Raw genomic sequence first — 545,889 nt, 5'->3', positions numbered from 1 at the left:
TGGTTTGGTTTCCGAGATGGGCAAGCTTTCAGGAGGCGCAGAGGAAGTCAATGTTTTACAGATGTTGATTGTAAGATGTTTGTTAGAAATTCAAGCGGAGGTATTGGAGTTGGCAGATCTGTAATGCTGGGGTTTGTTTCCACAGAGACTGGGGGTGATGACAGACACAGTTATTGTAGTATTAGCTTGTAGACGGTCGAATCCATCGGACCTGGCTTTGTGACATCTGTGGTCAAACTCAATCATACTCAACAGTGGCAACTTATTGTGGGGATTATAAACACAACTTCATTAAAATGGGAACTGAAAAAGACAAGAAAACAGACAAGCTTTTAGTAAACAGGGGATGCTTACTAATACAAACAAAACTATGAACTTTGTTTTTGAAAGTTGGAAAAAGAACACAAAGTTTACCTTTAACGAATGAACCAAAACAATTTAAAACCTGGAAATTAATTTTGTAGAACGAATCTTAGGTGAATTTCACTGAGCCTGATAATCTTTTTTTGGTGGTGGTGGGGGGTCCCATTAGCAGAGGAATTACATATTTTATCAATCCGTTAATTATTTTGTGAATAGCACTGTTATATTACATTGTCTTTTTATCTTAATTTCTCTAACTTAAAAAAAAAAAATCAAACCTGTTGCCGTTGAGTTGATCCCAACTCATAGTGATCCCATGGATTTCAGAGTAGAACTGTGCTCGAAGGGTTTTCAATGGCTGTAATCTTTGCCAGGCCTTTCTTTCATAATGCCACCTGGTAGAGCTGTTTGGGGATGGTGATTTGCCAGGGTCTCCAGTGTGGACAGTAGAGAGCCCTGCAGTGTGTTAAGTTTGGGGATGGTGACTTGCAAATCAGAAAGACTTCCTGAGTAGGAAAGCCATTCAAGAATCTTTCCCTCTTTACTGAGGCTATTATTAGACACCTCAATGGTATTTGTGATTCTTGTAGAACTTGACATTTAGGATATGGTTGTCTTTTTTATTATTTATATTTTAATGAGATGATCAGTTATCTTTTTTTTCTCAGAGTATATTTTAGAACTTTAATGGCTACCATAATAACATAATAACGTCAGTGTGGAGAGCCCTGGGTGGTGCAGTGGTTAAGTGTTCGGCTGCTAATTAAAAGGTTGGCAATTCAAATCTAGCTCAACTCGCATAATACAGTTTATAAAGAAAATATTCTACATCCTACTTTGGTGAGTAGCATCTGGGGTCTTAAATGCTTGAGAGCAGCCATCTAAGATGCTCCACTGGTCTCGCCCCGTCAGGAACCAGTGAGAATGAAGAAAACCAAAGACACAAGGGAAATATTAGTCCAAAGGACTAATGGACCACATCTACCATGGCCTCCACCAGACAGAGTCCCGCACATCTAGATGGTGCCTGGCTACCACCACTGACTGCTCTGACAGGGATCACAATAGAGGGTCCCAGACAGAGCTGAAGAAAAATGTAGAACAAAATTCTAACTCACAAAAAAAGACCAGACTTACTGGCCTGGCAGAGACTGGAGAAAACCTGAGAGTATGGCCCCCAGAAACCCTTTTATTCAGTAATGAAGTCACTGCTGAGGTTCACTCTTCAGCCAAAGACTAGATAGGCCCATAATACAAAACGAGACTAAAGGAGCATACCAGTCCAGCGGCAAGGATGAGAAGGCAGGAGGGCACAGGAAAGCTGGTAATAGGGAACCCAAGGTAGAGAAGGGGAGAGTGTTGACATGTTGTGAGGTTGTTAGCCAATGTCACAAAACACTATGTGTACTAATTGTTTAGTGAGAAGCTTGTTTGTTCTGTAAACTTTCATCTAAAGTATAGTTAAAAAAAAAAAAAGAAGTTTGGCAGTTCGAATCCATCAGCTGATCTGCAATAGAAAGATGTGACAATCTGCTTCCGTAAATGTTACAGCCTTGGAAACACTGTGGGGCAGTTCTGCTCTGTCCTGTAGGGTCACTATGAGTTGGCATGGACTGGACGGCAGTGGGCTTTTGGGATTAACGTCAACGTAGTAAGTTTGATTCTTAGTCTAGACATCACGGTGTAGGAAATTTTCCATTTTACTGCTTTGTAGTACTTCTTTTTTTTTTTTTAAGTTAATTTTCTGATTCTATGTGGGCTGTTCCTGCTTAAACAAATGTTTGATTCATGTTGTTTATTTTTCTCCTGGAACTTAGGACCCGTGTAGGCAACTGACCTTGTTCTTGAGTCAGCTGAGCACAGGAAACTCATTTTTAAAGACACCACTTGGTGTCAGCACAGTCACAAAGCCTGTCCAGTAAGGGTACCTGAGACCACAGTCTGTTTCTCACCTGTCAGCAAAGGTGAGGGAGATTTTCTCTGGCCTGGCTGTCTAGTGATTAGAGTTCTAGTTGAGTTTCTGCCACTAATTGCCTGTGACTCTAAGTGATCACCTCTCTGATTTCCGTCTCTACAGTCTACACCACTGTTCATTCAGTCATTCAACAAGTAATTATGGAACGCTTACACTGGGCCAAGTTCTGTGTTTAGGCAGTGGAAATACATGGGTGAACAAGACCAGCATGGAGGAGAACATTCTAGCAGGGGAGGTTGTGGTAGCAGGAGAATGAAGATCGTTGTGAAAACTTTGACAATCTACGACTACACAGGAGGGGGTCACATTAGGATGGAAGAATGATCGAAAGGCCTGCCTCCTACCTTGCCTTACAACATCTGCTTTCCTTCCTGTCATGCTCCAGCCACACTGGCCTCTTCAGTCCCTGGAGCAGGCCAAGCTCTTACCCACATCAGGTCTCTGCCTTGCTATTCCCCCTCCTAGAACATGCTACTTCCTACTCATCCCTGTTCTTCCTGTGGCTGACCCCTCTTCATCAGAAAGGCCCCCTGGCCTCCCTAAGTGTGGTGAGTCACATCAAAAGCAGGGTCAGGTTCTACAATCTACTAGGAAGATGAACTTGACATACGGTCAAAAGCCAGATTTTCCTACATTGACCACCACATAAAGGAGTTGACTTACATTTAGGGCCATTTTATAAGAAAGGTATATATCCTTACACCCAAGAATTATGCTCAGCACCAGTTCTCTGAACGCTATTTGGGGCCTGAGCCTATCAGAGGGCACACAAAATTCATGCTTCCTGTCTTAGATCTCCCCCACGTGTCTGTCAGTTTGTCCTACTGTGGGGGCTTGTGTGTTGCTGTGATGCCGGAAGCTATTCCACCGGTATTCAGATACCAGCAGGGTCACCCATGGAGGACAGGTTTCAGCTGAGCTTCCAGACTAAGACAGACTGGGAAGAAGGACCCGGCACTCTACTTCTGAAAAGCATTAGCCAGTGAAAATCTTATGAATAGCAGCGGAACATTGTCTGATACAGTGCTGAAAGATGAGCCCCCCAGATTGGAAGGCACTCAAAAGATGACTGGGGAAGAGCTGCCTCCTCAAAGTAAAGTCAACCTTAATGACGTGGATGGAGTAAAGCTTTTGGGACCTTCATTATCTGATGTGGCACGACTCAAAATGAGAAGAAACAGCTGCAAAAATCCATTAATAATTGGAACCTGGACTGTATGAAGTATGAATCTAGGAAAATTGGAAATCGTCAAAAATGAAATGGAACACATAAACATCGATATCCTAGGCATTAGTGAGCTGAAATGGACTGGTACTGACCATTTCGAATTGGACAATCATATAGTCTACTATGCTGGGAATGACAACTTGAAGAGAAATGGTGTTGCATTCATCATCAAAAAGAACATTTCAAGATCTACCCTGAAGTACAACGCTGTCAGTGATAGGATAATATCCATACGCCTACAAGGAAAACCAGTTAATACGACTATTATTCAAATTTATGCACCAACCACTAGGGCCAAAGATGAAGAAATAGAAGATTTTTATCAGCTGCTACAGTCTGAAATTGATCGAACATGCAATCAAGATGCATTGATAATTACTGGTGACTGGAATGCAAAAGTTGGAAACAAAGAAGAAGGATCAGTCGCTGGAAAATATGGCCTTGGGGATAGAAACAATGCCAGAGATCGAATGATAGAATTTTGCAAGACCAACGACTTCTTCATTGCAGATACCTTCTTTCACCAACATAAACGGCGACTATACACATGGACCTCACCAGATGGAACACACAGAAATCAAATTGACTACATCTGTGGAAAGAGACGATGGAAAAGCTCAATATCATCAGTCAGAACAAGGCCAGGGGCTGACTGTGAACAGACCATCAATTGCTCATATGCAAGTTCAAGCTGAAACTGAAGAAAATCAGAGCAAGTCCACAAGAGCCAAAATATGACCTTGAGTATATCCCACCTGAATTTAGAGACCATCTGAAGAATAGATTTGACGCATTGAACACTAGTGACCGCAGACCAGACGAGTTGTGGAATGACATCAAGGACATCATCCATGAAGAAAGCAAGAGGTCATTGAAAAGACAGGAAAGAAAGAAAAGACCAAGATGGATGTCGAAGGAGACTCTGAAACTTGCTCTCGAACATCAAGCAGCTAAAGCAAAAGGAAGAATTGATGAAGTAAAAGAACTGAACAGGAGATTTCAAAGGGCGTCTCGAGAAGACAAAGTAAAGTATTATAATGACACGTACAAAGAGCTGGAGATGGAAAACCAAAAGGGAAGAACACGCTCGGCGTTTCTCAAGCTGTTGTCAGGAGGGATCAATTGCTGGAGAAGGACATCATGCTTGGCAGAGTACAGGGTCAGTATAAAAGAGAAAGACCCTCAACGAGGTGGATTGACACAGTGGCTGCAACAATGAGCTCAAGCATAGCAATGATTGTAAGGATGGTGCAAGACTAGGCAGTGTTTCGTTCTGTTGTGCATAGGGTCGCTATGAGTCAGAACCGACTCGACGGCACCGAACAACAACAACAACATCTTAGATTTATTCCTGATCCCAAATGCATATACTTGCTCCACAGAGGGAACTGTCTCCGTGGCTTATATTCTCTCCCTCTCTCTTTTCTCCCTTTTTTCCTCTCCCCACACCTCCTTCAGGGAGCACCCCAGCCAGTATATAAATGAATTTATTACACTTAAAGGGGCAGTTGACGGAACTCCCCAGCAACCGTTACTCTCTGTCTTTGCATCGTGTAGGTTTCCTTCATGGGCTGATTTAATCTAGAGGTGCTCAGCTGCTTTTGGCCTTTCTTGACATTGATATTTTTGAAAATTTAAGCCAGTTATTTTGCAGGATTATCTTCAGTTCGGATTTGCTGAGTTGTTCTCTCCTAACTAAACCAAAACCAAACCTGTAGAGGTCAAGTTGCTTCTGACTCACAGCAACCATATAGGACAGAGTAGAGAACTGCCTCATAGGGTTTCCAAGGAGCAGATGGTGGATTCAAACTGCCCACCTTGAGGTTAGAAGCTGAGCTCTTAACCACTTCACCACCAGGAATACTGTCAGAATGCCATCTTTCCCAGTGTGTCACGTCAGGAGACACAATACTGCCAGAATGTCATCTTTCCCAGTGTGTCACGTCAGGAGAGACATGAGGTCAGTATTTCCCATTGTTAGTGATATTATATTTGATTGCTTAGTTAAGGTGGTGTCTACCGGATTTCACCATTATAAAGGTATTTTTCCCATTTGTAATAATAAATCATTTTTGGGGTGATACTCTGAGACTGTGTGATTATTTTGTTTCTCAACAACTTTTCAGCCAAAGGTTTTCATATTCATTAATGATTCCTGCCTGAGATCAATTATTACTATGGTGGCTGTAATAACAGTGGTACTTTTAAAATGGAAATACAAACCCTTCTAGTTCCCATCTGGAGTCCCTGGGTAATGCAAATGGTTAACATATTCGGCTGCCAACAAAAAGATTGGCGGTTTGGTTTGAGTCCATCCAGAGGCACCTGGGAAGAAAGGCCTGGCAGCCTACTTCTGAAAAATCAGCCATTGAAAACTCTGTGGAGCACAGTTCCCCTCTGACACGCACGGGGCCACCAGTAGTCAGAATCAACTCAGTGGCAACTGGGAGCCCCTGTTTAGGATAGTTCCATCCAGGGTGGAGATAGAACACAGCTATTTCCCACCCACCATGCAATCCCAATGAATAACCGGCCATCCGTTGCCGTTTGTCCTGGCCAACTTGTCTCATTTATTTATTTATTCTTAGCTCTGATGCCCCACACCTTTAATCTTCATGGGAGCCCAGTAAGGTCGGCTTACGCTTCTGCCTGCAGTCAGCGGCTCAAGAACTGGAGAAATAGTCCAGTAAACAAGGTCCTGAGAAGACTTGGAGAGAGAAGATTGCTTAGTGTCCCAGAATGAGTGTTCTCATCAGCCCCTCACAGTCCTGCTTCAGCTTTAAAACAGTGCTGTGTTCCTGCCGCCACGAAGAGTCAGTCGTTGGGGCCTCCTTGCCCTTGAAAGCTGTATAACACTGTTGTGAGCGCCTTTCATGTTTAGGGTTGACTGTTTCCACGCTGTTGAGTCTGCACTGGATTCCTCTTCTTCATCCAGGAGAGATGAAACCCAGCTCCTTCATAGCACCCCTCTGCCCCCACCGAGGTGGACGGCGGACTTGACAGAAAGTATTTTTTGGTGGTGGTGGTAGCGGGGTTTGAGGCTGTGGCTGAGGGAAGAGATGGAAGAGGAGTTTTGGTTAAAGTATTGTGATCTTTCCTGTCACTCTCAGGAGAAAAAAAAACCAAGTTCTTATTGTTTTGCCCTCTTTTTTTGTCACCCTTGGGTTCCTGCTGACCACTCTGCCTTCAGGGTCTTGTTTTCCACATTAAGCCACTCCTGAGATTATTTGCCTAGACAAAGACAGTTCCCTCTTTAAGAGAAATTCTGCTGGTAGCCAGATAATAGAATAGTCCCTTCATTACTTAAACCTTAGCTCATTTTTTGAATTCACATGTCTAGGAAGTGGGTTTAATCAGTTCCGTTTTACAGTGAAGAAACTGATACTCAGAGATTGAGGCAGATTGCTCAAGGTCACATAGTAGTGAGCAGAGCTAGGATTTTAACCCCATCTATCTAAGGGTCATGGAAACCGTGGTGGCATAGTAGTTAAGGTTTAACTATTAACCAGAAGGTTGGCAGTTCGAATCCACCACGCACTCCTTGAAAACTCTATGGGGCAGTTCTACTCTGTCGTATAGGGTCGCTATGAGCCGGAATTGAGTAGATGACAATAAGTCCAGGACTAGTTTCTAAGTCCACTGCCATCTGTCTACCCCTTACTTTCTCTAGAGCCCTGGTGAATTGACTTCTATTTTCTAAATAGGGATGAGAAGTAGACTCCTGACAGCCACCCATCAAGACGATGAGGCTTCCCCCTCCCTTCTCTCTGCTGTATTTCAGTTTATTTTCAATCTCTAAAACGTGGATGAGGAGCCCTGGTGGTGCAATGGTTAATTGCTTGTCTGCTAACCAAAAGGTCAGAAGTTCGAGTTCACCAGCTGCTCTGCAGGAGAAAGTTGTGGCAGTCTGCTTCCCTAAAGTGTACGGCCTTGGAAACCCTGTGGGCAGTTCTACTCTGTCCTATAGGGTCACGATGAGTCGGAATTGATTCAACGGCAAGGGGTTAAATGTGGGTGAACATTTGGCCATCCAGTAATACTGGCCAACAGTGAGAGATACCAAATAATGACGATGAAAGTAATTTTTTATTTGTCAATCTTTTCCTGGAGTTTACTCTGGACCTACAAATGTCTTTGTTTTCTAGAAACATGAATCCAAGTCTGGGGGTTTGCCTCTGTGCCAGAATGTTTGCCATAGAGACCACTTTGCATCCTGGAAGAATCCTCATGCTGAGAAAACATGGCGGCCTTCTAGGCCTGAACCTTTCTCCAGGAAGTGCCTCTGGAACCAGCACAACGCTCTGCCCACTTTGAGACAGCATCAAAGCCAACACGCAGGGAAACGTTACTGTGTTTGAAAACACTATCCAGCTGTCCAAAAATGAGTGTGGAGCTGGTGGGCACAGAGAATAATGATTTCCTCATATCATTTCTCAGAAATTGAATACTTTTTCCCATTGATTTGTTTGAACCTTGCCGTATCTTGTTTACAAAAAGCTTTATCCAAGTAGTTACTGTTTGGAGTTTTTTGTACTATAACTTTTAAACTTTGCTTAGCAAAGTTGTGCAAAACACAAACTGTAGAGGAACATTTGGAAAGCATATTTGTAGATCCCGTTTTAAAGTAACGGTTCCTATTTTCTAAAAATTCATTTGGTATTCATGACTATTTTAACTTTAGAGTCTATAGATATTTTTTTGAATTCATGACAGAGGAAGGACATTTTGAAGTAACCTATTTGAGTTTCCTTATAGAGGAAAGACTCATAGTGACCCCATGGATTGCAGCGTGAAACTGCCCGGTAGGGTTTTCAAGGCTGTGACTTTTCAGGAGCAGATAGCCAGGCTCTTCTTCTGAGGTACCTCTGGGTAGGTTTGAACCACCCATATTTCAGCTAGTAGTCAAATGCATAATATTTACAACACCCAGGAACTTGAGTCAGAATCTACTCGACAGAAGCTTTTTTCTTTTTTTAAATAGAGGAAAAAGGAGTCCTGGGTTGTGTAAATGGGTGACACTCAGAGGCTAACTGAAAGGCTGGAAGTTCAAGTCCACCCAGCAGCAATCTACTTCTGAAAAAAACAGCCACTGAAAACCCCGGGAGCACAGCTCCACTCTGACACAAACAAGGTCGCCAGGAGTTGGAATCAACGGGTGGCAACTGGTTTGGTTTTTTTTTCTTTTCAGAGGAAAGAAGAGAACAGGCTTCATGGCTGTCTCTCCTCTGGCACACACTGTTCACTGTTGGTGTTGTCAGGCACCGTTGAGTGGACTGCAGTCATAGCGACCCCATGTGACAGAGTAGGGCTGCCCCATAGGTCTTCTAAGCTGTAATCTCTACGGAGGAGCTTGCCAGGTCTTTCTCCTGCAGGGCCACTGGATGGGTTTGAACCACCAACCTTTCAGTTAGTAGCCAAGCACTTAACCATCGCGCCACCAGGGTTCCTTGGCACGCTCAAAAAACAAACTTGTTATCTCCAAGTCGATTCCTACTCATAGTAACCCCGCAGGGTTTCCAAGGCTGTAAATCTTTATGGAACCAGAGCATCACGTCTTTCTCCCACGGAGCAGTCGTTGGGTTTGAACTGCTGGCCTTTTGGTTAGCAGCCGAGTGCTTTAGCCATCGCACTACCAGGGCTCCTTGACGCACATTACCCTTTATTTTCTGTGTTCACTCTGGCTGCACATCAGAATTGCCTGAGAAACTTTAAAAACAACTGATGCCTGGCCATTCCTCCGGAGATTCCAGTTTAAGTGGTCTGGGCTGTAGCCAGATGCAGCCAGAACTGAGAACCACTGTGCTAGCGACCGCAGCTGCCAGGTGGTAAGCACTCAACCTGGGCATGTAGGGGATAATGCCAGGGTCTCAAGGGTGCACCAGCTGGTGAACACTTAACCTGGGTGTGTAGGAGGCAATGCTAGGGTCTTGATTGTGCACCAGCTGGTGAGCACTCAACCTGGGTGTGTAGGGGGCAATGCCAGGGTCTCCAGTGTGGACAGTAGAGAGCCCTGCAGTGTGTCAAGAAAAAGAAGTCAGCCTGAATTTCTGGGGATGGGTCCTGGGCATTGGTAATTTTTAAAAAGTGCTCCAGGTGCCTCTAATGTAAGCCATCATGGAGAACGGATTGCTTAAGTCAATTAAAAAATATCCATGCTGATAGGAAGTTTTCTGGACCTTTCTTTAGCAAGGAATCTGCATTTTATAATAAATAAACAAAAACCTGTTGCAGTCGAATTGATTCTGACTCATAGCGACCCTATAGGACAGAGTAGAACTGCCCCATAGCATTTCCAAGAATCGTCTGGTGGATTCAAACTGCCTAGCTTTTGGTTAGCAGCCATAGCCTTTAATCACTATGCCACTGTTTAATAGTTGAGCATTTCCAGGGGTGATGTCTAGTTCACAGGAGAGATAAACGAGGGAAATCCAGGCCAATGGGAGGGCAACAGGGAGGCTACGGCAGCACGTATGGGAACCCTCAACCCCCCACTGTGATGCTGCACAGGGGCTGCAGATGCCCCCAAGTCATGGGGCTGGTCCTGAGTCCATCCTTGCCTTTACATCTGTGCTCATTACAATTGGTGATTTTTCATCAAGTGTTATAAGCATGCCTGGTGAAATTTGGGCAGTTTGGGTCAACCAAAGAAAGGAAAATGCTCTGCGAACAGGGAATGGCTTGACCTGACAGGGAACACAACAGAGAGCCCCTGACGGAGTAGGAGAAAAGTGGGGTGCAGAACTCAAATTCTAGTTAAAAAAACAGACTTAATGATCTGACTGAGACTGGAGGGACCCCAGAAGACAAGACCCCTGGACTCTCTGTTAGCCCAAAACTAAAACCATTCCTGAAGCCAACTCTTCAGACAAAGATTGGACTGGACAATAAGAAATAAAGTGACACTGGTGAGGAGTGTGCTTCTTGGCTCACATAGATACAGGAGACTATGTGGACAGCTCCTGTCTGGAGGCGAGGTGAGAAAGCAGAGGGAGACAAGAGCTGGTTGAATGGACTTGGGAAATAAAGGGTGGAGAGGAGGAGCATGTTGTCACATTGTAGGAAGAAACTAACTTGAGCTGCAAACTTTCACTTAAAGCACAATAAAAAAAAAAAAAAAAAGAAATGACTCGATCACAGCTTTCAGCAGTGGAGTCACCTGGGAGAGCCTAGGAAATTTTGAAGTATAAAATTAGCCTGTCTAGGGGGCAGAATTACACACACACACACACACACACGCATTGCCATCGAGTTGATTCTGACTCGTTGCGACCCTATAAGGCAGAGTAGAACTGCCCTACAGGGTTTTCAAGGAGCGCCTGGTGGATTCAAACTGCTGACCTTTGGGTTAGCAGCTGTAGCTCTTAACCACTGTGCCACCAGGGTTTCCAAGGCAGAATTAACATTGCAAGTAAAAATTACCTCCTTTCTCCATTTCAGTACAGCAAGAAAAAAATTAGAATAAAGAATTTACCAGGTGGTACAAAAGGTTAAGTGCTCAGTCACTAACTGAAAAGCTGGTGGTTTGAATCCACCCGGAGGTGCCTCAGAAGAAGGGCCTGATGACCTGCTTCTGAAAGATCGCAGCCACTGAAAACCCTTCGGAGCACAGTTCTACTCTGACACGTGGGGTTCCTGTAAGTTGAGGTTGACTTGACAGCAGCTTTTAAAAAAAGTAATTGCAGATTGGAAAACCTATTCAAGGATTCAACCTATTCAAAATGGTAAGAGACTGGAGGAACCCCAGAGACTATGGCCTCTGGACACCCTACTAACACAGAACTGAAAACACTCCCGAAGCCCACTTTTCAGGCAAAGATTAAAACCCAAACCCACTGCCATCGAGTTGATTCTGATTCATAGGGACCCTGCAGGACAAAGTAGAACTGCCCCATAGAGTTTCCAAGGAGCACCTGGCGGATTCGAACTGCCAGCCTCTGGGTTAGCAGCTATAGCCCTTAACCACTACGCCACCAGGTTAGACAGGACTATAAAACAGACGATAACACACGTTCAGTCAAATATAGGAGACCAAACGGGCAACTCCTGCCCAAAAGCAAGATGAGGAAGCAGGAAGGGACAGGAAAACTGGACAAATGGACACAGGGACCCCGGGGTGGCTAGAGGGAGAGTGCTGTCACATTATGGGGATTGTAACCAATGTCACAAAACAGTACGTGTATAAATTTTTGAATGAGAAACTAACTTGAACTGTAAACTTTTGCCTAATGCACAATAAAATTAAACCAACAACCAAACCAGCCCCCATTTGGCTAACACACTGGAAAAAAGCAAAGCAAAACAAAACACCAGCCAGCTTCCACCAGGTCTTTTGAGCGGAATTACTTTAATGGAGAATGACCCGCGATGACTGCTAAGAACGGAGTCCACACACAAGGCCGCTGAGATCAAGCAGATGGGGCCTGCGCATGGACTCCAGCCTTGGTTTTCATACACCTATCGATCCACTTGAGGAAGGAGGTGACTTTGGTATAGACTCCGTATTTCCCCTTCCTTGCACATCCTTCTCCCCAGCTGACAATCCCAGTGACAAAATACGTGTCTTTGAATCGAGTGACGTGGGGGCCCCCGCTGTCTCCCTGACAGGCGTCTTCAGGTTTTGAGTCATAGCCTGCACAGAACATGTTTTGGGTGATTGTAAAGCTGCTTGACAGCTTGCATGTGTTTCGGTCCACATAGGGGACTTCCAGCATTTTGAGGATGGTGGACGCACGGCCCTTCTCGTGGGTACGCCCAAACCCACTGACAATCCCTGTTTTCTGAGTCATCAGTGTTGACTCAGCCCAGTCCTTCTCCGGTAGGCAAGCAGGAGCCACGTTCATCCGGAATGTGATGGGTGTCTTCAGTTTTATGACGGCAATGTCAAAGTCGTAGGTTTCTCTAACAAATTTGTTGTGCTTCAGTATAATTTCCACTTCATGTGCCATTTCATTGCCCTCTTCCTTTTCAGTGTTCCGATCACCTGGGTATGATTAAGAACATAACGATATTTAGTTCAGTTTGTGACCTAGCAGCCCTGGGTGGTGTTCAGGATTAACACGCTTGGCTGCTAACTAAAAGGTTGATGGTGGTTTGAGTCCACCCAGAGATGTCTCAGGAGAAATCCCTGGGGACCTACATCCGGAAAATCAGCCGCTGAAAACCCTAAGGAGCGCAGTTCGAGTCTGACACATATGGGATCACCATGAGCCAGAAGAAATTTGACAGAAAAAAAAAAAACATTTTTTAATTTGAATTTTGGTTACTTTTTTTTCTTTTTAAAAAATTTTATTGTGGTAAAATATGTAAAATTTGCCACTTAAACCATTTTTAAGTCTACAATTCAGTGACATTAATTACATTCTCCATCTTGTACAACCATCACTTGATAAACTTGGTTACTTTTTAAATAAGTTAAAAATTTCTTTTTCTGATTAAAAAGTGGTATATAGTCGCTTCAGAAAATTTGAAAAATAGAGAAAGCATAAAGAAGCAAATAAAAATGACCTTTAATTTTACCATCCAGGAGCATACATTATTAACATTTTTGTATATATATTTAGTACTTAGATACTTTCAATTCATTCTTTCAATAAATACTTTCTGAAAATGTATTGTGTGCCAGGCATGGTGCTAGGTGTTGGGGAATTAAAACCTCTATGGCCCCTGCCCTCAAAGGTCTTATATTCCAGACCTGCACAGGCTAGTAAGGTAGGCACCAGGCACGTGGCAGATCAGCACTCAAAATGTGGCTAGCCTGAACAGAGATATGCTGAGTGTAAAGTTTCAAAACTTTAATATGAACAAAAAAAATGCAAAATACCTCATTTATACTTAAAAATTTGATTACACATAGAAATGGTAATATTTTGGATATATCTGGTTAAATAAGATAAATTAATTTCACCTTTTTTTAATGCTATTTTAATATGGCTACTAGAAAATTTAAAATTACATTGTGGCTTCCACTACATTTTTTATTGAACAGCATTGCTCTGGAATCTGGTAGAAAACGACATAATGAAATAATCCCACAAATAAATACAAGTGGCAGAGGTACTCGGTACACAGAGAGGGATTTAACCCAGTCGGGGAGTCTGGGAGGTGTCCCCGAGGAAAGGACAACTGAGAGAACGTTCTCAGGTCTCCTGCTGCCTGGAGACCTGAGAACCAGCAAGAAAAGTTCCGCACAGGGAGAGGGGCGTGGGCTAGCTCAGGGAAACCTGCCTTCTCCTCATCCTTGTCTTCCTTCTCTTCCTCCCTTCCATGAGCCCCTACCAGGATTTTGGTATTTTAGCATTGCCAACATATTTTGTAAGTTCTGTTATTGTCTTTAGGTGCTGTGGAGTAGATTTCGACTTAGAGCGACCCCATGTGACAGTAGAATTGCTCCACGGGTTTTTCTAGGTTGTGATCTTTATGGGAGCAGGTTGTCAGGGCTTTATCCTGCACAGTCACTGTGTGGGTTCTAACCACCAACCTTTTGGTTAGCAGCCAGGCTCTTAACTTTTGCGCCACCGGGGCTCCTTACTTATAACTTCTGGTGGGCTCTAAAAATAAAGTGACAAAGTGGTTACCCCTCTCCATGGTACCTAAAGAGAGTGCTGAGGGGCAGGCACTTACCTACTCTCACCTTGAACCGCTTGGCTTGGTGGAGACAGTGAGCCGCAGTGAGGATGTAGTACTCGTTCAGAATGGTGCCTCCACAAAACCCTTCGTTTTCCTCGTTTACAAGTAAAGCCTACAACGGGAAAGTTGGTGACTCCAGGCTTGTATTTGCAAAGCCAAGTGAAAGCTGTGGAAAGTTTTAGCCTGCCAAAGCAGACCAGGTTATGTTTGACTTTCTGAGAAGAGGAATTTAAAAGAGAGCCTTATATCCAAAGTCCTTGTCTTGTGAATGCCCCACTGTCTCCTCAACCCAAGCCTTCCTTTCCCTTTCTCCTGCCTCACGCTGGTCTCACTTCCCACCTGGATTGGAGCTTCCCCCATGCCTATCAGCTGGTCTGCCAACAGTGAGATTTAACTTCCCTTCCATCTTGCCCTTTGTTGTCCTTTTCCCCTATTTGAGAGCATGTGGTATCTTCCTCTTGCCTCTGAATTCAAACCTCGACTCTTTATATTGGAATACTAGACCAACTCGTTCCACTTTGTCCACCTAGCTAATTCTTCCCTTGTTACTCCCCAACACAGCTCCAGCCAGCAGACTTTTTCCTGATCTTGCAACCACCTTCCCTTTCCTTTATCCCATCGGCTGCTCCCACCTGCACTGTCTTGGCAATCCAACTGCTACACTTCCTTCAAGAACCAGTCATGATTTACCTCATGGAACCTTCCCCAACTCCAATCCCCAACGCACTCTTTGAATCTATAGCATAGGGTTTAGGTGGCTTCATCACACTGCCTTGTCTTTGCTTTGTGGACCAACTAATCGATGGACTTATTTATTTATTCAACAAGCATTTATTGAGGTCCTACTAAGTGCCAAGTGCTAGGTCATGTGAAGATGAAACAATGATATCAAGTTCAAAAGAATTTTTAAAGACCTTCACGACAAGAAGGAAGTAGTAGTTTTGGGGGTTAGTGAGGGGAAAGCCAATCTTTCTAAGAACTGGACATCAACTCTTCTTCCTAAAGATGGAAATAAGGCAATTTGCCAAGACTTGATCCCGGAAAATAAGAGTCCTAAATCACGATAGATCCAACGAGAATATTCTCTGATGAAAATCTCACCTCACGCCTTTGCTCACGCATTCCTTCTTCCTAGGGTGCCCCTTCCCATCATCTTCACCTCTGGAGCCCCATCAAAATCTTTTTTCAGAGCTCCAAATCCCAGTTGAGCTTCAATAATGCTTCCGTTGGTACTGCTTTAGTGATCCTCCCACACTAACTCGAATTGTGATTATTTGGGTAGGTCTTACCTCTCTTCCTAGATTTAAACTTCTGTATGTCAGAGAACCAGCTTAAACAATTTTTATATCCTATATACACTGCACCCTGTTCAGTACCTGACATATAGTAAGTCATACATACAACATACAATAAATATGTATTGAATGAATGATGAATACATTTTGAAATTTTCTTTCTTTGGGCTCTTTATAATTTAGAGAAATGGCTATGCTGCTTCTTTCTCTTCTGACCTTCACAGAACATAGAATAATCCTGGGCACACAAAACGTGGTCAATAAAAAACGTCTGATTGGAAACCAGCGGCACCGCGGGGTGGAGGGGTGAAGAGCTGAAACCCCGCCACTTCTCCTCCCCCTGCCCTGTCTCTCAACGCTCCTTCAACATCCAGAGCTTAAAGCCCCCAGAGGCCACCCTGGCGGGAAGAAAAGGGACACCCAGGTGTGCTGGAGGACGGGTCAGGCCAGCTCCTTCCGAGTGCACACCTGCTCCTTCCGAGTGCACACCTGGGCCTTCCGAGTGCACACCTGGGCCTTAGATTGCTGGTTCCCGGAGGCCTGGACTCTGGTGCCCCAACATTGTCCCCAGCCTGGCTCTACACCGTACTTGCTGTGAGTTGCTTTTGAGTGGCTTCTGGCTCATGGTGACCCCATGCGTGCAGAGTAGAACTGCTCCTTAGGGTTTTAAAGGCTGTGAACTTTCGGAAGCAGATTGCCAAGCCTGTTTTCTCAGGTGCGTCTGGATGGGTTCGAACCCCCAGTCGAGGGCTTAACCATTATGCCAGATACATGTTTTTTGTTGGGGACTGATGATGATTCAGGTAGAGCCTGACTTGGAGATGCTAAGTCACAGAGGAGACTCCACCATAGTTACCTGCCAGGGACACTCCCCCTCTTTGCAATCCCTCCCGCCCACTATCCGGACGAGGTCACTGGTATCCTGTTCAGGGAACTCCTGATTCAGGTTGAGCAGGTTGACAGGATTCTCTGTAGGGGCCAAGTCGTCAAGGCCATACTGCTTCTGGGTGGAGGTTTCTGCGGGGCTTCCACTGACGTTGTTGGCCTGGGCCAGCGACCTCTTATTGCGTCCCATGGTAAGTTTTCCACAGGGGAAAGGCTCTAAAAGAGAAAGAAGAGCCGTGGGACTTTAAGCAAAGTGAAAATCTCCCTAAAACACACAAGTCATTCCTATATAGTAGAACAAGCATTCAACTTCAATCTTTGAAGTTGTCAAGGATTTCATTTTACTTGGATCTACGATCAACAGCCATAGATGCAGAAGTCAGGAGATCAAAAGATGCATCACATTGGGCAAATCTGCTGCACGGGACCTCTTTAATGTGTTGAAAAGCAAAGATGTCACCTTGAAGACCAAGGTGCACCTGACCCAAGCCAGGGTATTTTCAATTGCATCATACACATGTGAAAGCTGGACAATGAATAAGGAAGACCAGAGAAGAGTTGATGCTTTTGAATTGTGTTGTTGGCGAAGAATATTGAATATACCATGGACTGCCAAAAGAACGAACAAATCTGTCTTAGAAGAAGTACAACCAGAATGTTCCTTAGAAGCAAGGATGGTGAGACTGTACCTTAACACTTTGGACATGTTGTCAGGAGGGATTGGTCCCTGGAGGAGGACATCCTGCTTGGTAAATACAGGGTCAGTGGAAAAAAAGGAAGACCTCAACGAGGTGGATTGACATAGTGGCTGCAACAATGGCCTCAAGCATAACAGGATAGCGCGGGACTGGGCGGTGTTTCGTTCTGTAGTACATAGGGTCCCTGTGAGTCAGAACCAACTCGATGGCTCCTAACGACAACAGAACAAGCATAGCTTTGGAATCAGAGAGGCCTTGGGAAGCAGTCCAGCGTTGCCACATTAACAGGAGTGTGACTTTGGGCATCCTACTTCATTGTTCTGAACCTCAGTTTCCTTATCTAAAAATAGGGGTGATAAAGAGTGAGGGCAAGCGTGTTCCACGTATGTGAGAACCTTCTGGGGTGAAGATAATGTTCCGTATCTTGATAGGGGTTGGGTTACACAGGTGAATGCAATTGTAAAACTCAGCAAATGTACACATCAGGCTTGTGCATTTCATTCTAGGTTAATTTTACCTCAAATGAAAACACAGTAAACAAATATTGACCTCTAGTTCATGGTAGGTGTATTGAAGTATTAACGGGAAGTACGCAAAACGGCTGCAAGTGACTTTGAAGTGTATAAAAGTATACAGTGGATCAATGGGCGTACTGAGGAACAAATAGAAGGCAGGTAAGGTGACAAAGCGAGTATACCAGAAGCGAGTATACCAGTCCAGCTGCCGTCAAGTTGGCTCCAGCTCATGGTGGCCCATGCGTGTCAGAACAGAACAGTGCTCCACAGAGTTTTCAATGGCTGTGACTTTCTGGAAGTAAACTGCCAGGTCTGTCTTCCGAGATGCCTCTGGGTGGACTCGAGCCTCTAACCTTTCTGTTAACAACCAACTGTATTAATTGTTTGCACCACCCAGGGACTTCAAAGTAAGATTGGTAAAATGTTAAAGACAGAATCCAGGTGGTGGGTAATAGGCGTTCACTGTAAAATTCTTTTGACTTTACTGTATGTTTGAAAAATTTCCTAATAAAGTGTTGGGGGGGGGTGGGGAAAGCGTTCCAGGCAGAAGCAACACCGGGTAAACAACTGGAGGCAAAAGACAGCAGTGTGACATAGGTTTGCATAGTAACTTCTAAAAAGTGTTGATGCGTGCTGTCCAGTCGATGCCGGTTTATGGTGCCCCCAAGTGTGCAGAATAGAAATGCTCCACAGGGTTTCCAAGGCTGTTACCTTTGCGAAGCAGATTGCCAGGCCTGTCTTCTGAGGCTCCTCTGGATAAGTTCGAATCCCAGCCTTTTGGCTAGTAGTTCAGTGCTTAACTGTTTGTGCCACCAGGATGTCCTTAAAGGCACCGAGCATGGGAGAGATACTCAGTAAATATTGGAAAGCTTTCTTCCTATATTATCACCAATTAGGGAAGAAACAAGGCAGAGAGAAGGGGCAGAACAGGGCAGGGGAAGGAGGGCAGGAAGGGGTGAGGCTGAGGAAGGGAGAAGTGTGGGCAAGGCCAGCAACGATGACAGGCAGTGGAAAACAGTCGATTTGGGAATAGATTTGAAGTGGCTTCTCTCGGTGTGTTTGTCTAAGGTCAGGTAAGCACAACTCGGTGTTGTATTTGTGTGTGCCCATGACCTGAAAGTAATTCCTTTCCTTTCAGTAAACTCTGGTGATTTTGTTAGCCTGCGATGAAGAGCTCTTGACTGTAGAGTTTGTTAGTTCTGTGGACATGGGAGCAAGTTAATGTTTGTAGTCGCGTAACTAACTCACCCACGATTTAGAACAGAGATTTTTGCACTAGGAATTTGTTCCAATTTTGTTTTCCAGCATCAGACTTTATTTTAAACTGATTTTATGATTACTCCTGGAATTTTAAATATTGCACGTGTATGTGAAGGAATGACCGTTTAATGTATTTTTAAACCAATTTTATCGATACAAATGTAAATCACATCGTCTTTTATTTGTTGAGAGATTCATGTAACATAATTGAAATAACACTTGAATGTTTTATTTGGAGGCATTTTAAAAAACTTTTTTTTTTTTTTATTATGTCTCTTTTCAAGGAGCGCTTGTGGTGCAGTGGTTAAGTGCTTGGCTAGTAACCAGAAGATTGGTGGTTCAAAACCACAAGCTGCTCTGAGGGATGAAGATGCAGCAATCTGGTTCCGTAAAGATCTGAGGCCTTGGAAACCCTGCGGAGGCAGTTCTACTCTGTCCTATAGGGCCGCTATGAGTTGGAATCGACTTGACGGAAATGGGTTTTGGTTTGTACCTTTTCAAAGAAAACATTTAAATGGTCCTGAAGGAACAATATTATGAGAGAAATGATAACAGAATTGCTTAGAAGCAATAAAGCCACTGAATAAAATAAAGGCTGTCAAGGAGGAAATTATGTTATGAACTGAAGTGGGCACTTCCTGAACGGTAACGTGCTCATGTATCACCTGGGGCTCTTTTAAAATGCAGGCACTGATTCAGTGGGTCGGGGTTGGAGCCTGAGCTCGGCTGCTAACCAAAAGGTTGGCAGGTCAAACCTATTCAGCAGCTCCATGGGAGAAAGACCTGACAATCTGCTCCCATAAAGACTTGTTGTTGTTGTTGTTGGGTGCCATCGAGTCGGCTCCGGCTCATAGAGACCCTATGCACAACAGAACGAAACACTGCCTGGTCCTGTACCATCCTTACAATCGTTGTTATGCTTGAGCCCATTGTTGCAGCCACTGTGTCAATCCACCTCCTTGACGGTCTTCCTCTTCTCCGCTGACCCTGTACTCTGCCAAGCATGATGTCCTTCTCCAGGGACTCATCCCTCCTGACAACATGTCCAAAGTATGTAAGACGCAGTTTCGCCATCCTTGCCTCTAATGAGCATTCTGGCCGCACTTCTTCCAAGACAGATTTGTTTGTTCTTTTGGCAGCCCATGGTATATTCGATATTTTCGCCAACGCCACAATTCAAAAGTGTCAACTCTTCTTCGGTCTTCCTTATTCACTGTCCAGCTTTCACATGCATATGATGTGATTGAAAATAACATGGCTTGGGCCAGGTGCACTTTAGTCTTCAGTGTGACATTTTTGTTCTTCGACACTTTGAAGAGGTCCTTTGCAGCAGATTTGCCCAATGCAATGCGTCTTTTGATTTCTTGACTGCAGCTTCCATGGCTGTTGATTGTGGATCCAAGTAAAATAAAATCCTTGATAACTTCAATCTTTTCTCCGTTTATGGCCTAGAAAACCCTATGGGGCAGCTGTACTCTGTCACACGGGGTGGCTATGAGTTGGAATTGACTTGATGGCACCCAACAACAACAACAAGCTCCTAGGTGATGCCAAAATGTTCGGTCGTGGGGGCACACTTTGAGTAGCTAGCTGGGATCACTTTGAGGATCAAGAACTAGATTCATTTAAGCAAAAAGGATTGACTTCTCAGAAATTCTTTGGCCTGCGCTGGCCCCTGCACCAGAGGAGGGCCTTGTCAGTTAGACAAGACAAATTTAGTAACTTATTATTATGTCTAAAAAAAAAAAAAAAGAAAACTCATCCACTTCTAGGGCCCTAGTCTCACAGTTGCTCAGTTATCTGGCTTGTTTTTTATCCTTTGTGAAGCTCTAGGTGAGATTTATTACGATCTGGCTTTTATCAAAGGAATGGAAAATAAATTTAATTCGCATTGGGGCAAAATAAATTGAAATCACTTATTGAGGGTCTTCTGGTTCTTGGTGTCCTGGTTCACTCCTGTCTCCCCACTCTTCCTGCACCCCAACACTTCCGTGTTTGCTGACCTCTGACTTGTTCATTCCACCTGGTTATCAAATGTGCACTGTTCCTCATCTACCTAACAGTGTGTCAGAGTGGAACTATGCTGGGTAAGGTTTTCAATGGGTGATTTTTTGGAAGTAGATTGCAAGGCCTTTCTTCTGAGGCACCTCTGGGTGGACTTGAACCACCAACCTTTTGGTTAGCAGCTGAGTACTTAGCCATTTGTACCACCCAGGGACTCCCTTTTAGCCACGATATGTCATAACTTCAAGACTCTCCTTCAGGCTTAGAATAGGCAAAAGTTTCTTAGGTAAGGACTCAAAAAAGCATGAAACAAATTAAAATTTATAAACTGCACTTAATCAAGAGTAAAAACTTATACTAACAGTAAGAAAATAAAAGGGCAAGCCTCAGACTGAAAGGCGTTATATACAATACACATATCTGACAAAGGGACTTGTATTCATAATATATAAAGAATTCTTACAACTCAATTATCAGAAGATAAGCAGCTTAATTTTTAAATATGGGCAAAAGATTTGAATGAACCCTTCATAAAAAAAATCTATAGCCAATAAGCACGTGAAAAGGTGCTCAACATCTTTGATCATCAAGGAAATGCAAATTAAAACTGCAATGAGATTGGAATGGCTAAAATTAAAAAGACTGATAATACTAAGTGTTGCCAAGGATGTGGGGCACCTAGAATGCTCATACAGTATAAAATGGTACAATAATTTTGGAAAATTGTTTGGCAGTTTCTAATAGAGTTAAATATATAAACCAGAAAAACCAAAACAAAACAAAAACCAAACCCATTGCCATCGAGTCAATTCCAACTTATTGTGACCCTACAGGACAGAATAGAACTGCCCTGTAGAGTCCCCAAGGAACTGCTGGTGGATTCAAACTGCCGACCTCTTGGCTAGCAGCCGAGCTCTTAACCACTGCACCACCAGGGCTCCATAGCTACCATATGACCCACCTGTTTTATTCCCAGGTGTTTACCCAAGAGAAATAAAGATGTATGTCCACACAAACACTTGTGCACAAATGTTCAAAACAGCTTTATTTGTATTAAACTGGAAATAACCTAAATATCCATCAACAGGTGAATGGATAAACAAAAGAATATTTAAGGTGTATAAACAAAAAAAATAACTACTCTTCAGCAATAAAAAGAAACAAATTACTGATACACACAACAACATGGATAAAACCCAAAATAATTATGTTAAGTAAAAGAAGCCAGGCAGAAAATATTACGTATGGTATGATTCCATTCATATGGAATTCCATAAAATGAGGCCGGAGGTGCAGTGAGGGATGGACTGCAACGGCATAGGAAACTTTCAGAGGTAATGTCAATGTTGTGTATCTTGATAATGGTGGCGGGTGAGTGGGTGATTATAGCCACCAAAACTCATTGGATTGTATACTTTAAATGAGTGCCATTTATTGTACATAAATGACAGCTCAATAACCTTGTTAAAAAAAAAAATTATGTTCTCCACTGTTCCACAGGAGAATAGGACATTTTAGTTGCCCGTTGCATTGGAAGAAGCCCTCGTGGTGCAGTGGCTAAGAGCTCAGCTACTAACCAAAATGTCAGCAGTTAGAACCCACTGGCTGCTCCTTGGAAACACTATGGAGTAGTTCTACTCTGTCCTGTAGGGTTGCTGTGAGTCAGAATCGACTCGACAGCAACGGGTTTGGCTTGGTTTTGAGTTTTGCATTGGAAAGTCATCATTTATTAATTATGTTGAGTTTACTGTATGCCAGGCAAGATGCAACATGCTCTACATAAATCGTTTCCTAACTCACCCAAGAAGTTAGGTAATATCATGATTCTCATTTTTCAGATGGGCCTCCCTGGGTAGTGCAAATGGTTAAGTTGAAAGGTTGACAGGTTAGCTGAACGGTTGGCAGTTCCTTCTCACCCAGAGGCACTTCAGAAGACAGGCCTGGCAATCTGCTTCCAAAACGTCACAGCCTTGGAAACCCTGTGACATAGTTCTACTCTGCGCACATGGGGTTGTCCTGAGTTGAAATCAGTTCAACGGCAACTAACAACACGACATTTTTCAGATAAGGAAACTGAGGTTAAATAATTCACTTGGTCCACAGAGCTAATGGATCTGTCTATTTCCAAATCTTTCAGTCTTCATATCTGAACACTACTATCTGAGTCCAAAGCTCCAGGTGCTGTCATTCCCCTGGTCCCTACATCACCCGCTAAGGCCCTTCCAGAACGCTCAGGATCAAACTGGCCCACCGAGCACCAGCGTTTGCTTCCCTGAGTCTGGCCCCGCGTAGCCCCACTGCGGTGCCGCCCCTCTAATGCTTTAAGTCCTACCTGTGGAGATGCAGGACTTGCCGTTGTCTCCCAGGGTGTACCCAGCGGCACAGGAACACACCACTGAGTTCCGCTCTTCGTTGCAGAACTGGTCACAGTCCCCATTGTCCAGGCTGCAGAGTTCACGTATAGCTGCATGAGAGAGACGCGTGTTGACCCGGAGAACGTGATGAGGGAAACAGGCCGAGGCTGGCTGGGGGCACGGGCCTGGCCGGACCCAAGGACCACACGGAAGGACTCTCCACGGGGAATTCACACCTCCAGACCCTGCTGTGTGCTTTGAATTAGCCAATACTCCCTAAGCCCATGAAATAGAGTGTCCTCCCTCCTCAGACCCTATTAAAGGCCGAGCCCAAGTCCGTTCCCACTCTCTCTGGTTCTCCCCTTCTTCGGCACCCATGCGAACACTGTGTGTTCCCTTCTAGGATCTGTGAGTAAAAAACTGTCATTTCCTTGTTTTGGCTGTTGAATGTTAGAGTGTGGCTTTGTATCCAAGGGAAGCCCCACTTAGAATCTACACAGGTGGTCTCTCTCCTGTCCCCCTGGGCGGCTGTGTGCTTCCTCCTACATTGGACTCCCATTTACCTGCTCATATTTCTCTAACATCATCAACACACCTGCCCTGAAGAGGGGTAAGCTCTTTGGAAACAATGTGTTCAAGCAGAGGCTGGGTGCAATGACCATCTTGGTCCCTTCCAACCCTAAGGTCAGTTGATTCTCTTTGGAATAAAGGCACTCAGTAAACATGTGGTGTGATATGCCTTTGGCCTGGCAAGTGGGGTGGGGGGAGGAGACTATAAACCAAAAAATCCATGGCTGTCAAGTGGATTTCCACTCATGGCGCCCCCATGTGTTTCAAGGTAGAACTGTGCTCCATAGGTTCTTTAATGGCTATAATCTTACAGAAGTAGATTGCCAGGCCTTTCTTCCACAGCACTGCTGGATAGATTCAAGCTGCCAACCTTTTGGTGAGCAGCCAAGCGCAAACCATTTCAGCTACCCAGGGACCTGGCACTAACCTCTAAATCTTCTGCTTTGTTCGTGGTTTGGTTCAGGGCTATGGATTAAGGCTGTGCCATGAAAACTCTGCTTTGAGTATACAGCCTGGCAAATCTTATTTGTTCACAGGCCTTAGTCCCTAATATATAAGGTTGGTTTACCTCAGGAAACTCTTCTTCAGAAAAGTTGATTTCCTCAGTCAAATCCCATAGGCTACTGTGGCAAGTGGAATTAAGACAAGCCCAAAGGCGCACAGCACCAAGGGTGGCCTTATTTGTTCTTCGCTGAGGGTCACAAAGTTGGATGGTAGAAAATCATACTTTGGCCCTGCAGTTAGGTGGAGTTTCCTCGAAGTCCAACTCCTCCTTTATTTACTCATCTTGCCAACAAAAAACAATTACTGAGCACCCACCATGTGCCAGATACTGCACTGGGCGTCGATGAGCAAGACCAGGCCCTTCCTTCCTCCCCTGTCTTAAGGTGCTTCAGGAGCACACCAAGAAACACGGCAGAGAGCACACTGGCCAGAAGGAAGGGTGACGCATTGAGGCCTTTGAACGTGTATCATGGAGACCGAGAACTGGGCTCCAGTCCTGACAGGAGGGAAGGGCAGGCAGTGAGGTGGCTTGGAACCTGCGTTGTGGAGTCAGGCTGACCCAAGTTCAGAAGCCAGCCCTTCCCTCGCCACTGATTTAAAGTCACTTTTGTTGTTTGCAAAATGGTGGAGATAAAACCTCTCCATACAGTTGGAAGAAGAGGTATGTAAAGCTCTTAGCACCGTGCCTTGACATGGTGCTGTGGTTCCCTCAGCAAATGCTAGGTTTCCAGGGATCTGAATGGTCCCCAAGACCGGGGTTGACTGCCTCTTCCAGCAGTTTAGCAGCATGAAAAAGAAGGAGGGCAGACTCATCCAAGCTGTCTCCAATGTACGTCAGATATTAAACTTCAAACTCACACTAATGATGCAAGCCTCTGGAGATTTACTTTCCATTCCTCCACTTGGGTTTGGATTAAAAAATAATTACAGTGCAAGATCAATTTTACAAAACATTCATAATGGCCTGGGAACCTGTTTGACATTGTTTCATAAATTAGCCAAATGGTGTGCAGGAGAAGTGGCTTTGGACTTTTAATGGAGTGATATATAATTGATGCTCCCATTAGGAAAAATTCAGTTTAAGAATATGTTCTAAAGACGATAAAATGAAGTAACTTGAAAGAAATGCAAATCTTTCTCCTTAGAGAAAACGGGTCTAATACAACCTAATTTTTATGCAAAACTTAATCACCACAATTAGAGAAAAATCTTAGTGATTTTTTTCATGCGGAATTAATTAGATGAGTCAAATTTTTATAAGTGGATAATCCTCGCTATTCAACGCTGATGTTTTTATTGACAAAGGTAATTAAAAGAAGGTGATTTAGAATCATTACACATGATCACGAGGAATATGACTAACAAAGCAACGAGGAGTACATTTTACTCAAAGAAAAAGACAGTCAGTTCTTGTTTATCTATTAGTGGGTCATATGCTTCAAGAATATCCAGCAGTCTCTTTCAGAGGAACACAGGGGTGCATGCCTCTCTCATTGCACCTCAAAACGAATGATTGGGAGGACTTATTTTTTGGCTTTTTAAAAAACTTTTTTGCTATGGAAACCCTCGTGGCATCGTGGTTAAATGCCACGGCTTCTAACCAAAAGGTCACCAGTTCGAATCCACTGGGTGCTCCTTGGAAACTGTATGGGGGCAGTTCTACTCTGTCCTATAGGGTCACTACGAGTTGGAATTGACTCGTCGGCAATGAGTTTATTGCTATAATGGCACAGTATCCTGGAGAATAAACTTGACTTTACAAATGAGAAATAACGTAAGATTGTTCCATTACACACTTTAGCTTCTTCCCTCTTTCCCACTTTTTACTCTTTGCGCAATTCCCCTCTTAAGGGCAGTTCTACTCTGCCCTATAGGGTCACTATGAGTTGCAATCAACTTGACGGCAGTGGGTTTGGTTTTTGGTTTAAGGTGCAGTAAGAGGTGGAACTTACTTAATTCACAGTTTTTGCCTTCGAACCCTTCCAAGCAGGTGCAGGTGTACTCCCCGAGGCCATCTTGACACTTGCCCTGATTCTGACAAGGATTGCTTTCACACTGATCGCCATCTGCAAAGACAGGATTTGGAAACCAAAGTTTGCAGACAATTTCCATCCTACTGGAAATGACTTGGCTGTGTTGATCTTGGCACACACTTTGCAGATAATTTCCATGACTTGTAATTTCTCCCTGTAAATAATTTCTCATATCTGGATTTCACATTTACCACCACCTTTTGTGGCTCTGTGTACGTGATGCACTGCACTTGGGTCTTTGGCCATGTTCTGCTTATTTAACTTTTTCATGTACACTGGTATATATAACTACCACTCACATTTTCCACCTCTGGGGTTATAGGTATGCTTTGTAACATTTTTAATATGTGCTGGTGGAGGGGCAGGGACTTCTGTAACTGTGTGAACCGTGTATCGCTGGTGCCACGACGTTGTGCTGAGTTTATTGCAGGAGGTGCTGTTGCTGGGGGGAGTGACTGTGAGTGACTGTGTCTCTTTTTCCTTCTGTACAGCGAGATACAGCGAGATACAGGAGGAAAAAGAGACACAGTCACTCACAGTCACTCCCCCCAGCAACAGCACCTCCTGCAATAAACTCAGCACAACATCGTGGCACCAGCGAGATAAGCCTGTAAGTACATTTACTGTTTCCTTCATGTTACTGGGAGGGTGCGGTTTTCAGCATTAGGTAATATTCAAGGGCGTGAGTTATTTTCAGCCAAATTACGCTGTAAACACGCATCCTTGATGCACTTCATGCACACAGGTAGGAATAGGCACCAAATACATTTTCTGGCCGTTTGGAATTCTGAACAGTGAGATAAGCCTCATAAGGGTATTTACAGTTTTCTTTGTGTTATTGGGTTGTGGTGGTTTTCGGGATTAGGTAATATTCGTGTGAAAACTTATTTTTGGGAGAATAGAGGGTAAGCACACGCTGTAGTGCCCTTAACGTACGGCATGTATGTTTTGTGCCATGGTCAAGGACCCGTCTTGGTCAAGGACCTGTCTCGGTCAAGGACCCCTCGTCTTGGTCAAGGACCCATCTCGGTCAAGGACCCCTCGTCTTGGTCAAGGACCCATCTCGGTCAAGGACCCCTCGTCTTGGTCAAGGACCCGTCTTGGTCAAGGACCCCGCGTCTTGGTCAAGGACCAGCCTTGGTCAAGGATCCGTCTTGGCCAAGGACCCGTCTCCTGGATTCTGAGCTGTAAGCACCTGTTTCGCGGCAAGAGGTAATTTATTGCAGTGGTGATGTTTCCACGATAGCACTTCCTTGTTGGGCTTCAGTTTTATAGGAGGCTGGAATTACGCAGGGTCTCCCCTGTGTGTGCTCGTATTGTTTGGAGGTATGGCATCTGTATTATCCTGTTGCAATGGCTCAGGTTGTGTGCAGGGTGCCTTTACGTGTTTCCCCATGTAAAAACGGCATGGCAGGGGCCTCCAACCTCTTCTAACTTCAGACCAGCTAGCCCTAGCTCTCTCCCACCCCTGTCTCCCATGGGCTAGGTCAATGGGTACCACCCGTGGCTCAGGAGCTCACACAACTCCCTGCACTTCTGACCAGCCAGCCCTTTCTCTCTCTCTCTCATCCCCCATGGGCTACGTCCTGTACTTCCTGTACTTTCACTCACTGAGTGGACCCAGGTGGTCACCGAGGTGAGTGTACCAGGCTGTCTACTCGCTGGCTCCCTTTAACTTCCAGACCTGGAAGGAGGTTCTGATTCTGATGGGCACTGACCTCTCCTGCCTCAATGCACCCAAAGCATTGAAATTTGTTTGCTTGAAATTCAAAAAGCAAAACAGCCATTTTTTTTTTTTTTCTGCAGGTCCTTCCTTCAAATGCAAACCTTCTGTCCTCTCAGCGTTCTAGGTGGGTCTGCACGTCTTTTCAAATGCAAACTTCCTGACTCTGAAAGGTTAGGGTGGGGCTCAGGTAAGAACAGGGCTACTGCATTGAAATGAATAGCCTGTGTTTCTTTCAGGCAAACCCTCGTTCCCCTTTTAGCATATCCAATCAAGTATTGGCTGAAGGCAGAGTTACAAGCTCTCTGTAACCTATAATACCCAATATTCATTTCTATCATACATTTAGGTCTGTTTTACAACACTAAACCCCTTTGCCGTCAAGTTGATTCCAACTCACAGTAACCCTATGGGACAGAGTAGAACTGCCCAATAGAGTTTCCAAGGAGTGCCTGGTGGATTTGAACTGCCGACCTTTTAGTTAGCATCCGCAGCACTTAACCACTACACCACCAGGGTTTCCTTTATAACACTAGGTAAGGGAAACATTCAATATCGATAGTACATTCAGGTAAACACATAACCCTTTTAAAAACGTTCCAGTTTCATCTTCTCTACCCCTTGACTATCTTCCCATTCACACGCATATGGCCTTGGGCCTCTGGATGGGTGGAACCAGAAGACCTTGGCCCCCTATCAATCATCCCGTTTAACCAGCCTGGCCTTGCCCCGGTCACTCCAGATGTGGCTTTTCTCTCCTCAGCTGTAGCACAACGTCTTCACTTTCCTTTCAGCCATTACAGATAATAACCCAAGTAACCACCTAAGAGTCAAGTTTCACCTCCCACATCCCTTATTCTTTATCTTACTAAGTCCCATTCTTCCATGAGTCTAGAGCCATTGCAACAATCCCCGCTTCTGACACCAGCTGTAACAATGGTGTGGCAGAAGCATCCGGCCTCCTCTAACTTCACAAGGGGGAAGGAAAATCAAGATCAGCAGCCCAAGGCTCAGTCTTATGAGGCAGAGGTCAGATAAACCTCCTCTCACCAGCCTTTTTTTTTTTTTTTATACCAATTCTGATACCATCTGTCCCTTCCACAGTGCACTCTACTTCTCTGCTGAGTTTGACAACTTGTTACAATGGCCACACAGAACTCACACTCAATACTCATTATTATGGTGGCACAGTGGTTAAGAGCTCGGCTGTTAAACAAAAGGTTGGCAGTTCAAATCCACCAGCTGCTCCTTGGAAACCCTATGGGGCAGTTCTACTCTGTCCTATATGGTCACTATGAATTGGAACTGATTTCACAACAATGGGTATAGGGAAGTAATAGGTTACAATTCAGGTTCAGGAACACTCAGGATACAGTTTTTTAGTTAGGACAGCCTCTTCTCAGCTGTGCTCACAGGCAGGTCTCTCCCTGACTCTTAGCCCCTCAGCCCCTTGGCCTGGCCTCTGTCCTTCTTGGGCAAGTATTACAAGGCTCTTTTACCTCTGCTGATAAGTGCCCAGAGGCACCCTGCTCCGCTAGTGAGCCCGAAGGCACTGAGCTCTAGCTCCGACAAGTGCCTGGAGGCACCGTACTCCAGCAGCAAGCCTTCTGCCTGAAGACACTCAGCTTTCTCACTTTGTGGGCCAGGAAGCCCACCTTGCAGTCTCCTGCTGGTCTCCTGCCAGTCTCCTGGTTCTGCTGCCACCGTTTCTCTGCCGCTGCTCCTTGCCGTCTCCAGTGTTACAGCTCTCCCTTTCTTTCTTTCATATTACAGCTCCTGCTCTCTCTCTCTCAGTGTTTCCCTTTAAGCCTAGTGAGATGGTAAAACTGACCAATCCCCTTGTTAGGGTTCCATACACCTTATTTTCATAGTCCTTCCCAGTCATTTGGTGGGAGTTATTAAGACTGTGGCTAGAAGGGCCACATTAAGTAATTCACTGCACACCACCCCATGTTTTCAAAAGTACCACTCAACAACAAAAAATTGATTAAAAAAAAATTTTTTCCCCTGCCTCATTCCACTTATCTTACCTCTGGAGTTCACTGGTATATATGTCTACCACAAAATGTTAATAAAAAACCAAATTATATAACAAAAGATTACCAACACTCAGTGATTCAACAAGCATTCCATTAGTGAAAAAAAAAATTATATCAACAAAAAATTACAAACATAATTCTTTCATGAGGGGGTTTAACTAGATAATTGATTGAGTTTCCCAATTTTTGCTGAGAGGTTTTAAAGTGTAGCTTCAACCCAAGTGAGGAGCTATAAGCTAGTGACCACATGGGAAATGCTGGCAGAACCAACCCTGACACTTGTTTCTCAGCTGGGCTTTGAAAACAGAGAATGTTGGGCTTTTTCTTTCCAAATAATTTGAGGGTAAAATGAGAACAAAATGACTAACGTCTAGTAATAACACAGGACAACATATTTCTTGGTGTGATCATACAATCTAATGTAGAGATAGGTCAGATTATCATTTTGAGAAATTCAAATAATGCTCCAGAATGAAAACTGTTGTCAAAATTAATGATGATGTCAGATACTAGAATTATTAAATAAGGTGTTTACCTTGTTAGGTGACTCAATATTTCAGACTCTATTTTTTGTTTCTACCTAATACATTCGGATTTAAAAAATGATCATGGAATTTGATATACTCAAATGAGAACAAACTGACTTAAATCTGTACCTATTTAAGTAAACATCAAAACTAGAATTATATGACTCCTTTACAACAACCATTATGGAAACACCCAAAAGGGGAAACTTTTAAAGGAGTAAGATTTTAACAGAAGCAGAAAGGAAATTCAAGAGTTATTTTCAAAATTCAAATACATCCTCCCCCAATTTAATATGTTCATGAACCCTTCTCAGTTAAGGTTAAAATAGAAAATGTATCTTACCTTTGTATCTGTTCCAGAATTCATTCTAAAAGGGAAAATAGATTTAAACACACATCAGGGAAAACACAGACGTTTGACACCAATAAAAATTAAAACACAGTAACTGGGCCTGAGTAGATATTCTCCCAAACCAAATTAAGGGTTTAGAATGAATTGTTCCATAATTACTAAACATGAAAGGAAAATCTATTCAGATCTGCTTCTGCACAGTCGTGGCTTCAGGCATCTTAAATGCACCATTTTTGTTGAATACTGAAAATTTATTTTCAAGTTAATCACCAAGAAATGGATTGTACCAAAAAGGGTTTGCTCTCTTTGCTACCTTCAAGCTGATCAGTAAATGGTTTTTAGTTAAGATGCCTGGGTCAAAGGTTCAATGATGGATCAGAGGCTTGGGGAATAATCACTATGTTAGTTGAAAATTTTACTTGGCGATCAGTTGAAAACAACCAGAGCACCAAGAGGCTGCATTATGCAAATACTTTTAATAGTCTAAATATATATTTTTTCTTACTCTTTAAATGCTATTGAAAGATTATCACACAGTAAAGTTGACATTTTACAGTTCAATGAATAGATTCATGTAACAATTACTACAATGGGGATACAGAACAGCCCTGGCAACACCTGGCAGTTTCCACTGTAATTCCAGGCAGCGTTGACCTGCTCTCCTTGATAGTAATGTCTTTTAAAGACTGTCATGTAAACAAATAATACGCTAGGTAACCTTTACAGACTAACTGCTTTCATTCAGCATGTTGTTGTTGTTGGGTTGCTGGGGAGTTCTGTCAACTGCCCCTTTAACTGTAATAAATTCATTTATATACTGGCTGGGGTGCTCCCTGAAGAAGGTGTGGGGAGAGGAAAAAAGACAGAAAAGAGAGAGGGAGAGAATATAAGCCACGAAGACAGTTCCCTCTGCGGAGCTAGTATATGCATTTGGGATCAGGAATAAATCTAAGATGTTATTGCCCTTGTTAGGTGCCCTCGAGTCTGTTCCGACTCATAGTGACCCTATGCACAACAGAACGAAACACTGCCTGGTTCTGAGCCATCCTTACAATCGTTGCTATGCTTGAGCTCATTGTTACAGCCACTGTGTCAATCCACCTCGTTGAGGGTCTTCCTCTTTTACGCTGACCCTGTACTCTGCCAAGCATGATGTGCTTCTCCAGGGGCTGATCCCTTCTGACAACATGTCCAAAGTATGTAAGACGCAGTTTCACCATCCTTGCCTCTAAGGAGCATTCTGGCTGTACTTCGAAGACAGATTCGTTCGTTCTTTTGGCAGTCCATGGTATAGTCAATATTCTTTGCCAACACCACAATTCAAAAGCGTCAATTCTTCTCCAGTCTTCCTTATTCATTGTCCAGCTTTTACACACATATGATGAGATTGAAAATACCATGGCGTGGGTCAGGAGCACCTTAGTCTTCAGGGTGACATCTTTGCTCTTCAACACTTCGAAGAGGTCCTTTGCAGCAGATTTACCCAATGCTATGCGTCTTTTGATTTCTTGACTGCTGCTTCCATGCCTGTTGATTGTGGATCCAAGTAAAATGAGATCCTTGACAGCTTCAATCTTCTCTCCGTCCATCATGATGTTGCTCATTGGTCCAGTTGTGAGGATTTTTGTTTTCTTTATGTTGAGGTGCAATCCATAGTGAAGGCTGTGGTCTTTGATCTTCATTAGTAAGTGCTTCAAGTCCTCTTCACTTTCAGCAAGCAAGGTTGTGTCATCTGCATAATGCAGGTTGTTAATGAATCTTCCTCCAATCCTGATGCCCCGTTCTTCTTCATATAGTCCAGCTTCTCATATTATTTGCTCAGCATACAGATTGAATAGGTATGGTGAAAGGACACAACCCTGATGCACACCTTTCCTGACTTTAAACCAGTCAGTATCCCCTTGTTCTGTCCGAACAACTGCCTCTTGATCTAGGCAAAGGTTCCTCATGAGCACAATTAAGTGTTCTGCAATTCCCATTCTTCACAATGTTATCCATAGTTTGTTGTGATCCACACAGTCAAATGCCTTTGCACAGTCAATAAAACACAGGTAAACATCCTTCTGGTATTCTTTGTTTTCAGCCAGGATCCATCTGACATCAGCAGTGTTATCCCTGGTTCCACGTCCTCTTCTGAAACCAGTCTGAATTTCTGACAATTCCCTGTCGATATACTGCTGCAGCTGTTTTTGAATGATCTTCAGCAAAATTTTGCTTCTGTGTGATATTAATGATATTGTCCTATAATTCCCACATTCAGTTGGATCATCTTTCTTGGGAATAGGCATAAATATGGATCTCTTCCAGTCAGTTGGCCAGGAAGCTGTCTTCCATATTTCTTGGCATAGATGAGTGAGCACCTCCAGTGCTGCATCTGTTTGTTGAAACATCTCAATTGATATTCCATCAATTCCTGGAGCCTTGTTTTTTGCCAGTGCCTTCAGAGCAGCTTGGACTTCTTCCTTCAGTACCATCAGTTCCTGATCATATGCCACCTCTTGAAGTGGTTGAATATTGGCTAATTCTTTTTGGTATAATGACTCTGTGTATTCCTTCCATCTTCTTTTGATGTTTCCTGCGTCATTTAATATTTTCCCCATGGAATCCTTCACTATTGCAACTCGAGGCTTGAATTTTTTCTTCAGTTCTTTCAGCTTGAGAAACACCAAGCGTGTTCTTCCCTTTTGGTTTTCCATCTCCAGCTCTTTGTACATGTTATTATAATACTTTACTTTGTCTTCTCGAGACGCCCTTTGAAATCTCCTGTTCAGTTCTTTTACTTCATCAATTCTTCCTTTTGTTTTAGCTGCTCGATGTTCAAGAGCAAGTTTCAGAGTCTCCTTCGACATCCATCTTGGTCTTTTCTTTCTTTCCTGTCTTTTCAATGACCTCTTGCTTTCTTCATGGATGATGTCCTTGATGTCATTCCACAACTCGTCTGGTCTGCGGTCACTAGTGTTCAATGCGTCCAATCTATTCTTCAGATGGTCTCTAAATTCAGGTGGGATACACTCAAGGTCATATTTTGGCTCTCGTGGACTTGCTCTGATTTTCTTCAGTTTCAGCTTGAACTTGCATATGGGCAACTGATGGTCTGTTCACAGTCAGCCCCTGGCCTTGTTCTGACTGATGACATTGAGCTTTTCCATCATCTCTTTCCACAGATGTAGTCAATTTGATTTCTGTGTGTTCCATCTGGTGAGGTCCATGTGTATAATCGCCGTTTATGTTGGTGAAAGAAGGTATTTGCAATGAAGAAGTTGTTGGTCTTGCAAAATTCTATCATTCGATCTCCGGCATTTTTTCTGTCACCAAGGCCATATTTTCCAATGACTGATCCTTCTTCTTTGTTTCCAACTTCCGCATTCCAATCGCCAATAATTATCAATGCATCTTGATTGCATGTTCGATCAATTTCAGACTGTAGCAGCTGATAAAAATCTTCTATTTCTTCATCTTTGGGCCTAGCGGTTGGTGCGTATATTTGAATAATAGTCATATTAACTGGTCTTCCTTGTAGGCATATGGGTATTATCCTATCACTGACAGCACTGAAATGTTCTTTTTGATGATGAATGCAACACCATTCCTCTTCGAGTTGTCATTCCGAGCATAGTAGACTATATGATTGTCCGATTCAAAATGGCCAATACCAGTCCATTTCAGCTCACTAATGCCTAGGATATCGATGTTTATGCATTCTTTTTCATTTTTGACGATTTCCAATTTTCCTAGATTCATACTTTGTACATTCCAGGTTCCGATTATTAATGGATTTTTGCAGCTGTTTCTTCTCATTTTGAGTCATGCCACATCAGCAAATGAAGGTCCCAAAAGCTTTACTCCGTCCACATCATTAAGGTCGACTCTACTTTGAGGAGGCAGCTCTTCCCCAGTCATCTTTTGAGTGCCTTCCAACCTGGGGGGCTCATCTTCTAGCACTGTATCAGACAATGTTCCGCTGCTGTTCATAAGGTTTTCACTGGCTAATACTTTTCAGAAGTAGAGTGCCGGGTCCTTATTCCTAGTCTGTCTTTGTCTGGAAGCTCCGCTGAAACCTGGCCTCCGTGAGTGACCCTGCTGGTATCTGAATACCATTGGCATAGCTTCCAGCATCACAGCAACAGGTAAGCCCCCACAGTGTGACAAACTGACAGACACGTGGGGGTTCATTCAGCATAATGCCTTTGAAATTCACTCAAGTTATTGGCGTATCAATGTCCGTTCCTTCTTGTTGATAAATAAGATCCATTGTATGGATATAACATAGTTTGTTTATCCATTCACCCAACAAAAGACATTTGTGTTATTTCTAGCTTTTGGTGACTGTGAACAGAGTTGCAACAAGCATTTACACCAAAACCAAACCTGTTGCTGTCAAGTTGATTCTGATTCATGATGACCCCACATGCTCCATGGGGTTTTCTTGGCTGCACTCTTACAGAAGCAGATTGCCAGGCCTTTCTTCCATGGTGCCACTGGGTGGATCTGACCATCAACCTTTCAGTTAGTAGGCAAGAGCAAGCCATTTGTACCGCACATTTACATGCAGGTTTTCACGTGCACAGGAGCTTTATTTCTTCAGTATAAATACGCAAGAGTTGGATTGCTGAGTCATATGTAATAAACCGTCAAACTGCTTTCCACAGTGGTAGTACCATTTTACATTCCCACAAACAGTTATATGAGAGTTCCATTGTTGCATATCCTTGCCAGGACTTGGTATTTTCAATATTTTTTTTATTCTATAGGTGTATAGTATCATAGGTTTAAAATTTTTCTCATCATAGTTTAAAATCGCACTTCTGCAATGATTTTGAATGTCTTTTCATGTGCTTATTTGCCATCCACGTAATATCTTCTTTGGTGAAGTGTCTGTTCAAGTCTTTTGCTCATTAAATTTAATTGGGCTGTTTATTTTTTTCTGTTGAGTTGTGAGAGTTCTTTACATATTCTGAGTACAAATCGTTTGTCAGATTTACAATTTACAAATGTTTCTCTTAGTCTGTAGCTTGTCTTTTCACTTTTTTTTTTTTAACAGTGTCTTTATCAGAGAAAACATTTTTAATTTTGATGAAGTCCAATGTATCAATTTTTTCTATTATGCTTCATGCTTTTGGTGTCATATCTGAAACCTTTTTGCATAACCCCAAGTCATGAAAACATTTTTGTATATTTTCTTCTGTGTTTTATAGTTTCATGTTTTACCTTTAGGTACATGATCTATTTAGAGTTCATTTTTGTGTAAATTGTGATATTAGATCAAGGTTCATCTTTTCTGCATATGGGTATTCAATTGTTGAAAGACAATTCTTTCTCCATTTCAATGGCTTTTGCACCTTTGTCAAAAATAAATTTGCCTTTGCAACAACAGTAACAACAACAACAAAAAGTCTGCGTTTACAAAGGTAGATATGTATGCATAAGAAGGCACGTGTGAGTACATGGGTGTGCATGTACAGGTGTATCTCTGGGCATATGTACCTATGTGTTTGTGTGTGCTGCGTATATATTCATATATGTAAAATAAACCACATTGGGGGCACAGTTACGGATACTTCCTAGACACAACCAAATATCTCACAAGATTGGTTTACTGGGTTTGAAGGCTTGGGACCATAGTCTCGTGTGACAACTTGGTCAAGTGGCATAACATAGTTCATAAAGATAACGTTCTATACCCTAGTTTGGTGAGTAGCTGCTGGGGTCTTAAAAGGTGGCAAGCGGCCATCTAAGATACAACTATTACTGTCTTCTCATTTGGGGCAAAAGAGAATAAAGGAAACCAAAGACTTAAAGAAGAAACTAGTCTACAGGATTAATAGCCCACATGAACTATGGCCTCATCTAGCCTGAGGCCAGAACTGGATGTTGCCTGGCTACCACCACCAACCATTCTGATTAGGGACAGAAGGGGAGAAAAATGTAGAACAAATTTCTAAAAAAACGCTAGACTTACTGGACCGATAGAGACTAGAGGCACCCCTGAGACTGTTGCCCTAAGATATCCTTTGAACTTGGAACTGATGCCATGCCCAGTGGTCACCTTTCCTCCAAATAATAGATCGGCTTATAAAATAAACAATATTACCTATGAGTACTGTGCTTCGTTAAATGATCAACTACATGAGACCAAACGACCAGCATTTACCCTGAAACAAAGATGAGAAGCTAAGGAGGGGCAGAGAAGCTAGATGGATGGAAACAGAACAAATAGAATGGAAATAATGAGAATGCTGACACATTGTGAAAAATGTAACCAATGTCAGGGAACAATTTACATAAAAATTGTTAAATGGTAACCAGATTTGCTGTGTAAACTCATCTAAAACACAATAAATGATTTAAAAAAAATCAATTGGCCATATTTGTGTGGACTCTATTCTGTTCCATTGATCACACATTAATACCACTGTGATTAAAGTAGCTATATTGTAATTTTTGAAATTGGATAGTGTGATTTCCCCAATTTTATTCTTCTCATTACAAAATTTTTTTTTTGTCTTTACATATAAATTTTAGAATCAGCTTGTCTCTATCTACGAAAAAAAAAAAATCCTGCTGGAATTTTGATTCACCTTGCATTAAATCTATAAACCAAATTGGGGAGAATTGATAATTTTACCATGTTGAGTCTTTCAATCAGTGAATATGGTAGGTTTCTATTTATTTAGCTCACCTCAAAATTTCTTTAACTAGCATTTTGTAGATTTCAGCGTATCAGTACTACACATGTTTTATTAGATTTATACTTCAGTGTTTCATTTTCTTTGGGGCAATTTTAAGTGGTGTTTAAATTTTTTTTTCCAACTGTATGTTGTTACTAGAGTAAAACTTGTGAAAGCCAGAACCTGTGTAAGGTGGGTACCTATCAGAGAAGGAAAACTCAAATATTTTCCACTAAATAGTGATAGAAGAGTGGCGACTTCACGCTGTCAAAGGTGGAAAACTTTTGAGACCCGGAAAAACAAGGCAATCCTGTCGAGTTCTGGCTCTCACAGGTCTCGCTGTACATAAGATAGGATTAATTTTGTATGCTGACCTTGTATTCTGTGGCCTCACTAGCTTCTAAGTTCTAGGCGTTTTTTTGTAGATTCCTTGGGATTTTGTATTTAGATGATCATGTCAACTGCAAATAGGGATAGTTTTATTTCTTCCTTTCCAATCTGTACACTTTTTTTTTTTTTCTATTTCTTCTTTATGGCTAGGACTTTTAACACAATATTGAATTGAAGTGTTGAGAATGGACATCCTTGTGTGTTCCTGGTCTTAGGTGGAAAACATTCATTGTTTTCACCATTTTGTATGATATTAGCTCTAGATTCTTTGTAGAAGCCCTTTACCAGGTTGAAGAACTTCCTTTCTTCCTCTTCTTGAAATGTTTGGTAAATTTCACCACTAAAACCATTTGGACTTGGAAATTTATTTTTCAGGATGTTTTTAACTAAGAAATTAAATATGACGGTATCTCTCTCATCTTGGGTGTGTTTTGGTAGTTTGTGGTTTTTGAGGAATTGGTCTCTTTCATCCAAAAGTTGTTAAATTTATATAGAGTTGCTCATAGTATTCTCTTATCTTTTTAATGTCTTCAGGATCTGTGTAATATTCGTTTGCTCATTTCTGATATTGTTCATTTGTGTGCACTCTCTCTCTTTTTTGGTTAATCTTGCCAGAAGTTTTGGAGTTTTATTCATTTTCTGTATTATTTTTCTGTTTTCAATTTCATTGATTTCTGTCCTTTTTTTTCTTTTGCTTGCTTTGAATTTATTTTGCTCTTTTTCTTATTTCTTAAGGTAGAAGCTTCGATTATTGATTTGAAACCTTTCTTGTTTTCTGATATGTGCACTTAATGCTATAAATTTCCCTCTAAGCACTGCTTTATCTGCATCCCACAGATTTTGTATGTTGTGTATTTACTTTTGTTCAGTTCAAAATATTTTCTAATTCCTCTCGAGGCTTCTTTTGGACCCACTGAGTTTTTAGAAGTGTGTTTACTTTCCATGTACTTGGGGATTTTCCTGTTATTGATTTTCAGTTTAATTCCATTGAGGTTAGAGAATGTATTTGTAGAGGTGTGTTTTATGACTCAAGACGTGGGCTATCTTGGTAAATGTTCAGTGGATACTTGGAAAGAATGTATATTCTGTTGTTGTCAGGTTAAGTATCCTATAACTGTCAGTTAGATTCAGGCCAAGTAATAGGAGGGCTGGTGGGGAAACAAGGGTAAGCTGACTGCCAGTTTCATGGTATTTCAAATTCTAGTCTTCTTCCTCTGTACACTCATTGTCATTTGCTTTTCAGAATCCTTGAATAGCTGCTTCAGGTTTTATTGTTACATTTAGTAGGAGAGACAGGGTAGAGTGTCCTTATTCCACTTTACCTGGAACCAGAACTTGCTCACAGCCTTTGATTCAGTAATCCCTGTCTGGAGAAGCTATTCTTAGGAGATAATCCAGAAGAAATACATGTACATGCACTTATATAATAGCAATATTTAGAAACAATTTAAATGGTCAAAATACGAGAATAGTAAATGCATTACAATAAAATATAATTTAACTCTTTAAAATTATAAGTATGATAGCTATACAGAAGTAATGAAGAATGTTTGGGAAATGATGCTGAGAAAAAAAGGTACAACATGAACTTGGATATGCATTACAACTATTTCTATTAAAAAAACTATGTATATGTATTAAAGGAACATTTAAAATGAAAGTAATTTGTGAAATTATGAATAATATTTTAAAAGTAAAATTTATTCTTTCTTTTAAAATTGATTTAAAATTAAGTTTAAAAGTTCTTATAAACCTTCTAACCGATTTTTAGCATATACCTTCCCCTCAATTTTTTTATTCATAAAGCAAGTTTATCTATCTCACCAGGTTTGTGAGAACACAGTGATGAATGTTTCTGCAAACAGTAAAAGAACTAATAATCGAGGTAGCTCTTATTCCTTAAACCTCCTCCACCCACTTTCCACACTAGAAAATCCCACACACCATGCTGCACTTTACTCCTCACAGAGACCACAAAATAGGATGGGCTCTTCAGTTGGGAGCCCAGCATGGAATATTGTCATTCTCGAATAGCTGCATCCCCATTAACTAGATGGGGAAAACAAAGAGCCAAGTGAGCACCCTCCATTCATGACATTTGAAATCAGCCCAGCTTAGCGTGGAACTGGTGTCCTGATCTTACCGTTTTGACATCATCTTCAAAGACTTCTCGGGCCTCTTCGAATGAGCAAGTCTCTTCCATACACTCTCTTTCAAGGTTCCCTTGCTTCATCTCTTCCAAAAATGAATTTGCCCTCCTGGCCCTCTGCAGGACATTGCTGGCATGTTCCCGGTTAATGAATACTAGAAGACAGTGAATGACACAATCTGAAAGCAGCTCTATTAGGTACTCCCCTCTCATCTATAACCTGTAGAATCGTCTGGACGTCGGTGCTGCAAATGGGTGAAGACTTTCTTTCCTCACGCACTGAGAAAAATGAGAGGGAAACGCCCATCTCCCCTCATGACTCCTCCATGAATTAAATTATAAAGTACATCTCCTAGACCCCAAAGACCCTTCTCCGGAGAAGTAAACACATACCATTCAATCAACCTTCAGGTTCCCTGTGCATTCAAACTCAGCTTCAGGCTAGCTACCTAAACCCTTTTTTGAACTCTTCTCAGAGCACTTCTAGGCCACTAGCTGGTGACCTACTTGCTGCCCCCATGATCACTCCACTCCGTACTTTGGGTCAAGCTATATTCCCTCAGCCCCCTCCCCAACTCTGAGTCCTACCCATCCTTCAGGGTCTGCACGCCATCTCGGCTCTCTGGATTATATGGGGGAATTGGGGTACTTTTTTGATTATGCCCTATGGTAAGAAGTACATTTTATATCAAGTCACAGAACATACACACACACAATTAAAACCAAAGTTTCAAGAAATATTTACTACCTGTGTTACCCTGATATTTTCTATTTGATTGTGTTTTATTTCATTTTTTAAAAATCCTGGTCACTATCCACTAAATCAATGTCATAATTCACAGATGAGTCATGACCTGCTGATTAAAATATGGTGGGTTAGACAGTCTCTAAGCCTTTCTACAGTGTGTGTTTATGGCCATGTTACCCCACCTCTCTGTGCCTCCTCTGTCTCTCAGTCACTGACTGCTCTCCCCCTTTCATTACAATTGTGGAAGACCCTCAGGGTTCTTCTCTCGGCCCTTTGCTCTTCTCTTTCTACCTTTTTTCCACAGAAGAACTCAGAGAGCCTCACCATAACAAATGCGACCTTCCAAGCTGATGTTTCTGTTACTGCCTTTCCTCCTGAGCACCACATTTTCAGCTGTTTCTCCTCATCTCAGAACTCCAAGCTCTCCAGACTAAAAATGGACATCTTCAGAATCAAACAGTCTTGGTTTTGAAGTCATCTACTACTTACTATTGAAAAAGATGTGGCCGTCTGCTTCTGTAGAGACTTACAGCCTTGGAAACCCTATGGGGTTGCCATGAATCAGAAGTGACTTGATGGCAGTGCAGTGGGCTTTAACTGCTTACTATTGGAAACTCGATGGGGCAGTTCTACTCTGTCCTACAGGTTCGCTATGAGTTGGAATCAACTCGACGGCACTGGGTTTTGTTTTTACTGTTGGTAAACGGGAATTATACTACCCTATTTCTCAGAGTCGCTATGAGTCAGAATTGACTCGATGGCAGTGGGTTTGGTTTTTTGGGGGGGAATTAATCAGAGTTTTTTTTTTTTAATTTTTAAAGCATATAAAACTCTTAGTGTTGCATTGGTACACACTAGGTGCTCAATAAATGTTAGCTTCACTCCTCCCTCAAATTACTCTCCCTTCCAATTCCCTGTTTTTTCCAGCAGCACCTATATGACCTAAAACACAAGGCTTAAGCTTGTTATTTATTGATCCCTTCCTACTACTCTTCAAATTCACTACTAAGCCTTGTCCTATAAACTTTAAGAAAAAATTTTTTATTGTGGTGAAAATATATACAATAAAACCTACGCCAGTTCAGCAATTTCCACACATGCATCTCAGTGACACTGAGATTACATTCTTCAAGTTGTATGCTCATCCTCGATACCCATTTCCAGATTATCCCACTACCAAATACTCTGTCCTATAGGGTTGCTGTGAGTCAGAATCGACTCCACGGCAGCGGAGTTTTTTTTTTTTTTGGTTTTTTTGGTTGTTAACATAAACTCAATGCCCCTAAGCAAAAGCTCCTCCTTTCCCTCTCCCTGCACCCTCGGTCACCATTAATAATCTTTGGTTTCCGTATATTTCACACAAGTGAGATCATACAGTATTTGTCCTTTTCTGACTGACTTATTTCACTCAGCGTAACAAGCAAGGGAAACCCTGGTGGCGTAGTGGTTAAGTGCTACAACTGCTAACCAAAGGGTTGGCAGTTCAAATCCACCAGGTGCTCCTTGGAAACTCTATGGGGCAGTTCTACTCTGTCCTGTAGGGTCGCTATGAGTCGAAATCAACTCGACGGCACTGGGTTCAGTCTTTTTTGGTTTTAACGAACAAGGTTCATCCATGCTGTGGTGTGTATCAAGGCTTCATTTCTCTTTACGGCTGGGTAACAAGTCCTGTAAACTCTTGCTTTGAAATACAACTCACACTATTCCACATGTCCGTTCACATAGCCACTCCCCTCTTCTGGCTCTCATGCTGGAATTAACAACCTCAGGCCTGTATCTGAGCCTTAGTCCAGTGTTTCTCAAATTGTGACCCAGGGTCCACCTGCATCCTGGGGGGGTGGGGCCTGGAATCTATATTTTAACACACTTCCTGGATACTCCAGTGCACACAAGTTTGTGAACCACTGCCTGAGTCCCTCATCCCTACCATATGGCCCGCGCCCTCGCTGCCAGGTTATCTACATTGAGTTTTGAATCCACTTCCACATTGATTTTTCATGGACTGCCTGAAGGGACCAGTTACCACTCAGCCAGGGCCTGACAATCTCAGTCATCTGGCCAGGCCTGCTTTTCTTCCTCTGATCCCTTAAAGGAACTCGCTATTGCAGTATGGCAAGCCACATCTCTGTTCTCACTTGCATTCCTACCCTGAGCTTCCCCTCATGCTTCTCTGACCCCTAGAATTCTCTCCTTCTCCGTGCTTCCCGTCCAAACCCTATCTTAGCCTGATCTTGCCTCTTTCTGCTGCTTCTCTGTCCTCTTCACCTTCGACTCCCAGCCTCACTCATCTATTTCCCACCCCGCTGACCTCTTGTTCCTTGAAGATACTTGAAGATACCAAACCCTCTCTCCCCCCAGGGCCTTTGCACTTAGTTTTCTCCTTCTGGAACAGTCTTCTCCCAGATACCCCCGTGGCTCACCACACTAATGTCCCTCAGGAGGCCCTTCCTGACCACGGTACCCAGTCACCTCCCACACACATGTCCCCATCCCCTTGCCCTGCCTTCTTTTTCTTCATAGTGCCTGCTGCTCCCTGACATTATACATGGGCAGGTTCATTGCCTGTTTCCTTCAATGAGAATGTAAATTCTGTGAAAAAAGGACTTAGTCTATTTTATTTACTTCTGCATCTCCAGTGCCAGAGGACACAGCATATACTTAATAAATATTTGTTGAACAAATGAATGAATGAAGGCCTGGACATCTGGCCTGGCCTGTGGGCTAAGCCTTCTGGCCCAAACTTTAGCGACTTGGGCACCTGATGGGGTGGCCAGCACCACAGACAAGGACAATGTCGTGGTCATCAAATGGTGTGTGAGAAATGGAAAGCTACCAATTGGGGAGAGCAGGAATATCCGGGACAATTTAACTTCGCTCAGTTCTGTTCATACAAACAACACCATCCATGTAGGGCAGAACAAAGAAAGCGGATGACCTGGTTCCTGCTTGGATGGGCTGGGTCAAGGCCTGCATTCAGGACACCATCTGCCAACCATGCCTGGTCACGTAGGCACCAGAAAGAGTCCACACATGGCAGAGAGGGTGTGGCACACGGGTGCTAATGAGGGAGGGTGGAGGTGCCAAGGAGGAGACTAGCATGAACTGGGCTGGGGAGGACGTGACTTGGTGGGAGACAAGTCCCATGTTATTCCAGGGGCAGGAAGAGCTTCAGCAGGGAGGACAGCTGGGTGGCATGGGGCTGGTGGGACAGAAGCAGAACAGATAGTCGGGCAGATGGGGTGAGACCAAGGTCTGATTTCAGAGGCCGTGAATGCCAGGAAAGGCATTTGGATTTTCCTGGAACTAGGGCTTCGTGTGGGGCCCATGAAAAAATGGACATTCTAAGGGAGGTGTCTGCAGAGCAGAAGGGCGCTGTTTGCGGTTTGAATGTTGTTTCCATAAACCCATTACCTCTTTTAGGGTTCTCCTATTCATCCTTTCTCTACTTTTTTTTTTTTTTTTTTTCCTTCTCTTTCCCACTTTTTACCATTCTCCTATTTCCCAAATATTTGGGTTTTCTTCTGTGGGGTCATGTCGGTTGTGTGGCCTCAGCCTTCCTCTCCTTTCACTTTATCTGATGTGCAAACAAGGCTCAGAAACCTGCCGCCTCCTTGTCTACTCTGTCTGGTGGCTTTGCCTTTGTTTCTCCCTTTCTGAGGCCTCTCTTTTTTTTTTTTTGGAAAGGGCCCGAGGGCCTTGTCAGCTTGGGCCCCATCTTGCAGCTTCTTCTCCAGGCCTGAGGGTGGTAGCATTGGGTCCCTTTCTCTTTCCCTTCCCTGCCACAAAGCTCCTCACTGCCTGGTGATCACCCCCCAGCCCTGGAAGTTTCTCCTCAGTTTGTTTTGGCATTTGAGGAGGAATCGCTGTCTCTCTGTCTCTGTCTTTCTCCCTGTCTCTTCCTCTGTCTCTATGTTTCTGTCTTTGTGCCCTGTGACTTGCTTGTCTGACCCTCTCACCCACAGCAAGAAGCAGCTAGTTCTAAGTCTACTCCCAGCTGGAAAATATGGGAAAGAAGCCCAGCCATTTCACACAGCCCTTGACAGGGGCACCCACATCCCCACCGCCAAGATTCTAGCTTGTCACCCCCACTTCCACCCAGGGGGAGGCACATCGGTAGTTGCCCGAGGGTGGGCTCTGGAGGGGGTGCTTACCGCTTGCCCCAGGTAGCAGGAGGCCAGCCAGTGAGGCGCTGAGCAGGACAAGGCATGGCCAGCTTGCCATGGTGCTTGGCTGAGGAAAGCCGTCTGCCGCCCACTGTGACAGGCCCGGGGCAAGGTTCAGCTCACATTGGCCTCCCCAGAGTGGCTCTGATGTCCTTCTGCTTATCACAGCCTCCTGATTGGAGCGTGGGCCTCCTGGTGATGTCAGCTTGGCGCAGGTTACCACCGGGAGTCCGACCCTGGCCAGTGCCAACCTGTCTTCCCCACTTCAGAACCGGGCTACCCTGGGGACAGTCTTGTTTGTGCCATTGTCCATCAGTAACCAGGTTTGGGCCACTAACTCAGAGGTTAGCGTTTGAGTCCACCCAGAGGCACCCTGGAAGGTTGCCCTGGTGAACCGCTTCTGAAAACTCACAGCTGCTGAAGACCGTACAGAGTACAGTTCTACTGGACACACACAGGGCCACCACCAGTCAGAATCAGTTCCGCGGCAATGGGTTTGGCTTTTTTCTCCTGTGGTCTGCACAGGTACTCTGTTCTAAAAAACAATAAAAACATCATTTTCTAGTTTTCAGACAAGTTTGTATCCAATCCTTATATCAGTGATAAAAGGTAAATACTATTTTTCCCATCTTTTTTTTTTTCCCAAAACAGGAAGCTGAGGCTTGGAGAGAGATTAAACATTAGCCTGAGGTCATCTGTGGTAGACACGGGCTCTGAACCCAGATCCTTCCACCCCAGGTCCACTGCTTCTCCCCTGGTCTGATCTGGACCTCACTATTGCAGTGGGTGTCATTGCCCACATCCACACGGCCATGTCTAGCACAGAGGGCTCTGTGACCTGCACTGACCTGCATGTTGGTCTTGTAACCACCTTCACTCTCTTTCTCGCCCTCCCATTTCCAGACAAAAACCTAGGAGCTCTCAGGAGTCAGAGCCCACGTGCTCTGCACCTTTTGTGTCCACGCGGTTTCTTGCACAGTGGGCTTCCTGTGCACACTTCTAGGGGAATACCTCCTCCTCCACGTGCCAGGAGCCGACTGCTCTTCTGGAGACCCCCGTGTTATCTGTCTGCCACGGAACAAACAAGCGTGAGGCCGAGAGGCGCAAGCAGAGCTTCTGGACAGTGCTGACTTCAGTTCCACACAGCTGAGTCACGGAGGTGGACATGGGTGTGTAGGGAGCGTAGCGTAGCTTCTCCTGGACAAATGATTTCCTGTCACGTACTGTATTAGGCCGGTTAGGCTAGATTAACCTGAAATCTCAGTGACTTAACACAATAAAGGTTATTTCTCACTTATGCAAAGTCCAGTACAGGTCGGGTGGCAGGTGTGGATTAACCAGTGAGCAAGGAACGCGGGGGTTTACAATGAGCAAGGAACACATACAACTTTGTTGTAAAAAACAGGTGAAACTGTTCACAACAGCTTAGCAAGTAAGCACTAGTGAGCTTGTGGTAACTTGCTTGTTGGGGTGACCCATCCCTGTTGGAGCACCTTCCTCCATCTCGTAGCTGTGCCATCTGGAACACGAGGCCTCCAGGGTCGCCTCGGCAGGAGAAGAGAAGGCTGGAGGACTGCGTGGGCTGCTTTTAAGGGCCAGGCCTGGAGGTGGCTTACAGGTGTCAGGCCACATCCCGTTGGCAGCAAAGTAACTGACAGGGAGGCTGGGAAATACGGAGGCTCCTTTGGACATTTCTTTCACCGACAGTCTCCCAAGGTACATGGTCTCACTTCCGTTTGGTTCTCATCCTGTGAAAATAGTCTCACAGAAAACACGTGGCCCTAGGAACTGAGGCCAGGAAGGCAAGGATTCACGTCTGAGGTGACACTTCTCCTTGATGTGGAAAAGCATTTCATTGTTTCACATGATGTTCTCGTCCTCCAAGTGATCATCCAGGTGCTACTAAGGAGGGCTGCGGTGAGCACGCGTGTGCCTGTGTGTGGCAGGGCTGTGGTGTGCATGCGTGTGCCTGTGTGTGGCAGGGCTGCAGTGTGCACGTGTGTGCCTGTGTGTGCCTGTGCTGCGGTGTGCACGCGTGTGCCTGTGTGTGGCAGGGCTACGGTGTGTACACGTGTGCCTGTGTGTGGCAGGGCTGCGGTGTGCATGCGTGTGCCTGTGCTGCAGTGTGAACGCATGTGCCTGTGTGTGCCTGTGCTGCGGTGTGCACCCGTGTGCCTGTGTGCGGCAGGGCTGCAGTGCACATGCGTGTGCTTGCGTGCGGCAGATGGGTGCCCAAATTGTGGGCGTGTGGAGCAGATTCTAGAACGCTAACCTCAGAACTCAGAAACCTTCCCCACTGACAGAAGGTGTGAGGATGCCTCCTGAGCTTCTCTGCTGCAAGGCCAGGAGAGGCACCAGGTGGTGTAGCCAGCTTCTAAAACATACGTAGAAACACTCTGGAATAAAGTGCTAGAAATTAGCTTGAGTAGCAAATGCTCTCCTGACCACACAGCTAGTGGGCTGAGATTAGGTTTCTCAGAGCCACAGCACTTGCCACTTTCTGACGTTATGTGTGGTTCTGATTGGTTATTCCATCTCTATGGTCAGTTGCTATAAGCCCCGTGAGCAAGGGATTTTTTCTGTCTTGCTCTCGGCTGTATTCCCAGCACCTAGCAGAGGGCCTGGCACGTAGAGAAACGACAGCTGACTGCATGAGTAAATGACTGCCTAGAAACACCCCTGCCCCTGGTTTTAAGTCAGGGCTGATTTTGTTCACGTCACTGGTATTTTACATGCCCGTGGTATCCAGACGAAGTGCACGGCCCTGATCCTTAGAGACGCAACTGTCCATTACAAGCAGCACTTAGTGTCTTGGTCCCTGTTTACCTAGTGTCTTCCTCTAGGCATGTTCAGTATGTGGAGAAAGACCCTGATTCATTAGGAAAGCAAATGATGGAATGTTTTTCTGGAAGACTGTGCAGTCTTTAAGGAGCCCTGGTAGTACAGTGGTTAAGCGCTTGGCTGCTAATCGAAAGGTTGGCCATTTGAACCCACCCAGCCGCTGTGCAGGAGAAAGATGTGGCAGTCTGCTTCTGTAAAGATTGCAGCCTTGGAAACCCTACAGGGCAGTTCTGCTCTGTCCTATGGGGTCACTATGAGTTGGAATCAACTCAGTGGCAATAGGTTCGGTTTTTCGGTTTGTGTAGTCTTTGCTGTTTATGCGAATTAGTTGTGTCAAGTATTTACGGAGCAGCAACATTTGACTTTGTGGGTCCTGCCTCCTGTCTGCCCCTTCTTCCCCACCCCTCCCACTGGCCCCCACATCTAGAGACCTCACTGAATTCTACCCTGCCTTTTTCTAAAGGCAGTTCTACTTGGTCACATAGGGTCGCTATGAGTTGGAATTGATGACAGTGGGTTTGGGTTTTCTTCTAATAGCCACCAGGAAGTGATCTGAAAGCCAATCACAGAAAGACTAGAAGGTCCATAATAATTAGTATATTTGCATATTAAATACAAAAATATATTGACCTTCATTATGTCTCTAGACTTTACCCTTTAGCCAGGGCACTCATGACCACCAGGACAAGCAGTGCTCATGGCAGCACTATGAGGTAGGTGTTGTAATTATCGCGTTTTACAGTTGGGAAAGCTGAGGCAGAGTCAGGTTTCCACTCAGGACTTCTGCTTCCCTACCTTCTACGTCCATTTAGCCCCCTGTTTCTTTGTGTAGGTCTAGGTGGGCTCATGCCTACTCTCTTGAGGCCCATCTTCCCCAATCCCAGGAAGAGGAGCCCTGCCAGCTTCTGTTTCCAAAAAGACAGAGCAGCTGTGAGAGAGGAGCTGGGCTTAGTGCCTGAAGGGACCTTGGCACATTCTGATTGCAGACTTCCCCCCTTGAAGCTTGGGAAAGGAAGGCTGGCTGGGCTGGAGGACAGCTGTATGTTTACAACTCAATTTTACTTTACCTAATGACGTATATGGAGCCTTCCCATGTACCAGCATTTTACATGCATTAACTAATTTCAGCCTTACAACAATTGTCAACGTGAGTTCCCATTTTACAGATGAGAAAATGGAGGCACGGAGAAGTTGAGTAACTTGCCCAAGAGTAAGTGGCAGAGCCAAGCTTTGAATCCACATGTTCTGATCCAGAGTCAGCACTCTTGAATCCTATGCTCTATGCTTGGTGAGAGCATTAAAAATTACAGTTTTACCAGGGGTCAGAGAACTTTTGCTGTAAAGGCACAGATAATAAATATTTTAGGCTCTGTGGGCCAGGTGATCTTTGTGGGTCAAATGGTCCCTGCTTCAGTTATTCAACCCTGCCATTTTAGAGACAATATGTAAACAAATGAGTGTGGCTGCATGCCAATAAGGCTTTACTTACAAAAACAGGTGTGGTCTAGATTTAGCTCTTGGGCCGTAGTTTGCAGACTACTGGTCGATTCTAAGCTAAACATTGTTCACTTGCTCACCAGAACAGTTATAGGCCCCTTAACTGAAAGTTATTAAGCACCAGTTGTACTCCAGGGACAGGGGCAGATCCAGCCACAGTCCTCGGAGGGAGATGCCTCCTCATACCACACACAGTGCAGCGACCACCCTGTGGAGACAGATGCAGTCTGGAGGGTGGTAGTGCTCACTGTGTCTACTCCCTTATCCTAGGTTCTCTCTAGATAAAGTGGGAACCAAATTTTGTGTCGAAGTTGCATTTGTTTCTCACTCTTTTCCCCACTGGAGGCCATTTGGTGACAGTGGTTTAGTGTGTAGTGTTGGCAGATCAGCGGTAGAACTCTTGCCTTCTGTGCTGGAGACCCGGGTTTAATTTCCGACCAACGTACATCACGTGCAGCCACCGTCTTCATCAGTAGAGGCTTGTGTGCTGCTGTGATGCTGAACAGGTTTCAGCGGAACTTCTAGACTAAGATAAACTAGGAAGAAAGCCCCAGCTATCTACTTCCAAAAATCAAGCAATGAAAACTCTGTGGATCACAAAGGTTTGACCTGCAACCGATCACGGGAATGGTGCAAGACTAGGCAGGGTTTTGTTCTGTGCATGGTGTCACCACCAGTTGGGGGTTGACTCAATGGCAGCTAGCACACATATACAGTCTAGTACACCTAAAGATCACTTGAGGGTCTTGATAAAAGTGTAGACTCTTGGTTCCTACCCCGCTCTGATTAAATTGACCTGGGCAGGACCTTGGAACCTGAGTTTTATGAAGTATCCCTGGTGGTCCCCACAGGTGGTCCCTGGGGCTCTCTTTGGGAAATAACACTGTAAAGGCCCCCAGCAGGAAGAAACACCTAATTCAATATTTTGGGGAACTGCATCCTCAAAAATCCATCCAAGAGCTTTTGTTTTTAAAACACAATCTTCAAGTTTTTCATGTAAGAAAGTCAATATCAGTGATGTTGACCATTGTAAAGGAAACAGACCCCTTGGATGATCTGTGCTGGCATCTCAGTGAAATGAATTACAGGCGCTCCAGTGGAACGCCAGGTGCCACAAAAACCCACAGAGGAGATTACTAAGTGGGACAGGAGGTGGCAAACAATGTGTAGAGTACGAACCACCATTTTATATTAAAAACATGTATATAGGTAAAAGTCGGGGGGGATATTCACCAAAATGAGTGGATGATGTTTCTAATTTATCTGAAATGAAGATGAAATACTAATAAATAAAGGAAAAAAAAACAAAGTTAAAGAACAGCATTCAGTAGATAGCACACATTTTTCAGTGTGCATACGTGCAAGCATCAGTGTGCACACCTGTACTGTTTTCATCAACAAACATGGAGCAAAAGCCAGTCATCAGCAGAGCACATGCAAATGTGAGGAGACGTGGGGTGAGGCATGGATCACTCCTCAGGACAGCAGGTAGAACCTGTCTGTCTCTCTGTCCCAGTGTCTGACATCCGTCTCTCTCAGTCCCAGTGTCTGAAGTCCGTCTCTCTGTCCCAGCATCTGACGTCCGTCTCTCTGTCCCAGCGTCTGACGTTCGTCTCTCAGTCCCAGTGTCTGACATCTGTCTCTCAGTCCCAGTGTCTGACATCCATCTCTCTGTCCCAGTGTCTGATGTCCATCTCTCTCAGTCCCAGTGTCTGACATCCATCTCTCAGTCCCAGTGTCTGACGTCCGTCTCTCTGTCCCAGTGTCTGATGTCTGTCTCTCTCAGCCCCAGTGTCTGACGTCTGTCTCTCTCTGTCCCAGTGTCTGACGTCTGTCTCTCTCTGTCCCAGTGTCTGACATCCATCTCTCAGCCCCAGTGTCTGACGTCCGTCTCTCGCTGTCCCAGTGTCTGACGTCCGTCTCTCTCAGTCCCAGCGTCTGACGTCCATCTCTCAGTCCCAGCGTCTGAAGTCCGTCTCTCTGTCCCAGCATCTGACGTCCGTCTTTCTGTCCCAGTGTCTGATGTCCATCTCTCTCAGCCCGTGTCTGACGTCCGTCTCTCTGTCCCAGTGTCTGATGTCCATCTCTCTCAGCCCCAGTGTCTGACGTCCGTCTCTCTGTCCCAGTGTCTGATGTCCATCTCTGTCCCAGTGTCTGACGTCCGTCTCTCTGTCCCAGTGTCTGATGTCCATCTCTCTCAGCCCCAGTGTCTGACGTCCGCCTCTCAGTCCCAGTGTCTGACGTCCGTCTCTCTGTCCCAGTGTCTGACGTCCGTCTCTCTGTCCCAGTGTCTGACGTCCGTCTCTCAGTCCCAGTGTCTGACGTCGTCTCTCTCTCAATCTCCTCAGAGTCTCTCCCTCAGTTTCTGTCTCTCAGTCTCATTTTTCCTACTCTCTCCTCCTTAGTTCCTCTCTCTCTCTCTCCCTCTCTCTGCCTCTATTAATCTCTCCATTTCAATCTTTCTCCCTTTCCCCCACCCCAAGGATTGCAGGAGAATTTATGGGACTTGAGGTGAAGGGAACTCCAAGCAGCAGCAGCTTTATTTCCAGACAGAAGCTGAAGTTCAGGAGCTAGGGAAAACGGGCTGACAGGAAACGGCCTGGGCTCGGGTTCGAGTCCATGAGCCTGTTCAGCCACTCAATGTACCGGGAGACCCTGGTGTACACCCCAACGTGGCCCACGGCTGCACAGCCCTCACCCCAGCTGACAATTCCTGTCAGGTACCATGTGTTTCGGTACTTGGTGGCATGAGGGCCCCCGCTGTCACCCTTGCAGGCATCCTTGGTCCCATCCAGGTAGCCAGCACAGAACATGTTCTCGGTCACCACTGGGGAGTTGGCGGTCCTTTGCATTTGCTCATTACAGTCCTGGGTCATCAGCCTGGGCACGTCTATAGTCATGAGCTCGAGGGCTGTGGCGCCCCTGTCGAGAAGCTGGCCCCAGCCACTCACGGAGGAGAAACGGATGAAGGCGAGTGTTTGCTCTGAGAATCTCTTGTCAGGCAAACAGAGGGGCACTACGTAGTCAGTGAAGTTCACCGGCGTTCTCAGACGCAGCAGGGCAATGTCGTGGTCGGTCTTGCCTGACACATACTTGTCAGGGATTATGATCTGAGCAATTCGCCGTTCTTGTTCATCGCCGTCCTCGTCACTAAAGTCGTGCTCACCTGAAAGGAAACCCAGATGGTTCAGGCGCAGCCTAACTTTTGGCAAATCCTCTCCATCTAAAACTCTTGCCTTGCTGTTGTGCCTTTGGCCTGTCATTTTGCCCCTCTGGAAAGAAACTGCTGTGGAATGGGAAAATGGCCCATTTTCAGAATCTGGAGTGTGTTGGAGGCCTCCTTTTGGAAAAGGTAGGTCAGCTCTGCACCCAACTGTAAGGGAAATTTCCAGCACAGCCTTTCCCCAGATGGTAGCTGCCCTTCCCAGGAGATTAGAGTCTAAGTTAGGGCCATGTGGGAAGAACATAAATTGAGGGGTACATCTGGAACATGGGGTGCTAATGGCAAGTGAGGAAGGGGTGTTAGCCTTCGGGCAGCTGTGGATAGCAGGAAGAGAGAGGGGTGCTCAAAATCCTCCATGGCTTCCCAGACAGGGCCTGACCCACCTCAGTTTCCCTTGTCTTGTCTGGGGTTCTCTTCTGGCCTATAAACCCATGGGGCGAAGGCCTTGCCCCCCAGTAGCCTCCTGGGATCAGCTCTTGGCACAAGTGACACAGGACGGGTAGAATAGCATCTCTCCCCCGCCACCTTTTTTTACATTTTGTTTGGAGAGGGAAAGAGGCTGGGGGACAGTGACCACAGTGGCGGGAACCCCGATAGCAGAGAGGTTTGCCCAGAGGTCGAACACTTCTTCCTTTGGGGAAGTTAATCTGGTTATGGAAGTGAAGAGTTCAAGTCCAGAATCTTAACTCCTGTGACATCATTGTTCAAGAATGGCTTTTGAGTCAGAAGGAGATAAGGACATTACCTACCCAACACCACTGTTATATTCTCCCAGTTCCTGAGGATGCCGGGTTTGTTGAAACAGTGGGCTGCGGAGACCACCCAGGTGGCGTCAAGCAGAGATCCCCCACACAGCAGAGTCCCCTGCAGCTTTATCACAGCCTGAGCCAGGGCAAAGCATGTGTTATTTTTATTGTTTCCTTGATTTCTCACCTTCCCATACATCCTGAGGGACTGGCTAACATTTAAGCTATTTGTTTCTGAAACCCTGGCATCTTTGGAGATCCCTCCTTGGGCAAAGTTGTGGACCTCGGCTTCACTTTGCTCAAGCAGACAACTGCCCTCTTATCTGGCTGAGACAGTCTCAGGGGATTGAAAACACGAGTGTAGCGGACTGATGATAGAACTAAAAAGCAGTTGCCACTGAGTTCATTCCAACTAATGGTGACCCCGTGTGTGTCAGAGTAGAATGGTGCTCCACAGGGTTTGCAACGGCTGATTTTTTCAGAAGTGGATCTCCAGACCTTTCTTCTAAGCTGCCTCTGGGTGGCCTTGAACTGCCAACCTTTGAGTTAGCAGCTGAGCATGATAACTGTTAGCACCACTAAGGGTTCTTTCTCTCTATACCAATACTATACACGCTATCTGTGGACGTTAGAACTACTGGTGTTGGATTCTACTGTCTACTTCCCCAGTATTTTAATGTAAGTTTGAAGCCACCATATACCCTAGTTTTGTATGCAAAGCATCGTATTTCGAAGAGCTGTTGTGAGGATTAAATAACATACATGAAGCAACTAGTACAGCTCTTTGCAAACAGTAGACCCTCAATAAATTTCTTTTTCCTTTCTTCATCTTTCCCCCCTAAAAGTGAGAAGGGTGCTGCTGAGCTGGACCCTTGAATGAGGCTGGCCTCTGGACACTGGGAATTTTAAGGTGAGAGGATCTACAGGGAAGAGGAGGCTGTGTCTCCATGATGGAGGGTGAACGACCAGGGCCAGTAAATAGGCTCGGTCTGCCTTTCAGTGTGTCCTCGTGTGTGAGGTGTCATCAGGTCTGCTGACTGGCAGGTCAGCCAGCAAGAAAAAGTTGAAATGGAGTCAAAGCAATCTTAGAACTAATTTTTCCAAACCGTGGACACTCGGACCACGTGGTGCCAGTGAGTGACCCCTCTCCTCACCAAAAACTTGGACCTACTGGGTCCCTCAGAGAAGAAGAAAGTACACACAGCACAGGGTGGCTGAGCAGAGCTCTCTGTAGGCTCAGAGCTAAAGCCCTCGACCAGACTGACGAAGGAGCCCGAGAACCTGAAGCAGATCTGGCGGTTTGTACATCTGCAGCCTCATCTATGAGAGAAGTAACCGTTACAAGCGTGGAGCGGGCTCCCCAGGTTCAAATTTTAGCTCTGATGTGGGCAAGGTACTTAATCCTTCTGGGTCTCAGGCTCCGCATGGGTAGAACAGGATGACAGCTGAACCTACCTCATGAGGTCACTGTGGGGATTAACGGGTAATGAACGAGAGGTGAAGCTTTGGCAGGGGCCTGGCCCATGTAGCAAGTGCTAGGTTGGTAGCGACTCTTGTGATTGCACCCGTCCATGCGGGCTGCACAGACACACTTCTGAATACTCAGTCTGTACATCACAAAGGCTTTGGTCATGGGGATTCTGGTTAAACATCAGTCCCGTCTGAATCTAATCAAGCTTCGGGTTCTGCAAAGCTTTGGAGCTGGCCTGCGAACAAGCTGTGGCCACGCTACCAGACTCTAAGGATGGGCCTGAGCGAAAACCAAAAAATCCAAACCCATTACCATGGACTCAATTCAGTTCTGTGCGACCCCATGTGTTACAGAGCAGAACTGCTCCATGGGGTTTTCTTGGCTGTAATCTTTATGGAAGCAGATCACCTGACCTTACTTCCGAGGTGCCACTGAAAAAACAAACCCGCTGCTGTTGAGTTGATTCCAACTCATAGCAACTGTAGAGGACGGAGTAGATACGACTGCCCCATAGAGCTGAGTTGCCACTAGGTGGGTTCAAACCACCCACCTGTACGTTGGCAGCTGAGCGCAAACAGCTTGCTCCACCCAGGGACCTGGCGGGCCCAAACGGCGTTGATGAAAGTCCTCCCCTCCGGCCTCCGTGGCTGCCTGAGAAGTCAGGGGATTAGTGGGGACAGCTGTGTGGATAACCGTCGGGGTGAGGGCAGGGTGGAGCAGGGTGTGATGCCACCAGCCCAGCAAGAAAATTGAAGTTGAGAGAAGCTGGTCTAGAAGAGACCAAAAGAGTTGCCATGTGACATTCCTGAGGAGGCTTGAGAGGAACGAAGCTACTTTATGGCTCCGGTTTACTTTGTGGCCTAGGTGTCGTGTCAAGGATGACACGTGATACTCAGCTTTCCCTTACAAAGTTATTACACATTTACTTTTAAAAATTCTTCAGTTTTTTAACTTGGGGTGTCACAGAAATGAAATGAGTAACGATTAGGGTTAAGAGCCGGCCCTGACTTGTGGCGACCCTGCCCCCCGCCCACCAAATGAAACGTGATCATTAACTGACTTTTGGAAAGTAGATCACCAGGCTTTTCTTCCTAGTCTTTCTTATTACAGAAGCTCCTCTGAAACCTGTTCAGCATCACTAGCAACACAGCGATGGGTGTTGGCAGACGGGAGGTGGCCGTGCGTGACGTAGGTGCATTGGTCAGGAATCGAACCTGGGTCTCCTACGCGGAAGGTGAGAATTGTACCACTGATCCACCGCTGCCTCCCCAGAAAGGGCTACTGATTTAGAATTCAGACCAGCACTTCTCAAGCTTCACGCATGCACGAACCACCTAGGGCTCTCGTTAAATGCAGGTTCTGATTCAACGGGGCCTGAGGTTCTCCGCGTTCGGCAGGTTCCCGGGGTGCCGCAGCTTCTGTCCCACAGGCCACACTCAGGTTCTGATTCAGCGGGGCCTGAGGTTCTCCGCGTTGGGCAGGTTCCCGGGGTGCCGCAGCTTCTGTCCCACAGGCCACACTCAGGTTCTGATTCAGCGGGGCCTGAGGTTCTCCGCGTTGGGCAGGTTCCCGGGGTGCCGCAGCTTCTGTCCCACGGGCCACACTCAGGTTCTGATTCAGCGGGGCCTGAGGTTCTCCGCGTTGGGCAGGTTCCCGGGGTGCCGCAGCTTCTGTCCCACAGGCCACACTCAGGTTCTGATTCGACGGGGCCTGAGGTTCTCCGCGTTGGGCAGGTTCCCGGGGTGCCGCAGCTTCTGTCCCACAGGCCACACTCAGGTTCTGATTCAGCGGGGCCTGAGGTTCTCCGCGTTGGGCAGGTTCCCGGGGTGCCGCAGCTTCTGTCCCACGGGCCACACTCAGGTTCTGATTCGACGGGGCCTGAGGTTCTCCGCGCTCGGCAGGTTCCCGGGGTGCTGCAGCTTCTGTCCCACGGGCCACACTCTGCAGGCTCAGGCTACGGCCCCTCGTGGACGGACTTACAGGCCGACTCACAGACAGGCGCCCTGAAGTTGCTGCACTGAAGCAGCTACTATTCCACAGCCTCAACCAAGCAAGGGAGGAAAGATCTGGCTGCCCGAGAGGAGGAACAATGGGTTTCCGTTACGGCTGGAAGATTTGGTTGTGGGACTTAGAGCCTGAGCTCTCAGAGGCAGTCAGCACAATGGGAAGGCCACAAGCTTTGGAGTCAGATAGTCTTGTATTCAGATTCTACCTCTGTCATTTATTAGTTGTGCAGCCTCAGTTTCCTCCTCTGTAAAGTGGGAATAAGAATAGTATCTTGTGGTGAGGTGGTATGAGGGTTAAATGAGATACTATAGAGACCATGACTGGCACGTTGAAATCATTAGATAAATGGTAGCGATGTTTAGCACACCTCTGTAAAATTCAAAATAAGACCCATTGCCATAGAGTCAATTCTGATTTATAGCGACCTTATGTGATGAAATTTAAAATAGATGATCCCTTTAAGCACTTTGCGTGTGAGCAGGGTTGACTTGTGCCCTGGTGTGTTCTGTGGCTGACCTGCCATTTTTCTCTTTGAAGGCTGTCGACTGGCCCTCATTCAGAAGTCTTCAAACACCCTAGGATCTGGGAATCCTGAAGCCAGGAGAAAATCAGGGATGGAAGACATTGTACTGAGTGGCCCCATGGGGCCAGGGGGGACTTACCTGCCATGGACACTCCCCTTTGGGACACAACCTGCCACCCACAATTCGGCCTTGGGGGATGTTGTCATTTCTTTTTTCCAGAACAGGTATTTTTCCACACGGATATTCAACTGTATAAAACAAAATCAGCAAGACACAGGGATTTATGAAGGCTGAACGTGCTTGTGAGTAAAAAGGTTAAAGACATTTGTAGTCTGAGATCTTGAGGCCACAGCTGCTCGCCTTCCCTTCTGGCACTGAGCGGGTCCTTCCAGGGACGTGGGGGGAGGACTTGAGGGCTCAGAGTGGGGGAGGGCTGGGTTACATCTGCCTGAGCTGCAAGGAGATGCCTGGTCAGGGGATCTGCTGGGCCTGGCTGACGGAGCCTGGAGCTGGCTGGGGGAGACGCCTTGTGAAGCTGCTAGATGAAGAGCTGGGGCAGAGGCCAGTTTGGGAAGGAACAGCCCTACTTCTTGAAACTAAAACCTGCTGCCAGAGAGTCAACTCCAACTCAGAGTAGCTCGATAGGTCGGAGTAGAACTGCCCTATAGGGTTTCTGTAATCTTTACAGAGCCCTGGTGGTGCAGTGGTTAAACTGGCAGTTCAAATCCACCAGGCGCTCCTTGGAAACCCTGTGGGGCAGTTCTGCTCTGTCCCACAGGGTCACTATGAATGGGAATCGACTTGACAGCAACGGGTAATCTTTACAGAAGCAGGCTGCCACACCTTCCTCCTGTGGAGCAGCTGGTGAGTTCGAACTGCCTACCTTTTGGTCAGCGGGCACTGCACCATTAGGGCTCCTTTTCTTGAAAGCAGGCTCTGCTACATTTTCAAGTGAGAAAATGTGTTGCCTGAATTTACTAAACAATTGTAGTACTATTTTTTTTTTAATCGTGCTAAGTATTTTTGTGCGTGTGTGTGTGTGTATATGCACATATCTCACCACATTTGCCATTCAAACCACTTCTAAGCGTAGAGCTCTGGGACGTTAATTACATTCTGTATGTTGTACAACCATCATTACTGTCTCCAAAAAGTTTTCATCCCACCACACACAAGCTCGGTGCCTCTTAAGCTATAACTCGCCATCCCTCCCTCCTCTCCCAGCCCCTGGCCACCACTAAGAAACTTTTGTCTCTAAGCATTTGCCCATTCTAGATATTTCAAATAAGTGAGGTCAGAGTTGTGTCTGATTCTTTCCCTTAGCAGAATGTAGTGCTATTTTGACTCCACTCTTTTTTTTCCAGCCTGCTCCAATAAACTCCTTGGAGCCCTGGTGGTGCAGTGGTTAAGAGCTTGGCTGCTAACCAAAATGTCAGCAGTTCGAATCCACCAGCTGCTCCTCGGAAACCCTATGGGGCAGTTCTACTCTGTTCTTTAGGGTTGTTATGAGTAGGAATTGACTCGACGGCAACAGGTTTAATACAGTTCTTGGACCAACGGGAAAAAAAAAGAAGCTTAGAGGCAGCAGGCTGAATTTCAGGTTTTCTCTACAACGCTGGGAGTGTCCGTGACACAACTGGTATGGAGTACCTCAGCCTTTGAATTGTAGCCCCACTTAGTTTGAGGTTGGTTTGGAGAAATTTTCATTTTTCTAAAGATGCTTGCCTTTAAAAAAGTTTGGTGTCTCACTAGATTCAGGAAACCCTCAGAGAGGTCCTGAAGAGTCTCTGGGATTCCATGACATGGAACTAGAATGAGGCAGAGTCTGTCCTAGAAGCGAGTGGCTGCCTTGAGAACCACCCAGGCAGCTACCTCCCGTGTGTCTGGGGCAGGTTGACCTTCTGTCCTGGTTCTTGTGACCTGCGCATTTCAACTCCTGATCACTACGGCTCTGGCCTGCTCTTGGGCGGGTCAGCCATCTGACCCTTGGTCTTCCTCCTGGCCTCGCCACGTCGTCAGCACCTAGTAGACACTCAGTAAGGTTATGCCCGCCCTTCTCATCCTTCAGCCATCTGAGGTAATGCCCAGTAAGACAGGAATTGGTGGCTGGCTCATCTGGCAAACAGAAGACCCTGGAGGCAAGTGGTTCCTCAGGAGCTGTTACCTGTGGGCGTGCAGGACACTCCGTCAGCCATGAGCGTGTAGCCGTCATGACATCGGCAGGAACGCTTGGTCTCTGCGTTGTCACTGCAGTACTGTTCACAGCCTCCGTTTTCATTCAGACAGATCTGCTGGCTGTTTTTGTCTGAGAATAGAATGGGACAGCTTGAGAGGGGACCACCTCTGGGGACAGGGAAAGCTAGCTGGGGGACAGCCTCCCTGGGGGCGAGGAGCAGTTTTCTTCCAGGAAGGTGGCACACAGTTGTGGCCGTGTTTTAGGAACAAAGGGACGAGCCTGAGGCAGCACTCAGGGATTACCACACTCCCCAGGGGAGTGCCCTTTGGGAAAAGCAGCTGGTACAGTGAAAATGTCCAACTTAGTGAGCCGGCCAGGCAAGAGGGCCAGGGAAATGAGATGGCTCTTCAGCCAGACCCCTGTGCCCCAGTGAGCTGACCAGGCAAGAAGGCCAGGGACATGAGATGGTTCTCCAGCCGGACTCCTGTACCCCAATGAGCTGACCCAGGGACACTTAGTCCCAGCACTGACCATAGGTTCAGAGAGCAGATGAGGAAAGTTCAAGGTGGCTTTGAAGAAGCAAGCCTTGGTTGTGGAAATTAGTTGGTTCAGAGTGTAATTCAGGGTTCCCAGCAGTGAAGGCTGTTTTGGAAGACTTACCACCATGGTTAGTTAGCATCAAACCGATAGAACCAGTTGCCATCGAGTTGACTCCTACTCATGGCGACCCCATGTGTGCCAAAGTAGAACTGTGCTCCATAGGGTTTTTGATGACTGGTTTTCCGGACGTAGATCACCAGGCTTTTCTTCTGAGGTGCCTCTGGGTAGGCTTGAACCGCCAACCTTTCGGTTAGCAGCCAAGCGTATTAACCATTTGCACCACTCAGGGACTCCTGTCGAGTGTCAAAGGCTGAGAAAAAAGATTGAGGCTTTCTAGCCCTGGATAATCGACGAAACCAAACCAAATCTGTTATCCTCGAGGCCATTCTGACTCACGGAGACCCCATGTGTTACTTGATAAAACTGCTCCATAGAGTTTTCTTGGCTGTAATCTTTACAGAAGCAGATCGCCAGGCCTCACTTCCACGGTACACTGGGTGGGTTTGAACTGTCAACCTTTAGATTAGCAGTTGAGTGCAAACTGTTTGCACCACATAGGGACCTTAGATAATTGACAGGACACCTGTCTCCTTAGTTTTTTCTTCACTATTTCTGGGCTGTGGCCATTGCAAATGGTGCCAGGGCCATCCTTGTCTTCCATGTTGACTATTTACATTTGCTTGATCCAATGGTCCCAGACTGTCTTACTATGGACCCACCATCCTTCAGAGCAAAGTCTGGCCACCAGAGACACGAGGTAAGAGGCTAAGCAAGTCCACTGGCTGCTTTATTGAGACTGGACTTTACAGTGAAGACCAACATGGCACGGTGTGGGGAGGTGTTATTAGTAGTGGTTGTTTGAAGATAGGAAAATGACCAGGAACTAACACAGGGACATGGAAGAGGTAGAGCTTAAATTTTCTTTAATTGCCCGTCACACAAAAAATGACAGAAGCTGATATTCTAAAATGCTAATAGTGGCTAATTGGGGTTCTTGTCTATTTTACAATTTATTTTTCATGTATAATTTTAAAATGATAAAGTCATAATATAAACATATTTTTCTAACTATTGAAAAATATCGTTCACTAAAACCACAGACATCCTTCTTGCCTAGGACTCAAATTCTTCATTATATAAACTGATATAAATCAAGGCTAGGGGTCAGGAGGTCAAAGATAAATTTTGAAGGATTTTTCATTGTGATCAGCAATTTACTAATTTTCATCATTAGGAAGAAATGTTAGTAATAGCCAACTGCATGGAGATCTGGCAAAAGAATGCCTCCAGAGGATAAAGGATAAAACGTACAGAGCAAGGCTGAGTCCTTACGTGGGCCTCAGGGAGCTTGTGAACCCCTAGAAACTCTACAAAATGTTGTGTATCTGTGGACAGTCTGTGTGTCTGTGTGTATGGGCGCAGTTCACCATAAAGAAGCACTGAAGGTCCAGTGGTAGAATTCTCGCCTTCCATGTGAGATGCCCGGGTTGGATTCCTAGCCAAGGCACCTCACATGCAGCCACTACCTGTCATCAGTGGAGGCTTGTGTGTTGCTATGATGCTGAACAGGTTTCAGCAAAGCTTCCAGACTAAGGCAAACTAGGAAGAAAGGCCTGGCAATCTACTTCTGAAAACCAGCCAATGAAAACCCTATGGGGTATAATGGTCCAATGCACAATCAAGCCTACAATCAAGCTGCAGATGGCACAAAACAGGGCCATATGTCATTCCGTTGTGCATGGGGTGACCATGAGTCAGTGCAGCTAACAACAACAGAAAAGCAAAGAACCTTGGTCTAATCCCAGTGTGAGTGTAGGAGAGCCCCGGGACGTACCCTGCTGACACATCTCAGGCCAGGACAAAGGCAGGGAAGGCTGGCTCCTCAGCAGGATTCTCCCTAACAAGGGATACATCACGAGGTTTGCCTACTAGGTGGGTCCCAGGGGCCAAAGAGTTTCCTTTTACATCTTGCCCAGACCTGCTGGAGAGGCAGGGTCTTCAGCGTTCCTTACATTTATTCAATATTCCTTATTCAAACATGCCTTTAGGGACATTATATCCTCAACTCTTTAAGATTAACCTGAGATCAGACTTTGATGCCAAGCTCTGTAAGGAAGGCATGACTTTAGCAACCACGGGGTGAGTGACTGTAGTTCCCAGCAGCATAATTACGGTGTGTGTGTACAATAGATGTCCCATCATCTACTAAACGAGAATTAGTGTTTACTTTCTCTTGTTCCCTAAGATTTACTAAGCAACTACCCACTTGTTCGGTCAGACACACGATATATATTTGAGTGAAAGACGGGGGCCATTTGTGACCTGTGACGTGCCCAGGCATGGTGGCCAGGCCTCCTCCTCTTGGGTGGACCATGGCTGCCCCAGGTGTGTTCCACGTCCTGATTCCCTGGGCTTTACCTGTGGCAGCAGACAAGGAGCAAGGGGCGGAGCTGTCAGTCCACCTCTCCCAAGGTGACATCTGCACCAGAACCCAGTGCTGGCCTTACAGCAGAAGGTGGGTGTGGCCCAGAAAATCTCATTCTCTATGAGAATGCGCACTTGTGCAATAGAGAATTAACCTTGCCCAGAAAGAGGTCTGGCCTTTGCCCTCAGCTCCTGGGAGGTGACCTGTAAGCCCCTGGAATGTCCTGCCTGAGAAGAGTGTCTTTGTTTACCTGGGGGCCTTGGGCCACATTGGGCAGTCTATGCTAACAATGTGATTTATGGTGCAGGCTTGGGGCCACAGTGGGATCAGCTTGACTGCTGGAGGAGCTGGAGAATAAAGGTCGACCACACGGGTAGTCAGCCATGTATATGAGACTGAGCCCCAGTAAAAACTCCAGACACCAAGGCTCAGGTGAGCTTCCTTGATTGGCAACAGACCACGTGGATTGTCACACATCGTTGCTGTGAGAAGTTAGTGCTGTCCACGACTCCACTGGAGAGAACTGGAAGCTTCCTGCTTGTAACTCTCTCCTGCCCTCTTCCCGCGTGCCTTTCCCCTGGCTGATTTTAACCGGTAAACTTCTGCTGTACAAAACTGTAACTGCGAGTGTAGCAGCTCTCAGCGAACATGTGAGACCACCTGCGGGTGGGTGGTCTTGGGGACTCCTGAACTTCAATTGGCACCAGAAGTGACAGAGGTATTGGGGATTCACAAACTTTGCAATACTTTAATATTTGAAGAACCAAACCAAACCAAACCCAGTGCCGTCGAGTCGATTCCTAGTGGCGCAGTGGTTAAGTGCTATGGCTGCTAACCAAATGGGCGTCAGTTTGAATCCGCCAGGCACTCCTTGGAAACTCTAAGGGGCAAGTTCTACTCTGTCCTATAGGGTCGCTATGAGTCGAATATTTGAAGGTAGGAAAAAAAAAATCTCTGTAATACCTAGTAAAAAAAAAAAAAAAATAGAGAAGGTGAATTTTACCAAAACTATCTTGCCTGGGGGGGTATGTAGGAGGCAGGAAGTGATGCAGTGACTCTGACCTCTGCCCTCTCCAGGTGTAAAGGAATCACCAGTGCTGGGGGCCCCAGATTTTTATATTCCTCAGAAGCAGAAATAGGGTAATGGAGTTTGAAAATTACTGTCTTAGTATCTTAGGTTCAAGACTCTCAGATTGGAAGGTCACCTAAATCAGTATCTACCAGAGCTTGGCACCCAGGCTGGACCCGTCCCCATACTTGGCCCAAGGATGTTCACCCAGAAGCCCAGGTGAACAGGCTGTCTCCCACCAGCTTCCCAGGGCCCCTCTCTGCAAACTACAGCACGAGAAGTAGGGCTCACTTGTCTCACAGTTCCGACCCTCAAAATCATCAAGGCAGAAGCAAATGTAAGACTGGAGCTGGTCCACACAGAGGCCCCCATTCTGGCACGGGTTTGAGGTGCACTGGTTTCCATCTGTGGGAGGAGTCAGCATTGGTGAGTTTGCTGAGGAGAAGGGGGGTGAGGTAGGGGAGGGGTGGGAAAAGATGCGTTGGTGAGTTTGCTGAGAAGGGGAGTGAGGTAGGGGAGCGGTGTGGAGAGATGGCATTGGTGAGTTTGCTGAGGAGAAGGGGGGTAAGGTAGGGGAGGGGTGGGAAGAGATGGTGTTGGTGAGTTTGCTGAGAAGGGGGTGAGGTGGGGAGGGGTGGGAAGAGAGGGTGTTGGTGAGTTTGCTGAGGAGAAGGGGGTGAGGTAGGGGAGGGGTGGGAAGAGATGGCGTTGGTGGGTTTGCTGAGGAGAAGGAGAGTGAGGTAGGGGAGGGGTGGGGAGAGATGGCGTTGGTGAGTTTGCTGAGGAGAAGGGGGTGAAGTAGGGGAGGGGTGGGAAGAGATGGTGTTGGTGGGTTTGCTGAGGAGAAGGGGGTGAAGTGGGGGGGTGGGAAGAGATGGCGTTGGTGAGTTTGCTGAGGAGAAGGGGGTGAAGTAGGGGAGGGGTGGGAAGAGATGGCGTTGGTGGGTTTGCTGAGGAGAAAGGGGGTGAGGTGGGGAGGGGTGGGAAGAGATGGCATTGGTGGGTTTGCTGAGGAGAAAGGGGGTGAGGTAGGGGAGGGGTGGGAAGAGATGGCATTGGTGAGTTTGCTGAGGAGAAAGGGGGTGAGGTAGGGGAGGGGTGGGAAGAGATGGTGTTGGTGAGTTTGCTGAGGAGAAGGGGGTGAGGTAGGGGAGGGGTGGGAAGAGATGGCATTGGTGAGTTTGCTGAGGAGAAGGGGGTGAGGTAGGGGAGGGGTGGGAAGAGATGGCATTGGTGAGTTTGCTGAGGAGAAGGGGGTGAGGTAGGGGAGGGGTGGGAAGAGATGGTGTTGGTGAGTTTGCTGAGGAGAAGGGGGTGAGGTAGGGGAGGGGTGGGAAGAGATGGCACTGGTGGGTTTGCTGAGGAGAAGGGGGGTGGGGAAGGAGGGGGTGGGAACAAAATGGGATATTAGCCTACTCACCGGTATAAGCCACCCAGAACTGCCTCTGAGGAAATGAGAGGAAAACCATGTAAGACACATTCACCAGAAGCAAACAAGGCAGCCACAGAATGAACCCAGGAGTCTGAATTCATGGCCATGGGCAGGCGTAGGTGGGGTGGGGTGGGGACTTCTGACTTGGGGTGCTTTCTGATAGATTCAGGAAACTGTAGAGTTTTCCTACGGAGATGAGATGTGGGCTCATCTAAGCGGAGGAAACAGTTTTTTTCCTAACCTTTTTCCCCTCCCTCTCAGAGCCTTCTAAGATCAGCAGAGGCCATGTGTCCCTACCCCAAATCAGAATATTCACGTCTTGGCCCCAACTGCCATCTGGTAGCTGCTAGCTGTGAAACTTGGACAAGACACAGGAGCTGGTTTCCTCCTTAATGAGTGGGAGTGATTGTAGGTACATAAAGGTGTGACCTGAGAAGCAACTGCAGTAATGGGGATGGAAGGATTTTATAAACTGCAAACTAAACCAAATCAGTCGCCGTCAAGTCGATTCTGACTCCTAGACAGCCCATGTGTTACAGACTTGTTTTCTTGGCTGTAATAATTATGGAAGCAGATTGCCGGGCCTTTCTTCTGTGGTGCTGCTGAGGAGGCTCAAACCCCCAACCTTTAGGATAGTAGACAAGCACAAAATATTTGCTCCACCCAGTGACCTATAAGCTGCAAACCAAAAAAAAAAAAAAAAAACCCGTTGCCATCAAGTCAATTCTGACTCATAGCGACCTTACAGGACAGAGTAGAACTGCCTCATAGTTTCCAAGGAGCGCCTGGTGGATTTGAACCGCCGACCTTTTGATTTGCAGCCGTAGTTCTTAATCACTAAAGGATACCATAAATAAAATGGATTCCTGAGGTGCCTTTTGGCCAACTGAACTTATACCTCACAGAATAAAACATGAGAATAAAATGCGACAAGACATGTTAAAAATGCTTTGAAAAATTAAGTGGTATACAAGTGCAAGGTGTGAATATCCTCGACTCTTCTGGAAAGAAAATGTTGACCCCTGCCGCAATTAGCCCCTCTTCCTGGCATCTGTGAGGCGTGGGTAACCACAGCTGGTGAGAAAAAGCTGGTGACCAGGATCACCAACAAACAGTTACAGACGACCCCGCACAGTTGCCCCAGCATCTTACAGAAACTGAAATAAAGGAAGACCGCTGTAACCATGTTGCCCAAGTGCAGACGAGGAAACAACTGTTCTCCTAACTGGTGTTTCTTCACAACATTTTCCCCTAAGGAGGGAGCCACCTGGGTAGGCAGGGCAGAGAGGCTCTCACCTTCAGCTCTCAGCAGCACCTTCGTGTTGCACAGGGGCCCTGCAATCTTCTGGGCTACTGGGGGACCTTCCTTGGAAAGGTAAGGTACACATCAAGTGTGCTTTTCAAACAGTTTTCTGTGCACAGTTAGGATGTGTGGTGTGGCAGAGAGCCTGGGGGACTGCGTGCAGGGCATCCCTGAACACAGAGCCTGGGGACTGTGTGCAGCGCAGGGTGTCCCTGAACAGAGAGCCTGGGGGACTGTGTTGTGCAGCGTGTTCCTGAAAAGACAGCCTGGGGGACTGTGTGCAGTGAAAGGCATCCCTGAACAGACAGCCTGGGGGACTGTGTAGTGCAGGGTGTCCCGGAACACAGTGGAAGGTATGGATCACTGCGCAAGCTCTGCCTTAGGAGAACAAAGTCATCCTTCAGGAGGAAAAGCAGCCAGACAGGGAGGGGTTGTGTTCGCTGGGGCTATGTTTTCACCTGGGTGAGGGGCATTCGCAGCTACAGCAATGGAGAAGCATGGACTCCAGGAGACATGGACGTCCCTAAAGTATCCCTAGCGCAGCCACCATCTCAGAGAGCCACGCTGACACCCTCAAGGCAGAGAAGAAGGCATCCTGTTTGACCAGGTACTTACAGTCCTCTCAGTGCTCTTGAAGATCTCCCTGGCTTCCTCGAACGAGCACTGTTCTTCCTTGCACTCTCTCTCCAGTGACCCTGACCTCAGTTCTTCGAAGAAACTGTTGGCTCGCCTTTGCCTGTGTAAGACGCTGTTGGCTTCCTCCTGGTTCATGAAGACTGAGAAATGAAAAGCCCATGAAATGTTCAGCCACTCCCGTGCCAAAACGCCACGAAAATCATTCACACGGATATTTTCCTATTTAGCAATGGGAATCCAAACTGGTTCCTGCCTTCCCTGAGTTACGGCTGGCTCCTTCTCCTGGCTTGTATAATTCAGAAGGCGTTGGGTGCTGGTTCCCCAGCAGCTTTCTCTGCCCCTGCAGGCTTGGGGCTGGAGACAAAGGACACATCCCATAGGCCTGGACGAATCCTAAATCAAGGTGTGACTTCTTGCATATGGCCAGTGAGATGCAATATGGTGCAACTTTTATAAAGAGAGGCCTGGCGATCTACTTCCAAAAACTAGCCAGTGAAAACCCCGTGGATCACAACAGTCTGGCCTTCAGCCGATTATGGTGATGCCGCAGGACTGGGCAGTGTTTCGTTCTGCTGTGCTTAGGGTTGAGTGAGTCAGGGGCCGACTGGATGGCAGCTAACAATAACAACATATGGCAATATGCTTATTGAAATACAATTTAAACTAGTCGTATCTTCTGACCTGGTAATTCAGTTCCTAGGAATTTACCCTCAGAAAATAATCAGAAACATGTTCAAAAATGTTGGCATAAGGAGAGCTAACCAAACCAAACCCACTGCCATCAAGTCAATTCCGACTTACAGGGACCCTACAGGGCAGAGTAGAACTGCCCCATAGGGTTTCTAAGGAGCAACCGGTGGATTCAAACTGCCGACTTTTTGGTTAGCAGCTGAGCTCTTAACCACTGCACCATCAGGGCTCCATAAGGAGAGCTACTTATATATTGATAATTAGAAACAAAAGGTGATGGTATCCAACGCCACCACTAAATACAATGCTTACGGAGATATATCAAGCAAAATAGACGGTAAAACAGTATGTGTGTTGCATGATTTCTTTTTTGCAAACAAAAAGTATATATGAATATATGCATAAATATAATTTATTGAAAGGCTATACATAAAAATGTTAACTTCGGGCATTAAAAGTTACTTTGTTCCAAAATGTGTACAACTAATAAGCAGAACTTCTATAATCAAAATACCTGTTAGTTTTCTTTCTTTCAGAAGCCCCCCTTCCTATTCTTACACTCACGGAACATCTGCTAAGCATTGGCCACGATGTGCTAAGTCCCGGAGACACAGGGTTGGCAGGCAGTTCCTGCTTCTGGTTGAGCTGGGGACAGGGAGGAAGGAGCAACTGAACACTTATGCCTCATTAGGTGGCGCCAACGGTTTGTGCTCAACTGCTAACCTAATGGTTGGTGTTTTGAAGCCACCCATTGGTACCACGGAAGAAAGCCCTAGAGATCTGCTTCTGTTCAGATTATAGCCAAGAGCACCCTATGGGGCAGTTCTACTCTGTAACACATGGGGGCGCCATGAGTTGGAATCGACTTGACAGCGACAGGTTTTTTTTTTTATTTTCTTGGTGATGAGGCCTCTCCCCGACGTGTCTGTCAGTTTGTCCTACTGTGGGGGCTTGTGTGTTGCTGTGATGCTGGAAGCTATTCCACCGGTATTCAGATACCAGAAGGGTCACCCATGGAGGACAGGTTTCAGCTGAGCTTCCAGACTAAGACAGACTGGGAAGAAGGACTCGGCACTCTACTTCTGAAAAGCATTAGCCAGTGAAAACCTTATGAACATCAGCGGAACATTGTCTGATACAGTGCTGGAAGATGAGCCCCCCAGGTTGGAAGGCACTCAAAAGATGACAGGGGAAGAGCTGCCTCCTCAAAGTAGAATCGACCTTAATGATGTGGATGGAGTAAAGCTTTTGGGACCTTCATTTGCTGATGTGGCACGACTCATAATGAGAAGAAACAGCTGCAAACATCCATTAATAATCAGAACCTGGAATGTACGAAGTATGAATCTAGGAAAATTGGAAATCGTCAAAAATGAAATGGAATGCATAAACATCGATATCCTAGGCATTAGTGAGCTGAAATGGACTGGTATTGGCCATTTTGAATCGGACAATCATATAGTCTACTATGCTGGGAATGACAACTCGAAGAGGAATAGTGTTGCATTCATCATCAAAAAGAACGTTTAAAGATCTATACTGAAGTACAACGCTGTCAGTGATAGGATAATATCCATATGCCTTTTAATACGACTATTATTCAAATATACGCACCAACGACTAGGCCCAAAGATGAAGAAATAGAAGATTTTTATCAGCGGCTACAGTCTGAAATTGATCGAACATGCAATCAAGATGCATTGATAATTACTGGCGACTGGAATGCAAAAGTTGGAAACAAAGAAGAAGGATCAGTAGTTAGAAAATATGGCCTTGGTGACAGAAACAATGCCGGAGATTGAATGATAGAATTTTGCAAGACCAACGACTTCTTCATTGAAAATACTTTCTTTCACCAACATAAACGGTGACTATACACATGGACCTTGCCAGATGGAACACACAGAAATGAAATTGACTACATCTGTGGAAAGAGACGATAGAAAAGCACAATATCATCAGTCAGAACAAGGCCAGGGGCCGACTGTGGAACAGACCATCAATTGCTCATATGCAAGTTCAAGCTGAAACTGAAGAAAATCAGAGCAAGTTGTTCGGACAGATTCGGATACTGATTGGTTTAAAGTCAGGAAAGGTGTGCAACAGGGTTGTATTCTTTCACCATACCTATTTAATCTGTATGCTGAACAAATAATCCGAGAAGCTGGACTATATGAAGAAGAACGGGGCATCAAGATTGGAGGAAGACTCATTAACAACCCGCGTTATGCAGATGACACAACCTTGCTTGCTGAAAGTGAAGAGGACTTGAAGCACTTACTAATGAAGATCAAAGACCACAGCCTTCAGTATGGATTGCACCTCAACATAAAGAAAACAAAAATCCTCACAACTGGACCAATGAGCAACATCATGATAAACGGAGAAAAGATTGAAGTTGTCAAGGATTTTATTTTACTTGGATCCACAATCAACAGCCATGGAAGCCGCAGTCAAGAAATCAAAAGACGCATTGCATTGGGCAAATCTGCGGCAAAGGACCTCTTCAAAGTGTTGAAGAGCAAAGATGTCACCCTGAAGACTAAGGAGCGCCTGACCCAAGCCATGGTATTTTCAATCGCATCTTATGCATGTGAAAGCTGGACAATGAATAAGGAAGGCCGAAGAAGAGTTGACGCCTTTGAATTGTGGTGTTGGAGAAGAATATTGGCTATACCAGGACTGCCAAAAGAATGAACAAATCTGTCTTGGAAAAAGTGTGACCAGAATGCTCCTTAGAGGCAAGGATGGTGAGACTGCGACTTACATACTTTGAACATGTCAGGAGGGATGAGTCCCTGGAGAAGGACATCATGCTTGGCAGAGTACAGGGTCAGTGTAAAAGAGGAAGACCCTCAACGAGGTAGATTGACACAGTGGCTGCGACAATGAGCTCAAGGATAACAAGGATTGTAAGGATGGTGCAGGATGGGGCAGTGTTTCATTCTGTTGTGCATAGGGTCGCTGTGAGTCGGAACCGACTTGACAGCACCTAACAACAACAACAACAACGAGGCCTCTAGTGGGGCAAACACATGCTACCTGTGGACACCAGGGAAGGAGGAAAGGGAGGAAGCAGGAAAGAGGACAGCTGAGCTTGGTCTTGAAGCATCGTGGATATCAAGTTGAGAAAGGAAAAAGTACATTTTAGACAGAGAGAGGGGACCTATGGAAAGGCAGAGAAGACAGACCCTGCAAAGTCTGGGGACATTTCTTGTTCAGTAAGGCTGGGCCACACGAGCCAAGGAGGTGGGGAGCAGCGGGGGGACATTACAGCGAATGCAAGAAGCTGGTCCTGAAGAACCTTTGTGTCACCAAGAGGTGTGGCTTCATCCTGTTTGGGGAAGCTTGGCAAGCCTGCGCCCACACCCACCTCAGCACTTGCTCTCCCCTTCTTGGCTTTATTTTCCTTTGTAGGAAACGGATGTTTTACGTTTTACTTAATTATTGGCCTCTTGTCTCTCTCTGCCCGCTAAGGTGTAAGGTTCTGCTCTAGGTTCTGTGCCAGCAGCTGCCGCAGTGTTCCTTGTCTGCATGTCCCTAGCACCTAGACCAGGTCTGGCTCTTAGAATCACTTAGCATTTGTTGAGTGAATGAAGTGGAGGATTTTATACTGGGGAATGTTTTGATCGAATGTGCATTCGAGAAAGAAACGTCAGAAAGTGCGGGGTGTGGCTTGGGTGGGGGGATGAAGGTGGGGAGGCGGCTGGCTGCTTCTGCAGTAACACAGGAGAGGGTGAGGATGGACCTTCCACTTCTCCCTTCTCCCTAACCTTCTCTTTAGCTTCACACTGGGCCTCATTCTTCCCAGATCTTCTGGAATTCTGCCTACTTTGCAGTTTCACCTGATCAGTTCTCTTCTTGCACCTAATCAACCCAGATCCTGGCTCTACTCTGCCATCAATCTTTCTTTCCCTTTCAGGCCAAATCCTCAAAAGAAGAACCCCAGGTGGTGTTTCACTCCTCATCCTCCACCAACCGTTCTTTCAAAATCCACATGGATTCCTCAACCTGTTGAAAGTGACCCAAGACTTCCTGCTTATCAAATCCCGTAGGCTCTTTCTGTCCCCGTCTTCATGGATCCCTCTCTGTACTGGGGGCCCTGTGGACTGTTGCCTTCTTCTGAAACTTTCTTTCCTTGGAGGCTGAGGTGCCAGCTTCCTTCCATTCTCCTCCTGCTTCTCTGATCATTTCTTCACCATTGTCTTTGCTTTTGGTCCGCTAACAGGTGGTGTTCTTCTGGATGTGGTCTAGGCCCTGTTCTCTTTACGTTCTAAATACTGTCGCCAAACTACCTCACCCACTCTTCTGCCTCCAGCACTCCCCTCTGCATGCCAGTGCCCGCACACCTGTGTTTTCAGCTAGTGCTTTCTGTGAACTCGACGTATCTGTGTTCAACTCCTTTACAGAGTGAGTAGCTCACAGGCACTTCAGAGTCATCGTATTTAAAACTAAATCCTTCTCTCCACTCTCACCCTTTTTGCTGAGATTAGGCCTGTTTCCTTCTGTGTTCCTCATTTCAGCAAATGGCACTGCCATCCAGCCTGTTGCAAACCAGTAACCTCAAAGCTATCCTAATTTTCTTGTGGCCACTGTAATCAGCCCCGTAGCACTGGTCTTCTTAGCCTATCTCGGGCTCGCCTCCCTTCTCCATCGCTGTGATTTCACTTTAGTGCAAGACCTCCTCCTTTCTCCTCTGGGCCATCTTTTTTTGGGGAACACTTATCAGTAGTTACCTTGTACCAAGAAGAGCAAAGCACCTTCCAGGCATCACCTTTAATTCTTGCGGTCACCCGAACAGTTACTTTTTGTCGTTGTTGTCAGTTGCCATCAAGTAGACCCCATCTCATGGAGTCCCCATGTGTGCAGAGTAGAACTGCTCCACAGGGTTTTCAAGGCTGTGATCTTTCAGAAGCAGGTTGCCAGGCCTGTCTTCCAAGGTGCTCTGGGTGGGTACGAACTGCCAACCTTTCAGCTAATAGTTGAACTTAACTGATAGTTACCTTTAAGAACTATTATTGCCCATTTTGCTTATGAAGAAAGTGAGGCTTGTAAGGCTTAGAGTTCACCCAAGGTCACCAAGGGTGGAGGTAAGAGGACCGTTTTTGAATATGTTGAGTTCGAGGCTTCTTTAGGACATTCACGTAGACATGGGAACTGGAGTTTAGGAGAGAGGGTGGACATAGAGGTAAACTTGAGAGCATGAAGGAGTTCAGGATTGCTGCGGCCCATAACCCGGGGCATGTTACATCCCAGCGTGGGGAACAGTGCTCTCTGGGGTTGTGCAGCGAGGCAGCCTCCCAGGAGGTAAAAGGGTGTGTACATGCAGGGAGGAGTGGGAAGCTTGGGAACAAAACCAACATTTAAAGGATAAGAAAAGTGCAGTAAACGAGGCTGAGAAGAAAACGCAGAGGGAAGGGCATCGTTGTAAAAGCAAGGAGGTGAGTTTCAAGGAGGGAATGACCACTATGGCCCTTGCTGTGAGGAGGTGGAGTAAGATGTCTGTGGGTCAGTTGGTAGAACGTTCTTGGTGAGGTCAGCAAGAGCAGCCTCAGTGGAGTGGTGGGAACGGAAGCCAGATTTCAGGGTGTAGGAGGGAGTGGAGGGAAGGAAAGACAGAAAGTGGTAGCTGTTGGGGTGTGTAAGCTTATTGCCGTTGTTAGCTGCTGTCGAGTCAGCCCCTGACTCAAGACAACCCCAAGCACAATGGGATTGGACCGTGGTGATACATAGGGTTTTCGCTGACTGATTTTTGGATGTAGATTGCCAGGCCTTTCTTCCTAGTCTGTCTTAGTCTAGAAGCTCCACTGAAGCCTGTTCAGCATCAGAGCAACACGCGAGCGTCCACTGACAGACGGGTGGTGGCTTTGTCTGGGAATCAGACCTGGCCTCCCACGTGGAAGATGAGAATTCTGCCACTGCGCCATCACCTTTGCTGCCCCATCTAAGGTTAAGGGAAGATTTTTCCCTTTAAAATGAGAGAGATTTTAGCGTGACTATAAATAGATCTGGCTTGGAAGGAGGGGCTGAGGATACACACAGGGGAAAATCCAAGGAGCGTGAATTGATGGCTGCACATTAGATGGGGAGATTTGCCCTCAGCAGAGGAGAGCGGGGGTTGGGGAAGACAGAGACCCACAGGTCACCTGCAGCCTGTCAGAGACCACCTAGCTGATCAGTGCCCTGACTCCTAGCTCTTTTCCAAGATTCAGGCTGATCAAAACATGCCTGCCTTGTACTCATTTCCTCATGATCTACTGGGCGAAGGTGTTTATTCATGCATTCATTCACTCATTCACCCTCTTATTTAGTCGTTTGACAATCTTTTACTGAGCACATACTTGTCCTGGGCACTAAGATAGCACAAAAAAATAAAAACAAGAACCACATGGTGTCCTTGAGGAAGTGATTTTAAATTAGACTGAAGTATATCTGGTTAATTTTTTTCAGAAGTAGACTATCAGGTCTTTCTTCCCAGTCTGTCTCAGTCTGGAAGCTCAGCTGAAATGTGCCCACCATGGGTGACCCTGCTGGTATTTGAATACTGGTGGCATAGCTTCCTGCATCACAGCAACACACAAGCCCACACAGTACAACAAACTGACGGACACGTGGCGGGAACTGCCAGAAGTTCAAGCTGGATTCAGAAGAGGATGTGGAACAAGGGATATCATTGCTGATGTCAGATGGATCCTGGCTGAAGCAGAGAATAGCAGAAGGATGTTTACGTGTGTTTTATTGACTATGCAAAGGCATTCGACTGTGTGGAGCATAACAAATTACAGATAACACTGGGAAGAATGGGAATTCCAGAATACTTAATTGTGCTCATGAGAAACCTGTACTTAGACCAAGAGGCAGTTGTTTGAACAGAACGAGGGGTTGCTGTGTGGTTTAAAGTCAGGAAAGGTGTAAGTCAGGGTTGTATCCTTTCACCATATTTATTCAGTCTGTATGCTGGGCAAATAATCTGAGAAACTGGATTATATGAAGAAGAACAGGGCATCAGGATTGGAGGAAGACTTATTAACAACCTGTGTTATGCAGACGACACAACCTTGCTTGCTGAAAGTGAAGAGGGCTTGAAGCACCTACCGATGAAGATCAAAGACCACAGCCTTCAGTATGGATTACACCTCTGCACAAAGCAACGGATTACACGTCAACATAAAGAAAATAAAAATCCTCACAACTGGACCGATAAGCAACATCATGATAAATGGAGAAAAGATTGAAGTTGTGAAGAATTTCGTTTTACTTGGATCCACAATCAACACCCATGGAAGTAGCAGGAAAGAAATCAAACGACTTGGGGCCTAGGGACCATAGTTCCAAGGGACATATAGACCAACCAGTATACCATAGTTTACTAAGAAAATATTCTACATCCCACATTGGTTAGTGGCATCTGGGGTCTTAAAAGCTTGTGAGCAGCCATCTAAGGTACATCAATTGGTCTCATGCCACTAGGAGCAAAGGAGAATGAATAAAACCAAAGACACAAGGAAAAAAATAGCCCAAAGGACTAAAGGACCAAATGATCCAGAGACTACATCAACCTGAGACCAGAAGAACTAGGTGGTGCCCAGCTACCACCAATGACCACTCTGACAGGGAACACAACAGAGTTCTGGAATGAGCAGGAGAAAAATGTAGAATAGAACTTAAATTCATGTAAAAAGACCAGCCTTAATTGTCTGAAAGAGACTGGCAGTACCCCCAGAACTATGGCCCCTAGATGCACTGTTAACCTAGAACTGAAACCATTCCCTGAGCCCACTCTCAGACAAATATTAGACAGGACCATAAAACAAAAATAGTACACTTGAGGAGTGTGCTTCTTAGTTCAATCAGATATACGAGACCAAATGGGTGGCTCCTGTCTGGGGGCAGGATGAGAAGGCAGGAAGGGACAGGAACCGGAGGAATGGACACAATTCACTCAGATCCCATCTTACGGCCTCAGGAGACGAAGGACAACATGAACTAGGGTGGAAAGGGGGAGGGTGCTGTCACATTGTGAGGATTGCAGCTAATGTCACAAAACTATATGTGTATAAATTTTTGTATGAGAAATTAACTTGAGCTGTAAACTTTCACCTAAATCACAATTAAAAAATTACGAAAAAAGAAAGAAATCAAACGTTGCACAGCATTGAGCAAATCTGCTGCAAAAGATCTCTTTAAAAGTGTTAAAAAGCAAAGATGTTACTTTAAGGACTAAGGTGCACCTGAGCCCCAAACCATGGTGTTTTCAATTGCCTCATATGCACGTGGAAACCCTGGTGGTGTAGTGGTTAAGTGCTACAGCTGCTAACCAAAAGGTCAGCGGTTTGAATCTGCCAGGCGCTTCTTGGGAACTCTGTGGGGCAGTTCTACTCTGTCCTGTAGGGTCGCTATGAGTCGGAATCAATTCGATGGCAATGGGTTTGGTTTTGGTATTCATATGCATGTGAAAACTGGACAATGAGTAAGGAAGATGGGAGAAGAATTGATGCCTTCAAATTATGGTGTTGGCCAAGAATATTGAATACACTATGTACTGCCACAAGAATGAACAAATCTGTCTTGGAAGAAGTACAGCCGGAATGCTCCCTGGAAGAAGGATGGGAAGACTTTGTCTCACATACTTTGGACATGTTGTCAAGAGGGACTGGTCCCTGGAGAAGGACATCATGCTTGGTAAAGTTGAGGGTCAGTGAAAAAGAAGAAGGCCCTCAAAAAGATGGACTGACACAGTGGCTGCAAGAGTGGGCTCAAGCATAATAATGATTGTGAGGATGGCTCAGGACCAGGCAGTGTTACCTGTACATGGGGTTGTTATGAGTCAGAATCGACAAAGTACATCTGACTGATAATAGCTGAATAATGTATTCCTGTAGTCCTGGTGGTGCAGTGGTTAGGAGCTCGTCTGCTAACCAAAAGGTTGGCAGTTCGACTCCACCAGCTGCTCCTGGGAAATCCTCTGGGGCAGTTCTACTCTGTCCTACAGGGTGGTTGATGGTAATGGGTTCGGGTTAATGTATCACAGGATGAAAGTAACTTTGCATCAAAAAAGCTCTCAGAGAATCAGAGACAAATCTGAACATAAAAAAAGTAATACATGATTATTATGGAGAATTTGGAAAAGGCAGAATAGAAAAAAAAGGAAGGAGAAAATTAGAAAATCATCCACATTCCTATTAATATTTTCCTGGTTGCCACGAGTGGGAATTGACTCAACGGCAGCTGGTGCCGGTAAGGAAGGACAACGTGTAGCATTAACTTCCTCACGAGCAGGACACCCCCTCTTGGTGCAGGGTGGAGGCAAGCAGACACAATTCACTCAGATCCTGTCTTCTAGCCTCAGGAGATAAAGGACAACATGAACCAGAGTCTGATGGAAAGAGTTTGCAGCTCGTTTCTAGGTTTAAGTGACCACAGCGGGCCACTAAGGTCCTTGAAAATCATTACAATAACGACAGCTGTGTATGTCAGCATGGGCTTCCCGGGTTGTAAAGCACGGTCTCATATTACCTCCCATTCAGGCCAACTCCCTGTGAGGAAGCATTTTCCAAATGAAGGAACTCAGGCCTGAAGGGACAAGCGACTGGCTGAGGTCCCCTGGCCGTTTGACCGAAGAAACACTGAAACCCAGTGTCCCCGTGTGGCTGTCCCCGTCGTTGTCCTCCTGAGAACCTGGGGAGCAGCGCCGGGAGCCGGCCCCTCCGCACCACGACAGCTCGTAGTGAAAGCACAGCCACCACGTCTCACTGTTGGAACTGCTCCCAAATCCTGTGCTTTGGTCCAACTTCACGGTGGCAAGTTCCCACAGATCTGCCAGGAAGGCACCACCAGCTCCGAAAAATGCTTTGAAGAATAATTTGCCCAAACCTATGTCATCAAGAACAGCTTTTCCTCCAGTGCACGCAAGTGCTGGGATTGTTTCCTGGAAAGGAAAACTTGGATCAAGCCGGGCCGCCAGCAATGCTCCCGGTGAACAGGAACGTCAAAAACAAAGACCGGTTTTTGGAAGGCTGTTGACGCCCACTTTCCAGATTTGAGGCAAACAGCTTGACCGTCCTTCTCACCAAATATGTATGGGGGTAGGGGAGCCCTGCTAAGACATACCTGCTGTCAGAGGGTGCTGAAACCCGAGCAGAAAGCAGAGAAGGGCGAGCCCGCGGGAATGGGAAGCCATGATGGAATCCCGGTGGTGTTATTCCCCGTCTGTTGACATTCCAGATGGAAACTGTTTGGCCAAAGTTCTCAGCCTCAGAGACTGAGGGAGGAAGGCATGGGGGAGGGGAGGGTACCGGATGAAGAAATCACCCTGAAAACAGAGTTGAAAGCTGCATTTGGTCATTCATCCTTAGTTTGTTGCCACAACAATACGATGAGTGGGTGTCTCTAGAGAACAGGGATGTGTTGTTTTACAGTTCTGGGGTCTAGGAGTCTGAATTCAGGGTGTCAGTGGACAGGGCTCTTTCTGTCCTTTCTAGGGGAAAACCCTTGTCTCAGTTCTGGAGCCCCAGGCTAAGTTCCTCAGCTGCTCGGCTGCTCACAGATGTACCTTTACATGGTGCCTGCATTCCCCTGTGTGTGTCTGGGTCTATTCTTTGTCATTAACATAATAAGAGAAAACCCCTATTTCAAAACAGGGTCACTTCACAGGCCGAGGGGTTAGGACCTCAACATAACGTTTGAGGGACACAGTGCAGACCATAACAAATAAACTCATTGCTGTTGAGTCGATTCCAACTCATAATGACCCTATAGGACAGAGTACAACAGCCCCATGGGGTTTCTATGGAGCACTTGGTGGATTTGAATTGCTGGCCTTTTGGTTAGCAGCCAAACACTTAACCACTATGCCACCAAGGCCCCCCATAACAAATAGCTATTTATAAAACCCCTGATGCCAAGCAACTGTGCTAGAAGGGGGAGATGAAAACTGAAAAGGGCAAAGCCCCTGCACCAAGGAACATTCTCGTAGGATACTAGATAGATTCAGTCTAACCATTTTTTTTTTTTCCCAAAGCCAAAAAGGGCTTCTTGTTCTGAAATTTAAGTATACATTTCCAATGCAATTTAGAATTTTGAAGCCCTTAGGTTGCAAGTTGGGAAAACAATTTAAACTACAGATGAAAAACAGTGCCCCACAGTAGTAATAAAAATGAATACATTTCAGGTGTGAATGTAAATATTTTGAAGAAAACCATAGTGGAGACTATACATAGTCCTGTCTATGCCTTTGAAAGATGAGCCAAAAAAGCCATACCCAGAAGCACCAGGAAGAGGAAAACTCTGCCCCCTAGAGCACAGGCCCAACCCACCCCATTTCAATTGCAGATGGTACCCGTTAGTGCCTGGGTTGGTCCAGGGCCTTATTTTTCCACTGTTCTCCTGTACCTTGGCTGGAAGTTAGTGTCACCAACTGTCGTAGTTTGTCCATAACCAAGGAGTTTCTCACGACGGGGAACTCTAAGTGCTAAAATCAGGATTGTCCTGGAACTGGGATGGTTTGTCACTCTAGTGTGGCTCACTAGGAGTCTAGCCTCCTGGGTGAGCTCGGAGTGAGCCATGCTCTGTGGGCCTCTGGCTGGACCCACTGGAGATAAAGAACCTTTACGTGAATTCATGAAGATTGGAGACACCAACTCTGCTCATTTAGAGGTGAAGGTCCAGTCCCTACTCTTCTGGTTGGAAGCTACTCAGTCCAACCGTTTCTGGCGGGGCCCTAGCTCTACCACCCCAAATAGAAGAATCAGCCCTTATGAGATACCATGTTTTATGGATCACCTGTGGAATTACTAATTGTTACTATGAATAATTACCTAATTTTTAAAGAACTTAATTACACAGGAAGGAAGGGAGGGAGAGAGGGGGGATTTCCCTGCTTGACTGTTCCTCATAGCCAAATCTCTTTTAGGTGACATTTCTAAGCCTTTGCCACCCTCTGATAAACCTCGGTCACTGTAGATGGAGCTTCAACTCTGGAGTATGATAACGCTGGGTTGGAGTTCTGGCTCAATTGTCTCCCAGTTTGTGGAGGAAGTTACTCATTCCTTTCAGCCTCAGTTCATAATCTGTAAAATAGGTCTAATGCCACCTTCTTTCTGAAACCAAAAAAACCCAAACCCGTTGCCACTGAGTCAATTCTGACTCATAACGACTCTGTGAGATGCAGTAAAGCTGCCCTACAGGATTTCCAAGGAGCGGCTGGTGAATTTGAACTGCCAACCTTTTGGTTAGCAGTTGAAGAGTTAGCCACTATACAAGCAGGGCTCCATTTTCCTTCTCGAGTGGCATTATCATGGCTGGTACACAGTAAGTGCTCAATAATTGCTGTCTGTCATCACGTCTCTTGCTCCCATTGGCCTGCTGCAGGCTGGCTTAGTGTCTGAGGGAGAGTTTCCTACGCCTTCCAGAAGCAGCCGAGCTCCTGTCTTCTCAATGGGAGTGCGGCTTGGTCACCAGGCTCCTTGGTTTCTCTTCAATGGGGATGAGATTGAGCAGCGTGTGGCTCAGCCCAACTGCCAGCTCCAGTAGGGTAACAAGGCTTGCTTCTGTGGGAAAAGGAACGTTCCTTCCTGTACTTGTCAAAATGTCATCGTTAAGTTGGGGTTTTGGTGGACAATCTGCCAGGCAACGTATGTTGGACAGAAGCCCCCAAGTCTAAGGGCTGTGTGGGTTCTCCAGACCAGCGGCTGTGGCTTTGGAGAGCTGTTACTCCGCTGAAGTTTGCTGCCTGACACCTGACCCAATTCTCTCAGGTTTCGTAGTGAAAGGATGACCAAGAGCAGGTATAGAAACTCTCCCCCCCAAACCCATTGAAACCCTACCCTAGAATTCCTTGGCAAAAGGGAGGAGAGGGGAAGGGGGATGGCGGCAGGATGGGGAAGGAAAGGCCAATGGAGGAAGGTGAGTCTTTATAAAGCCCTTCCCACCCCCCCAGGGTGACAGCAGAGGGCCCCCCTCCCCCCACAGAAGTGTGATGGTCACTGTGGAAGCCCCCTGGTCCCTAGTCCTTGGCACTCTTTCCTTTCTACCGATATTAAAGTCTAGTTGGCTTCAGAGGAGGTGGCTCTGGTCACAGGGCTCTGACCAAGCCTCAGAGGTGTCTTAGTTAGGATTGTATGTGGCCATGATGCTGAACAGGTTTCAGCAGAGCTTCCAGACTAAGACGGGCTAGGAAGAAAGGCCTGGAGATCTACTTCTGAAAATCAGTCAGTGAGAACCCTGTGGATCACAACAGTCCATCCACATCTGGTCACGGGGGTGGAGCAGTGTTTATGTTCCATTGTGCCTGGGCTGCCATGAGCTGGGGACTGACTTGACAACTGCTAACAACAACTTCGGTAACAAATAGCAGTGACTCAACATTTGGGGGGTTTATTTCTGTCTCAGGTCGCAGCCCAGTGAGGGTTCACAGGAAGGAAGGGCGGAGGCCCAAACAGTGGCTCTGCCTGTCCCCAGGACCCTGCACTGGAACCTTGAATTTGGCAGGCAGAGGAGGGCAAGAGAGAGTACGGACTTTTTTAAAATTTTTATTGTAATTTAGATGCAGGTTTACAGAACAAACATGTTTCTCATTAAACAGTTAGTACACATATTGTTTTATGACCTTGGTTAATAACGCCCATGACACGTCAACACTCTCCCTTCTCAACCTGGGTTCCCTATTACCAGCTTTCCGGTCCCCTCCTGCCTTCCAGTGCCCGCCCCTGGGCTGGTGTGCCCTTTTAGTCCTGTTTTGTTTCATACGCCTATTCAATTTCTGGCTGCAGGTCGAACCTCAGGAGTGACCTCATTACTGCACTGAAAGTGTTATCTGAGGGCCATACTCTCAGGGTTATTCCAGTCTCTGTCAGGCCAGCGAGTCTGGTCTTTCTTTTCGAGTTAGAATTTTGTTCTACATTTTTCTCCAGCTCCGTCCAGGGCCCCCATTGCGATCCCTGTCAGAATAGTCAGTGGTGGTAGCCGAGCACCATCTCGTTGTTCTGGACTCAGTCTGGTGGAGGCTGTGGTAGATGTGGTCCATTAGTCCTTTTGACTAATCTTTCCCTTGTATCTTTAGTTTTCTTCATTCTTCCTTGCTCCCGAAGCGGTGAGACCAGTGGAGTATCCTAGATGGCTGCTCACAGGCTTTTAAGACGCCAGATGCTACTCACTAATGTAGAATGTAGAACATTTTCTTTATAAACTATGTTATGCCAAACGTTCCCTGAGACCATGGTCCCCACAGCCGTCAGCTCAGCAATTAGGTCCCTCAGGAAGTTTGGATGTCCATGGAGCTACCATGACCTTGCCCTGTACAAGTTGTGCTGGCTTCCCTAGTGCTGTGTACTGTCTTACCCTTCACCAAAGTTACCACTTATCTACTGTGTATTTAGTGTTTTTCCGAGCATGGATATTTGTTCAAGTTTTTTTAGGGCCTAGAAGATGAAGGTGCCCCTGGCCCAAGCCATGGTGTCTTCAGTTGCTTCGAATGCATGCTAAAGCTGGATGATGAATAAGGAAGACCGAAGAACTGACGCCTTTGAATTGTGGTGTTGGCAAAGAAAATATTGACTATACCATGGATTGCCAAAAGAACAAACAAATCTGTCTTGGAAGAAGTACAATCAGAATGCTCCTTAGAAGCAAGGATGGCAATACTATGTTTCATATACTTTGGACATGTTACCAGGAGAGATCAGGCCCTGGAGAAGGACATCGTGCTTGGTAAAATAGAGAGTCAGCAAAAAAGAGGAAGATCCTCAAGGAGATGGATTGACACAGTGGCTGCAAAAATGGGCTCAAGCGTAACAATGATTGTAAGAATGGCACAGGACAGGGCAGTGTTTGGTTCTGTTTTACGTAGGGTTGCTTTGAGTTGGAACTGATTCGATGGCACCTAACAACAAGGCTTGAAAGCAGTGTGCATACCTTCTGCCCACATTCCATTGTCCAGGGCTCAGTCCTGTGGCCTACCTAGCTGCAAAGGAGCCTGGGAAATGTGGCACAGCTGGGAGTTCAGGAGGAAAAGGAACCAGGGGCTGGTGACCATGACTTGATGCTTTACGCACAATGGCTCCACAGGGCCCGCTCTCTTCATAATGAAGGTGATTGTCGGGGCTGCTGGGTTTTGTGAAGATCTTGAAAATCAGATTAAATGATATTGTGGAGGTTCCTAAAAGAATCATCCTTTTGTTCTCCCTTTCTGCCTCCCCACATAAAATAGTTCAGTAAGTACAGTTAGTTCTTCCTCCTGAGTCCATCACCCCTAGAAATTTCCTCGGGCTGCCCTTTTGCAGTCAATACCTTTCCTTTACCCTGAGTCTCTGGCCACCAATAACCTGTTTTCTGCCCCTACAGTTTTAGCTTTTCCAGAATATAAAATAAGTGGAATCACATAGTTACGTAGCCTTTCGGGCTGGGTTTCTTTCACTCAGCATATGTGAGATTCGTCTGTGTTGTTGTGTCGATCTACAATGGTCTTTTAGGAACATAAGCCTGACTCTGAAATTCCCCTGCTTGAGCCCCGCCAATGGCTTCACGTTCTACTAAAGTTAAATCCAGGCTCCTTATCATGCTCACGGCCCCAACCTCGTCTCTTACCACTCATTTCCCCCTAACTACCCTCCAGCCACACTGGGCTTCTTCCTGCCTCCGGGCTTTGCACTTGCTGATTCCTGTGGGAGTCAGGCCCCTCCTGGAACACATCCCCAGCTCCTCCCATAGCTGACTCCTTCATGTCACCCAAGTTTCAGCTCAAGCCCCAACTTTCCAAGGCAGCCAGCCTCCTGATCACTTGACTGCACCCCCACCCACAACACCCTATTTATTGGCTTCATGCATTGAGTTCTGCCTGGAATCATACTGTTTAGTCGTCTAACAGGTTCACTGAGCAGAGTTCTAGATGGCGTACAAACGGGAAATGGTTTTGCTTTTCTCTTGTCACTGCCTTCAGTGAGTTCAGCTGAAGCCCCTTCTGGCCCCTTGACAGTATCTCAATGAGATCTCTTAACTCTTCTGGCAACTTCAAATTTGAAACACCTGCTCAGTCTAGGCTAAAGCTCAAAGCTCACTCCCAGTCCAAACCTAACCTTCTCTACCTTTCTGGTTGACCAGTTATTGATCGCACTACTGTAATGGTTACATTTACATTTTTGACATACATAAGCTTGTTACAATTTTAATCTCACCATTGCCTAACCAAGTAAAGCAGGTGGACCATTTGATGCTTCTGCATCATCCTAGCAATATTATACCAGAACCCCAGTGCCATCAAGTCAATTCCGACTCATAACAACCCTATAGGACAGAGTACAACTGCCCCACAGAGTTACAGCAATACATTTTTTTGTACTGAACCATCCTTGCATTCCTGAGATAATTTTACTTGCCTAGAACATCTCATCCCTATTTTAATATGTGCTTGCCCTATTATGAATACACGATCATAATATAACATCCCAATGCTGTGAACACAAGGCTCGTAGTCAATTCTGTGCCTTTACAGATGAAGGCCGACAGCAAGAGATGCTGACATTTATTCAAATTTCATCCATACAATAAAGAACTCTGATTTTTAAATTTTATTTACATCAGCGGAAAAAAAAAAAGTAACAGTGAATGAAACGTGAGTTCTTAAAAGTGCCTTTATGAGGAAGAGATCACAACAAATAATGGGATGTTGAAAGGAACTCTGTCTGAATATGTTAATTGTTACATGTCGTGTTTCAAATAACTTATACACCAGAAGAAAAGCTACCAAGTCTTTGTACATTTCCTATTTTATTACCATCCTCTACAGAGGTCTGGGTACAAGGGCCTTGCATACCACGGGGGGCGGGGATGGGGCCGGGGCCGTGAGTGCACGACTCGGGTCGGTTTATCTTGGAAACACCACAGGCGAGGACGACCTCGGTCGGCTCCAGAGTAGAGTGGCATGAAAACTTATGGAGGGAACTGTAAAGTGACACATTTTCAGCAGCATGAAGACTATAAATACATCCTTTACATCAAGATATATATGTACACACACAGACACATATATACATACATATAAAAATATCTGCCCCAACCAGATACAGAAAGCTTCCAAAGAACAGAATGTTTCTGAAACGCACACACAAAAAAAAGGGTAAAATGGAAGAGTTTTCTTTCCAGTTTTGCCTCAATTTGAATAAAATAAACTCTCCACATTTAGATTTATGGATTCAAGGTGATTACAATACAGTTCACGGGCGAGAAGATTTCATTCTCTATGCAGGAGAAAGGTCGCGATGGGGGGGGTGGCGAGGTGCTGCCTGCATCTTACAAGGAGGAATATGAAGAAGTGGCAGGAATTAATGAAGTGGTAGTCGACAGCATTGGTTCAGACGATAACCTGCAAAAATTGCATCTTTATATTTTCTTTAAAAACAATAAAAATATCCTAATTCAGTGAAGCTCTTTAAAAAAATTGAGTCCCCTCATTTTTTTTTTTGTAGAAGAGTAACATTTTAAATTATAGTTTAAATTTTCTTTTGAAAACTAACCCTACGCATGTAAAGGAAAGTCCTTGGTTTCTAATTGCTTGTGGGCGTAGAAACGCTGCCTGATTTCTTCAAGGGTGGGTTTTCATTCACCTGTGACCAGGTTCTAAAGAGCCTCAGGAAGGATGTCATCAATTTCCATGAGAGAGTCCCCCAAATCATCCCAGTGGTATAAACAACGTGTTTCAATGTAAACCCCAGTAACAAAAAAAATAGTTTTATATCAAATACAGTATCAAACTGTCATTTTATGTAAACACAGTGATTCTTGGTAAAGATTAGAGGCCAAAGTTTCACAAAAAATGGCCATGGGATCCATCCCTGTTTAAAAAAAAGACTTGTAAAAGACAAAAGAGTACCCCTGCCCCCCCCCCGTCCCCACCCTTCTCCCCTCAGGCGTCAGTCAGTGAGTCTCTCACTACTTTTGGGAACAGCTTATGCGCATTCCTGCAGAAAGCACCATACCAGAGATATCAGAAAACAAAAGCCGAAGGGTTGGAGCAAAGCCTCACTCCCAGCCTCTTAGAAAGAGACACCACCTACTGCATCTGCCTGGAAGGGTCCAGAAAGGAATGGTTTCTGTTCTCAGCCTTCTACGCCTTCTGAACAAGAGTTCCGTTGACCTGCAACCTTCTCTGCTGTCCATTCCCGGCTGTTCCAAGGAAGCTTTGGTGTTCTGTGGGTGCAGTCTCCCTGTGGAAGCTGCTGCTGAGTGCTGGGGGGCGTCCTGCATCCAGGCTGGAGAGTAGAACCTTTCACTTCTGAACGATTGCCTGCCTTCCTGCATCTCGAGGGTCCCTGGGCAGCCAGGCAGTCTTCATTCAGATCTTCCAGGACCCTCTTTTCTCAGGATATTTTGTGAAAGCACCATTCCCTCGCCAAACTAAGCAAGCCCACGCAAAAGAAAACTTAGAGATTCGCATGCTGGCCTATGGCTCTTCGGCTTCAAGAGTTTGCTCGAGAGTCCTTAGCACAGGAAGCGAAGCCAGGCCTCAGCGGCTAACCCTTGAGGTCCGAGAAGGTGGTGTTGCAGCTTTCACTACAGCTGGAGGAGTTGCTCAGCAAGGCAGAGCCAGTGCCCGACTCTGGAGGAGGGAAAACACCAGAGAGACAGGGATTGGTTACAGCTCTGGCCTTTACCTATTTTTTTTTTTTTTTTAAACAATTAAACTCCGCTTTTTTCTTTTGGGATTCCCTGGGTGGTGCAAATGGTTAACCACTCAGCTGCTAACTGAAAGGGTGGGGCTTTGAGTCCACCCAGAGGTGCCTCAGAAGAAAGGCCTGGCAACTGGCTCCTGAAATATCAGCCACTGAAAACCCTAAGACACACATGGGGTTGTTGTGAGTCAGAGTCGACTTGACAGCAATTTTTTTTTTCTTTTCAATTGGCTTTGGGGTGTGACAACAGGAGGGTCCGAGTGAATGCAGTGAATGGAGCGCGGGCTCGGGCACGGGCTCTCACCTGAGCTGCTTAAGCACTGAGCTGATTTGGATTTGCCGATGAGTGTCGACAGGCTGCCGGCCGGCACCCACCCCTCCTGACCGGTGCTCAGGTTCCTGACATACCTGGAAGGGGCGTGGGTGTCAAATGGCTCTAGCCATGCATTCAACAGGTCTGAGGCGCCAGTGAACTGGGGGCCCCTCTTACCAAAGTCCCTCGTCGCCCTCGTGGATCACCTCCACCGTGTCCCCGCTCTTTGCCGAAAGGGCATCTGGGCCTCCTTTCTCCTGATCAACCACCACTGTGTATTTACCTGGAACCTAAATGGGAGAAAGATGGGGAGAGACAGACGTCTGCCTCCTCTGAACACCAGCAGGCAAGACGAAACACCGCTTCTTCCTCCATCCCCCCACCCCACCCACACAAAGACCAACAAACAGTGGCTGTCCACGAACAGGCAAAATCACACGAGCGTGGACTTCAATTTATCTGGTAACAAGGGAAGGAAAGAAAAGTAGCTTTTCATTAGGGTACTCCCCATTTGTGGAGTTACTGGTAGGATCGCTGGCTTCAGATTGGTAAGGTCCCTTAGGCTTAGCAAGGTACTAGGTCTCATATTATGACCATGTTAAAAAAAAAAACCAATCTACACAAATTTCTTCAGCAATAAACCAAAACAAAAACCTGTTGACATCAAATTGATTCCAACTCAGAGCAACCCCATATGTTACAGAGTAGAACTGCTCCATAGGGTTTTCCGGGCTGTAATCTTTACAGGAGCAGATGGCCAGGTCTTTCTTCCTTGGTATCACTGGGCGGGTTCAAATCGCCAACCTTTAGATTAGTAGTTGAATGCAAACCATCTGTGCCAGCCAGGGCCCCTTCATCAGCACTAGGCTGAGCTGAGCCACGCTCTCTTCACTGAACGGCTCTGCACTCGCCTCCTAACTGGCCCCGCTCCCATCCTCACCCCTCACCACAGCAGCCAGTTTTCCTTCAAAAATGTGGGTGGGATAACATCACTCCCTGCACACTGAGAATAAAACTCAAACTCCTCACAGGGCCTGTGAGGTCTCCCAGAGCCTACCTCCAGCCCACTACTCTCCCCATTTCACACCAGGGCCTGAGACATCTCCCAGAGCCCACCTTCTGCCCACCACTCTCCCCACTTCACACCATAGCCCGAGACGTCTCCAAGAGCCCACCTCCTGCCCACCACTCTCCCCATTTCACACCAGGGCCTGCAATGTCTCCCAGAGCCCACCGCCTGCCCACCACTCTCCCCATTTCACACTAGGGCCTGCGACCTCTCCCAGAGCCTACCTCCTGCCCACCACTCTCCCCATTTCACACCACGGCCTGTGACGTCTCCCAGAGCCCAACTCCTGCCCACCACTCTCCCCATTTCACACCAGGGCCTGCAATGTCTCCCAGAGCCCACCTCCTGCCCACCACTCTCCCCTCCCCACTCTACACCAGCCTCACTTACCACCTTAGGAGGCCTCTAACCCCCAAGTTCTTCTTGGCCTCTGACCCTTCACGGTGTCCCTCTGCTCTGGAGTCTCTGTACATCACCCACTTCTAACTGGCTCCTTCTCACCTGCTAAGCCTTCCTATAATGTTGGCTCCTGGAGAACGGCTGTCCTGACTACCCTAGGGAATCCCCTCCTGGAGAAAGGCTGTCCTGACCACCCTAAGGAATTCCCTCCTGGAGAAAGGCTGTCCTGACCACCCTAAGGAATCCCCTCCTGGAGAAGGGCTGTCCTGACCACCCTAGGCAATCCCTTCCTGGAGAAGGGCTGTTCTGACTACCCTACAGGATCCCCTCCTGGGGAAAGGCTGTCTTGACCACCCTAAGGGATCCCCTCCTGGGGAAAGGCTGTCCTGACCACCCTAAGGAATCCCCTCCTTCGGTATGGCACTTGATCATTCGTTTTTGTATCACTTCACATGGATATATTTGTGTTTTTAACTTTTCTCCCCCAATGGACTGAAAGCGTGAAGTGGGGTAGGATCAGATAGCTCCCTGGGCTACACCTATCTCCCGAGGGCACAGCTCTTAACCAGGCTGAAAGAATGGGATTCCCGCCTGAAATTCCTGAAGCAGTTGTTGCTGTTAGCTACTGCTGAGATGGCCTGACTCAGGGTGACCCCGCCCACAACGCAAGGTGATGCTGCCCTGGTCCTGCGCTGTCCCCACGATCAGTCCAGATTGGACTGCTGTGATCCACAGGGTTTTCACTGGCTGATTTTCAGAAGTAGATCGCCAGGCTTTTCTTTGAAGTCCACCTCAGCCTCATAGATAGCAACATACAAGCCTCCATGGACAGATGGGTGGTGGCGGGGCATGAGGTGCGTTGGCTGGGAATCGCACCCAGGTGTCCCACATGGAAGGCGAGCATTCTACCATGAACCACCAGTACCAAAAGACCTGTTGCTGTCGAGTCGATTCTGACTCATAGCAACCCTAAAGGACAGGGCAGAACTGCCCCGTAGGGTTTCCAAAGAGCTCCTAGTGGATTCGAACTGCTGACCTTTTGGTTAACTGTCCTAGCACTTAACCACTATGCCACCAGGGTTTCCAATAGGCTATGGTAAATGTAGGAAGCTCATACATGTGATTTTTAGAAACATCATTTTACTGAGAGGTCAACAGGACGACTAAAGGCAAATTCAGTTCAAATGGTCTGATGGATGTCCAACTGGACACTGCCCCCCGAGGCGCCACATGCCCCTCTTCTTCCCGCCCCTTGTAGTTACATGGACTCTGTGACTACTTCTGGACAAGGATGCCTGGGTGGAAGTGACAGGTGTCATTTCCAAGCCAAAGCATTAGAGAGACGGTGTATCTGCTCCAGGGTTCTCATGTCCTCGCGCCCTGGAAGCCACATGTCCCAGGCTGTGGAGCCATCAGATGCAGGCAGCCTGGATCTCACAGTCTCTGCTTGGAAAGAAGCTGACCTGAGTCACCAGGCACATGGGCTCTGCTGAGCAAGTTTGACACTCTGCTGTGTTGACCTGCTGGAGTTCTCAGGCTAATTTGTTATTGCAGCAGAACCTGTTTACCATACTACCTAGTCAGCAGTCCACAAAGTGCCTGCCATCTGTAGGGCAGTTGTCTCACCTTTGGGATAGAATGGCGAACTAAAGACAAGATTAATCAAATAAACGTACAGACCAGTGACTGTAAAGTCACCTTGACACTTTCCTCTTTTTCTCACACTAACACACATACTCCCTACATCCCAATCATCAAAAAGTCCTCTTGGCTCTGTTATGGATTGAACTGTGTTCTTCCAAAATATGTGTGGTAAATCTTAACCCCTATACCTGGGGTTACAGTCCCATTTGAAAATGGATTTTTTGTTATGTTAATGAAGTACTATTAGTGTAGTCTTAATCTCTTTTGAGATATAGAAGAGCAGATTAAACAATAAAACACTAATGGAGAGGAAGGCATAAACCACATGAGTGTCAAGGAACCCAGAAACAGAAGCTGAGAAGAGACAAGGACCTTCCTCCAGAGCGGACAAACAGGCTTCCCCTGGAGCTGGTGTCCTGAATTTGGACTTCTAGCCTCCTACACTATGAGAAAATAAATTTCTGCTCATTAAAGCCACCACTTGTGGTATTTCTGTTGTAGCAGCATTAGATGACTAAGACAGGCTCTAACTCCAAAATGCACGTAGAATCCAAAACTGCTGCTACCTGATTCAAGCCACCATTATCGCTTGCCTGGGCTCCTGACATCTACAAATCTAACACATTTTGCTGCAACTATGAAAACAGTCTAAGGGAGACAGGGCTCAAAAGCACTGGCTACCGTCTGCCAACCCCGTGCGGGGAGATGAATTCCCAGCCCCGCCTAGATGGTGTGCTGTTTTCACGGCTCCTATGTGGGCGCCAAGTGAGACCCTGTCTCTTCCCACAAACAGGAAAGCAACACCCATTCAATCACCTTCGTGGCGGTATCTGAGGAAACATGGAAAAACCCTCTCAGTGACAAATGGGAAGGTCTACCGGCTTCTCTCTTTGAGCCCTACAGCAGACACCCATACAAAGAGAAGGAGTATTCAGTGACTGCTGTAAACAACGAGCAGGCCTGGGTCAGGAAAAATGGTTTCTAATATCTGTCTCCCTGTCTTTGCCCTTACAATCTGTTTTCCACACAGCAGTCAGAGTGGTCTTTTCTGATGTCTGCCAGAGCATGTTAAAAACTGCTCAAAACCTTCCAGACAGGTCCTCAAACCAAGTCCCCGGTCCTGCCCTCGGCCCTCGTGTCCCACACGATCTGGCCTCTGCTTCTTGTGACCTTATCTGCACCCCGCTCCCCCCAGTCTGCTCTGTCTACACCTTCTGCTTTTTGTCCAGACGAGCTCCTCGCTCTGAGCCTTTGCAGCTGCTGTTCTCTGCCTGGAGCGGCATTCCCCTAGCCGTCTGTATGAGGAACACCACCGCTCAGGTATCTGCTCAAATGTCATCAGACCAAAGAGGAAGTTTCCACAAAACACGACCCCTTCTATGACTGTCGCTTACACTGCTTTTCTTCACAACGTTCATCACGAGCCGCCCCGCTGGGGGTGTCTATAGGTTTTAAAAAACAATAGGTTTACCTGTGTCTTATTCGACCCTCCCTCCAGAATCCTGAGACTTTTTCTGTTTGCTGCTTCAGCTGTGGTGATAGCATGGGAACAAACATGGGGTGTGCCGTAAGTATTTGCCTGTATAATCCTGAGTCTAATGAATTAACGTGGAAATAGCTCTTTCTGACTGTTAATATTAAAAATATAAAATTGTTTAGAATGCAAATCCATACATAAGACAATTCAACTTCCTTAAAAATGAGACAGAGGTATAGATACATAGCTTTAAAAAAGCGCAGTAAGAATACTCTATTTACCAAAAGAGTAAATAAAGGGTGGATTGTCCCTTTACAAAAGGAGAGGGCCCATTTGTGTATTGGTGTAAAGATGGCTAACTGGTAGAACAGCCGCCGTCTGTCAGTCTGTCTGTCAGTCTGTCGTACTGTGGATGCTGGTATGTTGCTGTGCTGAGAGCTGTGCCACTCGTGTTTCAAACACCAGCAGGGTCACACATGAGGGACAGGCTAGCAGAGCTTCCAGACTAAGACTAGGAAGAAAAGCCTGGTGACGTACTTCTCAAAATTAGCCACTGAAAACCCTACGGAGCGCAAGAGAATACTGTCCGATACAGTGCCGGGAGATGAGCCCCCTCGGGTGGAAGGCACTCAGATACACAGTGGCCGCAACAATGGACTTGAACATGCCAACAATCCTGACGATGGCACAGGACCAGCCAACGTCTTGTTCTGTTGTACACAGGGTCGCCGTGACTCAGAGCCAACTTGCTGGCAACTAACAACAGCAGCAGCTAACAGGCAGACTGGGGATGGGGCACACACAGAGCCATGGGGCTAGCAGCTCTGGGCAACAGTAAGTTAACCAAACTGAGCATAAAACACCTCTAAAACCTCTGCAATGGAAAAAATGGAGGCGCTATGAAACCCTGTGCTTCAAGTCACAGTATTCAGATTGAGGCAGGTTTTCCGGAGGTCTTACTCCCAGGGAACTGCAACACCCCCGCCGTGAGCTAGCAGGGAGGGAAGGCCAGAGTTACCAGCTTCCTGGGCCCTGCTCCGCCTTCTTCCTCTGCGTCAGATGAATTAATCAGCTCCTCCGCACTTGACCAGCCATCGTTGTCTTCAGAGGCCTCCAACGAATGGGATGTTTTGCTCCAACCTAAGAGAGTAAGAGGCCCAGCGATGAGGCTCTAAAGAGCGGCAATACCTGCTGCATCTGGGGCCTGTGCCAGGAATGGCCTATGAAGTCCCCACGAATCCCTAAACGTGTGACCGCAGGGCCCAAGGAGAGCCTGCCGGGACACTGCTTTAAGGTTCCAAAACACTCGACACATTCTGCTTCGACTGCGAAAACAATCTCAGGGTGACAGGGCTTCGAGCATTTACAAGCACCGGCTGAAGCAACCAGTGGAAGGTAGTGAATTCCCAGGCCCCCCGGAGAGCTGTGCTTTTATCATGGCTCCTGCAGGGCTCAAGGAGGCCCTGTCTCTTCCCACAAACAGGAAAGCCATGCCCATTCGATCATCTTCAGCCAGTTTCTCAGTAAATATGGAAGCCCTTGGGGTGACAGTTACCTGAAGACACCTACCGTCCTACCTATGTTTGAGCCCTGCAGTAAAGATCCACCCAAAGAGAAGGCATTTTCAATGAGTGCTTGTAATTTTAACACTGATCAGAACTGGGTCAGGAAACATCGTTTCTAATAAAAATAATCCATGTTTACTGGCAGCACACCGTGAGCCAGCAGTGTTCTAGGCATTCAACGTGGAGTAACTCATTTAGATTTCAGCACCTATAACGTAGGTAGGGCCGTGATGCCCACCTTACAGGTGAGCTAACTGAGGCACACAGACGTTAGGTAACGTGTCTCAGGTTACATGGGCAGGACTCAAACCCAGGCAGTCTGGCTCCAACAGCAGCCCTCACAGGCATGTACTACACCTCCACTAGGCTAGCAGAGAGGATAAACAAGCTTTCTTTTAGACTTAAAAAAAAAAAAAAAAAAAACTTTCCATCATTAGCATTGTTACTGCCATGTACCGCCAACAGTAGCGACTGTATTACCCATTGTTGGGGGGATTTCAAGTGAGTTGTGGGGAGACAGGTGATGATGACTTCATGACACTGAACGAGCACAATAAATGGCAGTAATAAAGCAAGAAGCTTCAGTTATACTCCCACGGTGTAAGCCACAGTCGTCCTGGTGGTACTAAGTGAGGCTTTCATCAAGAAACAAGCACCTCAGGGCATAAGCACGTTACTGCTAATCAGAGCTGAGCATTGGCACATCCAATTCCAAATTACATCCAGAGCACCTGGTAGCATGCTCTTCCCTGAGGAAAAGAGGGTGCTAGGTATGTGAAGGAATGAGACAAATACGTAAACGCCCCTTCTGTTAAGTCAGGGAGCCTGACAAGAGGCGGGCTGTCCAGGCATGCCAGTCCCAGCTGTCTGTCCTTTGAAGGCTGGCAATGGAAAGCATGCTTTAGGGAGGGGTTAGAAAGCCAGCTTTTGTCTTAAACAGATGGACAAGGGAGCTGGGAGCAATGAGTTCCCCATCAGCCAGCAGAGCGATGAGACCCAGCAGAGGAAGCAGTTTAGAGGTAGACTCGGTGCCCAGAGGGCCTACAGCCGCTAGCACCCCCTGCTCAGCAGGCTCGGGCTTCTCTGCACACAGCAGACCGAGAGAGTCCAGCTTTACCTTTCTGGGGCAGGGCTGCCGGGGACAAGTGAGAGGTGCTGAGCCACCTGGCCCTGCTCAGTGCCACTACCAGGCTTGCATCTGTGCAAGAATTTGGGAATGTCAGTTTTTTAGCTACTGATCACCCCGATGTTGCCTGCTTTGAACATCTGAAGTTAACTCTGGACAGCTAAGTGCCAGCACTGGGGTTGGGGAGGTGGGGGGTCACGTTGGGGCTTCCCAGCCTGAGCCTCTGTGGTCAGCAAGGTGCTACAGGCTGGGGTACACTGTCTAGAAGACCCTTCTCCCCACTCCAGCCCACTCCCTGGGTTGTCATGAAGTATTTATAGGGGGCTTCTGGGCAAAACTGAACCAAAAATCTGTTTGAGGACAATGTGGTAAGTTTCTGTGGCTAGAGAAATCTTTCTATGAAAACCTTCACTTTCAGGAACAGTGTGTTAGAGAAAACCTACAGCAACTTGCCCTCTGGCACCTCCAGAGAAAGGATGTTTTGTAGCGCAATGTCTGGCCTGTGCTTGGGGCCGCTGGTAAACTTTCAACAGCCCAAGTGGTATCACTGCAAAGGAAAGCAATCAGACCGATACTGAAACCCAGCGGCCCCAGGGTAATAACCACGGAGCCGGACAGCACTATACGGAAGCTGGACCCCCACACGCGAGCACTGCGTTACTCTTTACCTGTCTATGATGTTAAGGGATGCCTAACAAGAAGACATTAGGCCAAGGTGACTGTGAACACAGTCATTTCTATTTTCTGCAGTATTTCTTGACTCTGTCAATGGAGTAAAGCAACTGACTGAGAAAGTTTTTCAGGAGGTAAACGCTTAAGCGACTGCAACAGCACCAGCCACGAGGCCCTGGGGTTTGCCACCACCTGCTACAGACTGAAAAGAATAATGACGGTGATGAAGGTGATTAACAGCTCAATTCCAGGCACTGTGCTAAGGGCTTTAAACACATCATCTCATTTCATCTTCATTACGACCCTGCAAGCTTGTATGATTATCTTCATCTTACAGATGAGGAAACGGAAGCTTGGAGGTGAAATCACTTGGCTAAAAAGTGGTAGAACCAGTATTTGACCACAGTTACCTGGCTCCAAGCCCACATGCTCTACATGACACCAGCTTCCTGCATAAAGGAGAAGGCAGCAAGGAAAATGCTCTGGGTGTCTCCAGGCCAGAAGTAGAAGGTGTTTAATGAACAAAAATATACCTTCCTAGGAGACAATACAGGACGGAATGATTTTCCCCCCAAGTACCTGGGCGTCAGTAGCAGTGAGCCAGGTGCCTTACCCATTTTTAGGGGGTGGGAGAACTGCTGGCGAGTTCTGGCCTCTGCACTTTCGTGCTGGGTAGCGGGAAGAGGTCTGTTCATCTGGATTCCTGGGCTTGGAGTGTTGTTTGAGTCAAGAATGGGCCAGGAGTGGCCTCTGATAGTGTAGGTGGTCTCGGGGCAAGGGTTAGGTGGGGATACTGGTTCAGTGGGTTGCCTATATCTCTTTGCGTCCCTTTTTAGTTGTTTGGAAAACTCAGAAAGACTCAAAAAGTGAAATTCTCTTGTGAACTTGAGATGTTCAACCTAGCCCAGCGAAGCCTTTGGGTTTCCCAGGGAAGGTTTTCCCCTTTGAACACGAGGTACAAGAAATAAGGCCCAGGTTCCAGGATCAAGCCTGACTCTATCTAGCCGTATAAGTTAGGTTGTCTTCTCTACGTAATGAGGTGGCTTCTTAAAACCAAACAACAGTTTAGCTTAACTAATAAAGAACATCTGACTTAAGCACTGTGCTCTTTTATGACCTATATATACGGGATTAAATTGACAACAAAAATTCAAAAGATTAGACAGAAAACTTAGGGGGCAGTGAATTTATGTTAATGGGGGAAGAACAACTCCAAAAAGGAGGGTGAGAATGGTTGCACAGCTCCAAGGATGTAACCAATGTCACTGAATGTTACATGCAGAAACTGTTGTATTGCTGTATGCTCTGCTCTGTACATTCTCAACAACAGCAACTAAAAATAAATTATTAAAAAAATGAGGAATTGGATTTGAGTGTGGTCTATGTCTCCAAAATGGTGAAGCAGGAGACGAGGGGCTGCTCTAGGGCCCTGTGAACAAGGTGTTCCGCAGCCTGAAACAGTCACCGAGCAGTAAACCCTAACCAAACAACTGCTGACCAGGTGCCAACAGCAACAAGGTGTTACCTGTGGCCATAATTAGTGGCCAATGGGTAGTTCAGTGGGAGCTGGGAGGGTCTGGCTTGAGGAGTTACACTGAGAAACATGGAGACCACCATAGTATCTGTAGCCAGAGTCTCATGCTTTAGAATAAAACAAGAAATTGGTTTGTGGCTGGTAAAGTTTTACATTTTAGAGAACAGGTAGTGGCAAAACAGCAAGAGTTTCTAACTGGATGGGTAATGGATTGTCAGTCCATGTTCAGAAGGTTGAATCACTCTACCTCTTAAACCAAAAGGAGTTGGGTCGCTCTTTACTTCGTGCCGCTTAGCTTTTTTGTCAGGACTGGTAGGAGAAGCTGCAGAGGGAGGAAGAGGCAAAGATATAACAGAAGAGAGACAGAGTGAGGAAACGCGTGAGAGACGAGGTGCCCCACGTGAAACGCCTCTGAGATCATGCGGAATGACACATGAACATCTAATGGGTTTATTTCCACTGATTCAAACAGTAGCGTTAATAAACAAAACTAAACTGGCCAAGGGATCTCAGGTGAAGAGAGAGGCCCAGGGTGATTAAGAGGGGATGAGACTGATTGATTCATGAGGTGACTTTGGCAGCCAGTGTTGTCATTTATGGGGCCATATCTAGAAACATTTTCTTAGCTTTGTATTGGCTAAGTAGGTAGTACCAGAATTGGTAGTTTCGTTTCGTTTCTTTCTTTCTTTCCTTCCTCTCTCCCTCCTTTCTTTCTTCCTCCCTCTCTTCCAATTTCTTTCTTTATTCCCATCCTTTTTCTCTGTTTTTCTTTCTTCTTAGTGAGAGGCTAAGTTAACAGTATTTTATAAACTGGAGGAAAAAAATGAATTCTCTGGACCAGTGTGTGGACCAACTGGAAGAACCATGGACAACGCTGGCTTTTGGCATCAGGAGAACAGGTTCTACACAGACATGCTGGAAACTTCAGGGTTCGCTTCGTAGCTATTTCAGTGGACTTTACTCACATATGTCTCACTGCCAACACACACCCAAAGGTAAAGGAGCTTTACAGAGACCTCACCCTAAAGGGGCCCGTTACTCTGTTACGCTAGCAAGCACGCCCACAAACATATCTGAAGCCAGACTTCAGTATCGTGGCAGGAAAGAGTGATCACGGCTAGAAGGTTACGGCACTGCAGGGAGCAGGGAAAGGCAAGGGGGCAGGGTGGGAGCGGCTGGACCAAAAAAAGCAAACGGCAACTCCAGTTTCTGAGCAAGCTTCATTTGAAAAGCTCAACTTCACTTTTCCAGAGAAGAGGGACTTCTCCAAAGGGCCACTTTGGCTATGTCAATGATTCAGTGGAAAAAATGCACTTAAATGGGCTCCGCGTAGGTGAGGAAGGAGGCACTGAAACCCTCGGGACCGTCCCCACGAATGGTCACCACACAAATGTACAGCAGACACAGGACCACACCGGTGGACACTCCAGCAGGAGCGGGTGGCTTTTACCTTTCTGACCTTTGAGGCTAGCAAAGCCCTGCAGGGTAAAGCGCTTTCTGGAAAGCGCGGAACTTTCTGATGTAGAGCTAGTGACTGTGTCATCTACAAAGGAAGAGAGAGAGACAAAAAAAACGTAGGGCACTGACAATCCCCGCCAAGGCAGGGCCTGAGTCAGGTCTGCAAGGTGGAAGAGGGCCCGGCAGGCACGCTCTGGGGAAGTCGGAATTCAGGTCCCGGCTGGCATGCAGACTTTTGGACTCAAACAGCATTTCTGGGGCTGGGCTTGCCGGACAGGGAGCCTACACCGACTGACCAGCCGTAAGATGGCTTCTTCTGGAAGACTCAAACGTTTCATTTAAGGCGGGTCGGGAAAAGAAGAAACTTCTGAACGCTTTACAAATGCTATTTTGTGTTAACAGAAGCTGTGTATTTCTAACGGGGGGCTGTCCCCAACACACTTGTCCCTAGTTAACAAACATATAGTAACGACCCTCAAGGTACACGGAAGGTTCAGTTACAACAGACACCCACCTTTGCCCTTCTCTGGGGGCTTTGGCAACGATGCTGAGCTTCCATACCCTTCCAGGCTTAGAGGGTCAGTTTTTCTTTCTTCCAACTTTCTGACAGCTTTTGTGTTCCCTCTGGAGGGGCTAGGGACATGAGACACACCAAAAAAAAAAAGAAAGTGTATTGCCAGGTTAGTTCTTCAAAACTCTCCCTGATTCCTTTTTGGTCTTTAAAACAGCAGTCCTCTCTCTCTCTCTCTGTGGTTAAAATACGTAGCCAAAACATTTTCTATTTTAACCATTTTTAAGTGTAGAGTCAGGGATGTTAGTTACTGTCACCATGCCAGGCAAACAGCACCACCATCTATTTCCAGATGTTTCCATCCCCCCAGACAGGCACTCAGTGCCCCGTGGTGAAAACATCCGTTTCTCCTCCCCTCACCCCTAGTAACCATGAATAATCTTTTGTTTTATGCCTTTGCCTGTCTCGATGTTTCGTGTAAGTAGGACCATAGGATATTGGTCGTTTTTTGTCTGACTTATTCACTCAGCACGTCTTCAAGGTTCATCCAGTGTGGTGGCGTGAATGGGAACTTCATTTCGCTTTATCTAAATATGTTTTTAAGTCAGTTTTTCCCCCTAAATTTTATTTATTTCATTGTTGTTGAGAATGTACACAGCAAAACATACACCAATTCAACAAGTTCCTACACATCCAACTTACTGACGTTGATGACATTGCTCAGTTTGTGCAGCCATTCTCACCCTCCTTTTCTGAGTTGTTCCTCCCTCGTTCACATGGACTCACTGACCTCAAGGTTCCTGCCTAATCTTTCGAGTTGCTGTTGTCAATTTGATCCCATATAGAGAGATCTTAAAAGAACACAATGGTCAAGGCAGACGTATTTTACTAGTTAAGCTAATCTATTGTTTGGTTTTAAGAAGACTTCAGGGACTATTTTTGGTTTAAGGTTTAAAGATTTTCTCAGTTTCAGGGGTTAGAACTTCATTTTTCTTTACAGCGGAATAATATCCCATTGTATAGGTATGCCACATTTGTTTATCCATTCCTCTGCTGACGGGCCCTTGGGTTATTTCCACCTTCTGGCTGTTGTGGAGAGCGCTGCAGTGAACGCTGGTGTACCCAGAAAGCTACTTTTTAATCTTGCCGATAGGCTGACCCTGAAGCTGTAGGTTTACCCTCACCTTGTGTGAGACGATACAGGCAGAGGCAAACTCTGGGACTGCTCCAACGCTCTGTGCTGACTGGCTTCTGCAAGGAGGGGAAATAAACAGACCGTCTGTCCACCACGGAAGAATTCGCATTTAACGTCTCACTTTTAAACGCTAAGATGTCTTACATAGTTAAAATATTTGTAGTTGCTCTTGACAGAAGTGAAAGTGCACCAGGAGCAAAAGCTAAGAGAAAAGAATTGCCAAAGACATGCTTACCTCTAAAGGCCTGCAGCTGGCTGGTCAGCACTTTTCGGATTTCATTGACCCACGCCGCTTTAATCTCAGGAGTTGGTGCCTATTCCCCAAAAAAATGCCAGTAGGTAAAAACAGAAATTCCTTTAAGAAATGAGCCTTGGTATTTCACTCTGTCACTTCGAGGACAATCTTTAGGCATTTAATAATCGGTCACGGAATGTAAGAAACGAGATGCAAAAATGGGTGCATACATCCTCTTGCTCATCGCTATGAGTTGGAATCGACTTGACAGCACTGGGTTTGGTTCCCCGCCCCAACATCCTCTGGCCTTGTGGGCTTTTGGGGCAAGACTGGAAAGAGGCCAGTGCAGGGTCCAGTTCCTGGCACCAGGGGGCGCTCAAGAGCCAGTTAATGAACTGAGTGAGTGGACCAACACCCGTGTAACAGCTAAACCATGGCAGTGTCTAAAACTGCACGGGTATAAACTAAACCTTGAGAGTAAGCACGTTTCTTTGGGAAGCTGTGTGGACATTATTTTTAGGTGACAAGGAAATCTTATCAGTGACTCTAAGCTGCCAGGCAGAAGGCACTTGGACCAGGAACCACGAGGTTCTCAATATCATGTGTGAGCCTGGACACAGGACCCCTGGGCTCAGGCCTGAGCGTCCACTGTCAGGTAGGCAGTTGGGCTCTGAAGACACTGAGCCTGCGGAAGCCAGAGAGCCCCTGACTAGGTTCCTGGCAGCTCCCCTGGGTCACTTATGTAGGTGCTTTTGGCCGGGGGTAGAAGGCAGTGCTAGAGCCAGGGCCGTGTCCTCCTTGTAACTCTGTGGGCACTTCAGCCTGGGGCCATGCTGTCTTGGGGGGCAAGACTGCAGAGTGTGCAGGGGCCTGGGCCCTGCCAAGCCCTCCACATCCTGGCGGGGTTGGCAATCAGTCCTGAGGCCAAACCATTCAGTAACTCAGAGGCAACTAGAAGAGACACATCTATCCATCCAGCCCAATCATGGGTGGAGCACTTGGGTTTTGCCCTAGAGTCCCCTAAAGGTCACTGTTCTGAATACACGTTTAACTCCACCCACTTCCCGCTCTCATCAACCAAGAAAGCACACAGGTAGGGTCCAGGAATACCCTTTCCTACTAGAAGAATCTGGATCTACGCATGTGTAACGTGGTCCAGGGCTAGCTAGTCCTCTCCTGTGCTTGAGGTACACACGGCCCTGGGAGGCCGCATAGGCTGGAGCCCATCTTCCTTTTAGTATACGTAAAGCACTCCTACATTGCATGTTCCTCTGTATTTTGTCCTGGGTACAGCTGTACAACTCAGGTTAAAGATGGCCCAGGCCAGTGCCCCTACATGGACCGTGGTTGATCCTGACCTATGGACGTCGAAACCTCATGCAAGACTCTAAACACCAATTCTCATTAGATGCTTCTCATCAGTAATCCTTAAGAGGTTCAATTCACACCTTAACACCTTGGCTGAGAAACAAAAACAAGCGGCCCCGACCTGTATGATGTAAACTTCTTCTCTTGCGTTATACCAGATTTCAAATTTCTTATTGTCTCCTTTCACATTCTCCGTTATGCCAACAGCGGCCATCTGGGAAAGACGAAATCGGGGAAGAGACGTAATGAGCATGACAAGAGCACCCATTTTGGCTTTAAAAGATGTCAACACACAAATTAAATGACAGACATATTTTTGGAGTGGGGGCTAAGAATGCCAAAAACCCCTGGACTTCTAGATCCAAATATCAGAATTTTAAGAGTTCAAGATCAAGGTGTTAACTATAACCTAAAAATGTGTCAGAGTGGCACATTTCTCCTCTTTTAGGTTGGTAGACAAATGTTCAGTTGTTGTTGAAGACAGGCCCTTGACTCACACTTAAGGACTGCTTGTAGCTGTAGGAAGGGGCTTTCTCATACCCCTCCCCGTTCTCTTCCCTCTTCTTGCAGAAGAGCACAGCCTTCTCGTGCAGGAACAGGTGCCGCTGCATTGGCTTAAACCTGGCGAGGTCCTTCACCTTGGAGTGGCCCTTCTTGTGATCAGTCCAGACACTGAAGGAGCCCTGCATCAGCAGCTTCCCCAGGTCACTAAGATTTCCCTGGAACACAGACACATGTCACAGCTACATCTGACACCGAGAATGAGTGCTGAGTGGACTTACAGAGAGGCAGATAGTAGTAACAATGGAGAAGGAGGAGGGGGAGGGAAAGGGGGGTCAACATCAAGAGGTTGCCTTTGGGCCAAAGGGTGAACATTTTCCAATGTTCTCTGCACATTAGCCATTCCCAGCGTGGTCTGCAGGCTCCAGCATCAGCTTTATCTGGGGGTCTGTTAATCTCGGGCCCCACCCCAGACCTACTGAATCAGAATCTGCATCTTAGTCACAGGCCACGTGATGTGTATGCATGTTCAAGCTTAAGAAGCACAGCTCCACACACAGTTCAGTGGTCCTCAACCTGGCTGCTCTTTGGAGGGCCCCATCCAGCAATGTTCCTTAGCATCTTTTGTGGTACTGAGACCTCTGGAGGAAGTCAGTACTCCTGTTCCTGAATGCCATGGGGATTGTCCTCGGCTCCCCCCGGCCGCTGTCCACTGGCCCCCACTGGGCTCCCACTGGTGGGGTCACTTACATCATAGCCAGTAATGGCAATCAGATGCATGGAGTCATTGACGGCCTTGAGGATCCCCAGGATGGAGCTCAGTGCCTCCTGCAGGTCCTCAGCCCCTTCACAGTTCTTGCTGTATTTCAACATTTCCTGAGGGGGGATGTTGAGAATGAGGACACGCTTCCACACCCATGACCAAAAACATTCCAGCTCGTCTGGACACTCACCCCACAACTCGTCATATAGCTGTTTGAATTCTTATGCTCTGATACCAACAGTCTCCTGAGAAATGCAGACCTTGGGTAGGTTCCAAAGATGGGTCCTTACCATATTTAGTGTGGCTTCCTGGGTAATCTATCACCTGAGAGGAACAGCACTGGCACCTTGGTACAACATGCACACACCCACTCACCCCTCTCTCACATGGCAGACTCTTGCCTGGGGGGCCTGGCTGGCCTTTGGAGAGCTCAGGAAGCTACGCTGCCCGCCTTCTTCTTAGCCCCCTCCTCCATACCAAGAGCTTGCATGCTGCAAATCAGGAACTTGGCCAAACGAGTCAAACACACAGAAGTGCCTGGCAAGTGTACAGCTCAGCGTGCCCACTCTCCCGAGGGTGGACATCCACATGCAATTCTGACCCTGGCCAAATGGGCAAAGCTGCAAGCTGTTTTCTGCCATGAAACGGCTTAAGAGGGCCTCAGTAAATTACAGACTAATCTCTCCCAGTGCTCATCATTTCCCCACTTTTAAACCAATTGCTTTTACCTTTCAATTCTGACACCCTGGAAAAAAATCTTACTGTTAAATATTTCTATCTGCACATCCATTCATTCACTGAGTCAGGGTTTACTGAGTTGCCTTTGCTAGTGCCAACAAAGATATAGAGGGCACAGCCCCTGCCCTGGAGTGACTCACTGCAGGGGAAAGGCTGAAGTACAAGCACAGGATCACAGTACAGATGGCTGGAAATTCACTGGAACATGTACTCTGGGAGGGTGGGGGTTTCTGTCTGTTTTAGCTGACCTCTGTATCCCTGATGCCTTTACAATGGCTAGCCCACAATAGGGTTCACTGGTGGTTCAGTGGTAGAATTCTTGCCTTCCACGTGGGAGACTTAGGTTCAATTCCTGGCCAATGCACCTCAAGTGCAGCCGCCACCCATCTGTCAGTGGAGGCTTGCATGTTGCTATGATGCTGAACAGTTTCAGTGGGGCTTCCACACTAAGACAGACTAGGAAGAAAGGTCTGGCAAATCTACTTCTGAAAATCAGCCAAAGAAAACATAGATCACACTGGTCCACTCTGCAACCCATCATGGGGACGGCACAGGGTCAGGTAGCATTTTGTTCCATTGCACATGAAGTTGCTGTGAGCAGAGGGCCAACTCGGTGGCAGCTAACAACAGCAGCCCATAGGGGCTGTAACAGACACTGGAAGAAAGTGGCTCAGAGAAGGTGGTACTCAAAGCAGGGAAGTAGAGGTTCAGAGGGAAGAAGCCTGTTCCCAGGACCCAAGGAACAGCACTGGAGGTCTTGAGGGCAGGTGGCAGATACAGCAGTGTGAGTGTTGCAGAGTGCCGGGGAAAGGGTCAGACAGCAGCTAAGCTGGACGTGACAGGGTGGGGCCAGGCTGCGAAGAGCCTTGTCCTTTTGGTTTAGATTTTGACCAACATGTGACTGCCCTGTGGGGATGCTCACCTTGAGCAATAACTGATACTTGGTTATTCTTTGAACAGGCTTCAGCAAGTAAGAATCCAAGCTCAGCTTGTGGTCCAATTTCTTCTGGCATTCCTGTAACCAATAAAACAATCTGTGGTTTAGACCATTTTCATTATTCTTTATTTACTCTAAGGAAACATACCTGAAACATGTCTTCAGAAACATACCTGAAAAAAGGGACAGTCAGAGCACTGTCTCCAGAGGCTCTCTGACCGGGGTTTGTTTTGACAATACTTCTCATAAACCTGAAACTCCTCCATCTGTGCCAGAAAGGACAAATACCCACGTGTTACAAAACGTCTTAGCAGGTAAAGCATCTCATGTTATACAATTATCAGAAACTACTTTTACAGCAGACTAGCGAACTGTGATGCCCACTGTATGAGCTGAAAACTCCTTTGTTAAATGGTCTTGTTGGTTTCCAGATAAAGAAATTCCCTGACCCCTGACCATGCAATGGACTTTACAGTGAATGGTTGTATAGTGGGGATAGGTTCTGCCACGTAAGATTATCTCAAAGACGCGTACATTAAGGCAGATTGCTCAGCTACCGCTTTTTAATTATTTAGGGGGAGGGAAGAAGGCACAAGTAGGTGGTGCTCAGGACGTTTTTAGGAAATGAAACAGTTCTGTGTGATACTGTAACATTGGACACATGGCACTGTGCATCTGCCAGAACCCATGAGGGTTGGACAACACAAAGAAGGAATCCTCGTGTGAACTATGGCCTTTAAGAGACCCTGGGTCGTCCAGACAGTAATGCACTTGGCTGTTAACCAAAAGGTTGGAGGGTTGAGTTCACCTCTGCAGAGGCACCTTGGAAGAGAGGCCTGGTGATTTTTTTTTTTTTTTTTTTGAAAAACCAGCCACTGAAAACCCTATGGAGCACAGTTCTACTCTGACACACGTGGGGTGGCCGCAAGCTGCAATTGACCCAAAGGCAACTGGTTTTGTATTAAGTTAATAATAATGTATCAATATTGGCTCATCAGTTGTAAAAAAATAGACCACACAAATGCAAGATGTTGATAACAGGAGAATCGGTGCAGGGAGAGTGGTATGCGGGAACTGTCTGTACTTTCTGCATAATTTTTCTGTAAATCTAAAACTGTCCTAAAAGATGAAATCAGTTGAAAAAAAAATAAACTTCCAGTGTCTTCTCTGGCAGTTTTCTAAATTACATGGGTTATTTTGCCGAAACAGACCTATGCCTTCCATGTGAAATGCAGTTGCCCCCGTGCGTTTCTGGGGCACGTGTGGTTCTGAGGGCAGGGTTTGTGCTGGAGCTCCAGTGTGTGACTTTCATCACGTTTCATTTTCAGCCTGAACAACCAGACTCAGCCTCCATCAGCAATGCCCACTGTGTCAGTCTCCTCCCCTCACATCAGAGCCACTCCTGGCCTGGACTTTCACTTTCTAAAGTGGTTCTGAGCAATAAGCCTTTATCATCATTCACTACTGAAAGCTCCAGGGCAGCTGGAACACACCTACTGGCTGAAAAGTGGGCATGAAAATAGAACACTGGGGCTTGGACAGCCTCTGGCTGGCTGGCTGCCCCACAGTCTTGCTGATGACAAGCTACGGTCAATATCAGCAAACTGCACAAACCCCAGGGTAAATGTGGAGTGACGTGGAATATACGCAAGGAGGTGAACAAGAACTCGCTCTTTCCTTCACCTCAGTGCCCTGTTTTGGGCTCTGCCTTGAATTGGATGCACCCTCTCCATCTCAGACGCCAGCCATATCACTCACTCTCTGGGCAGCTAGGCTCATTTCTTAGGTCTGCTTTCATCCCATTATCTCTCTTATTATAAAAAATCAGCTCAAGATAGCTGGCTTTTTGCCATAAGAACAGTAGGCTGTTTAAAAATATATGCAGGCCCGACGACAGACTTGCTGTTTTTTAAGAAAAGAATTTCCAGAGGTCAGGCTGCAGCAGAGGTTCTCAAACATGAAGGTGCATCAGAATTCCCGGGCAGGCTTGTTACAGCTCAGACCTGTCCCCATCTCCCACCACAGGCTCTGATCAGCAGGTCTGGGGTGGGGCCTGAGAATCTGCTTTTCTAACGTATTTCCAGGAGACGTGGACGTTGCTGGTCTGGGGCCCTACTTTGAGAACCACAGACCTACAGATGGTTCTCCCCGCTTTAATTCTCAAATTGCATCAAGAAACGCACCAACAGGTAGACTCAATCGAAACATAACCTAGTGGCCCCTTCCTTTTTTCATCTTTGAAATAGTAGCATCCCGCCTTCTTCACGGGGCTGTTGGAAAGGTCAGATAAAACGAGAGGTTTGTGAAAACACTTTGGAAGCCATTATTGTTGCTGGGTGCTGTTGAGTTGATTCCAGCTCATAGCAGCCCCGTGTGACACAGCAGAAATTGTCCCATAGGGTTTTCTAGGCTGTAATCTTTACAGAAGACTGCCAGGTCTTTCTCCTGTGGAGCCACTGGCCGGGTTAGAACTGCCAGCCTTTTGGTTAGTAGCTGAGCAGTTAAACACTGTGCCACCAGGAATTTTTTTTATCACCTGCACACGGTTCTATGTTATCCCATTATGCTGACTGTCATAAACTGCTGGTCTAAAAATACAGAAAATATAGCTATTAACAGCAGTGAACTGAAGTAATTTTCATGAAATGAAGAAGCAAGAGGCGGGGACTCTTTATAATGAACTGGTACTGAGAGGCAGAAGGGAAGGGGGCACCAGGCTATGTTTTGATTGAACCCAGCCATTGGTACGTTTCTTGATGCGATTTGAGAATTAAAGTGGGGAGAACCATCTGTAAGTCTGTAGTTCTCAAAGGAGGGCCCCAGACCAGCAGAGAGGTCAAGGGACTCAATGAATGATGGAAGTCTTAACTAGTGGAAGGAAAAACATACGCAAAAAGTTCAGCTTTATCTAAAGCTTGCAGTCCAAACTTAACATACTATATAACATGAAATCTTTGTGTTTTATACTTTTTCTTTTTTGAATTAATTATTGGGCTTAAAAAACAAATAAAGTGTGATCTTTGGCCCTACCAAAAAGTATTATGTCATCCCAGCCAAATTCAAAACATTCCAACCTTGTAATATCAGCTGGTTGGAATGGGAACTATAACAGAATTTAAAGTAAATATTACTTAATAATTTCAGGAAGTAAGGCATGAGAATATACACATTAAAAAACATACATACCCTTCCTAGGAAACACCTTCCAACCAGTTCTGGGCAGTCTATATAATTTTCCAGTTCTCTCAGGAATATTCTAGACAAAGAAAGCTTTTATTGGTCATAGGAAAACCAACTGAATAAAATGGCATCTATAATAACAAATTAATAAACATATTCTGGGAGACTTCTATTTTTTACTCTGGACAAGTCAAGAAACGTGCAGTCCGTATCTGTCACTCTCAGTAACCCTGATTCCAGTAAAACTCTCAGGTAAACAAACCCAAAAGCCAGTCTGGATTTCCCTCTATGTTTCTGGCATGTGGAATTCACACCAAAGTTGAAGAGAGCTCTTTTTATATCAGCACAAACATACAGGATAAGGAAGTATGTAAAGAAGTCATAAACACATACACACACCCACCCACCCACCCCAGAAACAAAAGAAGTCATGGGCACAGACCATCAGAGACAGAAGCGTCCAGAGGTTCTGGAAGTCCAGTCCCCTCGTCCTATCACAGAGGTTAAGCAACTGGCTGTGGTGGGTTTTCTCCAGTCACAGCCCGGAAGTTGTGCTCTGACCCAGGAGATATCCACTGCATAGAATTTGCTTCTGAGCTCAAGTGCTGAATTTGCACCCCTAAATTTCTGACCTGCATCCATTCATCCAGGGGTAAACTCCCACTGCAAGAAAGCTCCCCAAGGATAAATTCACAGACATTAGTACTATATTTTAAGGAGCCCTGGGTGACATACTGGTTAAGTGTTTGGTTGCTAACAAAAGGTTGGTTGTTCTAACCCACCACTGGCTCCATGGGGGAAAGACCTGGTAATCTGCTCCCATAAAGATTACAGCCTAGAAAACCCTTTGGGGAAGCTCTTCTCTGTTGCATCAGGTCGCCATGAGTCGGAATTGATTCAACTGCACCCAGAACAGTATGACGTCTTCAAACCACTAGGGGGACTTAGTCAAGACACCAGTGCCAGGAGCCAAGAGGACAGAAGCAGGCTACCTGCTGATTTTAATTCCCAAGGTTTTCCACAACATGTGTGGGAAGAGAAGGGTTCCTGGGGTTGGGTTCAGCTGATGACGCACTACTTTCTCCATAAATGGGTGGGGTGAGAGATGCGAATGAAACAGAAGTCCCAAGTGCCCTTGAAGTTTTCTTCAAGTCCAGAGGAGGGTGGGGAGCCCCGATTCTCACGATCTGGTAGGCTCCTTGGTCCCAAGGCGGGGTACACCATGTCCCAGGACAGCAGGGCTGGTGTGTGGCGTGGGTTCACTCACAGTTGGCTTTCTTTTTAGGAGACAAGTAATCTGCAGTATACGTATCTGTTTCCCCTTGCTCTCGGTATTCCTAACCATTTGTCTCCTTCATAAGCTCCCATAAATTGTATTAAAGAAGACAATACAATTGCTGGGAAGAGCAAAGGATAAGCAACTCAAGAAGGGTCATTGATAGTTTTCCAAAAGCCATGATGAGGCCAAAAATTGCTATCAGAGGACAAATACTGCCCCCCCGCCCCCGGCCCGCTCTCAGGAGGGGAGCATGGGAAGAAAGGAGCTTCTCATGTCGCCATCTTTTACAAGCCCAGGCTTGGGAAGAAAAGGGGTCTTGCTAAGTGTCTGGCATTCAGTGCCTCCCCAAAGTGCCAAATGCATGCATTTCCAGGCAGTCCTGATTTCTGCTTACCCCGCAGGACAGGAGCAAGACATGAGTGGAGCAGGGCTGGTTCTACCTTGCTGCACCGACAAGGGAGACATGCACTTAAGAGACGGCCCAGCGCCAGCTCCTCCATGGTGAGGAGACAGGCCGGCGGAGGCTCATTTATAATTCAGCCAGCCCCCGCACATGAGTCAGCAAGGCAGCGGTGCCACTCAGGCACTCAGGAAAGGCACTCTGGCATGTCACACCTCGACTCCATTACTTGTGTCTATAGCTTTTCCTTGAGTCTACCACCCTTTAAGGGAGGAAGACAAGACAGATTCATCAGCAAAACATAACTCATTTTAGTTTCAGCTCCTTGAAGGATGCTTTTAAGGCAAGTAAGAGCAAGTGTGTGTGAAAAGAGGCAGGGCCTCTAACCTGTTATGAAAGTGATAGATTTCTTCCATATTTCCAAATAAGACATCTTTCTTATTTTGAAGGCTTGTTGAAATGAGATGCATCATTAAGGGGTTATCCATCTCAGCAGCGTAACCCTGTGAAAGCAGAAAAGAGGCCAGTGAGGAAATTCTGAACTGCAGCTGACAAGCAGAGACATGGGTCGTTTTAAAAGCAGCCTGACTCAGCCCTGCAACGTGAAATCCCACCAGGAATTTCGGCTTGATTGGCTAGCAGGGCTGGAGTCCCCGCGTGGTGCAAATAGTTAAGGTGTTTGGCTGTAACCTGAAAGACTGGAGGTTTGAGTCCACCCAGGGGCTTCTCGGGAGAAAGGCCTCGTGATCCACCTCTGGAAAACCACTCACTGAAAACACTATGGGGCATGGTTCTACTCTGACACACGTGGTTGGCTAGCAGGGTTAACTCGCATTATCTCAGCTTTTAAAAAGCTAACCCACTTCCTATTTATTCACTGATTAATTCCAAGGTGGTTATCAAAATATACATCCATAAACTATGAATGAATTCCAAACATCATCAATTTTTTCTGGAAGCAGGGCATTCCATCCTTCTCCCCTTTTAACCTTTTTAACAGTGGTATAATTCATATAACAGGCATAAGCCCTATGTACAGGCCTAATGAGTTTTTACATATGTATACACCCATGTACTAACACCCTGGCCAAGACGGAGCCTTTCCAGCACCCAGAAGGCTCCTTCGTGCCCCTTCTCAGTCAACAGACCATCACAGAGGTAACACCATCTGACCTGTTCACCCTGGATTGATTTTACTTGTCCTTGAACCTCATCTACACAGAACCGCACAGTGTGTATTTTCTGTCTGATTTCTTCTGGTCCTCCTCATGTTTGTGAGGTCCGTCCGCAGCTGTGTGCAGCACCAGCTCTCTCATTGCTGTGTAGTGTAGTCCACTGTGTAAGTGCACCTCAGCCCATCTTCCCCCTGGTCCTGCTGATGGCCATTCAGTTGCTTACAGTTTTTGGCTATTATACATAAAGTTGCTATGAACACTCTTCCACATGCTTTTGGTGGACATAAGCTCTCATTTCTGAGCACTAACTTAAAAACTGAACTTACACAGGGCAAAAATGAGCCCAGCCCATGAGTGAGGCGTGGGTGGCAGGAACATAGCCAGCTAGTCCCCAAGGGCAAGCTCACCTCAAGGACACACAGAAGCTCCTCCACATACGCCCGCTCCGTTTCCAGGAGCTCGTTCATCACGTGCCTGTGATGGGCATGAAAGCAGACACAGCATTACAGCTGGAAAGGACAAGAGAACGATGCAGTCCTAAACCCTCATTTATGACAAGGAAACTGAGGTACCGAGAAATGAATGATCTGCCCAAGGCACATGGGGCTTGGGACAACGCTTCAGTCCAAGGCCTACACGTCTCTCAGTGACCACCCTTCCCTAAGTCTAGGCTGCCGTCAGCCCCCTACAGATTGTGGCTAACTTTCCCCTATTTTTCCAGACCAGATCAGAACAGTCTTAGAATCCCTTAGCCTGGCACTCAGGCCTTCCTGGAGCAGATTCCCCAATCTATCTCCTGGCTTTTTAGTCCTACCATGCTCCACTGCACAAAATTAGCCCTGACCCTTCATGCATGCTCCTAGCTCCCCTCTCTTCAAATTCGTACCTCCAAATCGCCCCACCCCTCAAGATTCAACCCCGCTTCCTTTATAAGCCCTCTCCAAGTCTCTTTCACCAGGAGAAGCTTCCTCACTCTGAGACGTTCTCTGCTTCCACAGTGCCACCTGAGCCATTTACCACTTGCCACTGGTGTACCGTCCGTGTCTCACCTCCTTGAGACCAAGGCCGTGCTCCGGCATTATTTTAGCTGTTCCAGTGCCATCACCATTCTCTTGTACACAGCAGGTGTGTAATAATGACTTCTTGAATTACTATGTACCCGTAATATTACGAAATCTCAGAAGAGAAATGGGCTTAAAAATCAGTACTTCAGGTTTCTCTTTTATGGGTGAGGATCACCTATCAACTGCCTATGATAAAGTTGCCTATTCTAATACACAGAACCTTACGCCAATGGGGTTGTTCCTGGGTGGAGATTATGGAACACGGTCAATTCTAAAACAATTCAGCACCTAATGAGGCCCTGTAGGGGCCCTGGTGGCACAGTGGCTAAGTGCTCAGCTGCAACCGAAAGGTTAGCGGTTTGAATCCCCTAGCTCCTCCACGGGAGAAAGATGCGGCAGTCTGCTCCTGTATAGCCTTGGCTTACAGCTTGGAAACCCTATGGGACAGTTCTAAACTGTCCTATGAGTTGGAATTGACTTGACAGCAATGAGTGTTTGGTTTTGGTAATGAGACCCTTAGATGTGTGGCTCAAATTCGAGCCAGGCAGCAGGGGAATAAGGAGATTTATGGAACGCTCTCTCCATCACAAATCAGACGGACATAAAAGGAAATCTCTTCATTCTTTTTACCTCAGGGCATTTGCACTCGCTGTTTCCTCTGTCTGGACGGTTTTTCGAAGCCTTCAGTTTCATTAGCTTTTGTCAGAAGCCAGAAGTGACAGGGCTCAGTATTTGCCCTCAGTTTATTCCAGTCTCAGATTCTGCTCTGTCCTCTGAACCCTCTAGAGAGATATGGCCAGGGACTGTTGGGGGGGACCTCATAAAGATGCCTGTCTGTGTATATCTATTGCTAAAGTACTTAGAATAAGTTTTTTTTCACTCTGAATTTTGGGGTTACAAGGATCAAAGGGGAAAGTCAGTTCCAAGCTTATGTCAGCAGACATGTTCCATGTAGATCTTAAAAACAGAAGTAGCTCAGAGATTTGCCCAGGCAGAGCTGGGTGTGCACGCTTGTCAGTACCCAGTGTGCCTAGTTCCACTCAGCTCCTGGCGATGCTGGGGTCTAAGCGCTGGGAACCGACACCTCCGGTGTATTTAATGGGCATTTGGCTTCTTTTCTGTTCTATACTTTGTGCTTAGATTTCCTGGCCCTGAACCAATAGAGTCTTTCTTTCTTAAAGGTAAAGAGGCCAAGAGAAGTAACTGCTTCTCAGTATGTACAACTATTTTTCTGAATTTGAGAACCCAAGAATCCCAGGCTGCAAGAAGACAGAGTCCTTTATGCTAGAAAAAGACACCCTGTCTGTTAAAGCAGAGGGCTAACAAAAATGAGGGAAACCCTCAATGAGATGGACAGACACAACAGCCATGACAATGATCTCAAACAAACCATGATCATGAAGGTGGCGCAGGACTGAGGAACATTTAGTTCTGTTATACGTCAGGTTGCCATGAGTCTAAGCCGACTTGGTGGCAACTAATAAGAACAACAAAGGAGACTGACATTCTAGAACTGAGCAAGTCCATTACAGCAGCCTTCAGCCATATGTGGCTATGTAAGTTTAAATCTAATTTAATTAAATTTGAATAAAATAAAAAATCCAGTTCCTAAGTCATACTAGCCACATATCAAGTGCTCAATAGCCACACGTGGCTAGTGGCCACCATACTGGACAGTGCAGTAAGTTTCACTGGACAGCACTGCTCTAGAATTCTGAATGGTTGCTTCCTGTTAATGGTGGTGGCAGGAAGAGAGTTTTATTAATGGCTGGAGACATTCTCTCCTACAGCTCCATACAGTCACTTCATTCCCAAACCGAACACTCGCCCAATGGCATTTGTTGAGCATTTATGCATGTATGCGCCAGGAGGTGCTACAAGGACTAGAAAAATGAAGAAAACCATGTGCCTGACCTCCAGGTATTTACTAGAAGTGAAATTCTTCAGTTATCTTTGCGCTGGAATCCCATGGGGTGCTACAAACAACCCCACGTCAGGACTGTCATTTAGCCCCTCTCATTTGTTGCCCACAACCCTTCAGAGAAGAAGGCAGATAAATGCAACTGGTCCAGGAGCACAAAGTACGTAAGAACAAGAGGTAGGAATTGCATCAAGGAAGACTTCGTTGCGGGTGGAGGAATTTATCTGGGCCTTGAAGGACTGGCAGGGTTTTGGTAGGGAGAGTAGGAAGGAAAAGTCAGGGAGAATACATTCTAAGTACAGATCCCAGATCCCAGTTTGTGTAAAAGACTTAAGGCAGCAGGGTGCAGCTGTTTGTAAAATGGGGAATAGGCCAGGCTAGCTGAAATAGAAGGGTTCTACAGGGGAGCCCTGATGGCACAGTGGTTAAGAGCTTGGCTGCAAACCAAAAGGTCAGCGGTTCGAATCTACCAGCTGCTCCTTCGAAACCCTATGGGGCAGTTCTACTCTGTTCTGTAGGGTCACTATAAGTTGGAAGCAACTCGACAGCACCTCACAACAACAACACAGGGAAGAGGTATAAGCTGACACTGGGAAAGATTCACCCCCAAGTTTCAGAGTTTAGATCTTAACCTCCAAGTGGTGGGGGTGGGGTAGATATCAAAGGTTTCGTGCTGGGGAGATCCAATCACTGCAGTTCTCTGAAGGAGCCCAGTGTCAAAGGCTAGCTGAGGGGTGACACCAAAGGTGGGGGGATGTAACACCAAAGGCAAGGGGCAACGCCAAAGGGGGGGGGCGACACCAAAGGTGAGGGATGACACCAAAGGGGTGGGGTGACACTAAAAGGGGTGTGACACCAAAGGCAGAGAGCAAGACTGCTATGAAATAGCCTAAGTGTGCAATACAAAGATCAGAAAAGCATAATAAAAATGAAGAGGATAGAAAATGGGAGTCATGAGATGAGGTGAATGGTGTTGGTGGCCATGTAAGGAGAGGATGGGGGGGAGATTATAAGAGGGAATTGAGGCAAAAAGCATGGGGAGCCAGGCGAGGAGCCAAAAAAGGGCCAAGGTTCTATGTTTGGGGGATGGGAGGGAAATTAGTCCACTGAAGAAATGTTTCAGAGACTGGAGTCCTAATCAGGGCGAAAAGGTTACAGGGCTGGCTTTGGACATGCTGACCTGGGTGGGCCGGGAGGAGCAAGCTCAGAGTCTCGGGGTTCTGTACTGCTTTGCTGAAGACAGAATATGAGCCATTTCAAATCCCCAAAGTCCACAGCCTGAGAACCACGGGCAAAATGTGACTTCTAAAAAAATTTAAATTTCTTGTCATTTTAGATGTAGATATGCCAAATGGATATGTATATTCCATTTTTGTACATTTTATAATGTATGCATGTGTGTATATATTCCACCATGTATTTTTCATAATGACAGTCTTGTTCCTACTTTGCAGAACTGGAGTAAAAGCTGATCTACCATATTGTCTTTGGCTCATTTATATTCAAAGACTCTCCTGTGACCTGGTTGGGTCTTAACTTGCAGTATCTTGAACTCAGAGTCACTTGGTGATAACCAGAGAAACAATCCCACCCACCTTCGTAGAATGGCCAGGCTTTCTTCTTCATCCCCCGTGGAGCCGCTCCTGACCTGCTGGTTCTCACTCATTTCACTCTGAGGAAAACAGAAAATGCAGTGAGTCAAGTTTTGCAAAACAAGAAGGACCAGCCTAACATTCTGATTTTTAAGGCACCAGAGTCTGTTCTTATTTCCCCTTCTGGGAAACAGACATGAGGTCCTGCCCCATGTTTTTATTTAAAGACAATGCTGGGGCAGGATGGTGCCAGGACTGGGAAGATGGACACACGCTCTGGGAGGCTGGCACTCTGAGCCAAAGTGCATGAGCCTGACGGGATGTTCTTGGCAGACTGTGTCCAACTTCTAGAAAGGCCCCGAGGACGATGAGCGGGGCCAGCAGTCAGAAGCCAGAACCTCTCACCTTGGCTCTCCTGTAGCTCCCTCTTCGCAGCACATTGCCTTCAGAACTGGAAGAGTTCTCAGAGCCTCTCCGAATGCCTAGTTTGGAAAAAGTGGAAAAGTATGTACATAACTTTACATTTTACCACCTAGAGAGACAGAAAGTACATCCGGGTGTATCCAGCCTTTTTTTGTTACTGTTTTTTAAAATTTTAGAGGAAAAAAAGTTAAGAACCTTAGAGAAAGATCAGAAAAGCACAATACAAATGCAGAGGATAGAAAATGGGAGTTCTAAGACGTGAATGGAGCTGGTTTGTTTTGTTTGGAAAAGACTTGAGAACCATCTTCAGGAACAATATCAACAATACCGTTCTTCCCATTTCCACAGGGAGAAAAGGCCACGGACTTCTATTTTAAGAGAAGCGGATTCAGTGGATGACAAAGGAAAGATGCTCAGCATGGGGATACCCTGGAGTTGTCGGTCTTGGGAAACAAACGAGAACATAATGTCTCCTTGGACTCAAGTAGACCCTGGTAGGATGCAGGTGCCTGGCTCTCGAGGTTCTCACAAGCTTATGACTGACATTTGCCAAAGTCATGTAGAAAATGCAGGTGTTTCCAACCCCACCAAACACCTGGTCTCCTGTGGAGAGCAAAGAGTATCCGAGAGTCTAGGCGTTCAGCTTGGCCTTAGAGAAGGACTGGCTTGGGGATGGTATCAGGAAGAGACGAGGGGAAGGGTTAGTCAGCCAGACCGTGGTGGCCCTGGCATGCTGAACCAAGGCATTTGGATATGGTTCTTTAGGACATGGACAGCTCAGAAAGGCTCTGGAAGTCTGAACTGAGTTTGAGGGAAATTATTTTGGCCATAGCGTTGAGGATGGACTGGGTTAAGGAGAGACTGTAGTCAAGGGGAAAATGAAGGAAAAGTTCTTCAACAAGTGGTAAATATTTTCGGTTTTGTGGACCATGCAGTCTGTCACAACTAGCAACCTCTGCTGTGTGGTGCGAAAGCAGCTGCACACTACACACAAATGAACGAGGGGCTGGCTGTGTTCCAATAAAATTTTATTTACAAAAAAACAGTCAATGGGCCAGATCTGGTCTACAGGCCACGGTCTGCAGATCCCTAAACTAGGGCATAATGGTGGGAATGGAAAGGAGAGGAAAGCTGCAAAAGATTTTTCATATGTTGCCTCCTCAGATTTGCCAGACCCCTCAGCCCCACGGTGATTCAGCGGTGACACCTCACAGCTTTAATAAACGAATGAAGTGCGGCCGTAGCATACCTGGGGAGGGGCAGGGAGACTTTGTAAACACCTCTGGTCTCGGGGCCACGGGCTGCACTGGCCGCGTCTGCTTGGCTGCCAGCTTCTTCAGGCTCACCTGCCTCCTGTGAAACATCTCTTCCGTGCTCTCTTGTTTCTGGAAGACCTTTTGCACATGTTCCTGAAATGGTGTAATATTGTTCAATGTGCTGGTTAGTCAAATATCTAGTGAGTGCTGGTGTTAGCAGAAACAGCAATCATGCCTAGAATTGCATCAGAATGCATTTAAAGACTCTCATGACACAGTGCCCAGTGACAATGGAGCAGGGCTGTATCCAGTCCTGGTTCCGTGGGTGGTGAGGGGTCTAAACTCCATTCAAGAAATGAGGGATGTGAGGCCTGAAGAAAAAACAACGTGGTGGGAGGTACACGAGTCTTCAAATCTCTGAAGGGACATCTTATAGAAGATGGGGTAAGTTTCTTCTGGGTTGCACCAGAGGGTAGAATTAAGACAGCTAGTTAGGAGTCAGATTTCAGTTCAAATCAAGAAGAGCTCTGGAGTAACTATGTTTTAACGGAAATGGCTACTTCATAAAGAACACGCTCCACGGGCAGGCCACATTGAAGCAAGGATGGCGTGGACATGATTTGTCTATTGAAAGGTAAATTGAGCTAGATGATCTTCCAACTCTATGTTTATTTGACATGTTTGTTATTTATTAAAAATTCATTTAACGATTTTTAAACCTCGTGAAAAGTAACTTCCCAGCATTCACGACAGCCACCGCCTGCCTGTCAGCAGAGGCTTGTGTGTTGCTGTGATGCCGAACAGGTTCCAGTGGGGCTTCCAGATTAAGATGGACTAGGGAGAAAGGCCTGGTGACCTGCTTCCAAAAATCGGCCCTTGAGAGCCCCCCGGATCACAATGGTTTGATCCACAACGAGTCATGGGGATGGCGCAGGACCCGGCACCATTTGGTTCCGTTGTGCGTGGGATCGCCTTGGGTCAGGGGCTGACTTGATGGCAGCTAACAACAACAACATGACAACTGATTTGCAATGACGCAGAAGTAGCATTACCATTAGGTCTTGGTTGAGGATAGATTCATATTCCTTATAAATTTTATTTAGTTCCTGGATTTTATTTTCTGCACTGGTCTCCAAAAACTTCTCAATCTCCTGCAGGGCCGCCTCAGCGCCATCCTGGGACTGGCATTTGTCCACAGGCTGGGAAGCCAGCAGGTAAATTCCCTCGTCACACCATTTCATGGACTAGAAACATAAAGAATGATGGAGGAAAAACACACTGTTAGAAGTTTCATCTTAGTGTGCTCTGCTTAAAGGGCCCATTTTACCCTCTAACATGTGCTCTGTTGACAACTATATTTTTGGAAATATCAAAAGAACTGCACCACCATGCTTCCACCATTACATCAAAGGACTCCACTGGAGGGAAGACAGTGCTCAGAAAGCCCAGCGTATCATACAGGACTGGAAAGGAATCAGAAGTCCCTGGGTGGTGTAAATGGTTAACAAGGTCAGCTGCTAAACCAGAGGATGGAGATTCGAGTCCACCAGAGGCACTTAGAAGAAAGACCTGGCGATCTATTTATGGAAAACCAGCCACTGAAAACCTTATTGAGCACATTTCTCCTCTGACCCATGAATTGAGGTTGACTCCACAGCGGCTGGTTTCTTTTTTTGGACTAGAATGCTGCTTACACACAGCAGGTAAGGGCAGTCTAGTTAGGATGGTAAGTGGCTGGTTCTTCCAAAGAAATCATTAGTTGTCATGATCGAATTCTAGAAAACACAAAAACGTATCAAGATATGACCATCTAGTCCAACGATAAAGAGGATTACAGAGAGGAAGAGTGTGATGTCATCTTTCAGATAATGGGTCTGATGATAAAAGGACCCAGTGGTTACATGAGATCAAAATCTGTGTTGCACCAGTAGAGAGAGGGGATCCAGTGTCAAGTCACGCCTACCGTCTCTAAAACGCCATGCAGTTCCAGGGACTTGTTGAGCAGATTTCTCCTCTTCCCGATTTCAGCAGCAAAGCGGTCGCAGAGGTGCTGGAGCTCGTTGCACTTGGGGTGGATAGAGTCCACAGCATAATGCTTGTTCTCAATGAGCTGGCTGCCCTCCAGGGATAGGGCTCGGGCCTTTTCCACGGACACCTGCGGAAAAAAGTCATCCCTGGAAAATTGATTCAGGTTTATTTTTGTTATATGCAAACGGGGATGCTATTTGTGGTGAGAGCTTAAGCAAGCTAATTGTAATGGGATATTTGTTGCAAAAGTATAGGGACGTCTTTGTTTACTCCTGTGGGTTAACTGAAATGCCACCTAATCCTGAAGCTATTCTGGGGGCAAACTCTTCGGTGTGTTCTGATGAGACAAAGTCACCACTCCTTCAGGGTAACTGACAGAGGGAGTACCATTTTTTGAAAATCAATGGACAACGAGAGATTTATAACAAAGGGGCTGTACACACCTGGCACGTCAGCTATCACTGCTATAAATGGCAGGGACATGTGCCTGGAGGGCATGGGAGGGGTCTGGACAGAGACGGAGGTCGGGGGAGGAAGGAGCAAGCCCTCCACCTGGGAACGTCACTCACAACGGCCGGTTCAGGCGCTGGTGGACTGCAGCAGCTTCGCCTCGGATGGTGCGAAAACCAAATTTTTGTGCTTTTCTAAGCAATACTGAGTGCTCTCAATTTTGTCTCCCTCCCATAAATACTTCAAACCATAACTGGCCCATTCTAATCCTTACATTGGATTTTTCCTCAAAGTTAGCAAGGTCCTTCAAGAGGTGCTTCACGTGCGCGAGGCTGTTGCCGACATCTGTGAATGTCGATATCTTCTGAGACACACCATCTAAGGCGACTTTGACCTGTAATGGAGGAAGGGGTCATGAGACCAGGGCCCACCTCGGGATACGGAGAGAGAAGTCCAATAATTCAGCAGCAATGACACGGAAACTTACTACCGATACCAGGAGTGCAGGTTTAAGGAGGAAAAACTCAGATTAAGATGATTATGAAATAAAGATGGACTACTAGAAAAATAAGAATCAAAATAATCACAAATCAAGTGGGGAGTTTTTGTTTACTTGTTTGAGGCAACTCATGGAAGCTCAATTTAAACACTTCAAAACCTTCTGCCCTAGTGAGATCGCTCAACTTCTCTGCACCTCAGTTGATCAACCGTAAGGTGGGAATACTACCTACCTACCAAAAACCAAAAAGACCATGAGGAAAAAATGAGATCACACAAATCAAAGTACTCTGAAAAGGCAGCAGTGACAGAACCATGAGGTGGTGCCCGTATTACTGTTATTCTCACTGGAATTTTGACGTATGTCATGAGATATCCATAGCTCACTTCATTCCAACTTAGTATTTAACTTTCTAAAAAAATTTTTTATTGTGGTTGAAATGTATAACATTTCAACCGTTTTTATGTGTGCAATTTAGTGACATTAGTTATGTTCCCTGTGTTGTGGTATCATCTCCACGATCTGTGACCAAATTTTTTCATCACCCTTAACAGAAAAGCAGTGTCCCTAAAACACCCCCGCTCATTTCCACCCTCACTGCCACTGGTAACAACTAACGAACTCAGGTCTCGTCATTTGCCTACTGTGGATATTTCTTACAAGTGGGGTCATACAGTATCTGTCCTTTTGTGATCGATTTATTTCACTCTGTATAATGTTTTCAAAGTTCAGAATGTATCAGACCTTCATTTCTCTTTATGGCTGAATAATATCCCGCAAGAATACCACTTTTTACTTATCCATTCACCTGTTGACGGGCACTTGGGTTGTTACCACCTTTAGGCTATTGTGAATAGTGCTGCAATGGACATTAACGTAAAAACTTCTGTTTGCACTCCTGCTTTCAGGGTATATACCTAGACGTGAAATTGCTGGACCATGCGGTAATTCTATGTTTAACTTTTTGAGGAACCAAACCAAACTGATTCCGACTCATAGCGACCCTCAAGGACAGAGTAGAACTGCCCCATAGGGTTTCCAAGGAGCGCCTGGCGGATTTGAATTGCCAAACTTCTGGTTAGCAGCTGTAGCTCTTAACCACAACGCCACCAGGGTTTCCTTTTGAGGAACAGCCAGCCGTACTCTTTTTTCTATGGTGGCTGTACCATTTTACAATTTCAATAGCTTGGTATTAACTTCTAATATCTGATACTTCTGACATTGGCAGGAAAATACAGGGTTTCATATAAGTGAATTTTAAAAAATGTTAATAGCTTATCTTTTTAAATAAGAAAGCTTATATTATTATAAATCTTTCTAAGAATGGAGAGTACCCACCTTCTGCAAAAAGAGGTGATTACCTGATGGTAGCAGCCCTGAGGGGAACAGGTTATCTTTATGATGCCTTCAGTGACTGTTCTGGCTGCATGGGATCAAAAGTGCCTGGAGGGCAAGGTCTCCTATTTATCTTCATCTCCCTGTTCCTCACTGCAGGTAGCTCAGTACCCAGTAGATATGCAAGGCTGATTTCAATATTAATCCATGGCAACTCAAGTTACATTCAACTGGCTATAACTTTTCAAAGCAGCCTTCCTGAGGACCCCAGCTATGGGAACCCACTTCAGTCCCTATATCTCACTCTATTTTCTTCGTGACTCTTACACTCTGAAGTTACCTTGTTTCTATGTGAGCTTACTCTTGCTTGGGGTCTGATCCACCCCTCCCCAATACCTCCTCTGAAACAGAAACTCCAGGTAGACGGGGATTTGTTTCTCCCCAGCACCTAGACTTGTACCTGCCACACAGTAGGCAGGAATGACAGCTATTAAGGAATTTTGGGTTTGTTTTTGTTTGGCCTGAGGTGTGCCAAGTCAGGCAGCAAAAGGAAGTAGGCAGTGTGGAAAAAGCCCTCCTGTGCCATGGCACCCAGTCGGCCAGGTCTCCCTAAGCATGGTTACATACAAGGAGAGCCAGGGTAATAAACTTACACTGAGGAGGGTTTGCCAATGATTTGAGCCACAATGCAATGATTAATGAGACAAGGGAGGAAAAAACCGAAGTGAAAATGCTGGGACCACTTTCCTTTCAGATTAAACTGGTTGGAGTATTTTCACTTAGACTTACTGAAGATGTTGGCAGAGTCTATTTGGAGAACGTCTTGTGTGATTTCTCAGCCATATCCGGACACCTGAAGGTGATGTGCAGCCCCTTCCCCTCACCACACCCAAGTCCTTATCAATTAAACTCAGTGCCGTTGGGATGTACACAGCTTCTTCTGGCAGATCTAACCTCCATGAAATTTTCTTCTGGGTACTTTCATCTGGACACAGGCAAGCGAGTTCGGGGTATCTGACAGGTAGGGCTTTATCCTCTGCTCTTTAATGTCTTTGCTCCCAGGGAGGAAGTTCTGAAGGTGACATGATTTTATGTACCTCATCCAATGTCCCCCTCAGTCTCCTTCTAATGCCCACAGGGTCTAAATACTCCACACATCTCTCAGCTGTTGAGGTTTAAAGGCCAGAGCTTAGCATAAGCTTATTTTGCATATGGATTCATTTCACTGCTCTTTCAGGGGGACCAGAATTTGAAGATGGTAATAAAAGTCTACGGTTAAATTGGGAGCTTGCTCTTCCATTATGCCATTATCATTCCCGTGATTTACTTTAATTCGCTCAGGAATGAATGTAATAAGCATTTCAAAAAGACAACATAACAAACATAAGAATATGAGAACATTTGTTGTTTGGTTTTTATTTTTTTCCCCAAATGTGACATTTGTTTTCATCTCTGTAAGTTTATGTCTCTTGCCAAATTTGGAAAGCTTTCAGCCATTTTTTTTTTTTTTTTTTTTGAGTACTTTTTCAGCCCCACCCTCTCTTTCCTCTCCTTCCAGGACTCCAATGAAATGAACATCAGATCTTCTGTTATAGTCTCACAGGTCCCTAAAGCTCTGTTTATTTTTTTCAGTCTATTTTCTCTCTATTTGCCAGATTGGGTGTATTCTATCGGGTAATTTTTATTGCTCTATCTTCCAGTTCACTGATTCTTTTCTTTGTCCTTTCTTCCATTCTGCTGTTGAGTCCTTCTGCTGAGCTTTTTTTAAAAAAATTTTTTATTGTGCTTTAAGTGAAAGTTTACAAATCCAATCAGCCTTTCATACAAAAATTTATGTACACCTTGCTATATACTCCTAATTGCTCTCTCCCTAATGAGACAACCCACTCCTTCCCTCTACTGTTTTCGTGTCCATTCCACCAGCTTCTGACCTCCTCTGCCCTCTCATCTTCCCTCCAGACAGAAGCTGCCCACATAGTCTACTTGATCCAAGAAGCTCATTCTTCACCAGCATCTTTTTCTACCCCATTGTCCAAAGAGTTGGCTTTGAGAATGGTTCCTGTCTTGGGCTAACAGAAGGTCTGGGGGACATGATCACCAGGGTTCTTCTAGTCTCAGTCAGACCATTAAGTCTGGCCTTTTTATGAGAATTTCCTCCACTGTGCTTTTTTATTTCAGTTATTACTATAGCTCCTGTCATACTGAATCCAAGGCAGCACTGTATCTTATATTTCTGTATACCCAGGGCCCTGTGTCAGGCACTCAGTAGGCCCCCAATCAATGCATGCTGAATAAAAAGCACAAAATGAATATAAAGTGAGAGCAAAGGCTCCTTTACTGACTCACGAAACATGAAGAAGTAAGTACATACCAATGAACATATTTTAAATAACCTTTTATATACAATGATTTAATTATCAAATCACGTTTCAAGGTTTAACCCAATTTAATCTTGCAGGCTCAATGTGGCTAATAGAGACTCTTCTACATTTATACAAATGTCGACTGTGAAATTCAGCTGTGCTAGGGCCAGCATGTTGATATAGAGTAACACAGCACACTAGGCCACCTGTTCACTTCCTGCAGCCAGAACACTCAGGTGCCCATCTAAAGGTTCTCTCAGTGCCCTGGTCTACTCACCTCTCGAAAATTCTGCTCAAAATGCCGGAGCTGCAGACACTGTTCAAGTTTTTGTTGATGCTTTGCCCAAAACTCATCAAAGGCAGCCTCGGTTTCACTCAGCTGGGCCAGGAGCCTAAGGAAAAGGAGGAGAAGCATCTGCGCTGTGACTGAAATGTCTCCCAGGGGCATTGGGAACAACACAGGGAGGACTTGACCAAAGAACCTTCAGCTCACTGAGAAGCAGGGTGTTCACGCTGATTATGCAGCTCAGTTTCTACAGCCTTCCCAACACCCTCACAAAGAGCCTTGGCTCTACACACTGAATCACAGAATTTTGCAAGCATGGAGATTATCTCGATAGAGTCAATTCATGTGTGAAGAACAGGCATTTTAGACAAAATCACTGGGTGATCTCCTGGTTCACTTCCAGTTTCTATCCCCTCTATGCCATGTGCTGGGTCACAGAATGCAGCCTTGTAGTAAGCCACTCAGCTGCTGGCAGAGTTAGAGTTTGTTAATTTTTGAAAGGTCAAAATGGCAAAGGATTGGCCTTAAGACTTGTTATTTATAACTTTGGCTCAATGGTGAAGGTAAGCAGTAAATTGCCATGATGAGTGAGGGTGAATAGCTATTGACAACATTCTTGCATATTCGCTCATGGGTGCTGAGATTTCCTGTGTACCCTGCAGTGTGCTAAACGTGTATTATCCCTTTAACCTCCACAACCACACCGGCAAGGATGCAAAATGATCAATTTCACTTCACAGAGGAGGAAATGAGTCTTGGAGAAGTTAACAACCTGTGCGCCATGGAGCTGGGAGTTGACCCACCACTCCTTGATCTCAAGTCCAAGCTCTTCACAATCCCCTGGAGAGTCCCCCCCTTTCACGACATCAGAGTCTATCTGTGAGCCCCTCAAGGACGGGTCCCCTGTATCCCTGTGCCTCCCCCAGTGTCCCTGGTACAAAGTGGCTACTCAGTAAGTGAACTAGGGCTGGATGGAAAGGACACACATCACGTGTCGAAAGAACTCAGTCTCTGCTCCATTCTTGGGTCTGCCCATCTCTTGCTGGGTTCCACCGGGCAAGTTCTCTAGCCTCTCAGAACCGGTTGCCTTATATAGAAGATGGGGTTACAAACCTGCCTGGCTTGCACAGCTGTGAGGGTAAAATGAGAGACGGTATGGGGAGTTTTGAAAACTTCAAAGCACCATAAAATATTAGCTAACATTAGCTAACTGGACAAGCGCTTTACCCCCTGTTCTGTTACAAAGCTGGAAGCACAGTGAGAAATGTACAAATCTGTTAGAATAGAAAATAAAAGTTCACACTTCAAACATATGCGACTGGAGAGAGAGTGAGTCTCGGGTTGTTTTCCTACCGATGACCAGAAACCTGGGGTCTCTCTACCTGCCTGTGAGATGAGATAGGACAGTACTTTGAATGCAGAAACTAGGAGTCTAAGGTACTCTTATGGTTGCTATTCTGCCTTTAATGTCTACTCTTTTTTATGTTTTTGAAAATACAGTGTTTGCTCTATGAAATCTTCTTATCTAGAAAAGCTGCTCTCTTTGGGACTCAGGAAAAAAGTATTTCAGCATTTCACAGAACCCTGAAAGGCTACTGTAATAAGGAAGCTGAGATTCTTCTGCTTCCTCGTAAAGACGAGGAGACTGAGGCTCAGAGAGCCTCCCAAAGACAGCACTAGAGCCAGGTTAGAAGGAGGGTCACCCGCTCCTGTATGTGCTGCTTTTTATTCCACCCCCAGCTGCCTCAGCCTCTGGCCTCTTATTTCCACTGAGGCTGTCTGCCTGAAACACTCCCCACGCCTTGAACAGAAAGCGAAGCCCCCAAGATCGAGGCCTGGGGGGACTCACCTCTGCACGGTAGTTTGATTGTCCAGCTGGTCCTGGTTCAGGCTGTACTCCGGGTTCCTGGCCAGGGGCTCCCTGATGCTTTCGAGGATGCTGTGTCCCTCTTGCAGCGCTAACTTCATATCTTCCTGCAGAGAGAACACAGGGCGCCTTTGGTTACAGGGTCACTGCCAGGTGTCCGAGGGTCGAGATTCAGGTCAGAGTGAACAGGTAGACTTGTTAGGCATCTCGCTCTGAAAGGGGATGGTGACTAAAAAATGCAGCATGGAAGGTACGCAGGGGGATGAAGTTCATGATGGAAACAAAACCGACCACAGTTATTTCTTCTTAAGTCTCCTCTACGCTGACAGTGCTCTCACCAATTTCATGTTGCCGCTAAGAAGTAAGACTAGCTAGTGTTTAGATTATGGCTGTCTGCACTGCAGCTGGGCAGGTGATGTGGGGCCACTTGCTCCTGTTTGCTACCAGTGGCAGAGCTAGGGTTACAGGCCACTCGGGAGTAAAAGGATAAGGTAAAAAAGTAACAGGAAACCAGGCTTCTAAATGTCTCTACTGCAGCCATTACTCAGGCTTGCAGCAAAGGCTGTTTAAGGGAGCACGCGGCACACTTGGCAGAGAGCAGATGCAGAGCTCTGAGGGACACCTCGGCCAGTTATGATCACGGCAGTTTTAGAGCTGACGGCGTGCAGGCTGGGAGGAGGCATGCAATGTATTCAGGGGCCACGTTTTCCCCAATTCGTATTTATCCCAGAAGGAGATGGTAAATATTTTATGCACAGGAACCTTAGCTGTTCAGAGTCAGCCTACCACATTATCACCTGCTTGTCTTAGGAGGAACCAGAGATAGAAACCTTGTCTGCCTTATACTAATAAGCACGAGAAACATCTAGAGAACCTTACAGTACAGAGAGCTATAAGGGCTCATTTAGAGAAACGTTGCCTTTCATGCCTCACTGTATTCAGGCTCCACAGCTTACTCAAGGGCACACGGAATTTAGGAGCACTTTACCTGATGCCAACACATGAATCGGTACTGCAGCCTGCGTTTTATAGGATCTGTTTATACCGTACATGTTTTTAAAAGGTAGCACACCTTCGGTCTCGTCTCAGAGGTTACCCAGCTCATCAGCATCAAAAAGTGTCTGAAACCTGCTTAAATTCTCAGTCTTATCTGACGCCAGCATCAAGTCTTTTCCTGTCCGACACTTCTCACAGGCGGCGAGAGGCCACGTTTTCCAACCTGAGTGCCCTCCTCCCTCCCAGGAGCCACGCGTACCTTCATTTTGTCCTTCTTCTCCGTGTGTGCAGACAGGACCAAGCTCGTGGACTGGGCGTCGTTGGGTAATTCCGTTTCAGCCAATTCGGTCCCAAAGGACTGAAGCATCTGAGCTGTCTGCTTAACCATGAGGGCGAAACTTTCAATAGCCTTTGGAAGAGGGAAAACAGGATCGCAAAGCTTTGCACATACTGGAGTCTCCTGCGGCTTTAAAGCAGACACCCACTTTGTAACTGTTCCCCATCGGCAGACCAGACATGAGTGGCTTTCAAAGCCAACATGGCTGATACTAGGCTTACAAATAAATACCTTCACCATTAGTTCCTGGGCCTCATGATTTCTTCAGAAACATACCAGGTACACTTTAAATATATTTTCGTAACCTGGAGTCATTCTGTACTGAGGTCTCTCTCTCCTTGTTAAGGCAAGTGTAAGCACATAAACCATAACAACTCAGGTTTTTGTTTTTTTTTTTTTGTCTCCAAGCCCAGAGAAAGCCACTCCCAAACTTATTACTCATGTTATTTCTTTAAGATGACTAAGGTCCATTGAGACCATCTTCTCATTCTTGGGGAAGAATACTTTTGTTAATGTGAACGTGTTTTGGAAAGGGCAGCATCGCAATGCAATAGCAATTCTGTTAAACTAACTACGAACTGACGAGCTATAACTTGCAGCCACTACTCACCAACAACCAGAACAAATCCCGAAGACAAAACAACTCACTGTTCGGTGACACAGCCACCTGGTGTGGCAATAATCCAGGGTTCCGCCAAGGTCCTCAGTCAGCTGTGATTTATCAATGTAACCATGTAATTCTGGTACTGAGCTCAGCATTATGATCTAAAGAAGGAAAAAACAAAAACCCATCACCCATGCACAGAACATCCATAAGGGTAAGCCAAGAGACTAAGGGAAAATACTTTCACCGCTGGATGCAAACTGTGACAGGATGGACTGCATCTGGCTTTGGGCTTGAGTAGATCTGGGTTTGAGCCCCAGCCCCATCACTGACTAGCTGTTTGACCTGAGACAAGTCACTTGTTCTCTCTATGCCTCAGTTTCTTTATTTGAAAAATGGGCATGTTATCTGGTCAAGTTGTGGTGAGGATCAAATGACAGCCGTTGGAGTCATGCAAAATCCTTGACAGAGAGCCTGGCGTGCAACAAAGAACATTTAATAAATGCTAATACGTTGTCTGATAGGGGAACTCGCCATGCTAATCCTATAGTGCTCTAATCTGAGAGACAGCTTTGATCAGGTAGTTTTTCTCCTTATTCATGCTGAAAACACCATGAAGTCATTATAGGTACTAATTAGAATCTTTATAGCACATGAATCGGGGTAATGTACAAGAAAAGACAGCGACTGAGAATTCATGAAAGCTCGCACTTTACATAAAACACATGGTCACAGTGACCAAGTAACTTCTTCCATACATATTTTTATTTTTCTATATGTCTCTTACCCACTTTGGGGTCACTCTGTCCATGAGTTTTTATAAAAACACAGCCTTTGCTTTGTAAGCTGTTAGGCAGATATTATAAAATAGGTCTTCAGAGGTTCAGCACTCTGTGTATTACTAAATACTCCATTAGCTTAAAGCAGGGGTTCTCAGCCAGGGCCATTTGCACCCCAAGGGACACCTGACAATCTCTGGAGCCATTTTTGGTTGTCGCAGTTGTGAGACAGGTCAGTGTTACTGGCATCTAGTGGGCAGAAGCCAGGGATGCTGCTAAATATCCTACAACGTCATAGGTCAGCTCCCATAACAAAGAAACACCGAGCCCCAATTGCCAATGGTTTCGAGGTTGAGGAACCCTGATTTAAAGCATAACCTGGATTTTAAAAATAGGCTAAATTTTACATTTTAAACTAGAAAGCAGAGCTCTCTCTGTTCCTCTAACACTATTATTCAAGCTCCGGAAAATAAACCTGATTTATAAACAGTATAATCAAACAGTCAAACAGTAAACTAGTGGATGGTCTACTAACTTAAATGACATTTCTTTGTGATTTCTGTATGTCAATTAACAACCTATGCTTAGCATATATTTAATCACAACAGAAAAGGTGCAGGGAGCCTCCTTGTTTTATTGATAATTTTCTTGCGAGTTCAGTATATAGCCCTGGAATGCTGACATGAATATATTTTTAACAGCAGCATCCTGCAGATGACTGTTTTTATCTAAAACGGGTCAGTGCATTTGAAAACGCCGGTGGTCATTTTTTTGAAGCCTGTTTTTGACAATTAGCTAATATGACACAATAGTGTCACTTTGCAAAGGTGGCCGCAGCATTTATGATAGATCATCTTAGTCTTTTCCCTATGACACATCTCTGGTAAAGAAATCTGTTACTAACAGGGTTATCTGACAAATATAAAGACGAGGTCAAACAAACTGATGTCACGTCTATGACAAGGGTCACAAAGCGGTGGCTGTGGACAGACGGTGTAGAAGGGCTACTCAGAGGCTCCCACACAATGTCCACTTCGTTTCAGTGTCATGAACACCAATCTCCAACTGAGTGAAAGCTACTGTCCTCCATGAGTTTACCGTTAATCACATCCACAAAATGGACTGTTTAGAAATGAAGGCTTCTTTTATGCTACAAAAATTGGTGGGTGCACAGACCCTTCCAAAAAGCCCTCAAAGCATGTTGTTCTGCAGATACCAAAGAGGGATCTGCAAACGGAGAACACAACCGCGTCTTCACAGACAACCGACCCAGGCTGTGCAGAATACACTAGTTCCTTCAGTTATGACCACGCGGCTTCTGGCAGTGCAGATACTGGTCTGTGTCACAGCGGTGATTCTCAAAGACTGCGGAACCACCAAAGACGTCATAGAGGTGGTGGGACAATACAGAGTGGGATCCTGGGGGCCAGCCAGAGACATTGCTGGTAGGAGAGGATGAAGAAGGAGGAAAGGCCCCCGGCCCCAACTCCTTCCCCTTCCAAACACAAGTGTTCCTGCTTGTTTGGAGAAGAGGATGGAGCAGGGGATGAGAGAACAGGGGTGGGCAGGGCAGGGCAGGTGAGTCTGCTTACCTCCTGTGTTCTGAGAACAGGTAATAAATTTCACTAAAAGTGACCTACACCTGAGATTATTAGATTTCCAAAGCAATTTAGTATGTATTGTTGGAGAGGCTACCAGGTGCCTGCGGCTTGCCACATAACTTTTGTTCCTTTTGTAAAGAGAAGAAACGAATTAACCAAGGTTGACTGGCAGCTATCTGCCCCAGTGCTGTTCACAAGAGTAATGGCATAATGTGGGCTGCTTGTCATGGGGTTGCCATGAGTCAGAATCAACTGACAGCAACTAACAACGACAATGAAGGTTTCCTAACCACACGTCTTAGGAGTTTTTACACTCCGCCCCCTTTTTAAAGGACAACTAGCTGATCCTAGAGAGTGTCTTTTTTAAATAGACACTGTTAAAAGAAGAGGTTAGTCTATGTACTGCTGGAGTAATGGGAGATGAGGTAGGGATCACTCTGCTAAACCCAATGCATCACCAGCTGACCACTCAGAGGCATCCCACAGCAGGCCAGGCCTGGGAGGTACTTGCAACTGCTGTCTCTAGGTCATCTCTCACCCCATGGGGTACTGACAAGCACTGGGGGTATTCCTAACTACGAGGTAGTGAGGACTGCTCAAGGCATCGGGGCTCTTGTTTCCCCCAGCTTTTCCAGGTGTGTCCTGTGATTCATGGTTCTCTGATAAACCTCTTAAGCTTTTACAGTGGTCCATCTAAGGCCATGGCTTTGCACAGTATGAACTGTCAAGTCTTATAGGGGAGGGGGAAGAGGCATGCAGGTTATGATGGGTGGGAGAGAGAAGAAAAAAAGGGTCACACTACTCAGTGTAGCACTGAGAGGAAAAACATATCCCAATTAGGTCATTTGTGGCTTTATTTATGGCCGCAGCACTGAGGTTAGCACCTTGAAAATTTCGATTATCATAGATGGGCCAAGAATTCAATTAAGTATAGTTTTGCCTATAGAGATAAAGCATGGGTGTACTTACCGGTACCTTCATTTTAAAGTCATCTCTATTGAATCTGAAAGCGATGTCGGAGAGAGTCCTTTGGAAAAATCCTGTTGGGCGCAGAACAAGGACGAGCTGTAGGTTTGCTGGGAAAGACGCCTGCAAAGACACATGGAAAGGGTCGTGACATCATCTACCGACGGCCACGGCTGCTGAGCTCTGGGACACCCAGACGCCTGCAGCTGGACTGCATGGTTCAAAACTGCAGATGTGGAGGGCCCAGTTCAGTGCTGTGATGTTTTCAACACATCAAATTTACACTAAGATAAAGGTGGTCATATACAGTAATATCTATTAAAGGCTTCATGTTTTTTTAAAAGGAAAGGAAAAAGTCACCTTTCTTGGTACAACTATGCTATGCTGCTTATACACCTATAAAAACTAAAAGGACACACTTGTCAAATAAAACAAAGTTACACAGATACATTGGTGCAAACGGTTTGCACTTGACCACTAACCTAAACGTTGGCATTCATGCCCACCCAGCAGCGCTGTGGAATAAAGGTCTGGAGATCTGCCCCTGCAAAGGTTATAGCCAAGAAAATCCTATGGAGTAGTTCTACTCTGTAATGCATGGGTCACCACGAGTCGGAATCAACTGAACAGCAATGGATCGGTTTAGCTTTTGACAGACACGCATGTATATATATATAACCTAAAACATATCTAAAAATAAGTTTTAAAAAAATATATTTATTTTTAAAAATACCCAAGCATACACACACACACACACACACACACACACCCTTAGATACAACTAGATGAATATATTTGGTTACTAAGTTCTGCCACTCTTAAGGTGTGTAACCTTGGGCAAGTTACTTAAGCTCTCTGCCCCCTCTGTTTCTTTGCCTGTAAAATGGGGATAACAACAGTAGCTACCTCACCGTACTACCCTGAGGATTAAATGAGCTAATGCGTATGCAATGTTTATGTCTGGCACAAAATAAGTGCTCAAAGACTTAGCCAGCACAGATACGTGAGCGAGAGGCTACTCTACAGCCAAATTATTTCCAGACGCTGAAATCCAGGGAGACTCTCATCACTACAAAAAGAAAATTTGAAGCAATTGAGTCTGATTTCTACATAACTAGGTTAAATGTACCTAAAATGTGTCAAAAAGAATGGCACAGCCCTGAAACCTGAGAAGAAACAGGAGAGTAGAAACCAACTTGTTAAAATATTTTGCTGAAAAGACAGTCCCTGTGCCACGGTCTAATATTCAAGCTAGTCTAGGAGAGAGTGACAAATATCACAAGAGAGCCCTGACTGGGGAAACAGCCCCAGCCTCACAGGAGGGGACAAACGGGGCCGAGGGCTGGGTGATCTGGCCGCGTTGGCAGAGGAAGGGGCCCCAGGCTCATCTCTTCCATGACTTACATTACATCAGGCGTCCTTGGAGATTCTGGATCATGCAAGCCCCCAAGTCCTAACAAAACTCTAGGACTGTAAAAGACATTGACTGAGACCTCAATCAGGAATATAAAATGCACTTGCCCCAGCCATTTAGAAACGCTGGTAGCAGGATCTCCTTGACAAGGCAGTCATCGAGCACCCAAAATTAAATGCCAGAGAGCCACCCCCGACCCCCAACTGCAAAAGGAACAACATTTTGATTAAACGCCACAAATAAACCATGGGGCAAGGCCTGGATTTGTCACCATGAAGGTTACCTTCCAGGTTTCAGGACTTTGGAAGATGGAAGTTTACGCAACACAGTAAGCAGTACGTCATCACTGAAGGAGCCCTGCTGGCGCAACGGTTAAGCACTTGGCTGCTAACCTTTCTGATAGCAGTTCAAACCCACCCAGAAGCTCTGCTAGAGAAAGACCTGGTGATCTGCTTCTGTAAAGATCACAGCCAAGAAAACCTACGGGCAGTTCTACTCTGTCACATGGACCCCACAGCACCAAACAACACTAACGAGCGATGCATGTAAAAATATCCCTTTTGTAAACAGCCACCTTAACTCCCGAAAGGGATAATTTTATTTAACTCAGTCCCTAGACCTCTTTGCCAGGGTTTCTCAAATTTTAGCCACATCAGGATTGCCTGGGGGCTCACTAAAATGCAGATTGCTGGGGCCCCTCCAAAGTTCCTGATTCAGTAGGTCTCAGGCGGGGCCAGAAAACTGGCACTTCAAACAAGCTCCCAGGTAATACTGATGCTGCGGGACAATGCCTGAGACCCACTGCTCTGTGACCCCGTGGCTCTCTGCGGCACCCATGTTACTAGAGTTTATCAGAATAACCTGGGAAGTGGGTTCAAAGTCATCCAGAGGTTCGGGTCTAGCAGCCCTGAGGTCCTGGCACCTGCATTTAACAGGTTCCCGAGGATTCTGGTACCGTGCTTCTGACCTCAGTTTGAGAGAAAGTGCCTCGTGTATGAGAAAAGTGAAGTCATAAAGGCACTGGACTTTGGTCAGGACTTGGAACCGTCAGGCACAGTTAGCCCACCTCCCCGGGAACGGTGGGGACTGTAGAAAGAATGTGAGGTCTGGGGTCACTGACCCATGGCTGAGCGGTGGCCCTGCTGGTCAGTCTTTAGATCAGTGGCCACAGGCACCTCATTTAACCTGAACTCTGCCCTTGCCTGTAAATGGAGTCACCCTTACACACTTCAAAAATTACTGGAAGGTGAAATACAATAATAAGAAAAAGAAGTTATAAACTGTAAATTGTCATAAAATGCTCGTTGTTTTTATCCTGCAGCAAACAGCACATGGATCAAGAGAAGTTAGGTGTAGCCCAAGGCAGGAAAACACAGGGCATGAGAACATGCTCCCTGGAGTCAGAATTCCAGCTCTGCAAATTATAAACTGGGTGACTTTGGGCAATTTACTTAATCTCTCTGTGTCTCTGTTTACATATGTGTATACTGGATGTAAAAACTGTTGCGGTTGTCATAGGTTTGTGTTCCGAAGACTAAATGAGATGGTGAATGTTTAAGGGCAGCTTTTTTTTTATTGTCCTGGGCCCACACTAAGAATAATACACATTAGCTATCATCACCACTGGTTTTATATTATGACGTCTCTATTCCACAGTTGGAACCTTGATGGCACAGTCGTTAAAAGCTACGGCTGCCAACCAGAAGGTCGGCAGTTTGAATCCACCAGCTGCTCCTTGGAAACCCTATGGGGCAGTTCCACTCTGTCCTATAGGGTCGCTAGGAGTCGGAATTGACTGATGGCAATGGGTTTGGTTTGTTTTAATCCACAGTTAAATTTTTGTGAGGAAGTGTTGATCTATTCCAACATTAATTAAAAGCGAATTAAGATAATAATGCAGGGCTATAAATGGAAAAGTTTCAAACTGGAGGAACTCATGCCAGAAGTTAAGAATGACGGACAACACGCATTCCTAGGAAGCAAAAGGTCAAGATGTAAACCATTTGCCCTGGGAAAAATGCCTCCATGGCTGCAATCATGTATAACCAAGCTGGCTGGCACCACTCACCTTTGTGGTAACTCACTCTCTCCTAGCCTGGTACCTGACCTTTACATTTGAAAGGACTTCAAGCAGAAGCTAACTTTATCTATAATCAATCACTAACTCCATCTCTCCTTTGTTCCCTATGTGTATAGACCCCTCTCTGCACTTGAACCGCAGAGAGTTTTGTATTTTTACCTAGCACTACCCAGCTCGAGCACTCTTATTCCTCAGTAAAACTCCTTTCACTCCTAACAGAGTACCGGATTTTCTTCTTTGACATGGCTATGTGTGCAAGATGAAGACACACCATTTTTAAAGGCTTTACGTCTTCTTTGAGATCATTCATTGCAAATCAAAACCAAAAACCAAACCCAGTGCTGTCGAGTCGATTCCAACTCATAGCGACCCTATAGGACAGAGTAGAACTGCCCCATAGAGTTTCCAAGGAGTGCCTGGAGGATTCTAACTGCCAACCTCTTGGTTAGCAGCGGTAGCACTTAACCACTACGCCACCAGGGTTTCCATTCATTGCAAGGGAGTAAGGAATTCCATACATTACTTCCTTAGGAACACATACCTACAGGGCTCAGGCATGTTGTTATGTGCTATCAAGCTGATTCTAACTCATAATGACCCCATGTGACAGAGGAGAACTGCCCCACAGGGTTTCCTTGGCTGTAATCTTTATGGAAGCAGATCGCCAGGTCTTTTCTCCCGTGATGCTGGGTTGGAACTGCCAACCTTTCAGTTAGCAGCCATATGCTTAACTGTTGGGCTTTATATCAACATATAAAAGCACAGTCTTTAAGAAACATTTGTTGCTGTTAGCTGCTGTTGAATTGGTCCCTGACTCATGGCCACCCCATGCACAATGGAATTAAATGCTGCCCATTCCTGTGCCATCCCAGTGATCAGCTGCAGACTGGACCACTGTGATCCACTGGCTGATTTTCAGAAGCAAATTGCCACGCCTTTCTTCCTAGTTCACCTAAGTCTGAAAGCTCTGCTGAAACTGTTTAGCATCATAGCAGCGACAGCTGCTAATTCTGCAAGCGAGGGAGGTAATATTTGTACCTCTGGGCACCAAGGAGGAGAAGCAGTGTGGAGTCGTATTGGCACGGTGGTCGCAGGCGGCTGGACATCAGGGTGCGTGGATGCCTGTCGACACTGCCTTCTAGTAAATGGCTGAATCGAGCCCTGAGGGCCCCATAGCTAATGGATCTCCTGTTGAACCTTCCTACCTACTGATCACTGGTTAAGCTCTTTCTTTGTCATAAGTGTATGTTACGGGGATATACCTACCTAGATGCTAAGGGCAAATCAGGATGCACTGCTTGCCTACTTTGTGCCAAACACAGTGCTGGACTCTGAGCTCATGAAGATGGCCACAGATGGCCCTGGTCCTCACGAAAACCACCGTCAAGTGGGGAAATCAAACATAACTGTCAAGGGTGCTCAGGGTTCTGTAGAAGGCAGATCTGGCCCAGGGTCAGGGACTTTGGAGGAAAAATAGGATTGCTTACACATGGATTTGGGAGTCAGGGCGGTGAGGTCGTGAAAACCTTCTAGACATTATTTTTTCAAAAACTGATTTGCATTAATGTCACCATTCAAATAGGACCAGAGCTTCCCTAACTTTTATTAATTATGGACTACAACAAAACCTCTTTATGGAGGTTAGGAAAATGCAAAATCATGCCAGCTCACTGGAGGGCCTTTCTGTGGTTGCAACACGGACACGCCCGATCCCCACAGCATTTGCACTGCACTCAGCCAAGAGCAGGAAATGAAGGGACCCTGACATATGAAAAATGCAGATTTCCATGAAAACTACAGGGTAAAGCACAACTCGTGGCTTCTCCAATTTTCTAGAGAGAGCCAGCAACAATGGCTGATGGCAAGTGAGCTTTATTTATTGCACCATTTACTCCTCCCCGGTTCCTCTCTTGGGTGGAAGGTGGAGAGAGGCCAAATTGACCAGTAGCTGAAAACACCTGGGGAAGTGCAGTGCGGGGCGGCTGAGGCCTGTCAGGCCAATTCCAGGGAAAAGCTGCAGCACTGACAGCCGCAGGCACATGCAGCTGAAGCCAAGGTACAGTGGCAGCAAAAAAAAAAGTCATCGTACGGCACTGTTTTTCCACCTCAAAAGTAGTCCCTTATACATGTTTTAGGTGTTAAAACATGACAAGCTGACACATGGAGGAAAAAAAAACAAAACGTAAAAGCCAAGATTAAACCAACAGCAACGCAGCACATCTTTGCTGAGCGGTTAGGATGCTGTAAGCACCGGGCTCAGCATTACAGCGGGTGAACTATGAAGAGGACGCACAATGAGTTCATGGTCTCGTTGTACTAGGTAGGCAGTGTCCTGGGGAGAAGCGAGAAAACAGTTACTCAGATCTTTTTCTGAGTTCCCTGGTTCAGATAAGGGCCTCAGGCTGAGAAAGGCTGGTTTAATAGGTGTGCGCAATCAATATACAATAGAGATCGATTTGAGCACCTGTTGTGTGCTGCACGCTGGGCCAAGCACTTCATAAACATCTTACTCCCCCAGTCCTCTCCTGTTTCCTTCCTACCTCACTGCCACCCTTTCTTAACTGGTCCTGCATTTGGTTCCAAAATTCTAAAGGTTGGAGGGCTTCTGGGCTCAGTCACGGAGTTCCTTCTCTTTTCTCTTTTCTAGGAAGTCTTATTCAGTCCCATGGCTACAGACACCATTCACACACAAACGACTCCAAACCAACATTCCTACTCCTCTACCAATGGCCACCCAACATCTCTACTTGAATGTGTGACAGGCATTTCACGCTTAACGTGTCCAGGACCAAACCCTTGATTTCCACTCACCAAGCTGCTCCTCCTGGGGAGCCTCGTCTCAGCGAACAACCCCTCCATCTACCCAGTGCTCAGGCCAAAACCAAGGAGCAATCCTGGACTCGGTCCTTTCTTCTACCCCTCACAGCCAATCCCAAATTCTCCCCACTTTCCCTTCAGGTTTTATCCAGAATCAGTTCTCACCCCCTCCTCACTACTTCCCTGACACAAGTCTTCCTTATCGCTCACTAGCACCACCACAGTCATTTCCTACCGGGCTCTTGGCCTCTGAACTGGCTCACCTACAGCTTATTCTCCACAGAAGGCCAAAGTGATCAGCCAAAACATGACACCTTCCTGCTCAAAGCCTTCCAGAGGCTTCCCACCATACCGTAAACAAAACCCTAAGCCCTGACCACGTTCTGCAAGGCTGCCCTGATCTGGCCTGCAACAACCTCTCTGACCTCAGCTCCCGTCAGGCTCCCCGCCCCTCACTGCGCTCCAGTCACACCCCAACTGTGACAAACACATTCCCAAGTGCCGCTTCCTTGCCTGGGAATGGCCATTTTAAGTATGATGGCCAGAGAAGGCCTCTGTGAGCCACTGGTTTGGCAGATTCTCCTTCCTAAGAATCCCATCATCATGCTCTCCGTCCCAACATCTGAACTTCTGTGCCCTGATGCTCTGAGGCACAGCACTGTGACAAAGCTTGGGCTCCATGGCCCTTCAAGGTCATGAGCCTTCTGTAGATCTTTGGACAGCTGCTCTAATTCTCCTCAGCAAGCTCTAGACTTTCGTTTCTCCTTGAGGCCTGTAGCCAAGCTCAATTTTCCTCTCTCTCCTAAAGACAAAGTCATTAAACTGAACTATATCAACACTTCCCTGTATCATCACATTCCCACCACTACTGATAGTATCTCCATCTGCATCTACTTCAACTCTTTTCCTCCTGCTGTTCCTGGCTAGTGCCAACCCGACATCTGAGCTCTCAGCCCCATTCTCACCAGGCCACGTTGAGGGTCCTTGCTCCATCAATTATCCCCTCTCTCTCCAGTACCTTCTCCTTCTCTACTGGAACTTCATCCCAGCTTGTAAGCATGCTCCACCCTCTTCCATCTTCCTCCAGCTTACACCTAATGTCCTTCCCATTACGGTCATACTTCTCGAGCAAGTGGTTTCCATCTCTACTTAGTTACTTCCTATTCAAGTCTCATGCCCACCACATAAAGACACTACCCAAGGTCACCGGTGGCATCCAAGTTGTCAAGCCCCATATGGTGGTCCTCATCCCTCTGCCTCATTTAACAGGGTGGAATTCTCCATACTGCCTGAAGTTGTTTCCTTTCCTTACCTGCATGATGCCACCTTCTGCTAGGTCTCCTGCACATCTCTCTGACTCTTCCCTCACGTGCTCCTCTTGCTCCATCAGCCCATTTGTACACCAGGATTCACTGTTCAGGCTCATCTGTATGATCTTCCTGGGCAATCTCATCATAGTTTCACACTACCACCTACTGACTGATGATTTCCAAAGTTGTGTCTCTAGGCATGACTGTTCCCCTGAGCTTCCAACTTATGAACCTCATTGCCTGCTGGACATGTCCATCATCCCACAGGAACCTCGAAGGCAACAACTCTAGGACAACAATCATCTGCTCTTTTCCCTAGGTCGAGCTTAAAACACACATCCTTTATGACTCTAGCCCCCTACGCACAGCCTACCACAAGGCTGTTCGCTATATCTTTACATCATTTGCTTACATCATGCTCCTTGAGGACAGGGATCACACGTCCTCAGCCATCAGCAGACTTAGAAGGTACCTGATAAGTGTTTATGGCTGAGTGAATAAAGTAGAAGTGAGCTAATAGCTAACAAACTTCCACTATTTAATGGACACTGGTCTCTACATTTGCTCGGTCAATACTCACAGCCCCAGTCCTTGGTGGAGCTGAGCTGTTGAGGCAGATCTGGGTCTCTAGTCCACCATCACTGTCTTGTACCATATGTCCAGAGCTTTTCAACATCCTGCAGGTAGTATTCACAAAATGCAATGGGCAAGATCTTAATTATTAAGCAAATTGCAAAGAGGGGAATCATCAAGTCAACATCTCCAGTGAACAGTAGTTTTCTTCTTTTATACCCATTCCTGATTAACTGGGTCTGAACCCTCGGGTAGTTTGACTTCTTTAAGTAGAAATAAAACAACACAATACAACAAGGTAAGGAGCCTTTAAATAGTTTCTGGGTCACTTATCATCAAAAGACTTTAAAAACCTGTCACCACTATTTGTGAAAACAACTGCCACTACTCAAGGAAAACAATTGTTACTGAAGTCTTTTTTGAGAGGTGACAACGAATCATGCTTTTCTAAATTCCAATCATATTTCACCCTAGATTTACACCTCACAGAAGATATGCCCTTTAAGGACCGGCTAAATATTTGAACTTATAAAACTAGTGCCCTTTGCCTTCTTTAGCAATTTCACTGGGATTAACCCTTAAATTAGTTGGCAAGAAAAAAAAAACAAAAAAACAAACCTGTTGTCATTGAGTAGATTCCGACCAATAGCGACCCTATAGGACAGAGTAGAACTACCCCCATAGGGTTTCCAAGGAGCAGCTGGTGGATTCCAACTGCTGACCTTTTGGTTAGCAGCCGAGCTCTTAGTCACTGCATCATCAGGTGGCAAGAAAACCCAGTAGGAAACAAAACTCAACAATTTTACCTCAAAATGAAAGGCTTATCTTTCGCTCAACCTTTCACTTGAGGGAACAGTCAACGTCAAAAATAACTCCACTGTCTTCCTTTTCTCTACTTTAGCCTTTTCAATTTAAGTTACTGAATTTTTATATTAAATAGAAAAACTGTAAGATCCTACCCAAATGTGAAGATTTTAATGATATATATGCATATTGAATATGAATAAATTAATTTTTTTTCTGGGTTTGGAGTCAACCATTTGTATTAAAAGCTGGGGAAAGGTCTAAAATAAAAACTTTATTTTAAAAATTAGAGGTAAACCTATAGAGGACTAGGGATCCAAAACTAAATCAAACTAGTTGCCATCGAGTCAATTCCAACTCATAGTGACCCTATAGGACAGAGTAGAACTGCCCCACAGAGTTTCCAAGGAGCGCCTAGTGGATGTGAACTGCTGACCTTTTGGTTAGCAGCCGTGGCACTCAACCACCGCGCCACCCGGGTTACGAATATGAAAGTCTTCCCTGACCGGGAATCGAACCCAGAACACAGCAGTGAGAGTGCTGAATCGTAACCACTAGACTACCAGGGAGTGTCAAGATAGAGGTAAATCTATAGAGGGTTGGGGATGGAAGCCATAAAATAATGCCCTTTTGTAAGCTATTCAATAAGTAATCAGTAATGGAATGATTATGTCTGCCTGATGTGAAAGCAATATTGCTCGTCATCAGAGCTGACCTTGATTGACTTGGCAACAGATACATGAGGTGGTGACTAGAAAAATGCAGTTTGGAGACAGAAAAAGAAGAGTTAACTGGTTTCTGATTTAATATTTTTCTTAGAGACTTACAAAATGAAAAAAAAAATCATATACATTTATAAACAAATGCATGACACAAAGCAAAGGGAACTATTAGAGACTACAGAACACGGGTGCTTTGGGGATTTCTGTTTGAAAAACCCTTCTGAAGTTCAAGAAACCTTTCTTAAATTCTTTTCAAAGTCAAATTTATCCAGTCTCACATTCTATATTTAATTTCACATGGAGCAGCTGAAACCTGACAAACTACATGTGTTAGTTAGTAGTAAAAAAAAGCAAACATTTATACAATAAATATAAATTTAAAGGTCTGTGCCTCAGTGTTAGGGTGAACCCTCCGAGCGTCTGAATCAGAGAAGCTGAGCCCCCTGAGAAGACGGCAGTGGTTCCTTCTCACAAGGCGTCCGAACAGCTGGTTCTGGAGCAGGAGGGATGCCTGCCGTAGGGGCAGCTGGTACAGCCCACATGAGGCCAGTGCTGACAAAACCAAGCCCTGAGCCTCACAAGGCAGTAAGGGGCCTAGTCCTTCTGCAAAAGTACCTTGAGGCAGCCTGGGGGAAAATGCAGGAATGCATCTGCAGGCACCTATCGGGAGATGACGTGAAAGCAGCGTTATGAATTTTACATGAACTAGACTTGGAAAAACGGAAATACACATGGGATTCTGCTTTACTTAAGCCTGGATGACACTTTGGCTGGAAATTACTGTGAAAATGGAACAGCTGATTAAAAAATGTCAGGAGTTACAGCGAAACTCGTGACAGCTGGAACTTGATGGGACTGCAATCTTACCACTTTTCTATCGCTCTGCTCTCTACTGGGGAGAAATATTTGAGTGTTCCTTTTCTGACAGGTTCCCACTTTATGCAGATTCTGTCTTTCACGGGTTTTACTGTAGTCACCCCCTCCCCCCCCAACTCGAAGCCAGTCCCACAGCATCAGCCTCGAGCACTGCTTTCTTCTGCTCTCCAGCAGATTCCAACAAGGTTCTAACCAGCTTTTGTCTTACATATTAAGAGCTTCGTGAACCCAGAGCGCAAATCAAGAATTGAAAGATATTTTATTCACTTCGCTGGTCAACTTGTAAACACTCTTCTGAAGGGCAATTATTCATCAGCCGAAATTGATACCCAGAACTTTCAGGAGTGGTGTGTTTACTCAGCATTCCCTACACCAGCACATTCGTAAGAGCAACACCTCACTTTACCCAGGTGGAAACAGAGTAGAGTGACTGGGAGACACAACTGCAAGGACACATGAAGCCAGGATAAAGTGAAGACAAAACAGAAGCTCACCAGAAGGTCTAGAAACAACCATTACACACTGACAATATCACACTGAAAATAAACTGATAAAACAACCACCACAGGTATAAATGATTCTGGCAAAAATTATCAAGGAACTAACACCATTGGGTGAAAGACTGTTAAATAAACATAATACTCATATAATCTCAAAGCATTACGCAGAGATTACTATTTACAAAAGGGGAAAGGTACCTTTATATTGGAGAAATCTGATGACCCTGTCCTACCCAACTGATCAAACTTAACCCCACCCGTGGTGGGATAGACTGCCATCGTGTATCCCATGATGTAACGCACCAAGAAGAACACAACATCTCCTCTAGAATATTCCAGTGATGGGACAGACTGCTGTCGTGTGCCCTGTGATGTAATGCACCCAGAAAAACATAACACCGCCTCTAGAGTATTCCTGTCAAAATGCTCAACTTGAACCTAGTTATGAGAAAGCAATTAGACAAATTCAAATCTAGGGATAGTCTGCAAAGTAACTGGCTTCAATTCTAAAAATTTCAATGTCATAAAGGATTAAAAAAAAAAGCAGATGAAAAGAGACAAAAGAAGCAGAACAACTGAGAAGAGAAAAGACAGGACAACTAAACACAACACATCATCCTTAAATGGATCTTGAATTTTAACAAAAGATATAAAGAATGTTACTGGGGATACATGGGGTAATTTGAATATGGGTTGCTCACTAGGTAATAGTACTGCATCAGTATTTAATTTCCTGAGTCTGTTAACTGTATTGTGGTTATACCAGAGAATGTCTTTGTTCTTAGAAGATACATCCCAAAGTATTTAGGGAAGAATTGCCACAATGGCTGAAACCAGCTCTCAAATGGATCAGCCAAGTATATGTGTGTGTGTGTGTGTGTGTGTGTGCGCGCAGAAAGCAAAGCAGGCAAAATGCTCACGATCAGTGAACATATTTGAAGGATAAGTTATATGGGTGCTCACTGTACTACTCTTCCAAGCTTTCTGCAGGTTTGAAATTTTTCAAAATAAAAAGTTGGAAGAAGGCAATGAATGGATACAGCTCAAGCCTTCCTTATTCCATAAACTTAGTGGCAAAATCCACACCTTCTCTCCCAGAACCAACTTTAGCTCAAATGCCTCTGAGTCACCAGAATAGACGGTGTTTCACCACATGTAGAACAATTTTTAAGTTGCAAAAATAAATCAAATAAGCCAAAATAATCTCCATGCATCAAGTTAAAAATAGAGCAATGTAAGAAAAGTCTTATTGAGTGTGTCTCTGCTCAGGTCCCTCACCACTCAAGGGTGGTCTTCCGCTTAACCAGGCAAAAACAAGTACCAGCTTGCAATCATTTCCTGGTGCAGTGGTTAAGCGCTCGGCTGCTAACCAAGAGGTCAATGGTTCAAACCCACGAGCTGCTCCATGGGAGAAAGATGTGGCAGCCTGCTTCCATAAAGACTATAGCTTTGGAAACCCTACTGGGCAGTTCCACTGTATCCTATAGGGTCGCTATGAGTCGGAACTGACTCGATGGCAAGGGGTTAGTGTGCTAACAGCCCCTCATCATTTGAGACCCTCACAATAACCAGGATCATAAGACACCAGTGGGCTTGCTTCTTTGATTGGATAAAAAGCCACTGAGGGCCTGGTATAAGGATTCACGTTTCTTTAGAAAGAGAAGCAGAAGGACATGGTGTAGTAGTTACCAGACTTTTGGATTTCACAGTTCAATAAAATAAGAAGTAAAAAGGTTGGGGGGCACCTAAGACTCCCCACTAAATATTGTTTAAAATATTATAAACATCATTAAAAAAAAAAGACATCTTAACAAAAAATAAGTGGAAAGGTTATAATCTTTGTATAACTAAACATATGGCTGAGCTAAAAATCCCAGGTCCCTCAAATATTTGATTTTGTACCTTTTCTGCACATACAGATGGCACTGGCTTTGCAGGCAAAAACCAAAGTTCTGGCCCCACGCAGACTAAAAATGACTTTAAATGCAATTATCTTCAGCAACATATGTTAAGATATAGAGTTAGTTTGAATTAGGCTAGCTCTAAACATCAATAAACAGGCCTCTTGAAACTGTTAAAAAGCAAAGATGTCACCTTGAGGACCAAGGTGAGCCTGTTTCAAGCCATGGTATTTTCAATTGCCTCAAATGCATGTGAAAGCTGAGCAATGAATAAAGAAGACCGAAAAAGAATCGATGCCTTTGAATTATGGTGTAGGTGAGGAATACCGAACATACCATGGGCTACCAGAAGAATGAACAAATCTGTGCAGGAAGAAGTACAGCCAGAATGCTCCTTAGAAGCAGGGATGGTGAGGCTTCGTCTCACATACTTTGGACATATTATCAGGAGGGACCGGTCCCTGGAGAAGGACATTATGTTTGGTAAAGTAGAGGGTCAGTGAAAAAGAGGAAGTCCACCAAGGAGACGGACTGGCACAATGGCTACAACGATGGGCTCGAACACAGCAATGATTGTGAGGATGGCGCAGGATCGGGCAGTGTTTCGTTATGTCACGCGCAGGGCTGCCACAAGTAGGAACTGACTTGACAGCACCTAGCAACAACAAACATCAGTATGTACACTTTATCACAAAACCAAAAATGCTAACACACACACACACACACACACGGTAGAATAGAAGAGGGCTAAATTTTGACATAGAGTCCTAGAAGAGTAAATGTTGGTATTTTATAAAAGATACATATGCTCAAGGACAGTCCAAACACCGGTGAATTGCTATTTGACAAAGAGAGATGTTTGAATTCTCAGCTTTGTATCTTATTATTTCTACTTTTGTTCGTTGGTTGATACCATCGAACTGTGGCTGGTAAACACACACGGCTCTCAAACGTTACTCTCAAAAAAGACACAGGCATCATTAGCTGAAGCACAGAAGTCTGATTTTAGGAATAATGACTTTCGGCTCCTCTCGTGTCTTATTTTCTATTCCAAGCCAAGTTTTCTTCCCAAAGAAGAAAAAGAATACCCCAAATTAGCAAAAACTCAGCTCATGAGCTAGCACATACGGTGCCCCAAAATAGCCCCGTAATGGCAGCACATTATGTAACTGCTGATTCTCACCCAAGTAGCCAAGCGCTTTGAGGGATAAATGTAAGCCTATCCACCACAGGCTTGCTTCTGCAGCATCCTGCAGCAAACTGTGACCCAGGTGCTCTGGTGGGACTGTTCACACCCGAGCGTCAGAGCCGTTTCAGAAATCCTCTCAAGGGCTCTGTTGCTGGCCTCAGCTGACGCTAAGTGGGAGTTTTTCCAAAAGTATCTTGGATGAAAGCTGAAGGCAGACAGACCCAGCTAAAGGCTGCAGTCTATATTTGCAGCCCAGGGGAGTGGTATCCACATGCTGGCTCCTTCCTCTCTACCCAGGTCCCCCAGCATCAGGGATAATAGTGTCCTCTCCCTGAAAAACCTGAGTGAGACACCCTGGTGGGGTCATTTCCCATCTGTCGTCCATGGAGAGACCCAGCAAGTGGACAAAGCCTGCATGCCATTTCCTGCCACTTGCAGAGCCTCAGTGGGTATCAGGCCCCATGGCCTTTACATAGGCCCCACCCAGCATCCTCAGCCTTCCTGGATTTCCTGGCACCTTGGCTCATGCTGTATCCACAGCTGTCTTCTCCCTTCCTGACTCTGCAATGCTGACTTTCCTGTATCTTCAGGACAACAACATCTAAGCTCATCACTACAGTGCCTTACTCCATCCCAAATTCCCATGACTCCTTGACCTTTTCCTTTGTTTCTCCCAGGATGGTCTTAACTAATATCTCCATCAACTGAAGATCACAAGCCTAGCTAGGAGTCATCATGTGGGTACCCCCCCGCCCACCAATAACTACAATTAGTGTCTCCTCCTGGTTGATCAAACTCCCTCCTTCATTAAGTTCTACAAACATGTATTAAGCACCTACTATGCCCTCTCCTGGAAACCCTGGTGGCACAGTGGTTAAGAGCTACAGCTGCTAACCAAAAGGTCGGCAGTTTGAATCCACAAGGTGCTCCTTGGAAACCGTATGGAGCAGTTCTACTCTGTCCTATAGGGTCTCTCTGAGTTGAAATCGACTTGATGGCAACGGGTTTGTTTTTTTTTTTTTTAAGGCCTTCTTCTGGAGCCCTGATGGTGCAGTGGTTAAGTGATACGGCCACTAAGCAAAAGGTTGGCAGTTCGAATCCACCAGCTGCTCCTTGGAAACCCTATGGGGCAGTTCTACTCTGTCCTATAGGGTTGCTATGAGTTGGAATCGATTTGATGGCAATGGGTAAAGATCGATGTAAAATGAAAACTCAAACACTAATATTTCAGTTATTATTTTTATAAAACAAAATTTTAAAGATGAGCCAGCTCCCTTCAGAAACTCCTCTGGTCATAAGCTTGATGATGACTAAAACATTATAATACATGATACATTTATACTTGGCAACTCTAAACTCAACGCCTACACCATATGGAAGTTTACCACACACCATACTGCTGTCTTGCTGGGTGATCTCACAGAATTGCTTTGGCTTTTAAAAATAATTTCTATATTTCCCAAAAACAATTATGTATTTGGGAGCCTCTTGTCATCTAACCCAGCAGCATGGATGACCTCAACAGACATTCATTGTGAGCCTGCCGTGAGGCTGGAACTGGGCTGGATGCTGGCAACACAAGGATGAACAGGACTCGGTCTTGTCTTCAAGGAGCTCATAGTGTGCAAACGACTAATAACTGCACACTACAACATGCGATTTAATAAGGTAGAAGCAAAGTAGGAGACCCAGAGAATGGGGCAACTGGCTCTGGCTAGGATTGCTGGGGAAGGCTTTACTGAGAAGGTGACATCTGAGTAGGGTGTGGAAGGATCAGTAGAAGTTTGCCAGGTGGCTTTTGGGTGATGGACACTCTAGGTAGAGGAAGGGTGTACACAGGTGCAGGGAAGCACTTCAGGCAATGATGAGAAGTTAGGAATGCCTCAACCCCGTTGAGGGAAATGAGAGGGCACGTTTGTTCTGAAGGCCCCTGAATGTCATAGCAAAGAGGTTGACTCCTACTGTCCATGTCACATTATAAAGTGTTCCAACAATTTATTTAAAACAAGAATAGATAAATGAAAAGAACTTGGATAGAGTATTTTGTCTGTGACACCATGATGGATCCATCCCCTCTGGATCGAGTATTTTAATTTTAAAAATGTTACTATAACAGTATTATCTTTTTTTAAACAATGACATACTCAGCTGAGCATTTCATGGTATCCAACCCTGGACTAATTTCTTGATTCAAGAAATATTTGTTGTGTGTTTGACGCAGTGTGTTCTTTTAATTTCTAATTTTGCCTGCCGCTATCATGTACAAACTCATTCAAAAAATTAAGATAATTAAATGGACACCTTGGCTCTTAACTGATAATGGTTTATCAAAAGTACTTCCCAAACTTCTGAGGATTTTCCATAAAAAGGAAATTTGATTATGTCACATATCTACTTCTTTGGGAGCATTCTGAAGTATTTTGATTTATTTCAGAAAAAACTATGTGATAGGAAATACATGCTAGGCTGGAACACAGAACAGGATCAGGGAGTCAATTTAAATGAGGGGACCAAACTTCCAAGAGACTTAGCAAAGAAACGCAAGAGGGGATGGTGCAAGGAAGAACTTTTTATCAGAAAGACAAAGATGAGGAACCATTTTTGGACTAAAAAGATGTTAAGTTATAGCAGTCACAGCAGATACTGAACTCTTAATTACTGCTAATGAAGAAATAACAAGGCTGTATGTATGAAAAGGAATTAATTCTTCTACTATATCCTGAACCTTAATCCAGCAGTCAGCTGACTTCTGAGAGACCAAGGAATCTCAAAGATGGTTTTGAATGTTAGACCAAGATCAAGAGTTGAGAGAATCTTACTTCATCAGGAGTTAAGTTTCTAAGAAACACTTCAGAGCAGCTGAGCTATCACAGCTAAGGATCATCGTTGCTCTGGGCCATCTTGCTTGAGACAATTAAACTCTTTTTTGGTTCTTTGGCTGCTGTGAAGTTCCAACTGACAGGCAGAGAGAACGGAAGTGGGGGAAACTTGGATTGGTGGGAATTGCTGCCAGCTCACCTCCAGGTCGTAGGTGAGGGTGGAAGATAACCTACTAAACTAAGCTTGGGGGGCTCTCTGTTGACTTAATCTCTTTCCTTTTAAATTATTACTTCAGGCTAAAATTGAAACAGAGCAAAAACAATAACTAAACAGCTAATTTTCTGCTGTGGAGAGCAATGCTTGGAATATGCAAAGTAACTTCATAGATATCAAGATAAACTCCTTGGAAATGAGGGTTACTAAATTCAGGAACGTATTATTAAGGAAGCCCACGGTATCTGATTTAGTCTTACAATGAAAGAACAAATAGGTCCACTTGGAAAGGAAAAAGGCACTTGGAAAAAAGCAACACGGCATGAATTTGAAACTTGAAGTCTTAGAAATACATTTAATGCCCTCCTCATTCAGAATTTTTGCGCCTCATTTACGGGTAAACAAACATTAAAATCTTGAGCATCTCACATATTCAATACTCAGACATAAACTGGTAATCCTGGAAAAGTGAAATTGTTTGTGAGTTATAAGAGGCCCTTAATGGTTCCCCCATTTGAGAACACAAACAAACAGATCTGCAATAGTCCTTCGAGAAGCCCAAGGAGATTCAGGCTCCCAAGTGTCCCCCTTGTTGCCTCACCCTCCCTTCCCCAGAGTTGGTGCTCATGGCTGTAGGACAAACCCAACTACAACACGAGCTGCCACAGAACTGGGAAGAGGGGACCACACAGGCAGTGGGTCGTCGGCAGAGCAATGGAGCAGCCACCCAGCCTGGGAGAAGAGTTGGTGGGACCTTCCCAGAGTCCCCCAGGGGCACGGGCCACTTACTGCTATTCGCAGGACGGATGCCTTCACGGAGGTCCATTTGTCTTGCCTTCGGTCTATGACAAGGATAAATCCGATTCCAGCATCTTGTAAACTAAAACGAGGAGGAAAGAGAGCTGCAGTTAACGTATTCAGGCAGGGAGACCGGTGTTTCATTTTATCTCTATGAAAACCTTATAATAAAACACTTCCTCCTACAATCCCGATGCCATTTCTGTATCACAAGGTAACGTGCACGCTGAGGAAGCACACCGGCCCGCTGCAGTGCTTCCATTAGGGTTCCGTGCAGCCTCATTCAGGCAATTTTTGGAACTTGTTCTTATCTAAAGACAGACAGATTTGTGTGTGTGCTGTTTATTTCCCAGCCTAACATCAACCATCTCACAGCTCAAAGATCCTGGCAAAGCCCATCTTTCCCGGAGCTCCGTAAATTTATATTCCACGTTCAGCACCAAGTCATTTTCCTTCTCTGGCTGACCAGCTGGTTAAACCCTCCAAAACAAGTTTTACGATCCATACATCACATTAGTCCTAGTAGCTGAGGTCCCCGTGTCCTTCCATGTTAAAAAATTGCTCTCGCTGGCATGGCTACAACAACTTTGGGAGAAAATGCCCGAGGCTTCCGAAGGCTCACAAGCATCTGTTGGAAATGAGATATAAGATAGAGTTCTTTGCAGTGGCAACATCTGTGATAAAGATAACACTTCAGTTGTATAACGATGACCTCCGTCCCTCTGCTTCGCTTAGCAGCAGGAGCCTGAGTCACAGTGTAGAAATGAAGAGGTCTGCTCCTGCTGGGTAATTTCACATCCAAGCCAATTGTGTAATGCCAGCAGCTGCCTGCCAGCCAATCCACGGCAGAAACCACCCAGACAGGCAAGCTCCAATGCACTGACTGGAATCGCTAATTTTCAAATCTCTGGATATATTTAAGTGAGCCACTTCTGGGTTTAAATGAAAATCAGAAATATACAGAACATATATAAATTATGCCGTCTGAGAAAGTGCTCTGTGTGCTGCAAACATTTGATAATAAAGCCAGAGCTATCCACTTGAAGGTCCTTTCTGACTCGTAATGACAGTGACAGTAGTCTACACAACGTACACCTGTGTGGATGTGCGCTGTGGATTGTGACCCCGTGTATGTTAGGTGACGAATGACTCCACGTGTTTACAGTAATTTGATTCAATAACAGCAAAACAGTTCCAGGGAAGTGCACCAGTAACACCAGCTTTCGTTCAGAATAGCCTCTCCGCTCTTGGCAGTGGCACACGCATGTGTACACACCGTGAGAATTCAGTGATCCTATTTCATAGCTGTATGGGGTGCCGCAAAGAGCACTGTCTTCTGATCTGGCTTACGGAGTTAAGATTTTTTTCTAAGTTGGTTTTTATACTTCCCTATTCTTCTTGATTTTGAGTACTGTGACATTTTTAAAAACTGTGAGTATGCAGTAAGTATGTTGTATGCCACTGAGTCAATTCCAACTCATAACCACCCTAGATGACAGGGTAGAACCGCCCCATAGGGTTCCCAAGGAGCAGCTGGTGGATTTGAGCCACCGAACTTATGGTTAGCAGACTCTCTCTTAACCACTTTGCCACCAGGGAGCCTGTAGTAAGTGTAGTAAATCTTATTTTCTAGTCAGAGAAATAAAACCTGTTAAATCCCCCCAATGCACCCTACGCTTCTCTTTTGACGTGCTGCGCACATTCGTTTTTCTGCAAATTAACAGCCTGATGTCTGTCATCACACGAGTTTAAACGTCAAGAACACAGGGTTCACTCTGTCTTGCTCCCATTATTCCCCCAGTGCCTGGTCCAAGGGTTTCTTGGCCAACTTGTCTCGCAAACTGATTCAGGCTGTGCGGGTCAGTTAAAAAGCTGAGACGGGACTACAAATCCTACTTAGTAGCTCTGCTCTGTCATGGCTTCAGGACAGAACACCTTAAGGCTGTCTAGACACACTGGCCTCTTGTAAGTGATCCCAGGCAGGTTTTTGCTTAAACCCCTATAGCTCTTGTCATTGGCATGGGGTGAACCCAATTCTGCCATCTCAGCCTAACCACGTGAACCAGGGCTATGTCCGAGGCCCGAGACTTGGACAGGGAGGAAGCAGCACCTCAGGGTGCCTTGTGGAACTCTGTCCAGTGACAGGAGCTCTGCTGGGACGGGAACTACCCCACCCAACCACATTCTGAGAGGTACAGAGTGATTGGTTATTTCTCTGATAATGCTGCCTATAGGTCTGGTTCCCTACAAGGTCTGTTTGCCATCCCAGAAGCCTTGCAGCCCAGGGAGACTGTCTGACTAATGTGAGGATTCCCTTTGCTTCTCCAACTCCCTCCATCCACCCCTGCAGGTAAACTGACGTGGTCTTCCTTTGTGTTCTAAGCCTGGAACTCAATCACTATGGGGATCTGACGCTTCCTAAGTGAAAGAAAAAAAAAGTGAAAGAGGCGGTTGTTATATTCAGTGAGCATGTAACCATCAGGCCAAGAGAATTCAGCAAGTACTTTCAAGTTCAAAAGCAGGGATCTGAGACATGCTCCTAAAGTGCCAGTCTGCACGGTTTCTTAGAACAAAATCCATTGCCAGGGAAACGTGTGCAGTGGGGTGGGGAGAGCGTACTGCCTTTCTGTGTGGAAGGAACACAGCTCGATGGCTCTGAGCAGGGATTCTAGGGCCAACTTCCTCAGCGGGGTCACCTTGGACAAGTGACTCAGCCCTTCATTCTCTCAATTCTTTTTTTCCTGCAGAAACGGGAATAATAACAGGATCGACGTCCTGGGATTGTCGTGAGCGTTAAATGAGTTGATATACGTAAACGCCTGAAACGTGCTTGACCCGCTGAGTCCCGTTATTATTACCATTCTTGTTGCCGCTGCAACAGAACCTCAGTCAGTTTCTCCCTTTTCCCCTGAAATAAAGCTTTGATTACGGTGGAAACTGTAAATTCGATCTCATCACATTCCACGACAGGCTAGGGAGCCCGCCGGCCTCAGAACATGCCACTCTGGTTCCAGCGTCTGAACGCTGGCTATTCTGTTGCCCAGATTTACCCAGTTTTTGCCATAAAGCTTCGGCCAACCCTACTGGTGCACATGCCATCACCCCCTGACAGCCCACAGCACTTCTCCATCGCACACATTTTCATGTCTATTACACAGACAGCCTCATGCTGCTGTTCAAATCTCACCTGCCTGTGTCTTGTTTTCATTTATACGCATATGTTAAAATACTTACGTATAAGCAGTACACCCACTGCTCATGGTCACACAAAGACATGATAAGCTCTTGACCTTGAGAAGCTTACAATCTAGAGACTGCTTTTCAAATTTCACTCACCTGGGGAACACTTCCACAATGTTTACACACTCTTATTCTACCCTTTCTATTGTCCTCTTAATAGTTTTTTTTTAAATTAACTCACTTTTTACATTTAAATGGAAACCCTGGTGGCATAGTGGTTAAATGCTATGGCTGCTAACCAAAAGGTTGGCAGTTCGAATCCACGAGGCGCTCCTTGGAAACCATGTGGCAGTCCTACTCTGTCCTATAGGGTCACTATGAGTCAGAATTGACTCAATGGCAATGCATTTGGTTTGGTTTTTTTACATTTAAATAACTTTATTTTTAAAAAGGGGTCTTTATATTATGATCATAATTTGAATACCAAAGTCACAAACAGGCATTTATAAAAACAAATATGATTTTATACTTACTCATAAATTTTACAATGAAAAAGCAAAGTTACAACTTAAAATTAAAAAGTAGTTAAAGTTACAAGTGAAATACAAAGAATTGTAAATTTATTTGATTCACAAAAACGCGTACTAGGAAATCAGTTTCTTAGTAACAGGACGGGAGACTTTATTAATGGAAACAACGGGAGAGTCAGGTCACTAAGCTCAGTTTTTGAAACACAGTAAGTTCAGTAAGACAGCTGATCTGCCCTTTAGCTGTTACCCAGACTGTGTACACAGTCCCAGGGGCAACACATGAGAACGGGTGTGGGCAGAGGGCTCAGCCACTGGTTCCCCTCCAGATCAGGCTCCTCTCTCTAAGGGGAATTTATTTGTTCTACTTCTTTAACAGATATTTCAGTGTTGCCATGGGCCAGGCATTGTACTGCGTCGTCTACCTTATCCTTCATTCTTCATTTCACCCTCGAAACGACTCTGTGAGGCAGGTGCTGTTATCTTCTCCAGTTGAGAGAGGCGGGACTCAGGCACAGAGAGGTGAAGTAATTTTCCCAAAGTCACACAGCCAGTAAGAGCACAGCAGAGAACTGAACCCAGGCGGTCTGGCTCTCAGGGCTGGGCTCTTAACCACTATGCAAGCTGCCTCCCAGGACCAAGATCAACACCCTTTTAAGAACCCGGTGGAATAAAGCCACGGCTCTTTCTCCCCACCACCTGTGCTGGGCTGCCTCCTAATACTTGCTCGTGCAGAAAGAAGCCCTCAGTGTCTTCTGACTCCTGGCACTGCTCTTGGGTGTTGAAGAACTGGGCGCTGAATGGGACCGTACACCCAGAGCAGACAGCACAGATGCCCACATGCTACCGAGATAGCCACATTGCTTTGCTTGGCACCCTGAGCCAAGACCCCTGCCTTGAGACCTAGGCAGAGAAGACCCTGTGAGAATCCTCAGTGGCCCTTCAGCTTTGGGGCCAACTCATCCATGTTCACCTAAGTCTCCGTTTCCACCACATTTTGGGAAAACTGGCCCGGAAGATATGCAAAAGCTTGCGGGGAAAAAAAGGCATCTGTGATGGTTAATTTTATGTGTTAACTTAGAGAGGCTATGGTTCTCAGGTATTTGATCAAATGCTAGTCTATTTGCTGTCATGGAGTAGTAATTAATTGCCAACAAGTCAACGACGACTCACGGTGACCCCATGTACAAGAGAACAAAACATTGCCCGGTCCTGCGCCATCTTTACTCTTGTTAGTATGCTCGAGTCCATTGCTGTGGCCACTGTGCATTTTGAGTGCCTGCCAACCTAGGAGGCTCATTTTCCGGCTCTACATCGGACAATATTCTGTTGTGACGCATAGTGTTTTCACTGTCTAATTATTGGAAGCAGGTCACCAGGCCTTCCTTCCTAGTCTGTCTCAGTCTGGAAGCTCCCCTGAAACCTGTCCACTACAGATGACCCTGCTCGTATCTGAAATACTGGTGGCAGAGCTTCCAGCATCCCGGCAACATGTGGGCCACCACAGTGTGACACACTGACATGACAGATGGGTGGCGGCTGGAGTGGTCATGCGTGATTAAATCTGCTGGCTTCATGCAGAGCAGATTACCTTCCACAATGCAATCTAATGCAATGTAATCAATTAATCAGTTGAGGTCATGCCAGTGCAGGGTGAATTCTAAGCCCAATCATAAAAAGATCAGAAAAGACCCAGAGACACACGGGGGAAGACAATGAACACAAGGATAGCCGTCATTCATCAGAAGCCAGGAGGGAGGCTCAGAGAAGGAACTGACATGGCTGAGTTCCTGATTTGGGCTTTCAGCCTCCAGAATTGTGGGAAAATAAATTTCTGTTCTTCATGCCACCCACTCTCAGTGTTTCTTTTACAGCAGCGTACAAAGCTAAGCAGTATCTCATGTAACCATGTAAAGACACTTTAGACATCTCCTTTCTATGCCAACCACCTGCCAGCTTGTCAAGAGTGAGGGTTGTGTCACTTCCCTCTGCCCCCACGGAGCCCCAGGGCCCAGTCGGGCCAGCCGTCTCCAACAGCAGCAAATGGAATTTCCTATCACCACACACACTCTCCATCACGCCAAGGGAAGTGGTGCTAGGATTTGCTCACACGAGTGATGCACTCGGGTCCTGACGCTGTAAGGACGAGCCCTGCTCCCATGTGTCTGTGACTCACGTGCGTAAGGGAAAGGGCAGCGGGAGTTTGTGGTTATAGCTAGAAATGAGCCCTCTCGGAGGATAGACCTTGGGCTGATTTTGCTCAGAGTGGGTGGTAGAGGGCAGTAAGCAGGGGAACAGTCCAGAAGCCGGCAGCCCATTCCAGACATGCTTCCCCCATAGGCTGTGGCATGAACGTGGCCCTGCACGCACAACGCCGATGGCTGCTGCAGCCTCCAACTTGGCAACAGCTGGCTTCCGAGCGGCCCCCTGGCTGGCTGCCCCTGCAGCTGAGTACGAGGCTGATGAGCTCACTTTTGGCCCAAATAAAAAAGACACAGAGGTCTCGTAGATGTTTCTGAAATTTACCAGTTCAGGGGTGCCTTCTTCACAGGGACCCCTCACAGTACACAGCTGACTTGCCCTGGGGGCCACCAATCCTCTAACTTCACCTGGATGGCCCTTAAGAAGCCTAGGAAGCAAGACCCACCAGCTTTGGGGGTCTGGCCTCAGTTTGGAAACAAGGGCTGGGTCCCCCGCCAAAGGAGGCTGTGGTCACACACAGTTACATTTCCCAGTTCCTCGCAGACCTGATCTTGTTCTACGGACTTGGTGAGGCAGTGGGGCAGACTCGCTTTCCCACCTGATTAGACCCAGTTCATCACAGAGCAAGGATAGCTGGAGAAGCCCACAAAACTCGTGTCAGAGAACACGGCACTCCCAGACCCAGGTCATCACAGAGCAAAGGCAGCCAGAGAAGCCCACAAAACTCGTGCGTGTCAGAGAACACGGCACTCCCAGACCCAGGTCATCACAGAGCAAGGGCAGCCAGAGAAGCCCACAAAACTCGTGCGTGTCAGAGAACACGGCACTCCTAGACCCAGGTCATCACAGAGCAAGGGCAGCCAGAGAAGCCCACAAAACTCGTGCGTGTCAGAGAACACGGCACTCCCAGACCCAGGTCATCACAGAGCAAGGGCAGCCAGAGAAGCCCACAAAACTCGTGCGTGTCAGAGAACACGGCACTCCTAGACCCAGGTCATCACAGAGCAAGGGCAGCCAGAGAAGCCCACAAAACTCGTGCGTGTCAGAGAACACGGCACTCCCAGACCCAGGTCATCACAGAGCAAGGGCAGCCAGAGAAGCCCACAAAACTCGTGCGTGTCAGAGAACACGGCACGCCAACAGGCAGCGGTGGAGACTTCAGGGACAGAGACGCATGATGCAGGCGTCACTGGTCTTCGTTAGCGTAACTGCATAATAAATCCTGATATCTGGCAGTAACAGTCCTTAGACTTGGTTTTTCAAGATTGGCTTGACTATTCTTGATCGTCAGCATTTACATGTCGTTGGTACGTTGTCAGGTACCACTGAGTCGGTTCGACTCATAGCAATCCTGTATACAATAAAATGATAAGAATTTTAAAATTAGCTTCTCAATTTCCACACCAAAAGAAAAAAAATATTGCTGGGATTTTGACTGAAACTATATTCAATCTATGCATCAACTGGGGAGAAGTGACATCTATATAATACTGAGTGTCTTCTAATCTGTGAAGTTAACATATCCTTCAATTTATTTAGGTTACTTTATTTTCCCACAGTCATTTTTTGTAGTTTTCTTTAGAGGTCTTTGCATGTCTCTTATCAACTGTATTCCTAGATATTTAGTTTTTTGATGCAATTGTAAGTGGTACTCCTTTACAAATTTCATTTTCTAATTGTTTGTTGCTGGCATATTAAAATACAATTAATTTTTACATATTGACCCTCTGGCAACGGCTCTGGTTAAGCTTGTTTACTCAGTCTCATAGTTTGACTGTAAGTTTGGTTTTTTTCATACACGATCATTTTGGCTACAAATAATGATAGCTTTATTTCTTTCTGTTTCCAGTCTTATACCTTTTATTTCTTTTCCTTGTCTTATTGCATTGGCTAGTACACACAAGCACAATACTGAATAGAAACGGTAATGGTTGTCCTCAGTTGCCACCAGGTCGGCTCTGAGTCGTGGCGACCTCCTGCACCATTCTCACAGTCCCTGGCGTGAGCCCACTGTTGCAGCTACTGTGCCAACCCATCTCACTGAGGGCTTCCTTGGTTTTTGCTGGCCCTCTATTTTACCAAACACGATGTTCTTTTTGAGCAATTGGTCTTTCCTGATGACGTGTCCAAAGTAAGCAGGATGAAGTCTCACCACCCTCGCTTCTAAGGAGCTTTCTGGCTGTACTTCCTCCAAGACTGGTTTGTTCGTTCTTCTGGCAGTTCGTGGCATATTCAGTATTTTTTGCCAACAAGAAATGGAAACAGCGTACCTAATCTTGGGGGCAAAACTTTCAATGTTTCACCACTGAAAGCAAAAATGGGGGTCACCTCAATGAACCTCCAGAATCTGGCTCCTCAAGTCCTGGCTGCCTCTGCGGCTCTCTAAATCCTTCAAACAAAATTTTTGTTTGCATTTCATATAGCTTTCATAGTTGTTTTTGATAGGAACATCGGTCAGCTACAAGCTGCTTTATTACAGCCAGAAGCAAAGTCAGATAATGCGTTTTTAATCTGTTTCCATTCCATAGAAACATTTATATGAATTACGATGAATGAAACTCAGAAGGGGTATCCTGGTCCCGTGAAAAAAATTAATTTGACTTGAATCTCCAACTCTATGGTTTACAGATATCCAAAGTGCTCTCTAAGATTTCTGCAAATAATGGAGCTGGGAAGAGGCAGCTACAATTTCCCACATCCCCCAAATTTTTGTTTTCATGCTTTGTCTAGCTCTACTTAGACCTGCCCTGTCCTGCACCTTCCACCCCAAGGGGCTCAGCATGGTGCTTTCTGTAACAAAAATCACCATCGTCATTACAATAATACACTGCGCTTATGACGTAAGCCAGGATTTGAACATGGTTTGCAAGAGGCAGTCTGGTGTAGTGGCTAAGAACATCGATTCTGGACCACTGCTCAAGAGGAATTCTCTTAATATATTTTTGCACCTTCCCCCAACCATCTATATAAAGAAGTGAGGCAGTAACTAGAGGGGGGTGAGGGGTCAATAGGAGGTTTTTAAAGGATGGGCAACACTGAGGCACGCTCTTATGCTCACGAGAATAAGCCACTAGAGAGGAAGAACTTGGTTACACAGGAGAGCAGGAGACACCTGCTGGAGTGAGGTGTTGAGAGGGCAGGGGCTGAGCTCTAGGGCTCAGGTGTGTGTGAGGGAGGGGTGGTCTCAATTTTTCCCTGGGGTGGAGTGGAGGCAGAGGGATGGCACAGGTGGAAGGAGAGGAGGAAGGGAGGCACTTCTCACCTGGCTGCACCGATTTTCTCTATAAACTATGGGATGACATCATCAGCTGAAATTGTAGAGGAGGAAACAGAAAATGCTGGCCATGTGAGGAAGGGAAAGGTATGAAGTAATGACCCTGTTGGCGAGTGGGAGAGCTAGTTTACCAGGGAAATGTGGTAGGAACACTCAACAGCATAGAGACCTTCGGGTTCCCTGGTCATCAAGCTGAAGGTTAGTGAGCAGACGTATGCTTTTCCCCAACCGTTTTCAACTGCTGTGGTGCAGGCTCAGAGCCAGTTGTTAGCTGGGCTCGATCGGGGCTGGAGTTTTAAGATGGAACGTAAAGGAGGCAAGGTCGTAAAGCTGGACCACGGAATGTGGGCAGAGTAAGGAGGAAAGTGTGGACAGGAAGGCAAGGGCAGGAAAAAGCAGTAGAATCAGTAGATTCCAGAACTTGTGGTTGAAGAGCTGTTCGAATGGAATTGCACTAGAGCCGAGGAGCCAGAAGGACGCAGCAGAGAACCTGACACAGAGCTCACAGAGGTGGCGCCCATGAAGACTGATGGTGACAAGTCAGAGGTGAGGCTGGTGGGTGTTGAAAGCAGGATGAAGAAAGGTCAGAGGTGAAGAGGTTCAGAAGTTAGGAGAGGTGGGCGAGATGTGAAACCTGATGGTGCACTCGAAAGTGGTCTTGAAGGAGGAGAGGCAGGTTGGGAGAAGCAGTGAGGAACAGGAAACCCTGGTGGCGCAGTGGTTAAGAGCTATGGCTGCTAACCAAAAGGTTGGCAGTTCAAGTCCATCAGGTGCTCCTGAGAAACTCTATGGGGCAGTTCTACTCTGTTCTATAGGGTTGCTAAGACTCAACGGCAATGGGTTTGGGTTTTTTGGTAATGAGGGATAAGAAGGACATCTACCTCATCTCAGGCTCCAAGATAAGTGGAGAATGGGAGAAAACGTGACCTCCTCTCCAAAGGGCTGAAAGGCAGCAGTGGCCTCAGGGAAGAGCTGGGCTTCAACTACAGCCCAGAAAGCACAGCCCAAGAGTCCCAGAGGACAGGGGAAGGTTTGGGAGGACTGAAGGGTGGGGTGGGGGTCAGAGCAGGTCTGGGCAGAGTGGGGAGTGAGGCAGGTGACACTGGTCACTTCCTTCTGGGCAGGGGGGCTACCTCATCACCAGGCTCACCAACTCCTCCCCACCCCCCCGCCCCCGGCCATCACACCTGGAGCATCAGCACCCATCCGACACCCAGGCCTGCTTTCTTCTCCTTCCTTCTTTGTATGACTTTCTCAAGGACTCAGGATGGCAGAAGACAAAAGCCAGGAGGGCAGTTATCTGCTGGCAACTTGCCTTTTGAGGCCCACCAATGCAAGGGAGCACCGGGGCCTGGCCGCGCCTGGAGGGAGGCGCAGAATTGCCTCGTTCACACAGCCACGTCCATAAAACTCCACCGCATGCGCAAAGAAACGGCAATGCGGAAATGACACTTAATTGTCTCAGCTGAGACTCTGGCTACAAACAGAAAGTCAGTTTATGTTAACTTACATAAAACAGAAGGGAAATTTACAAAAAGAATAGAGATGTCAAGGGACTGGTGAGTAAGACTAAGTCTGGGGCTCAGAGGCAACTGAGAGGCCACCTGGGCTCCTGCCCCCTCCCGTCTTTCACTGAGTGAACGGGTCCCCAGGAGTCACAGAACACAATGCTCCAGGGTGGGCACTATCCTAATAAAAATAAACCCCCTCCAGAAAGGCCTGGGAATGCGACTCCAACAGTATTGTTTGACGGCAAAATCCATTACCTTAACACATTCTCCAATTCCTTAGCTAAAGCGGAACATCTGAGTCCTTCCTGTAAAAACAGGCACCTGAAAAGCACTGCCCACCTGCACTGCTCCGAGCACTTTACGTGGATTCACTCACTCAGTCCTCCACCACAACCCCTATGAGGTAGGCAGTACCTTTACCATCCTACACACTAGCAAACTGAGGCACAGAAGTTAAAATAACACATCCAAGGCCAAAGGCGAACAAGTAGGGGTGCTGGGATTCGAGCCCCCGCACCTGGCTCCTGAGGCAACGCTCTTAGCCAGCTCTACCGGAGTCGGCCTGGGCTGACCACACAGCAAGAAAACACTGCGTCCCCTGAGGACTCGAAGTCCAGTGGGGAGATAAACCAGCACATGAGTAATTTCAGTGCAGAAGCGATGGAAGCTCAAATCACGTCGTGGGAGCAGGTCGGGAAAGGGATCCCGGTGGGACACCTGAGCTGTGTCTCGATGAAGAAAGGAGTTCGCCAGCGAAGAAGGCACACGAGTGCATTACAGGCGGGGAAACTGCAGAGGCAAAGGCAGGAAGGCAACAAGCAGCAGGCATGATCGAGACAACCAGCAACGCACTACGCTGGGGAGTCAGGTCTGAAGCAGAAAGTGGCGAAACAGACAGGCGAGGTAGGCAAGGGTCAGAGGTCCATGAACCAGCAACCAGTTGTTGTCAAGTCGACTGTGGCTCGTGGCACCCCACGTGCTGGAGTAAAACTGTGCTCTGAAGGTTTCCAATGGCTGGCTTTTCAGAAGTAGATTGCCAGGCCTTTCTTCTGAGGTGCCTCTGGGTGGACTCGAACCTCCAACCTTTTGGTTAGCAGCTGAGTGCATTAACTGCTTGTCCCACGAGGGACTCTCTTGTATGCCATAGCAAGGAAATATTTATCGGTTGGTAAAAGAACACTGGGAAATATCTCTGTGACCACATAAAATAATTAAAAATATCTTAAGGTCATTTCTTAAGTTTTATATAACATTGAAGCTTAAGAAGGATAGACCCTTTAGAGTAAAAAAATATACAATTTTAAAATGTATTATGTATTAGTTATAGGAATAAATAAAAATTACCAGTGAGAGTACTAAAACTAAACCAAACCTGTTGCTATCAGTCGATTCTGACTCACAGTGACCCCACAGGACAGAGTAAAACTGCCCCACAGAGCTTCCAAGCAGCAGCTGGTGGATCCGAAGTGCAGACCTTTGGTAGCAGCTGTAGCTCTTAAGCACCACCAGGGCTCCAGTGAAAGTACAGTGACAGGTTAAAGTGTAGGGAGAAAGGCTGCCCACATTTAGGAATTTTTAAAATTGCGTTTTGACCAATGGCACCCTCTCGTGGTCTGAGATGAAAACTACATGTGGATTAAGGCAAGACTGGTCGGGAGTTCGAATCAGCCAGGTGCTCCTTGGAAACTCCATCGGGCAGTTCTACCCTGTCCTATAGGGTCGTTATGAGTTGGAATCGACTCGACAGCAGTGGGTTTGGTTTTTTTTGGTTTGGTTATACACTTGGAAACCCTGGTGGCGTAGTGGTTAAGAGCTACGGCTGCTAATCAAAACGTCGGCAGTTCAAATCCACCCGGTGCTCCTTGGAAGCCCTGTGGGGCAGTTCTGCTCTGTGCAGTACGGTCGCTATGACTCAAAGGCAGTGGGTATGGTGTTTTTTTTTTTTTTTTTTTGGTTGGTTGGTTGGTTACACATTAATTCGCAAACATGGGCGGAGCAACGCAGTCTTCGAAGTGCTTTAACAGTGGAGACAGGGAATTCACACGAGGCCCACCACATCCCCCTCCAGTTCCTCTCCTGGCCAGGGACGTTTGTAGGAGCAGCCTGATACAACGGGGTACAGTGGGAAATCCTGGACAGTCTGAATAGGTACAGAACCTACGAGGATCTCAACATGCTAATCTTATCAGTTAAGCATATTTATGTGCTGTTTAAAAAAAAAATAGGATGAAAGGACAGTCTTAAGAACACCCTTCCTAAATGTTTAGAGACCAAAATTTATTAGTGATTCTCAGGGGTGGGAGAGAGGAGGTGAGTAGGAATCACTGCTTAGGGGACACTGAGCTTCTGTTAAGAGTGATGGAGAGGTTTGGAAATGAGCAGTGGTGATAGTCACACAACACAATGAAAGCGATTAATGGCACTCAACTGTGGGTGTAAAACCCACTGAAATGGTACACGTTTCAGAGAGATATACATATATATATATCGAGTTGATTCTGACTCAAAGCGACCCCGTAGGACAGAGTAGAACTGCCCCTTAGAGTTTCCAAGGAGCAGGTGTTAGATGTGAACCACCGGCCTTTGGGTTAGCAGCCGAGCTCTTAACTGCTGTGCCACCAGGGTTTCCATACCGTACATATAAAATAAAAAACCCTCCTCTGGGGTGAATCCATGAATACCTGGAGGGGGACACATTTTCTCAGGATGGTGGCTGGTTCACACCCTATCCATTCAGGAGTTTTAAGCACAGGAATGATGATCATTCACAGCAGGGCCCAGGAGGCTTGCAGCCAGCAGGCTGAAGGAATCTCAGAGTCACCTGGAATCCACAGGGACTGCAGCTGTCAGGGCCTGGGCTTCAAGGGTTCCCTCGGGCACTTAGAAGGCTCGGGAAATATGGAGAAGTTACCAGGTGGGGGTGCGGGGAAATGGGGGACAGGGACCCAGAGAAACCAGAGCTGGGGGATTCTGCAGCCCTCTGTGGCTGTTCAGTGTACAGTATGCTTCCCCAAACCTCAGTGCCACTCACTAGGTATCCCCTCCCCCTGGCTCACTGCCCCCATGGCTCTTCCTGGGCTGGAGGTTTTAGGGTGTGAATTGGAGTTACTCAGTTATTTTACGTTAGCTGACATGAAGTCTCACCAACCTTCAGAAAACATGTTGTTGTTGTTGGGTGCTGTCGAGTCAATTCTGACTCATAGTGGCCCCACGAAACAGAGCAGAACTGATCCACTGGGTATTCTTGGCTGTAATCCTTACAGCAGATCACTAGGTCTCATGAGCATGTTTTAAGTACTACTTCACTCCCTCCGCTGGCAGACAAGGTGAGGCAGAACTACAAGGTAATTCTCCGAGAGAGAGAGCCCATTAAACCCGCTGCTAAACCGAGAAACCACTAGGTTCAGCCCCTTGCCATTCTTTTGAAATTACAGGATACCAAGGGATTAGAGAGTTCACTGCTTGAAAGAATCTGAGAGATTATTTAGTCCAACCTTCTTATTGGAGAGACTTGAGAGATGAAGGGTCTCACCCAGGTTAGTGGTAGAACGAGGAATGCAGCGTTGATCCCGTATCTACTTTCCCCTCCTTATTACACCAAGCTTCTCCATATAAAAGGGAAATCTAGTTACAGCAGGTCTGGCCTCCTATTAATGGCCTGTTGTTTAGGAAACGCCTTCACCTCTCCAGGACTCATTATTACCCCCAGAGAAGGCTCCTCTGAGGGCTTATTCTTCACTGGTCATAAACACCATGGTCTTTTTGGCTCATGTGCCCAAGCCTGGCATAGATTAGTCACTCAATACTCCAGAATGAATAAATGAATATGAGATGGACTGAAGCACCAAACTCCTCTTGTTCTGCATGTTTCTATAATGATCTCAAGTCCCACGAGGTATAAGACTTTCAAAGTACATATGTATAAGCACTCATAATACAAACTAGGAGCCCTGGTGGCACAGCGTTTAAGAGCTAGGGCTACTAACCAAAAGGTCGGCAGTTCGAATCCACCAGCTGCTCCTTGTAAACCCTATGGGGCAGTTCTACTCTGTCCCATAGGGTCGCTGTGAGTCAGAATTGACTTGTCGGCAATGGGTTTGGTTTTTGGTTTGTTTTTTAATATGAAGTTAGAAACACATCCCCCTTTGTGAGGCTCTCTACGGTTAACTAGAAGTCATCAGAAACCTGTAAGTCACTTGAAAGGTACTCAGAAATTTTGAACTTAGAAGCACGTGAAGAAGGACGTAAAGAATGTAAACAGCTTTTACTTTCACTTTGACCTGGCATACTGTGACAGCAGAACACCACACGGTTAATCTCTAAATGACGCCCTCACCTCTGACCTCAAAGAAAAGGTGCGTCATCTGGCTGGCCTCTAACCCTGCAGAAAAGAGATAACATACTGCTGCTTGACATCACAGTGGCCCTTGTTGTGTGGAGCCAAGGTGACAAATTCACATATACCTGAACCCTAAATTTCTGTTCACTCAGTGAGAGAAGGCAGAGACGGAAATGAGATTCTGTCTGTTGCCACCGACCCAGGACCCAGCTGCGAGGGGACCCCACCAGCCTGGGACCCAGCTGCGAGGGGCCCCCACCGGCCCGGGACCCAGCTGCGAGGGGCCCCCACTGGCCCGGGACCCAGCTGCGAGGGGCCCCCACCGGCCCGGGACCCAGCTGTGAGGGACCACTGCTAAGTTCAAACCATGGTCAAGCCCTCCCCCCCAGACCTCTCCTTAAAGGTAAGAGCCTGAAGTCTAAAGATTTAGACTCTTCTGAACTCCTGAACTAGCCTTACAGTAGTTAGTTCTGATTCTCCAGTTCTAAATGAACGTTGTGAGGTCTTGCTTGCATGCCTTGTCATGACTACCTTGTGATAAATTACACGAGCTTATGTACATCAAACCTGAGTATCCCTCTACTCATTTCTAAGATAAATCTCTACACAACACCTCTCCAACGGCAGCCAAATCTACAGAGCGAGTTCTGGCTTCTAATCTGCTCTCCAGCTCTGACAACCTCGGTCCTCTGCTTGGAAGCCCCAACACCTGAAACTGAGCAAGCTTACAAGCAAGCTGCTCCCCTTTCCCCAATTTTTCAGGTCCAGCACTGTGACTCTGCTTTGCGGGCTGTAGCTGCTCAGTGATAGGCCGGCTGAGTTGGAATCATGCTGCAGTAAGTCTGCGTTAGGCTGCAAATACAGGCAGAAATGCTGGCGATTCCAAGCGTGGATGCGGACCAGCATGTCAGGCACGTGGCTGGACTAGGTCACATCATCCTAGAGGGAATATTTCCTTGAATATAAACAATTACATATAAATAAATAACGACAGGCCATTGAAAGCCAAGGAGATGTCTACCTAGCTTGACTGGAAAATAAGAAGGCAGCAGGTTGAGAACAGCTGAGGAGATGGACGGGGTGATGATGTGTGGGCTTAGAAACCTGTATCTTAAGGTACACCCACTGCTCCCGCTTGCCAAATCTCACTCTTTTCTAAAACCCCTTTCCACAACTATTAGCTGAAAGAAGATTAAAGGGTCTACCCATGGCATGGGCCGGGACTACTGAGGTGCTAGCCTCCATCGCCATCATCAGGGCTGGTCTGAGGGTGAAGCTTCCTCTGAGCCACGACTTAACCAGGGCATGTTAGGTGCTACGCCAGGACGGAGAGGGGCTGGATGGAAACAAGGCCCATGGGGAGGGGAGCCTTGCAGACCCCACTCCAGCCAGGCCAGGCCTGGATCGAGAGAGGGGAGGCAGCTGCACAGCCTGGCATCAGGCGGGAAGCTCCCTGGCAGGTGGAGAGACAGGTACCAGGCAGGGCTGCTCACGGCTCCAAGCCTGTCCATCAAGGCTGGACAGGAGGTAAGGCTGCTGGGCAGGAGGTCTGGGTGCTGGGCAGGAGGTCAGGGTGCTGGGCAGGAGGTCAGGGCCCTGGGCAGGAAGTCAGGGTGCTGGGCAGGATGTCAGAGCACTGGGTAGTAGATCAGGGTGCTGGGCAGGAGCTCAGGGCCCTAGCCAGGAGCTCAGGGCCCTAGCCAGTAGCTTGGCCTTGAGGGCTGGAACCCAGCCAGAGGTAAACCAGGAAAGTAGGCAGAACGGTAGTGGCCGGGTGGCGAAGCCAAAGGCTTTATTCTTGCTTCTCTGCCCTGCCCTGAGTGCAGGGAAAGTTTTTCATCTACTATTGCTTCCCATTCCTCCTAGGAGTTGCCCTGAGTTTCATTTCTTTGCTCCTTTTTCCCTCTTTCATCTCAATTTTCAACAACGGTCTTCAAATGTTAAAAAGACTTTTACTTATCCTTTGGTAAGGGAAATGCTGTCGCCATTTTTCTATGTCACCAGAGTTCCCTGACAGACACAGTGACCTTCAATGTATTCCCTGAGCTATCCAATCCTGAAACTATCTTTTCTGGTTGTTTCTTTTCTTGTCTTCTAATTCAAAAACCTAACCTGTTAGAATAGTATTTGTGTGATATGTTTATCTTAACACTGGTCAACATTTCATCCCGGAAAGCACAGCTGCAAGAAAAAAAAAGTCATATGCTTTTCTAAGACATTCCCACTAATGTAGTACCTGTCCTCAAAGCCACATGCAGTGTCCATTAGGGCCAATGAGGACCAGGTGTGCACACGATGAGCCACGGACAGCAGGCCCAGCCACAGAGCTCCCTTCACCCGGAGCACACGGCATCCCCTCTCTTTTTCAGGGTCAGGGAGTGGAGCTCACAACCCAAAAAGAGCAAACCACCCAAAAGAGCCTGAAAAGTTGAATTTTATGATCCTTATATCAGAGGGGGTTTGTTTTTTTTTATATCCGAGTATTTTTTTCCCCATATTAATGCACATTTTTTTTTCTGACAAAAAAGAAGAAAGAAAACCAAAACTATGATATCCAGGGAGTCAGTAGGAATGGATTTGGAATCTGGGGAACCAACAGGAGCGATGCTGTTGATTGGTAATGAAGACTTCAGTGTGGAGCCCTGTGCTGGTACAACCCTATACACAACAGGAGGAAGACGGAGTGTCATTATCTGTCTTTTCAAAAATTTCTCATCTAACAAAAACAGCTTCCTAAAAGAAGACACCACCATGGAGCAAGTTCTTTATAATCACAAAGTGAACTGCTTCCTATAACAGGTAAAAACAGTACAGACACGAATTCAACTCACCCAAAGGCACAGTGCTCATGCATTCCTGGGGGGGGGGTATCTAGAATCTTGTTACCTGCACACCTGTCTCACCGTGTTTTTCCACAACAGCCGTCTCCACCTTTTCCTTGTTCCGTATTTGCTCCTGCATCCCACATTCACTGCCCTCCCAAGCAGACTCCTGGGACACCAGCTAGCTGCCTGTTATCTCAGCCATCAGCAGCACACACTTGGCAAGCCTGGGAACGAAGGGACTCCTTCCTCCAAGGCTGCCATCCAATCAGATAGGCTGGCTCTTCACCATGTCCTGAAGCTGAAACTCCAAGCAGGTCATAGCTCTGGACACTCTTGTGTCTCCCCTTCTCTCTGCCCATCGCCAGCCCCCTGTGGAATGGACCACGCCAACACAGGGTACAGCCTGGGTGACGTGAAGGCAGCAAGGCAAGGGGTTGGAAGGGAGAGACTTCCAAAAAGCTCATGTTTACAAAAAGCTCCATTTTCCCCCCTCACAACAAAAATTCATTATTTTCAAGTAAGGCAGTAACAATTGTTTCTCCTTTTGTGCAAGGAAACAGGACAGTATGTCTTGGCCTATTCTCCTTAAATTAAATGTACGACCTGGCTGTATCGTGATTCCACCTGTACTACAGGCGGACGCTGTCCAACAGAGCCTTCTGCAATGATGCAAGTGTTCTACATCCGCACTGTCCAAGATGGTAGCCACCAGCCCCATGTGAACTAAAACATGGCTGCTCTGATGGAGGAACTGAGTTTTTAATTTCACCTAATCTTAATTAATTTAAATTGAAATAGCCTCATGTAGTTAGTGGTTACCATGCTGCAGAGCTGTTATAGGGAAAAATTTCAATGACGAAGGATACACAAGGGGGCGAACTCTGGTTCACCCTGGAGAGGCACAGAGATAAGACCTTATTTGTAGGCAATCACAACAGTCACAGTCCCAGGAGGAGGAATTACAAGGGTCTTCAGGGTTCTCCAAGCAGCTCTAGTGGCACAGTGGTTAAGTGCTCACTTGCTAACTGAAAGGTCAGCAACTCCAACCCAGCAGCCACTCCTTAGAGAAGGATGTGGCCGTCTGCTTCTATAATGATTAAAGCCTTGAAAACTTTATGAGGCAGTTCTGCTCTGTCCTATAGGGTCACTATAGGGTTGGCAACAGGTTTTAGGATTCTTTAGAGGGTCCCTAATACTACATGGGGCTGGACTCCATGAATAAAACGTTGATTTAAACAGTTGAGATGAAAAACACAATTTAAAAAATGATGTCATGGAGGAGTAAAGTGGATCAGGTACATCAGAGCCAGGAGCAGCTGATTCCACCTGCAGCTCACCCCGAGTCCTTGTGGAACCCCGAGTCCTTGTGGAACCCCGAATCCTTGTGGAACCCCGAGTTCTTGCGGAAACCCGAGTTCTTGTGGAAAGCTGGGCAGGTGGGTCACTGAGCATCTCCTCAGAGCTTCAGACCACACGGCACAGCTGTGGTTAACAAAGCCTTCTAAGAAGCCCCTGGACAGCAAAGGACAAGAACGCTCCTTCAATTGCTACATAGGGGCTGGAGGGGAAAGGATCACCTGGCAAGAACATCTGAGAGCTACTGAAAATGGTACTGCTTTCAAGGGGTACAATCTCATGAACAGAACATTCAAATCTGCTTAACCAGACATGAGGCTATTATCACAGCACTCGTGGTAACAGTGCAAAACAGCAGGCCAAACTGAATATCCATTAATAATAAGTGACAGCATATTTAGCCCAACTAAAAAAAAAAAAAATTTTTTTTTTTTTTTTTTAATACTGTAGCCTCACTCTTTTTAATGGCTGCATGATATCCTACAGTATACCTGTTAAAAACCAAACCTGACTAGAAGGACCCCGGTGGTCATGGCCCCCAGACCTTCCGGTGGCCCAGGACAGGAACCATTCCCAAAGCCAACTCTTCAGACATGGATTGGACTGGACAATGGGTTGGAGAGGGATGCTGGTGAGGAGTGAGCTTCTTGGATCAGGTGGACACTTGAGACTATGTTGGCATCTCCTGCCTGGAGGGGAGATGAGAGGGTGGAGGGGGTTAGAAACTGATGAAAAGGACACGAAAAGAGAGAGTGGAGGGAGAGAGCAGGCTGTCTCATTAGGGGGAGAGTAATTGGGAGTGTGTAGCAAAGTGTATATGGGTTTTTGCGTGAGAGACTGACTTGACTTATAAACTTTCACTTAAAGCACAACAAAAATCATTAAACAAAACAAAACAAAACAAAACCTGTTGCCATCGTGTTGATTCCGGCTCATAGAGAACCTATAGGACAGAGTAGAACTGCCCCATAGGGTGTCCAAGGCTGTAATCTTGACGGAAACAGACTGCAACATCTTTCTCCTGAGGGGTGGCTGGTGTGATCCTACAGTCTACCAACCCAACCAAACCCAGTGTGGTTGAGTCGATTCTGACTCATAGCGACCCTATAGGACAGAGTAGACTTGCCCCATAGGGTTTCCAAGGAGCGCCTGGAGGATTCCAGCTGCAGACCCTTTGGTTAGCAGCCGTAATGCTTAACCACTATGCCACCAGGGTTTCCAGGTAACCTAGGATGGGGAAAATTAATCCAGTTGGTTCTAGGGGGCTGCTTTTAGACTTCATAAGTTAGGCATTCTCCTGAATTCTTGACTGGAAGCCTAAAAATCACATTTATTCTCCTGTTCCATCCACATAAGCATCCTACCTTTCTCCCTCATACAGTCCATACAAACTGTGTGTGTGGTGTGTGTGTGAATGCGTGTGTGCTCTTGCGTGTATATGTGTGTGTACACCGTACCCTCAGGCTGTCATGGATTGAATTGTGTCCCCCCAAAATATCTGTCATCTTGGCTAGGTCATGATTCCTTTGTATGATTGTGTGATCGACTGTCTGCCATTTTATCTCCTGGTGTGATTTCCCTGTATGTTGTAAAAATCCTAATGCTATGATGTAATAATATGGATTAGTGGCAGTTACACTGATGAGGCCTACAAGATTAGATAGTGTCTTAAGCCAATCTCTTTTGAGATATAAAAGAGAAAAGCAAACAGAGACATGGGGACCTCATACCACCAAGAAAGCGGCACCAGGAGCAGAGTGCGTCCTTTGGACCTTGGGTCCCTGCGCCTGAGGAGCTCCGCGACCGGGGGAAGATTGAAGACAACGACTTTCTTCCAGAGCCGACCGAGAGAGAAAGCCTTCCGCTGGAGCGGACATCCTGAATTTGGACTTGTAACCTACTAGACTGAGAGAATAAATTTCTCTTTGTTAAAGCTATCCACTTGTGGTATTTCTGTTACAGCAGCACCAGACGACTAAGACGCAGGGGGAAACGTAACTCTGATCACAGAAAGCCAACTGGGAGATGAAGTCAGCTGTCTCCCAAGCAGCTGGGTGATGTGAACCAGGTCCATGGAAAGTCAAAGTCATTAACCAGCTTCAATTAGCTGAGAGCTCCATGAATTGTGTTTTAATTGGGCTGAAGAGAGACAACTGTGCTGTGGAGGAAGGCAAGCCCCTTGATATCATCTTCTAAGCTAAGAGATCACAGACTCAGCCCTACAGAGCCAGCTGGCAGAGTAAACAGGTGCAGCACCAGGTGCGAGGCAGCAGGGGGTGCTGGGACAGTGGAACTGGGGGCATCTGTCATGCCTGTGGTGGGCACCACGCCCCAGCTCCAGCTGACTGCTGCTTCGGTGCTGGGACAGTGGAACTGGGGGCATCTGTCATGCCTGCGGTGGGCACCACGCCCCAGCTCCAGCTGACTGCTGCTTCTCAGAAACACAAGCTGGATGCTGCTAAATCCACTGGCCAAAGAAAACCCAGAAATCTGGTTTTTATGCCATATCTATGAGCTCAACGTTGACAATAAATTCAAATTATAAAAATACACCAGGCGGTCATTAGTCATTAGGGAAACACAAGTCAAAACCACGATGAGATAGCACTTCACAGCCACTTGTTGGTTGCCAGAATTGACTCCTGTTATGGCAACGACGCCTGCAGAGCAGAACAGTTCCACAGGGTCTTCAAGGCTGTGACCTGCTGGAAGCAGATCGCCAGGCCTGTCTTCCCAGGCACCTCTTGGTGGGTTTAAACCACCAACCTTTCAGTTAGTGGTCAAGCACTTAACTGTTCACACCACTCAGGGACTCACCCACTAAGATGGTTATATAATTAAAAAAAAAACACAATAAGTTTTAGCAAGGATGTGGAGAACTTAGAACCCTTGTTCTAATTTTTTATATAGCTGCTGTGGAAAATGGTTGGCTATCCTCAAAAAGTTGAACACAGTATACCTCATGACCCAGCAATTCCATTTCTAGGTATACGCCCAAGAAAAGTGAAAACGGGTACTCGAACAAATTCTTATACGTGAAGGCTCACAGCACTATTCACAATAGCTAAAAGGTGGAAACCACCCAAATGTCCGTCAGCGGATGAATGGACCAACGAAGAGTACATACACACGGTGGAGTATTACTCAGCCATAAAAAGGAATGACGCACTCACACGTGCTGCAACATGAACGAACTTCACAAACATTATGCCAAGTGGAAGAAGCCAGACACAAAGGGTCACATATTACACGACTCCATTCCTGTGAGATGTCCAGAATAGGCAAATCCATAGAGATTGGCAGTTGCCGGGGGCAGGGGCAGGGGGGCAGGAGGATGGGGAGTAACTGCTTAGCAGGTATAGAGTTACGTTTGGAGGGATGAAGTGTTCTGGAACTAGACAGAGGTGACGGTATACAACGCCGTGAAGGTACTGAATGCCACAGAATTGTTCACTTTAAAATGGTTAATTTTATGTTAATTTCACATCAGGCAGGAATGGCAGAGGCGGGAACCAGAGCTGTAAAGGGAATGTAGCATGGTGGTGTGGAGGGGACGGCGGAAGGCCTGCCACAACCAGGCGGCTCCCAGCTCCTAGTTTGCGACCTCAGGGCCTGAGGCTTCTGGAGGGAGGCCGTCCTGGTCTCCCATCTGAGCCTCCACAACTCACACAGCAGGATCTTGGGCAAATTATTTCACCTTCCTAAGCCTCCACTTCCTCATCTGTAAAATGGGGATATTAGTACTTTATGTCTCATACTTTGCAAGGATGCCTTACAGTTATTAAAACCTATGATCATGATGAAAATATGTTTTATCTTCAGGGTCATTTAGGTTGAAGCTAATCTTTTCATTGGCTCAGGAAGGAGGGAGATCAGCCATTCTATTTCTAAAGTTGAATTTCCTATAAAAAATATTTTATTCAATCAGTAAAATATCCAGTCAGGTATCCTAGCCTCCCACGCAATTAAAATTGTGAAGATTTAGAAGGGAAAGTTTTCCTTTGACCAGATCAGGTTATTTTTAATGACGGAAGTTTCAGTTCGGACCATTTTGGCTCTTCCCTTCTTGGCTCTCAAAAACAATTTCAAAACAATGTATATCTACTCAAAATGATATTTCTCCTTTGAAGGGTGCCTGTGTAAACTATCTGGCTATCCAGACCTCACATTTACCGCCCACGTTTATTGTACATCACGACTAAATTCAAACTGCTCAAACTAACAGAAAACAGAATTTCTTACAAAAAAAATTGATAAATTAGACTGGTCATCTGAAGATTCCTGGCTGGGAAAGTGCAAAAATGGCAAGTTTCTAAGAGAGAGAAAATTGAAATTCACTAGTGGCAGGAGTCCCTGGTGGTACAAACGGTTAACACACTTGGCTGCTAACCAGAAGGTTAGAGGTTCAAGTCCCCGAAAGGCACCTGGTGACCTTCTGAAAAATCAGCCACTGAAACCCCTGTGGGGCACACCCCTACTCTGACATACACCAGCCACTGAAACCCCTAAGGAGCACACTCCTACTCTGACACACAAGGGGTGGAAGAAGTATGGCCAGAGGGCTCCTTGGAAGCTAGGAAGGGGGGACTTCGGCTCACGTATTTTGGACATGATGTCAGGAGGGACTAGTCCCTGGAGAAGGACATCATGCTTGGTAAGGTAGAGGGTCAGCAAAAGAGAGGAAGACCTTCGACGAGATGGACTGACAGTGTCTGCAGTGAGGTTGTCTGACAACTACCTCTTAGTACCTATCTTAGTAAAATTGCCACTTACAGCCCCTCTCCCACATTCCTCGTCTTCCTCCTTTCTCTCTGCTGTTTTTCCCCTCATAATCCATATCACCTGCTTACATCCTACGTAATTAGAATGTAAGCACCACGATTTTTACTTATTTTATTCACAATTGTATCCCGAGTGCCCAAAACATTGACTTTCTCAGTAAACAGTAACTGAAGGAGCTAACCTGATTTATCCACCTTTGCCATCCTCTTCTGGTTGCTTACAGTGGTTAAGAGACAACTGAGTCATTTCTCCCTGGGCAGGGCCTGAGTTTTTACTCATTGTGCTCTTAGCACTTCCCTTGGGGACTGGCACCCAGCAAGGACTGAACTCAATTATGAAATTTTAAGAATTGTAAGAATCTGAGATGTCAAATTCAGCTCCCTAACCAAGCCAAGAACTCTAAGCCCAATATCCCCATTGTGGGGCCCTCCAACCAGCCGGATGCCAGCTGACACGTTGGCCAACAAATTATAAAGTAATTCCAACCTATTTTTAACAAGTCATTTTTCAGAAGATCAAAAATTTGCTTTGTATTTACATACGCTCCTTTGGGAGGATGCATTTGGACCAAATCTTGTCTATTTCAGCCTAATATTCCACTAGTTACTATCAGTCAGATGCAGGGCTGGGACTGGCTGCACCGTTCTTGTTTTTTTTTTTTTGTCAGATGCAGTGACTTAAACTGGGACTCCTGTCATTTGCATATGGTAACAGAGAAAGCAGGGTTAACATTAGCACATGACACTATTTTCTTTGGGGATAAAATTGATGCTTGGTAAAAAAAAAAAAAGGCATCTTCATGAGATTTGCCAGTTTTAATTTGCATTTGACACTGAACACACCTTGTTCTAAATTTCACTCTTTTTACTTAGAGAACGTGCTGGTTCAGCAGCTATTTAGAATAAATCATTTTCCAAATGAACTGCCTGTATGAGGCATCTCCCCCTACCCTGCTTTTTTTTTTTTTCCTAGAAGTTCCAAGTGTCTCTCATTACCCACACTGGCACACTTTGGGTGGGATTTTTTTTCCAAGCGATGCAACCTAGTTATTGACGCTGCAATGCTAACTGTCTCCATCAGGTGGCAGTGTGCTTCCTCCTTTTTCTTGGTACATTTAGGGCCCTTGCCATCTGGCCACATAAGAGCTGATTCACTCCAGAGATCAGTGGTCCTCAGTGGGGGCAGCTCCCGGGGTGGGGGGGCTGTGGAAGTCTGTGGAAGGTTTTTTTTAATTGTCAGTATACCGGCATTTCTAGACAGGTCAGGGATGCCAGGTATTTTGCGGAGCACAGGACAGTCAGTGCCCCACAACTAAGACAGCTCTGCACCTTGCAACGTTATTTCCAGTGTTCTCCTGGACACATATGTAGGTAACCTCTTGTTCTACCTATAAACACAAAGTTCTTATCCCTCTCCCCCTTTTTAAATGAACACTACTTTTCCAGAAATGTAACTACTGTGTAAATTAATGGAAGGCTGTATTTTTTTCTTTAGAATTTCACCAAAACTTATTCACTATTTTAGAAAATGATATGTTCAGCTGCAGCACCACTCAGGCACTTGGGTCACTAATACAACACATTTATGGCTGATGTATTTGCAATAATTTGCATATAGACTCAAGCATCTGACTTCATCTTGTAATTTCAGGTACTGTCATGTCAGCACTTGTGTATATTAAAACTAAATGCTTTTCTTCTGATGGTCCTTTACACTAGTTAGGGCAGTAAACATATTTTTGGAAATTATGGATGCACTGGAATTTGATTATGCAGCAATTTTACTTCAAGATGAAAAGGGAGTGTTGGGCCTGACAGGGTCAAAACCCACTGCTCTAGCATTTGGGCTTGTTACCATCCTCAACAGGAAAGCAGGGCAACATGAATAGAACACACACATGAATGCTTCAGAAATGTCCTCCTATTTGCCTGGGAACCAGGACCTGTGATTCTCAGCTCCAATATTCAAATAAGCCTCTAGAACACTATGAGTCGGAATCCACTCGCGGGAAATGGGTTAAGTACCCAGTTAACGCATAATAATTCTTTTGCCTTTCAAAGGAAAACTTGTGTTTCTTGCCCACTGATCTTGGTGCAAAGGGTCAACACACTTTGCTTTTAAGACTGGAGGTCGTAGTCCACCCAGAGGCGCCTGGGAAGAAAGGCTTGGAGATCAACTTCCCAAAAACCAGCCACTGAAAACCCTATGGAGGGAGCACAGCTCTAATCTGACACGTATGGGGTTGCCATGAGTCAGAACCGACTCGACAGAACTGGTTGGATTCTGTGTATGTATACTCGGAGATTAGGTTTTGAAAAGGCTCCTTTCTATGGGGGACAAGAAACTCTTAAAAAAAGAAGAAGAAAGCCAAGACTATCTGTTCTAATTTTTGTGGAGATGAGATGTACGGAAGCTTTGGGCAAGTGCACTGGAGTGAAAGAAAGAACAGAGGAGTCTCCATTCCATCAGGCGGTTTATTCTGTGAATTTACTCATCTGTAACATGAGCTTCATTTGTTCAGCAAATATTTGCTGAAGTGCCACGTACCTGCTCTCCCGGACCTCTATTCCATGCAGAGGCAGATCATAACCAAGCCGCAAGACAATCACAACCATTTCAGATAAGCTCCATGAAGCAAACAAGGAAGTAATGGCACAGGGCTCCTGGGGGTGGGTGGGAGTGTCTCTCCCGAGACAGGGCGGTAACGGAGGGAATCCTGGAGGAGGTGACATGTGAAACATGGAAAGACCAGGTCTCCAGAGATCAGGGAAGAGGGGCCCAGGTAGAGGGAACAGCAAGTAAAAGCTCCGTGACTTGTGGAGGAGCTTTGCAGGTCTGAGGAGCGAAAAGACAAGTGAGAGACAAGTGAGGGTGGAGGCAGGGAGCCCTGGGGAAGAGGTGAAGGAGGCAAGTGGGGCTAGACCACCCCAGGCCTTTCCCAGCTTCCTGCCTGCGGCCCCAGGAGAAGACTGGCCTCTATATCAGGTTCAGAGAGCAGGGCATTACAACACTTAACATTTTCAATGACTGATTTACTGTGTGTTTGACAATATAAACGGCTGTTTTTAAATCTATGAGTGACCAAAAACCCTGATTTTCATCCCTAGGCAGGGGAAGAATTTATTCCACTGAAGAAATTTCAGATGAACAGCGGGAGAGCAAAAAAAAAGCTGCTTTCTGACTTCATTCCGTAAGTTGGCTTGTTCAACACTGCTCACCCGAGTAACTCGTCAGTCTCGCTGTCCCCAGCTGGGATTCAGAAACTGGGAGGGAAATATAATGACAGAGATGGCTGGTGGGAGATTTTATCTATAGGAAATTGGATCTTAGATTCCTAAATTGGAGCAGAGGAAGAAAAGGGCAGACAGAAAATGAGGTGGGCAGCGAGGAGGGTCCTGGAAGGTGAGAACCACAGAAGTCCCTGATTTACAGTGTATGCATGTCACGACGACCCACGTTTACGACCATCTTTTTTTGGAAATATTTTACTGTTAGTTATCTATCACACACACAATGCTGCAGTGTATAATTTGCTGATCTTATTCTCAGATGTTCAGTGTTTTGATTTATAAAGATGCTGGTTTAAAACAAACAAACCAAACCTGTTGCCATGTAGCTGATTCTGACTCATAGTGACCCTACAGGACAGAGTAGAACGACCCCATAGGGTTTCCAAGGAGCGGCTGGTGGATTCCAACTGCTGACCTTTTGGTTAGCAGCCAGGCTCTTAACCACTGTGCCACAAGGACTCCGAACAAAGATATTAATAATAAAAGGCAATAACAATGAAAACTTAAATAAAAAAGAGGCATTCAACTTACATCAGAATGACTTACGTCAGAGTCGTTGGAACGGAACCCTGTTGTAAGTCGGGGACTACCTGCCCTCTGATAAAGGTCCTGAGACACATGTGAGTTTTGAGTTTGTTTAGAATTTATATATAGCCTCTGCGTTTTCTAGATTCTATCCAGTTACATTTCAAGAAAAGTGATGTGGGTACCTGACAGACTACGTAAGGTTTTCTTCAGTGAAAAAGAAAAGGTTCAGTAAACAGATATATCCAGGTTTATAATTCAAATGGTATGAGCACTAAGAATAATTCTGAGTAAGAAATGACTTTAGATCCTACAACATTCAGCCTTCATGCAACAAAATTTTATTTAGCACTGCTGTGTGCAAAGTGGAGCCCCTGTAAGGTGCAAACAGTTAACGTGCTCGGCTGCTAACCAAAGGTTGGCAGTTCAAGTCTACTCAGAGGTGCCCCGGAAGGACGGCCAGGTGATCTGTTTTTGAAGCTGCTGAAAACCCCGTGGAGCACCGTTCCGCTCTGACATAGGCAGGGTTGCCATGAGTCGGGGTCCACGCGGCAGCGGCTGTTTTTTTTCAACTGGTGTGTGAGGCACCGGTAGATGCCGGGGATCCCGCTGAGAACAAGCCCCTGCTCTTAGAGTGTTCCGCTTCTTTCTCCTGCATTGAGCTGCAGACCAGATCATGAAACTGTTAAGATCATTACTGTCTTCATTTCACTGTCTTCAAGGAACGTGTTGGGGGCAGGGGGGCAGAATACGATGCCCACCTGACTCTCCTAGATATTGGAGCTATTTTCAGTGTATGATCCAATTGCGAGGCGACATTATCCATCACGAAAAATCCCATCCCTGTAGGGAAGGGAGGCTGAACCAAGAACAAGGGCCTTGAAGGGGCTGACAGTGCCGAGACTCCAGAGGGGAGCCCCGTTGTTCTCTGACTGCAGCCTGTGGGTCCACGGAGCCGCTCTGGCTGGGCGCTGCCACCAGCTGGGGAGACAGCCATCCTAGGAGAGGCTCCAGGTTGCTGCAGAGCAGATGCTGAACAGGAGCTTCCTGTCACTCCAGTAAGACCAAAGGAAACACTGACACAAAGTGCTCCCACAGTCAGCGGCCAACTGCAGCCATTTCTTTCTTCTTCTTTAACATCACTTGAACTTGTTAGTTCCTCTCTATAGCCACTGCCAAAGTTTAGTGAGTTCATGCTCAAATTATTTCTACTTTCTTCTCATTGGCTTTTTATAGCATCTCCCCCATTTCCAGACCATCACGGCACCATGGCCAGGAGCCAGTTGTTGTGCACGGCTGTGGTGCTGGAGGCCATCACAGGCCCAACCCTTGCCTTCAAAGCCTTGGCCGTTCCTCCATCCTCCTAGTGTCATTTCCCAAGTACACATCCTCTGTGCCAGCTACACCACACTTGGAGCAGACACTCTCTGAGACAGTTGTGTCGTCTCAGCCTTTAGACATTCCTCAAGCCTTAGCTGGTTACTTTCTAGAGGGGTGATCTTACTCAAGGAATCCAGCAACCTCATCTATAAAATGAGTATAAAAGCTGCCTTCCTGTTTCAGTGGGATTTTGAGGATCAAGTGAGAAATATACGAAATTGCTTTCCATATTCCACCCATGAAGCATTTTACACTATTCAGACTGGGTACTTAACAAAGGATACTAGACTCCTACTGGAACACTCATGCCACCCAGCACACTGCCCCCTTCATTCGTGAGTTCAACTAGCACAGTGCCTGGTACATGGAGGTTTCAAAACACTCCATGGGTTGATGCAACAGAGTGTGAACTGCAAACTTAAACACAATGTGAGTCACTACTGTTAGGACTCTGCTATCTGAGGCTTCCACAAATTATCCCAGGACATGAAACACCTTTGCTTCCATTCAAGACAATTTTTCTATGAAATTAATTCTCAGCATCCCCACGTCCCCTAACTTAACCAGCTTCCCTTCCTCAACCAGCCAGTTGGCTAACAAAATCTATGACCCACCCCTCCTCCCCAAAGCACTAATTATTAGTAACTGGTCATTACTAATTTAGTTGTTGTTACATGGCATATGTCAGTTGATTAAATTTGATGTTTTGGCCCATTTTCTGGATCAGAGTAATTTCCCTGCAGGAGAGGATCAAACCCTGCAGAGGTAGACCTCACTCCACTTTACGTCTCCTTATGAGCGTCGGCTCCAAGCTTCCAAAATCCTTGAACTCTTGTCCTCAAAACAGTGTAGGGAATGAAAGAGAACACGAATGCGTAACCAACCATGGTGAACTTTCATATTTGCTGGTTAAAAGTCTACATTTATGTTTTCCTCATGCTTTATGCAACATCAGGAACAAAAATGCCATTCTTAAGATTATTCTTGACCTTATTTAATGCATTGTTCACTAGATCCTAAATAGAAGCTGCTTTGCTAGAGTATGAGGCTGACAGTCTACATTATCTGCTTGAAGAGTGTCCTGGCTCGAGGATTCTGATGCACCCTAATCCTGCCAGCGAGCTCTGCGTGAGGCACGGAGGTGGTTTTAGTTACCTTTCTGGAAGATGGAAACCCAATTCTGCTTGTGATAAACAGAAAACACAGCCCTAAGTGACTGCTTTCCACTTAACTGGTTTCCCAGGTTAATGGCCTCTGGGGTCGGTTTTCTCCCGGGAAAGGGCAGGTGGAGGCCTCACCCCCTCCTGTGCCTGAGGCATTAACCTCACCCTCAGGGCCCAACTTTCTCAGGGATGGACAAAGCTCCATTCACTGTACAGGTCAGGCTCTGGCTCCCCTGAGCTCTACAGACACCCAATACCCACCTCTGCAAGAAAAAAATAAGAGCCCTCCCTCAATTATTGAAAAAAAAAAAAAAAGACACTACCCCACTGTAAACCTTTATTTCTCTCCTGCGAGGGCAATTAACCATTTACGAAAGAGAAAGTGTTTTCTGAGCCTCAGTCAGATTCCCTTGCTGAACAACAAAACCGTCAGGTGGTACAGGCTCTAGAAGGAGACCGACCATCTCTCCTGCAGATCAGGGCACACGCAACACAGTAGGGGAAAGGGGACGGATTGGGAGCTGGAAAAACTGGATTCTAATTCCAGATCTCCCACTTATCAGCTGTCTGATCTTAGGAAAGTCTCTTAGCTTCTGTAATTCACAATTTCCTTACCTAACAAAGGTTTTAGCTCTGTCAAAAAGTTGCTGGGTGAACTTAATGAGATGATATAAACAGCTCTAAAAAAAGAGGGCTGTACACGCACTGCTCTTTGGCTTCTGAACAACAACGTACCTGGGGACGCTAGTGAGATAGGTCATGACATTCTGAAACTCCTTGTCTGGGATGTCGCTGAAAGTCGGGTAGTCTGGAAAGGTGATGACTGGGCACCCATCTTTTCCCCGTCCACCTAGAAAGAAACGCAGAGGTGCTCACTTAACTTTGCCCAAGTGGGACTAATGTTTTCTGATTGGTTTGCAACAATAAGTTGGAATTATTTTTAATAAACAGCAAGTATTTATGATGCTAAACAGGTTTCGGTGTTTTTTTCTTCCAGACAAAGACTGATAGAAACAAAGACCTGGCGGTGTACTTCCAAAAATTGGCCAACAAAAACCCTATGGATCACAATGGTCCAATCCTATCGTGCGTGAGGTCCCCATGAGTCCGGGGCCAACTCAATGGCAGCCAACAACATTTCAGTTCAAATTGACAGTGTTCTTTTATATTTTGAAAGAAATGCATGTTGATTGAAGAAAATACATGGAATGTACAAAAAAGTGTGAAGAATTAAAAACATCACCCATCACTCTGCTACCATTAGACAACCACTATAATATTTTAGCATGTTCCCTTCCAAACTTTATTCTGTATGTTTTTTTGTACATACTTGAGACCATATTGAATAGACAAGCTTGCCTTTTTCCTAACATTGTAAATTAAATAGTTTTATAAATGATGTAGCCATTATTTTATGTATTCACATAATATTCCATTCAGGTACATGTCCTAACTACTTATTTAACTATTTCTTTTGTGGGCATTTTATATTTTTTTCCTGATATTCCACCTTTTAAACATTTAACTCTGGAAGAAATTATCTCTTATTATATAAGGCTCTTTTGTGAACAAAAGCCCAGAATCAGGCACGGTCCATTGGTGAGACATTGTCATATAGAATTATGAGAACATTACTGAATTAAAAAAAAAAAACAAAAAACCATTGCCATCAAGTCGATTCTGACTGATAGCGACCCCCATAAGGTTTCCAAGGAGCGGCTGGTGGATTCGAACTACTGACCTTTTGGTTAGCAGGCTGGGCTCTTAACCACTGTGCCACCAGAGAGCATTATAAAATTAATATTACTATAAACAAAATAGGAACCTAGAAATATTTGGGGTCACAGTGATAGCTTTCCTCAAGTATACTTCTAGAGCCAGGTACACATTACTCTGTATGTAAAGAAGTAAATTAACAGAGCTTTAAAGATTTACCTTTCAGTGTACTTTTATAGTGTGCATATCAAAACAGAATATATTTTAGCAAAAGATTGCCTTAAAACCTTGACTTTGACCATTTCTATATCGGCACTGTGAAGAGGGCTTAAATTCTAATGTAGGGTTGTGGTGGTGAGAAAGGAAAACCTAGACACTTCCTTCATAGTCGGGCTAACTGTTCCAGGTTTGCTCCTTTCGGAGGTTCTCTAATGGTACTTACTACCTGACTTTTTAGCCCGTGGGTTACCAACGTTTCCTCGCTGCTTTCCCCCTGGGATGGTGTGTGTGCATTCGCTATCTGAGAACCGGAAGACCATACACACACCCTTTTTGTTAATCTGTAGCACTTTGGTTTGAACAGAGTTTCACCTTGTTCAGTAAAAACGAAAAAGTAGAAACCGTGTATCTATACTACGCATGAGTGATAGTTTACGGTGTCAATCAGCTCTCTGGATCTTACAAAGCTGAGACAGGAAAATAAAACTGAAACAACTCATAAATAAATCAAAAAAATAAATTATCCTTCATATTATACATACTTTTTCATATTTTCTAAAAATCGAGCTGAATTTTTGTGCACTGGCTAGATGAAGTTTGATCTCATTTTCTTGTCTCTCTAGAATCTGTGTTCTGTCTTCGAGGGCAAATGGGAATGCTGAAAGGCCACAGGGAAGGCCACTGTGCTACCTCCTGACTTCCTAGGACTGGAAACAGGCCCAGCAACAGCATCTGCAAAGCTAAGCACGAGGTGACTCGCAAAGGCCCCCGCTCTGTGCACAAGACAAGCAGCGTACACCTGCTACCTAAAGTTTCACAGGACATTTCCAACAACGTTGTCTACGTATCTCATTGGGCAGTAAGAGCGCTTATGTTTTCATTGTTATTATGATTTAAACACAGCAATGAAGGTCATTTTTATAGCATCCTTGTTGTTGCTAAGGGCCATGGAGTTGATTTTTAACTCATAGCGGCCCCATATGACAGAACAGAGCTGCCCCATAGGGTTTTCAAGGCTGCAATCTTTACAGGAGCAGATCACCAGGTCTTCCTCCCGCAGAGCCTCTGGGTGGGTTCAAACCGCCAACCTTTTGGTTAGCAGCTGAGTGCTTAACCATTGCATCACCAGTGGTAATCCTTAACCTCCAGGGACCTCTTCATGCTCCTGAACGAATCGTCAGTGCTTCTCATCCTTCTCTCTACCTATTTTCATCTTTTGACCTTCTATCTCCCCAAACTTCTGCTATCACCAATCAAACTCTATTTCCTGGGTAACTCTTCTGTGCCCAACTTGCGTTAGGGGTGTGAAGAGTTTCTGATCTTTGATAATTAAATCTTACTGAGAGACAAATAGTAACTGAAAAATATGAATCATTAAACCCCATGGCAACAGTTTTCAAGTACACATAGAATTCTAGGGAGAGATTAATGCCAGTTGGAACAGCCAGAGAAGGATTTGTGGAAGAGGAGGAAATGGAAGCTGGTTGGATTGGACTAGGTGGAGGATATTACTGGGAAGGGGGTCAGAACATAAGCAAAGGAATAAGTAGGGAATACATATATAGGTGTGGGGCAAGACAGTCTCTTCTGGGTCTGTGAGGATTTGAGGAATGGTAAAAAAAAAAAAAAAAAGTGTGACCTAGAAGGGTCACAATCACAGACTTAGGAGCCTCCATACTGAGGTGTTTGGACTCTCCTGAGCAGAAACGTAACATGACCAGAACTGTGTTGTAGGAACGAACCTAGGTCTAGTAGCTGTGAGCTGGATGGAGTATAAGGAGAGAATCTGAATACAGGCAGAACCGTGAGGGGATCTTTCCAAGAAAAAGATACACCTGAGACATTTTACAAAGGAATACTGGAGATGTTTCAAGAATCAGAAAAGGCTGGAGGGTTTGTAGCTTGGGGTCTAGAAAGAGCAGTAGCACCTCAATCAAAATGAGGTAGTTGGTGTACATTTAGAGAGAGAGAGGTTTCCAGTTTAGACTTGTAAGTAAGGGAATTAAAGTTGAAGTAATCCAAACAATCAAGAGAAGTTAACAGAGAAGGCAGCAGGCAAAAACACAAACTTCGGAGTCACACAAGCCTGGGTACCAAATCTGTCAGTTAGGGGCTATGGAGGATGAAAGATGGCTGTAAGTTCTTTGCCACTCCTCCCATTGAGAGGTGGAGTCTATTTCCCTTTCCCTGAACCTCAGTCTGGCCTTGTGACCTGTTTTGACCAACAGAATGTGGCAGAAGTGATGATGTGTGACTTCTTAGGCTGGACCTTAAAAAATATGCAGCTTCCACCCTCCCTGCATGGCAGCTCCCTCTTACAAACCAGCCATCATGTAAGAAGTCCAACAACCTTGAGTCCACCGTGCTATGAGGAAGCTCAAGCACTTTCATGGAAGGAGGAAAGAAAGAAGTGAGGAAAGGACGGAGAAGAAGGGAGATGGAAGGGCAGGAAGGGAGAGTAGCAGGGAGAAGGCAGCTACATGGAAGAGCACTGAAGTGCTAGATATGAAGTGCCCCCTGGACATTCCAGCCCAGCCCAGCCACCAAATGAATACAGCCGAGTAAATGACCCCAGCCAATGTCATGTGGAGCAAAAGAACCACGCAGCTGAACCCTTCTGAATTCCTGACCCACAAAATCAAGAACAAATAAATAAAATGGTGGTGGCTGTAAACTAAGATTTGGGGTAGTTTATAACGTAGCAATAAACCAAAAAACCCATTGCTGTAGAGTTGATTCTGACTCACAGCAACCCTATAAAACAGAGTAGAATTGCCCTGTAGGGTTTCCAAGGAGCTGCTGGTAGATTTGAACTTCTGACCTTTTGGTTAGCAGCCAAGCTCTTAACCACCGTGCCACCAGGGTTCCAATGCCTCAACAGGTAGTCAAAGTCAGTAGCTGTGCACCCTGGGTAAGTTGCCTGCCATCATGTTCTCACCTGTTTTAAAAGTGGCACCATTATGAATTACCTTTTACTTCATAGGGTTGCTGAGATGGCAAGAGCTGGTGTCTGTGGTACACTCAGCACACTGGGACAGGCAGTAGGCCATGGACAAACAGAGCCTTTCTCACCATCTTCAGCGTCACCAGTGACCATCACGACCCACCCCACCGCTTCTACTAGCTTCCCAGACTTCCACTGCTGGGTCTCGGCCAAGCCCCTGCCGTTCCAGTCAGACCGACTTTACCACCCAGTAAACATCCGGTTCTACCTCCATGGTTTCCCCCGCGCTTCTCCTCATCTGCCTACGTAATTCCCATGTCTCCTCCTCAGAGCCTTCCTCTACCAGGCCAGCCTTTGTCTGTTCTCTGCCTTATTTCCTAAACCGTGATACAATTCATTATTTAATGATATTGTTTTGTATTTCTGGTTAATGCTTCACATATGAAAATCTTTTTTTCCCCAACTCGAATATAAACTCCTTAAGGGTGGAGCTCCTATCATAGGCCCTCTCCCCAGGCTGCCTAGTCCAACACCAGGCTGAACCCAGAACGAATGTCTGACAGATAAATAGATGTCTGCCTAATCTCCTATTCATCTAGGGGCAGCTAAGTCACTTTAATCCTTAATTCTAATTAAATCCGTCTTTTCTGCTCTTGTTTTCAACTACTTTCTAATTATTTTCTACACTTCTGAACTTTTCCAGCTTTCAAGATGCTCTTAAGTTCCTTGTCCCTATCACCTGGCTGCAGTTTCCCTGGACGGAACACATCCTGTTACTTACTCAACAAGCAGCACCCCTTGCCCGCTGGCTTTCATCATTCTAATTCTTACTTCCTCTTAGAAAATTCCTCAGATCCCAAACAGCAAGAGGCACTCTGCCTGCAAACACTGGGGTCATTGTCTGAATTGTTCACATGAGTGTAATGACACCCCTCCCTCAGATGCTCCTTAGATAGGGCGCTTTCGAAGTGTATTTGGGACGTGGCGCCCATGTCTTAGCTTCATGTTGTACCTACAATGATTATTAAGCAACTTTCAAAATTATATTTCAGCTGTAATTAAAGGGTATTCTGACAAGAAAAATGAGGTAAGCCTTCAGTACAATGAAAACAGGGATAGCCCTCACCTGTTCTTTGTTTTCCTGAAAATGGGATTCAGATTCCAGGTGTCATCAGAGGTCACTAGTACTGCAGTCATGCAGACACTACAGAGCCGGTGGGGCTCTTCCCACCTAGTTTCCACTGAGAACTCCAGAGTGAGTGTAGGCCAGCCCTCCATGTGCAGTTATAAGGCACACAGGGGAACGCAGACGCTCCCAGACCCCTAGCCAGATCCAAGGCATGCAAAGGGGTGAGAGGATGAGGAGGAAAAGACGGGAGAAGGGGCTTCTCTGGAGGGAACTGCTGGCTGTGGTGAGTCCCTGGTCCATTCTAGGAGAACAATCGGGCTACCTGTACACTCCAGTCCTGTTGGGGAGCCAACCACGCACGCAGAGAGCCCTGGTTCACATTCCCTGTACTCGGAAGGCAGTGTGACTGGCGTCTGACTCTGGCCTGAGAAGCGTAACGAAAACTGTGGGCCTTGCCCGCCCACTCCAGGGAATCTAGAGACAAGAGAAGGGCCCACCTGCAGCTTTGGAGGAGGGTGGGGGGCAGTAGCTGCCTCGGGTCTGCACCAACAGAGTTCCTCAGCACCGGGGACACACCAGTGTTTCCCAGAGAACACCATGGGTCGCGGTGGGGCAGAGCCAGTGTGGGCTTGTCTTGGTCCCACACAACAGGGCTCCCCGAGGGGCAAGAAGGCAGCAGGAAGATCTAATGGTGCCACCACACGTCCAGGGGACAACAATGAAGGCACACACGACCCCATGGGATGCATCCCCTCCAGGGAAGCGCCAGCAGGACGTGGGAGTCAACACTTCAGCTGTCTGCTGGGTCCAGAAAGCTCAAAGCCCAGAGCCAGGAAGGAACCTGAGCCCTCCTCCCTCCCTGCCCTCACACCTTAGCCTTTGGCCTTGTTGGGGGCAGAGCAGTAGCCAGCTTAAGCGGAGGTAGGTGAGAGAGAGGCAAAGCCTCCTGTCCTCTTCCTTACCTTGGACTTCAGCCCAGAGCAGGCTGGAGCTGGGAAGGTGGGTGGAGGGGCCGGGGAGAAGACTGCACCCTAAGTCAAGTATGAATGGGGACTGTCACCCAGAGCTGAAGGATTAGTCTTTTTTTCCTGCCCTTGAACTCCTTTACATGAGTGAACTAGGCTTTGTTTATCTAATTAAACAACTCCTTTATTAGATGATGTTTGAAAGCTTGTTGGTAAGGGCAATTTAATAGAAATGTATTTTTCTATTATGTTTGAATTTAATACAGAAACAGGAGGAGGAGTCAGGGGCTGCATACACACATCAATTCATCTAAAGTCCCAAATGCTTAACAACATTGTCTATGAGAAGCTAATGTCCCGGTCGTCTCCAAAAGGGGACGCCATCTGTTCTGTCTTGAGCCGGAGCACCCAAAGGCAAAATACTGCTCCATCATGTGGGCATTCACGGCCACCACACGGGGGGAAATCATCAGTTCACAGGTAAAATGTCTGTCTCTCATTCTAACACCCATCCTCTCCACCTGAACAGCGTTCCCAAAAGGACGGCAGAACTACAGTGACCTCAGGAGGCACAGGGGGACTAGGAAATGCAGAGGGTTACGCAGTCCGCTTCAACCAAGTCGGCAACCAAGTCAGGAGGATCACAGTGTCACACTGGGGATCACTGTCTCCTTTTTAGCTACATCAGCATATTGATGGGAAAACAAAGATCCTTTCCTTTGTTACTAAGTCAAGACCTTAAGTCCCAGTCTTCCCATTGCTTTGAGCATTGTGCTCTTTTAAAGAATTATCTGTGTGAGATCAAACTGACGATGGCAACTTGGAGGGTTTGATAGGAAACTTAGGGACCAACGAATTTAAGACAATGGCAGTAGAAGAACATGGAAGAGTACAGCAAGACTGGCAGCACAGCTTGAAGAATGTCACTGATGACACTAAGCTGTACATGTAGGAGTTGTTGAAATGGTTCATCATTGGCTGTGTATGCGTTCACCAAAAAAAAAAAAAAAAAAGAAGAAGAAGCCCCAAAATGAGCCCTCAGTACAGTCAACTCCAGGCGATCTCCCATCTAAACAAGCAGCAGGATCAGGAGTTGGGAAGGCATGTTTTACTCTCTGAGAAACCCTAACACTAATAGATGCAGACTGCCTGCCAGCACTGAGCCAGAGGCAGGCCAGACCCGGAACAAGCTCTTCTTTTTCCCGTCTACCCTCAGGTCCAGTGAAATCGTGGTCAACTTTGCTCCTGAGAGGCACAGAAGGTACCGTGAGATTAAGCCGTCCACATGGCTTCAGGGTATATATAGTCCGTGGTCGCCTCCTATGTCTGAAAAATCAGACTTCAGATGGGATTTATTGCACAAACCATGTTAACCTCAGCACTCAATTAAATGGAACCTGCTCTCTTTTTCTCACTTTCCAGACGAGGGGAAAGTGGTTAAAATTCAAACCGTCTCCAGTCTTCCGTCATTCCTGAGAAATATGGTTCTTACGATTTTATTTTAAATGTTTTTCAAGTAGATATTGTTCAAACCTAGGATGATTTTTTTTTTTTTTCATTCGTATCCATCTATTCCAGTTAGGAACAGCTTTCTAGTTTCTAGAAGGCTTTCCGGCAATTATGTACCAAAAAAAAAAAGTACCAACTATGTGTTGAAAAGAACACTATTAAGCTGAATCAAATATGAGAAATACAGAACGCTATGTATATATTTTTTTCTGTTGTTTTAACAAAACATGGTTCTTTACCTTTAGTCTGAATAAGAAGAAATGGTTAAGGCAGAAAGCTTTGGTGTCAGGCTCCCTGGGTACAAACACCAGCTCTGCCACTTGTGAATGGCAGGAACTTTTGTCGAGTTACGTCTAGTTTAGTAACTCAATCTGTCATTCATTTGTGTGTGTGTGTGTATGTATACACATATGGCACACACATATGACTGACATGTAGACATATACACACATTTATGCATACACATGTATACACATACATACACATATGCATACTCTGGGGTGGTTGAAAGACAGGAGATACGCCACGTGATGGTTTTAGCATTATGACTTACGCACAGTACTATGCAATAAACCTTAACTTTAAGGAAAGAGTGTTGTAACAGCCAAGCTGAGTAACTGGGGAACACCTACACAGAGATGATAAAGCAGACATGAGCTTCATGATTCATTATCTTTATAGGGACAACACAACAAAGACTGTTTTCCTCTGTAATATATTAGCCACACTGCATTGGGCAAATCTGCTGCAAAGAACCTCTTTAAAGTGCTCAAAAGCAAAGATGTCAACTTGAAGACTAAGGTGTGCCTGACCCAAGCCATATTATTTTCAATCACATCATATGCACATGAAGGCTGGACAATGAATAAGGAAGACCAAAGAAGAATTGACACCTTTGAATTATGGTGTTGGCGAAGAATATTGAGTATACCATAGACTGCGAAAAGAACCAATCTGTCTTGGAAGAAGTACAACCTTAATGCTCCTTAGAAGCAAGGATGGGGAGACTGCATCTTACATACTTTGGACGTGCCATCAGGACAGATCAGTCCCGGGAGAAGGACATCATGCTTGGCAGAGTACTGGGTCAGTGGAAAAGAGGAAGACCCTCAACGAGGTGGATTGACACAGTGGCTTCAACAATTGGCTCAAGCATAAGAAAGATTGTAAGGATGGTGCAGGACCAGGCAGGGCCTTGATCTGAGGTACACAGGGTCACTGTGAGTCGGAACTGACTTGACGGCACCTACCAACAACAATGTAAATCCAGTGCCGTCGAGTCGAATCCGACTCATAGCGACCCTATAGGACAGAGTAGAACTGCCTCATAGAGTTTCCAAGGAGCATCTGGCGGATTTGAACTGCTGACCCTTTGGTTAGCAGCTGTAGCACTTAACCACTACACCACCAGGGTTTCCAACAACAATATATTAGCCAAAATGTGATTCTGCTAATTTTCTTTTACATCTGAAAACCTGTATTTGAAGGCTGCATTTGAAATACTCAACCACAATTAGTTGCTTTAGAATGAAAATTTTCACATTTTTCCTGAAGGAAAAAGATCATCTGGATCCCAAATTATTAATTTCTTTGGAAAATCTTAAACAAGAAATAAACGAAAACCTCATGGCAGTACAAGTATGACACCAAGAAGGCATTACACTCTGAAACAGAGCATTATATAAGAAACCAGGAACTCAACATTTACTGAATGCCTTTGTCGATACAATTTGCTCTTCACAATGATTTACCTTTTCACACGCATTGGTTCAAACGTCATGGCCGTCGAATTCCTTGAAGCAAAACCAAGAAAGCAGCAAGGTTAAGAGCGTGGCTCAGCTCCTCAGGCTAACAGTGAGGACACCAGAGAAAGCCCAGGCCAAGGAGCGGACCTAGAGAAAGGCAGCCGGAACCCTAGACAAAAGCACCGTGTAAATGTAAAATTCTTTCTAGAAAGAAAGGGCTGTTATGCTTGGGCAACTGAAACAAGAAATTCAGGTTTCCGAAAGAACAAACAGCAGAACAAAGTATGACAGTCCTCCCCAACACAGTTCCTCGTCACCTTTCCCTGTGTGCTCATTTTTCCATCTATCATTTCAAAGTTTCTGAAGTTTGGCCATTCTGGAACGCTCCTGAAATACAGCCTTCAAATGTGATATAATTTGGGGCTATACATATATAAACGCACTGCCATCGAGTCAACTTCGACTCATAGCGACCCTGTAGGACAGAGTAGAACTGCCCCATAGAGTTTCCAAGGAGCGCCTGGCGGATTTGAACTGCCGACCTCTTGGTTAGCAGCTGTAGCACTTAACCACTACGCCACCAGGGTTTCCATATATGTGTATATATACACACACACACACACAAACACACACACACAGGAACCCTGGTGGCATAGTGGTTAAAAGCTACGGCTGCTAACCAAAAGGTCAACAGTTCAAATCCACCAGGCACTCCTTGGAAACTCTATGGGGCAGTTCTACTCTGTCCTATAGGGTCACTCTGAGTCAGAATCAACTCGATGGCAACGTGTGTGGTTTATATATATATATATACATATATATATGTGCACTGCCAACTAATTTAAAGACTCAGCACATATTTATTGCATTTCTACTGGAGGGTCTACTGGATGCCCTCACTTAGTCCCCAGCAAACCATAATCTACACATTTATTAATTTTTGCAAATGAATTGGTGGCCTGACCACAGGGGTCAATCAACTCATGAATGGTTTTTTCAACATAAACCCTACTGTAGGTGGGGCCTGTGAACTTCTTCCTAGTGTGATCTGAGGTACAGGTTGTTCTCCATCCTCCTGGGTCCCAGACTGGGCTTCATGAGTGGCGGCATCTCTGAACTCAGGGCCTCTCATTAGCAAAATCCCTGAGAGCCTCTTAAGATTACTGTTACGGATTGAACTGTGTTCCTCTATACCTCTAGGGTCTGTTTGTTTCTTTTTTACACCTGTGTTTATAATCCCATTTGGGAATGAGTTTTGTTTAAGTTAATGAGGCAGTATTAGTATAGGGTGTGTCTTGAGTCAATCTCTTTTGAGACTTAAAAGGAGCAGATTAGGCAAGCAGAGATGGGGGAAGAGAGATGCCATGTTAGTGAAGATCACCCGGAAACAGAGAACCAGAAGCTGAAAAGAGACAAGGATCTTCGCCCAGAGCCCATAGAGAGAGATTCTTCTTCTAGAGTCTATGCCATGAATTTGGACTTTGGGCCTCCCAAGCTGTGAGAAGATAAATTCCGTTATAGCAGACTAGATAACTAAGCAATACCAGTCCACCCTGGTTTGCCCAGGATTGTCCCGGTTCACTCCTGTGTTATGGTAAACTTCTCCATGTCAGGCAAACTGAGACAGTGGCCACCTAGACCTCGTCTCCTGAGGACAACTCCCCCACAGCCCTCCCATCAAGTGAAGCTCTGTTTCTCACTTCCCTCATGTATCAGGTGGGGTGGTAATTTGTGTGATCTCCTTGCTCTGCGTGGTCACTGCTAAGCCATTTCTCCTCCCCTATGAGTTCGAATCAACTTGACAGCAACAGGTTTTTTTTTAATCCTTCAAAACTGGAGCCCTGGTGGCACAGTGGGTGGTTAAGCACTTGGCTACTAACTGAAAGTTCCCTGGGAGAAAGATGTGGCAGTCTGCTTCTGTAAAGGTTTACACCCTTGGAAACCCTACGTATGAGGTAGTTCTACTTGTCCTATACGGTTGCTATGAGTTGGAATCAACTCAGTGGCAATGGGTTTGGTTTCTTTGGTTTGGTCCCTCAAAAGCCTCAGTTCCTTTGACATATATTTGTTTAATTTTATCTCTAGCTTGCTGTCATGGATTGAATTATGTCCCCACAAAAATGTGTGTATCAATTTGGCTAGGCCATGATTCCCAGTATTGTGTGGTTGTCCTCCATTTTGTGATTGTAATTTTATGTTAAAGAGGATTAGGACAGGATTGTAACACTCTTACTAAGGTCACATCCCTGATCCAATGTAAAGGGACTTTCCCTGGGGTGTGGCCTGCACCACCTTTTATCTTACAAGAGATAAAAGGAAAGCGAAACAAGCAGAGAATGGGGACCTCACACCACCAAGAAAGCAGTGCTGGGAGCAGAGCTTGTCCTTTGGACCCAGGGTCCCAGCACAGACACGCTCCTAGTCTGGGGGAAGATTGATGAGAAGGCCAACAGAAAGAGAAAGCTTTCCCCTGGAGCTGACGCCCTGAATTTGGACTTCTAGCCTACTTTACTGTAGGGAAATAAATTTCTCTTTGTCAAAGCCGTCACTTGTGGTATTTCTTTTACAGCAGCACTAGATGACTAAGACAGAATTACCCGCCTTCTTGCTGCTATCATCTATTCATTGTTTCCCACCCCTTACCTGTTCTTCCCCTAATTCACCCACGATGTCAGCATTTGGATCGCTGTCTACATTTCCACCATCATTCCTCACATCTGCAAGCAAGATGTTCTTTTAAACATCAGGGTTTCTCACCTCCTAAACTTCCTTACCTCCTAAACTTCCTCACCCTTCTTTACCAGTTTATATTCCATAATCCAACATTATCTCTTGTACCCTTCTGCCTTAGCAAGAGCAAATCTTAAAGCCTGAGTAAACCCAACTATCCACCTAATCCAAGCTTGCTCCTGAATAGCTGAACCCTGAGAAAAACACAACCAACTCTGAGGAGAGTTCTTATTTTACAATTATGGCAATAAATCACAAGGGCCTACACTGCTGCCCACAATTCTGCTACGGTTCTCCTCAGATGTTTGCTTCCCTGCTCACTAAAACAACACTCTCTTCCCACTTAGACCTCTCACACCTACCTTCCTTACCCTTCCTCCCATAGCTAACAATTTTGCCTCATGCTTCGTGGAGGAAGGAGAATCCCATTAGACAGGAACTCCCTCAGCTTTCTACCACCTCACTTCCAACCAAAATGTAACTGCTGTTACAACAGTCCAAGTTACCTCATGCCATCGAATGCCAGCCTCCCTCAGGTATCCTAGAGTCTACTCCCTCTTCCTTTATTTATTGAGGACCTCAGTTCTACAATGATCCACACTCCTCCCACATCATCAATTTTTCTTTCTACTGGCTTATTCCCAAGCACAGCTAATCACACTTTAGTATTTCACAATTAAAAAAACCTTTTTCCCCTGACTCCACCTCTCCCTCTAGCTACCACTCCATTTCTCTATTGCCTTTCACTGCTAACCTTCCTGATCAAGGTATATAATACTCTTTCCTACATCCTCACCTCCCACCTCTCTTAATGCATCCTTCTCCACCTCTGAAATACTGTTGTCAAGGACTCCAATGACCTCCATATTGCCAGATCTAATGGATGCTTCTCAGCTCTCATCTTACTAGACCTCCCAGAAACTTTTACCACAGTTGGCCACTCCCTCCTGAAACAATTTTCTATCCCTGACACTAGCTTGGAGCTCTGGTGGCGCAGTAGTTAAGAGCTCAGGTTGCTAACCAGAAGGGTAGCAGTTCGAATCTACCAACCACTCCTTGGAAGTCCTCTGGGGGCAGTTCTACTCTGTCCTACAGGGTTGCTATGAGTTGGAACCGACTAGACAGCAATGGGCGAGGTCACCTACTTTGGCTCTCTGCAGAACACTTTGGAAAACCTGGTAGGTGCTCTGTTTATTTCTCTGCTTCTCTCCATTAGAATGTAAAATCCCCAAGAGCAGGGACTCTCTGTTATTGTCTCCTATGTACCCAATACTCAGTAAGTTGTCCATCACACAGGAGGTGCTCAATCGAGACTCATTAAATGAAATGAATATAATATTCTTAAAGGTCTATAAGCTGACAGTCTTCAGACAATGTGATCGTAGCAATACAGCTATTTTCCCCAACTGTGATCTCCTTCCACAAAAACTTGTGAGGGAAGTATCACTTCTTAGGACTCTGTTATAGGTTAAATTGTGTCCCCCAAAGTGATATGTTGAAGTCCTAACCCCTGGTACCTGTGAACGTGGCCTTGTTTGGATATAGGATCTGTGAAGATGTTATCACTTAAATTAACATGAGGTCATATTGGAGTAGGATGGGTCATAACCCAATATGAGTGGTGCTCTCATAAAAGAGAAGATGACAGAGAGAGAAAATGGCCAAGTGAAGGCAGAGACGGCAGTGACCTACAAGCCAAGGACTGTCAGCGGTCATCAGAGGCTGGGAGAGGGGCACGGAACACATCGTTCCTCACAGCCTTGAGGAGAAATCACCACTGAAACCTTGGTTTCGGACTCCTAGCCTGCAGAACTGTAGGACAATAAACTAGTGTTCTTATAAACCACCTGCTTTGTGGTACTTCTACAGCAGCCGCACAGCTAACGCTGACCCCTTCCTAGGGCTGAGGGGTATGAAGAGGATAGCAGAGCAAGAAGAGGGATTTTGAAATAAAACACTTGGGGAAGTTGAGTAAACCAGAGGGACTGAATGGTTAACAGCACTCTTCCGTGGAAAGAACCACAGGGTCTGAGAGGGCTGAGCTTGTGACCTGGATGTCAAACAATATATGCCTCTCTTGTCCTCCAAACTACCAAATACTACATGGTCCTACTCATCATCAGGGGTCTGGGGTTAAATAAGGCCACCTAAGCCTTCTCTGGAGCCCGGGTAGCACAGTGGCTAAGAGCTTGGCTGCTAACCGAAAGGTCGGCAGTTTGAATCCACCAGGTGCTCCTTGGAAACCCTATGGGGCAGTTCTCCTCTGTCCTATAGGGTCACTATGAGTTGGAATCGACTTGACAGCAGCGGGTTTGGTTTTTTTGGTTTAATCCTTTTCTATCCCAAAACATTCAAGACATTCTGGGACCATAACAAGCTTGGAAAGTGAGAGGAAATAACTTGGTCTGAACATTTGGACGGAGAACCAGATCCCACCAAAATATCCCTGGTAATGCCTGCAACGAAGCAAAGGTTCACGTATTTCACTGGAACTATGGGAGAAAGATGCTGGGTTTGTTTTACAATCAAGGGGTGAGAAATAGAAATAAAGGGCAGAACACATTACTAATTTCCAGCGTGTAACATGCCCTGGGTAGTCTCTTATTCAGGGTACTGTCTGTATTTTAAGGAGCCCTGGTGGCGCAGTGGTTAAGGGCTTGGCTGCAAATGCAAAGCTTGGTGATTTGAATCCACCAGCCACCCTGTGGGACAAAGATGGGGCATTCTGCTTTGATAGAGATTTACAGCCTTGGAAACCCCATGGGCAGTTCTACTCTGTCCTATAGAAAAAAAAAAAAAAAAATAGGGTCACTATGAATTGGAATCCACTCTATGGCAATGGGTTTGGTTTTTTTTTTTTGGCCTGTACTTTAGTTAGAAAAGGGCTTTCACATTATGCTAAGTAAATAACCCAGACACAAAAACAACAAACATTGTATGATTCCACTCACACTAATCAGAACAGGCAAATTCTCAGAGACAGAAAGCAGACTGGAGGTAGCTAGGGGCTGAGGAGTTGCTGCTCAGTGGTACAGGGTTTCTGTTTGGGGTGATGAAAAAGTTTTGGAAATACATAGAGGTGACGTTGAACAACACTGTGAATGTACTTAACACCACTAAAATGCACGCCTAAAAATGGCAAATTTTATGCTATATATACTTTACTACAATAAAATAAAAAATAAGAGCTTTCACTGGTAACTCTGTTCCCAAATATCTTTCTCTTTAGGTCTTTTATTCCTCAATCATAAATTCTCCGACTCTGGTTTTAGGTTTTGTGATTGGAAAAGGAATGCTCTTCATTTTCCCCTAAGTCTTCTGTTTTAGGTTACAATCATATGAGAAAAGGGATCCCATATGCTTAAACTTGTTTTGCACAGATCCCAACAGATAGGTGCTTAATAAAGACGTCAGGTGATGTAGCAAACGAACCAGGTAATTATGCCACCACCTGAATTTGTACACAACTCTTCCTAATTATGGTAAAGTCTGAAAGCAACAAGTATAATTGGAAGTTGGCTTAATTATGTCACAAAACTTAACTCTACAAGTCTTTTAAATCTGTAAGAGTCAAAAGGAACAAATTCCTCTTGATGGAAGACTGATGACTGTAATCAGGCTCCCGCAGCTGTCTCACACCTACAGCAAATTTCAAACGACAAGCATGGAAATTATGACGGCAGCTGGGAACAGATTTTGGGGGATTACCGCTCAACTAAAGCAAATATTAATGGGAAAAATACCTGTGGGGGAGGGAGGAAATCGAGTGATGAATTAGACCACTTTGCAAGGAATCCTTTCAAAGTCAAAGAACTTAAGCCATCTGCGTTTACTTAGGCTGAGACGGTCAGACACTTGACTTAATGAACACCTTAAAGAATGGCCACTCAGGAGCCGGGGGAGGGAAGGAGACACAAGAAGGGGGAGGTACTGACATGACATTCAGAGGTCAGTAAATGCCAATAAGAACCAAAAGTAACTTTATGACTTGGCAAATTGCTTCAAGTTTTAGTTTATTTGGCAAAGCAGTCCAGTTTTTAGAATGCTGGCAGACATCCGGGGTAACGGTGACAAATTAAGAATCGCTCGTCTATTGAGAGACAGCATATGGGATACTTACTGCATGAAAGCATTTTGTAATTTTGGTTTTATTATTCTTCCTTGGAATTCTAGCTCTCATATGCAGCCCAGCTTCTTAACATAGTTTCTCACATGTGGTTTTTACTCCAAGTTCTCTCCGAACTGGAAAGTCCTCAATTAAGGACAACATACTCTGAAGCCAAAGCCCCATAACATTTATTACAAATTTCCAAGTTGTGATTTGCATTTTTCTATAATAATCGGGGTCAATTTCTTTTCTCTCAAAAAAGCGTATACTTAGGAGGGCAGGAGACAATTTCACTCACTGTTCAGTGACTCCAGAAGTCTTCTACTTAATGTTGAGTAATTAAAAGGGGGGGCACTGAATCAATTCTGACTCATGGAGACCCCACGTGTGTCACAGCAGACTGTGCTCCATAGGGTTTTCGATGGTTGATTTTTTGGATGTAGGTTGCCAGGTGTTTCTTCTGAGGTGCCTCCGGGTGGACCTGGACCTCCAACCTTTTGGTCAGCAGCCAAGCAAGTTAACTGTTTGTACCACCCAGGGACTCCATTGACTAAATGAAAAGGGGATACCTTGGGAAACTATGAACCTACTCAATGACACCACAGCTCAAGAATTTTCCAGAACCACTCTTTGAGATTTGCCTAAAGACGCTTCCCTTAAAACATGATTTGGTAACAGCAATTCCTCGTCTGTTGAAAACTCACTTATTATGTAAAAAAGATTTTAATTTGTAGTTAAAGTTTTCTGATAAAGGTGAATATTATTATTTTTGGTATGCAAGTAAAATACAGCTAAAAATAAAGCTGCTATTCACATCATTTTAAAGGATAGAGGAGTTTTTGTATTTATGGAACCCTGGTGGCACAGTGGTTAAAAGCTTGGCTGCTAGCCAACAGGTTGGCAGTTCGAATCCACCAGCTGCTCCTTGGAAACACTATGGGGCAGCTCTAATCTGTCCTATAGGGTTGCTATAAGCCAGAATTGACTTGATGGCAACAGGTTTTAGTTTAGATAAGGCTTATAAGTAATGGCAGCATAACCAGTTGAAGTGTATGGCCTCCTAAGATAACAATTTTGAATGAAAATTTTAATTTGTGTGAATAAAGTTGTGTAAATTAATTCTGACTCACTTCTTCCCAGTCCCTCGGTGCGTGCAGTCCCTTCAGGTCAAGTCGTGTAGAGCTAGATGGGCATCCTGACTCTTAAGTCTAGCACGAAAGGTCAATAACATCATTTCTGTCTGTTCTCTCAACAGTGTAAGTACAGTAACATTACAATTATTACGGCCTTCAACTTACGGTCTACAGCAGAGGAGAAAAAACACCAAATGTAGAATCCTAGAGAAAATTGTGAATTTTTAGTACATAGTAATTTTGTGTGTTTTTATATTTTGTTAAATTCAGACGGAAAACAGACCAAAAAAAAAAAAAAAACACACACACACACACACACAACGACCCAAAGATTAATATGTTAGAAATGTAGCGGAACAGCACATTGTTATTATGTTGTTAGGTGCTGTCTAGTCAGTTCCAACTCATAGCGACCCTGTGTACAACAGAAAACACTGCCTGATTCTATGCCATCCTCACAATTGTTACTATGTTTGAGCCCACTGTTGCAGTCACTGTGTCAATCTGTCTTGTTGAGGGTCTTCCTCTTTTTCACTGACCCTCCAAGCACGATATTCTTCTCCAGGGACTGGTTCTTCCTGATAACATGTCCAAAGTACCTGAGACAAAGTCTCGCCATTCTTGCTTCTGAGGAGCATTCTGGTTTTATTTCTTCCAAGATAGATTTGCTCACTCTTCTGGCAGTCCATGGTATATTCAAGATTCTTCACCAACACTATAATTCAAAGGTATCAATTCTTCTTCAGTCTTCCTTGTTCACTGTCCAGTTTTTGCATGCATATGAGGTGACTGAAAATACTATGCCTTGGGTCAGGCATACATTAGTCCTCAAAGTGACATCGTTACTTTTCAACTCTTTAAAGAGGACTTTTGAAGCAAATTTGCCCACTGGAATGCATCGTTTGATTTCTTGACTGCTGCTACCATGGCCACTGATTGTGGATTCAAGTAAAATGAAATCTTGACAACTTCAATCTTTTCTTCATTTATCATGATGTTGCTTATTGGTCCAGTTGTGAGAATTTTTCTTTATGTTGAGCTGTAATCCATACTGAAGGTTGTAGTCTTTGATCTTTATCAGTAAATGCTTGAAGTCCTCTTCACTTCCAGCAAGCAAAGTTGTGTCATATGCATATTGCAGATTGTTAATGTCTTCCTCCAATCCTGACGCCAGGTTCTTCATACAGTCCAGCTGCTCGGATTATTTGCTCAACACACAGATCGAATAAGTATGGTGAAAGGATATAGCCCTGATGCACACCTTTCCTGATTTTAAACCATGCAGTATCCCCTTGTTTTGTATGAACAACTGCCTCCTATGTACAGGTTCCACATGAGCACAATTAAGTGTTCTGGAATTCCTATCCTTTGCAATGTTATCCATAATTTGTCATGATACACACAGTCAAATGCCTTTGCATAGTCAATAAAACACAGATAAACATCTTTCTGGTATTCTCTGCTTTCAGCCAGGATCCATCTGATATCAGCAATGATATCCTTGGTTCCACGTCCTCTTCTGAATCTGGCTTGAATTTTTGGCAGTTCCCTGTCGATGTACTGGTGCAATCATTTTTGAATGATCTTCAGCAAAATTTTACTTGTGTGTGATATTAATGATATTGTTTGATAATTTCCAAATTCTATTGGAATGGGCACCTTTCTTTGGGATGGGCACAAATATGGATCTCTTCCAGTCAGTTGGCCAGGTAGCTGTCTTCCAAATTTCATGCCATAGAGGAGTGAGCACCTCCAGTGTTGCATCTGTTTGTTGAGGCATCTCAACTGATATTCCTTCAATTTCTGGAGCCTTGTTTTTTTGTAAATGCCTTAAGTTCGGCTTGGTCTTCCTACTTCACTACCATCGGTCCTTGATCATATGCTACATGCTGAAATGGTTGATTGTCAACCAATTCATTTTTTGGTACAGTGATTCTGTGTGTTCCTTCCATCTTCTTTTGATGCCTCCTGTGTTATTCAATATTTTGCCCACAGAATCCTTCAATATTGCAACACAAGGCTTGAATTTTTTCTTCAATTCCTTCAGCTTGATAAATGCCGAACGTGTTCTTCCCTTTTGGTTTTCCAACCCCAGGTCTTTACACTATTTTGTCTTCTAAGGCTGCCCTTCGAAATCTTCTGTTTGGTCCTTTGACTTCATCATTTCTTCCTTTTGCTTTAGCTCCTCAACATTCAAGAGCAAGTTTCAGAGTCTCTTCTGACATCCATTTTGGTCTTTTCTTTCTTTTCCGTCTTTTTAATGACCTTTTACTTTCTTCATGTGTGATGTCCTTGATGTCATCCCACAACCTGTCTGGTCTTTGGCAATTAGTGTTCCATGTGTTGAATCTATTTTTGAGATGGTCTCCAAATTCAGGTGGAATATACTCAAGATTGTCTTTTGGCTCTTGTGGACTTGTTTGAATTTTCTTCAGCTTCAACTTCAACTTGCATATGAGTAATTGATGGTTAGTTCTGCAGTCAGCCCCCAGCCTTGTTCTGATGATATTAAGCTTTTCCATTGTCTCCTTCCACAGGTGTAGTCAATTTGATTCCTGTGTCTTCCATCTGGCAAGGTCCACATATACAGTCGCTGTTCATGTTGTTGGAAAAAGGTATCTGCAATGAAAGTTGTTGGTTTTATAAAATTCTACCATGCGATCTCTGGCATTGTTTCTATCACCAAGGCCATATCTTCCAACTACCGATCCTTCTTCGTTTTCAACTTTAGCATTCCAATCACCAGTAATTATCAGTGCATCCTGACTGTATGTTCAATCAATTTCAGACTGTAGAAGTTGGTAAAAATCTTCAATTTCTTCATCTTCAGTATTAGTGCTTGGTGCATCAATTTGAATAATAGTCATATTAACTGGTCTTCCGTGTAGGAGTATGGATATTGTCCTGTTGCTGACAGCACTGTACTTCAGGATAGATCTTGAAATGCTCCTTTTGATGATGAATGTGATACCATTCCTCTTCAATTTGTCATTCCCGGCGTAGTAGACCATATGATTGTCCAATTCAAAATGGCCAATACCAGTCCATTTCAGCTCACTAATGCCTAGGATACTGGTCTTTATGCATTCCATTTCATTTTTGATGAGTTCCAATTTCCCTAGATTCATATTCAGTACATTCCACGTTCCGATTATTAATGGATGTCTGTAGCTGCTGCTTCTCATTTTGAGTCGTGCCACATCAGCAAATGAAGGTCCTGAAAGCTTGACTTCATTCATGTCATTAAGGTCAACTCTAAGTAAGCAGCTCTTCCTCGGTCCTCTTCTGAGTGCCTTCCAGCCCGAGGGCTCATCTTCTAGCACCGTGTCAGACAATGATCTGCTGCTACTCACCAGGGTTTCACTGGCCACTTTTTAAAAAATTTTTTTTATAGAAGTATATCGCCAGGTCCTTGTTCCTAGTCTGTGTTAGTCTGGAAGCTCCCCTGAAACCTGTCTGCCATGGATGACCCTGCTGGTATTTGAAATGCTGGTGGCAGAGCTTCTAGCATCCCAACAACGTGTGAACCACAAACAGTAAAACAAACTGACAGATACGCTGTGGGTGGAAGAGCACAGGAGGATTAAACAAGAGGTGCTCACATAAATGATTATAAAATCCACACCTGACCACCCCCTACCTGACTGTCAAACAGGAATGTATCTGGCTATGAGTTACTACAGAAGTCGTTCTGCTCTGCACACTGAGATATGCAGGATCAAACTGGTCGGATAAGTGAGGATGAGAAGCTGCACAGGGCCCAAAGGCAAGGAAACAAACAAGAAAACTCGTGCTATATAAGAAAATACTTGGTGGGTGGAAATTCCTAATGAAACATTTCCAAAGGTAGCCTGTTATCAGCTGCCTAATAAAGACAAGTATTCCGCACTACACACATTTCGTGAGTTTGGGAAGCTGCAAAATTGGCCACCTGCTTAGAATGGCAGGCTTCAGCTATGCACAAAAGACCATTCTACTTCTGTCTAAACCAGTCGTTCCTAACTAGGTGTGTTTTGTCCCCGGGGGAAACCTGGCGATGTTTGGATGTGTGTTTGGTTGTCACAACTGGGGTGGGGCCCATGCTATTGACATCTAGTGGGTAGGGGCCAGGAATGCTGCCAAACACCCTACAATGCACAGGAAAGTCCCTGCAACAAAGAATGGTCCAGCCCTAGAGGTCAACAGTACCGAGGTTGAGAAACCCTAGTCTAGGCTTTTGTCATTTACGAAGTGTCTTCACACACCACATTATCTCATTTGATTGTCACAATTCAGGGAGGTAAGCAGTAGGACAGACAGCCTCATTTTACAGATAAATAAAATGGACGCAGAGAGGCCAAGTGGCCTGTTCAAGGTCACTACAGAGCTTGACCATAATTTGTGTGTGTGGGTGCGTGTTTTAGGTGAAAGTTTACAGCTCAAGTTAATTTCTCATACAAAAATTTACATACATTGTTTTGTGACATTAGCTGCAGTCCTCACAATGTGACACCTCACAATGTGACAGCACACTCTCCCTTTCCACCCCAGGTTCCCTGTATCCATTCAACTAGTTCCTGTCCCTTCCTGCCTTCTCATCCTGCTTTCGGACAGGAGCTGCCCATTTGGTCTCGTGTATCTGATTGAACTAAGAAGCACATTCCTCACATATATTATATTTGTTTTATAGTCCTGTCTAATCTTGTCTGAAGAGTGGGCTTCAGGAATGGTTTCAGTTCTGGGTTAACAGTGTGTCTGGGGACCATAGTTCTGGGTGTTCCTCCAGTCTCTGTCAGACCATTAAGGCTGGTCTTGTTACGTGAATTTGCGTTCTCTACTACATTTTTCTCCTGCTGTCCTGGACTCTCTGTTGTGTTCCCTGTCAGAGTGGTCATTGGTGGTAGCCAGGCGTCATCTAGTTCTTCTGGTCTCAGGCCGGTGGAGTCTCTGGTTCACGTGGTCCCTTAGTCTTTTGGGCTAATATTTTCCTTGTGCCTTTGGTTTTATTCATTCTCCTTTGCTCCAAGTGGAATGGGACCAATTGATGTATCTTAGATGGCTGTTGGCAAGCTTTTAAGACCCCAGACACCACTCACCAAAGTGGGATGTAGAACATTTTCTTAAACTTTGTTATGCCAATTGACCTAGATGCCCCCTGAAACTATGGTCTCCAAGCCCCAGCCCCAGCTACTCTATCCCTCAAAGTGTGTGGATGTGTCCAGGGAACTTCTTAGCTTTTGCTTTGGTCCAGTTGTGCTGACTTCCCCTGTATTGTGTGTTGTCCTTCCCTTCACCAAAGTTGATCCTTGTCTATCATCTAGTTAAAGATCTTCCCTCCCCTTCTCTCCCGACTCTTGTAACCATCAAGGAATGCTTTTTTCTGTGTTTAAACCTTTCCTTGAGTTCTTATAATAGTTGTCTCATACAATAGTTGTCCTTTTGTGACTAATTTCACTCAGCATAATGCCCTCCAGATTCATCCATGTAGTGAGATGTTTCACAAATTCATTACTGTTCTTTATCATTGTGCAGTATTCCACTGTGTGTATGTACCATAATTTGTTTATCCATTCATCTGTTGATGGGTATTTAGGTTGTTTCCATCTTTTTCCTATTGTGAATAGTGCTGCAATGAACATGGGTGTGCATATGTCTATTCATGTGACGGCTCTCTTGACCATAATCTGATCTCTGGGCTACTCCTCGGTGTGGACAGGTCTTCCCATGAGATGTGATGTGGGGTAGTGTTCTGGGTAACAGATGTGCTGTCTTGAGTCCTTCATGAAACAGAGACTGGTATACACATAGCAAAGTAACAATAAAAAGTACCCTGAGTGAAATCAAATGCTGGATAGATCAGACAGTAAGAACTCACGAGGAAAAGAAAGGAACTGAGTTTGTTTCATGGGGTAATGAGTTTCCAGTACGGGAAAGTTCTCTTCTGGAACCTTGGGGAGCAGAGACCATGACATAATTTCCTGCATCTCTCGGTTGGTTACTTATCCTTTCCCCAGCACTCCACTTCTACCTGGTACTGGAAATTGCTTCATTCTGTCTTACTCTATGGTCTGATGCTGAGCTGTCTTCTCCACAGCCCACCCAAGCTGGTTATCCTTCCTTGAAGCCCGGAATAAGTTCCTGTCTCTATTTTTATGCCCTTCTGGCATCTAACACCACATCTTATTTTAAAATACACTTAGTATCTGCTGAACTGAATGCTCTCTTGAGAGAAGAAAACATTTAAAAATCACCTAATAATATGAAAGAGAACTGATAAAAGTTGGTATTGGTTTAAAAGTTTAAATCAGGTCAATGCAGAAACTAGATGACCATATGCCTTGTGCCTTTCTCCTCAGCACACTCAAACCCTGTCCAGTTCTCAAATCGAGCCCAAATTTTACCTCGTTCATGGAGCTTTCTCTCAACATCCCAGCAAATCCTTTCTTTCTGTGGACCTCTGTAGAGTCTGTAGTTCCTATCACATGACTTTGTAACTACATAGTCTCTGAAGGTTCACAACTTGAGATTTCTTACCCTGGGTGAAAGGACTATGACTCATAGTCCTCCATACCCCCTGCTATACTCATCATTCTTTCAGAAAACCTGAAGTAACAAATAACTAAGAGAAGGTCTATTGTGTTTAAGGGAAAATCAAGTGAAAAATTCTGCTGTCCTAAAATTCTCAAATCTTGGTGATGAGGATGATGGTGGTGGTGGCATTTAACACTTACTGAGCACCTGTACGTGCCAGGCATTAAGACATTTAGACCTTCCTACCTTATGGGGTTGTTGTTACTATCGTTATCCCCATTTTACATTTGAGGAAATGGAGCTATCAAGAGGCTGTAACTTACCCAAGTCACAGAGCTAGTAATTGGCAGGGTCAGGGCTTCACTCCTGGTAGTCTAGCTCTCAACTTCCTCTCTAATAAAAATAACAGCTAATGTTTATTGAGACTTGTGTCCAAGGCACTGTAATAAGTACTCTGCCTGATTTAATCTTATCTGAACTTCACAGAAACCGTAGCATCCACATTTTATGGAAAACTGAAGGTCTGCGAGGTTAAGCATTTTGTAAGAAGACACAAGCAACAAGAAGGAGAATTGAAGTCTGAGCCTAGAGCCTTTCGCTCAGGACCCTGCTCTTTACGGCTACACAATAGGACACACCCCTTCTATCTGGACTCTGACACCTCTCTCACCCTTCAGCCTTCAGTGTGAATGATTCAGGCAGTTAATGGGAGGAGCAGACTGTGTGTCCACAAAGGCAAAAATAATCAAGAATTCATGTGACAGATATTTACTTTAAATGTTTGATTTTATACACAATTACTTATTTCCCAAATCCCACACAACTAGTGGGGAAAGCAGGGTAGCAGGTAATTTAGCTCATGAGGTTAAGCGAGTTGGTTTTAGAGCAAATGTCCTTATGAGGATACCCATTGCTGTTGAGTTGATTCTGGCTCATAGTGACCCTACAGGTAAGAGAAGAACTCCTCATAGGGTTTCCAAAGAGCAGCTGGTGAATTCAAACTGCTGACCTTTCGGTTTGGAGCCATAGCTCTTAACCGCTGTGCTACCAGGGCGCCATTATACGGATGGAGAGTTTGAATCATAGAACATACCAACTATTCCAAGAGGTGGTACAGGCTGAACAGGCAGAAAACTTTAATGGATTATACAAGTGGAGTAAAGATGCAGATTTTCATAATTCACTGCTAATCTTGGCAGCAATATACATGAGTTTAGGATCCCCAATGTATAAGACTTGTTTTCTCCTTGGTTGTGTCTTTGAAAAATTACTTTGTTCTGAACAAAGACCTGGGATGAATTATTTATAGAGTCAAGTAACAAGTAAACACCTGCATTCATACAGCTGCTTAGCTGTGCAGACCCCGACCTCCAGGCCAAGCACGGGGGCTTGTCCTTACCTGTGAGCCACCTGACGATTAGAGCATGCTTGAATGTATACATGACAGCAGGTAAATGCAGGGCATGTAAATGTAAAACACAAATTTTATCTTGAAAAGAAAAAAATGCTGATCCCCACTCCTTCCTGATAACTTGTATTTCTTTGCACTTCACATAAGCCATTCTGTGCACCAATGGACCAACGAGATAAGCACAAGTCAGTAAAACGGAGCTGAGGCTGTAAACTCTGGGCTTCAGCACAATGAGGGACAAACACCCCTCATGACCAGCGCACGGTGGTCAGTGGGGATGGAAGGGATAGGTAGACGAGGATCTGCGTTTCATTTGAGTGCAGTGAGGTGACGCTAATCTCAGTGGGGCGGGAAGGAGAACCCCAACTCAGGGTGGAGATGGCAAAGCAGCAGAAACAAGGAAACATGTTAGCGCCATAGTGGGTTAGATGATGGCCTCCCAAAGATATATCCACATCCAAATCCCTGTAACTGGAGACTGGTGTTTGGAAAAAGGGTCTCTGCGGATGTAATTAAGGGTATTGAGATGTAGAAACTGTGCAGGATTAACAGGTGGGCTCTAAAGCCAACGAGAAGTGTCCCTCTAAGAGAAAACGGAGGTAGATTTGAGAGACGACACAGACACATGCAGAGACAAGGGCAGAGACTGGAGTGATGTGGCCACAGCCAAGGAAACCAAGGAATGCTGACAATCACCAGAAGCTGGAAGAGGCAAGGAAGGGATCATCCCTAGAGCCTCAGGGGGTGCATAGCCAGGGTGACACCCTGACTTCAGACTTCTGGACTCCAGAACGGTAGACTGTTCAGAGAATAAATTTCTGTTGTTTCAAGCCACCCGGTTTGTGGTCATTTGTCACAGACCCACGGGGCAGTCACACAGGTACAAAGAACCTGCTGGCAGGGACTGGAGTGCCACAGTCACATCTGGACACGGACATTACCAGCAGGGTTACTGCACAAAGTGGGGAGAGGGGGCAATTAATGAACTACAGAATTCACTAGGAATTGGTTAAAATCCATGCATGTCTGCCAAAGAAGTATCTACCTAAATTAATTCATTTCAGAAATGTTAACATAACAATAGCCAGAACAACGGAGAGCAGCATTGCTTGTCAAAGGAACTGCGTCCAGGTAGAACCACAATTTACATCTCAGGACAATATTCCTTCGGTAGATACTTACTCAGTACCCCTGTGGCCCAGGCACTGCTCTGAGAGCAGAGAGAATTCAGCAGTGTACGTCAGACACAAATCCCAGGGCTCATGGAGCCTCAGTTCTACCGGAAGAGACCGACACTAAAGAAATAATAAATTACACCGTACATAAGAAAGCAGTAAGTGGTTCAGGCTGTAAAGCAGGGAAGGAGCAGGGAGCCTGGAGGGTGCTAGCTCACACAAGGTGGTCCAGGAAGACCTCATCGCTGAGAAGGTGCGTGTGAGCAAAGACTGAAGTCAGGAGGAGATGTGGAGGGAAGCACGGTAGGCAGAGGGAACAGCCAGTGCAAAGGCCCTGAAGCTGGCATGGGCCTGATATGCAGAAGGAACAGTGAGGGGGCCGGTGTGGTTGCAGCCAAGTGGAGGAAGGGGTACAGGCGTGGGTAACATCAGAGGGTAAAGGGAGCAAGAGGCCAACCGTGAGGTGCCTTCTAAACCACTGCAAGGACTTTGGACGGGAGCTGATGGAGGGTTTTGGTTTGACTTCATAGAATCATAGAGGCTGCGTGGAGATGAACCTCAAGCAAGTCAAAGGAAGGAGGGGGAAGACCTGTTAGCAAAGACTGTGATGTTCCTGGGCCAGGGTGGCAGCAGTGGACATGGTGATAGCTGGCCAGTCTCCTTCTATTCTGAAGGCAGAACAGCCAGGATTTCCTAATGAACTGGATGTTGGGCATGAAAAAAGAAGACGACTCCAGGTTTTTGCATGAGAAACTTGGAAGTTTAGAGTTTCTGTTAACCGTGATGAAAACTGAGGATGGTTCAGGCTTACGGACAGGAGATTAAGACCATTTTAGACATTTAAGTTTAAGATATTGTACTAGTCTTCTACTGTGAACAAGTTATCACAAACTTAGGGGCTTCAAACAATACCATGAGCTCGTAGATCTGTAGGTCAGAAGTCTGGCATGGTGTGACTGGGTTCTCTGCTAAGAGTGCCACAGGCTGGTGAGGGCTATGGTCTCAGGTGAGGCTTGGGGCTCTTTTCCAAGCTCACTCAGCTCGTTGGCACACTTCAGTTCTTTGCAAGTACAGGACTGAAGTCTCTGCTTCCTTGCCGTCAACTGGAGATCCTCCTCCACTCCTAGAGGTCATCCCTATTTTTGCCATCTGGCCCCTCCTTTTTTTTTTTTTAATTGTACTTTAGATGAAGGTTTACAGAACTAGCTTCTCATTAAACAGTACATGTATTGTTTTATGACATCGGTTACCAACCCCACGACGTGTCAACGCTCTCCCTTCTTGACCTTGGGTTCCCTATTACCAGCTTTCCTGTCCCCTCTTGCCTTCTAGTCCTTGCCCCTGGGCTGATGTGCCCTTTTAGTCTCATTTTGTTTCATGGGCCTGTCTAATCTTTGGCTGAGAGGTGAACCTCAGGAGTGACTTCAGTACTGAGCTAAAAGGGTGTCTGGGGACCATACTCAGGGGTTTCTCCAGTCTCTGCCAGGCCAATAAGTCTGGTCTTTTTTTGTAAGTTAGAATTTTGTTCTATATTTTTCTCCAGCTCTGTCTGGGACCTTCTATTGTGATGCTTGTCAGAGCAGTCAGTGGTGGTAGTTGGGCACCATCTAGTAGTGCCGGACTCAGTCTGGTGGAGGCTGTGGTAGTTGTGGTCCATTAATCCTTTGGACTAATCTTTCTCTTCTGTTTTTGGTTTTCTTCATTCTCCCTTGCTCCAGATGGGGTGAAAGCAGTGGAGTATCTTAGATTGGCCCCGCCATCTTGAAAGCAACAATGGAGAATGTCCCTTATGTCGATTCCCCTCATACTTTGGCTCTGCTATGCCAGGGCTCATCTGATTAGGTCAGGCCCACCGAGGATAATCTCCCTTTCTTAAAGTCAGCTGATTTAGGATCCTTAACTAGATCTGCAAAACACCCTCATGGCAGCATGTGGGTTAACGTTTAACGTTTGGTTGTGTAACTGAGGAAAGGTGTGTGTACATCAAGGCAGGAGGAAGGTACCTGGGAGGTGGAGGAGCATCTTGGGGGTTATCCTAGAATTCTGTGGAATAACCAAATGGAGATGGCAAGGAGGCAGCTGGATATACAATCCTGGAGCTCTGAGAAAGGTCAAGGCTAGAGTCACAAGTTTGGGAGTCATCAGTGTATGAGCCACAAACCTTTCCAGGACCATTAAAGGGGTGCGAAAAAGTTGGGGAGATGAGAAGAACTAGCAAAGGGGACTCCAGGCACTTTTTCTTCAGCTCTTCACTGCAGTTGGCCCATGACCCATGCTGATGTTCAACCCATGCGCAATGGGAGATCTCAGTATTTCTGAAAGTACACTCAGTTTTCTCCTCCATTAAATCAACACCTTCTTCACAGCACTCATTCACCTATGAAAAGTACACTCAGTTTTCCAGTTTTCTCCTCCATTAAATCATCATCTTCACAGCACCCATTCACCTGTGAAAAGTAATGAAGCTGCCCTTGTTGCTGACAAATCGTCTCAGGGGATCCATTTCTCTGGCTTAAAATCCTGTTGTTGCTCTCTTGGATTCAGATTAGTCCCATGAAGCCCACAAACTAATGCTCGCTTTCCCTCCATTGACTCGGCACCACACTTCTGCTCAGATCCCACATGTCTGGGGGAAGACGGGGCTGGGCTTCCTGTAACTGCCCGGAGCTCAGAGGAGCATCGTGCAGCAACGGGGAGGAGAGGAGAACGAGGATCAGCCTGGCTGTGCCCCAGTGGGGACGGAAGGCTGGCTCTTTTGGTTCAGAGGTGCAGGAGGGAGGCACTCCATTCTGCTAGCCAGGAAAGGAGGGTCTATGCTGTTAGATGGGGACAAAGTGGGAAGGCAGAGGGCTGAGCACCTGAAAACGTATTTTTTCTCACTACTACAAGTAAACCAGTTGCCATCGAGTTGATTCTGATTCATGGTGATCCCACGTGTGTCACAGCAGAACTGTGCTCTGTAGGGTTGTCAATAGCTGATCTCTAGGTCTTCTGAGGCATCTCTGGGTAAATTCAAACCTACAATCTTTCAGCGAGCAGCTGAGCATGTGAACCATCTGCACCACTTTGATTTTCACGTGCTAGATTCTCCCAAATTGACAGGAAAAGGAATATTCGGTGAAACCTGTGAGAGCTGCAATCGATGGGACACCCTTGGGTCTCTGGGTCTTGCAAGTTTTCTGCTCTGAGAGGGTGCAGTCACCATTTTTCTATCACTCTCTATTCAGCTGAAAATTTTTATTTGCACTTTCCTTCTCTGACAGGTTTCCACCTTACACAGATTTTGCTGTACAGGTAGCCTCTAACTTACGACGTATTTGAGTTACCGGGGCCGCACTTACGACCGCCAGTGTATCTGGAACGTATTTTCCTGGGAGGAAGTTACGGGAAAATACGTGCAGGGGACGTGGAAAACGTTGCTGAGTTATGTGAACTCGCTCTAAGCATTTGATCAAGATTATATAAAGGAATAAAAATTATTTAGTTAAAAAAAAAAAAAAAAAGATTATATAAAGGACAAGATTTGTCCACATGGCAAGAACGCTGATACTGGGGTGTGGAACGGCTTTCAGATCTTAAAGAAGGGGAACTGACAGATCAGGACTTAATGGATTTTGAAGAGAAAGAAATGGGGAAGAAGGAAGAAATAATGAGGAAGAGGAAGGAGAGAAGTTGTAAAAAAAATGTTTACAGGAGAACCATTGGCTGGGGTTTGTTCTAAACTCAATCGGGGGCTTCAGCTGCTTGAAAACATGGACCGATCGCTGATGGTTTTGCTAAAGTTGACAGAAATTCTGAAAGCAGTGAGATGTTACTGCAATATAAGAAGAAAAAAAAGAAAAGGACCACACAGACAACTCTCACTAATTTTCTGACTAGAAACGCCATCCCCATTCCCAGGGGTAATCCAGATGGTCCAGAACCTTCCACAAGTGGAGTTATTGCCACAACTGACAAAATGCCAACCACGTCCAACTCTTTTCAATTGTCAGAGTAAATCTTTTATGATTTGTGTATTTTTTTATGTATGTATTAAAATATATCTGTAAGTTTATATGTAATGTTTCCAAGCCCCAAAGGCAAATAAAGATCAGATTTATAAACATACTAATAATAAAAGGCAATAATAATGAAAACTAAAAAAAAAAAGGTATTCGACTTATGTCAGATTCGACTGACAGTGGAGTTATGGGAACAGAACCCCGTCATAAGTTGGGGACTACTTGTATATATACAGCAAACAGACACTATGCTCTAACTTATAAATGTATGTTTATCTATGCATTATATATTTTTAATTAGTCTTGGCTGACAGATTTGTCCAGATAAAAAAGTGACATTGCACTAAATTGTACATACAGAAATTATTGACTTGGTGTATGTTCTGCTGTGTATATTCTCAACAACAAAAATAAATCATAAAATGAAAAAAAAAAAAAGATAACTCTCCACTGAGGGCAGTGTTACTGCGGGTGCTTCCGATACGCGGGGCAATGAAGGGCCTATCCAGCCTCGATGCAGAGGCCTCGTCCCAGAGGCTGGGAGATGAGGGATCTCAATGGAACCTGTCCAACAGGGCTGCTACACTCTCTGCAGGCTTCTGCCAGAGGCAGGGCTCACGGTATCCCAGCTGACCAGAGACGGGACCCAAGAGGAACAGCAGCAGCTTGCAGAGGGGCTGAGGGTACCACAGTGACAACCACCACGCAGGCAATCCTCAGGACAGGGGACATGCTGCCAGCCAGCTGGATCAGAACCCATTGCTGGTGGCACCCTGCTCCTTGCTCGCTACCTGCGGACACAATGGAACATTCCCCCAGCAGATGGTGTAGGAGGAAACTGGGTCTTTTCTCAGTCAGAAAAGCCCACCCCGGCACCTGCACACAGCAAGAACTGAAACTGATCCTACCATGGTCAACCAGTTCTGCCACTTTTATCTGTCACAAGGGAAGATCTAGATTTCCAGAGATCATGCATCAAGAGCTGCCAGGGCTGTGTCTGTCCCCAGACACTGACTCACCTCCACCATGTTGCTTCCTGGTGGCCACCAACCCCTACGCAAAACGCCTCATGTACCAACTAGTACTGAGCTGCCCACAAGATCACTGGAGTCATTTATTTACTGGGCCTCACTGAGGTTAAATCCAATGTAGACTGAATGTCCCATCGCATGTCTTTTTCCACGTTCCAACCATGTGAAATGAACTGATGACCTAAGGCCACACAAGGATACCAGAACTGGGGGGAGCTCCAACAAAGCTTGGGCCCCATGCATGCTGTTTTCCTCCCTCCACCCTGACCCCACAGACACTGGCTCCCAAAACTCACCAGACAGGTATGCAAACCGCTTCTTCAGCTGGTCTTGAATGTCAGCAGCACAGAGCGGGACGATGTCCTGGTGCATGATTTCATCTGAGAAGAAAGAGCAAACAGACACACGTGCTGTCATTTAATGGAAACTTCGCCTCATGCTCCACAAATGCCAAGTCTGGATTAGCCACACACAGCCACGCACATCAACAAACACCTAAAGGGAGACAGGTCACGTGTTTGGAAAAAGAAATTCCGGTTTCCAACACATGAAAACCTTTGTTTCTCAGAGTACAAAGAGCTGTGTGCTGAGCGATTCACCATCAATTTTTAAAATGTGGTGTGTAAGAGTTCGAAAAAGGGAGACAGAGAGATAGACTGAGAGAAATAAACAGAGAGAGCAGACAGACACAGCCAGGCAGAGACAGAAGCAGGCAGAAAGAGGCACAGGGCAAATAGTAGGAAAAGGTTAGGATCCTGGAAAGGACTGACTCATAAGACAAATACATAGCGAACAGCATTTAGAACAAATACTTTTGGTCTTAGGAGTTTCCATCCGCATTTTTGAGATGGTCCAGGAAGCTCCAGGGGCTCTTGTCTGTTGCAAATACAATGACTTGCTAGTCAATGAGGAAAATCTTGCAAATATAAGGGCCCACATCCTCCACAGTCACACATCAAGGGGTACTCACCAGTCTGCACCACCCCTATGGCTTCATCGATTGCCTGACACGGATGAGGCAGAATGGCAGCAACAAATACAAGGGTTACCCACAAAGTCCCTAACCTCAACAATGACTAAAAAGGTGGCTTCTAGTAATCTGCATGTTGGATGTATCCAGAAGAGGAGTCTGGGAATAAACACCTCCAGCCATACTGTGCGGAATCAACTAGAAGTAAGAAGGTTTGCAAGACTCCTCGAGGAATACAGACTCAACCAGAGATTTCCAGTCACTACAGTAGAAAAGCTAGGGCTTTGGCAGGCGTACCAAGAAGCGTGACGCATTTTCTTTGTGTCTTTAGGGACTTCTCCATTTCAGAATCAACTCCAGACTATATTACACGTGATTTCTAGCCAATGATTTTATCTTGCCAGATCCCAGGTTTGTAGGAATTTTTTAGTCTTGAACATTAACACAATTTCTCTATAAAAGACATGTTCTGGCTCATGACTCATGGATGACTTGGCAGTGACTTAAAAGGTCAGTTCTTCTACACCCAGTTTAAGACCCAGGCAATGAACGGCCTGCAGATATGGGTCATGGAGATCTTTTAGCCTGAAAATTTCCAGTGGCAAAAATATTATCTCTGTGGCATCAGTCTTAATTCCTACTCTTCGGGTCTTGCAAACAAGTGTAAACATGGGTGACACAGAGTCACCACAGATCCCTGGACTGTGTGTCAATTGTGAAATTATGAACTGCCATGATTGGCTGATCTGTCATTTCTGAAGACAACTCCGATGTTGACGAAGAAGTGACCAGGGCCATAGTGTCACCAGCCAGTCTAGAGCTAAAGAGAGCACCTGTACCATCCAGTGAGGAGTCAAGGATACAAGTGGAAGTTAACGCTCACCCAACTCAACTCATCAGTTGCTACCCTTGAGTCTCATATGGGTCGCTCAATGGCACGGGCTGTCATTTCCTAACACGTAATGAAACGTCTCATCGGTGGCTTTCTTTTGTGATTTCAGAAACAAAAACAAGGTTAGAAACAATAGCTCCAAGAAAGCTTGAATTAATAGTAATACAATAAAAATCCACCCGGGGCTGTTAATGGGTTTTAGACATCTCATTTTGGTTGGAATGTATATTAGATGCAGTTGATACAGCAGCCTCGGATAGGTTTCTAGAAGGTCAGCTTTTACAATTTCCTCTTCTCCCTCTCAACAGGAACAACGAGGCATCAAAGTGCTGGAACTGGTGTGTCTTTCCTCCACGTCAGCCTCTGCCAAGCCCAGGAGCAGCACATGTTGAAACACAGACCACTGGGAAGCAAGGGTCTTCTAGAAGTTTTTAAAAATTCCAGGGGCAGCAGGAAATATGCATGGATACTGCTTAGCCTGCCAAGTCCTTTAGTAACTGGGGACTGTCTGGACAGTTGTGACACCAACATCAGCGATAAGCCACTGATAAACTGGGCTAGGCCAAGGCTTACCAGCATTACCGTGCCATGATCTAGAAAAGCACGCTCTAGATCTCCTAACATGACTCAACTTCAAGATTTCATGAACTCATCAGGAAAAAAAGACATCGAGTGTCAAGGTGGCTGATGGTATAAATTTCTATGGTAATTCTTAGGCGTTATTCTGAATGATACTGAGCTGAGGAAGCTTTCAAGATAGCACTTTCTCTTATGAGTATGCTTTTGCATTCCACAACTCATTTCTGGACATTATGGGGTATCTGCAAAATGTCTTTTTTCCACGTTGGTGACAGAACTGCTATTATCAATCACCATTTTATTTCTGTGAGCCATTATAAATGTGAAATCTGGTTCCATCAGGAGACACCTACAACGATCTCCTGGCCCCACCGCCTCTCCTCTCCTCTCTAAGGACCAACCACACTCAATTCTTACAGTTTCTTAAATGGGCCAAGGTCCTTTCAGCCCTTTGGGCCTCTGCACAACCCATTCCCTGTTAACATTTTCCTGGCTCTGTCTGCCAGTCCAAACTTACTCAATTCCCTGCTGAGATGTCATTTCAAGGTGGCCTTTCTCAGACTGGTGAAATCCATACAAAATGTGGAGTTAGTTAACAGCAGTGTAACGACGTTAATTTCTCAGTTTTGACAACTGTATCCTGGCTCGGAAAGGTGTTGACATTAGGGAAAACCAGGTGAGGGATATAAAGGAACACTCTACACTGTCTTTGCAACTTTTCTGTAAATCTAAAAGTATTTGAAAATACAAAGTTTATTCTAAAAAACAGCCTAAAAATAAAAAAAGGAGGCCTTTCTCAACCTCCAAGTCTGGGCACATAGTCCCTCGAGCACCCTGTGTCTCCGACATAGCACTTCACCAAGACCAAAACCCAAACCTGTTGCTGTCAAGTCGAGTCCAACTCATAGCGACCCTACAGGACAGAGTAGAACTGCCCCATAGGGTTTCCAGGAGGCGGTTGGTCGATTTGAACTGCCGACCTTTTGGTTAGCAGCCAAGCTCTTTAACCACTGCGCCAGCAGGGCTCCACACGGCACCTACCACGTGTATAATGTATATCCAGCACTCAAGACTATGACAAGAACTGCATCCTGGGTTCATCATCCTATCCCAGGACCTGGTTTAGTGATTTGCCTAAGGGGGCAGCTCCAAGAACACACGCTGAGCGGCTGAAGCAAGAGGCAACAGAAAGCTTGATAAAGTTTCAGCGTAGCATTTAGAACTCAACAAATCCACTAAGTTCTTTGTGATTTCCACACACTCTGGTTCCAGGACTTCTGGTCTGTCACAAGCTCTGCGAGGTGAAGACCCCATACACAGCAAACCCTGCGAAAGCTGGAACCTGTGTAGGCGGAAATCTGTCAGAGAAGGAAAACGCAAACCTTTTCCACTAAAATTAGGAAAGTTGTTAATACTGCACCCTGTCAAAGGTGGAAAACGTGTGAGACCCGGAAAAACAAAGCAGTCCCGCTGAGCTCCAGCTCTCCCAGGTTTCACTGTAATGCTGACTATGCTACAAAGTTAACCTTCAGCCCTGGCTAAGGAACTCAGTGCCTCATGAGTTTTCTGGGACAGAGCTAATTTTAAATATTGTTCATTAGGCCAAATATCCCCGTTTTAGGTTTGAAAAACATAGTTATTCTACCCACAGAACATGTCTGGGAACTCTACAAAAGTAAGTTCATACAAGTGAACCTTCTAAAACTTAATTACATTTTAAATGATCTCACTGGTCACACCTCATAAAATTGAAAATAACTGACATTTTCCGACTGATATTAAAATATATAATTTGTATTGTTTGGTCAATACAATGCCTTCTTTGGACAACAGGCTCTGGGGTATTAAGCACACTGAACACCACCCCCCCCCCAAAAAAACCCTTCCTTTTATATACATTTGTAATTTTTACACATCCTTCCTCAATTTTTTATGCCCACTTAAGAATAACTAGACAATTGTGCAATTTGTAATAATAGTGCTTTTTTGTTAAGGTCCAGTGTGAGATATTTATAAATGTAAGACTCAGAAAAGTACTGAAGAGCTTCACCACTATGACCTAGTGGGAAGGAAACACGGACCCTGAATTTATCGAGAGTGAGCTTTGAGTCGTCATTGTTTTATGAGTCTTGCTGCTTTAATGCCCAATGTTTTAGAACAGGAAGTGGGGTCATCTCACCCTGTCAGTTTGATAAACGGGTTCAAGAAAGGCTCAGCCCCATGACAGAACTCTTCTGTGTAAGCATAATACATTACAGATAACTCTGCGTGTTCTAACATTCCTGTCTCGGCCCAGAAATAAACGGAGACTCTCAAGTCATTGTTTCTATAACAAAGAATCAGCTTTAGGAAGGAAAAACGAAGAAGGGCCTGAAGCTGAAGAGGACAGAGGGTGGGAGAAGACATGCTGGGTCTTGGCCTCCCCTACTTTACAGGGCTGCTTTCTCTCCAGTGCCCCTCCAGGTCAGAGTGGACGGAACAGAAGCGGCCAGACTGAGGGGCCAGGGGCAGCTGCAGGCCTGACACTGTTCCCACCTCCCTGTACTGGCTCTAAGACGTGTCCTTTGAAAGGCTGCTCTTGTCTGGCATACTACAGGGGATGATATGTCCAGATGCTAAGTGAGGGAGGTAGAAGCTGTCCCCCTGCTTACCTGATATGGCACCTGTCCCAGGCACCTGTCTGGGGGAAAGACCCAATTCTGTTGCTGTTGTTGGGTGCCACTGGGTCGACTCTTACTCATAGCGACCCCATGTGACACTAGGCTGTAATTTTTACGGTAGCAGATCTCCAGGTCTTTCTCCTGCAAAGCAGGCGGTTGGGTTTAAACTGCCAAATTTTCAGTTAGCAGCTGAGCGCTTATCTGCTGCTTTACCAGGGCTCTTTAACTCAATTCTAGACTAAAGATAAAAGGGGAAAAAAATCTCAGAAAAGCCCAAATTCTGGCTTATTTTGGCAGCAATTTTAAAGTCTAGGTGGGTGGGGTTATTCCTTTATCTTTAGATCTTCCTGTTCTAAAAACATTAGGCTGTAAAGCAAACTTCCTCTTCGAAACTGACTCAAGGATTTGTTTTATTTTAGGAAAATAATTTCCTAACGGAAACTGGGAGACAAATGTGTTTTGCTTTCCAGGCAACTTTCCTACCTGACCACCTGAAGAGGCATTTTGTCCCTCCTCTTTGCTAATGGAAACCCTGGTGGCACAGTGGTTGAGTGCTGTGTCTGCTAACCAAAAGGTTGGCAGTTTGAATCCACCAGGCACTCCTTGGAAACTCTACAGGGCAGTCCTACTCTGTCCCATAGGGTTGCTACAAGTCGGAATCGACTCGACGGCAATAGGTTTGGTTTTTTGGTTTGGTCTTTGCTAAAGCACATCAAAGGCAGGGGAGAAGGGGAGAGAAGACAGCAACAAGGAATCCTTGCATTTTTAGAGCTGGGTGTATGCGTTAGGTGTGGTCGAGTCTATTTTCAACTCATAGTGGCCCCATTTGACAAGAGTAGAGCTGCCTCCAAGGGTTTTCTAGGCTGTAATCTTTACGGGAGCAGATCGTCAGGCCTTTCTCCCACGGAGCCACTGGGTGGGCTCAAACCACCAACTTTTTGGTTAGCAGTAGAGCCCTTAACCATTGTGCCACCAGGGGCTCTGAAAATCTATTTAAGCGTGCCTCCCTGTTTGCAGACGAAAAGTATCATAGGCTAAGGCAGCTCCAGTGTGCCAGAAAGAACCTGGAGCTTGGGTTCAGGAAGCCTGATCCCTGCTGTTCACGGGTGACTCTGGACAGGGCCCTTAGCCTACCTCAAGGGGTGACATGAACATAAGAAAGAGCCCTCTACAAAGGAGGTCACACAGCAGTGAGAGGCCATAGGCCAACAAGTCAAGTTCACTATTTGCCAATTCGCTCCTTTTATTTATACCTGGCTACAGACCCACTAACTAGAAACCCTGGTGGCATAGTGGTTAAGTACTATGGCTGCTAACCAAAAGGTTGGCAGTTCAAATCCACCAGGCACTCCTCAGAAACCCTATGGGGCAGTTCTACTCTGTCCTAAAGGGTTGCTATGAGTTTTAATCAACTTGATGGCAATGAGTTTGGCTTTTTTTGGTTTTATAGGCCCAGTTCAGCCCTGGTGACACAGCAGTTAAGAGCTATGGCTGCTAACCAAAAAGTCAGCAGTTTGAATCCACCAGCTGCTCCTTGGAAACCCTATGGGGCGGTTCTACGCTGCCATATACTGTTGCTACGAGTCGGAATTGGCTCGACAGCAACAGGTTTGGTTTGCTTTGTGGATAGGCCCACTAAGAAGCCCTGGTGGCGCAGTGGTTACAGCTCTCAGTTGCTAAATGGAAAGTCAGCAGTTTGAACCCACTAGCCACTCTCCAGGTGAAAGATGTGGTGATCTGCTTCTATAAGGATTACAGCCTTAGAAACCCTATGGGGTAATTTTACTCTGTTCTATATGGCCACTGTGAGTTGGGAATCAACTCAATGGCAATGGGTTTTCAAAGGCCCACAAGTGGTCTGTCAGTTTGTCACAATGTGGTAGTGTAAAAATAGCGTGGGGAGAGGGATCTGACCTCTAAGTTCACAAGGGGGGAAGAAGAATCAAGATCAACAGCCCAAGGCTGATTCCTATGAGGCAGAGGTCAGACACACCTCCACCCTCCAATGTTTTTACCAATTCTGACACCAACTGCCCCTCCCACGGCACACTCTACTTCTCTGCTGGGTTTGACAATTCATTGCAATGGCCACACAGAACTCACAGACAATACTCACGATTATGGGGTTTATCAGGGAAGTAAGGTTCAAGGACACTCAGGACACAGCTCTTCCATCAGGACTGCCTCTTCTCAGCCGTGCCCACAGACACACCTCTCTCTGGCCCTCAGCCTCTACCCTGCTCAGGAAAGTGTTACAAAGCCCTTTTAGCTCAGCTGATAAGTGCCCGGGGCACCCCACTCCACCAGTAAGCCTTGGTCTGAAGTCGCTGAGCTCTAGGTCTGTGGGTCAGCAAATCTAGCTCCAGCGAGTGCCCAGAGGCACCCCACTCTGCCAGCAAGGCTCCTGCCTGAAGGCACTCGGCTTTCTCGCTTCACAGGCTGGGAAGCCCACCGTGCCATCTCCTGCCAGTCTCCTGCCTCTGCTGTGGCCATTTCCCTGCCACTGCCTCTCACTGTCTTCAGTGTTACAGCTTTCTTTCTCAGTCTTCTCGTTCCAGGAGCTTCTCAGCCCAGGGATCCCAGGTCCAAAGTACGTGCTCCATTCCTGGTGCTTCTTTCATGGTGGTGAGATCCTCTCTTACCGCCTTTGGGATGGCTCATTTTAAGTCTAGTGGGATGACAAAAATGACCAATCCCCTCATTAGGGCTCCATATACCTTATTTGCATGGTTCCACTCAATCATTTTGTGTGTTACAGAGACTATGGCTACAAAGGCGTATGAAGTAATTCACGCACCACAGGTGGCCTGCAAGTTGCTATGATGCTGGATGTTATGCCGCCAGTATTTCAAATACCGGTGGGTCACCCAGAGCGGACAGGCTTCAGAAGAGCTTCCAGACTGAGAAAGATTAGGAAGAAAGGCCTTGCAACCTACTTCTAAAAATTAGGCAATGAAAACCTTATGGATTGCAACAAAACACTGTCCACATCATCAGGAGGGCTCAATCACTAGAGAAGGACATCATTTTGGGTGATGTAGGGGCCAATGAGGGTGAAGGAGACCCTCAGTGAAATGGATTGCCAACAGCCACAACAATGGAGACCCTGTGAAATGGACTGACAACAGCCATGACAATGGAGACCCTGTGAAATGGAATAAAAACAGCCACAATGGAGACCCTCAGTGAAATGGACTGACAACAGCCATGACAAGGGAGATCCTCAGTGACATGGACTGGCAACAGCCATAAGGCAGACTCTCAGTGAAATGGACTGACAACAGCCACAAGAGAGACACTCAGTGAAATGGACTGACAACAGCCACGGCAATGGAAACCCTGTGAAATGGACTGACAACAGCCACGGCAATGGAGACCCTGTGAAATGGAATAAAAACAGCCACAATGGAGACCCTCAGTGAAATGGACTGACAACAGCCACAACAAGGGAGATCCTCAGTGACATGGACTGACAACAGCCATAAGGGAGACTCTCAGTGAAATGGACTGAAAACAGCCATAAGGGAGACCCTCAGTGAAATGGTCTGACAACAGCCACAAGGGAGACCTTCAGTGAAATGGACTTGACAACAGCCACAATGGAGACCCTCAGTGAAATGGTCTGACAACAGCCACAAGGGAGACCTTCAGTGAAATGGACTTGACAACAGCCACAATGGAGACCCTCAGTGAAATGGTCTGACAACAGCCATAAGGGAGACTCTCAGTGAAATGGACTGCAACAGCCACAACAAGGGAGACCGTCAGTAAAATGGACTGACAACAGCCACAAGGGAGACTCTCAGTGAAATGGACTGACAACAGCCATAAGGGAGACTCTCAGTGAAATGGACTGACAACAACCATGACAAGGGAGACCCTCAGTGACATGGGCTGACAACAGCCACGACATTGGAGACCCTGTGAAATGGAATAATAACAATCACAATGGAGACCCTCAGTGAAATGGACTGACAACAGCCACAAGGGAGACCTTCAGGGAAATGGACTGACAACAACCATGACAAGGGAGACCCTCAGTGACATGGGCTGACAACAGCCACGACATTGGAGACCCTGTGAAATGGAATAATAACAGTCACAATGGAGACCCTCAGTGAAATGGACTGACAACAGGCACAAGGGAGACCTTCAGTGAAATGGACTGACAACAGCTACAACAATGGAGACCTTCAGTGAAATGGACTTACAACAGCCATAAGGGAGACTCTCAGTGAAATGGACTGACAACAGCCACAAGGGAGACCTTCAGTGAAATGGACTGACAACAACCATGACAAGGGAGACCCTCAGTGACATGGGCTGACAACAGCCACGACATTGGAGACCCTGTGAAATGGAATAATAACAGTCACAATGGAGACCCTCAGTGAAATGGACTGACAACAGCCACAAGGGAGACCTTCAGTGAGATGGACTGACAACAGCTACAACAATGGAGACCTTCAGTGAAATGGACTTACAACAGCCATAAGGGAGACTCTCGGTGAAATGGACTGACAACAGCCACAAGGGAGACCTTCAGTGAAATGGACTGACAACAGCCATGACAATGGAGACCCTGTGAAATGGACTGACAACAGCCACGACAATGGAGACCCTGTGAAATGGACTGACAACAGCCACAATGGAGACCCTGTGAAATGGAATAACAACAGCCACAAGGGAGACCTTCAGTGAAATGGACTGACGACAGCCATGACAATGGAGACCTTCAGTGAAATGGACTGACAACAGCCACGACAAGGGAGACCTTCAGTGAAATGGACTGACAATAGCCATGACAATGGAGACATTCAGTGAAATGGACTGACAAGAGCCACGACAAGGGAGACCCTCAGTGAAATGGACTGACAACAGCCACGACAAGGGAGACCCTCAGTGAAATGGACTGACAACAGCCACGACAAGGGAGACCCTCAGTGAAATGGACTGACAACAGCCACGACAAGGGAGACCCTCAGTAAATGGACTGACAACAGCCACGACAAGGGAGACCCTCAGTGAAATGGACTGACAACAGCCACAGCAATGGACTTGAACATGCGGGTGATCATGCAGACGATGCAGGGCTGGGCAACATTTTGTTCTGTTGTGCGTAAGGTCGCCATGGGTTGGAGTCGACTTGATGGCAGCTATCTACCTTTCTGTAGGCCCGTGGCCCAAAGACTTATTATCAGTGAAAACATAATAGTCATATCTTTTCAAAGTCCAAGGTCAAACGGGTTATTCACCAGCTCTTTTGGGTCTGATATCCATTCCACCATGCCATCAACAAGAATCTTCAAACCAAGGAGATACAGAAACATTAAGAAGGAAGAAAGGCAACAAAATGGAGATAAAATTTAGATATAATAAGGAGAGTAACTGAAGCTACTGCTCAAACAAGCGTAATTTTCTCGGACAACGACGTAGGTTTGGGTGGAGCGCCATGATGAACCCCAACAAGCCAGATTCTAAGGAACCACTGTTGGAGTATTTGGGGGAACGGGGTGGACAGGACTTTACAGTTTTATTTATACGTTGAGGGCTCTGGTTGACTCGGCCGTTCAGGGTGTTTGGCACTTAAACTGATTTGGTTCACGGAATTTTCATCTAGACTACGTTTACAAGTATTCTTTAGGGGATAGTTTGGTACTGGATTAGGCATAAATATTTCAAGTCATATACAAAGTATCATTTATTTACTTAGCTCACTAAATGGTATCCGCCCCCTTTTTTTTCCTGATCTCCAACAGCTAACCGGTACTAACTTTAAAATATAAGGTCACATATGAAAAGACGCTCAACCTAAACAGCAATCAGGGGAAAACGCCTTCAACTACAAGGAAATACCACTGCATATCCACCTACTCGACAAAAATTGAAAAGCCTGACCAAACCAAGCATGGCAAGGGTTTGGAGCCATCAGGAAATTCTCGCATGTGGGTGCCAGGAGTGTAAATTAGCACAACCACTTACAAAACCGCTCGGAAGCCTTTTGGAACTGGATTACACTCTTTACTGAAGTTGAAGATGTGTGTACCCTATGACCCAGCGAATCTCTTTATAGCTATAGACCACAGGGCTGCATTTTTTCAAATGCTGTTCAAGTCTGTTAGTCCAATGGGTCTCCAATTTAGCACACAAAAGAATCACCCGCAGGACTTGTTAACGTACACATTGCATATAATTGGAAAAAAAAAAGTTCCACCTTCAGTGCGCTTCGGAATCCTCTATCCCATTCCGTCCCCTTCCAAGCTGGCTACGATATTCTAGCTCATCCTTATTTAAGTGAAGAACAAGTCTTCAATGAAACAGTAACACAAACATCTGGGAAGTGTTTCGCTCCGTTACACACGGGGTCACTACAAGTTGGAACCGACCTGACAGCGCCTGACGACAACACAAACATCCACTGAACCAACAGCATGGATTAGTTTAAGTAAAAAAACAAACACAAAACCCCACCAAAGTCTTAACTCAATCAAGAAAGCAAATATTTCTTGAACATCGACACCATGATCAGTTGGTATAATAAAAAGTACAAGAGAAGTTTTAGAATTCCTTAAGAAAGTCTGGCTGGAGCAACTAAATTATTTATTGTTTCACACAGAAAAGCTTTAATAGTAGAAATGATAGTATTACTAACCCTAAAAAAAAAAAAAACCCTACTAAGTACTTTATATTAAATGCATTTAATCTTCACTCCAACACAAGAGGTGGGTACATTCTCTCCTCAATTTTTTTTTTTAAATAAGTAAACTAAGGCAGAGAGAGGTTGAGTGACTGGTCTAAGGTCACACAGCAGGGACTATGGTGATTCTGGTAGTGCAATGGTTAAGCACTAGGCTGCTACTGAAAGGCTGAACCCACCCAGTGGCCCCTCGGGAGAAAGACCTGGCAATCCGCTCCCATAAAGATTACAGCACAGGAAACCACGGGGCAGTTCTGTCACGTGAGGCCACTGTGAGTGGAAATCAACTTGCTGACATCTAACAACAGAAGGTGCAAGAGGAACTCAAGGAAGGGGGTTAGGAGAGGGTATGAGCCGTCTCCAAGGAGGTGAAACTCGAGTTGGGTAGTGTGGGGAGGGTGTGATTTAGTAAGGGGAGATGCTAAGGGAGGGGGCATTTCTACCTCAGGGAGTGGCTTGGTAGAAAAAAATCAAACCAAACCCAGTGCTGTCGAGTCGATTCTGACTCATAGTGACCCTACAGGACAGGGTAGAACTGCCCCATAGAGTTTCCAAGAAGCACCTGGTGGATTTGAACCGCTGACTCTTTGGTCAGCAGCTGTAGCACTTAACCAGTCCACCACCAGGGTTTCCAGTAAGAGCCATGGAAAAGAGGTCAAAGTAACTGGGAAATAGAAGTCCGTCTCCTGGTGCCTCGCTCGCGGCTCAGTCAGAACCTTCACAAGACAGCGGATCACAGTGGTGCTTGCTGTAACGTCTCACTTTGTGAATCTCCTACCCTTTGCATCAATGGTCAGAGAAACGACATTCAGCAATTAGCACAGGCATTTTGGAATTGACTTGGCAACTGGTGTTTTTATTAATTTTGTATCAGTTCTTCTTCTTGAGAGTCTGAATAAAATTCTAACTGAAGATCTTAAGCCAACTCTGCTGCAGGCGGGAAGGACAATGCCGCCACAGGAAACCCCTGTCTTTGGTTTCTAAGCCCCCCCCCCGAGTTGTCTGCTGCCATTCAACCCAGTGCAGGGGGCTTGCCATTGAACAGGTGGTAAAACAGGGGTGTGGAGAAATCCAGCGGGACTGCAGCAAGCAAGCTAATCGTAAATATCTTTAAACCCAAAAATCCGGTCCATGTTTTCCTCAGAGGCTTACAAAGATACGCTGTCTGCAGACTGTCTTTAAAACCCAGTGCCCTCGAGTCTTTAGTTGTGTGTAATCTCAGTAAGACACTTTATTAAGGGACTGGGGCCCAGACGCTGCATTTCACTGGGCCTGAACTAATCTGGAAACCCTGGTGGCGTACTGGTTAAGCACTATGGCTGCTAACCAAGAGGTTGGCAGTTCAAATCCGCCAGACCCTCCTTGGAAACTCTATGGGGCAATTCTACTCTGTCCTATAGGGTCGCTATGAGTCGGAATTGACTCGATAGCAATGGGTTTGGTTTTGGTTTGGAACTAATTTTATATACAGAAATCTCTGTTCCCCAGGCAGCCGTTTGTGCCTGACTGGGCCAACGCCTCAGAGGCCAGTCAGGGAGCAGAGAGGCAGAGAGTGGCAGGGGTGAGGAGCCTGGATCAAGGCCCTGCTGGGCCAGTCAGGAGCTGTGGGACCTTAGGCAATTCACTGAGCCTCTCTGAGCTCAACCTCTTCATCTGTAAAATGAGGATAATAATGGTATCTACCTCACAGGCAGTCTGTGAATTAAGTGAATAAATGCACTCAGCACGGTGTGTGGGCTACAGCGAATATTTACATGTTATTAATGCCGCTGGCATGAGAGCCTGGGTCCTACCCTGTCCACTGCCAGCATATTCCGGAGTGAACTGTTGCAGCTTGGGGAGGTCAGGTCAGCTTTCTAAGTCGCTGCCTCCCTATCCATCCTGGGGCAATGTCCGTCCCTTATTCTCTCCATGGGCGTTTTTCTGATTCTTCACCTCCATCATCCAAGAGAAGAAAGAATATTGGTACCAACAAAAAAGAGACAATTTGCCCAAAGATAGAAGACAGGGCTCAGCAAAGTTTACTGCATTAGTGGGAGCTGTTTGTAGCTTTCTTCTGCTGCTGGCAAAATATAATTGTCAATATCTGACCTACGAATAGGCAGTTTTATGTCGTGTAACCTTGTATACTCACTCTATCATCTACATTTTTTTTTTTTTTTTACTTAAAAGGATATTTAATAAAATTAAAATGGAAGGTGCTAAAAAGTCTGAACAAAAATATTAAAACATTCTCATAGTTTGGGCTAATGTTAACTACATTCTAAATGCTTTATTTTTAAAATAGGTTTTAAAACTAGAAATTTGTTCACGAAGACAATTCCTGCTGTGGGTTCCAAGGCCCATGGAATAGTATGTGCCGACTGTAAACTCTACTCCCATTTTGGGTTTAAAGAAATGCTGCTGACCTTGATGCTGACCTTGATGTTCTACTGAACATGATTTTCCTGGGGATGAAAAAGGTGCCATTCTCTGCCACTCAGTCTTCGGAAGCATAATATATACGTTAAAAAAAAAAAATTTCCTGGAGATGAAAAAGGTGCCATTTTCTGCCACTTAGTCTTCTGAAGCATTATATATATATATATATATATATTTTTTTTTTTTTTTTAGACCCGGTTGCTGGTTATGCGGATCTGTCTACGATCCCTGATTTGCTGATGGCCCCCGAGCTCTAAATTCCAGGGCTGGTCTGATCAGTTGAGGGTCAAGGTGATTTAGAAAAGCATTGGAGTCTCTGAGTGGTGCACACAGTTAACGTGCTCAACTGCTAACCAAAAGGCTGGAGCTTCGAATCCACCCTGAGGCGCCCAGAAGGAAGGTCTGGCGATCTGCTTCTGAAAATTCAACCATTGAAGGTCCCGTGGAGTACGGTTCTACTCTGACACACCTGGGGTGCTGTGAGTTGGCCTGGCGGTTCGGTGAAGGGAAGGATTATAGGCCCTGCACAATCCATGCCATTTTTTCATCCAAGCTTGTGTCATGCAGGACCCAGCCACACAGGCCTTTGGCTCTCTAAGTGATAATAAAATGTACGACCCGGATTTTGATGTCTGGCCACTGACAGCTTTCAAGGCCACCTCTGCCCCTTCCACTGTTGCCCCACATCTAAGCAAGCAATAAGACCCCTCTCTCTTGCCACTGGAGGGGAACTTCAATCCCTTACCTCTTGGTGGTTGGAACTCTCACTCGGCCCCATCCCCTAACTGCATTCAAAACCAAACCATTCCCAGCCAGCTTGGGGGCTTGGCCTGCCCTCCTCCAGAAGGTCCTGTTATGTATGTAATAAACTTTTTCATATCTGGGTGCGCGTGTGCCTTCACCAGCCTCAATATCTGACCCAGTTTTACGACGAGGAACTGATCCTGCCCTTCTCGGGGGACCAGGAAACAGTGTGTGAATCACAGCCCCTTCCAGCCTGGGGCCTTTACCCTGGTGGACAGCCTGGACTGAAACCCTTCCCGATGGCCCTCCTCACCTGCTGACCCTTAACAGCCCTCATTCTCAGCTCAGCCGGAGCTTCCTCCAGCCCTCCCCGACTTTGTAACACTGGGTGCTTCCTTGTTGCAGCATTTCCCACACTTAATTACTTAATTTAACTGTTTATTTCTCTCTCTGGAACGGGGATAGCCAACAGAGCTTTCTGAGATGATAAAAATGGCCTGCGTTCATATTGTCCAATCAACAGTGGTTACTGAACCCCGAAATGTGGCTCATACAACTGAGGAACTGAATTTTTACTTTAACTTAAATGGACACACATGGGTGGTGGCTGCGGAAGTGGACGGAAAGCCCTGGGGCAGGGGGGTCTGTCCATCTTGCTCACCACTGCGTCCCCAATACTTGCGTGGTGTCCGGCCGACAGCGGGCAGCCGAGCATTTGTTACATGAATGGGTAGTTGGCTCACTTTTCAGTGGAGACCTACCTGCCCATGGACAGTGACTGCAACTGTGGTTCACATTTCCTGGGGTGCTGGGTACCCCTATTCCTTTGACTAGGGCCCCAACTTTAGTACCACCCATTTTCCCTCAAGTCATCTCTGACTCATGGTGACCCCGGGAATGTCAGAGCAGAACTGTGCTCTGTAGGGTTTTCAATAGCTGATTTTTCAGAAGCAGATAGCCAGGTCTTCCTTCTTTTACCTTTTCTATTAATAGCCTAGCACGTCATACCCAGGGACACCTCAGTATCACAAATGCTTCCTTTGACACAACCCAACACTACTTGCTCTGCTTTCCCTAATACAAGAGAAGATACCAGACCAGAGAAAAATATAGTCGAAGTATGGTTTTAAAAATAAACAGCTTCTGACAGAAAATCAAGGAGACTACTTATTAGTTGGAGCCCTGGTGGCGCAGTGGTTAAGAGCTCGTCTGCTAACCAAAAGGTCAGCAGTTCGAACCCACCAATTGCTTCTTAGAAACTCAGGGGGCAGTTCTACTTTGTCCTATAAGGTCGCTGTGAGACAGAATCGACTCGACAGCAACAGGTCTGGGTTTTTAGGTTTTACGTATTAGTTAATTAAGACGTCGATAAGTATGAGTTGGATGAGGTAAGTCTCTTGTACTAACACAGATCTAGCAAACCGTAATTAACAGAGGAACAAAAACGTTAAAGACAGAAATGAAACAGTTCTGCCAAGGAGACAAGGAAAAAAACATAGCACTTGGCAAAAGTTACCTGTAATTTTTCTTCAGTGACATATTTCTTGTGTGTGCTTTTTCAGAGAGATACAAGTGAGACTTAAGAAACTAACCTTGGACAAGGAGACTGGCATCTTACCAAGCTTAGAGAGGCATCCCACTGAGCTGATTTAAATTGCTGTAAGAAAAAGCAGATTCGGGATGATTGGAATTGCCAGAATAACGGTGTTGAATCAGGGCCAGATTTAGGAAAAACTCAAGTTGGCCACGTCAACCTTCAGGCCCTCCAGGGCCTCTTTCTGTCTCTGACACTCGCCCTGCGGTCATCCCTCCCCACCTCCATGTCCTCACACCTCTCTGAGAGACGCCAAAGAAGATGGTGCAGTGTTCTGATGTGAGGATACAAAGACACTAAAGACACAGTCATTCTGCAAAATGGATTATGGTGGTTGAGGTTTTTTTTATTTTAAATGATTCGTAGGTTTAAATAACCAGGACTTCTCAAGATGTGAGAACAGCGTGGGAAGTCTCTTATTATACTTGTAACCGTCCTTCATTGCACATAATTACCTCCAACTACCACCCACAGAAAGTTTAACTGACTGTGTCCCAGACGGACGGGACCACGTGTGCTATCGGTCACTGCAATTCAGCAAAATTCAATTCAGTTAAGCAACACCCATTTATTGAGGTGCGGGGCTCTGGGTGCCCCTCACAGCTGAATAAGGCTACCTCCACCATCCAGAAGATGCTACGTCCACTCTCGTGAAACCAGATCCCAGCCTCCAGCCACAGACCCCTCCTCAGTCTAACAGGATACTATTAAAGAGAACTCCAGGCAGGAAGATTAGCAAAAATGAGGCCTAAGTCCCCAAAGCTGGCAAGAAATACTGAAAAGCCTTTAAACATGTCCACAGCTCTTACAGGAAGAATAAAAACAGCTTACAGGTTGTTGAGTGGGCCTGAAACGTACGAGGCTTCTCAAAGCCCCCAGACAGAGTCAGACGCCTGCTAAAGCATTCGGCCAGGTGAACCAGCAATCTAAGCTGCTCATTTTCCTTTTAAGAGATCAAAGTATCAGGGCTTCCTTCGTAGGGGCCGGTCCAACACATGCATTTTAAGTTCTTCAGTAACTAACAACATTAGAGTTGAACACTGGTACCAAAGGCAAAACAGGGTTCTGGGTAAACATGGAATGAAAGCTTGCTCTGGGGCCCCAGCCTTGCTCTTGAGCATTTTCATCTTTACGTTGTTGAGAAAACCAAACCAAATTCACCGCTGTGCAGTCGATGTTGCTGAGGGAGGCCAGCTAAGCAGAGGCTTAGTTCTAGGGAGCAGGATGGTCAAAGGAGCAAGATGCTCAAAGCTGTTGAGCTTGAGGGAGTCGCGTGACCACCGAAGTTTTTCTTTTGTTTGTTTTTTTAAGAAAAAGGGGTCTTCCAGGAGGTCCACAAGGCCCAACTATTTTCATAAGAATACGAGAACATTATTTGCCTCGTTCCCTCTCATCCTTTTACAAGTGTACAGTGGAGTTTTGCAGACATCACAGAAAGCGTTAGGCAGCACGGACTGAGTGCGGAGCAGACAGGAGATTACGGCTGCCTTCCGTTACGTCAGGTGCTAAAGATGCGCACAAAAATGTCAGACACTGCCACTCTGCCCGCTTTCGTCTCTATGTTCTGGACAATATGGTTATTTTTCATTTAAAAATGCTACTTACGTTGATACGGTGGATTTATCAACAGAAAAAAAAAGACAGTTGTATTTTTATATACTAGCAATGAACAACCCAAAAGGAAATCAAGAAAACAATTTCATTTACAATAAAGTTGGCGGGGGGCCTTAAGAATACATTTAACCAAGGAGGTGCTAGACTTGTAACTGAAAACTACAAACCTTACTGAAATAAATTAGATATTAAAAAAATGGAAAGTGATCCCATGGTCAGGGGTTGGAAGACTTTTAATCTTCTTAAAATGACAATATTCCCCCAAATCAATTTACGGATTCAATTCAATCCCTAACAAAATTCGAACAGTCTTTCTTATAAAAATGAAAAAGGTGATCCTCAAACTTTAAGGAATTGCAAGGGGCCCCAAGTAGCCACAACAATCTGGAAAAAGAACAATGAAGGAGGGCTCACACTTTCCAGTATCAGAATTTACCACAAAGCACGGTAATCAAGACAGGGTGGGAAGAAGAGCGTTATAACTGATAACACTGTGGACGGGGCAAATCTACTAGATGAATAACTCTGACAAAATGCACAGGAAACCCTGGTGGTATAGCGGTTAAGTGCTACAGCTGCTAACCAAGGGGACGACAGTTCAAATCCACCAGGAGCTCCTTGGAAACTCTACGGGGCAGTTCTACTCTGCCCTATAGGGTTGCTATGAGTTGGAATCGACTCGATGGCAGTGGGTTTGGTTTGGTTTTGCACAGGCCAAATGTATTCACTAGGTTTTTACATAGTGATTTGCTGTTATTTTGTAATTTGTATCTGAAAAAGATTAAAATAATTAAAGCCCATCTTTAAAAAAAACAAACAAAAGACAGGGTGGTAGCGCTATAAGGACATACAGACCAATGGAATGGAACTGAGAGTCTAGGAACATAATGGGTTTATTGTTATTTTATGTAAATTAATAGTTTTAAATTTCTCGGCTTTAATTTCCAATACGGTAAATATTCTTAAAAAAAAAGCTCTTTGCAATCCTCAGTAATTTTTAAGAGGTGAGGAGTCCTGAGACCAAAATGGCTTGTGAACCACTGTCTTAAAGCAAAACAGAAGAGCAGGACTGATGCCTTTACTACAGTTAAACAAAAACACAGAATTTGTAAGGGAGGGAGGAAGGGAGGGAGGCAGGTGCTCCCAGAGCCTGTGAGATGCTTGCCCTCGGCTGTGCCTTTTCTCACCTCTAACTTCCTGCTGCTTCGTCTCCAGCTGAATGCTGAGTCCAGGCTGCCTGGCTCTGCAGCTCCTTCCAGCCCTAACTCCCCTGCAGGTTTAACGCCGGCCAAGCATAGCAGTATCAGTGCTCCAACTGCCCCCAGACCATCCCGAAACTCTGCTTGACCTCTGAGAGCTCTCCCAACTGTAAGATTTTAGGATTTCCATAGGTTCAAGGTGGCAGGATTGCTCCGGGGACACGGTGGCATCCCAAGCTGCACCTCCTGGTAATATAAGCTGGCAGGGCACTGTGTACAGTTGTGAAGGATGGTCACTGCTCAAGAGGTCCGGCTGAGTTGGCAAGGGGAGTGAAATCTAGCCTGCGCCCACATGCCAAGGAGCACTCTCACATACAGACTCTGAGGGTCTTTCTAACATCTAGGAACCACCCTCAGGTCCAGGGAGGAGTGGCCCAGTCCTTGCCAAGCCACGCAGATGCCCAAGCCTGCCTCTGGGTCTTTCTCTTCCCCCTCATTTTATCGGCTGGGCACACCTGGTCTCAGGACTCAGCCTTCCAATGCCTGCATGCTCTGATCAATTCCAGGTGGCCTGCCCCTGCCCTAAGAGACCTGGGGACGTTAGCTGCTGTATCGCCAGGGCAGCTGGTGGCCGAATAAACACATGCCAGGAAGCCCTTGTTGTTGTTGTTAGTTGCCACCAAGTTGATTACGACTCATGGCGACCTTGTCTGTGCAGAGTAGAACTGTTCCCCAGGGTTTTCAAGGCTGTGATCTTTCGGAAGCCGACCGCCAGGCCTGTCTTCCAAGGCACCTATGGGTGGGTTTGAACCACCAACCTTTTGGCTAGTAGTTGAGCTCTTAACTGTCTGCACCACCCAGGAAGCCCTATTTGGGTTTAAATAGTGACTACTCTTGTCCACCAGGAGGAAGGGAAGGACAGAAAACAACAAAAGAATTTCACAGTGGTAGTGTTCTCCTTTGGTGCCTTCCTGCTTCCCTTGTGGCCCCACCCCTTTCCCAAACCCACAGCCTCTAGCTGCAGTTATTCCAGTCTGCTGGTTGGTGAAGTGGAAGGACTGAGATGGGTCCGAGGCCCTGAGCAGCTGGAAGACCAGTTTAGCCCTCCTCCCTCTGCCAGCTGGCCTGAGCAACACCAGTGGTCATCATCTGCTACTCAGCCCACGCAGAGGCCGGTTCCCAGGCGCATGGTGACAGGACTCCCAGGCGCATGGTGACAGGATGCCAGCCCCAACCCTGGCGAGCTTTATCTGACTGCAACACTACACCCTACACTGATGATGTCTCCAGCACGGCTCTCTCGCTTTCCTGCAGTCCATTCACGTGTAAACACAGGGAACATTTCAACAGGGCAGTTTAATTTTTAAATCCCTGCATTTTAAAGTTGGACAAGCTGGCACCTGATTTAAAGACCATAGCTCAAGGAACTGACACTGTTGTTAAAATGTCACAAGCTGGAAGCAAAGCAGGAAGGGAAAATGAGACTAGATTCAACAAGGTGTGCGAACGCCTTGGCAAAAGCATGCACACAGTGGTCATGAGGCTTCTCTTCCTTTCCTTAGGACACCAGGCATTTGGAAGCGGGTCCCATCTGCTGCTAGAGGCATGAGGCCCTGCTCCCGCCTCTCATCAGCGGCTTTGTTTCTACTGCACCAAGTCTGAGCAAGACCACCCCTCCTGCCACCCGCCTTGACCAGCCTCACTTTTTGATGTGAATTGGGCAGACACAGGCTGCCGTCGGGGAAGAGAGTTTTGTCTCTCCCTCCTAGCCTTGAACAGTGTTACTGCCATCAGAGAAAACAATCGGAGGGATGACCCAGAGCCAGGCACTGCTCCAAGCTCTTTCAGGAAACTCACCTCATCCTTGTAACCTGAGGACAGTGGTGGCTCAGCAACAGAGTTCTGGCCTTCCTCGCCGGAAGCCTGGGTTTGAGTCCCAACCAACGTACCTCAGGCACGGCCACCAGCCGTCTGCCAGTAGAGGCCTGGTATTATATCATGTTGAACAGGTTTCAGTGACTAAGGCTGACCAGAAAGAAAGGCCTGGCAATCTGCTTCCAAAATCAGCCAGCGAAAACCTCACAGACAAAAGCAGCCAATCTGCAACCAACCATGGGGATAGCGCAGGACCAGGCAGCACTTCTTTCCATTGTACATGGGGTAGCCTTGGGTAGGGGGGGCTGGCTTGCAACAACCATCAAAACAACCCAAAAAAGAGGAAACTGACGCCCAGGGATGTTCAATAACTAGCTCAGGATCACAGAGACGGTAAGTGGCAGAGCCAGGATTTGAACCCAAGCTGTCTGGCTCCAGAGCCCACAGTCTTAACCTTTACACTGAAGCTGTCCTCAGCCATCAAGCCCTCACTTAAGGCTGAATAAATGAGGTTCAAGAGAAGACGCACAAATGTAAACACGCTGAAAAGTCATGAGTGTCAAGGACATAAAAACGTGTGCCCATTAAGGCTATTTTCATGGTTTCTAAACTGATTAGTGAGTCTCTCCAGCAGCATTTAGACAGAGGGGGAATTTTCAGGGAAGAAAGGCTGGGGTCCACAAAGAGCTGAGTAGCAAGCTGTCACTTATATCAGGAATTGAAAGGTACAGCAAGCCAGCAGGAGATGGTGGGTGGGCCTTACTATTTTACTAAGCTGCCCCCATTTAGTAATCTCTGTTCTTTGTGTGGGCTGGCATGTATGTCACCTTCAGCTGTGTTTACTTCCTCAGCTTACAGTTCCTGTTTTTGTTTTAAACCTGATTTCTGTGAAGGTTCACAGAGGCAGTCAGAGAAATGGGTACAGACACAGAACCCAACCAACAGTTTGAAATAGATGCTTTGTACTAGGACACGATATCTCATCCACTATGCAAATGTTTACTGAGAAGCTGTGCGTATGTGAGGCACTATACCAGGCATTGCAGGAGATACAGAACTGGGAAGGCAGGCCTCCCATGGCGCACCTTTTCTTAGCTGTGCGACCGTGGCCTTGTTGCCTTATCTCTAAAATGTGGACAAGAATACCTACCTCGGAGGATGTGGCAAGGAGCCCTGGTGGTGCAGTGGTTAAGCACTTGGTTGCCAACTGAAAGGTCGGTGGTTCAAACCTACCTGCCGCTCTGCGGGAAAAAAGATGTGGCAGTCTGCTTCCGTAAAGATTTCAGCCTTGGAAGCCCTATGGAGCAGTTCTACTCTGTCCTATAGGGTCACTATGAGTTGAAATTAACTTGATGGCAACAGGTTTTTTTGTTTTTCAGGATTGTGGCTGCTATTAAATGAGATAATGGATGCAAACTGCTTTGCACAATGGCTGGTCCCTAGTGAGCAAGACCCATGGCAACCTTATTAACAACAGCTTCCAGTTCTTGCCAGGGAAGTTAGCAGGCACACAAGTAAAACCAATGCTAGTCACTGAGTGATGGGGGAGCAGCCAGGGCTGCCCTGAAAGCAGAGTGATGGCTGCAGAATGAGGTCATCGGGAGACACCACGAAGGAAGTGGCATCCGAAATAGAGGCAGAACTTCTACCAGGTGGGAGACTGGGGGTGTGAACTAGAGTCACAGGTGAAAGGAATCACGTAAGAATCACCCCGGATTGATCATTATATGCAGGGTCCTGTGCTAAGCACTCTACAGGAACGACCTGACTAAATCCTCACAGATGCCCTCATGAAATGGTGCTGGGGGTTAACGTGCCCAAGGTCACTGTGCAATTAGGTGGCAAAGCTGAGCCTAAAACCCAGGTCTGTGGTTGCCAGAGCTGATCAGCGGGGAAGGAGAAGCCTGCCCCAGCCCAGGAGAGGATGGGTCAAGGGTCCAGTCCCCTTGGAGCACATTAAAAGAAAATGTTCAAGAGAAGAACGTTGGTCACAACCAATCCTTTTCATGTTAAAAAAAAAAAAAATTAAATTACTTATACTTCTGTGACTTCTATATTGAATCCAAGCTCTACAGCTGGGTGTTCACAGTTTCCATCCATTGTACAGTACAGGCCCCTCAACTTTGCCCCACCTCTCTCACCTGAAATCATGCTCACCCCTGGGTACTATTGACTAACGTCCTTTTTACTCTTAAGAAAGAACCTCCACCTGTAGGCGAGTCTTTTTAAGGTCGATAAATCTCCACAGTGAAATGATCCCAAGAATAAAGAGGAAGGTAGACCCTGCCTGTCACATAGCAGGTGCTTAACTTCTTACTGAACTGCAAAGCTCAATGCGGATTATTCTTAAACTCTTCCCACGAGAGTGTGAGATGTGAAATAAAACCTAGCACATATATGGGGGTTAATGTCACCTTGGGGATCAGGGACTCAGAAGAAATGGTCATCTTGATTCTTTTCAGAGGAGTTTGCATTTCCTGAGTTTCCTTAATGAGAGAGCAGCAGACGACAGGAACAGGAGGTGTGCAAGCGGGACATGAGACACCAAGCAGGTGAACGTGAATGGGGCAAGAATATCTCAACATGGCTACAAATATGTAACCCTACTGGAGCCGTCCATGATTGCCCAGGCCAGTACTATAACCCAGGGGCATAAAAGCCTTCCGTAAAAGCACCGAATTGCAAAAGTGGAGGAAAAGAGGCTTCTGAAGTTGGAAAGATGCTCAGAGCCCTGACATTTCCCAAACCTGAGCAGAGTTCTCTCTCTCCTATCAAAACAGACCTCTTGGCACCCAGTGAGGAGGACCATGGATTCTCAGCCCAGTGATCTTCTGCTTTGGCACTAGAGCAGAGGTAAACACAGACAAAAGAGAACTGGGCTGGGGCTGCAAGAGGGAAGAGAACAACTGGTGTGGGCTGGGGTGGCAAGAGAACAAACTGGTGTGGGCTGGGGCAGCAAGAGGGACGAGAACAAACTGGTGTGGGCTGGGGTGGCAAGAGGGAAGAGAACAAACTGGTGTGGGCTGGGGTGGCAAGACGAAAGAGAACAAACTGGTGTGATTGTGTCATTGACGAAGTGCAGGGTGCTTCCTACATCCTACATCATTTAATCCGCAGGTTCAGGAACCTTAAGTGACGACACCCCCGCCCCCCGCCTGGGTCGCAGAGCTAGTTAGATGGCAGGGCTTGGGTTCTGGCCCTGGAACACTCCTGCTGACTGGGCCACACTGGGAATTTGCATGAGTTTCACTTTCTCAACTGCCAAACAGGAAGAACTGCCTTGTCGCAAGATGGCTGCAAGGGTAACTGTGGGAATGGAAAGGGGGTCCGCGTTGGGGGGATCTTCATCCAGAGGTGCTGGCCAGTGTTTCAGAAGCCAGAAACCGCGATCCCTCAGGGAGCTGGAACTCTGCCTCCACTGTGGCAACACAGTCATGTGGGCAGCATCCCAGGGCTCCTGGGCAGGCCGGAGAGCTGCCCAGAACGAGTGGCTCTCCAGGCTGACGAGAACACGAAGGGGCCCTCCTTCTGGACCCACATCCACAGCGCCCCACCAGGGATGGATCAGTGCACCCCTAAAGGGAGCTCTCACACAGCACGTCTTTCCAGGAACGCTGACGCTGGCCTGCCACTCTGTCCCCCTGCCAGCCCACAGCGGTTTCCACACTGGGCATCACCTCCTCCTGAGAACCCTTCCTGCAATCTGGTACTATTCACAGTCCCATGTTCTTCTCTGGTTGCTAGTTCAGTTTTTCTGATGATCTCAACTCAGACTTTACCCAAGGAAGGAGAAAACAAGCCAAGCACTGACGCTAGTAAGGAATTTAGTTTTAACTTTTCAGCTTGAAATTTCCATCCCAAGAAAGTCATTGTCTTAGTTTCCTAGTGCTGCTAAAACAGAAAGACACAAATGGGTGGCGTTAGAGAACAGAATTTTACTTCTTCACAGTTCAAAAGGCTAGACGTCCAAATTCAGGGCACAGGCTGTAGGGGAAGGCTCTCTCTGTGGAAGGTCTTTGTCTCAGCTTCTACAGCCCTGGCGTTCCTTGGTGATCTTCGTGGGGCATCTATCTCCCCTCCCCATTGTCCCTTTTTGTCTGTGTGTCGTCTATGTTGCTCCTGATAACTCAGATGTGATAGGTTTAAGGACATGCCCTACCCTGATATGGGTTCGTTAACATAACAATGGAAACCGTATGTCCAAACGGGATTACATCCACAGCTACTGGGGTTGGGATTCCAACGCATATTTCAGGGGGACATAATTCAATCCATAACAGTCATGTTTATGCTTAATTCAGGAGTGAAGCTGCTTTTGCTTCTATGGTTTCAAGGCTGCAAAATGTACACTTACATGAATTTGGAAATTAAAATGATGGGACCAAGAACGTTTCAGATACAAAAGTAGCTTAAAAGTTCATGCTATATGCAGCTTGAAAGCAGGACAGGAAGGATGTCCTCAGACTCCTAAGGCTGTATGTCCTCTGTTTCCTTGTCTGTACAGTGGGAGTAACGATAGCTCCCTCCCAGGCGCCTGGAACACAGATGGAACTCAACAAATGGTGTCATGACCGTTACTGGCTTTCCTACAAAAATGACATGCTCAGTTAAGGAAAAGACAATCCATGAGATTTGGCAGGACCTCAATGTTTATATCTCTACAACAACCAGAAATAAGGTGCAAGGGAACTTTTAAAGGAAGGGTTAAAAAGAGTATGTTGGACATGTTTTGGGAAAACATCTTTAGAAGACGTCTTTTTTTTTGGTAACGGCAGATCTGAAATCTGTACAAGCATTAATTAACACCAGACCTATTTTAATGTACAATTATCGGGGGGAAATGGAGTCAATTATAAAAGCTAAGAAGTGTATTATTTATTTTTAGAGTTATAATGCCCCACTATGCCACAAAGTATCACAGGACAGTCACAGTGAGCTTCAAAGTGAAATATCAGGCCTTCCTCACTGAGGCAACACAGGAGCCGCAGACCCAGCAGTTAACAAGGCAGCCGTGGTCCCGGCCCACACGGAGCACATGGTCCAGCGGGGACAGAAGACAGAAAATCAGACACACAAATGCAGAGTCCAGAGAGTGACAGAGCGTATGACACACGGCACACAGCAGAAGGTCTCCCATAGATCTGGTCCTCACAGGGGCTTCTCTGAAGAAGTGCCACATAAACTATGACCTGAAGGATGAAGGGCAGGGTGCGGGGCATGTCGTGCCAGGCAGAGATGGGTGCTGAGGGATGAGGCTGGGGTGTGACATGAACCAGGCCACAGAGGCTTTGCGGCCATCCCACCTGGGTTCTGAAGCTATTACCTGCAATAGGAGACCTCTGAAGGGTCGTTTTTAAGCTGAGAACATGCTGGAACTGGGCAAAGGTGAATTCACAGACACCAAGGAGGCACCTGCAAAGTCCTGGCAGGAAGCAGTGGGCGTGGAGAGACAGAGACAGACATGGACAGACGAGCCAGGTAAGTAGAGCTAATAGAACTTGGAGGACCCATGGGCTCGGGTTGCGTTGATTTAATCTCCAGCCTCGCTGTATACCAGATTTGAAGATTCATACTAGAACTATCAGAGCTGTTTACTAATAACAGCTCCCGTTTTTGTACTTTCTCCTAAGTCTTCAGGCACTATGCTAGATACTTTACATAAATTACCTCACTCATTCCTCAACAACCCCACAAGAAGGGTGTCATCATCACACACTTTCCAGCTGACCAACAGAGGCTCATGGAAGATCAGCCCCATGCCCAAGGTTACCAACCAGGGCAGGACACAACCTCACGCTCTCCCTGTTGCCTAGGAAGAAAACCCTTAGAGCAGGGATGAGTTCCTGGAAATTCAGCTGGAACAGATTCAGCAAGAAAGATTGATTTAGTGCATAAACCGGCCTCAGAAAGAAGCTGGACACGAGTGGAATCTTTCTGCTCACTAGTCACCCAAGGAGTCCTTTCCTACATGGTTCTCTCTATTGGGTAAACATTGCCGATGACCTAAAGGAATTAACTCTTGTTTCCTAATGTTCTTTCTTTCTCCTTGGTCTGTATGCTTGAAAGTATATGACTAATTCAGTGAAATTTATCATGTAAATAAAATATCCATGCCCCCTGACTCAAATTCATAGGTCACTGGAGAAAACATCTTCTGTAAACAAATATGAGTCTTACCGTCGAAACAGCCTACAGACACCAGACTTTCAGCAAAAGTCTGACTTGTTTTTGTCCAACGCCCCAGTCGGATGACCTCCCGTGGGGCTCTGTTCTTCCTGACACCTCCTCTGGGCACCCAATTAGGAGCAACCTGTCTATTGTGTTGTTTGTTCTGTTTAACCTACAACGACAGGTGCCTCTCCCAGGCGCTCACTCCAGGCCAGCGAGCATGGGTGCAGTTGTGCCTCAGTAAGGAAACATAATGCGCAGCAGGAATTCAGGGCAGGGAAAGGGAAGAACCACACCTGAGCATGCTCCCAGTGGGCTATTACAATCCTCCTGGAAAAGGAGGAAGGGAACAGGGGCTTCCAAGGATTTCTCACTCAGTGTTCTCTTGAAAACCACACTGGCCTGGACTTCTCCCATACAGAGAAAAAGTTAAGCAGCCAAGTCGAAAGAAACATGGGCTGCAGAAAGAGAATCCAAATAAATTTGCCAACTTATGAAAGTGGTGAGCAAATATCCAGGTAGTTAGAGGAGGGTGAGGAGCCGTGGTGGCCAAGGGTTAAGCTCAACTGAACCCAAAGGCTGGCGGTTCAAACCCACCCAGCGGCTCTGCAGGAAATCTCTGGCTAACTGCTCCCATAGAGATTACAGCCTAGAAAACCCAGCAGGGCAGTTCTACTCTGTCACGTGGGGTTGCTATGAGTGAAAATCGACTAGATGGCACCTAGCAACAACAACAGAAGGGGATGGGAGGGAGAAGAGGGCAGAGAAGAACATTAATACTGTTTTAAGTCTATCAGACAACTACCGGCCCTCTCTTTATTCCCCTACCAACATGATTTTTCCCTCTTCAGAACGTTTTACTTTTAAGTTGCGGTTAAAGCAAATAATAGAAGTATCCTGAATAATGTACATGACAACACAATCTGGGACACTTTCCTTTGTACAAAAAATAATTATTTGTTTAGAAGGCAATGCTATGTGACTAATAACCGGATTCCTAGAGTGTGCACAACTCCTCCTGGTTTCTCGTTCCGTACGGAGCCTCTGAGAAGCTGGAGCCCAGCAAGCACGTTGTGCCACCTGTTTTCTAGGTAACTTCCAAGAGTCTCATTTGAAAGTCCCTACACACCTTTTTTTTTTTTTTTTTTACACACCGGATCCCCCCTGCCCATTTCTGTAATTTTGATGTTCCGAAACACCAACACCTCAGCTGGCTTCTCTCTCACACCAACACACTCCTTCACTGCACAAGAGCAAACTGCTGTTCAGAAACAAAGGAGATTTTTCAGGTAGCTTTTTTCCTTTTCTTACCCATTCTAAAATAATCGTTTGTCGACACGTAAAAAATACAGCTGAGTTAAAGATCAGGAAAGTCACCGCAAAAATCACTTCATTCCTTCCCCTGCTCCTGAAATGGCAGAAAGCACGCAGCACGGATAGGCACTTGGGTTTATCTTCCGTTCAGATTTGCTTTCAGAAAGGAACTTAACAGAACCTGCCCCACAGAATGGGGGAGCACTGCGACCTAGACCTACTCGGTGCAGTAAAAAAAAAAAAAGTCTGCAATTATTCAGATTTCTAATCTAAACATCAAGACTCCTTCCAGGAATTGCATCAGCTCCCCAAAACCCTTCACCACAGTGTAGATGCGTACATTCCCCCCTGCCCCAAGTGGCAAGAATTTTCTAAAACTAAAAACAAACAGTTCTATTAACCTTCACCAAAAACACACCCCAAACAGACAGAAACCATAAGACCCAGCAAGGAAAAGGTCCGGGCAGCGTGAGGCACAGGGAACCAGAAAGCACAGCCTGGTCCCAAGCTGGAGGGCCTGTCAGGGGAGTCTGTAGGGTGCAGTCTGTGCTCACCAACACAGGCAGAGACCCAGTACTTCACAGACCAGAGGGAGGGGTACTTCCTGAACGGGCTTTTTTAGAGGGAGGACCCCTTTGACATAGGCGCTTCATGAATACTGCCCACTCCAGGAGCCTGGCCTTTGAATCCCCCCAGCAGGGCCAAGGAGCTAGACCTCCCCACCTCCAGTCCACAAACAGGAGAGAAAGCAAGGCCATAGAGAGACAAGCTGGGCTGCTACCACTCAAGGAAAGTGGACGTTTAAGGAATTAGCTGGACAAGAACAAAGCAATCTGTATAGCTGTGGTGTGTGTGTGAGAGATGCACAGACAGAAAAAGAAGGGAAGGCACAGAGTGAAAGAAGCAGAGATAAGAGAAGGGGGATGGACAGGGATGGAGAGAAGGAGCGGGGGGAAGGAAGGGTGTTGGAGTTTATGGATATCTATCTACCAACCTCCTTAGTTCGGTGAGAGACAAGGGACAAGACAGGCTGACACTGGAATGAAGAGTGCAGCCACTCGAATTTGCCACCTTTAACACAAGACATTGTTCTAAGTTACCCAGCCTTGGAATACTGAAGAAATAAACGGCAATGAGAACCCATTTGGCCTCTCTCTTTTCTAATCCTTTAATCTTCTGCAGGCTTGCGTCTTACTTAGCCCCGGCTCCTGACTTTGGACAAGATACCACTTTTCTTCCGGCCTGGCTGCACATCTGTCCAGCGTGAATGAGGCAACCACTTACACTTGTTGTCTGATGAAAGGAGGTGAACTTGATTTGGAAACTAAATGAATGTTGGCTCTTCAGTTACACAAACCTTGGAATCCCCACATTAAATGTCCCACCCTTGGAAAGTATTCCACACAGCAACGTTTAAAGACAGGCTTACTGTCACTTGGACTAACAACTCTGCTTCTTCATAATAAGCCTAAAAAAACACTGTTTAATTTTTTTTTTTTTTTTTTGGTCGGGAAACAGCAAACACCTTCTACGGACTGGGGGGAACATCCTTCATCCCTCAATTACACCAAATTCCCTCAAGACATTTACTTATAAGTTCGTTTATATTAAAAAGAAAGCATATGCGAGAAAAACTCTAAAGAATTTTGTAAAAGAAGGTTATAAGAATTAAACTACTACATAATTAGGAAAACAAATATTTAATTACGTACTAAAGAACTGTACCCTCAACTCTACAATAAATCGCATGTAGCCATAAAAAAAAAAAATTTTTTTTTTTTTTTTTAGCCATAGCAGTTCCCCACCTCCGCCAAAAAAAAAAAAATCCTGGTAGACTTCACAGAGCACTGCATGCTTTTGAAATCCCCAGTATTACAGGCAACAGTCATATTCTGAGAGTATTCTTTGTAGGGGCCCTTTCGTGGGTGTGTTTACAGCATTTTTATCTTGATACTGACGTGAGATATGAAATCAAACACTTCCTAATATTTACAAGTATTCACGTTCTGGGTTTAGAAATGAATTACTGGAATTTTTAATGTGGCCACCTAAACATTCACTATCTTCTGACTGTAATATACCAGTGAAATTCATTTAATCAGTAATTTGTTATACACTCAGTTTCTTCATTTTAAACTTGGCAACCTTAGGAGTCTGTCTGTTGCCATTGATAGCTATGGTTTGACTAATTCATTAAAATTCATACAAATACTTATTTCATGAATTATTTTGTCAATACTTGGCAGAAGTACCAGATGGAAAATGTAATTATGACAAATTACTTCAAAAAGAGTACTCTTCCATTCTTGGAAACACATGAGGAAAACCCACACGGTTTCCTATACTCAAGTCCCTTCTGTTTCCTTTCTTCAAACCCAACAGTCTGAGGTTCCTTTCTCCATGTCAGTGTGTTCCCTAATTCCAAACATCCTCTAATGTTCTCCAACTCCAAACAGCCTCAGTCACCATAAGCCAACACTGACCTCGAAAACTGCCTACTCTGAGACCCAGACCAGCATAGCGATTACAAAAAGAAAGACCTACCCCATGAAGTAAGCCCGTTCACTCATCTACAGGACCCCCGGTGCAGAAATCCTAGCTCCTGAATCACACCAAGCAAGTGCAGTTCACCGTGGGGCTGGCGCCCAGCAGTCACGCCCGGCAACAGGGCTGCAGTGTTCACCCAGCAGCTGTGTGGGGAAGTCTGAGGCCATGCCTGCCGGGGGCCTGGGTGTCACCAACAATGAAGATGTAGTCCTTTCACCGATAATAGTCTCATAGCTTCTTTTATGTTCCAACAGAAGCATGTCTATTAAAAATCTTGAACAAAGGACCTTCAGTGAAAGAATTTATCTTCAGCTTTTCAAGATAAGCTGAGATGCAATGCACCTATATTCTAAAAGCAGACACAATATATGCTGCCTCTGGCAGGTAAGAGAAACATACCAGGTCCGGGTGGGGACCGGGTGGCCCCAGCCCTAACCTAGCAGCCTGAGGCTGCTCCAGCAGGTGTTTAAAGGCAACAGCGCAGGCATCAAAGCCATTTTTTGCTCTAAATGCATGAGAATCTTTCTGGTTATAAAATAACTAACACCGTACGAGAGCTTTGATTTGAAACCAGGAGCGCCAAAATTCCCAGCATCAACGCGATTTAAAAACACGATGACCATGACGTACCAGAGGTTTTCATTTCTGCAGCCCCCAACTACTGAACGAAGGGCTAAATTCGCTCTTTTGACAATGAAGGCGTGAAAACCAGATTTTACCCATCCTGCCTCTTCTTCTAGCCCCACGCCCACTTGGACCCCCATACAACATTACAACGGCAGCGACGGGAGGCAAACAGCAGGCACTCACACGGAAACCAACCACCGACCGTGGAGGCGGACACACCTGTGCTCCTCTTCAGAAAGAGCCACAATTCTGCAATATCCTTGTACAGCAAGGAGAGAAGGTTTAAGGTCATGTTGTCACGGTCGACGTGCCGGTGTTCAGGAGGCAGTGGCCCATTTATCCGGACGCGCGTCTTCGGCACACAAAGGAAGAGCGCACAGCTCCATCTTTGGGGCGCAGCCCAGCAGCCGGGGATACAATACCTTTCTTCAAATTACATGCACAGCGAGCTGGCTCTGTGCAGGGCCCGGCTCCGGTGGGGTTCGCAGCTCCCGGCTGCTGGCGGATTTTACTTTACCGATTAAGGAGCCAGCCGCCTTGGGCTCAGGTTCATTTATTCTGCCAGCGGACGCGTTAACTGCTGAAATGCTGGCGGCACCAAAGCTCGGTGCGCCCTGCAGTTCCGGGTGTCCCGCGTTGCGTCTCCAGAGCCTCCCTGCGGGAGCCCTGCGCTTAGCCAGCCGGTAACCTATCAACTAAGCCCGGACAGACCGACAGACGGAAGCCTGGGGGACCTGGAGCCCCCGCCCGCCCCAGCCAGGCCTGTGAGCCAGGCCCGTGAGCTTGAGAGCGCATCCATCAGCCGGGAGGTCTGGATCTGCTCCCCCCAGCACATGCACCCGGGGCCCAAACGTGCGCTGGAGCGCACGGAGGCTGCTGCTCGCTGCTGGCTGTTCCCGTCAGCGAGTTCATTTTAAAAACGCATACCATACACACATGGTTCTCGGAGCGTTAGCAGCTTAAGAAGTCAGGCTTCAGAATGCCCATAGAGGCACTAAGAAAATGTAAAATACAACAAAGGCGTTGCTTTTGGAGGGCGGGGGAAGGTTGGGGAATAGTCCTCAAATATGACATTTGAAAACTGACAGTCCAGGACAGGACTTCTTAATCTACACTGTGCATGTGATTCACTTGGAGATCTTCTTAAAATATGGATTTTGACCGTATAGGTGTGTGTGGGGGAGGGGAGGTAAGATTCTAACAGACTCCAGGTGATGCTGAGGCAGCTACCCATAAAAACCCATTGCCGTCCAGCTGATTCCGACTCATAGTGACCCTATAGAGTAGAACTGCCCCATAGGGCTTCCAAGGCGCAGCTGAGGGATTCAAACTGCTGACTTTTTGGTTAGCAGTCGGCTCTTAACCACTGCGCCACCAGTGCTCCCCAGGGCTCCTAGTGCGTGGATATTGAGTAGCAAGAACCTCACAGGCTGAAGCGGCTAGCACAAGTCCTTCAACAACACCATCCTCAGAGTTGGAGTCTACAAGTCCATAGACCAGGAGTGCCTGGAGAGGGCAGAAGATGCCCTCTGGCTTCATGTCCTCCTGGTTCCCCCTTCTGCTCCTGATGGCTCCCAGTGCTCACCAGCCCCTTTGTCTCCAGGATCCTCACAGGTCTGGATTTGTGTTCTGAACTCCAACCTCACCCCTCTCTTCTGGCACACAATTCAGGCACAGAGGTAACATGGGATAGAGCAGACAGCATGAGTTCTAGAGTCTGACTTCCAGGCCCTATAAATCTAGAAAGTTACTTAACTTCTAGTTCTGGGTTTCTTTATCCATAAATGTCTACCTCCAGAGATATGATAATAAAATCACATATGACAGTTCTTACCTGGGTGACTGCCTCAGTATATCTCAAGGCTCCCCCACAACAAAACACAAGCTCTCTTCTACTTGCCAGAGGTAGAATAATGTGGTCCCCCAAATTGGGCAGCCCACTCTCAAATCTCAACTCTACAGCTTACTTTGACCTTGGACAAGTCACTTAAAATTTTCTTCCACCTCAGTTTCTGCATCTTTAAATGATCTTGTGAAACTTAACGAGAAAAATCACGTACAGAATTTAGCTCAGAACCTGGCTCAGTAAACATTACTCATTGTTATTTTTCTTGTGGCTGTAATTATTGACTCACTGACAAAGCTATATCTGCCATTTCATTCCTCTGAACTCAAGACTTCTTTCTACCCTTAAGGAGACTCTGAAGTGAGACATCTCAGACTGAAGTCATTGCTTCCTCCTCAGCCTTGCTCCTTCTCCCGAAAAGAAACATCTGTGTCAATTACCTCCCTCTATTCCCAAGCCAGAAACTTCAAGTCATATTCTTAACTCTTCCTCTCTCCAGACTTCCTGTGCCTACTGTGGTAGACTGTATTATTTATTCATAATTATACCTTTTTCCGTTGACTCTAAGCTTAGACAGTGATTTGTTTTAGCTGAAGTGCTATGAGCAGAAGCTCCTATGAGCACTGCACTTTTTTTTCCTTAGATTTTTACGTTCCTATCTTCTGCCATAAGAATCTAACGTCTCAGATGAGGGGATTCCCTTCAGCCCATGCCCCGTAATGAGAACACAGTGGAGGCCAGCAGAGTCACAGCCCGTTCACGTCACAGGAACACAAACATTTTTTAAACCACAAAGACATCGGGGTTGTTTGTTACTGCAGCGAAAGCTAACTAATACATCTGCTGATTTATACTTCTGAAACTTCAGCCTCCCATTTCTGGAACCTGGTCCTCTCCTTTGTTCCTGTTGCTATGGCCCTTGTTCTGATCCTGGTCTTTCCCAGATTATTCTAACAGTCTTTTTTAAAACTGGCTCCTCGTCCTTCAGTGTGCCATCCCAGTGTCAGCAGACATATTTTGTCAGCATAACTTGTTACATCATTATCCTGTAGGTGCTGTGGAATCATTGAGAAAATTTAAACAGATCAAAGTATAAACTCCTTGACATGGCATATGAGGCCCTTCAAACCCAAGGTCCAATCCTTTTTTTTCATTTTCAGCCCTTACATCATCCCATCTCCGATTCTCCCCTTTCTCAAACCGTATTAAAGTTCCCGCCAATCCCTGAGCACACTTACGCTCTCAGTTCCCTCTGCCCCAAAAGTCCCTTCTCCTGAGGAGAAATCATACGCACTCTCAAGGCTAAGCAGAAATACTACCCCCTTATGGAAAGTATTAGGTCCCTGGGTGGTGCAAACCCACTCAGCAGTGCCACGAAAGGACGGCCTGGCAATCTATTTTCGTAAGGCCACGGCCCATGAAAACCCTATGGAGTGCAGTTCTACACTATCTAACACAAAAGGGGTCGCCACGGGTCAGCACCGGCTCTATGACAATGTTTTTCTTTTCTTATGAGATCACTGCTGGCCCCAAATCCCTGCTCCCCTCCTCTGCGCCCTGAACCATTAGCATAGCACACTCCACAATACTGTGCAGGAGTCCACATCCTCACTGGACTGAGGGTGTCCTGAGGGCAGGGGACACCTCAGTTATCTAGCACTTGATTAAGCTCGTATCTCATGAACAAAGAATAGCCCAAAAAGGTGATTAGATTCTGCTAAGTTAGATAGCAGCACTCAGCTCCTTTACCCAGAGGGATTTTGTTGTTAAACATAAGAATGACGAGAGGTGCTGTCTAGGCTCTCTTCTAATGAGAGAAGATGGCTACATACCAGAAATCGGGGTTTTCTGTTAGAGAAGCAAGGATTCTGTGAAATCGCCAAGACCGAGGCCAGATACGGTGACGTTCATCTAACTATTCATTTGCTTTGTTCTGCCTTTCTCCCTGGATGCTCCGCGCTTCACACCACACTGTAGTTTCTGTGTGAGCAAAGACCTTCAATGTCCAGGGTACACAGCAGATTCTCAAGTCGTCATTAAATGAACAGAACACGTGAACAAGGAAGGCTATGAAAGTCACGTAGTTCACTCTGATTTAGATTGGGTACACTCTGGACCCAAAACAGGCAGAGGGGTTAGACAATCTGTGATGTGCCATCAAACCTGTTATTTTGTGAAGACAACCTCATAATTATCCTCTTTATGTTCTTGGAAGGACTGTGAACACTCTGTTTTCTTCAGGAGTTGCTCTATTTGATAATTTCAGTAACATACTAACAGCTGGGACAAGTCATGGGAGTTAAAAAAAAAAAAATCCAAACCAGTTAAGACACTTGCAAATGCATTGGGTCTGCTGTTTGGGTCATGACTGCTCATATCATCATCTCTTCACCCATTTTACGAAGAATGACATCCTAGAGTAGCCTAAGCTGTGTCCCTTCCCCAGCAGCTCTTGGCACCTAATAGGGACAAAGTCAAGGTTGAAGGTGTGCCCTCCGGGCCTCATGATCCAGAGTAAGTCATCACACTGCTCACTGACCTTCATACCCAGACTTGATGTCTGCAGTCTCTGAGGCCATGGCTTCAACCTCGGGTGCTGAGGACTCTGTTCGATATAAAAAATAAATTTGGATACCCTATGATATTTTTTTTTTATGATAGCAACTCTATTTTTATTGGCTTATTCTACAGACTGTGCTTGTTACGTATCTACATCCATGGGTGTGCTGCAAGCCTTCACAGCCTCTGAAGTCTGAGTTTGGAAAATACTGCCAGTGTGTATTCATAATAACCTATTTGCTTCTGTACCAAGGATTACAGAACACACTGCGCTGGAGTAGTATTTTATACAAAAACAAACACACACTTTCCTGTGAAAACTGATCACCTTAAGAAGTCTGACATGGAGTATAAAAAAGCAAAGCAACTAGTTTGTATGAGGTTTTCCCCTCCGAAGACAGATGATTCATTCATCCAACAAATATGTGCCAAGTGCCATTCAAGGCACTAGGGGATACAGAAGTGAGCCAGACAGATAAGGTTCTCTCATAGAATAGATACTCCAGGGGGGGAGGGAGACAAGTATGGTTGTTCTAAAATGCAAAGGTATTTGTGCCTTCTTGCCCAGCATAAAAAAAAAAACATGTTCAATGAAGGGTCAGGAGAAAAATATTTTGAAAATAAATCTCAAATTATTAATCCCGTAAATTTTTGTGGCCTTACGTGATCCACGTCCCTGCTATCTCTTTGGCCTAACATCCACTGCTCCTTATTCCCACTCAGCTCCAGCTGGACCTGCTTCCCCAAGCCGCTTCAGCCCTAGGCCCTACCCTCATGAGCTCCTCTCTCCATCCCAGATGTCCGCAGGGCTAACCCCTCAGCTGTTTTGAGTCTTTTCAAACATGGGGCCATCCCTGAGAGGCAAAACTTCAACATTCCACTTAAAATGGCAGCCCAGCTCCCAGCACACTCTCAAACCCCATTGCCTACTCTCTCCATAGCACTTAACCGTAACCCTTGTAATACACAAAATCACGCATCATGTCCATTGTTTCTTGTCTGGTTCCTCCACAGGGGCCGGGAGCTCTACCTGTTTTTCTCACAGTTACATTGCAAGCACCCAGAGCAGTACCTAGCACACAGTATGTTGCGACAAATACATTTAAATGAATGTGATAGCAGGCTGGGAGGGGCAAGAGAAGAAACAGAAGTTTGCAGACAAGCAATGCAGACACTTTTTTCTAGAATTTTTTTTTTTTTTTCCTGTGACCTCTTGCAACTATAAAAGCTCTGAGTTTGGAGTTTTGGTGATCCATTACTGGCTCACTAGTAAGTCTCCTGGTTGCCCATTCCCAGGAAACAGCCATCTCATGCCTTGTGTTTATGTTAATTCTCCCCATGGCTAATGGGGGAAATCACTCATGGAAATACCCAGACGCCTTGGTTTCTCCATCACAAGTTGCTTTTTGTCACTACATCCTAACAGCCCACCAGGAGATGAATGCTTTTCTCTCGGTGTTTGCTCGTTGAAGGACCACTGATGTTCATTTCTGTTTTTCAATTCCACCTGTGATACGCACTGTGAATGGAATCAATGCTATCTAGTATGCGGGTCATTTAAGAAACAAACACAAACTAGCATTTATTCAAGATCTGAGAGTGAGCAAGTATGAGGCCAGTGTGCACGGACGCATTTCTGGAACGTCTCTAGGGCCCAGACTCCAACTCTGGGGACTGGTCGATAGCTGTAGGCCTAGAGAACACTCAGAGGAAAAGCTCCCCACTGATGCTGAATTCCTTCTGACACCCCTCGTGACATCCCAGAGAGCTGAGGCCTGCAGAGCCCAGAGCCACACTGAGCTGAAGCTGCATCTGATATGGGCCGAGAAGTGGACTGGGCTGTTTGGTCACTGTACACAGCCGACCCATCTTTAGGACTTAATGAATCCACTCATCCCAACTGGCAAAGTAGAACCAGCCCCCATTAACTGATAATAAAACTTGAATCTCTTTCCTCAAACACGTCGTTTCGTGTTTTTTGTTTTTTGTTTTTTTTTTTATCTGACGCACCTGATGACTTTCTCTGCCTTACCTAATTGGAACTAAAAGCCAAACTGAGGGTACTGGAAATACAAACCAACGGCGCTAGTTCACGCTAGTCCAGGAATAGAACTCCAGCCCACAAAGCCCGGCTCGCTGCCACCACGACGTACTGCTTTAGTGAAGGGATTATTTGCTTAATATCAATGCTCTTCAGTGAGTTACGGCGTGTTATTTTGTTGCTATTCAAATGCTTCTGACCTGCAAAAAAGGCTATGTCGTGGTTCAACCTCATGGTACATGTAACTAAAACAAGGAAGAGAAGGTAACAACAGTCGTGACAAGGGCTGCAGAGAAGTCAAGGAAGATACAAGGCCTGAGGAAAAAGTGGCCAGGCATCAGACAGCCACAGAAGATGACACTGAGGTGAGACTCCAGGCCTTCCACCGCATTTTGCCTCCATCACGTCACGCTGTTTGCGATGGTCGAGGTTGTGTGTGCCGTGGCTGGGCCACGATTCTCAGTGTTTATATGTGATCATTCCCATGATCGAATCTGCTGTGAGTAGCCAGTCAGTTGAAAGGGAGTTTCCTTGGGGGTGTGGCCTGCATCTAAATATAAGCAGAGGTTCTGGCATTTTTGCTCACTCTGGAGCCTGCAGCTGTCTCCCGTTCATCTGACCTCTGATTCTTGGAACTTCAGCTACCACCTTATCTGCCAATCTCGGGGTTTGCAGATCTTCACAGCCTGTGAGCAAGAGCCGTGCTCTCCGACCTGCTGATCTTCGGTTCGCCAGCCCCTGTGGCTATGTGAATCAAGAGAAGCCTCTACCCTGATCCACAGACTTGGGACATTCCAGCCTCCATAATTGCATGAGCCACTTCCTTGATATAAATCTCTCTCTATATTTATACGCTTTACTGGTTTTGCTTCTCTAGAGAACCGAGCCTAAGACACCGCTGATTAAGGGCATAGAAACGGTTTCTTGGCTCTCAATTGGTTATTTCCCTGCGAGGAACTCTAGGGACAGGGCCTCTGTTTACGACCGTTCTACTGGAGAAGTCTGGCACACAGGGAAGTCCAGTGTCTCCAGTGCCTAGTACACGATTATCATGCAAGAGCTTCCTTAGCTGGAAAGAAATAGTAAACACTGCACTTCATTATAAACATGGCTTGTTTATTTATTGGAACAGGTGCAGCAGTGTTTGTCAGAATATGCACCACTTGGCACACAGTGTAAGTGATGTCATATTTTAAATTCAAGTAACGTTTAAAAGACTGATGCAAATTGGTGCAGCCCAGGGTCTTTCAAATAACAACAGTATTCGTATTCTGAAGGATAATTTCCTTTCCAGCTGAGCCCCCGCAGAGCCGAGGCTCTCCCACTGGTGGGCTCTGTCTGTCACAGCTAATAATACCACACGGCTTCATTTTTTGCTCTGTTCTGCCCACAAGATTCCTTCTGCCCGCTGCAGATGGAACAGCTCTCCCTGAAATTAACACTCTAGATGACAGCTGCCTGCAGCGCTGAGGAGAATGCCGTTAAAGGATGATTAGAAGTTCATGAAGAGAGCTGAGAGCCCTGTGGCCCATCCTGGCAGAGGCCAGAGATGAGAGAAAGCCAGTGCTCTTCCAGGCGGGGCTTGCACTCTGCGGAGTGGGGACGTTCGTGGGCCTCCACGTCAGCGCATCAAGTCTCTGGGCCAACCTCACTGCAGGTTCCTCCTTCCCGCCATCTGTCTGTGTGCACGCGCCTCCTTCTCTGTCTAGATGAAACACTTTACAAATTAACTATGAATCTATATTCATAGAAAAATACCAGATGTTTTATATAGCACTTGACAGGGACCTTGGATATTTAAGGGGGAAAATTGAACAATAGCAGGAGAACATTCTCCAGTGAACTACTGTTTGAAAAAAACCCATATAAATTAAATTAAAATGTTTATGGTTTGTATGTTTTTTTTTTTTTTTATGGTTCCCAATTTAGTTAGGTAAAAAGTAGAACCCACAGAATCCTCCTATTCTTATGTGAAATGAAAGGGCTTCCCTCATGGATAAACCCCACCCACCGCCATCGAGTCGATTCCGACTCAAAGCGACCCTATAGGACAGAGTAGAACTGCCCCATAGAGTTTCCAAGGAGCGCCTGGCAGATTCGAACTGCCAACCTCTTGGTTAGCAGCGGTAGCACTTAACCACTACACCACCAGGTTTTCCTCCCTCACGGATACCAAACCCAAACCACACGAGCTGCCGTTGAGTCGACTTGGCCTCATGACGCCACCATGTATGTCAGAGTAGACATACAACGGCTCATTTTTTTTTTTTTTTTTGGAAGAAGATGCCCAGGCCTTTCTTCTGAGGTGCCTCTGGATGGACTTCAATCGCCAAAGTTTTGGTTAGCAGCCAAGTGCTTAAATGTTTGCACCCTACGCAGGGGCTCTCCCTCATGGACACCTAGCAAAAATTAGCACTAGACAAATCTGGAATCTAAAAGGTGTTACTGCAGACAGTCTTTGCCACTCTCCATAACTGTTTTATAAATTCATTTGCTGACTTGGTGGTTAAAGAAGGCAGTAACCCGTCTCCCGAATTTTCTTCTTCCACGGTGTTCACAGCATTCCAATGCTGTCAGCCCCAAATGTCTGCTTAGACACACAAAGCCTCCGCATGTTGAAAGGAGAGAATTACAATAGTTAAAACATAGCCATGCCCAGGAGGGTAACTACAGGAACAAAAACGTAGCTTATTTATTGTATTTTTGAAGGACTTTTAAATTTGCTGTTCAAATATGGCAGTAGGTTTTTTTTAGGTGTTCAAATATTTACATGAACTTGGCATTAATGCTTTCTTGTACACCAAAGCAAGAAAAACTAACCAAGGTATAAAATAAATGGTATCCTTATAGGTAAAACTCTGTCCTTTCAAACCTTAGAAAAATATCTGTAAAACTTTAAAACAGGCTTCAGAACAATACATTAGCCCTAAATTATCCAAAGAACATAGTCAAAGTGCTATTAGGGTTCTCATTTTCTAGCTGTACCACAAAAAATGGGGAAATCCGTCCTTGATTCACCTCACTCTACAAGCTTAAGGTCCTTCACCACCTTTGCCTTCTTTAATCATCACAGCGACTGACAGGTGGGTGTTGCTGCTCAGGGAGTCATCTCCACGAAGTCTCCAACGAGCTGGGTGACGCAGGACACAGTGGCTGTCACCCAGTTCTCCCTACAGCAGGCTTCGGCAGTAGCATAGCTGGCCGCCCTCTCCTTCCTGGAACCATTTCTATCTCTGGCTTCGATGATGCTTCGCTGTTGTTAGCTGCCATCCAGTCGGACCCCAGCTCATGGCAACCCCAGGCAAAGCCCTAAGCCATCCCCATCGTCAGCTGCAGATAAGACTGCTGTGATCCACAGGGTTTTCACTGGCTGATTTTTGGAAGTAGGTTGCCAGGCCTTTCTTCCTAGACTTAGTCTGGAAGCTCCATGGTAGTGTGTTCAGCATCATGGCAACATACAGCCTCCACTGGCACAGACTTGTCATAAAGTGGCTGTGCATAAAATACATTATCCGGGAATTGAACCTGGGTCTCCTGCACAGCCAAACCCAAAAAACCCACTGTCGTCGAGTCGATTCCGACTCATAGCGACCCTATAGGACAGAGTAGAACAGCCCCACAGAGTTTCCAAGGAGCGCCTGGTGGATTCGAACTGCCCACCTTTTGGTTAGCAGCTGTAGCTCTTAACCACTATGCCAGCAGAGTTTCCGCTCCTGCGCAGAAGATGACAATTTCACCACTGAACCACGGACGTCTCCATGGATGATGCTTTGCTACCATGGTTTTCCTGCAATCCCCCGGCTCCTTTTCCTTTAAATCTTAGCGCTCCTTAGGGTTCTGCCCTAGGCTCTCTTTTCATCTTACTCTACAGAAATTACCCAAGTGAGCTCATCCACTCCACTCCCGTGACTTCAACTGTCACTCATTTACTGATGACATCCCAATCTGTAGCTCTGGTCCAAAGCACCACCTTGAGTTTGCCATCTATGTGGCCAACTACCTGCCGGGCATAATCCCTTGGCATCCCACAGGCACCTCCCTTCCGTTTTCCCAAACCAAATGCATCATCCCAGCTTCTCAACTTTACACTCATTTCTCACATCTCAGTGGAAGGCTCCACCATCGACCTCCCTCCCACCCTGGCTCACCTTCTGAGCTAACACTGAGCCAGGCTCCAAGTCCTGGTGATGAGGTCTTCACTCCTCTCCACCCACACCACTCTCCTGGTGGGAGAATCACACTGCCTTGCTTGGAATTGACACACAGCCATTCACTGAGCTTTCCACGTGCCGTGCTTAGAATCCTTCACCATCCTCAGGACAAGTTACTTAGGGATAGCATGTGGCTTAAGCTGGGTTCCCTAGAGAAACAAAACCACTAAAGCATGTATATATAGAAAGAGAGAGACAGAGAGACAGAGATTGATTTATCTCAAGGAAATGGCTCATGCAGTTGTAGAGACTATCAAGTCCCAAGTCCATGGGTCAGGTGTCAGGCTGGGGGCCTCTCCTCACTCACGTAGCAGCAGGGGCTGATGGACCTAAGAATGGCAGGTCAGATGGCAGGCTGCTGGCTCAAGGGCTGCAGAGGCTGACGAATCCATAATTGGCAGGCAATATGGCAGGCCACTGGCTCAAGTCCTAAAAACTGGAGGTCTGATGATGACGAGCCAGATGCAGGATCCAGGGCAAGAGTGAGCTTTGCCAGAGTGTCCATATACACTGGATATAGCCACACCCCTAGGAAGCGTCCCTTACAACTAATCAGCTGATCACATCAGATCACATCATGGAAGTGATTACATTATGTTAATTATTGGAGATCCCGAGATGAAGGATAATTACATTATTATATAATTGCCAAACTACATCATAACTGCCAAACTGAGAAACACGGCCCAGCCAAGGCGATACACGGCCTTAACCATCACAGCATGTGAGGTCCTTAATGATCTGACGCTGCTGTGGCTTCCTCCCAGACTCACCTTTACCAATCCTAACCCCACCACAACTCTATAATATACTTCCGCCATAGAAGACAGCAGTCAACATCAAAGTGAGGTACGTGGGTGCTGTCTCCCTCCCTCCTTGTGTCACATCCTTGGGTAACATGAGAGATTCTGAAGGAAGAGCAGATGGGCCCCACAGAGGGCTTGACAGGGCACTCGCTCACTCCATCTGCAAGCTCTCAGCATGCTGCAAGCATTACGGTTTCCATGTGCCCAATTAAAAGGGTTTCATGTCATAGTCTCCCACTGTAGCTAAACTAATTCTTACAAAACAGTAATGTGGCTTACAAGTAGATAAGACAAATAAATACACATAAGCACAAATAAACAATAAGACGATGACAGAGCTGATATTACCGGATCCTACCTGATCGTCACGAGCCAACTACAGGAAAAGGGCAACCTAATCTAAGAAGACATTGACCCCTCCAAAAAAAAAAATGCTCAGATTAAAGTCTTGTTTAAAAATAAGTGAGACAGCAACTGTATTTTCCACTAAGGTGAGAGCATCTTCAAAACAGGTATTTTAAGGTGTGTCATTTATAAAAACTCATATGCATAGAAAGGTAAACATTTTTCTGAAAAAAATAACCCAATTGGATTTTTTTGAACAGACTGAAACATAAAAATTTAACACCTATTTAGTTTGCGACAACTGCTAACATCAGGATAGAAATTTCCTTGACATCAGGGAAAATGGGAATTTACCAGCTGAATTTTGGCAAAAACGTGTCTAATTGGTGAGATTAAAAACTGAGAATTAAGATTGCAAAGCCAGCTAACAGCACATTCTATCATTCCAATTTACGTGCCTTTGTGAGGTTGTCATTTTCAGCTATGACAGTCATTAAAACAAGTATTAAAACACACTGAACTTGGACTTCTGATTCACTATATCAGATTTTCAGAAATAACAATTTTTTATCTAATCACATCGCTCTCACTTAAAACATATTCAAGTGAGAACAAAGATACTTTTATACTGTTAGTGAAATTAAAAAATTGATATTTAACTTCTCATCATTTTAAAATGTGTTTTACAATAAATGTAATTAATTTTATAATAAATGTGATAAATGTGTTTTATTATAAATGTATTATTACATTTATAATAAACGCATTATCATAAATACAATAGTACTTGTATATAACGTATAAGTAATTTCACATAGACGGATGCATACAAATAAATTTTACTGATAGACACGATCCAAAAACTTTGAAGACCGCTGATGTATAAAACCAGCTGGCGTCTAGTCAGTGCTGCCTCATGGCGACCCCATGTGTATCAGAGGAGAACTGTGCTCCATAGGGTTTTAGTGGCCGACTGTTTGGAAGCAGATCACCAGGCCTTTCTTCCAAGGCGCTTCCAGATGGACTTGAACCTCCAACCTTTTGGTTACCAGCAGAGCACATTAACTGTCTACACCAGCCAGAGAATCCCACCCGTATATACTGCTGCACTATTGTAAGTTCTCTAAATGCATGTTGCTCTCACAACCTGGCCTCTGCTTTGTCCTTGAGTGCCCTTTGTGTTTTTTTTTTTTTTTAATATTTTAATGTGTTTATGGTGAAACTTAACACAGCAAATTAGGTTCCCGTTTAACAATTTTACACAAACTCTTCAGTGATGTTGGTTACATTTTTCACGATGTGTCAACATTCTCATTCATCCGTTCTGGTTGTTTTGTTTCCGGTACTCTAGTTTCCCTGCCTCCTTACCTTCTTGTCTTCGTTTTAGAGTAATTTTTGACCATTTGGTCTCATATAGATGATTTTTTTTAAAGGAGCTCATTATTCATGAGTGATATCCTTTATTTTAGGAGCCAATCTGTTACTTAGCTAAAAGGTGGCTTCAAGGGATAATTTTGGTTTAAGGTTTAAAGAGTTATCTCAGGGCGATAGTCTCGGAGAGTCCTAGTCTCAGCTGGTGCAGTAAGACTGGACTTTTTAAGAATTTGAACTCTGTTCCACATTCTTCTCCCATTCTGTCAGGATCCTTCTATTGTGCCCCTGATTAGAAAGGTTGGTAGTGGTAGCCGGGCACCATCTAGTTCTTCTGGTCTCAGGGAGGATGAATGAGGCTGTGGTTCAGAAAGACTGTTAGTCCTATAGATTACTTTCTGAGTCTTTGGTTCCCTTCTTTCTCTTCTGTTCTGGATGAGAAGAGACCGATAAATGTATTTTATAAGAGTTTTGATTTCTTTTCACTGATTAACAGTGGTTTAGGTCCAACCCCTATGTTCCCCCAGGCCCCAGCAAAGCTCTTATCTTTCTGTTCACAATTACCTCTGCATTGCTCTGTCTCTCCCAGCTCACCATAACTTTCCTGAGGACAGAGTTCTGTACTTCTTAATTTATATATCCCCATGCCTAGCACACGATAAAAATCAAACCCACTGCTGTCAAGTTGACTCCAACTCAGCAACCCTGTAGGACAGAGCAGAACTGCCCCGTAGGGCTTCTAAGGCTGCAATCTTTACAGAAGCAGACTGCCACATCTGTCTCCCGTGGAGTGGCTGGGGGGTTCACACCACCAACATTTTGGTTAGTAGCTGAGTGCTTAACTACTGCGCCAAGCCCATGTTCTAGGAATGAAACTGGGGTTTGAGAAGCGACTTGCCTGAAATGGTAATGCCTGGAAGTGGTGGTGACGGGATGTGAAACTCTTGTTCCTGCCACACCAAGTAACTGGGGCCCTCGCAAAGTGGGGAGCTCTCTAGGGCTCCATGTGTAACCTTAGACAACTGTAATTGTGTCTAAGGACAGACGAGTACACAGTTAGATTCCAGACACACTGACTGTTCCTCTCGGGCCCGGTGATGTCACTTCTGCAGTCTAGCTGTTTTCGCATGCAGTTCAAAGCACGTCCGTGGAGAATGCGTTCTGGCGTTCAGGTGTACCATCTACTAGCCCCAACTGGGCCTAAGTTTTGAGGCCATGGGAGAATGGGCCGAATGCCATAAGAGGTCCTGACGCAGTCTGCTCTCCAAGACAGTTCTCAAAGGTTGTGCCTGAGGGCTGGTTCAGACCCACAGGCCCAATCCAATTCTCTGAACCAACTGCCTTCCAGAGGGGAGCAAAACCAAACCAAACCCAGCGCTGTCGAGTTGATTCTGACTCATGGCGGCCCCATGTGTTACAGAGCGGAACTGGGCACCAGAGAGTTTTCTTGGCTATAATCTTTATGGAAGCAGATCGTCAGGCCTTCCTTTCGCAGCACCACTGGGTGGGTTCGAACCACCGACCTTTAGGTTAATAGGGTGCAAACCGTCGTACCACCCAGGGACTCCTTCCAGAGGAGAAGACACAGTAAATCATCAGCTCATCTCTGTTCGGTTTTTTTGTTTTGAGAAGAAGATATGGAAATAGAAGCCACATCAAAACCATAAATGATATTGGCAGCTTTGGGTTTTCTGTCTCTTCTGCTTTACACAGGCTCAATTCTCCATTACCTTTCAGTAGGCCCCTGCCCGACCCCCCAGGCCTAACCTCTGACTTAGGAGGTCTATCCCAGTTTCTGAGCTCACAGAGCCCTTTTTTCTACCCACCATTTTCCATTCCCTTTACTCAACCTTTGCAGCTTTTTTTTTGTTTGTTTTATTTTAGGAATCTGGGCTCTGGTCTCCTGGTGAGACAGGTAAGGGTCCGTCTGCCTAATCCCACTGGTTCCTCAAACACCATTCCTCGTTAGTGTATATCAACATGCTCAGCGTATCTAAGGGCTGTTCCATCCAAGATGGTATCTACTCCTCCACTTCCTCACCCTCAAATCCAAAAATGATTTTTATACTGGGCTTTCCTCCCACCTTCCATGTCCACGGCAAGCCTGAAAAGAGTGGAAAAATATAAACCTGTGAACCTGAAGCTTTCAAGATCAAGTTGCAAAATCTCCTAATTTTCTATGAATTTTGGAGGTTTCTCAGAAGGGCTGCCTATGGAATGCTCTGACGTAAGTAAAGAAGGCGTCTGCTGCTAAGAAGGCCGGATAGTTGCTGCTTTTACCCTGAGACACTAAAGGCTAAATGGTTATCACATCCTCAAACTGGATTTCCCCTTTGTGCCTCCCGTTCAGAATGTTTAGACCAAACCGCTGTCTTGCATGCTCTGAGCATGTGCAGGAGACACAAGGCTTCCTGCAACGTGCAGAATCACAAATGGCTGCCTCAGGGGACTTGTAACAGCACAGGAAGCTCCTGGTCCAGATCTGACCTCTGTCTGTGGAGTTCGAAGCGGTAGAAAGGCACTTAGAAGGGCCTGATAGCCCTTCGTCTAAGTAGCTGGTTTTTGTCCAATTTCTATTGCATAAGCAACCATGTTATAAAAACCATTACTGGCAAACCTGATCTGCTTACCCCTAAAACAGTGATTCATAAATCATATCCCATAGCCAAATAAATTAACACAGCGTTAAAAACAAGAATTAACCCATACTCCCCCCGGCATCAGCTGTAGCAGCGTGAAAAGTCAAGCTCCACATTGCTAAGACACAGACAGCATCTCCACACAAGACTCCTCTACCCTCTCCTACAGAAAGAGCAAAGGGCAGCGGCGGACCAGTGGAGGAAGTCCCGCCTTCCATGCAGGAGGCCCAGGTTCGATTTCCGGCCCACACGCCTCACACAGCCACCACTCATCTGTCAGTGGAGGAATGGATGTTGGTATGATGCTGAACAGGTCTCAGCAGAGCATCCAGACTAAGACAGACTAGGCCTGGCAATCTACTTTGGAAAAATAAGCCGGTGAAAACCCTATGATCTCAACAGTCCGATCCACATTCTCAACCAATCATGGGCTGAGCAGTGTTTGGTTCCATTGTACATGGGGTCGTCATGAGTCGGGGCTTCAATGGCAGCAACAACAAGGAAAGGGCATTTTCTCATGTGTTCCATTCCATCTGATCTCAAAACCGAGTCTGGTATCAGTCACCTTTAAGACAGTTCAAACCCAAATTCCTTCCGTAATTTAGCCACATTTTCTCTATCAGTCCCTTCCCAAACCATCTACACATTTAGCACCTTGTTTCTCAGCTTCCTCAGGCTTATTTCTAACTCTAAACCACCCCTCCCTTTGGAATGCTCTTAATGCACTCAATTCTGCATTTTATCCTATTTTTGGTGCACTGTTTACCAGCTGTTTTATGCATTTACGTTTTCTCTTCCCCATAATAGTGGTGACAAGTCTTAAAGCTTTAGGATTGCCTATCATGAGATATCCAAAGTGAGCTATGTAAAGAACTGTTTCACCCACAACTATTTTTTATTTCATTCTTAATTTTTATTTTTGTTTGTGCTTAATGTACACAATAAATGTGTATGGTAGTTATACCAGGGGCAAGTACTAATTTTTTTAACTAAATGACCACGTATAGGGACACAAAGATTCGAAAGCCAGGAAAAGCATAGTGGTTGAACATAGTAGAAACTCAGCGATTATCTGATAACTTGAATAAAACACAACATAAAGGGCTGGGGAAATGCAACCTTCCCAGAGGGTCCCCAAGGGAGGTGACCAGGCCCACTGTTCTAAGCAGAACCCAGGGATGTTCTCAGTCTTCAGAGACCCTGCAGCCTCTGGGGGAGACTTAGATTCCACCTCTCCCCTCTCTCCGTAAGCTGAACAGGAAGAGTATCTTTACCTGATTGAAAAAACAGACACACAAGCTGCCAGACAGAATCACCTGAAACAATGTGCTTCCCCCCGCTCCTTCCCAGCTTCCCTTGCCCTTGGAGACCAGGTTAGAGCAGGCGTCTCGAGACCGAACTGTTTACCAGGAACTTGAGCCACCATTTTCCACCTCAAGTTGGGTCATCTAAATAGCTATTTGTTCCCAGACAGGGTGTGACCAGTGTGGGACTGCTGACATGGACGACAAACAACCTTACAGGGAATGGCTTTCTCCTCCTCCTATATCAACAATTTCATTTTAAGAACCTAATAAATCCAAGCTGGTGCCATCATGTTGTTCAGTTGATATACAGTAAGGAAAGCAAACACAGCCAACATCTTAGGTTAAATAAAATGCTACAGTAACAACAGATGCAAAGAATATGGCTCAGTTTATCTACCAGGATGCTATGCGGTATAAGAGGTGATTAAAAAAACATTGCTGGGCAGGGCCAAGATGGCAGAATAGACAGAAACTTTCTGCGAGCCCTCTTACAACAAAGGCCCGAAAAAACAAGTGAAATGAGTATATTTATGACAAGCTCGGTGCCCTGAACATCAAAGGCAAGGTTAGAAAACAAACTGAGGGGCAGGGGAAGGAAGAGACGGTTCAGAAGCGGAGAGGAGTTACTGGACCTGAATTGCGGGGAGCCCTCAGGCACTACTCCCGGGAGCGGCAGCAGCAGACTGATTACTCAGGGAGAAGCAGCCAGCCACACAGCCTACTCACACCTCCGGAACCGTGAAGAACGGTGCTCTCAGCAAAAGCTAAGTACTTGCGTATATTTTACCTACCCCCACCCCCAAGCTGGCTTCAGCAGCTGTTCATTCCCCTGGGCCTGAGATAGGCCCTGTTGAGGGCCTAGAGCCATCCTCCAGGCCCTGGAGAAGGAATAAATTCGCAATAGGGGTAAAAAGATAATTTGCCAGCTCCACTAACCAGGGGAGCTCAGGACAGAAGCAGCTCCTGTCCAGGCATAAACAATCTAAAGACTTTGAGTACCTTTCCCCTCTGCATGGGCCTGTTTGGGCCTGTTTCAGGAGAATAGGCCCTTGTTGGCAGACTACAACTGTTTCAGCTGTGCGGTGGAGAGGTGGGTATTTGATGTTTGACATTGCTTTGCCTATTAAACAGGGTCCTCACCTACCCACAGCAGGGGCCTAAGGACTGGTGCCGCCACTCAGGTCAGCCACCCACCCACCTGTGACAGGGGTCGAAGGATAACTGGTACCTCCCAGTCCTTACAACTAAAAACACTGGGTGCCCATGGTCCATCTGCAGAACCCACCCACCTGCACCCTCTAGGGAACACGGACACCTTTTCCTCAGAGACACGTGGAGGACGATTCTCAGCCCCATGCCTTGTTCAGACTGTGACCCCCTTGCTGCAATGAGATACTGGTATATACACCAATCACCCCTGTCCCGCCCTCTAAGACTGTAGGACAGAGCCTGTACCACAACTTGATGATCAGCTACCTGGAAACCTGAGCTGAATTTATACAAGAAAAGTGAATGGACTCCTAGACTGATATACCTGGTAACAGCTCTAGCCATCTGGGGACAGGATGTCAGAGCTCCAAAGGTGAAAATAATCAAGCTAGCTCACTCAAGCAACCCATCTGGGTATATCAAAACAATACAAAGCAAGAAGCTAGGATACAGTAAGCGAACATAAACTAATACAATAACTTATAGGTGGCTTGGAGACAACAGTCAATATCAAATCACATAAAGAAACAGAAAATGATTGCCTCAACAAGCTCTCAGAACAAAGAACCAAGAGATCTTCTAGACGAAAGTGTCTTCCTGGCATTACAAGGTGCTGAATACAAAAGATTAATATACAGAACACGTCAAGACATCAGGAAGGAAATCAGGCAATATGCAGAACAAGCCAAGGAACACACAGATAAAGCAGTTGAAGAAATTAAAAAGGCTATTCAGGAACATAATGAAAAATCTAATAAGCTGGAAGAATCCATAGAGAGTCAGCAATCAGAAATTCAGAAGATTAACAATAAAATTACAGAATTAGACAACTCGATAGAAAGTCAGAGGAGCAGAACTGAGCAAGTGGAAGGCAGAATTTGTGAACTTGAAGATAAAGCACTTGGCACCAATATATTTGAAGAAAAATCAGATAAAAGAATTTTAAAAAGTGAAAAAACCTTAAGAATACCTGGGACTCTATCAAGAGAAATAATCTGTGAGTGATTGGAGTACCACAACAGGGAGGGATAACAGAAAATACAGAGAGAATTGTTGAAGATTTGTTGGCAGAAAACTTTCCTGATATCGTGAAAGATGAGAAGATATCTATCCAAGATGCTCATCGAACTCCACATAAGGTAGATTTTAAAAGAAAGTCACCAAGGCATATTATAATTAAATTTGCGAAAAGAAAAGATAAAGAGAGAATTTTAAGAGCAGCTAGGGATAAACGAAAAGTCACCTACAAAGGAAAATCAATAAGAATAAGCTCGGACTACTCAGCAGAAACCATGCAGGCAAGAAGGCAATGGGATGACTTATATTAAAAATTGAAGGGAAAAAAATGCCAGCAAAGAATCAGGTATCCAGCAAAACTGTCTCTCAGATATGAAGGTGAAATTAGGACATTTCCAGATAAACAGAAGTTTAGGGAATTCATAAAAACCAAACCAAAACTACAAGGAATACTAAAGGGAGTTCTTTGGTTAGAAAATCAATAATACCAGGTATCAACCCAAGACTAGAACACTGGGCAGAGCAATCGGATGTCAACCCAGATACGGAAATCACAAAAATAAATCAAGATTAAAAAAACACTCAAAACAGGGAAACAGTGGTGTTATTATATAAAAGGAGACAACATTAAAACAATAAAGAGAGACTAAGAAATGTAGTCATAGATCTTTTATATGGAGAAGACAAGGTGATACAAAGAAATAAAAGTTAGGTTTAAATTTAGAAAAATAGGGGTAAATAATAAGGTAACCACGAAGGAGACAAACTACCCTGCATATCAAAATAAAATACAAGAAAAAAATAGAGACTCAGCAGAAACAAAATCAACAACAAATATGAGGAAAAGACAATATGTAAAGATAATCTACTCAGCACATAAAATTAAGTGGGAAAAAGAAACTGTCAACAACACACAAAAAAAAGACATCAAAATGATAGCACTAAATTCGTACCTATCCATAATTACGCTGATGTTAATGGACTAAATGCACCAATAAAGAGAGAGACAGTGGCAGAAAGAATTAAAAAACATGATCTGTCTATATGCTGCCTACAAGAGACACACCTTAGAGACACAAACTAAAACTCAAAGGATGGAAAAAAATATATCAAGCAAACAACAATCAAAAAAGAGCAGGAGTGGCAATATTAATTTCTGACAAAATAGACTTTAAAATTAAATCCATCATAAAGGATATGGAAGGACACTATATAATGATTAAAGGGACAATATACCAGGAGGGAAAACCCTGATGGCATAGTAGTTAAGTACTATGACGCTAACCAAGAGGTCGGCAGTTCAAATCCACCAGGTGCTTCCTTGGAAACTCTATGGGGCAGTTCTACTCTGTCCTATAGGGTCGCTATGAGTCAGAATCGACTTGACGGCACTGGGTTTGGTTTTTGGGTATACCAGGAGGATATAACCATATTAAATATTTATGTACCCAATGACAGGGCTGCAAGGTACATAAAACAAACTATCAGCATTGAAAAGTGAGATAGACAGCTCCAAAATAATAATAGGAGGAGACTTCAACACACCACTTTTGGTGAAGAACAGGACATCTGGAAAGAAGCTCAATAAAGACACAGAAGATCTACATACCACAATCAGCCAACTTGACCTCATAGATGTATACAGAACACTCCATCCGACAGCAGCCAAGTATACTTTCTTTCCTAGTGCACAGGGAACATTCTCTAGAATAGACCACATATTAGGTCATGAAGCAAGCCTTAGCAGAATCCAAAACATGGAAATATTACAAAGCATCTTCTTTGACCATAAGGCCATAAAAGTAGAAATTCGTAACAGAAAAAGCAGGGAAAAGAAACCAAACACTTGGAAACTGAACAATACCCTGCTCAAAAAAGACTGGATTATAGAAGACATTAAGGATGGAATAAAGAAATTCATAGAATCCAATGAGAATGAAAACACTTCCTATCAGAACCTTTGGGACACAGTGAAAGCAGTGCTCAAAGGCCAATTTATATCAATAAATGCACACATCCAAAAAGAAGAAAGGGCCAAAATCAAAGCATTATCCCTACAACTTGAACAAATAGAAAGAGAGCAACAAAAGAAACCCTCAGACACCACAAGAAAACAATAAAAACTAGAGCAGAAGAACTAAATGAAATAGAAAACAGAAAAACAAGTGAAAGAATTAACAAGACCAAAAGCTGGTTCTTTGAAAAAAATCAACAAAATTGATAAACCACTGGCCAAAGGCCAACATCATCCTAAATGGAGAGAGCCTGAAAGCATTCCCCTTGAGACTGGGAACCAGACAAGGATGCCCTTTATCACCACCCTTATTCAACATTGTGCTGAAGGTCCTAGCCAGAGCAATTAGGCTAGATAAAGAAATAAAGGGCATCCAGATTGGCAAGGAAGAAGTAAAAGTATCTCTATTTGCAGACGACTTGATCTTATACACAGAAAGCCCTAAATGATCATCAAGAAAACTACTGAAACTAATAGAAGAGTTCAGTAGAGTATCAGGGTACAAGAAAAACATACAAAAATCAGTCGGATTCCTCTACACCAACAAAAAGAACATCGAAGAGGAAATCACCAAATTAATACCATTTACAGTAGCCCCCAAGAAGATAAAATACTTAGGAATAAGTCTTACCAGAGATGTAAAAGACTTATACAAAGAAAACTACAAAACACTTCTGCAAGAAACCAAAAGAGACCTACGTAAGTGGAAAAACATACCAAAAGCGATCTATACATTTAGTGCAATTCCGATCTAAATTCAAACAACATTCTGTAATGAGATGGAGAAACAAATCACCAACTTCATATGGAAGGGAAAGAGGCCCCGGATAAGCACTACTGAAAAAGAAGAACAAAGTGTGAGGCCTCACTCTACCTGATTTTAGAACCTATTATACGGCCATAGTTGTCAAAACAGCCTGGTACTGGTACAACAACAGATACATAGACCAACGGAACAGAATTGAGAATCCAGACGTAAATCCATCCACATATGAGCAGATGATATTTGACAAAGGCCCCAAATTAGTTAAATGGGGAAAAGACAGTCTTTTTAACAAATGGTGCTGGCATATCTGGACATCCATCTGCAAAAAAATGAAACAAGACCCATACCTTACACCATGCACAAAAAAGACTGGGAAAAAGTTTTTAGCTATGACATTTCCAATCAGCACCTGATCTCTAAAATCTACATGATACTTCAAAAACTCAACTGCAAAAAGACAAATATCCCAATTTAAAAATGGGCAAAAGATATGAACAGACACTTCACTAAAGAAGACATTCAGGTAGCTACCAGATACATGAGGAAATGTTCACAATCATTAGCCATCAGAGAAAAGGAAATCAAAACTACGATGAGATTCCATCTCAGTCCAACAAGGCTGGCATTAATCCAAAAAACACAAAATAATAAATGTTGGAGAGGCTGTGGAAAGACTGGAACACTTACACACTGCTGGTGGGAATGTAAAATGGTACAACCACTTTGGAAATTGATTAGGCACTTCCTTAAAAAGCTAGAAATAGAACTCCCATACGATCCAGCAATCCCACTCCTTGGAATATATCCTAGAGAAATAAGAGCCTTTACGCGAACAGATATATGCACACCCATGTTTATTGCAGCACTGTTTACAATAGCAAAAAGATGGAAGCGACCAAGGTGCCCATCAATGGATGAATAAATTATGGTACATTCACACAGTGGAATACTATGCATTTATAAAGAACAGTGAGGAATCTGTGAAACATTTCATAACATGGAGGAACCTGGAAGGCATTATGCTGAGTGAAATTAGTCACTTGCAAAAGGACAAATATTGTATAAGACCACTATTATAAGAACTTGAGAAATAGTTTAAACAGAGAAGAAAATATTCTTTGATGGTTACCAGATGGGGGAGGGAGGGTCCTGGTGGTCATGGTCCCCAGACCTTCTGTTAGCCCAAGGCAGGAACCATTCCCAAAGCCAACTCCTCAGACTGGGATTGGACTGGACAATGGGATAGAAAAAGATGCTGGTGAAGGATGAGCTTCTTGGATCAAGTAGACACTTGAGACTATGTTGGTTTCTCATAACTGGAGGGGAGATGAGAGGGCAGAGGGGGTTAGAAGTTGGCCAAATGGACACAAAAAGAGAGAGCGGAGGGAAGGAGTGGGCTGTCTCACTAGGGGGAAAACAATTAGGAGTATGTAGCAAGCTGTATATAAATTTTTATATGAGAGACTGGCTTGATTTGTAAACTTTCACTTAAAGCACAATAAAAATTAGAAAAAAAAAAAAGAGAGAGATAAAAAGGAAAGGGAGGCAGGCAGAGACTGGGGGACCTCATACCACCAAGAAAGCAGTGCAGGGAGCAGAGTGCGTCCTTTGGGTCCGAGGTCCCTGTGCAGAGAAGCTCCTAGTCTGGGGGACCGCTGATGAGAAGGCCGACAGAAAGAGAAAGCCTTCCCCTGGAGCTGACGCCCTGAATTTGAAGTTTTAGACTACTTTACTGTGAAGAAATAAACTTCTCTTTGTTAAAGCCAAAAAAAAAAAACCATTGCCGTCAAGCTGATTCCAACTCATGACGACCCTGTGCGTGTCACAGCAGAACTGCGCCCCACAGGGCTTTCGATGGCTGATTTTTCAGACGTAGATCACCAGGCCTTTCTTCTGCGGTGCCTCCAGGTGGATTCAAACTGTCAACCTTTCCATTAGTAGCCAAGTAAGTGCTTAACCGTTTGTGCTACGCAGGGACTCCTAAGAGGTGATTAAACCTGTTGCGTTGAGTTGACCCTACAGGACGGACTAGAACTGACCCATAGGGTTTCCAAGGAGTGGCTGGTAGATTCGAACTCTTGACCTTTTGGTGAGCAGCCAAGCTCTTTACCACTGTACCACCAGGGCGAGGGCCTGAATTAAAATGAGAGGCAGAGACAAAAGGGTCACTGATGCCTTTTTCTTGCTGCCTGGCTGGCAATGACCTGGGGGCTCCAGGCGAAACTCAGAGTGGGGAGTAATGGCCAAAACACTGTTACCAGACGTCTGTACTAGCCTCTCCTCTACTCTTTCTTCCCTGAAGGCGAAAGCTAACAGCACTAATCTGGAAGTCACCAACTGGCATTTTTTGCTCTCTGGATTTAGGAAAGTGCAGAGAAGTAAAACATGACCCACAGTGATCTCAGCTTCTGACCTGGAAATGGCAATTCTGTTGTTGCTCTCTTTCTATTTGCTCAAGTTGTAGGGATAATTCTTTGATTTTGGCCCTTTCTTCTTTTCGAATGTGTGCATTTACTGATATAAATTGACCTCTGGGCACTACTTTCACTGTGTCCCAAAGCTTCTGATAGGAAGTGTTTTCATTCTCGTTGGATTCTATGAATTTCTTTATTCCATCCCTAATGTCTTCTATAATCCAATCTTTTTTGAGCAGGGTATTGTTCAGTTTCCAAGTGTTTGATTTCTTTTCCTTGTTTTTTCTGTTACTGATTTCCACTTTTATGGCCTTGTGGTCAGAGAAGATGCTTTGTAATATTTCCATGTTTTGGATTCTGCTAAGGCTTGCTTCATGACCTAATATGTGGTCTATTCTAGAGAATGTTCCATGTGCACTAGAAATGAAAATATACTTGGCTGCTGTTGGGTGTAGTGTTCTCTGTATGTCTATGAAATGGGAATTCTGGATTCTGTATCTATCTACTGAGCCGGGTCAAGTCATTTGAACTCTGAGCCTCAGTTTCCTCAACTGAAAAGTGACGGACAAGATGATGTCAAAATTTCCTATCAGTGCCAACAATCTACTGCTTGGACGATTCAATTTATGCCAGTAACAGGACACCCCGAGTAGCAGCATCACGGAAAAAGCACACAATGCTAGGATCCTAAAGATGTGTGTTCAAGCCCCAGATCCCATCTGAGCTTTTAAAGGTCCTCATTCAGGCTGAGCTAGGGTTCCAAGGATGAATTCTGAAGGTCTGTACATGAGTTGGGGCGGTGGGGGGCTTGGCAAGAGAGAGAAGGCAGTTAAAGATTCCAGGCAGAAGGTTCAGCTGTGTAAAGCCTCGGAAGCATGAAAAAGAACCCTGTGTTTGGGGCATTGCAAAGGGGCCAGCGCGGCTAGGCTGCAGGGCACACAGGAAGAGACGAGAGGCAGGCAGGCACCTGATCACAGCCGTGCGGCTCTGCTAAGGAGCCTGGACCTGATGCTGGGGGGCTCTGCACTGCAGACTGATGTAGTCACGTTTGCAGCTAAAAAAGTAGAGGGGTATGGAAACCAGAAACAGGAAGGCCTACTCTGAGAGAATATTACACACTCATTTAAAAGTTTTTTTTTTTTTTTTTTTATTCTGGGAAACATGATACATGGTAAGCAGGAAAAAATCCTAACATCAAATTGTATTGGGTTTGATCATAGTTTTGCCATGCACACAAAGGAAGAAGGACCGGAAGGACACACCTCAAATATTACCAGTAATTATCTATGGCTGGTGGATTATGGGTACTTTTTAAAAAATTCCACTTGTATTTTCTAAAGCTAATATATTTTATTTTTAAAAATTATTCACTTTTGTTCTAATTATTAAGAGACAAGGAGGGGCCTGAATCAACCTTGGGGAGCAAACAGGAGACAGATTAGGCTGGGGAAGGCCAAGGGAGACCCAGAGGGCAGCCCCCAGGGTTTCCAGCTGGGAGGAGAAAATAGCAAAGACTCCGTGATAGCAGCTGGGGAAGACGGTCTGGTGCTCTGATCTGCTTAAGAAAAACAACTGTGGCACCAGCGTGGGGGAGAGAAGTGAAGCTGTGTGGCTGAAAATTCACATGGATTCACATTCCCTGAAGGGCCCCCGGGAAGTTGCCACCATCACTGAGGCATCACTTCACATCCTGTGTACTCAGAATTGGCAGGGCTTCCAGGCCATGACTATCTACTGCCCCGACAAATCACTAACCCAACACCACAAACGCCACAATGCGGAGGAAACAACGAGAGCACGGGCAAGAAGGGACAGATTAGAAGCTGAGCCTTTGTCCACTCCTCCCTCCGTCTCCCTGGTGAACAAGAGGATTAGAAAATACAACACAGTCTTGCCTGGGCTGGGGCTCACCAGCGCAGGGACCAGGAGGCTGCTCTTTCCTGGAAGCCCCCTTGTCTTCTCCTGTGTGGATTGCTACGGGGCTGCAACAACGGGCTCAAACGTACCAAGGACTGTGAGGATGGAGCAGGACTGGGCGACGTTTCGTTCTGTTATACGTAAGGTTGCCTCGAGTCAGAGCTGACTGGACTGCAATTAACAACCAGCCTACACAGGGCACCAATGAGGGGAGTTACCTTTCAAAGGTGAGGCAGACTAGAAAGGATCTGAATTGAGATAACCTCACATTAGACCAGGGGAATTTTAATCTACTTCAACAGTTACATAGCCACCTCCTATCAGAAGAGGTGGGGCAGGTCCCCTGAAAGGGGACATCTTTTGTATTTTACCAGCAACAACGTGGCAGCTAGAATCTCAGACAAAAAACAAGGTTGACCTGGGCTCAGAAATACAACAACAACAAAGACAATAAACAGCAATGCTAGCATTTATGGAACACTCAGAATAGTTAGGCACTACTCAAAGCTTTTACATGCATTTTTTCATTCACTCGTTCGTTCAGTCATACATTCAACAAACAGTAATGTTTAAGAGCACAGACTTTAGAGCTCCAGTTTAAGTTCCAATTCTGCTGGACTCAGCTGTGTGCCCTCGGGCAAGTTAGCTACCACCCTGTGCCTCCGTTAGCTTATCAGTAAAATGGGAGTAGGGGTGGCACCCACTGGGTTGTTATGAGGATAAAATAAATTGATGTATAAAGAGAATGTGGGGCCCTGGTGGCGCAGTGGCTAAGAGCTCAGCTGCTAACCAAAAGATAGCAGTTTGAATTCACCAGCTGCTCCCTGGAAACTCTATGGGGGCAGTTCTACTCTGTCCTAAAGGGTTGTTGTAAGTGGGAATTGAGTCAATGGCAACAGGTTTGGTTTTGGGTTTTATATAGAGAATGTGGGCTTGGCACAGAGTGATAGGGACATAGCAGTGAGCCGGTAAACAAAGCTCCCTGCTCCTCCCAGGCTACATCATAGGAGGGAGGGGTGGGAAGAGAATAGACAAAAAAGTTAAATATACGTCAGACCATATTACATCAAATGGAAAAAAATACAACCAGAGAGCAGACAGTGGCGGAGGCACAACTAAGACTGTCCTTGAACGAATACCTGGAGGGCACTGCAACAAGCCCACAAGGAAGGTGGTATTACACCATTTATGGATGTAAGAGAGAGGCTGGCACCCTACCTAGGTGCACACAGAGAGTGAGGGGTAGCCCCTCCTGTAACCTCTGCGACACCTGGATTCACATTTCATCTGAACGGTGTGTGATCCTGTGATCCCTAATCTGTGAACCCACTTGAGGGAGACAGCCAAACCTTTTCCCTGATCACGCTCTTCAGGAAAAAGAATGGTTGCCCCACAGAAGACCCTGTAATTTTATAGCATTGTTTACTTCCCCGGATGAAGGATGCTGAAGTGACGACCACCAAAGAGATTCAGGAGCGAAAGCCTGGGGGTTTCTGTCAATCACTGAGCTGGGGGCTATTAAAGCAGCCACTTGTCTGGTCAGTGGAATGAAAAAAGGTGAATTTATTGTTTTTAACTTTCTGAACTTGTTGTTAGATACCACTAATATCTATTCCAGCTCATGGCGACCCCGTGTGTGCAGAGCAGAACCGCTCCATGAGGTTTTCGAGGCTCTGACCTTTCGGAAGCATACAGCCAGGCCTGTTTTCTGGGGCACCTCTGAGTGGGTTCAAACTGCCAATCAATCTTTCCACTGGTAGTCACGCACCTAACCTTCGGAGCCAGCCAGGGACTAAACACCTTATTCATGAGCGTAAGCACATTTTTTAAACCAAAGTAAGTTTCCAACCTATTTGTAATGTCATTAAAGAAGCTGAATCTTTGACCCATTCAGGACTTACATTTCCAACTCTTACAAGCATTTTCGGATCTAAAGAGGGACTCGATCACCACATCTCCTCCTCCTTTGTTGTCTGTCTTAATAAATGGCCCTGCCGCCCACCCCCAAATCCCAAACTAGACATCTGGAGCCATCTGTGATGGCTTCCCATCCCAACATCACCCACCTCTGTTCATCCTGCCCTTAGAGTCTCTCTCACATCGGCCCTCCTCTGCCCTCGCTCTGCCAGCACCCATAAGCTAAGAACATATATAATCCTACAACAACAGTGTCTTGGTCATCTAGTGCTGCTGGAACAGAAATATCACAAGTGGATAGCTTTAACAGAGAAATTTATTCCCTCACAGTCTAGTACGCTAGAAGTCCAAATTCAGGGTGCCAGCTCCAGGGGAAGGCTTTCTCTCTGTGTTGGCTCTGGAGGAAGGTCTTTGTCATCAATCTTCCCATGGTCTAGGAACTTCTCAGGCATAGGAACCCTGGGTTTAAAGAACACACTCTTCTCCCAGTACTGCCTTCTTGGTAGTATAAGGTCCCCAACTCTCTGCTTGCTTCCCTTTACCTCTTGTAAGATAAAAGGTGGTGTAGGCCACGTTCCAGGGAAACTCCCTTTACATTGGATCAGGGATTGCAACCAAAGCAAGGGTGTGACATCCCACCCTAATCCTCTTTAACCACAGGCATAGATTATGATTTATAACACATAGGAAAATTACAAAATGGAGGACAACCACACAATACGGGGAATCACAGCCTAACCAAGCTGACACATATTTTGTGGGGATACAACTCAATCCATGGCAAACAGTAACAACAAACAATAAGTTATGAGCGACACACAGTAGATATGTATGCTGAATAGATGTGGGAAGGCGTATGGGACTACACCCACGTGCATATATAGGTTTGGCTATGGATACTTCTACAAACATATCTGTATGTGCTACGTATATATTCATATATATAATAGAGGGCACGGGGGCACAGTCATGGAAACAACCTAGACATGACCAAACACCTTGCAGGACTGAGTCACTGGGCTTGAAGGCTAAGGACTGTAGTCTTGGGGGACATCTAGGCCAACTGGCATAACACAGTTCATAAAGAAAATGTTCTACATCCCACTTTGGTGAATAGTGTCTGGGGTATTAAAAGCTTGAAAGTGGCCATCTAAGATACAAGTATTGGTCTCTTTTCATCTGGAGCAAAGGAGAATGAAGACAATAGAAGACTTAAGGAAACAGTTAGTCCAAAGGACTAACAAACCACCAGAACACAGCCTCCACCAGCCTGAGGCCAGAAGAACTAGATGGTGCCCGGCTACCACTACTGACCACTCTGACCAGGATCCCAAAAGAAGGTCCCCATTAGAGTGCAGGAGAAAATGTAGAACAAAATTCAAATTCATAAAAAAGACCAGATTTACCGGTCTGAGAGAAACTGAAGGAACCCTTAAGACTATGGCCTCTGGACACCCTTCTAACTTGGAACTGAAACCATTTTCAGAGATCACTTTTCAGCCAAATAATAGACAGGCCTATAAACAAACAATAACACATGTGAGGAAAGTGCTCCTTAGAACAATCATCTACATGAGACCAAAAGGACAACATCCACCCAAAGCGAAGATGAGAAGGCAGGAAATCTGGACGAATGGAAATGAGGAACTCAGGGTGATGATAGGGAGAGTGCTGACACTTCAGAGAACACAACAAATGTCACGGAACAATTTCTGTAGAAACTACTGTGTGGGAAAATAACTTGCTCTGCAAACCTTCAACTGAAGCACAATTAAAAGAGAAAAGAAAATCTATACGGAAAACATACACCAATTCAACAACTTCTAGATGAACAGCTCAGTGACGCTGATGACATTCTTCAGTTGTGCAACTGTTCTCCCCCTCCTTTTCCAAATTGTTCACCCCCCCCCGACATAAACTCCCTGTCCCCTAAGCTTCCTATCTAACCTTTCAAGTTGCTGTTGTCAATCTGATCCCATACAGATAGTTTTTTAAAAGGTCACAGTGCTCACAGCAGACACTTAACTCATCTTTAGGCACCTGAATTTGGGCATGATGCCTGGCACCTGCTTGCTAAAGAACAAATCAATGACTGCCATTTCAAACATTTTAAGATCTGCCCCAGGATCTGATATCTTTGTAAACAGCCACAAAAGGCAAACACAAATTGTTGAAAGTATTTTCCTTTTGTCTTGCTCAGAGATCAAATATAATTAAAAAGCCAGCACTTTTAAAGTCATAATTTAAGTGAACTTACTAGTGAGTCAGCTGTTTTATTGATTTCAAAGGAATATATCAGCTCTGATGCAATAAAAAAATCATTGATTAGAGATAGAAAAACTAATCATTAACTTTATATGGAAAGGAAAGAGGCCCTGGATAAATAAAGCATTTTTAAAGAAGAAAAACAAAGTAGGAGGCCTCCCACTACCTGACCTCAGAACCTAGCATACAGCTACGGTAGTCAAAACAGCCTGGTACTGGTACAACGACAGACACATTGACCAATGGAACAGAATGGAGAACCCAGATGTAAATCCATCCACGTAAGGTCACTTGATCTTCAACAACGGCCCAAAATGCATTAAATGTGGAAAAGACAGTCTACTTAACAAATGGTGCTGGCAAAACTGAGGTCCATCTGTTAAAAAAAAAAAAATGAAACAGGACCCATACTTCACGCCAAGCACAAAAACTAATTCAAAATGGGTCAAAGGCCTAAATATAAAACCAAAAACTATTAAGATCATGGAAAAAAAACAGGGTCAATACTAGAGGCCCTAATACACACTATTAACATGATACAAACCGTAACTAACAATACACAAAACACCAGAAGATAAGCTAGATAACTGGGATCTTCTAAAAATTAAACACTTATGCTCATCAAAAGACTTCACCAAAAGAATAAAAACAGAACCTACAGATTAGGGGAAAAAAATGGCTATGCATATCCAACAAAGGTCTAGTCTCTAAAATCAATAGGAAAATCCAACACCTTTACAACAAAAAGACAAACGATCCAATTAAAAAATGGGCAAAGGTATGAATGGACACTTCACAGAAGACATTCAGGTGGCTAACAGACACATGAAGAAATGCTCATGATCACTAGCCATTACAGAAATGCAAATCAAAACTACAAGGAGATACCATCTTACCCTGGCATTACTGGCACAAATCAGAAAATAACAAATGTTAGAGAGGCTGCAGGGAGATTGGAACCCTTATGCAAGGCTGGTGGGAATGCAAAATGGTACAACCTTTTTGGAAAATGATATGGTGCTTCCTTAAAAAACTAGAAATAGGCATACCATATGATCCAGCAATCCCATCCTAGGAATATATCCTAGAGAAATAAGAGCCATCACACGTATAGACATATGCACACCCATGTTCACTGCAGCATTATCCATTACAGCAAAAAAGATGAAAACAGCCTAAGTGCCCAACAACAGATGAATGGATAAAACTATGGTACGTATGGAATACTACGCAACAATAAAGAACAATAAGAAATTTGAGAAACATCTCACAACATGGATAAATCTGGAGGACATTATGCTGAGTGAAATAAGTCAATCACAAAAGGACAAATATTGTATGAGATGACTATTATACAAACTCATGAAAGGATTTACACACAGAAAGAAACAGCTTTTGATGGGTATGAGGGAAAGGAGGGGTAGAGAGGGGAAAACAACTAGACAGCAGATAAGTGGTAACTTTGGTGAGGGGTAAGACAGTACACAATACTAGGGAAGTCAGCACAACTTTACCAAGGCAAAGTCATAAAAAAAATAGACACATCCAAACTCCCATACGGATCGAGTTACTGGGCTGGGGGCATCTAGCTCAATCAGCATAACATAGTTTATAAGGAAAATGCTCTACAGCCTACTTTGATGAGTAGTGCCTGGGGTCTTAAAAGCTTATGAGCAGCCATCTAAGATAATGTCTACTGGTCCCACCCTGTCTGGGACAAGGGAGAATGAAGAAAACCAAAGACACAAGGGAAAGATTAGTCCAAAGGACTAATGGAACCCAACTAATGGAACTCCACCAGACTGGGCACCACAATTAGATGGTGCCCAGCTATCACCACTGACTGCTCTGACAGGGATCACAACAGAGGGTCCAGGAAAGAGCTGGAGAAAAATGTAGAACAAAATTCTAACTCACACAAACAAAGACCAGACTTACTGATCTGACAGAGACTGCAGAAAGCCTCAGAGTATGGCCCCCGGACACCCTTTTAACTCAATACTGAAGTCACTCCTGAGGTTCACCCTTCAGCCAAAGATTAGACACGTCCATGAAACAAACAATAATACAGGTAGCTCAACCATGTATATGAGACTAAATGGGCACAGCAGCCCAGGTGCAAGGATGAGAAGGCAAGAGGGGACAGGAAAGCTGGAAAAAAGGACGAATGGAAATGGGGGAGAGTGTTGACACATCACAGGATTGGCAATCAATGTCACAAACAATTTGTGTATTAATTGTTTAATGAGAAACTAATTTGCTCTGTAAACCTTCACTAAAGCACAACAAGGAAAAAAAACCCATTAACTAAGTGGCTGCAAAATATTGAGGGGAGGGGGAAATTAAATAAGTGCCAAGTTTACCCCTCCCCAACTAAAATATTTTATATTGGTTTCATTAAAAAAAAAATGAGACCAACTGAGAAATTATCTTTAACATTACTACTCAATTGGTCAACTAACCAGTTCAACACTAAACTTCCAATGACTTGTGCTAACTTCCAAAAGGTAAATCCACGCACAGGAAGCAGACTCACTACCACCTGGGATCATGACGAGCACACTATCACAAACTCAAAGGAGCAGCAGCGGGAACACGTCCTAAGACAATGGCGGCTCTGTCCGAGAGGAACATGACTTTCTTGTATGACACATCGCCAGGAGGGTAAGTTCGGGTGTATTTGTGTTTGACCTTACAGTATGCAAGGAAAACAAGTCAGGTTTAGATATGTTCTTAAATATGCCTTGGTTTCTAGGAAATATGGCTATGTACGTATCTGTAGAGTCCCTGGTGGTGCAACAGTTAACGTGCTCGGCTACTGTCAGAAAAGCTGGTGGTTCTAGTCCATGCAGAGGTACCTCAGAAGAAAAGCCTGGTGATCTACTTATGAAAATTAGCCAATGAAAACCCTATGGGTCACAACAGAATATTGTCTGATACAGTGCTGGAAGCTGAGCCCCCCAGGTTGGAAGACACTACACAACAACTGCAAGAGTGGACTCAACCATCCAGGATCATGAAGTCAGCACAGGACCAGGCAACATTTTGTTCTGTTAAACGTAAGGCTGCCGTGAGTTGGAGCCGACTCAGCGGCACGCGACAACAACAAAGTGGACTCTACAATACCCAGGGCAGAGTCTAAGAGTTAAGAAAGGACGTCAGAAGTTGAGTTTGTACGTCCTGCTTGACTGAGACACCTCCTCCATAGCGTTACCGCGGAAGCAGCTTCTGCTTGCTCTCTTAACCTGTCACAGTGCGTGGTGCACGCACGAGCAAAGGTACTCGTTACGCAGGAGCTTGCACACACCTGTAGAGGCTGTAAGATGTCCTACCTCCTGCTCCAAGGCCCCAGAAGTAAATATTTGGCCTTCACCACTGCTTTCCTTTCTGATTCTCTTGTGTATTTTAGACACACATTTTTATGATAGCGCCGCGCCCCAAAGGTACTTTACAACCTTTTCTGTTCTCTACATAATATTAGAAAAAGAAAATGAACACTGTAGATAAAGAATATAAAAAGAATCCTGCAGCCTGGTCAGAAGTAGCCATACCCACATAGCAAACAGCCTATGTGCTATCAGGTGTCATTCCTGTTCCCTCTGAATCATAACAAACTGGTTAGTGCCAGCAAACAGTCGCAGAATGTCCACTCCGCCCAGAAGGGAGCCGTGCACACCTCTCTGAGCACAAGGTTCCCCGCCCTTCTATTTTCCTGCCACATCCTTCTAGACACTTTTTTTTTTTTTTTAATTCAGAACAATCTTTTTATGCCCAGCCCTGTTTATCTTCTCTGAAGAACAAAAATACACTGCAAGCAGCCGGACTTCAACTAATTGTGTAAAAGTGTCAGTGTTGTTTGGGTGAGTCCTATCACCCTCTTTGGCTGTATTGTTTCAATTTATTTCGCCTCTCAGAGACCAGCTATTTTAACAACAACAAACAGTACTGCTAATCGTAGTGGTATTCGTTGTAATACTTCCTTCCAGAACTACTTTTCTTTTTTTCTTATCGTGCTTTAGGTGAAAGTTTACAGAGAGAAATTAGTTTCTCATTAAACAATACACGAATTGTTTTGTGACACTGGTTGCCAAACCCACAACGTGTCAACACTCTCCCCTTCTCGATCTTGTGTTCCCCATTACCACCTTTCCTGTCCTCTCCTGCCTTCTTGCCCTTGCCCCTGAGCTGGTGTGCCCCTTTAGTATTGTTTTATGGACTTGTCTAATCTTTGGCTAAAGGGTGAACCTCAGGACTGCCTTTAGTACTGAGTTAAAAGGATGTCCGGGGGCCATATTTTCAGGGTTTCTCCAGTCTGTCAGACCAGTAAGTGTGGTCTTTTTTTCTGAGTTAGAATTTTATTCTACGTTTTTCTCCAGCTCTGTCCAGAACCCGCTATTGTGCCTGTCAGAGCAGTCAGTGGTCAAAGCTGGGCACCATCTAGTTGTGCCGGTCTCAGTGGGGTGGAGGCTGTGGTAGTTGTGGCTCATTAGTTCTTTGGACTAATCTTTCCCTTGTCTTTGGTTTTCCTCATTCTGCCTTGCTTCAGACGGGGTGGGACCAGTAGACATTATCTTAGATGGCCACTCACAAGCTTTTAAGATCCCAGATGTTACTCACCAAAGTAGGATGAGGAACATTTTCTTTATAAACTACATTATGACAATTGAGCTAGATGTCCCCCGAGACCATGGTCCTCAGCCCTCAGGCAAATAATTTGGTACCTCAGGGTACTTCCTTACATTTGTGTTAAGACTTCACAATTTCAAAACACATTCACACATACCTTGCGTGCTCCTTCTAAAGGCTCGGTGTGGTAGATTGGATGAATGGGAAATACTAGCCAAGGGCAGACAGACAGTAAGAACACATTTTCTTAAAATGACCTCTTTAGCATAATTTTGAAATGTCAAATTCAAAAAAGACAGCAGAGTAGGTTACATTTGACAGCATATTTTGAATGGCAACCTGGCCTTGCGTTCCGACTGACAGACTCTGACATTCCTTACCTGGTGATAAGAAAACGATACAGGGACTCCCACCTCTCCCCTGCTCTCTGTGCGCCTCTAGATGACGAGCTGCAGTTTCTGAAATCCAGGACTTCCAGAGGTTTATTTTCACTTCCCTGTTTTGCCACTCTGACTCAATTTCAGCTTCTACCAGTCAACTATTTTTAACCAAATGGGGGAAAACAGTATCTCCTCCGGGCTCTTTCGACAGCGATTCTCTGTCAGATTTCTCTGTCACATGAGACAGAAGTTCTGAGAGAGCCAGGAGGGGAATTTGGACATTAAATCAAACAAAAAAGGGAAAAAGAATGAGAATCAAAACAGAAAGTCTGCAGCTCTGTATGCATTTCACACTGGGCGAGTTCAGGAGATAACAACTCAGATCTCGGGGCACAGGTGCTGCAAGGCCCCCTCCCCAGCCCCGTGCTAACGGCACGTTTCTTGGTGTTGTTGGTGTAGAGGTTTCACTGACAGATTCCTGAAGGCTGCCTCTCGGTCCTCAAGGTGTGACCTCCTGCCCAGCATTGCTGGATGGGACTGGTGAGGACACCCTTCAGAGAGCCCATCCAGCCTTCAGATCCCAGCTCTCAACGACCTGAGCTAGAATGAGGTGCCAGAGAACCCGCAGCCCCCAGAAGAGGCCAGTGTGTCACTCCTCTAGCAAATGGTCCCTGATGCATTGCTGCTGTCACTGTGCCACTGTGGTCACCGGTGGTCACTGTGTCACTGCAGTCACTGCGTTACTACGCCACTGCGGTCACTGCTGTCACTACGCCATCACTGCTGTCACTGCGGTCACTGCGGTCACTTTTGTTCAGCCAATAAGGGAATCAGTGCTCCTCGCCACCCTCCAGTAAATTTTCTGAATTTCAAAGTTAATAAAAGAATCCCCCCCTCCCGAGACAGGAGGCTTGCTCAGCCCCATCCATGGCCCTGGGTGACTCTGCTGACATGAAGAGTCACGGGGATTTGTAGCTCCCTGGAAGAAAGCCGACTACAAATGGACCTTTCTGTCATTTGATCCACAGTTAATGTAGGAGGAAGGAGGGTCTTCAGATACGTTGCATGGCGCATCACTTTGAATAGGGAATAAGGGCTACTAGTTAACAAGTTTTATTTTGTTTTGCATTTACAAATGTAGACCTTCAATATCAAGTTCTTCTAAGACTTGGTTCAACTGCAGTTTTGACAGGGGTGGTTGGTACTTGGTGAAATCTGTCCTCTGAAGTTTAGACCAAGATGTGAAGCTTATACTTGCTACCCAAAGGATGATCGTTTGCTTTTGGTAACTGATGACATAAATTTGTAATTTGGGGGCAAAAAACACACTTAATCTCCACTCCCTGAGCCCTCCTAAACCCCAAGAGATGTATTACGAGTGATTTCATGAAAACACTTTACTTGCTTGATACAAGAAATCTATATATCATCTCCATGTTGCACGATCCAACTACAGAACTGAAAATGGCCACCACCACAATTCAGAGTCTTGACTATGTTCAAATATACTTCCTGCAAGGGACCCACCAAGGTACAGCAATTCATGAAACCAAACAACTTACCCTCGGCAAAAGAAAGCAGCCAGGAGCACCACTCAGAGTAAATGTAGTAGCTTTTCATCTCTGCCACGGAAATTCGCATGGGATTTCCGTCTCCCATGGCTGATGATCACAAGAAGGGAAAGACACATTCTCTTTCCCGCGTTCAATCCTGCCATGCTTCCCCCACTGAACTTTGCTCCCTAAAATCTTCACAAAAGACCAGCTGACTTTTTACTTTCGTTTCACCCATTAACTAGAACGAAGCATTAAAAGGTAATTGCTCTCCCAAAGCTAACATCGCCTATATCCACCCTGCGTATTTACACACACGACTCCAGGCGGATTTATTCAGAGCGACTTAAGGGAGAAGCCTGAGCTTCTGTTCAAGGCAGAAGGGGCATGTCTTCAGGCATGATTTCGCTTTTAAAGGAGCAACAGGAAGTTTAAATGCAGCTCATTTTCCCACACTGCCTACAGGGGAGAAGCATATTCAGTAGAAAAGTTAGAGACCATTTACTTAGAGCAACTCTCCGCTGTCACTCTCGCTCCATTTGCTTGGGTCACGAGGCTTCGTACACACCTGACAGTTTGAGGAAACTAACGGAAGTGGAGGTGAAGGAAGCAGAGCGACAACCACCAACACGCCAGCCGCGGTGGAGCCTACTCGAACTCATGGCAGCCCCGCGTGTGTCCGAGCAGAGCTGTGCTCCATCGGCTCTTCACCGGCAGATCTCTCGGCAGTCTTTCTTCCAAGGCGCCTCTGGGTGAACTTGAACCTCCAACCTTTCAGTTAGCAGCTGAGCACACTAACCATTTGTACCACTCAGGGACCCCAGCAGAGATGAAGGGGTCCTGTATTCCAACGTCCCTCTTCTCCCTTTCTGGCTTTTCATCCAAGACGTGTGTGTGTCTAACTGGTCTGGGGCATAAGGAATCCGCCCTGCAGAGCCAGACAGATGTTTGGATCACCTCATCCTGCCAATGCAGCCTGTCCCTGCCCCTTCTCTCCACACAGTCTGGATCCCAAAGGGACAAAGCCTAGTCTAGAAATGAAGGCTTCGGAAGATAAGACGGATAGCTAGAAAGGTTCTCTTTCACTCTTAGTGCTCAGTGATCAAGGTAATACACAGTCTGTAAATTTAAACCAGCATATACATAGAGAAACATCCATTTCTCACTTGTGTCAAAGCCTGACGATGGGTGGTTCACAGTGCTTGGACAACAGGGACGTCGTTTTCCCCGGGGAGGGCACAGGCCGCACACCCGAGGCCTGGATGGTGGGGGAGGTGTGGATGGGTGTGTGCTCACGTGCCACTGATCCTTAGCACCACGACTTATGACCTCAAAATGACCCATAGGTGGGGAGGGGGGCGCTCACAGTCCCTCCAGCTTGTCTTCCCTGAATCCCGAGCAAAGTACTCCCCAAGTGAGCCTGAAAAATGGGAAGTTTGGGGAAGGAGGCTAGAAGAAGTGACTTCAGCCAAGTTTCCAGAAACAAAAAGTACCACTAGACCACTGAACAGTTTTCCCCAGCAAGTTTCACTATAACTGATAAGGAGAGCAAAGTACTCCCCAAGTGAGCCTGAAAAATGGGAAGTTTGGGGAAGGAGGCTAGAAGAAGTGACTTCAGCCAAGTTTCCAGAAACAAAAAGTACCACTAGACCATTGAACAGTTTTCCCCAGCAAGTTTCACTATAACTGATAAGGAAGTATCTCCATACAAATATTTCCATTCTGAATAAACACACTTTGAAAATAAGCAACAGTCTGTCCTCTTGCACTTACAAGTCTCACCAGCTCTCAGGTGGGTTGTTTTAAAAGATTAAACAGCGGTGAAGATAAACGCCTCCTCCCTCCCCATTTCTTTTATATGTTTTGCTTACTGTAACTTCTGAAAAAAAGGGAAACCAAATTTGGAAGTACTGAAGCAGTTGTAGGCAAGAGTTAATTTATCCAGTTAAGACCTAATTAATCCAACCACAAAGTTTTAACCTTCCACGTGCCTGTTCAAACGTAAAGGTACTTTAGGAGAACGGTGGCTTTTCACAGGCTTCCTCACCGCTGGCCACAGCCACACAAGCCTTTTTAATCAGAAAAGAAAGCTCGCCACCTCAGCCACATGATTTCAGATCCAACCAGGCACTGACTGCAATGCTCTCCTCCCTGGGGCACATTAAATATCAGCGTTCAATGCCCGAGAGCTCTCCTTGCTTAATGGAGTGTCCAAAGCATGATGCTTGAACCATATTTTTATCCTGGCCTACTTTGGAAAAGGGATCTCTGAGTGGCACAAACAGTTAGGTGCTTGACTACTAGCCAAGAGGTTGGTGGTTTGAACCCACGCAGAGGCACCTCGGAAGACAGGCCTGGCAATCTGCTTCCAAAAGGTCACAGCCTTGAAAACTCTATGGAGCAGCTCTACTCTGCACACATGGGGTTGTCATGAGTTGGAATCGACTGGATGGCAGTTAACAATACCACCACCACTTTGGAAATGTCCTCACTGAGATTTAGTGTTTTATTTTCAACATTTTTAGGTGGCTGATAAGAAATGTCCCTCTAAAGAACATTTATTTTCCAAAAGAAAGAGAAAAAATCCCGAAGATGTCTTCTATTGAGTGTTCTGATGTCTCCCATGTGAATAGCTAAGGGACTGGCTCTAGAATTCTTTCCAGAACATTTTTCTTTCCTGATCCGCTTGTACATGTCCTTATAACCAAACATTTTCCTTTTTTGCATTAGCTACCAGGAAGCTCAAAGGTAAATTCAGTGCTCACACACCGTGATCAACTCACTCCACATGCCTAAAATTTATTTATCTGCTTCTTTTAATTCTGGTTCTGCTTAATTTTTCTATGTCATGTGTGGTAAGTTTTTGGACATTTTAAGGCAACCTCAAACATGTTTCTACAAAGAGAAATTTCTAAATTATAAGTAAGCAATTGGCTTTTCTTGGTTTAACTGAGATTCTGTCCCAAATGCCCCGGAGCAGAAAAGAACAGTGTAGCTGCTTCCCTCTGAGATCTAAAGCTCCATGTAAGTAGTGTTGTTTCCGAAAGTGCTGTGGTTTGTCGTAGGACAGAGCAGTGGTTGACATTCCAGAAATTTTCCCTAACTTCCATTTAATAAATAGATAACATCCACTTCCAGTGATCCAAATAATGTCATCTTGAAATCGTATCTTCTCCCTGTATGACTTCTTGTGATAGAGAGAAGTGTCTGTTCTACTTGCAGTGTGAGGTTTAACTGTCTGCTAACCTGACGCTACGCTGCATTTCTCAGTTTCAACCTAAGAAAAAGGAAAAAAGGAAATGGCTGTGGCTGCCTGGGAGAGATGCTGAGGCCATCCTGGCCCAGACGCATGCATGGATGGGCTGTGCAAGAAGGGGCCAGGGACAACTCCCAAAAGGAAGAACAGCAGAGGCGTCGATAGCTTGTTGTTGTTGTTAGCTCCATCGGGGTTGTCCCCGACTCACCACAACCCCATGCACAATGGAGCAGAAAGCTGCCCGTCCTGCACCATCCTCGTGATCAGCTGCAGACCGGACCATTGTGATCAGCAGGGTATTCATGGGCCGATTTTTGAAATTAGATCACCAGGCCCTTCTTCCTAGTCCACCTCAGTCTGGAAGCTCTGCTGAAACCTGTTCAGCATCATAGCAACACGTGAGCCTCCACTGACAGACAGGTGGTGGCTGCTGGTGAGGTGAACTGGCTGGGAATCGAACCTGGGTCTCCCGAATGGAAGGCGAGAATTCTACCACTGAACCACCATCTCCACTGATAGCCTCTTAGGGAACAAGTACAAGTCAAGCAAAGGCCTCCTAAGGAGCCCGGTCACTGCTCCAGTTACTCAGGTAAACTTAGCTATGAAATGCCAGGCTAGAAACCTGCAGGCAGGCCCAGGTGGCTGCACAACACCAGGCCTACCCAGGGCCACGATGTGTCCCAAAGCACTTAGGCATCCACCATCCACATTACATCCTGATTACCAACGGATACAGCAGATGAGATAAGAGAGCAAAAGCCCTCTAATGGCACCATAAAAGAGAAGCCACACATGTGAGATGGCATCACGTTGCTCGTTAGCTCCAACTTACGGAGAAATAATGGCCTCAGCCATGGGAGTTTCAGGGAGCCTTTTTGGTCCTGGTTATCAGGTGTGAAAGCACTCATGGCTATAATTTTACTAAAGCTTTACTTTTATTTCTGGTGGGCTCATAAAAGGAAGGCCCACTACCCAGAGGTGTGTTTGTTTGACACGAAAAAAGATTAACAAGGCTCTTTCTGAAATGTTCAGTTCAGTACCCAGGATTAAATCTATACCATTGAACATACACCCCATGAAGTACAAAGTCTAAGTCATTTTACCTTTTTATCACCCATATGATAGAACCAACTACAAGTAATCATCTGGGCCCTTCCAATGAAAACGACTTGCTGTTGTCAGTAGCCATCAAAATGAGGCACACTCGTGGCGGCCCTATGTGTGCAGAGTAGAGCTGTGCTCCATAGGGTTTTCAAGACCGCGATCTTTTGGAAGGAGATTACCAGGCCTCACTTCTGAGGCACCTCTGGGTGGGTCTGAGCCACAACCTGTAGGCTAGCAGTTGAGAACTTAAACATTTGCGCCACCCAGAGACTCCACTGAAAACAACACAGTAGTAGACAGACATTCACAGTGAGCAGCACCTTCAGACCAAACACTGCACTGGGCTCTTGATACACATTTAATCCTAAAAACCATCTAAGGCAGATCTTATTATCCCAATTTCACCACTGAAAAATTGGAAATAACATGTCCTAGATGACACACCCAACAATCAGCGGGGCTGGGATTTGAACTTGCATCTGCCAGCCTTCCTCCGAGGTTCATGAGCTCTGCTCCACGCCATCCTGCTAAACACATAGCAGTCATGTTCACCCACCATTTTACTGACATGCTTGTGCCAAGGTCTCCCATGATGTAATTACCAAATGCAACGGAAAATAATTTAATGCTTACTTTTTCTGAGTTCTCTGACATAAACTGACCACTCCCGCCTTAAAACTCTTTCTTGGACTTTGTGACACTGTCCCTTCCCAGGTCTCCAATTCTTGTACTTCCTTGATTATTCCTTCAGTCTACTCCATACTTAGTTTTGATGACTCTAAGGACTCTGTCCTTGAACCTCATTTACCTCTCTACAGTGGCCCTGGGTTATCTTGTCCTTTCTCATAGCTTCAACTCTTTGTTAACTCCAGCCCAGATTTCATTTCTGAATTACAGACACAGACATAGGCATCATTACAGTCCTTCCCTTGGAAGCTTCAACTCCATGTTCCAAAAACCTCACGCACTCTTTAGACACTAGCCTCCACCCCTTATTCTGTTATCCTTCCATCATGCTTACCTGGAAAAACAAACACCAGATCAAACCACCTGCCCACCTTCCCTGCACCGACCCCTGAATTGCTAGCCCCAGCTCATCCGAAATCACACAAAGGCAGATCTTTCCGCACACCTGCAAAGCCACGTTTCCCATCACAACTAGCCATGTAACAGCTCAACAAGCCTTCTGTGGGGCAATAGTCTTCTCTTTCTCGTTCTTCACAGGGACTACTTCAAACGTCTCCTGTTTGCCTCAGTAACTCCATGCTGTCCCTATGCCCAGTCCTTTACTTTACAGTGAACTTCTGGGGAGAACGTCCTCACTACTCACCACTAAACCACCAGCATGAACACACCTACACCCACTCTCCCCCTGATTTCAGGGAAAATGGCATCGCTCCTCCTGCTGAAAGCTATCCCACCACCTGTGCTCTGGGCCACCTGCTTTTCTCCCTCCATGTATCTTTCAACACTCTCTTAATGGTCCTTTCAATGTGGATATTCAGGATATTCAGGTCTCATTAAAAAAAAAAGTCCTCCTTGACACATTTCATTCTCTCAAGTCTCCTATTCTCTTTATGACCAACATTAATAAAAGAGAGGGGGTGGAGAGGGAAAAACACCAACTAGATAGTAGATACATAGTAACTCTGGTGAAGAGTAAGACAATGCAGCACCACTTCACCAGGGCAAAGTCATAGGAACTTCAGAGACACATCCAAGTGCCCTGAGGAACTGAGCTACTGGGGACCATGGTCTCAGGGGACATCTAGCTCAACTGGCATAACAAAGTCTATAAAGAAAATGTTCTATATCCAACCATGATTAGTACTGTCTGGGGCCTTAAAAGCCTGCAAGTGGCCATCTGCGATACATCTACTGGTCCCACCCATGCTGGTGCAAAGGAGAATGAAAAAGACCAAAGACACAAGGGAAAGATTATTCCAAAGGACTAATGGACCACAACTATCACAGCCTCCACCAGACTGAGCCCAGAAGAACTAAATGGTGCCCGACTACCACCATGGATTGCTTTGACAGGGATCACAATAGAGGGTCCCAGGCAGAGCAGGAAAAAAATGTAGAACAAAGTTCAAATTCACACACACACACACACACAAAACCAGGCTTGTTGGTCTGACAGAGAGTGGAGAAACTCCAAGAGTATGGCCCCCGGACACCCTTTTAACTCAGTACTGAGGTCATTCCTGAGGGTCTCCCTCCAGCCAAAGATTAGACAGTCTATACAGCCAACAATAACATAAATGAGGGACGTGCTTCATAGTTCAATCATGTATACAAGACTAACGGACACACCAGCTCAAAAGCAAAGATGAGAAGGCAGGAAGGGACAGGGAAACTGGGGTAGAGAAGGGGAGAGTGTTGACACATCCCAGGGTTGGCAACCAATGTCACAAAACAATTTCTGTATTAACTGTTTAATGAGAAACTAATTTGCTCTGTAAACCTAAAGCACACGCGCACGCGCGCGCACACACACACACACACACAAAGTCACATATACCTGCTTCTCTCCTTCCTCACCTCCCATCCATTCTTCACCCACCATCGCCTGGCCCCACAGCTCACCAGAAGCTGCTCTCCTTGAGGCAACCAACAGCCTCCTGTTGCTAAACTTAATGGAAACTTCTCAGCCCTCATCTCACTAGAACTCTTTCTACTATGCTCTCTTCTCTTTGGCTGAGTAGCACCAAATTTTCTTGTTCCCACCTACTTTGCTGGGCACTCTCCAGGTTCATCAGTCCCCTCCGGCCATCCCTAAAGGCTGGAGATGTCTCAGAGCTGTCTCCTGGTTCTGCCACTCTCAGCACACACACTCTGCCTGGGTGAGCTTCCCTACTCTCATGGCTATACTTAATGTTTGGGTGCTGATGACTCCCATGGCCATCTCCCAACTACATCTCATCATCCACAGGATCTGCCCACTTAGGTGCCCTCCAGGTACCTGACACCGCACAGGTCCAACCTGAACTCACTGTCTCATCTCATGGACCTGCTTACCCTCAAGTGTCTGCTCTGGGTCAAAAAAAAAAAAAAACCCCGTCACCGTCAAGTCAATTCCAACTCATAGTGACCCTACAGAACAGAGCAGACCTTCCCCATAGGGTTTTCAAGGCTGTAAATCTTTATGGAAGCAGGCTGCCACATCTTTCTCCTGTGGAGCAGTTGGTGGGTTTAAATCACCAACCTGTCCATTAGCAGCTAAGTGCTTTAATCACTGTATCACCAAGGCTCCTCTACTCTGGGCCAAGCACCTAGAAATACCAATAATCTAGCCTTTCCCTCCTTCGCCTCCAAAAAAGATGAATAATGTCAAAGAAATAAAAACCTCCACACAGCATCAAGTTCCTACTTAAAGGAAACAAGTGGGACTGGGAGGACGTCCAAACGGGTGAAGTTCAGTACAACAAATGTGCTCTTAAATCCCGAGACACACACCCGGGGCAGCACCAAAGCTAGTGGCCCAGGAGATGGCAACAAGTAACGGATTGCACCTCTTAGCTCTGTAACTGCACCACGAGCGGCCCAGCCACAGGGAAGAATCCCCACACATGGAAGTCAAGCACCTCGTTGACAACATGCACATACAGAGTCCACAATCTTGTCTCTCAGAATGTGCTCCATGAGCATCACCTGGTTGCTGGTTAGAACTGCTCAGACCCACTGAATCAGAACCTGCAGCTTCACAAGATCCCCAGGTGATCTCCACACACATAAAAGTCGGAGAAGCGAGATGCTGCCTTCAGAGGCTGATGGGTCAGGTAGGCCAGGTTTTACATTTTAAATGGAAGAGCAGCATTCACGTGGTCTCCATGCACAAGACCACAGCACCTCCCCCAATGTGGCTATTCCAGCCAAGTAGAGAGCGTTAACTCAGTAGAAGTTAACATTTTGAAATGAGACATCTTTATAAGGGTTGACAGTCGTACAATATAACTCTGGATGTAAGATCGGTCACCTCTTCTTACAGCAGTACTTACAGATGCCAAAGACGGAGCACGGTCATCACCATCAGACTCTCCTTTCATGCCCACATCACCCCAGCAGGCAACATGCTGTTGTTGCATTTTACAGGGAGCACACGCCCTCAGAGTGCTACATCACCTTGCCTGGACACATGGCGGGCAAGGGTGGAGCCAGACTCAGGCCCAGGCTGTTAGCCCTCTCCCCTGAGGGCATCAGGACGATAACTTAATCCTCCTTCCAAGCTGGTGGGGTCCTTGTTGCCCTCTAACAAACCTAGAGCTGTGAACGAAGATCCCAGTGGCCGGGGGTGTTCTGGTAGGACAACTCAGGCGACCCTCTGACTGCCCCCACCTCCCCACCTCGAGACAATGGCCTTGGGAGTAAGGGTGGAATACAAAATGAACTTTCATTACCCACCCACTGTGCCCCAAGCACAATGCCAGCGGGTTTCACATCCAAACCCACTGCTATAGAGCCAATTCTGACCCATAGCGAGGCTACAGGACAGGGTAGAACCATCCCAAGTTGCCAAGGAGCGGCTCAAGGATTTGAACTGTGTACCTTTTGGTTAGCAGCTGAGCTTTTAACCACTGTGCCATGAGGGATCGTTTCGCGTCTAGTCCCTCCTTAATTGCCTTATTAATTGTCTTAGAAGAGAAATAAACAGACTTTCTAAGAAGAGTCAAAGCCTTTTTATTTTAACCCTAATTATTTGAATCACACAGCTAAGACTGACAACCAGTGTGCACAACCAGTAGCGTTTTAGATGTTCTGTGCTCCACACAAGAGCCCTGGAGGGAAGGAGAAGAAACAGAGAGGTGGCAACACCTGAGGAGGTTTACTGCCTTTGTTTCGTCCACACCAACAGCTCCATCTGCTCCATCCTGGGGGGCTCTGCCAGGAGCGGGGCTGTCTGGTCCTGCCTGCTGTCCCACCTTCCCAGGGCAGGGGGCTGGTTTCACACAGGTGTACTGACTGGTGGAGACAAAATACCAGTGGTGTATCTAGGGTACTGCACCGGCCCTGGGAGCGTGGAGCCGCGGAGCAGTTTCTATTAACCTCGTGCAGTCCAACGTCCTTCCCCCAGCACGGTAACACGTTCATTAGAATATTAACGAGCTTAGCTTGTACTTCTGAGCTGATGTTATAGTAAAGTTATCTAAAAGAGGGGTGTTGGATGTTTGGACAGGGGTGCAATTTTAGTGCTTCCCGTAGGTGCCGTTTTCCGTAGATACGCTGCTGGCCTTACCTGGTTAACAGAAACTGCTTGGTGGTGCCACGTGCCCAGGGCAGGTGCCGTACCTGCCATACCTGCCATACCCTAGTTACAACTCATGGAGTCCCTGAGCGGTGCAGTTAATGTGCTTGGCTGCTATCTGAAGGTTAGCTGTTAATTGTCTACCCAGAGGCACCTCAGAAGAAAGGCCTGGCAATCTCCTTCCAAAAACCAGCCACTGCAGGCCCCGTGACAGAGCACAGTTCTACTCTGACACACACGGGGCCTCCATGAGTCGGCATCAACTCTACAACACTGGTTTTTACCAGACCAGCATGGATGCTTTGCTTATTTGCTCCCAGATTCTAACTGCTGCTCAACCCTTGTCCAAAAGGACGCGCGTGCTCTGGAGTTTTAGAAATGTTCCCAAGCCATTTTGAGGGGCCGACTCGAAGGAAGCAGCACAGAGCTGGCTCTGCCGTATTTCTAAAGTCCTGGACAGAAGCTGGAACGGGAACAGTAAGGCATTCTATCCACGGAGCGGATTCCACCCTGACGGACGTCCAGTAACTTGCCTGAGGTCACAGTTATCTGCTGTCCCATGTTCTTCAAAAGCAGCCCTGAATTTTTCTGGATCCCTGAAAGCACATGCTACTGTGAGGAATGAATATGATTTCAATTGCTCCCCCTAAAATTAGGAACAAAGCTCTTTTCTCAGATTCAGACAATCCATTGCAATATACTAACCCCTTTGGATAATTTGCAAAAGCACTGAGACACAGAGGAATTTAAATTCTTCCGTCTGGCTGAGCAAATGTTCAAAGCTCCTGTGACTGTCTTCCAGTTAAAAGTGGAATTGTACAAAAAGAGAAACCCTACTTGGAAAGGGACAGCTTGCTTTTTTTTTTTTTTAAAGCTGACAAGCTTTTTCTCACTGCCGAAGTCTGGTTCACAGACATCTGACTGCAAAAGAAAAATTTAAACTGCAACTTGAGGGGGTGGGGAGGGCAGTGGACAGAATTTCATTCATCTAAAGATTTCACTTGTTTGAAAAAGGGCCGCTGTACGCAAAACAGGAGCCCTGGTGGTGCAGTGGTTAGAGCGCTCAGCTGCTAGCTAAAGGGCAGCGGTTGGAACCCACCAGTCACTCTGAAGGAGAAAGATGTGGCAGTCTGCTTCCGTAAAGATCACAGCCTTGGAAACCCTATGGGGGCAGTTCTACTCTGTCCTATAGGGTCGCTACGAGTCGGAATCAACTCAACGGCAGCGGGTTTGATTTTGGGTTTGGTACGGAAAATTCCTCAGAAGCAAGGATGGCGAGACTGCGTCTTACATACTTTGGACATGTTGTCAGGAGGGATCGGTCCCTGGAGAAGGACATCATGCTTGGCAGAGTACAGGGTCAGCGGAAAAGAGGAAGACCCTCAACGAGGTGGATTGACACAGTGGCTTCAACAATGGTCTCAAGCATAACAACGATTGTAAGGATGGCGCAGGACCGGGCAGTGTTTCGTTCTGTCGTACAGAGGGTCACTATGAGTCGGAACCGACTCGATGGCACCTAACGACAACAACAACAACACAGAAAATTTCATTTGCCTAAGTGTTTTCTTTTAAAAATTCACTCATAACTACTTTCTTTTACTTTGTATCTAAACCTGTGATTTCAGCAAAAACAGAAAATCATAAATCCATGCTGCTAAGAACCATAAAACAAAAGCATACCTTGTAGTAAACCAAGTAACACTAGATCAGTAGTCAGACTTCAAGCTAAGACTGCTTGACAGCTCATTTCTAGCCTTTTCAAAGTCTTGCAACTGACACACAGTTTTTGCTGGTCAGATGTTGACACAGTATTAAAAGGGGGTACCTGCCCACTGGGGGGACACTGGGGCACCTGTTGCAGAGCCCGGTGCCCCATGAGGACACTGCCTCCCTCTCCCGCCTCACCCGGCTGCGTGTGCCCCACAGCCCCTCGACGTCTCCTGAGCAGCAGCCGGAGCCTCCGCAGTCCTCCCTGGAGTCCTCGTGATGCGCCCTTCTCGGCCATGAGATGTTGTATTTTCTGGAGTCACTCAGCAGGACAGGGCGGGAAGCCTCTTCAGGATCTGGTTCACGAAAGCCAAACTAAGGCTTCCAAAGCGGGAAGCAATGCACTTTCCAACTTCCCTTCAGTTCTCCGTTTGGGGAAATCAAAAGAAAGGTGGGAAAAAAAACTAATCAAAAAAACAGGCAAGGCAGGCACGAGCAACGCAGAGAGAGGGGACGCCTAGGACACCGAGCTTCTTTGCCACACAAAACAGGTATGCGTGTTCTCTAGTTTCCTTGGGTTTCACCAAATCATGTAGGAAAGAAGAAACGATGGTCACGTTCACCTCCTCTGAGATCCTGCGCACGTCTAGAAGGCAGCAAGCAAAGCCTTTGCAGTGGTCGCTCCTGCTCCCTGCCCCAAGTGTCCCACTTCAAAGTCCTCACTATCCCTCCTCCGTGCTTCACTGCTTTCCGCTGGCATTGACAGTCCTCGTGGGCCCGTGCGCAGAAACGAGCTCGTTCAGTCTCCAGGCCGCAGGCTCTGCCTCGCCTCGGGACCTGCGAAGCCACCCCCTCCAACTCCTGCCTGGAAACTCAGCCTTGCAGAGACGTGATCCTGCCCCTGGCCTTGCCCTCCAGGCCGCCCAGAGCCAGGGAACGGGAGAAACCAGGGAGGCAGAGAAAATGCCTGTGTTGTTAGAGAAAGGCAGCTACAAAGCAGGGAAAATACCACACCCCGCCAATTTATCTGCAAATTCAGGGAGTTTCCTTCCTTAGGAAGGGGGACTTGCAGGGACCACAGTTCCAAATTTCATGGAGCTGCTCTGATACTTCAAGCCAAAAACACCTCCTGAGCCTCAGGAAGTCTCAAGTTCATACAAACAACGACAAGCCAGGAGGAAGGGAGGGGAAGCGGCTGCAGGCTTTCTTGAAATAAACTGGGAAGTTCTGTCTGGTCTGTTATTCTGACTGCTGTAAAGCCCAGGAGAAAGGAAACGATGCTGCTGCCCTAGCTTGGCAAGCGACACTCTCCACTGAGAGACGCTGAACTGAGCCCCGAGCTGCAGCAGCTTGCGACCCTGTCTGCTCTCGACACCATGGATGCTTCAGTGGGGATGTGATGCAGCAGCTGCCAGGATTCCCAGGTGACTGGCTCCTAGGGTGGTGCGCTCCCTCCTCGTGTTCTCACAGCTGTTGTCTACTGTTGTGTGCCAGGCACTGTGCTGGGCACGCTTCAGTATTGTAAATCCTCACACTCAATCTGCAAGGTAGTTCACTTTAGTGCCAACTTTAAACATGAGGAAACTGAGGCTCAGAGAGTTTAAGCATGATTATTATATGCTCGAGGTCACATAATAAGAAAGTGACAGAGAATTGGCACTTAAGTCTGTTTATGAAAGACCATGCCTTATCCCCTAAGACCACAGGTGCCTTTTATAAGCCAACATAATTAGAGCAAGCATATCTGGTTTGCAGCAATATAATGTACGTAATTTCAGCAGCTCAAAGCACACCAATCTTCCAATAAAATTTCGTAGATGTTAACATGAAGAAAAGAGACCCCATCAAACCTGTCTGCCCTTCTCACTGGAGTCTGTAGCATTCTCAGATCACGAGTGAACAATCGCAGTCGCATGGGGCCACATGTGCCACAAGGGCAGACGCTCTTATACCTTTTTTTTTGCTTTCCATAACACACTGATTTCATCCAGAGCTTCCTTTTGTCATGTGCAGATTTAGATTTGCACTTCTCAGTGCTAAACCTTCGGTGTCAAGAGCTGGAAAAGACAGAGAGAGAAACACATATGCTGCCTCACCATTCCCCACCTCCCCGTCTCCCTGCCTGTCAGACTACATCCTTCTGTCTCCCAGGAGCACCTGGACTGTTACCTGCAGAACACAACAAGGTAGGCTCTGAGGAGACTAGCCTACATGAATGGAGTAAATGGAACTTGATTTCTGTCCATCCAGTAGAAAAACTACAAGAGGATAGCAAAATTAGGAGCCTTGAAAGTCACATTCAACACTTCACCTAGAAACAAAAGAAAACCATGACCAAGATTCAAGACATTAGCAGCCCGTTTTTGTCAGAAGCTTGCTTTTTCATTTTTGTATTTTCACACTGGTTTCCAAGCAGAGGAGCAAATCAATCCCAACAACTCAGAGTCACACAATCAGGAGGAAACAGATGGCGTGTTTGATGTAGAGCCTCCAGAACTCAAGCCATCTTCAAAGGATCAGGAAAACCAAAGCTTCTTAAATGCTCTGTTCAAAATACATCCAGCAACACGGCTTTTAAGGATCCAAAGAAAGCAGCATACATGAGTTGAAGCCGACTCAATGGCACATAACAACAACGACTACGTAGTAATTACTCTTGAGTCACTGACGGGTGTTTCTGTCAGATCACCACCTTATTTTTCTCTCCATGTCTTTCCGTTCCCCCATTTAAGTGTTAATGTACACATGGAAAATCATGAAAATTTGGGACATCAAGTGCCGTTTACTGAGCAGATGAATAAGTCTAAATGCACACACGCACACATACATACAGTTTATTCTTTAATAAATTATTTCCATTAATGAATTCAAGTGCAGGTGGCTAATTCAATTTTCCACAAATCTGTAAATATCTACGTGTATTTTAAAGATGTTACTAATTGAAACATTTTTAAAAAATCAGTTCTAAGCTATGAGCCTGTCACCTCACCCACAACCTGTTAATTGCTTCTTTCTGTACGTAATGTAGTCTTGCGGTTTGCGAACATCTTGAAAACTCGAATGTGATCTTCCCAGCAGCCTGCTGGCCATTTCCTTCCTAAAGCTTCTTGATAGCGTCCCAGTGAAAAAATACAAAGAGCTGAGATCCAAACATCTAGCTCAACTGGCATAACAGCTTGTAAAGAAAATGTTCCTCATCCTACTTTGGTCAATAGCATCTAGGGTCTTAAGAGCTTGTGAGCAGCCATCTAAAATACTCCACTGGTCTCACCCCACCGGGAGCAAGGGAGAATGAAGAAAGCCAAAGACACAAGGGAAAGACAGTCCAAAGGACTAATGGACCACAACTACCACAGCCTCCACCAGACTGAGTCCTGTACAAGTGATGGTACCCGGCTACCACCACTGACTGCTCTGACAGGGACCACAATAAATGGCCCTAGATAGGCCTGGAGAAAAACGTAGAACAAAATTCTAACTCTCAATAAAAGACCAGACTTACTGGCCTGGCAGAGACTACGGAAACCCTAAGAGTATGGCCCCTGGACACACTTTTAGCTCAGTATTGCGGTCACTCCTGAGGTTCGCCCTTCAGCCAGAGATCAGACAGGCCCACAAAACAAAACGAAACTAAAGGGCACACCAGCCAGGGGCAAGGATCAGAAGGCAGGAGGCGACAGGAAAGCACGTGATTCCGAACCCAAGGTCGAGAAGGGAGAGTGTTGACACGCTGTGGAGTTGGTAACTAACGTCACCAAAACTAGTTTTTCTGTAAACCTTTATCTAAAGCATAAACATAAAAAAGAGTTGAGATCCAAGATCTTCATCCCTGCACACTGGCCTGCATTAGGTTCACTGACCATGGATTAGGAAAGCGTAAGGAAATCGTAGACCACTTGAAACGTGGATTGACTTTTCTGGACCCGGAGTTATGTTTTATACAATGTGGTCCTCGAGCTACTGTTAAGAAATGCATATCAATAAGTAGTATAGATTTTGGGAGTAAAAGAGTCATAAATTAACCATGCTAGGGGAGTAAGGAGTTATTTAGTGCAGGTCTTAAATCAAAAGAGATTATGGGCAATTTAACATTTGATACTTCTGGAAATGAATACAGGCAGGGAAGTGGCAGCCTGTGTACAAGCTGGTATAAAAGCTGCAGCTGGCACTTGAGTACTCAGGTACTGTTTTCATTCTTTTACAAAATTTTATATAGAAAACGATACATATGATACAGGCAGAGGTCAATAAATCTCCACAAAGTGAGCCCACATCACAGACAGTGATGAGAAGAAACAGTGCCCGAGAAGCCCCTTCATGCAAAACCCCTCCCAAAGACACCTGCTGTTCTGACTTCTCATTGCTGTTAGTCTGCCTTTGAGCTTTATACTTTTCTCGTGTGGTGCCATTAACTACTTTTGTGTGTGACCTTTCTAGCCATGGTCTTGTAACTCCCACCCAGGTGATTGTGTGATAGGGTAATTGTGGCCTACCAAGGGGATTGGTCAGTTTTGCCTTAAACGAGAGCCAATTCCAGAGCAGAGAGGAGCCCACCACCAGCAAGAAAGGAGAGACCCGGCAGCAGAGACCCCTCAGCAGGAGACGGCATGGTGGGCTTCCCTGTCCACAGAGAGAGAAAGCTGAGTGTCTTTGGGCAGAGACTGAGGGCCAGGGAGAGGCATGTCTGCCAGCATGGCGGGGAACAGGCTATCCTGATGGAAGAACTGTACCCTGAGTGTTCCTGAGCCTGAAGTGTAACTGCTGCTTCCCCCAGTAAACACCATAACTGTGAGTATGGTCTGTGAGTTCGGTATGGCCAATGCAATGAATTATCAAACCCAGTAGAGAGCGCTGTGTGAGGGACAGTTGGTATCAAAATTGGTAGAGAAGGTGGAGAGAGGAGGCAAGCCTGACCTCCACCCTACAGGAATCACCCCTGGGCTGTGATCTTGGTTCTCCTTCCCCCTTGTGGGACTGGAGGAGGTCAGGCACCGCCCCTCCCCCGCCCCGCCCCGCCCCACGCCGTTTTTACACCTGGCTTCTTTCACTCAGTGTTACGCTTGTGAGTTTCATCCCTGTTGTTGTGGGTATACAGTCTCATTGTCATATTGCACGATGGGATCAGACCACTGTGACCCACAGGGTTTGCACTGGCTGACTTTTGCAAGTAGATCACCAGGCTTTCCTTCCTAGTCTACCTTAAGTCTGGAAACTCTGCTGAAACCTGTTCAGCATCAGAGCAACACACGAGCCCCCATAGACAGTTGGGTGGTGGCTGCACTTGAGATGCACTGGCCGGAATCAAACCTTGATCTCCCACATGGAAGGGGAGAATTCTACCACCGAGCCACCACTGTCCTCATCATTGCTATATTTAAAAAAAAAACAAACAAACACCAAACCCGTTGTCAAGTCAATTTTGACTCATGCTGACTCTATAGGACAGAGCAGAACGGCCCCATAGGGTTTCCAAGGAGTGGCTGGTAGATTTGAACTGCCGATCTTTTGGCTGCTAACCAAGGTGAGGCCAACTACCGGGCCAAGTCCGCTGAGAGGACAATGCTGGGTCCTCTTCTGCCTTGTAAGCCCAGCACCTAACTCAGCACTGCACTGGCGACATGTTGGAAGCAACAAATGAGCCAACCAATCCATTCTGTGGTCCCATATGGACCCACACTGTCAGATCACTTTTAAATTTTAAAGTGTTTAACGGGGGGGGGGGGTTGAATGGAAATGCCTTTTGTCATTTTGGAGCCCTGGTGGTGTAGTGGTTAAGTTCTATGGCTGCTAATCAAGAGGGTGGCAGTTCAAATCTACCAGCCGCTCCTCGGAAACCCTATGGGGCAGTTCTACTCTGTCCTACAGGGTCGCTATGAGTCGGAATTGACTCGACAGGTTTGATTTGGTCTCGGTTTTGTCATTTTTGATGGCAACATCTTCACTCTAACAGAGAAAGGCCCGGGAGCCGGGCAAGCAAGATAACCTGCAAGTCACTTTTCAGTTCTGAAATTCAGAGGCTTCTATAATTCAGGAATAAAGTCATCAGCAGAAAAACAAGTTGTTGATAAAGCCCAGAACTTGATACTCTTAAAGCTGAGCTTTGATACGTTTTATTTTTTTAATACAGAATGACATCACAACTGATGAATAACGACAAAATCTAGACATTATGCCCAAACCATATAAATTTAGAAATTTATGAAAATATAGGTAACAGGCCACATGGTATTTTAGGTCATTTATAAGTTGCATTTTCAATCATTTTTCAAAGATGGATTCAAACTTGGTTGGGCTAAATTTTAGATAAAAATTTTTCCTCTACTGGGAATAAATGCGCACATTTGAAATGCTCATTTATCTGCTATATTGGAGGTTCTAACACACATCACATCAAGCAACGGTTTTGTGTCTGTATATGTTCCTGGTAAAACTTGGCTCCCAGGCAGGACTTCACTGTCACGTTCCCCTGAAGACAGACTTCATCTTGCTCTCGCCACTCTATCCGTAGCGCCTGCAGACACTCCCTCAGTGTCGATTAAAGACGGAACCAACCAGCAAGTCCGTGTAAAACAGTGATCTCTCGGTGTACATCACCACTCCTGCCGATGCTCTGGACTGGCTTTCGGCAGACAACAAAATTTTTAGTCCTTTCAGAACTGATGGAGGCATAGAATTATAAAACACATAAATCGTGAGGACCTAACATCTACATGCTTTCAACAGCTTTCTAAATTTTGCTATCATTTAAATATCAAATGACATGCTCTCACTTCTGAAGGACTCAGCAATCAAAGTACTTTTTTAAAATGTCATCTCCGAAGATAAAGCATTCTTACAAAAATGAAGTCACATTTGGGGCATTAGTTCACCGTCTCTAATACTCTGCTAAAAATGTCATTAATGAAACTTAATACTAGTTCTTTCCTTTAGTGAATTAAGTACCAAAACTGTGGTATAAACAAAAAAGTTGAGAAACTGGCTTTTATGCTTTGGGGATTGGTCTCATTTCTTTAAAACTAGTTATAAAAGAATAAGGCCAAAAATCAGAACATTTGCTGAAACACCAATTTAGATACATAAAAGCCACTTAATCTCTAAAATTTAGAAAGAATGAGCTCTTCCATATTTTCAAATTTGCAACTTAAAATTGTCTTGGAAGTCTCCTCCCAAAAGTTTGATTTCTACTTAGCATCTGTGTATCTTTTCGGATTTAAGCTGGGACAATTGTTCTTCTGAGGGAGAGAGAGAAAGCGTTCTACTCTGGAAACCCCTTCATAAAGAGCTGTGTGTTAAAGCCTCCACATTAAATGGTGCTGTCTTTTAACAGTGGTCCTCTTGGAGAATAGGTTTATTATTGGACCCATAATGACAGTCTAACCAGTCCTTTCCTCTCTGTTCCATACCCTCTCAGAGACTTCCTTTTCTTTTAACGTACTTGGAAAATCACCACAGGCTTCATTATTTGGATTATTCATATTATAATATAATTAATAATATGTAATAATAATTTTTTTTTTTTTAATAATAATGGAAGCTGACATTTACTGAGCCTCTGAGCACCGTGAGCCTGGCACTTGCTAAGTATCTGTATGTGTGACAGCAAGCCTTTACTGAGGACTTCCTGCCTGCTGGGGACCATCTGAGGGGCTTTGTACTTCAATCCTCAGAGGTAGGTACGCTCACTGAAACCACTCTCCAGATGAGAAAACTGAGGTGCGCACAGCTGGTAGATGGCAGAGCTTTGCGCATTAGTGTTGCCAGGGATTCTGGCCCCAGAGTTCGAGCTCTTAATTCCTCTAATACTCAAACCTCCTATAGAAAATAGGTGCTATTATCATACCTATAAAGGTAGGAAACCTCATTTTCACACTTTATTCAAATATTACTATAAGAACATCAGCATATTTCAACTTCAGCATTAGAATTCTGATATAGGCAACTAGATTTTTAGGTGTGCCAAACAGCTGAAGTTAATTTATAAACACTGTGAAAGATATAACAAATATTTCTTTCTCCAAACTCAGGAGTATAAAATGAATGTGACTAGATAAATGGTCAGAAATATAAAAGTGCACAGATACTATTTACAACAGTTTAAATTCAACTCAAAGGAGTAACATTTACATAGAAATGGTGAAGAAACGGAGTTGGACAGAAATAGCTTCCAACGATGAATAAATACACTTTGTATGTGGGGTCAGTGGGGGGGGGGGGTTCAGATTGCACCCCTGACATTGTCAGAGGGGGTCACACCAAAATGACTCCAGGGTCCACTGTGGCAGCAGGTGAGCCGGCGCTGCTGGGGGAGGGGTCACCAAGGCAATGACATCACTAGGGTTGGTGTCACCTGTCACCCAATGCAGTCCCTGGCCACCATTAGGCAGAGAGGAGGGTCTCCCCTTGGCCAAAGGGAGAGGGGAGGATCTGCAGGGGTGGGGCCAGGAGGAAGGGGGGGCTGCTCCACCCACGGCGGGGGGGGGCCAACATCATGAATTACTGCGCTGGGTGACACCAACCCTAGCGACATCACCATGTGGGGTTGTTGTTAGCTGCCATCGAGTCACTCTTGACTCATGGTGACCCCAAGCTCAATGAGACCACAGGGTTTTCACTGACTGATTTTCAGAAATCAATCACCTGGCTTTCTTCCTTATCCATCTTGGCCTGGAAACAGCATCATAGGAACACACAAGCCTCCATTCATAGATGAGCAGTGGCTGTGTTTGAGGTGCATCAGCTAGGAATTGAACCCAGGTCTCCCACACGGAAGGCAAGAATTCTACCACTGGACCACCAATGTCCTCAAACCAGATACACAGAAGGCAGTTTTATTTTCTAGAGTTAAACTGCATAAGACTATGTTTGGTCAAATTCCGAATCGGTGAGCGCTAAGCGACAGTAAAAATTATTCTCTTCTAGTGGAAATGTGTTTATCAGCTACAACATCCAGTTCATGAGCAGCAGAAGGTTGAAACGCTTTTCACTCAGCACCTGTTAATTTTTGGCAGTTGTAACAAAATTAGGCTATGACTTCTAGTCTTGTTTCTTTTATATTTACTGGTCTGGGAAAATCTAGTTCAGGGTGAATTCTTTGTTATTAGGCTGTTCAGCTGACCAAGAGCTCACTGACCAGAAAGGTCTGCGAAGGTAGCTCATAAGAATCAGGGCTCTTTTATTCCATGAGCCCAGACTAATATAACACAGCACCAGCACGGCAAACATACAACTTAAATCGAGACTGAAGCAAAAACTTCCATCAAACTTGGTCGCACTGTGTGGTCTTGGTAGAGTAGGCACCGTTTGGTTCTGACAGTGAGGCTCACAGCAGGGCTGAGAATACAACATGGTCTTTATTCTCAGGGAACTCCAAATCTCACCGGAGGGCAAAACCAACGCAAACAATGCAAACCAGGAAGTGACTGAATGCCAAAACGGACGCTATATGTTAATGGTGGGGGGGGGTAAGGTCGTTAAGAACCGGCTGGGACTACCTGGAATTGATTCAGGGAGGAGGAGATTCTGAACTAAGCAAAGAAATGGAATGCTGGCAACACAACCAGGCCCAATGACAAACAACACACTGATTTTACGGACACAGTACTACCAACACAAGGCACACTTCAGTAAGCCGGTTTTTCATTTGTTTGTTTGTATTGCTTAAACAAAGGGTAATTAGCAAACAAAAAGGGAAGCACGAAGGTGAACAATTTCTACAAATTGAAATTAATATTATCCTCTTGAAGGCACTTACAGCATATTTTGGAACCTCCTTCAGGGGCTCCTTTTTATTTTAAGTATATTTTAAAATATACTTAGTGTCTTTTAAACACCCGTCTTCAACCACTAAGAGTGGCTGAACTCTTCCAGACAGCTGACAACCACTCTTTCAGACAGCTGACCTTCATTTATAGCAAGGTCAACTGAATATGGGAATCTCAGAGAAATTATTTTGAGCAGGGGTAGCAATTTTAAAAGGAGCTCTGGTGGCACGGTGGCGAAGGCACTCAGTGCTAACTGAAAGGTCAGCAGTTCAAACTCACCAGCTGCTCTGTGGGAGAAAAGACCTGGCAATCTGCTCCCCTAAACATTACTGCCTAGGAAACTCTACAGGGCAGCTCTACTCTGTCCCATGGGGTCTCTATGATTCAGAATCGAGTTGCCAGCACACAACAATAAATAGCGATTCTAAAAGCCACAGAATCAGAGTCGCAGGGAACACTGCAGGTCCCCGCTAAGCTTCCCTCTAAGGCAGGACCCTCCACAACGGCAATCATGAGCTGTCGCCGACTCCACTTCAACACCTGTGATGCTTATGCTCGCGAGGCACTCCGTTTTTGGAGCTCTTTGGAAAAATGTTTCCTTTTAGTCCAAATCTGCTTCCTTAGTTTCTACTCATCGACCACTTTGCATGAGAACACCTCCATTCCTTTTCCCACGCAACAGCACTTAGATACCCGAAGGGCACTGGCAGGTCTCTGCTATGTCTTCTCTTTCCCGAAAATAGTAAAAGAGAACACCGAAAAATCTAATAAAAACTAAGAAAATGGAATTACCTAAAGACATGCTAATAGTGGTGTTCTCCCGTTGCGTGCCTAGTTGTTCATTGATGACTATTTAGACCACACTACCTGGAATAATCAGCTATTGCCACAATAGTGCTACATAACTACCCCAAAACTCAGTCACATAAAATAAGCATTTTCTCTCGTGATCACAGATCCACGGATAGGCTAAGGCAGCTCGGTGCCACACGCCTCATTTTGGATCCCAGGATGAAGGGGCATGATCTCGTGAGGGAAGACCCGGAGCACGAAAAGCCAGCCGACTACGCAAAGCACATTTGGAGTATCGCATCTGCCGAAGTCAGTCACACAGGCAAGCGCAGAGTCAAGGGCGAGGGGAATACACTCCGACCGTGGTGGGGAGCAGAGGGGTGAACATTTACAGAAAAATAATCCAAACTAGCTCAATATCCGATAGTTATACTCTCTCTCCTTTGTTCACAAAGATTATCAAGATAGCCTTTATCAATCCAGGCACTTTTTGGTCTCATTCTCATAAAAATAATTTATTATGAATTTAGTGTCTCTTTGCTGGTAGGTGACCTCTTTCCTACTCACAATTCATTTAATCAGCTGTGCTTTTTTTATGCCCATCACGTTCACTGGTCTGTAGTTTCCTAATCATGTGTTTTCTTTTTGAAAATCAGAAAAGCATTCACAAATATTCCATCTTCTGGTGTTTCACCTACTTGCCACACTTCCTCAATTCACATCAACACGTTCTTTCTGTATCTCGTTAGTTCAACAAACATATACGAAGAACATTTCGTGTGCCAGGCCCTGGGGATACAAAGTCAAGTAGGGCAGCACTGCGGTCTCGATGAGCAGGTTTGGCAGAAGGAGCCCACAAAGCAAATGCTGAAGTCCAATAAAGAGAGGTGCCAGGATGGCACAGATAAAGGAGCGGTATACCCAATGGGAGGTGTAATGGCTACGCACTCAGCTGCTAACTGAAAGGGTAGCAGTTCAAACCTACCCAGCAGCTTTGTAGGAGAAAAGACCTGGCTATCTGCTTCCACAAATATTACAGCCTAGAAAACCCTATGGGGCGGTTCTACTCTTTCACATGGGGTCGCTATGAGTTAGAAATCAACTCAACGCACTTTACAACAACATACGCAATGCGCTTGAATATCCAGCGACCACGCAGGTGGCACAGGACCGGGCAGCCTTCTGTCCTATTACACATAAGGTCGCCACGAGTTGGGGAAGATTCGACCCTTGAGTTGATTCCTGAAAAAGGACCAAGTATTAACTGACCAGGCTGACAGCAGAGGGCAGGGACCTTCAGGCAGAGAAAGCAGCATTAGCCAAAGTCTACTCAATTTGATTCAGTCTGAAGCGTTCATTAAAGGAGTTAGGTGCTCTGTTTTTATCTTCCCAGATAAGCTGAGCCTTAACACCCTCTAAACTTACCCACTCTGTCTTTCCAGGTTGAAGCTATGAACACAAGTGGAAGAGTCGTCAGCTCTGCTTTGTCAGTCTAACTGGGCCAGCCATTTGTCCTTTTGCTCTCAAACCCATCCCGACCTTTTCTGCCCCCACTCTGTATTCCCAGGTTTCCCTGCCCTCAAAACTCCAGGGAGTTTCCACCAAGGGGAGGTGGGGCACTGTGAAGACCAGAAGGCCGGAGGAGGGGAAGACCAACTATGGGCAGCCGTCAGAAAGCAGCTCTAGCTCTGGGTGGCTCCGGCTCCTGCTGCAGCCGTGGCCTTGGCTCTACACCTGCCAAGGGCCCTGCATACTGTGCTCTGGTAGAGACTTTTCTGTTTCTCCCCCTGGTGTCCCTCCAGCTCTGGGGATGGTAGCTGCTTCCTGCTCTTCCTAAACTTTGGGCTGCCTCGTTGTTTCATTTGGCCTCTTAGTTTTTCCACCAGCTGTGTAAACAATTCCCTCTATTAAATCCCTTCTGTTAGAGATCCTGGAATTGTTTTCATAACTGGATTCTGACTGTCCTGTAGCCCATTTTCACTGTTCCACCTGTCCCAAGCAATCAAGCTCCCTCTATCTTGTTTTCAATGTACATTTTAGAAGCGCTTCCATTGTCCCAAGAACATTCATATGTCTCAACACATTCTGGGCTTAATCAAATCTGCCGGACACTATTCTTAAGAGTTCAGGGCCACTCTTTCATATTTGCTCTGGGTTTTTGCTCTTTCTTCTACCTTTTCTTCATGTTTTCTTTGACTTTCAGAGCTGAGACAAACTCATAAAAATCACAGCTACAGCCCTTTCATAGCTACTTAATTTTTGGATAGCTTCTGCGATCTTAAAATATATGTAAACATGGTAAATAAACACCCTAATTTTGTTTTTTTAAGCCAAGTTATATGATTTTCGCAATTACTTTCATGCTTATATATTTCATAAAATGGGTACTCAATATGTACTTTTTGGTTTCACCATTACAAGGCATTTCAGCCATTTTTTTCTTCCATCATAAAACATTGCTATATATGACTTTGAACTTTTTACTTCCTTATGGTCCATACACACGAGCGGAACTGTGGAGTCCGTTTCTTGCTTTTACGGCATGCTGCTTATTTCCTACGTGACCCAGTGAAGGGCAGCCCAATTTACAGTCGCGCGATCAGAGCACCACTGCATGTTTGCCCGTTTTAGTGGCATTTTTAGGATGACAAAGGAGCACTATTGACACAGTGGCTAAAGCGTTCAGCTGCTTACTGAAAGGTTGGTGGTTCGAACCCACCAGCTGCTCCGAACCCACCAGCTGCTCCGCAGGAGAAAGATGTGGCAGTCTGCTTCTGTAAAGATTAGAGCCTAGGAAACCCTATGGGGCAGTTCTATCCTGTCCTATAGGGTTGCTATCAGTCAGAATCGACTAGAAGGCAGGGGATTTATTAAATGATATTTACATACATACATAAATCTTACAGGAAATGCTAACTCATTATTTAATGTTTTGCCTTTTACTTGAGTGTGTTTAATATCCAAATAGTTATTTCAGTTCTGTTTACTTATTATTTCTAATGTTATTGGCTTATGATCACAAAACATGATTTGTAAGGTACCTACTTTATATATTTTATTTTTTAAGCAGTTTTAGGTTTACAGAAAAACTACAAAAAATACAGATATTCCCATATACTTCACTCCCCTCTTACTAATACCTTGCATTAGTGTGACACAATTGTTAGTGAACCAATATCGATACACCATTACTAACTAACGTCCACAGTTCCCATCTGGGTTCGCTCCTGTGTTGTCTAGTTCCACCGGTTTTGACAAACGCACTTCACGCATCCACCCTCACCGTATCAGGCAGGATGGTGTCATTCCCCTTAAAATGCCTGTGCTTCACCTATTCACACCCTAGGTGCCTCGTCTGAAAACTAGGTATTTTGTGACCTGATACGTGATTCTTCTATATCCTTGTTTACTACAGTGGTCAGGTTTTGAGAGATATATGCTGACATTTCCCATTACTGTATTTTTTTATTACATTCTCCTTACATATTTAAAACTTCTTCATATAACCAGAAATTTACATACAGGTTTAGAAATAAGGCAGCTTTTCCATAAAATAATTTAATTTTACTAGAAAGAATGGGAATTCTTCCAAGTGTCGTCTGTTTGTGCTGACTCCTAACGGGCTGTATTTCTCTTGAGGATTTGTTCATCAGAAACTTTTTGACATTATAACAGATTTTGAATGTTTATTTTATTAGTTCTCCAGACTTAAGACAAATACCACCTACATTCTGGTTTTCACTTTAGTCCTACTAATACGACATTTTTGGAGCACCGATGGTGCAGTGGTTAAGCATTCCACTGCCAAACAAAAAGTCAGCGGTTCAAATCCACCAGCCGCTCCTTGGAAACTCTATGGAGCAGTTCTACTCTGTCCTATAGAGTCACTACGAGTTGAAATTGACTCAACAGCACCATGAGTTGGAATTGACTCGGTTTTTTTATACGATATATATGAATCAACTTGACGGCACTAGGTGGGTTATATATATATTTTTAATAGACTCGCCCCATGCATCCTTTCATTTCTAACTGCTGAAACATCTCATACCCAGAAAGTTGTCAATCGGCTTGGATTATTGCATGTTGGGAACTGCTGCAGGTTCTGGGCCACACGAAGGCCTGCTCAAGCTCCAGGGAGGGAGTCAATCTAATACGAAAGGTTGTATTCAGTACTGATTAACGCTGTGAAGACAGCTGAAGCTGGTTAAGTACACGGAGCCTGATGAGGAAAGAAAGGGCGGGTCAGAAAAGGTCTCCCAGGAGGAGCTACTTGGGCAGACACCTGAAGGGAGGCAACGATCCCTGCAGAGTTAGGGGGGAGAGAACATTTGAGCAATCTGAGAAAAGGGTGCAGCAAGTACAAAGGCCCTGCGGTGGTGATGAGCTTGTCTCGTTGGGACCAGGTGACCCGGGTGACCCAGCTGCCGTGTGTGCAGCGGAATCCTTGCGATGAGGATGGAACCAGGCAGGCCTCACCTAGGCCCTTCTTGGCCGGGGGGGGGGTGGTGGGCTTCATTCTGAGTTTGGTGGAACCCACTAAAAGGCTTTGAAGTGAAGGAATGGGGGCAATATGATCTCACTTGCATTTTGAAAGACAGCTCTGCCTGCCCAGTGGAGAAATGATTGCGGGCAACACAATGGAAGCAGCGAGGCCTGTTCTGAGGCCCCTAGAGCCACAGAGGGGTGAAATGAAGAGCACCTGTAGGAAGAGGCTGTGGAGAAGCACACTCGGTGTTTGCTGTTGTTGTGTTTTGTTTTTAGTATTTAACTTTGAGCTACCTGAATTTTACCATGGCATTGGGAAATACACACTGTTGGGTTTTGCTTTTTTATGTTGGTGTTCAAATATTCCAGGTACACAAACTAATATTTTTCTGTTTCTGTTGTTGTTACCTTTAATTAGTCATACATTCTTTTTTTTTTTTTTACATACTTAAAGATGTTTCTAGAATCTATTATATTCCATTGGTTTACATTTTGTATTTGTGTTAAACAAGTAACATTGTTTTGATGACTTGTTTATAATACTTCTAGGCATCTAGCTAGCAGGTCACTCATTAACTTTAATCCAGCTGCTTTTTGCGTTTGCCAGTTCGTCCTTCCCTATGAGTGTTTAATTCTGTTAACATTCTCCTGATATTCTCGCTGGCATTTCATTAAACCTCTAAGCAGATGTCTTCCATATCACATGTGTATTTTTTTTACTTAAGGAGCATGCTAATCTCTTCATCAAGTTATATTTTCCCACTAAAGTTCTATTTTTTTTTGAAGCACAGTTTATATCAAACCAAATTAATCACTAACGTCTACATTTTGAGTCACAATTACATAAGCCCCAATTTATTAGTTATTATTAATATAAGCGAAGGCTTTCTCTTTCCCCAGAAATGGTGTCGATTTCATACACTCAGAAACTCTCTGGACTCTTCTTGGCTAGCTCTTTGGTGGATCCATTTAGGCTTTATCAACAGACCTTTCTAGAACCAGGTACACGTGCCGGGCACTGGGAGCCACAGATACGCTTGCTGTTGTTAGCTGCCGTCAAGCTGACGCCCGACTCGTGTCGACCCCACGTACAATGAGATTGGACCTCTGTGGTACACGGGGTTTTCACTGGCTGATTCTTTGGAAGTAGATTGCCAGGCCTTTCTTCCTAGTCCATCCTAGTCTGGCAGCACCACCGCCCGTTCAGCGTCATAGCAACACGCAAGCCTCCGGTGACAGATGAGTGGTGGCTGCATGTGAGATTCATCAGCCAGGGATCAGACCACTGAACCACCAGGAGCCATGGATACAGGGTAAGAAGCAAATGCTCCCCACTCTCAGGAAGAGACAGCCTTGAAGCCTCACGCCAGAGACAACTCACAGCCCCTGCCACCCCCCGCTTCTAGCCTTCAGCACCCCAAGGCCTGTGGTCACACGAGGCCCACTTAGCATCCAGGCCATATCTAGGTTCAGGAAACCCTCAATCAAAAGAAACTAGCTGGTGGTGACAGGACTGGAGTAAACGTCCTAAAGTAAAATAGAAAACTTGCTACAGCTGCTGCCAAGAAAAAAAAGGTAGCTGATGAAAACTGTGTCCTGAGTAGCTTTTTTATGATAAACACTGCCCAATTTAATTCATGGTAGAGAAAAAAGCTCTTGTTACAAGGTCTACAATATTAGGATGCAAGATAATTCACCTTTTACAATTAAGTGGCTCATAAGACCATTTAAAGGAAGACAGAATAAACCAAACAGAAAACTCACAGCAATTTGTTTGCAAGCATCTAAGATTGGCCAAGTTTGAAATCTGCACAACTTTCAAAAAAATCTTTCAATCGGAAGGAATAAAATAACACTTAGGTCTCTTTGCAGATTTTGCACCTCAGAATGAGACACTAATCCATTCTGGTGGTCAGTGGCCTGGCCCTCAGGAAGAAAAGTCTGCTCTTCGTAAGTCCTGCGACTTCCCAGGGCCTCCCTTTTCTCAAGTACCCATCTCAGCTGAAAGACTCAAAATGCCATCTGTGGCCATATCTTTCATTTCCTACGGAAGGTTTCCTAGTGCCCTGTGATTCTCTGATGGTAAAAAGTCACAATAAATAGGTGACAGCTCTTGGGTTTCACAGGCCTCAACCAGACCCCAGACTCCCTCTCAACAGCTGTTTCCCTGCTGGGAGAGCCCCCCAGCACAAATCACTGTTTACCTCCCAGATGACAGATTACAGGCAGCCTTCAAGTTGCAAGGGCTGGTGGATACTGGCAGCTTCACGGAGCGTGGGCTGCTTCCGCAGAGGGTCTGGCTTAAGCTAAGAAAGTCCAGTTTGCCATGATGTAATAGTAGTTTTCCAAGTGTGGTCCCCAGACCAGGCATCACCTGGGAAGTTATTAGAAATGCAAATTACCAGCCCCCACCCCAGACCTACTGAATCAAACTCTGGGGCTGCAGCCCAGTGATAGTAATCTGGTTTACCAAACACCCCAGGTGAGTCTGATGAATGCCCAAGTGTGAGAACCACAGGAGAACAAGGTCTCACTCCGAGATTCAGATCTAATTGGTCTGGACTGTGGTCTGGGCATCGGGGTTTTAAAAGCTCCCCAGCTGATTCTCACTTCCAGCCAAGGTGGAGAAGAGCCACTTCAAGCTTTGCTTTGTGTTGGCTTAAGGAAGCCTAAGAATCTCAGTTTCAAGAGGCCTGGAGCTGAGCAACTTCCAGCCAGTTCTAAGTGCTGAGAGGCGCACCTGGGCAAGGAGTAAGTGTCCTCGGTCAGAGTGGGACAGAAAGGAAGACGCCTGCTGTCTGGTTCCTCGGTGGGGAGCCGCCTTTGTCCTCCCTCCCACCGTGTCACGTTCTTCTACTCACCCATCCCTCAGCCATAATTTACATGCCACACCTCCAACTTCAGTCTTCTCTGCTTTCCCTCTAAATTTTTTTTTCTGTGTCTCCCAATGTCTCATGACCAGTGGGGCCTCTTCCATGGTTAGCTGCTAAAGATCCAGTGAGTCCCTGGGTGATGCATGCGGTCAACACACTCCACCACTAACTGGAAGGCTGAAAATGTGAGTATGCTCACAGGCCCCTCAGAAGAAAGGCCTGGCAACTTCTGAAAAATCAGCCATTGATAGCGCTATGGAGCCCAGTTCCACTCTGACACACGTGGGTCACTGTGAGCCAGAGTTGACTCAACGGAAACCGGCCTGGAAAGACCTGGGGTCTTTGTATGATCTGGGGACGGACACGCCAGTCACGACTAAGAACACAAATCCTTCTTGACCCCTTTAACCTTCTCTTCCAGGAGCCAAGAGACCCATCACCTTTCCACAAGAGGAGAGCTGGGTTGGGAAGATGAGCCCAGGGGTTGCCCTGCGGGTCTCAGGACCAGCACCACGTTCACATGCCTTCTGGTAGGCTGGGTGTACAAAGCGGTTTTTAACAGGGCTTCAAACTGTTAGGTTCGAGCCCCTGCTGCGACTTTGCATTTCTAACAAGTTCCCAGATCACCTGGGGATCCTGTAGAGCTGTAGACTCTGATTCAGTGTATCTGGAGGAGAAAACTGCAATTTCTCATTGGGGAACCTGTAAGAAATGGAAATTATCAGTAGGAATTTGAACTTCAACGGCCAGGGTTCGAGGCCCTGGTTTTTAAGTGTGGCTGCATCCTCTGTAGAAATTTGCCAAGCACACCCGTGGCACCCTTCTCCAGCCTCCTATGCCTGGATGCTAAGGGAGGTGCCTCTTCAGAACACATCTCAGAGGCGTCTTCCTTTCTGTCCCACTCTGACCGATGACACTTACTCCTTGCCCAGGTGTGCCTCTCAGCACTTAGAACTGGCTGGAAGTTGCTCAGCCCCAGGCCTCTTGGAACTGAGATTCTTAGGCTTCGTTAAGCAAACACAAAGCAAAGCTTAAAATGGCTCTTCTCCACCCTGGCTGGAAGTGAGAATCACTTGGGCACTTTTAAAATCCTGATGCCACCAAAACACATACAAAACTTAGACAACTTAGCAACAAAAACACAAATAATCCAATCATAAAATGGGCAACGGACTTGAATAGACGTGTCACCAGAAAGGACATTCAAACGGCCACCAAACACATGAAAAGATGGTCAACATTATTAGCCGTCAGGGCTGCAAATTAAAACCACAGTGAGATACCGACGTGGAGAAAATACATTTTCTGTAGTGTCTTAGTATTAAAATGAGAGAATACATTTTCTAGTTTAGCTGTATAAGCTGTGATTAAAATCTTTAGTCTTTGAAAACATCGATTATTTGCTCTGGAATCTGTCTCATGATTGTTCCTTTGTAGAAAAACAAATTCCATTATAGAAAAACAGGGTAATCAAGATTTTTTGTTGTTGATTAAACCATGTTTCTCTATGAAGTGACAAAAACAATGAACAATTCCATCAGGACCCGAGATAATTGAGCAAAACCTGGACCCATCATGTGACCGAAACCAGGGTGGTGTAAAGAGGCCTGCAAGACGTCAACGATAAGTCACTTTGTCATTATGACCCCCTCAAAGAAGAACCAACATTCCTGGAAATTTCTAAACCCTGACCCTCTTCCTATAAAACCCTCTTGGTAGCCCTCTTGGGACAGACAGAATCTGGGGGGAATTTTGCCCCCTCTGTCTCTTGAAGACATTGTTCCGTAAAGCCCTCTTACTCCTTACCTCCTCCTGTCTCAGTATTGGCTTGCGACAGGTGGCTCGAATCCGCAATTTGTGGTAACAATACCATTTCATTCCCACTAGGATGGCTAAGATTAAAAAAAAAAAGTTGGCGAGAATGTGGGGAAATGGGAACCCTTATCCATTGCTAGTGGGAATGCAAAATGGTGCAGCCATTGTGGAAAAGGGTGTGGTGGTTCCTCAAAAACCTAAATAGAACTACCATATGACCCAGAATTCCACTCCTAGGTGTATACCCAAAAGACGTGAAGGCAGAGGCTCAAACAGAGACTTGTATACCAATGCTCACTGCAGCACTATTCACAACAGCCAAAACGTGGAAACAACCTAAATGTCAATCGACAGATGAATGGATAAACAAAATGTGATAAGTACATACAATGGAATACTACTTAGCCAGTAGAAGAAATAAAGTCTTGATACATGCTACAACAGGGATGGACCAAAAAAAAAAAAACCAAACTCATTGCCATCGAGTTGACTCCGACTCATAGCGACCCTATAGCACCCTATAGGACAGAATAGAACTGCCCCATAGTTTCCAAGAAGCGCCTAGTGGATTCGAACTGCCAACCTTTTGGTTAGCAGCTGCAGCACTTAACCACTACACCACCAGGGCTTCCCGAAAGACATTATGCTGAGTGAAATAAGTCAATCACAAAAGGATAGCTATTGTATGACCTTGCTTATATAAAAACACCTGAAAAACTAAATGTATAGAGAACAAAGTTTATTAATGGTTATCAGGGGTAGGAGGGAGGGAGAAAGGGGTGGGGGTGGGTGGGTAATGGCCATGGAACTATCATGTTGATTAAAGGTAGGGTTGCAAGTCTATTAGGGTAATTGCTGTCAATAAGCTGTACACCTGTACAAAGTTGAATTGGCAAAAGTTGTGTGATACATTCACAACTACAAAATAAATAAAGAGTAACTGCTGAGGCTGCTTATGTACAACCAAAGACCTCATGGGCCTTGGTTTCTTGGTTTGGAGGTTTAGGGTCATGGTTTCATGGGACATCCCAGTTCATTGGTTTAATAACATGTTTAATGTCTCTGTTCTAGTCTCTTAGTTCAATGCTTAGTGCCTGGTGTCTTAAAAGCTTGCAAATGGCCATTTAAGGCACAGTAATTGGCCTCTATTTGCCTGAACAACAGAGGAAGAAGGACAGTCAGGAATAAGAGGATATGGAATGTGTGACTAATTGCCTCCATGAACAACTTCCTCCTTTGCCGTGAGACCAGAAGAGCTGGGTGGTGCCCGGCTGCCATCACTGAACTTTTTTATCCAAGAGTCAACAGAAGAATCCCAATCAAAAGGCAGAAATGAAGAACAGAATTTCAAATTCCCATCGACTCCAGACTTCCTGGAGCCATGAAGGTTGGATGAACCCCTGAAACTACTACTCTGAGATAATCTTTAAACCTTAAACCAAAAATATCTCCTGAAGTCATCTTAAAACCAAACAACGGTTTAGCTTAGCTAGTAAAAAAGGTCTGCCTTGAGCATTGTGCTCTTTTAAGAACTATCTACATGGAATGAAAATAACAATAGCAACTCGAAAGGTTAGACAGGAGCCTTAGGGGGCAGTAAGTTTATGTTAATGGAGGAGGAACAACTCAGAAAAGGAGGGTGAGAATGGCTGCACAACTCAAAGAACGTAATTGATGTCACTAAAAGGTACATGTAGAAACTTGAGTTGATGTATGTTTTGCTGTGTAATTCTCGACAATAAAATAAAATTATATTAGAAAATTAAAAAATCCTGATGCCCAGACCACAGCCCAGACTAATCAGATCAGAATCTGAGTGAGGCCCACGTTCTTGTGTGGTTCTCACCCTTGAGCATCATCAGACTCACCTGGAGAGTCTGGTAAACCAGGTAGCTGGGCTTCAGACCCAGGGTTTGATTCAGTAAGTCTGAGGTGGGAAGCCTAAGAATTTGCACTTCTAATAAGTTCCCAGGTGATGCCTGGTCTGGGGACCACACTTTGAGGGCCACTGTTACATCCAGGAGTCCTGGTGGTGCAGTGGTTAAAGCGACTGACTGCTAACAGAAAGGTCAGCAGTTTGAAATCAACAGCCACTCCATGGGAGAAAGGTGTGGCAGTGGGAGAAAGACACGGCAGTCTGCTTCTGTAGAGGTTTACAGCCTCGGAAACCCTACGGGGACGCTCTGAGTCAGAGTCAACTCGACAGCAGTGGGTGGGGTGTTGTATCACAGTAAATCAGCAATACCTGAAACTGACAGTGCTTAAAAAAAGCTAAGTTGTGTGTATTTTCACACACACACACACAAACACTAAATCACTAATTTCATCCCACAAGCCTTTTCTTTCTGCTTAGAATCTCTAAAAACTATTCTTGAATCCCCACTTATAAGAATCATAAAATATCCTGAATAAATTGTTTACTTTGAAAAAGTTTCCATATTTTATAGTCACACTTGTTTAATTAGAAATACAAACGACATGGTATAAAATACTAAAAATCCTTCACAAATGTTTATCTCACTTGCCTGTATAATCTTCTTCCTGAAGAACCCAAGACATTTTAAAAATGGATTAAAAAGTGAAGAACACGAATCCTGAAGGGCACTCCATCACAGCGGTCAAAGACAGCAGGCCGGCAGGGCAGGAAGCGTACTGAGGCATCGGATGGAAACTGCTACAAGGACTTCAACGAGCACGGCTGGATTTTGACAGGATGGTTCGGCCACTGCATTTAAAGCACTTAAACTCAGCGCCATGCACACACCCCACCCCTCGGGGTATTTTTCCTTGAATTTTTTCCTACAGGATTACTGAGGATTTTTTTCCTCTGACAACAATCAGAGGCTGTCAGATTATTACACCTTCATGAGAGTCCTGAAGAAGCCCTGGTGGCACGACGGTTAAGCACTCAGCTGCTAACCGGAAGGTTGGTGGTTCAAACCCACCAGCTGCTCCACGGGAGAAAGATCTGGCAATGCGTTCCTGTAAAGATTTACAGCCTAGAAAACCCTATGGGGCGATTCTACTCTGTCCTACAGGGTCACTAAGAGTCAGAATCAACTCAACGGGAATGTCTAGGTTGTACACCGAAACTATTAAACATCTACCATAACAGAGTAACTTATACTATCTGTGGGGTCTTAGGAGACTGAGGTCTGGATTTAGGGTTGGCTTTCCCATTAAGTGGGTTTATGGTATGAAAAAATGTTAATCTCCACAATTCCTCATAGATTTAACATTTTAACCTCTGAGTAAAAGATAATTAAAAGAAATAACACATTTGCTTTCCCTGTGTATTTTGACTGAAAAACCTAAAATGTGTGTTCTCTGCTAGTTTAGAATAAAATAAAAAATAATAATAAACACAAACAGCAACAAGAAAAAGTGTGACTGGGGGATGCTACTGGATAATCTTCTTCCCTGGTCCTCCTGTGAGCTGAGTAGGTAGATATTAGATAGAAGGGACCTCCACAAAAATTCTTATCATTTCATTGTTCACCAAGATCTGATATAAAAATGTGGCTGTGGCTGTAGAACTTTAAACCTTGGTAGTTACAGGTATCACTGGCCTGTAAATCAGAGTATCAGTGACGGTAAGTCACAAGACCCAAACAGGTGAAACACAGGTGTCTTCTCCTAGGCATCCCTGGATGAGTCCACCCCTCTGGTAGACTCTCAAGCTCACCTGGAGGCAGGACACCAGAGATCAAGGAGGGAAGAGCAGATGAGACATCAGATGACAATGGAAGGTCCCAGGATGGCCTCTGGTGACTGTGGGACTCACAACAGGCTGGTAAACAGCCAAACAAGGAGGGAGTCAGTGCCACTAATGTCAACTGAGGACTGTGGCTGTCTGTCCCAAGTCCTGTGTTTAGTCGCCAAGAGAGCTGGTGTCAGGGCCGGGGAGGCAGAAGAGCCATAGAGGAAGGAAGGGGGGCTGGTTTCTAGAACCCTAGTAGGTACAAGATGAAGAGTTCTCTAAAAGGACCAGGACAAATTTCCAACATGGCTACCAGAGATGACGTGAGCGCAGCTCCTGCCTCAGGACTCCAGCCGGGCTGAGGAAGGTGGGATCCACAGTCTAGAGACAAGCTCCTCTGAATGTGGGGTCAGAGGATCCCAAGGGAAGGGAGCCTGATTAATTGGTTCCATGAAGTCTCAAATCAATGAACTGCCACAAAACCAAATAGTTTAAGAAAAATGAATATCCCTTAGAAAACTTATGCAAGTTACCAAAAAAAAAAAAAACCCAAACCCATTACTGTCGAGTCAATTCCAACTCATAGAGACCCTACAGGACAGGGTAGAACTGCCCCATAGGGCTTCCAAGGAACAGATGGTGGATTCAACCACCAACTTTTTGGTTAGCCACTGCACCACCAGGGCTCCATGTAGGTTACAGGCTCTACAAATTAAAAACAAGAATGTGGCAGCATCGTTTCCCTCAGATCACTTTTTACATACTCAGGTACCCAGCATGTTCTTCCATGTTGTCTCCCTTCCAATCCAACAACAGCTGTTTCTGCTACAAAGAAACCTTGCAGTTCAGGTCTGCCTTAAAAAGTACATTCACGTTCCTACTTCAGAGTTCCCAGAGACCTCGGCTACAGAACTAGCTACAAGATGTCTCAGTTCCCCTTCCTAACGTGACTTAGAGAAACCTCATTGTGAGACACCTGAGTTCTTTCAAAGGAACATGTTAGAAGAATAAACACTAACTATTTAAATATTGCTATAATGATAGTACCAGAATAAAGCCTGACCCTCTCCCTCAAGGTAGCTGATTTAGCAGCTACAATGTAGCTTCTTCAACTGCTGTGAGCCTCCAAGATAGGAAGAGGGACAGAAGGGGGAAAGACAACGTTTAGTCCACACAGTATGGGTATCATAGCTGAACTCCAACCAAAGGAGAATGTGAGGTGGGATGTGATTATCAAATTTATGTCCTAGAGCAAATGATTTGTTTGTTCAATATATAAATAACTAGAAGTTATCAGTATTCACTGGGGAACTTAAAACCTTAAAATATGATATAGTTTGAATTTTTACTTCTTCGTACACAACTCCACCCGTCCGTCCGTCCGTCTGTCCACCCACCCACGATAAGAGTTATTTTGCTCAGGATTAGTTATTGCAGAAGGTGAGGCTAGGTTTAAAGATTCTTCTACTGCATTGGTTCTTGGTTTGGTTCCTGGACTGACAGCATCAGCATCACCTCGAACCTAAAAACAAATTCTCAGAAACTCTAGGAGTGAGGCCCAGCAATCGGTTTGAACAAGCCTTTCAGGTGATTCAGATGCATGCCTCAAGTCTGAAGACCACCTTTCCCTTAAATCCTTAGGTCAACTAGATCCACACAGCATTTCTCCCTCAGATGTTCTTACATTCTCACCAATTACTGCAAATCTAAAGAGAAAACCAAAACAGATGAAAATGCTGGGAAAGGAAACTCACCAAACAGAAGGGTGCTTCTGCTACTTGAGGAAACCCTGGCGGCGTAATGGTTAAGTGGTACAGCTGCTAAACAAAAGGTCAGCAGTTCGAATCCACTAGGTGCTCCTTGGAAACTCTATGGGGGCAGTTCTACTCTGTTCTATAGGGTCGCTATGAGTCAGAATCGACTCGATGGCAGTGGGTTTGGTTTTTGGGTTTCTGCTACTGGAAGGCACTCTGGCCTTGTTATTAATGATTAGGCTGAGAAGAGTGCATAATATTTAAATTTTCAAGGTCAAGAGATACAGATTCACAGACAGTATGGGTAGTACACTTTAAAAAAGTCTGTTGCCGTCGAGTTGATTGCAACTCATAGCGACCCTATAGGGCAGACAGAGTAGAACTGCCCCATAGGGTTTCCAAGGCTGTAAATCTTTACGGAAGCTGACTGCCACATCTTTCTCCCACGGAGAGGCTGGTGGATTCGAACCACTGACTTTTCGGTTAGCAGCGGAGCGCACTTTATCCTCCTTTACATGCATATAGACCTAGATAATGAATGTTCTGGATGAGTGGAAGCAACATATGAAGCTGAAATTAAAACAAGGCAGCAGCACTGTGCTGATCAGCAGACAAAGATAAAATGGCTGTCAGTTCAGGGTGAAGCCACCCAACAGGACAGCCAAAACGGCAAGGCAGCTCTATGGAAGGCTCTGTCGTAGCCAAGCCATCAGCTCTAGTCAAGTCCTAAAAGGGTCAGGACCTCCTGCTCTGAGTACTACAGCAGCTAACAGATCAGTGTCCCCAGTCACCTGCCACTAGTCCGATGGGAGCCAAGAACAACTCTACGACCTCGAGTTAAAAGCCAATCTGCTACAGATGGGGAGGTGAGGGAGGTCTCGGAATTCAAACCTGAGTCGGCGATTAGTTCACATTGACGACCTCCGTTTCCCTACATGAGAACGCATAGCACGTCCCAAGCTCTGTGGATGGCACCACGTCAACACCACGATACAGCACCATCACATCACACTTTCATAGCCTCCAAACATCACACGCAACCTCTGCTCAGTGTCCCTCACACACAACATGATGAAAGCTGGGTTTGTGCTGAAGGAAGAGGCCAGCACAAATGGAGAAAACAGGGGTATGGACAAAGAGGGGGCCCTCCCCCCTAACTAAACAATCTTGGATACTCATAAAAGTGGGCACCTGTTAACTAGATGTCAAAGTCTTGGTGAAATTTGCAACTTCCGGTAGCACAGATGTCTAAAGGACACACATCCGAGCTGCTATTTAAAATGAGATAATGGTCAGTACGAAGGACCTAGCGCAGTGCCTAGGTCACAAGGTACATGCAGGAAGCCGTTAGTGTCACTGCTGCTCTTCTGAGATACCGCTCTTACAGTCTAAAATGCATACGTCTTTCAGAGCTCAGGAAGAAACCTCAGTCCCTAAAAACCTAGGAATGACATCACTCTCTGAAACAGTTCCCACTCCATGGTAATTCTGACATCAGCCCAAATGCAGGGGCAAGAAGAGCCAGGCAAGCGCCTTCTCCTTTGCCACCTCCAGGGCTGGTTGGGCAGCACTCCCCCCTATGAATCTAGCAGTCCACTTTGACCTTGAGCATACGCCACATACCAAATCCTGCGCAAACCTCGACTCAGGTTTCAGAAACAAGGAGCTCTGTCTCTAAGAATTAGGGGACTGATGGCATAAAAAAATGGCTTCATCTTCTATTTTGATAGCATGCAATGAATCTAGTAGCTTTAATCACCAAAAACTGAATGTCTTCAAAAGTCTTGATTAGACCATCCCACACAATGATGTTTACACTGATTTAATCATTGCTTTGCTCTCAAGATCCATCGGGGTCTATCACTTATCAGGGAGAGAGAGAAAAACCCCACCTGACACAAACGATTGACAAAATTCTAATCTCCAAGGAAGTATTATTTTGAAGACCACGTAATAGTACATAACATATGTCAGTTTTAGAGGGGGTAAAAAAAAAAAAAAAAAACCCTGCAACTTACTTTCAGTGGTTATCATTATTTCCTCTTCATTTCAAAGAAAACTAGGTGATGTAGACTCTTGCCTCCCGCATAACGCAGCATGAAAACTCAGACGTGGCAAATGGAAAGCCAATAGCAAGATATAAGCTGTCATCTCATTTTTTTTTAATCTAAACAAATCAATTTGACCTGCTCTTAAAGCTTATTTCAAGTGATCTTGTAATTAACAGAGAAAATGAATGTCCAATTTCGCTATCCTCCCACTCTTTAAGCCATACCAGTTTCAAACATTTGCCTTACATTTAAGCTACATTTGATGGAGAAAAAGAACCACCTGATTAACTTGATTTTTCTTCTTCAGAATGAGCTTCGGACAGCTCCACCATCCCTACACCAAGGCTCTGAAAACCTGGGCTCAAATTCTTTTCAGTTCACAAATACTTAGGCTTTCTCCATGGCTACTATCGCAAAGGCAGCTAAAACGCAGTTTGAATGAGATTTCCGACTAGATGATACAAACGGTTCCTACACGAATCCGTGATCAATAGATTTCTTAGAAAGCTGGTGTCACTAATTTGCAATTATTTTAACCATCCTAGGCAGAATGCAAGCATGCTGACGGTCAATAGAAGAATAGCAGCTGCCGGACAATTGCCCACCGTGTCTGTTCTTGCCTGTTATCAGCGCTAGGGAAAAAATGAAGGCTGTTATACAAAAATTAGAAGCATTTCCCTAAAATTCAACATATGATGGCAAGCTTAAGAATATATCATTTAGGACCAGCAGCTCCTCCTACCAGTGTGCCTGGAAACCGCATTTAATCTCTGCACCATTTCTTCTAGGGCCATGTCTTCATTTCTCAGCCAAAACCTCATCCTCCGATAAAGCAAGAAGGACCCGGAGCAGACAGGTTTTCCTCCGCATCAGAAGGGGCTTTTATGGGTGGGGTAGAGCAGTGGGGAGGGGGCACCGCTGAGCGAAAGGGAGGGAGGGCTGGAGGAGGGGGAGACTACGGCAGCGCTGCTCAGCCCTGCAGCTCAGCCACTTCCCACGGATTGGTCCCCAAACCAGCGAGGAGAGGTGACCCTGCTCAGAGCCGCCGCAGCGCTCGGTGGCGGAAGCGGAAGCGGCTCGCAGCCTGCCAGGAACGCGCACCGCGGTCACCTAAGGCTCGGTGCGCCCTCCCTCTCCGCTCCTGGGTCCCCGCCGCCCAGGGCGCAGGACCCAGCCCGGCTCCCGGGGCCCCAGGCTCTCCTGAGAGGAAGCGGCGGCTGCGGGGACGCGAGGGAGCGACAGAAGCTGCAGAGTGGGGCTCCCGCCGCCCCCACCGCGTACCTCCGGCCTCTCCGCCGCAGAGCCCGCAGCAGCCCGGCGCGGGGTCCAGGCGCAGCCGCATGACGCGGGCCACCTCCGCTGCTGCCACCTCCCCGCGGAGGCCACCTCCACCGCGGCTGGCCACCTCCACTGTGGTCACCTGTCCGCTGCGGCCACCTCCACCGCGGCTGGCCACCTCCACTGTGGTCACCCGTCCGCTGTGGCCGGCCACCTCCGCGCTGCGGCCACCTGCCCAATGCGGCCGGCCACCTCCCCGCTGAGGCCACCTGTCCGCTGCAGCCGGCCACCTCCCTGTTGCAGGCCAGTCGTGTGTTGGGGGTGGCCGGCCGCAGCCCACACCGGTCGCTACCTGTCCCAAGGCTGGAGTATGCAGCAAGGGAAGGGGGCAAGCTGGCAGGCGCTGTGGCCCTCCAACCTCGCCAATCGTTGGCACAAAGCCACACTGTTAATCCTAAACCATACGGTCTTAGCAGCCAGGCGTTTTGGCTGAGACTTGAAGATTTAAATTCTGATAATCCTGGTTATCGCTGTCAGGACCAACACCATCATGCAAACAGGCAAGAACGCCCTCATCCACACATTGGACTCTCACAGAGGCCTCCCATTAACCAAAGTGCTTTCCCATCCTTTTGTTATTTAGCCTCACAGGTTACATTCCCCTGCACCAATGCTGTTTCCATAAGACGGACTCATATCCACTAATGACTTGAAGAAAATTCAAGCATGTAGTGGCTTAACTTAAAACTGCAGCTGACGTCAACAAATTCATGTGTGCCAACCTTCACATGTCAGTGGCTTTTTCAGGCACTGAGCTGGGCCTGAGCGATAAAAAGATAAAAGTCATACCATTTTTGCCCTTACAGAGCTCACGGGTTTGAAGGGCAAGAAATATCTAGAAACAAATAATTACAACATAAACTAAAAAGTGTAACAACCATTCACAGGAAGTGTTGGGTAAACTGTAAGTGGCTGTTTTTTACAGCACTGAATATCAGTTTCATATGCTTCAAAGTAATGGGAGTTCAATGAAGGGGAGAGTCAGAGAAGGTCTCAGGGAGCACAGAACGAATGTTTCCCTTTTGTGAACAAACACCCCCTGGGCTGCCAAGTGCCAGAGAAAATCCACAGGACCCCAGGAGCCAGACGTAATCACCACGTTCAATCTAGGAGTAGCCTACAAGACGTTCTTGGCCTGCCGCTTCTAACTCATTCCCCAGGACGCTCACCGAAACCTTCACCACTCAGCTCCTCTGGATCCCAAACAACCTTGCCTCCAGCTTCAAAGAAGGCCACAGTCAGCAGATAAACACCCTCAGAGGCAGGCCCTTCCCTGCCTCTGTGGTCATCTGCTTCTGCCTTCCCATTGGTCTCAACGCAAGGGCACCTACATTTGTCCTTGGCTAGAAACTGGGCCCCAGGCCACATGCCTTCAGTTTTCTGCAGATGTAGCTTTCACCCAGCATCCCCCCCTGCCAGGTGTCTCCAACGTCTCCCTTTGACTGGCTCTCCCCCTCCAGCACGTAAGGGTACTCAGTACGGTGGTTCTCAACGTGGAGCTGCATCACAGTCAGGCTTGTTAAACACAGGTAACCGGGCGCCACACCCAGTTTCTGATCCAGCAGGTCCAGGGTGGGGCCTGAGAATATGCATTTCTAACAAGATCCCAGGGGATGCTGAAGCAGCTGAACCCTGCTCAATGTCTACGCCATTTTAAAAAACAAAACAAAGGAAAAAGAAACAAAATCTGGTCTATCTTTGACCTCTTTTCCCTTCATGTCTGAAAATTTCTAGTCACACTCTCAGCTTCTTTCATCAACCCTCTGCTATCCCCCGAAACCTCTCTGGATAATGCCATGTGGGTGACCAAGCTGCTAAATCCAACAGCTGTTTCAGGGGTTTATCTGTTGATCTCCTTGGATTTCACACCCCTGAGCGCACTTTCCTTAAAAGGCTGTCTTCCCTGGGCTTCTGGGCACCATTTTCTCCCAGTTTTCTTCTCAGGTTTCTGACTGTTCTTCTAAAAGGTTCTTTTTATGGGTTCCTCCTTGACCTCCCTGTAAATGGGATTTCTGACTTCAGTTCTTCCTGTCCTTCCTCCACAGGTCCCTATGCTACTGGACCTATTCTGATGACCTCACCCACTTTCTCTCTGCTGATGATTGGCTGGTCTGCTTCTCCAGGCTGACTACTCGGGAACCTCAAATCCAAGCGTGTCCATCGAGGGCTGTCATCATGTCCCCAAGCTCAATGAACGGCTCACATGCACTCTGTGGCTCATCTACCCACCCCCCCAACCTTCCCCACACAGTCCTGTCCATTCCTCCTCCCCAGTCTCTTATATTCAGGCCACCTCTCCATCCCCCCTTAGACCCTCATCAAGGCAGAGGACATGAGTCTTCCAGCTGGTTTCTGCCCCAAGTCTGACTCCTTTCCAATCTATTCTCTTCTCTGAGCTCAGCATTATCTTTAGAAATCTGCTCACATTACTCCTGTGCTTAAAATCTTCCAGTGGCTTCCCCAGGAATAAAATCTAGACTCTTTGTAAAGGTAAGCCAGGGATAGTTTACCTGTAAGTGGAAAACCCCACCTGCCATTCATTTTTTTTATTTTATTTCAATAACAATTAGTTCTTAAAGGTACATTCCATTAGGTTCACACTTTCCTCCATGGATCAAACAGAGAACCTCCAGAAACACCAGTCAGTAGTTATAAAAAAAAAACTCGTTGCCATCTAGTCAATTCTGACTCATAGCAACGCGACAGGTCAGAGTGGAACTGCCGCATAGAGCTTCCAAGGAGCACCTGTGGATTTGAACTGCTGACTTGTTGGTCAGCAGCTGTAGCTCTTAACCACGACGTCACCAGGGTTTTCTCAGTAGTTACAGGAGGCCAGTTATTCTCAGCATCACCTCAGTAGAGGTGCTCAGATGGCTGTTGAATGAATCCATCCGTAAATACTCTGGTGACATCCACATGGTTTCCTCACAGGCCACTGGACAAACACTGGGACTCTAGGTCAGCGGTCTAATCTGAGGAACAAATGGAAAAAAAAAGGAATGTCAACTTCAGGTGATGTTTTCTCTGGTCTGTCTCTCAATCTCTGTCAAGCCTTTACTCTCTCCTTAAATTGTGGCACAGGTGGTGCTATCTTTCCATATAAATTGTGTTATATTTGCTCAAAGTATAATAATAACGACAGATAGATAGGTGATGAATAGGTAGGTAGGTAGATGATAGGTAGATAGACGCCATGGAGTCAGCTTTGGCTCAGAGCGACCTTATTATAACAGAACAAAACGTTGCCTGGTCCTGTGCTGTTCTCCTAGCCCACAGCATGTCCGAGTCCATCGCTATAGCTTGTGTGTCAATCCACCTCACCGAGGGTCTCCCTCGCCCTCGCCGGCCCTCTACGTCACCAAACGTGACACCCTCCTCCAGTGACTGTTCCTCCTCATGACGTGTCCAAAGGAAGACTCAGAAAATGTTCTGATCCGACCAATGATCCCCAGGTTTTCATTGACTAATTTTCGGAATTGGATAGCCACGCTTTTCTTCCTGGTCTGTCTGTCTGAGTCTGGAAGCTCTGCTGAAACCTGTCCACCCTGCGGGGACGTGAAATACTGGCGGCATAGCCTCCACCATGATAGCCATGTGCAAGCTACCACAGTGCAGCAAACTGACAGGTGGTGGATCATGACACCACCCAACATTTACTGAGCATGTGCTATGTTCTAGGCACCTCCTAAGGACCTTACAAGGTATGAATTGATTTAATCTTCACAACAACCTTAGGAGATGGGTAGTGTTTTTTATCCCTGTTCTACAGAACAAGACACCAAGACACAGAGAGGTTTAGTAACTTTCTCAAGGCCACACAGCTAGTAAGTGGGAGAGGCAGGATTCAGACTCGGGAGCATATAAATACAGAAGTAGGAAATACATGTTTGCTTCAGGAAAACTGTCATATTTCAATCTGAATGCGTCATCCACAAAGTTCCTTACAATTAAATTCAAGGCATAGTTAGAGTAAGGTCCCAAATCTGACACTGCCAAGGAGAGTGTTTATCCTGTGTGTCCCCAGGGGACAGGCCTTCTTACTATTACTGCCACAACCCCTCCCAGAAAAGGTAAAGAAAGAGAACAGGACATGCCTGCTAAACCCACCAAACGAGATGCTCCCACAGGTAGGAAGGCATGATGTGATATTACACCTGGATACCAAATGCATCCTCTTAGCAACCATTCTGGAAAATTAGCCATGAAAGGAAGGTAAGAAATAGGAGAGCCAGAAGGGCAGGCAGAGTCAGGCTGTGAGGAAACCAAGAACCCTGGATGCCAGGGACAGTGGGGGTGCATGTGGGCACCCCCGTCAGAGACAGGCGGAAGAGCTCTGTAGGAAAGACACTGCAGCCAGGACTTGGACGTAGCTAAGTCCTCAGCCACCGAAGGTGAAGAAATATGTGTTTTCTGCACTGTCTTTCTCCTACACCAACAGAGTAAAGGAAAAAGGAAAACGTGAAAATGATCCCTGAAGAAATCCAGAACAGTTAATAACACAAACTCCTTTATTGGCTGGAATGCTGGGCGGGTATATTGTATATATTTATTATATTACATTACATTATATTATTACCTAGCATAACAAAAATATATTCTGGAGCCTTGGCCACAAAACTGTTGAGGGAACTTGTGATAACGTGCCCGTTATTCCTGAGCAACTATTTACTGCACACGTGACATGCCGGGACTGGCCTGGCTCTAGGGAGACAGCAGTGAAGACGGTGGATGACCTCCCTGGCCTCACGGAGCTTACATTCCACGTAAGGGGAGAAGCGAACAATTAACAAGGACATAGATGCATCAGAGAATTACGCACCATGACATCAGGTGAGGCGGGATGGTAGGCAAGTAGAGCACTCGATGCTGCTGGTGGGAGTGAAAATTGGTACGACCCTCTGGAAATCCATCTTCCGCGCTCTGGCAAAGTTGAAGGCACGTGTACCCCACATTCCAGCAATGTTTAATAATGTTTATAACACCATCACTTATACAGTGAAGAAGGGGGAGGAGGAGGAGGAAGAGGAGGAGGCAGGGAGGGAGGGAATAAGGAAGAAAGGAGCAAAAGGAAGAGGAAAAAGAATGTCTATCAATGGCAGACTGGGTAAATAAATCAGACGATGGGAAAACTACCGCAGTAAAAATAAACAGTTATAAGAGTTGAGCTTAAAAAAAAAAAAAAAAAGCTCCAAAGAATACATAAAATATGAGTCCATTTACACCAAATTCAAAAATGAGCAGAACTAAGCTGCAGAGTATTTAAGGACACCAAGTCAGACTGTCAAGAAAAGCAAGAGCCTGATAAACCCTTAGCTTTGGAGAGGAGTGGACTGAGAGGGAAGAGAGGCACGGAGCTTCAGAGAAAACATTCCTTTCTTGAATCGGATGTTTAATACATTCTCTCTGTAAGTCTTAGATGTTTTATAATAATTTTTTTAATTACAAAAAGGAGTTAACTCTTTCAAGAAATTTGGCTGAGAAGAGGAGCAGAAAAACAAGGAGGCGCCTAAAGGCTGAGCCACCAAGGAAAGATGTTCTTTTCTTGAAGATGGAACCCACCGTTGTATGTTTGTGTGCTAACAGGCAGAATCCTGGGGACAGATGGGGAATACAGAGGATGAGGGAGGAAACAGAAAACTGAGACCTGAGTCCTTGAGATGGGGAGGGGGTAGTACACACGGAAGACTGGAACTTCGCAAGAACACAACTGTGCCACTTCAAAGACCTTCTCAATTCTAAAACCAGTGAAGCCTTGCTTGGGCCCACTGGCTAACACGCCTCTCATATAAGCCCAGGTCCAGCAGCATTTCCATCTATCCACCTCCCCAAAATCCACCATTTATGACAATTCCCACAGCCATGCTCCCCCCCCAAAAAAAAAATGCTACTTTTCCTCTAACACAAAGCCAGAGACTGGGAAAGAAAACTAAAAAAAAAAAAAAAGGTATGATTAACCCAGGATACTGTCAAGAACGACTGAGTATGAAATGGTCCCCTACATCATGTAGGAGCAGGCTAGGTTTAAGAGAACCGCAGTTCCCCTGGATTTGACATTCTGACCAAGTGTTGCCTTTCTGCTTTGGTCATCATACAAGTCCCAGCCTTGATATTTATCCCTTTTTCTTTTTAAAGAATTTAGCATCATGCAGAGCAAAAATACTCCAAAAGAGGACATATTTTTTGGATTAATTCTATAATAAGAACTGAATTGGAGCAAAAAGTAAAATATGAAAAAAGACGGGCACAAATTCCACCTAAAATGCAGCCTCAAGGTGTGTTCACACTTGAGAGAGTGACACGAATGATATCATTCAGTCCTTTCCCGCTGGTGCACGTGCTTGGAAAAACTAGAAACTGAACTGCTGGACTTCTTTTTCCTGCCGTTCCCAGTGAGGAAGTCTGGAATCTCCATTAATGTAAACCCTAACTGTAGGAACAAGCAGATAAGGATAGTCGGTTGTCTGAGACACCATTTGGTGAGAGAACGTGACAGGACGGCTGATTTGGACTGTATCGTCTAAAGTTCTCATATGCAAATGATTCTTACGTTTTGATGTACAAAAACATGTATTTTTTAGTTTGTTGTTTATTTTACTTTTTTAAATAATATTTTATTGTCTTTTCAGTGAAAGTTTACACAGCAAATTGGGTTCCCATTTAACAATTTCCTTTTTTACCCAATCTGTTCAGTGACCTTGGTTACATTTTACACAGCACTTCAACTTTCTCATTATTTTCGTTCTGATCGTTCCGTTTCCAGTATCTAGTTTCTCTGCCACCTTGCCTTCTCATCTTTCTTTAGCATAAGTGTTGAGTGTTTAGTCTCATGCAGATAATTTTTTTTAAAGGACCACAGTACTCACCAAAACCAAACCAAACCCAGTACCGTCGAGTTAATTCCGACTCATAGCGACCCTGTAGGACAGAGTAGAACTGCCCCACAGAGTTTCCAAGTGTTCAGTCTCATGCAGATAATTTTTTTTAAAGGACCACAGTACTCACCAAAACCAAACCAAACCCAGTACCGTCAAGTTAATTCCGACTCATAGCGACCCTGTAGGACAGAGTAGAACTGCCCCACAGAGTTTCCAAGTGTTTAGTCTCATGCAGATAATTTTTTTTAAAGGACCACAGTACTCACCAAAACCAAACCAAACCCAGTACCGTCAAGTTAATTCCGACTCATAGCGACCCTGTAGGACAGAGTAGAACTGCCCCACAGGTGGGTTTGAACAGCCAACCCTTTGGTTAGCAGCCGTAGCACTTAACCACTACGCCACCAGGGCTTCCACAGTACTCACAGGTGACAGTTTATCTTCTGAGCCAGCCTGTTAGTTAGCTAAAAGATGGCCTCATGGAATAATTTCTGTTCAAGATTTAAACAGAATCTCAGGGCAGTAGGCTCAGGGAGTCCTCCCTCCAGTCTCAACTGGTCCAGTAAGTTTGGGCTTTTTAGGCATTTGAGTTTTGCACCACACTAAAAAAATATGTGTTTTTATCTGAGTACAAAATCACTGTGTTTACTTTAGAGAATATGGGGGGGGGGGGTGCGGTGAATCAACTCTAACAGCATTGCTTAGAGAAAAAGTCTTCTGTTGACCTTTCTGATATACTTGGAACAGTTACGGATATTCATCGGATCCAGATTTTTCAAACTTTTTTCATGCTGCTATTATGCCACGTGATTTTTAATAGCTGTGCACATATTCCTTTGTATGCATGTTTCATAATCGAACAAATCAGATTTTCTTAACAATTCTCGATTATCATTAATGACGTTGCAAAGAAACACATAAATCTTGTCTTCGCATCTGACTGCTTCTCTAGGTTAAATTTCTAGGAGTATAATTCCAGACCAAGGGGTATAACTATTTTTAAGTTTTCTGAAATACGTATGTGAGTTTTACGAGCATGTTTACATCCGTGCACATCCACACCCACACCAAGGGACCCCTAAGACCCACAGGGTCCAGCCACAGGCATTTTTCCTCTGAGGGTGGCTCTGTGCCTCAGGGAACATCACAGTCGTTGTGCTTTGTCCTCACAGCCAAGCCCTGTTCTGCTAATCTAAGAGTGTTCAGAACAGTTCGCTTGGTAAGGGTCTCTTTTCCCTAAATCAAGGAAAATTTTTGAAATATACTTTTTTTTTTTTTAGCTGAAGACCATTTGCCTACAGCAAGGTAAGAGCTACTCTTGCCAGCACCAATGGGGCACAAACCGTGTCTCAAAATCCAACATAAACTCCAGTAACTGAAACACCCTGTAGCCACAAGGCCCACTCTCAACAAAACAAGCTTAAAATGTTGAACTCCACAAAATCACCAGGGTGGACAGATAAAAGTGAGCAGATGCAATCCTAGGCAGAAATGTGTCTGAAACACCTCACCACCAGGCTGACTCAGTGCGTGGCTGGGACTGTTGATTTCTACAGCAGACCTGGTCGTGCTGAGGCGCTACCTGTTGTTTGTTACCTCTTCACAAGGCAGCCTTTCAGGTCAACTCTCAGTTACCAGTGAGGAAGCCTGGCTAATGTGAGTTGCCTCCACTCTGGCCTTGGTTAAATTCAACATGTCAGCTCACCATTCACTCCAGGGCTGCAAGCCAAGCCCCCTGAGTTCCTGGACATCCTGGGGGAGGAAGGGGCTGTGGTGGAAGCATTGGGGATTGTAGAAAAGTGGGTAAAGGACTATGGAAGGCTATCGAGAAGACGGGCACAAGAGGGATTGGGACAGTGGAGTCTGGCAATAGTTCATCAGTGGCAAATATTTCCTCGCAGAGTTACGGGGAGGATTAGCTGGGAAGACACGTGGACAGTCCTTATCTGTTGCTTGGGATGCAGAGTGTCCATACAACATGGGCTTGGCCTTCCTACCTCTTCTAGCCGAAGAGCACCGAGCAAGTAATCTGAAGAGCTTATGAAATCAGACGGCTGATGTTTAAAAAAAAAGGTACCATATGAGACTGTACCAGGAACATGACATATGACACCATGCTGGGAATCAAAATCCTAACAAGAAGGTCTAATGAGCTCACAGTCCCTGGGTGGTACAAGCAGTCTGCGATTGACTGGGTCTGCAACTGGGTGCTAACCTAAAGGTTGGTGGTTCAAACCCACTCTGCTGTAACGTGGAAGAAAAGTCCCGGCGATCTGCTTCCATAAAGATCACAGCCAAGAAAACCCTATGGAGCAGTCGTACACTGTAACACACGGGGTCACTATGAGTCGGGATCAGCTTGATGGCAGCAGGTTTGGTTTGACCCTGTGGGAACAGGGTAGAGGAATTCACTCAGAGGAAAAAATAGTTTCTTCGAAAACAACTCTGTAGTCTATTTAATGTGCCCTTAATGACAGAATTGCACATGGTATGCAAAGTCCACATAAAGTCCCACTGTCCAAGGGCTCTCGCAGAGGGGGCTAGGGAGGGAAGGGCACTCCCAAAGGATGTACCTGTGCCCTGTGGGCATAAATTGGCACAGAACACAAAAGGAAGGCACAGCTGATCTGGACTACATGGCTGGGCTACATCAGAACTTCCGGGTTCCCACGGGAATCTCTGAGACAAATTCTTAGGCACATCAGGGATAAAACGAGTGAGAGGCATTTGTAGGATAAACCTGCCTTAAACCCTAAGGAGGATGTTATATGTAAGGTGACACTCATCCTCCCCACAAAAGGGAAAATTAACATCCTTGGTTGCTAAATTAATCTCAGGAAACTTCTACCCCACCCAGCTAATTAGGCTGTTTAGCTTATTGTTTCCAGACTATTGTTTCACCTCTTCTCTCCAAGCATGTTTTGACAATTTCCCTCCCTGTTTGTGCCCTCAGTAATGGTAAACAAGGAAAGGAAGGTGGGCTTGAGAAACTGAGCCCACTTAGCAGTTCTTGCAAAACTCAGCTGGAGGAAAAAGCAGAAAAGCAAGTTCCAATGACAGCAACAGTGGCACCACACGGCTTTGTGGGTGTCACTAAACCACACCCCCAGGCTGTTCCACACCCTTTCTAGATTGTGAAGGAGGCTACTGAAGAGGCTGACTGGGCAAAATGTCACCCCCAGATCGGTCATTCCCTTGCTGTGTTTGTACAAGCACCTGGTGTGATCCCTTCCGTTCCAGAAGTTATAATGTTGTCAGCTGTCAACAAGTAGGCCCCTGACTCACATTGACCCCATGCACGATGGAACAAAGCCCTGCCCACTCCTGTGCCGTCCCCATGATCAGCTGTGGTTCAGACTGTTGTGATCCATAGGGTTTGTTTGTTTAGTGGCTTAAAGCAAACATTTGTTGCAATTCCATCCTAGTTACCGCTATGACTGGTTTTGTGTTTTGTTTTGTTTCTCCATAACTTTTTTTTTTATATACCCAAAAAATACTGAAGGCAGTGATTCAAACAGACGTGTCTATGCCAATGTTCACTGCAGCACCACCCACAACAGCCAAAAGGTGGAAACAGCCCAAGTGTTCATCAACAGATAAAAGGATAAACAGATGTTGTATACACTTAAAAAAAAAAAAACGGAATATTTAGCCATAAGGAGAAATAAAGCTCTGATACATGCCACAACATGGATGAACCTCAGAAACATCATGCCGAGTGAAAGAAGTCAGTCACAAAAGAACAAATATTGCATGATCCCACTTCTATGAAATATCTACAATAGGCAAATACATAGAGACTAAAGCTTATTAGTGATAAGTTATTGCTTAAGGGGTACTTAGTTTCTGTGTAGTGATGAAAAACTCTAGGAAACAGTGGAGATGGTTATACAACATGGTGAATGTAATTAATGTCACTGAATTGTACACTTAAAAATGGGTAAGATGGCAAAATTTTTGTTATATAGATCTTAACACAATAATGATAATAAAGACAAACATTTTTATGGATTCCATGAGTCAGGAATCTGAGCTTGACTTAGCCGGGTGTGTGGCTCTGGGTCCTTGATGTAGTTCCATTCAGGTTGTCGGCAGGGGCTACAGTCACCTGAAGGTTTGCCTGGGGCTGGAGGCTCTACTTCCAAGATGGTGCGCTCACATGGTTGCTGGCAGGAGGCCTCAGTTCCTTCCCACCACAGGCTGACTGAGTTGACTTCCCCCAGAGCAAGTGATCTGAGAGTGAGAGCAAGGAGAAGGCCAAAGTGCAGTTTCCAACAATTCAGTCTCCAAACTTGTAGGCAGCTGAGTATCCAAGGGGCCAGGAACCAAGTCCAGATGTCACCCTACAGCAGCACATGGGGGACACATTCACTGTCACATTGCAGAATGTCTGTCCCCGAGTGCAGCCGACATCCCCCAGTGCACCTGGCAACCCCTCCGGTCCCGAAGCCGCCTCAGCTGCTGTCACCGCCGCTGGCACCCAGTGTGGAACCCCATAAGGTTTTCATTGGCTGATTTTCGGAAGTACATCACCAGGTCTTTCTTTTTAATCCGTCTCAGCCGGCAAGCTCCACTGAAACATGTTCAGCATCATGGCAACATGCAAGCCTCCACTGACAGACAGGTGGTGGGCAGTGCACAAGCTACACTGGCCAGGAATCGAACCCTGGTCTCCACATGGAAGGCAAGTATTCTACCACTGATCCACCAATACCACCCCAATGGCCCACAGACTGAGAAGTCCCAGAAAGCATGGGAGGCCTCATCTCACTCAACATGGAGCCCACCCCAGCATCAAATTAGGGTGGGCACCCAAGAGTGAGCTTCCTCTCTTTCCTTTCCCTTCAGATTTGCATTTAGCTGCTCAGAAAGGGGAGCCCTGGTAGCATACTGGTTAAGAGCTACAACTGCCAATCAAAAGGTTGGCAGTTCAAATCCACCAGGCGCTCCTTGGAAACCCTATGGGGCAGTTCTACTCTGTCCTATAGGGTCACTATGAGTCTGAATTGACTCAACAGCAATGGTTTTTTGGGCTTATTCAGAAGGGGAGGAAAGCACATTCCCCCCTGAGGTAGGAAGGAAAAGGGATCTCCTGTCAGACCTGTACTAGGCACATGCACTAGGTACTGAATGGAACAGGATGTCAATTGGGATTGTCTATATTGTTCCAGAACTTCAGGTAAGAGCCAAAGGCAAAAGGATCAAACTCTGAATTCAGAAAACTGGCATTTGTTGAGGGCAGTTGCCACCTTGTGGGGCTTACTGGGAGGTGTTGGACCAGAGATGTGGATTCCCCCCACACACACCCCCACACCCCCAGGTAATCTAAGGGGAGGCCTGGGGAGAGGAGGGCAGCTTCTGAGAAGTCAGAGTTTGTACAGAAAGGCTCTTCCTTTCCCTCACCCTCTTCTTGGGAGAGAAAGGGACCTTTCTTCCCCAGAGCCTAGAGAGGAGGGTTCTAAGGGAATCCCTGGGAGAAGGAGGGTCTTCAAAGAGGGAAGACAGGCATTTTGCTCTGCAGTCATTGTTCTTGTGAGGTGCTGGAGAGTCAATTCTGACTCAAGCACCCCCATGTGACAGAGCAGAGCTGCCCCACAGGGCTTTTAGACTGTAATCTTTAAGAAAACAGACGGCCAGGTCTTTCTCCCACGTAGCCACTGGGTGGGTTGGATTAGCAACCAAGTGCTTAACCTTTGCTCCACCAGGGCAGCTAGGCCTGTGTTTTGCCAGTAACTGCCCATCAGCCCTGAGCTACTGGAAAAGGTGAGAGATGGCAAATAAGACGCACCCACCCAGAGCTTCCAATTACTGAGGTTTAGGTAAGATGGATTCTGCCTGGATTTGAAGGTTGGGCTTGCTAGGGACCCAGCCTGGGCTCCAGGGGCGGGCAGCCTGAGGCCATAGACCAGGACAGCCAGAAGTGGACTGATGCTCACGGGGAGCCTCTTGGCAGTGAGCCCCCACAGTGGGTGTGCTCCACCCACCACCACACAAGACCCCACAGACATCCCACAAGGCAGTGCTATAGCCCTCCAAGGAGACCACTCCCACTTCACCCAGACAGGTGAGTCCAGTGGCTATGCCTCTCTTGCCTCTGCCCCAATGGGTAGAAAAAGCTGGTCTGGGGAAGATTCTGGGAGAGAGAAGGTGAACCAAGAGCAGACGGCCCCCTCTGCCCATCCTGAGCCTCTGGGGCCCGTGCTGAGGGAGGTGAGGGTGGAGACTGAGATTGAAATTTTTAAGTGAATAGGACTGAGCCTTAGACACCGAACTGAAGCTATTTAAAAAAAAAAAAAAAAAAACAGACAAGTCATGGAATCAGAATAAACCGTATCAAGATCCAGTCTGTTCAGAGGTCATAAACTGGAGCTGTACAGGGCATGGCTACAAAGAGTTACAATGTATTCATATGTGTTGGAATTGAGTTGGGAGTTCAATACACTGGCTACATGGTCTCCCTCATGTCTCAAACTAAGGTTATATAGGTGAGGAATCAGAGGCTCAAACACGTTAGACAACTCAGCCGAAGTATACTAGTACAGCCTGTCACTCGTGTTCCCTTCTCACCGACTCCTGAGCCCCTGCGTGTTCCAGGTGTTTGTTATTTTAAGGGCCTGTGACAGTTTCTGATGTCTTTACTGAGCTGGGTAAAGAAACCCAAACGCTTTAAGGATAAAGAATGTCTATTCTATTATCTACGTAAAAATCTACTATGAATTGTAAAAAGAAATACAAAAATAACCGTGTTTTATCATTAGTCACAGTATTAATTACATAGGCGAAATGTAGAAATTTACCTGTTTGTAATTTATTGGGGGAAAAGACACTTTTTTGTGTTTAAGAGAAATTTCACAATGATCACACAGCAGGCCATAAATGACCTCTAACCAATAGGATGAGGAGTACGTGACACAGGAGTTACTGTCCAGAAAGACCCCTAACTGGGGGGGGGGGGGGATCCGTGGCACCTGTGGACTTGTGGACTCTGACTAAAGAACTCAAAGACTGTGCGTCAGAGCTCAAAACTGCCCGGGGTAAACACCACCCTTCCTTAACCAGGAGTCCTTGGGTAGTGCAAATGGTCACCTCCCTTGGCTACTAACTGAGAGGCTGGTGTTTGAGTCCACCAAGAGGCACCTTGGAAGAAAGGCCTGGCGATCTACTGCCCAAAAATCAGCTATTGAAACCCTGTGGAACACAGTTCTGCTCTGGCACACATGGGGTTGCCATGAATCAGAGTCGACCTGAAGGCATCTGGTCAGTGGTTTTCCTTAAAGAGGTGATAAGCCATTAAACTGGACCCCTGTTCTGTTTGGGACCATTTGAAATGTGGGGAGGAGAGGCTGTGGGTCTGGTTCAAGGCCACAGTAGAGCGCAGCCTCAGAGGTAGCGGCAGAGAGCTGTGCACAGGCCTGGGAGGCTCCTGGAAAGAGCGCCAGAGGCAAGTTACAGTCACACCACAATGCCATGGGCAGTGACCTAGCGCAGCTGAGAGATCCTGGGTCTTTACATTTATTTAAATCTTATTCTAAATGTGTCACTAGGAAGGCAGCAGGGAGTCGTGTGAAGACTAGGGTCCCTGCCCTACCACTTACTGACTGTGCAATTTGATGCAAGTCGTTTAGGGACCACCACGGCTGCATGGGCCACACCAGAGCAGATCGAGCCTCCAAGTCACGGGGGAAAACGCTTGTTCAAGTGCGTGCAGAGCCAGGGTTCATACTTCTAAATTAGTAACTATGTATCTTTTGTTTTTATTATAATAAAGCATTAATCTACAAAATGACTTTATTATTCAGCTTTATTAGTTTAGTCTCAATGATGTAAAATGTTTAATGGACTAGATTTTGAGAAGACTCTTCAGAAGCTATGTCACTTCTGTCACCTGGGAACAGATGTCCTGCTCAAGCACAGTCCAGAGAGTCATCTGGCAGAGACGTTGGGAGAGTTGGAGCCCAGCTGGTGCAGTGGTTAAGTGCTCAGCTGCTAACCTGAAGGTCAGCAGTTCGAATCCACCAGCGACCCCTTGGAAACCCTATGGGGCAGTTCTACTCTGTCCTATAGGGTCACTATGAGTCGGAATTATCTCGATGGCAGGAGGTATTATGAGATTTAGTCATTCCACTGAAGGGTGAAGAAGGTAGGGAGGAACAAAACAGAACTTTAAAATTTCTAGAATTTTGTAACTGCAAAGCCTAACCAGCCAGCTGGCCCTAACAACCGTGACCCAAAATATTACCAGTCTCTCAGCAGTTGCCACCTGAACTGCAGGCCTACACATAAAAGGATGTTAAAGTCCCCTGTGAACTCAAACCAGTAAGCAGCAGAGAAAGCCACTCTGGGAGGCTAATAATGGCCCCCAAAGGTGTTCACATCCTGATCCTTGGGGCTCATGAGTACGTTCCCCTAGGTGGCAGGCAGGATTTTGCAGATAGACCGTCCTGGGTTATCCAGGTGAACCCAACGACTGGCAAGGGTTCTTAGAAGAGAGAGTCAAGACCATCAAGAAGGAAATAGTGAGTAGGAGATGGGATAACAGAGCGAGGGGTGGAGCGATGTGAGGAGGGGCCCGCAGGCCAAGGAATGCAAGCAGCCTCCAGAAGCTGAAAAGACAAGGAGATGGATTTTCCTTTGAAACCTCCAGAAGGAATGTAACCCTGCCAACGTCGTGATTTTGGACTTCTGACTTCCGGAACTGTAAGAGAATAACTTTGTGTTGTTGTAAGCCACCGTTAGTGGTAATTTATTACAGCAGCCATGGGAAATGAATACAGCCATGGACACTAAAATCCGAAATTCCACAAAGCCGTGGCTCCCCCCACCCTGGGAGAAGAACCTCATTGCCCTAGCACAATGCATAGGTTCCAGATGAAGGAACTAAAATGACCAAGGGACAAGGAAGGCCACCTGGAGGGCTGACGCAGTGAACATGAGGGCTTTCCACTCTGGTGTCTTTGTACAGGGTACATACATACACCTTTTACAAATCCCAAGGATTAGGGGGAAGAGCCCTTCTGAATACAGTACTTACAAAATGTGTTTGTCCCCCTGTTAGACAAAGCAGGCTAAAACGTTGAAATTGTTCATCTCCCAAGATGTAAATATTCATGAATAATGGATTATTCAGAAAATCTAGTGATGTCCACATGGCCATTCCCAGTATTTTCAAGTTGATTCTTTTAGGATTTGTTAGAAGTAGAGTGGTTTGACCCAGCATAGCAGGGGTTTCTTTTGAATAATACACACGCTCACATCAGGCTGATACAGCCCTCTCATCTCATCGTATGTGGGTGCAGTGTGTGAATTGTGATGAATTACTCACTTTTTAGATTTTGACGTCCTTCTTGCCAACAGACACTTGGCCTTTGTCTATGCTAGGGGAATGAAATATTCATTCCCACAGCAGTGAGAAAATACAATTAAGAAGACAGGCTTCCTGAAATATTGTAGAATGCCTTCAAAAGCAAAGCAATGGACAGTTTCCTTCATATTCTATTGTTCTGTGAACCTGCCTCTGAAAAGCCCAACAATTCTCCCCCCATGGGAAGACTAACCTATCTCATTGCATAAACAAAGGACAGTTTGTTCTCAAGAAGAAACAATCCACAGATGAGAGGAAGCCCTAAAACATGCATGGGTGTGCCAGGAGAACAGAGAGTGTAGACATGATCTCCTCACACTCACAAAGCTTGTTTTTAAACACAGGTTGTTATGATGTAACACAGTGTCCAAGAACTTCTCAAGGAGAGTCCCAGATGGTAGGATAGATACAGGACTGACCCAGCAGCTGCTCAGAGCACAGAAGGGGAAAGAAATACCATGGGCGGAGTTTTCTACATGGTTCTCCCGACATCAGAGCAAGAAGCAAGAATGTTAGGAAGATAGCTCCAGGAAAATTCACTGAATTCTTTCTAAAAGAGATATGGGGGCAGGGGGAGCATAAGGTTTGTCTTGAACCCATAGAGTAGATTAAAACAAGTCTTCCAAAATTAAACTGAAATTTTATTTTATAAAAAGTTCTAAGTTAACATTTATCAGTGATGCCCAAGAGGTAGGAATATAACTATAATTTCTTTAGAATAAAACATTCACTATGATTAAGAGAAGTTTCTCAAAGACGGCACAGCAGGCCATAATCACCTCTAATTTCTTGCTTATATCCCCTATTCTTCACCTAAACCAAAACCAAACCAAACCATTTGCTGTCGAGTCGATTCTGACCCATAGCAGCCCTGCGGGACAGAGAAGAACTGCCCCGTAGGGTTTCCGAGGCTGTGATCTTTATGGATCCACATCTTTCTCCCACAGAGTGGCTGGTGGGTTTGAACCATCAACTTTTCAATTAGCAGATGAGCGCTTTAACCACTGTACCACCAGGCTCCTCATTCTTCACCTAGGGCCTTCTTAATTTCTGAGCAGAGAACCTTTTATCCGGCAGCCGCCACATTGAAGGCTTTTGTGTGATCCATCAAAACCGTGCTAATGGATGAGGTCTTGAAAGTTACCGTGAACTTCCAAGTGTCCCTTAGCAACAGGAAAGCAGAAAACCAGGGTCCCACCACACAGTGAGCTTTGGCAGGTGCCCTCTCATTTCACAAATCGTGAAAGTGCTGAGGTACGAGTGGGGCTGAGAAAGGGAAGGTGGGAAGTATTCTAGTCCTAAGGAACAGTACTGAGGCCCAGACCAGGGAGCAGCAGGTGGTCTCTACGGCTGGTGCTGGGCACGTGGATGGTAGACATGGGAGGCTCTGAATAACTACTTGTTGGTTAATGAGGCATCCTTGAAAGAGAACTGTATCAACAAACTGTTGTCTTAGAAAGATTGGTGCCTATGTGAGGTGCAAACTAGAGAAAGACTGATGAAGAACAAGCGAAGGGTTTGCACTCCCACGTATTGAGAGCTATTATGAAGCTGCAGAAATTACAATGGCATGGGATCAGCGCCAAGACGGCAAACAGAGCAAGGGAAAATGACAAAGATCCCCGAAACAGCCTTGTCTACCTGGAAACCGACACAGACAAGGCGGCCTGGCAGAGCAGAGGGGAGAAGAGTCAACAAACAACCATGCACAGTGTTTGGTGGTTCACCCACTTAGCCCCCTCCCCACCTTTCTTCTTTCATCACACTGGCATTTTGAAGAGATCAGACCTGCGGTCTTAAAGATGCCACACGATCTGGGTTTGTCTAGCTGATTCTTCATCATTTAATTCAGGCTAAACATTGTACTATTCCTTCAATATTTTTGCAGTTTCAAAGTTTTCAAGATAAAAAGTTGGTGCGGCGGGGGGGGGCTACAATGAGTGAAGCATTCTTAAGGGACACTCCATCACCAACACCCTCCTTGGTGCAGACGAGTGGGACCATGGCATGGGTGGGGGCGACGGCGTGGGGCAGGGGTGATGGCACAGAGAAGGTGCCAACATTGACAATCCCAGTTAAACAGATTGAGAAGAGCTGGACACTGAATGCGAAAAAATTTTAGAAATTTGCTTTCATTTTCCCTCTGGGTATATACAAAATTGATGGTAAAAATCTGCCAAAATAAGCCAATTAGAGCTTTTTAAGTATAAAATAAGTAATATAAAAAAAAAACTGAATCCACTTTCTTTGAGCTGTTCAAAGCATTATCCTAAATGAAATGTATATTCCATAACTCCAAAAAATCGTAAACAAAAGCAAAGTTTCTACATTAGGATATACAAGGTGGGAGAATAAAAGAAAACTACAAGAATCTAAAATTAAGGGTAAATAAGCTATAAAAAAGACCATGAAAAAAAGACACTGTAATAAAAATGGACCTACAGAAATGCATATAATACTGAAACTGATATTGTACTTCATGGGTAAAAAGAAATTAAGCAACAGAATTAATGGAATAAGGCCTTGAAGCATGATAATTTAGCCAAGTCCACTTTTTTTAATCAAATTTAGTCAAGTCCATTTTTACGGTTAGAAAACGTATTGGACCACAACTGGGAACCAAAGCACAGTCCTGCCCCGGCCAGCGCTGGGGCCAACACATTGCTCAGGATCTCTGGGCCTCAGCTCACTCATCTGCACAGCAACAAGATTAAACGAGGTCTTTAAGAGCCTGCGTTCTCATAGTTCTTTATGAAGCAGCTCTGAAAGTACAAAGCTCTCTCCAATTTGGAGACGTCATAACTGAACTGACTGATGAGTGAATAAAAATACTCCCTCCATTTCTGAAAATACTACATCCTCAAAAGGGAAAAGCACCAAGGACCCGCGGAAAATGCCCCCCACGAGGGCCACCGTCTTCTGACCACACTCCTGATAACGCAGCGCAGGCCGAGCTGGAGAAGACTGTGAACAGCAGGGGCCAGTGGGTGGACGGCCTTCCACTAGTGCAGTCCAGTGAGAACTCCCCTGGGCCGCGTTAGCAGATAATGCCCCATTTAGTCTTTGCTCTTTGCTTTACTTCTCCAGGAGCTAAGCCTATAAATAAGGCCTCAAACACAAGACCACAAAGCAATCAGTCCATAGAATATGAGAGGGAAAAAAATGGACAGGAGCCACTTTTCCTCAACAGCAGCAGCCACTGAGGTGAGGAGAAACACAAAAACATTTCTAGAACATGTCAAAAGGCCGACTGGGCTGTGAGGACAAGAGGACAGGTCCACTTGGAAACTGATGAAATCCTGAGATGCTGCTGCTGCTGTTAGCTGCCATGGAGTGAGTCCGACTCCTACCGACCCCGAGTGCACAGAAGAACTGCTCCAAAGGTCAAGGCTGTGACCTTTTGGAAGCAGATCTCCAGGCCTTCCTTCTGAGGTGCCTCTGGGTGGGCCTGAACCGCCAGTCTTTCCGTCAGAGGTCTAGCACGTAACTATTTGCACCACCCAGGGACTCTGAGATGCGATATGAATATAATATAAAATTTGATAGCATCACAGACAAACTCAGTATTAAGGAAAGCCTCATGGTATATCCTGTTTTAAAGGGAACATGCCCTTGGTAAGTTGAATAAGGAAGCGTGAGATTTTAGACAAAATGTGCCTGGCATTCCAAGGGGCCTTGTCTTAATGCAGACGGCTGTAGGCACGGCCTGGGCTGTGACACAGTTGAACCAATCTTCACCTGGGAGACTGCCTGTCTTCATTCCAACATTCTGTAGAAGCCACCCAACAAAAATACGAGGGCAGTGAACATCAAAATTCAGGTCTCCATCAGGCTGCCTTCCCTGACCAGACACAGAGCCCCGAACAGGGGAAGCGTATTACCCATGTCTTAAGAAAATTGCCTTCCAAAGCCCCAGCCCCTTATTATCATGCAGGCCAAATGCATGTAAACAATTTCATTTGATTTTACAAATATATAATGTGTTCTATTACACCAGCAACTGACGTCTTTTTTTTTTTTTTAAAGTGGTTACAGAATGTGTTTACAGCCTAACCCTGTGCAGTAGCATTTTCATGGGCCTTTTCAGGCCATACACCTTGATGTCTGGCTCAAAAAACACGGTCCGTTGTATGAAGCAAGCACAGGCTGAAAACACCGTATTCCTTAAAAGAGAAAACACTTAAGGTTAACTTGTACTTTGACTTATAAATTATTCTTCTAATAATTTATTTGACTTGTAAGCTCAGCTTTTCAAACACAGAACTGTGCCTCATCTTATCAAAGAGCGCTTATATCCCAAGCACCCCTGGACAGTACAGTTATCCGGGGTCTGGAGCTCCAGGTACGAGACACACAAGCACGGCTCAAACGACACAGCTTGGATAACTTGCCCTGTGAGTCTGCTGTTTCAGGTCTTTGTTAATCAATCCTCGTGGGAAAAGGGAAAAATAAATCAATACTCCGTGCTGTCTGGACTTTACTCCCACATTTCAAATACTTTCTAAGAAGCCAAGTGAAAACGAGAGAGGAAAATACTGTTGGCCTTAATGGGATCAGGTGTTTATTCCTACGGGGCTAAATGCAACTTCTAAACTCAATTCTGGCAACTCGTGCTGATTTTTTTTTTTCCTCCAGACTTTTGGAGATTTCCTAAATATAAATGTTTTAGAAGCTCACACATTCAGAATACGGGTGTGTACGTGGCTGCACTCCACCAGCAGACGAGGCATCAATCCTGAGCTTTCAGGCTGATGGTCACGACACAAAGGTCACAACAAAATTCCGAACACTTGAAAGTGCTCTTTTTGGCGACGGGAACACCCTTCCAGTTGACTTTGCCTTACAGTGTAGTGTTTAGAGTTTAGGCCAAACACTAAACCACCGCCTGGTTTCACATTCCAGCTTAGCAACTTACTAGGTGGGTGACCTTGAGAAAGTTGTTTAATCGTCTTCTGCCTCGGCTGCCCCGTCTCTAAAACGGGGGTCACAGAGCACGAGCCTCACTGAGTTGTTCTGAGGATTGAACACACAGAAACAGAACAGTGCCTGGCACACGGCGAGCATCCAACGAATGTTAACCAATATTACTGACCAGATGCAGAGAATCAGAACATTAAAGCTAGAATGGGTCATTGAAATAATTCAGACCCAATCAGAACTATTAACAATTTCCTGTGTTTCAAAGTCCGTCTGTAATTTTCCACAGCGGTCTGCGAGCCCTGGTGCTCTGACCCTAACCCGTGACCCATGAGACAGAGGGGAGATTTGAGGCTGGCCATTCTTGCTCTGATGCACAGTTATTCACTCAGCACAGATGTGATGCCCTACTATGTGTCAGGCACTACATGCTGGCGACACAGCACTGAGCCAGACAGACAAAAATCCTTGCCTTCACGACGCTTTCTTTCTAACAAATGCCAGCTTCTCTCACATCCTTTCCAGAGCGCCCCACTGGCTGCTCCAACCCCTCATTCCCTTTCAGAGCCTCTCCTTCCACCTCAGACATGACAGCTTTTACCTGAGCCTCTGAGTCTCCTGAGAGGGCCACCTCTGTGACCCAGACTCTGGTCATATCACCTTCAGTTGGCCACTGACTTACTGAGCTCTGAAGGCACAAAAGCATTTGTATAAAAAAATGACACATCTCCCACTAATCTGCGATTGCTGGCTTCTACCGTGGCCTGGACACCTGCCTGCAGCGTCTGGACTGGTGACCACACACCATGAATGCCTGGCCCCCCGAGACAGCTGAGCACACCATTGCTTTGGAGCCAGGCCTGGGGCAGGGGAGGCTCCCTCAGGTGCCACAGACACTGGACCTGCAGAGCAGGTTAGGACAGGAAGATCTACTACACCTGAGCTCTGAACAGTCCATGACTGCCTTTCTCTTTAGGTAGCAAACCAATAAACTTGAGCACCTGCTGTTTGCACCATGTGCGAACTCCTACAAAGAGTACAAGCAGCACAGAAGCCCTGGAGCAGCGGTTCTCACTCTGGGCGCTAGAATCACCTGAGGGTCTGACAAGGTACCAACGATGCCCAGGCACCCTGCCTCCTCCACTTAAATCAGAATCTCTGAGGGCGGGACCCGGGAGCTTCACCCAAAAGAGCTCATTCTCAAGGGAGAGAGTGTGTCAAGGGGGAGAATCTTAGATCAAGGAAAATAAATTCTTCAGAGTGGATTATCCTCTGTTTGACCTCCTGTGGATGCGTGACTAAGCCCCAGGGGTAATGAAATACCATAAAGAGGAGCAAAAAAAAAAAAATAGCAACCTCACTAAAAAAAATCTTAGTAACTGACGTTGAGAGCATTGACACCGTTAGTACAGGGGTGCTAAGGGCACAGCCCGCCCACCCCCGGGACTTCTGGAAGCAGCAGCCTTGGCCATTTTCCTGCCTCTGGAAAACCTCAGCTGGAGCAAGAGAGAGAAACTGAGCAACAAAGACAGAGAGGAAAAGCCAGGGCATCATGCCCCGCCCAGAAGGAGATGGGGGAGAGAGGGAGAAGAAGACTCCTGGGACACAGCTGAAAAAAAATATTATTTTACTGTTACTATCTGTGTGGCCTGGAAAAACAGATGTTACAGCAAAATAAACTATGACCCCTGGTTGTCAGGAGATCACTATCTCACCAGGTGATAAGAAAAATTCATAAGAAGTTCAATGATGACACCAGACTTAGTGACTCACTTACACTTAGAAATGCCACATGACCCACAAGATTGTCAAAATAATAATAATGTTGAGAGAAGAAGCAGTAATTCAACACTGAGCACATCAGGGAAGGATGCTCAGGGCAGACACTGCTCTTATACAGGGAAACCCACCACATGAAAACCCAAGCCAGACACACACGGTTGGCCTGGAAGAGAGCAGCAAGAGTTGAAGCACCAACATCACAGCATCCGAGCTCGGGGCTCTGCTGCTTCTCTCTGTCCTCATCTCTCCTGTGTGCATCCCAGCCACCCCCAGCTCTGTTCAAGGCGTGTGATCAGGCATGCGGGCACGATGTGGGTCGTCTGTGCTCAGTTCCTGGCTCTACTGTTTTCCAACTGGAAGTCCTTGGGCAAGAGACGTCCATAAAACAGGGAACACATCAAAACCTGCCTTGAGGGTGGCTGTGAGCTCAGATGAGCCAGAAGAAGGAAGAACGTGTTATACTGGACTAACCAGAGCCCCCACAGTTGAAATCGGCAGGTGGGTCTTCCCACTCCTATTTTCTACCAGTGAACATTGTTTATACCTCTGTACAGGTAAGATGGAGTGCCTGGGTGGCATAAAATGTTAATGTGCTCAGCTAACTGAAAGGCACCTTGGAAAAAATGCCTGGCAACCTACTTCCAAAAAGCCAGCCACTGAAAACCCTGCAGAGCACTGGTCTGCTCTGACACACGAGGGCGTCCTGAGGTGGAATCGACTTGACACCCGGTGATGGTGGTAAGTCACTGGTGAAGCAGAGAGAGGGAGGCACTTCTCTTTAAGCTTCCTCGGCACCTTTTACAGGCTTGTGGCTCCATATATCTGTTAGACTGATACTGAGAGAGGAGTGAACACACTGCATCGATTGAGCTTAAATAATCACCTCTCGGCCTCCCCTGGCAGCTGCTCTCTGGTGCTCCCCCGGGGGCCACTTTCATCACGGCGAGCTCTCTGAGTAAGAGCAAGAAGGGAGGTGATCCCATCCACTGTCAGTCTTATGGAACCTGGAGGAGGCGGAAACTAAGGCTAATACTTCATGTGGATTTCAGCTGTCCGATGACGGATCCCTTCACCACATTCCCACAGACAGTCAAAGCCGGAAATTTCCTTTCAGTTCACCAAAAATGTATCATGTAAGTACTCGTTCCAAAACAGGGCACTCAGCAAGGTGAAGCAGTATATTTACCCCTTGAAGTAAACAGAAATAATTTCACCGCTCGTTGAGGACAGTGGAGCCCCAGAGGACCCGTCTACGTTCTACAGGACAGATGGTCACTTAGTAGACAGCAGCCACTCCTAACCCATACCATTTAAACCTCCTATGTATCAACTGGAAACCCTGGCGGCATGGTAGTTAAGTGCTACAGCTGCTAACCAAGAGCTCGGCAGTTCAAATCCGCCAGGCACTCCTTGGAAACTCTACGGGGCAGTTCTACTCTGTCGTATAGGGTCGCTATGAGTCAGAATAGACTTGTCAGCAATCGCTTTGGTTTGGTTTATGTATCGATTGGAGCCCTGGTGGCTCAGTGATTAAAGAGTTCAGATGCTAACCAAAAAGTTGCTTGTTCAAATCCACCAGCCACTCTGCGGGAGAAAGATGTGGCAGTCTGCTTCCTTAAAGAGCCTAAGAAACCCTATAGCGCAGCAGTTCTACTCTGTCCTCTAGGGTCGCTATGAATTTGGTTTTGGTAGGTATCAATTGCTCTTCGTAGTAACAAAATCTCTTTTCAAAACCAGGCGTGGAACTGTCTCCTGCCCCATTAATTAACACACTGAGTTCCTCCAAATAGCTGGGGAAGTTGATACTTAAGTGGGAAGGAAACTGAAAACAATAAAGAACGCTGATTGGAATGATAAAACCACATTTTCGGGAGCCCGAGCACGTTACCTCAGTTCTGACGCAGGTTACCATCTATGTTCCCATCCCCGTGACTTCTTAGTCCAGAAGAGTAAATACTGAAAACAGGCCCATCTGTAACTAGGAAGCTGATGTTTATTACTGTGTTTAGAAATTTAATAGGGGTAATAAGCTTCATTTTTACTTTACCTTTTCTTTTCAGATTCTCCCCACAAAATATACCCCAAACAATCCACAAAATATCAAAAAAAGGTAAGAGGTGGGTTAAGTTATTCAGATTCTACAAAACTTGGGGTTTTCACTTAGCCAAGAGTTTCAGCTGCCTGGTACGTGAGTGACAAGTTATTGGAGGGGGGGAGATTTATCCCCTTTTCTACTTCAGAGGGATGTAGTTAGCAGTGAAAAGATAATCGGTAAGGACGGAATCACTTTGGGATCTCCAGAAAGAGAGACTACAGAAACCTGAGGGGAGACGCAGGCCCAATTCCCGGCCAACGCACCTCCCGTGCAGACGCCACCCATCGGTCAGTGGGGGCTTGCGCATTGCTGTGATGCTGTCACGGATTGAACTGTGTCCCCCAAAATACGTATCAACTGGGTTAGGCCATGATTCCCCGTACTGTGTGGTTGTCCTCCATTTTGTGACTGTAATTTTATGTTAAAGAGGATTAGGGTAGGATTATAACACCCTTACTAAGGTCACATCTCTGATGCAATGTAAAGGGAATTTCCCTGGAGTGTGGCCTACACCACCTTTTATTTTACACGAGATGAAAGGAAAGCAAGCAGAGAGTGGGGACCTCATTCCACCAAGAAAGAAGCACCGGGAGCTGAGATTGTCCTTTGGACCCAGGGTTTCTGTGCAGAGAAGCTCCTAGTCCAGGGGAAGACTGACAAGAAGGACCTTCCTCTAGAGCTGACACAGAGAGAAATCCTTCCCCTGGAGCTGATGCCCTGAATTTGGACTTCCAGCCTACTAGACTGTGAGAAAATAAACTTCTCTTTGTTAAAGCCACCGACTTGTGCTGTTTGTTATAGAAGCACTAGATGACTAAGACAGACGCTGAACAGGTTTCGACGGAGCTTCCAAACTAAGACTAGGAAGCCTGGTGGTCCACTTCTGAGGGTCAGCCAGTGAAACCCCTATGGGTCACAACAGTCCGATCCTGCTGTGCATGGGGTCGCCACGAGTCAGGGGCTGACGTGATAGTGGGTCACAACAATCCCATCCTGCTGTGCATGGGGTCGCCACGAGTCAGGGGCTGACGTGATAGTGGGTCACAACAGTCCCATCCTGTTGTGCATGGGGTCACCACGAGTCAGGGGCTGACGTAATAGTGGGTCACAACAGTCCCATCCTGTTGTGCATGGGGTCGCCACGAGTCAGGGGCTGACGTGATAGTGGGTCACAACAGTCCCATCCTGTTGTGCATGGGGTCGCCACGAGTCAGGGGCTGACGTGATAGTGGGTCACAACAGTCCCATCCTGTTGTGCATGGGGTCGCCATGAGTCAGGGGCTGACCTGACGGCAGCCAACAACACGTGTAACAAAAATTGTCCAGACCAACGCCTGTGCTCTGACCACTCTGCCCGCCACAGGGAAGTAAACTGAGGTCAGGTGTTTTTTCTCAGCACCTTCACTTGAAGCTCCTACTTGAGGTCATAAAAAGGACAGAGGAAGCCCGCTGCACCCCACTGCCTTCAGTCGTCATGGCATCAGTCTGCCTTCTCTCTGAATATTTAAACACACCTGATTTAAGTTTAGAAATGGCATTTATTCAAGCCTTAACTTAGAGGCAGTATTTTCATAAGGACAACAGGAAGGTCACTGAGATTGAGTTAATCTACCCTGACAGCCATTTAAACTGTAGCAAGTATTTGTTTTAAGCCCGGCAAGGTGGTAGCCACCTAAAGGGAAAACGCGTTTAATTTCTTCTTCCCCCTTCAGATAAAATTCTGTGCGTTGGTGAAATTGTTCTCGACAATGCCGTCTAATACAACACTTGCCTGTGGATTTGTGGGCAGTGAGGGAATAGGGCTGTGGATTAATTTTTGTGTGTGAGATAATCGTAGATACACAAGCGGCTGTGAAAACTAACGTACCCTTTCCCCCCCATGGTAGTAACTTGTGAAACCAGAGGAGAGTATCACAACCAGGACAGTGACATGGGTAGCCCAGGTACAGAACATCCCTTCACAGGGATCCACTTACAGCCACACTCACTTCCCTCCCACCCCTTCTTTAAACCCTAGCAACCGCTCATCTGTTCTCTGCTGCTCAAGAATGTTACATAAATGAAACCATACAGTATGTAACTTTTGGGGACTGACTTTTTTATTCAGTATCATTCCCCGGAGACTCATTCAGGTTGTGCGTATCAATAGTTTGTTCCTTCTTATTGCGGAGTGGTATTCCCTGGTCAGGACATACCATAGTTCACCTAACCAGTCATCTACTAAAGGATACCGGGGTTGTTTCCATTTCTGTCTATTACGAATAAAGCTGCTATAAACACCCGTGTGGATCAATCTGTGTGAACATAAGTTTTCAGTTCTCTCTCTGGGACAAATGCTCAGGAGGACAATGGTTGGCTCATCAGCTAGTTGCGTGTTTAGTTTAAGAAACTGTCCAACTGTTTTCCAGTGTGGCTGTACCGTTTTGCAGCCAGCAGTGTATGAATGTCATGGATTATGCTCCCCCCTCAAAATACATCACTTTGGCTGGGCCATGATTCCCGGTATTGTGTCATTTTCCTCTATGTTGTAAATCCTGCCTCTGTGCCTCTGTCCTACAGGGTCGCTATGAGTCGGAATCGACAGCACTGGGTTTGGTTTTTTTGGTTTATGATGTTAATGAGGAGGATGGATGGCAGTTGTATTAGTGAGTGCCGGGAGCAGAGCGCACCCTTTGAACCTAAGGTTCCTGTGCTGAGATGCTTCCGGAACAAGGGAAGACTGATGCACCACAAACACCTTCCTCTGGGGCCGACAGAGAGAAACCCTTCCCCTGGAGCTGACTCCCTGAATTTGGACTTGTAGCCTACTGGACTGTGAGCAAATAAATTTCTCTTTGTTAAAGCCACCCACTTGTGGTATTTCTGATATAGCAGCACTAGATGACTAAGACAAGTGAGCTCATTTTTCCACATTCCCACAAGCATTTAGTATTGTCACTATTCTTTATTTCAGCTATTCCGACAGGTGGGTAGTGATACCTCATTGTAGTTTTATTTTGCATTTACCTAATGGCTAGTGGGAAACCCCGGGGGGCATAGCGGTTAAGAGCTATAGCTGCTAACCAAAAGGTCGGCAGTTCAAAACCACCAGGTGCTCCCTGGAAACTCTATGGGGTAGCTCTGCTCTGTCCTATAGGGTCACTATGAGTTGGAATCCACTCAACGACAACGGGTTTGGTTTTTTGTTTTTCTTTTAATGGCTAGTGATGTTGAACATCTTTTCATGTGGTTATTAGCCATCTGTATGTTTTCTTTACGTCTCTTGCCCACTTTCCAATTGGATTGTTTGGATACTGTTGAGTTTTGAGAGTTTTTAGTCCTTTGTCACATATGTGGTACGCAAATATTTTCTCCAAGTCTGTAGCTTATCTTTTCATCCTCTTAGAAGGGTCTTTCAGAGAGCGTAAGTTTTTAATTTTGACAAAACCTCAATTTATCCGTTTTTCCTAGTACGCACTGGGTTTTTGGTATGAGACTAAGAATTCTTTGCCCCTTAGTCCTAAATATAGTTTACTATTTTGTTTTTTTGAGAGTTTTATAGTTTTACATTTTATGTTTAAATTCATGATCCATTTTGAGTTCATTTTTGCATAAAGTTTGAGACTTAGGTCATAGGTCTTGTTTGCGCTTATGACTTCTGGTTGCTCTTGCACTATTATAAACACTATATTTCCTCCATGGAATTACTTTTGCACCTTTGTGGAAAATCAGCTGGACATGTTTGCATGGGTCTATTTCCAGTTCTTGATTCTATTCTATTCTGTTGACCTATGTCTACTCCTTCACCAATAAAACTGTCTCGATTAATATAGCAATATAAACAGTCTTCTGATTAGGCAGACTATTCCTCCTGCTTTCTTCTTTTTTAAGATTGTTCTAGCTATTCTAGTTCCTTTGACTTCGCATATAAATTTTAGAATAATCTTGCTTATATGTACAAAAAATATTGCTGGGATTTTGATAGGAGTTGCATTAAATCTGTATATCAATTTGGGGAGAATTGGCATATTTACTGTGTTGAGCCTTCCACTCCAAGAACACAGTATGTCTCTCCATTTAACTTAGATTTTCTTTAATTTCTTTCACTAGCATTTTGTAGTTTTACTAGATTTATACCTAAGTATTTAACGTTTTGACTGATTGTAAATGGTATTACACTTTAAATTTTTGTGTCTATATATTCATTGACGTATAAAGTTTTCGGTTTTTACAGACCCTTGGGATTTTGTAAGTAGATAACAATGTCATCTGCAAGCAGAGACAGATTTAATCCTTCCTTCCCAATGTATGGAAACCCTGGTTGCATAGTGGTTAAGTGCTACGGCTGCTAACCAGAGGGTCAGCAGTTCGAATCCGCCAGGTGCTCCTTGGAAACTCTGTGGGGCAGTTCTACTCTGTCCTTTAGGGTCGCTATGAGTCGGAATCGACTTGACGGCATTGGGTTTGGTTTTTGGTTTTGGTTCCAATGTATATGCCCTTTATTTTCCTTTCTGGCCTTATTGCACTAGTTAGACCTCCCAGTACCGTGCTGTATAGAGGTGAGGAGAGCAGACAGTCCTACCATGTCTCCAATCAGGCAGGAAGCATCCGGTCTTTCACTGCTGAGTACAGTGTTAGTCGTACGTGTTTTCTGTAGATGCGCTTTACCAAGCTAAGAAGTTCCCCTCTATTCCTATTTCTCTAAGTTTTTTTTTTTCTAATCATGAATGGGTATTGAACTTTGTGAAATATCTTTCTGCATCAGTTGAAATGATCATGTGATTTTTCTTCTTTACTCCGTTAATATGGTGGATTGTACTGACCGATTTTCAAATATTGAATTAGCCTTGCATTGCTGGTATAAATTTCCCTCGGTCCTGGCATATAATTCTTTCTATATTCTGCTGGATCCTATTTGCTAATATTTTGTTAAGGGTTTCTGTCTCTATATTCATGACGAATGTTGGTCAGTAGTTTAGTTCGTTTCTCTCTGTCTTATTTTGGTATCAGTGTAATACTGGCTTCTTAAAGTGAACTGGGAAGTGTAGCCTCCCCTTCTATTTTCTGGAAGAGATTTCATAGAATTGATACTTCCCTTTAAATATTTGATAGACTTCTTCAGTGAAACCATTTGGACCTCAGATTTCATTTTGGGGCACTTTAAAATTATGAATTCAATGTTCTTAATAACTCTAGGGCCATTCAAATTATCTATTTCATATCAGGTGAGTTGTGGTAGTTGTCTTTCAAGAAAGTGGTCCATATCGTCTAAAGTGTCAAATTTATGTGTACAGAGTTGTTTGTAGTATTCCCTCCTTATCCCCTTTTGATGTCTAAAAGGTCTGTAGAGATATTGTCTGTTCCAGTCCTGATACTGGTAGTTGGTATCTTTATTCTTTTCTTTCTCAGTCTTACTAGAGGTTTGTCAATTTTATTGATCTTTTTAAAAAACCAGGTTGCTCTTTTATCAGTTTTCTCTATAGTTTTTATACTTATAAATGCACTGATTTCTTCTCTTATCTTTATTGTTTTCTTCCTTCTTGCCTTAGGTTTATTTTGGCCTTCTCTTTCTAGTTTCTTGATGTGTGAGCTGAATTGTTGACTTGAGACTTTTCTTATTTTCTAAAGTATGCATTTAGTGCTATAAATTTCTCAGCACGGCTTTAGCTCTGTACCACACATTTTTCTTTTTTATTGTACTTTAACTGAAAGTTTACAGTTCTAGTTTCTCATACAAAAATTTATACACACATTGTTATGTGACCTTAGCTGCTCCCCCTACAATGTGACAGTGCACTCTTCCTCTCCACCCTGTATTTCCCGTGTCCATTCAACCAGCTCCTGTCCCTTTCTGCCTCCTCATCTCACCTCCAGACCAGAGCTGCCCATTTAGTCTTGTGTATCTTCTTGAACTAAGAAGCACACTTTTCATGAGTATCATTTATGTCTTATACCCACCCAGTGCCCTCGAGTCAATTCCGACTCATAGTGACCCTATAGGACGGAGTAGAACTGCCCCATAGAGTTTCCAACGAGTGCCTGGTGGATTCGAACTGCTGACCCTTTGGTTAGCAGCCGTAGCACTTAACCACTACGCCACCAGGGTTTCCTTATGTCTTATAGTTCAGTCTAATCTTTGTCTGAAGAGTTGGCTTTGGGAATAGTTTCAGTTCTGGGCTAATAGAGAGTCTAGGGGCCATGTCTTCTGGTGTTTCTCTAGTCTCAGTCAGACCATTAAGTCTGCTCTTTTTATTAGAATTTGAGTTCTACACCCTACTTTTCTCCTGCTCCATAAGGGACTCTCTGCTGTGCTCTCTGTCAGGGCAGTCATTGGTGGTAGCCGGGCACCATCTAGTTCTTCTGTGTACCATGCATTTTGATGTTGTATTTTTAAAATATTTTATTCAGTTCAATTGTTTTTATTTTTCTTGAGACTTCCACTTGACCAATGGATTGAGGAGTGTGTTGTTTAGTTTCCAACTGTTTATTTTCCTGTTATCTTCTGGTGCTTAAATTCTGATTTAATTCCACTATGATCACAGAACGCACTGTATGTTTTCAGTTCTTTCGAATTTGTTGAGGTTTGTTTTACGGCCCTGGGTATGGTCTATCTTGGTACATATGTTCCACAAGCACTTGAAAAGAATGTGTATTCTGTTACTGGTTGGAATGTTTTAGGAATGTTGATTAGATCTTGTTGGCTGATGGTATTATTGCATTCTTCTCTATCTTTGATGATTTTCTGCTCAGCTCTGTCAGTTGTTGAAAGTGAGATGTTGAAGACTCAAGCTATAAATTGTGGATTTGTCTATTTCTCCTTTCAGGGTTCCCCCCCGCCCCCCCCCCCGCCTCCGCTTTATATATTTTGCAGCTCTGGTGTTTGCTAGATACACATTTAGAACGGCTATGTCTTCTTGGTAGATTGACCCCTTAATTATTGTGATATTCTTCTGTGTCCTTGGAATTTTCTTTGCTCTACAGCCTACTTCACCTGATATTAATATGGATACCTCTGCTTCCTTTTGATTAATGTTTATCTCTTTCCATCATTTTACTTTCAACCTACCTATTTCATTATATTTGAAGTGAGTTTTGTGTAGGCAGCATATACTTGGGTCCTGTTCTTAATCCACTCTGCCAATCTCTGTCCTCTAACTGGTTTATTTAAGCCATTTACAGATAATGTAATTACTGATATGCTGGCACTCAAGTACACCCTTTTATTTTTTGTTTCTGTTTGTTCTCTCAGGTTTTCGTTTCTCTGTCTTCCTGTGGCTTACTTTAACTTTTTTTTTGGGGGGGGGGATTTCATTTTGATTCATCCATAAGAGTTTTTGAGTGTATCTTTGTATAGTTTTTTAGTACTTGCTCTAGGTTTTATATATACATACTCTTCAGAGTCTACTGGTGTCTTTGTTTTACCAGTTAGAGTGAAGTGCAGAAAAGTATCTCCCTTCCCACCCTCTTACCTTTCCCCATTTATAAAATGTTTATCTTAAATATTTCCTTTATATACATTAGAACCACATCAAACAATGTTATAATTTTTGCATCAACCATCAAAAATAATTTTAAAAACTCAAGAGGAGAAGGAAAGCTTCTTGTATTTATCCCTATTTTTGCTTTACCATGTTCTTGCCTCTTTCTTGATGTTCCATTTCTTCTCTGTTTAGAGAACTTCTTTTAGCTGTTGTTTTAGGGCAGCTCTGCGGGTAACAAATTCTCTTAGCTCTCTTCCGTCTGAGAAGGCCTTGGTTCCCCTTCATTCCTAAAGGACGTTTTCCCTGGACATAGGATTCTGAGAAAGACGTCCTGGTTGCACAGTGCTTAGCGCTCTGCTGCAAACTGGAAGGTTGGTGGTTCAAGCCCACCAGCCACTCCACGGGAGAAAGACGTGGCAGTCTGCTTCCATGAGGACTTACAGCCTTGGAAACCCTAATGGGACAGCTCTACCCTGTCCCATGGAGTAACTATGAATCAGAGTTCAACTTGACGGCAATGGGTTTTGATTTTGGTACAGGATTCTGGGTTGACAGTTCTTTTCTTTTAGCACTTGAAAAATGTGCCACTTCCTTCTGGTCTCCACGGTATCTGATGAGAAGTCTGCTTCTTTGGTTTACCTTGTTTGGGTTCTCCCAAGTTCTTAAATATTTAGGTTTATGACTCTTGTTAAAGTTAAAGTATTTCTTTGAATACTTTTTCCGCCCTACCCCCATCTGCTCTTTTTCTGAGAACCCAACGACACAAACGTTAGATCTCTTTCATAGTCCCACAGGTCTCTGAGGCTCTGTTCATTTCTTTCCAGCCTATTTTCTCTCTGTTGTTTACATTCAATCATATCTTCTGTTCTGTCTTCTAGTTTACTGCTTCTTTCCTCTCTCCCTTCCATTCTGCTGTTGAGCCCACCAATTTAGTTTTTATTTCAATCGTTGCATTTTTCAGTTCTAATATTTCCATTTGTTTCTTCTTTATATGTTCCATTTCTTTTGTAAGACCTTCCTATTTTTCATTTTTTAAAGCATATTGGTAATTGCTCAACAAAGTATTTTTAGAATGGCTGCTTTAAAACCTCTGTCATTTGACTTTGGCGTTGATTCACTCACTGTCTTTGTTCATTCAGTTTGAGATCTTCCTGGTGCTTGAAATGATGAGTGATTTTCAAATGAAACTTGGACTTTTGTATTGTTATGGACTCTGGATCTTATTTAAATCTTTAGTTTTGGCTTGCTTCCTCTTCCGACAGCACTCCAGCAGGGAGGGAGTGGAGGGACCCTACCTCTTCACTGCTAGGTTCCTGTCCATTAACGCACAACACCTCCGTTGATATCCAGGGGGCAGGGATGCTCCTCATTGTCATCGGATGAGGGTGGGCGTTCCTTTCCCCACTAAGCCTTCACTCATGCCTCCTGGCTGGGGGGTTGGGAAGCCTTGTTACTGCTCCCCACACAGCGTCTGTGACATCCCAGGGGGGCCTCATTACTGCTAGACAGCACTGAAAGTCCCAAATCTCCACTAGGCCTCCTCTGATACCACCTCAGCAGGAGTGGGTGGGGAGGTGGTCCTTGTTATTTCTGGAATAGGGTGGGAGTCCAGGCTTCCCACTTGGCCTTTACTGGCATAGATGGGGGTGAGGTCACAGTTTTTCCTTGGTTACTGGCTTGAATACAGTGGTTATTACTTAAAAGTTTTCTGTCTTGCTAGGCTGAATCTTACCTTGTCCTTTGGCTAGACAAAGTCAGATTTGTTTGCCTTTTTTTTTTTTTTTTTCTGTGCCTGTTGGTATGTCCAGTTGCAGGCTTCTTCAGCATCAAGTATGGGATATATTTAGCAAAAAACAAAACAAAACAAGGAACTCATCACCACATCACTCCTTAGGTCCTGCGGTCCCTGGTCTGCCGCTTTCTCTCTGCCTTTCAGAGTCTTCTTATATTTGCTTCATACATGAAGTCCCACTCCTGGGGTCCTGTGGTCCCTAGCTGGTCTGCTGCTTTCTGTCCACCTTTCAGAGTCTTCTTATACTTGTTCCATATAAAGTCCAGGGTTTTTAGGTTTACTTAGTAGGTGGCACTAATGGTGAAGGCTTGGCTACTAACTGAAAGATTGGTGGTTCAAGTCTACCCCAAGGCACCTCAGAAGAAAGGCCTGCTGATCTACGTCCTAAACATCAGCCACTAAAGGCCTGACGGAACACGGTTCTGCGCTGACACACACGGGGTCTCCCTGAGTCAGAATCAGCTCGGCGGCCGTCAGTTTTTGGTACTCCATCTTCCCGGAAGCGGATGTCTACAGTGGGTTAATTCTGAAAGTTATTTCAAGGCATAGGCATCCTTTCAGTAATCCTTCTGACTAAATGAGCTCTAAATAGCCACCTCATTCTGGTTCTCTAGTTGAACTCACTCAAAAGAATTCTTAACAGAACACAGAATACTGCCACACCAGTTTCACCCTGTGAGAGGAAACGTTTACCTTGAGGAAATTTCTAACCCATTTTTAACAGAGTAAAATCACAAAGGGTGGGGTGGGAGACACACAAGGAGCTTTACCTTCCCCTGGGCTTTTTCGAGTAAACAGTAACTTGACACTCTAGTTTTTATTTCCAGGGTACTGTTACAATGTTTAATTTCATGCAATAAAGCATGGACATCGATACAGGTTTTAAAACTGAAATAAAACATGTTGGCTCACAAGGCATCTATCTCTCTAGTAATCATGCTTCCATAGGTCACAGCTACATGTATTTTATTGTTTGTTTTGAAATTAAAGTTACTGTAACAACTTTCGGGATACATACTGAGGGTCTTGGACAGTTTATTTAGAATAATTTGACTAGATACCAAAATGATGCCTGTGTGGAAGATAACATCCTCACAAACTATATAAATTTTGGCATTTCAGATGAAAAGCTAATAAAGCAAAAATGTGATTAGGTTTTTGGCATGAGTCATCAAAAGCTCTAGAATTTCAGCAACACAAATGGGAATGAACTTTAAAATGTCAAAGGGAAATCCTGCCAAAACATGATACATGAAAAGCCTACCAGTGGTGAGCTTGGTCTTACTGTAGTAAATACACAAGTTTTCCATCTGGTAGGAACCATACGGAAACCATAGGAATAATTCCAAATAACACTGGTAAATCTGAAGAATAAAATATGTGGCAAATATCTGTGTCTCAGCGAACCACATTCTCATTATTAACTCAACCATCTATGCTTCATTTACATGTTTAATACAATGTTAATACCAACCCAGTTCTCACACTGGAACAACCTCACAGACAGGTCATCATCTACCCACCCTTCTCCCTAGGATGAAAGCCCGTGCTTGCCCAGGTGAGAAGTGTCTCTCTGTGGGAAATGCCCTTCTCTGGGCCAATACCGCTGACTCCACCAGAGCGCTGGGTACACCCTGCATCCAGCCTGGCGCTCACATCTCCCCGCCCACCACTCCCACTCCAGCCCAGCAGGCAAGTAAGGCAATTGGTCTGTGGAGAAGGGGGTACTGCTGCAGTTCGGGGTGGTTATCTGGTTTGTTTTGCTTTTGTTGTCTTTAAAACAGGCTGCTTTGCTCTTCCTTTCAAGGGCAGGTTTTCTTCCACTTTGCTCTTCAGTCAGCCAGTGCCCCGAGTGCCCCTCCCCTCAGCTCTTCTGCACAGCTCACGTTTCTTTACAAATGCCACACTCCCCCTGCCTCCAGTTTCACACACCATGCACCCACACCCCCTTCCCCTTCTTCCCCACACTAGTGTCCCCAGCCACTGACTCCTACAATCCATTTCCTCTCGCCTCCCCCACCCCACTCAACACGATCTAAATCAAGGCTCCAGTCTGGGTGCCACACCCTCCCGAGGGTCCCAGACCTCATCATCTTCCTGAAATGCATTTTACAGTCAAGATAAAAAATGGCTGCAATATATGTAGAAAATGCCCCGCATTGATTTTCTTAAGAGCTGCTTCTAACAAAATGGTCTCCAGGCATCCACGAGGAGGCCTGTTGGCGTTCCCACCCTGCAGCAGCTGCCTTACTGAGAATGCTGCCAGGGTGTGAAGACGCTGCAGAAAACTTACAGAGAAAAAACAAGTCAAAAATCAGATTGGCTTCGTTAGAGGCTAAATGCAAAGCTCTTGCAAGCTTCTAGGTTTGGGCCTGACCTGCAACGCGTTAAGGCTCTTGCTGACAGGAACATCCTGGGAACCTGCAGTGAGGAGGTGACGGAGCCTCGTGGCAAATTTGAAGCAGATGGGTCTCTCTCCTCAAGCTCGTACCTGACAGAACACTTGGAGGAGCACAGGTGGAATAGTAACGCCTCAAAGCTCTAATTAAAAGGCAGCCACAGTTAAGTCCAGGGTAGAACATCAAGCCCACCTGCCCAAGACGCACGTTCACCTTAGGGCAGGAGACAGTGATCAACAGGCAAACAAAAGCGAGACATTTTACCACAGGAGACGACAATATTTTATATTTCCTGAGAAGGATTATTGTTTTGGTGAAGGGCCAATTTGTACTTTCATCCCCTTTAAGATCGTTAAGTTAAAATGTAAATTAATATCTAATACTAATATATTTACATTAATATACTGATATATTAATAGATCAATACACTGATATATGTTGATTAATATATCAGAATAGTAATATAAATACAACTATCTTGTAACGTATTAACATGAAAATATTACAAAGATTTTCATTCCAATCAGTACACATCTCTGTAAAATATTCCGGGCCTTGAAAATATGTTTAAAGTATGCATTGCTTACTCCTCCACCTGACATAATAAAGAGACAAACACGGGTTGTGGGTCTGAAGTTTAATATGCAATATCAGACGTACAAAGAAAACGTAACTTATATTCCTACACTGATCTAATCTTAGCCATTGGGTAGCACTGGGGAAAATTAAAATTTAGTCTGATCAGGTCAAGCCAGTCTAATCCAGTAATTCTACTTGTAATTTTTGGTAGAGCTGTCTTTTTTGGATTAATTCTTAATTTTTGTGATTTTCTCCCACTCTCCCCAAGATGGCGTCTGGGTGTCTGGGAGAAGAGGCTTATGAGAACCAGTGAAGGAAGGAAGAAAGGAGGGCTTTGTGCTGTTTCCCTATGCTCCTCAGTGTCTGCAGCAAAGACACTGGTCCCTTGGTGGCTGGTCAACCTTAAGGCCTCATGGGGCCCAGCAGCCCTCTTATACTTGGCCCCTCCCAGGCTGTGCTCTGGTACTGCTGACCCCGTGAGAGGCCTGGATGTGGCTCCCATGCAGGTCCTGGTAACCCGCACAGTGGGCCTTGGTTACCTGACCACTCCACCCACGATGGTGCCCCTCTGCAAGCTTCCTGTCTACCAGCGCATCCCCCCAGAGGCCTGTGGAAACTTCAGGGGAGCCAGGGGAAGCTTGGAAGGTACACTGGAACATTCTTTCTCTCTGCCTAACCACCTGGTTACCCCAGGTTGCTTTAGGGGGTCCCTGTGATGGGTCTTTCCCAGGAGATACAAACTGAAAGCACACCAGCCCATCCAACATGTGCCCCTGGTCAGCGAGGGAACTCGGCCACACACCTCGCCCCCCTTGCTTCCTCCAGCCTGCCACCCCCACAGTCCCTGGTTAGTGGGTCCTTCATGTCAGCTGACCAGGGCTCTCCCTGTTCCCTGGGGCTTTGATGGCAGACTGCGCCATGGTGGAAAAGCAGAAAATAGCCGCTCTGGGGTGCACGGATTTGCAGACATACTAACACTGAAAATATGTGTAATATGAAGACATTGCCCCATCATTCATTTCCCCACAGAACGATCCACTCTGAGAAGCCTCCGTGTTTGGTCTTATACACCCATGTGTATGTTTATATGCGGTAAGGACACATGCCTACTTATACGTACAGTAGAAACCCACACATACATGTACATTTGCATACGTGTACATTCATGGAGTGCTCTGAATAATGTCTGTAGCTGGTCAGTACATTTAGCTAAAGCAAGGGTTCTCAACTGGGGCGATTTTCTTCCCCAAGGAACGTGTGACAATGTCTGGAGATATTTTTGGTTGTCACGCTGGGAGGAGGGTGCTACTGGCATCTGGCGGGTACCGGCTAGAGATACTGCTAAATATCCTACAACGTACAAGACAGTCACCACAACAAATTATCCACCCAAAATGTTAACCAAGCTGAGGATGAGAGACCCTGAGCTAGAAGCTAAGGGTTACACAAAAGACACTGATTGGACTCAGACCCCAAACAGCTATTTCAGTCAGGCTGTTTCATTCTAAGCTCAGGCTATACTCCAGACCTCGGCCCAGTGTGCAGTGAAGGTGTGTGGCAGCCTCCAGAGGGACAAGGGAAATACTGACTGGGCAGGATCCTGTGACCACCTACGACTACAGACTGCAGGCTACCCAGAGCGCACGCCGGGATGAGAGTGGGAACACACACACAAGACCAGGATGTACACTGCACACAGTATGAGGCAGAAATAAACCCACAAGCCCAGGATGTACACTGCACACAGTATGTTTAAATTAATACTGTTCAGAAAAACGATGTCTACTCAAAGTATAAAAAAAACCAAGCAGTTTGTGAATAAAGCAGTATATAAAATAAGCTCCCAATTCGCAAATACTGAGGGAAGATTATCTGAAATTAAGGGTAATGAGATAAACCTTAGAAGTTTAAAGTTCCACACGATTATTCCCTTACTTTACTTAACTAGTGGCCCAATAAAATTTTGCTACTAGGAAAAGCAAACAATTTGGTTTTATGGGGGATTTGACAACCTCTAAATAAAAACTCCCAAAATTATGTTCTTTCTTCCACTCCCCCATTTTATCTGTCCTGGCAGCAGTGAAATAGATGTCAAGGAAGAAATCTGTCTTTCCTCATTTATGAACTACCCTCTATCACAGAAATTAACAACTTTCAAAGGTGAAAGACAACTGGATATTCACATGCAAAAGAATGAAGTTGGACCCTTGTCTCACACTACACACAAAAATTAGCTCGAAATCGACCAAAGGCTTTAAATGTAAGAGCTAAAACTACAAAAACTCTTAGAAGAAAACATGAGAGAAATCTTTACGGTCTTGGATTAGGAAATGGTTTCTTAGATATGACATCAAAAGCACAAACAATAAAAGAAATAATAGATAAATCAGATTTGATCAAAATTAAACACTTTTCTGCTGCAAAAAACACCATCAGGAAGTGAAATGGTACCCATAAAATGGGAGAAGAGAAAAAATTTGCAGGTCATACATCTGATAAAGGACTTGTATTCAGAATATGTAAAGAACTCTTACAACAACAATAAAAAAGACAAATAACCCAATTAAAAAATCAGCAAAAGGTCTGAAGAGACATTTCTTCAAAGGAGACACAAAACAGCCAATAAACATATGAAAAGGTACTCAACATCGTTAGTCATCAGACAACTATAAAACAAAACCACAGTGAGACACCACTTCACACTCACTAGGATCAGCTAAAATAAAAGGCTGAACGATTACGAGTGTCCACGAGGATGTGGAGAATAGGGAACTCGAACACACTGCGGGTGGGAACGTAAAATCGTGCAGCCACTTTGGAAGACAGTTGGGCACTGCTTCAGAAGGTTCACCACGGAGCTACCGTATGACCCAGCAACTGCACTGCCGTATTTTCAAGAGAATTGAAAATATACGCCCACGCAAACAGTTGTATGTGAATGAGCATAGCAGCGTTACTGACGATAGCCAAAAGATACAAACAACCCAAATGTCCGTCAACTGATGAACGGATAAACAAAATGTGGTACATCCACACAGTAGAATATTCTTCAGCCGTAAAAAAGGAATAAAATACTGATACCTGCCACAACACAGATGAACCATGAAAACATTACGCTAAGAGAAAGAAGCCAGACACAAAAGACCACGTACTGTGTGATCCCATTTACATGACACACCCAGAATCCGCGAGCCCACAGACACAGCAGGTTAGTGGTGTTGGGGACACACCCAGACCGGTGAACCCACAGACACAGCAGGTTAGTGGTGTTGGGGACACACTCAGAACCGACAAACCCACAGACACAGCAGGTTAGTGGTGTTGGGGACACACTCAGAACCGACAAACCCACAGACACAGCAGGTTAGTGGTGTTGGGGACACACTCAGAACCGACAAACCCACAGACACAGCAGGTTAGTGGTGTTGGGGACACACCCAGAACCGACAAACCCACAGACACAGCAGGTTAGTGGTGTTGGGGACACACCCAGAACCGGCGAACCCACAGACACAGCAGGTTAGTGGTGTTGGGGACACACCCAGAACCGGCGAACCCACAGACACAGCAGGTTAGTGGTGTTGGGGACACACCCAGAACCGGCGAACCCACAGACACAGCAGGTTAGTGGTGTTGGGGACACACCCAGAACCGGCGAACCCACAGACACAGCAGGTTAGTGGTGTTGGGGACACACTCAGAACCGACAAACCCACAGACACAGCAGGTTAGTGGTGTTGGGGACACACTCAGAACCGACAAACCCACAGACACAGCAGGTTAGTGGTGTTGGGGACACACCCAGAACCGGCGAACCCACAGACACAGCAGGTTAGTGGTGTTGGGGACACACCCAGAACCGGCGAACCCACAGACACAGCAGGTTAGTGGTGTTGGGGACACACCCAGAACCCGCGAACCCACAGACACAGCAGGTTAGTGGTGTTGGGGACACACCCAGAACCGGCGAACCCACAGACACAGCAGGTTAGTGGTGTTGGGGACACACCCAGAACCGGCGAACCCACAGACACAGCAGGTTAGTGGTGTTGGGGACACACCCAGAACCGGCGAACCCACAGACACAGCAGGTTAGTGGTGTTGGGGACACACCCAGAACCCGCGAACCCACAGACACAGCAGGTTAGTGGTGTTGGGGACACACCCAGAACCGGCGAACCCACAGACACAGCAGGTTAGTGGTGTTGGGGACACACCCAGAACCGGCGAACCCACAGACACAGCAGGTTAGTGGTGTTGGGGACACACCCAGAACCGGCGAACCCACAGACACAGCAGGTTAGTGGTGTTGGGGACACACCCAGAACCCGCGAACCCACAGACACAGCAGGTTAGTGGTGTTGGGGACACACCCAGAACCGGCGAACCCACAGACACAGCAGGTTAGTGGTGTTGGGGACACACCCAGAACCGGCGAACCCACAGACACAGCAGGTTAGTGGTGTTGGGGACACACCCAGAACCGGCGAACCCACAGACACAGCAGGTTAGTGGTGTTGGGGACACACCCAGAACCGGCGAACCCACAGACACAGCAGGTTAGTGGTGTTGGGGACACACCCAGAACCGGCGAACCCACAGACACAGCAGGTTAGTGGTGTTGGGGACACACCCAGAACCGGCGAACCCACAGACACAGCAGGTTAGTGGTGTTGGGGACACACCCAGAACCGGCGAACCCACAGACACAGCAGGTTAGTGGTGTTGGGGACACACCCAGAACCGGCGAACCCACAGACACAGCAGGTTAGTGGTGTTGGGGACACACCCAGAACCGGCGAGCCCACAGACACAGCAGGTTAGTGGTGTTGGGGACACACCCAGAACCGGCGAACCCACAGACACAGCAGGTTAGTGGTGTTGGGGACACACCCAGAACCCGCGAACCCACAGACACAGCAGGTTAGTGGTGCTGGGCAAAGGGAGAAAGCGGGAGTGATGATCTAGTTTCCGTGTAGACAACCCAGAAGCCCACTGACGAGAAACAACGTATGAACACTGGGCTCGTTAGAGCATCAGCTGAGTAGGGTAACCTGCAACGATTTAAGTCACAGTTACAGTCAGCCCTAAACTGGCTGCTCCTTCCCCTACAATCCTGGGAACCTTTACCACAAAGCTCACCAAGAGGCCTTTTGCTAGGAATCTCTCAGGCCTCTGTCTACATGAGATCTGGAGCCTAATTTTCCTGTTTCTTCCAACTTGTACCCTTTTAAAATACTCACGTCATTCTGATATACAGTAACTTTTGAATACACTTCAATCCTAAATACAGAAGGAGAAGATAAAAGTTCAGGCCTTCTCGCCACCATGCTGTCCGGGGCGTTTCCCGCTAAACAGCACCACCTGCCGGCAGGTGGGGATCATGACGGGACCCCTCTGGCTTCTCAGAAACTAAACTTCGGAATCGACTCGGTCTCAACGGAGAATGGCACCGCCCACTAGGGGGCGTTTAGGAACTGGGGAATCATTGGGGAACGTTCCTGAATCAAGCGCTGCCCATACTCTCCACCCCACTGGACGTTCCCGTACGTAGAACTTCTGAGCCCAGAAATTAAGTCCATTTTACACGTAACTTTTTTTCTGTGGTTCATTTTTGCTCAATTTGTAATAGACTGAACTTTTCAGAATATCGTATAAATCAAAGAGAAAGTGTGCCCTGATAGTTGGGAGCTTCACTAACACCTGCCTGGCATTTCAGGAGATCCCATAACCAATGCACTCTGCCTGTGGAATCTGAGTCCCCGTTACCCCAGTCCTGAGTCAGTCTGCATTTGTCTCCTTCACGATGATTCTACAGGCATCTGGGTGCTTCACTGTGTCCCCCTGTGAAGGGGTGCCTGAGCATTGCATATAGAACTAGGTTTTATTGTCAATTACCTTTTACTGTCATCCACTTTCCTTTTTATCTTTTTTTGTTATACTACAGGTAGGGCGTACAATTTTTCTTTAGGTTGTATATAAAAACCAAACCCATTGCCATCAAGTCGATCCCAACTCAGAGTAGAACTGCCCCATAGGGTTTCCAAGAAGCAGCTGCTGGATTTGAACTGCTGACCTTTTGGTTGGCAGCCAAGCTCTTAACCACTGTACCACGAGGCCTCCTAGATTGTATATAGGTAGGTTACACTATCAATGGATTTAATCTCAGGAGAAAGGAGGATATTACTACAATGTTATAAAAAGGGCGTGTTGCATCTAATAAGGCTGAGAGCCACTGGTCAGAGCCCTCTCTGATACAGTACCACTTTCCACTTTTTCGATTTTCCTAGTTTTGTGAACACACAAGGGTCTGTGCTTTTCAACTGCCTCTCCTGCTCTCGGGACTTGTCCACTTGCCCATCACTTCTTCTCGCTTTAGCTACTCTTCTTTCTTTTCCAACTACTTCACCTGGGCAGGGTGATTAAAGGCCTTTTTCTCACATCGGTGAAGGTGGAGGCTGCAGAAAAGGAGTGGGAAGCAAGCAGGTCATGAGTAAAAATAAAACTTGCCTAGAGGGCCCTCCGGCCGGGGCTCTGCAGGCCAGGGCTCCTGACCTCGGTCGACATGGGCACGGACAGAGACAACAGATCTGAGCAGAGTTCTCTCTCCATGGCTGATGTGCCTGCTACTACCTTAGGCGTGGTCATGCCCAAAATGAGATTCCTCTGGATTGAAACAGCAGCCTTGGCAGGAGCTGCAGAGAAGAAAGTAGTCTCCTGCCCTCACAAGCCTTCCAGAGCTTGAATTTGGGAACTGTAATTTATCTTTCCAGTAATATTTTGACATATTTTTTCTATGAGAGAGCCCAAGTGTCAACAAAAGTCAATTCTGTACGTTGACAATCATCTTTTCATCACTGCTGTTTAAACAAATGCTCAGTTATAAGAAGACTGAATAAAGTCCTTTGGTGCAATGTTCACTGAGCCCCTCCTTTGTGTGCCGGCACTGGGTATAATGATGAAGAACGCAAACACGCACCTTGCCACGAAAAAGCTTGGTGTCCAAACGGAGAGGCAGACATCAACCACACAAACACCCAATTTATCGACTGTGATGAGGCTAAGAACCAAGGTCCAGACAGAGTAAGAGGGTGCGGGTAGCGGGGGAGACTGAATCCAGAAGGTCAGGGAGGGCGTGACATCTGAACCAAGCTCTGACTGGTGAACAGAAGCCCCGGGGTGCAGGCCAACCAGCTAGGGGAGTGCCCCCAGAGGGTGATGTCAACATAGACCCTGAGGGGAGCGGAGGGGCTGCAGAACCGCTGAAGGCCTGCAAGAAGGCTGAGTGAGCCTCCTGGGGAGGGGAAGGTGGGGTTAGGTCACCAGGAAAGGGTCTTATCATGTGGTACAGACCCTGCTGAGAATTTTGATCTTTATTCTAAGAGCAATGGGCCAGGAAGTAACATGACCTCGGACCACTCTAGTGATGTCTGGGATAGTGGCTGCCCCAAATCTTCCAAATGCCTTCAAATCCTGACAGTTCCACACAGTGTACAATCTTCCCTCACAACATTAAAAAAAAATCCCCAGTTTTCTTGCTGCTTCGAGGCAGGCAGGTGACTGGCAGGCAGAAGCACCTGGGAGGGGTGTTCAGAGTCTACTTATGGGGGAGGGAAGCCAGATGGAAGGCATTCAGTTTGCTGGAACAAACTGTAGGAGGGGCCAAAAAAAAGAAAACCAGTATCCTTCGAGCAGATTCTGCCTCATGGCAACCCCACGTGTGTCACAGTAGAACTGCGTTCCACAGGATTTCCGAAGGCTGATTTTCAGAAGTAGATAGCCAGGCCTCTCTTCTGAGGTGCCCCTTGGTTAGCAGCCAGTCTGTTAGCCATTTGCACCACCCACGGAATCTGTACTAGCCAGTATGGTTCCGTAATCAGCTATGTGGCAGCTTCCTGACTTAGAACTTTCCAGACCATAGAAGAGGGGAATGGCTCTCCTCAACTCTATAAAGAGGATCTGGGAGGTTTTTCCTGGAAGCTCATCCTAAAGTCTGTTTTGTCAGCACTTTCAGCTATCCCTTAGCAAACCCCATTCCAGTCAGGGCAGATGACTCTAGGAAACACTACAGTCCCTCTGGACTGTAAGGCTGGAGGGGTCTTGAGTGGACACAGGGAACCAAGGAAAAGGTGATGGTGATAATTCAAGTGAGAAATGCCAGTAGCCTGGGCTGGAGAGGCGGCCGCAAAGGTGTGAAAATGGCCGGATCCAAGGAACACTCAGGAGGTAAAGCTGGAAGGCTTAGTGATGCACTGAGTATGTACATCCTGGACTCAGACTTTCTAGAGCCTCCAAAGAATTCCGGAGTTCATCCAGTCCAGTGTTTTGGCTGCAAGAAACTTGTTTAAGCAGCTGTACTACAATCTTTCTACAGAAGACTTATTTCTATCCTGTAACAAAGGTGGGTAGTTCCAGTCCACTCAGAAGTGCCTTGGAAGAAAAGCCTGACAAATCTGAATAATGAGACACTGAAAACCCTATGGGGCACAGTTCTACTCTGACACACATGGGGCTGCCACGAGTCAGAACTGACTCAGCCACAACTGTTTTTTGTTTTTGCTGTTTTTTTTTGGCTTAACAAGAACACAAGTAGGCAGCCCTGGAGCTGGTACAGTGGCTCAACAATGCCCTCAGGGACCTAGGTTCCTCCGTGATTCGCACTCAGCCAACTTCAGCAGGTTGCTTTGGTCCTCCTGGTCACAAGACAGTTGTTGCTGATTCCAAGCGTGAAGGAAGGGGCAGGCCTCAGGCTTCCTGCCTGTGAAGCTGTCCTATTCACAAAGAGAACCACAGGGATTCTGCCTTTGGAGCTGTTTGTTACCTGGTCACCACCAGCTGAAAGGTGAGCAGGAAGACTGAGCAGTTTTAGCTGGTGTGTAATCCTTACTGGCAGGCAAAATAAAATCAGGTTCTGCTAGAAGGAAAAAAAAAAGGAGGATGGATATGAGCAGGCAATTGGCTGTGTCCTCTCACCTTTTTTCTCCATCCCAACACACAAAAGATGATGTTTGCGTGACAGGTATATTCACATATAACGATAGCCAGTCTAATTCATTATTAATCACCGTTGGTGTGAAATTACAACGTACCTCACCTCTGAACGTACAGAACAACGTATTCACCACCGTGAGGAACACCACCGATCTCATGCAACTTCCTCATTTTACAAGATGGAGAAACTGAGCCCTGAGCTCACCCAGGGCCAAACATTCACTGAGGTGACAAACTGCATCCCAGGTCTCTTAATTCGCAATTCCTGCCACAAAAGAGGCCAAGATGAGGACAACAACAGAAGTGCCACAGACGTTAATCAAACTTCCCTGATGTTTTGAAATTTCTTTGGCAAATCACTTTTATATGTTACAGGCCACATAATAGGAACTTTTTTTTTTTTTTTTAATGGTAAACTAAGAAAGTATTAGGACAAAACGCTACACCCACAAGTGGCATTAGTAAACCGACCTAGGACTGCCCCCAAGCCCTCCATTTAAGCTTACATCAATACACATCATAAAACTGCACAAGAGCTTGACTGAAAAACAACATATTCTAACTACAAAAACTTGTTTAAAATCTGTGCGTATTTAAGATTCATACTCAGATATTAGTACACACAGTTTCACAAAGTCCAAATAAAAGCGTTCTGTTTCAACGTAAGCCTGAAACCCACTGAGAGCTGACCCACATGGCCACTGGCAGGGGACTTAACTAGGAGGGCAGACACAGGAGCAGAACTTCAGGGGTTCCCTCCTCCCTGCAGCTGACAACTGACAAGTGACTGCTCAAAAGGCCATCTGCCTAGCCTGGTGGCAGGGAAATTTTGCGTTTAGTTCAATTCAAATACTACAGTACCTTCAAGCACTGGGCATTGGGGATACAAAGTCATTCCCTGTCCCCACAGATAGATAAAACAGATAAAGTTAAATATTAAAGTGTTTTTATGGCATCAAAATAAACCAATTACTTGTTGTAGAAACATAGTAGCTTTAAGATTTACATGAAAGAGTGCCAAGACGTTTTTAAAGACCTAAAATACTATGAAAGCAGTAAGAGAACATTGGTTAGGGAACTAACACATTGCAAGATTATTTGTATAACATATTGTTAGCAATTGACTTAATGATAAGGACAGCTTCTCTGTCGTATTAAAACTCACTAAACTGCCAAAGAAGCAATCTGTCCAAATTATAACCCCTAGCTAGAAGCGTTCACTCTAAATATGCCCAGCACTTTCAACCCCGTGAAGGATTTACCACGTACCACTGTGTATTAATGGTTTGCAGGTATACACCTTCCATCAACTCAAAGCTGCTGAGTACAGGTTAAGTACAAGGTTCACCTTTGTACTACCACAGATCAAGTATACAGTAAGCCTCAAACATTTGTAAAATGCAGGGCCCTCCTAGCTCAGGGATCCTAGGGGATCACCTATTGGCTCTACTTCATGCACACCAATACGGAATCACCAAAATTGTAACCACCTTGGAACTACCTAGCACCCAGCAACAGAGCTCCAAAATACATAAGACAAACTCTAACAGTACTGAAAAGAGAAACAGACGATTCCACAATAATAATAGGAGACTTTAACACACCACGTTCAATGAAGGACAGAACAACTAAAGAGAAACTCAGCAAAGATACAGAAGATCTAAACAACACAATCAACCAACTTGACCTCACAGACAGACACAGAAAACTACACCCAGCAGCGGCATGTTACACGTGCTTCTCCGATGCACAAGGATCATTCTCCAGCATACACCATATTTTAGACCACAAAGCAAGCCTCAACAAATGCAAAAATATGAAACTAATATAAAGCATTTTCTTTGACCTCAGTGTTATAAAATTAGAAATCAGTAACAAGAAGAACAAGGGGAAGGAATCAAATACATGGAAACTGAATAACGCTGGGTAATAGAATAAAATAAAGAATTAAAAAATTCCTAGAATCAAATGAGAATGAAAACACAACACGCCAAAACCTTTGGGACACAATAAAAGCAGCACTCAGAGGTCAATTTATGGCAATAAACACACATCAAAAAAGAAGGTCAAAAATCAATACCTTAACCCTACAACCCAAACAGAGAAACAGCAGCAAAAGAAGCTCACAATCACCAGAAGAAAGGGAATAACAAAGATTAGAGCAGAAATAAATGAAACAGAAAACACAATTGAAAGAATCAAGACTAGAAGCTGGTTTTCTGAAAAAAAAAAAAAAAAGATCAGTAAAATCAACAAACCACTGGTCAGTTTGACAAAAGGAGGAGGAGATGCAAATGACCCAAATAAGAAATGAGATCCAACTGAAATAAAAACGTTATGAAAAATTATACTCCAACAAATTTGAAAACCTAGAAGAAATGGACAAATATTTTGAAACACACTACCTACCCAAACTAGCACAAACTGAGGTAGAAAATACAAACAGACCCTTAACAAAAGAAGAAATTGAAGAGGTCGTAAAAAAAACTCCCAGCAGAAAAAAAAGTTCTGGCCCAGACACCTTCACTGGAGAATTCTACCAAACATTCAGAGTTGATTCTAATACTTCTCAAAATATTTCTGAACATAGAAAAGGAAGGAATACTCTCAAATTCATCCTATGAAGTCAGAATAACCCTAATACCAAAGCTAAGCAAAGATAACACTAAAGAAAATTATACACCAATATCCCTCTGAATATAGATGCAAAAATTCTAGCCAATAGAATACAGCAGCATACCAAAAAAAATAATACATCATGGCCAAGTGGGATTCATGCCAGGGATGCAAGGATGGCTCAACATTAGAAAATCAATTGATGTGATCCTCCACATAAATAATAGAATCGTATGATCATCTCAACTGATGCAGAAAAGGCATTTAATAAAGTACGACACCCATTCCCAACAAAAACTCTCAGCAAAATAGGAATAGAAGGGAAATTCCTCAACATAAACCCAGTGCCGTCAAGTCGATTCCAACTCATAGCAACCCTATAGTAAGGGCATTTATACAAAACCAACAGCGAACATTATTCTCAATGAAGAGAGACTGAAAACATTCCCCTTGAGAATGGGAATCAGACAGGGATGCCCTTTTATCACTACTTTTATTCAATATTGTATTGGAAGTCCTAGCTAGAGCAATAGGGCAAGAAAGGGAAATAAAGGGCATATAAATTGGCAAGGAGAAGTAAAACTACCCCTATTCACAGATGATATGGTCATACAAGATAGAAAATCCCAGAGATACCACAAGAAAGCTATTGGGACCAATAGAAGGATTCAGCAAAGTGGCAGCGTATAAGAGCGACATACAAAATTCAGTTGGATTCCTCTACACTAACAAAGAGAACTCCAAAAAGGAAATCAGAAAAACAATACCATTTACAATAGCTCCCCAAAAGATAAAATACTTGGGAATAAATCTAACTAGGGACATAAAAAACTTACACGAAGAAAACTACAAAACACTACAAAGAGAAACTTAAAAAAAAGACCTACATAAATGGAAAAACATACCATGTTCATGGATAGGGAGCCTCAACATTGTGAAAATGCAATAGTACCCAAAGCAATCCACAAATATTATGCAATCCTGATTCAAATTCCAGCAACATTCTTTAACAAGATGGAAAAACTAATCATCAACTTTATATGGAAAGGAAACAGGCCCCAATAAGTAAAGCATTATTGACGAAGGAGAACAAAGTAGGAGGCCTCACACTCCCCAAACTCAGAATGTACTATACAGCCACAGTAGTCAAAACAGCCTGGTACTGGTACAACGGCAGACACACAGACCAATGGAACAGAGCTGAGAACCCAGAAGTAAATCCATCCACCTATGGACAACCGATCTTTGACAAAGGGTCGATGTTCATTAAATGGGGAAGAGACAGTCTCTTTAACAAATGGTGCTGGCAAAACTGGACGTCCATTTGCAGAAAAAATGAACAAGATCCATACCTCAAACCATAGACAAAAAATAACTCAAAATGGATCAAAGACCTAAAAGTAAAACTTAAAACTATAAAGATCATAGGAGAAAAAATAGGGAAAACACTAGGGGCCCTAATATATGGCATACAAAGAATATCAAACGTAACTAAAAATGCACACACACAGCAGAAGATAAACTAGATAACTGGGACCTCCCAAATATTTTGCACTTAATGCTCATGAAAAGACTTCACCAAAAGAGTAAAAAGAGAACCTACAGACTGGGAAAAAATTTTTGGCTATGACATATCTGACAAGGGTCTAATCTCTAAATTTTATAGAAAACTTCAACACTTCACCAACAAAAAGACAAATGAGCCAATTAAAAAAATGGGCAAAGGACATGAACAGGCGCTTCACCAAAGAAGACATTCAGGCAGCTAACAAACACATGGAGATGCTCACTTAGATGCCATTAGACATGCAAATCAAAACTATAATGAGATACCATCTCACTCCAGCAAGAATGGCACTGGCCAAAAAACAGAAAACAACAAATGCTGGTGAGGTTGTGGGGAGACTGGAACTCTTATACACTGCTGGTGGGAATGTAAAATGGTACAACCGTTATGGAAAATGGTGTGGTGCTTCCTTAAAAAGCTAGAAATGGAAATACCATATCATCCAGCAATCACACTCCTAGGTATATATCCTATAGAAATAAGAGCCATAACACAAACAGACGTATGCACACCCACGTTCATTGCAGCATTGTTCACAATAGCAAAAAGATGGAAACAACCTAAATGCCCATCGACAGGTGAACAGATAAACAAACCATGGTATACACACACAATGGAATAGCACACAACGACAAGGAATAATGATGAATCCACAAAACATCTCACAACATGAATGAATCTGGAGGACATTATACTGAATGAAATAAGCAATCACAAAAGGACAAATATTGTATGAGAACACTATTATAAAAAGTCAAGAAAAAGTTTACACATAGAAAGAAACATTCTTTGATGGTAACCAGGGATGGGAGGGGGAGGGAGGTAAAACACTAACTAGACAGTAGACACGTCTTAACTTTGGTGAAGGGAAAGGCAATACACAATAAGGGGGAAGTCCTCACAACATGACCAAGGCAAGGGAAGACACTGAGAGGTTCACAAGAATATGAGGCAACTACGGTGAATGGTGTAACATATACAATCCTGCAAGGCATGGGAGGCATGTGGAGTGTATCCATGTGCATATATAGGGGTGGCTATGGGTATTTCTACACGTAATATTTGTATGCACTGAATGTATATTCATATATATAACAGAGCACACAAAGGCACAGTCATGGAAACTTCCTCGACATAACCAAACACCTCACGGGACTGAGTTATTGGGCTTGAAGGCTAAGGACCACAGCTTCAGGGGACATCTAGGTCAAATGCCATAACATAGTTCATAAAGACTATTGTCAGACTGAGTTCTTTTGAGAAGCAAAATCAGTAAAGTGTATAAATATATATAGACAGAGATTTATATCAAGGGAATGACACATATGGTTGTAGAGACTGGAATATCTCAAGTCCGTGGGTCAGGATAGAGGCTTCTCCTCATTCATGTAGCTGCAGGGGCTGGCAAACCTAAGATCAGCAGGTCAGAGAGCAGGGCTCTTGCTCACAGGCTGCAAAGATCCATGAATCCCAAGATCAGCAGGCAAGACTGCAGGTAAGCTGCTAGCTCAAATCCCAAGAAAAGGAGGTCAGACGAACAGAAGCCAGCTGCAGGATCTAGTGTGAGCAAAAAGCCCCCAAGCCTTGCCAGAATGTCCATTTATATTCAGTGCAGGCCACATGCCCAAGGAAACTCCCTTTCATCATGGGAAGTGATCACAACATTACAGGTCTGCCAAAACACTGAGAATCATGGCCCAGCCAAGTTGACACGCAATCTTAACCATCACAGTGTTCTACATCTTACTTTGGTGAGTAGTATCTGGGGTCTTAAAAGCTTGCTAACAGCCATCTAAGATACAACTACTAGTCTCTTTCCGTCCAGAGCAAAGGAGAGTGAGGAAAACCAAAGACTCAAGGAAGTAATTAGTCAAAAGAACTAATGGACCACAGGAATCATAGCCTCTGCTAGCCTGAGACCCGAAGAACTAGATGGTGCCCAGCTACCACTACCAGCGCTCTGACCAGGATCACAATAAAAGGTCCTGGTTAGAGTGGGAAAAAATGTATAACAAAATGCAAATTCATAATCAAGACCAGACTTACTGGTCAGATAGAGACTGGAGGAACTCCCAAGACTATGGCCCTCAGACACCCCTCTAACTTAGAACTGAAGCCACGTCCAGAGATAATCTTTCACCCAAATAATAAACAGGCCTATAAAATAAACAATAACATTGTGAGGGAAGTGCTCCTTAGAACAATCATCTATATGAGACCAAAATGGCAATATCTGCCCAAAAACAAAGATGAGAAGAAAGGAAGGGGCCGCAAAACCGGACGAACAGAAATGAAGAACTCAGGGTGGCAACGAGCAGTGTGCTGACACTTTGCAGGGACTGCAACTAATGTCACAGAACAAGCTGCATATAAACTATTGAATGGGACACTTATTTGCCCTGCAAACCTTCACCTAAAGCACAATAAAATGTTCAGCAAAAAAACAGTAACTTTTAGGTGTAATCACTGTACTTCACAGTGGCTACAGAGCACGTATCGCAAAAACAGATCTCCTAAATAAGCCTCGATTAGCAAAGCTTTTGAGCACACCGTAAAACATTTTAGATTATTGCCAGGCTTGGGGAAAAAATCTTTTGCAGTTTGAACTGAATAAACTTGACGAACTTTCTGCCACCAGTAAGTAAATCACACACCTTTTGTTGGTTCCTTTTCCTCTCCCCAATAATCAGCATTAAATTAGAGAATTTCACCAGAAGTTCATTAACGGCATTAAATGGCAGACGCCAACGAGGAAAACTGCGGTCTCCCAAGTTACCAGAACTTCCGCTTCCTGGGTTTAGAATTCTGATGTGACACTACCACATTTTCCAAAGCATTTATTTTTTTTGCGGAAGCATGAACACAAACATTACCTGAACCAAGAAATTATATCAGGCTTTCAAAAGGCTGATATTAACCCTTTCTAGACCTAGAAGTTTTTTTTTAGACCTAGAAGTCAGGGGAATGGTGAGAGGACCCACAGGGTGGTTGGTTTATTTATAATGTGGGGTATTTTGAAAAGTCTCCAAGAGGCCAACGACTGGAGAAGTGTTAAGACAGTCAGTTCCCACGAGCTTCAGATACTGTATCTACCTGTGACAGGGTGTTCACAGCACACAACACAACGCTCCCATCATGCCTGACAACACTGGAGCGACAGCAATAATGTCCCACATATAATATCCACCAGCTGAGAGTCACTGGTTTGTAGGGGCTGAGAACAGACATGTTGTAGCACATTTATGCCAGCCTCAACAATAAAGACAGGGTTAGATGCCTTTGGCTGCTAACCAAGAGGTCAGCAGTTCGAACCCACCAGGCGCTCCTTGGAAACTCTATGGGGCAGTTCTACTCTGTCCTATAGGGTCGTCGGAATTGACTCGACGGCAGTGGGTTTCGTTTTTGGTTTGGGTAGATGCCTTTGGAGTCATTGGGTGGTGCAAACGGTTATCACATTTGGCTGTCAACTGAAAGGTCGGAGATCCAAGTCCACCGAGAGGTGCCAAGGAAGAAAGACCTGGAGACCTACTTCCAAAAAGTCAGCCGTTGACAACCCGGTGGCGCACAGTTCTACTCTGACAGGCATAGGGTCGCTGTGCGTTGAAGTCCACTGGGTGGCAACTCGTTCTTGTTGAGATGCTTTTAAAAGATATATTTCGAACAAGCTTTTTTTTCCCTGGTGCTAATAATTTTGCTTTGTTGTTGACACTGTTCTTAAGATCGCTGTCATAAACTGCTCAGGACAGAAGGCCTTTCCCCCGTCCAGCAACCTGGAGGAGGACATTCCTCACTGTCGGCTGAGTCAGCTGGCGGAGGTCATGGGCTTTAGAGTTTCAGAGCCTGGTTTTCTTCTACAGCCTAAGGCCCACTAGGGTAGGGAATTGAGAGACTAGATCAATGATTCTCAAAGTGTGGTTCCTGGACCAGCAGCAACAGTATCAGGGGGAAATGTGTTAGAAATACAAACTGTTAGGCCCCACATCAGACTTACTGAATGAAAAGCTCTGGGACGGGGTCCAGTAGATGTTTAAACAAGCCCTCCAGTGATCCTGATACACAGCAAAGCTTAAGAGCGGCTCTTCTAGCTCACCCTATAGGGCCCTTTCTAGCCCTGGGCAATCACATAACAGACACTGACTAAATATTCACACTTGAAGGAATGGGCTCAAAGCCTGGCTGCTCCAGGAGACCGTCCACTCACCTCTGTGAGCCACCACTTTTGTCTCTGAAGGGGTGGGACGTGGACTTTGCAGGCTGTTGGGAGTCTGTCGGGGACACTGCACATGAAGTGCCTGGTACATGGCAGTCATTTACAGCTACGGCTATGGGGAAGGAACCTCCACTCACCATCCGCCAGGGTCCACAGCCCAGGGAGGTGGGGCTCAAAACTGAATGGTCAGAATCCAGCCATTGACTGGGAAACAATCACTTAAAAAATGGGGCCCCTACAGGTCGCTATGAGTCGGAATCAACTTGATGGCAACAGGTTTTGTTTTTTTTGCGTACCTTAAAAGGAGCCCTGGTACTGTAGTGCTTAAGAGCTACAGCTGCTAACCAAAAGGTCAGCAGTTCGAATCCACCAGTGGTTCTTTGGAAACCCTATGGGGCAGTTCTAGCCTGTTCTGTAGGGTCGCTATGAGTCGGAGTCGACTCGAGGGCAATTGGTTTGGGTTTTTGGTTTTAGTAGGTATGTACTGGTATCTCGTTGTTTTGTGATTCCCTAATGACAATTCATTTCTGAGCACCTTTTCCAGTACTGCATTTTATTACAGTATTTCCCCAGCAACAAGTTTCAACGTCAAATGGAAAGAAGGAATGTCATAAAGCAGGGGTCATTTGAGAAAAGAAAACCAACAAGTAATCAACTGTACTAACAGGGTCACCTCCCTTCTGTGCTTGTCTTCACTCAACTCCCGCCACTGCCTGATGTAGGCATCACAACCCCCTATTCACAGATGAGGAAACCGAGGCTCAGAGAGGTTAGGCCAGGTGCTCGGGATGCCACAGCTAGTGACTGTCAGAGCAGGCGGAGCTTCGTTCATTTGGTGATTCTGGCTCCTTGTTACACATGGGCCTTGAAGGCAAAGAGGAAACTCTGCCTACTTTGTAGTCTTCATCAGGGCACTTGAAGAGTTAACTGGGGAAATGAGTTTCAAATCAACTTTCCCTTGTTTTTTCCAAAGAAAAATTTTACTAATGCATTTAAGAGAACTCGGAAATGGCAGACTCATATCCCGATGAAAGATAAATTGCTTTATCCCATTTCCTGGCCTTTAGGAGACAGAGTTCCAGCAAGATTACACTTCTGACCACATCCTGGAGCCACATTTAAATTTCAGCTCATCGGCGCTGTCTTGCTGAAGTGGCAAAAGAACTGGTGGAACACATTTACAGTAAGGACTACCATGAAAGTCACCACTTCACCGTATGCAGAGAAACCCAGCAGCCATTTACGGAGCTGACACAGAATTTATTAGGGGAAAAGGCGTAACTAACTAAGAATTAGAACTCAATTTGGAGGCAAGAACAATAGATATGAAAAATGATTCTAGTCTGCTCACTCTCCTGCTGGGACACACCATGACAACACATTCTCATAGAAAAGGCTGAATGAAGTCCTAAGGCCAAGGTCAGAACCCTGAGCCTCTGGTTTTACATCGCACACTGAGAGAAGTGGACAACATAATCTGAGCTGAGGTCTTTCTTACTTCTAATTTTTCAAGAATCAACTCCTGTGAGCCCTAGTTAGTATCTATAAGGTGTCTGTGTATGTGTGTTTATGGGTTCTTCTCCCACAGACAGCAGCTCAAACCATAACTATCATCTCTGACACCACCTACAGATGAAGTTCCTCCTCTGACCCTAACCACTAGGGCTAGGTCAGGCCTCACAAATTAAAGGGCACAGTCCTCCAGACGCCAAGTCTGCCCAAGACTGTAGACACCAGTCATAAGCTTGTGGTCCCCAGTAGTTCCCTCACTTCTAACATACTGGCTACAAATTTTGGGTTTCCCACCAACCCTTCAGGTTCAATAATTCACTAGAATGATTCATGGAACTCAGGAAAGCATTATACTTGCGATTACAGTTTTATTATAGCAAAAAGCTATAAGTCAGGGCCAGCATAAAAAAGAGACACATAGGGCAAAGTCCGGAAGAGTCTTCAATGTGAAGTCTTCATGCCCCCAAAAAGGGTGTGTCACCTTTCCAAGCACCGATGTCTTTCACCAACCAGGAAGCTCAGAGCTACAGTGATTGATTGATTGATTGAATCACTGCCCACATGGTTGAACTTGACCTTCAGTTTCCCCTAAACTTTGGCTGCTATTGTGTGGTGGGTCTTTCCAGCATGGCCAGCCCCCATTAAACATGAGTATCGTCATTAGCATAAACCCTCAGGTGTGGTCTGGATCCCTTATGGGTAACAAAGACTCCAATCACTGGGGAAATTCCAAAGGTTTAGAGAATACCTCCCAGGAAGGACAGGCAAAGACCCAGTTCTTTGTATAAATGTATACTCTACAGCATCTCCTGGTCCTGCATCTACAGCTGTGAACCTCAGCCAGCTACCATGAAAATGCCAGAACCTGTCCAATGGGAAAATGGGCCCTTATTCGTTTACGTGGCAAAAAAAGCAACTTAACTTGGAACCTCACTGATGGTGGGTCTGGACAAGTGTACACACATTTCCACTTATGGACAAGAATCACAAAGCTTCCAGAGATATTCTTTAAAGATATGGTCCTTTAAAAAAATAAAAACAAACAAACCCATTGTTATCGAGTCAATTCCTACTCATAGTGACCCTATAGGACAGAGTAGAACTGTCCCATAGGATTTCCAAGGAGTGGCTGGTAGATTCAAACTGCCAGCCTTTTGGTTAGCAGCGGAGCTCTTAATCACTGCACCACCAGGTCTCCATATACACCCTGTACCACAGGTAAGATAAACAGCTCCATGTTGCTTATTCTAGCTATCTAGCTGTTAAAAGAAACTAAAAATTACCAACATTCCTATAAAACAAACACTGGGAACAGATAATCATTTACTTTCCAGGGGTGGGGGAGGGAATACCATATTTATTTGAAAAACATCATATTTGAAAGGGTCCAAAAAGAGTTCCTTAATATTCAGATAGCATCTTTGCAAGCCACATAATTGCTTGACATGACTAGATAGAAATAACCCCTATGAATATTTTGAAGGATGTAATTACGTATAGCCACATACAGAATTAATTCCAACTCTGAAAGCCAAAGACGATTTCAGGGCTTAAGACACACAAGGGACCAGGTAAGTGGGGCAGTGTCTGCTATGTGAGTTACATTATAGAAAGTTTTTTGTTTTTTTTTTTGAATAATAGAAATTTCAAACATAATAAAAAATAATGAATCTGACACTTAACCACTAGGCCACCAGGGCTCCAGAGTATATGAATATAATGTTATTTATTTAATCAATTTTCTGTTGAGGGACACAAGGGCTGTGTCCAGTTTCGGGCTGTTAAGAATAAAGTTGCTATGCACGTTCATATACGTGCTTAGTGAACACAAGCACTCATTTCTTTTGGGTGTATCTTTAAGAGTGTAACTTCTGGGTAAGAAGGCCTGTTGGTGCAGTGGTTAAGTGCTTAGCTGCTAATTAAAAGGTTGGCAGTTCGAACCCACCAGCCACTCTGTGGGAGGAAGATGAGGCAGTCTGCTTCCGTGAAGATTTACAGTCTTTAAGTGCTTGGTCCTGCCCTTACTCTCTCATCTTCATTGAAAGGAGATTTGGTTGCCAACGTGACGGCAATTCGTAAGGTAAGGCTGGATTCTTTAACATTCTTCATTATTCAGAAGTTATATTGGTCCATTAATTTTTTTTCCCCCTGAAGTATAGTTTTCGTCAGGTTTTGAGATTAATGTTAAAATCACTACACAAAATGACCTTAAAAAAAAAACAAAAAAAAACTCGTTGACATCAAGTGGATTCCAACTCATCGTGACCCTATAGGACAGAGTAAAACTGCCCCACAGGGTTTTCAAGGAGCAGCTGGTGGATCTGAACTGCTGATCTTTTGGTTAGTAGAGGAGCTCTTAACCACTGCGCCATCAGGGCTCCAAAGTGACATTAACCCACCCATTGCTGTTGAGTCAATTCCGACTCATGGTAATCCTACAGGACAGAGTAGAACTGCCCCATTAAAAAAAAAATAAATAGAGCACAGAAAACAGGAATCTTTCAGAGTAGTTTAAATTGCACTGAATTTGTACGACTTTTAAGATGTGGAGAAATTCCCCTGAGAAATCATCTGGGCCTGGTGCCTTTTGTTGGGAAGTTCTTTAACTGCATTCTCTATTCTAGGATAATTGGTCTGTCTGGACCTTGGCTCTATCACAACTAAATTTGGAAAGTTGTAATTGGATGACGAATTATCCCTTTCATCTATGTTTTTAAATTTACTTACCCTTGGTTGTATAAAATTGACTTATTGTTTAAAATTTCCTCCATGTGGGTGATTAACTCCCCACTCCTTGGCATTTCTAGTTTTGTCTTTTTGGGCTTTCTTCCTCCATTCATTAATTAGTTGGTAGTTTGCCTTTTTTTTTCTCTCAAACAGCTTTTGGATTCATTATCTTTATTTTTTCTATAATTATTTTCTGCTTATTATCTACATCCTTTTGGTTTATTTTGTTGTTGTTTTTTTTCCTAGCATTTGATTTATGTATTTACATTCTGTTCACATTTTTATGGATATAAGTATTTATATAATTTTCCTCTGATAACTTCTTTACCTGCATTTCATAGATTTGATATTTTGTTACTTTTTTTTCCAAGAAATTCTTCTATCTCATTTTGCATTTCCTCAAAATCAGAAGTTGTTTAGTAGCATGTTTTGTTTCTGTTTTTGCTTTTTTCAGGCAAAGGGGTCTTTTGATTTTGTCTAGGGACAATGCGATTTTATTATTTCTATCCTTCGGAATTTGAAGATCTCTGTAGTCTACAATACGGTCAATTTTCTTAAATGTCCCGTATGTACTTGAAAAGATGGTGTACGTTGTACCAGCGTGTGGAGTCTGACATGTGTCTACGAGACTTGTCTTAAGTCTCCCGTACTTTTAAAGTGTTTTGTCTGCTTTATCTGTCCTACATTGGGAGATGGCTGTTTTGTTCCTGCTTATTTATCATCACAAATCTTGTAGTTTCTCATTTAGTACAGTTATTGCTATCCTATTGGACACTTAAACATAAATTACTTATACTCTCGTTGTGAATTCCCGGCTTACAAGTGTCCTTTTATCTCTTCTAAGGCTTTTGTCCTGTATTGCGTATTGTTAGACGTCAAAATTGAAACCTCTATTTCCATTTTGTTGACCCTTCTATTTTAATGTTTCTGAATCTTTTTCTTCGAGGTGTGTCTCGTGTTTGGGTATGTGGTTGGGTTTTTTCTTTGCGAGCCAATCTGAAAGTTTTCTTTTAATGGATGAGTTAAACCCATGTACCTTTGATACGATCCATATGCCTGGCCTTGTTGCTATCATACTGCTTTATGGTCTATCAATATGTGTTGTGTGTACACACGTATACACATACCACTAAAAAAGCCACTGCCGTCGAGTCAATTCCCATACGTATATACATATATTACTGCTATGTGGTCCATTTTATAGGTTCTGTGTTCGTTTGTTTTATATGTATTTGAAATTTTGGAGGTTTATATTTTTGTTCTAATTGCTGCCTTCACACTAATATCTTTGTATAGTTCCTTTAGTTGTTGCTAATTGCCATCAACTCAGCTGATTCATGGCAACCTTGCATGTAATTGGGCAAAATGTTGCCCTGTCCTAGATCAGCCTCATCTTTCCTTAGTACTTTCTTTCTTTTTTTTTTTTTTTTTACTACAGTATTATCTATTAGTTCTCTACCGTTGTTGTTGTTAGTTGCTATCAAGTCAATTCTGACTCCTGGCTGGAAGCGGTACTGAAACGAGCCAGCCATCTCTCCTTCCACGCCCCTTCCTTATCTCCCAGCATCTAATCTGAAGACAATGCCTATAAGGCAGGACATTCCCGTCCCCCCATTTTTCACAGTTGTACTTCATCTACACTGTCAGAGCACAGAGCCACCACACCCTGTCCAGTGCCCCCAGCCTATATGGGGCTCTCCTCTCTCTCCACAGCGCTGACTCCTGCCCACCCTCAAAAGTTCATGTCAAGTCCTCGTGGTGTTCTCCTTCCCTTGCCACTCACTCCAGGTGTGAGCATGCTGTCCTCTGTGTTCACAGCTTCTTTCTCTACGACTCACATGGCATTCACACTGTAAGCTGTATTCTGAGCTCTCTGCCTGTATGCACGTGTCTTGTTCTTCAACCAGATTGTAAATCTCAGTCTTTCTTTAACCACACCTCAGGAATGTGGCTCATCTCCAGAGACAATAAGTACTCCATACGTATCTGATAAGTGATTAAACACACACACGAGCAGGTGGCAACATACATATCACTCTTCACAATTCTTGACATTTAATGTTTTCTTCTACATTTTGCACCAAAATACGAGAAAACATTGAGCAAAATAGATTAAAACAGAACTGGGCCATAAAGAGACATTCCCTTCCTTTCTACTTCCCAAGGTACAAATCAGTGTGCTCTGCTCACTGCAGGTCAGCGAGCTCCCCTGTGGCTTATAGTCCAGACTCTCCTTTAAGTGTCTCACCCTCCAGGAATCAGGGTGATCTTCAAAACACAGAACAAGCCCAAACTGCATAAAGGACATCTTGAAAAGAAGCAAGGAAACTTACCACAGTAACTTCGAATGCTGGAAAAACTCTGCATTTCATGAAAGAGGTATAAAACTACTTGGTATGTCTGATAATTGTCAGAGGAGAAGGAAAAATAAATATCAAAGATGCATAATTCAGCCTTGATATTTTAAGGAGGAAAGATTATACAGAGAAATCACACTGGTTGTTGGGTCCTTCAAAGTATGGAGACATTTAATACCAAATTTCAAATTCATTTCAGTCTATCTAATTTAGTAAATAAAAAATTGCATTCCAGAGTTTCAGATGGTGCTGATAAAAATGAATAAATATTGTTACTAAGAGTGTAAGTCAAAATTTTTTCCATCTAAGTATTGAGATCAAATTTTAAACTAGCTAAAAAAAATACGACAAATACAAACTTACAGAAAAAGCAAAAACACACTTAATGACAATTACGATCTTAATACGCATAGTTAGAATGCTTTCCATATTTAAAACATTGATTCTGGACGGTGGTTCCTAACATGTTTAGGTATGAAAATGTCATTATAGTATGAAAAAAATTGCAAATCCTCACCAGATGCTCTCCTTTTGTAATATATAATTGAGAAAATGCCTAAAGACTAAAAGTTATATGGTACAAATTTAATATCTTTTACACGGATTTGAATTAATCAAGCAGCCTCTAAAAAAACCAAACCTATGGCCACCGAGTCGATTCCAATCATAGAGACCCTGCAGGACAGTGCAGAGCTGCCCCATAGGGTTTCCAAGGAATGGCTGGTGGATTTGAATTGCTGACCTTTTGGTTAGCAGCCTGAGCTCTTAACCACTGCACCACCAGGGCTCAGAACAGCCTCTATACACATTGAAAAAAAATAATAGTATGAGAGACACTTATGCCCAGACAACAAGCACCAAGTATTGAGAGTTTTGAGACATCTTTCAACACCAATCGGGCTATGATGAGGAGCCACTGGCATTGTGGGGAGCGGTACGTGGGAAGAACCCATGGGGTGTGGGCGCTGGATGAGGGGACAAAAGTGGTGGATACAATCAGAAGTGTCTACAACCTGCAACAAAAGGGCAAAATGGCCTTGAGAACTCGTGTAACGCAGGTGAGCTTTGGTTACTGATGACAGTCCATTCTAGCCCTTCAGCTGGGTCTCCTTAAAGATTCTCTCTTCTTCTTCTCTTTTTAAAAGCAGTTCCTATCATCTTTTTGTGTATGTGGTAAAAATATATGTAACAAAACACTTGCCGTTTCAGCATTAGCTTACACGTACAATTCAGTGACATTAATTAGTCATCATGTTGCGCAAACGTCACCCCTTGGCGTTTCCAGATTTTTCCATCATCCTTAACAGAATCTCACTGCTCCTTACGCAACAATTTCCCTTCCCCTCCCTCCTGCCGCTGGTATCCACTAGTAAACTTTGGTCTCTATACCGCTGCCTAGTCTAGACATGTCATGTAAGTGGGACTGTACAGTATTTGTCCTTTTGTGTCTGACTTATTTCACTCACTGTAATGATTTCCAGGTTCATCCACGTGGTAGCATGTATCAGGACTTCATTTTTCTGCATGGCTAAGTAATATTCCACTGTGTGTATGTACTACTTTTTATTTATACATTAACCTTTCAGTGGACATTTAGGTTGTTTCTACCTTTTGGCTATTGTGAAAATAAAGATTTTTGAGTCTCAATTTTGGTAAATGAATTAAAATATTATATTGCTGTCCAGAAATCTGCTGCTGTCCCTCATATGATGTTTATATCATAACACATTCCCAAGGGACAAAAGCAAGAAGACATTTCAGCCAGTTAAACGACTGGCAGTTTTTCAGGCACCAGCTCTGTCTGTGTTTCCTTATCTGAGTGATTCAAGTCAGCTGACTTACGAGAGATACTCTCATTACTAGGCCTGCCTCATCCCCCAAAATGGCCTTTGCCAGTGCCTCGTCCTCCTCTTATTCTATTTCCAAAGATCTTACTGCCAAACACACATGCTTCCTCCCTACATACAAGAATAAACACTTTCTATACTCTCAAGCCTGTCAAGGTGTGGGCAATCCCACTTTAAAATAACCTATATGATTTGTTTCTGTTCTCTGTTCCAATCTACTGAAATTCCCAAATGTTAAACTTCAGCCAAGCTGGTTTCCAAAAATGAAGCTGTTTCCTCAGCCTTTGGATAACTAATAGTTTCTCACTTTGGAGTGGATTTTTAGAATCAGGTTAAGTGCTATCATTAAGGTCCCTGGGTAGCCCAAGCAGTTTGCACTCGACTGTCAACCTAAAGGTTGACTGTTCAAACACACCCACAGTGCCACAGAAGAAAGCCTTGGCAATCTGCTTCTACAAAGATTACAGCCAAGAAAGCCCTATGGGGCAGTTCTACTCTGTCACATGGGGTCAACGTGAGTCAGAATCCACTCAATAGCAATGAGTTTTTTTTTTTTTTTTTAACTGCTATCTTTGAATATCTCTCTAGTCCCTGTGTATGTACTAAATTTCAAATTCCTCCTGTTCGATACATTCCTCGATACAGCATGTTTCCTTAATTTGTGATTTTTTGGGTTTTTTTTAAGAACCATGAAGATAGGAATATGAAACAGAGGTAGATAATGCCTTTGTGAAGTTAACACTTGGACAGGGAAAAATGAGAAATACTCACATAATTACACCGTCAAAAAAAAAAAGTGGTAAGTTCTCAAAAAAGGTGTAGGTAAAGTCCCAGGGAATTTCAGACATATAAGGAAAATATAAATTAGAGGTAGATACTGCCTTTGAGAAGTTAACACTCAAACAGGGAACATGAAAAATACTCAGTTTTATTGTCAATAAAAAAAGATTAGTAAGTTCTCAAAAAGGATATAGGGAAAGTCCCAGGGAATTTCAGAGATAGGAAAATCCTTCCAAACCGAAGGACAAGAAAACAGTAAAGAGAAGACATTTGAATTTGGCCTTGGTTAGGTGTGTCTGATTTGGTCAAGTCTACTTGGCGAAGCCAGATGGAATACACAGGAACCAAATCAACTACATCTGTGGGAAGAGATGATGGAAAAGCTCAATATCATCAGTCAGAACAAGGCCAGGAGCCGACTATGGAACAGACTAGCAATTGCTTACGTGCAACTTCAAGCTGAAAATTAGAAACAAGTTCACAAAAGCCAAAGTATGACCTTGACTATATCCCACCTGAATTTAGAGACCATCTCAGAATAGATTTGACACAATGAAGACTAATAACCAAAGACCAGATGAGTTGTGGGATGACATCAAGGACATCATACATAAAGAAAGCAAGAGGTCATTAAAAAGACAGGAAAGAAAGAAAAGACCAAAATGGATATGTTGCAATAGAATCTGAAACTTGCTCTGGAATGTAGAGGAGCTAAAGCAAATGGAAGAAGTGATGAAGTAAAAGAGCTGAACAAAAGATTTAAAAGGGTGACTTGAGAGGACAAAGTAAAATATAATAATGAAACATGCAAAGATCTGGAGATAGAAAACCAAAAAGGAAGAACATGCTTGGCATTTCTCACACTGAAAGAACTGAAGGGAAAGTTCAAGCCTCGAGTTGCAATACTGAAGGATTCTGTGGGCAAAATATTGAACGATGCAGGAAGCATCAAAAGAAGGAATACACAAAGTCACTGTACCAAAAAGAATTGGTCAACATTCAACCATTTCAGGAGGTAGTCTATGATCAAGAACCGATGGTACTGAAGGAACAAGTCCAAGCTGCACTGAAGCCATTGGCAAAAAATAAAGCTCCAGGAGTTGATGGATGCCAGTTGAGATGTTTCAACAAACGGATGCAGCACTGGAGGTGCTCACTCATCTATGCCAAGAAATTTGCAAGACAACTACCTGGCCAACCAACTGGAAGAGATTCATATTTGTGCCCATTCCAAAGAAAGGTGATCCAACAGAATGTGGAAATTATTGAACAATATCATTAATATTATACACGAGTAAAATTTTGCTGAAGATAATTCAAAAATGGTTACAGCAGTATATTAACAGGGAACTGCCAGGAATTCAAGCTGGATTCAGAAGAGGACACGGAATGAGGGTTAACATTGGTTGTCCCATGGATCTTGGCTTAAAGCATAGAATACCAGAAAGATGTTTGTTTACCTGTGTTTTATTAACTACACAAAGGCATCTGACTGTGTGTATCATAACAAATTATGGGTAACATTGTGTAGAATGGGAATTCCAGAACACTTAACTGTGCTCAGGCAATCATTTGAACAGAACAAGGGGATACTGCGTGGCTTAAAATCAGGGAAAGTATGTGTCAGGGTTGTATCCTTTCATCATACTTATTCAATCTGTATACTGAGTAAATAATCCAAGAAGCTGGACTATATGAAGAATAATGCAACATCAGGTTTGAAGGAAGTCTCGTCAACAACCTGCATTATGCAGATGACACAACCTTGCTTGCTGAGAGTGAAGAGGGCTTGAAGCACTCACTGATGAAGATCAGACTACAGCCTTCAGTATGGATTACACCTCAACATAAAACATTCTTACAACTGGACCAAAAAGCAACATCACGATAAATGGAGAAAAGACTGAAGTTGTCAAGGATTTCATTTTACTTAGGCCCACAATCAATGCCCATGGAAGCAACAGTCAAGAAATCAAACAACATATTGCATTGGGAAAATCTGCTGCAAAAGACCTCTTTGAAGTGTTAAAAAGCAAAGATATCACTTTGAGGACTCAGGTACACCTGACCCAAGCCATGGTATTTTCAATTGCCTCATATGCATGTGAAAGCTGGACACTGAGTATAAAGAAGACAGAGGGGAATTGATGCCTTTGAATTATGGTGTTGGAGTAGAATACTGAATATACCATGGACTGCCAGAAAAATGAACAAATCTGTCTTGGAAGAGGCACAGTCAGAATGCTCCTTAGAAGCAAAGATGGTGAGACTTTGTCTCACATACTTTGGACATGTTATCAGGAGGGATCAGTCCCTGGAGAAGGACATCATGCTTGGTAAAGTTGAGGGTCAGTGAAAAAGAGGAAGACCTTGGACGAGATGGATTAACACAGTGGCTGCAACAATGGGCTCAAGCATAACAACGATTTTGAGAATGGTGCAAGACCAGGCAGTATTTCGTTCTGTCGTACATAGCTCGCTACGGGTCAGAAATGACTTGACGGTACCTAACGCCACCACATATTATATTAAGGAGCCCTGGTGGCGCAGTGGCTAAAACATTCCACTGCTAATCAACCCACCAGTCACTCTGATGGAGAAAGATGTGGCAGTCTGCTTCTGTAAAGATTTATAGCCTTGGAAGCACTACGGGGCAGCTCTGATCTGTCCTATAGAGTCCCATGAGTTGGAATTGAAGGGACAGCAGTGGGTTTGGTTTGGGGCATATTATAATAAATAGAACACAAAACTAAATACATTTTTTAAAAGCACAGGTGAAAGGGCTTCCACATAATCTATTCGTTAGGCAGCACTCACCACTCAAATAATCTCAGGGTAGCTACCATGTGCCAAACAGTGTACCAAGCACTGTGGGTGCAATAGCCAAGATGACTCACTTTTGGACAATACAGAATATATAGAGAAACCACCTGCTCTATACCTTTTAAGGAGAAAAAAGCAACATAAACTGATACTACCAGCCCATCTTCCCTAACCAAGGAATTTTTAAAGCATGATGTAAGATAATTCTCAACTGAATGAACAAAAATCACATTCATTCCTTGAACAAAGGTGCCAACCAATTAAACAAAGTTCAGTATTAATCTTGGAAAAATTCCTGCAATTGAGATGCTGTAAACCTCTATGTACCTCTTGGCAGCGTTTTGCTTTGCCAGGTGATCTGAGAGAGAAAGTACTGTTTGGGGTTTTATCACACACACACACACACACACTACTGTTCACTCTCCCAAGAAGCTGGGGATACCAATAACCAAAGCATGAGTTCTTTGCAAGGCAGGTCCCGTGGAATCACTGATCCCCTTTCCCACCAGGCCTGTGAGAGGAGTCAGTGGGACAGACTGCTAGATCATCTGTCCCAGACTCACCAGGCTTGAAGAATGGTCTCAGTTTTAAGAGGCGAAGTGAGCTGCAAAGCAGTCTGACTGCTGGGTCTAGAAGAGTCTCTCCCAGAGCTCCCTCTAGGTAACCTCCAAGTGAGGGGCTCTCACCTTTGGCCAAATGTCATGCTGGAACAAGAGGCAGAGACCTTGAGAAGGTAGGAAGAGCACTGGGCTTGGAGGAACCTAGATTCTGGGTCACTGTAGGGCCACAGTAGGTATGTAGCTCACAGTTTTCCATCTCGGGAATGAGGGACTTGGCCTCATGTTGTTCAAATGTTTTTCCTTCTTATGTTTTTTAACAAGAGAAGTAGAAAAACAATTCTTGGAACAAAATCTTAAGCAGAACCCAACATGAATAACCAAGAGTTTCCTTGAAAAGATGCCCCAGGGCTACGGCTTCTCTCTCCTTGTCAGCCCATGGGGACAACTGAAAGGTACTGGACAGTGATGCCTCAGGGTCTTCCCAACTATGATATTCTAATGAATGCCCAGCTGGCGAAAGCCAACCGACTGCCTTCCTTTTATAGCCTTTGGGAAGGCTGTTTAGGGCTAGGCTGAACTGGAATCCAGGACAAAGTATAAGATATGCTTTGTTCTACCCAACCAAAAAAACCCACTGCCATCAAGTCGATTCTGACTCATAATGACCCTATAGAACAGAGTAGAACTGCCCCATAGAGTTTCCAAGGAGCACCTGGCAAATTGGAACTGCCGACCTCTTGGTTAAGAGCCATAGCACTTAACCACTACGCCACCAGGGTTTCCACACCTATGGTTATTCAACGTTATTCCCAGGCCCTGGGTTTCTGCACAGGTGCTTCAGGTTGCTGTGAGGGGCCAGAGGGGGCTGGCCCAGGCCCTTCACCACCTCTAAGCCAAATGGCTTCACTTTTATCCATTTTACATGTTGGGAAGTCACCCAAGATGTTATTTGGAAAGGTGTACTGCTCAAAGATGTTTGCAGCGCTATTTGTAATACTGAAAGACTTAGAACAACTCAAATGTCCCTCAACAAAGGTGTGCTTGAATAAAGTATGGTACAGTCACATAGTGGAACAGTACACAGCTGTAAAAAACGAGAACTTCACCATTTATCTACTGCTTGTGTTAGTCTGAACAGTAGAGTCCAAGATGAGATTACAGTACAAGAAATGTATTCAGGGAAGCTCCTGGAGACAACTGGGGGAGGCTAGGAGAGCCAACACCATAATTCAAAGGCGTCAATTCTTCTTTGGTCTTCCTTACTCATTGTCCAGCTTTCACGTGCATATGAGGCGATTGAAAATACCATGGCTTGGGTCAGGTGCATCTTAGTCCTAAAAGTGACACCTTCGCTTTTTAACATTTTAAAGAGGTCTTTTGCAGCAGATTTGTCAATGCAATACGTCATTTGATTTCTTGACTGCTGTTTCCATGGGCACTGATTGTGGATCCAAGTAAAATGAAATCCTTGACTATTTTAATCTTTTCTGTTTATCATGATGTTGCTTATTGGCCCAGCTGTGGGATTTTTGTTTTCTTTATGTTGAGGTGTAATCCATACTGAAGGCTGTGGTCTTTGATCTTCATCAGGAAGTGCTTCAAGTCCTCTTCACTTTCAGGAAGCAAGGTTGTGTTATCTGCATATTGCAGGTTGTTAAGGAGTCTTCCTACAATCCTGACGCCTCGTTCTTCCTCATATAGTCCAGCCTCTCAGGTTATTTGCTCAGCATACAGATTGAATAGGTGTGGTGAAAGGACACGCACAACTTTCCTGACTTTCAACCACACGATAAAGAACACACGGCCCATAATCTGAAGAAGACACAACATGCTGGACTTCCCCTCCCCTGCTCCACAGACAATGGCTCTCTTGGGAGCTGGAAGAGACCACCTCCTCCCTGTTGGCTAGTTGAGACTGTGGGTAGACATGGGAAACAGAGGCACAGAGGGACACAGGGAATCACAGATGGACACCAAGACTCTCAGCCATCTGATCATCGCCCATACCATCACTACCGCCATCTTCATTATCTGCCTCCAGAAGGGTTATACTTGCTCTGGCAAAGTGGGTAGGCAATAGAATGTGGAAACGAGTCCACAGAGGTCCAGTCAGGCCTTGCGGTAGACTCACCGTAGGTGCTCTCTCTCTCGTCCAGGCAGATAAGGAGTCAGGGCAAAGAGGTGCCAGGTTACTGTGCATGTGGTGGCCACAGCCCCAAGGAGTGGTGGCTACTTCTTCTGATGCGAAAATGAGAAAGCAGTCGATCGCAGCTTTCCGACCCCCACTTGCACCACCTCATTAGATGCTTTGGGCCCGGAACATTCCTCGATAACAGAGGCTGAGAACTGAGCCGTCTTTCTCTCTACCAGTTTCTCCTTCTTATCGGGGAAACTCCCTCCCTGTTCTGGGTACACAGAAAACTGGCTCTGCTCTGCTTATGCATTGCACCACATGGCATCTGGCCAACCCCACTTCTCTACCTGCTCCTGAGGGGAGGATACAGGTCTCTCATCTGCAGCTAGAGAGGGGTGTGGGAAGACCACCAGCCATGCTGCAAGGAGTGACCCGCTGGCCGTGAGGGACACCCACTATTGAAGCTAACCTTGCTGTCTCGTCTTTATGTGAGTGAAGCATTGCTCCAACCAGTGCCTGAGAGTAAGGCATGATCTTGTTAGCAACCCCGGGCTTGGCTCAACACCACCCACCCTATATCCAAGTTGCCAGGTGCTCTCATTCCTAAAGTAGAGAACTGTGGAAGATTTTCAAGCAGAGGAAAGACCAACCTGATTTGGGTTTTTATAAAACTAACTCTGGCCACAGTAGTGGATTAAAAGTGCAGAAAGGTTGAGGTAATGAGCAAATTTGATGTAGTTACAGTAATCCAAGCCTGACACGATGGCAGATGATATAGATGGTGAAGCAGGGATAGATCTCCAAGATCTTCAGAGAGATGAGTCAACAGACTCAGAGTGGCTGACTGAGTAAACAGGGTAAGCCAAGAATCAATAATATTTATAACCCCAAGATTTTAGAAACCTGGAGAATCCTGCTAAGGTATGCTCAAATGCTAACCTAAAATAAAACCTAATCATGCCCATTCTCAAAAGCCCTCTGTTAGACAGTGCCATCCTCATGAAGAGAATAAAGTACAGAACCTAGAAGGGAAGGGGTGCCATTTGGAGAGCACTGTCCTCACCCTGGTGGCGCAGTGGTTAAGTGTTTGGCTGCTAACCAAACGGTCAGCAGTTCAAATCCACCAGCCACTCCTTGGAAATTCTATGGGGCAGTTCTACTCTGTCCTATAGGGTTGCTATGAGTCAGAATCAACTCAACAGCAATGGGTTTTTTGTTTTTGTTGTTTTGGTGGCTGTTCGTGAACATACCTGCATTGCTTTGCCCAAGGGTCCTCTGACCCTCGGGGCCTGCTCTGCCTTTAGGTGACAGGTGGAAGTATGGGGAAGTAACTCACCCCAGAAGGGATATCTGAGGCACAGTCTACACTGCCTCCCAGGCCTTCCAGCAGGATTGAGCTCCACTGGCCCTCAGCGGTGACCTGCTTGATAACGTGCCTTAGGGTTCCTCCCTTTCCCCAGCTCACTTTCTCACTTCCGTTTCCTGGATTCTTGTCCCAAATAAAATTGTTTGTGTTTAGAGCCTTGCCTCGAGTCTGTTTCTGAGCGAAACGCTCACAGCAGCTCTCAAGGCCTCCCCATCTTTTCCCCTTGACCCTTGTACAGCTTCCATGTGGTGAGTTATCCATCTGGCTCTTAGACACCTACTTTGAAATGTTCACAGGGTTCTCTGTCTTACAATACACTTTGGTATCTGATACAGTAAAACCTGCAAAAGCTGGAATCTATGTAAGGTGGAAACCTGTCAGAGAAGGAAAACACAAATATTTTCCCCTAATAGAGAGCGATAGAAAAGTGGTACCCCGTCAAAGGCTGAAAACTTGTGAGATCCGGAAAAACAAGGCAGTCCCATCGAGTTCCAGCTCTCACAGGTTTCACTGTATGTATACAGCATCCCAGTTAAACCTGTAATTTAGCAGCCAGTACCCAAGTGTTTGTTGAATGAATAAGCCAGGGTTCTAGTACTTAAGTACTCTGATTGAGAAGATGGACAAGGAACCTCAGGAATCCAGCAAGCCCCTGAGGGCAGAGGCTCACTAGATCTTGAGGTACTTGCTCAATAAATGTTGGTTAACGAAATAAAAGACACACATTTTTGTATCTAATTTCTCCTTATTGCTAGGAAGGGGATCACCAACATGTGTGTCATAACCACCTCCACGGGCCCCACCTGTGAGGAGTCAGACCACGACCATAGTCTTGGTAGAATCTGTAGAGCCTGACAAAGACATTTTTCTTCTCTTTATAAAATACTATAAAATTTCATCTCTTCCCCATTTTTAGAGTATTAGCCATTGAATCTGCGTTGGACACCGTGTTGCTGTCAGCTTTTTGTTTTGTTTTCTCTGACGCTAAATACAGCCTTCATTTCCTTGAGGTACCAGGAAGCCTAATTACTGATCACAGAACTTAATCACATTTAGGAAAAACTTCATCGGCGAACAATTTGGAAGAAAGTAAGAAGGAAGAAAAAGTTATTCCTTGTTGTCTGTGTCTAAGGCACCGGGTATTACAATGAGGAGAGAAAGAAGTCAAGGCCCTGTCCCCAAAATCTAACCCACGAGTTAGGCAATGAAAGACAGCATGTAAAACCTGCCACGTTGGTGACTGCAGCACTGCCAGAATTACAAGAAGGGAGGGCAAACGGGAAGCGAAGGTGAGCAGAGAAGGCTTTTTGAGAGCAGGCATCTGACTCGGGCCTTTTGGAGATCAGGTAGAATTTCAGAAGAGGAGATGGTGGAAGACAGGATCCCGGGAGAGAGAATGGCACACACGGATTGAAGCTAACATCACTGCCCTGCGTGGCTGGGAACTGCCCTAAGCAAGCGCAAGTGCGGAGGACCACGGCGGAAGGCCCCAGCAGTCACCCCAGCAGGCGGGCAGATGGCACGTTGCGGGAGACAGAGCAATCTGGGTCTGTTGCCCTGTGAGGCTTTTGCTGGAAGGGAGCAGCAAACAGATACTTGGCTGTGAGGTGGTCTGGACCCTGGCCGGGGTGAGGGTCAGGGGAGGACTGCGTGACCACATACAGGCACAACTGAACCAGACCTGTTCCATGGTCTTGCCATTTTGGATGTTCTTTCCAGCCATCGCTCTGCTCTATGAGTCAGGATCAACTCGATGGCACTGGGTTGGTTTTTTTTTTTTGGTACGGAGGAGTCCCTGGGTGGTGCAAATGGTTAACATGCTTGGCTGCTGATGGAAAGGTTGGAGGTTCGAGTCCACCCAGAGGCGCCTTGGAAGAAAAACATGGCGGGCTACCTCTGAAAAATCAGCCATTGGAAATCCTGCAGAGCACAGTTCTACTCTGACACACATGGGGTCGCCATGAGTCGGAGCTGACTCCACGGCAACCAGTTTTGGCATGAGAGACAAAGCTTGGGCTCAACAAAGGCCTCCGCTTCTTCCATGCTACCTCACGGATGGCTAGATAAAAAACCGTTTTGAGTTAATAAATAAACCCAGTCAATATTTGTTGCACTTGCTAATGCTGAGGACGGTACAGGGCACTTCAGGATATACAAGGACAAGTAAGACAGCTCCTATCCCTCTTATGGCCCAGGGTCAAAGCAGCGGGCCTGCGCCATCCGACATGTTCGCCATAGCTTTCCATAGCCTTCCCCGAGGTGCCACCAGCAACGGTTCAGATAAATCCTCTTCAGGATTATTGTTTTCCCCTGACAACTGTTGGATAACCAAACACCGTGCAAATATCCATGAGCTCATGCCAGCAAGATAACAGGGAGTATGGAATTTCCTGTGAAAATAACACCTGCTGTAAGAAACCAGCTTGATGAGGAATATTCTCCCCTGAATAAGGTGTCAACAACAAAACAAGAAAACTGAGCTTCCTTGGTGTTTATTGGTTTTTCCATCTAATTTCCTTCTTTAGGAAACATTTATGCTGACAAAGATGAGTTTTCCCAATAGGGAAAAACAAGAGGAAATCAAATTACAAATGGATGATAAAATATACTTACAGATCAGTGCCTGTCTTAAATCTTTTATCCAAATATACACTTTATGTTATTTGTGTTTACAAAATTGCTGTCACAGTATACTGTATTTTTTAACTGGCTATTTCACTTATTATAGCATAAAATGTCACGTAGGAGAATCACCAATTTAACAATGAAATAATTTGACCAAATTTAATTTTGCTTTTTTCCAAATTTTCATCATTGTAAGTAATAGCTGTGGTGGACATTTTTGTTATAAATCTGTGACTTTTTTTTTTAATTTCCTTAGTTTAAATTTCTGGAAATGGAGATTGCTATTTGAAAACTAAAAACATCTGAAGATTTTTACCCATGCCATCAAATTGCTCTCCAGCAGATCTATAAGGATTTGCAATCTTAACAGCAGTGGGTTTTAAATTTTTGCCCATAAAAATGGAAGAGAAAAAGATCTCATTGTTAAGTTTACATTTCTTATTTACATTTATTTATAACACTGGTAAAGTTAAACACTTCTCTAACCTTATCCTGAGTGTGGTGTATTATCTCTGCAAGCTTTACACTTAGCTTTCTATCAAGTTGTCCATCTTCGTTCCGCTTGTAAAGAGGCACAGATATCTAAGGATGTACCTTTTATCTTGTTCCAATTTTTTTTCTAGTTTGTCCTTGCCTTGTAAATCTTCATAGTGTTTTCTGGTGTGCAGTTTAACGTTCAGGTGGGAAAATTTCTGCTTTTCTCATTTTTTTCTCCAGCTCCTCTAATGGAATGCATTCTCTTCACTAACAGAATTATTTCCAAGCCATCTGAGCACTATTTACTATTCAATTCAGCAAATACAGCGATCAACCGTCCTATGTGTTAATGCAGCAATTCCCAAATGTTTTCATGATATGCACCCAAAAGTGAAAATATTTGCACAGAACACCAGGGTAATGGTCAGGGCTGTCCCAAGCCCCTGCAGAAGGCCGAGGGGGTCAATGCTCTGCTCGGCTTTGGCCCAGGCTGGGTACACCAGCAGTGAAGCCACGCTTTCCTGGACACAAAGGTAAAAAGAGATACTGCCCTGCTCTGAAGCTGCTTAATGTCCTCTAGAGAGAGGCAGGAACACAGCTTGCAAAAGATGAAAACCAGTAAGAGCTAGGTCAGAACTGCACGTAAAAGGACTAGAAAACCACTGAGAAGAGAGCTGCGAAGAGCCCGGGTCACATAAGGATTGCTTCATGAAAAAGGCCATGTTTTTGCCTGTCCATGACAGATGGGCAGGATTTTCACCAAGAAGTGGGGCAAGACAAGAGTGTCAAAAACCTAAATGCTCAGAGGAACACCAAAAATGAGCATAGCAGAATATATGTACTGTGAACAGACAGGATTGGAATCCGGCAGTGTCTAAACCAAACCATCCAGGAAGGTGCTCTGGAAGCCGGGGCAGTGGAAGTGGGTTATAGAGGTTACGTTAATTTCTCAGGGGACGCCTCAGAATGCCTGCAGGGTTCCAGGCGCTGAAGAAAGAGTCACTAAGGCCGGGCCACACATTCTCCTCCAGGCAGACCCTGGGCTTCCTGCTCCAACACCCAAGGCCAGATGGTCTCTGCTAAGCTGCTTGCTAGGCGACTGGTTGACCTGATGATGACTTCAGGACAACAGTTCCTTCAAGGTTCAAAAGGACACCTAATGGCAGATGGCCTGGGTGGGTCACCCAGGATTCTAGGATTCTAGGAGAATCAAAGAGATTTTGTCAAGACGGAGGAAGAGAATTTCTCTGCAGTGGGAACAGCTCAACCAAAGAAGACCCAGCTATGCAGGTCATCCAACTGAAGGCAGCTGAGAGAACCACCGATAAACATGTAAATAATATTTGTGTTTGGTATTTTGGTAGTGAAATGAAATCATGTTCTCCACTGATTACATAATATTAAACACACTTTCTTCAGAGGAAAGTTTGACGGTTCTTAAATATCACTTCAGTAATACAGCATATATTACAAAGCACACAGTTAAACAGAAACACCACCAAGTTTCTGATGAAACACTTGTGCTACCAGGAGTCCCCTCTGAAGGGGGGCAGCTGCCAGAGAGACTAGGGTGGGGCGCTCATGAGATCAGCTGGTCGTGGGTCTTCCCTTCCAGGCATCTTCAGTACACGTCAGAAATGTTTCCCCAGCAGCTCAAGGTCATCATTCCTGGTTTTAGGTAATACGTCACCTTCATTTTCAATTAAAAGATGAAAAACACCCAAGTCAATTCTACTTGAAATAATCAGTCCAGGAGATCTTGGGTCATAGGAGGCTCAAGGGGCCTGAGGAGTTCCCTGAGAACGTCTAAGGCCTGCAGGGGAAGCCAGCCGGGGTTTCCACGCAGACTAAGCCTGAGCCTCCTCTCTCATGAAAACACAAAAATCAAACCAGTTGCTGCCGCAGAGATGGTTCAGACTCACAACGACCCCATGTTGTCAGGGTGAACTGCGTCCATGGGGTTTTCAGTGGCTGTGGCCTTTTGTAAGCAGATCACCAGGCCTTTCTTCCGAGGTGGATCTGGGTGGGTTCTAATTGCCAGCCGGTAAACACTTAGGGCTTCCTTTTGTGAACCTGGAGGTTTACCTAAAGGGGTCACAGTGCCTATGCCCACAGGCAGCCCGGTGCTGTCCCTTTAAGGGCATTCTTACCCAACTGGCAGCTGAAATCAGAATACTAACCGTGCTTCTAATGTTAATTAGTAACACACCAGCTTTCCTCCAAATGTTTGTAAATTCATGTGCAGTGAACACGTTTTCCAAAAATAACAAAAACAAAACAAAACTGGAGCTCTTGCTAGCCTTCTGAATAATATCAAAAGTCCAAGTAAAGGAGATGTGGAGGTATCAGGAAAGGTTAAAAATGAGAAGTTAATCACTTATAACAACACTGCAGGCTCCATTTCCTTCTGTTCAAATGATATTTTCATCTTGTGAAAATGCCCCAGTTGGGACCCGTAGAACTATAAAGATAGGCCTGAAAAGATGCTTGGTGGCCTGTTTTCTCAATGTCACACCTTTTTTTCTTTAATGTAGCTGGCTGGTGGAAGCACCTCTTCTCATTTTTACAACATTAGATGGTACACAAGGAAAAAAGCAACGGATCTCCCGAAACAATTAAACGAGCTTTGGAACACAAAGTATCAGGAAACTACAAGTCCAATGTCTAACTGATTATTAAAGAACATCTTCCCAACGAAACCAGCCAATCGTTATTGTACAACGACCAGCGCTGCACATGCTGAACAGATGGGAGCCTGGCTAGACACCATCTCCATCTAAAGTCAGCCATGAGATTCGTGAGCGCTCAACTCCCTGAGAAGGATGCAGTCACAGCATTCAATCCTTTCCTGTTAATTTTTATTACAATCCACACAGAAACACCGGTGATAATCAAAAAGGCGATTTCCTTTCACGTACCAGCTTCCTGTGGTCATTTTCACCTCTCCTAAAATACAACTTCAGCTCAAGTTCATTGTTGCTGAAAACCCCTGTGTGAGTATTTCCTCAAAACGTAAATGACATTGGCACATCATTTTCTAAGGCTGGGCCCAAGCCCCTCTTGCTCCCTGGGTTTTTTCTGACCCTCACCCAGCTCCCCAGACCCCTAGGTATCCCTTAGAGTCTTATATCATAAGAGCACAGGCATTCAGATGTAAACGCTGCAACTAAGACAGAGGGAAAGCTTTTTTTAAAAAAGCTTGAACTCACCTGACTAAGCTGTACTGTGTACATGTGTTGGTTCTGTAAACTCTTCAGGACAAGGGCCTCCATCTGTATTCCTAAAGGGAGCTCAAGGCCCACTCGGCAACGCTCAGCAAAGCGTCTCACCCACCATCCCCTCAGGCCCACTCACATGGGCTGTCTTCCCCAGGAGACTCGCTCCCACCCCTCTACTCACATCCTCACATCCCATTCTCACAAAGCTGCTTACCCTCCTACCCAGGAGCCCTGGGTGGTGCGACAATTAACTCACTCCACAGCTAACCAAAAGGTTGATGGTTCAAAACATCAGCCAGGGAAAACCCTACGGGGCACGGTTCTACTCTGACACACATGGAATCAACTCTACAGCAACCAGCAACCCCCAAACCCCACCCCAGAAATCGGGAGCATTCTGGAAGTAAGACCCAGGCTACCTAAAGTGCCTGGATTTCACAGCCGCTGACAGCCAGTGCAGGCAACGCACAGTGGCAGTGGCTGGGTCTCCACTCGGGGACTTAGATGCTCACCACACGCTCTGTGGTGGCGTGGAGGGTGGGATGTGTGTGTGTCTGTGGGTCTGTGTGTGCATATGAGTGTATGTGTGTCTGTGTCTGTGTGTGCATATGTGCACATGTGTGTGTCTGTGTGTGCATATGTGTGTATCCGTGTGTATGTGTATCTGTGTGTGCATGAGTGTATGTGTGTCTGTGTATGTGTGTTCTGTGTGTATGTGTATGCGTGTGTGCATGTGAGTGTACATGTGTATGTGTGTGTACATGTGTCTGTGTGTCTGTGTGTGCATATGTGTCTGTATGTGTGTATATGTGTGTATGTGTATTTGTGTGTCTGTCATGACAAGGGTGTGCACAGGGGCAGCGATCTCCCAGGCTGGGTCAGCATGGGCTCAGGCGCATTCGCTGAGCAGAGAAGGGGTCTCAGCAGAGGCAGCTGCACTTGCAGGCACAGAGGTGAGCACTCCGTGCAGTTAGGGCACTGAGGGGCTCAGAATGGCTGCAGTGCAGACAGTGAGGTTCGTGGTAAGACACAGGCTGAGAAGGGGTCAGGAGCAAGTCGCAGAGGCACGGTGTGTGTGTGTGTAGATATCTGTGTGTATCTGTGTATATGTGTGTGTAGATATCTGTGTGTGTATATGTATGTGTAGATATCTGTGCGTATGTGTGTAGGTACCTGTGTGTATGTGTGTAGATACCCGTGTGTATATGTGTATATGTGTGTAGATACATATACGCATGTGTGTATGTGTGTGTGTATGTGTTTGTGTAGATATGTGTAGATATTTGTGTGCATGTGTATATGTGTGTAGATATCTGTGTGTATGTGTGTATACGTGTGTAGGTATCTGTGTCTATGTGTGTATGTGTGTGTAGATACGTGTGTACGTATGTACATGTGTGTGCGGTGAGGTACACAGTAAGACATAAGGCTGGAGAAGGGAGCAGGAGCACGTCACGGAAGTGAAGGGAGCTACTGACAGAGCTGTAGCAACTGTGTGTCCTGGGGAGATGTCAGGATGATGGGAGTGGGGGAGAAAGACAAAGCTCTCCACAAGTCAGGAAGAGCTTGATCAGAGCACGGAGGCAAAGGAGCACCTGGGTGTGTTTGGGGAACGTTAAAAAGTGCAGGGAGACCAGACATCCCAGGGCTTTTAAGGCAGGACACCACATGAGGAAACCCTGATTGGCAGAGCCTTTTGGGTTTTATTCTGTAAGCAACATGGACCCACTGAAATTTTTAAGCAGAAGAGGCATCCAATGGGATTTTCATTTTAGGAAGACAATTCTGATCATGGTGAAGATGGATTGAAGGTGAGGAGACCCCAGGTTAGTGGACAATGCAGCTAAGGGGTTGTTCCAAAGTCCAGATGAGAACTGACAGAGGTCCGAAAGGGGGCACACCCCGGCAAAGAAACGTGTTCCCGAGACCACAGTGAGGTGATTTTAGCGACGACCTTTTCCTTTTCACCTTCAGACCTAGCCAGAGTCCTGTGAAGATGCATTTCCACCAAATCAACAAAGGGCTTTTGTTGTTTGGTGCCGTCGAGTCAATTCCAACTCATGATGACCCCGTGGGACGGAACAGAACTGCCCCATAGGGCTTGCTTGGCTGTAATCTTTATGGGAGCAGATCGTCAGGTCTTTCTCCTACGGAGCCACTGGGTGGGTTCAAACCACCAACCTTTTGATCAGCAGCCAAGTGCTTAACCACTGTGCCACTAGGGCTCCTTATTTACAAAAGGCTACACACCCCAAAAGGAGCCCTGGTGGCGCAGTGGTTAAACACTCAGCTGCTAAACAAAGGGCCGGTGGTTCAAACCCACCAGCCACTCCTCAGGAGAAAGACATGGCAGTTTGCTTCTGTAGAGATCTACAGCCTTGGAAGCCCTATGGGGCCATTCTACTCTGTCCTATAAGGTCACTACGGGTCGGAATCAACTTGCTGACAATGGGTATGGGTGTTTGGACAAGCTCTGAAATAAAGGGAGCCCAGGCAAGGTCACAGATAGGAAACCTCCCAAGGTCACAGACAGGAAACCTGCCTCAGGCAGTGTGTTCAATGAGGTTGAGGCCTGCCCATATCTGATCCTGAAACAGTTAACTGCAGAGGTGGCTGAAACAACTTGGTAAAATATATTGTTATGGTAGTATGCTGAAATGAAGAAGGTTGAAGAAAAGCCAAAAGTAAACAGAAGGGTTATAGACTGCACCAAACGAGCTGGAAAGTAAGCTTATCAGTGTTTATCCAGCACTTCCAAGCCACCAAGTGACCTTCGTGAAGACAAGTATCTATTGACTCAGAATTCTGAAGTTGAACTTGATGGCTGTTAGTCCTTTCTAACATTTAGTCTACTCACTGAAACAAGAGAACAAAGATGGTCTGGGGCAAGCGGGCATAAATTCGTATATTGGTTTTAAAACCAATATTGATTTTTTTTAATTCTTTTTTTTTTTTTTAAATTAAGTTCTGATACAAACAGGTTTCATTAGCCCCAAGGATCTTTAAAATAGTAGGACACTAAAAGCTGGGACAGAAAACTGCAAAAGAACTACAGGTAATTGTGAAGAAAAGAAGTGGCTGGAGGAAAGCAAGGCCTCCCCTCAGGTGGGAAAAGGTCACCGTGGTGGTCCTCAGGCCCATCTCATAACTGCAGGCCATTCTATCTTTCTGTTGAGAACTTTTAAGTAGAGAACTTATACTATTAAAGTAAGAGTCCAAGGTTTGAAGAAAGCTGCCTTCTAAGTCTCCAGGACTCATGGGACAATCTGAGATGGTCCACAAATTAGGAGATTAAGAGTAAATTAGATGATGATATTATTTTTTTTTTTTAATTCTACTTTAGATGAAGGTTTACAGAACAAACTAGTCTCTCTTTAAACAATTAGTACACATATTGTTTTATGACATAAGTTAACAACTCCACAACATGTCAACAGTCTTCCCTTCTCCACCTTGGGTTCCCCATTACCAGCTTTCCTGTCCCCTCCTGCCTTCTAGCCCTTGCCCCGGGGTTGGTATGCCCCTTTAGTCTCATTTTGTTTTATGGGCCTGTCTAGTCTTTGGCTGAAGGGTTAACCTCAGAAGTGGCTTCATTACTGAGCTAAAAGGGTGTTCAGGGGCCATACTCTCAGGGTTTCTCCAGTCCCTATTAGACCAGTAAGTTTGGTCTTTTTTGCAAGTTAGAATTTTGTTCTACATTTCTCTCCAGCTCTGTCTGGGACCCTCTATTGTGATCCCTGTCAGAGCAGTTGGTGGTGGTAGTAGCCGGGCACCATCTAGTTGTACTGGACTCAGTCTGGTGGAGGCCATGGTAGATGTGGTCCTTTGTCCTTTGGACTAATCTGTCCCTTGTAAGATAATGATATTATTAACAGCTAACTTATTGGGTCCCTAGCGGTTAAGTGCTACGGCTGCTAATCAAAAGGTCAGCAGTTCAAATCTGCCAGGCATTCCTTGGAAACTCTACGGGGCAGTTCTACTCTGACCTATGGGGTCGCTATGAGTCAGAATCAACGCGACGGCAGTGGGTTTGGTTTTTTTGGTTTAGGTAGCATAGCGGTTTCCGCTCAACTGCTAACCTAAAGGTTGTCAGTTCAAACCCACCTAGTGACACCGCAGAAGGAAGGCCTGGCAATCTTTCCATAAAGATTACAGCAAAGGAAATACTATGTAACACTTCTACTCAATAACACACGGGGTCACTATGAGTCAGAATTGACTCGACTGCAACAGGTAAGACATATTGAGTGATTGTTCTGAGCCAGCTACTCTCCTAAGCACTTGACACATATAAAGTCCTCACAGCAGTCCTATTTGAATGACACCACCGTCATCCATGTCTCAGAGATACAGAGAGGTGTAATAACTTGCCCCAACTCCCATGGCTGGTAAGTGACAAGGCCAGAATTGGAGCCCAGGCACTCTGGCTCTAGAATCTTGTGTTTTTAATCACCACTATAGTGGAGTCTTCAGCCTGGGGGAGAAGTAGTCAAATTAAGAAATGATTCAGAACAACCAGGTTAGTAATAAAGGTTCTCAAACTTAGAAAGTAGGTGAGGCTAAATCAGTACTCCTCAAACCTGATTCACATCAGACCCACCCAGGGAACTTACAGCACACCAATGCCAGTGCTCCGAGTAGGTCCAGGTGTTAACTTGCAGCAAGGCTGAGCACTCTACGACTAGACAATCTTCCAGCTTTAAAGGTTAATGATATAATAGACCACAATTCCCACAGCCTCCACCAGACTGAGTCCAGCACAACTAGAAGGTGCCTGGGTACCACCACTGACTGCTCTGACAGGGATCACAAGAGAGGGTCCTAGACAGAGCTGGAGAAAAATGTAGAACAAACTTCTAACTCACAAAAAAACCAGACTTACTGATCTGACAGAGACTGGAGAAACGTCAAGAGTACGGCCCCCAGACACCCTTTTAACTTAGTACTGAACTCACTCCTGAGGTTCACTCTTCATCCAAATGGTAGACAGGCACATAAAACAAAATAAGATTAAATAGGAACCCCAGCCCAGGGTCAAGGGTGGGACAGCAGAAGGGGACAGGAAATCTGGTAATGGGAACCCAAGGTTGGGAAGGGGAGAGTGTTGACATGTCGAGGGGCTGGCAACCAATGTACCAATGTCACAAAACAATATGTGTATTGTTTAGTGTGAAAGCAATTTGCTCTGTAAACCACCTAAAGTACAATAAAAAAAAAAAAAAAAAGAACTTCAAAAAAAGTTAATGATAAATAGGTATTTGCCTTCCTTTATATATTCCTTTCAGCTACTTGCTACCTTTTTAAGCTCCCATTTTGTAGGGCAGGGTAACAATAGGCGGTACTGTAACTGAGTCATGCACAGAATTTTCTCAACAACCCTCTCCTCTTCTTGCTGTCGTATTGAAGTAACTGTCTTATTATTCATTTGGTTTCTCAAAGAAACATCAGGGAACTGAGAAGAGTGAACTGCACAATGGAAAAGAATATTTGGCCACTGAAAAGACCTAGCATTTCCCGTAATGGAGAAGCAAACTTCAGAGTTTTACACTTCAGCCTCTTGTTCACCAGGGCCCAGCAGTCACTTGGAGAGAACTTAGTTATCTAGTGCTGCTATAGCAGAAATACCACAAGTGAATGGCTTCAACAAAGAGAAATTCTCTCACAGTCTAGGAGGCTAGGAGCCCAAATTCGGGGAGCCAGCTCCAGGGAAAGACCTTCTCTCTCTGTTGGCTCTGGGGGAAGAGCCTTGTCATCAATATTCCCCTGATCCAGGAGCTTCTCAGTGCAGGGACCGTGGGTCCAAAGGACACACTCTGCTCCTGGCTCTTCTTGCTTGGTGGTAATTAGGTCCTTCTCCTCTCTGCTTGATTCTTTTATATCTCAAAAGAGATTGACTCAAGATACAACCTAATCCTGTAGATTGAGTCCTATCTCATTAACATAACTGCCTCTAATCCGGCTTCATTAACATCACAGAGGCAGGATTTACAAGACTAGAGTAATCATCACAGCAGATCACAAAATGGTGGACAACCACACAATACTGGGAATCATGGCCTAGCCAAGTTAACACACATTTTTGGGGGACACAATTTAGTCCATAACAGGAACTGACAACAAATCAAAACATCAAAAAAATATAAACATACAAAACTAAAAACAGACCCTTGTTGGGGTGACTACATCAAAGCGCAATTACCCACTCAGCCAAGTTCAAATAACCAACCCCATCTTTACACAAGGAAGAGCCTTTAAGCTAAGTAGCGGCTCTGAGCCTGGAAGGAATTTATAAGAGACTTGACAGTCACCAATTTCAATATTTATCAACAAAAACACACAGATGCTGAGTCCCAAAATAACCCAAACCAAACCTATTGCCGTTGAGTCAGCTCTGACTCATAGCAACCCTATAAGTCCAAAGAAGGGTGCGATTATATCTCTTCCCAAAACACACACAACAGGACGGAAATACGGATGCAGCACGTGAGATCTAAACTGGGCTGCAGCACCTGAGGACTTTTACATATAAGTTCTTAGAATTATGCCTCTACCCAACTGGTCCTAACAGTCCACGCCAATTTTCTTGATGGCTAGCTTAGATCACAGGAAAAAAAAAAAAAAAAAAGCTCCAAATTTAGAACTTCAAGAAATAATTATCTATACATTCAATAAAATCTTATTCAGCATAAAGAAAAATACAGTTCTAATACCCGCTATGACACAGATGAACCTTAAAAACATGCTGCGTGAAACGAAATGCCAGATGCAAAATGGCAAACACTATATGATCCCACTCACAGGAAACACAGAGCCCTGGTGCTGCAGTTTAAGCATTCGGCTGCTAAGCCGCTCCTTGGAAACCCTAGGGTGCAGTTCTACTCAGTCCTGTAGGGTTGTAGGAGTCAGAATCGACTCGATGGCAATGGGTGTGTGTGGTGCCGACACGGATTGAATTGTGTTCCCCCAAAATATGTCATGTGTCAACTGGGTTAGGCTATGATTCCCAGTATTGTGTGGTTACCCATCATTTTGTGATTGTAATTTTTATGTTAATGAGAATTAGGTGGGATGGTAACACCCTTACAAAGGTCACAACACTGATGCAACGTAAAGGGAGATTCCCTGGGGTGTGGTCTGCACTAGTTTTTATCTTACAAGAGATAAAAGGAAAGGGAAGCAAGCAGAGAGTTGGGGATCTCATACCACCAAGAAAGCAGTGCCAGGAGCACAGCACATTCTTTGGACCCAAGGTTCCTACACAGAAGCTCCTAGTCCAGGGAAGATTGATGACAAGGACCTCCCTCCAGAGTCAACAGAGAGAGAAGGCATTTCCCTGGAGCTGACACCTTGAATTTGTACTTGCAGCCTACCAGACTGTGAGCGAATACCATCCACTTGTGGTATTTCTGTTACAGCAGCACTGGATGACTGAGACAGGTGTATATGAAATATCCAGAATAGGCCAACGCATAAAACCAAAACCCAACGCCCTGCCATCGAGTCGATTCCAACTCAAAGCAACACTACAGGACAAAGTAGAACTGCTCCATAGGGCTTCCTAGGAGCAGCTGGCGGATTCGAACTGGTGACATTTTTGGTAAGCAGCCAATCTCTTAACCACTGTGCCACCAGGCTCTGATGTGTTCAGACAAAAATGTATCGGTGGTTACCAGGGACTGGGGGGAGAGCAGTGTGGAGTTATTGCTTACCAGGTGCTAAGTTTCTGTTTGGGGTGATAGAAAAGTTTTGGCAACAGAGAGTGGTAATGATTCCATAACACCATGAATGTAATTAATGTCACTGAATTGTACACTTAAAATGGTTAAAATGGCAAATTTAATGTTATATATAGCTTACCACAAAATTTAAAAAATGTTTTAAAAGAAAGAATTATCAAAAGCCCTTCTCAGGTGTGCCTCTAACTTTTTGCTTTGAAAGATTGCCTCAGTTCCTGTTGGAGCCCTAATGGGGGTATTTAGCAGTCCCAGATCAGCCCTCTACAGTCAAATACACCTTTATTGGGATGTCCTGGGTGACACGAATGCTTAAGCGCTCGACTACTAGCCAAAATGTTGGCTGTTCAAACCCACTCAGTCACCTCAAAGACAGGCCTGGCGATCTGCTTCCGAAAGGTCACAGCCTTGAAAACCCTATGGAGCAGCTGTACTCTGCACACGTGGGTCACCGCGAGCTGGAATCGACTTCACAGCAACTAACAACAACATGGAGTGATTACGAGCACTCGCTGGCTTTGTGTAGTGAACGCTCTACCTTTGGGCTCAGTTTAGGAAGGAGCAGCAATAAATAATTTAACACAGACAAAAATAATAACGGGGGTGGGGAGGCTGGGGGCAGCAACTTCCTTCCATTAAGCGATACAAGGAGAGCTTTCGGTTTGCCTGAGAGACAGAGGGAAAAACTCCACACTGACCTGGATTAAGAGGTCAGGCTGAGCTTTTGAAACTGACTCTTGTCCCCGGGAACCTGAGGTCCTCACCACCCTTGTGATCTGCTAATCCTGTCCTTTCAGGCAGGGGCCTCTGAGTCCCTAACCGGCAAGAGCTTCACCACCATCTTAATATGACAACACATCAAATCTAAATAACAGCTCTTTTGTTTTTAAAAAGTAAAGCAAAGCCTGCTCATAGTTCCCCCTAAAGAGTACTGTGCTTTATTCAAAATCCCCCAAAAAACATTTCTCATTGTTTCTAACTCCAGCCAACCTTATGTTAAATTATTCACTTAAATAACCAACACGAAGCCAAATGACCATGTAATACATTGAGACAAATTGTCTCAACTTAGAGCCTGCACTAAATCAGTTACCACTCCAGAATGCTACCTGGGAGACCATATATTAAAAGAGATTATTCTCCGAGATCTAAGACAAGTCAAAGTCCTAAAAGTACCAGAACAGCCCAAAACAGGGCTCCCGAGTCTGATTAGTAGTTAGACCTTCAGGATCAAAACGAGGTTTAAAGCCTCCAATGCCCTTACCTGCTGTTGTGGCTGTCACCTCTTGTTTATCTTGAACAAGCCTGATGACATCAGATACGTCGATCTGATGATCAGTTTCTTCCTTTTTGGCCTCATTGGAGTGTTGTGGCGAAGAACAATTGTTATTTGCAGTTTTCTTGCACCAGGTGCATCTCCAGCAGTCAAACATGAGTCTGTAGTGTAAAAAAATTAAAATTTTAAAAGAAAAATGAGATCACACCACAAAAAGACAGGCCTAATAGTTGCTGGTAGTATAGTGGTTAAGAGCTACGGCTGCTAACCAAAAAGGTCAGCGGTTCGACTCCACCAGCGCTCCTTGAAAATCATATGGGGCAGTTCTATTCTGTCCTATAGGGTCGCTATGAGTCGGAATCGACTCGGCGGCAACGGGTTTGTTTTGTTTTTTGTTTTCTTAATAGCTGCTTCATTGAACAAAGCCCAAAAAACTAAGTATAGCCTTTAGCAGCTTTTATTCTGAAATGAATATAGTACATTTAAAATTAAATTCATTCTTCCCCTACAAATTTCTACTCTAACAATGTTTGGCTCAACAAGCAACCTTCTTTTATAATACTGAACTGTAATAAAAAGGTTGCATAAGCAAAACATATTATTTACTTCTGCTGCTTAAATAGAAAGAAAAACCTAGATTTTCTCCTTGACATTTAGGCTCTTGTTTCAAGGAGATAAAGTCCCCGGGTTCTCCCGGTTCCGATGTCGCAGCCTAATTCACTGACCTGGCAAGTTTTCAGAACTATTGCTGATTGCTCATTCAGATTACTTTAAAACATTTTAAAATACTCTAAGTAAAGACTGTAATCCAGAGTTCTAGAACAAACATTAAAGTATTACTCCCTGACAAAAACTTGGCAAAGAAACGTAAATGAAGTTTTTTGGGGAAGCAGTCTTGAATCTAGCGGGGGAACTAGTAAATATTTCAAACAGAAGCCACCTGAAATCATTTGCAAACATTTCACTTTACTTAGGTAATTACTAACTACACCTATTCGTACTTAGCCTTTTTAAAATATTTATGGCTCTATATTTTACCTGCTGACTTAATACCTGACATAAGCCCGTCTTTAAGAATAAAGATGTAAATAATTTAAGTTAAATAAACCCAGTTGGTGGCTCCATAAAAAGTCACCTTTCCATTTCATTTTCTGGAGTTCTGCTTTATCCGTTCAGCTTTGCTTTTGTCCCTGCCTGGAACTGCCCTCTACCCTAAGGCCCCGGGGGCGGGTCTCCACCTGGGCGGCCAGGGAGCTGCCCCCACCGCGCTCCCGTGGGGCCCCCACATCCTCCCCAGCTTTCCAGGTGACTTCAGGTGACTCCTGCCTCTCACACCCACCCTTCTCTGAACGTTTCCCCTGACGACACCATACACCTGAGAAGCCAGCCTGCGCTCAGGAGGGAAGCCCTGGTTAAAGGCTCGGCTGCTAATCAGAAGGTGGGCGGTTCGAATCCACCAGCCGCAGCTTCCATAGAGACTAGAACCCAGGCAGTGGCGGTGCTGGGGTTGGTGTCACCGGGTGACGTAGCTCATGCCCCACCCCTGGGCGGGGCCACCAGCAGGAAACCCCGCCCCACGGGTGAAGCCTCCCCTGGCATCTGCGCAGGACAGAGGGCCTTGCCGTGTGGCCCCGCCCCTTCCGGCCCCGCCCCCACAGCTCCCTGCAGCTCCTCCCCTCTTCCAGTGGCCAATGGCAAGCCCTCCTCTTCACCCAATGGTGGCACAGGACCCGCCTCTCGCACCAACCCTAGTGACGACACTGCCCTGGAGGCCCCGCCCCCTGCGGTGCGGCCCGCCCACCGCCGCGGATAGCGGGGTCGCCGCGGATAGCGGGGTCGCCCTGGGGACAGCCAGGGGTGGCGTTGGCACACCCCTGTGGTGCCACTGACCTAGGGAACCCCGTGGGGCAGCTCTGCTCTGTCCTATAGGGTCGGAATGACAGCAGCGGGTATGGGGTGCGCTTTGTAAGGGTCCCGCCCCCAGAGAGGACAGCTCTGCTGGGCCAAGATGGAGGCCACGTGGCTCCGCTTAGGGAAAGCCAGCTGTGCAGAGCTAACATCTCACACAAGAACACGGTTCAGTTCCCACACCCTGGGGACCCCTGACTGCCCAACCTCTCCGCCTCCCTTCCTGCACGCCTGCAGTCATCACACAAAATAGGGGAGCCCTGGTGGCCTAGTGGTTAAGTGCTGTGGCTGCTAACCCAGAGGTGGGCAGTTCAAATCCCCAGGCGCTCCTTGGACACTCTATGGGGCAGTTCTTGGTCCTGTAGGGTCGCTATGAGTCTGAATCCACTCAACCGCAGTGGGTGGTTGGACACAAAACACACGAATCCCTTTATTTTAACTGTTGTCGCCCAAGACACTGATGACCTCCTAAGTAAGGCACGCTTTTTGTTACTTTGTCCTTGGAACCTGCTTTATCTTTACATAAAATTCAGACCATGGATAGTGCTCCAGAAAGGGCACTGACTTTGGATACAATCAGACTCGGGTCTAACGATTTACTTCCGGATTTCTAAAATCTAATTTCGACGGTAAAAAATAGAAAAAATTTCCATTTTGTCCTTTTTCTTTGAAATTTCACTTCAAGAATTTTAAACATGAACAGATAGGAATCTTAATACTCCAAAAAAAAAAAAAAAAAAAGGTCCACCGTATCCTTTTTTTTTTCCCACCAGCTCCAATTCTCACACCAGGCACTGCAGTCCACAGGACTCCCAAGACAGACAGGTATTGCGGAGGTGTCTACACTTGTCGTGAACCTATATCCACTTCTTCCAGCAACCCAAAAACATGTTCCTGCTGTTTCCTTCCTCTACAGGGCAAGTACTGGTCTTCACTGAGTCTCATGATGGGTTTAAGAAGAGTCAAAGTTTGTTCTTATTAACGCTGAAGAACAGAACAAACGTGTCCTCAGACTGATGTGGATGCACAGTGGGTAAGGCCAAGCCTTGGTTTAATCCAGCAAGGTCCAGGATCTGCCTCTCCACCCTGGCAGGGTCAATCCGCTAGGATCCTGAGGACTTGGGTTTTGCATGAGGACAACTGCTGCCAGGAGTATCTGGGAAGAGTGAGGCTGCCTGCCCACAGGTCCCCTCCTTCCCAAAAGAATTTTACTTCTCCAGCTGCTTTGGGCAACAGCATTCCAAATGGTTAAGGACTTCAGGATTAAAAAAAAAAAAAAAAAAAACCAGAAATATTCAGCCAGGGAAAGACATACAGGCATAGGAGAAGAAACAGCCTCTCCAAAGGAGGGTTTTTCTGAGAGATAAGAAAAGTAGGCTTTTCTATGTTGTAAATAGGTGCTGTTGAGTTTGTTGTGACTCACTGCAACCCTTTGTACAGCAGAACAAAACACTGCCAGGTCCTGCGCCATCCTCACGATCGATATTACGCTTCAGCTGACTGTTGCAGCCACTATGTCAATCCATCTCATTGAGGATCTTCCTCTCTTTCACCGACCCTCTAGTTTACCAAGCATGATGTCCCTCTCCAGGGACTGGTCCCTCCTGATAACATGTCCAAAGTACATGAGATGAAGTTTTGCCATCCTTGTTTCTAAGGAGTATCAGGCTGTACTTCTTCCAAGACAGATTTGTTCATTCTTCTGGCAGTCTATAGTATATTCAATATTCTTCTACTTTTCTATAGCTAGTGCATTTCCAAGAGTATAGAAGATAAATCCAAACGTTAGGTCCATGTAGATTATTCTTAATATCTCTTCACTTTAAAAGTCTCAACATTAGCATAACCACAGATCACCAAACAGATGTCCATATCCTTTAGGTTTTCTGTTTTCCACTGAAATAATTATTTTAAAAAATTTAGGTTTTCTGTTTTCCACTGAAATAATCATAGCAAAACAAAAACCCTCATAAGCTAGTTAACAGCTAAAACAGAAGGTCAGGCTGTGAGCAGGGCCATGTCTTTCTGGTCTAAGTCTCTAAGCCTTAGCAAGGTGCCCTGTGTACAACAAACAACACTTTATACCTGTTGAACTAAATCCACCTACATATATTCATTGACTCATTCGTTCACTCAACCAGCATGTAAGGAGCACTAAGTTTGCCTCAGGTGCTAGGTACTGAGGACCCAAATACCCAGACAGTTCCTCAAGGGGATCGTATTACAGGGAGAGCCTGATTTACAAGCAAACTAGGACACAAAGGGGTTGATTCTGTGACTGGCATATGCAAAAGTGTGTAACAATGCATTTTACTGGCCTTTGTCTCTGGTTCCTGGGGAGTAGACTCTAAAAAAAAAAAAACCTTTGGAATTTCCCAAGTGATAGGAGTCCTTGTTATGCATGGTGGACCCCATGTTAATAAGGTGACTCATTGTGGGCCCCTGATATTTATGCTACTGAGATGATGAAGGTGGAGGCTGACCAGAAAGACCAGCCTCAGAACTAGAGGGTTGGGGCTTCAGCCTGTGCTATCAGCCCACCCTCCAGGGAGGGGAGTGAGGCAGAAGACTCATTTCAATCAGCTGGCCAATGATCAATTATTCATGCCTACATTAAACCAAACCCAACCTGTTGCCATCAAGTTGATTCCCACCCATGGTGACCCCATGTGTTACAGAGTAGAACTGCTCCATAGGGTTTTCGTGGCTGTAATCTTAGCGGAGGCAGATTGCCCAGCCTTTCTTCCATGGTACCACTGGGTGGGTTCAAACAGCCAGCCTTTAGATTAGCAGCTGAGTGCAAACCATTTGTGCCACCCAGGGACTATGCCTACACAATGAAACCCAAATAAACAAACACTCTGGACACTGAGACTCCAGTGGGCTTCCCTGGCTGGCAATATTCCACACATCATCACACAGGGATGTGCTGGGAGAATGACACCCTGACTTCACAGGGAGATGCTGATGGAAGCTTCAGGCTTGGGATCCTCCCAGCCCTCACCTTAGGCCTCTCCTCCTTTGGCTGCTTTGGGTTTGTATCCTTTTGCTTCAATAAAATTCAAATCATTAAGTATAGCACTTTCCTGAGTTCTGAGTTGTTCTGGTGAATTATCGAACCCCTGACTTTCTAGCCAGCTGACCAGAAGTGAGGATGGCTTGGGGACCCCTGAGCTTGCGGCTGATGTCTAAAGTGAGAGCAGTCTTGTGGAAGACTGTACCCCTTCACCTGTGAAATTCATCCCAGCTCCTGGTAGCGGGTGTCATTGCGAAAGGGTACTGTGACAACACCAAGAAAGGACAGCAAACCCAGTCTGGAGGGGGAAGGTGACTTCCAACCCCTCACCTCATCCTTCCACCCCCAACTCCCACCTTAGAGAATGAGGAGGGGTTAGCCGGGGGGTGGGGAAGGAGAGAGGCAGGGGAGCAGGAAAGGCCCAGAGACTAGAAATTGGGTGGTATATACAGGACCCAAGAGCAGGCAGCAAGAGGGATGAGTCTGGAGAGAAGGGCAAGGGAAGAGGTGCCCCTGATGGGTTTTAAGAGAATCTGCATTTCTAACAAGTTCCCAGGAAGTTATACATAAAAATCACCAGGGGATCTTGCTAAAATGCAGGTTCTGATTCAGTATGTCTGGGATGGAAATGTAAGTTTTCTGCAGGGAACTTGTTAGAAATGCAAATTCTAAGGCCTGTTCAAAGGCCTGTTTTAAGTGGACTCTGAGACGCTGAGATTGGACTCTTAACGAATCATTCTGCAGGGAGAAGTGGGGAAGATGCATTCGAAGGAGAAAGACTAGAGGTGGGAGTCATGGAGAGACTATGGATAGTCCAGGAGAGAGACAAGGACCTGAACTAGACTGGTGGATGTACAGAAAGATGGGCAAGACAGTATCCAGAAGTATTAGAGATAAGAACAGGGCTTGGTGATTAACTGGATGTGAGAGGAGGTGACTTTTAGGATTCCAGCCTGAATAACTGGGTGAAAAGTGACACCAGCAACTTAAGTAGGAGAGGAAAGAGGAAAGACTAGTTTTAAGGGGGTTGCTGGCTGGAGCTGTGGACCTGAGGGGTCATCAGCACAGAGGCTGGAGTTGAAACACTGGGGAGTAAGAAGACCTTGGAGTGCGCGTAGAGAGAGCAGGACAGATGATGGGCCTAAGGGGACACAGATGTTTAAGGGATGGTTGGAGGTGGAAGAACTCATGCAGAAGGTAAGAGGCAACAAGAAGGCACTGAGAGACCTGAACGTGAAGGGAGAAGGAGGTTTGGGGAAGGAGGCAGAGCCACCATATCAAATGCAGCATGAGGAAGGCCAGGCCTTGGCGACTGAAGGGGCCACAGCAGGAGCAGCTTTGATGCATTGAGGGGCCAAGCTGCCTCTTGATGTTTTTAAGGAACACTAAGCATAAAAAAAAAAAAAAAAATTTTTTTTTTTTTTTTTTTTGTAAACTCTACCCTAAGCCACAGAACAGAAGGCAATTGTGCCGGCCGCCCTGCCCTGCCCTGCCCTTCTCTCTACCCACGGCTTCAACCGCTGAAAACCAAGAGAAGCAGTACCTGCTGACAGGCATTTCCACCACTCACTCCTGTTCTGTGCCAACAAAAGCAGAGCCTTTGCTTAGAGGGCACAGTTCTGTTTTGCATTCTTCTTTTCTCTCATATCGAATTCTGATTGAAAAAAATAGAAAAGTGAAAACGAAGGCTGTCTTGAAGAAAATGTTAAATGCTTGCCAGGTGGTACTCTTATCAGCTGTCAACATTGTTACTTTCTGTTATGAATTGTGTCCCCCAAAAATCTGTGTTGTAAATCCTAACCTCTATGCCTGTGGTTATAGTCCCATTTGGGAAGGGATTATCTTTGCTATGTTAATGTTAATGAGGCAGGATTAGTGTAGGGTGTGCCCTGAGTCAATCTCTTTTTTTTTTTTTAATAATTTTTATTGAGCTTTAAGTGAATGTTTACAAATCAAGTCAGTCTGTCACATATAAGCTTATATACACCTTACTCCATACTCCCACTTACTCTCCCCCTAATGAGTCAGCCCTTCCAGTCTCTCCTTTCGTGACAATTTTGCCAGTTTCTAAACCTCTCTACCCTCCTATCTCCCCTCCAGACAGGAGATGCCAACACAGTCTCAAGTGTCCACCTGATACAAGTAGCTCACTCTTCATCAGTATCCCTCTCCAACCCATTGTCCAGTCCCTTCCATGTCTGATGAGTTGTCTTCGGGAATGGTTAAGTCAATCTCTTTTGAGATATAAAAGAGATTAAGCCCAAACTAGAGAAGCAGAGATGCAGAAAGACAGATGCCAAGACACATGGAGTTTTCCAAGGAAGCAGGAAGCAGGAGCTGAAAAAAGACGAGGACCTTCCCCCAGAGCCAACAAAATAAATCTCTGTTTGTTAAAGCCATCCACTTGTGGTATTTAGATAACCAAGACTAGATAACTAAGACGCTTTCTTAGATTTTAGTTTTTTTTTTATCTCACTTCATAAATTTTAATAATCTTCTTTCTCAACAGATTGGGTGAAACAGCACCTAATTGTGGCTTAAATTCAAAGTTTCACCAGATAAGTCCATCATTTTCCACAGTTACCTCATGGCCACTTGAGCCATCTCATCTCATCATCCTTTAGGACTCCAGAGTGATAATGAGGGGTTCTAAGGGAGTGGGGGGGCCCTGGTGGTACAACAGCGATACGCTCAGCTGAACTGAAACGCTAGTGGTTCAAACCCACCCGTTGTTCCTCAGGAGAAAGACTTCTGTCACACAGGGTCTCTATGCTGCAAGGAACCAACTCAATGGCATCCAACAACAAGAGAACAGGAGTTGGGTTTCCTATGAATTCCACAGAAGTGACCAGGGAGGCCACGACGCTTGAGCAAATTTTCAGTGTGGGTTCTTGACCATGAAGTTCAAGATTATACAGCCTTCTCAGATGTGCAAAAATTTCTTGGTCACCACGGAGTATCCGGTATCCTATTGTGGATCGCGCATCATGTTCATTTTATTCTAGGAAACCAGGAAGAAACATCACTGTATAGCTTTCACAAAGGGGAAAGTGTTGTAAACAGGTTACATGAGTATGTAGCCCACAAAGACTTCTACAAGTGGCTCAACAGTTCTCAAGAGAGTCTCATCTTGCTGTCTCTTTCAGCTAGCCACCCCACACAAAGACTGAACAATCAAAACTCCTGGCCTGGTTCCTCTACTAGGCTCCTGCCAAACACAGCCTTCTTCCACAAGGCAGGTTCACACCCCCAGGTATGGTTCTCTCCACAAGCGTTTTGGTGTCTCTGCTCCCAACCTGCCTTTTAACGAGAAGTCTAAGAGATTCTCACATGGGAGGCCCAGGTGTCACACTTGGAAGAGTCTGGATCAACTACAGAGTTTAGTCCAGCATCTCTCACCCAATGTAGAATTTTCTTTTTAAGTTCTTGTGAGTCAATAAAAAGGGTGAAATGGATGAACTTAAAAGATGTAAGCTAAGCTTTACACAGGACATTAAACTTCCATCATTTTTACTATTATTATTTATTATTATTGAGCCCTGGTGGCGCAGTGGTTAAGCGCTCGGCTGCTAACCGAAAGTTTGATGATTAGGGCCCGCTAGCTGCTTCATGGGAGAAAGATGTGGCAGCCTGCTTCTGTAAAGATTCCAGCCTTGGAAGCCCTATGGGGCAGTTCTACTCTGTCCTGTAGGGTCACTATGAGTTGGAACCAATTTGACAGCAACACATTTGGCTTTGGTTTTACTACTATTTCATTTATTATTATTATTCTAAATACTACTTCTCTAGAAGCCTCTTCAAATAATGTCGAGGCAATTCGATTGGTGGGAAATGCTGTAAAATCAACATTCTAAGTCCAGTTTATTCACAACTCACATATACTCTGGTATCATCTATTCCATTTCTTCCCCCATTTTACAAAAGTTAAATAACATTAAGGCCTGAGGCCCTTCCTTTTGAAGTGACCATAATTTCAGCTTGGAGTTACCAAGATTCTGACTTTCCCAAGATAAATGTTCAGGTTTTAGCTAAAAAAAAAAAAAAGCTTCCACTAATGGGAGCCCAAACTTCAGTAAGAGAGTATCTCAACTAAAAAGTTAATCTTACACCAGCCAGTCACAAGATAAACAGAACCTCAGCAGTCAACAGCAGAGGAGGACTGTTGTTAGGTGCTGTTGAGTTGGTTCCGACACATAGTGACCCTATGACCCTATCTATGTACAATAGAACAAAATGGTCATGCTCCGTCCTCACAATCATTGCTTTCAGCCCATTGTTGGCAGCCACAATGTCAATCTCCTTGAGGGTTTTACAGTGCATTTGAATTATGGTGTTGGCGAAGAATATTGCATATACCATGGACCGCCAGAGGAACGAACAAATCTGTCTTGGAAGAAGTACAACCAGAATGCTCCTTAGAAGCAAGGACGGCAAGGCTTGGCCTCACATACTTCGAACATGTTTTCAGGAGTGACCAGTCCCTAGAGAAGAACATCATGCTTGGTAAAGAGGAAAAAGCAAGACACTCAATGAGATGGGAGGAGTACGTTGTTCTTGTTATATGCCTTCGAGTCGGTTCCAACTCATAGTAACCCTACAGGTCAGAGTAGAACTGCCCCACACAGTTTTGAAGGAGTGGCTGATGGATTCAAACTGCCAACCTTTTGGTTAACAGCTGAGCTCTTAACCACTGCACCACCAGGGTTTGGGGAGGAGTGTAAAAAACCCATTGCCACTGAGTCAATTCAGAGACTCAAATTCAAGAGTAAGACTGGATTTCAAGTTACTTAAAACCCTTTCCTCTTTCACGTGTTCCCTTTGCAAAGCCCATAATATTATAAGTTTAATTAGTCTCACTCTCTCATTCCCCTCTCCTCCTTTTTTTGCAGAATATCTCTTGGAAGAAAGCTATGCCTGTAAAAAACAAACAAACCCACTGCTGTCAACGCGATTCCAACTCACAGCAACCTTATAGGACCGAGTAGAACTGCCCCATAGGGCTTCCAAGGCTGTAAATCTTTACGGAAGCAGGTTGCCACACCTTTCTCCCGAGAAGTGGCTGGTGGGTTTGAACTGCCAACCTTGTGGTTAGTAGCTGAGTGTCTAACCCCTGCACCACCAGGGCCCCTCATGCCTATAAAAACCAAAAAACCAAACCCAGTGCCGTCGAGTCGATTCCAACTCATAGTGGTCCTATAGGACAGAGTGGAACTGCCCCATAGAGTTTCCAAGGAGTGCCTGGCGGATTTGAACTGCTGACCCTTTGGTTAGCACCCATAGCACTTAACCACTACACCACCAGGGTCTATATTACTTTTTAAAAAATAGTCACCACATAGATTAGGGAATATTTAACACAAAGGCATTTGTGACAGTTTCCTAAATCCACCTTCTTATACCACAGGCGCCTTTATTGGCTTAAAATACAGCTGTCTTTTACAGAAATCGCTTGTTTCATACAATTCTGTGAGGCAGCCAGTCTAGGCGTGACCACCATTTCCCATGAGGTAAACTGAAGTTCAGTAGGGTAGTCAGCAATTCTCCCTCATGGCTGCACGTTTTCCACCCCCCTGGGGGGCTTTACTACCGATGCACAGGCCCCACCCCAGATCCATTAAACCAAAATTCTGGGTGGAGCCCAGGCCCCACAGGCGGGATAGCTGAAAAGCTAAGCCAGTAGACCAGCTGCTGTTAAGCTGACCCCAACACACGGAGACCCCACATTTGTAAAAGTAGAACTGTACTCCACAGGGTTTTCAGTGGCTGGTTTTTTGGAAGCAGATTGCCAGGTAGATTAGGTAGACTCGAACCTCCAATCTTTTGATGGGCAGCTGAGCATGTTAAACTGTTTTGCACCACCTAGGGACTCTGAACAGCTCAAGGTTAGCCCTTAAATCCTCTCTCCCCATCCAACTTTGCTAACTCATCAGGGACGGACCCCACAGCAGCCCACCCAGGATGCAGGACTGGGCTGTGGTGGCATCCCTGGCTGGCAGGTGGGAGTGGAGCAGGGTCCACTCTTGCTACACCTCTGAAAGCTGGGGGAAAACTCAAGAAGGATGCCCTATTTATGAACACGAGGTCTAAGCCGTCTTAGGGCCAATCACCCCATATGGAGCTGTATACTAGACCACACCCCAGTGCTAGGGGCTCTCTGCCTACACAGGCTCCCCCTAGTGCCAGCACCACCCTGATGCCTGCCTCACCAAGAGGGGCTGTCCTGCTTGTGGTGAGGGGGAGGCCACAAGGGGCCAGCCAGGGGGCACTTTTACGTTTATGGCCACAGCCCTACCCCTCCTTCAGCACCACATATCCGGATGGCGCCCACTGGCCGTCCTCTGTACATCCTGACTCTGACAGCTGCAGTTCATGTTAACCCGTTCACCCTCTCTGGGGCAGCAGGGAGCGCAGATGGGTGCCCCAGGTGTGCATGTTTCCAGCAAAATTAGGAAGCCTTAAGCTGTTGGGTATGGTACAGCTGATTTCCACTCATAGTGGCCCCATGTGATAGAGTAGAACTGCCCCATAGGGTTTTCTAGGCTGAGCCCTGGTGGCTCATTGGTTAAGAGCTTGGCTGCTAATCAAAGGGTCAGAAGTTCGAACCCACCAGCTGCTCCTTGGAAACCCTATGGGGCAGTTCTACTCTGTCTTATAGGGTTGCTAAGAGTCAGACCCAACTTGACTGCACATAACAACAAAAATCTTTACCGGAGCAGATTGCCAGGCCTTTCTCCTGCGGAGCTTCCGGGTGGGTTAAAACCTTCAACCTTTCAGGTAGCAGCCGAGCTCTTAACCATTGTGCAACCAAGGCTCATTTACTCTAAGTTACTTGCCCTGAAATAGAAGTAACAGCCCACCCCCCCCCACCAGAGTTATGTCTCTAAACAACAACAACAACAACCCATTGCCTTCGAGTCAATTCTGACTCATAGCGACCCTACAGGACAGGGTAGAACTGCCCCACAGGGTTTCCAAGGAGTACCTGGTGGATTTGAACTGCCGACCTTTTGGTTAGCAGCTGTAGCACTTCACCACTGGGCCTTATGTCTCTGAAGCTACAAGTTTAAGAGCCAACAGCTGGCTCAGATAAGAGCCAGAAAGAATGACACCGCAACAAAGTGTGATTAAAAATAACCCAAAGTAGAAAAAGCCTTTAGAATTGACTGAGGAAATTACATTCTTTTTAAAACTGCCCTTAAGTCTTTTCCGTTGCCCTTTTGAAAAGCAATGTAGCGATGACTGCCGGCCAGGGCCTTACCTGCCTCCTGGCTGGGAGAACCCGTGCCAGGGCCCGAGGGCGACGCTGTTGGGGACAATGGGAGAATGGTAAAGGTGCGAGAGCCGGCCCCGCACGCCGGTCGCCCCACTGCCGGCCCGTCTCCGGACAGGTGCGCGTCAAGCCGCTGAGCTGGCCCCACTCGCGGGGACCCCACGTGTGTGAGAGTGGAGCTGGGCCCCGCGGGGTTTTCAATGGCTGGTTGGGGAGACTCCCGGCGGCGGTCAGCGCGAGCTGGGGGGCTCTGGCCAGGGCGCCAAGCGGACCACAATAGAGAAGGCAGCCCCCTCCCGGGGACGCTGGGGACAGAAGCCTTGGTGACCGTGGAAGCCCCGCGCCCCCTCCTCCCCCAGTGCCGGGACCCCGCCGAGAGCCCACTCCCGCTCCAAAGCCGCGGCGGCCAGAGTTCAAACGCCGATTCCCAACGGCCGGGTCCGCCGGGAAACCGCCCTGCCAGCGCCTAGAAGCCGGGCCCCCGGTTTCCGTCCCCGGGAGCCCGGCGAGGCCGAGCAGGCGCGGGCAGCGAGCCCGGAGCGGCAGGGGCGCAGGTGGACACGCGCCTCCGGCTCTCGGGGCGCCGACAGCAGGGAGCCAGGGGCGCAGGCAGGCGCCCGACACAGTCCCCGGCGGCGGGCCCACCGCGCGGGCGTCCGCCCTGGGCACCCGCCTCCCCTGCTGCCCGCCCGGCGCCCCGCGGCCCCGCGCTCCGACCCAGACAACAAAGCGCGCAGCCGCGCGCGCCCGCTCGGCGCACAGACCTGGCCCTCGGCGCGCCCGGGCGCCTCCGTCCTCCTCCGGGACGCGCTCCGCAGGTGCTCCGGGGGCCGCCGCCGCCGCCCGCCCGGGGCCCGCTGCCGCAGGCGTCGCCTCCTCGGCCACCTCGTGCGCGGCCACTTCTGTGCGGAGCCTCGCCGGGCCGCTCGGGGGGGACGAGGCGGGGCGGGGGCCCGAGGGGTGGAACAGCCCGGAGGAGGGGCCGCCCCGCGGGAGCTCCCGTTCCGGCCCCTTTTCCCTTCCCACCTCCTCCAGGCAAGTTGGGGGGCCCCGACGAACCCAGATGGAGCCACAGCTGTGATGACAGCTCAGTCGCAGCCAGGCTGGGGGTATGATGACAACGAAGAAGCAGCGATTTCCGTGGAAACCTAGGGCCTGTCCTGGCTTGGTTGCTCACCGGCCTTGGGGTTTAGACAAACCTCGTAATTCTCTGGACCCACCGGTAAAACCGAGGTGCTTCCCACCCTGCCTCCCCCGAGAGGTTGCTGTGTACATCAGTACGGACAAAAAGGGAAATTCTTGGTACAAGCGCAAAACCACGTTGGAATTCCTCTCCAACTCTGCCAACAACTCTGTTTTGCTCTACTCTGCTGCTCCCAAGAACCAAGCTGCCAGGATGGGGGCCCCGCCCCACACGGACTAGCTCTGAGACTTGGGCGAGTTACTAACGGCTCTTCCATGTCCTCATCTGTACAATGGGTCTAAGAGGAGTACTTGATAGTGTTTGCTTTGAGGATAAAGTCAGATAATACATGCAAGGGGCTTTGAATAGTGCCTGCATAGGGTAGATTATCGATAAATGTAGGTTAAAATCAGGGGGTGAAACCAGGCGCACTTTACGGGGCTCTGTCATGTATCAGAAAGGCTAAGACTTCTGACTTTGAAGTCCTAGAGTAAGAAGGGGGCAAGAACTGACTTCATACTTCCATATTTATTTAGAAAATGAGAACTGGATTGTGAGTTACTAAAAACAGGACTTGGAGCTGTGCCAGAGTGGTCTTGTGACTCAATGTTGTTTGCAACAAAACAACAAAAAAAACTGCGCCATTTAATTCTTATTTCTTCCAAGGTTCAGGAGAAATAGAAGTTCACTGAGAACTAACAAAATTATTATAAATGTATTCTTATAAAAAGAATAAAAAATCAGAAAAGTTGCCTTTTAGTTAGGCTCCATTTAGTGGGTAGCATATTTGAATAAAACAAAAATGGAGTACTGGCAAGAAAGAAATAAATATAAATAAAAAAGGGAATTATAATTACAGACATGTCTTTACCTACCTTGAAGTGTCACTATGCCGAAGAGATGGACTCCAGGACCACAGACGACCGGGAGGGGGAGGGTGCTTAGAAAATGATGTCACTGTAGAGCTTTCTTCCTAGGGAGAGGGTACATGTACACCCCAGACTACAGCCTTGCTCCCAAAGTGTGGTCCAGGACCAGCAGCACCAGCATCAACTGGGAGATTGCTAGAATTGCAGAATCTCAGACCCCAATGCCCTGCATCAGATCTGCATTGAACAAGATCCCCTGGAGATTCCAAGGCTCAGGGGAAGCTCTGCACAGGAGACCCAAACCTTTCACTGCACAAACTGCTTTTGCATCCCTGGACATGGCCAACTGTCTCCTGGGAGGCAGGTGGTGGGGTGAGGAATGAGAACTGGGGTTCATGACCGCAACACGACAAAAGGAGGATTCATTGAGGAAAGGGATCCGGTGAGCTCAGGGAGGAAGGGGAGGGATAATTTGAGGACTACAGGAAATTAAACAGAAGGGGAACTCCCTCAGCCCAATAACGTTTTCTTGACAGAGCTAGCCAAGGAGACAGGAAAAGCTTATCAAAGGCACCCACAGTAAAAAAGGTCAGAGTGGACCCAAATGCCGTGCTGTACCTGTTTTTTTTTTTAAGACCAACACCGTATTTCCTGTTACAGCATCAAAGCTCCCCTGATTAACAGCTCTCAGGCAGGCTGTGTTACATGTCATTTAACTGAGCGATAAAAATCCAAAGGGAGACAACCCCATTGGAACCTGCCCCAGGAAGTGTTCTCTGCAGGATGTGCAAACAGATAGCATCATTGGTGCAGAAAATGAGGAGACATGGCCAGTGACCCCTGCCGTGACCCCATTCCGGAGAATTTGCACAGGCTACAAACTTATATTCCACAGACCAGCTTAGAGACTCAAAACTAAAACACATTTGCCACAACGCAAGGATTTCCACATAACGTGCTGAAAAATCCACCACAATCACACACAACAGGGACTGGCAAACAGTTGGCAAAGTGCTTACTGGGAAACAAACAAAAGAAACCTAGAACATCTTATCTTCTCCATGAAACTTTCTGCTCTGTGCCATAGTAACCAATTCAGTGAAACAAAACAGAAAACAAACCCATGTATTTCTCTGCTGTTCAGAAAATGTCAAGCTTACTATTTTTAAGGCAAATTCTAAAGTTGAGATTCAATTCAAGAGTAAATTAATTCACCCAACCACAAAAGCCCAGTTTCAGCTTATCACACATTCCCTAAGCAGTGCCACGCCGGTATCTGGCTTGTCATGGTCCAGCGAGCCCTTTGTGCCCAGACACTGCTTTCACAACTACAGGGGCCCCCAGCGAAACACTAAGAAATTACCATCACAAACAGATTTCTGTTAAGTGCATTGCTAGGTGCAGACCTCTAAAGGATAATTCACACCAGGGTATCATTTGCTTACAATTAAGTGGGTCAGCTGCAAGGAGTAAGACTGGGTGGGTGGGGGGGAGGGAGGAGAGCTTAACTACATGCCTCCCAGCCTTTATTCCATTTTCTGAGCACATGTTTAATGATTTGGCACATGTATGTTCTAAGCCCCGGGCATAGGACTCTAGCCCTGCCCTGAGCGAGGGGAATTGGAGTTTACCTACTGTAGACTCAGCATAAATGGTAAAAGGCTCATGGCAAGCATTTTCCATTTAGTAAGCACCTGGAAAACTGTGAGAACAAAACAGCTGTGATGTCTAATTGTTAGAATTCTACAAAGGCATCCTCCGTTGGTTAGTGTATCCAGTAAGGAGTATCAGAAGGTTCATCTGACGTCCATGTTGTCCCAGTTTCTCCAACGTAGTGTTTGAAAATTTATCATTAGAGATTATGTAAAAACATTGCTCTCTCAGAAGTCTATATTAAAAAAAATAATAATTAACCTCCCAAAGAATAATATTTTCGGTTGTAAACACCTTCATATTATCCTTGTAACGGCTAAGGAGGGCTGCAGGTGTTCCATACGAAGAAGCGAGAGCAAGTGACAGTGAGGAGGTGCTAGTTTGGAGTTCTTGGGAATGGGCCTGGGACGGTGAATGGGATTTCCTAAGAAGCCCACTCCAACAAGGAGACCGTGTGTCTCTGGCTCTGAATCTCCATGCGGAATCTTCCAGTGATTTCCATTATCCTTTTTTTATTCTAGTGTTTCAAGGTGGCTTAGGAATGAGAACCGCAATAAGAGAAGTGAATCCTCCTTGTGGTCATTTTAATTCTGCTTCCCTGTTGCACTAAAGTCTCTCTTCCAACTCACATTTATGGGATTAGGAGGGGCTTCCCAGGGCTAGCAGATAAAACATCTGGTTCATATGTAAGTTGGATTGATGTATTGGTGCAAGCAGGAAATGGACAGCTGCCACACCACAGCCTCATTCAGGGATGACCCTGAACTGTAACAGTGAGAGGAAATCCTTCAAGTGAGGAGGACTTTGAGCAGTATACCTGGTCATCAATTTGCTGTAGATGGAGAAATGACCTAAAGTTAAGAATATACGCGGAACTCTGGTCTTCAGCAAATGGTTTGGCTGGTTGGTCAAGGATCTAGAAGGAGCAAGATAGGAGGGCCTCCCACAGAAACCTGGGGCAGAGGCATGTGGATGAACCTCTGGGAATGGGTACAAAGTGTCTCACATCAGTGTTCCCCGGAGAACATCACTGCATAGAAGACACTGAACAATTAGGGGATCGGATGACTTGGCCAACAGAGGTGAGCTAGCTTCTGTCTTTGGCCGCCCAGTGCTTACACAATGGGACAATAAATGGAGTAGCCCTGGTGGTATGGAGGGAATGCATGGAGCCAAGAGCACAGGCTCCATCTCCCTACGGCCGATGCAGTGGGACAATACTTGCTGCTCTTGAACATAAAAGCCTCTGAGGTCTTTGGTTTTAATCGCTCCAGTGCTGAGTGGGTCTTCTTCCATCTGCTCTTCCAAGTTGCATGCTTCAGCTTCACGTTGGGAAAAAAAAGGCCTACTCCAAAGTCTACCAAGCAGGAACCTTTGCTTGCTGTCAGGGTTGAGACAAGGTTGGTGCTGATTTGGGAGGCTGGAGATGAGGCTAAGGTAACTTCCTCCTCTGAAGCCCTAGAGCTGGGGTAGTGGACCTAGTGACCAGGTCTCTCCTTCCCATTCTTGAGTGGTTAGAAGCATGGCATAGGGAACATGACTGTTTCCCTCTTTACAATGAATCCTGAAAGTCCGTTAGGCATGGGCACCTCTAGGGAGACACCTACTGGAAGAATTTTCAAGCTATTATTTTATTTGGATGGTTATATTTCTTTAACTAGAAGCATCTTAGTTTGATTGTAGTCGTCAAACTTTTAGAACAACAAGTGCATACAAAAATTTAATATTAGTTTAAAATATTTTTATCAATAATTATTTCCACATTGAACAGAAGGAATGTCACCTACTAAGATATAAAGAGGACTTATAAATTAAATCTCAATGGGTTTGGTATTTGGGAGAATTGAGTAAAACTGTCCTAAATTTCATATGAAAAATTTTGTATTTCATACATGTCAGAAAATAGACGAGAATATTACGAAAATGAATAGTAGTGCATTGGAATTTGCATTTCCAAATGTTAAAAAAAAAAAAAGTTGCCATCAAACTTACTCCGACTCACGGTGACCCATGTGTGTCCTAGCAGCACTGTGCCCCACAGGGTTTTCACTGACTGATTTTTCAAAGCAGGTTGGCAGGCCTCTCTTCTGAGGCACCTCTGGGTGGACTTGAACCTCCACCTTTTGGTTAGCAGCTAAGCATGTTAACCGTTTGCACCACCCAGGGACTTCCAAATATTAAACCATACTATAAAGTCACTAAAAACAATTGAATAATATTGGCATAGGAATAAAAAAGAATAAGAACTCAGATATAGACGCAAAACATATGGAATTGGAAAGACGCTAAAGAAGGTCTCGCAGCTCAGTGGGGAAAGAATGATTTAGTCAGTAATTCCACAGACACAATTAGCTTCCAACTGGAAAAATAAAGTTTGAGCCATGTCTCATACTATGTACAAAATAAATTCCAGATGGATTAGACATTGTTAAAAAAAAAAAAAAAAAAGGATAACTGCGGATATCGATTTCCTTCCAAACAGTGCAGTATGGAAAAGGTGGAGGGGGAGAGTAACTTTACGGCAGAGAAAGCAGATGACACACCGGCTCAGCCAGGCGCTGGATGGAGCTCACATCGAGAGGGCAAGCGATGCTGATAGCACGAGTTACTCTTGATGTGATATGATGCAAATGGCCCCTTACCTCTGGGGTCTTCCTCCCCACAAACCGTAACTCCAGCCTAATCACGAGGAAAACATCAGACAAATCCCAGCTGAGGGATGAGTGCTTAACAAGTACTCTTCAAAACTGCCAAGAGCACTAAAAACAGGGAAAGTCTGAGAAACTTTCAGCCAAGAGGAGCCTCAGGAAGCATAACAGCTAACTGCAATGTGGTATTCTGGGTAGGATCCTGGGAAAGAAAAAGGACATTAGGTAAAAACCAAGGAGACCAGAATAGAGCGTGGACTTGAGTTACCAAGGTGCCACCCTAATCTAAGGTGTTAATGTTGGGGAAACCGCGTGTCGGGTACGTGGAAACTCTGTACTAGCGTCTATTCTGCTGTCAATCTAAAACTGCTATAAAATAAAAAGTTTATTTTAAAAATAGGATTAACACCTCAAACAAAAATTTCATGTGTAAAACTCGAGGTCATACAGACTTTTAGAAATGTAGTTAGGAGTCCCCAAATTGTTAATAGCAGGTATGTTTGACTAAACTAAAAGCTAAATTTTTTTTCTTTTTTTAAATCAATGCACCAAAAGCCAAATGATATTCTGCATAGAAATATTTGTTGTGGGGATGACAGACTCAGGGCAGTATCTCCAAAACACAGAGAGGTCTTAAATCCTGACAAAAATAAAAACAGCGGACAATATTTACAGAAGAGCAAATCCAAACGGCCAATAAACATATGACAAAATGTCCGATCTCACAAGCGGTCAGGGAAACCTTGATTGAAGTAATAACACCAATTCTTCTCCATCAGACTGGCAAATACGACAAGAGGCAATAATTCCTACTGCTGAAGGAGACAGGGTGAACTGTATAATCCAATACCTTAGGGGTAGAAATATACATTTTTATAGCCTTTTTGGAATAGCTACTAAAAGCGTAAATACTCATATCACTACTGGGAATGTATCCAAAGGAAATAACCTGTTTGAAAATTTATGTACGAGGATATTTATATCAGCCTGGGCCCTTGGGGTGCAAGCACTGGAAAATGACATGACCTTTAAACAAAAAGGGAGTTTGTTGGAAGGACAGTGGGAAGTTGATAGAACCGACCAACAGTCTGGAGAACGGGCAGACAGACCGCTGGCAGCAGGAGAGGCCTGGGAGGCCGCGGTGGTACGTGCTGCTGGGCCGCGCTGCTGGAGGCTCCTGTGTGCAGGGCCCGCCTTCGCTCTGTCTTTGCATCATCCCATCAAGCACTGGGTTTTTGTTTTTTTTTAATCAAGATTCAAAGTCCTGGGCAAGAGCATCTGATGACTGAGGGCCAGGGGGAAGGAAGAGAGAGAATTACTTCCCTTCTGGCTTCCGTCCTGAGGCAGAACCTTGCCTCTTCTCAAGACTAAAGCAATTGGGAATTCCCAAACTAGGAAGGTTGCAGATGTTAGGCAGCCAAAAATAAAGAAGGGGTAAATTGTCTTTCCTAATTTATTATAATGTTGAGGTGGCAAACACCGAAAACCAAGTGAATGCTCGTCGGCGGAGAGCGATTAAGTAAACGAGGGTCTGTGCATACCAGGGAGCATTGCAGCCACTGATGTGGATGAATTGGAGCTAAGCCAGACAACTTGGAGGGACTTTCGCTTTGTTGTTAGGTGAGAGATGCAGAGTGCAGAGAACCATGTGAAATGTCATTACGTTTTTGTAAAATAATAATAGAAATGTTTTCCTGTGTGTGCATGCGTGTAATTTGATGGTATGAGCAGGAAGAAAGTTAGACAAGGATACATTACACACTATAAATATTAGCTACCTGGAGCAAAGGAAGGAGTCCCTGAACAGCACATGTGTTACAATCTTGGCTACTAATTGAAAGGTTGGTGGTTTGATTGCAACCAGAGGGACCTCAGAAGAAAATCCGGGTGATCTGCTTCCAAAAGATGGCGGCCACTGCAAACCCTACGGAAGGCAGTTCTACTCTGAGACACGTGGGGTTGCCACGAGCTGGAATCAACTTGATGGCCAATGACTTGATTTTTGTGTCGGGGCAAAGGAGGCACATATGGGATCACCATTCAGAATTCATTAAGAACACTGGGTGCCGCAATGGTTAATGTGCTCTGCTGCTAACCGAAAGATTAGAGGTTCAAGTCCCCCCAGAGGCTCCTCAGAAGAAAGGCCTGTCATTGAAAATCTTCGGAGCCCAGTTCCACTCTGATCCACATGGGGCCGCTATGAGTCTGAATCAACAGGATGGCAACTGATTTTTTTAAAACAAGAAAGATAGGAAAATGGATGAAGAATAAGAATATGAAATTCACAGAAGAGGAAAGAGCAACAGGTTTGGGTTTTTGATTTTAGGAAGGGGAAGCAGAGAGGGAGAAGAGCAGTGAGGTGTTATTCCTTGAATGATGCTGTGAGGCCAGGAAATGAGTTTACCCGTCAGTCAAGGGCACAACACCCACGTCTGTGCCCAATTCCCTGATTTTGAATCTTGCATTCAATAGCCAGGAAGTCTTCCTGAGTCCAGCGTGGGTATCCTGTGGCATAGGTGACAAGTTGGTGTCTGGACCAGATAGGGAAGGTGCCCCTCCCCGTCCCTTGGCCAAGGATGCGTAGCTAGTTCTCCCCAGCTAGCTTTCTAGTTAACTGAGCCAGTAAACCCCTCCCTGCCTAGGCTGCTGCCTTTGCCCAACACTTAACCCCTGTTCAGTGTGCTCGACCAGTGGCCACCCTTGCCCCGAGGGGTGTCCCAGTCGAATCAGAAAACAAAGGCATCAGACTCCTGGCTTCTAAAACTTCACTCCAGGTATGGGACTGATTCGCTGAGCCATTTTTTACTCACTTGAGAGAAAGCAAACAAAAGGCTCTCTGGGTAGAGTGAGGGAAGAGTTGAAAAGGAGCTGGAGAGTTAGATATTGCGAGGGCTGATGGTGTGGGCAGCCAGGCTATGCCAGGCATCTAGTCCTTCCTGAGTCCCTGTGAGTCACACTTTGCACTTTGCTTATATATAAACACATCTAGCTAATAATACCTGCCACCATTTAAATGATGCCCCGTCCATATATAAATTCCTTTGGTAATTTTTAGCTTGCTCTTTTGCTTAAGTTCAATATAATAAAACCAAAACCAAACCAAACCCAGTGCCGTCGAGTCGATTCTGACTCATAGCGACCCTACAGGACAGAGTAGAACTGCCCCACAGAGTTTCCAAGGAGTGCCCGGTAGATTCAAACTGCCGACCCTTTGGTTAGCAGCCATAGCACTTAACCACTACATCTCCAGGGTTTCCAGTTCAATATATTAGGCACATACATTAGCTATTATTATATAAGCAAACTGATATTGTTATATAGAATTTCTCTAACACTCCTTAAAATGGAGGTATTTATATGAGATGCTATTTAAGGGCCTTGGTATTCAATAAGCCATTGACATGAACTGATTGTTAAGATTTTTCCCAAACAGGAGGCAATTAGGCCCATTGTGTGGATTTTACGTGTGTGTGTAGCATGTGACCAATGCTTCTTTTTCGTGTGTATGTAGATAGACATGGTAATAATCCAGTGGCATGTGTTTGTAAACTTAGAGTGCCTTATGAGAACCTGATCCCATCAAATAATAGTTTATCAAATTTCCAATTTTGGATGTTTAGTACAAAATTCTCCTTAAAATGTTTAAGCTGGAACTATTCAATACTGGCATCTAATATTCTCTGATTTTCTGGTTCATTGGTACATTAATTCCATCAAAAATAATTTTTGGGTATCTGCTGTGTACCAGGCACTGTACTAAACGGTGTATGTACACTAACGAGAAAAAGCTACCTTTATGCAGTTTACAGTTTAATGGCACAGGCTGCACTGATAAACACACACATACAGATAAATGTAAGATTACAACTGTGATGGATAAACTGAAAACAACAGGTGATGGGGCTGGGCTGACCTGATTTTATAGGCCCAGCACTTAGAAGGCTTGTGGTCTTAAATCCAGTAGCAAACATTAATGCCCAAGGTGAACACACAAGTAATTTGGTTTACGTTACTTTTCTACTGAGCGCTTGTAGAAGATACAGATTTATTTCCAAGTATGATGACCATTTCGGTGCTGCCATGCTTATTCTTTTATATTATATATTATACCACCCAATTAGCAACACTGGTGGCGTGGTGGTTAAGTGCTACAGCTGCTAACCAAACAGTTGGCAGTTCAAATCCACCAGGCGCTCCTTGGAAGCTCTATGGGGCGGTTATACTCTGCTCTGTAGGGTCACTGTGAGTCGGAATGAACTCCACAGCAATGGGTTTGGGTTTTTTTTGCCCAATTAGCAGTTACCTACTTTTAACTGTCTCAAAACAACTTACAAATGCTGAAAATAACAAGGCCTCAGTTTCCATACATTTCATATCTCTGATTGTATGGTAATGCTACTCAGCTATATACATCCCCTCCTAATGGAGGCAGCTTTGCTCTTCTCTGAGGCATGCTGGGGAAGAACTTGGGATGGATTCAGGCTAAGGTACGAGGCCAGGAGTGGCATGACTGGGCTGGTGGCCGAGTCCCGAGGAATACCTTAGCAACAAGAAGTAAAACATCTGGGCCTGGAAGTGAAGTCCCTGAGAATGCTGGCTGCCCAAGGACTTGGGAGAAAAAACAATAAGCCTTAGCCCCAGCTGGAACAGTATATAAGCTTGTGTCGCCTGCTAGGTGGTTGTGGAGTGCTAAACTGGTCCCGCTGCCGACCTGGGCTGCCCCGTAAGTAAGCTCCCCTAATAAACCATATATCATGATTGCTGGTTCTGGAGTCTTTCTTTGGTCTCTTGGAGACTTAGTCAACCTTGGGTCCAGATGCTGCTGGGCTGTCACTCAACACCGATCAATATTTGTGCATTTGTCCCTAATCACACATATTTTTTGGTCAACTAGTTTATAAAGTTTTAGGAAACTAATATAAAAACAAAATAAAATCTTAGCTAATTAAGAAATATATATATTTTTTGTTAACCCTTATAATTTAATACCTGATAGTAGGTCTTTAAAAAATTTTAAAGGTATTAAAATTATCTGATATACTCAAGGGGACATGTTTATTCTTAGCCATCTTAAAATATTTTCTTTGAATCTTGTAAAAATCAAGTGAATTAGAGGATTGATAAATGAAATTCGTAAAATTATGACATTGTGTTAACTGATTTTATAAGATAATGTGTACTTTTAATAAATAATATGCCTGGGAATTCATGTTTCTCATTAAATTTTTAGCAAATAAATTAGGAAAGCTCTTGTCAACAGGTGCATGCAATGCCAGGCATGACACATTCTCATGGTTTACAATTTATTGATTTCTCATAACTTGCTGGTGAGTGAATCCCAAACCGAAACCAAACCCACTACCATCCAGTCGATTCCGACTCATAGCAACCCTATAGGACAGAGTAGAACTGCCCCATAGGGTTTCCAAGGCTGTAAACTTTATGGAAGCAGACTACCACATCTTTTTCCCACCTAGTGGCTGGTGTGTTTGAACTGCTGAACTTCTGGTTAGCAGCTGAGCACTTTAATTGTAGCACCACCAGGACTCTTGATGGGTGAACAGAGCAATGATGTAGAGGTAAGAGGTAAAGGTACCTTGAATAATGAGCTGCAGTGCATTGTAGGTAAGTTCCTCTTGACATCAAGCAGCAAGTGTCTATTCAAGATAAAATGGCTTTAGCCATGGCACCTGTTCTCTAATTATGGGATTTCTTCAGTAAGAAATTCTTCACCTGATTAGCAGAGCATGGGTTTCTAAGATTTTTGTTGCATGTCTATCCAATTTGATTAAGACTAATACGTGTATCTCAATGATGAGTTAGGAATTTGCCAGCTGATTAAATGTAAATGTTCCTGAATAAATCCAGTAACTCCTTGAATAATAAAAATACACAGAAGTAAGCATTTTCCTTAGGGAAGTTAATAGGGTTATAAAATTTTAATGCCATCCCCTTAGTGCAATAAAATATAAGAAATTGTGTCTTTCCTAAGATTTTCAGTGAAAGAGAAAGCTTCATAATTTATGGATGTGGGTAAAACTGGGATATTGCCCAAATGAATTAATTGATTGTCCATTCAAATAAACACAGGTGGATGGCATTGGCTGTTTATACCTGCTGAATGTCATGTCAAATATGCAATCACTAAGCTTTAGAAAATCTGTGTTCTTATCTGAATATGCAATCATCCAGAGTCACAGATGCTGGGGTTTGAGTGATCACACATTCAGATCACCTGAGGCAGGTAGTATACGTTCACTGGGACCCTGACCCACCTTTGGCATTTGCTTCCTGTTGAGGCAGTAGGATTTTGCCTAGAGCTCTGTTGGCTGTTGGGGTTTGGTCTATGCTAATGAAGATCTATTTATTTAAATATTAATTAAGCATGTAGAGGCAGTGGTGGTGCAGTGGTAGGATCGTCTCCCTCCATGTTTGAACAGAACAAGGCGATTCTGCGTGGTTTAAAGCCAAGAAAGTTGTGTGTCAGGTTTGTATCCTGCATGCTGAGCGAGCAGTCTGAGAAGATGGACTATGTGAAGAAGAATGCGGCATCAGGATTGGAGGGAGAATTAATCACCTGTGATTATTATCACCTTATGCAGATGATACAACCATACTTGTTGAAAGTGAAGAGGACTTGAAGCACCTACTGATGAAGATCAAAGACCACAGCCTTCAGTATAGATTACACCTCAACATAAAGAAAACAAAAATCCTCAGAACTGGACCAATAAGCAACATCATGATAAATGGAGAAAAGATTGATGGTGTCAAGGATTTCATTTTATTTGGATCCACAATCAACACCCATGGAAGCAGCAGTCAAGAAATCAAAAGATGCATTGCATTGGGAAAATCTGCTGCAAAAGACCTCTTTAAGGTATTGAAAAGCAAAGATGCCACCTTGAGGACTAAGGAGCGCCTGACGCAAGTCATGGTGTTTTCAATCACCTTATCTGCATGCGGAAGCTGGACAATGAATAAGGAAGATCGAAGAAGAACTGATGCCTTTGATTTGTGGTGTTAAAGAATACTGAATACACCGTGGACTGCCAAAAGAACAAACAAATCTGTCTTGGAAATACAACCAGAATGCTCCTTGGAAGCAAGGATGGCGAGACTGCGTCTCACATACTCTAGATAGGTTATCAGGAGGGATCAGTCCCTGGAGAAGGACATCATGCTTGGTAAAGCAGAAGGTCAGCAAAAAAGAGGAAGATCTTCAACGAGATGGAATGACAGCGTCCACAACAATTGGATCAAGCATAGCAACAATTATGAGGATGGCGCAGGACTGGGCAGTGTTTCGTTCTGTTGTGCATAGGGTCGCTATGAGTCAGAACTGACTCGACGGCACCTAACAACAACGACATAATACTGAGTGGAGTTTCCACACTAAGAGTGAGAAGAAAGACTTAGGTGATCTATTTCCAAACATCAGCCAATGAAAACCCTCTGAATCTCAGTGGTCTGATCCCATTGTGCATAAGGTCACCATGAGTAGCTGACTGGATGGCGGCTAACAATACCATGTGTTGTTCCACTAGCTTGGAATCAGTGAACAAAGCAAAGCTACCTAAACTCGCTGGACTTTCTAAGGAGTGGGCTGTAAAAGGGCAGAGTCGAGTAACAAAATATAAACATAATAAGTATGTGGTATGTTTGAAAGTGATAAACGTCAAGTAGAGCAGGGTAAGGGGAATTGGGAATGAAAGTAGGTGGTTGGTACGGGAATGACAGACTGCAGTATTATTACATAGCATGGTCAGGCCAGGCAGATTTGCACAACGATTAAAGTAGTTGAGTGAGCTAGCCAAGCTTCTATCAGTGGGAGGACAAAACAAGCAGAGGAAACAGCAAAGACCCAGAAGTAGGACGAAGGCTCCAGGATAAGCAAGGAGGCCAGGGAGGCTGGAGCAGAGAAAGAAGAGTAGAAAGTGAAGTCCAAGAGTTTAGGGACCCTTAACCAAAACCAAAATGCCCACTGTCACCCAGTATATTCCAAGTCATAGCAACCCTATAGGACAGAGTGGACTTGCCTCCTAGGGCTTCTAAGGCTGTAAAACTTGCCTTCCAAAACTTGCCTTAGATGTGGTGAAAACAGGTGAAATTGTGCACTACAGAAATGAGCACAAGTAAGCCCATGCATACCTTGCTTGTTGGGTAATCTGCCCCTGGTTGTACATATGCCTGTTTGTGTCTCTACTATTAGATCTCTAGGAAACCCTGGTGGTGTAGTGGTTAAGTGCTACGGCTGCTAACCTAAAGGTTGGCAGTTCAAATCTGCCAGGCGCTCCTTGGAAACTCTATAGGGCAGTTCTACTCTGTTCTGTAGGGTTGCTATGAGTCGGAATCGACTCGACAGCAACGGGTTTGGCTTTTTTTTGGTAAGGTATTATACCTAGAACTGTGACTGCTGGATCACGAGGCAGTTCTATTTCTAGTTTTCTGAGCAAGTGCCATGCTGTTTTCCACAGTGGTTGTACCGTTTTCTCATTTAATTTTATGTGAGACAAAATTTGCTCTGTTGGTATGGCTCACGATACGTGTTTGTATGGCTTGTTCCCCTGAAACAGGTTTGGAGGGACAAAAAGATAAGATGCTTTTTCCTATCACAGTCAGCTGGCTTTTGTTAAATAATGACATGTTTCCAAATGACTTGATTTTGGACTTGATTAAGCCGTAGCACTTAACCACTACACCACCAGGGTTTCCTAGAGATCTAATATTAGAGACACAAACAGGCATACGTACAACCAGGGGCAGATTACCCAACAAGCAAGGTATGCATGGGCTTACTTGTGCTCATTTCTGTACTGCACAATTTCACCTGTTTTCACCACATCTATAGATTTTCATGGATTACAAAAAATGTTTGACAAAAAAAAAAAAAAAAAAGGATGAGACCAGCCTTTGATTCCTTAGTTCTCATGTTTCTTTCTTGCCTTTGTAAAGCATTTTTCATCATACACCTAGCCGTAGTTCTTGGAGAACCAATGAGCAAGGAGAAAACAGGTCTCATTGCTTTACCCCGGGTATTGATTGCAGACAAGACGAGCCTGGTACCCAAGAAAAGCAGCTCGGCGACCCAGGGTCAAGCCTTGAGAACAGAAGTAGCTGGGGATAGCTAGACTACAGCTGGACAAGGGTTTTCCTGTTTGCCCACCCCACATTATCTGTTTTGCTGAAAATAAAGGTAGAGAGAGATCATCACCAAGGGGCCAAATTTGTCTAACTTTATGGTTCCTCTATTCCTTTAATTTTAGGAGCCCCGGTGGCGCAGTGGTTAAGTGCTTGGCTACTAACTGAAAGGTCAGCAGTTTGAATCCACCATCTACTCCGAGAGAGAAAGATGTGGCAGTTTGCTTCCATAAGATTTACAGCCTTGGAAACCCTTTGGGGGAAGTTCTACTCTGTCCTATAGGGTGGCTAGAAGTTGGACTTGACTTGATGGCAATAAATTGTTTCTTCAGTTTTACTCACCTGCCATTTATGCTTTGCTTTTTTCTCTACCCTCAGCTAATTAGAACACAGGACATCTAATTTGTTTAATTAGTGCATTCCATTTTTGGGTAAAACAACTTTAAATAGGCATACTTTTAGAATATAAGCTTCCATGCATTAAGAATGAGGGCAATCTTCATTTTTTTTGGCATAGCACCTTGTATAAAACACCATTGCTGAAAAAGAGTCAGCCTTCACTTTTACCTTTTTATTAAAATACTCATCTTGGAAATCTGGGATTAAATCTGTATATTTGCTGTGGGTCAATGCTCATGTGTTCTCTCATTCTGGAGACAAGGGTGAGGTGAGGTGAATGTGGAAGGATTCACTCATACTCTGGAGAGGAGGGTGAGGTGAAGTGAGTATGGAGGATTCACTCATATTCTGGAGAGGAGGGTGAAGTGAATGTGGAAGGATTCATTGTGGAGACGTGGGTGAGGTGAAGTGAGTATGGAGGACTCACTCATTCTGGAGAGGAGGGTGAAGTGAAGTGAAGTGAATGTGGAAGGATTCACTCATATTTGGAGGCTGGAAGATTACTGAATAGTAGAATATTTAAAAGACATCGACATATATGTCATTTTCTGTGGGACCAGATGTAGTCGTCTTCTGCTCACCTTTCCATTCTTCCTACCCTTTCTTCCTAACTACACAAAAAGGGCAGCTGTGATTGTTTTTCCTGTTGAACAGAAAGAAAAGGTTACTGTAGAAAGTTAAAACCCAGGAGATGAAAACTAAAGGATGGACTGGACTCAGGATTATGAAGTGAAAAGGTAAAAGCAAACAAACATTAAAACTTAAGTATCAAAAGAACTAGAAGAAAACAGAGGCTTAAAGATTTATTCATTCAACAGATTTCCAGAGCACCATCTATGTGCCAAGAACTGTGCTGAATAAAGATGAACAAAAAGCAGTCCCTGGTTTCATGGCATTCAAGTTAGTAGGTCAGGAAAAACTGTCACAAATTGAGACAGAATCACAGACTGTGGTACTAGAAGGGCTGACTTGGTCCCAGGGATCTGGGGTGGGGTCCCTGAGGCAGTGATGTTTTAGCTCAACAAAAGTTAAAGAGTTAAGACCGGAGACAGTTCCTCGCACCGGTGGAATTTAAGTGCCAGCTCTGAGGCAGAACCAGAGTGTTGTGCTTCAAAGCAGTGACTCTCCTGGCTGCACTCTCAGATCTCCAGGCCCATCCCAATTAAATCAGAATCCCTGGCACTGGAACCTGATGTCAGTACTTTTTTTTTTTTTTTTGGACACCGGTGTTTTCAAAGTCTCCTCTCCTCTCCCCAGAGGATTCTATGGTGCAGCCTAAGTTGAGAACCACAGCTCTACCTCAGGGGAGCTGAAGGGAAGTTACTGAGACAGCAAAGACAAGAATGACAAAGATAAACCTGGAAAGTGAGGCAGAGGACAGGTCACAAGTGGGGAAGAGAGCAGTCGTAAAGAACTCCTTGGTGGTGGGAGGACAAAGCCACAGGGCCCTTCCAGAGGCCAAGGTGGGGCCATTACAGGGTGCCTTAGGCAGGACCCAGTGTTTCTACTAAGGAGGGTGGTCAAGAATACCTAAATTGCTCTACATAATAAAGAAGCTGGGCTTGACCGATAGACTCCAGGAGACTAATAGTAGGGCCCTGGAATTTGGAGGAGAGAAGGGAAGGGAAAAGAATCTAGCTAGAACAGGGTTAAATGGCTCTGGAAACATGGCAACAGGCAGTCAGTGAGGAATCTGTAGTGGGGACGGTCCAGAACTCTAAGAAATTAAATATTTACATTTCCTGTACTGTGTAGGAATCCCCGCTACCATTCCCCACACTTCTGGACAAGTCTGTCAACACCATAGTCTTCTAGCATCTGGGCCTTGGTGAACGCAGGAGAAAGTCCGGTGCACGTGGTGGTGAGGACGCCGTGGAAACAGCCCAGTTAGTGAGTGTCCAGGGGGTCCAGCAGGAGCAAGACAAGGAAGAAGTGACCGGAGGTATGCAGGCCACCCTAACCCCACAAACTCAGGAAAGTTGAGGAGATTCTGGATCTCCACCATACAGTTCCCATCTTTACTCAAAACAGTGTTTTTACTCTATAGTTTCTGTTAACAGAAAATTTACATCCAACTTACATGATTTTATTTATTTATAAAGAAACTAAACCAGGTATTTTTTTTTTGTTTATTGCAAGCAGATTACATCTCCTGCTTAGATAATCTACAGAAAAGTCCAATATAATTAATATTATCAAATCATATTTTATCTACAGAAATAAAAGTTAAAAACAGTAGCATACAAAATAAACTTTACAGAAATGTAAGAACTAGATTAATTCACAATTTAATTTTTCAAAGCAGGTTAATGAATTATTATCAATTAAACATTACTGATTGGAGGCTGATTTATTAAGTTAAGTGCACCTACTATATTTAATCACTTAAAAATAAATTCCAGTATTTATGATGATAACTGTAGATACCATTGTTTAATACATTTTCAAAGCCTCTCTTTTATCACATCACATAATGAACAGAAATTTTAAGTTGCAATGCAGACAAACATTATAATTTTAAGTCAGAAACAATATACACATATTAAAATTCCATATATTTCAATAAGGTAAAAAATAAAGCTATATAAACTGATCTTTAGATTTTTTTCTGCAAAAGTAGAATCACCTTTCCTAATACTTTCAGCACATTTTCATTAAAGCTTTGTTACAGACACTCTGTCAGAATGACTCAGTCCCATTCACCTACCCGCCAACATAAGAAAGAACGCATTTGTCAACTGACATTTTTCCTGTTTTAAAGTACAAATGGGTGACTTCCAAAAGAAATGTAGAATGCAAAGGACTGCATACCAAGTTGTTGTATAAAGTCAAATAAATAATATTAATTTAAAAATAAAATAGAAGTGGTTGCATTAGTTCATTACTAGTCAGTGCAAGGCATATGAACTTTAGTGGTTTTAAAAAAAAAAAGACTAAAAAACTTCCTTCCGATTGCACTCAACATTTGGTTGATGCCCGACAATTTAAAAAGTTACCACAGCACGTCTGAGACTTTTCTGTAATTAAAGCTGCAAGAAGCTCAACAAGTCAAACCAAGAAGTTCTATAAAACTTGCTATCATACAGTCATTTTTTCTCTCCATCTAAATCTCCAAAACTTACTACTCCTCACTTATTCATCCAGGCACACACTCACTAAGCGTCTTATGAGAGCTACAACCCTCAAGGGTATTTTTATTTGGTCTGCTTTGTTCACTCTATTATTCAAATGCATAGGAGCGGGTTGATGTGGATTTTAACTTCAGTTGCCCAGAAAAGGAAACCTTGTCTACCCCTAGCTGCCTTGCTGCTGGCTCGGGGCTGGCCCTCCTGCTGCGGCGATGGCAGGGCTCCTAGAAGCAGGCAGATCTGATGCGGAGCGGGCATTGGCCGATTCCAGATTCTGCTCTCTGGCCACCTTGTCTTGGGTGCTGAGCTGCAGAGGAGAGGTTTAAACTGGGGGAGCTGAGCATCCTTGAAAGGAATGAACATGGCCCTGGGCACTGTTACATCCTTCAGTGAGTAGTTTGTATAAACAAAGCCATGGCTTTCAACCCTGTTGTGTGCTGTGCAAAGGCTTACCGATGCCACCAAGGAGCCTCACGTTACCAGTGAGGCAGAGGAGGTTTAAGGAAGCCTGACCTTCCCAGACACGGTGAAGCGACCCCCATAAGGTCACCTTAGAAAGAAGCCAGGTATGTTCAGGATTTAAGGAAAGTATAATGTGTGTGTGTACTTGTGTGTGCATACATGTGTATGTACTTGTGTGTGTGCATACATGCTTGCACACGTATGCATATGGCCGTGAGTGAAGTAGGAGCTGAAGGCAAGAGAATACAAATGTCATCAGGGCTGCTCACGCACATTTATAAAATGGTTTGCTTTTAAGGGAATGGAATGGGAATTAGGAGCCCTGTATTGGGACCAACATGGTAAGTTACAATGATAATTTATTCAAACATCATGTGCAGCAGTGAATTAGATTTTCTAAAATAAGAAAAATCCTTAAAGTTGACATTACTTGTTTTAAAGTTAAAGGCAAGTAAACACGAACCATTGAAAGGTGAAAAATTGCATTAAATCATATCTGAAATGTCATTTCAGTGGTCTTTTCCTCCCCCCACTTTTTTTTTTTATCTTGTGCCCTTTAGATATTTAAGATTATTAGGCATGTGCATTTAATAATTTCCTAAATAATTTTTGAAAAGACATTTTGGAGAGCATAAAAGTTTAGTGACTTTTATAGGACATACGGTAAATGTCTAGGTAGTAGGCAGAACTGGGACCCAGCGTATTTCACTACTAAGCAAGAATCTTCTATTTTTAAGGCTGAAGAATGGAAACTAAAAACAAAAATGAAAAAGTAGATGAAACTGCAATAAATTACACAGAAGAAGCTTAGCAAATTACTGTACTCTAAACATCAACAATTACTGTCATCAGAAACACTAACAAATTAAGAGGTATAGAGAATAAAATCGATCTGAAAATTTCACATTCATCAGATACGAAACATCCAGCCAAAACTCTCACCAGAATTTAAACGTAAAGTGGCCAAAATTTCATCAACTTAAAAAATAAAACCTTTAGAACATACTTTAAAAATTAGATATGGTATGCTAACAAATAAATGCATAAAAGAGATATAAACAGCTATGAAAATACTTCAGTGCAAAGGCAATTTTAAGATTTCTAAAAAAATACATTACAAATAATCTGTTAACTGAACATACAGAGAGAATCTGTTGCCCCTACAGGTGTTACACCTACACCCGTATGTTAGGTTCTTTAAGTCACTGTAAAAACACATACACCACTGTTTTGCAGGGTCTGGAGTGAAGTGTGACAACCAGGCACGCAGTCACCATACACATGATCTCGTGACAGTCATCTGACGAGACCGGAACCGGAAGGGATTTTTACAAAATGGTAAAGACAAGCTTCAGGACAAAAACGGTGCTTCCTTATTCTGTTTTCTAATTCTAGGTCAAACCTTCATTATCCTAATCTTTGGTATGATATTTATATTTCACTTATTCCAGCTACTGCACTGTTTACTGTTAATTCTCCATTTGGAAAATAATACGTATCCCTTAGTTCAAATACGTACTCTAAAGGTGAAACATTATACAATCAAATGGTGAAACCTGAACTTCCAAAAGTATCTAAAATCAGACATCACAGAAACAGATCTCAGCGTTCACTTAGAAAAGTCTCAGTTTTCACGATATGAAATCTAGCAGTGAGAAGGTGTTTCCTTTCAGCTTTCGGGTGATGTGTTTTTAAAAAGACATTGGTTTTAATGTCTGAAGTTTGAATCTCAAACTGAAATACCTTCTTTAAGGTCCACCGAGGTTATGTAAAATTGAACATTTCTGGAAATAGAAACCCAAAGGGGAAAACAAAACAAAACCCTGTTCCTGCTGAGGTGATTCCAACTCCGAGGCCCGGTATGACAGAGCAGAGCTGCCCCACAGGGTTTCCAAGGCTGAAATCTTGACGGAAGCTGGCTGCCACATCCTTCTCCTGCTGAGCAGCTGGTTTGAACCGCCGACCTTTCTGTTAGCAGCTAAGCGCTCAACCACTGTGCTACCAGGGCTCCTTCAGAAATAGACATACCAGTACAGAAAAGAACAGGAGCTTTATAAAAAGCAGCCTTGTGGAGTATTTGCCCACCTCAAATAAAACAGTGAACAAAATCCTAAGATAAAGGAGAGATCTATGAAAAAAAAAAAAAAATCAGAGCAAAGTCTGGTAACAACTACAGAGCACTGAAGGGAGCAGAAGATGACGACCTTGCCTTTTAAAACTGAGCGGCCATCTTGTCAGCATGACCATTACAGCCTGAAAGAGACTCTGACAGAAGCACCCCCTAGTGGTTCTCTCTCAATGTTACAGCCAAAGGGGAGTCTGACCACCACAGCCAAGTAGTTAACCCTAAACCAAACTAAACCAAACCAAACCAAACCCACTGCTGTGGAGTCAATTTCAACTCACAGCAACCCTATAGGACAGAGTCAAATTGCCCCATAGGGTTTCCAAAGCTGTAATCTTTACGGAAGCAGACAGCCACATCTCTCTCCTGCGGAGCGGCTGGTGGGTTGAGTTAGTTAGCAGCTGAGTGCTTAACCACCGTGCCATCAGGGCTCCTCACAGTTACCGTAGGGTACCCGAAACCAATACTCCTTTCCCTAAAACCTATGAAATAAAAAATCTTCAAAAGTAGTAAATAAGTAAACTTTACCCTTTGGAGTGTGACTGACAAATATCTCAAAACTTCTATTGGAAAAGCTTACGTTAACAGTATTACCTATTCCTCACACATGAATACGGGGTTTTTTTTTTTCTCCACAGAGGCAAGTGGGTGATGGGAAAAGAGAAGACATTAACAAATTCAACAACATATAGGGTTAACATCTCTCTTCGGCAAAACAAGCTTAGATTTGGATATAACCCATTAGAAAAACACCCTTACCATGTAGAGGATGAACTTAAGCAAAAGCAAGGCCTATGATTCTAACAGGAAAACAAATACACGATTGCCTGAATGTCTAATCTGGCCACTTTCAAAAACAGAAGTATTGGGGGATTTCTTGAGAAAAGGAAGTGCACAAAAAACACCAATCTCTTCCACAGAGACTGCACACAAGGAGGAATGAAAGGGACACGGCTGGCAGACATGCTCAAAATGGCGGTCACTGGGGGTGTGTGAGGTGATTGCTCCGGCTCAACGCTGACCCGCTGTCTCAACACGTAGATCACTTGGTGCGCTCTTCTCTTCAAGTAACACCAAGTGACAGAGGACGACAGAGAGGATAATCACACAGAAGCCCTGACTCAGGGTAAAGAGATCATCTACTGCTACCAGTCTTCCAGGGCCAGAACGCCCTTCTTAGCAGTCCAACCAAACGCACAAAGGAGAGTACGAGAAGCCACCAGGCCTGGAGGAAGCCACAACTCAAGTGCTCAGTCCAGAAGGTCAGAGCTAAGTGCCTCTCAGGACAAGCTGTGTTGTTTCTCTCCTTCTCTGGAAACTAAGGAAAAAGCACACCCATACGCAGACACACGGACACACACACACACACACACTCGAGAATGCAGTTCTCAAAGGCGTGAATTGGTGATCTGTCCGTCATACAGGTGTTTCCAGGCTGGACCCATGGTAGTAGTGTCTTGAACTGGAATTGCAACAGTTACTTGAAAGACCAAAGATGGATGGATGTACTAAATACTCCTTGCTATTCCAGAAGGTTAACATCAGTTTTTTAGAGTGAGAACTAGACTCCATGGCCGAAGGACTGGTGAGGTCGTGGCTCTGGTAGCTGGGGCTTTGTAGAGAGGCGAGAGAGGTGAATTCCGAAACGTGGTCCTGACACTGCCTGGATGTATTCTGTCGAGAGAACAACAAAAAAATACCAGTTCGGTCCCTGGAATGATCACTGTTAACCTCCCTGAGAATCTGATCTAAAACTGACTTGAGCCATTTCAAAATGAAGATAAATACGATTACTTCCAGTGGGAACTGCTAGATTCAACTAATGATCAGGTCATCAGTTTTCATTATGTAAGACAGGTCATATGGCATTCATTTCATTTCAAATATTATACAAAGGCAATGTGTTTACTGATACTCCAACTACAAACGTCTCCTACTTTTTGGCACCGAGAGTGACCATTCCATGATTCCAGGGGAAGACAAGGAAGAACTGGGAGATAAAGACTATGGTTTGTAAATATACATGGCTTCCTTCCTTTAATTACCATAGTCATTTGGTGCAGCTCAAAAGTCCTAAAGCCTAATAAAGTTTCGTTCCTTCACCATAAAATTGCTGAACCACCACCACAAAGACAGGAAGACAAGCCCTCACCGGGTGTCACTGTACTGTCCCACAGAGCTCAGGGTAGACCTCGTGCTGACTAAGCCTACCTGAAGAATTTCATCCTACTGTTGTTTTGTATACTCCACAGATACACTGGTTTGCGTGGCTTATTAATAGCCTAACGTGTCATCAACATTATTAACAAGACAGTGAGAGAATAATGGGAAGTTGTACAATACATAACTATTTCAGTTAAATAATAATTCCCAAGTACGACTACTTCTAGATAGAGAAGTTAGGTGATGGATGTGTTTGTTAAACTCTGAGAGGTCTAGGTGGGAAAATGCTTCACGAGCAGTTACGTTTACAATCTTCGTATTTTTCAGACACAAGACATAAGTTACATAGGTTTCAGCTAATGTAGAACAATGGACTCATACCAAACCTTTAGCTGGGTTATTGTTCAATGCAGATCACGCCAATTCCATTTTTGGTTTTGAAATGATATCTTTCCTGAGAGACCTTTTGAATGACACTGTTTCCACCACAAAGGGTTGGGGAGGAGCTTGTATTCCGGCAGCACGAGCCATAAATGTGACCAGTTGGGCTGACGCTGCATGTATGCACGCTGAACACTAGCCACAGCACACATATGTGACGGGTATGTGCGTATATACACACGTGTGTGCGGATACACGATACACTACCCTACGCAGCAAAGTCATTCAGGCACATCACTTACCTGGGAGAGCAACTATGTGTGTGTAAAAAATGTTCATCTTTTTTTTTTTTTTTTTTTGCATCATTACCCTTTGTTATAAGAACGGCACAGCACAGCAAAAACTTTGGAGGAAAAACAGTTTCAAAGAATCACAGCACACCAAGGAAGTGACTCCCAACTTGTCAACATCTGTGCGATTCCGTTACCTATCATTGAGCTAATTAGGCTTCGGAAGCGGTAAGAGGTTCTTCAAGGAGCGGCCCATCGGTGCGTGGCACTGCGCTTACAGGTGCTTTATGTCTCATTGTCCTCTGCAAGGATGAGGAAAAACACTGAGATGCTTGAGGCAAACATCAGAGAAGCCTGAAAGACGTTTCAGAGTGGAGGGCAAAAATCCAAATAGTGTAGGTTTTTTATCTCAATCAAACTGATTCATCAACTGTCCGGGGGCAGTGTCTACTAGTGCTCTGTGGCTATTACCATGGGCCATCCCTCTGCCTCTAGACCATTTTAGAATCTGTTTCTGGATTAATACAAACCTGTGGCTGCTCACTACACCTCATGGACGTGAAATGGATACTCTCTGTTTTACTCAAAAGCCTTTCCAAGTGGGAGTCTGTGACATTCATTGTTGAGTAAGTGACTCAAGGGTGGCTAGAACAGGTATAAAGACACCAGTGCAGGCACAAGGATTCTTCCTGCCAGTTGCCTTTTTGCAAGAGAGCACAAGCACTCTACTAGGAAAAAACATGTCTTTCCTAAAAGTGTCATTCACATGAAAAAAAAAAAAAAAAAAACCGTACTCAACAACTGAGCAATAGTGAAAGGGCTTAAAGGATAGGCCGCAGCACCAAATGTATGTGCAGGTGCCAGAGGCAGAGACTGACAAGCCACCAAGCGGCACAGCCAAGTCCTCCGGCGTCTGAGTGTGATCCACGGTCGGTCTGACCACGCTCCTGCCCTCAGTGCAGTGAAGTCAAGGATCTGTTACCAACACAGAAGCACTTCCAGGACCTTAAAGCTAAACACCCTGCCACACTTGCCAAAAAGCATCTTGTGTACCAACTTCCTAGGCACTGCTAGGCGCCTCTACAAAGAGTAGCCAGGAGTTTCCCGAGAAGAATGGACAGTGCCCATGCCCCTAATCAAACCTGGCAAGAGACGCAGAACCCTAAGAGTCAAGGTGATGGTGCCCAAGTTGCTAGCAGATCCAGGCGACTGGAAATCTGAAGAGTTACGATTTCCTACTCAAACTCTGTTAGTTTCTCAGTAAGAAGGAACAGAAGAATTTTAGGAGTTGAAGAACTGCAGCCTCTGTAGCAGGTTTGGATTGGCAAAAATATTTCTTGGTGAGAAGGATGAGCTAAACAAATAATGGTGTTTATCAGGTCTTGTGTGGGCAGGAAGAGGGACACACACACACACACAAGTAGGTGCGTGTATATGTGTGTGTGCATGTATACACACACATATACATATATGTAATTTAAAATAAACATGGTGCCTGTGGTGTTTTTCCATAAGAAAAAGAGAAAAGGAGAAAGAGAGTCCATTTGAAGTATATTCCTCTTAAGCCTGAGTCAGATGTTTGTTCCTCCAAAGTTCTGCAGCACGCTGGGCGGCTGTGCAGCGATCCAGGGCAGTCGCTGTGCTCGGGCCACGAGCGTGCTGGCCTCCTGGTCCTCTTCATTAGCGTGTGGACGATGGCTACACCTGCAGGTGCTCACAGCCAGGGGCCTCGAGGCCCGGAGCCCCAGAGGCTGTGGAAATCATGAAAGCTCAGTCACGGCCTTCTCTAGGCAGCTAGAGTCTAGGTCTGCAAACGTTCACAAAGAGCTAATAAACCACGTTGATAGTCAGAATAGTTATTTTTAGCCCCGTTGGCATGATTGAATCAATTTCATAAGGATCTCCTGTGACTTGTTAAAGTGCTCCTAGTAATTTCATCTGAAATGTTTTCAAGTGTATCAACGGTGAGGCCAATTGACGTAATTTATTCTAACAAATTCTGATGGCATCAGATTGGAACATTTTTTGATTGCCACTAATTTATGTGAATTTTAGAAATGTACTCTCTTGTTGGTTTAAAAAAGTGTTTAAAATGTATAGGAGATAAACTGTTATTAAAAGAAAAAAGCGAGCATTTCTGCTTTACGCATTTTCCGATTTAATAAGCTGCGTTGGTAAAACAGTAAAACCAAATATGCATTTCGAAGTATCATTAATTTTGAAGCATAAATGCAATATCTAGGTACATGAACAAACTACTAAAAAAACAGAAAATAATTTCTAGACAGTGATCTGTTCTTTTGAAATCCTGGCTCTGAAAAAAAGGCTTTCAGAGTTGGCAGCTACCACAGAAAAATGCTGTGTGAATGGCTCCATACTCCTGAGGAATAGGCCACTGTCATAATTTAAGGCAAATTTGAAGGCTTCTTCTGAAAACAATCAGATTTTAAAAAATAAAAAGTTGAACAGGAAGCTGATGAAATGTTTGATACAAAGCACTTTTTTGGGCCCTCTTTATCTGGGGTCGGTATGGCGCAGCCTGAGTCTTGACTTTCCTGCTAATACTCTGGGGGCCCTGGGCAAATCACTCAAGCATCTTGGGTCCTCGGTTTCCTTATCTGCAAAATGAGGACGGTGATACCGACCTCCCGGGGCGGTGGTCAGATTCAGTGAGTTCACAGAAGTGAGTGTGCTGAGTGAATTCTAGCGTCTTGGACAAATGGAAGACGCTCTGGTGGCACAGTGCTTAAAGCGCTCGGCGCCAACCAAAAGGTCAGCAGTTCAAACCCAGGAGCTGCTCTGTAGGAGAGAGATGTGGCAGTCTGCTTCCGTAAAGATTCCAGCCTCAGAAACCCAATGGGGCAGCTCTACTCTTTCCTGTAGGGTCCCTATGCGTGGGTGTGGCTGGTTTGGGTACAAGTGGAGGTGTGGTCACTGGTTCCCTACAGGCTGCGGGGGAGGAGGTGGGACGGGTGCAACTTTCCTCAAGGGCTTTCACGATGTGGTAAGAAGCTAACTTGTAAGCTGCAGACACCCAAATGTTCATGTATACATAACTAATCTGAAAACGTGAGTGTTTAATATGGCACAGCCCTAAGTCATTACTTGTGCCCGAGATCAAGATGTAACCTGGCCCCGCCGATGGTGCGGCTGAAGTCTGATACTTCTAATGGACACGAGAAACACGGTTACAGCTGTTGATAGAAAATACAACCTGGCTTCGGTTTCCACATCTCAGGACACACTTCATCACTAGCTCTATCATCCCGTGGATATAATCCCAAACATGCAAAAAGGCAGAAGAAGAGTCACCTTGTGTTCCATTAGAAACTCAGACTGCTGGAAGTCTGAGAAAGCATAAAGATGGTGGACTGCTCAACAGAAAGGCACTGGTGTTTAGTCTGCTAGTCCCAGGAGGTTCAGGAGGGGCCATGCACATCATTAGGTTTAAACAAGGCAGTGGTTATTTATGCAAAGCACGTTGGAAGACAAAAGGAAACGAGGAAAGGGAAAAGAGAAACAACACAAGGCGGTGAGTCCAGTTAAAAGCCAACAACTTCCTTCTGCACATTAATGCTGATAACACTAAGCAAACAGACATGGGCACTGTTACCACAAAATAACCCTTTTCCCTAACAATGGTACTGCCTAGCTCCATCCCAGCATTATGCCTCCTGAGTTTCCATCTGTTTGGTTTTAATAATGGTTACTCTTGGCTCTCAAGAAAAATAAAGGTCTACAATAGCAATAAGCCAATAACCAGCTGCTGTCACTGTATAAAAAGGGTTCTGGGGTCAAATATACTGGAGAGGCACAACATTCTAATCCGTCCCTCTTGACAACTGTGGTGACATTAGTAGCATAAAGGCTCTGAGAAGTCCTGCGGTAAGACAGCCTTTTAGCAACTTTAACCCTACCAGTCTTAAACTTGTCTGGCTGTGGCACCATCCAACATCCTTTAATACCTGCAAATCACGCGTTCTGCAGAACGCACTTTCAGAAAGGCTGACCAGCCTCTGCAAGGCTTACCTGCCTTACACCAGCCTGAGCAGGGAACCACATTCTCGTGGGGTCAAACCCATGACTCGGCATTCCTCTCCCACGTGCAGGACGCATTTGTTATGGTCACTTACTTCTAGCATGAAGCGACATCGCCAAAAAAGAGCCCGTGAACTCAAGACCTCGTTTAGACAAAAAGCGGTATTCTACAGCTTCCTCTCAGGGATTAAAAAAAGGGGTGGTGGTGGGGGGATGCTGCTGGTTGGGGTGGGGGGTGGCATTTAATAACCTCCACGAAAGCACAGTGAGGTAGCTGAGTCTCAGGGATACTCTCAGAGTTTCTTGCTCTCGCAGCCCTAACACCAAGGCCTGCTCCCCTCTGGCTGGTCAGCAGTGAAGCTCTTCAGCCCTCTGTACAGAAGTCCCTTGGGATTTCATACCTTCTGGAGGGTCAGGGTGAAATTCATATTTCTGCTATATTTCTTCTATTTGTGATAAAAAGGAGAAAGGGCTATAATTCCTGAAAAGATTTTGTCTTATTGCATTTCTGTTTAAAAGCAGTAACTATAAAAAAAAATATTTTAGTCAAATACTGTGTGTATATATTTTTACTCTTACTGAGAAGAGATCTCTTCTTGAGTGTTTGTAAACACTGATTTTAGAAACTACGGCAGGAGGCATAAAGAAGGGAACTACTTAGGAACTTGTAGCACTGGGTTTCAACATTTTAAATTAGCACAAAAGCTCTAAGAAAGCATACAAACAAGGATCCAATTCAAATCACTGGGGTCAACGATAGTTGGGGCACACGCATGAACACAGACTGTTTCTACCCTAAGCCCGACCCAGGGCTACCTATTTTCCACCACAAACACCGGCCAACACAATTTGGAAGTTTAAGCCACTAATATCATCTGAGTTTTTAAAAAAGTGAATGAACATGGTCCTAGGATACATGGATTGCCTAACCCCGTAGCTGCCACCATCCTTTCTCTTCTATGCTCTCGTGTGTCCCTCACCCGGGACAGTCGTCCTGCGCTCTAGAAGGGACGGGGCCTGCCTTGTAGGGTCAGTTATTGCTGTGGGTTCATCTCTTTCACCAGGATCCCTTCTTTCTCTTTACTGGGGTTTTGGACTTCAGGGGGCATAAAAATTGACTGGGGAGCTTGTTAAAAGTGTAGATTCTAGGGCCCCACCTCTACAGAAAGAATAAAAATTTCTGGGGATAGAATTTCAAAATCTGAATTTTTAATAAACTCTGAGTGATTGCAGCACAGGTGGACTCCAGATCACAATGTGAGGGAAAACCATTATCTTGCCCCTAGTCAACAATCAGGTTTCCTGGTGAAACAGGGAAAACGGGAGAGAGAAAAGAATGTCAGCTCTGGCCAGTGGGTGGTTACATAAGCCTCTCCACTGCCATGAGGGCTTGGGGGCTTTGCTGTCAGCCAGCAGACACTATTGAGTCATGAGCAGGGAGCGCCCACTCAATCTCCCACAAAATCATGAGGCTCACGGCAAAGGTAAGTGCTGCCAGGAGCATGGGTAATGCCGAAGGGATGAGGACCTTCCTGAAAACACAGGTGAGATGCAGAACGATCACAAAAGTACCTGGTGCACACCTGTCGGGAGCCCTATGCCAGGCCAGGCACTGTACAAATGTCCTTCCCCCTATACCAGGCCAGGCACTGTACAAATGTCCTTCCCCCTATACCAGGCCAGGCACTGTACAGATGTCCTTCCCCCTATACCAGGCCAGGAATTGTACAAATGTCCTTCCCCCTATACCAGGCCAGGCACTGTACAAATGTCCTTTCCCCTATACCAGGCCAGGCACTGTACAGATGTCCTTCCCCCTATACCAGGCCAGGAATTGTACAAATGTCCTTTCCCTATACCAGGCCAGGAATTATGCAAATATCCTTTCTTTCCTGAAACCAGAATTCAGTTTGTTGGCCAAGATCTTGGCAGAGTGGAAAATAAGTAGCCCTATCAAAAACCAACATTTCCTAACATAAATGCTAAACATTTGAGCAGAATTCACCACCCTTAAAAATCATGTGATTTAACCTCTAAAGTAATGATTAATTAAAACAATTTTTGGATTTACATAAAGGAATTAGTTTTTTTGTACTGGCTTAAATTTTCTCATATTCTTTTTCTTATTTCAGCTGACCAACTGTTTAGGTTTGAATGTAAACATTGGTCACCTTCAACTTCACTAATTTAGCATTTAAAATCGTTTATCATCATGCAATTCATTAGCAGCAACCGGACTGATCACTTTTTTATGAAACCCAAGCCTTTTATACTATCTTTTGTAATTTTATTATTTCTCAGCCTTATAGCTAGGAAACTAAGCGTGCAACGATGCCCTGGCTCGGGAGAAGCGCCAGCGTACCTGAGTTCTTTCTGTTGCAGTGGGCCACAGCTGCCTACATAAAACTTTCTTGAGAACATCAGGAAGAAGGCTCACAGTAATCAACAGGATGATGCTTAACCATGCAGGACCACAGGACAACATCTGGATAAACACATAGTACATCCTCTGGTAGTTGAGGAACGGCCTGGAAGGTAAGGAAAAAGAAAACACAAGGGCAGGTCAGACTGAAAACCCGCTCTTTATTTCTCTACTTGCACGAAGATGCCATTTGTTCTGGTGGTTTGTACTTTTGTGACTGACAGTCACTTCTTCTGAGTCCACAAGCAAATGCTTGACCTGCCTGCTTCTGTCTTACTCTATAAAAAATGGGACTAGGAACTTCCTCTAAGACTGGGGAATTATGAATGGGAAGAAGAAAAAAGAGGTCTATGACATCACCCCAAGAAGAAGATAAAAGGGCTTGAAGTTCAGTTTGAGAATACAAAAAGAAAAAAAAAAAAAGATTAAAATAGGTGATTTTCTTCTATCCTAAAATCACAACCCGATCAATGGTTATCAACACGGGGGAGACGTACAAGAGTCCTGATTGGCATCGCTACGCTCAGCTACCTACAGCTTATGTCCTCAAAACGGAAGACTTTTCTACAAACATACAGACCAGGAAATGACTTCCCCACCAAGCAACTTTATAACTCAAAGAAAACATGCATACTGAGCTCCAAGAACGCAGCTGGGAAGAGATGCAGAAGTAATAACGGCACTGAACTTGAGAGACATACATTTTATTTTTCGTATACTTTTCCAATTTACATTTATTGATCACCTTTGATGTGCCGGGCACTATGAACAGATTAGAGAGTCGGAGGTAGAGTTCCTACCTCCATGAAAAGCACAGTTAAATTGGGGATTTGGACAATTCAACAGAAAATGAGAATACAGCACGGTGAATTTAACGACAAAGGAACGCCCAGAGAACCACAGAAGCATCAAGACTGGAAACAGTTAGAAGGGCTTCCTGGGAGAGGGGATACCTAAAGTGACTCCTGAGACGGGAAGCTGGGGCGCCATCACCACACAGCAGTGTAGCTGCTGGTTCCTAACGTCTACGTGTGGTGAGATGCTGGGTCACATTTCTCTTCACCAAGGAATGGGAACTGGGGATGAAGGAGCCCTGAGTGTCTGCCAGTCAGGTCTAGTGTCAAAATTCTAGGAAACAGGATGCCCCCCCTCCCTCCAAAAATGCCATCTGGACCCTTTATTGAGGATGACAGAGCCATCATGCCTAAAAACACACAAATCTCAGTAGCTCATCAGTGGTTTTCAGGATGACCTGCTCCTCTTACCCAGCCACGGCATCTGGAAGTTCACTAGAACTGCAAGGTTATTTAGTTTTGGACAGGGCTGTTGGAAACACACCAAATGCTTTTTCTCAATTTTCTGGTCTTAAAAGAATCAGGTAATACATCAATTTGGCCACTAGGGGTCACCAACTGAATGAGACAATTGGAGTGGATAATACTGACACCCAATATCAGGGACAATAACCTAAAAAGCATTTTTATTCTTTTTTTTTTTTTTTCCTTTAGAGGCTGCCTACTATGTTCCGGGTACTGTGCTCAGTTTTGGAGATACAAAGTAGCAAGAATATTGCTTTCAGCCTCAACATCCGGCCAGGACCGGGACAAGGCAAGCATGTAAGACTGAAGGAGACACTCGCTCTTAGGTTCAAGCCCCAGCACATAGCTTACTTCACCTCAGCTCCAGCCCTGCTCAAGAAATCCTGTCTTACGGAGAGGACAGAAATGTAAACAGGAGGATTACAGAGAAATAGAGTGAATGAATGCTTGGGGCAGAGGCGGCACTGTAGCACCCCGGATAGCTCGTGGGGAGCGTCACAGAGGAGAACGCACCAGAGTCTTGAAGGCAGGCCAAGTGGTAGGTTAACTGGGAAGGACATTCTAGGCGGAAAGACAGAACTGGCAAAGTCAGTTGAAATATTACCAAAATAGATGCCAAATCCAGGACTTCTCTCCCTCCTCAAGCTGGCCATACCAAGTCACCCCATGGCTAGTTTATGGCAACAGTTTACAAATCTGTCTTCCTGTCTCGCTTTTGCACTCACTAATTCATTCTCAACACAGCAGCCACAGTGATCTTTTTAAAGCACGATCTGACTCTGTCGGTCTTCTGCTAGCAACCCTTCAACAACTTACCACAACACTCACACTGGAGTCAAAGCCCTCAGCTGGCTCCACAAGGTGCAGGGTGACATACCCTACTTAATCCTCCAGCTTGACCTCGTCCACTTTCCCCCAGGTCACTGTTCCTCACTCGCACTGGACATCTTTCAAACTTACCACCTGCTTTCCGGCCTTGGCGCTTTGGGCACGTGATATTCTTTCAGGCTGAAACACAGATTCCCTTCCTTAAGACTTAGGGCTCCGGACTCAGACTGCCTAGGCTCAAAATTCCAGCTCTACTGCCTTAGCAATTGTATGGCCTCAGTTTTATCATCTGTGGTATATGAAGACCATGCTTGTCGTGAACACTGAACGAGGTACCACGTGTACAGTACTTAGGTCAGCGGCTCATTCTAGTGAGCATTTAATAAGTGTTAGCTATTATCATCACGGACGTCCTGTGTAGCAGAAACGGTTAAGCGCTTTACTACAAACTGCAAGGTCAGTGGTTCAAACCCAGCCAGAGGTGCCTCAGAACAAAGGCCTGGCAGCCTGCTTCTGAAAGGCCACAGTGAAGACCCTGTGGAGAGTTCTACTCTGCAGCACGCGGGGCTGCCCTGAGTCAGAACTCACTAGACGGCAGGAGTAGTTCCACTCTGCACCACGTGGGGCTGCCCTGAGTCAGAACTCACTCGACGGCAGGAGTAGTTCCACTCTGCACCACGTGGGGCTGCCCTGAGTCAGGACTCACTCGACAGCAGGAGTAGTTCCACTCTGCACCACGTGGGGCTGCCCTGAGTCAGAACTCACTCGACGGCAGGAGTAGTTCCACTCTGCACCACGTGGGGCTGCCCTGAGTCAGGACTCACTCGACGGCAGGAGTAGTTCCACTCTGCACCACGTGGGGCTGCCCTGAGTCAGGACTCACTCGACGGCAGGAGTAGTTCCACTCTGCACCACGTGGGGCTGCCCTGAGTCAGGACTCACTCGACAGCAGGAGTAGTTCCACTCTGCACCACGTGGGGCTGCCCTGAGTCAGAACTCACTGGACAGCAGGAGTAGTTCTACTCTGCACCACGTGGGGCTGCCCTGAGTCAGGACTCACTCGACGGCAGGAGTAGTTCCACTCTGCACCACGTGGGGCTGCCCTGAGTCTGAACTCACTCGACGGCAGGAGTAGTTCCACTCTGCACCACGTGGGGCTGCCCTGAGTCTGAACTCACTCGACGGCAGGAGTAGTTCTACTCTGCACCACGTGGGGCTGCCCTGAGTCAGGACTCACTCGACGGCAGGAGTAGTTCTACTCTGCACCACGTGGGGCTGCCCTGAGTCAGAACTCACTCGACGGCAGCTGGTTTTTTTGTATTATGATGATAACAACGACTTCTTCCCAGTTTTCAGTCTAAACAATCACTCTTTAAATGCCATCTCTGACCCCACAATCTGATAGGTCCCTTGCTGTGGGGCTCTGGTCTGTTCCCCATATAACTTACCACAACTCATATATGTTGTTATTTACTGTCAGCCTCTCCCACTGAGAATGTAAGCTCAGAAAATCAGGGACCACACCTGCCTTGCTGCCCCCACCATATCCCCGGGACCTAGCAGAATACCTAGCCTTGCCCCCCCAACCATATCCCCAGGACCTAGCAGAATACCTAGCCTTGCCCCCCCAACCATATCCCCGGGACCTAGCAGAATACCTAGCCTTGCGGCCCCCACCATATCCCCGGGACCTAGCAGAATACCTAGCCTTGCTGCCCCCACCATATCCCCGGGACCTAGCAGAATACCTAGCCTTGCTCCCCCCACCATATCCCCGGGACCTAGCAGAATACCCAGCCTTGCTCCCCCCACCATATCCCCGGGACCTAGCAGAATACCTAGCCTTGCTCCCCGCAACCATATCACTGGGACCTAGCAGAATACCTAGCCTTGCTCCCCCAGCCATATCCCCGGGACCTAGCAGAATACCTAGCCTTGCTCCCCCCAACCATATCCCCGGGACCTAGCAGAATACCAAGCCTTGCTCCCCCCACCATATCCCCGGGACCTAGCAGAATACCTAGCCTTGCTCCCTCAACCATATCCCCGGGACCTAGCAGAATACCTAGCCTTGCTCCCCCAACCATATCCCCGGGACCTAGCAGAATACCTAGCGTTGCTCCCCCCACCATATCCCCGGGACCTAGCAGAATACCTAGCGTTGCTCCCCCCAACATATCCCCGGGACCTAGCAGAATACCTAGCCTTGCTCCCCCCACCATATCCCCGGGACCTAGCAGAATACCTAGCCTTGCTCCCCCAGCCATATCCCCGGGACCTAGCAGAATACCTAGCCTTGCTCCCCCAGCCATATCCCCGGGACCTAGCAGAATACCTAGCCTTGCTCCCTCAACCATATCCCCGGGACCTAGCAGAATACCTAGCCTTGCTCCCCCCACCATATCCCCGGGACCTAGCAGAATATCTAGCCTTCCTTCCCCCACCATATCCCTGGGACCTAGCAGAATACCCAGCCTTGCTGCCCCCACCATATCCCCGGGACCGAGCAGAATACCTAGCCTTGCTTCCCCCACCATATCCCCGGGACCTAGCAGAATACCTAGCCTTGCTCCCCCAACCATATCCCCGGGACCTAGCAGAATACCTAGCCTTGCTCCCCCAGCCATATCCCCGGGACCTAGCAGAATACCTAGCCTTGCTTCCCCCACCATATCCCCGGGACCTAGCAGAATACCTAGCCTTGCTCCCCCCGCCATATCCCCGGGACCTAGCAGAATACCTAGCCTTGCTCCCCCCACCATATCCCCGGGACCTAGCAGAATACCTAGCCTTGCTCCCCCCACCATATCCCCGGGACCTAGCAGAATACCTAGCCTTCCTTCCCCCACCATATCCCTGGGACCTAGCAGAATACCCAGCCTTGCTGCCCCCACCATATCCCCGGGACCTAGCAGAATACCTAGCCTTGCTGCCCCCACCATATCCCCGGGACCTAGCAGAATACCTAGCGTTGCTCCCCCCAACCATATCCCCGGGACCTAGCAGAATACCTAGCCTTGCTCCCCCCAACCATATCCCCGGGACCTAAGAGAATACCTAGCTTTGCTCCCCCCACCATATCCCCGGGACCTGGCAGAATACCTAGCATTGCTCCCCCCACCATATCCCCGGGACCTAGCAGAATACCTAGCGTTGCTCCCCCCACCATATCCCCGGGACCTAGCAGAATACCTAGCATTGCTCCCCCCACCATATCCCCGGGACCTAGCAGAATACCTAGCCTTGCTCCCCCCGCCATATCCCCGGGACCTAGCAGAATACCTAGCCTTGCTCCCCCAGCCATATCCCCGGGACCTAGCAGAATACCTAGCCTTGCTCCCCCAGCCATATCCCCGGGACCTAGCAGAATACCTAGCCTTGCTCCCCCCACCATATCCCCGGGACCTAGCAGAATACCTAGCCTTGCCCCCGCAGCCATATCCCCGGGACCTAGCAGAATACCTAGCCTTGCTCCCCCCAACATATCCCCGGGACCTAGCAGAATACCTAGCCTTGCTCCCCCCGCCATATCCCCGGGACCTAGCAGAATACCTAGCCTTGCTCCCCCAGCCATATCCCCGGGACCTAGCAGAATACCTAGCCTTGCTCCCCCAGCCATATCCCCGGGACCTAGCAGAATACCTAGCCTTGCTCCCCCCACCATATCCCCGGGACCTAGCAGAATACCTAGCCTTGCCCCCGCAGCCATATCCCCGGGACCTAGCAGAATACCTAGCCTTGCTCCCCCCACCATATCCCCGGGACCTAGCAGAATACCTAGCCTTGCTCCCCCAGCCATATCCCCGGGACCTAGCAGAATACCTAGCCTTGCTCCCCCAGCCATATCCCCGGGACCTAGCAGAATACCTAGCCTTGCTCCCCCCACCATATCCCCGGGACCTAGCAGAATACCTAGCCTTGCTCCCCCAGCCATATCCCCGGGACCTAGCAGAATAGCTAGCCTTGCTCCCCCCACCATATCCCCGGGACCTAGCAGAATACCTAGCCTTGCTCCCCCAGCCATATCCCCGGGACCTAGCAGAATACCTAGTACACAGCAGGCGCTCAGCAAATACTTGCCACACGAATGAGGTTACTTGTTCACAAAATGCTTTTTGAGCCCTCGAATAAAGACACCACGGGGCTCTTCAGGTATGATGATTAAAAAAAAAAAAAATTTTTTTTTTTTTTTTGTGATGATTACCTACTATTTATTGAATTCATACCAGATAATTCCTCCCCAGAGTAGGGAAAAGACAATGTAGAACAGCAGTGAACCCCAGATGACAAAGTGGTTTATCCAAGTCCAATAGTGTGTATCCAATGCAAGCTAAAAGAAAGAAAGAAAGAAAAAAGTGATTAATGAACGGTATGGTATTACCTGGGCAAGTCAGCATGAGCCATGACAACTAGGCAGGAAAGCCAGAAAATGGAAAAAACAAACAAAAACAAAGCCAAACACATACAACCACAAAACCCACCTTAATTTTCGCCAAAAAGCCTACATAAACCTTTTCAGGAAAAGCAAAGCAGAACAAAACAAAATCTTATATTCCAACAGCAAAAATGAGCGTTGCAACGTCAGCGGCTTTGTAAGGACAACGTTCGTAGTAAACTCACTCTCTGGACTCAGTGACTACAGTTTTAGGTGTTTGTTTACATTACTACCTAGGAAAATTACTTTGGGAACTTTTTGCATCACTTTTTAAGACTCAATTGACAGCTTTTAGGACTTTGGAAATGAAAGCTCACACAGAATTTGAGACTCTCAAAAGAGCTGAATTCTCCAAATACATTAATTTACCTCAATTGGATTATAATTTGATTATTTTGAGGATGGGCTGCTTGCCATTTAAAAGAATCTAATCTGAATCTTTTTATAAAGAACAGACTCATCCTTAATTTATCTTCTGTACAACCTGGGAGCTCACATACCAGACCACTCGGGTTGACTGTGACACCGCACTTTACGCGTTTAAGTAGCAGGAAGAAAAATCAGAGGGAAGCACCAGGAGGTCGCCCCGGCTGTGTCCAGTGGTGGCTGCGTACAGACTGGCTGAGCCCAGAGACCACGGGGCCCACACGCGGCAGGACTGGCTGAGCCCAGAGACCACGGGGCCCACGCGCGGCAGGACTGACTGAGCCCAGAGACCACGGGGCCCACGCGTGGCAGGGCTGGCTGAGCCCAGAGACCACGGGGCCCACACGTGGCAGGGCTGGCTGAGCCCAGAGACCACGGGGCCCACGCGCGGCAGGACTGGCTGAGCCCAGAGACCACGGGGCCCACACGCGGCAGGACTGGCTGAGCCCAGAGACCACGGGATCCATGCACGGCAGGACTGGCTGAGCCCAGAGACCACGGGGCCCACACATGGCAGGACTGGCTGAGCCCAGAGACCACGGGATCCATGCACGGCAGGACTGGCTGAGCCCAGAGACCACGGGGCCCACACGCAGCAGGACTGGCTGAGCCCAGAGACCACAGGGCCTACGTGGCCAGGACTGGCTGAGCCCAGAGACCACGGGGCCCACGTGCGGCAGGACTGGCTGAGCCTAGAGACCACGGGGCCCACACATGGCAGGACTGGCTGAGCCCAGAGACCACGGGATCCACGCACGGCAGGACTGGCTGAGCCCAGAGACCACGGGGCCCATGCGCAGCAGGACTGGCTGAGCCCAGAGACCACAGGGCCTACGTGGCCAGGACTGGCTGAGCCCAGAGACCACGGGGCCTACGTGGCCAGGGCTGGCTGAGCCCAGAGACCACGGGTCCCACATGTGGCAGGACTGGCTGAGCCCAGAGACCACGGAGCCCACGTGCGGCAGGACTGGCTGAGCCCACAGACCACGGGGCCTACGTGGCCAGGGCTGGCTGAGCTCAGAGACCACGGGGCCTACGTGGCCAGGGGTCAACTGTAGCCAGAAGAGGAATCACGGATGACATGAAATAGCTTACCTTCAGGGTGACTGTGAAGACCATCACAGTGAACACCAGCGTCCCAAAGGTCCAGTTTCCAAATATCTATTTGGGGAAAAATTGTCCAAGTAAACTCTTGTTAACATATATTTTCTCTCTCTCCCACCCAAAACGAGAGTTTTAGAGACACTGCTTTTGTGTGTCAACATTTCAAACCCCAAAGACCAAATTCGTTTAGTTATTACCAAGTAAAAAAAAGATGGCCATAAATGTCTCGGAGCACAGCAGGAACCCCGTGTTTCCACCTTCAATACCTCTCAGGGCCAGTTAAGTGACTGAGTGATTTATTCCCAGCCCCCTGCCTACACTGAACTTCCTGATCCTTGAAATGGATCCTACTTACTGCTCCCACGCTGCAACAGATATTAGGACTAACACCTCAAGCTGAGAACAACCACAACCCCCAACCAACAACTGGTATTTAAATATGTACAATGCAAACTCTGGTACATCCTAACCTCTTTTTTCCATCTCATGTTTTATACAGAAGAGACATTTACCTAGTCACCTAGCTATATCTTCTCTTGTATATTCCAAGAACAGAAAAACTCAATAGTTTGTGTTTATTCTCTTTTGAACTCGACTCAAATACCTGCCTGCTGTTCAAGGGACCCAACAGCTAGAATATTTCGATGAGAAAACAAACGTGCTAACTGCGGGTGATACAAGGATAGGAAGATATAATAAGGATATTGTAAGGATGGGATTTTCCTCTGGAAATCATAGGAAAGGGAAGAAAAGGTGAAGACAGACAAGACAGAGCTGGACAAAGGCCCCGAGCAACCAGTGTGACGGCCAGAACCACAGACACTCCAGCAAGTCAACTGAAGACACAGACCTACAGGAGGCGGACGACCCAGCCAGGAGAAAGGGAGAAACATCAAGCAGGTGTCAGGTGAAGTGCCTCTGCTCCCATCTTAGGGGCTCTGGCAGGACACAACAGGGGAAACAGCAATTTGGCAGAGGCACGTATGTGACTCAAAACCCATGAAAACAACAAGACATTTCTCAACTATACACAAAAAACACACACAAGATAAAATATCTACAAGTAAGACTTCTTTTAGGAAAAACCAGTCTATTGAAAATTTTATTCTACAAAAATTACTTTCTTTGAGAAGACTTCCACACTGTGTAAGAACTGACCCATTTCCAGTTTATTGGATTCTGTAGAGAGCTGTGCCTTTCTGAGAATGTTCCTATTACTTCTTTAAAATAAAATCAAAGCTTTATTTCACAAAGAATTAAAAAGGTGGAATAAAATGACTTCCTTTTATGGTTAGCTTTCGACCAAAGAAATATACCTGTACATAACTCAATTTAGGTGACAGTGCAGTCTACAAGTCTTTTGACACAAGAACTTACTTGTAGAATTCTACTTAAGACTTTTTGTGGCAAACACGAACTTCTAAAGGACCTCAACCATCACGGCCTTTTCACTTTATTCTTCACCTCTTCGTGACCAAAACTGGGTTTCTTCCTTTTGGCTTGGAAATACCAGGCCAAAAAAATCAATGGAGACTTATATACACCAGTGACTCTTAATCAGAGGCAACTTTTGTCCCTAGGGAACATCTTTCTCAAAGAGTTTTCCAGAGAAACATTTCTATCAAGTGACATCAGCCCCCAACCCCACAACTAAGCTATCTCTAATTTCTTCAGGACCCAGTAAATTGACAATTTCATTAACTTTATCGTTTCATTCAGATTATTACTGAATATCTTAGTATAAACGTCTCTGGAACCAGTCCTCACTACTCCACCAGGTATAAGTTTATTTTCTTTTCCTCACACCTCTCAGTCTTGGAGATGAGTATTCTTGTAGGAAGATTTTCTACTCATAAAAATCCTCAAACCCAAAACAATTTAATTTTCTTGTGTAAAAAATTCCACAGCAAAACATTACTCAGGTTCATGGTCAAGAACATCATGGTCATAAAAAAACTTCCACTAGAGTCCCTTCACATATACTGACTTGGTTTCCACTGAGCCCACTGGTATACTTTGTTCTTTACCACACCGTTGACTGCTCATGTTTCTGCTATTCTCGATGTTTACTGGCTTCTCTTATAACGCGTTCTAAGCTTTTAAGTATTCATCTAAGGACACTCTGCTGTTCAACACTAATACAGTAATTATTGTTTAGCACTGTTATCTGTGGCATCAAAATGAGAAACCGCTACTGTTATTATGGTTTATAACGCCTATGCAGAAAATGCTCAGTAAGTGAATTTTTCTTTTTACAAAGTTATCTATGATTCTATTTTACCTCTCCCCCCAAGAACTATGACTGACCTATAAACATGCCTGTAGAATGATTTAGGTCTTTTCAAAAAAAGCAGTCCTCACTTACTGACAATCAACAGAACCAGGCTACACCACCGATGAGATGCCTTCTAGTTCTCAAGGGAGTGCTCTCAGAAAGACACAAGCGCTTCCATTTTCCAGATTGCCCTGCTGCCCAAGAACCAAGAGCATCATCACTCATCCGAGACTGCCCCTTGATTTACTTGAGTTATTGTAGATTTACCTCAATTACTGCAGAACCAGCCCAGAATATAATTTTTAGTTTCGTAAGCGATCTAATAGCAATTTCCCCAACAGGCCTCGCATATCTGCTTATGCTGCTTTTTATTTAAGGTACAGGGAAGTTCAAGCATATCAAATCAATAAGAAAAAAATCACTGACTCAACTGGCAATTCTGACACAGAAATTCAGAGATAAAACACCAAGTACAAATGATCAAAATGTACACACACTTCTCAAACGCAGCTTTAGTTCTAAAGTGAGTAGAAGGCAGTGGCAACTAACAGTATTTCTACTAACAAAGCACACAGATATCACAGTTGAAAATATTTTCAAGAAATATTTTATTTGTAATGCACTCCAAAAACATAGAGAAAGGACAAACCCACAAGTGTCTTACCATATACGTGTTGGTAGTCATTATCTGAGGGTGGGAAGAGAAGCAAGTAGCAAAAAGAAAAAAAAAGCAAGATACAAATAAAACAAACCCCTAGAAATTATGTAAACAACTAGAGCTGAATGTTATTAGAAAGCTATAAATCTATTCATTGCAAAGACAACAGATAAGTACATGTGAAAAAATATTAAAATGTGTTAAGTATTAAAAAGCAATGCTTGAATGATCTGATTGAATCACTACATAAGAAGCTAATGGTGAAATCTAAGTTACAAAAATTTCAGAAGGGTGTTTCCTCACAACCAGGAGGAGTCTACCACAGCACAGCGTCTACTGACATGGAGCACTAATACAATGTGTTCTTTAAAGCAATTGGATAAACAGATACACAAAACGAATCTCCTCACGAGATCAAAACCCAACAAGAATCTTCAGGCTGTACTGAATTAGTGTATTGAAAAAATGATCATTTAGGATTAGAAGGGTTTATTCCTAAGTAGCTTAGTCAACAAGATCAAGTAAACACTAACCTGTCCGTTGCTGGTCACGGTTGTATTTTCAAACATGAAGTAAGCACCAAAGAAAAATACCAGAGCGTCAAATACTCCTAAGAATGTCCAATAAATGAACACTCGCCAGCGGAGTAGAGCGTTCTTGGCAATATCTCTATATGAAGAAAAATGAAGGAAATTGCATTCTCATCATACTGAAGTACCATCTCGGTTCATTTCATTGCATTTGCACAATAACCACAACCATCTGCACAGAGCGTTATAGCTATTCTTCTTTCTAGGTGAAGGCCTGTAAATCACTGGTGTTTTTCCCCAGGTAAGCAGAACCTACATGTGGAGCTAGCTTGGAGCAAAAGCACTAAAACTCTCACAGATGACCCTGCGATGTAACTAGTCACGGGAAGTTCTCAGGAAGGCAAGAGCATCACCATTTACTCACGCCATGAAATAATGAGGGAAGGGGCAGCATGGAACTCAGTGTTCCTCCCTACTGGAGAATTCCACCTTCAACCTTCTACCTACACACAGTACATCCACTTTCCTGCCCTGTCCACATGTCCACCTATTGTTCAGGTCAGCATATAATCCCTTCTCCACAAAGCCTTCTGTGTTAATTCCAAGCCATGTTATTCTCCTGGTTTTTATTATTAGTTTATACTATTCAGTCTATGTCCAAATCACACACTTCCAAGGTCCTCTGTCCGTTCTACACAATTTGACACTACATTCAGTGCCACACCTGGTTACAGAAAGGGCTGGAGACAGCTCATTATACGAAGCTGGTATAGCGGAAACAGAGCATCATAACCATAAAAAAGGAAGCAAATATACTATGATGGCATAGAATAGTTTTGATAATGTCCCTGTAAATGATAAAATATAAGTGACCAATAAACATTAAGTATGGCAGAAAAACCAAAATGTTTTTCAGACTTGGCATTTTAATACACATAAATGGTCTTCATTAATTTTTCTCTGAACATTTTCTCTCTCAAATTAGCCCGTAAGATCAGATATAGCAAAGAGGTGCTACAGCTCATATTTCTGCTTCTGAAAGTAATCAGCGTAGAACCAGGGCTTCGAACCCTTTCAGGCTTGAACCCAGGAAGCTTGTTAAAGTGTAGATTCTGATTCAGTATATCTGGGGTGGAAATGAAAACTCTCAGCAGGGAACTTGTTAGGAATGCAAATTCTCAGCAGGGGTTTGAAGCCCTGCACAGAACACACTGCACATGTTTGGCATTTAGTAACTAAAATTAGACTGAAGACCTCAAGTTTGCTACACAATTCATGGTATGACATCTCCTCAGGCTGGACTATACCTGTGAGCTCAATAAGAAATAATCTGTAGGATTCCCTCTGGATAAATGTCTAAAAGAGTATATACACTTTTATTTGCTTACACTTATTCCTGTATTAAGTACTAATAACAAACTCACAAGTTTGTATTTTGTTGTTGTTTTAAATGGTTGCCTTCACTGATTATTTTGGGCTTCGACATTTTGTTAGCGGGTTGCTAACAAAGCCTCTGATAAGTGAAACAAGTGTTGTTTGACTAACAGTGAATACGCAGGAGAAAAACCTGGCAATCTGCTCCTGTCAAGATTAAAGCCTAGAAAACCCTAGGGGGCAGTTCTACTCCATCATATGGGTTTGCTATGAGTGGAAATTGACTTGACAGCATTTAACAACAATAACAAAGGTGGATACACAAACCTATGTGTGTGAAAAACTTTCACGGAGCTATACACACACATGGGTACAAGCAAAGGTGAGACAATCTGAGTAAGTTCAGTGGATAGAATCAATGTCAATACCCTGGTTGTGATACTGTACTGTTGTTTTGTAAGATGTTCTATCAGATGTTATCACTGTGGGGCTGGATAAAGGGCACACGGGATTTCCTGCATTACTTTTTCCAACTACACGTGATCTAAAATTATCTGAAAAGAAAAAGTCTTAAAAAAAAAAAAAAAACCTAAAAAGAGTAACACACTGCATATGCCAGATAAACTGGAGTTCAGTTCTGAAATAGCAGAAAAACATTTTTTCTTTATTATTAAAAAAGAACTTTTTAGCAAAAAAAAAAGCATACCATTAACTTTTCTTTTTTTCCTCACTGAATAGATTATACCTGGTTTTCACAGGATAATCTAGGCTATGAATTTACAGAGGTCACAATGGGGAAGGAAACAGGTTCTTCCATAACTATCAAAACCAACACTAAAATACAAATGTAACGTAAATCTACCCACATCTGAAGTACATTCATTTAAACTACATGGCTTTCTGCTTAAAGAATTTCCTGTAGAAGCAACTGTATCAGCTGATACATTGATTTATAAATAATTTCAACTATACATTTATTTAATGAAACCCTGGTGGTGTAGTGGTTAAGTGCTACAGCTGCTAACCAAAAAAAAAAGGTTGGCAGTTTGAATCCACCAGGCACTCCTTGGAAACCATATGGGGCAGTCCTACCCTGTCCTATAGGGTCATGAATTGCTACCCAGTTACTCTCTGATGTAAAGGAAATGTTCTCAGCCACAATACCTGTACAGTGACGGGTCTCTCTTGAGCATGTCTATGCTGACATGTTGCTCCATCAGACTGTACAAGAGAATTGGAAGGGACGTAAAGCTGATATTGTACAGTGTAAGATACGCAGTATCATATAAAGTCTGTAAGAAGAACAAAATATTAAACTAAAAACAATGCTCCACTGCATTTTTATAAACATTTTGGATATTTCGTTCAAAAAGATTTTTTTTCTTTTAATTTGTAAAGAACCACAGACATGAATAATCACCTTTCTCCTGATACAGAATGACCAGGGCTTTTCCAAAGTGCATTATGTCAACTAGTCAGGATTAAAATTACAACTGACAGAAGGCTCAACTCTGAGCCACCCATTCTGCCACTGCAAACTGAGATATGTAATTCTGATTACTGTCTTCAAACTCCGGTTTTCCCCGATCCTGGTCCCTTCAGATAAATGCAGCTGCCACAGTCCAACTGTGCAGGAGAGGATAAGTAAATAAATGACAGAAAGGAGATATCTGCTTCTATAGCAGTTGCCGAAGCAGCATCTCCACTATCTTCTCCAGGTCAACACTGCCTCCACTTAGCACATTTTAATATACCAAATTCCAGTGAGGACCCAAAGGGCCAATTAAGAGGTCTTAGATTTAAGGTCAGAATCAACTCAATGGCAATGTTTTTTTTTTTTTTTTTTGGTTATACTGACTCTGGAGCCCTGGTGGTACAGTTGTTATGAGCTCAGCTGCTAACCAAAAAGGTCGGCAGTTGAAATCCACCAGCTCCTCCTTGGAAACCCTATGGGGCAGCTCTACTCTGTTCTATAGGGTTGCAATGAGTTGGAATAGATGTGATGACAACAGGTTTGAATTTTTTTTTTTGTTTTATACTAACCCTCGAGGAGCCCTGATGGTGCACTGGTTAAAGCACCCGGTTGCTAACCAAATGGTCAGTGGTTCCAACCCACCAGCTGCTCTGTGGGAGGAAGATGTGGCAATCTTCTGTAGGGATTTATAGCCTTGGAAATCCTATGGGGCAGTTCAACTCCATCCTGCAGAGTCCCTATGATTGGAACCGCCTTAATGGTAGTGGGTTTGGTTTGGGTTATACTGACCCTCAGCAAGATGGACTGACACAGTAGCTGCAACAAGGGCTCAAAGAAAGCAACGACTGCGAGGATGGCGCGGGACCAGGTGGCGTTCTGTTCTGTCGTACACAGGGTTTCTATGAGCTGGAACTGACTCCATGGCACTTAACAAGAATGTCATGCTGCCTTCTGTCCATTGGGTTCAGAAAGTCTAGCATGGTATCACTCTGAGCCCTGGAGAGGAGGGAAGTCTCTCTTGGCCGCATCAATGACTGGACTGCATCTAAGAAATGTATCAGCATTTGAAAGTCTGAGTTGGCAGGCTCTGGAGCACTGCGCAGTGCCTCAACATCATGGCCTCCTTTCCTTTACCCCAAGTCTGCTAAATGGGGCAAAACACATATACTCCAGAGAGGCAGGAAGATGGAGAGACATTGCTGCCTTCTTTGCCATCTTTCCATGGAGAGTCTGACTGCATATTTCTGGCAGTTTTCTCTTCTCTACTGTAACAACCAACATGGCAGATGGAAAGTAAGGGCTCAGGCAAGCTTCTAACTTGAAATACTAGAACTGACCTGTTGTGAAAATCCACAGAAGAACTGGTATAAAAACTGAGGGAAAATGAAGCAGACATTCTGAAAGACAAGTCATAAGGTTGTTAATTCAAAGACATCTTATAAGAGGTATCCATTACTTAGAATTCATAAGACAATGTCAGTTTAACGCCACTTTATTTTGGGAATTTGATCGAGCGGTGTCCTATGATCTACAGAAGGCAGATAATATGCTTTAAAATGTTTTCTTTTTTCAATACACCTAAAATGTATACATGAATATATTCTGGCACTCTGGGAAAAGACATCATAAAGAGAAAATCTGTCTAGTTAAAGGGAAACAAGAAGGCAATGTGTCAGTATAAACAGGAAAAAAATTAAATTGCATAATTGGAAGCAGGACCAGAATGAATAAGAAATTATTTAAAGGAATTATAAAAGAATGCCTCTTCCCCAAACATTTTAGTACTGATATCTTCTTACTGGTTCCACATTAAATTGTTAATGTGATAAAAGTGGTCAGGATTTCCTTTTGTAGTAACGGCTGTACTCCTTCCTTTCTGGCAGTGGCTTCTGTTTTTAGATACATTACCTCTCATGGCATCAGCCACTCTCATAATTGTGTCATTCTACCATGTGTGTTAAACACCACAGAAACAGTGATGGGAGCAAGGGACTCCATCTTACCTTATAAAAGAAGTATTGCACAAGCTCAGCTATCCTAATATAATAAAAATGCCCATGAACAAGCAGCATCTTCTTTAAGTGCTTAAATTTCGGTACTGCATAGTCACTGTTCCTTGCAGCCTGACGACCTTCCTTTCCAATGACACCTGTAAGACGGGGAGAAATGTGCTGAATAAACCTTTCTCATCACCATGCACACAAAGTAAGGCTAGATCAAGCCATTATTATGAGATTTCCCGGTCATGAGTGCACTAAGTTACAGATGGTGTCCTGAATGAACCGTGTCAATTCTATGACATTTCCTTTGACTGTGTCTTCTTCCTGTCTGGTAAAGTGACAACTCTTGATTACCAAGATGTGTGGGCAGCCAAAAAGGAAGAGACAAAGTGGCTTACCTATGCCCACGTGTGCTTCCAGGATCATGCTGACGTCATTCGCACCATCACCAACTGCTAAAGTAATAGGGTGCTCTTTTGAAAATTTAATTAATTTAACAATCTGGAAAAGAAGTAAATGCAGAACTTATCTTTTTTGCTTATTTTTACTAAGGTTATTCATTAGCTAGGCAGAATTTTTTAAAAATATAGTTACTTTAGGAAAAGGAAAAAATCGTTTGTTTATAGCTAATTTACTATATCCAATCTATCCACAGAGGATAAAATCTTTTTCATATTGAAAACAAAACAAAATAAAGCAAAAGTAACTAAGGTATGATTACAATAAATTGAAAAAGACTGGTAGGCAAACTCTGAAGACAGAGACTTGAAATATACGAAGTAGCTTTTAGTTTCTGCTATACTAATATATGGAGCCCTGGTGGCACAGTGGTTAAGCATTCAGCTGCTAACCAAAAGGTCAGCAGTTCAAATCCACCATGCAGCTGCTTCTTGGAAACCCTATGGGGCAGTTCTATTCTGCCCTATAAGGTCCCTATGAGTTGGAAAGAGAGCTTGAGGTATTTGATCTAAGACTGCTCCCTCCCAGCTCAGCTAGGTGGAGACTCCATGCCATACTGCAGCCAAGAACACAGGGCTCCCTCTCCCCCCAGCTCCCAGTTGGAGGGCTTTCTTCCCCAGGGTGGTGGGGTGGGGGGGGTGGGAGCAGAACTTCAGCATTTCTCACCCTGCCACCAGCTACCTGTTTCTGAGTCTAGGTCCTGGGTGGGACTTACTCAAGTGTAGTCGAGAGGTGGGAGCTTCTTTCTTTTGCCTAGCCCCCACTCATGAAACAGAAGCTCTATCTTGGCAGGTGGGGGGAGGGGGTGCTGGGAATATGCATTGAGAATACTGGAGCCCTGATCACCCTTGCCCCAGCTCATGATGTGGTGGTTCCATGCCAGGAAAAGCAAGCCGAGGAGAGCTCAGGCTGCTGCCACTGCACCCCTGTATCCCAGAAGCTTGCCACTGTCTCAGCTCTAGAGCCCTGGCTCAGAGATTTTGCCTGGAGAGAGGAGAAGGCAATAAAAACAGATAGCTCTTAATCTCTTCCCAAAGAACTGACTTCATTTGTAATAGGATATGGTTAAGTTCAAGCCTAATGATACTCTCAAGATTATATTTATAATATATTTGTCAGTAACAGTGGAAGCTGGGGGGAAAAGCAATTGGGATAAGATTTATGGATTTAGTGAAGATACGGTTTAGCCTATAGGCTAGTTAGTTTGTAGGAAAACCAAATCCAAAACCAAAAACCCAAACTCGACTCATAGCAACCCTATAGGACAGAGAAGAACTGCCCCATAGGGCTTCCAAGGAGCAGGTGGTGGACTCAAACTACCAACCTTTTGGTTAGCAGCTGAGCTTTTAACCATTATACTACCAGGGCTCTAGATTGTAGGAAAGAACCTGGGAATAAGACAACCGGGAGAAGCCCTCCTGGGGTTAGAACAAATACCAAACGCTGACCTCAGCAACTATTCATTTACAGAATCCACAATCTGATTGGATTATGCTGTAGAGCAATTCATGTCTCAGGGTATTGTTGAACACAATAGAGGAACTGGCTGGCAACTGGTGGCGTTTCACAGCTTGTTGTGGTCAGGGAAAGCATAAAAGAACAATTACAACACTCTTGTAATCTCAGGGTGAATGTGGTATGCCCAAAACTTTGTCTCCCTGAGATGCAACATCAGAGGCTTAACACCCTGTAAGGGAACTAGACTTCACTAAGATAATCCAGCCAGTCGCTAGACAAATAGACAAAAAAATAACAATAAAAAACCTCAAGGGGAGGGGTAGCAGTACCTCAAATTGCTACAATATATTACCAAAAATGTCCAGTTTACAACAAAAAATGATAAGGTGTGCGAAGAAAAGGTATACAGGAAAGTAAGACCTATATACCAGATTAAAAAAAAAAAGGCCAGCAATAGAAGCTGCCTGTGACAGTGACCAGAGGTCAAATTTAACAGAAAAAGACATCCAAGTAGCCATTATAAATACAGTCACAGAATTAAAGGAAAGCATAACTGAAGAAGGAAGATATAATGACAATGTCACATCAAATAGAGAATACCACTGTTGTTGCTGGGTGTCACCAAGTTGGTTCCAACTCATAGCGAACTGTCCCATAGGGTTTACTAGGCTATAATCTTTACAGGAGGAGACCACCAGGTCTTTCTCCCATGGAACTGCTGGGTGAGTTCAAACTGCCTACTTTTTGCTAGCAGTCAAGTGCTAAACTGTTGTGCCACCAGGGCTTCTTGAGAATACCATTAATGAGGTATTATTATAAGACAGACATTACAAAAAAGAATAAAATGGAAATTCTGGAGTTGTAAAGTAGAATAACTAAAATAAAAAATTGACTAGAGGGGCTCAACATAGATTTGAACTGGCAGAAGAAAGAGCTGATGAACTTCAAGTCAGATCAATAGAGATAATGCAGGCCAAAGAACAGAGAGAAAGAAGGATGGAGAAAAATGAACAGAAACTTAGAGCAACACGGAAAAGTGTTAAGTGCACCAACATACATATAATAGGAGTATATGAAGGAGGAGAGAGAAAGGAAAAATAAACATTTGAAAAAATTATGGCTAAAAACTCCACAAATTTATTGAAAAATAGTAACGTACACATTCAGGAAGCTCAACAAACTTCAAATAGGATAAACACAAAGAGACCCACAAATAGGCAATCGTAGTAAAAATGCTAAAAGTCAAAGACAAGGAGGAAGTCTCGAAGGCAGCAAGAGAAAAACGATTCTTCACGTACAAGGAACCTGAAAAAGATGAACAGCTGTCTTCTCGGCAGAAAGAATGGAGGCCAGAAGGTAGTGAGATAACATATTCAAAGTATTCAAAGGAAAACCGACAACCAAGAATCCTATATCCAGCAAAGTGATCCTTCAAAAATGAAGACAAAACAGTTTCCCAGATAAAGAAAAAACTGAGAGGATCTGTTGCTAGCAGACCCTCCTTACAAGACATCTAACAGCACAAAGGAGGTTGGTGGGAGCACAGCTGCACTGGGCTATGGAAATGACTACAGATGTTAAAGTTGGAGTTACAACGATTGTTGGATTTGTGACATTAATAAATGTAATATGTAAAACAGTAATACCACAAAAAGAGGGGAAACGAATACAGCCACACAGGTGTAATATTTCTGTATATCACCAAATTAAGCTAGTATAAATCTGAAGCTGATTTTGATGAGATGCATGTGATAAGCCCTAGAGAAACCACGAGGAGCCCTGGTGGTGTAACAGTTAAGTGCTCAGCTGCTACCTGAAAGGCTGGTGGTTCAAACCCACTCAGCAGCTCTGTGGAAGAAAGACTTAGTGATCTGCTCCCATAAAGATTATAGCATAGGAAACCCTATGGGGCAGTTTTACTCTGTCACATGGGGTTGTGATGAGTTGAAAATTATCTCAACGGCATCTAACAACAACAAAGAAACCACTAAAATATAACTCAAAAAATACAGTACAAATTTTAAAGAAATTAAAAAGCTGCAAAAGAAAATATTCACCTAATGCAAAAGAAAGCAGTAAAAGAGGAACAAAATGACAGGAGACATAGAAAACATACAGTAAAATAATAGGTATTCTTCATGACATCGTCATCTGCCTAGTTAGTTTAGCAAGTGTGCACACAACGGAAAAAAACTACCTCCTAAAAAAGTACCAACCTACAAGGCACAATGTTTATAGGGTTTGTGAAAGATGTATTTTAGCCTGAATCACTGAGTTAGTCTAAGAAGAAATAGATTTCTTTCTTGAACAATTACATTGATCTATGTACCCAAAATGGTGCTTAACTAAGTTGAAACTGTTCGAAGTTCACTGACATCAGAAACACACCTATATTTACATATGTATTCTACAATGGTTGTAAAGGTATTTAAAAAGACAAGAAAACAAAACAACAACAAAACAGTTCAGGTTTCCTGCAAGAACACAGCAGAATAGGTAGGAGGTACGTTTAGAGTCAGAGAGTAGAGGTCAAATTTTGACTCTGCTGTTTTCTAACTGCATCATTTTAGGGAAATTATTCCAATTTCTAGGTCTTAGATACTCCGTTTGTAAAATTTGGATAACTTCACTCATCTAACAGGGTCATATCTGTAACTGGCACACAGTAGGTGCTCATTAAACTTTAGTTCCCTTCCAATCCACCGTTAGCATAGATTCTTAATAAATGGTTGTATTTTTGAGGGCACAGTTCTATTTCACATGAGAAAGACAGGGACTCTCTCCTGCCTTTACTTCTAGGGAGATTATAAATTTGATTCAGTCAACATTTACTAATCCTTGTGGTTAATCACAACAAGCAAAATGACACCATTTTTTTTTTTTTTAATTTCTACCATTTATGGTTTTTGCTTCTATTTTAAAAAGGTGGGAGCCTTGCTACATTTTGAAAACCTGAGTGACTGGATGAATTAATTGAAGATCTTCGATATTTAAACACACTTCAACCATTAACTAATTAAAATAATAATACAGCATTAACCTGGGCCTTCTGCAACGGTGCCATTCGGCAGCAGAGCACTGCGCTGCAGTTTCGGCAGATTTCAAGGAAGAGTTCTCTGTAGTTGCCAGAACTCCCGTCTTCTCGGGGTTTCATTATTAGAGACAATGCAGCTCCATCAATAATTAAGCCATAATCTTGCAAATCTGTGGAAAGTCTGTGAGATTATATAAATCAGAGGGATTATTCAATAGCTAAATCAATTGAATTTAAAAGATTACATAATTATTTTTGGCTATCCACAGATATTATAACTCCACTGTTAAGGGATAATTAAGGGAATTATACTTCTTGTTTTATCAATACAATCTTTACAGTACTGAATGTAACACCTCTGATTACATTTTTCTCTCGTGTTTTAATAAAACATCCTTATTTCACTTCGGTAAAGCAAAAACACACTTCTGTTTGTGGATTCGTATGGAAGTTCCAGCAGTCCTGAAACAATACAAGAAGAGCGTTCATCTTGGATTTTGAAGAGGTCAGTCTACAGTCTTAACTTCCAGGCCACAGCTGCTAACCTCAGTTTTCACCTTCACCAGCTACTATTCCTTGATATTCTGTTTGGATTACCTAAATCGGTGAGAACATGGTCATAATATTTCTCCTTTTTGCTAGGTTTCAAAATTACAAGGAACACTGCTAATCCCCAAAAGGCACTCTGCAGGTCAGGTGAAGAAAAATATCTTTGTGCTACTTATGAATAACTTAAAATTTACGTATGATTAGAGAGCTGTTAATTCCTTTGCCTACATTGATGAAAACTTAAAACAATTCTAATAAAATATAATCTTAAGATAATGCATCTAGCATAAGCAAGGATGACACTGATAACATGTATCAGAGCATAAAGCTGAATGTCTTGGGGGAAGAAGACACCCTTGGGCACACACTGTTTTAACAGACAACCAACACGCATTCTTAGTATTTCCCTACCTCACCTGGCAGACACACTGAGAAGCCTAGAATGGAACTCCCTGTCTTAGAAGCAGCTGAGAGCTAACCCATTCCAAAAGACATACGTAACATATAAAAACCAAAAACCAAACCTGCTGCTGTTGAATCGATTCCGACTCATAGTTACCCTATAGGACAGAGTAGAACTGCCCTATAGAGTTTCCAAGGAGCACCTGGTGGATTCGAACTGCTGACCTTTTGGTTAGCAGACACAGCTCTTAACCGCTAGGCCACTAGGGTTTCCATATAACATATATACATACATATATATTCTTTTCCCCAGTGTTAAAAATTAAACAAACAAACAAAAAAAAGCCTGTTGCCCTGGAACTCAGGACAACTCTCTAATTAAATGAGGTGATTAGACAGAGGAAGCTTTGATAAATTTGAACACGGAAATGTAAATGGTTTCAGATATGCTATTTTAAAACAGAGCTTAATTTCAGGGCTTCTCTCCTGGCCAGCGCGTCTCAGCTGCCTGACAAGCTTTGCTGGGGTGGGTAAGGGAAGGTGCTATTGCCTGACAAGCTTTGCTGGGGTGGGTAAGGGAAGGTGCTATCTACCCTGAGAAGGTGTCTCTCGTTAGGCTGCCACTACAGCGCAGAACGGTCTTGCTCAGCTCAAAGAGAACATCGTGTAAACTCTGCTCTTCAATTTTCTTGGTGGTTAACTCGAGTAGTTGTGTGTTTCTCCTAAAAAGTTTGCAGGCATAGCAGGTGGCCGCTGCAGTCTCCATTTTGTCCCCCGTTAGAACCCACACTTTGATTCCAGCTTTTTGTAGCGCTTCAATGGTATCAGCGGCTTTTTCCTGGAGCCTAAGGAAAGTTAGAGAAAACACAACAAACGATACTGACAAAGGTCCCCCAAAATTAAAAAGTACCATGCTGCTGACTCATGAATACTATAAAGTACTTGAACCTTTTTTTAAAGTTATGCATTAATTTTTACAATGAAACACTTCATAATATCAAATAGTTAAATACGGTTAAAATGTTTAAGAAGTAAGGAAGGTTGCCTTGTATAAGCTACATTTCCTAGGTATCATAGTTTTATGTCTAGCTGGGACTCACTTTAGGCAATTATAAGAAGGATTACCACAACCACTAACAAAAAAATTCTCAACCAGCTTGAAAAGGAGATCTGGAAATGATGTGATACGTATACTCGTTATCTTTTGGTATAAACTGTTCTAATTTTGCCACTTATCAAATTGGAGCCCAGGTACTTCTAAATAATATAAAAAATTAATAACGACACTAACGACCCCACTAGTAAAACCAAAGCCAGCTGCCACTGAGAGAATTCCGACCACGGCGACCTCAGATTCCATCTCCACAATGACCTCATCACCCTCATTTCACACACGGAAAAGCCAAAGCCTAGACAGGTTAAAAAACTTGCCCAAGGAAGAACAGCTGCCTTGACACTGGTCAAGATTGTGTTGTCATTCTTGGAAGGTTTGGAGTCAAAACCATATTCACCTCATTTTGGTGACCTGTCATGTTTTCTGGATTGTAAAATCTTAACTTTTCATGGGTGTATGAAATGATATAATATGTTCCCCACAGATACTAAATTGAAGGAACAGATTTAAAGTCTAATTGGAATGATTTGGGTTAGAATCTGAAAAAATTTCTGGTCCTAAGATCACACAATCATAGCATTCTAGAAATATAAGAAACTGTATCTAATTTTCTAATAACATCCTTCCTTCCCGCCAGTCTATTTTCATCATTTCCTTTAAGGATCAGTCCTAATTTTTCCCCAGGGAAACACCATCCTCTCTCTACACTCTCTTATCCTGAACATTTATCTTCTCTCTGACAAACAGGGACCCTGAAAGGATGAAAGGATTAAAAGCCCAGTGTCTGGTACACAGCAAACCATTCAGTGATCAGACCTATCGTATCACTATCAAAACCAAACCAAACCTGCTGCCATCGAGTTGACTCCAACTCCAGCAACCCTACAGCTTCACTACATAAAAATGGTCCTATGCACAAAACACGCTTCTTTTGTTTATATCTTGTTTTCTTAATCCGGACCAGATGCAGAGAATGTGACTTAAAAACAAACAAAACCAACCAAACACTTCCTACTTTCCCTAATACTCTACTCAGACTGAAAGCTCAGTAAATGCTCATGACTAAACACACCGGAATAATCTAAGTTTAAAGGTATGTAAGTTTTTTTTTTTTAAGTTTTGGACTATCTTATGGACTGAACTGTGTCCCCCCAAAGTACCCACTAAAAACCCAAACCCCCCAAAGTATGTGTTGTAAATCCTAACCCCTATAAAAAACAACTTAACTGGTTGCCATCGAGTTGATTCCAACTCATAACGACCCTATAGCTGTGGTTATAATCCCATTTGGGAATGGGTTTTCTTTGTTATGTTAAGAGGCCATATCAGATTATATCATATCAGATTATATCATATGCAGATTAAGCTCAGAGAAGCAAGCAGAGGGGAAGATAGGTGCCACGCCACATGAAGACCACCAAGGAGGCAAGGAACAGAAGCTGAAAAGACAGGGACCTTCCCCCACAGAGCCCGCAGAGAAAGACTTCTCCTAGAGCCAGTGCCCAGAATTTGGACTTCTAGCCTCCAAAAAAAAAAAAGCTGAGAAAATAAACTTGTGTTTGTTAAAGCCAGCCACTTGTGGCAATTTGTTACAGCAGCACTAGATAACTAAGACACACTACAATGAATCTTAAAAGCTTTCAAACTTCACAGTTTGGTGAGAACAAATTTATGGTTATCACCACTTCCAGGAAACAAACCCTCACTAAATTTTCTGAAGTTTTTGTTTTGTTCTTTTAAATTAGGGTATTTTTTCCCCCTTCTCCATTGCATCAAAATAAATTGTAATTGATTTCTACACTGTCCCTCAAAACAACACTGTGGAACAAATGACCATTTCTTGGTGGAGAAAACTCAGCTGCTGAGTCAATTCCAACTCATGGTGAACTCATGTGTGTCAGATTAGAACGGTGTTCCACAGGGTCTTCAATGGCTGATTTTTCGGAAGGAGATTGCCAGGCCTTTCTTCCAAAGCATGTCTGGGTGAACTCAAACCTTCAACGTTTTGCTGAAGCAGCTGAGCGCGTTAACCATTTCTACTACCTAGGGACTCCTTTCTTAGTGGACTAACTTTAAATAGCTTTCAATCCTTGTTGCAGAACTGTGATAAATTAGAAGCTTTTCCTTTGGAGGTATTTGAAAATCTGTAATTGGTAATTTACCAATAATTATTATTACTAGTTTTTGCAATATTCCACTTCATTATTTTAAATTTCTCAAATAAGTAATGACAGATACATCAAGTGTGTAAATGTCAGCAGTTTGAACCCACCAGCTGCTCTGAGGGAGAAAGATGTGGCGGTCTGCTTCTGTAAAGATTACAGCCTTGGAAACCCTCTGGGGGCAGCTCTACCCTGATCTATAGGGTTGCTATGAGTCCAAATTGTCGAGATGGCAGTGGGGTTTTTTTTTTTTTTTGGTACATTTGGAAAGAACTAGTAACAAATTTAGAAAACGAATGAGTTACTGATTCCATTCTAAAGGATAATTAAAAAAAAAAAAAACCCGTATCTTGACTATTCATAACATTATGTAAAAAAAAATTTCTAGTTTCTTCTAGAAACTATGAATTCAGGCATCTTATTCACTGAATGTAAATCTTTTTCAGAATATAGATAAATAAGTATCTACCTTGTTCCAACAATATCTAGGTTAATTTTAAAATTAAGCATTATCATTTTATTTGCTTTGGTGAAAGTCATCATATCTGCAGTTCGTGACCTCCTCCCCTGTGACATCATTCCACAGCATGCCATAAGAGAACCTTCTCTTCCTAACGAATAAACACATCTAACGCCACACGCAGCTGACAAACGCCACGCGTAGCTCAAGCTCTCTCCGTGTATCACGCAGGCTGTTATAGTTCATCGTTCTTTGTTTTCGAAGACAAGGCATAAGCTGTTACTTACCGATCCTCAACAGCTGTAGCACCAAGCAGAATAAGATCTTTCTCTATTTGCTCATATGCTTCTGCTAATTTTTTTTCTCGATCTTGAAGTGCCACTTTAGCAGCCTGCAGCAGCTTATAAATGCCTTCATATTCTTCTGGAATGAGTCTTTTGTAGGCAACACACAAAGTTCGAAGTCCCTCCTGTGGAATAAATTGTAACATTTAACATGAATTGAGTGTCACTTGCTCAAATAATTATTTTTCAATTGCTTTCTCAATACCCCATCTCTCTGGTGAGAATAACTAATCAAAGAATTATAAACCAGTCAGCCCTCATATGAGTTAGTCATTTACAACTGAATTGCTTACCCAAAACCCACCCAAACCCACTGCCCTCGAGTCGATTCCGACTCATAGTGACCCTACAGGACAGAGTAGAACTGCCCCACAGAGTGTCCAAGGAGCGCCTGGCAGATTCAAACTGCCGACCTCTTGGTTAGCAGCCACAGCACTTAACCACTACGCCACCAGGGTTTCCTGAATTACTTACAGCTACATTAAATATGGATGATCATCACAGATTATAAAATTTTCAAATTACTAAATATGGGAATAAATAATACAAATTTGGGCCATCATAACAAAAGCCAAACTTTGTTCCTTTATTTTAGTAAATAAACAGCTCAATTAAAAAACTTTTAAGGATGATAATTCGCAATTGTATAGCAGATATCAAGTGATCTGGAGCCCTGGTGGTGCAATGGTTAAGAGCTTGGTTGCTAATCAGAAAGTCAGCATTTGAACCCACCAGCTGCTCCTCGGAAACCCTATAGGACAGTTCTACTCTGTCCGATAGGGTCGCTGTGAGTTGAAAGCGACTCGAGGGCACATAATAACAATCGATGATCTTTCTAAAGCTACACGTTTTCCGTGGGGAAATGGTAACATGTTTTGATCTTATTTAGTACTCAGTGAAGGAAAACTGCTAGGTTATTTATCAAAATTACTGGGTACACAGAAGAGTAAAATAAGAATGTAAGAATAACAAAGTTCTTTATGGTGATGCATAATTCTAGATGTCACCACACAATAGAGAGCGCATTACAACAGCCAACAACGTGTAGAAAAGTAACTCACAGAGGCTGAAAAGACCAAAACACAGTAACTCTCCATTCTGTCAACACAAGTTTCATTCCCATCAAGGCGAAACAAACCACCTTTACCTCGACTTTCTGTTACTAAATATTAATGCCAACACAAATGTTTTTAAACTGAGGATGTAAGACATCATTTTCCTTTCTGTTTTGCCTTGTTTCTTTACCCCTAACCGTACTGATAACATGAAGAGAATCATAACCTTCCTGAGTAATCACTGGTCATCCTGGGAGAGTGCTGGTTTTTAAGATTCCTTTTTGTATGAGTTTAAATGTCCTATAACTCTCAGAGAACACATCACATTTTCTCTGAAGGGCAAAACCACCACTAGTTTAATGGCCCTCATTGTCCCAGGAGCTCTTGAAAGCCAGAAGGGATAGAGCAAGAGTCTGTGAAGAAGTGGAAATAAGGGAAACAGTCTCTATGTGGTTGAAAATTTATTCCCCAGGACACTCTGGAATTTCTTTTACTACCCATCCTCCCCATTGCTTCTTGGTTAAAGAGGAGCAAGACAGAGACCACCAAGTTTATCTGGAAGGAAGGCCCATTTCCCCCTAATACTTAAATATCAAAGCATAAAAAGATGCATTGCTACACTCCTCCTGTTTCCTCTCCTAGTTTAGCGTGCTGCACTGGGGTTTTCTATTTGCTCATCCGCCTATTTCGTGGGGCTGTAAGCTCCCTGGTAACTGACATTGCGTCTGACTTCATCACTAAATCCCTGGTACAGAACTAAAAACTCAATAATGTTTCCTGAATGATGAGTGGTTAAAATTAGATCAGAAGCATACACAGATGACCAGTTATGGAGAGAGGCAGAGAACGTACTGAGAACAAGTTCTCTGGCTTTCCCTAAGAGGTTAGAAAAAACACATGATACATGTCTTCATTTTCAAGCCACAAAAATTACAGGACAAGAAAATGGTTTTATAAAGATAATAATTCAGAGCTGCCCTTGAACTCAGGGTTGGTGTGAATGGTGAGCTGAAGCTTTCAGAAATAAGTAGATGCTTGTTTCTAGGGTCAATGGGGGATACGTCATGGTGGAAAGATGCAGTGAAGCTCTTTTCCCTAATCCCATGGCTAATTACGATTAAGAACCTGGGTGTTAAATACACAACAAACGTAAGAAGACTCCGAAGGTGGAGATTAGGAGGACTGGCTGGAAACCTTGGAATGTGAGGAACAACGTGACAGTGAACTCTCTGGGTTTTCTTTCTGTCTCGTATGTCCCAGACCAGGTGCTGGAGAAGCCAGCAGCTGAGAAACACCAAGGGCACAGATAAGAAAAGTCCCAACAACAACAAAAAACTTTTAGGCAATAACTGCTGTACTTCAGCAAAACACCAAGACACTGTGATGCCACCCCCACCCTTGCCAGCGAAGGGAATGGGGAGCCTAGACCTGCAGGCAGTAGTGAAGAATCCAACACCTCTAGACACACACACACACCTCAGAGCAGAGTCACGGAAGGCTGAGTAGGGAGCCAGGACAATCCCAGCTGATGGTAACAAGCCTAGACTTCACATCCCCTGGGTAATGACAAGCTGGGGTAGTTAAAGGAGGCCTAGTGAAGAGTCAGGGCGTTCATCACTGCTGGCAGTGACGGCTGTCCTCTCCTGGTGGCAGTGCAGTTCAACTGGGGAGCAGTAAACGAGGCAGTCCTGCCCTCTCAGCCAGGGAGCAATTAGCAGAGGCCTGGGGGGCCTGAACTCCTTCCCTTGCTTAGCAGTTATCAAGAGTACCTTCCCCCAAAATGCCAAGCCCACAGGTGTTGGTGGAGGAAGCTGAGTGGGGAGCCCGAACTTTCATTTCCAGCTGGTAACAAGGTGGAGTGCCCCTTCTCCTGACAAAGCAGGGTCAGAGGAAGTCAGATCACAGAGAAGATTTAAGTCAGGCCCAGAGTCTCATAACATAATACTCAAAATAACCAAGTTTCAATTGAAAACCACTTGTCATACCAAGAACTGGAAAATTCCATCTTGAACGAGGAAAGACAACCCACAGATGCCAACACTGAGATGATAGAGACGCTAGAATTACTTACATTTCTTAGAATTTTTACAGCAGCCATCGTAAAAATGCTTCAACGATCAAGTAAGAACACAAGTGAAGAAACAGAAGTCTCAGCAAACAAACAAAAGATATGATGAAGAACCAAAAGGATATTTCAGAACCGAAACACACAACAGCTAAAAACAAAATCTAAACGGATGGGCTCAACGTTTAATGGAATAGAGGGAAGAGAGAAAAGAACCAATGAAGTGAAAACAGACAATAGAAATTACCCACTTTGAACATCGGAGAGAAAATGGATTGAAAAAAAAATGAACAGAGGATCAGGGACCTGTGGGATTGGATTGTAACACGAGATCTTTAACACTCGTATCATCAAAGAATGGAAGAAATGAGAAAGAAGGTGGTAGTGAAAATTATTAAAAAAAAAAAAATTGAAAATGCCCCAAATCTGGCAACCTTAAAAGACATAGACACAAGAAGCTGAAAGAACCCCAAACAAGGTAAACGCAAAGGAATTCACACTAAGACATTTCACAGTCAAACTTTTGGAAACTAAAGACAAAAGCTGTTGACAGGAGTGAGTGAGATGACATCTATTTTAGAAAAACAATTAGAATGAGAGATTTCTCATCAGAAACCACGCAGACTAGGACATATTTTTCAAATGCTAAAGAAAATAACTGTCAGTCCGGAATTCTATATCCAGTATAAATACCCTTCAGAAATGAAAAGGCAATCAGGACTTTCTCAGATGAAGGAAAACAAAAAAAATATTTTGCCAGCAGATCTACCCTAAAAGAATGGCTGAAAGAAGTTCTCTCAACAGGAAGGAGTCTTCCAAGATTCTTGCACTGGTAAGGTTATTTAAGCCCTTCAAATGCAGTAAAAAGCTACTTAATAATATATCCTTTTGGAAGGAGACAAATAATGCTTTATTAAGTGAATGTTTATGTTAGTTTTGGGTCTTAATAAATGGAAGTGGAAATCTGTTTAATTTCCAGACCATCAGCGCAGCCATCTGTCCCTCGTTCCTGGGGCAGCAGCTACAAACACAGGGCCTTTCCCCCCTCGAAGAGCAGTGTACCAATTTCTAGGAATTGAGAGAAGATTTACGGCACAATTTCAAAGAAATAAGAGCCTTTCTTTCTGTAAAATGCTGGTAGACAGGAGCCTGAAGCAACCTTTAATGTTAGAAAGTGAGATTATTAAAGAAAAAAAAAGGTTGAAAGAAGACTTTAAAATTAGTTACACGAAAAAAAGAGCATGTAATTAAGAGCTCGTCACGGATTACAGGAAGTCTATGCTGTCTGTATGTGCTTCTGCAGAAGTGTCCACATTTAGGAGACTAACATAAAACTATAGGAAGAAATACTGAGTGTGAAAGCCTGGATTTTTCTCACACAGCCAGAAGCAGTCCAGACAGACTATAAGGAATTACTGTTTTGGTCCCATTAATCTCCTTTATTTCAGATATGACTTTTCTCTCAAAGAATGGGAGTGGAAAAAGGAAGAACGAACAGAGAGCTAGCATCAAGTCCTGGTCATTGTTCCCTTCCAATACCCTGGTTTGGGTAATGAAACTCTTTCAGCCAAGATCCTATCACCTTTGACTTGTATGTTACAAGCGTGCCTGGAGCCATCCAGTCATTGGCAGCAAACAAGACTTAGACTGTCACTTCAGGAACCGGTTTTGAAAGTCAATCTAAGATGGAGCAACCTCCTTGGGCAATATAACCTCACATACTCTTGTAAGTGATGTCTTACTACTCATTGTGCATAAACAGACTGACACATTTTTGTACATATATACTGTGGTACTTATGAGAAGTCAGTCCTTAATCTTCCATGCTAATAGGTTTTCACCTCTGTGGAAAGCAGGAATTAGTGCCTTACTGTTATTATATTTTATGATTCCACACATAAAAGTTTAAAAATCCTAAATCTATGGCTTACTTACTGAGCTCTTGGTTCAACGGCAGCTACCTTATTTGACCAGAAGGAGTTACTACAAGTTTTAACAGGAACTTAAAGCAAAATGACATGTACATTGAAGCAACATTTAGCAAGGTTTCTAACTGCATTAGATGCTAGCAGCATGGTCTTAGGATAAAAAAGGGTCCTGTCAGTTAATAGAAATTTTTAATTTTACAATAGCTAGAGTAATCAAATATTGAGAATTAAATGAGGACAACTGATTTATTTATAAATGTTAAAACTTACAGTAAAAGCAATGTTGAATATTCATGACTTTTATTCCAAGATTATCTTGGCTAAACCTTCCTTGGTTTATAGTAATTCTTTAAACTCTTAAATCGTGTGGTATACAGCCATTTCAATTAGCATTATTTTGAACCTCTGGGACGAGAGTATGCCAGCTACCTGTCCTTTTCTTGAAAATGGGGGTGAGGCGAGGGGCTACCCTGGGCTGGAAATGAGGGAGAAGACCTCTGAGGAAGACATCCTTGATTATGATCGCAAGACAAGAATAAAAAGAAGCCCGTGCATGTGCAGAACTCAACAACCATGGGGATAAAGGGGCTACGAGGGCAAGAGAAGTGATTCTTCTGTTGAAAAGCACACATCACCTGGGCTTTCGGGGGTCTCCTTTGGCAGAGATGGGGGTGTAGTCCCTGTGTTAGATACACAGGTGTGTCCCACACCCAAAGCCGTCCACAAAGAGGGAAAGTTTGAGCTACGGAGGAGAAAGCTCAGATATAGTGATAGACTGAACCATGCTAGGTCATAGTGTACACTCAACAATATGGTCATAGTATACACTCAACAGTATGCTTAGAAATAAGATGTGGGAAGAAAATCAAATAGATGGAATTACAATGGAAAGGATAAATACTAACTTGTTTTTTAAGTTAATCACTACTAATTGCTCTAATACAAAACCACAAATGTGATTATGACTCTGACCCTCCAAAAACATCAACCAACCAACCTAGCCACCTAATTCAAAATAAAAACTACGGATAGTGTGTGTCGATTGAATTTGCTAAAGGGCATCACTCAGATGTCAGAGCACCACTGGTGTAAAAATCAATAGGTAAATTTTCCTTTTTTGGGGATGTGATCCATTCTGATTTCCACATTTATCTCCTAGGGATATAGTGTAATCTTAGCTAGCAGCTTGGTAGTACGGAAGTTCCTTCGTAGCGTAGGAGAGCCAGTTCAGCTCCTGTAGATCCATCATCTTACCACTGCGTTGCGCTCCACTCTGGATCGGATTTGGTCAACTTTGCCTTCTATTACCCTGGGAAATATTGAAGAGTCTGCTCCTTTGCAAAACAGGTAAATTTCTCCTACACCGTGAGAAAAAAAGACATTTAATTAATTTAATCACAATACGGGGAAAACTCTAAAACGATTTTATTAACTATGCTATTATTAAAAAACAGAAGCAGAAATACCAGAGCTGAGACCACTGTGAAAGAGATTTCACACACCAGTTAACACATGAGGTCAGGAAAAACAAATCTACAGACAATCCCAAGACTCCACTTTACTCCTATAACCTAGAAATGTCGCTGGAAAGTTATGACCCGGGGGCAGGGAAGAAAAAGGCTCCTGAGCACTCTTCCTCCTGTCCCTGCTGCCTTGTCTTTGGTAGGGACACGAAGGCGCAATAAAACGATCTGGTGATAGGATGGGGGGGTGGGGGGCAAGATCATGAAACCAAGGGCATGGCTGATGCCAACGGTGTGTGAACAATTTGCTGAAACGCTGGACTGTGGCAAAGCAATACATCTTTATGCAGAACAGAATACCCAGGTTATCCTTCTTCACGTTAATGAGTTACAGGAAAAATCCTTTGTATAATTTTTTCCCCGCCCCTCACGTAATGCCCCAATTCCTTCAAATGTGCTTGTGCTGTAAATGTGTGCTTCTCATCTCTCAAGATAAAAAGGTTTTCTCTTCCAGATAAACTCAAGGCAAAACACTCCAGTGCGTGACAAAGCGGGAGTATAAAAAGAGCAAAGACCCCGGCGCTTATCCAAAAGGCTCCCTGGCACACACACATGCCCTCCTTTTAGTCAATAATCTTTTAGCCTTCAAGGCGATATATACCACTTTCGCAAGGCTGGCTTTGTTTTAAATTGCTGGCTCACAGAAATACCATTGTACTCCCTTATAGGAAGTGCATTACCTAAAGAAGCAGCACTGACTCTCTGACCTGTATTACATGTTTAATTTGTTTTCTAAACAGAAAGCTCAAATGCTGAACTCCCTGGTCCAGTATAGATCACTAGCAACCCCAGACCTGAGAGTCCTCAGGGAAAATGTTTAAAACGCAGATAAGATTTATACTCACAGATAAGTTAATGTCAACCTATGGTCGGAATGGATGGTAGAGGACCAGACAGTACTTTGTTTTGTTGTACACACAGTTGCTATGAGTTGGAACCAACTCCACGGCACCTAACAACAACAATGGCTGGAAAGGAAGGCACCCGATAAGGTCTGCTTTGCAAGAACATGGAGCTCAGCAGATGGCTGCAGCAAAGGGTTGGGAGTAGACTGGAAGCACGAATGAACCATACTGAGCAGGCAGCTACCTGAAGGAAGAAGTAAAGAAGTCCTGTCCCTGGGAGGCTCCTATAAAGCCTGATAGATTTTGACCAAGGACCATCTGTCACTCCTCATGGAAAAGCAGAGGTTTTAGCTGAAACCAGCTTGATTTCAGAATCGATCCCAGACTAACAGACGTAATTTCTAGCCAACGCTCCTATGTCATCAGATACTGTTATAGACTAGGAATTGCAGCCCAGATAATTTAACGGTATATTCTCGGACAATAACACACTTTTTCTATAAAAATCATGTTTTATGGCTTGTGACTCATGCTAACGACTTGTGATGGCTTAAAATTCTCAGGGTCTCACCTCGTCAATTCCTCTACGCCTGCTTTAAGACAAGGGCACATTCTGCCTCAGACTTGGTCATGGAGATCCTTCGACAAAAAAAAAAAAAATCCAGACCATAAAGCGAAATTTAATCTGCTGTAGTATCTGGCGTCACTGACGGCACCGCACTTCAGGATAGATCTTGAAATGTTCTTTTTGTTGATGAATGCAACACCGTTCCTCTTCAAGCTGTCATTCCCAGCATAGTAGACTATATGACTGTCCCGTTCAAAACAGCCAATACCAGTCCATTTCAGCTCACTAACGCCTAGGATATCGATCTTTATGTGTTCCATTTCATTTTTGATGATTATGAATTCTCCGGGATTCATACTTCATACATTCCAGGTTCCGATTATTAATGGATGCTTGCAGCTGTTTCTTCTCATTTTGAGTCATGCCACATCAGCAAATGAAGGTCCCAAAAGCTTTACTCCATCCATGTCATTAAGGTCGACTCTACTTTGAGGAGGCAGTTCTTCCCCAGTCATCTTTTGAGTGCCTTTCAACCTGGGGGGCTCATCTTCCAGCACTATATCAGACAATGTTCTACTGCTGTTCGTAAGGTTTTCACTGGCTAATGCTTTTCAGAAGCAGACTGCCAGGTCCTTCTTCCTAGTCTGTCATAGTCTGGAAGCTCAGCTGAAACCTGTCCTCCATGGGTGACCCTGCTGGTATCTGAATACCGGTGGCATAGCTTCCAGCATCACAGCAACACACAAGCCCCCACAGTATGATACACTGTCAGTGATAGGATAATATCCATACACTACAAGGAAGACCAGTTAATATGACTATTATTCAAATTTATGCACCAACCACTAGGGCCCAAGATGAAGATGTATAAGATTTTTATTAGCTGCTGCAGTCTGAAATTGATCAAACATGCAATCGAGATGCATTGATAATTACTGGTGATTGGAAAGCAAAAGTTGGAAACAAAGAAGGGTTGGTAGTTGGAAAATATGGCCTTGGTGATAGAAACAATGCTGGAGATCGAATGATAGAATTGTGCAAGACCAACAACTTCTTCAGTGGAAATACCTTCTTTCACCAACATAAACGGTGACTATACACATGGACCTCGCCAGATGGAACACAGAGAAATCAAATTGACTACATCTGTGGAAAGAGACGATGGAAAAGCTCAATATCATCAATCAGAACAAGGCCAGCGACCGACTGTGGAACAGACCATCAATTGCTCATATGCAAGTTCAAGCTGAAACTGAAGAAAATCGGAGCAAGTCCACGAGAGCCAAAATATGACCTTGAGTATATCCCACCTGAATTTAGAGACCATCTCAAGAATAGATTTGACACACTGAACACTAGTGACTGAAGACCAGACGAGTTGTGGAACGACATCAAGGACATCATACTTGAAGAAAGCAAGAGGTCATTGAAAAGACAGGAAAGAAAGACCAAGACAGATGTCAGAGGAGACTCCGACACTTTGCTCTTGAACGTCGAGCAGCTAAAGCAAAAGGAAGAATTGATGAAGTAGAAGAACTGAAGATTTCAAAGGGCACCTCAACAAGACAAAGTAAAGTATTATAATGACATGTGCAAAGAGCTGGAGATGGAAAACCAAAAGGGAAGAACATGCTTGGTGTTTCTCAAGCTGAAAGAACTGAAGAAAAAATTCAAGCCTCGAGCTGCAACAGTGAAGGATTCCATGGGGAAAATATTAAACGATGCAGGAAGCATCAAAAGAAGATGGAAGGAATACACAGTCGTTACACCAAAAAGAATTAGTCAATGTTCAACCATTTGAAGAGGTAGCATATGATCAGGAACCAATGGTACTGAAGGAAGGAGTCCAAGCTGCTCTGAAGGCTTTGGCGAAAAACAAGGCTCCAGGAATTGATGGAATATCAATTGAGATGTTTCAACAAACAGATGCAGAGCTGAAGGTGCTCGCTAGTCTACGCCAAGAAATACAGAAGACAGCCTCCTGGCCAACTGACTAGAAGAAATCCATATGTGATTCAACCGAGTGTGGAAATAATAGAACATTATCATTACTATCACATGCAAGCAAAATTTCGCTGGAGATCATTCAAAAATGGCTGCAGCAGTATATCAACAGGGAACAACCAGAAATTCAGGCTGGTTTCAGAAGAAGACGTGGAACCAGGGATATCATTGCTGATGTCTGATGGATCCTGGCTGAAAGCAGAGAATACCAGAAGGATGTTTACCTGTGTTTACTTGATTATGCAAAGGCATTCAACTGTGTGGATCATAACAAATTACGGATAACACTGCGAAGAATGTGAATTCCAGAACACTTAATTGTGCTCATGAGGAACCTTTATATAGATTAAGAGGCAGTTGTTTGGACAGAACAAGGGGATACTGATTGGTTTAAAGCCAGGAAAGGTGTGTGTCAGGGTTGTATTCTTTCACCGTACCGATTCAATCTGTATGCTGGGCAAATAATGAGAAGCTGGACTATATGAAGAAGAACGGGGCATCAGGATTGGAGGAAGACTCATTAACAACCTGTGTTGTGCAGATGACACAATCTTGCTTGCTGAAAGTGAAGAGGACTTGAAGCACTTACTAATGAAGATCAAAGACCAGTGTATGGATTGCACCTCAACATAAAGAAAACAAAAATCCTCACGACTGGACCAATGAGCAACATCATGATAAACGGAGAAAAGACTGAAGTTGTCAAGGATTTCATTTTACTTGGATCCACAATCAACAGCCATGGAAGCAGCAGTCAAGAAATCAAAAGACGTGTTGCATTGGGTAAATCTGCTGCAAAGGACCTCTTTAAAGTGTTGAAGAGCAAAGATGTCACCTTGAAGACTAAGGTGCGCCTGACCCAAGCCATCGTATTTTCAATCTTATCATATGCGTGTGAAAGCTGTACAATGAATAAGGAAGACCGAAGATGAGTTGACGCCTTTGAATTGTGGTGTTGGTGAAGAATACTGAATACACCATGGACTGCCAAAAGAACGAACAAATCTGTCTTAGAAGGAGTACAACCAGAATGCTCCTTAGAAGAAAGCATGGCAAGACTGCATCTTACATACTTTGGACACATTGTCAGGAGGGATCGGTCCCTGGAGAAGGACATCACGCTTGGCAAAGTACAGGGTCTGCGGAAAAGAGGAAGACCCTCAACGAGGAGGATTGACACAGTGGCTGCTACAACGAGGTCAAGCATAACAACCATTGTAAGGATGCAGCAGGACCAGCCAGTGTTTCGTTCGGCTGTGCATAGGGTTGCTGTGAGTCGGAACCGACTGGACGGCACCTGACAACAACAACAACAAGTATCTGCCATCAGCTTTAGATCCTGTTTTCCACTTTTGTGAACAAGCATGAAGTTACTAAATGATAGCAGCACACAGGTGGGAAACGTGAATAAACACAGACATTTATTCTCCATCGGCAAATGGGCTGTGTCAACGTGGAACTCCCTGGCTGCCACGCATGACTGCCTTATCTTCCACTCCAGCAATTAAAAGAAATCTAATACCATTTGGGAAGAGTCAGAGATATACAATGATAATTAATACTCATCAGGAGCTCTGATGGTGCAGTGGTTAAGCATTCGACTGCAAACCAAAAGGTAACCAAACCCAAACCAAACCTGCTGCTGTGGAGTGGATTTCCGACTCAGCGTAGGCAGTTCAAATTCACCAGCTGCTCCTTGGAAACCCCGTGAGGCAGTTCTACTCTGTCCTATAGGGTCGCTATGAGTCGGCATCGATCCGATGGTGATAGGTTTGGTTTTGGTTGGATTTAATGCTCATCGTGGACTTTGCTTCCTGCCATGTCTCATACAAGCCAGTTTAATAACTTGGAAAGCCACAGAGTCTCAGAAATGGCTGTCCTGTGTAGAAAACCAGGACATCAATTGAGATGCTCTAAGAAAGGGTAAAGTTATTACTTTCCTTTTTTCTTCCCAAATTAGGTGATTTATGTGTTATTCGCATTTCATCTTGTGGACTCAACATCAGCAGAGGAAGTTACTGAAAGGTTACACTTCATGTCTTCCTCTTTAAACAGCAATGTCTGATGCAGCGAAATGAGCTGAGACTCCCTGATGTCTTTCCTCAAATCCAACCTCTGTTAATACCGTGCAAAGTACATATCACTGAAATACAGACATTTGAAAACAAGCTTCCTGAAGTTTTAAGAAATTCCAGAAGCAACAGAAACAGCCTTGGTGCTTAAAATTGGCAAGCCCTTTGATGATCAAGGACTGAGACCCAGTTTTGACTGCTGTATCACAGTTGTCAGTGGCAAGTCCTCAGAAAGAACTTACGCTATTAACTGGCTACAGTGGCTTATGGTCCCCAGTATCACCTACCCATTAGGTTGTAAAACCAGTGCAATTAGTGTAGCTCTTTGGGAATGTATTACTACTTGGGAAACTCTTTGCTTAATTAAATATTCAAGCTTCTCTTAAAATGAATTGATGCAGTGGCTGGTTTCAGGTGGAGCGGCAGTCTCCCCTAGTAAGCTCATAGTTTCTCAGAGAAACCTTAGGGAATCTCTTGACCTCTTCTTGTTGATGGATGGGACATTTTAATGGCATGAACATCTTAGACATTACGTCTTAATGATGTAATCCAGCTCCTTCTCAAGCTTTTGTGATGTCCTTTTTAAATGGGGTTTATTTATGAAGTTATAAATAAATGGCAGTTATTTATGAAGATCCTATGGCATATCCTGTGATATGAACGATGTGGTCATGGCAGTTCAGAAGAGCCCACAGATGGAGCAGAAGGCTGTAGAAGTATTACGGAGGACAGCTTCATGGGCTCTGATCTATCACCTCTGGAGAACTGTGAAAACTACTGCACAGTTCTGAACTGGACCTTTTCACACGTGATTCAACTCCTACACTTCATATTTTTATAGGAAAAAAATCATATGATAAGAAATTTGATAATGTAAATTTCTGCAATTTAATAATGCTTTATTCTGAAAAATTGTGAATGGCTTAAGTTCTCAGGCTAACATCTCATCAGAGCACAGGTGGAGCAGCCTCCTGCCACTTGAGCAGGAGTTAACGTATCTGCGCTTGTTTTCAGATATTATGAGGAGCACGTTTCTGTGTCCTGCCAATCCTACCGGCAAAATCCCCTTTTTTTCCCCAAGTGCTATGGTATCATTTATGTTACAAATTATTCTATTTGCTACGACATTTTAGTGTAGTCACATTGGCTGGAGCTTGCTCCTGTCCATCATATTTGATAATGTGGTTAAGAGGTGGTTCTGTAGGGTTTAATTGGGAGGTGCAGATATAAAAGAGACAGTTTTGAGAGAGACAGCACAGCTCCCCAGAGCAGTTACAATGTCTTCACCACACTGTTTATCAAACACATGAAGAACAACTGACAAAGCTGCTAAAGGGCAAGCCCTCAGCAATCTCACAATGTCACCAATGGTCTTAGAAGAGAAAATAAGGTAATTCTAGTCCCAATCAGAAGAAAGTTGGAATATCTCGGTGTAAGAATCTCTACTTTGCTTGCTTTATATTGAAATGAAATTCTGTCAAACACGAATGTCAGGAAACTGGCTGACATAAAACTCTTCAGCATGCCTCAAACCATTATTTGAGGCTCAGAGTCCCAGGGTAGAGGCTGTATTCGGTTGCTTACCAGGAGTCTTTCCAAAGAGACAAACACAGCCTGGTATTATCTAGTTTAAAGAAACAACAAAGAATAAGATCCCTTGCCTCTTGATAGAAGGTCATTTTGTTTTGTTTTGTCTTTCTTTTTTTACTGTGCTTTAAGTGAAAGCCTACAATTCGAATCAGTTTCTCATACCAAAACTTACACACACGTTGTTATGTGACCCTAGTTGCTCTTCCTATAATGTGACAGCACACTCCTTCTCTCCACCCTGTATTCCTCGTGTCCATTCAACCAGCTCCTGGTCCCCTCTGCCTTCTCATCTTGCCTCCGGACAGAAGCTGCCCACATATTTTCATGTGCTTACTTGAGCTAAGAAGCACACTCCTCACTAGTATCATTTTATGTCTTACAGTCTAGTCTAATCTTTGTTTGAACAGTTGGCTTCAGGAATGGTTTTAGTTTTGGGCTAACAGAGAGTCCGGGGGCCATGACCTCTGGGGTCCCTCCAGTCTCAGTCAGACCATTAAGTCTTGTCTTTTTACTAGAGCTTGAGATCTGCATCCCACTGTTCTCCTGCTCCATCAGGGGTTCTCTGTTGTGTTCCCTGTCAGGGCAGTCACTGGTGGTAGCCAGGCACCATCTAGTTCTTCTGGTCTCAGGCTGATGGAGTCTCTGGTTTATGTGGCCCTTTCTGTCTCTTGGGCACATAATTACCTTGTGTCTTTAGTGTTCTTCATTCTCCTTTGGTCCAGGTGAGTGGATACCAGTTGACGCATCTTAGTTGGCTGCTTGCTAGCGTGTAAGACCCCAGACGCCACTCACCAAAGTGGGATGCAGAACATGTTCTTAATACACTTTGTTATGCCAATTGACCCAGATGTCCCCTGAAATCATGGTCTCTAGACTCCTGCCCTTGCTACTCTGTCCCTCGAAGTGTTTGGTTGTATTCAGGAAACAGCTTTTGGTTTAGTCCAGTTGTGCCAACTTCCCCTGTATTGTGTGTTGTCCTTCCCTTCACCTAAAATAATTCTTGTCTACTATTTTTTTTTAAATCTAATTAGTGAATACCCCTCTCCCTCCCTCCCCACCCTCGTAACCATCAAAGAATGTTTTCTTCTGTGTTTAAACCTTTTCTTGAGTTCTTATAATAGTGGTCTCATACAATATTTGTCCTTTTGCAACTGACTAATTTCACTCAGCATAATGCCTTTCAGATTCCTCCATGTTATGAGATGTTTCATGGATTCATCATTGTTCTTTATAGTTGTGTAGTATTCCATTGTGTGAATATACCATCATTTATTTATCCATTTATCCATTGATGGGCACCTTAGTTGTTTCCATCTTTTTGGTAAACGGTGCTACAATGAACACAGGTGTGCATATATCTGTTCATGTAAAGGCTGTCATTTCTCTAGGGTATATTCCAAGCAGTGGGATTGCTGGATCATATGGTAGTTCTATTTCTAGCTTTTTAAGGAAGCACCAGATTGATTTCCAAAGTGGTCGTACCATTTTACATTCCCACCAGCAGTTTATAAGTGTTGCAGTGTCTCCACAGTATCTCCAGCATTTATTATTTTGTGTTTTTTGGATTAATGCCAGCCTTGTTGTTGGTGAGATGGTATCTCGTTGTAGTTTTGATTTGCATTTCTCTAATGGCTAATGATCACGAGCATTTCCTCATGTATCTGTTAGCTACCTGAATGTCTTCTTTAGTGAAGTGTCTGTTCATATCCTTTGCCCATTTTTTAATTGGGTTATTTGTCTTTTTGTTGTGGAGCTTTTGCAGTATCTTGTAGGTTTTAGAGATTAGACGCTGATTGGATTTGTTGTAGCCAAAATTTTTTTCCAAGGCTGTAGGTTGTCTTTTTACTCTTTTGGTAAAGTCTTTGGATGAGCATAGGTGTTTGATTTTTAGGGGCTCCCAGTTATCTAGTTTCTCTTCTGCATTGTTAGTAATGTTTTGTGTACTGTTTATGCCATGTATTAGGGCTCTTAGCATTGTCCCTATTTTTTCTCCCACCATCTTTATCATTTTAGATTTTGTATTTAGGTCTTTGATCCATTTTGAGTTAATTTTTGTGCATGGTATGAGGTATGGGTTTTGTTTCATTTTTTTGCAGATGGATATCTAGTTATGCCAGCACCACTTGTTGAAGAGGCTGTCTTTCCCCAATTAGTGGACTCTGGGCCTTTGTCAAATATCAGAGAAGGTCATTTTGCAATTGCATTAAGTAAACTGAGTTTAACAGACTGAGAGCTCCTGACGAGTGCGTTACTGAAAAAGACTCAGGTTCTGCATTCTGGACGTTTACACGGCTGTAACACGGAGCACGGGGTGGCAGTGCCACAGAACAACGCCAGCCCGTACTACAGAGGCTCAGAGGGAGGAATCACATCTGGCTAAGGCAGCCAGGAAAATTTTCTAGCCAGGGGACTGCTGTGCTGTACTTAGAAAAACAAAAAGGCATAAATGTGCAAGAGACATTCCAGATAGAAAACTACACACACATTTAGTAGAGATGTGGGGACAAGATGGCAGTTTAGGGTCTCAACGAAAAGAGCTCTGTATGCTGGGGGAAGAGCTGCTCTGGTCCAGGCAATAGTAAGGAAACACTGAAAGCTTTAGCAGGGCCTGTGATCACACATCAGTTTTAGGAAGACTAATCTGGTAGCAGGATGGCTGAAAGACGAAGAGGCCGCAGGCAGGAGATGTGTCAGGAGGCAGGCGAGGTGCTGAGCCGTGACTGAAAGGAGGAGATGGGTTCTGCGGGGACGGAATCTAAGGGATCTGCCAGCTGAAGAGTGACTAATGCCTGTGAGCCTTAGTTGCTTGGGGGAGAGACAGAAGAGCCCCAAATGCTAATGAGTTATCTAATCCGCAGTTAGGAGCTCAGCTGCCAACCAAAAGGTTAGCAGTTTGAATCCACCAGCTGCTCCTTGGCAACGCTATGGGGCAGTTCTACTCTGTCCTATACGGTCGCTACTCGACAGAAATGGGCTTGGTTTGGTTTTGGGTGATACTGAGTGGTGGCGCTTAGGAAAAAAGTATGGTCATCCACCTAGAAGCGAGATTTCACAAGTGTAAGGTTTACTTGGTATCAAGGAGAGGCCGTGGTGAGAGACAAGAACACTAAGGAAAGAACCTAGGTAACTGAACCCATGCTGACGCGGTCCTGGGGAGGAGGAGAGCTGGCAAAGGCAGGAGAGAAGGAACGTCCCCAGAACAGAGGAAGACCTGGGCACCACAGAGAGAAATGCATAAAACAAGAATGTACAAGGAGTGTAATACAGAATCAGAACAATAGAGCTCTCCAGTTTACATGGTAATTTACAAACAAATTCAATGAAGAAATTATTGCTGCTAAAGGGATTTGATTTGTGTATCTCATAGCATTTACTGTTCCCGTATTCTAAAGAAAAAACCAGACTTTGTTGTTCTCTGATAAAGACACATTGTTATAGTGACCAACCAATCAACAAGGCTCATTTTCAGTATTTTGAATATTATTATAGACATATTTGCAAACTCACAAATCTGTCCTAGAAAAAATGGTTATTTAAAAACTTCTATTTTATTTAGATATATTGAGAGAAAAGTAACGAGGATATTCATAAATGGGATTAAATATAAATTTTTCAATAGTAAAATTGACCCAAATCAATACTTAGAGGTTGTACAAAGAAAGTATGTTAGATGTTTAGCCCAGTACTCATTACTAAACATTTTAAAAATTGCTTTACTTTCATAAATACAAATTACAATAATAGAAGGGTATATCAATATTTAAAAGAAGAATAAATTGTCATCCTTAAAGCTCCTACAGAATTTAACCATAAGAATAAAACACAACCACAATGTACAATTTAAAGAATCACAAAGAAACTTCTACCTGTAGCAGATTTCACAATTACACTCATTCTCCTTCTTACTGAGTCAAAACTCAAAATTTCCAGCAATTCAAACCTGAAAAAGAAATTTGAAAAAATTTAATATACATCTGGCTCTGTATATCAATAATCTGGCTAATTACCAAGCCATATAATGTGGGCCAAACTTTTCCCAAGAAAGCAGTGGAATGTGTAGATAGCACACAGTCCTTAAAAAACATCTCCATATACCACTGTGTCTCTTCCCATCTGTTCATCATATAAAGCAGCTCTCGGAACAAAGGAATCTGGGGATATGGTAGTTTCCTCCACAAACATGAGGAAGAAATGCCTGCACTTTAAAGATGCCCCAGCACTTATTTTATGTGATTTCAGCAATTCTCCTTCCTCATAGTTTACGCTAACTTCCTATGACTGAACATGACTAAGATGGACTCACAGGCGCTGAATCTTTTCACAACTAAGGAGACTTCGTTGTTTATATTCACTCAATCACGCTCAAACTGGGTTCCATGTTTTAAAAGTTTGTTTACCAAACAAACCGCATTTCTTATGTATTGATTCATTTTTAAGAATTCTGTTAATCATGGACATACAAAGTTATATCAGAGCTTTAGACCCCTGTGAAGGAACTGGTGTCATCCCTACGTTGATAAAAAATCATAGCAAAGGGCAAAGAAAACTGGTATTTTAGTCAGGTTGTGCGGTCTTGTTATCAGAAGACTCATAATTTCTGTCTGGCATTTGGAATATTGAAAATAGTTCAGCAATCCTTAATACTACTTCTGAAAACTCCCGAGAGTCTAAAGTACCTCAGGAATGGCTTAGTAAGTTAAACTTCCAGCTGCTAAAAGACTTCCCTATAAATACCTTGGAATCCTGGTGGCATAGCGGAGCCCTAATGGCACGGTGGTTAAGAACTTGTCTGCTAACCAAAAGGTCAGCAGTTCAAATCCACCAGCTGCTCCTTAGAAACCCTGTGGGGCAGCTCTTCTCTGTCCTACAGGGTCACTGTGAGTTTTGGTTTGGTTTTGGTTTTATAAATACCTTAGCAGCATTGTGTTTTAAAATTTCAATAGTGACTTAATCTACCCTTTTTCAGTTTAAAATCAGAAGTCCCACTTATAGACAATGGCAGCAATTATGTCACTATTGCCCTCCCCAAGGGGTGATCCGACAGTTCCATCCCTGGCGGCACTGCTAACGACCTGGAAGTCTTCAGTGTCCTAGGGAGAGCCCTGTCTGATTTTGATCTAGGACCTGGCAGCCATGTTCTGCAGTAAAGGGTTCACTCTATTCCTATTTACCTGGGAGTTTTTTCTTAGCACAAAATTTTAAAATCCAGTTTTTTTTAGGCAGTCACATCCAAATCTTATGTTCTTTTCACCTGTCTTTCCCTGTATCCATTACTGTATGTTTATTTATAAAGGAAAGATGAAATAACTCTATTTTCTGAACCAAAACTTGGGCTATATCATTTGTCTGTGGGACCAGCAATTACAAACTGAGACAATCCCTAAAAATCAAAAGTATGGGGTCACTAAACCAGACTTACTAGTCCGCCAGAGACTGGAGAAACCTCGAGAGTATGGCCCCTGGACACTCTTTTAACTCAGTTCTGAAGTCATTCCTAAGATTCACCCTTCAGCCAAAGATTAGACAGGCCCATAAAACAAAACGAGACTAAATGGGCACATCAGACCAGGGGCACAGATGAGAAGGCAAGAGGGGACAGGAAAGCTGGTAAGGGGGAACCCCAGATGGAGAAGGGGTGAATGTTAACATGTCACGGGGCTGGCAACCAGTGTCACAATATGTGTATTAATTAATGAGAAATTAATTTGCTCTGTGCACCTTCATCTAAAAGTACAATAAAAAAAAAAAAAAAAAAATGAGGCCACCAAAGATCTGAAAAGTAAAACAATCCAATCTCAAATTGGTTATTCAAAAACAATTTCTCCAATTGTTGTCTACAGAATACTGTTTCATGCGATGCTAGCTGGTGCTCCAGGAAATGGAATGTCATGGCCCCACCCTGGGGAAGGCTGCTTAGTTCATCCTCCTCTTGGAGGTCAAGGGGTGGCCTGTAGAGTGACAGAATGTACTGAAGTTCTGAGAACTCTTGCAGTAAAAAAACAATTTTAGATGCCTTAACCCAAAATGGATTTGCTGATCAAATCCCCACCCGTACCCCCGCCCCTGAATACCAATCTACACCTCCAAGAAAAACAGTGGCAAACACTCCTGAAATACCCTCACACCAACTTCTCCTCTATCACCCAACTGTGAAAATCCTTCTGAATGTTTCAGTGACATTCTTGGGAAGAAGAGGGAGCAAGCTGTGGGAGGAATACAGGGAATTTTTTTGCCCAGATGAAAAAACTTTGTGAAGTTTTTTTATGATCACGATTTAATGTACACTTTCCGTACCTTTCAATGTCATTGTCTCTATTTAGTATCTCCATGTAATTGTCTCTTAGCCTCAGGTATGTAAAACCAAGTCTGCAAATGAGAAAGCAAATTCTGCGATTAATGTGAAATCTAAGATTCCTCTTTAATAGAATTTCCCTATTTTACATTTTAGTAAAGCTTTCTTCTTAAAAAAGAAATACCTGCAGTAAAACAGGCTGTAAACCACATTATGAATTAGAAAGGTAAAATACTGAATTTATTCGACGTCTCAAAGAACGCTTCAAGAGCCAACAAAATTTCCAACTTTCTTTTTGCTAAGTACTAATGGTCTTCAAAAAGACAGCAGCAGTTCTCTGGACTGCAATTCCTGTTTATACTGACATCCTTATCTACTGATTATTTTGCTGTTTTTCAGGAGAAGAGAACACAATGTCGAAAGCAGAAGGCCCCCTTAGAGACAGTCTACCCTCAGACCAACCTTTCACTTTACTGATGAGAAAACTAAGGCCCAGAGCAGGAAGTCAGCTCAATAAACACTTGCCGAGCACCTACTCAGGAACAACGGCCTCCTGCACCGCCACGTCTGAGAACTTAATATACCTCAGGTGCTGTGTGGGTAAGTGCCGGGAAAACGAAGAAGAAAGGCATGACTTCTGCACTCCAGGAGCTTTTAGATGAATCGGGACACAGAAGCATGTCATTTTAATACAGTCTATCCACAAAGGCATGAAGGTGTGAACACAGGGAGAGGGTGTCTACTTAACCCAGGCAGAAGCTGACAGGCTGAAGGAAAGGCTTCTTGGAAGTGCTGATACTTAAAATGAGTTTAAGATGATGGGATAGGAACGGTCTTCCTACCCTCTAATATCTATGACTGAAATGTATGTTAATTTCTGAGCACTTGTTTTGGTCATTTAAGAAAAGTCAGCAGTGATATAATTCAAGTATCTAAGGTCAATACTCAAATTGCATATGAAAAATACAGTTGTTTAGTCAACAACTGAAACCCTGGTGGTGTAGTAGTTAAGTCTTATGGCTGCAAACCAAAAGGTCGGCAGCTCGAATCCACCAGGTGCTCCTTGGAAACTCTATGGGGCAGTTCTACTCTGTCCTATAGTGTTGTTATGAGTTGGAAGTGACTCAACAGGAATGGGTTTGAGTTTTTTTTTTTTTAGTCAACAATAAAAATGTTGTTCTAATTACATAGACTGACAAAAGAACAAACAAATCTGTCTTGGAAGAAGTACAGCCAGAATGCTCCTTGGAAGCAAGGATGGCAAGACTTTGCTTCACGTACTCTGGACATGTTATCAGGAAGGATCAGTCCCTGGAGAAGGACATCATGCTTGGTAAAGTAGAGGGGCAGCAAGAAAGAGGAAGACCTTCAACAAGATGGACTGACACAGTGGCCACAACATGGGCTCATGCATAACCACAACGATTGTGAGGATGGCGTTTCGTTCTGTTGTGCATGGGGTCGCAGTGAGTTGGAACTGACTCAACGGCACCTAACAACAACAACAAATTACATAAAAGGTATTGAAATTCTTTTCTCATCAATCATTCAGGCCTTGCAGGCAATATCCTGTTACTGGTGGCAACGAAGAGGGGGAAATTTAGTACCTTTAGTATTAAGTAAAAATCACAAGCTCTGAGAATTTGAAAAACATTTTCCTGACTTGAAATTATGCCAGGTGTCTGGAATATCTGAAGTATTTTTCCAAGTGTCTGCTTATAATGCCGTATCTCATGGCCAGTAAAAAGACCTGGAAGGGAGCATGTGAAAAAACTCCATAGAGTTAATGTGATATTACATGAAGAAAATGAAGCTAACAGTATGAAAACCCGTTTTAAGAGTAAGATTTGTATTAAATGATGTCTAAAATTGTTTCCATCTTTAAAAACCTATGGTTATTTAGAATGACCGCTAAAAGACAATGGTAAAGAATCCTATAACTAGGGACAAGCTGCTTCTTACAAATCGACACCACCTAGTTTTCAAGAGGTGTCTGGATTGAATTGTGTCCCCCACGAATGTATCAATCTGCTTGGGCCATGATTCCCGGTATTGTGTGACCATCCACCATTTTGTCACCTGATGTGATTTTCCTCTGTGCGGTAACATCCTCTACGCTGGTGGCATAGTGGTAAAGAGCTACGGCTGCTAGCCAAAAGGTCGGCAGTTCGAATCCACCAGGCGCTTCTTGGAAACTCTATGGGGCAGTTCTACTCTGTCTTATAGGGTGGCGAGGAGTTGGAATTGACATGATGGCAATGGGTGTGTTTTGATGTTAATGAGGGGGGATATGCGGCAGTTGTGTTGATGAGGCAGGACTCAATCCACGGGACTGGACTGTGTCTTGAGGTAGTTTCTTTTGGGATATAAAAGACAGAAGTGAGCAGAGAGACAAGGGGACCTCATACCACCGGGAAGCAACGCCGGGAGCAAAGCGCGTCCTTTGGACCCCGGGTTCCCACAAGGAGAAGCTCTTAGTCCAGGGGAAGATTGATGAGAAGGACCTTCCCCCAGAGCCAACAGAGACAGAAAGGATTCCCCTGGAGCTGATGCCCTGAATTTGGACTTTTAGCCTAATTTACTGCGAGGAGATAAATTTCTCTTTGTTAAAGCCATCCACTTGTGGGATTTCTATCACAGCAGCACTAGATAACTAAGACAATAGAGAACCCATCTCAAACAATAAGGAAGTCAAGAGAAAGGTAATGAGTACAAAAGACAGCTATTGTTTAGTCCTACCTACTTCTTTTTAACAAACACACCAGAACATAGAGTGGGACCAACTGAGAACATTTCAAAATACGAATGCGTGAGTTTGGAGTTGAAAATAGACTCGAGTCCAAGAATCAGCACACCTCTCAAATTCTAAAACCCAGATATGAAGCCAGAAGACATACCTCTGAACGCCTTCAACTAGGGCCACTTCATCGGGTGATGATGATATGTACACACAGGATTTCCCTGAGTCGGGTGGCTTCCTGGGCCCATCTACGTTATCATCATCTTTCACCTGCACTGTGTGGCACAGACAGAGGGCCCGGAAGAACAGCTCTTCTCGCTCCTATGAAAATGCAGAAACAAAACAAAAGAATACAGCATATTTTCTTAAAATAGAAAAAAAAAAAAAAAAAGACAAAGGGCATTTATAAAGCAGTGATGTGTAATACCTAGAAGTCTAGGAATTATTAGTTTTGCCTCTGGTAGTTTATAGGCCAGAATCTAATTACAGCTTTTCTTCATTCCTGAATACTCCTATGGTAATTAAGATTAATGGACTATGAAGGCTGAAATAGAGGAGTGTTTTATTTAGTAGTGATACTTGTAGAAATGGTAAACACATGGCTTCAAGGGTGCTTACAAACAGCAAACAAACCTGCTAAATATTTAGCAAAGAGAGGCTTTAAGTCACATAAGTACACTAAGCACAAAATATTTACAAAAACCCTGGATTCTAGTTATAGCACTGTCCTGAAGGACCATATTATAGTGTCTAGCTACGATATACATTATGCTAGACATTTATAAAGAACCTACTATGTACTTGACACATTCCATACATCATAAAATTCAATCTTAAAGCAATGAAATAGGAGCTATTATCCCAGTTTTGCAGCTGAAGAAATTAAAGTTTAGGAAGGTTAGGTGATTTAGTCAAGATCACAAAATCAGCAGTTGACAGAGTAGAGGTTCTGATTTTTCTTCTGGTGCAGATGGTCTAATTGTTCTACTGCCTCTGAGTGTAGCTTACCAAGTGGTAGTTTTTTTCAACCTTGGCTGAATACTGGGATCTCCTGAGAGCTTGGAAAATGCTGATGTATGGATTCCACTGGGTTTAAAAGCTTCCCTGGTGACCCTATAGTACATCCAGGTTGAGAAGCACCAGTTGTAAAGGGTCACAAAGGAGGGCCTGGCTTATATCAAACATATCACGTAGGGCCGTCATAGTACGTAATAAACGAGTATGATTCTATGGTGATATGTTTTACTATGACCACATAAATAATGGACTCTCTCATTTATGAATCTTTGTGGTAAAATGCCGTTTTCTATGTTGAAATCAACTGAAGCACGTGTAATAGGGGATAAGGCACACTTTGGTAACGAAAGGGTCGCTGCACAACACAGCTAAAACAAGGCTGTCCTCAGTTCTTGTAGCAGCGAGCTACCTGAGGTCTTGGCACAGGGTGTGTAGTGAGCACATTTTCTGGAATGGTTCCCCAGCCAACCACCAGGGAAGATAAGAGCCAGCAGCTAGCCCATGCTGAGACCTGGAGCCACGGCACTTGGGTTATGTGTGTGAGTGTGTGCCTGTGTGTGCGTTAGCCTGCATGCGTGTGTGAGCGTGTGTGCGAGCATATGTGCGCATGTGAACGTCTGCGCACGTGCAAGCACGTGTGCGAGCACGCGTGTCTGTGTGTGTGTGAGCATGTGTGTGTGGTACACAACCATTTTACTCTTAGCGACTATTTTCCTTGCTTTTCCAGATTTTTAAAAGCCATCTCTAACAGAGATATCACGGATAAGTTCACTCTGAATGTTGGCCATGAAATCCTAAGGGAAATATTGTGGCATTTTACAGTTTTTCTCACTGAAGTCACACAGAAGATGAATATCGTTCCTGGATACCCACCATAAAAGGTGATCACTAACCTGTTTTTGTGAACAAACAAGGCATGGCCTGCCCAACTGAAACTCAGCAAATTTCAACAGTGCAACACCTGACACTCAGGCCCCTCTGAAGGGACAATGTCTTCTGCGGGGAGAACTGTAACGTACCCTTCCGCTGACGCCTGGAGAGGAATCAATCATATCTATTCCTGAAGAATCAGGGAGGACTTGTCCATTACAGATGACGTGAGGCACGTAGACGTGGCCTTCAATACAGCATTCTTTAAACTCCATGTTGTTTTCTGTGAGGGTGCCTGTTTTATCAGTGAAGACGTACTCCACCTACGAAACACAACACGATCCAAAGTTAGGGTGCTGCTCTGTGGGGAACTAACTATCCTCCTCTGAAGAGACACAAGTTGGGGCTCTCTGATTCAGAATATCAGGGCAACCCTATTTTTTCCCTAACATCAATTATTATTTTACATATGAAATGGATTTGTAAAGGTTCTGCCCCAAACACACTACTTCAATGGGATAAACTGTAAGTGGGCTTGATAATTCATACTTTCCCACCTCTAATAGTACCCAGCATCCTCCAAAAGAGGTGAAGCCAGGAGAATTGGGGGCGGGGGGCTTTGCTTTTGTCGTGATGGTAATGGCTTTACTTTTCTCTGGATCTTAAGCAAAGAAAAAAATATGACCATTCAGCCATATATCCATCTCTCCCTCTACCAGGAAAATAAAAAAGTAAGGGAACCACTGTTCCGTTTGTTTGGAAAGACAACATTGAGGGGGACTAGTCCTGAATCTGATTTATAAAAAATCAAGGATACGGACAGGATGAACTTATGCTAGAACCTCCTGGAGGTACAATGTCACCTTAGGGTTAGAAGGCAGGATTCAAACAGATAAGGGACAAAAATTTCAGACAGAAAACTAGTTTCAAATGCTAAACTGAGATGAACTCACAGTCACACAGTTATCATAAATAATCGAAAGACATTCTGGAAAACATCACAGTATTGTGAGGTTGATGTCAGGAGTGCAGCATGCCCTCTCATAACCCTAGGTCAGCTGGTACACCGTCAGGGACGGCCAGGGCACAAAGTCCTATGTCTCCACCTGTATCTTGCACTCCGCCCAGTACTTCCCCAACACACACCACTAACGATTAACTAGAAAGGAGAGTTATAGTTAAAATAACAACAATAAAACTGGGGAAGCAGAAAAAGCCTGTACAGAAACCAGATTACATATTTTATAGTGTTCTTTTTCTTACTTCGGTCTTCAGGAACACGTTCTTCTTTGTCTTATAAAGCCCACAGCAAAAATGTCTCTTGTACTGTGTGCTTGATTGTAACAAATACATTATAAATACACAACGTCATCCTGAAAACGTGAAACAAAGCAAAACCTGCCGTCCACACACTTGCCTAAAACTCAGCAGCCTCTTTGCAGAATCTAGATATTTAATATGAGTGAATACAACGTTCTTTATTACTATTTGTTACTCTAATACAGTATTCTTTATTCAGACTTTTTGAACAGTGAGACTCAACAATAATATTTACTGTTTCAGTAGGTCTCCTCCTCTAAAGCGAGCCTTTCCACAAGTATCTGGAGCCCCCATATCGCGGTGATTCATATACTTACTCCAGGAGGCTCTCGGCGACGCAAGGTTAAGCACTTGACTACTAACTGAAAAGCTGGCACCTCGGAACCACCCAGAGACGCCTAGAAAGAAAGGCCTGGCAATCTACTTCTGAAACATCACAGCCATTGAAAACCCTATTCTGACACACATGGGGTCACCATGAGTCAGAATCAGCTTGATGACAAATTGCTTTTTTTTTTTTAATACTCTGAGTCAGATAAAGGAACGTTTGAGAATTTATTTGAATAACTCTTACTTTCATAGGACTTAACTTACAATAAAATGTTATGAAATCCTAAAACCAATTTTTGAAAAGGGCAAAATGGATGATAACAAAGTAATAAATATTGATTTATCATCTTGCTTTAAAAAAAACCCAAACCGAACCCCTATGAGGTTTCCATGCACCAGCTGGTGGACTCAAACTGCTGACCTTTTGGTTGCCGGCTGAGCTCTTAACCACTGTGCCACCGAGGCTCCATAAACTTGCTTAAAAAAAAAAAAAAATCTGTTGCCATCCAGTCAGTCGATTCCAATTCATAGCACCCTACAGGACAGAGCAGAACTGCCCCACCGGGTTTCCAAGGAATGGCCAGTGGATTCGAGCTGCCGACCTTTTGGGTCGCAGCCGAGCTCTTAATCACTGCACCACCAGGGCTCCATCATCTTGCTTAGCCATCTTTAAATAGTGGTATATTTCTGAGAACCATAAGCATAACTAATACTGCTAATAATAAGCTATAATTGTAAAAGACATTTACTCAGCACTTAGTACGTTCCAGGTACTGTGCATTACTTCATTGAATCCTCACATCAACCATGTTATTATCCCAGTTTTACAGATGAGGAAACAAAGGCTTGGCAACTCTGGACAATGATCAAATCAATTTTGTTAATTAGGGGAACTGAGAGACAAATTATTGTTTGTTTCATCACTATTAAATAAGCTTGTAAAAGTCTTTGAAATTATCAACTACGAAGTCAAATGTTAATGACATTATCATTCTCAGATATCAGATCAAAAGCTAGTTCTCACAGCAATGCATAGGCTGCCTGTTCAACTAAGTGTTGCTGTACTGAATTTAAAAAGCATGACACATTCAAATGTACTTACAATCCAGAAGACAGAGAACAAAGGTCAGCAGGAAGGCAGCATTACCTCACAGGATGGAGCAGTGCCTCCACTATTTACTAGGTGAAGTAGTTTGTATCAGCGTTCTGAGCCTCAGTTTCTCATTTGAAAAATGGAGATGATACTAACCTCTCAGGGCTGTAGGTGGGATTACCTAAGATAATGTGGGCAAAGTGCTTAGCACAGTGTCTCAGTAAAAGGTAGTTTTTTAGTTGTGGCCATAGAAACTTGAGTGGTAGGTGAATTTCTACTTCACCTACAAAAGAATTTATCTATTACCCTGCATAAATTAAAGTGGGCAAAAGAGTCTCACCCACGTCAATCTAGTAGTCAGATGAAACCTTTAATTTCTATGTTTGTTCATCAGTCTCTAAACTCAGTAAATCACTGATACTAGCCAATCTACTGAACGCTGTGTCTACGTAAGCAAGTAAGTCTCTTGAATGCACACCTTCTTCGGGTCATGACAGGATGACATAAACCCAATCGTGTTCTAATGAACTCCAGAGAGATGGATTGGGGAGGGGAAGGAGAAGAAATCTGTACAGAATACTGCTGGAAATTTTTCTTGTTACAGAAAAAAGTTCTTTCCTCTATGAAATTCTCAGGAACACAGACAATACACCACGTGGTGCTACAAAGGATATGAAATACTCTAAGGAAAAGTATTTTTCTATTGAGCAACTAATTATGACTTGGGTGTACGCTGTTGATCAAACAATATACACACTCTGAGGGGCACGAAACGGAACTCAGCTGGAGGGATTACTAAAAAGCCAAAATCATCAACAGACACAAATGTAATTTTGTAAAAGAATTATTCTTGACCTGAGGCAGATAAAGGCAGTATTTGAACATCTTTTAGAGCCTACTAGCGTAATAATGGAGCCCTGGTGGCGCAGTGGTTAAGAGCTCAGGCTCCTAACCAAAGGGTCGAAAGTTTCAATCTACCAGCTGCTCTCTAGAAACCACATGGGGCAGTTCCACTCTGTCCTACAGGGTTGCTGTGAGTTGGAACTGACGTGACGTTGATGGGTTTAGTGTAATGACAGACTACGGTTTTAAAGAGATGAAGGAGGGAGGGAATCTTAGCTACCAGTCTACAATGACCCTGTTTATAAAAACACTCAACATTTCTTCCTGCTTTAAAAAAAAAAAAAAAAATTACCATTTTGCCAAGTGGCCTTTCCTGCAACACAGATGCTGGAAAAAGCACATGGTTGAGGGGGAGGGGGTGGGGGGGTTTCACGCTTTAGGGGAACAAAAGCCTAGAAGACCAGCCTTAGAGCAGGTGAAGCTTAAGTTACCTCACACAGTAACCAATCTGTCCTCAGTTCTCCTTTACAAATGAAATGGTTGAGGGTTTGAAGTGAAACAGATCTAAATTTGATGCTGGCTCTGCCCTTCATGCGGGTGTGACTCTGGACAGCAGGTGGGTGAGGGGGGCTCGGGCTGGTGGCAGTAATGACAGCTTTAGACGCTGTGGCAGGCAGCTCACGCACACTATCTTATTTGATCCTCACAATAGTCCTGCAAGGCACATATATGTTCTCATCCCCATTTTTCAAATGAAGAAATTCGAGGTGCAGAAAGATAAGCAACTTGCCGGAGGTCACACAGCTGAAAGTGGTAGAACACGATATGAAGTAATGTGTATTGAGGTCTTTGCAATACACCAAGCCAGCAACTTATCTCAACTCTCTAAGTCTCAGCTTGCTCGTCTTTAAAAATGAGGATAACTGACTTGCAGTGAGAGTTAAATATCATTTACAAAAGCCCAGTACAATGCCTGTTAAGTGGGAACTTCATACATGGTAGTTCACTTACCCCTTCAACCCCTAACTCACACCATTAAAACCCAGAACGAGTACACTCAGAAGGCCCATGAGTTGGTTCATATCAATCCATTCTGCAAAAGCTGTAAATATAAAAGCACTACCAGCTGTTATATAAAGTTAAAAAAAAAAACAGCATTTTTGTTGTCTCTCACCAGTTATAGGTTGTATCTATGTGTGTGAGTTAAAACTGAAATTTTCATCCGGCCACTTGGAGGATTTACCTGTATAATATTAATCATTTAGTGTCTGGATACCTGGAAACCTAATATGGATTGACTCACATTTTTAATAAGTTGCGGAAGACAATTCAGGAGGTACCGACCTGGCCTAATTCTTCATTTAAATCAGAGGTATTAACCAGCGGCCCTTCCCCTGTTTCTTCATCAAACATGTCTTCATCCCAAGTGATGAAATACGAGCCAAGAAATTTCTGCATTTCCACGGTGACATACATGGACACGGGGATGATGTAGTTGAAGAGGACCATGAAAGCCAGGAAGTCTGTGAAGGCTCGGAGGAACTGCAAAGAAACCAACAGCAGCGGCTGGACACTGACTAACGTATCAGGTCACATCATCCCCCAGGTGGGAGTAAAAGCAACACCACGATCACTTCGGCAACTTAAGGTCAGGTGCAAATGACACAAGTGGTGTTTTTAAATGGAAGTATCTCAAAATTCAAAGGCAAGGATTATTCAGCGCTTGCAGCAGCCACTGGCTTCCTCCCTGATTTTCCACTCACGACCTGCCAAAGGCCAAGAGCTTGACTCGCATGTCTGTTCAGTCACTGGGGTAAAGAAGTTACATGTGAAAACAACCGTGCTAAGACACAGGAGACAACTCTAACTTAGGCCTAAGGGAGTATTTTGTATTTTGAGAATTCTTGAATTTACTTGGTGACTCTGACAAATTACAGTAGCACAGTTCTGCTCTGACACAGATGGGGCCGCCACGAGTGGGAATCTACTCGATGGCAACTGGTTTTCTGATGCCCTGTATGATGCCCCACCCCCAAATTTGGTACAAATGACATTTCTGTATAGTTTTGTTCTCTCTGGTTGCAGCAAGAGTTTAACTCCCGGAAACAGTTTAACTCCTAGAAATCTCCGCATGCCCGCAGGCCACACAGGTGGGACAGCTCCAGCCGACACACACAACGCAGCTGAGACGCTGTCTAGGTGTGCAGACAGCCAGGGTCTGGGCTAAACGACACTAGCTACCGATGCGCTATTTTAAGTACAAGGAGACTCAGTCAAATTATTCTAACACACTCATTGGGGAAAAATAATTTTGACAAACACAAATAACTGAAATCTCTCTACAGAAAAATGAAACCTACTCTTACCACGGAAAACCAGGTGCCAGCGAGCTGATTCCCACTCATGGCGACCCCACGTGTGCCAGAGCAGAACTGTGCTCCACAGGGCTTTCAATGGCTGATTTTTTGGAAGTAGATTGCCAGGTCTTTCTTCCGAGATACCTCTGGGTGGACTTGCACCTCCAACCTTTTGGTTAGCAGCCGAGTGCGTTAAGTGTTTCCACTACCCAGGGACTCCATTCTATCACAATTTCCTATAATTGAGAATCTCTCTTTCTTCCGTGTACTTAACAAAATAGGTGCCATTTACCTCCCAATAATTAATAAGCATTTATTCAGCACCTTCTAAATATAAGGCAAGGAACCCAGATGGCTCAATGGTTAGGCAGTCTCCTGGTAGCTGAAAGGTTGGCAGTCTGAACCCACCCAGCGGCTCCATGGGATAAAGACCTGGCTCTCCGCTCCATTAAAGGTTACAGCCTAGAAAACCCTAGAAAGCACTTTGTCAGATGCGGTTTCTACGAGTCAAAATCTCACCTAACAACGACAACAAATATAAGGCATATGCTGGGGTCTGGAAACACGGGAAGTGTTTAAGACACTGTGGGAATCAGTACCTTTGCAGACTTGTATATCCAAATACCTGAAGACAGCAGTAATAATCAGTGTCCATAGCGAGGCAAGCAACTAATAAATGTAATCTATTTTTATCAATGAGTATATCTATTATAGAGATTTAATCAATCTTCTTTTTGTCTTTATAATTTATTTGACCACATTTTCAAAACAAGAGTCTACAAGTCATCTTTGAAAAGACAAAGGGAAAAGGTATCTCCGGGGTGGTTTTTCTTACCAGGTTCCTCTGTCTTTCTGAGTCAGTTTTCTGATTATACCACGGCTCATCTCGAAATGGTTTGCTCTGCCATACATACTTCAGGACAGTATTTATTAGGGCTTTACTGACCAGGATACAGAGGTACACAATGAGGAATACATTCATGGATCTACAACAAAAATACAGCGATGATTACTTAGTTATTGTTCCCTGTATAGATAACGGCCATACGTGTTTCTTCTTAAAAACATCAAGACAAACACCTTATGATGAAACAACAAAAATAAAGGGAGTTAGCACAGCACATTTTTTAAAGGAAGCTCCTACCCCTACTTGACACAGTACGAATGAGAACACAAGGTCATCTGTATCTGAGTTCACTCCATGATCGCTGACATGCGTGCGATTCTAGAGACCACAGGAGAGATCTAAGTAAAGGGGAAGGTTTTGTGAGCAGCAGAGACAGTGCACAGAACTACACTGCTGAGAAACATTTCTAAATGGTCTAGAATCCAAAAATCAACTATCTTCTATCATTAAGCATCAACCAATGAGTGCAAAATTTAGTGATTATTGCTAAAAAGGAAGGAAAGACAAAAGGAAGAAAAGAAAAAAAGAAAGGAAGGGAGGAGAAAAGTGAATACTTGGAAGGGATGTGTTTCTAGCACAGGAGAAATGCTGGATTCTAACCAAGGTCTTAACGGATCTTGCGAAGAAAATTTGATTTTCCAACCAGATTTTTAAAACCTATCAAAAATATGTTCAGACATCTAGAAACAAATGTTTAGACATCTAGAAACAGAATTCTTGCTTATGATAACCCAAATGTTCATTTTCATAGTTGATACAGTTATAGAAAAGGAGGCCTAGTGATCACATTTAAAGATCAACCTACAAAGACAGAAATACACTCTGTCTTCCTAAATAAAAATCATTGAGTAACATACAGTTATTTATTAAATAATTTATAAGCCAGTTAGTTGTCCATTTCAAGTCAAGAGTATACTTTAAAAAGAGGCAAAGAAAACAAAATTTCAGGCCACATTTTTTCACAAATATTTAAGTATCATCTTGATGTTTTATCATAAGGATTTTATTACACAATGAGAGAAGACTACGTTCTCTCTGCTAACACTTAATAAATAAAGCCATATCAGAAAATACCTGGTGGTTTTCACCAAATCCCAGAATTAAAAGTGGCCCTATTTTGACTTTTAATCAAAGTATGGGAAGAACTTTATGGCCACCTGCAACTGACTTCAAAACTAAGCAATTCTTTGGAAAGGCTATAAAGAGTAAGAGCTTTTAAAGTGTACTGAATAATAATAATAATAAAAATGTAAAATAAAAGTGGCTTTTTTTAACCTCATCATAAAATTGATCAAACTAATTAGCTTAACAGTTACTCAATAACTGTACAACCAGAAACCATGCAGACACTGTTAATAAGCCCAGAAGGAAAATATTTTCATATCTACTATATCTGATGTACTTCAAAATTGAAGATCTTTACACACTTCCAATGATAGGATATTGAACCTTACTTTTCTACAGCAGACCGCTTCTGGGACTTTGACTGATAATTTAATGCCATCTTGGTTTCCATGCCAGTGTAAATAGCAACTCCTATAAAGAAGAAGAGCAAACGTTACAAAACAAATGTATCTTGCCTTTACGTAATAAGTTTTGTACAGCTATGGTGACAATGGATTTTTGTTAAATAAATTATATTTTTAGTTTTACTAGACAATCTAACTGTTCATTTAAAGAGTCACATGACAAGGTTTCTTTAGGCTAAAGAAATAACGCCCCCATTCCCCAATTGAGAATAATCTGTATTTTAAGGTCACAGTTTAATATATTGGGTTTTCCAACTGTGGGACACACTGCATAATTTTTAAAAGTTGTCTCATTTAGTTAAAACATAAGAAATAACCCACCGGAAAAGAGAGATACTAGCACAGAAATACACATATCAAAAGAAGCTCCCTGCAGAACTGTATTGCATGAAGCCTTTCATGGATATTCCTTCATGATTCTGAGCCACTTAATATGCAAGCAATATTCGAAGATGACATAGCTTTACGGATTGTGGTTACACAGCAACACTGATTTCCTTGTTGTTGTTGTTGTTGTTAGGTGCTGTCGAGGCGGTTCCGACTCACAGTGACAGGATGCACAACAGAACGGAACACTGCCCGGTCCTGTGCCACCCTCACAATTGCAGCTGTTTGAGCCCTCACAATCGTTGCAGCCACTGTGTCAATCCATCTCGTTGAGAGTCTTTCTCTTTTTCACTGACCCTCTGTTTTACCAAGCATGACATCCTTCTCCAGGGACTGGTCCCTCCTGAGAACGTGTGAGACACAGTCTCACCATCCTTGCTTCTGGTTGTAATTATTCCAAGACAGATCTGTTCATTCTTCTGGCAGTCTGCGGTATATTCAACGTTCTTCGCCAACACCACAATTCAAAGCAGTCATTGTCCAGCTTTCATATGCATATGAGGTGACTGAAAACACCAGGGCTTCGGTCAGGTGCACCTTAACCCTCAGGGTGACATCTTTGCTCTTCAACACTTTAAAGAGGTCTTTTGCAGTCAATTTGCCCAATGTAGTGCATCTTTTGATTTTCTGACTGCTGCTTCCATGGGTGTTGATTGTAGATCCCAGTAAAACGAAATCCTTGACAACCTCAATCTTTTCTCCATTTATCATGATGTTGCTTACTGCTCCAGTTATTAGGATTTTTGTTTTCTTCATGTTGAGGTGTAATCCGTACTGAAGGCTGTGGTCTTTGATCTTCATTAGTAAATGCTTCAAGTCCTCTTCACTTTCAGCAAGCAAGGTTGTGTCATCTGCATAATGCAGGTTGTTAATGAGTCTTCCGCGAATCCTGATGCCCCGTTCTTCTTCATCTAGTCCAGCTTCTCAGATTATTTGCTCAGCATACAGAATGAATACGTATGGTGAAAGGATAAAACCGTGACGCACACCGTTCCTGACTTTAAACCATGCGGTATCCCCTTGTTCTGTTTGAACGACTGCCTCTCGATCCACGTACAGATTTCTCATGAGCACAATTAAGTGTTCCAGAATTCCCGTTCTCTGCAATATTATCCATAATTTGTTATGATCCACGCAGTTGAATGCCTTAGCATAGTCAATAAAACACAGGTAAACATCTTGCCAGTATTCTCAACTTTCAGCCATGATCCATCTGACATCTACAATGATATCTCTGGTTCCACGACCTCTTCTGATCTGGCTTGAATTTCTGGCAGTTTCCTGTCCATATACCGCTGTACCCACTTTTGAATGATCTTCAGCAAAAGTTTGCTTGCACGTGATACTAATGATATTATTCGATAATTTCCACATTTGGTTGGATCACCTTTCTTGGGAATGGACATAAATATGGATCTCTTCCAGTTGGTTGGCCAGGCAGCTGTCTTCCAAATTTCTTGGCATAGACGAGTGAGGACTTCCAGCACTGCGTCTGTTTGTTAAAACATCTCAGTTGATATTCCGTCAACTCCCAGGGTCTCGTTTCTTAGCAGTGCTGTCAGTGCAGCCTGGACTTTCACCTTTACTACCATCGGTTCCTTATCATATGCTACCCCCTGAAATGGGTGAATATCCACCAATCCTTTTTGGTATAGTGACTCTGTGTATTCCCTCCATCTTCTTTCGATGCTTCCTGCGTCATTTGATATTTTCCCTGTAGTATCTTTTAGTATTGCAACTCGAGGCTTGAATTTTTTCTTCCATTCTTTCAGCTTGAGAAATGCTGAGTGTGTTATTCCCTTTTGGTTTTCCATCTCCAGGTCTTTGCACATGTCATCATAATACATTACTTTGTCTCCTCCAGCCGCCCTCTGAAATCTTTTGTTCAGCTCTTTTACTTCATCATTTTTAACTTTTGCTTTAGCTACTCAACGTTCAAGAGGAAGTTTCAGAGTCTCTTCTGACACCCATTGAGGTCTTTTCTTTCTCTCCTGTCTTTTCAATGGCCTCTTGTTCTCTCCATGTATGATGTCCTTGATGTCATTCCACAACTTGTCTGGTCTTTGGTTGTTAGTGTTCAACACGTCAAATCAGTTCTTGAGATGGTCTCTAAATTCAGATGGGATGTACTCAAGGTCGTACTTTGGCTCTTGTTGACTTGCTGTAACTTTCTTCAGTTTTAACGTGAACTCACATATGAGTAATTGATGGTCTGTTCCACAGTCAGCGCCTGGCCTTGTTCTGACTGATGATATTGAGCTTTTCCATCATTTTTTTCCACAGACGTAGTCTATTGATTCCTGTGTATTTTATCTGGCAAGGTCCATGTGTACAGCCACTGTTTATGTTGGTGAAAAAAGCTATTTGCAATGAAGAAGTTGTTGGTTTTACAAAATTCAATCATGCCATCTCTGGCATCATTTCTACCACAAAGGCCATATTTTCTAACAACCAATCCTTCTTTCTTTCCAACTTTTGCACTTCAATCACCAGTAATTATCAGTGCATCCTGATTGAATGTTCAATCAATTTCAGACTACAGAAGTTGGTAAAAATCTTCATCTTTGGCCTTAGTGGTTGGTGCATAAATTTGAATAACAGTCATATTAACTGGTCTTCCTTGTAGGTGTATGGATATTATCCTATTACTGACAGCATTGTACTTCAGGAGAGATCACGAAATGCTCTTTTTGACGATGAACGCAACGCCATTCCTCTTCAAGCTGTTGTTCCTGGCACAGTAGACCATATGACTGTCTGATTCAAAATGACCAATACCAGTCCACTTCAGCTCACTAATGCCTAGGATATTGATCTTCATGTGTTCCACTTCATTTTTTACAATTTCCAATTTTTCTAGATTCATACTTCACACATTCCATGTTCCGATTATTAATGGATGCTTGCATCTGTTTCCTCTCATTTTGATTTGTGCCACATCAGCAAAGGAAGGTCCCAAAAGCTTGACTCCATCCAAGTCATTAAGGTCAAGTCTACTTTGAGGAGGCAGCTCTTTCCCAGTCGTCTTTTGAGTGCCTTCCAACCTGGGGGGCTCACCTTCCACCAGTATATCAATGTTATACTTCTATTCTTAAGGTTTTCACTGGCTAATTCTTTTCAGAAGTAGATTGCTGGGTCCTTCTTCCTAGTCTGTCTTAGTCTGGAAGCTCAGATGAAACTTGTCTGCCATGGGTGACCCTGCTGGTATTTGAATACTGGTGGCATAGCTTCCAGCATCACACCAACACACAAGCCCCCACAGTACAACAAACTGACAGATGTATCGGGGACTAAATTTCCTTAGTAAGACAAAATTGTTACTGCCACAAAGTCTATAGTACCTCAAAGAACAAAGAGATGCTCTCATGATGCCATTGTGGATATTAACTTTGCTTAATGTATCCTTAATTTTAGTTATTATAATTATTTCACTAATTAAAACATTTACCAAAGATTTTCTCAGTGTTCTTTAGCGTGGCTCCTCTAAGAAGCAGGTTTTCTGATCCTAATGGCCTGAAAAGATAATCAGTAAAAGAGAAATAATAAGCAAAATTCAAATTTACAAATTTTGCTATTGACAACATTGTAATGATTTCTCTGGAGGGCAAAAGAGTTGAAATTATTTGCTAACATTTGGTTTTTTACTTTATCAGGGTAGTTAATTTCCTGTTGCCATGGAGAGGGCCCAGTGAATGTCATAATGAGGAAACACACACAGTGTACTGGGTCAGTACAGCTCAGACCTGCATCTAAATGAAGAAAAGGAAGCGTGGAGCCCACTCAAAGGATGAGTGATACCCTGTGATATACACAGGCTGACATGTATCTCCTAGGGCTGGCAGACAGTTTCAAACTCCATTTGTGTGGCTGACACTCACTCGGAATGAAGCCCTGGGGCAGCACATTTATTGTCTGGTTGTGTTATAAGTATTGTCAGCTTCTGTTAGGAACACACTCATGATAACTCATGTCTTAAGTATTCATGAAAACAAACAAATCTTTTAAAAAGTATCTCTCAGAAGTCTAAAAATAATTTGTTTTAAAAAGTACTTTGCTTCTAGTTTGGGCAGCAGGAAGAACAAATATCACTCTGAGTGGACTGAGAACTTGGACGCCTAATTCAAAACTGTCCAAACCATGAATTTATAAACAGTAAAAAAAAAAAAAAAAACCGCAAATATTGAAAGACTGTCAAATAGTATGAATACTTAGGAAGCTAAATAACTGTTAGTGCTGACACACAAAATCATTAGTAATGATCTTGCCAAGGTGTTCAGCAATAAACTTCTGAACACAAGCCATGAAAAGCCTTTCATGTTGACTTTTTCAGGTTCATCGCATTGGCAATATGAATAAACCTAAACCTATTTACTCTTTCAAATACCGATTAATTCTCACAACACTATTTCTCCAGAGTAACTAGGAATTTACCTTTGGAATAAATACGTATGTAGTAAAGAACAGGAAACTCTGGTGGCATAGTGGTTAAGTGCTATGGCTGCTAACCAAAGGGTCGGCAGTTCAAATCCACCAAGTGCTCCTTGGAAACTCTAGGGGGCAGTTCTATTCTGTCCTGTAGGGTCGCTATGAGTCGGAATCGACTCGACGGCAGGGGGCTTTAGTAAAGAACAAGACACTGCCTCCATGACTTCTGAAAAGCACCTACTAGTTTGCTGATGGATAATGATGATAATAAACCTGCTGGCTAAGAAGTGCACAAAGTATCTCCCTATAGCAAGTAATTTCGGGAGTCTTACAAAGAGATAACACCCAGGGATTTATATTTCAGAACCTGTTTATTTTGCAATAATTTTCCATAGAGTTTATTTCTACTTATGGGTGAATGTTTTGTTTACTACATCAGGATATTAACAATTTGGAGGCTCTTTAAATTGGAACAAAAATAATTTCTGTAATGTGTGGATTTTATGGAAAAGTACTAACTTCAAAACCTACTTAAAATCCACTTCCTAAAATGTACAACTCAAATATTTTATTAGCAAACATGCCAAGAGGATCTTGAAATTAATGTCCAGATAAAATATCTATAGGCCTGGGAAAGCGCAGACCCAGCTTACGGACTCAGAAATCTAAATTATGAGCCATCCTGCATTGATGACTGGTTTCCAGGTTCTACTCTACCACAGTCACAGAGTCGGATACCTGATGGGTTGCTTTTTTCTTGTGGATTTACAGTATGTATGACCAGCCATGAAATCCCCGTGATCAAACAAGCAAAAGCCCTGACCTGTGCTGGGAATCAGCTCTACATCCTCCTTACCTGGCAAAGGCTTCGTGCGTTCTTAGGTGGATGTGAGCCTAAAATATGTCCTTTGTGAGACATATTCTATTAAACCTGGAAAGTAATCTAGAGCCAAAAATTTGTTCCAGTAATAACTATGAGTACATTAATAAATTCTAATAAACGGCCTCCAAATTAAAAACACCTTCAGCATCATAGTTGAAGGTGTATTATTATTTACATCCTGAAAGGTATTTCTAACGGGAAGAAACTGTAGCATATGCCTTGTCTTGGAATCAACCTGTTAAAAGACACTCAACAGAATCTTGTGAGAGGAATTGTTCACGAATATCTGTTAACTCCAAAAAAACCAGAAAAAGTAGAATTACACTTTCAGAACCTAATAGGACCAACAACAAACAGCTCTTACTAATCGAAGAATTAATTTTTAATTTAATAACATAGATCAAAACGGCCAAAAACATTTAAAAGAAAGCACATCTCCTTACCTGACCACAGGGTCATTGAGATCGTTGTAAACATTTATACGACCAACAAACCTGACAACAAAAAAGGGGTGAAATTACTGAAAACATCAGTGTCAACGAAAGAGGCAGAAGGATACTTAGGGGCTAAAAAGATATCAAGGAATACAGGGTTCTGCTTACTTGTAGAGGTCCGGCTGAGGCTGCTCACACTCAATGGTAGCATGCAGCCCGTCTATATCTTCTTCAGTATGAAATCCCTTTGTGTCTTGAACTGCATAGTGAGTCTACAAATCGACAAGAAATGGAAACTCACAACCAAAATGATCAAAACAGACACAGCAGCTAGTGTCTTTCCTAGGACAGCACCAAGGTTTAATTTTCTGTGCATACAAATAAGCCCACTGACAACAACTAGTTCACTGTATTAAAGAAAACGTATAATAAAAAGTTTGTAGGTGTTAAAAAGTTATAGAAACATAAGGTACTACTGCGATTCGTATATTTATTACTGTGCCAGAAAATTCTAATTCTTCCATTCTCACCTAGTGTCCTCTCCTTTAAAACTAATATGGCAAATGGCAATAACTGGTAATTCTGTTTAAAAACTGGAGACTTCAAGTCTTCACAGTGAAGATGAGCAACTCGGAAACAAATTGAGGAGCTAAGATGCTCCTTTTTCATGTACGTAACACCCTCTTGTTTACAGAGAGCGTACAGGGGCATCACTTCATTCATTTTTCACAACTCTGCAACAAAGTGTCCACGTGGGTCATTGCCGCAGGCGTATAAGTTTTCTGCCTAACTGTTCCCTTGGCCCAGTGAGCATCAGAACCCCCTAGAGAGCCTGTGAAACACTGATTCCCGTGCCCAATCCCAGAGTTTCCGATACAGTAGGTCTGGACGGGGCCCCAGAATGACATTTCTCAAGTTCCCAGTAATGCTGAAGCTGCTGGCCCAGGAGCACCTTTTGAGAACAGCTGGCCAGGACAGGATTTACACGCATGAACAGGTGGCCTTCACAGCTACACAAAGCCTTGTGGACAAGGGCCTGGTGAAGAGGGAATGTATCTGCAAATCTCTTATCTTTCTCTCCTTGGGAAAATTTTCTAATTATACCTTAACAAAGATAAATTATTAATTATTAATTATTAAAACCCTTAGAGATAGGTTTATCCATTTTACAGATGTGAAAACTCCAGGAGAGCTTAGAAAACATGCCCAAGGCCATATAAGCAGTAAATGGCCGATTCAGGATGCCAGCTGAGGTCTGCTGAACTTCATCCACTCTCCCACTCTACTTCTAAGAAAAGGGCTCATGTAGTTTCTGTCCCTCAAGCCAAGTCAAATGCACGAAAACAAAGTTAGAGAAAATTCAATGAAAATGCAAAGTGCAAATACACAAAATACCTGAAACAAACGACCATTCTAACATTTTTCAGTTCTGGAACAGCACAACTGCCACAACATTGTATGAGAAAGTGACACCCTCAGAGACTGAAGGTGTCTGTTTACATGCTGTGACTCATGTCAGAGATATTCCCAATACAGGATGCAAGGCCGAAAGGCACCCCGTTGCCAGCCAAGTGAGTGTGAATGCTTGTTAAACCTCAGTGACTGGGGAAACTTAACCCTCCCCGCTCCGGGAGGCGCCACAGCAGCAGATTACAATAAACACAGGAATCACCCAGGAATTTCCATTTCCCCCAAAGTGCTGCTCCTTATAATCTGTTATGGCAAAATGGTAATTCTCTTGGGATACGTCTCCAGAGAAAATGCTACAGTAAATTCTGAGGTGGGGAAACCCTTGGGGCTTTTAGACAATGGTCTCATGAACTGCCCATAAAAGATCAGCATATCTTTAGGTGTTTTTGCAGTTTCCCTTTTCTACAGAAATTGCCTATATCCAAATGTTTTGCCTAAGCACTGTTTCAGGGTTGCATTTTTGGGAGTTAATGCCCTAGAAATGGTTGAAGAAACTGAGCAATGCTCACTTTCACAAACTCCTTGGAAATGTCTACATTTTTTAAAGTAATAAAAATTTAAAAATAATGTTTTATTATTTTATGACTGTTAATTAAAACTTTTATAGAATGAGCTGCCGGTACAGAATTCCATACTGAGTATAAGAAATTAATTATGATTCCAGAAAATACTTATTAAAATATTTATACTCACTGAGGTAACAGTCAGGCAAAATCTAGAATTGTGTGTGGCTTCTCTCGTAATTCTAGGCCAGTAAAGACATTAATTTTGTCTAGTAAATGAAAGCCTTCAAAACGCATTCATTCATTATATCCACAATTTGGTACATCGGCTAAATAACGCAGGTTAATACTGAAGTTATTTCTATTAACATGATGGTTGTTTGTAATAGACATTGAAGGCAGAAAGTGTAAAGTGGGAAATAGGTAGAAGCAAAAGTGAGGAAAAATTCTGGCCAGCACAACTCCCTAATTTTTATTGTAACCATTGAAAACACGGCATTTTCAAACGTGATGTCCAGTTTATATGGTTACGCAAGCATACAATCCTACCTCCAATGCCAAAGACAAATTTTACGCCATTGTTCTGGAATTTCAAATAAATTATAAAATACAAAATAAATACTTTGTGACTCGACTCTCCATCTAAGCTGGCTGTTGTAACGTGGCATGTTCCATCGCCTCGGTTGCTGGAAAGGAAAATCAGGTCACAAGGAAAGGTCTCATTCTCCTTCACCATCACGATGTCACCAACCTACGAGACAGAACACGAAGAACAAGTAAACCAGGGCTCCGCCCGGTTCCATCAGGCTCGGATGCTTGCTGAGAATTTGTACTTCTAACAAGTTCTCAGGTGATGCTAAAGCTGCTGGTTAGGGTCCAATTCTGAGAACCACTAGGCAGCAGTGGTTCTCGAAATTGAGTATATGTAAGAATGACACTGTGGCTGCAACAATGGGCTCAGGCATAACAATGATTACAAGATGGCGCAGGACCCGGCAGTGTTTCATTCTGTTGTGCATACGGTAGCTATGAGTCGGAACCAACCTGATGGCACCTAACAACGAGAATCACCTGGGGATCTTGATTCAGTATATTTGGGGTAGAAATGCAAATCCTCAGCAGGGCTTTGAATTGGAACAAACCGTCCGAAGCCCTGAATAAAACTAAAATTTTCATATCTATGAAATGGCTCATTCATTTTCTTGGGCTTTCTTCTTCCCTCACAATACTCTCAATTACGTAACCCAGTCAACCATGATTAAGAAGTTTTCAAAGTCAGAACAAGCAGGGCTGGATTCAGAGGAAGAAATAAGGAAGGATGAAGGTGAATCCAGTTTACATAATTTGTGAGTTTCCATGTTACTCTTGAATGGGACCTAAATGCTATATTATTGTCGTCAGGTACTGTCAAGTTGGTTCCGACTCACAGCGACGCTATATACAACGAAACGAAACGCTGCTCGGTACTGCACTACCCTCACAATCGTTATGATTCAACCCATTGTTGCAGCCTCTGTGTCAATCCATCTCCTTGAGAGGCTTCCTCTTTTTTGCTGACCCTCCACTTTACCAAGCATGATGTCTTCTTCCAGGTTCTGGTCCCTCCTCATAACATGTTCAAAGTATGTGAGATGAAGTCTCGCCATCCTTGTTTCTAAGGAGCATTCTGGCTGTCCTTTTCAAGACAGATTTGTTCATTCTTGTGGCAGTCCACTGTATATTCAATATTCTTCACCAACAACATAATTCAAAGGCTTCAATTCTTCTTTGGTCTTCCTTATTCATTGTCTAGCTTTCGTATGCATATGAGGTGACTGAAAATAACATGGCTTGGGTCAGGTGTACCTTAGTCTTCAAAGTGACATCTTTGCTTTTTAACACTTTAAAGAGGTCTTTTGCAGCCGATTTGCCCAATGCAATTAGTCATTTTATTTCTTGACTGCTGCTTCCATGGGCGTTGATTGTGAATCCAATTAAAATGAAATTCTTGACCTCTTCAATATTCCCCATTTATCATTTTGTTGCTTACTGGTCCAGTTGTGAGGATTTTTGTTTTCTTTATGTTGAGGTATAATCCATACTGAGGACTGCAGTCTTTGATCTTCATCAGTAAACGCTTCAAGTCTGCTTCACTTTCAGCAAACAAGGTTGTGTCATCTGCGTATTGTTAATGAATCTTCCTCCAATCCTGATGCCCTGTTATTCTTTTTATAGTCCAGTTTCTCAGATTATTTCCTCAGCATACAGATTGAATACATATGGTGAAAGGATACAACTGTGACAGATACCTTTCCTGACTTTAAACCACACAGTATCCCCTTGTTCTGTTTGAACAACTGCCACCTGGTCTAGTACAGGTTCCACGTGAGCACAATTAAGTTTTCCGGAATTCCCATTCTTCACAATGTTATCCATAATTTGTTACAATCCACACAGTACAATGCCTTTGCATAGTCAATAAAACACAGGTGAATGTCTTTCTGGTATTCTCTGCTTTCAGCCAAGATTCGTCTAACACCAGCAATGATATCCCTCGTTCCACATCCTCGTCTGAACCCAGCTTACTGTTACCCTGCAGGCTCCAGAAAACACTGCTTGCTCGGTCTGTACTTACAGATCCACCAAGCTGCTTATTCACAGGACAGTATTTAGATGCTAATGCAGACCTGTAATAAGATCATTTTTCAGATATTCCACTGAAACTAAGGAAACACAGGGATAGATTGCAAAGTACCAATTACACTTTAGTGAAGTATCAAAGTACATTATTACTGAATATTTTTGCAGTGAAAACAGAAAACATCCATAACAAGATAATGGTACCTTTGATTCAGACCAAGCAGGATGAGTTCAAGGTTTTATTAAAAGTGTTGAAATGGAAAGTTTTACTATAGGAAGATTTTGATCTAAAAGTAGGTGTTTTATAAACACAGGTATTAAAGTACCAAGAACTACTAAATGACAAATTCAAGGCACTGCCCAGGCTAGTTGACTATGACTAAAAAAAAAAAAAGTGGCAATTAAAAAAAAAAACAAAAAACTGAAGTAAAAATGGATCACAGAATGTTCTGTCATGTAGATATTTTAATACAACATAAACATCACAGTTTTATGTCTATATCATCATCAAGAGGGCATAAATGATACATTAGTCACTTTCTGTGAGGAAGGTATCTACATGACAGCTTATATATATCTTTTTTTCTCTGTGATTTTTGACTACGTACATCTGGAAAATAAATGACCATCAGAAATCCACAAATGCTCCAGGTTTCAAAATACAGTGAAAAGCTACAGTAGTCAAAACAGTGTAGTACTGCTATAAAGACAGACACATAGACCAATGGAATAGAACTGAGAGTCCAGAAGGAAACTCATGTATCTACGACCAACTGATTTTCAACAATGGTGCCAGGTCCATCCAATGGGGAAGCAATAGTCTCTTCAACAAATGGTGCTGAGAAAACTGAATTTTCACATACAAAAGAATGAAGTTGGACTCACACCTCATACCACATAGAAAAATTAACTCAAAATGGATCAAAGTACTAAATAAAGGAACTAAATCGATAAAACTCTTAGAACAAAACACTGGGGCAACGTTTTCAGACCTAGTTTTTGATGGATTCTTAGGTATAATACCAAAAACATGAACAAAAAAGATAAAACAGATAAATAGGACTTCAGCAATATTAAAAACTTCCGTACATCAAAAGACTCTATCAACAAAGTGAAGCGACAACCTACAGATTGGGAGAAAATATTTGGGAACCATATATCTGATAAGGGTTTAAGATTCACAATATATCAAAGAAGTCCTTTGACTCCAACAAAAAGACAAACAACCTAATCAAAATGGACAAAGGATTTGAATAGACATTTCACCAAAGAAGATATACAAATGGCCAATAAGCGTGTGAAAAGAAGCTCAGTGTCATTAGTCGTTAGGTAAATGCAAGTCAAAACCACAATGAGATACCACTTCACCTCCACTAGGATGGCTATTAGCAAAAAAAACACAAAAACATAAGTGTCGGTGGAGATCGTAGAAACTGGAACTCTCATCTGTTGCTGGTGGGACTGTAAAACAACGCAGCCACTGTGGAAAATATGGTGTCAATTCATCAAAAAGTTAAACATAGACATTACCATCACATGACCTAGCAATTCCATTCCTAGGTATATAGCCAAAAGGACTGAAACAGGGACTCAGACCCGTACTTGTACACCAGTGTTCACTGCAACATTATTCACAATAACCAAAAGGTGGAAATAACCCAAATGTCCACCACCAGACAAATGGATTAATAAAACCTGGTATATAAATACAAGGGAATATTATACAGCCATAGTGAGAAATAGAGCTCTGATGTATCATACAACACGGATGAAACATGAGTGAAATAAGTCAGACACAAAATGATAAATATAGTATGGTCCCACTTATATGAAATATCTAGACTAGGCAAATGCACAGAGATCAAATTGCATTAGTGGTTACCAGGGGTGGGTCGGGGGGAGAGGTGGGAAGGTATTCCTTAAGAAGTACTGAGTTCCTGTTAAAGAAACCCGTTGCCATAAGTTGACTCCAAGTTCACAGTTATCCCCCACATGCTGGAGTAGAGCTGTGCAGCACAGGGCTTTCAGCGGCTCATTGTTTCAGAAGCAGATTACCAGGGCTTTCTTCTCACGTGCCTCTGGGTGAACTCAGGCCTCCAAACTTTTGGTTAGCAGCTGAGGGCGTTAACCGCTTATCCCACCCAGGGACTCTGAATTCCCATAATTAAAAAAAAAAATTGGAAATGGATACTGGCGATGGTTGCACAACACGATGAATTAATTAACGTCAATGAATTATTCATGTAAAAACGGTCGAAATGGCAGGTGTTTTGTTCTACATATTTCACCACAATAAAACCAGGATATCACCATGCTTCCATCTGTACTACAAATGGGTTTCTCTCTCATACTGCATCACATTCACAGTTCATCCAGAATTCCTGAGAACTGTAAAATTGGGGTTTCTCTCTCCAAACTCATCTATAGGTTTAATGAAATTCCTATCAAAATCCCAGCAGGATTTCTGGAGACAAAAACAAGCTTATTCTAATCCATGGAAAGGCCAAGGCCCTAGAATACATAAAACAATCTTGTTAACGAAGAACAAACAAAGTGGGAGGAATCACTCTGTCCAATGCTAAGATGCACTATAAAAACCCGTTGCCGTCGAGTGGATTCCGACTCTTAGAGACAGATGTACTATTCAGCTCCATTAATCCAGGCAGTGCAGTGCTGCTGGAGGGATAGCAGAGATCAACGGAACAGAACGAAGACCCCAGAAACAGACCCACACAGATGTGCCCCACTGATTTTCCACAAAGGTGCTTTTTCAACAAATGGTGCTAGAGCAAATGACAAAAAATAAACTTTCACCTAAACTCATACCTTACAGAAAATTAACTCAAATGGATGATAAGCTTAAATGTAAAATGTGAGCTATAAACTGTTTAGAAAAACAAAATTGGACAAAACCTTTGGGATCTAGGGCTAGATAACGAGTTCTTAATCTTGACACCAAAGGCACAATCAAAAAAAGGAAAAGCTGATAAACTGGATGTCATCAAAAGTAAAAACTTTTGTTTTGAGAGATACCTTGTTAAGAGGATGAAAACACAAGCTATAACTGAAAGAAGATATCTGCAAATCACATATCTGAAAGGTGCTGATAACATCTACAATATATCCCAAAACTCCACAGTAAATTTAAGGATTTCACAAAATCCAATCAGATGCACTATTTCTAGAATCATTAATGAGGTAAATATTATATTGAGCTGAAAACCTGATTTTTCTTTGTGCATTTCTTTCTATTCATCATGGCTTATGTCCAGAATAAGTGAATCTGTAGAAACAATGCATATTTAGGGTTGCTGAGGGCTGTGGGGGGGTGGCGGACTGGAAGTGACAGCTAAAGGGTCAGGGTTTCCTGAGGTGAAGAAAATGTTCTAAAATGTATTGTGGTGACAGCTGCACAACTCTGTGACTATACTAAAATCCGTAAACGGTACTCTTCAAATAGGTGGATTATATGTTATGTGAATTATATCTCAATAAAGCTGTTACAGACACAAAACAAAAGCCACAGTAAAAAAAACAAAAAACCCAAATAGTCCAATTAGAATATGGGCCAAAGGCATGAAGAGTTATTTCACCAAAGAGGACACAGGTGACAAATAAGCACGTGAAAAGATTTTCAACGCCTCCAGTCATTATAGGAAATGCAAATGAAAACCACAGTGAGACACCATCACACAACTAACAAAACGTTCTTAGTTGCCGTCAAGTCGATTTCGAGGACTCGTGTGCAGAGCGGAACTGCTCCACAGGGTTTTCAAGCTGTGACCTTTTGGAAGCAGATCGCCAGGCCTATCTTCCAAGGTGCCTCTGGGTGGGTTTTAACTGCCAACCTTTCAACTAGTGGTGGAGTGCTTAACGGCATGTACCACCCAGGGAAGCCAACCTATCAAAATACACAAACCAAAAGTCATACCCAGTGCCGTCAAGCCAATTCCGACTCAGAGCGCCCTAAGATAAAGACCAGGGACAACACCAAATGCTGGCCAGGGTGTGGATCACTCATACGTTGCTGGCGGGAATGTGAAATGGTACAGACACCCTAGAGAATGGTTTGGAAATTTCTTTTTAAAACTAAAAATGGATTTACCATACGATTCAGCAATTGAACTCCTGGGCTTTTATTCCAGAGAAACGAAAAGTATATTCACACAAGAACCTATACATAAATGTCCATAGCAGCTTTATTCATAATAATCCCAAAGTGGAAAATCCCTAAATGTCCTTCAACTGGTGAACTGTTACACTGTGGCCCACCACACCATGCAATACCACTCAGTAAAAAAAAGGAACAAGGTATCAATATATACAACGTGGATGGATCTCGAGGGAATGAGTTAGTGAAAAAAGCCAATCTCAAAAGGTTACATATCGTACAATTCCATTTATGTAATCACATTCTTAAAACCACAAAATCCTATAAATGGACAACAGATGAATGGTTGCCAGGGGTTAGGGACAGAGGTGGGGGGAGGAGAGGGAAAGGAGATAGATATAGTTACAAAAGGGCAACAGGAAGGGCCCTTGTGGGGATGGAACTCTTCCACACCTTGACTGTGGGGAGGATAAATAAACCTACCCATGTGATAAAATCACACAGAGTAAACACACACGTAGACACATAAATGAGTGCACGTAAAACTGATGATACCTGCATAACATTGATGGAGTGTGTCCATTACAGCTTCCTGGTTGTGCTATTGTACCATTGTTTTACAAGACTGGAGATAAAGGGTATATGAGACGTACCTGTATTATTTCTTACAACTGTGTGGGAATCTACAATGATCTCAAAATGAGAAGTTTAATTAAAAAGGAAAAACAAAATAAAAGGTTACTTTTTTCAGACCCTCTAGCACCTTCTAAAGGAGAGTCATTATGGCTGATGAAACTTAGATGCCTAGAGTTGTTAGGAAAGCTTTCTCCTTTTTTTTTTCTTTTCTCACATAATAAATTAAAAATCCTCTCTGATAGAATACACAGAATATAAAAGCAGACATTTCCTATCAGAGACTGCTACATTAAAATTTTAATTTTCTGCAGGGAGGCATTTTTTAGGTCTGTTTTTAAGAAAGAGATGTTTATCTAAAAACATAGAAGACTGCAACGAAAATGCAATTATTAAAGGAGACTGCTGGAACTCTTGCAGAGCGCCAGGGTTTGGATCTGAAAGCTGCTGCTGATACGTGTACGGTGTCCCACCTCCTCCTGTCCCCTGACCACTCGGACTCCATGTTTCAGGACAGTGGCCTCAGGAGCAATGAGGGTCATCATATGATCACAGTAACATGTCATCAGTCTGACCTAATTGAGGGAAAACTCATTCAGAATTATTAAAACACCTGGGTAGTAAAATTTATAACACAAAAAATAAATGACATTTAAACTTAATACCTACGATAATATATAATAATAATACATCTCATTGCTGTCGAGTTGATTCCAACTCCCAGTGACCCTACAGGGCAGAGTGGAACTGCCCCACTGGGTTTCCAAGGAGAGGCTGGTGGATTTGAACTGTCGACCTTTTGGTTAGCAGCCAAGCTCTTAAATACTACGTCACCAGGGCTCAAATAATACATACAAGGCATTTAATAACTGGAAATAGGTTAACAAATACAGACCAGATGTATATGACATGGATTTTCTGAAAGGGCATACGTGAATAGGCCTTAGTGAGTCACGATGTCCTGGATCCTGTCCTCCTCCAGAGTGAGGCACTTCTGGCTAAGTCCTGAGATACCCACTGACCACCAGGGTTGACCGGGCTGTCCAGAGGACACCTCTTCCTTCTTGCCTGATTCATGAATGTTGTCTGAAAGCAGAGTCTTCGGTTTGATACAGTAGTTAACGATCAAAATATTAAAATGCAACCTTTAGTGAGGTTTCTGTTCCAATTTTCCTAAATTTCCAACTGGAGGAGTTTATATAAATACCATTTTACTTATTCTAAAATACATTTTCTAAAATTGCTTTAGGGCTTTCCTTATCTTGATTGGCTGGCATCATCTCATAACAATGTTAAAATTCAGACAACCTGTTTTGCCAAAGAAACTAAGACTGTTACTGGTCTTGAAGAAGTTACACGTATCAGCTCTTACTTACTCTCAGCTTTCGACTCTGCTTCCGAACGAGCTTGCCATGCTGAATGAAATGCACAGGACACTGGTTCATCGCATTGTCCGCTTTATGGCGAAGCCAGTCCTCATAACCCTAAAAAAAAAAAAAAAAAAATTCCGTGTCACGGAATAAAACTTAAAATGGTGCTTCCCAAAGGTTTTTTTTGTGCCAGGAGAAACGGTAATTTCGTATTAACCGGGGTTACTACACAAGGCTGCTCATCACCGGGGGCACTGCCTGGGGTCTCTGATGAGGCCCTAGGACTGCTGAGTTGGCCCCAGGGCTGAGGAAACCAACACACCAGCAAGCCTGACACGCACTGGGCTGGACACCAGAGGAAGCTCCGCTCTAACACGCCCGGTGGGTTTCTCCCTCTGGGACTCTGCTCCTCGCCCATCACAGTCTCGCCCTTCTACCTTCCCCCTCTCTCGGGCTTGCCCCTCACTTCATTTGGTTCTCTGATGGAATGTTACTCCTCCAAGAGCCTTCGCCATCTCGTTTGAATCACTCATACCTCTGCCAGTGCCACCCTCTGCTAAACTCCTTTACTGTTCTCACAGCAGGTGTCGCCACCTGATGCTGCCTTAGATATTTACTCCTCAGATATTTACTCGTTGCCCTTTATTGCCTCTCTCTCACAGAATGTAAGGGGAGGAACACGTCTGCCTTGTTAAACCATTTTTACCTCCAGTGCCCAGAAAAAGGCTCAGTACATGGTAGATGTTCAATAGCTGTAGAATAAGTGAATAAACACAGAAAGCTTAAAGGATATTTGTAATGTAGAAACCGAGAAAGAAAAATATTTTTCTAACTATTGGCCTGGATTGCGTTCTGGACTCAGTGTTTCTGAATTTGTCTTTTTTTGGGAGAAGGGTGTTTACTTGGTAACTTGGTGCAAGAAGATAAATTTTCAAAAGAAAATCAAGGAGTAAGTAAAAGAAGCGAAAGTAACTTTTCAAAAGTAGCTTTCATCTTCTGTATTACAGAAAAGTATATGTTCTGGGGGCAAAATTAGAAAATACATATAAGCTACCTCCCTAACCCCCAAATCAAAGCAGTCCTAGTCCTATCACTTAGTAAAAACCACTGTTAATGTTAATAAATAGCTGATAATATAAAATACAGTTACAGTTCCATGTAAGAGGAACTCCAGCCTGCAGGGGGTGCATATTTTCAAAATTATCATCACACTGCACATATAATTCTGCTTTGTACCCTTGATACATCATGGACATCTTCCCAATTATTAAACATGTTTCTATACATGGCTTCACAGTATTTTATGATACGAATGTATCATAATTTATTTAATCAATGACTAATTTTTGGACATTTGGTGTGCTTTAAATTTTCAGTTATAAATATACCTTGATAAACATCTTAACTATACTTTTGTGTATATCCATGATTATGTCCTTAGGATAAAATCCTTTGAAAAAAAAGAAATGTCTGGGTCAAAAGATAAGCAGGACTTTTAGGGCTTTAAGAGCCCTGGTGGCACAGTGGTTAAAGTGCTCAGCTGCTAACCAAAAGGCCCGTTGTTCAAACCCACCAGCTGCTCTGCAGGGCAAAGACGTGGCAGTCTGCTTCAGTAAAGATGACAGCCTTGGAAACCCCATGGGGCAGTTCTACTCTGTCCTGTAGGGTCGATATGAGTCAGAATTGACTCAATGGCCAGGGCTTTCGGCTTTTAATATGAAATGCCAAAAAGCCGTCAAGAAACTTAGCACCAGTTATATTTTCACCAGCAGAACTGAAACACTTTACCTTGAAAAAGTACAAGATAGCCTGTCTGCTTCTCTTAACTATAACTTTTAGTCATCTGTCAGCCCAGACTCTTAGAACTGCCTCAATTTACCAACACCTGCAGCAGCCTTCCAGTTTTCTATGGTATACACATTTCATTAATTGTAACAAACACTGAAAATGATCAGCTCTTCTTATCTAAATTCAGACATTAGTTAACGCACTGGAAAGAATCCTCCCCTCACTCTTATAACTAACAACTCTGCTAAGTCCTTTTGCCTTAAATGGGAGCATATATATAAAATTCTCTCCACTAGCTTTACAAGGTTTAAAGTGGCCCTTCTCTGAAAATCCCCAGATAGGAGAAAACACAAACTTCCGGTTCAAGAATTTGGTACAGCATTTTGAGAACAGTGACACCAGGACATACAGTATGTAAAAGCTTTCTAAATTAATTAAGGAGCATTTTGAGTTAGGCTTTGCTGGATGGGACAACTAAGTGTAAAGACGATGAACAGCCTATTCTCTATTCCATTTCTCAGCACAAATGGATGAAAACAAGGCACCAAAAGAGATATACACAATGGAGTTTCCTTCTGCAGTGAGGACAGCGTTTGGAAATTAGACATGGTGACTGCTCAGCCAGTGAGCTATAAAAACCAAAACCAAACCCGCTGCCGTCGAGTCGATTCCGACTCATAGCAACCCTATAGGACAGAGTAGAACTGCCCCCATAGAGCTTCCAAGGAGCGACTGGTGGATTTGAACTGCCGACCTTTTTAGTTAGCAACCTTAGCACTTAACCACTACGCCACCAGGGTTTCCACTGAGCTATACACTTAACAGTTCTACTCCGTCCTCCAGGGTCGCTATGAGTCGGAATCGACTCGATGGCAGTGGGTTTGGTTTTTGGTTTTTTTATACACTTAACACCAACAACAAAAAAACTAAAAAAAAAAGTCAGATAAAGGTCTGAAGTCACAATGACAGTATTTCCCTTCTAATTTAGGAGACGATGTAGCTTACTACACTTAACAAAAAATAAACTAAAAACAAAGTCAGACAAAGGTCTGAAGTCACAGTGACGGAATTTCCCTTCTAATTTAGGAGACAATGTAGCTTACTGAAGTACAGGGAAGTATCCAGCTTCATTTTTTTGCCATTCAAATTAACCCCTCTCTTGAGGACAAAGTGCTTCATACTCTACAACAGGGGTCAACACGTTTTTCTGTAAAAGGCCAGAGAGTAATAGTTTAGGGTTTGTAAATGTACAGTCTGCCACAACTACTCAATTCTGCTGCTGTAGTGTGAAAACAGCCGTAGACTATACGTAACAAATGTGAGTGGCTATGTTCCAAGAAAACTTTATTTACATAAACAGGCATTGGGCCAGATTAGGCCAAGTGCCACAGTTTGTCAACCCCTGTTCTAGAGTGACGTCACCATCTCCTGCGCCCTGGGGAAGACGGCTCAGAGCCTACACAGGAGGCGTGGGTCCTGGCAAGAGCATACCCACAGGGCAAACTAAGCTAAGGAAACCTGAAAGTCTGGGAAGTTGCTGAGGAGAGATGCAGGAGCTAGGAAAACACCATTTTTCATGTTCACACTTGTCAGCCTCCAGGCAGTGCTGACGACTAGGAGATTATCTCCCGGGTTCATTCCACACCGAGAAGAAGCTTCACCTAATTAGCCCAAGCTCCCTGGATCTCAAATGGAACCTGCTAGATGAATAATGGAAATAACTGAGCTGTACTCTCTTAATGTCAGTTTCGGGCTTTATTCATACCAGGACTACATAAAAAAAATATAACCCACATTTGAAAAGTACAAATGAGTCAGGGGAAGTTAGCGTGCTGGTGAGCTTTACGGTCCGAGGCCTTCTGTAAGGCAGCACAGCCTGTGGACGAGACAGACGAGGGCACAGACCCGTTTATACAACTCATCTAAAACCAGACATCTCTCTGGTTGATTCAAGGATGTGAAAACAGCCTCCTTCTCTAACTTAGATGGCACCAAACTGGCCACCAAACTACATAACTTTTTTATTTTAACTTAAGTATCAACTGAAAAGAGTTACAAATTGAATTTCTAGAACCTAGTTAAATTTTCTATTGACTAGGTGAAATAATCCAGATTACCCTGCTTGAAATGAAAGTGACATTGCGTAATGAGGATTATTACTTTCTTCCTTTTTACTTTTAAATTTCTTACCTGTTTGATAGCTGTGACTGTGATGACAAAGAACAGTGGAAGTCCACTTGTTACTGGACTTGTGGGCGTATCAATAATCAACTGCAATTGGAAGGGAATTACAGAATCATGTTCAAAACACACATTAGAGACTTTAGACAGACTGGTTTCCCATGTAATACCAACATCTAGCACTTCCTTTTGCTTAGTTTAAAACACCTTAATAACTGTTACCCACTTTATTGCTACCAACAGAGGTAAATTCGATGTTAGGAAGGAAGGGCCCAAGTCCGATTCCACTTTACATTACTTTAAAAATTTACTACTCTGCTTCTGGTATCACCCTTGAATTACATTATTTGAGTACTTAAGTATTTGGGAAATTTAAAAAGTCCTTCTAAACTTTATTTTATGTGATTGAGAAAAATTAGATCGCTGTTCTCAAAATATATCTGACCTGCTGTTTTCTATCATACCCCTGCTGTGATTTCATTCCCTCTTATTTTTTTTAATGTGTAGCTTCTTTGGATTTTTTTTTGCAGGATCCACTCATGCTTAGGAAGAGAATAAGTGTAATCATGCTTAGCTCGGCTGCTGGGTTCATTCTAAAAATTAGAAAGTTTTTTATTTCCTTTCCAGTGCTGAAGAGATGATGGTGACAAAAAGGTGGCCAAAACCAACTTAAACATAAATTGACTGCTTATGTTTTAAGCTCACAAAGGTCTCACAATACAAACATATTTTGTCCTTAAAAAAATAAATGAATTATACGAAAAATAAATGTGAATAAAGGGCTCTAAGTCCTTGCTCCTTTTCTACTGTCAAGTTGTATGTTATTGGCAAGTTATATGTCAATTACCTGAGGATAAAACATCACTTGCTTAGATTTATATTTTATGAGACAGCAAAACATCATTTGATAAGAAGACAATCAGACTTACCTGTACCAGAAATATGATAAGAAAATAAAAGTTGGCTATTCTTCTGAACTGTTCAAATAAGTTCTTGGGTATGAAGTTCCAAAATGTGTACTGTTCAAATGAAAAAAAAAAAATATGTCAATTTAATCATATTTTATTCTTGTTACTCTATTACATGCTAAATAGCACTGGATTTCAAAGTAAAAATATTTAGTTTTAGATAAAAACAAAAAAACACATAATTCAAAATTAGAGTGTTTGTTTTCATCTTATCAATTTGTCAACTATAAAAATAACCTGTTAACAGAATTTGTGCTCTCAAGCCAGCGTATATGAATTATCTAAACCCAGAAAAACCCAGTGCCGTCAAGTTGACTCAGACTCATAGCGACCCTATAGGACAGACTAGAACTGTCCCATAGAGTTTCCAAGGAGCGCCTGGCAGATTTGAACTGCCAACCCTTTGGGTTAGCAGCCATAGCACTTAACCACTATGCCACCAGGGTTTCCATGAATTATCTAGTTCCATATAATTTGAGATAATGCAGAATAGCTTAACACAATCGTTTTACTATTAAAATGTTTTTCAAAAAATATAAACCTGTAGTTGTTAACTCAAAACATTACATGTTTAGTGGTTCTACTTCACTTTAAGTTCTTTATAATCTTTTTTTTGGGGGGGGGGGTGACAGTATGTCTAGGTGGTCACAAAACTAGAATATAAGTCCAAACAATCAGACTATCCAAACCCAGTCTGAAGACAGCTTCTACACAACAGAAACACTCTAACGTCTTTAACCACAAAAGTGAGAGCCCTTTCTCTTTACTTATAACAGAGAGGTAGGTTCAGAAGATAGTTATGACCACTACAAAGTCTCTAAACATTTAAGTTTTGCTTCAGGAGGAGTTTTCACTAAACTTTTGCATTGGAAACAACAATGTCCCAGATGTCACTAACCTATAGTCAACACGGAGTTTGGAACTTGTTTTTAAAATTCCATTGGACATGTTTTTGCCTTCCAATGAAGTGAGTCTACTGAAAATGGGAAGAGTGTTCTGCACAACCTGTACCGTGATCCTTTGCCATCGATGTGTTATTTAAAACAGCATGTATTTCAAACTCCTATTCAGAGAAGTGCGTGGGCATTCACAGAATCTAGACGTTAGTCATCAAACTCTCCTACCAAGAACTCTTTCAGCGCTAGGATCACAAAGTTCTTCAAAATTTAACTAAGTCTGGGGACCATAGTTTCAGGGGATAGCTAGGTCAACTGGCATAACATAGTTTATAAAGAAAATGTTCCACATCCCACTTTGGTGTGTAGCATCGGGGGCCTTAAAAGCTTGCGAGTGGCCATCTAAGATACATCTATTGATTCCATCCCACTTGGAATAAAGGAGAATGAAGAAAACCAAAAACACAAGGAAAATACTAGTCCAAAGGACTAAAGGACCAAATGAACCAGAGGCTCCACCAGCCTGAGACCAGAAGAACTAGATGGTGTCCAGCCACCACCAATGACTGCCATGACAGAGAACACAACAGAGAGTCCTGGACAGAGGAGGAGAAAAATGCGGAACAGAATTCAAATTCACATAAAAGATCAGACTTAAAGTCTGACAGAGACTGGAGGAACCCCTGAAACTATGGTCCCCAGACACTCTGTTAACCTAGAATTGAAACCATTCTCAAAGGCCACTCTTCAGACAAAGACTGAAAAAAAAAAAAAAAAACCCACCAAACCCTTTGCCGTCAAGTTGATTCTGACTCATAGCGACCCTACAGGACAGAGTAGAACTGCCCCATAGAGTTTCCAAGGAATGCCTGGTGGATTTGAACTGCTGACCTTTTGATTAGCAGCTGTAGCTCTTATTAAGCACTACACCACCAGGGTTTTTTCATGCATGTGATAGTCCTAAAAATCTAACTGACGACTGGGAATATAATCAGCTCAGAGGGAGCTGGGGTTTCTCTTTCATTTGTGATTGGAAAAGGGGTTACAAAAAGTAGGGATCTATGGCTTAATTCTGGATGACTGCTTTTAGAGAGAAGTCGATATGATGACAGGGAGTTACGGGAGGTACTGAGAGTGCCGTGGAAGGAACACTGGGCTCACAGTCAGAAAAACCCGTTTCTGTGGCCTTGGGCACATTGCCTGGCTCTGAACCTGAGCTTCTTCATAAATAAGTTGGGCATAATAAATAACAGCTGCCTTATAGAGTTGTTTTAGAGCTTAAATGACATGATAAACAGGAGTCTCATTTATGCAAATGTAAGTCATTAAAAACACCGCCTATACCTCTAGTTGGTGAGGTTTTTCCCTTTTCCAATAATTAAAAGTCATTCAGCTTTTCTTGAAAACATGGAGTGACTGAGCAGGTGAACCCTAACGTTTGATTCTGTAGACTCCTGAAGGTAAATTTGGGAACCACGTGAATTTTGTGCCCTAAAGTATAATTTTTAAGAGGGAACGAGTAGTTAGCCATCATTCTCTTGAGATCCTATCTGAAAAGGATCCCCTGACGGTGAGCTCAAAGATAATTTAGGAGGGACTTCTGCACAGAGGGTCACTATGAGAGGGAATCGACTCGACGGCAATGGGTTTGGCTTGGTTTTTTGGTCTGCACATCCACAGCAAGCAAGGAAGGGGCCGTTCTGCAGAATCATGACTTTTCCATTCTTCTACCCGACACTCAAAGGTATCTCCTCCAAAAAGGAAAGTCTGCTTACTCCTAAATCACCAATGAATGTGCTTCTGTCTAACATGTTAGAGGTTTAAAATAATTAAATTGGCATCTTTATCCCCAATTATAATTTTTCACATGACAATGCTTTTACACCCCTATGATTTAATGAAAGTAAACTTTCTGAGCTGTGAAAGCATTACCACTTTAAGAAGCCTTTTTTTAAAAATAATTTTTATTGAGCTTTAAGTGAACATTTACAAATCAAGTCAGTCTGTCACATATAAGCTTATATACACCTTACTCCATACTCCCACTTACTCTCCCCCTAATGAGTCAGCCCTTCCAGTCTCTCCTTTCGTGACAATTTTGCGAGTTTCTAACCATCTCTACCCTCCTATCTCCCCTCCAGACAGGAGATGACAGCACAGTCTCAAGTGTCCACCAAGCAGCTCACTCTTCATCAGCATCTCTCTCCAACCCATTGTCCAGTCCCTTCCATGTCTGATGAGTTGTCTTCGGGAATGGTTCCTGTCCTGGGCCAACAGAAGGTTTGGGGACCATGATCGCCAGGATTCCTCTAGTCTCAGTCAGACCATTAAGTCTGGTCTTTTTATGAGAATTTGGGGTCTGCATCCCACTGATCTCCTGCTCCCTCAGGGGTTCTCTGTTGTGCTCCCTGTCAGGGCAGTCATCGGTTGTGGCCAGGCACCATCTAGTTCTTCTGGTCTCAGGATGATGTAAGACTCTGGTTCATGTGGCCCTTTCTGTCTCTTGGGCTCATAGTTATCGTGTGACCTTGGTGTTCTTCATTCTCCTTTGATCCAGGTGGGTTGAGACCAACTGATGCATCTTAGATGGCTGCTTGTTAGCATTTAAGACCCCAGACACCACATTTCAAAGTGGGATAGAGAATGTTTTCACAATAGTATTATTTTGCCAATTGACTTAGAAGTCCCCTTAAGCCATAGTCCCCAAACCCCCGCCTTGCTCCGCTGACCTTTGAAGCATTCAATTTATCCCAGAAACTTCTTTGCTTTTGGTCCAGTCCAGTTGAGCTGACTTTCCGTGTATTGAGTATTGTCCTTCCCTTCACCTAAAGTAGTTCTTATCTACTAACTAATCAGTAAATAACCCTCTCCCACCCTCCCTCCCTCGCAACCACAAAAGTATGTGTTCTTCTCAGTTTATACTATTTCTCAAGATCTTATAATAGTGGTCTTATACAATATTTGTCCTTTTGCCTCTAATTTCACTCAGCATAATGCCTTCCAGGTTCCTCCATGTTATGAAATGTTTCACAGATTCGTCACTGTTCTTTATTGATGCGTAGTATTCCATTGTGTGAATATACCACAATTTATTTAACCATCATCCGTTGATGGACACCTTGGTTGCTTCCAGCTTTTTGCTATTGTAAACAGAGCTGCAATAAACATGGGAGTACATATATCTGTTCGTGTGAAGGCTCTTATTTCTCTAGGGTATATTCCGAGGAGTGGGATTTCTGGGTTGCATGGTAGTTCTATTTCTAATTTTTTAAGAAAACGCCAGATAGATTTCCAAAGTGGTTGTACCATTTTACATTTCCACCAGCAGTGTATAAGAGTTCCAATCTCTCTGCAGCCTCTCCAACATTTATTATTTTGTGTTTTTTGGATTAATGCCAGCCTTGCTGGAGTGAGATGGAATCTCATCGTAGTTTTAATTTGCATTTCTCTAATGGCTAATGATGGAGAGCATTTTCTCATGTATCTGTTAGCTGCCTGAATATCTTCTTTAGTGAAGTGCGTGTTCATATCCTTTGCCCACTTCTTGATTGGGTTGTTTGTCTTTTTGTGGTTGAGTTTTAACAGAATCATATAGATTTTCAAGATCAGGCGCTGGTCAGAGATGTCATAGATGAAAATTCTTTCCCAGTCTGTAGGTGGTCTTTTTACTCTTTTGGAGAAGTCTTTAGATGAGCATAGGTGTTTGATTTTTAGGAGCTCCCAGTTATCTGGTTTCTCTTTGTCATTTTCGGTAATATTTTCTATTCTGTTTATGCCTTGTATTAGGGCTCCTAACGTTGTCCCTATTTTTTCTTCCATGATCTTTATCGTTTTAGTCTTTATGTTCAGGTCTTTGATCCACTTGGATTAGTTTTTGTGCATGGTGTGAGGTATGGGTCCTGTTTCATTTTTTTGCAAATGGATATCCAGTTATGCCAGCACCATTTGTTAAAAGGACTATCTTTTCCCCAATTAACTGACACTGGGCCTTTGTCAAGTATCAGCTGCTCATATGTGAATGGATTTATATCTGGGTTCTCAATTCTGTTCCACAGGTCTATGTGCCTGTTGTTGTACCAGTACCAGGCTGTTTTGACTACTGTGGCTGTATAACAGGTTCTAAAATCAGGTAGAGTGAGGCCTCCCACTTTCTTCTTCTTTTTCAGTAATGCTTTACTTATCTGAGGCTTCTTTCCCTTCCATATGAAGTTGGTGATTTGTTTCTCCATCACATCAAAGAATGTCATTGGAATTTGGATCAGAAGTGCATTGTATGTATAGATGGCTTTTGGTAGAATAGACATTTTTACTATGTTAAGTTTTCCTATCGATGAGCAAGGTATGTTTTTCCACTTAAGTAGGTCCTTTTTAGTTTCTTGCAGTAGTACTTTGTAGTTTTCTTTGTATAGGTCTTTTACATCTTTGGTAAGATTTATTCCTAAGTATTTCATCTTCTTAGGGGCTACTGTGAATGGTATTGATTTGGTGATTTCCTCTTCGATGTTCTTTTTGTTGATGTAGAGGAATCCAAGTGATTTTTGTATGTTTATCTTATAACCTGAGACTCTGCCAAACTCTTCTATTAGTTTCAGCAGTTTTCTGGAGGATTCCTTAGGGTTTTCTGTGTATAAGATCATGTCATCTGGAATTAGAGATAATTTTACTTCCTCCTTGCCAATCCGGATGCCCTTTATTTCTTTGTCTAGCCTAATTGCTCTGGCTAGGACCTCTAGCACAATGTTGAATAAGAGCGGTGATAAATGGCATCCTTGTCTGGTTCCCGTTTTCAAGGGAAATGCTTTCAGGCTCTCCATTTAGAGTGATGTTGGCTGTTGGCTTTGTATACATGCCCTTTATTATGTTGAGGAATTTTCCTTCAATTTCTGTTTTGCTGAGAGTTTTTATCATAAATGGGTGTTGGACTTTGTCAAATGCCTTTTCTGCATCAATTGATAAGATCATGTGGTTTTTGTCTTTTGTTTTATTTATATGGTGGATTACATTAATGGTTTTTCTAATATTAAACCAGCCTTGCATACCTGGTATAAATCCCACTTGGTTGTGGTGGATTATTTTTTTGATATGTTGTTGAATTCTATTGGCTAGAATTTTGTTGAGGATTTCTGCATCTATGTTCATGAGGGATATAGGTCTGTAATTTTCTTTTTTTGTGATGTCTTTACCTGGTTTTGATATCAGGGATATGGTGAAGAAGCCTTTCTGAGCAGTCTTCTTTTAAAGGTAGAAATAGAATTTTCATTCTCAAGAAAACAAAGATACGGTGCCACAAGCACGTTCTGCAAAACTGGTGGTAAACTCAGTTGCATAAATTAAGTTCCATTTTTCATACATTCTAAGAATCCTCAATTATGTGCTCTAGATTTCCATTTCAGGTTATCAATGCCACTATCAACCCAGCTATCAGCTTAGATTCCAAGCCTTTAACCTTTCTCAGAGCCTTTTCCTTACTGGCTTTGATTAGCAACAGATTATGCGTATTTTTCTTTGAAACTACCTACCACAATCTAGTAGAAACTGAGACATTAAGCCACCAGTCTCAGCCTCTGTGAAGAATGAAGACCATGCGATGCACAAACACACCTGAGAGCACGGTTCCGTTTCTTCTTCTGAGGCTGAGATGGAAGGTGTTCAAGCACCTAATACCCCATCCTACATGTGGGCTCAGCAGTCAGGGACACCTGACTCTCTCCTAGAATTTATTCTCCTTAAAGCATGTTGACTTTAATTCTATTTGTTCCTATTCTAGAGCTTCCTGGTATGAAGGAGCTTAGTGAGAAGAAATATTTTCTAAAAGGTCTCTGATAACCAGCAATTCTGTAACAACACCCCCATCCTTCCACATCCCCCGGAATACGATTTCCCTTATTAGAAACCAGTGATGCTTCCAGCTGTCACAGTGCACGCAGGGACCCTGTGGTCAAGGAGCTGTCACAGTGCATGCAGGGACCTGTGGTCAAGGAGCTGTCACAGTACACGCAGGGACGCTGTGGTCAAGGAGCTGTCACAGTGCATACAGGGACGCTGTGGTCAAGGAGCTGTCACAGTGCATACAGGGACGCTGTGGTCAAGGAGCTGTCACAGTGCATACAGGGATGCTGTGGTCAAGGAGCTGCAACAGCAGGGACAGAAATATACTCTAGGCAAAGGAAAAGAATGATGCAGTTTTTATCGTGGTAAAAAGCAAGACCTGTCTTAAAATCACTGTTAGCAACTGTCTGCACAAATATTTGAAAAGGAAAATATGAAAATTATAAATTGGCTCTAAAAATTGACTCAGATAACAAAGGGGTCTGGAATGGAATATGAAATCAATGCTGTAGGTTATCCCCACCCAAACACCTTTACCAGGGGCTTTTATAATAAATAAAGCATCCTTAGCTTCCAGCCACATTCCACCAAGTAGATCAAGAAAGTGCCTGGGAAAGTGAAGCTTTTCCGTTGTCAAGTATTTTTAACAACATGGGGCACTCTGATCACTCAGAAAGGAACCAGGTGTACGTGTAGTTAGATCCACATATCTAATACAGCCAGGCATGTGCACACACGTTCACGCACACACTCACTGGCGCACCTGAAAGGAAAAGTTCTCTATAATCTGGAAAGCATGTCGCCTTGTGTTATGAATTGAACTGTTTCTTCCAAAAAGATATGTTGAAGTCCTAACCGCGGTACCTGTGAACACGACCTTGTTTGGAAATAGGGCCTTTGAAGATGTCATCATACTGGAACAGGGTGTGTCTTAATCCAATCTGAGTGATGTCCTCATAAAACAAGAGACCAGAGAGACAGAGAAAGGACGGCCCTATGAAGATGTATCTATATCCACGGAGCACTCGTGGCTACCAGGAGTGGGAGAGACAAGAAACTTTGACCCAGCCAACATGCTGATTTGGACTTCCAGCCTCCAGAACCGTGAGACAACAAATCTCTGTTCCTGTAAGTCACCTAGTTTGTGGGTTTTCTTATGGCAGCCTCAGGGAAATTCTGGCTCGTGGGAACCCCATATGTGTCAGAGTAGAACCATGCCCTCATAAGATTTTTAATGGCTGATGTTTTGGAAGTAGATTGCCGATGGGCCTCTGGATGGACTCAAACCTCCAACCTTTCTGTTAACACCCCAACACATTAACTGTAAGCATCCCTCAGGGACTCCAGGAAACTAATATACCCACCACTTACTTTTCTTGTTTGAAAGCCAAAAACTAACTCTAAATTCTATTCTTAAGGACTATTTTACTGGCTGTTCTCTAACTGTGTAAACATGTCCTCTACGGTTCCATTCTCCAGTCAGTGAAGAGTAACACGCTTCATTTAAGTGATGACGTTCAAGTCACATTTTTCCCACTTTAAACTTGCAGCACCTGATAAACTCTTACATTTACTGAGAGTTTTAGAGTTTACAAAGCAATTTTACACGTTATGTCAAAGGTGGCAGTACTGTATGTATTTTACAGATGAGGAAATTCTGGCTGAGAGCAGTTAATGACTTGCACATGGCCAAACAGCTAATAAGTGGCAGCAGTAGGAAGTCAATGTCCTGGACTTCAAACGTGGCCCTGGGTCCACAACGTACTTAACAGAGAATCAAAGGAAACGTGTTGTGATAGCTGGCAAGTCTTAAAAGGATAACAAATGCAAAAACCCTTTGTAAAGTTCTAATCAGAAGTCCCTAGCTAAGAGTAGAATAGCAGCTATGAGGGCAGTGCTAGGAGGAGTGTTGGTGTTTGCTGTCATAAATTGCTAATACTCTCCACAGTACTTTCTTCTAGGTAATGAACAAACACCCAGACCAGAAGACAAAGTCACCTTGGAAGAGACGATCCTGTTATCCGGGTATCGTTGCGGGATGTAGGCCTCGGTGCCTGGAGGCGGCTCCCTGTGCCCCACGTAGATGGTCCGACTGTCCACCCAGTTCTCTTCTCCAGCACACTGTGGAAAAAAGCAAAAGATGATCTCAGGCACCTCATAATTCCGGTGAAAAAGTTCTTACCTAAAACACTGGCTTTCATTTATGCTTGTTCATATTAACAGAAACTATATTGTCTGGCTTAGAGCATCATTCTGGGCTACAGAAGGAGAGCTAAATTCTTCAGATTTAGGGGCCAATTCTGACAATATGAACTCTTCAAATTAGTGGCCAAATATCTTCAAGTAGATCATTTGAGCAGGCTGTCTGTACTCCAGGAAGTGGTACATGGGTAACGTTCAAAAGCTGAGTGTCAGTGGAACTAAGACAGGGTGGGTTCACTGAGAAACAGAACACAAGCGCAAAATCTTACTGCTTCTCGAAGAGAAACGACAACGATGATTAGAAGTTTTTGAAAACAAGGGGTAAAACCATTAATTCAAAATCTAAGAATTATTTAACTCAAGGCTTTTCTGGATAGAAAAAAGGACTCAGGTCTGATTCATTTTTGTATTACTGAGAGTCTTGTGTACAAAAGACATTAAATACATATCTTCTGAATAGAAAAATCTTTTAAAAACACTCAACCAGACAGTGTGCTCCCAGCTCTGAGGTGACTAAACACTTTAGCTACAGAACTGAGACTAGAATGCAGGCTCAGAATAAAAGCCCTATTGTGTGGTCTTGGTACCACATTCCAGGTCTTCTGGGAGAACCGTCAGCTTTTCTGAGGTGTGATAAAACAGTGCTGAAAAGGAGACTGAAATACTCCTAGTTGAGAAGAAAGGCAATGTTATGTAACAGGAAAGACGAATTGGCACAGGAGCCAAAGAGACCTGGGTTCAGTCAACACTGAGCCAGTGACCAGCTGTGTAACCGCAGGCGAGGTGGTATTTCTGAACCTTACCGTTGTCATCTATGAGGCAGTGATGGTAGCCCTTCTCACTCACAAAGTTGCCAAGAGAATGGAGTCGGAAAACAGAAATGAAACATACAGCAAAGCACCAGCCCGAAAGATTTTTAACGAAGTACTAGGCGTCCTCCTTTCTTCCGTTACTACGGCCCATCCCTTTCGCTGCTTCGAGAAATCCCGACTATTCGAAGCCCAAGAGGCTGGGGCAACATAAGCAATCCAGCATTTCTATTTGCTCCATGTCGTGTTTACAAGTCTCCCATTGGTTTTGTGTGTGTGTGTGTGCGCGCGCGTGTGTGCACATGTGTGTGTGCGTGCACATGTGTGTGCATGTACTATTGTCATTGATCAACTTCCTGGGTAAAAACTCTCTTTGACATTTGTATCCCTCCACAGCACAGGATGCATAGCAGCTGCATAAAGGTTTGCGCGTTTACTTTAATAAATTCCACCTGTGTGTCTGTGCACTGTGTTTCCTTTTATTAGGGCCCAGCTTTGCCATAAGACTCTGTGTAAACTAAAGGAAAAAGACCAAATTAGTCTCTGTAACTCCAATCACGTTCCAGAAATGTGCGGCAGACACGAAATGGCGCTCGTTACAGGCAGATGAGGCTTCACGTTTCCTTGGGAACAGAAATAGACAAAGCAGCTACCTGGTCAGATGTGAGTGGCTCAGCACCATAAATGAGCCACGTGCATTTTCCTCTGCAAAAACGTGGGATGCAGCTTGTGCAGAGGAGCCTGGAGGTTCTAGAGTAATTATTGCCCCAGATGGCAGGGAGCAGATTCAAAACAAGCTGGACAGCACCGGTACGAGCCCTCCTGGTGATGCCGAAGGCCAGGCTGCCTCCTCTGCTGGACAGCACCGGTACGAGCCCTCCTGGTGATGCCGTAGGCCAGGCTGCCTCCTCTGCTGGTCAGCACTGGTACGAGCCCTCCTGGTGATGCCGTAGGCCAGGCTGCCTCCTCTGCTGGACAGCACTGGTACGAGCCCTCCTGGTGATGCCGTAGGCCAGGCTGCCTCCTCTGCTGGTCAGCACTGGTACGAGCCCTCCTGGTGATGCCGTAGGCCAGGCTGCCTCCTCTGCTGGTCAGCACTGGTACGAGCCCTCCTGGTGATGCTGAAGGCCAGGCTGCCTCATCTCTGGCAAAGCACAAAGCAAGCTCTGACTTCATCTGAAGTGACAATCTCGCTGACCAACAGCAGCCTTTCCTCTCTCCTCCCCGCCCGTCATGAGAACGTCAATAAAGAGCAATGACTTTAAAAACCTCTACATATGAAAGCTAATAGAAAAGGTCTTTGATTTTTTCTTTTCTTGGAACACAGCCAAGCTGATGCTTCTGATTCTTCAGAAAGTCATATTGAAAAAATATATATTTTACATGACCAGAAGAAGAAAGAAAAGTATAAAAATATGACTTTGAATACAAAAATGAAAATCCTGAAAACCTTGCTCCTAAGCTTCACAGACAGCAGCTGAATCTCAAGAGCCGCCACGCTGACTGTCTGAAAGCCGGAAAGCCTCCTGGGCGTCACACCTGGTGCTCACTCTGTGCACAGGGCCCCATGCTTCCCTGCCATTTCCCGTCGGAGGACAAACATGACCTCTGCTCTCTGGAGGCACAGGATGAACTTTACTGAGGCCAACTCATAGTCCTGACGCTGTCTAATAAAAAAAAAAAATAATAATAGATGTTTATTATTAAATAAGAACTGACACCTTTGAATTGTGGTGCTGGTAAAGAATATTGAATACACCAAAAGAACGAACAAACCTGTCTTGGAAGAAGTATGACCAGTATGCTCCCTAGAAGCAAAGACGGCGAGACTACACTTCGCATACTTTGACATGTTGCCAGGAGAGATCAGTACCTGGAGGACATCATGCTTGGTAAAGCAGAGGGTCAGCGAAAAAGAGGAAGACCCTTAAAAAGACGGACTGACACAGTGGCTGCAACGACGGGCTCAAACAGAGCAACAATCGTGAGAGTGGCACAGGACCTGGCAGTGTTTCATTCTGTTGTACATGGGTTTGCTATGAGTTAGAACCAACTCGACGGCACCTAACAACAACATTAAATAATTACACTAAACAACTCAAACACAAAAACTCAAAATTTACATGTCATTTTAAACAACTGCCACTTAACAGGAAGAACTAGTATTCCTGTCTGTGTGACAAGATCAGAAAATTAACTGCACACCAGCATGCCTTAGGGCTTCCTTAGACCATGAAAACAAAAAATTAATTTGAGAATGAATTATATGCATATTAAATGAAAGCTGAACTCTGTACAAGAAAGCCACCTTTGTATTGTTCGTTGAAGTATGAAAACAGAAGCCCACAACCCAGAATTCCTTAAGGCTCCCTGCTTTTATTAACAGAGTAAAACTCGATGGACTGAAACTCAGTGTCCCTGGAACATCAGTGAAGTCATTACCGCCCTTCTACTCTGGCTCCTTAGCTTAGCCTTACAGGACTCAAAGAAGATGAAGAAAAAGCAATAATTTCTGAGGTCAGAACATTTATTAAATGGGTGGGAAACATTTCTTTGGGTTCAGATTCAAAATCAAGGTGATTTAAAATCAATGTTATTCTCTTCACAACTGTTCAAATTCTAAGCAGACTATAGTTAAATGCTCAAAAGGTAGAAAATAGAACAAACCACATTCCGGGAGACTGCCTGGTGTAATTCTGACGTTTTTAGTTATGTCAATTTACAGAGTTATATGTTTTGTGCCACTGTGAGGGTTTGAACCGCCAACCTTTTGGTTAGCAGCCTCTGCTGGAGAAAGACCTGGTGATCTGCTCCCGTAAAGATTACAGCCTAGAAAACCCTATGGCACAGTTCCCCTCTGTCCTTTACGGTGGCTCTGAGTCAGAACTGACTTAGCAGCACACAACAACGAAGCGCTGTGTGGGGGAATCAGGAAACTTGGTTCGCTGCTGGTGTGCTGTGTGACTTTGGACAAGTCACTAAACATCTCTGCATCAGATCTCATCAGCAGTGAGATCAAAGGATTAGACGAGGTGAGCTTTGTCATCGTTCCAGCTCTCAGATTCTCATTCTTTGTACGCTAGCAATGAAAACAAATGTACTGGCCCCGATTATTTTTACGTAATTTATTAATGTAACCAGTCTTGAACCAAACGTCAGCCAAAGTGTTCACTCTCAAACTGGAACTTGGGCCAAAAAAAAGGCTTTACAGCATGAACTCTGTCTTGTTTTTCTGTCTTTTTTCTGGTCCCGCATCAGCGCTCTCAATGGTGCGAAACGGTGAAAGAGTGGAACTGCTGGAAAAATTCCAAGTCTGGAGCCGGAGGAGAAAGGCCGCTCTCTGAGGAAGGGCTAAGGTGAGACAGGGAATAGGAGGGGGAAGTGACAGAAAGGCCATGTGAAGAATAAAAAGATGTGGTTCACACTGCACAGACAGGCTAACAAACAGGTTTTCTCTCCCATCTCACCCCTTCTACAGTGAAATCATAACCAAACAGGACATCCACCACAGCCTACCTTCCCACTCATCTTTCTAGAAGGAGGTAGGAGTTTGGAGAAAGGATAACTGTAATCCCATAAACAGGAGCCACAAGAGACGTCACTGCAAATCATGTTGACATGGTTTGAACATCCTTCACGGACTCCTTCCCTTAATTCTTTTTTATTCTGAAGATATTTTTTGACATTTGGGATTGATCCTAAAAAATGCAAAACCTTTGTTCACATGCTTGGCAGTGCAGTCCTTCTGACAGGCAAGGAGAGCTCGCATTTGGTGGCTGAGGGGTAATCCCAGGCCACAGCTCCTCGAGGCCACTGCCAACAAACGGGTTGCCTGTGCAAGGTAACGCTCAAGTGGCAGAAGTTATAGATCCATCTTCAATGTGTGCTGTGGCACTTCATTAAATATTATTCCTACTTTTCCTGACCCTTGAGGCCAGGACTTGGGACTCCTCACCCTACAGATCATTTGACTGAGTTGGTATGACTTCCACATTTGACAGAGAATACTCCAACCAATAACCACCACCACGAAAGCCTGGCTAATAACATGAAAATGTCGTAAATCATCAATTAGCAAAATGCTTTAAGCAGAGTTCAGTGTCAACCAGCACACATGTGACAATACTAATCTAAGCAAGCCATGTGGCCTTGTCCACAACTGATTAAGTACTAATTAACAAAGGAGTCCCAGGAGTAAAGCAGTAATTCCAACAAGACAGCAAAGCTGACAGCACTGAAGAATTCCCAGTGCTTTTCCGTGCTTTATCCTGGTGGCTAAAATGAGGTATCCGGGACCTGTTCTGTGCTGTTAGCTGATTACCGCATCAGTGAGGAGACACAGGGAACTGGGAAAGAGGTTAGCTGGACAACAGGCACGACGCGTGACTTTACACAGACGGACCCATGTTTGTGGTTGCCGTTAGCTACCGTTGCCTCTGCCTTAGACTCATGGCCACCCCATGCACAACGGATCAAAATGAGGCCTGGTCCCGCACCATCCCCACGACTGGTTGAGGATACGATCGTTGTGATTCATAGTGTTCACACCGGCTAATTTTTGGAAGTAGGCTGCCAGGCCTTTCTTCCTAGTCTGTCTTAGTCTGGAAGCTCCACTGAAACCCGTTCAGCATCACAGTTAACAGGCAAACCACCAGCAACAGAGGCGTGGTGGCCGCACGGGAAGTGCCCCGGCTGGGAACTGAGCCCTGGTCTCCAGGCGGAAGGTGAGAATTCCACCACTGAACCACCAATGTTCTCTAAATATGCTCTTTAAGTATGTAAAGAACAGATTTCAAAATTAATCACTGCGGAAATAAACGACAACCACCCCAAAAAACCAAATAAAACAGATTCTTTTTCAGAGCTTGCAAGAAAGTCAGCCACGACTGCTGGTATGTAGCAGGCCAGGGAGTTGGAAAGCTTCAGAGAGAAGAAAGAGGAAGGCTCTGATTGGAGGCTGACGGCACGGGGAAGCTGGGGGCGGGCTCACTGCAGGTGTGGCCTCTTACATGATTGGTTTAGGGGGCATATTTGGCTTTTCCTGTTAATCGTGATTGGAGAAAGCTGGTAGTCCTGACCAAGTCCTGATCACTCTGGGCTTCTCAGGCTGCTTGCTGCAGGATGTGGGTCAGAGTTCTGTCGTCACGTATGGGCTGGCCACTGTTTGTAGGTATACTCAGTTTCTCAGCACTGATAATACTTAAAGTTCTCCACTCACTTTCACTCATACTTAAAGAGACAGACAGTGACTTTTTAAATGTTATGAAATAATTCAAACATACAGAAACGAAAGAAAGTAAAAAACTATTCAGATTTAACAAATGTTCACACTGTTGTCATGCTTGTAATAGATGAATTCTTTTTACAGAAATAAATTAAAAATTTAGATTTTCAAATAAACCCTTTGAAAGTATCTGCCTCCACAGGGCTTTCAGTGGCTGCCATCTTTCGGAAGTAGACTGCCAGGTCTTTCTTCCACGGTGCCTCTGGGTGGATTCAAAAGCCAACCCTGGTTAGTAGTCAGGTGCTTGGCCATTTGCACCACCCAGGGACATCCCTAGATATGTTTAAGAGGAGGCCATTCCTCGATACCGTTCTTTGGCCAAATGCAACCCTAAACTGTCAGGAATAGATTCTTCCTGTCCACCCAAACCTAACTCTAAGTTAATCAGTTAAAACCATACCCATTTGCATTATACACTTTACACACTGGAAAAGTGTTGTCTCTTCAACATTCAGAAGACTATTAGACCATGAGGGCATAGAGAAAAATGAGTGTTTCCATGGAAGACTGCACTGGGTACATAAAACACGCCTTTCCCATGTGACTGCCCTTGAGCTATTTTACAGCTCTTTAAGTTATTTAAAAAAAAACAACACAAACTCGT

General features: G+C 44.6%; 5 protein-coding genes and 1 non-coding gene across 22 annotated transcripts; all 6 read right to left on the bottom strand.

Moving 5' to 3' along the window:
- Positions 1-11,895: 11,895 nt before the first annotated feature.
- F10 (coagulation factor X) lies at positions 11,896-48,278 on the bottom strand. Of its 3 annotated transcripts, none has more exons than XM_049867545.1 (9): positions 46,020-48,278; positions 45,058-45,604; positions 40,153-40,313; positions 30,943-30,967; positions 26,230-26,343; positions 23,182-23,313; positions 16,344-16,588; positions 14,187-14,304; positions 11,896-12,546 (listed from the first exon to the last, which is right to left on the bottom strand). In XM_049867545.1, the coding sequence occupies exons 2-9, from the start codon at positions 45,125-45,127 to the stop codon at positions 11,972-11,974; spliced, it is 1,440 nt and encodes a 479-aa protein (XP_049723502.1). In that variant the 5' UTR covers positions 45,128-45,604; positions 46,020-48,278; the 3' UTR covers positions 11,896-11,971. The 3 variants fall into 3 exon arrangements, with proteins under 3 accessions (XP_049723502.1, XP_049723503.1, XP_049723504.1); XM_049867546.1 differs by having other exon boundaries at positions 46,081-48,278; XM_049867547.1 differs by lacking the exon at positions 46,020-48,278 and adding an exon at positions 45,918-45,987.
- Positions 48,279-50,756: 2,478 nt separating this feature from the next.
- On the bottom strand, positions 50,757-77,956 carry F7 (coagulation factor VII). Its single transcript, XM_049867506.1, has 8 exons — positions 77,820-77,956; positions 66,999-67,159; positions 65,069-65,093; positions 63,940-64,053; positions 59,543-59,683; positions 57,517-57,626; positions 53,380-53,512; positions 50,757-52,573 (listed from the first exon to the last, which is right to left on the bottom strand). Exons 1-8 carry the CDS (start codon positions 77,887-77,889, stop codon positions 51,978-51,980), a joined length of 1,350 nt encoding a protein of 449 aa, XP_049723463.1. The 5' UTR covers positions 77,890-77,956; the 3' UTR covers positions 50,757-51,977.
- A 7,637-nt stretch (positions 77,957-85,593) lies between these two features.
- MCF2L (MCF.2 cell line derived transforming sequence like) lies at positions 85,594-419,131 on the bottom strand. 12 transcript variants are annotated; one of them, XM_049867599.1, is made up of 33 exons: positions 419,003-419,131; positions 406,033-406,205; positions 211,271-211,354; positions 179,384-179,498; positions 148,286-148,376; positions 130,281-130,400; positions 126,976-127,092; positions 126,250-126,399; positions 124,977-125,101; positions 123,119-123,233; positions 118,919-119,038; positions 118,130-118,321; positions 117,219-117,410; positions 116,160-116,319; positions 114,893-114,969; positions 114,491-114,567; positions 110,318-110,384; positions 109,123-109,238; positions 107,063-107,132; positions 104,050-104,142; positions 103,862-103,954; positions 102,189-102,314; positions 101,435-101,656; positions 101,059-101,151; positions 99,570-99,648; positions 99,324-99,390; positions 98,143-98,261; positions 97,621-97,713; positions 96,418-96,492; positions 92,292-92,413; positions 86,862-86,974; positions 86,676-86,779; positions 85,594-86,298 (listed from the first exon to the last, which is right to left on the bottom strand). In XM_049867599.1, the coding sequence occupies exons 2-33, from the start codon at positions 406,199-406,201 to the stop codon at positions 86,213-86,215; spliced, it is 3,642 nt and encodes a 1,213-aa protein (XP_049723556.1). In that variant the 5' UTR covers positions 406,202-406,205; positions 419,003-419,131; the 3' UTR covers positions 85,594-86,212. The 12 variants fall into 12 exon arrangements, with proteins under 12 accessions (XP_049723556.1, XP_049723553.1, XP_049723547.1 ...); XM_049867596.1 differs by lacking the exons at positions 96,418-96,492; positions 97,621-97,713; positions 406,033-406,205; positions 419,003-419,131 and adding exons at positions 288,440-290,279; positions 290,979-291,202; positions 291,592-291,675; XM_049867590.1 differs by lacking the exons at positions 96,418-96,492; positions 97,621-97,713 and having other exon boundaries at positions 419,003-419,128.
- Positions 139,773-139,844, bottom strand: TRNAE-CUC (transfer RNA glutamic acid (anticodon CUC)). Its single transcript has one exon. It is a non-coding gene; the product is annotated as a tRNA-Glu (tRNA).
- LOC126066393 (translation initiation factor IF-2-like) lies at positions 413,732-419,513 on the bottom strand. Its single transcript, XM_049867416.1, has 3 exons — positions 419,459-419,513; positions 418,227-419,341; positions 413,732-413,969 (listed from the first exon to the last, which is right to left on the bottom strand). The coding sequence occupies exons 1-3, from the start codon at positions 419,511-419,513 to the stop codon at positions 413,937-413,939; spliced, it is 1,203 nt and encodes a 400-aa protein (XP_049723373.1). The 3' UTR covers positions 413,732-413,936.
- Positions 419,514-436,260: 16,747 nt separating this feature from the next.
- Positions 436,261-540,151, bottom strand: ATP11A (ATPase phospholipid transporting 11A). 4 transcript variants are annotated; one of them, XM_049867607.1, is made up of 30 exons: positions 539,996-540,134; positions 538,989-539,111; positions 530,227-530,316; positions 529,307-529,387; positions 525,335-525,442; positions 517,218-517,346; positions 514,791-514,894; positions 514,632-514,682; positions 512,329-512,393; positions 508,419-508,500; positions 506,893-507,043; positions 505,045-505,242; positions 500,264-500,437; positions 498,385-498,548; positions 495,490-495,561; positions 493,062-493,135; positions 481,848-481,951; positions 475,489-475,670; positions 472,059-472,310; positions 470,521-470,695; positions 465,962-466,064; positions 465,567-465,712; positions 464,901-464,960; positions 463,254-463,381; positions 460,719-460,854; positions 457,244-457,309; positions 455,514-455,617; positions 449,081-449,246; positions 442,878-442,982; positions 441,432-441,520 (listed from the first exon to the last, which is right to left on the bottom strand). In XM_049867607.1, the coding sequence occupies exons 1-29, from the start codon at positions 540,002-540,004 to the stop codon at positions 442,893-442,895; spliced, it is 3,387 nt and encodes a 1,128-aa protein (XP_049723564.1). In that variant the 5' UTR covers positions 540,005-540,134; the 3' UTR covers positions 441,432-441,520; positions 442,878-442,892. The 4 variants fall into 4 exon arrangements, with proteins under 4 accessions (XP_049723566.1, XP_049723563.1, XP_049723564.1 ...); XM_049867608.1 differs by lacking the exon at positions 442,878-442,982 and adding an exon at positions 445,993-446,081 and having other exon boundaries at positions 441,437-441,520; XM_049867606.1 differs by lacking the exon at positions 442,878-442,982 and having other exon boundaries at positions 436,264-441,520.
- Between the last annotated feature and the right edge of the window lie 5,738 nt (positions 540,152-545,889).

This window comes from Elephas maximus, chromosome 23 (assembly GCF_024166365.1).
Source record: "Elephas maximus indicus isolate mEleMax1 chromosome 23, mEleMax1 primary haplotype, whole genome shotgun sequence".
Taxonomy (NCBI): domain Eukaryota; kingdom Metazoa; phylum Chordata; class Mammalia; order Proboscidea; family Elephantidae; genus Elephas; species Elephas maximus.
Note: the sequence above shows the minus strand (reverse complement) of the source record. Positions and strands in the feature narration are given on the sequence as shown.

Coding starts and splice junctions, on each gene's coding strand:
- F7 (XM_049867506.1), bottom strand. CDS start 77,889: ATGGCTTCCCATTCCCGCGGGCTCGCCCTTCTCTGCTTTCTGCTCGGG. Junction 67,160..77,819: donor TCAGCACCCTCTGACAGCAG/GTATGTCTTAGC, acceptor TTCATTTCTCAG/TCTTCATGAACCAGGAGGAA. Junction 52,574..53,379: donor GAATATAACAGTGGTGTTGG/GTAGGTAATGTC, acceptor GTTTCCTTTCAG/GTGAGCACGACTTTAGTGAC.
- LOC126066393 (XM_049867416.1), bottom strand. CDS start 419,513: ATGTACACAGCAACCTCTCGGGGGAGGCAGGGTGGGAAGCACCTCGGT. Junction 419,342..419,458: donor GAAGCACCTCGGTTTTACCG/GTGGGTCCAGAG, acceptor TCATACCCCCAG/CCTGGCTGCGACTGAGCTGT. Junction 413,970..418,226: donor TTCTCCCAGCCAGGAGGCAG/GTAAGGCCCTGG, acceptor CTGGTTTCCTAG/AATAAAATGAACATGATGCG.
- F10 (XM_049867545.1), bottom strand. CDS start 45,127: ATGGCAAGCTGGCCATGCCTTGTCCTGCTCAGCGCCTCACTGGCTGGC. Junction 16,589..23,181: donor CAAGTCCTGCATCTCCACAG/GTAGGACTTAAA, acceptor TTTCTCTTTTAG/AGCCTTTCCCCTGTGGAAAA. Junction 14,305..16,343: donor AGGGGGAGTGTCCCTGGCAG/GTAACTATGGTG, acceptor TTCCCGTTGTAG/GCTTTACTTGTAAACGAGGA.
- MCF2L (XM_049867599.1), bottom strand. CDS start 406,201: ATGTTTGACTGCTGGAGATGCACCTGGTGCAAGAAAACTGCAAATAAC. Junction 148,377..179,383: donor TATCTCACTAGCGTCCCCAG/GTACGTTGTTGT, acceptor TCCTCGTTTTAG/TTTACAAGATGCTGGAATCG. Junction 110,385..114,490: donor AGCCTGGCCATTCTACGAAG/GTGGGTGGGATT, acceptor TGCCCATCACAG/GCACGTGATGAACGAGCTCC.
- ATP11A (XM_049867606.1), bottom strand. Junction 512,394..514,631: donor CTCAATGACCCTGTGGTCAG/GTAAGGAGATGT, acceptor TTATCTTTTCAG/GCCATTAGGATCAGAAAACC. Junction 470,696..472,058: donor ACGAGAGACACCTTCTCAGG/GTAGATAGCACC, acceptor ATAATCTCACAG/ACTTTCCACAGATTTGCAAG.